The sequence below is a fragment of the Podarcis tiliguerta genome (assembly GCF_965153285.1).
Source record: "Podarcis tiliguerta genome assembly, chromosome: 4".
NCBI classification, from domain to species: domain Eukaryota; kingdom Metazoa; phylum Chordata; class Lepidosauria; order Squamata; family Lacertidae; genus Podarcis; species Podarcis tiliguerta.
This window is the reverse complement of record NC_139537.1, coordinates 26,353,330-26,760,145: the sequence shown is the minus strand read 5'-3', so window position 1 is coordinate 26,760,145 and position 406,816 is coordinate 26,353,330. Positions and strand designations below refer to the sequence as shown.

At 41.4% G+C, this 406,816-nt stretch overlaps 6 protein-coding genes and 6 long non-coding RNA genes across 26 annotated transcripts; 7 read left to right on the top strand and 5 right to left on the bottom strand.

Annotated features, from left to right (window-relative positions):
- Positions 1-26,301: 26,301 nt before the first annotated feature.
- On the top strand, positions 26,302-34,698 carry LOC310676023. Its single transcript, XR_014510363.1, has 3 exons — positions 26,302-26,387; positions 27,322-27,431; positions 34,528-34,698. It is a non-coding gene; the product is annotated as an uncharacterized lncRNA (long non-coding RNA).
- Positions 34,699-35,001: 303 nt separating this feature from the next.
- On the bottom strand, positions 35,002-101,625 carry PDS5B (PDS5 cohesin associated factor B). Its single transcript, XM_083437005.1, has 35 exons — positions 101,374-101,625; positions 86,308-86,431; positions 82,402-82,605; positions 76,715-76,801; positions 76,428-76,525; positions 74,474-74,600; positions 71,714-71,794; positions 70,416-70,556; positions 68,707-68,822; positions 67,479-67,573; positions 66,580-66,725; positions 65,290-65,441; positions 64,212-64,325; positions 62,694-62,775; positions 58,996-59,044; positions 57,852-57,991; positions 57,650-57,765; positions 56,386-56,491; positions 55,532-55,692; positions 54,386-54,509; positions 53,812-53,970; positions 52,915-52,983; positions 50,719-50,855; positions 48,327-48,450; positions 47,951-48,155; positions 47,188-47,302; positions 46,714-46,846; positions 45,182-45,301; positions 44,459-44,521; positions 43,250-43,395; positions 40,898-40,997; positions 39,375-39,817; positions 39,181-39,282; positions 38,788-38,926; positions 35,002-37,597 (listed from the first exon to the last, which is right to left on the bottom strand). Exons 2-35 carry the CDS (start codon positions 86,413-86,415, stop codon positions 37,562-37,564), a joined length of 4,338 nt encoding a protein of 1,445 aa, XP_083293131.1. The 5' UTR covers positions 86,416-86,431; positions 101,374-101,625; the 3' UTR covers positions 35,002-37,561.
- Positions 101,626-111,887: 10,262 nt separating this feature from the next.
- LOC310675936 (uncharacterized protein) lies at positions 111,888-134,380 on the top strand. Of its 2 annotated transcripts, none has more exons than XM_083437020.1 (11): positions 111,888-112,041; positions 113,599-114,908; positions 116,648-116,775; positions 117,484-117,572; positions 117,948-118,024; positions 119,059-119,202; positions 126,288-127,993; positions 129,995-130,080; positions 130,356-130,401; positions 131,839-132,018; positions 134,193-134,380. In XM_083437020.1, exons 2-10 carry the CDS (start codon positions 113,599-113,601, stop codon positions 131,910-131,912), a joined length of 3,660 nt encoding a protein of 1,219 aa, XP_083293146.1. In that variant the 5' UTR covers positions 111,888-112,041; the 3' UTR covers positions 131,913-132,018; positions 134,193-134,380. The 2 variants fall into 2 exon arrangements, with proteins under 2 accessions (XP_083293146.1, XP_083293147.1); XM_083437021.1 differs by having other exon boundaries at positions 131,839-132,150; positions 132,477-134,380.
- On the bottom strand, positions 127,691-131,832 carry LOC310676008. Its single transcript, XR_014510345.1, has 3 exons — positions 131,504-131,832; positions 130,136-130,244; positions 127,691-127,828 (listed from the first exon to the last, which is right to left on the bottom strand). It is a non-coding gene; the product is annotated as an uncharacterized lncRNA (long non-coding RNA).
- Positions 134,381-136,461: 2,081 nt separating the features above from the next.
- Positions 136,462-147,188, top strand: N4BP2L1 (NEDD4 binding protein 2 like 1). Its single transcript, XM_083437229.1, has 5 exons — positions 136,462-136,773; positions 140,374-140,501; positions 141,778-141,866; positions 143,545-143,621; positions 144,806-147,188. Exons 1-5 carry the CDS (start codon positions 136,622-136,624, stop codon positions 145,056-145,058), a joined length of 699 nt encoding a protein of 232 aa, XP_083293355.1. The 5' UTR covers positions 136,462-136,621; the 3' UTR covers positions 145,059-147,188.
- A 102-nt stretch (positions 147,189-147,290) lies between these two features.
- On the bottom strand, positions 147,291-177,751 carry BRCA2 (BRCA2 DNA repair associated). Its single transcript, XM_083436982.1, has 25 exons — positions 177,544-177,751; positions 173,609-173,713; positions 172,754-173,002; positions 172,497-172,537; positions 172,289-172,400; positions 172,074-172,129; positions 171,847-171,961; positions 170,194-171,249; positions 164,891-169,258; positions 163,080-163,175; positions 162,199-162,268; positions 160,938-161,218; positions 159,972-160,162; positions 158,356-158,543; positions 157,333-157,503; positions 156,001-156,358; positions 155,431-155,586; positions 155,160-155,301; positions 153,920-154,038; positions 152,938-153,136; positions 151,401-151,567; positions 151,168-151,306; positions 149,485-149,741; positions 148,221-148,361; positions 147,291-148,025 (listed from the first exon to the last, which is right to left on the bottom strand). The coding sequence occupies exons 1-25, from the start codon at positions 177,551-177,553 to the stop codon at positions 147,606-147,608; spliced, it is 9,207 nt and encodes a 3,068-aa protein (XP_083293108.1). The 5' UTR covers positions 177,554-177,751; the 3' UTR covers positions 147,291-147,605.
- Positions 177,752-180,059: 2,308 nt separating this feature from the next.
- On the top strand, positions 180,060-185,541 carry ZAR1L (zygote arrest 1 like). 2 transcript variants are annotated; one of them, XR_014510336.1, is made up of 4 exons: positions 180,060-181,384; positions 183,111-183,203; positions 184,135-184,758; positions 184,844-185,541. XR_014510336.1 is itself a non-coding variant. In XM_083437222.1 (4 exons), the coding sequence occupies exons 1-4, from the start codon at positions 180,671-180,673 to the stop codon at positions 185,131-185,133; spliced, it is 1,026 nt and encodes a 341-aa protein (XP_083293348.1). In that variant the 5' UTR covers positions 180,122-180,670; the 3' UTR covers positions 185,134-185,541. The 2 variants fall into 2 exon arrangements, 1 of the variants encoding a protein (XP_083293348.1); XM_083437222.1 differs by having other exon boundaries at positions 180,122-181,384; positions 184,135-184,209; positions 184,990-185,541.
- Positions 185,542-187,082: 1,541 nt separating this feature from the next.
- Positions 187,083-378,499, bottom strand: FRY (FRY microtubule binding protein). Of its 13 annotated transcripts, XM_083436985.1 has the most exons (64): positions 378,033-378,337; positions 372,244-372,349; positions 360,615-360,803; positions 303,589-303,788; positions 291,385-291,438; positions 286,794-286,933; positions 285,068-285,158; positions 283,082-283,161; positions 282,278-282,358; positions 280,851-281,019; positions 280,347-280,439; positions 280,157-280,255; positions 278,026-278,127; positions 276,733-276,836; positions 274,603-274,711; positions 273,939-274,025; positions 272,403-272,574; positions 271,589-271,721; positions 270,853-270,960; positions 269,129-269,384; positions 268,309-268,491; positions 265,322-265,408; positions 263,791-264,050; positions 262,536-262,725; positions 260,154-260,278; positions 258,940-258,997; positions 257,344-257,435; positions 256,915-257,087; positions 254,712-254,872; positions 253,325-253,435; positions 251,593-251,747; positions 249,065-249,164; positions 247,885-248,056; positions 246,014-246,270; positions 244,845-244,991; positions 243,520-243,688; positions 242,679-242,769; positions 241,525-241,607; positions 240,574-240,724; positions 239,009-239,112; positions 235,545-235,730; positions 231,904-232,102; positions 229,896-230,017; positions 228,282-228,469; positions 226,282-226,376; positions 222,562-223,169; positions 222,160-222,257; positions 221,891-222,061; positions 220,061-220,201; positions 218,436-218,618; positions 217,177-217,338; positions 216,541-216,615; positions 214,918-215,088; positions 207,559-207,759; positions 206,633-206,794; positions 204,122-204,288; positions 203,498-203,687; positions 201,956-202,105; positions 201,091-201,189; positions 199,366-199,449; positions 192,343-192,360; positions 190,390-190,500; positions 189,352-189,554; positions 187,083-188,499 (listed from the first exon to the last, which is right to left on the bottom strand). In XM_083436985.1, the coding sequence occupies exons 4-64, from the start codon at positions 303,706-303,708 to the stop codon at positions 188,241-188,243; spliced, it is 8,910 nt and encodes a 2,969-aa protein (XP_083293111.1). In that variant the 5' UTR covers positions 303,709-303,788; positions 360,615-360,803; positions 372,244-372,349; positions 378,033-378,337; the 3' UTR covers positions 187,083-188,240. The 13 variants fall into 13 exon arrangements, with proteins under 13 accessions (XP_083293111.1, XP_083293110.1, XP_083293113.1 ...); XM_083436984.1 differs by lacking the exon at positions 372,244-372,349; XM_083436987.1 differs by lacking the exons at positions 360,615-360,803; positions 372,244-372,349 and having other exon boundaries at positions 378,033-378,499.
- Positions 192,368-194,241, top strand: LOC310676010. The gene is made up of 2 exons (XR_014510348.1): positions 192,368-192,587; positions 192,846-194,241. It is a non-coding gene; the product is annotated as an uncharacterized lncRNA (long non-coding RNA).
- Positions 315,878-322,441, top strand: LOC310676021. The gene is made up of 3 exons (XR_014510360.1): positions 315,878-315,947; positions 317,552-317,618; positions 321,940-322,441. It is a non-coding gene; the product is annotated as an uncharacterized lncRNA (long non-coding RNA).
- On the top strand, positions 343,012-364,870 carry LOC310676020. The gene is made up of 3 exons (XR_014510359.1): positions 343,012-343,432; positions 364,364-364,530; positions 364,632-364,870. It is a non-coding gene; the product is annotated as an uncharacterized lncRNA (long non-coding RNA).
- Positions 378,500-399,145: 20,646 nt separating the features above from the next.
- On the bottom strand, positions 399,146-404,528 carry LOC310676574. The gene is made up of 2 exons (XR_014510626.1): positions 404,357-404,528; positions 399,146-399,442 (listed from the first exon to the last, which is right to left on the bottom strand). It is a non-coding gene; the product is annotated as an uncharacterized lncRNA (long non-coding RNA).
- Between the last annotated feature and the right edge of the window lie 2,288 nt (positions 404,529-406,816).

Sequence of the window (406,816 nt, the reverse complement as noted above, 5' to 3'; positions counted from 1 at the left end):
AATCAGATCAAGCATTGTTGAACTGAAGGTTGTTGCAAGAAGCACAATAAATTTGGGGACAACCTGCCCAAATTGCCTACTTTTAAATCCCATTGATTCCCATGGTTTGCAACTGATCCCAAGTAGAAAAGGGCTGAAAGTTAAAATTGCTTGACTTTGGCTGGCTCATGTCTCATGTCTGGAGGCAGCATCAACACACTTTTATTGGCTAACTAAATTCTATTTCAGCCAATTTAAACAATAACTCTGGTTTGTAATTGACAAAGTGTGGGGAACAAGAGGCTGCAATTTTTTGTTGGAGAATAAGCATTAACAGGACTGAACTCCTTGAAATAGTTCAATAACTGAAGACTGTTTAGCTCCTAAGTATTAAACAATTTATATTTTGGGAGTGTACATCACTGAACCAAAATGGCATATTAACCTAGAGCTTTCTCCCAACACATCAAAAGGCCTTAAAACCTTCTGCAATTACCAAGTACCAACTAGCGATGATCCAGAGCACTAACAGTGCAGGAAAAAAGGAATAGTTATTGACTACACAAACTTAAAAAATAATAATGGTGAAATTAATTAATTCCTGATCTCACATTAACAAAAGAAGATCTTAAACAATGTCATGGAGCACTTTACCTGAAACCCAAACCAGGCAAAAGACCAAGGGACACAATTCTTAAATTCCTAAGAATGCAACAAGTAGGAAGAAAAGAATGTGGAATAGCAGCAACAGAAAGTCTATGCCCCCCCCCCCCTCTTACTGGCAAAATAAAAAAAAAGACCTCAGTCCAGAGAGACTCAAGAGAAGATGTAGCTTTATAAAATATACCCAGAGCAACTTCGGTCAGCAGCAATAAACCTATAATGGGGTTGCCCTTTCAAATCAGTAAGTCTTCTGTGACAGGATACAACATATAGTTACTAACACTAAAGCTGCTTAAAATCTGATTACCGGTATTTTAACTGGACTGGATCCAGGAGCAATAAACGGACATGGGCACTGACACTGAAGACTCAGAGCAAGACTGAGAAAAAGATAAACAGAAGAACAAGAAATGAAGATTTTCTCTGAAACTACAACTTCTATGCTGTAGAGTCTAGAGCTGGGGTAGGCAACCTAAGGCCTGGGCGCCGGATGCGGCCCAATGGCTTTCTCATTCCGGCCCACTGACGGTCCCGGAATCAGCATGTTTTTACATGAATAGAATGTGTCCTTTTATTTAAAATGCATCTCTGGGTTATTTGTGGGGCATAGGAATTCGTTCATATTTTTTTTTCAAAATATAGTCCGGCCCACCACATGGTCTGAGAGATGGTGGACCGGCCCACAGCTGAAAAAGGTTGCTGACCCTTGGTCTAGAGCCAAAGTCGGAGAACTTGACTTGAACTCTAATCACAACTGTCTTCAAATTCCAGCTTTTGTCCTTCTAGCTTATGTCCCCTAGATCTGGTGACTGAACTCCTCCTTCAGGCACCTCTAGGGCTGCAGTCTCTCTACTCTTTCCATTCCCTGCCTCGCTTATGGGTCTGTCTACAAACCAGCAATGCCCATATAGGTCATTTCCAGGTGTCATAGTTCTCACTGTGAAGCGGGTAGGTTTGATAGCAATGTCAAGTCAGGGGGGAAGCTAGTGGTCCTGAAACTCCATATGAATGCAAGAGCGCTTTAAACATCCTTTTAACCATCATGGCACCTTGAGCTTGCTGAGAGAGATAAATTTGGCATCAGCACGGCCAAGAGACTCCTGGGACTGAAGGGCAAGGAAGTATGGCTTCAAACAAGGGGGGCTGTCCTTCCTGTGTTGTAGCGCATAATTGGTAATGAGCACATCAGAGATCTCCCAAGGAAATGCTGTAAAATTGCTGGGGAAGTTTTGCTCCAGCAACAATCCTAGAACTACTTACCCAGACAAAATCTCCATTGATCTCAATGGGATTTCTTAGTAGACGTGTTTAGAGGAATCGATATCTTTTTTTCTATCTGAGTAGAAGTCATTGAAGCAAAGACATTTTTATCTAGACGGGCCTCTGGCCCAACAACATGACGTTGGATTTAACTGGTTGTTTTATTGCTTTTACTGCTTGCTTTATCTGCCTTGGTTTTTATTTATTTATTTGTTTTGTATTTGACTGCCACACGACTTTATTGTATTTTATTTTATTGTATTTGCATTATTTCTGTTAGTGCCTGGAGCTAAATAAATGCTAGTCTGTGGAGTCAGGGTTCTGTCAAATCAGGCAGGTGCAGAAAGGGGCATAACACTTGATTTAATGCAGAACGATGTCTTCCCCCAGATGCTGTTATAATTTTATTGTGTACTAAATACATCCACAATTACTCTGTAGTAAATCCCACTGAATTCAATGGGGCCTGCTTCCAGATAAGGGGATAGGATTGCAGCCTTGTTGAGATCATTCTATTATTGTATGGAAGGGCTGCGTATTACCCTTGTGGCAACGTCGGCATGCTCAATACAAATAACAACAAATAATAATGTTGAAAATACAATGTATAGCTAGCCAATATGTATATGAATCCCCGCCAAGGAAAACATTTTGCAGAGCTGCTTGCGTCAGCTTTTCTACAAATCAGTTTCTCCGGGCAAATTGATGAGGTTACATAGCAGGAGCGAGAGCTGAAAGAAAAATCCATACTGAAGAATGAACAGCTACAAACAATAACGTTGTTCAAACATGTGTTTCTTGCTGAGTGTGGCTGACAATGATAATGGTGCTTTCTACAGACAAAGGAAGATTCTGTTCCAAAAGAAGAATCACCATTTAAATTACAGCACTCGCTTGACTTGATTTATTAACAGTTTAGGTTCCAGATCATTTTCACGGTGGCGGGGGGACAAAATGATTCCGGATTTTAAGGAGCTACGCCACTTAAGCTGAGAGGCAAATAGGAACATGTACCCAACTTGGGCAAGCAAAAGTTTACATTTACTCTAAACAAGTATGTGGATTTGTAACATGACTGTTTGCTGAAGCACTACATTTCCTAGGGTACCTATCACACCCTGGATATTGTTTCAGGGACCCTGTGCCAAGTGTCCCCATCAAATGCAATGAGGTGGGTAGCCAGTGAGGACCTTTTCAATAGTGAAACCTTGGGTGTAGAATGGCCTTCTCAGAGAGGTTCACCTGACTCCAACTTTCAGGCAATTTTGGTGCCTGGTAAAGACCTTTCTAGTCACCCAGGCCCTTTAAATACAGACAACAACCAATTTACAAGTCTCCAATTGACACACGAGTGTGCATGGCACTGAACCGTGAACTAACCCTAAACCGTCTCTAAAAGGGCAGAATAGAGGGAGGGTGGATCACTTTATGCAGACCCCACCAATGCATTCAGAGATCTGGGATGTAACCCCGAAGCAAAACGAGGATTGTCTGTACAGTGGTACCTCGGGTTAAGTACTTAATTCATTCCAGAGGTCTGTACTTAACTTGAAACTGTTCTTAACCTGAAGCACCACTTTAGCTAATGGGGGCCTCCTGCTGCTGCCACGCAGCCGGAGCACGATTTCTGTTCTCATCCTGAATCAAAGTTCTTAACCCGAGGTACTATTTCTGGGTTAGTGGTGTCTGTAACCTGAAGCGTATGTAACCTGAAGTGTATGTAACCCAATATTTAACCTGTATATATAAACATCATTTTTCCAGAAAAACTGAACAAATTATACAAAGGAAATGGGGATTAAAGTTGATGGTCACCGCATAAAGCTTATTATTGCGTGTTACATTTGTCAGTCACTTAATACTAAAAAGGATCAAAACAACCAGCTAAAATACAGATAAAATAAATGAAAAACCAGAAAATTTAACACAATGTTCAGTACAAAATTCCTAAAATGTTTATCCAACAACACACTGAGAAAGTGTCCCCCCCCCAAAAAAAATATGAGCTTATATTTTGTGGGGGCGAGGGTTCATCTCAAGTGTTGTCCTTTCCTGTCTTAATTCATCAACCTAAAATTTCCTTCCACAATTAGCCATATGTATCCTGTGTTTGCCTATGCCAGGGGTCGGCAACGTTTACCTTGCCTGGGCTGGTTCACTCCAGCGGAGATCCCTAAGTGGGCCTGCAATTTCGTGCTTTTTAGCATCTGCGCATGCGCAGACACAATCTCTGGCACCGCGAAAGCGAGTCCCCACACAGTGCTGCGCTGGTGTAGCGCAGCACTTGGGGACTTGCCAGCAGGCTGCCCAGTTCGGGGGCAGCTAATGGGCTGGTTAAACAACCCCCGTGGGCCGCTTGTGGCCCATGGGCCTTAGGTTGCTGACCCCTGGCCTATGCATTTACCATAAAATAGTATTAAACATCTCAAAAATCATCTGCCCCAAGCTTTTTAGATATCTTACGTTTTACAGTCAAGGCACCCTAGTTTTACACTGGGATTTTTAATTGTATTTTAGTGTTTCTTGATTAATTTGCTATATAGAAATACATGTTTTTCCAAACAGATAATTCAATGATTTAGTATCATATTTAAAATGAGGGGTTGAATGTTTACATAGGTGCATTTACCAAGTTCTCTCTTAGAAAGTAAAGAAGAGATCCGAAGTAGATTGGTGTATTGTGTTTAAAAAAGAACTGTATGATGCTGCAGTAAGAACTAACAAAAAGACTACAATAATAGAGGTTTTCAGAAAAGATTGTTGATAGCTGAGTTGAACATTATGGAACATGCTGTAAAGGTGGACGTTTGAATATCCATGGCTACAAAGGACTATAGCGATTACGGCACTTTATGCAGCCACTGTCGATGTAATCTGTAACTGCCTAGTAACAGATACCAAGATAAGATGTATCACGTGTTTGGCACTTCAACTACCTGGGTCAGATCCTCAGAGCAGTTTCTTACAAAACCACAATACGGTCTGAAGACACCAGAATGTCCCGCCAACTCACTTGTGCATGCAGAAAATGAAATGTGGGAACAATTTATACACGTTTACCCTTAGGTGCTGCTGAGACATGCCTAAATGTCTTCAAAGCAAATAACAGCGCAATCCTAACTATGCCTCCTCAGAAGTAAGTGCTACTGAATTCAGTGGGGCAGATTCCCAGGTAAGTGGGGTGAGGAGTGTGAAATCAACTGAAAACTGATTTTGGCCTGGCGATCCTGATCTTTATCACCCTGCACCTCATGGGCCAACTTTGACAGGTGGGCAGAACCACCCACATGTCAATCAGCTGGTGGCAGGTGGGCAGTCCTAAAAGTTGCCCCATAGGGTGGAAGGAGATAGTCACCAAGCTGGACTGAACCCTGGACTGAACACCCTTTCTGTGCATCAATAAATTAAGGCTGCAACCTGATTAAAGGAGCACAAATAGATTAATCATCAGATTTCAGTCAAATAAGCTCTCGGTTAAATGTGCTTATCGTAAAACATTTTCTCCTATTCTTAACATTTGAATAAATATGATACTGAGTGAAAACACTTCATGTTACATCCCTCTCCACACTGTGAAATCGGGTGTGCTTTGAAGTTGCCATAATCCCTTCTTTTTGTTCTCAGAAGCTAGCTATCAGAGGTGTGTTGCCTTTGTAAATGGAGATTCTGTTTCTAACTATCAAGGCTAATAAAGATCACACAAAGATCCAGTTGGTATTGCATCCTCTTATCAAAAGTAGTCCACCAAATAAAATCTTCTTCCCCTTGTCCCCCTACATGTACTCCAATAGCTGGTAATCACCAGCTGTTGTAATACAACAGGAGCATTTTAGCGACCAGACCGATGTTTCTAAGAAGCCCTCATGGTTGACCTCCCGCCACTCCATTGTAGATACGAGTAAACATTCATCTGCAGGATAGAACAGAGCATCTCTTGTCGGGGTGAGCTGAGGGCAGCTGTCAGCAGGGGAACCAGGAGCTGAGCAAGAGCTGAAGGAGGCAAGCCAGGGAGACAAAGAACAACTGAAACACACCAGAGTGTGATGCTATCAGGGCAGAACTTGGGGGCAGATCCTTAGGGTCCTCCTGAACAAGAGGAATCCCAAAGGCAACAGGGCTGGCTTACTGCATTTTGAAGGAAGTGAAGTAATGCAGATTGCCATCTAAAGAGGGGGTCTGGCTTTCAACTACACAGTATGCTACTGAAGAAGACTATACAGTGGTACCTCGGGTTACATACGCTTCAGGTTACATACGCTTCATGCTTCAGGTTACATACGCTTCACGCTTCAGGTTACATGCACTTCAGGTTACAGACTCTGCTAACCCAGAAATAGTGCTTCAGGTTAAGAACTTTGCTTCAGGATGAGAAGAGAAATCGTGCTCTGGCGGCGCGGCAGCAGCAGGAGGCCCCATTAGCTAAAGTGGTGCTTCAGGTTAAGAACAGTTTCAGGTTAAGTATGGACCTCCGGAACGAATTAAGTACTTAACGCGAGGTACCACTGTAAACTGAAATGTGTCTAGTACATTTTCTGAAATATATCTGTTGCAAACTGTCTGCATCTTCCAGATTTCAACGTTTTGGACAACCATACCTTTGTATTTCATTGCTGTGGTGCAGTTAGCATTTGAAATATATATTCAGTCAGCACAGCTAGATATTTTATAATATATTTATGTGATATATCACACACTGTCTGCATTTCAGTGTTGTGAAGGCATGTAAGATTGCTTGGTTGTTGGTTATTTTATTGGCCGTTCGCCATAGACTTTTTTTTGGTAAATATTAAAAATCCTTTCATATATATGTGATAGAAATAGGTTTATCTAGATTTTGACTTTATTCTTTCGTTTGTATACTCATCCAGATATCTTTCCCCAAGAGGAAGAAATCACTTAAATGTACCTGCTCCTTTGGTGCTTTCGGGGCTTAAAAGAATACAAAACATGTAATCGTTATTATAATTTATATCCTGCCTTTTTGCCTAACGGCTAAATCGACTTCAAGTGTAATTCCCTTCTACAAACCATTAATCCAGAAATTCTCCATGAATGATAAATTGGCTGAGTCCCCAATAAAAAATGTGGTTTGCACCTACCAGGTAAGGGCAACCAGTGTTCATAGGTTAAGAGCAAATTTTCTCACTCTAGATAAATTTTGTAAAAGGGCTTGTTGATGAAGTTGTGGGAGCAGGTGTCAAGCACAGTGCTTAGCTGTGAATTGGGCCTCAGGAATTTATGATGTGGGCAAGTGTCATTTCTTCAAATTTCAAAGAAGATAAATGAGAATATTAAGCACTAACATTTATGAAATGCAAATCGTGGCAAAATACACTAAAGCACTGCATGCGCTCAGCTATTTGCACAAGGCCAGTGTTTGAACAAGTTATTCAAACAACTCTGGGAGAAATGAAGCAGAGATAGGCCTATCAGATAAACATACGGAGCAAATAAATTGCCCTTCTATATTTTGTACCAGATGTTAATATTGATAGCTTCTAAGACACACACACTCTCTTACTGACAAGCATCTCACAAATAATGTTGGAGTTTGTCACAGCATTGTTGTTATTACTTTAATGACAGTCGCCACTGATCAAAGCAGTAGGGACAATTCACCTACACTTTTCCTGCTAATCCTTTTCTTATTTATATTATTTATTTAAAAGCATTTCTAAACTGCCCTGTGACATTCTGTAGGGTGTGGTGCCATGCGTAAAATACATCCAGATGATGGGGGGCAGGCCATCTTTCAGATAACTTGATCCCAAGCTGTTAAGAACTTTTATACGTAAGCAGCAAGACCTGGAATGTAGCCCAGTAGCTGATCAGTTCCCTTGAGGCATCCATATGTGTAATATGTGTCTGGCAGCATTCTGCACCAGCTGCAACTTCAGGTCTCAAGGGAAGCCCTGCAGTCCTAAGCTATTGCCCTGAACAATACAGCAGCTTATTATTAGAATTCCTTCAGAGATCCAAGTCTACTCATTTTGTAGCAGTGACTTGGTGAGCCTCTTTATCCCTTTGAGGACTCAGCTCAATTGGCAAAGAAAAATGTGTTTTATATGCATTGTATATGCAATATAACACTGTGACACCAGACGGCACCGTGGAGTCCCGTCTTTCCCTACCAGATTTCCCTGTATGAGTTTACAACTTCTTTGATATGTCTGGATCCAGCCCAAGAATCTTCATCAAAAGGTTCCTATGAGGCTTATTTATGCAATTTTAAACATCACCCAAAGTTTTGCAGACATTTTACCCTCCCCACAGCATATCTCCACTGCCCTGATTTTTTATACAGTACTCAGTTATTTATTTTGGCCCTCCGTGTCTTAAGTTTGACTTTTCTCAGCTCTTTTTTTTTTTTTTTGCTGCCTTTAATACCCCCCCCCTTAACGCTCTTTTAAGGGACACGGGTGGCATTGTGAGTTAAACCACAGAGCCTAGGACTTGCCAATCAGAAGGTCGGCGGTTTGAATCCCTGCGACGGGGTGAGCTCCCATTGCTCGAGCCCTGCTCCTGCCAACCTAGCAGTTCAAAAGCACATCAAAAATGCAAGTAGATAAATTGGTACCACTCCGGTTTCCATGCGCTGCTCTGGTTCGCCAGAAGCGGCTTAGTCATGCTAGCCACATGACCCGGAAGCTGTACGCTGGCTCCCTCGGCCAATAAAGCGAGATGAGCACTGCAATAAAGCTCTCGCAATAAAGCGAGAGTCGGCCACGACTGGACCTAATCGTCAGGGGTCTCTTTACCTTTACCTTTAAGGTGACATTGCTGAAAGAAAGAAAAACTAAATGGCCAGCCAATTCTTACTCACGGGATTCCCATTCCCTCCACATCCAATGCAAACTTTGCTTAAAGTTCCCCACAGCCTCTCTCTCATTCTGTCTCCTGGTACTATTATTTATTATCATCATTAACCACATTTTAAATAAACATGTCAAGGCAATTTGTAACCATGCTAGGACCTTCAGTCCACAGGTTCTTTTACTCTTCTCAACCTGAAGTTCTCATTCTCTTATATCAGTCTATGAATTTCCTCCCAAACATGTTGACCAGGGCGGATAGGAGTTATCATCTAAATACCTGGAGGGCACAAGTTGTTGAAGGCTGCATTGGAGCCTTTTCTTTAAGCAGAAGAACTTCATGCAGAGCAGCACAGCTGAATCTAACCAACTTTGTTCCATTGTTGAGACCTCCCGCTACTTCATCACAAAACTTATGGGTCTTTTCCTTGACAGTCAAAGAAGGTTTGAAGACTTGTGTTTGTTTTCTCATACCTAGATGCCCTAAAACCGTTTTAAAAAATAAAGAATAAAATCAGAGAATCCTTCTTCACAGCACTTTGGCTTTGGGATGCTCAGGAAGCCAAATGTGTGCATGAAAAATGGTTCAGCAAAGATGTAAAAGCTCAACAGAGTTAGGGTTGTCATATTTCAAAGAGTGAAAATCCAGACAGAAAAGTTGAGCTTTTTGGGGCAAAGTGGTTGAGACTTTTGGGCTAAATCGCAGAAAATGCAGTTTTTGTGCATTTTGGGAAAACGGCACTGCCGACATGCACTGCCATACGTCCAGGTTTTCCTGGACATTTTCCCTATTTCTGCCCGGACACTGCAGTATTCTGGGATATATCCAGGAAAATCCAGGCTTATGGCAACCCAGTTTACAACTGGACTGGAGAACCTCTGAGCTGGGGAACCTCTGGCTACAAATCCTTAAGACATTCCGATTGCATCTCTAGCCAAGGTGGGAACACCATTACATAGGTTTGAGACACCCCTGACCTGTCAGCAGTCCATGGTGTGTACACAAACAGAAGAGAATCTAACAGTAATGAAATAATGCTGAACAGCTGCCGTGGGGGAGGTGGAGCTGTGAAGCACATCTGGGGGGAAAAGACAATTTAACTATATTCTAATGAGTTTGACCAAACTGCGGGAGGCAGTGGAAGACAGGAGTGCCTGGCGTGCTCTGGTCCATGGGGTCATGAAGAATCGGACACGACTAAACGACTAAACAACAAAAAAGGCAGAAACATTAACGTGCCCTGAGTTTGAGTTTGCAGCTGACCTTACCAGTTCTTTTGCCGGATATGTTCGAAAGAATACATGATGTTGTCATTCACGTACTGATCTCTGCCCCCCTGTGTTTAATCACTTTGTTGTTTTACACGATACTCCGTTGTCCTTTAGTTCTCTGGACAGATTAAAATATTTGTGTGTGTTTTTAAATCCTTTGGGGTGGAGGTTCCTCCTTCCTTCTACGAGTCCTTCCTGCAATTTACCTTGCAGGAGCTGTGACAAATAACCAAGTAAGCAGGAAAGTGCTTGCTAGATTATGGTATCAGAAGCATTTAACTGTTGCCATAACTCTGGCAACCCCTATCTAGTTCCAGGCGTTAATTTCTAGATCATGTTCAAACACTGTAATCATGTAGAATCATCTTGCTGCAGCAGGAAATGGCAAACGGGAAGGAAAATTGCATCAACAAGCCAGACTAATCTATATACTAAAGAAATCCATTATTTAGCAGCAAGTGCAATTATTATCTTCCAAAAAATGCTGCCATATAAAAAAAAATCTATAGCAAATTAGCAACATCAAATACTTAATAGGGTTGCTAGGCAACAGTTTTGCATCATTCTCAGACTGGACTGCTAAAATTCATTCCAGTATGACTTTGATTATTGCAACCTACATCTCTTTCTTGCTCCCTCCCTCTCCCTTTGATGCCGGCTAACATTAAAGGCTCTAATTTAGGGTTGCCACCTGTCTGTTTCTGTCTAAAAACAGTTCAGTATTTCCCTCTCTACCTGCAGCCTTGTTACTGGAGTGTGGTGAAAGTAGACAGTTTTAGAGTCACCGCCAGTATGAATGGCTCCTATTTTAAGATTTCCACTTAAATGCAAGATAAAGGTGGCAGGTGCAAATATCTCCCATCGGATAGAAATTGGAGTGTTCAGTATTTTAAAAAATAAAGTTAAAGCGCATATATGTGCGTGTCAAATTTACCTATATTCTTTGTTGAAGTCTAGTAGCCAATATATTCAGGTTGTTCTGGGCTAAAGAGAAAGTCATGTGACATTCGTAATTCTGTTGGTTTATCCCAGCAAAGAGCAACCTCTTCTTTCCCAGGGTCTTCACAGAGCAATTGAAAAAGCTTAGGAAGGTTTGTTCGTCCTGGGCGCCCTAGAAGTTCCTATATTTAGGGTGGCTCCCCAAACGTGGTACCTGGGCCAATCAACGAGATGTTCAGCAATACTGGAAAAGGTATTAGTAACTAATAATCCCTCTTGATGTTTGGCCTTTGATTAGGAGTAAGAGTGGGGATGGGGAATGGATGAATCTGTCCATTTTAGCTTCTCCCCTTTCTTATTTTTTGAATCTTAAGTTCATTTTATCACATTTCTGCATCAGTTTGTAAATTTTAAAAAAAACACACACTAAAAAGTCATCGAACAAATCTGTCAGCATTTTAGTGTGCATTTCTTCTAATATATACATTTTGTATGCGGTTTTTGAACTACTAGTGAATAGAAGCACCTTTGACCAGTGGCGTAGCGTGGGTTGTCAGCACCCGGGGTAAGGCAAGTAATTTGCACCCCCTAACCCGTGGATTTGCGCCCCCTAAACCGTGGATTTGCGCCCCCTAACCCTAACCCCCAGATGTTGCGCCCGGTGCGGCCGGCCCCCCCTGCACCCCCCACGCTAGCCACTGCCTTTGACCATGTGCTGTGTAACCATAGGCTATCTCGAGTCACAACTGAGGGGCAGGGATTCCAAAACAGAAAGTAGATTGTGACTTTCTAGTAACTTTATTATTAAAGATGAAAGTACTGTTGAAAATAGTAGGATTTAGGAATATTTCCCTACACCCAGCAACTTGGTGCCAAGAGCAGCTATCTCATCCAGTTTAGGCTGCAAAGCAGGGAAGCAATGAATTTCTGCCTCTTATACTTTCCTGTTCTGAGAAAGCATAGCCTCTGTGACACCCTTCAGGTCAGGGGTCAGCAAACTTTTTCAGCAGGGGGGCAGTCCACTGTCCCTCAGACCTTGTGGGGGATGAACAAATTCCTATGCCCCACAAATAACTCAGAGGTGCATTTTAAATAAAAGGACGATGTCAGGGGTTCAGGAGCAGAGGCACAGGATAGGGAGGAAATGGAGAGCGAGGGGGAGGAGTCCGAAGGAAATGTCAGCGATGACAGCGGTCCGAGGTCTCTGAGTCTTTCCAGTGAATCGGAGGATTCACAAAAAGGGGCTCCCATGGTCAGGGCAAGGGGAGTGCCCAGGGGGGCACTTCAGGAAGAAGGGGCCAGAGGGGACTCAGAGAGCAGCAGTTGGAAATCCGGACCAGCGTCCACACCAGAGTGCAGTAGGGGGGAGGAGTCCCAGGCATCGGGATCAGGCGGCGCGCTACCAGCGGGAGAACATGAGGCAGGATTGACCACGCCTCCGTCGGGGAGCGAGGAAACGGTCAAGAGGAAGGTTAAAAGCTGCGCGCGCGCGCCAAGTTCAAATGTACAGGAGAGCAGCACAGTTGGCAGCCCGGATAGGGAGCCGGGTCCTAAAGCCCATCGAAGAGAGAGGGAGGAGTCAGGGGGGTCAACGTCTGCGTCGGAAGAGTCCAGGAAAGAAGGGACCCAGGGGGGTAGCAGGACCCAGAGGAGAAAGGAGAGAAGGAAGAGGTGGAGTAAGGTTAGAGTCTTAAACTGGTGTACAGGGGGCGGAGATTCAGATGGAGCTTCGCCGGTCTAAACCCTAGACGTAGAGCTGGGGCGCTGCGGCTTGGAAATGGAGACTGTACTTCAATAAAGACTTTTGTACATTACTACCGGCTAGCGTTGGTCCTCTGTGAGCTGGGACCAGGAGCCAGCTCTGACAGACACATTCTACTCATGTAAAAACACACTGATTCCAGGACCATCCACAGGCCGGATTTAGAAAGCTATTGGGCCAGATCTGGCACCCAGGCCTTAGTTTGCCTACCCATGCTTTACGTCATCCTTCTCCAAGCTGATGCCCTCCAGATGTTTTGGGTGACAACTTCCATTAGCCCCTATTAGCATCTCTTGGCTGGTTGTGGCTCGTGGCTGTTGCAGTCCCAAACATCTGGAGGGCACTGGCTTGGGAAAGGCTGTATCAAGTGGGATTGATCCTGCTGCTTCTCAGCTTTTGCTAGAACCTCCGTTATAAAAGCCAAGACTGAATTGGCTGCAGTTTTACTATCAGTTCAGAGCAAAAGATCCAGCCCCAAAGGCATTATCCCGGATATGAAACAAGGTCGATTTTATTATCGCTCTGAGCTGCTGTGCTTGAAGAAGAAACGAGCTTCAGAGCTTGGCATTGTTTTAAATAACCAACTGGCTCAATAAAAATATTTCATCTGTCCTATTTTTCTATATTAACTTTAGACATGCATCATACTGCCTAGCTGATGTTCCCTGGGAGTAGCTGCCTGTTTCCTGATTTATGTTACAGATGAGCAATGCATTGAGATGTACTGGAGCAGAGAGTATGTTGTAGAAGTGGATAGAAATACACTTTGCATTTCAAATCTTGTTGATTAAAAGAAAAAATCAAAACGAGGGAAAAGATCTCTCCCCGCCCCACTTAAAATTACAGCAGGATCTGCTTTCAGTCTCCTATTATTCCTTCCAGCAGTGAACCCAGGTGATGAGTGCTGATATCTATGTAGGCAAAATGGACCCACTGAGAAAGAAAAGAGATGTATTGGCACCTATAGAGAAACCCCAAACTTTGCAAAAAAAAAGACCTTCACAGGGCAAAAAATAAAAAAATAAAATATCCAATAAGCATTCTCAGTAGCTACAGATGGCCTCAAAAGAAACATGACAAACTGGAGGGGGCATGCGGAAAGACTGTAGCCAGCTGCCAAGAACCCTAAATGTAAGCACTCTGTGCAGCAGCATTTTATTGCAGGTCCTACTTGTGTCCTTCTTCTAATACTTGCCTTCGAAAGACTGGCTGTGAAACTCTACTGGGGTTTTATTTTGAAGGCTGCTGTGTGCAGCGCGGAAGGTGAAGTTAAAGGTTAATATGGGGGGAGGGATGCAGAATTCCAGTCGTCACTGAAGTGCAACGATCCCAGCGTGTAGCACCTGCGGCTTGTTTTCCTCCGTCTCGTTTTGGTTCACTGCCCACCACAAATGTGGAACTTTACAAGTATGCTGTCTTCGGGTCAGTCTGTAGAGAGTTCCTTCCATGACATTTCCCTTGAAAATCCCTTCGGAGTTTGTTTGTTTTTTTACTTTCCATTTTCATTCATCCAACCTCTATTCAAAGGACTGAAGATTGGTCAGGGAATAGATGCTATAGCACATGGGGGCTGCCAGATGTTTCGTTTTGCACCCCACCCCCACCCCCAACTGCACTTAGAATTTACAGTGGTACCTCAGGTTACATACGCTTCAGGTTACATACGCTTCAGGTTACAGACTCCGCTAACCCAGAAATAGTGCTTCAGGTTAAGAACTTTGCTTCAGGATAAGAACAGAAATCATGCTCCGGCGGCACAGCAGCAGCAGGAGGCCCCATTAGCTAAAGTGGTGCTTCAGGTTAAGAACATGTTTCAGGTTAAGTATGGACCTCCGGAACGAATTAAGTACTTAACCCAAAGTACCACTGTATATATATAGCAGAGCACAGACATTAGGCTGCAAGGCTGGCCAGTGTTTTAATCCCTATATTGCAGATGAGAAGACTGAGGCTAAGAGCACATGGGCGTAGTCAGAATTTTTGTGGAGGGGCAGGCTTTGGGGGGGGACAGAATCTCAGTTAGTTAAATATTTTAATTGATTTAGGGGGGCAGCTGCCTCCTTACGCCCATGTAAGAACAAGAAAGGCTTCCCAATGTGACTGGTCCTAAGCTACTTGAACCACAAGCTTTGCTATCCTCACAAACAGCAGCCACTGAAGTTATGCAGAGGCACAAAACACGGGGAAGTATGTTGCCAGCCATAACAGTAGGAGGGAGAGGAAATATGGGGCTTTTGTTTTAGCAACAACTGAGCCTTCCTGCAATGTCTCATTTCTCCCTCAGATTGTGCTTTGTTGTTGTTGTTTAGTCATTTAGTAGTGTCCGACTCTTCGTGACCCCATGGACCAGAGCACGCCAGGCACTCCTGTCTTCCACTGCCTCCCGCAGTTTGGTCAGACTCATGCTGGTAGCTTCGAGAACACTGTCCAACCATCTCGTCCTCTGTCGTCCCCTTCTCCTTGTGCCCTCCATCTTTCCCAACATCAGGGTCTTTTCCAGGGAGTCTTCTCTTCTTATGAGGTGGCCAAGCTGAAAGCTACTTAATTACATTGGAAATACTAGGTTGAATCCAACAAAGTTGTTCCTGAATGGAACTTCTCACTCAATGTAAGTCTATTCTTTTCCCTGTCCACCCACCCCAGCCCCCGCCCCACAAATACATCCCTGTGCTCCCTTCAATCTTCTCAGGAGGGCTAGAGTATTTTGAACAAGCAGAAGTCGTTTCACTCACAGGACGACTTTCATGGATACAACTCACTGGTTCTGAGCAGGGCTTCAACTAAAATAAAAGATATGTGAATTGATTGATCGTATAAGTATTAGCCGATGATCAACCAATTAAATCTGTGTAAATTTCGGCGGGGTCAAAAACAAGGGTGCAATATAATGAGATATACATATGCAAAAGGAAGAAAAAATAAGAAGAATTATCAAGTGCCCCAGTAAAGCTAATGAGATGTGAATTAAGCAGGCAAGTTTCTACGGTTAAGGAACCAGGGGTAAAAACCTGACATCCAAACATGCATACAAAGGTGAAAAATTAATAGGCTTTTCAAAAAAGAAATACAGTAAGTTCCAGAAAGGGAATTGGGTTGAATACAGAAACAGGTAGAAAAATTATGAGGATTAAAAGTGAAAGCAAATATTAGCATGGAATTAATAAACTACGCATTAATCCTTTCTCTAGTTCATTTATATGTTCTATCCCTTGTTTTCTTCTTTCAAACATTTCTCCTGAGGTGCTCATTTTGTTAACTTCATGAAAAGCTTTGAGGAACTGTGCCAACAGTTGCAAAGGAGAATTTTTAATTATACTTGATTTTAATACTTCTGATGTTTTGGTAATAAATTGTCTGAAAACCACAGGGGAGGTTATTTCTTTTTTTAAAAAAAAAATCCTTATTAATATGTTGCTTTCATAAACTGCTTCTCAAACATTTAGCTAGCAAATAGAAGAACATTAAGAACAAGGGTGTACTCCTTCTGGATGTCAAGGAAGCAGCAATGGTCTGGAGTGCTTTTCTTGTAGCTTAGATTGGTTTGCCAGCTGCCCTAGTTCCAGAAGGGCAAGGAAATGCAGTAGAAGCACAATCCTATTTATACCTAGTCAGAAGAAAGTTCTTTGGTGTTCACTGCCAGTGAAGTAGGTATAGGATTGCCTCCAGAGCCAGTTATCTATGCCAGGGGTCAGAAACCTTTTTCAGCCGTGGGCCGGTCCACCGTCCCTCAGACCATGTGGGGGCCGGACTATATTTTGAAAACAAACCACAGACAAATTCCCATGCCCCACAAATAACCCAGAGATGCATTTTAAATAAAAGGACACATTCAACTCTTGTAAAAACACACTGATTTCTGGACCGTCTGCAGGCTGGATTGAGAAGGCAATTGGGCCGCATCTGCCCCACAGGCCTTAGGTTGCCTACCCCTGATCTATGCCCTAGTAACATTGAGGCGAGACTACTGTAACCGTAATGCGGCCTCGGCTCAGTATACCTGAAGGAGCATCTCCACCCCCATCGTTCTGCCCGAACACTGAGGTCCAGCTCCGAGGGAGTTCTGGCAGTTCCTTCACTGTGAGAAGCAAAGTTACAGGGAACCAGGCAGATGGCCTTCTTGGTGGTGGTGCCTGCTCTGTGGAATGCCCTCCCATCAGATGTCCAGGAAATAAACAACTATCTGACTTGAGAAGACATCTGAAGGCAGCCCTGTTTGGGTAGTTTTTAATGTTTGATGCTTTATTGTGCTTTTAATATCCTATTGGAAGCCGCCCAGAGTGGTTGGGGAAACCCAGCCAGATGGGCGAAGTATAAATAATAAATTTATTATTAGTATTAGTATTATGTTCTTCTGATTAAAAAAAGATCTGGCTGGCATTACTTTTATATGATGCTTATTTTAAATCTGAGTAGGAAGGAGCATTGAAGAAATGGTCCTTGGGCTGGATGTTGCTACTGCAGGAGCCTGAGTGTAGATAGGCCTTTCAAGGAGAGTCAAGCTTATTTGACAAGGACAGAAAACGAGAAATAAAAATTTCTGTATTAAAGAAGGAATTGGAAAACATAGAGACATTTTTGGTTTTTTTAAGGCAATTAAAATCCAGAAATGCATGAGAGAGGAGCAGGATTATCAAGCATATCCTTGCTTAATAGACAAGGGCAAACAGAGGAAGACTGTGACATTTAGGGATCCAGTTGGTGTTTCCATTGATACAGATCTCAGAGGCCAATGAGGATTTGAAGGATAGCTTTGTTCTTTTAAAGCTACAGATACTGAAGGCTATCCAGGAAGATGAAATAGGGAGGGGGGAAAGAGGAACCAAAATTATTAGGTAATTTGTCTTTGACTTATTTGGAGATAAGGGACTTATCCTAAGGGACATCTATTTACAATGCTGCTGCTGCTTTTTTAAAAAGTAAGATCAGAGGGTTGGTTTTACTTTTTAAGGCTAGAGGGGGTCTTTTAAGGTAGAAAGATGTGATTTCAAGCTATGATCCGTGTTTATGCCTCCTGCTAGGAACTCTAACAAAACAGTCCTTGAGAGATTAGTGCTAAGGGATGTGAGTAATTAAAACAAGGCAATTGCCTTTTCTGGCATAAGATATCTAGAAAGGCGCAGCAGGTTTTCTAGCCTTTGAAGGAGGATATTTCTTTTGTTATCACACCTGTGCACTGAAAGTGAGCACGACTGTCATAATCAAAATCAGGAATAGGCAACCTGTGACCCATGCACCCCAGGTGGCCCTTGACCTTATTTTATGTGGCCCCCAAGCACATCCACCCAGAGAGCACTTAGTGGCCAGTTCTCATTATTCACACTGCAACCTTCTTCCACGGTAGAAAAAGTAAGCTCTGTAAAGAACAGTGAAAACTCTCTGCAAGGTGGACTACGAAGAGAAACTTTAGTAAGATTCTTTGTTGGAATCAACCAGATGTACCCCATCTTGGCTCTTCCTCCTTGTGCAAAGTTTCCATTATTATGCAACTTTTAACCTGGCTTCTTAAGTACGCAGTATGAAAACGTCCTCTGGCACTTCAGATTCCAAGTGTGTGGTCTGTGGCCTGGGGAGAATTCTTTGGCACAGTGTGTGGGTGAAACAGGCCAAAATCCAGGTGTGAAAGTAAGTATAAACAGGTGGAACCTGCAAGGTAAACAGCCCCTAAAATAGAAGCTTTTTTAGCAGAACCTTAAACATGTCTACTCAGAAGTACTATGAAGTTCAATGGGTATTACTTCAAGGTAAGTGGGCACAGGATTCCAGCCTCGGGCACACATTCTACCAGGTTTACTAATCTGAAGTGCAACATTGCTCTCTTAATTCAGACACGACCAATGCAACCCTACTGCAAAGAAGTCCCAATGAGTTCAATAGGGCTTACTCCATTAAAGTGTGCATAGGATTGCAGCCACCATGTTTAGGTTAAACTGAATTAGATCAGGTTCCATGCCAAAGTTACCAAAGGAAGGCATAGCTTCTATCATCCCTCCCCTTTATGAAAAATAGAGAAGGATTGGGGCAGAAGCGGGAGGGAGACTGTGAAAAACTCACAATCTTTTCTTGTCTGGTTACTTTTCAGAATAAAGCTGCTCTAAAATTTCCAATTTGTTGCTAGATCCTAAACCTGGAAATGATAATTAAGATGAGGAGTCTGGATGTGCCTATTTGTTGTTTTCGAAGTTCTCTTTGGAATGGCAGACATTGGCAGATGGCACAGTTTGCAGACATTTGATGGCATCACCGTTGCACAGAGGCAGCCGCGCTGTAAATTCCCCGCAACTTCATTCAAGTGCCATGTCCCTGACAGGCCTCAGGCCCAACACGGATCTTGACTGCGGCCACAAGGACTTTCCCTCCTCCCCCCAAACCACACCCACCTGCTACCAAACTCATAACAGAAGGTCTTGGTAAAGGAACCTTGGCTGTGCAGCCGGGCTTTTCTAAACTAATTCCGCTCCCCCTCAACACCAAAAACCATTAGAAATGTTTAAGCAATTACTGCTCCTTATACAAGAGGTTTTACTTTTAAACACACGTAGACCATCTGAAAACCACAGAATAGCTATTGTTCTGCAGAATCTTTAGAAAAATCTGGCTCCTATTCAATAGTTAATTAAGTACTGAGAGACTCATAATTCATCTTGTCACACCACTTTCCTCTGAGACCCAGGTGCTGGTGTGCTGTCAAATAGTCCCTGAAGGACCAAAAGTGACAAAGGGAACATCAGTTTCAGAAGGCATTAATTCATTCACACCTCTGCAAACTGACAACTTTGCCAACTGCAAAAGTGAGGCAGGACAGCAATGATTAGTACATCTAAATAGACAGAGAACAGAAATATGACAACAGGAAAACAGGAAAGTTTCAGTTTGCCATCACTTGTGGGCAGCTGAACCACCCGATGCCCCAAGATTCCTGGGATTGAACTGCTGGATTATTTTAAGATGGTGCTTGCCATCTGCGGTTTTTAAATATACATGCATTAAACATAAAAAATATTCCTTGCTCAGTTAATTGGGGATATGTTTTTAATCACTTAAAAGCTTGTCGGTGGAATCAAAGCTACCAAAAGTTTCAGAATAACTACGAAATATTATTATGCTATCCCTGCTCAGTTTTTGTTTCTCTAATTATTTATTTCACGTGTTCTACTTCAGGGTCCAGGCATTGCAAACAGATTCCTTAGTGAGCCTTGCCTGAAAGTAAGACTTTGGGTTTTGGCTTTGGTTTCTGTTAGGGTTGCCATATGTCCAGGAAAAACCCAGACATGTCCTTTTTGGGAAGCCAACATGCCCATCCAGGTGGATTTTTACATTTTAAAGGAAATGTCTGGGGTTGGGGGGCTCAGGCAGCTCAGGGTTGGGCTGTTCTGCACGCTGTGGCTGCTGCCAGCCCAAGCCAGAAAAAGAGGTACATGGGTACCGTGGCAGCCTGTTTCAGGCTGGCAGCAGCTCGGGCTGTCCTCTTTTATGACAAACTCTAGTTTCTGTTAGAACATTCAGGACCCCCAGGTATCTCAAAATGAACCTAGCACAAAAGGTAATATGGAAGAATAGACAAGCTTGTTCTCTCTTGAAGCACAGCACCAAGGATACTATCTGGAGCTGAAACTGCTGATGATGATCACCTGGGTTGCTGCCGCTGAATGTTTTCTTCTTGATAAGCATCTTGAGAGCCTTTCCCTTGAAAACAACTTTCTTTTTATCTCAAAGGTTATTGTTCCTCAAAAAAAAGAAACACTCAACACTTGTGTATTTCTCCCTCTCTCTCCCAGTTTATCGTCACAGTTGTGGCAGAGGAAAGCAATATTGCTCTGCTTTCTGTCCTTTATAAACAGGCCCTGTTGTACGCTTTGCTGCTTTCAGAGATACTTGTTTGGCTTGCTAAACAGAAGCCCCAGAGCAGAAACAAGACATGCCAGCTGCTGCTGGTGGAACTGTGGAGGTGGCAGTGATAACCACCTTTCAGGTTTCTTAATTCAATCTATGTTTCCAGACCCCTTGTGAGGATTCCAAGGAGCAAAAGATAGAAGAATATTACCATGCACTCGGCACTGAAAGCCACGGAGGCAAAAGGATCCAAATGTGTGATCCAATTTGATTGCCCAGAAATCTCTTTTAGGATTGAGTCAAGACAAGCAAAGCGGGGAGAAATGTGATTCCGTGTGCATTTACAGACGAATCAGCCAAATCTGTGTTTTCTGAAACAACATGTAAACCAAAACGCAGTCATCTTTCAAAATTTGCACTTATTCAGGTTATGCATTTCAGTTCTCCAGTGAAGTACCTTAGGGTAAAGTGTGCAAAGAAAAGCACATGTAGGTGAAAAGCAAATATGCAAATAGGGAAAACTGCTTTTCAAAAAAATCTGTATATTAGGTAAATTTGCACAGAAAAATGTTAATATCAGCAGAAATTTGCACTAAAACATTGTTGAATGTTGAACAAGGCCTTTAAAAAATCTTCAAGATGATATGGAAATGTGGAAACTTAAAATCTGAAAAATTAGAAACTGGGAGAAAGCGAAAGTAACAGATTTGCCCATCGCCTGTCAGGAATATCAGGTGAAGACAGTCTGGATCCTGTGTGTAATTCATTTCAATGTGTTGACGTAAAGGGGAAAAGAAATGACACATTGCGTCCCTTTTGCAAAAGGTGTAAACATTCCCAGCCTATTAGGCCTCCCTTCACCGGATTTCATTTTGCGGTATATGGAACATACTGACAATGATAATAAAAGAAGCAGACACAAGGAATACCTGGTAGGTGATAAATCCAAAAGGATTTATCACACTCAGTGCCCTTTATCCAAGCCTACACATTGTAAGCCTGTGGGGAGAGACGATAAACATGGGAGGAAATAATCTGAAGATTGTTTTTTAATATGCTTTTTCTTATATAAAAATTCTGAATGCACTAACTAGCACCATAGCTCAAAGCCGAAGGAAACTGGTACATAATTACCAGATCTTTGACCCACAGAATTTATCACCTACATTAAAAATTTTCTCACTGACTTTCAATGTTACGTATGCTACTAATGTGTTACTACAGCTCACAGAACCCATGATGCAGTACAACAGTGATCAAAGTGTGGAGGTAGGAGAGGATCTAAGGTCTGTATAATTTAAAAGCTGGGGAAAGACATCACTATAAATGAGAGCATTGTTTCCCTCTGCCAAAACCTCACTTATGGCAGAATTCTGGGTCAACTCTATTCAAGCTTCTATGCTCATACAAACAATGAAATAGGAGTGATTCACTTATGATAATGCATTTCAGTCTATTTCTATTTCTGTCAACAGCAAGGAGGGTGGGACTGGGATCGCCACCTTGTGCAAGCTTACATAAAAGTAAGCCCAGTTGTACATCATGGGATAAGAAGTAAAACATTAAAGGGTTTTGAAGGTAATTGGAAATGGTATTTCCTGAGACTGATGTGCTATAATACCAAATAAAACCGAGACTGAAACTATAGAGCTTCGCATGATCATGTGCCTCTTTCTCCCATCATTTTGGTGTTGAAAAAAATCAAAAGCAGCCTAGGAGGTTCCAGTCTTAAACAAATTACCAGACTGGGAGCAATTTCATCTCTCAAAATCAACCCCGAAGTTGCTTTTCTTCCAGGTTCCCATTAGCACTTTCTGATGGAGGCTTAATATTGCAGGTGGGTCATTGCCAAATGTGACCTGTTGTGCTTGTTTTCTGCAGAAAGGGGAAACCTAGGTTAAATGGGGGTTGGGTGGGGGAAATGCAGGCTGGTATTTTGACTATGTCTTCATTGTGTGGACCCCTGCAGGCAAGCAACAGCAGCACCAATCCCACAGCAAACACTCTGTGTCTTTACCCTGCATGACAAACAGCAGCTCAGGAGAGGTGTGGGTTAAAACAGTTGGGTTATGCATCCACCTCCTGCCAGTTCTCTACACAAGTCTGCATGCAGCTCACTTCAAGACTCATTGTCACATGTTGTTTCAGCCCAAGCCTTCATACTTCACACACAAGGCTTTGCCTCCCACCCCACCTCGAGTTAAAACCAACAAAGCTTTGCTGTCGTACGTATCATCTCTGAATAAATCAATAACGTATCAGGCGTCCTTCACTGCAATACTGTATCTCAAAGCAGAGCACAACGCTGAACACAAACATAATTAAATAATCACTAGCGGGGAAGATCTATTGTCAGAGGCATGTTGATGGGCAAGGCTTAGTCACACTCATTGCCTTGGAGAGACTATAGGGAGCTACGTGGCCTGTTACAATCTGTGCACATTATTGTGAACTGAGGTGGGAGAACAATTCCATCAAACTATTATGGCAGGGGAGGTGTCATGAACTGGTAGGAAAACAGAGGGGAGGAAGAGGATGCTGGGAAGGGATGTAGGGACACGGGCAAGCAGGGGGTGGGGAAGGAAGTACTCACAGGGTGACGGAGGATGAAGAAACGAGAACAGCAGGACCCATAACCGGAGCCAGAAGGGGCCCTGACCCCACAAACACGGCAGGCTCTGAGGTGTAGGCTGAGGAAGGCAAGGGCCCACAGCCCAGCTCACTAGCTGGCCAGGTGGGGCTCGCAAGCTCTGTGAGGAGGTGTGTGGTTCTTCAACTAGAGTAGGCTCAGAACAGGTGAGGGCCACCTACCTCATTAAGCCCAGATGCTGCAATCAGCATGCAAAATACAAAAGGGGAGCAGAGCTGAGGTGCTGTGTCTGCTCAACTGCCCATGTTGAAGGACCTTGAATTGGATGCTTCTGGACCTCCATGAGACTGTGCTTTGGGTTTGAGTCTGGCTTTGGATGTGGCTACTTGGATGGATCTTGAACCTCTTTTCTTGACTTTGGTCTTTGCTTGTGTGGATCGACTCTCAGACTTCAAACTTTGGGCTTGGCACTCTGACTTGCTGCCAGGTAGGCCAAGGGTTCAGGACGGGACGGGAGGGGAGGGGATCAAAATGGCTGCCGTAAGGTTATTTAAATGCAGCAAAACAAGTTTCTGTAAACTGGGACAAACTTAGGCACTAATGTACATGTGAAATCCCAAGGGTTAAAAACAAGGTCCTGGTCGTTAGAAATCACTGAGTAAATTTCCCAGTTCGTCCACTAATTCTAGACTTTACCCCAAACTGATGCCATCCACTTTTTTATGCACGGTTGTGTAAATTAAAGCTAGCATGAAGGGTGAGAGATGTTTTCACTAAAAACTACCGAGGCAGGTACTTTAATCAGTAAATACATGTTTTTACTGAAGAAACATAACATCCAGAGAAAGTAACCATTTCTCAAGCGGGGATGACGAACCTGTAGCCTTCCAGGTATTACTGGACTATAATTTCCATCAGCCTGAGGCTCATGAGATTTTGAATCCAACATCTGGAGACCCACAGCTTGAAAGCACTCAGTTCTGATTCTGATGTGGGACACTTTTTTGAGCAACATTTTTTTAAAAATGTGGGACCAACTTATGAAAATTACTCAGACTTTCAGGATCCACTTGTAAACTAATTCTGTCTTTCAAGCTGTTTTCTCCTCCTACAACAGAAAGCCCAAGCATATCGCATCAGTTGTTAACAAGGAACACATTTCTATTATATTCTTTATTCTTAAAGTTAACATGGTTGTACATATAGGCAACATTATTTGAACAGAATTCAAGCATGGCATATATGGAGAGAGGGAACCTGTCTCTTTAAACGGACAGCACAACAGAAAAAGGCCCTTATTATGCAACCTTACTAAGGGACGCAGGTGGTGCTGTGGGTTAAACCACTGAGCCTAGGACTTGCCGATCAGAAGGTCGGTGGTTCGAATCCCCGCGACGGGGTGAGCTCTCGTTGCTCAGTCCCTGCTCCTGCCAACCTAGCAGTTCAGAAGCACATCAAAGTGCAAGTAGATAAATAGGTACCGCTCCGGCGGGAAGGCAAACGGAGTTTCCATGTGCTGCTCTGGTTCAACAGAAGCGGCTTAGTCATGCTGGCCACATGACCTGGAAGCTGTATGCCAGCACCCTCAGCCAGTAAAGCGAGATGAGTGCCGCAACCCCAGAGTCAACCACGACTGGACCTAATGGTCAGGGGTCCCTTTACCTTACTATGGAAGAATCTTTTGGAGACCACCTACAGTTCAAGACTCGCCATTTCAGAAGTGCTGACTGAACAGTTTTCCTGTACTAGTCAGAATAGAGTGGAGAATGGAGAATAGCCTTTGACAACCTGGTGCCCTCCAGGTCTTACTGGACTACAATTCCCATCATCCCCCAGCTATCACAGCTGTGAGGGTTGTAGTCCAACAATATCTGGAGGGCACCAGGTTGGTGAAGGCAGCACTAACATTTCAAAGCATCTTATGCACCTCTGAGGCTGCCAAGTTGAACAGGTTTTTATTTTCATTTTCAAAAGCTTTGTTTTATTTCTATGAGACTGTGGCCTTGGCACAAAGCCCAGGACCAAGAGGTGAGGGTGGAGGGGAATCTTTCCACTGATGTCAGTGAATTTCATATCAAGGCCCTACATGAAGGTCATGACACAAGCGGGGTGGAGCTCATGTGAGGTAAAATTAATTTATAATTGTGTGAAAGTGTTTACATTTTGGGAGGAGAACATTATGGCAGTGTTTTTAAAAGGTTTTTCAATCCACATTGTGTGAAAATGGAAAAGAAAAATATAGCTGCTCTCATTTCTTGTTGAATGTATGTAATTACTGTCTTGGTTTTAAATCTAACTTTTGCAGCTCAGTTTGATCTGTGTTGTTTCCTGTATGAAAACCGTTGTCACTGCACATGTAATTTATGCGACTGATGGGGTCGGGGGAGACAGAAGAAAAACAGGATGTGCATGTTTTAATACAAGGTAGATGAATGAATGAATGAATGAATGAAACAGTTAAAACATAGGGTCATGTTTTGGGCTTAGAATTCCACACAAAGTCCCAGATTCCATTCAGAAAGCATGCATTATGGTTAACCATGGTCTGAACAATTTCTAAATATTCTTTTTCAGGGACATGGAAAATGAGTGGGCAAAGACCTCTGCTTTCAAAAAGTACAGCCGCAAGCTGTTTTAATGACTTTTCATCATAGCTGTCAACATTTCCCTTTTTTTAAGGGAAATTCCCTTATTTCGAATAGGATTCCTTGCAAGAAAAGAGAAAAGTTGACAGCTATGCTTTTCATGCATAATTGGCTTTGTCAGTCCCTTCACCCTATTCACACCAACACCTTTCACAGAGATGTGCTCATCTAACGGTGCAATCCTATGTACATTTACTTGGGGAGTAATTGCTAGCATGTGAAAATAAACTAAATGCAGAATCCCTGCTGAAGGAACACACTTTACCCTAGATATAATCACATGGGATCTCTGGGTTGAAGGAAATTAAAAAGCTAATATTTATTATTGGAAATAAATGCTTGCTAGGAAAGATCCTAGTTCTATGTAGCTGATGTGGAGATACGATGAGGTATACTTCTCAAAGAAGAGCCCAGACTATGTCTGCTCTAATAAAGGAAGTACAGAAGAGTGGGAGAAGTGAATAGGAAGTGAGGTCAGCAACCCCAAAATTATCAGTCTAACACTGAGGGAAGATCAACAGGTCAGCAGGAGGACGACAGTCTAGGAAGCTTGGAGGTTCTCTCTATCTACCCTTTCTCAAGCAAACACATTGGCCTACAATGCAGTGTTGTGTTGCATCCTGAGATTTCCAACAGTGAGCTCCATTTCCATTGAAACCAGTGGGACTTGCTTCTGAGAAAACATACATAGGATTGTACTGTCTCACATGAGAATACGCTATTCTCCTCCTCCCATTTTTCAGCCTCTGGCATAAGCTGAAGCAAGCTGCTGTACTTATGAGCAGTAATGAAAAAAATTCATGAAATATATTTATATATCTACATGCATGAATAAAGCATGTATCACGAAATGAGCAGAGAAGTTTGACACAGAAGCTGTTTCAGCTTCTCCTCAAATCTCATTTGGTCGTTTCATAGATTAGGGAAGTGTTGTGGAACAGGATAGGTCAATTTTAAAATTTATCCAAAGAGAAGTCTTAATATGCAGCTTGGTCCTTCCCAGCTGGTAGGAAGTGCCTAGGGCAGCTGCTTCAGGGCCTGCCATCTTGTGAGGAGGGCGTTCTGGAAACATGCAGAATTTTTGTGATGTCTACTTACAAAATATCCACATTGAGCATGGGGAACAGCAATCTCCTGGATAGGTAGTATGAATATGAAAAACAGCTTCCTCAAAAAAAGCAAACGGCAGTCGTTTGACTCTTCACCAGAATCCGTGTTTCAGCCAGCTGTAAAGAACACAAACTTGTTTATCTTTTGCTGGCTACATCGCAGCTCCCAACTGTTTCTCCATCGCAGTTCAGTAGCCATGAACAACCAGTAAAGAAACACAAGATATTCAGGTCACTTGGGAAACAACCACCCGGGTACATAAGCAAACAACTGAAGATACTCATTATCTTCACTTGAGAGAAAAGTATGTCCATTATAGTACAGCAGCCTCCAGCTAAACTAATTCTGCCATGAGTTAAGTCAGAAGGCTCCCACTTGCCCTTCTGTCGGTCCATTCGGTTGTATGTCTGCTCATTATATCATGAGGAAATGATCTTCACCCCGACTTATCCATTTCAGGATTCACAGCTGCTCCATGGCAGTGAGCTAGAATACTACTAGGCTAGGGGTTGGAACCCCCTTTCATCACAGCCAGTTTGGCGTGCTCCACACCTGACATCATCTACCAGGTAAGCAGGAGGAAGTGGCTGGCCATAAAGGTCTCACCGGTCCAATGGAGAGGACTGGGAGGCCTAACTAGAAGTTCACCTCCCCTAGGTCAAGGCAGAAGTTGACTGGACCATTAGCCCTCTAAAATGCATAGGTCTTTTTCTTTCCAGTTTGAGGACGTCAATGAATCAAGCCACAGAATCACTTAGAGCAGGGGTTGTCAACCTGGTCCCTACTGCCCACTAGTGGGTGTTTCAGGATTCTAGGTGGGCGGTAGGGGGTTCTATGGCACTAGCTGAATCCTCCTTCCGTCGAGCACTGGTGGGCTGTAAGGAAATTTTACCATCAAGAAAGATGCGTTAGTGGGCGGTAGGTATAAAAAGGTTGACTACCCGACTTAGAGCAACCTTGATTTTAATTGCTTTATGTGTTCTTAATGTTCACATGATAATTAATGAATAGGTGTTCAGGGAAATTAGCAGTAACAGATGCTGTCCACTCAACAGGCTGTGGGTGCACGTGTACCATATCTCGGCACAACAGGGGTTGTGGATGAGTCATGCAAACCATTTATTTGCAGGCCACCCCTCCAAGACTTCCCACACACCACCATGTTATTGATTGCTGCCGTTACCGTTAGTAATTGTTATAGCAGCACTAGTAGAAAGCTGCTCTTTAGAAAATGCTCAGCACACCCAAATCTTCTAAACAGCAGCAGCAGATTTTGTCCCTGTCCCAGTTAATGTTGTGCTGAAGTCTGCCCTCCAGTTTCTTGAAAGTTTTCTTCCACGACAAAAGAGGCTTCCATTTTACTCTCTCTGCCTCATTCTCAGGTCCTTTGGTAGATGAGGATCTTTAGGAGCAAGAGCTGTCATGAGCTATGCAAACCATAAAACCACAGAATTCAGATCTACCACCCGCTCATCTTACAAGATTTTTTAAAATGGCCTGATATTTCTTTTAATGTAATGTCACTTGCAGTATGTTACCTAATTCTAGGAAAACTAATTAGAATATTATTCCTGTTTTCTGTAGTGGCTCTAGCTAATTTCCATTACAAATAGTTTCTCCAAAGCTTGAAGAGAAGCACATTGCATTAATGAGGAGTGACTCTCCCATGAATACCAATATCTATTCTTTGCAGATAACAACAAATAAATATAAATGTCACTTTCCAATGGGGAAGGGGTGTATTAAAATCCTAGACAAGCATTAGGACACAGTGAAAAATACTTGTTTGCAGTTGTGACACAACCCACAAGCAACCGAAAACCTGAGCCAATACTACAAAAAAAGGCTTTAGCTTCAAGGATATATTCATCTGTTGCAGCTAAAATGTCTTTTCTGAAGTAAAATATATATATGGTGTGAAAAGTGCATTTCATTCTGGAGGTAGAAATTACACGAAAAGTGAATTAAACAACCTACAGCTTTTTATGTTTGTACCTCTGGAAAGCAGATGTGAGGAATGGAAAACAAGAGATGATTGTTTTAATTAGATTTAACTAGCTAATAAGGTGCATTGACGCAAAGTATTTATCATCTGCCTATTAAGACGAGCAACTTAAGCATCTTATTGCTGTAGTCCTAATTGAAATCACTCATGAATCCAATTTGTTTCAATGAAGAGGGGGAAAGCTGTACTTCAGTGTGTGTATTTATGCTCACTAGCCTTAGCCATTCATATTACTCATGTTTAAAACGTTAAGGTCATACAACACATTCACTGATCGATTTATGATGCTGTGTCTCTGAGTGCTGGGACTGACTGTGGAATTGCCAGGTTGAAATACTTTCTTAGTCATGAGCCTCATAGAGGCTTTGGGCAAATCACTTTCTCTCAGCTGTAAGCCGCCTCAGAGTTGCTAACGGTAAGTACACAATGGGGAAATTCTATATACTTCGCCCTGAGCTTATTATTTATTAAAACATTTCTATACTACCTAGCACATCATTCTCAAGACACAACAAATATGTAAGAACCTAAGCAGAGCCTTTTGCCTCAGTGGTGTAATGTGGGGTGAGGCGGTTGCCCCAGGCACAATATTGTTAAGCATCCAAAATTTCAACACCCAGTACTGCCTCAATACATCTTCATGCTTCCATCACTGGGCTCTGTTGAAAACTGCTTCTCCATGCGAACCAGGAAGTGACCTCTCCAGACAACAGAACAAGTCTTTCTTTATCTCTGCAGCTGCAATCTCCTGGGTGGTGGATGGCGTTATACTCCATCCTTTTCCCTCCCTCCCATTGTGTGTGGTCCCGGGCACTGGCAATTCATGCTATGCCACTGTGCTGAATCAGGCCAATGGTCCGTCTATTCCAGCATCCTTTTCTCACAGCAGCTAACCAAATGCCTGTGGGTAGCCCACAAGGGAACTTCCCCCTCATGCCGTTTCCAGCAACTGCTGCAGAGAAGCATATTGCCTCCAACAGTGGAAGTAGAACAGAACCACCAAGGTTCGTAGCCATTGATAGCTCTCTCCTCCATTACTTGGTCTGTTTTAAAGCTATCCAAGTTGGTGGCCATTGCTGGCTCTTGTAGGAGCAAATGCCATAGGTTAACTACGTGTTGTGTGAAGAGGTATTTCTTTTTGCCTCTCCATATGGAATAGACAGGGTTAATATATTTCATTTAAGGGCTAAATATTAAACTCGATGTTAAATACTAAACAAATTGTTAGGGCAGCCACACACCTACCTTCCCTGGGGCTACTCCAAGAGAAGTCCAGATTAGGGAGCTTGTGCCATCATCAGACCCGGAAGTTGGCTTGAGAGAACTCAGTTCTGTATTTTGTACCATTTGCTTGCTGTAGTATTTTAAATTGTTAGCCACCCTGTACGCCTTTGGCAGACAGACCACACACATAAATAAAATAAATAGGCAAACCTTCAGCTAGAGGGTGCATTTCACCTTTATCTGTAACGGTTTTGCATCCCCACAACCCTGCAATTTCCCATCAGCTGTAACAGCTACTGACCAGAACTATGTTTCACAGTATTTTACTTCTGACAAGTTGTGCTTCAAAAGAATATGGCTATTTAGCTCAAGGCCTAGAATAACCACTGGACCTGTCTAGACTGAACACCAAAATATTATTACATCAAGACATATGACTGCCCTTACCTTTGCACAGAAACCTAGATAAATGCACAGCTTAGGGAGAGAAGCCATTCCTCTTTCCAAGGCTGAAAGTAAATTGCCTGTAGAGGAGAGGAGGGGAAACCTATTTCAGTCTAAGAATCCTTGTCGCCAACCTTCCAGAGGCCACACATCAGTTTTGGGTAGGGACAGAGTCAAAGGTGGGCAGGGCAAGGAAAGTGACTCATAGCTTTGGCCAGTAGCCTACATTCCAGCCATATGAAAGTCAAGGTTTCTTTACGTACACAAATATCCTGGCAAGCAAGAAGCAAAATCACAGCTGAATGACACACTCCAACCAGGCAAAAGCACTGAGGCAGATGGAACAGGACCGGTAATGGTGTGGTCTGGAGAGCAGACATGGCTTGGGCACTGGCCAGAGGACTAGATAGAGACCTGAAGGGCCCTGGGGATCCCCACCATGGCTCTAGAGAAGTAAAAGCACTTATACTTAACAGCGATCCCCACCCCCACACCTTTGGAGAGGCAATCTTGCATTCATCCTCCCACTTAAGTGTCTTGTCAAATAACTTGGCTGTGATCCCAAATAATTTCCAAGGCTCACACAAGGTTCTTGAGTTGTTGGACTACAACCTGCATTATCTCTGATGTCCTAGATAACAGTAATAGAAACAATTTACAAGTTCTGGGACGCGGGTGGTGCTGTGGGTTAAACCACAGAGCCTAGGACTTGCCGATCAGGTCGGCGGTTCGAATCCCCACGACGGGGTGAGCTCCCGTTGCTCAGTCCCAGCTCCTGCCCACCTAGCAGTTCGAAAGCACGTCAAAGTGCAAGTAAATAGGTACCGCTCTGGCAGGAAGGTAAATGGCGTTTCCGTGCGCTGCTCTGGTTCACCAGAAGTGGTTTAGTCATGCTGGTCACATGACCCGGAAGCTGTACGCCGGCTCCCTTGGCCAATAAAGCGAGATGAGCGCCGCAACCCCAGAGTCGGTCATGACGGGACCTAATGGTCAGGGGTCCCTTTACCTTTACCTTACAAGTTCTGTTAAATCTTCATACATGGCTGAAAGGTGTATGAAGGTCTATATACACATTTAAAAAATACTGTATAAGTCAGCCTTTGCCAACCTGGTGCCCTCTAGATGTTTTGGACTCCCACAGCCCATCAGTTCCAAACAGTTGTCCAGGGCTGATATGCAGCTGGGAAGCATTAGGTTTATAAAGGCTAGTATGATCATGAAATATATAAGCAACTGTTTTGAACAAATGAGCATATCTTGTTTGACTGAAAGCTGTTTGGCAGCACCTTAATGAAGTGCGTTCAAGCTCTTACTATGCTTTGACATGTAGTGCAAGCTCATTATAATGAAGTATCCCACAGTACACAAAGAAGACATCACTCAATTACCAGATTGCTTCTCTATTTGTTGTCATCTCCCCCATTATATATTGTGTGGGCAAAAAAAACCCCGCTTTTCTTTTCCAAGAGCTTACTGAAGGACAGCGTTGAACGTAGAATTAAAGAACACAAAAGGCTATAAAATGGTCTGAGCAGCTGGAAAGCAACCAGCTTACCATTTAAAATGAGTATTATGCATTAGATTTTAAAATGACTAAAATAAATGCCAACCACGACTCCACCCTTTTAAAAGTCATAGTCCACTTCAGTCGCTGGAAAGTACAAAAAACACACCCACCTTCTTTAGCAACTAACCCAAATTGTCAGGATGCTAGGCCGCCACACAGGGATGTGAAACCTGGGGTCTTTCTGAGGTTGTTGGCCTTCCTCCATCACCCCTGCAGGAAAAGGAACTTTGTTCCAGCAACATCCGGAGGGCCACAGGTTCCCCCTCCTTGCTGCTGAAAAGCAGTGGGCATGAGTCCCCAGGACCAGCCAGCTGTGGAAAACCTCAGACCCAGCTCTCAAAGGTATCCCTCCAAGTCTCCCTTGTTCACCCTGAGGGATCTTCCCCAGGACGTACTCCTCTCTAGCTCTGCTTCAAACTCAAATGTTTTTCCCTGGTTGGAATGTGTCCTTGGGACCCCAACAGTGCCCCTGCTTGTTTGGGTGGAGGATACAGAGGGCAGCTCCTGATAAATAGCTGCGTCAATGGAGCTACTTTTCTCACCAATTTCTCTTTAAGCCATTGCCAGGATACAGTGATAGTTATTTCCGTTAACATCCAACGTCAGTGATCAGGCTTGTGTGACTGTTCTTCAAACCGTACATGTAGTATTCGCAAGGACATTAATTCCAACATCAAAAAGCATTTCAGGATTGATAATTTAAGCAGTGTGTAACCTTACAATGCTGAACCCGACACATACAAGCAATACACATGTAATTACAGTAGCATACTCCTCCTGCAGAATGAAATATTATTTCCCATCATATTCAAAACAGTATTTATTAATAAATGTAAATTTCTCAACAATGAGTTCTTAATGCTTTATTGAAACTACTTTGCTTCTGCGAAGGTTGACTCTTTATTCATGATTTTTCCAGGATAGAGGGAGCGAAAATCAACAGGGAAGAAATGAGGCAGTAGTCAGAAGATGATGGAATACTCTTGAATCCCACTGATCTGAGTGGGACTAGCAAAGCAGAGCTTTGAGAATATTGCTATATTACAACCAGCAAACATTCAGACAAATCACTGCCATTGATAGGAAAATGCCAAGGCAGTATATAGCCAACTAGCTTATGGTTCAAGCAATTCCAGCAATTATTTATTATAAATTTTGAGCATAATTAAGGTGGTTGGGGGAAGGTATTTATCTAATAGAGCCAGACTTGATGCCAAGAACCGGTTTAAAACTTTAAATGTAGTATTTAATTAGACAGGGTGGCAGAGCCACAATTTCCCAACTGGCAACATGCAGGCATACCTTTGAATTTTCTAAGGCTAATTAAATTATTTTCTAATAATTTCTGCTGGAAGGCTGCACTGGTAAGCATTCCCACAATGCATGGCGTTCTGCCACAGACACAAAGATAAATGAAGCCAACATGTTTTCTTGTAGCAGTGAAGGAAATATCCAGTCATCTCAGAGTTGTCAAGCAAGGCACAAATTGTGATGGTTTGATCTAGTATCTTCTAGGGGAACCAAGGACACTCAAAATGGGAACAAGTAAGAGCCGCTCAGCCAAGAGTTATTAACTGCACAGGGTAAATTTAAACAAACTGCCGACCAGGTAGCACACATATCTCAATAAATCAGAATTAAGTCTCCTATACCTGCTGGTTCAGAAATTCTAATTCCTGTATGCCCAAGAACAATAACGTCTTCTTCAGAATATATTGCTCAGTGAGAGCCTACATCTTAAGAAATTCAATGGTACCTCGGGTTACAAACACTTCGGGTTACAGACTCCGCTAACCTGGAAGTAGTACCTTGGTTTAAGAACTTTACCTCAGGATGAGAACAGAAATCGCGCAGCAGTGGGAGGCTCCATTAGCTAAAGTGGTACCTCAGGTTAAGAACGGTTTCAGGTTAAGAACGGACCTCCGGAACGAATTAAGTTCATAACAAGAGGTACCACTGTAAAGCCACATTAGGGAAAAGACAACCTTAACTCAGTGTGGCCGCCTCCAAAAAATCACTAAAACCACAAAGAATGGTTGTATCCTTTCTCCAGCTGTGACTATGCATACAGTCTAATGGGTCCTTACCACTGCACCTTCCTGGTTTAATATGCACTGACCTCTGTACTGACAGCAGGCAGTTCTGGTGACTAAAATGGTAGTAATCTCTCAGACTTCGGATGGCCGTGACAAAGAGATCTAATAGAGAGGGGTTGTGTTTGCCTTGAGATCATAGCTGTCGACCTTTCCCTTTTCTTGTGAGGAATCCTATTTGGAATAAAGGAATTTAAAAAAGAGAAACGTTGACAGCTATGCTTGAGATGAGTTCACCTCTTTTCTGGTACCCCTTGCCATGTTACTATTATTGGGTCCTCTGGCCGCTGTTATCCTCTGTTGCACTTTCAAATGTCTCTCTCTCCCCTCAGGTCAAGAACAATACTCTAAATTTGCAAGATCAGGAGCAATAGTCAGCTGGGATTTGCAAGGCATTGTGATGTCAAACCAGACTAGTCCCTGAACAGCCCTCTGGAAACCGCAAGGCAAAATGGGTGAGAAATTCACTATTTAATAACAAGCCTAGAACTGATGGGAAAATGTGTGTGTTCATCCCCCTGCCCCCCGCCCGCCCCCCGTAACAGAGATTGCAATTGTAATCTAAACATATCTAGCATTTTTGGAAACTGATGCAGAGAAAAGTATTAGGTAAAACCTTTGGAAGTTGTTTGAAGAGTTTTGCCTTTTTTAAAATAAAAAAAAGTACAGAGAGAGCGAGAAATCACTGTTTCAGTTGCACTGCAGCAAGAAAATGGTATCTTTAAAATGGATTAGTATGATTGGCTGCAGACTGTTGCAATATAACTTACTGTAATCATAATAATTTCATACTTGAACTTGTAACAGGGAGTTCAATTTGACTGTTTAATGTTATACAGTACATACTATAAACTGAACATAATTGAAGAGCACGCTAACTGAATCTTAGCGTATAGTCTCTTTATACATTATTTTACTGCAGCTACTGTATGCAGATCTCAAAGTGTTAGTACATAAGATATTCATTATACGTGTATGAGGAGGATAAAACCTAAAAGGTTTATAAACATTGTCATCTGCACCTGTTTTCCCAATTACACATTAAAATGCAAGAAATGAACATTTAAACTGCAAAACTATAGATTAAATTTAAACATTGGCATTTTATGATTAACTGATGTGCAGCAATATTAATGGAAATATGACCAAACTATGTTCATGCAAATAAATCTTCAACAGTCTGCAAGTAGTTTCAATATCTGTTCCATACTTTGTATAAAATGGTCTTAAGATATATACTCCGTAAATGTTGTCAGTGCAATATTGTCAGTGAAGAAAATGTGGTGCTAACTTCCTTTTCCCACCCCCCTAGGATATAAAAACTCTTGTTTGCACTGCTAAACTTTGTGAACCACTGAGGTTACTTTGTGCTAGGGAAGTTTCTAAGTGAAGTCATCTGAGCTACCTTCAGCTAATGTTTTCAGACAGCTGTTTACCCAGAACTACGGGCATAAAAATATAGGACAGCTGAAGAACAGTAATTACTAGCTAAAAGAGCCACTACAAAAAGCACTTAATCAGAACAGCTTGATCAACACAAACTGTCTGGCTTTGTCTATTGCTGCTGCTGAATAATAATACAAATCAATACAAATTATATAATAAAAAAAGCTTAGAAAAAAGTTGAATCACCTCTGAAAAATATACTTGCAAACATGTTCGCTAACTACCATGATGTCTCACATCCCTTCCCCAGCATAAACTTCCTTGGAATTATAACTTAAAAGGATGCCTTTTGTTAATTTTATGACAATGTCCCATTATTCCATGAGATAAAATATTAATAAGTTAAAATTAGATTCTTTTACATTTACTGCTAGTAAGCAGGAGGAAAACAGCATGTTAAAACTATAAAGTGTGCTTGGCTAAGCATAAATAGTAACCTATACATTTTGGTTCAAAGACAGTTTGTAAAACTGAATACAGGACAATGCCTTAAGGAGTTTTCCCCTAGTTGTTCTTTTCTTTTCTTTTACTTTTTTGTAATTTTACTCCAGAAACAAAGTTCAATCACTTTAAGGGTAGGACATAAAGTGAAGCTTCATACAGATTTTGAATACCCTGACTGGAATATTCTGCAGCTGATCATTCAAATGAAAACACGGCCCTCCTAAGTCCCACCCCCTAACTGCCCATAACCTCACTCACAAAAATAAAAATTTTGGTTAACAAAGAAGAAAGTACAATAAACTCTTGGTAGAACGTTCTTCTCATGAGGCAAGGTAGCATATCCTACAGCCAGATAAGACTTAAAAAATTACATTGCAATTTCATTACATTTTTCTCATAAACATGCAACTCACTGTGAAATACAAAACACTTGGCTCTGAAGAAAGAACAGCTTTATAAAGACAGACTGCATCAATAAAATTTTCTTTCCGATTTTTACATGGTTATAAAACCTGCTTTTTCACTAAAGTTCAGGTACCAGGTTTCATATTATAATGTAATAATTTGCTCTTTGTGAACATAATGTTCAAGAGGAAATATACACATTGACATACTAGACTATTAAAAATTCAGTTACAGAATTTTATTGATACAGCAGATTAAACCAATAAGGAAAAATAAGGGGATAGGATTTCATTACATTATTTATTAACACATAAAAAATTAACATATTAAATCTTTTTTTTTTTTTTTTTAATGCTCAATGCCACGAGAGGTCCAGGAGTCTGGAATCAATACTGAGGTGCATAAAATGAATCGACTTTCACAAATCTGCATCTGGCTGTATTACTTTATCCCACATCATTCAAAATCAATTTGGCACCTTCGAAGACAGATGGGTGCCAAAGGTAAACACTGGATTAGATACATAAAGATAAAGAGATCATGTATTTCCTTTTTCAAGCAAATAGTGTCAGAAGTGTCACTATTTGTCAAGCTGATAATTTGTTCACAGTTAAATGCCAATAAAAATAAAAATACAGACACGGACAGATATTGCTTGATATCCATTCTAACTCCCCCCCAACCCTCCCTTTTTCGAAATAAACATATCTAACAAACAGTCTGGTACTGTCAGGTTTAAAGCCGCTGTAAAAGCTATACAAGCACTTTAGAAGTCAGAAACATTTCTTTTTTAAAAAAAGGATTATTTACAGGTGGTTTCTTTACTCCATGTGTTTATATAGCCAGTGCACATTACACTTCACAAGAACCCACAGTTAATGATATTAACATGTGTGTGGCTTATGCTTGCGACCTAGGAACTCCAAATGCAAGGGCGGGAAACAAAAGATTGGTCTAACTTCCTTCAGCAACCCCACTCTGAGCACCAACAGCTTCCTTCAGCCTGAAACTATGCATAATAAGAGCATTCTTCAAAAAGACTTCACTTCAAAGGATGGGAACGTGGATTGTTCATCGCCTTTCCCTTTTGGATGTCCTCCGGCTCACCTGAGGGAAAAACACCAGATGAAGAGTTATAGGCTCTAATCCAGAAAAGAGATCTGTCTATCTAAACAGGCTTCCACACGAATCACCACCTGCTCCATTCAAGAACCAAAAGCAGAAATGGAACTCACAACCCAAATTCATCTTAAATTGTGCAGCTGGGTGGTCAATGGCTCCTTATCAACCCTGGTTTCTACTTCCAGGTACCTTTTAAAACAGGCATAGGCGAACTCAGCCCTCCAGATGTTTTTTTGGAATACAATTCCCATCATCCCTGACCACTGGTCCTGTTTGGCATGATTGGAGTTGTAGTCCCAAAATATATGGAGGGCTGAGTTTGCCTATGCCCGTTTTAAAATAACCTTTTAAAAGTGTGATTTAGATATAGGAGAAAATAACCATTACTACATGAAAATGTTCTTCTCCCTGAAAAGATGATGGCAGGGGGTTGGACTCGATGGCCCTTGTGGTCTCTTCCATCTCTATGATGCTATGATTCTATGATTCTAATGCCAAAAAACTAGGGCTGCCATTCACCCGTCAAATGGTGCCTGGACGGAATTTTCGAAAACCCGGACCTATGGCAGGCCATATCAGAAGAGTTGTTTTAATTTCATGAATTTCCTAAAACAGAACTTCCGGTGGGGGGGGATTTAGGAGAGATTTTGGGGAAAAAAAAGCTTAACAACATTTGTGTCCGTATTTTCACTTTTTGAAATATGGCAACCCTAAAAAAACTTGTTCCATTCATTTATTTCAGAGGGGTATCATGAAAGAGTTGATTTCAATGGGACTAGGCAGAATCAGGAAGATGGTGAGGCTTACTAGTAATATATCATGTAATGAGTGCTTATTTGGATCAAGACATTGGATCACATTAAGCACAGGTAACTTAGATTCCCACTGTGCTCACTTCTCTTATAGTGTGGCATGTAAATGATTGGCCTACCCCACAATAAAATCCATTCATTTCACTTCCCACGGTAAATGTAGGTACAGAAGGTGTCTCTTTGCTGAAGATCAAACTTTAAGACATGTGATTATCAAATGATGTTCAAACAGGCAGGCAAGCCATTGTTTGTTTCTGTACCTCTTGAAACATTTGTAGTTATATGTAATAAAATAATTCAAACTGGGGGGAAATGAAATGAACAGATTTAACAGGTAGCTGCAATACACAAACATTTGCTTACTCTGACTGTAGAAACTTCCTCTTCCTCCATTGTTACTTCTTGGGGAATGTCCTGAACAGGGGAACTACTTTGAAATACATCCATCTCTTCAGTTGATTCATTTTCTTTACTTGCTGTTTGCTTTGACCGTCCAGCTCTTCTAAAATGGCAAACCACAAATCAAGTGTATTAATCGAGGAGTGTTAAGTACAGGTCATCACAGCATTTAAGCAAAACTGAACTTATTTCCTGTAAGCCCTTACAGTGCATACATGTTCAAAGGTTGCTGCAAAACTCTGGAGGGACGTTAAGAGCACTGCCCAGCAAGTTAACTATTTTGGCAGAATTATCTGAGGTATCAAAATTTTAAAACTAAATTTAATGTACCCCATATTAAAGTCGCCTCACACTCACCCTTTTTTCTGCTGCGACGGTGGTGTTTTTGGTGGTCTCCCTCGCCTTTTCTGTGGTGTGGATTGGTTCGATTCAGCTGTACTTATTTCAGATGATTCAGACCTGTTTGGGAAGCACATCTCAAAGTTACCCAGCAGATTTAGAATTAAAAGAGGCTGAAAGTTAGAAAGCGGATATCAAAACAGGGGGAATACCTCTGTTGTGCTTTCCTTGGTGTCTTGTACTGCCGACCTTTTGGCTTCTGCTCGATATTTTGCCTTTCTTCTTCCTCCTCCTCCTCTTCCTCCTCCTCTTCTTCCTCTACAGGTTTTACTGGTGTGGCTTTTTTCCTACCTCTTTTAGGAGCCTTTACGATTGGCTCTTCCTTTTGCGTAGCAGCCTTGGGAGGTCGCCCTCTTCTCCCCTTCTTTGGTGGGCTATTTTGCTCATCCTCACTTTCTAGCACATCTTCCTTTAGTCTCTTTTCCTCTGACCACTGAGGTTCCTCAGACTCTGAAATGGCCGCTGCTCTCTTTCTCCCACGCTGACCACTCCTCAGTTTTGGTTCTTGCCCCAGTTTATTCAGGTCGTCTATACCCAACTTTTCCTCTGAGTCTGTAATGATTTTCTTCCTTCCTCTGGGCTTTTCCAGATCTGACTAAGGAACAAAGATAAAATTACTTCTCCCATCAAATATCTCCAAGATTCTACTTCGGAAAACAGATTTAAGATCAAGTGACGCTCTCCTAAAATGGGCTGCAGTATCTTGTCCTTTTAACTTAAAATCTTATCTCTTAACCTTTTTGGCTTTATAGTCATTCCTTGGTTTGAAGTAGCTTCATGTTAAGTATTTTCGGGTCGCGCTCCGCAGTGACCCAGAAGTAACGGAGCGCGTTACTTCCGGGTTTTGCCGCTCACGCATGCGCAGACGATAAAAATGACGTCACGCGCATGTGCAGAAACGGCGAATCGCAACCCACGCACGCACAGACGTGGGTTGCGTTTGTTTCAGGATGCGAACAGGGCTCCGGAATGGATCCTGTTCGCATCCAGAGGTACCACTGTATTGTGAGAGCACATAATCTGAGGGGGAGGGGGTTAAAAGCAAGGTTAAAGTGAGTTGGGGGAGGAGTTAGTAGCCTGCAGCAGTTGTTCTTAGCTGCTTGCAATCTCTGGGAGTTCATGAACAGGGGGCATTTTCAATGTATTGGTGGAAGAGACTGAAGAGAGTGAGATTGTGACTTTTGGATTAAGGCTGGTTGCTGAGGCTTGATTATGGGTTGTTTGTGGGTGTGGCAAAGCACATGATCTGAGGGGGAGGGGTGTTTGAGGGAAAGGCCTGGAGTGCTGTCTCATGGTGTATGTAGGACCAAGAGACATGGGCAGCAAGGGAGCTGCTGCAGTGACTTGCAACACCTGTGCATGTTTGTCCTCCTGCCTGAGAATGTGCAAAACCAAACCTGCAGCAAGTGTAACCATGGAACCTAAACAGCTTTGCATCTTCTTAGTTCATGTTGTCCCCAGACTGGTTCCCTCCAGATGTGGTTGATCCCTACTTCCACCCTTGCTAACCACTGGCCATGTGGACAGGCATTGACCGGAGTTGGTGCTCCAAAAGCAAATGTGCTAATTTTCAAAAGCTGGTGCCATTTTAAATTTTCAAGTGTATTCTTTTTTTCTCTCTTTATTTAGATACCTACTGGGGGGGGGGACCACAATACACTTAATTCATCCTTACAATTTCAGAATCATCTCTCTTGTCATTCTTCTTTCCAGGCAAAGGCGAAGCCATTGTATAGTCTTCATTTTCGCTGTGGTCCATTTCAGTACTATCAAGTCTATAACACACATATTCAAAGACTTTTTAGAAATATCATTAATTCTGCCACTTCTGATTTAGTATCAAATTAACAATGGCTTCAGGAAAAGGCCCGAAGCAACAAACTTTAGATAACTTAAAACTGTTAAAACATATTTCTATTAGCCTCCAAGATATACCTGCATATTTCAAGAATACCGGGGGTGGGAGGACAGGTGCTATACCATAAATATACTATGCCTCTTGAAGACCTAGCAGGCAAAGTCTACCTTCAGTGCACTGTTGTCCTAAAATACACTTTTTCCCAAAAGAAGGAATGACATCCATTCACTTAAAAGGAAGACAATAAAGGGGTACATTCACTGGGGACTAAAACCTGATCCAAGTGACCCCAATGCTTGAGGAGTAGCTGGGGGACAGCTGCCCCTCCCAAATCAATAAAAATCAATACTAATCTGAGGTTTTGCACCCTAACAAAAGTCTGCCCCCCCCCCGAAAATCCTGGCTATGCCCATGAGAGGAACAGGAATACCCCTCTCAAGTAGGGAAAAATAGCTTCCCTTTTGTTCCATTTCAACTCAAAGGAAGTCACTGAAAAACAAGTCCTATCCATACATCAGCTTGTTTCATAGGATGCATTTCTTACTATACAATAGAATTGTAATGATGCTGGCACACTGCAGCACGATGGCAGAGAAGCCGGTGGGCAGCCCAGGCAACTAGCGTGGGTGGTGGGTAATCCAGGGGAGATGCAGAGGAACAGCCAGGACAGCTCATGGCAAATCTCCAGGAATCGCCCTGCTCTGTCGCTGCTGTGCACCTCCTGCCAATGCCACCACTGCAGCCTCAGTGGCAGCAGAGCAGAATGGTTGATGGGGAGCTGACACACCCAACCCTTCTGTTCCTTTGTGCCTTTCCTGAACTATGGCTCACTTGAGCCGGGGGGGGGGGGGGGGACAGTTCGACCGAGCAGGTGGACAAGCAAGGCCAGGAAGGAGGGGGAAACCTGTGGCAGACAATGATGGCAGGCGAGGGGGAAATAAAGGAGCTTATTTTTCTCCTTCCCTGCAACTCCTTCCACCACTGTTGTTGTGGAAATCTCAAGGAACAAGCCTGCAGGCTTCTCCCACCAGTGGCAGCAGCCCCCATTGCACCTGTGTTTTGTCTATCAGCACTGGCTAACTCCAGCAACAAAAGATTTCACTTCTGCACTTTCTGTGTTGCATTTCAGTAAAGAGCTCTGCAGTTCTGTTCCACCCCACCCAACTGGGAAGAAAAATAATGGCGATCTCATATAGCAAGCAAGGGAGCATGTAGGATTCTGCCTTTATGAAGGACCCCATGCCCAACAATATCTCTCTGGTATGGAAGTAGCAGAGGGAATGGCAGGGTCTCAGTAGGAGAGAACATTCTTTGCCCCGGGAAGGCTCTGGGTTCAAAACCCTGAGAGGCACTGCCAGTCATAAGGCAATGTTACATCTGCGTAAGACCAGAGATACAAGAGTTCTGTGAAATTATTTTTATGGAGCACTTTCTCTTGGTACATGGTAACTGAAATTCTCATGTTGTTTAGCACATCACTATCCTAAGGAACGTTAGGCTGAAATACAGCAACCTCAGCTTAATTGAAGCCACACAGTACAGCTAACGGCAAAATTTAGACCAGGCTTCCTCAACCTTGGCCCTCCAGATGTTTTTGGCCTACAACTCCCATGATCCCTAGCTAGCAGGATCAGTGGTCAGGGATGAAGGTCGACTGTAGTCTCAAAACACCTGGAGGGCCGAGGCTGAGGAAGCCTGATTTAGACCTAAACAAAAACCTGCTTCAAATTAAAAAAAAGAAAGTAGCTTAATATACAATTCTGTAACTTGGCATGCTTTTGAGTATTATTGTTACATTATCCTGGTAGGCCAAGTTGTATCAAGAATGTCAGTGTTGATTGATTGATTCATTTCATTCATTTAACAGATGTGGCAGGCAATGATGACAGCATATGGCTGTCGCAGAAATGACATAGCAGGCTCAAAGAAATAGATTAGAGCCAATATTGCAATAAGATTACCGTTAGTGGCACCCACCTGCCCAACTGTGGCTATTTAAAGATCCAATTGCCAATTTGGCTGCACATTTTGTTGCATCAAATACAAAAAATGACACTCCTCTGGAAGTTAACACTAGTATACCACTAAATAATACCAGTATTAGGAAAAGTTTTACATAGGGTTTATATATTAACTACTGACAATCTAATCGTTTTGCTGTGTACCCACCTCCCTTTGATTCTTCCAGGTGAGGATGGATTTGAATTACTGCTGGCGTTGCTTACGGTTTCCATTCGTGAAGATTTGGATTGGGACTGCTTGCCAGCTGACGAAAGAGGCTTATTAACTGCTCCAAGAACGTTGGCAGCTTTGGGCTGGTGGAGGGGGGAAAGCAAATTCTCAGTTTCAGCTTATTATTTTTAGTATTAGGAATATCCGTCTCTCGGGTAACAAACCAATCTTCAAACCTGCAGTTTACAGTAGGCAATCCCAGAGCCTAACATATACAGCTTGAAAAATTAAGTTTCAATACAAGACAAAAGGCTAGACAAAGTTGCCCCTAAGGTGTTGTAGTCTTGCGCCCATAACATGTTCCACGAGCAAAGTCAGACATATCCATGCCCTGCTCTCAAGACTTATTCACTGCAGTGCATTATAGCATTTTGTACACTTGAAATGTCTATTAATTTAGAATAGGTTGCTAATTGGAAATAGGGACTAGGGAAAACAGTTTTGAGACCAGGTGGTTGCCAATCAGAAGAAGAAGAAGAAGAAGAAGAAGAAGAGTTTGGATTTGATATCCTGCTTTATCACTACCCGAAGGAGTCTCAAAGCGGCTAACATTCTCCTTTCCCTTCCTCCCCCACAACAAACACTCTGTGAGGTGAGTGGGGCTGAGAAACTTCAGAGAAGTGTGACTAGCCCAAGGTCACCCAGCAGCTGCATGAGGAGGAGCAGGGAATCGAACCCAGTTCACCAGATTACGAGTCCACTGCTCTTAACCACTACACCATGCTGGGTCTAAATCACCTTCCAAGGACAATTCAAATTGTACCTGAAGGCTACCTGAAGGACAATTTTGGTCACATGTACATGCCTGTGCATTGAAATCACTACTGTAGGGCCTTCTGCTGCTGCTCCCCCCCAAAAAATTAGGTGGTATGTGGCACTGCATTCTGAAACGCTTCCCCAAAGGTAACTTGTCTGGCTTGTTCTCTTTATGTTTTCCAGCACTAGACAAATAACTTTATTATATTTTCTAGGAAATTTTAAAAGCCATCTCCCTGGTACTCATGTGTGTTTCATCTAAAAACCACCATTCTAATCTGCAGAGTTTCTTCTTCTTTTTTAAAAAAACCCTCATTTAATAAAAAGGGGGGAGTGAGACAAATAAGTTTAATTTGGTGCAATACTAAGTATGTATATACAAAAGCCCACCTTTCCTGGCGTGAAAAATGATTTCATTTCTGGAGGCAGATAGTTTTTGGTATTACTGAAATTCTGCAAAGAGAAACAAAACTAATTAGAAGAAATATTTCAATAGCAGTTTAGTCAGTATCCTTGGTTGGCTCTTGGGAGCCACACTAGTAAAAAAGCTTTATTTTTATAGGTATCAGAACAGATTTTTGATTCAATATTATGATCACGGTAGCAGATAAATTTAATGAAAAACAGCCAGTTTCCCAGCAGCACTTTATAAAGACCGAATACCCTGTGTTGTACACAATATTATGGAGTAGAATTTATTAATCTTTCAAGTCTATAAAATTGAGAGCCCTCCAGATACTATGTTGTTTTGTTACCATAGAATAGTGGTTCTCAACCTGTGGGTCCCCAGATGGGACTACAACTCCCATCATTCCTAGCCAGCATGACCAGTGGTCAGGGATGATGGGAGTTGTAGTCCAACAACATCTGGGGACCCACAGGTTGAGAACCACTGCCATAGAACAAAACAGCTACCCTTTGTAATAAGTTGCACTTACCATGAAATGTTATTCTGGTCAGCCAAGAGTGGAGCACGCAGGTAAGGCTTCACTCCTCTTCTGGAAAGCAGGGTCAAAACTTTTGTTCTTGCCTTCCAGAAGAGCTAACCCATACCTGTAGGCTTCACTTCTCAATTCAGCAAGGAAAGGTCCCAATCCACAAGCCAAATTTTACCTTGTCAGGTTGAGTGAAATACCGAGCTGGAAGTACAGGGTCTTTGGGCGATTCCAAACTATATGTTGTGCTCTTTGATATTATGATGTTCATTGCTATATCACACACTGTGTAAAGTTTCTGGGGGAGGGAAAGAAAGTGATTTTGAACACTATCAGAAAACATCCTAAATTATAACACAGAAGGTATTGAAAGGGTCAAACTTAGAGAATTATTGTTTGAGACAGTCAAAATATCTAGAGTACTATAATTAAAGCAAGTTTTGTATGTAAAAGCTCAGATATATTTTGTAACACCATCAATCTACATGAGGGAGATGGGTATTGCAGCGTATGACATAATGTCAACTCTGCTCAGCATATGAATGCCTGCAACTATGGAATCCAGATTATCTGAGGGATAAAATGGTCCAGCCCCCCCCCCCATTTCAGTTCTACGAAAAATGGAATCAACCTTCAGTATAAGAGAAAAGTAGAATACAAAATTCATTTTATCCTGAAAGAACACACTGCCCAGTAAATTCCACCTTTTACAGCACTTTAACTGGTGGGTCGGGATTCACTAGTGAGTCACAGCCTGATCCAAGTGGATCACAGCACGAGCAGGGCAACCACGTAAATATAAGGTAAAGGATTAAGAAATGGGTCCCCAATTGCTTGTTATGAGAAATATGAAATACATTTTTTTTTAAAAAAAACTAACAAAATTTATAAAGCAGCAGCTTAAGAACATCTTATACAATTGCCAAGCACAATTCAAGCAAATCAGCTGGGATGTTCATGAACACCCTATGATATGATAAAGGGCTGTTTCTTTGGATTTTTGGAGCCAAGGCTGATTTTTGAACAACATTATCTCACAGAGAAGCACAGCTGATAAGAAGCAGCAGCAGCAGCCCTGTGTTGGGCAAAAAGATTCCTGCAGTGGAGGGGTTTGGACTAGATGACCGTCTATGATTCTCTCTATGATTATAATAAATTCCTACAATTATAGAAAGAATGACAGAGCAAGAATAAAGGATTGCATTTATCTTACAACAATCTTGGGAGAGCCAGTGCCTATTGTTGAGTCAAGCTGGAATCTGTTAAAGAAACTTCCCCAAGGAATCAGAAGCTATCAATGAGTTGCATGAATCTGACTTGTGACCCAGTGGTTCATATACTTCACTTTATTTGCATAGGTTTGCTTGCATGTGTTCATGTTGTTGATAAGTTTTATTCGTATAACATAGATACTAATTGAGTCTATTTATTGTGCATGAACATCCTAGATAATCACAGCTGCTCAGCCAACCTTCACAAAAAGCTTAATACCTAATAATATAGTACTCTTGAAACAGGGCAGGCACTGTGGTGTCCAAAAATCATAATAGAGTAACTGATCGATCTCTCTCTCTCTCTCTCTCTCTCTCTCTCTCTCTCTCTCTCTCACACACACACACACACACACACTTCAATTATCCTAATTCCTGGGATGGAGACATGTTAGGTCCAAAACTATTTGCAGCATCCAAATATTTTAATTCAACTTACTTCATTCATTTTTGGGTCATCGGGTCCTTGAGCATCCTTTGTCTGTTTGATGTTTTCTACCATTTTTCTGATAAATGCATGGCTATTATTTTCATTTTTAGACATCAATATTTCTAATATGAACCAAAGACACCTAAAAGAAAAATTCCTTATTAAATATACAACTGTCAGAAAATACAACCATATACTCTGCAAAAGTGCATGGTCATCTGTCCCGGGTGCTTTAGCTTAGTTTCCTGCATTGCAGTCGGTTGGACTAAATAACCCTTGAAGTCCCGTCTAACTTTACAATTCAATGATTCTCTATTCACAATGGTTAAAAATAATTAACGGATTTCTCTAGTCTGGAAAAAGAGAGAATTGAAAAAGCAATTTCCTTAGCGAAACTAATACAAACTACAAATCAGCATATGAAAACAGACTGACACATACTATCAATTGTATAATGTATCTGATCTTTTTGGAAAGTCTTACTCTTTAATATCTTTCAGTTGTTCGATGTCTTGAACTTTGACATAATCGGGATCATGAGCCAGAAGATGGATAGTATACGGAACAACATACTCTGGTAAAAGCGACAAGAGTTTTTCTGAAAGTGTAAAATTGAGGGGGGAAATAGTAAGGTTTGGATTGCTTCATAATAGTGATTGAAGAATATTCAATTTATATAGATTCCAATATAAATCATTTTCAATCTCATGCAAATACGTCCACAAAGACAAGTGCATATATGCGGGTGGCTAGAAGATTCCAACTTCTGGTTGAAGGCTTTAAAAAGTTGCAGCCCTAAACCTAGAAATAACTGAGAGGCAACGACATCAATATTGGGCAAAAGTCAACTTCGGTCAGAAACCTTGCTCCTGCACATACACAGCTGGAGCTTCCAGGAAATTGAAGAAGAAGAAGAAGAAGAAGAAGAGTAGTAGTTTGGATTTGATATCCCGCTTTATCACTACCCTAAGGAGTCTCAAAGCGGCTAACATTCTCCTTTCCCTTCCTACCCCACAACAAACACTCTGTGAGGTGAGTGAGGCTGAGAGACTTCAAAGAAGTGTGACTAGCCCAAGGTCACCCAGTAGCTGCATGTGGAGGAGCGGGGAAGTGAACCCGGTTCCCCAGATTACAAGACTACCGCTCTTAACCACTACACCACACTGGCTCTCACTGGCTTTAAGGGCAGCCCCACATACAGCACAGCACAGTAACCTAATCTAGAAATTATTAGGCCGGTACTTACCGCTAACTGCTGCATGCTGCTTCAGATATTCCCTTCTCACATTGATGTTTTTCACAAGGCACTGTCTCGCATGCGCTCTTCTCTCTTTTACGGGGTCTTTTGCACACAGTGCACATATGGCCATATACTCTAGTGGCAACCGTAGCCTTGCTAGACCTTTATGAAGTTTCTGAGCAAATGCTTGTCTAACCTGGTAACATTCATCCTGGGGGGAAAAAAATATGTTATACAACAATGACTTGTTCCCTATATGTTCACCTTTTCTTAGAAGTCCAACGTACTTTTCTGCACACGTTAACACTGTAAAATTTTGACTGTGTCAAGCTATGTATAATTAGCATGCAAATGCCCAGCAATGCCCTTCTGTTTAACTTACATTAATAGCTAATGCACACAGCTGGTACTGTTCTAACGTAATGATTTCGTGATAACAAGGCTCCTGGGCTAGCTTCACAATAGCACTCGCAGCAGCTAGCCTCAGACGAGACATATCAGGTTTGCTGAAAAATAAGAAACGGAATATGAGCTAATTAGGATAATAACCATTACATTATTGTGCAAAGGCTCTTCATGCTTGGCTCACATTCGTTTTCTCACAACCCCCATTACGTGTACCCGAAAGGCAGGAAGGGTCACGTGTCAAGATCACATGATCTGCCTTCTCAGTGTGTTTATTCAAACAACCATAGCTCAGCTTATAAAGCAGAGACGAGCGCTAGCCTTCACATATCACCATCAGTAGTTTATTTGGATGCCACTTTGCATGCCAAATTTGTGTCCAAAGCGGCTCACAGTGTATCAAATGAACAATAAGTACAGGTAACTCATATCTCACTTTTATTTCACTAACGCGGTTGCAGCTTTCTGCATTTGGCCAGGAAGTAATTAATTCAATAGGAAGTGGGTGGAGTGGGCCAAAAGATGGGGCAGCGGGGGGTCTGGGCACAGAAACACCCCCACCTTCTCTTCCTTTCAAGGTGAGAGCAATGGCAAGAGCAGCACCAGCAGCCTCTGAAAGGAGCCAATCAGCAGCATGGAAAACCCAGCACAAGGAGGTAAAGGTAAAGGTACCCCTGCCCGTACGGGCCAGTCTTGCCAGACTCTAGGGTTGTGCGCCCATCTCACTCAAGAGGCCGGGGGCCAGCGCTGTCCGGAGACACTTCCGGGTCACGTGGCCAGCGTGACAAGCTGCATCTGGCGAGCCAGCGCAGCACATGGAACGCCGTTTACCTTCCCGCTAGTAAGCAGTCCCTATTTATCTACTTGCACCCGGGAGTGCTTTCGAACTGCTAGGTTGGCAGGCGCTGGGACCGAACAACGGGAGCGCACCCCGCCGCGGGGATTTGAACCGCCGACCTTTCGATCAGCAAGCCCTAGGCGCTGAGGCTTTTACCCACAGCGCCACCCGCGTCCCAGCACAAGGAGACCCAGATGTATAAGCGAGTTTGAGGGCTTAACAAAAAAGTTTGTGGGTTTGCAGGGAGAGAACAGAAAGAGCAGCAGGAGTCTAAGAAGGAGAAGCAGCAGCAGCTAGAAGAGGATTGAGAAAGGCTAAGGGGAGGAGGGCAAGTGAAGCTGCAGGGAGGGTGTGATAGGTCACTTGCCAAGACCTCAGTAAGTAAGATTAACGACCAGATCTCAGGAGGTAGAGTGAGTTATGGGGGATTGTGCGAGCTTTACACAATTTTGCTCATGTGCGCGATGGCCAGGAACGTAACCCCCACGTAAGACGCGAGCTACCTGTTTTAACAATTTTTAAATTATATATTAAAACAATTAATTGCATAAATAAATAAATACAACTTTTTAAAAAAGAAATACAAATAAGCTAACCTAATTTAAAAGCTGAAACTAATAAAAATAATAGCAGCAGAAAAATAAAACAAAAGATTTCCATTTGAATGATCCAGATGATTCAACTGTATCCAATAGCTTGGATCCGAGACTCAAACTTTAAAGATCCAAAGGCCTCTGCGTGCAGCTGTTTCACTCCTCCCTTTCCCGTGAGCCACAATTAATCCAGGAAGTCTTCAGTAAATCATAGTTTTCCATTTTTGTTTGAACCGGAAACTATGGTTGCCAAGCTCTGGGACATGCCAGGCTACTAAACCATGGTTTGACATTGGTTTAATCATGGCCCGGGTTGTTTCAAAGCTCAGACAAAACATAAAATAATGATTGGTTAGAGACTTTGGATTAACTTGCGATTTGCAGAGAAGTGAGGGGCAAAGGGGCTGTGTGCATGGTAAAAAGACCTTCTGCATATCTTGGCTTAACAAGCTGAGATATAACTGGGCCAATTTCAAACTATAAATATTGTGACATAAACTTGTTTGCTTTCCTCTTTCCTTCCATTTTTCTTTGGTGCACAGTGTATTAGACGGCAAGTGTGTGCGCAGAGACGGTCTTATCTTCTGATTTCTCCACAATGTTTAGCAAACTTTACGTGCTTTGAAAGTGATAAATGACCACAAAAATTCCTTAAGAAGAAAGAAAAACTGGTGCAGTATCTACTACAGCTTCGAGGACTTGGAATCCACAGCCACATGTGCCAAGTAAACAGAGGGCCCAGTTGGCAGTTTAAGAACATCAATTACCTGTTTAAGCACTACCACCCTCCATGTTGACCACATATGTGCAGCAGCAGCACACAGCAGCATTCTGTTTTGCATGCGTATCACTGGATCAGAGATATAATATGCTTCCACTTTCTATGCCAGCTGAAATAAATTACCCCAAAACTAGCTTTCCATCCATTATTTATATACCTAATTTTCCCCTGTTCTGTCAGGTCTCCATCACTGTGCAATATCGTTGATAACAACCTCAGGGTAGAAGTTCCTGATTTACTGAGGTTGTTCTTCATTCCTATCAACCATCGAACCATCATCTTGATGGCCTGGATCTGAAACAAATATGACAAACAGCAGAGGCAAATTATAACAAGTACAGTAGATCAATATAATGTCTCTGTAATTACATAGCAGGACACTTTTCTAAAAATGCTGTTCATAAAAAAAAAAAAAGCTTTATAGGAAACCGCATAATCTGGTGAATGGGAACACACACACACACACACACACACACACACACACACAAACACACAGACACACACATCTATCTATCTATCTATCTATCTATCTATCTATCTATCATCTCCATCCCACCAAAAGCAGCTTAGAAGCTAATTCACATCAAGTTGTGGCTCTTCCCCTTTTTGAGTAAGTTGCTCCTTCCTCTCACCTTGCTGTTCCACTGACTACTGAAGATAAAGGCAAAGGTAAGGGAACCCCTGACCATTAGGTCCAGTCATGACCAACTCTGGGGTTGCGGCGCTCATCTCGCTTTACTGGTTGAGGGAGCCGGTGTACAGCATGACCAAGCCGCTTCTGGCGAACCAGAGCAGCGCACGGAAACACCGTTTACTTTACCGCCAGAGTAGTACCTATTTATCTACTTGCACTTTGACGTGCTTTCGAACTGCTAAGTTGGCAGGAGCAGGGACCAAGCAACGGGAGCTCACCCCGTCGCGGGGATTCGAACCGGCAAGTCCTAGGCTCAGTGGTTTAACCCACAGCGCCACCCACATCCCTGACTACTAAAGATAGTAGACTATAAAGCAGTCTCCAAGTTCTAATCGGATCCAGCCAGCATGGTCAATGGTTGGTGATCACTGCAGAATTTGCCTTTGTGCCTTTGCTAAGTTTGCAGGCCTTCCTGACCAAGTTGCCCTACTTCGAAGCACACACCATATTTGAAAGGTCAACCAAGAATGGCTTCTGTGGCAGTTATCTGTTCTTTACCACCCTAGTGAGTGTCTTGCTGTTGTTCTTCCAGCCATAAGAAAAAAACCTGCCCTACCAGAGAGACAGAAGTCATTAAACACAACATGTATTTAGTGACTGTGTGGTAGGCCTCAAGGAGAAGTAAAATGGTACATAGAGAATGACTGACAGGACTAAGGAAGACTTGCAAAGCCTGATAAAGTAGGAAAGACAGGGGACAAAATGCAAGGGCAAGAAAAAATGTAATGCTATATTTAATTAGGAACTGGACTTCAAGCTACTGGAGTTTCATGGATTCTTCATGGACCATAACAATTCCATGATATAAAAACCACTGTAAATCCATATTTAGGCTCTTCAGAATCAAATGAACACAAAATGGGGGAAAGAGTGGGTCTCCCACACTAAGTAGTCAATTATATCACTATTTCCCAAAGATCTGAAGAATCTGAAGAAGTTTGCATGCACACGAAAGCTCATACCAATAACAGTTGGTCTCTAAGGTGCTACTGGAAGGATTTTTTTTTTTTGACTACGGCAGACCAACACGGCTACCTACCTGTATCCCAAAGATCTGTTACTGAGCACAGATAATGGTATACAGCACTAGGTCATGCTCCTGTTAAAGCAGCAAATTTCTGAATACACTCAAGACAGGCTAGGAATGCATAGCTATTCACATAAAGATAAACCTTCAAAAGCTGCCATTTAGGTGGGTTTGTAGTGTCAATTGCTCTCACATAGTAACCTTTTTTTTCTAAACAGAGGACAACTAACATCCTTTGTATAAGGTGAAGCCAAAGATTAAGACCACCACTACTGAGAAAGTAGTTATACTTGTATCTGATTAGAAGCTTTAAAGCCTTGGCTATCTAACTGTAAAATGTATGGTGTCCACAATTTAATAAATAACGACATCCATTTTAACAAATAATACTGAATGGAAGCTGCATAAGCGCAATATGACCATGTTATCTACTGATAGTTCATAAATAAATTAAAAGATGTGTCTACCATGTAAGATATCTTAAAGAGTCTCACAAAAAGCTACTTTAAGAAGGGTGGGAGATCAGACAGAGAAAGGAACAAATTAGCTGAAAGTAAAAGTAGCACTGTAGACAAATAAAAAAAATGTGATAGGAAGATAATTATGTAAATACAAGTATTTAAGTGACTCACCTTTGCAAGTGTCTCAGGAGAAACCTCTTCATCTGGCACCCAGAGCTTAGTTGTCTTTTTACCTGGCATCTAAATAAAATTATATAATTTGTTTCATATACAATATTCAGAGAAGACCACTGTTTTTTCTCTACTTCATCTTAATATACAGCTTCTGTATAGATAGATATTATATTATTCTTGTGAACCAAACCAGGAATACAGGACTGGGTGCCTATGCATACACCAATTTAACCATGTAAGCTAAATGGATTTTTCTTTTACCAACAAAAATCACATACTCGGAAGGCATGGATTATAGTGGTAGCAACGCTAAACGCTTGTTTTAGCCATGGTATGTTGAGTAAGTTAGGATCCGGCACACCTAATGCTGGCTTGTTTTCTCTTGTGGAAAAAATGCTGTATATATGTTCATGTTTGCAAGGAAAAACATGTTCTGTGACCCCTGAGAGCTAAACAAAACTTGACTTAGCATTGTGTCAAATGCAGTGTTTGCGACACTTTATAGAAGTTGAAATCCAGGATTATAATTCAGAGATATGCATGCTTTGAATTTATGAACACTGTAATACTCCAGCGAATCCATGTACCTGTTTGTGATAGCAGAGAACCTGGTTGTGTGTATTTTAATAAAAAGGGGGAAGGGAGCGATGAAAAAGAGATGATGGGGAATTTTTTTCAAGGATTTACTGCTTTGAATTAATATTAGGTTAAAGTAATTTGGTTACTAACCCAGGGAGGCTTATTTGACACAGTCTGAAAAATGTATTTATGCTTTTCGCTCCTGTGTGAAGAAAAGGTTTATGCAGACATTATTTTAAGCAGTACTTTATTTTTCCTGTTTCTGAGTTTCTTGCTATAAAAAATAAAGTTATGAGTAAAAAAAAAAGTTCTTACCCTGTCATTCATTAACAAGTCTTTAACAATAAAGGTGGCCACCAAGGACTTTAATGGGGCAGCAAACTGATCAGGTGCCAACAAGGCTATGTGGCCAATGGAAACCAGAGGTGTAATCAGATGTTCAAGGTTGGTTGGATCTAGACTCTTATGCAGTGGCTAAAAAATAAATACAGCCATTAAGTATTAATAAATATTAATGAAAGTAAACTTAATTGACATGCCCTTAATTAGCAGTCTGTTGAACTAAGTTAAAGATAATCACTTTTGTTCAGAACACAGAAACATAGGAAACTGCCTTATATTGAGTCAGATCTTTGGTCCATCTAGTTCAGTTCATCCGAACCCAGAATGGTCTCCATGCAAGGAAGATGTTCTACCAGGGAGTTATAGCTCTTCCCCGAACAAACAGAACAAGGAATGGAACCAAATGTTCTTCAAGAAGCACATTTTAACTCCACTCATAACTGCAATATTTTTGGGTATCAAGCATTTAGTTATGGCAGTTTCCCAGAAAAATACAAATGCGCTATAAAATTCCTCTCCCCCCCCCACCAAGAAACCCCCCAATTACCTCAAATATCTGTGCAAATTGCGTTTCTTTACTGGAAAATATTGCATGGATGCAGTGAATAGCATACTTGGCCTGGCGTGGCGGTCCTTTCTTAGCTTTATGATGCAAAACTGGAAGCAAAGCACTAAAAGTAAAAAAAAAAATATTAATGTATATCTGCCACATTTCTTTTGTTTGCTTTAAATATATATATATGTAGCAGTAAAAATGTTTCTTTCTTTTTTTGTAAAGTGGAGGGGGAGAAACACAAAAGCTATATTCAAGTACTTAATTTTTCTTTCACAGTAGTCTGGGGAAAAAAACAACAGGTCTTCCCTGAATGCAGAGAGCAAACCCACCAAGCCAAAATCCATAGGGTTTGAAAGTCTGTGGTTATCATTTTGAAGATCCGTGGATGTATTTCCAGTCTCTCACGATAATTGGTGCACCAAAATATCTGTTTCGTTTGTGTTAAAATCTATGACATTCCTTTCTAAACTATTTTTTGTTTTTTTACTTTAAGCAATATGAGGAGCATTTCTCTCAGCACTATGCTAAGGAAAACCGAACAATGCAGGCCTCAAGTTGACTGTGAAAAATAAAAGTCTACCAATTTCGACAGAAATACATCATCTCCAGCTGTGTCCTGGCAACTATCATCAGTAGAGCTTGCTTTGTTTTAACATAATGGCCTGGTTCTCAGATAAAATTAAACCACAGTTAACATAAACTATGTTTTAACATGAATGAGAAGCATGCTGTTGTGCCCTGCTCAAAAAGTCCACACTTGGCTTCTTTCCTGATCCACTCCTGCCACGTCAGGCAGGAAACAAGCCCGTCTGATTTGTCGTTTATATGCGAACCCAGGCTCATACTCAGACAAACTACAATTACAAGCCAAGGTTTGCTCCTTGCTTACTGCTTATGAATTTTTTGGGAGAGAAATAAACCACGATCCCAGATTCATATATAACACAAGCCAGACTTTGGCTTGTTTCTGTTCCAGGGTGGTGACAGCGCCTTGTTATTAGTGGAAGCAACAGGTGCAACCCGACGTCATCAAAATTAAGTGTTTCATTACTGACTTCACTAAGAGCTAAATTCTGCCCAAGAATTCTAAAACTGTAATTTAATATGGACGGCCTAAAGGTACTGTATTTAACTCACGATCTGATGTGTGGGAAATCCTCTTCAATTTTGCCTCCCGTGTTCTTGAAAATTTGCAGTGCCGCTTCAGCCACCTTTTCATCATCCATTTTCAGGCAAGCCAGGAGGGATTCAAAAGTTTCAGCTGAATGGAATGAGATAGGGTGTGTAAACGAAAGCACCTGCAAAGTAAGCAATATGGTTCTTTTAAAGTTTATTCTCACAACACCCCATACAAACCGAACCATTATATGACTATATTTACTCAACTCAATTATTAAGTAATCTTTTATATGCCAGGAGAAATCAACAGCAAAAAATACATCCACTAAATGCCAAGTTGTAGCCAGTGGCAACGCTCCAAATAATATAACAGCAGCTCTCAACTATAAAATTAAAATGCACAGGGAACATATGGCAAGACAGACTAACACAGCACTCATTCTCTCCATTTATCATCAATAATATGATCTGGCTATGCAACAGCTGCACCCTAAATACGACACACACCCCAGCCTACATAATACTCACATGTTTGTCTCATGCTTTAGACCAGGCATGTCCAACAGGTAGATCGTGATCTACTGGTAGATAACTGGACGTCTGCGGTAGATAACTAGCAGAGCATTGGCTCCTCCCAAAGAAGCTGAACAACTGTGGCTCCCCTTAAAAAAACTCAACATTTTACCTCTTCCCTGAAAAAAATCAACAACTTTGACCCGAACCCCCCAAAAGGGGGTAGATCACTGCCAGTTTTTAACTCTCTGAGTAGATCGCAGTCTCTTGGGAGTTGGCCACCCTCCTTTAGACCATCCCAACCACAGCTTCCATTTTTCCAATAATGCTTCTCACTAACTACAAGAGGAGCTCTTTACCTTAAGCAATTCAAGACCTGCCCTGATTGCCTGATCAGTCGGTACACCTTCATCCTCGTCATCTGCTGTTCCATCTATAGATTTGTTCACTTGTTTAATTAGGGCACTAACAAAGGACAAGATCAAAGTTAATCACCAGTAGATAATTTTATACTTGCTGAGCTATAGCTAGTGCTATTTGCATTACTAGTACCAAAACATCCTTTTTGATTCCTTGCTAAAGTTGCATGGCATATTAAGACAGACATTTTCCTTCCTTAGCAAGTAAATAACTATACATTCTTAAAAAGCTTTGATTAAATCTCAACTGACAGTACTGATTGTGATGTACTACTATGAATAACCCATAGTCGCCTTTGTAAAAGCAAAGGACCATGCTTTACCTTACCTGAATAATACTTTATATTACCTTTATTTTTTTATAGCTAAGCAAACATCCTATATGGAAAGCCAGAACACTGAAATAATGGTAATTTAAAGTGATTTTTAAAAATTATTTCAGGTGATGTCCATTATCTTGATCATAAACATTGTTATAAATGCACAGTTCTGTTATACAGCTATTGCTGTTTTTACCAGTTACAACTAGTGATGAACCCAACACCTTACCCCTTTTGGAAGTGACAAATTTGGGAGAACCATTTTGTTGATTTCATGGGTGGAGCAGCTGTACCTATTCATTGTTTTTTTTGTAAGGGAAAATGCTTACTTTAAAAAACAAATCTTACCTGCAATGTTGTGAGAATTCACTGACACCAAAAGAGGACTTTTCTGGGTACTTGTGATTCCCCACCCGCCCTGCATACTTCTTGAATAATGCTACACACAAAGTACATAGCCTAATTTCAGCAGCCTTCAGGGTGGGAAAACTACGGCTGCCCAGAAGAGCTCCTCTCTTGCTGCTACTGCTAATAGCAATGACTGCAAAACCCTTTCTTACCTAGTGCAAAAAATTAAAATTCTAAAACAATGAATCTATTGCCACCATAAGCAACTCCCTAACCCAAGACTTTGCTAATATGTTTGGCCTCCACCCCTGAAATTTTTCCCTATTCAGAGGACTTACTTCGTTTTTCCTTATGAAAAGTGGTAAAAATTTAATTTCTGCAATTTTCTTTCTCTCAGCTTTATAGTTATTACTATTTATAATATAATCATCAAGAGAGGAATAAAGTAAATTTTCCCATCAATAATAAACCTGTCTGTGCAATACCTCCTGCCAGTTTTATTGAATTTTACCACTAAATTAAGTGAAAAGAGGTACCTGATAGATTCTGTATCAATGTGCACAGGGGCTATCCTCTCCAGCAGGAACTTTATCATTTCCAGAAATGGGTTTGTAGGTTGCTTGGGATTTCCTAGCTTCTTTGTAATTTCTCGCTGCAATATTCAATGTTAGCCAACAGTTAATTGACAGACAAGACAATTCAATAACCAAAAAGTTATGGTTTAATACCTATTCTTACCACGCATCCTTCAGCTTGTTTGCATGAACATGTTGGGCTAACAAGTGTTTCCAACTGGTGCTTAATTTTGTCGTCATCTTCGAGAACTTGCGTAAATTTCTTCATGAAATCTTGTGCTTTGCCAGGGTCTGGCAAGTTTCCTTTAAGGAAGTGAAATTTGTTTAGGTTCAATGGGACTTTTATATCACTTAATAGAAAAAAAAATTTAAGAAGCCTAATACTTACAGACAAACAAAAACCCCACCCCCAAACCAGTTGTAGTTAGCTTCTACTGTGGCTGGCAAGCTTCAGCGATGGGCCACTTGGAAGCATCTTAAGTCTGTGGCAAACATAGTAAAGGTAAAGGGACCCCTGACCATTAGGTCCAGTCGTGGCCGACTCTGGGGTTGCGGCACTCATCTCACTTTATTAGCCAAGGGAGCCGGCGTACAGCTTCCGGGTCATGTGGCCAGCATGACTAAGCCACTTCTGGCGAACCAGAGCAGCGCACGGAAACACCGTTTACCTTCCCCCCGGAGCGGTACCTATTTATCTACTTCGAACTGCTAGGTTGGCAGGAGCTGGGACCAAGCAACGGGAGCTCACCCTGTCATGGGGATTCGAACCGCCAACCTTCTGATCAGCAAGTCCTAGGCTCTGTGGTTTAACCCACAGCGCCACCCGCATCTGACAGAACATATTACAGTGGTACCTCTGTTTACAAACTTAATCCGTTCCGAAGGTCCGTTCATAACCGGAAACCCTTCTTAAACTGAGGTGCCCTTTCGCTAATGGGGCCTTCCACTGCGCGCATGCCTCTGGCAAAGTTCGATACCAGGAGCAGCTACTTCCAGGTTAGCTGAGCTTGTAACCCGCAGTGTTCGCAAGGACGACAGTTCGCAACCAGAGGTAGTTAGATACCGCCCAGTGAAAAAATATTCCCCCACTACGCCTCAGTTCTAAATTTCAAACCACCAACTGTACTGATTATATATGTGCTTATGCTAACAATATTCTTCACACAACTTGTTCTGGAGCATTTCAGACCGCACTGTCTTAATACTCCCTCCAAATTAGAAAGTACCTGAATCAACAGTTGAACAAAACAATTAGCAAGGAAACAGTGTTAAAGTGTTAAAGCTTAAAAACATTTTTAAAAACTTACTTGTTATTACCATCACTTTTGAAAATATAGCTTTACTACTGGCATCTGTCTGGAAATTAAATGAGAAAGCACTTTTGAATGTCAAGACTTTGCATTGTGAACTCACACAGCATCAGATATAATGGTGCACCATCATTTCAGAAATAGATAACATCATTTCTATACATCATACTTATATAGAAGTTGAATACAATATAAAGCTGGATTTTAACACAGAGCATAAGGTAATTGTCCAGAGTCTACCACTGCTCTTAAAACCATGATGGGTATATAGAGATATATATATGCTACATTCCTAAGCATATTTATTCACAATTAGTTTACATTTTGACAAGCAGGTTTGTGCTGTTGGAAATCATCAGAAAAAAAATTAAAGACCAAGGAAAAGACCAAGCAAGCCTAATAATAACCCCAAAATGTGGGTTTCATCAGCAGCCACCTAACAAAGACCATAATCTGCTCTATTTTTACCAGTGTATTTCTTTTTATAACAGCAGGCAAAACCATCTGTAGTGTTTCTTTAAACCATATTCAGGTTGCTGCCTTTAAAAGTATATTTATCACCTTACCATAATATAAATAGTAGCAACAGTTACAGTGTTGCCAATTTGAAAAATTACACGAAAAAGTTAATGCAAAGAAAAATACTAAGAACCAGCCCTCTTTGAATAACTAAATTCCATTTAGCATTCTCCAACCTGGTACTCTGTGGACTACAGTTCCCATCATCTGACCATTGGCCATGCTGGCTTGGTGGGAATTATAGTTCAAAATATAGAGGGCACCAGGTTTGAGAAGGCCGTAATATGAACGTTCCATTTTATTTTATTTTATTTTATATTTAAAAGATATTTTACATCATCAATGAAACTTGTGACTGTGTTATTTCATTTCATTAATTCAGTGTGCAATAAACTGTTGCTGTTTTTCTAATACAATACCATCATAATCCAAGAAGGTTCTCATTTTTACATTGTCAACACATGAACTCCCTGCTAATTTTATAAACAACTGCCTATAAACAGGGAACCATGAACACCTGTCAGAAAGGGGCAATCTAGTTATAATGGGAAAAGGAGGACTCCTTGATTTTTTAAAAAAATTACTGAAAAATACTGATTTTTAAAAAGGAATAAAATGCCAGCATGTAGCAATAAATAAAATTTTAGCTTATTTGATTGAAACCAGATAGCTGTCAGAAATGATTTCATTCGCCATAACCCTATCTCACTTCATGCAAAATTTCTCAAATTGTTTTTTTTTTTTAAGCCATCAAGAAATTCTACAACTCAGTTTTGACTTTTGAGTCAACTGGAAAAGAATGGAGAGGCAATGTTTCTAATGGCAACCGCTAAAAGTTCTGAAGTACAGTCTAGCCTACAGAACAACTCAAACAATTCAGACCCATCATTAAGTGGGAATGAAATCCAATACTGGTGCTGAAGTCTGTCAGGTTCTTGCTGCAAAGTTTTCCAGAGGATTAAGCACAAACGAAGCAATTTATTTGAATCAAGCTTTTCTACTCCTTATCAGAAAAGCCAGGCAGCATAAGTCACTGATTACCTGTCAGAATTCTGCGTAATCTGCTTTAAAGACCCTTTCACAGATCACAGATTTAGATATACAATCCCATGGAAAACATGCTCCTTCTGAGTTGCCATTACTACCACAATTTTGCTGCTTAATAGAACACCATTTCTTTAAAAAAGCTTTGATAGTTACTCTAGTATGGGGAGCTATAGAGGGACAACAGAAATTTGAAATTATTCCACATATTACTTTCTTAATCTTAAGGAAGAATGTTTCAGGATGAGGGGGAAAACAATAATGGCTCCATAGCAACGCATACAATTCTGAGGCGAGGGATGCATTCCAACACGTCCGTCAAATTTTAATGTGCAAATGTCTTGTCCATATCCATGCATCACTCCGTGCCCTAAATAGCAGAGCTACATTCTGCTATCACTTTTGCTATTTTGAACACAACAGCTCCACTTCGGAAGAAGAAAAGCTTGTGACAGCAAGTCTAGGGCCAATGGTTCTTCTTCAATTCAGGCTACCACCTCACACAAGGATGAACTATACTAACCAACGGTTATGTTCATCCTAGCCTAAGAGCAGTTTAATTTCCAACTGAGCCTTGAAGGAAAGCAAAGACTTAACTGCCAAAACAGTTCTCTTTTTAATTCACTACAAGCTCTCTAAGAGCAATTTAAGTGTCTTTTCAAGCAAACAAAAATTCTCATGAAGAGCCATACTGAACCAGACAAGAGGTCCACCAGCATCCTGTTTCTCAAAGGAACAAGCCCAACACTTCTGGTTGTCAACCATCTAAGACAAAGTCATCATCAAAATCTTGCAGCAGCAGCAGCAGCAGCAGCAGCAGCAGCAGCAGCAGCAAACCCCATTAATTATACGCTGTGTAAAATACAACCCCTCGTTTTAATGTTGAGAGGGGTGAAGAAATCTCTCTATTTTTTATAAGTTTCTATCACGTCCTCCTTACTTGTCTTTCATATAAAAAGCCCTAAGAAGCCATTTTTAAAAATCCTTTTCCTAACAACCACATCTCCTCCTCCCATTATTCCCTAAGCCTCTTTGGATGTCTTGGGCTGTTAAGCCTCATCTCGAGGACTGTAAACTCTCGTTTGCCAAAGTAAGCATGTTTCAACCTTAGAGGTACAGAAACATTCTTTCCAAAGCTTCCAGATTAATATACAGACAAGTAAATCCAGATGTACACTGAATGCTTGTTAAGAAAAGGAAATCAGTAGTTTAAGGACCAGCTCTGATCTTAAAGGTGGAGGGAGATTCAAAAGATCTTCTGCAAACCTCTCCTCCTCCCACTTAAGATCAGAATGAAAGGGAATTGTTACAGGTGGGTGGACCCACTCATTTGCGAAATCTGGCCCACTAGGCAGATCCTGATCATAATCTGTCCTGTAGAGAAAAATGATTACCTTCCCCTGAAATAAGTCATACTGAAAGTAGAATTAGTGAAATCCATGGACTGAAGGTCTACTCCAAATATGATTTAGTTTGACACCTTATGGCTGTCCTGGATTGTAAGAAAGATGTCTTTACCAGAGACTCAATATTAATAGGGATATTTACTGCACATTCATTCACTCACTTCATTGTTATCCTGCCCTTCCTGCAAGGAGCGCATACATCGTTCTCGTCCACTCAGCCCATTTTATCTTCACAACAACTTTGTGAGGTAGGGTAGACTGAGAAGCAATGAGTTGGCCCAAGGTCATCCAGGGAACTTCATTGCTGAGCAGTGATCTAAGCATGGATTTCCCTGGTCCTAGTTCAATAGTCAGCTGACAGTCCTTTTATTTTTATTATTGTTATGAAATAATAAAATTTAGTAAACACAATTAAATAAATGTTTTTAATGCTTTTATTTTCTAAAACACCCTAATCTCTCACATATTTATGAACATGTTAAAAGGACAATATACGATATCTTTATTGTCATTGCCCCATTTAGAATAATGAAATAGACAATAGCTAAATGGGATAATTGCTGCCTTAAGAGTCTTCATAATTTCTACTTTCCTTTTGCTTATTTGATGCTTCTTAAAAGGGACAGCAGTTTCACAACCGCGGTTGAATATTGAGCTTTCTACAAGAATTAGCATGAACTAAGTATTTTGTAGTATGCACAAAAGTTAAAAAGGAAATAAACTTACTTTGGGTTGCTTGATTAAGTCAACCATATCCTTTACTTGGTGCCGCAGGAGATTTTGGCATTTCCACATTTCATTCAGTGCCCTGATAGTTAAAATATAAAGAAACAAATAACTGATATAGTACTCATAACTGCAACTTCCTAAACTGTTAGCACTATGAATAGGGAGAAACTTACAGTTAACAATTCACCTGGCTATGAGCCTTTTAAGGCCTACTCTTCTTGTTCTTGCCTTTAATGCCTTTAGCAAAATTTATATTATTCGGATTCATTTATTTGGGGCTTTTTTGCATCCCTTATTGTCTGCATGCATTTCCTTTGGCAATGTTTGTGTTCCCTTTTTCCCTCTCATTTGGATGACACTTCCATTTTTTTATCTGTAATAACTTCCTTAACTCTGTTCATTACCCATGATTGTATCCTCTCATAGCTTTCCTTATACATTCTTGTTGAGCTTCTATTACTGCAGTTTTGAATACCATCCAAGCATTCTGGAAAGATTGGTCCCTATTGACTTCCTCTTTCAACTTCCTTTCTATCAATCCATTCCCTTCAATTATTTAAATACTTTGGGTGATATTCAGCGAAGCTGTACTCAGAGCAAACCATTACGATTTAGTCATATTCATTCATATTCATGAGCCTACTCTGGGGAAAAGTTAGTTGAATACCACCCACTAAAAGCAAGATACCAGCTAGGGAGGCAGTTTGAAGTTTGGACATGTGATTCTCTTCCTTCCTATTTTACCCTAACAACAACCCTGTGAGGTAGGTTAGGCTGTGAGAGACTGGGATAAGCCGAGTGAGTTTCTTGCTAAGAAGGGTTTTGAAACCTGGTCTCCCAGGTCCTAATCCAACACTTTAACCACTATACCACACTAGGTCTCATGTTAGAGATCATTGGAAAGGGACTAAAAATAAAACTGTCAATATCAGAATGCCATTATACAAATGTTTCTTAATTTATGCAGTGTTTATACACAAATTCTGATACAGAGAAGCAGCTAAAACTTTGCACATAGTGCTAGTTCGGATTATCCTATAATTTCTATCAGTATTGTTTTCTAAGTGAATTGTACCCAAAGATGCTAATACCTATTAGACAATAATTAATGACACCCATCATGAAATAGTGGGTATGTGGAGCAAACTAGAACCAAATTCATTTTAGCCTTGCCAATTTGTTTCCAATTATAGAGCGAAATAAACCAGTTTCAACTCTGTTCCACCCATAATATATTTGCAATATAGTTTGAGGAAGCACTAAACAGCCTGAGAAAACTGTAATTCACAATCAACGTAAACAGTCAAAAAATATGAAAGACGTAGCAAGGTCTCTTTCCCATTTTCTCTTGTTTCATGTTCAAGGATGGATTTTGATAGAAATCTTAACCTACTAAATACTGAGCACAGTCTGTATCCAGACTGTCCAAGCAAAAATTCTGTCGCACTAAGATTATTAGCTCTATTAGCATTGCAAACATCATTATTAGTTCCAAATTTGTCATGTAAAACGTACTTAACAGCATTTGAATCCAGGGTGGCGTAAAGGTAGTATAAACATTTCATTCTTTCATTTGTTTCCAAATTGTGAGGGACCATATACTGAGCAAAGATGCGTTCCACCAGCAGTCTAAGGAGAGATAGTCAATAATAAGCCTCTGTTATATGAAACAAGATTGAAGTTACTAAAGCAAATTTCTCAATATCCACTATGATTAAGTGCATATAAAAACTAAATCAATACCAAACTGATCGAAGTAAGTCAAATTTAACAAATAAAATTAGCAATGAAATGTTACAAACAGAATACTACTTATTTAAAATATTTATAAGATCTATAGAAATACACAATGGTTCAGATGTAAATAGAAACTATTGTTTTTGCCAGGTGAACAAACTTCTAGAAAATTTGAGGCTTACTGGTAATTGTTTATAAGATTGCAGTCGTAGTCTGTCATGCTCTGCAATCCCTTCTCCTTTTTGATGTACCATATGCGTTTATCAAAAGCTATCTTTTTTAAACCAATCACAGTTCCCCATGATGCCTGAACTGGAAAAACTGTGCCTTACTTTAACTGTGTTGAGAACAAACCAGGTTAAAACCATGATTTCAGATCCTATCTTGCTCTCACTAACCACATTATGAAACATAAGACCTCAACTTCAGAAAAAAAGGGCAGACCAAGATTTGTTTAAAAATAGTGTCTTTCAATATCCTCCTCCGAGGAGCCTGCAAGAAGTCTCTAGGCTTAAGCAAGTTAATTCACATAGCTGGAAATCATGGTTTTCCACATAAGAACCCTATGGCTTAGTTTAGATATAAGCTTCATTTGATCAAACAAACTGTGTAGGCCGAGTATGAATATCACACCTATTTCTATGAATGCAAAAGAGTTATGGCCAGAGAATTCAGTACACTTAACATTCCAAGTTCCAAAAGCAGTGCAGACTTTGGAATTGCTGTTTGAATGCCCTCCTAGACTCAATGAGCTGTTTGTGTTCTTTTCCGACTTTATTGCTATTGGTCAGGAGGCATACTCACACAAGGCAAAAGAATGAATACTTCCTAATTGTATATATTCAGGTTAACCTACCGATCATCAATACTGTTTTGATAATATATATGCAGCAGCTTGTCCTTTATCCAGGCAATTTGTTTTGAAGCTTCTTTTCCAGCTTCTGACTGCAAGGAGTACTTCTTGTATATCTGTGCAAGTCCCATCATTGCTTCTTTTCTCACTCTCCACTAAAACAACAACATGTCTCAAACATCAAAATATACCTTTGTTTCTAAATATATTTTCATACACATTTCAAAATTTTGGATTGTTGCAATGTGCTTTACGTGTTGCTGCCCTTGAAAATAATCTGGAAACTATAATTGCTAGGTCCTTCTCCGTGGTGGCACCCTGACTTTGGAATGTCTTCCTCCAAAAAGTGCATCTGGTGCCAACTCTATTGTTATTTTGGTGCCAGCTACGACCCATGTGTTTGCCCCCAGGCCTTTGAGTGGTTAGGTGCTGCTTCAATGACTTTGTAATGATTATGCTGATTTATTCATTCTTGCTGTTAACTGTTTTATTGGCTTTATTGGATATTCACTTCTACTATTGAGTGTTTTAATATTGTTGCTACCTGCCCTGGGTTTGAAATGAAGGGTGCTATGCATCTTTACACAATGCGGGCAGTATACTTATCAAAAGAGGGGAGTTTGCTACAATAAGGCAACAAATTAACACAAGGAAAGAAACAGTATTCAACCAGATTTTTCCCCCAGCTCTCTCTCTCTCTCTCTCTGTGTGTGTGTATTAAAACCAACAGCCAAAAATAATAATACACAGTTCAATAAAGGTTGTTCCCTATACTTTTGCTCTTCATGCACTAAGATTAAGTAGCTACATTGCTTTTTTGTAAGATGTGCTACAGACCTAATCTGACATTTGAACAAATTATAAATTCAACTAATCCAGTAAACCGAATAATAATAATCATCATCATCATCATCATCATCATCATACATTGGGTTGTTTTAAAGTACTATGGCTAAGGCAGAACAAACTAATTACAAAGACTTCTTTACACATTACAAAATCCTGAAGGCACTTCTGCGTGGATCATATAATGGAATCAGTTGCACACAAAACTTCCACAGTATTCACAACAAGTTCACTGTTTATTTTACTCTCATGTTTATACAATCTCATAATTTAGGAAATGCAAGAATATGTGCGGGTAAAGTAGATAATCACAGTATGCAAATATGCAATTAGTCAATTCTTGCGAGAAGTCTTAACGGAAAGGAATTTTTAACATGCTTGAATTAGTTGCCTACTCTTGGACTAACAATGACTCCAAGTAATTGACCTACATATACAATGACTTACCCGTTTGTCAAGCGTCCGCTCTCTCACAAAGTTAAGAAGATGATCATTGACGAGCAAAAGATCTTTCTTAGCAGCAGTAACTATTGATACAATAACATCATGCCTGATAGCTTCTTCAGGGTCATGAGACCTCACTTTAAGGTACTCTGTACAAAAAAAGACACCCTAATTAAAACTTTATACTATTATATCGAGTATCCTAAACTGACGTATACTGATGCTGACACACTAGTCCCAGAGAATGAAGGGCAAAAGCTTGTATAATGGGAGACACTACAACTACAATTTAATATTCTCCTCTTAATAAACTCGCTGTCTGCTATTATCTGATAAGTTGTGAACAGAAGACTTTAATTCATGAAAATAGCTAATTTAATCACTATGGTGTTATATTTGCTTGTCCACTAATAGTTGAAGAATAAGATGCTGGCTACAGGACGTATCAGAAGCATTTAATTGTTTTTAAAGGCTTTTATTTTTAATGGTATTATTTTATCACAGCTGTGTTTGCTGCCCTGGGCAGCCTTGGAAGGGGGGGGGGATGTTAATTTAATAAATAAGTTCTTCATGGGAAGGCTGCTTTAGACTAGGTATCTTCAACTTTTTCAAACCCAGAACATACTTTTGACCCAAACATAAATTTGGGGACCCATTTCTTAATCTTTTACTATATATTTGTATAGTGGTAGTTTCCCTGCTGTGACCAACTAGTGCCTGACTGTATTAGTCAGATTAGGCCACAGGTGAGTGTGAAGGCTTGCTTCCCTACCCAGGAGTAAATATCAAAAACCAGGCGCTTTGTAAATGCACTATAAAAACAGTGCTGTTATTTTGCTACTACTAAAAACAGAATAAATGCTAAGAGTTCCTCTTCTTTTGCAGACTCAATTTACTGATACCTGTTAAATCTTTTGCTAGGTCTGGATGGTTCATAAGGCAGTGACTAGCAAATTTCACACATTCAAGACGGATTGGTACATGGATATCATTAAACCTGTTTAAAAAGCAAAAAAACCACAGTATGTTATCCCTCATTTCAATTTTCATCAAAATGCTATACCTATTGCTTCAAAGAATCAAAAGATAAACAGTCTGGTAAACATGATGGATTAGATCCAGATATTTTCAAGCAGAAGAAATTCTACAGGTATTATGTAAACTGTTATAACAAAGACTTAGAAGAATACTCTGTAAAGATATCTCAAGGTGCTGTGCAAGTGCCTGGAAACACAACAGCTGATTCCAGCTTTGGCAAGTCTGGATCCAACCCAATATTAATAACATTATAATGGCAACGAAGCTCCTCTGTTCAACTTTCTAATGTCATACAATCTGACATCCAAAGCTTCACTTGCTTATGACATTACTAAGGTATTCACTGTTCAAGACAATGCACTATGTTCCATCTAGCTTAGTACTGTCTACACTAACTGGCAGCAGCTTGCCAGGGTTTTCAGCAACAGTCTTTTCCAGCCCTATCTAGAGATGCCAAGATTGAACTTGCAACCTTCTGCCTGCAATGTGAGTGGCTCTGCTACTGGGCTACAATTCTCCCCCCTTAACCTGCTACCCAACTTGTGTCTGATAAATCAGGCTTGGCCATTTACATCCAAACAGATACTTTAAAAATGTAATACTTCAGCCTATTTCTCATTTTAACCAAAGGACAAATCAGCTGGAAGATATACTCTTTAAGCATGCATCTCTTTCATGCAAATGTTTATTAATATATGCATTTGTCACCTAAGTAAAAGTCTAAAGCCTTGTTTTTGTTACTGTTCCTTGGAAAGCTCCACAACTGTTGAATATTAATCAAATCCAAGATAAACACAGAATTTATTATTACAGTGTTGTGGTGTTGACAAGAGTCAGATTAATCTACGTTAGCAGAAAGAAGTGAATGGCAGTAAACTAAGTAAGACGGTTTGTAATTGTAAGGTTTGTGGAACGACAGATGAAGATCTAGCTTCATTTATGTCAGTTTCAGAGGATACAGAACAAAGAATTCATATGTATCTATAGCTCATATTAGACATAAAAGAATGTCTAAAATGCTGCAAAATAACAAAATGTTACATTAAATTTCAGTATTTAATCCCCAAGGTAAAGGAACTAAACAGTTTATACCTCCCCAGATAGCACTGCCAAAGTGGTTTGTTTTGAGATGCCAACTCTGAATCCTTTGCCCCAAACATTTTTGCTAGTAATTTTACAACCTGCAGGCGTTCTTCGTTGTCATTGCTCTGGAAAATAAAATAAGTTTCAATACAAATATATAATGCATACACAGAGAAAGAGACAGAGACAAGACAGACACTGTAAAAACAGGTTCTCAAACAAACCTATTTCTTTAAAAAAGAAACATACACATATATCAATCTAAAATTTAAAAAGATAGCAAATAATAGCTGTGGAAATGAACCAACAATCAACAAAGTCAGTTTATAAAGGAAGTAATTAAACTTGTCCAGCCATATGACTCTGACAAACAATTTACAAATACCATTTGAGGAGCAAGGTATCACTCACTTAATATACTTCTCATATGCCCTTAACTTAAACCCAGTCCTATGCAGGTTTACTCAGAAGCAGGTCCAGTATGTTCATTGGAGCTTGCTCCTTGTTAAGTATACCTAGCATGCGTTAGAAGGCTACAGTTCAAAGTCCTACTTTTGCTTAGGTATAGTTAATAAAATTAGTTGTGCATACACTGCGTGCTAGTGCATCTGCTTCACTCCTCCCTACCTCCAGCAGGGAAACAGTCCACAGGGTGGTTGGTTTAGCCTTATGTTCAAACATGTGCCCCTGGTTCATTTCTCCCAAGCAAACTACAACTGGGAAGTTTAGAATATGGTCTGGAGAAAAACAAACCCTGAGCGCTGGCTCAGATATATCATAAGACAATTGCTCTGCGGTTTGTCTCCCTGCTGGAGGCAGGGAGTGTCAAAGTGGAAGAGCTCCAAGTTACATGGCACAGTCTGCGCTACTTTCCCATAGTTTATGGCTCAGCATTGCGTCCAAACGCTGTCATAGACACTAACATAGAGATGGATGCTATTGCATGCTCTTTCCCCGTTCCTTTTCAGCCTGCAGGGCTAATGCTAAGAGGTATGGCAAATGGCATTAGCTGAAGTTAAGACTGCATATACACCAAAATTCTGTTTCATTTCCTTTTTCCCCTCTTCATTCCAGCTGCTCATGTATATCTCAGTATACTCCAGTGCTGCTCCTCTGCTTTCATCCCACAGATGCAGAGGGCAATTAAGAAATTATTTACGATCATGTGCTCCTGTGTTCTTTGCAAGCAGATATACGGAGCGTTGAGGGGGATATTAATTCACCAGCTTGCCAACTGAAACAGCATCTGGACACAGTTACAGCATTGAGTATAGGTAGTGGACCCGGAATGCTGCAGGGCAGAGGTGGGGAGCCTTTTCCAGCCTGGCCCCTTCAAGTTATGTGGTGCGATGGGTCAGTGCAACTGGCTGTTAACCAGAAGGTTGGTGGTTCTAGCCCACCCAGGGACAGCTGTGGGCAGGATTATTGCACTGCAGTGGACTAGTTGTGGGTTCCTTCCAATTCTATAATTCTGTGTTTTCAGGGGACACAGACCAGTGAGGAACGTGGCTTGGAAGGGGATGTGGCCTGAGGAGAACCCCAAGGGCTAGATAAAGAGAATTGCTACAGGGAAACTAAAAGGCGCTCATAAGGAAAAGGAGTTGACGCACCAATGTTCACTGAGCTGCAATTAACATGCTGTATGAAAAGCTGTGTGCCCCACACCACCAACAACCTCCCAAAGGATCCAGATTTGATACAACTGATATAACACTTACCTTTAGCTTAAATTCAAGCTGTGGCAAAACTGACAGTAAAAGATGACTATCAATATTGTATAGCTCCAGAATTAAGTCAAAAACATGCTCCGAGAGATCGCTGATAGACGTTTTTCCTAACATAAGCACTTGATTAAAGAACTGTAAGACAAAGCAAGATGTATCAACAGCAGAAGAAGGTTCTCAGCCTCTCTCAACAATCTATCCCAAGCTGTTCTGGGAAAACACCACAAAGGGCTATCAGAATACCCAGAAGACAAACATGTGACCCCCCAAACTCCCGAGTAACTACCTTCTCACAGTTGAAGTATTTGGAAGCCCATCTTAAGAACAAACTGCTATTTTTTAACTTCAACTTAGCTCTTCATATTTCTAAAAGTACATCATTTGAAAGCTAACAAGTACTTTAAGAAGGCCCACTAACCTAGCATTCTACCCAAATGCCTGCTATCTTAAATTTCTGGTAACTCAGCTAGTTAACTGCAGGAAACAATAACATACTAACCCTACGTAGGAGACTTACTCTAGTTTCAAGTGGATTTACTTGCTTAAGCTCATGGTCTAAATTTCCAAGTGCCCTTTCAATGAGCTTTCAAACGTAGGAGAAATCGTATTTATTTATCATTACATTTATATCCCGCCTTTCGTCCCAAAGGATTCAATTTTTGTTCAATTTGTTTTAAAATGTATGTGCGATAAATTCCACATTTATGCAGAATAAAGGATAAGAATTATTGGGTACAGCTGAAAATAAAATATTTCACAATCTACATTAATAATTCTCCAGCAGAACACTGCTGTGCCTAGAGCACTGCTATGACAGTCTTCTTTGTTTCTGTCTTTTTCTTGTACTGAAACAACACCACAAGCTATCGGGAAGTTTCAGAACTCAAATGAAAGCACTGCTCTTAACCTTTAAAGCCCTAAACAGCTTCGGACCCAAATTATTTGTTGGATTGCCGTATCAATCCACCCATCGACCAAGAATGCCATCTAAGGTCTTTCTCAAGATCCCTGCACCATCTGAAGTGTGATAGGTAGCAGCTGGAGATAAAGAGAGTGCACTTTTCCTGTGGTGTTCCATGTGGAATACCTTCCCTGAGAAGGCCTGCCTCTATAGAGACCATGTTACTATTATTTTGGTGTCATACAGAAACAGTTCTGCTTTCCAAGGGTTCTAAGCAGTTTTAGCTTAGGACAATTTTAACTGACTCTATGGATATGCACGTACTTAGTCATCATCAAATTATACGTTTTACTCAGTTTCATCTGCACAGTCACTTTCAATCCTCACTTACATTAGTAATGTATGGTTCAATAGCTTGGGCCGTCCTCTTCAGTAAAGCCTTTGCCAAGTCATATGCTTGTTTGTTTAAGTTCTGAAAGGTATATTTCAGACAGGAAATGCTGTGTAAAAGTGTGCTTGAAATGTATGCTCAGATACAAATAAGTGAATTCACGTAACTGGCTTTTTGCAAATCTTCACAAACAAGATGGACAAGTGCAGATTTTAAAAAAGGATACTACAAGTATTGCACACACACAAACCCACTATGATTACAATATATAGAAACAACTATAGAGTTGGTCAATGCAGTGTCAAACTTTCAAAGCTTAGAAAAAGGCTACTATGCAGGCTGCAATCCTCTATGTGCTTTGTTGTTGATGTTTAGTCGTGTCCGACTCTTCGTGACCCCATGGACCAGAGCACGCCAGGCACTCCTGTCTTCCACTGCCTCCCGCAGCTGGTCAAACTCATGTTGGTAGCTTCAAGAACACTGTGCTTATCTGGGTTAAGTCCCATTGAACTCTGGGACTTACTTCTGTGTAAGAGTGTGCTGTCGGCCATAAATCCTGGTTTCTGCTATCTTCCATCTCTCAATCTAACAGTTTTCCTTGGTTTAGTTCTTTTTCAGACCAATAATCTACATTTTAACATTACAACTGACAAACTAAGTTATGTATTACTATTTATTGTTTTATGCTTCTTAGCAAATCACCAGAACTGCTAGGACTCCGGAGGTTATACAGTATAAATCACTAGGATCACTTATAAAGCCCAGACGAGTGATCCTGTACTCATATTCTATGCTGTCCAGCTACCTGTTCTTCTGAAATGTGTTCAGTTCTCCAATTTATGTCTAATTATTTAACAGCACCAACATTACTTATCTGTCCCACTGAGAAATACTATTTTGCTCACTACCAACTCTTGCTTTGCTGTACTGTTTTTAATACGGGTTACATATGCTTCAGGTTACAGACTCTGCTAACCCAGAAATAGTGCTTCAGGTTAAGAACTTTGCTTCAGGATGAGAACAGAAATTGTGCTCCGGCGGCGCAACAGCAGAGGGAGGCCCCATTAGCTAAAGCGGTGCTTCAGGTTAAGAACAGTTTCAGGTTAAGTACGGACCTCCGGAACGAATTAAGTACTTAACCTGAGGTACCACTGTATTCGGTTGGGAGCCACCCAGGGTTGATGGGGAAACCCAGCCAGATGGGCAGGGTATAATTTTATTATTATTTTGATGATGATGATGAAAAAGTTCAGGACACTTACAGCAAAGTCTAATGCAACTTTACTCAGAAGTAAATTCAACTTTGTTCAGCTGAATTTGTGTATAAATAAAAGCACCTACAACTGTAGCCTTAGCCTCTGAAGTAATTGTTTTTGTACAGTATCCTTGCATGGATACAGAAAGAGCCTAACAAAAATCTGTCTCGCCTCTAAGCAAGTGTAATTCTGCAGTGTATGTGGGCTGCACGTCCAAAGGTTTGGGATTATGTTTCAAGGTTGTATAAAAGCTTTATTTAGTTGCAAATGAATATTTAGTTGTTATAGTAACCAGTTAACACACATCCTTGTTCACAAAACATGCAAAAATGAAAATCAGAAACTCAATTTAAATTGCTTTTTTTCCTTGATGGTATTAAATTATTTAACTCAATTAACCCTGTGAAAAACGGAGTCAGGTTAAATTCAGTTATAAAATACTGTTGAACAATAGCTAGATCAATTTCATTTCAAGATCAATTAATAATGACTAACTGAAAAGTGTGCCATGTGACTCCTAAGATGTAATGCTTTCAAATAAAAATTAAAAGCCAGTTGACACTCTTGTGTTCTCCAGATATTAATAGTTCTTTGCATCCAGAAATCTGAAACAGCTAATTACACTTCCAAAAACTGGGAAAACCAACATGAAATAATATACATGTAGCCAAGGCAACTTTTCAACAGTCCTCCAAATATGGTGCCTCAAGAAATAACAAAATGGCAAATACACAAAGTCTTTATACTCTTGACCAAGTAATGAAGTATTGATAGGATTAACTACAAAAAGGTAGAAACATGAGCTTTCCCTGTGCTATCTAGCGTTGGGAAAATAGCTTTCCTTCCCAAACGTAATTGTTCTATCCCAAATCAGCTTCAGGAAAAGAACAAATATTTGGCTGAGACACAGCTAGTCAGAACAACGGAGACATAGAGAAATACTGTGATTTGCACCCTTATGTTCCAAGACTGCAAGACACCTCAAGTACTTGAAATATGAACATTTATATTAACATGATTTAGTCAATGTTAGCCTTACAAATTATTATTCAGAAGGGTCATCCATCTGCCTACTTAGCCTAGTTGCACACAGCTTTTCTGCCTGCACTCCCCTATCCCAATAAGTGCCACGACAGGGAGCACAGTTCTGCTTGCCCTTCTTCTAGAATGGAAGAGTTACTAACAATGCCATTTGAGGACAGAAGAGGAAAACACACACATGAATGGTGTTTGCCCAGTGCTATCTGCCATTAAACTCAAGCAACGCTGAGCTGAAACAAATGCAGTTCTCCAACTTCTCACAAAAAAAGAGTTGATCTCTGTCTAAGAAGTGGGAACAAGGGATGGAGATCTTGGCCAACTTTATCGCTTCAGTTTGGCAGTTTAACCCTGGTTACAGAGCCACGAATAAAAGGTAGCTGCACTATAACTTTACCACATACAAAGTTGATGCTAGATAAAAGTAACGGAAATGCCAGGAAATTAGGAAAATGTTACTGCTTACCTTATGTGCAGGCACCAGGTTAACTAAAACTGTATCCAAAAGCTCCTGAGACACCGTATCACCTTCACAAATTATAGAGCTCATCAAATCCACCATATGCATATGAACCTTTTGATTATGACCATTGCTGAAATCAAGAGGAACAGATTTTCAGCTCATTAGCACAATATAATTCACTATGGTTCAGCCATAAGATAAATAAGTAAAATAAACGATTATTACATTTATCCAATATTTCCTTCAAGGAGTTCAGAGCACATGATTTCCCCTTGTTCTATCCTCACAACAAGCAGAGAGATAGGTGACTGGCCCAAGGTCACCCAGTGAAATTCACGGCTGAGGGGGGTATTTGAACCCTGGTATCCCAAGTCCTATTCTGCTTACTAGACAAAATCATTGAATTAAAAGTCACACATATTTTCACACTTTTTTTTTTTTAATTTGGAGGAATGTGGCCCAGTCCATTTATCACTGTCAATCTCTGATGTAAAATTAGTGTCAATGTTGTATTTTTTGCTTTTCACAACTCTAGTATCAAATAGAAGGCTCAGCGGAGGTGAAGTTAATACATTACACTACTAAACTATGACTAGAAACGTCCAGATCTGGGCATCTATCTTGGCTGGTATTTAGTATGGTGCTTCTGCAACTGTTCATGACCATAAAGATATAATCTATGAGTTGTCATTAAGAGTTCTGCGCATGGGCCCCCTGTGTGTACACAGAGACTATAAACTCATTTAAAATTGAATTTTTAAGTGCAATCATATATGCCTACTCAGAAGTAAGCGCCACGGAGTAGAAGGGGACTTACACCAAAGCATGGATGGGGAACCAACTGGTAGCCAGTGCAATTGTCTCAGCACCAATGTTATATGTTCAGTTCATCCTGCCTCAGTCACCAATCTAGCTGCTATAGTCTACACCAGCTACAGTTTCCAAACTGTCTTCAAAGGCAGCCCAACATATAATGCACTGCAGTAGTCTAAATTACAGTGGTACCTCGCAAGACGAATGCCTCGCAAGACGAAAAACTCACAAGACGAAAGAGTTTTTTGTTTTTTGAGTTGCTTTGCAAGACGAATTTCCCTATGGGCTTGCTTCGCAAGACGAAAACGTCTTGCGCCTTTTTCTTAAAACCGTCAATGCATTCCTATGGGAAACCGTCAATGCATTTCCTATGGGAAACCGTGCTTCGCAAGACAAAAAATTCACAAGACGAAAAAACTCGCAGAACGAATTAATTTCGTCTTGCGAGGCAGCACTGTATCAAGTTACGGGAGCATAGGCAACAGAAGTTAGGCTGCCCTGTTCAGAGAAGGACACACTCCTTCCCTCTCTCCCAGCAAATGTCATCATACAGAGCAACTAAGGTAGTTTCTGTACAAATATCGGGTCAAAACCCAGATTGAAATGGATCTAGAAAATCAGTTTCAGCCAAAAAGAACCTGGATCTGGCCCATGACCACCTGCCCATGAAGGGGAGATTAGAATGTACTTCGTGCCTTCCTTTTTCAATTCAGCCTTGTGGATTTGTCAGCCCCTAACATCATATGATGTCAGGTGGATGTGGTTTGAGTCAAACCATACTGCTGGCCAAATGGGGACATCTGGCAAGTCAGAGGTTCCCTACCACTAGTGTACAGGATTGCAACCTTAATCAATTAGTTTAATGAACAATGCATCTGTGGCTTGGAAAAGTCAGGGTGTTTTAAATGGCCTAGGCACCTGCAAGTCTGGTGCTAATCCCTAACAATGTGAAATACAGGCAACCCCCGATTTGCGCATGGGTTGCCTTCTGGGTCATTGTGTGCTCCATCCCATTTTCCAGCCACTTCCAAGTTGCTGCGATGTGCGTGTGCATGGTCACGCACATATTGAAAGCATGTACCTGTACTATTTTAATCCCAACCTTTCCATCAATAAATTTGTTGTTAAAGATATATATACTTACTTGATTACAGAAAACAATGTTCTGTACAATTGTGTGAAAATTTCATTGCTATCTTCGAGTTCAAAGCATATGTTGTAAGATTTAACCCACGCAATGTTCTATATAGGAAAAGAAGACAGTTAATGTATCTGGAACAGCAACCTAACAAAAAGATAAAAGGTTAAGTCCTGTGGTGTCTACTAGCATGGTTTTGAATCTCCACCCATTGATATTTTTACAAAGTGAACATTTTGCCTGTTTTAAAGCAACTGTGGATAGCTTATAAATAGAAAATAATTTACACTTGCCTCAAGCAAATAAAAATATCTATTGAACTGTGGACTTTTTGTATCTTCTAATCCTTTCAATTGCCTTGTTATGAACATAAATATATCCTGCAAAGGAAAGAACAGGTATTTATTTCACATACATAACAAATATATACTAGTTGCATAAGCATTCACTTCGACTGAAAAATCATTTCTCTATGAACTAGAATTCGTAACATATTTTAACTAACCTCTTATTCTCACAATCAAAGTCTGAAGCACATAAAAAGACAGAAAATATTAGGAACATCAATCAGGATTTTGCAGCACTTGTTTTCACTTTAATTTTATTCTGAATCAGGTTTTGAGCTTTCAGTCTATTACAGTGAATAATGACAGAATGAAATCCTGGTAATAATTATTATCATTATTAATTATTAAATTTGTGGGAGAGAGTCCTATAGTTTAACTACGCACTGCATGGCATGAAGAAGTATTTCAGCAATTTCAGCAGCAACAAGAGATGCAGTGGGAAATCATGGGAACAGCTCCTCAATCTTTCCATGACTGTTCAATTCACACACATTGTCTGACCACCCTAAGCCTTTTCCGAGGCAAGCCAGAACGGATTATGAGTATAAAAACTCATTTGTGTTTACCAACCTGCAGAAAGCAAAATAAATGAATTTTCACAACTCTCCATGCGGAGTGCACACAAGTCTTGAAATGAAAAGGGCTGCTGGAAGCAAGATTTCCTAGATACAGCCACCAGGGGGCTTTCCTTCTGACACTAAACTTGTGTGCATAACAGCCCCCATACAGTGTGTGAGCCATTCAAGAGGACAAACCAAGTCTGAGGGAGCTGTCACCTAAGAAGATTTTTTAAAAAAGGGCATGCTGAGCAGTAACCTAGAGAAGAGTAACAACTGATAACGAGAATATACAGATGAAGACACGAGGAATCAAAAGAGCTGTCAAATCTGCAGACACATGAGTCAGAAGCGTAAGGCACAGTGGAGGAGCAGGTTTCAGAGCTTGGCATTTCAGCATCACCTCAAATAAATCCAAACAATGAGGTGGAATATATGCTCAAAATAATTTTGTCTTCTCTACTAGAAGGTCTGGGTGTCCAAAAGGATGGCACGACACCATGTCTTCCAAAACGCTTCCCGGTTTTAGCTCTATGTCTCACATGCTAGAGTCAATGTGGCAACTGGGTCATCGAGAGCACTGCCGTTTGAGAGGTTTTGCTGAAGAAAAACTCTGCTCCTTGAAAAGTTCACATGTATTCTATTGGGAAAGTGAAAGTTAACTGGACAGAGTTCTTGTCCTCCCTTCTTTTGCCTGTTTGAAATGCCTTTTCCCAAGTAATTTGTCTGGAAATGATCAGGCTAAAATCAACGTACTGTAACATCAGCACTGACAGACAAGCTAGGTTTATGAGATATAGTGCTGTTGGGAAGAAACATTTCAAAATAATTTGTCTGGGAATCAAGACTGTTGACACTGACAATGTTAAAAAAGCACTTTCGAAAAGCTGTGCTTGTGAAATATATTGTTGCGATGAAGAGAGTAAATGTGAACAATCTAGTAAAAGAGGACTGCAAAGCTAGACGTCATTTCTTTTAACTTTTGACTTATAAAAAGTAATACTGAACACTTTCAAAACACACTACATAAAGGTTAACCAAGTAGTCATTTCAAGTGGAAATGAATGTACTTGGCAATTTAACATAACAATACTATTGCCTAAAAGAAATGTACCAATCTAAATTTCAACAGAGGGGGTAAAAAAATGGAAAGATGATGAGGGAAGCAACAAGGGAAGACTATGAATAAGTGTAGTTAGGCTTCAGTTCACAATCAATTAGCCAACCTGAGTTAATATGGTACCAATCCACTTACTTCAAACTGGTCTTCTATAGTCAAAGTGAGTTCTCTGAACTACCTGAGACATAGACTGTGGCTTCAGAAATTTCAGTGTTGACAACAAGGCAAAGAGAACTACACCTAGCAGTTTTCTATCCAAACCATGTAGCTTCATTCCAATATAACTGTAAACATTTTAAATATAGTTTACTGGGGTTTGTACATCTGAATCAGATATAGCTCACTAACTGTGGGCCAACAAACTACAACCTTAAACTATGGCTTGTCAATCTCACACTGTGCTAACTGTATGTTATCATTATCTTTACATTTACCTTTTATTAACTTGCTATCCTAGTTTGTTGCTGCCCACTTGCTGACCTGAGATGAAAACAAAGAGCAGCTGAAAAATGAAACTCCTCACACAGCTAAGGGACACTCATTGGTGCTTTCTTAGTCCTTGCACTGTGTCCTCTCGCTGCAAGCTAGGAGACTAGTCCTTTTTTATACAATTTAGTACACCATCCAACCTAGAGCTGTGTACACAAGGCCTCTCTAAACTTTTCTCCTGTATGTGGGTGGAGAAATGGGGAGGGGGAGGCATTTCACTGACTTTCCCCAAAGAGAGTAGAAATTATCCAGTAACATCTTAGGGCTGAGGCTCACTGTTAGAAGCAGCACTGTGCCGACCCTTTACCAGTACCACAAAGCAGAAACCACATCTGGAACTGTAAAGTGGATTAGTTGCCCCCCCCCAACAGATCAGCATTACATCCAGAGCCATGTAGTCCTTTTTTCCATTCTCCCCAAAACACCTGTATATGAAAATACAACAGCTAGCTTTTCACCTACGGTAAGGTAAAGGTAAAGGGACCCCTGACCATTAGGTCCAGTCATGACCGACTCTGGGGTTGCGGCGCTCATCTTGCTTTACTGGCCGAGGGAGCCGGCGTACAGCTTCCAGGTCATGTGGCCAGCATGACTAAGCCGCTTCTGGTGAACCAGAGCAGCGCACGGAAACACCGTTTACCTTCCCACCGGAGAGGTACCTATTTATCAACTTGCACTTTGATGTGTTTTCGAACTGCTAGGTTGGCAGGAGCAGGGACCGAGCAACGGGAGCTCACCCCATCACGGGGATTTGAACCGCTGACCTTCGGATTGGCAAGTCCTAGGCTCTGTGGTTTAACCCACAGGGCCACCCGCATCCCTTCACATGCAGTAAGATGTGGGAATTGTTGGGTTATTCAAGCAAACTGATTGATCAACCTACCCCACAGCAATTAAATTGCCAGATTATTGTTCTAGAGAACAAGAAATCTACAGTCAGACTTGGAGGAAAGAAAATGGGGTTGCTGTTTTTAAGAAACTTTTCTGGAAACAGTGTTTCCCACAATTGGGACTCAAGTTGTTTTTGGATTGCAGCTCCTATCATCCCTATATAACAGGACCAAGTTTGGGAAACAGTGATACAGAACAAGGCAACTTCAAAAAACCAATTTGTCCATAGTAAGGAGCATAAGGAACTCTAGACTGAGTTCAGACTCAAACTATGTATTAATAGAAAATAAATTCACAAAATTCTCTTTACTGTATTTCTGCCCAATACAGGAAACCACTAATTCTATGAGAACCATTTTCTTTAAAACCAGTGTTCTTAGAATTGTACAAACACAGAAAGATAATCAGCATGATTTATTCTGCATCTTTAAAATGGATTACAATTAGGTTTGCATGCCAATTAAAATTTAAATCCATTACTCATGTGTGTTTTAGTTGATTAATCTGTTAGCTAAATCTGCATACATTTGCATATGGGTAAAAGCAATATTTCAGAAGAGGCGTATTCACTTGTTTTTACATGATGCACACAGTCATTATGCCAGGTATCATCATTCCCATGTGTTAGAGGAAAGGGGTGGGGGGGTGTCTTTCAAGATAGAACTTGCCTTTTGCAGTTCAAGTACTAGTATTAAAATATTTTTCTAAAAAAAACTTCTGTCCAATTAATCATGAGCACATTTTCATCTGATTGAAAGGATTTAAAAAACAACAACACACTTACAGCCCTAATTAAAATGAATGTCACATATAATGGTTTTAGAATCAATAAAAGCAGCAATAAGCCACTCAGAAGCGCTGAAACGGAGGATAGAATAGCTGAAAAAGGCAAGGACTTTATTATGGACAATAGCAGGCAGACACTTGTAAGGAACTGAGCTGAAAAACTAGAGTCCATGACACACAACACACCATTTTCGATGCCCATTCCATTACAAAGATGGAGCACTCTGCAACTCCTTAGAATTATTGTTTTAGGAGGAAAAATAAGTTATGTAACTGGAATGATCTACTATGGTTTATCATAATGTGCAATCCCCTCTTCTGGCATGGCCACAAGGAAATGAGAAGTGTTTGCTTCAGTTTCAATTAATCAGAGTTAGTCTTACATGGTAAACTGTGGCTAATCTTAACTATGATTCGCTTGTTAACTTCAGCTTAAAGTTGCACTTGTTTCAAACAAGTTCATAACAATTAAATTATTGTTATAAATGAATCGCAGTTGAGTTTAACCAATTTTGCCAAGCTCAGATAAAACAACAAGCTGTAGTTAATCCAAAACAAAAATGAAAGCTTCTGAACCCCTCTTCACAACCACACTGGAAGAGGAAAGGTAAGAGGAAGACCCCCAAGGAAAACCTGAACCATACTCTAGGCCCTGATAACATTATGATGAAACTACATTTTGCCTGGTGAGTTTATAAAACAGTGTCCATGTCCCTAGCAAATGGTCACAAAATGACACTCATTTTCATTCACTACACAACCATGATTTTCAAGCAGCTTCTTGACAGCGCTATCATAAAAGAGGCAAATGGGAGTCAACAACTAAGTTCCATAACATACAACTTTTGTCATTTCTTGTACAGATACATGAGTCTCAGAAAACAAATACAACAAACTGCAGACAATATAGCTGTGCAAGATGGAACTGCTGAAAGCCATAAACATAAATACTACTTGCTAACATCAGAACACTTCCTAATACAGAAACATATCTCCACCTAAAATTCAAACTACTTTAGAATTCACATAGTCAAAGGAAAAAATGCCAAAGACTTGCCATAATTCAACCCCAAATGCTATAATTTAACAAATCAGTATCTTTTGATAGCAGGCAACTGACAATATTTATTATTCATATGAACACACACACACACAAATAACTTTAAGGTCATAAGAAGGCATACAGAATGCCAGTGGTTATTAATTGTTTAGTTTTAGTTTTTAGTTTTTGCCTGTTGGAATAGCTTTAAACCTACACAGCTACCTTGCCAACAGCTACTCAATTAAAGTTTTGCATGCTGCCCTAAATCATATAATCAAGTTCTCATTTAAGGGTCATAGGAACGCACAACTGAATTTAGCACTTGCAAAATTTTATTTCAAGATTCTTTTAACAGACAAAATGTCCCTGCTTATCGACTTTTCAATTTTCCTAGGCTTTGTTTTGCAACATAGATCAATCTGTGATAAATAACAGGCAACTGTCACTCCAAGCCTAAATACACTGTAGCAAATATTATCAGTACTGGGCCTATAAGACCAGACTACACCTTAACAATTCCCACACAGATCCTACAACAAATCACTTTAAAATACCTAGCTAACTTCTGGAAATGGAGCCAGTGCTTTTAAAAATATTTAATTCATATCAGTTAGAATATGCAGTGTGAAAGCTCTGCTGAAGAGTTCTAACCTCTCGGTTGTTTGTTTTTGAATGTTTAGAAATAAACATAAAACAGCACTACTGCTCATCCAAAGTCACAGAAAATAAGGATGACATGCAATCTTACCTTAAGTTTATCTGGTGAAGTGTATGGTGCTTCAGGTGCATATATTCTAAAAATATCAGCAAGACAACAAGCTACAAGCAAGCGTACATCTTTATCAGGGTGCTTAAGGAAAAAATCGGAGGCAAGATGTAAAGCGAGATTTAGATAGAGCTCCTTTTCTTCTTCAGAGTCCTGGTCCATATCCATGAATGTTTTGACAACCATCTGCCAAAAGAAAGTTCCAAGATAAGCAACATTCTCTAGGGAAAAAAACAGCCCATATTAAAAAAACCACATACATTAAAGGGGCTATTTTTCGTTATGCGCTTCTTCATTTTCCTGACTATTTCGACTTTCCCGTAATGAGGGTAGAATATTGTAAGCTTCAAAATGGTTGAATGTCACAGTATTTAATCTACAGTCATGTGACAAATAATATTTGCATTACATCTTTGCTAATAGCACATACAGTGGTACCTCGGGTTAAGTACTTGATTTGTTCCGGAGGTCTGTTCTTAACCTGAAACTGTTCTTAACCTGAAGCATCACTTTAGCTAATGGGGCCTCCTGCTGCTGCCTGCTGCTAATAGCACAAACAGTGGTACCTCGGGTTAAGTACTTGATTCGTTCCGGAGATCTGTTCTTAACCTGAAACTGTTCTTAACCTGGAGCACCACTAATGGGGCCTCCTGCTGCTGCCGCGCCGCTGGAGCACGATTTCTGTTCTTATCCTGAAGCAAAGTTCTTAACCCGAGGTACTATTTCTGGGTTAGCGGAGGCTGTAACCTGAAGCGTATGTAACCTGAAGTGTATATAACCTGAGGTACCACTGTATCAACATGCAATGGCACTAGGAATAAATACACAGCAAAGATGGTTGCTGCCGACAGGAATGTACAGTCAAAATAAATCTGTATCTGACAAAGTAGATTCTAGCCTATAAAGGTTGCACTTGTTTAAGGTGGCACAAGTTTGCTTTTGCTGCAGCAAATCAATACAATCGCTCTTCTCACTTCCCTTGGGGAAGGACCATAGCTCAGTGGTAGAGACTGCCCTGCATGTAGAAGGCCCCAAATTTTATCTCCCGGTAGAGCTGGGAGAGACTCTTGCCTGAAACCCTGGAGAGCTGCTTTCAGACAGTGGAGACAATACTGAGCTAGATAGACCAAGGGTCTGATTCAGTGTTTGGTGGCTTCCTATCTTCCTATATATAAAAATGTAAGTCTGCCATCGCATAGCCCCTGTTGGGAGGACTATATCACAACCCGGGATTTGCACAAAGTCAGAGTGAAGGAGGGGAGCAAAAGAGAAGACAGGTTGCACAAAAGCAGTGAATATGGCATGGAAGTAAGAAGGGAGAGACATTGAAATGGGGGGGGGGAGTAGTGGTTTAAAACAATGGCTGAACTTCAAGTAAAGCATGGAAAGAGAGGAAAGCAACAGTTTAAAATGGTTTTAAACAACGGCAGAGGTTTGAGGGAAATGGGGATAGAGGGGCACCGAGGGAAATTGTGATTTAAAACATGTTTGAATAAAGCGGGGGTATAAAAAACTGTATGCTTTTTCAGACTGTCATTTAAATATTCATTTCACTGGGAATCCTTTGATATATATATATATATATAAAATCTATGTTAGTCATTCTCAGAGTCGACTCATTGATATCAGTGACTTGGATGCACTGATTTCAATGGATTTATTCATTATTTTAAAAGAATGTAACAAATTATTCAAGCTTCTCTGGAGTTCAGATTTGTCGTTCAAAGTACTTTACGAAAACTTTTGAAGTTCACTTACACGGCAACAAAACTTCTGGAAAATCTAACACGAAAAAGACTGCATTCTCTAACAAAACGTACAGTGGTGCCTCGCAAGACGAAAAGAATCCGTTCCGTGAGTCTTTTCGTCTTGCGGTTTTTTCGTCTTGCGAAGCAAGCCCATTGGCGGATTAGCTTTTAGCAGCTTAGTGATTCAGAAAAAAGGGGTTTTGGAGCGGGAAAAAACCTCAAAATTTTTCGTCAATTTTCGTCTTGCGAAGCAAGCCCATAGGGAAATTCGTCTTGCGAAGCGCCTCTGCAAACGGAAAACCCTTTCGTCTTGCGGGTTTTCCGTCTTGCGAGGCATTCGTCTTGCGGGGCACCACTGTATTTATTACCATAGCATATTGCAATATGTTTTGCTACACACAAAAACCAGCAACCAACCTCAAACACTAAAATTATTAAGAGCAATTTTAGTCAGGCCTAATTACAAAGATAAGAGTACAATCAAGGTTAATCTAGGTGTACCTAGAAACTTCTTTACAAACCCAGAAGGCATCAGGTGTTTACTCTATTGAATCTATTTTAAAATTTCAAGATTTTGTAATGCACTCGGTTGCATGAAGCACAAACAGTTGTCTATCCATATCACCCTTTATACAGGTGGGGGGGGGGAGCTAATTACATCTGAGAAAACATAAGTGTATCACGAATCCTTTGGCCCTGTAATCGTATTCTGTCTTTGAACTGTAATATAAATGGTGTGTGATCAATTTTTAGGAGTATCTCTTTTCAAATATTTAAAAAGTAATCAATTATGTACTACTTAACACTCTAAAGATCTATACAATTCTTTCCATGAGAGACTTATTAAGCCATCTATAAGATGATGACATAGAAGATTCCATAAAACTAAGTCGGAAACTCCACTTCTCCTTCTCTGGCCTCTGGTAATGCTGATCTCAACCAATGATCCAGCTAACTGCAAGTAGGAATCCAATTAAGATACCAGCTGGGTACTGGATTCTTTCCTGTGTGCAGAGAAAATAGGAGAAGCACACTGTGGAAGCAAGAAAGGATGTAATATTTAGGCTGCACAATGTTGGGAAAGCGCCGGTTTTCATACTCAGCAAGCAGCCTATACATGATGGAGCACAACCATGTCATTTTAATATGCATGGATTTCATGCATGGTGGGGCAACAGAATTGTACACATACATCCACCCTAGGTCATGTCTCAACTGCACCTTCCCTTATATTTGTGTCCATAGACCCAGCTCCCAACATGTACGGTGCTGTCAACATGTATGATTCTCTCAAAATTCAAAATGTGCCTGCTGGTCTGAAAAAGGTTGGCAGCTTCACCTTAGACCAATAAATAATAACCATACCAAATAGGATCTATGTAAGAACATTCAACTGGGTATTTAACTAAACATTATATTCAAATTTCGACTTCCATGTCATTATTTCATTCTCAGTTTCCCAGCATCTGTGAATTTCAGAACATACTGTCCTTACTGTCACTGAGCTAGCTAGATAGCTATGACATCTTTTTCCTTCTCTCTCTCCCCCCCCCATATTTACCAAAAAACTGTGACAAACTCTTACCTCTACATATCTGAGCAGAAGGAGGGAAGGGGACTGTTGTTTGGTATATGTACATGATGAGAATGCTCTGCCAATTTCAGAAGCAAATTACCATGTTTTTCTGTGTATAAGATGCCCCCATGTATAAGACCCCCCTATTTTGGGGGGCTCCAAATTAAAAAAACAACCCTCAGCACTACCCGTGTATAAGACAAGCCCCAATTTTAAACCTATATTTTTTTGGTTAAAAAACCTAGTCATACAAGGAAAAAATTGGTAACTACAGTTCACTATGACACATTTCCATCTTGTAATAGAAAAATAGGTTCTGTGGGGAAGTTTACATTCATTGCTGTAGCTCTGCCAGCCCTATGTGACACTGCTGAAGCCATCAACTGCCGCCCCCCCCAAGTCACAGTAGTGTTATTACTGTTTTATTTGAAAGTAACAATATATTTTTTCTAGTAATGTTATCAGCAGTAAAAAAAATTTTTTTAAAAAAGCACAGGAGAGAAAAATTATGATAGGTGCATGAATTAGAACTGCCCAAAATGTGTAATAAAACTGGTCACTCACTTTTAACCGCCGTACCATCTCTTCTTTAGAAATTTTATCAGATATTTCCTTAACGCCGGGTGGATAAGTAATTTTTCCATCATTGGCTCGAGTCTTTGAATGAGCCATGATGCCGGTTTAAAACCTGGAACAGAGAAAAATTGAATTAGATAATATTTAATACCCATCACACCATTATCTAATTTCTTTTTGTTTTGTTGAAGTCCAAGTGGCCAATTTTATAAAGCAAGGAACAAATTTAAGTGACGTGCAAACAATTCTACCTGAACTGTGCTACACTTTTACACATCCAGTACATATGCAATTGTACCACATCTGCTAGTAATCAGACACCAAACAAGCCAACTAGCTCAATATGAAAGTTAGCATGGATATAGCCAAGACAAGAGTTTACAATCTCATTTAAACTAAAACTAGATGATTTCCCCCCCTACTGCAAATGTAGAGAAACTGACATTTTGACACTTTTAAGAAGCAGGTCAGGGATTCAGAATAAGAGAAAGCAAAAGAGACAGCCATAATGCATAATTTCAAAAACGGAATTAGTTAATTTATAATTTAATGTCTGAGTATAGCACATGCTTCAAAGGAGACTCTTAATCTCACCTCAACAGAATCCTTCTCAAGTTTTAACTTTTCTACATGTAGACAGAAATATATATATCTAGAAACATGGTGGGTGCGGGTGTGTGTATTTTGTTTGTTTGTTTTGTGTGTGTGTGTGTGTGTGTGTGTGTATACACACGCACACACACACATACATATATATTTATATATACATACAGTGGTACCTCGGGATGCGAACGGGATCCGTTCCGGAGCCCCATTCGCATTCAGAAGCAAACGTAACTAGCGACGGCACGTCTGCGCACGCGCATGTCACTTTTCGCCACTTCTGCGCATGATGTCATTTTGAGCGTCTGCGCATGTGCGAGTGGCGAAACCCGGAAGTAACATGCTCTGTTACTTCTGGGTTGATGCGGAGCGCAACTCGAACGCGCTCAACATGAAGCATATTTAACCTGAGGTACGACTGTACATAAATACACACACACACACACATATGGAAATTCTGCTATATGAATAACTTTTATCCAAAATAATCTGTGACACAAAACATCCCTAAGAACAAATGTGCCTCAGTGGATCGATTGGCCCTCTTTCTTCCTACCCAGGCTGACCCTTCCCACAATTACTTCTAAAGAAGTAATTTGCAGGCCAGAAATCAAGACAGAGAGGTGGTTGTAACGTATAGCATACAGTTAGCAAGCACCAACTTCCCATTACAAGAGTGGTTGGCACACACTGGTGTACATGTTGTTGAGGAGGAATCAGGGCATGGAGAGCCTCCACTAAATACTCTCACACTTCCCTCCCACAGCAGCTACTGTACCTCATGGGGGATAAGCCAGTTCCCTGATAAGAAACATTACAAGCTGGAAAAACATACACTCATATTAGAATTGACGTCAACTGTGTCTTTTAAACTACTATAAAAAGGTAAAAGGACCCCTGACCATTAGGTCCAATCATGGCCGACTTTGGGGTTGCGGCGCTCATCTCGCTTTATTGGTCGAGGGAGCCAGCGTACAGCTTCCGGGTCATGTGGCCAGCATGACTAAGCTGCTTCTGGCTAACCAGAGTAGCACACGGAAACACCGTTTACCTTCCCGTCGGAGCGGTACCTATTTATCTACTTGCACTTTGACGTGCTTTCGAACTGCTAGGTTGGCAGGAGCAGGGACCGAGCAACAGGAGTTCACCCCATTGCGGGGATTCAAACCGCTGACCTTCTGATCGGCAAGTCCTAGGCTCTGTGGTTTAACCCACAGTGCCACCCGCCCATTATTTCATATAAAACTATTTACAAGGTGAATAAAGGGATAGAAGATAAGCTAGGCATCTATCATCTATCATCTATCTATCTATCTATCTATCTATCTATCTATCTATCTAAATGAGAAAAGAGGAAAGCAAATTCCCAAGAGATGCTGCAGCATTTGATAATGGAAGACACAGCAAAGTATATAGGAAAAGGTCATACCTCTTATCATATGAAAAGATGTTCATACTAAATTTAAGGTAAACAGAATCAGAAAAGTTTCTTGGTTATTCTAGCTAGGACGCTTTTTTTAAAAAAAGCATGTCATATAAAACTATTTACTAGGTGAATAAAGGGATAGAAGATAAGCTAGGCATCTATCATCTATCTATCTATCTATCTATCTATCTATCTATCTATCTAAAAAAAATGAGAAAAGAGGAAAGCAAATTCCCAAGAGATGCTGCAGCATTTGATAATAGAAGACACAGCAAAGTATATAGGAAAAAGTCATACCTCTTATCATATGAAAAGATGTTCATACTAAATTTAAGGTAAACAGAATCAGAAAAGTTTCTTGGTTATTCTAGCTAGGACGCTTTTTTAAAAAAAAGCATGTCAAATACTACAAAAAATACACTGCGCTGCTTTGGAATACTATAAACTAAAAATGAACAAAACAAAAATTAAGATTATACGCTAGATGCATTTCCACGCACAAGAAAACAAATGCAACCAAAGTTAAAAAAGCAGAATAAAAATGTACTAAAATCCTATTAAAATAAACAAACAAGGAAGTCATTTCTTAAGGAGCCCTGAGCTCAACAGGATTATTCTGTATGCGTCTTGCTCAACCACAGTGTCACTAACTGCCTCCTTCCACTAGCAAGCCTAATAACCCCCAATCTCCATTCCACACATATTTACTTCATGTAGTGCTACTCAACCCACAGTGGATAGAAAAGGGGTATTGGTTGGGAAATACATTAGTTGCCATCCAACCCTAAAGATCCATGACCCATGTCACATTTTATATAACATAGTAAGAGTCAATACAGGGTACACACAAGACCACTGTAAAGTACACAGGATTTTTTCCCATCTTAATTGTTTGCCTAAATGCACTTGCCTGTTTAGAAGCATGCAAACGCCACTTTTGCAGCATTCCGCACAGGTTTCTCATAAAAAGCATTTCCAAATGACTTAAGCCAGGCAAGATTCAATATATTACATTCCAGCAACAAGCTTTAAAGTAATCAAGATTCAATAGCTGCCTTTTCATCTAAGGTACTTAAAAGTTTCATTCATTTTATATCAGGGAATCCCAACTGTTATCACAGAAGCCATGAGACAAATCAAAGAATTAGTTGTTCTCAGGCATTTTACACTACTGACAGAACATACACATGCAGTCTCTATGTTCCAAAGCATAGGTTTTTCCCTCTTTCAGATATATCGCTTCTCTTATGAGTTATAATATACTTTTTAAGGCACAGGTGACGCCTGTCTGTGACTGATGAGGTCCATCATATGTGAGATATAATATACATATTAATACATAGGCCTCATAATTCACAGGCAGGAGCATTAGAATGGTTAGGGTACTTTAAAATATAGAGAACTGTAATTTGGTGCACACACAGCTGAATCGCTCCAATTCTGAGAAAGTTAGAAACACAATTTTAATGTCCAGCAACTGAAATGCAGAATATCTTCTTTATAACAGTAGATAGCTCTCCAGGAGAATAGAAAGAAGCAAATGACAAGAATTAAAAGATTCTAATTTCACACACTTTTAACCATTAGATTGGGAGGGGGAGAATTCCTGTGACAGTAAAGAATGTGAATACACAGTATATTGTTAGTGTTGTGTGCATAACATATATTCAGTTTAAAAGTCACACCAAATCATGAGTTGTAAAGCTTAAATGTGGCTTGACATGATACTGACATTGAGAAACCATGGTTCAAGAGTGACCAGCTAATTAAAAAGTGATGCCAAATTTTGGAAGCGGATTTAGAAGCATAGCTTCCGCAAGCTTTGTTACAGTGTGATGTTGAAATTGACAAACCATGGTTATGGCCATTGTTCTACCTCCTGCCATAGTAGGTGCAAGAAAAAGTAATGAATGGCCATCCTGGGGAAAACAGTGACCCTAATTTTCAGTTTGAAGTAGCTTGAGCACTGAAATGCTTGCCAAAACTCAAGGTTTTGGGATATTTCTGCTTAAGAGAAAGAATAGGAGAACAGATGTGGTGTGAGAACCATGTGAAGCGTTTAGTACCATCTTTGATGCAACTTCCTTCTCCCCATGCTCAGTTCTATGGTTTGGCATACTGCTCAAATAAGCCTCACTCACTATTAGAGATTCTGCTACTTAGATAAAACGTTGAAGCAGTACAAGCATAAGTCTGGTTTGGGATGTAAGTGGAATTCATGGTTTCTCCTACAGGTTCATGTGCTTTCCACTTCTGCTTCCCCTCACAGAATCAGGAAGTGTTCAAAATTATCCAGGCACCAGGTGTGTTTTGCAACTGGTACGGGTCCAATTGTGACTACATGGAGATCTCTGGATGCCAGGATGACAACTGACATCTCCATCTGGCTGGCCCCTCCAGATTTCTTAATCACATAAGCAGAAGACCTTATTTATTGCATTTATATCCCATCAATCATCATCACCACCACCACCACCCCGCAAAGGCACCTAGACACCACCTAGCCACATGTGATGACTGTAACCTGGGTTTAATTTACAATTTGGCGATTAACTAATATATCTAAGTTTCTCACACTGCAGGAGAAGCTTCCGCTAACTAACCACTGATTCTTGTTATGTCTGAACTTGGGGGAACTGAGGGCTGTAGTTTAACATACCCTCTTAACCTCTTCCCCTCAGAACTGAAGACATGGATCCAGTCTCCAAAAAGCATGCTCCCAGCATGCCACAGGGCATACTGCTCAGCAGCAAGGCCACAAAAAGAATTTAAATAATCTAGATCAAAAAACTTACAAACACGGGAATAAACTACTCTGAACTCTTAATACTGAACCCTTCTAGCACATGTGGACAATCTTCTTTCTGTCCATGGACATATTCCCTCAGGGATAATTTATAAGTGGCTGCATCATGGCAGTGTGAGAGGCTGTAGCCAGTGGTAGGGCAAGAGTCAAAAGTGTGTGGGGCCAACACTTTTTTTCTCCTCCTATCCATGACCTTCTTTCCCCTCTTTCTGTCGCCCTCTTTTCTTGCTGGGTCTTTTTCTAACACTTTTGGGAGGGGTCTTTCTTCCCACTTTTCTTATCCAGTGGTTTGCTGAGGCAGTAACAGATTGCTGAGGTCTGAACTAATTGCTGATATGTGCTTTTTTAAAGTTCAGAAGTCACATAATCTTTGGCCAAGGATCACAGGCTGCCCACACCAGCTCTTCAGGGAACACTTCTATAGGGCATGCCTATAGAATAGATAGGGATGCAGGTGGTGCTGTGGGTTAAACCACAGAGCCTAGGACTTGCCGATCAGAAGGTCGGCTGTTCGAATCCCCGCGATGGGATGAGCTTCCGTTGCTCGGTCCCTGCTCCTGCCAACCTAGCAGTTCGAAAGCATGTCAAAGTCCAAGTAGATAAATAGGTACCGCTCCAGCGGGAAGGTAAATGGCATTTCCGTGCACTGCTCTGGTCATGCTGGCCACATGACCCGGAAGCTGTATGCCGGCTCCCTCGGCCAATAAAGCGAGATGAGGGCCACAACCCCAAAGTCAGTCATGGCTGGACCTAATGGTCAGGCGTCCCTTTACCTTTTTATAGAATAGATGTGGGGGGAAACTCATCAGTACACAGATAAAGGAAAACTGCCTGCATCAAAAGCTGTACAAAGAATTTTCACAAACCATGACTTTTCAAGAAGTCACTTAAACCAATGAAGGCGTAACACCTATTAAGTGGAGTTTTTCCAGTATCAAAATTTTTGGTTCCCAAGCAATAAGGGTGGCATGGGAAAAGCCAACCCATTGAAGTGTGTGATATACAACTGACATTTCAGTTGCATGTTGTTGTGTTCCACAGATTTGTAGTATTCAAGAATCCCAGTTTTCATTCCAAGCACCATCTTGGATCTACACAGAAGAAATAACAACCAATAATAACATAAACTCAACAAGAATTCAGCCCTCCCCCCCGCAAATTAATTTATAGAGTCAAGCATGTTTATCTCAAAATTTTCACACTCAAGGCAACCAATTCCAGAATAAATGAATTCAAAAGCAGATTAAAAAGCTGTTTGTTACCTAAAAATATATGCCATAGGGTATCTAAATTCCAACTATCTTCCACACACAATGGAAGCTAAACTGGGAATGTGCCAAATTTTTCAGTAACTGGAAATCACTTGCTTTTAAAACCGAAAACAAGATATACTACAAACAATTGGTTTTGTATTTTTAATGCCACTGAACAAGTGTCCAAGACATACCATATTTAAGTTTTAAAGAATGTTTTATTAAGATTTATAAACTGCTTCCCAACAAACATTCATAACAATCTACAGATTTTTAAAGCATCAAATTTCAAAACACTGCATAATATGCAATATAAAATGGCTGATTCACTCTTCAAAGAAAGCCTTCTTAAAAAGGTAAGCAATACTGATTGCCCGCCCCCCAACAATGAATGCTTGAAAAACCTCTTTCCAAAGGAGAGTAGCAAAAAACAACAACAATAAATTACCTGTCTGTGACTTGGAATCAACCATATTCCTGAAGATACAGTAGCTAACCACAATCCTCAGATTCATATAACTTTCAGGGCTTAATCAGTTGATTATCATAGTATTCTAAAGCAACAAATTACTAGCCAACTGAAGCTCACCACAATGCTCCCCAAGAAATCAAACGTTATTAGTAATAAGTAACCTTCATAAAGGAACCTTGAAAAGGAACCTCTCTCACACAGCTCTATTAACTTGCCACACAGTTTCAAATATTTAACAACAGAAAGGAAGCAAATATGAGCAAAAGACAACAAAGATTGCTATTAACTGTATATAGTTCCATTTTACATCTGACTGGCACCAATTTATATAGTCTATGCTGAGAACCCTGTTTTGTAGAGAAACAAAATTTCATCCTAGTCTATCACGTTTGGCAAAAATACTACCTACAATGTGAGTTCAAATGTCTCGCTGAAGACTATCATAATGCAATCACTAGGACTTATATAGAATTTACGGTAGATATTTGTGAAACCAGCTATGTAGGCTAGAAGCAAAACTCATCAGCTGCGATGACAATCCTTAATCAAAAAAATATTGCAACTCTTCCCCTAACCTTTTGTGTGGATACAAAAGAGTCTTCTGTATACGAAATCATAGGTCTTCATAACAAATCACTGAAAATATTGATAGGTCAGAGATGAGGGCCTCTTTTTTCAGTCCAAGACAAAAGGTAGTGGAATTCAGTAAGTGCTGAAGAAAGTGATTTGACTATTTAAAAAATGTTCTGATCTGGTGACTTTACTTCAGTTTCAATGGTGGCACACCCTAAGTTCAAGGCTGCTTAGCATTTGCTGCCTCCCTTCCCATTGCACCCCATAAAAAGCCCCTCCAAGTGGTCAGGGGACACTCAGGTATATAGTCTGGGACATAGTGTGAGGAAATGGCAAAGAATCAAATGATGGGAGAAATCACCAAAACTTAAGCAAAAGCAACCTGCCCACAGAGACTTCCTAAACCTACTCAATTTTTGCTGATTCACCACATCTCAGACTCTTCCTGATTGTCTCCAGACCACTAGCAGAGACTTTTTAGGGTGACATCAAGACCTAGAGCCATTATGTAGTGTCTCTTGGTTGGTTGCAAGTGGTTTCAAGCCTATAATAGCCTTGTACAGTGGTACCTCGGGTTAAGTACTTAATTCGTTCTGAAGGTCCGTTCTTAACCTGAAACTGTTCTTAACCTGAAGCACCACTTTAGCTAATGGGGCCTCCTGCTGCTGCCGCACCGCCAGAGCACAATTTCTGTTCTCATCCTGAAGCAAAGTTCTTAACCTGAAGCACTATTTCTGGGTTAGCGGAGTCTGCAACCTGAAGCGTATGTAACCTGAAGCGTATGTAACCTGAGGTACCACTGTAATGCTATAGTCAATGTTCTTATTGCCATGTTGCAGATGCATGGCTGAAGCCAAGGCTGAAAGTGACTTATCTAAGACAATAGTATTTAGTGTCCACATCCCATCAGTTGAGGACAGACAATTGGTTGTGGACATACTCAGATTATGGAACTTCCTGCCTTGGGGAGTTAACATCAAGCCTCCTCTCTTTCAGTCTTTTGCAAAACAGTTTAGACAGTTTTTATTCTAGCAGGCACGATCTGATAGGACCATTTTTAATGGTCTGATCACTTGCCTTAAGGTGTTTTTAACAATTGTGCCTGTACCTTGCATTATTGCATTGGTATGTTTTATAAACTGATTTTGTGAGTTGTTTTTAGCCTGAATACTGTGTTATACTAGAATAATGCTGTATATATTTCTATAAATTCATAATAGTGAGTTCATGGCAGAAATGAGATTTTTACCAGGCATTTTCATAACTCAGTCTCAGTTCAACCCCACTGTTTGTATAGGCCAGGGCAGAAGGAAGGAACAAGTGGGAAAGTGTTTCTAACCCTGGCCCTTGGTGGACACCTCCATTGCCAGTCGGGTTCTGCTGCCAATGGAGGTGCCCGAGGTGGACATCTAAATCCCCTCCAGCGCAGTAGATTAGGGGGTTGCATTGCCCTTCCCACTGCCCTTTCCTGTATGTTTTCCAGCTTAACAATATCATTTATGAAATTAGTTGTTTGGGGATGTGCATGGTGTTTTTGTTAATGCTGTACCAAAAATGCATATAATTAAGCTTCTTCACAGCCACGGTCAGTTCAGACCCACCAGCAGATTTGGTTAGTGTGCATCACTTGACACATCCTTACATTCAGTCTCCCTACCATTTTGTTGCCCAACAACCACACACAGGGAATATCCTCTGCTTTTCAGCGTCTGCTTGAGATTGCACCATTCTGAAAGCATCTCTGCAATCTACAAATATACTTCGTTACTTTGATCTTTGGAGTTCTTTTAAGAACTGAAATGTGGATACCAACAGACCCCGAAGACTGGTTTCTTTTTAATTTTTCAGTCAGTTCTACAACTTTATCCTCTTTCATCCCCATTTTACACAGTTCTTCACAATTCACTTCCCCAAAACACTGCTTCACATATGGGCTTCTCTCTCCCAAACATCCTTGCAATTTAACATATGTTCAAGAATTTGTTTAGCTTCCCTGCAGTTTCCTTCCCTTCCTTCAGTGTTTTCTTTTATACTGACATCTTTCTCCAGAGAGTTTCCTACTTCTAGTGTGTTCACTTTTTAATAGTATCAGTTTGTTCCACGAGTACTTTCTTGGCTAGCCTTACTGTCAACTTACATTTACTATGCCATAATTTCTGCTTTTTATTTTTCTCATTTTAGCGATGCTTCATTTGTACAGCTTTTAATGCAAGTCACATTTCTTTCTACAGCCTCCTTGACTGCAATTTAACAGCAATTTCAAGAAATAGTACATTATAAATATAACTGTGACTTTCTTGACAATTTCCCACTCAGCAGAAAGTTTGGTGGTGTTACACTCACTGTTTTGAAGCAGTTGAACAAGATATTTTGCATCAAATTCAAGGCATCACTTGGGATTTAATCATAACTCTTGTAAACCCAAATCTGCAATTATTTATTGTGTCTAAGCTTCTGGGTTTATCACAATGACATTTCCCAGTCAATTTTATTATATCAACAAGGTGGCTCCTTGATTTACTTTATATATACCATCCAACTGTCAGTCAATGAGCTGACAATACAGTGCATTTAGTACTTATTTAGCTGGAATTTCTACATACAGTGGTACTTAATTCGTTCCAGAGGTCCGTTCTTAACCTGAAACTGTTCTTAACCTGAAGCACCAATTTAGCTAATGGGGCCTCCTGCTGCTGCCGTGCTGCTGCCATGCAATTTCTGTTCTCATCCTGAAGCAAAGTTCTTAACCCGAGGTACTATTTCTGGGTTAGCGGAGTCTGTAACCTGAAGCGTATGTAACCCGAGGTACCACTGTATAACAATTCTGTGGATAAGTTTGTTTCCTTTATTATGGTGGGACAGAACTTCCAACCCATGGGCCAGATTATAGTCAATAGGGGTAGGATTAACTACAGCTCCCATCATTCCCAGCCAGGATGGCCAATGGTCAGGGATGATGGGAATTGTTGTCCAACATCTAAAAGCTACCCCAGTTCCCACCCTAGTGCAACCAAATACTGCTTTGAGCAAAGAAGATCTTCCTTGGCAGCTCATCTGGAGTTGAAGCTAGGCTGCAAAGTAAGGTAGGAAAAAAGCAGCACATTTTAACCATTCAATTTTGTGGGGGTGAAAGCACCCCCTGGGTCACTTTTCACTGTGCAATTCACAGTAAGCAGATCTAAAAAGTAGTCCTTCTAGGACACAAACTGTCACCCACACAGCATCTCCAAACTTCAGCACTTACCACTTACCATTTTTCTACTGGAAACAAAAGAAAATCTGTAGCATTCAATGCTCCCAAAATGAATCACATTTTGCCATTAGGGTGTATTTACTATCCTAGTCACTGTTATAATTTTTTCATAGAAAAATGGTCAGGGACACATCACCAAAGAACACTGAGATCAAACACGTTTGCAGTTACATGACAACGGATTAACCAAATTTGCAATCACTACTCCAAGGACCCACTGTTGCAGCGCAGATTTATCTAGAATGACACAACTTTGGCCGAAGGCATTTTCATTCGTTTTACAGAGAGCAAAACAACTCATGATTATTGAGCAAGTGTCAATAGGTTGGCACAAACCGTATAATGTTTTGGGGACGTTTCTCTAACCTAGGACAACTTTCTTGCAATTTTCTAAATGGGTTTAGGAAAACACCCAGAAATAAGTGTTTTCTGGCTCTTAGTGTTTGAGTATTGTCACGCACACGTCTTCTTACACCACAGACAAAAAATATTTAAGCAGACAATACACCTCCAAAAACTTACTGTGATTGTTTTCCCCTGACACTGGGACAGTGCTTTTTTTAACTAGAAAAGAGGTGCTGGATCGCCATCCCTACCTTATAATTCCTGATTTATTTAACATGCAGAGCAACAATACTGTCAATGTAAGTTTACTTGGTTCTCTCAATAATTTTTATGTAAGTATACTTTCAGTTTCAGGTGCCACAGGTCACCTGTTTTGGCTCTCTCATCATCAGGAAACAGACATATATGTTTCTTTACTCTTTGTTTCTACATATTTTTGTAGACATTGCATTTAATCTTCACACTGAGATCTCAGTTTGAATGCACTGGTTTTAGCTTCTATCCATCCACCAATGCTTTGAGAAAATATATTGTCCCCGTTTCCTTAACCTGATCAGTTTCGCATTAGAAGGAGCACCAGCAAATGAGTTATATTGCAGTTCTACATATGTGCTCCCTCCCCCAAAACATCCCTTTTTTCAAATAGATTTAAATTCTTTATTCTAACACCAGCATTACATTCATGCATTGAGACTTCACATCTTTGCCTGTCGTCTCCCTATGAGAATCTGGTCTTAACCCATGTAGCAATCTAAATTTGGCTTCCTGGACTTCCCATCTAAATTATCTGCCTTCTCTAATAGCCTAACTAGTCATTTCATGATATCAGAAACAGTCACACCACACAGGAAGGTAATGTCATGCAATGAAGCTACCCATCACAAATCTATCTATGTCTCTAAGGTTACTACATGGATCCTACACTCTATACTATGGGGAATGTGGAGCTCTAAGCCATTTCAAGAACTCTATCACCATTAGAGAAATGGTGAGGTTATAGCAAACACAGCATGAAACACTTTCTGATCCACTTTCCTCCTTTGTCTGGATTCTGCAAAAAAAATTTCAATAGAATAAATGGGCAAGAACTCTTGAAAGGGCTACATTCCAATGTGTTTGCCATCAGTTGAAAATTCAGTCATATATTTTCTCTATTTCTAATATTAGACTACCGCCAAACTATATTTTAACCTCATTATAAACTCTTTTATAATGGTAAAGCAATGAAGCACAAGGTTGTGCTCTAATAATATAAGAAGTGCCAGATAATAGAAGAAGAAACCAAATTCCTCAAGCAACACTATTCCTAAACATTTACGAACAGTAAGAGATATTATGAACATTATTCTTAAGAGCTTTAGCGGGAAAGGAGGTCTTACTTTAGCTTGAATCTGTTCAACAGGACACACTACTCAATTCATGGCAAGACTCTCCATAGGTGAATTTTCTACATTTACACAGTATTGAGGACCTTACAGACCAATCCTAGACATGTCTACTCAGAAACCCCATTTACTTCACTTATGCTTACTTCCAATAAGTAAGTGTGAAATTACAGCCTTAGCTAGTGCTACAACTCTTACAAATGTAAACAACGTTTTAGAAACTATCATTGACTTAAGGATGCAAGCTGATTACATTCTTACCTGGCACTAACAAGAAAAGTATCCATTGAAACGATCTCCAGCATTTTGATTCTGAGTAGTAGACTGCATCTGACTTTGCAAACAGTGAAGTGAAGTCAGATACAGTCACTCCCTCTAACCACCTTCCTCCCTTGCCCCTAGCAGTAAAAGCAGTACATAAAAGCAGTTGAAAGGTATGGGTGAATTAAAAGAGAGTTGCCTTTCCTAAGGGGACATTTGAAGTAGGCGACAAGTTAACTTCCTAGGGAGAACATACCACAACTAAGAACCACAACCAAGGTTTTTCCCCTTTCTCTTTGAGAGGGAAAGGACAGCTTCATTCACAAACTTCCTAGTGACAGTATGGACACTCAGCACAGCACACAAAGAACAAGTTCCACCTATGAGTCCCCCTCACTTTTCCTGCTAGGTAAACACAACCATTGCTTTAATAATATTTGCCATATACACACACCCCAACTAGGTAGTGGAGGGGAAGAAAGGTAGTGAAGGAGCGTCTCCACCCCCATTGTTCTGCCTGGACACTGAGGTCCAGCGCTGAGGGCCTTCTGGCGGTTCCCTCACTGTGAGAAGCAAAACTACAGGGAACCAGGCAGAGGGCCTTCTCCGTAGTGGCACCTGCCCTGTGGAACGCCCTCCCATCAGATGTCAAAGAGAGAAACAACTACAGTACCTGACATTTAGAAGACACCTGAAGGCAGCCCTGTTTAGGGAAGTTTTTAATGTGTGATATTTTCATGTATTTTTAATATTTGTTGGAAGCCGCCCATAATGGCTGGGGAGATAATAAATTATTATTATCATCAAAGCGTGATTTCAGAAAGTGGTTACTAGACAAAGATCACCAGGCAGTTCACTATTTGCAAGTCTGCTATATATAGATTTATGACCAATTTAAAATAATAAAATAAGAAACATTTTGGAATTGTTTCTTAATTAAAAGATACCAATACTGCCTACGAATTTGTATAGTCAGCCTCAAATACTTAACCATGGCATTTATGTTTTTCCTGAAGTAACAGATTTCACAGCTAGCTGCCAATGAATACTATTTAAAGACATTACACCCGTTCAGAATAGTATACTGAACACATGCAAAGTGGGATTGCTGCAATAAGCTCCACCCCTGATTTCCACGTGTAGACTGTACCTTATGCACAATGCCGGTGTGTGTACAAAATACAAGTCCTAGATTGCGTGTACAGAGCCCACTCTGTGTGTATAAGGCACAATCAACTCATGAAGGATAAGAGGAAAACCAAACTGCCAGAACCTTGTCAGCAGACATCTGCACAGGGCTAACACAATCCCTCACAATGCAGGAGTAAACAGAACTACCCATGTAGGGTTTGACAAAATATTATTAACACACCTATAACTGTAACAGAAAAGCAGTGTCATCCAAAAATGCATTAAATCCAAGTTAATGAACAGCATGACCGTGCAAGACACACTTCACACTGCAGTTATAGGTCTCCACAAGAAATCATTGCAAAGTGAATATATCGTGCACCTGTGAATTCCTTTACTTTTAACAGTAAAAAAAATATATCGCTGCAAGAGCAGTCAGCTTGTGGATCTGAGGCTATGCCCACCCCTGATCTGTTTTTTCTCCATCAACCATTAAAGGAGCAGAGCTGCAGAGAGAGAAGCATCTTTATTTACTACACTGCAAGGCTGAAATTTCAGGTCCGGGATCCGTGGATCAGACAAACTCTCTTTCAAAAAGTAAAGGCTATCCGAGAGCGACCTATCACAATGATGGCAACTCACTGGCCGAAGGAAAAAGTGCGAGTGGCCTCTATTCAATATATGAAGCAACGGGTGCAAGGCAAACTAGCACGATTTGGATAGGTTATATTCGAGGCAAGCAGCGCCCACCCCACTTCCTCCGTAAAGGAGGGAGAGAGAAAGAGAGAGAGAGAAAGCGACACGCCTCCAATGCACGGCAAGTTAAGAGAGCATAAAAGGAGGTGGGGGAACGAGCCTGGAGTCCCTTTTCCCCCTTCCCTCCACCGCCATCCTTACCAGGCCCCAGCCAATGGCAGCAGGAAGGGGCTGAGCTGGGGCAGGGTGCCTCTGCGAGGAGGAGGAGGAGGAGGTGGGGGGACTAGGCCAACTAGGGAAGCCAAAGCACAAGGCTGCTCCGGGGCTCTCGGAGCCGCTCAAGTCTTGCAAGGAAAAAGCGGTTCTATTGGGGCGGCCGGGGAAAGGGCAGCCGCGCCACATTTGAGGTGCAAAAGCCTCCTGCCGCCTGCAGCTGCTGTCTCTCTCCCAGAGATAAGGATTGTGCAAAGGGGGACCCGGGCAGGGGAAGAATGGGGCGGGGGAAGGGCAGGCGGAAAAAAATAAAAAATAAAATGTGTGCATTAAAGCGAGATGGGGAAGGCAGACAAGGTCACCCGCCACCACGCTGCTCATCCTCCCGCCACCCCCCAAAACACAGACCCACAATCGCCCCACGGAGGAAAAGGCGGCAAGTTCAATATGCAGAGAACGGCCGAGGCGAAGGGGGGGATGGCGGCCCCGGGGGGGAGATGGAGGAAGAGCCATGGGGGGCAAGTAGTCCTTCTCCCAGCCCCCTGCTCGGTTTGCCGCCTGCCTCGATCGCCGAAGGGCTGGCGGTGGCGCGAAACGGGCTTCCTCCCCGCCTAGAGAAAGAGGGCGCTGCGCTTACCTTCCCAGGGGCTGCCGCCGCCGCCGCCGCTGCTTCTGGTGAAGACGAGGCAGAGCGAGCTCGTCCGCTCCGCTCTCTGGCCCCGCCGCGCTAGGCTCGGGGAGCCGCCGCCGCCGCCGCTCGGCCCCGCAGCCAATCGCCGCGCACCCGCCTCCCTCCCTTCCGCAGCTCGCCGCGGTGCGTCTCCCCCCCACCCCTCCCCACTCGTCGGCTTCAAAATGGCGCCAACTCGTCTCCGGCGGCTGCTTCTCTCGGACGGACCCCGCCACCGAGCGGCAGGGAGAGGCCGGCGCCAAAGTGAGGCAGGAGCGACCCCTGCAGACACCGGGAAGGAAGTGGCGCTAGCAGACGGAGAAAGGGGGGACAGCGACGCTGAACAGCCGTCCCAGAGACTGCGGGGTGCGTGGGAGCAACTCTTTCCCCCTCCCGAGGCGGGTGGCTGCCTGCTCGACACCAGGCTTCAAGGCACAGCGCGTCGGCGGATTCCACGGTCGCCTAAATAAATTGGGTATAAGAAGGAAGGAGCCACAGAGGCATGAAACTTCGGATGCACTCCGCAAAGCACCTCCGAGCCTGACGCTGCTGCTTGCAAGCGTGCATGCCTGAAGGCTCGCAGCCCCTCATTCTTTTTTTGTGCACGGTGGCCAGAGCATGAGAAATCAGTTACGCGGTGCAGTTTGAGCCCCGTTGAGTTCCATGGGACTTATTCGCAGGTAAGTGCGGGACTGCAGCTTAAGGAAGTTGTTGTTGTTTAGTCGTGTCCGACTCTTCGTGACCCCATGGACCAGAGCACGCCAGGCACTCCTGTCTTCCACTGCCTCCCGCAGTTTGGTCAAACTCATACTGGTAGCTTCGCAAACACTATCCAGCCATCTCGTCCTCTGTCGTCCCTTTCTCCTTGTGCCCTCCATCTTTCCCAACATCAGGGTCTTTTCCAGGGAGTCTTCTCTTCTCATGAGGTGGCCATAGTACTGGAGCCTCAGCTTCAGGATCTGTCCTTCCAGTGAGCACTCAGGGCTGATTTCCTTAAGAATCGAAAGGTTTGATCTTCTTGTAGTCCATGGGACTCTCAAGAGTCTCCTCCAGCACCATAATTCAAAAGCATCAATTCTTCACCAATCAGCCTTCTTTATGGTTCAGCTCTCACTTCCATACATCACTACAGTACAGGGAAAACCATAGCTTTAACTATACAGACCTTTGTTGGCAAGGTGATGTCTCTGCTTTTTAAGTTGCTGTCTAGGTTTGTCATTGCTAAGGAAGTTAGCAGTATGTATTTAGTATCTGAAGGCACAGGTACTTAGCTCTGGGATACTTCTGGATCCCTTGTTGTCCCTTGAGGCTCATGTGGCCTTGGTGGTGCGGAGTGTCTTCCATCAGTGTCTTCTGCTGGTGGCCCAGCTGTGCGCCTGTTTGTACAGGAATAGCCTAACTGCCGGTGTCTATGTTCTGGTAACCTCTAGGTTAGATTACTACAATGTAGGGCTGCTGCCCCTGAAGACAGTTTGGAAACTTCAGCTGGTGCAGAATTCAGCAGCCAGGTTGCTCACCGGAGCATGATGGTTTGAACATACTACATGGATCCTTGCCCGACTCCACTGGCTGCCAACTAGTTTTTGGCCCCAATTCAAAGTGCTGGTTTTGACCTATAAAACCTATAAAACGGCTCAGGATCACAATACCTCAATAACTGATTCTCTCCATAGAAACCTACTCAGACACTGAGATCAGCATCTGAAGCCCTCCTTTATGTTCCTCCTCCACAAGAGGTCTGGAGGGTGGCAACACAAGAATGGTCCTTTTCTGCAGTGGCTCCCCGCTTGTGGCTCTTCCCAGGGAAACTCAACCAGCGCCTAGATTATATATTTTTAAGCACCAGGTGAAATGTTTCTCAATAACCAGGCCTCTGGCTGATTAACATTCTACATCCTTTTAAATGTGTTTGTGGGAGGAGGGTCAATGGTTTGTTTTGTTTTGATGTATTTTGTGTTCTCATTTTGTATTTTTATGTTGTGAACTGCCCAGTGATCTTTGAATGAAAGGCGGTGTACAAATTTAGCAAATAGTAATAATAATAATATGGGGTGTTAGGGGAGGGGTAGTACCTCAGGTGGGGGACATGTCATGCTCCTTCTGGGGTAGTTTGTCCATCTCTGGTCCCCACCCTGCATTCAGCTCTATTTAAACAAAAAACAAAAAAACCTTTTAATGGTGTTTATATTTCCTTGGATACATATTTTAAATCTATTTAATTAGTATATCGATTGTTAAATTCCATTTTGACCGTTTTAATGTTTATGTATAAATGATGCTGAAATTCTGGTTTTTACTATGCTGGCTGTAATAATAAACATTCACACTACACTCAGCTCTTAGCTGTGGCTCCTAAAAGCATGAGACTGTAGGCACACCCTGGGAATGGCTTCAACTGGCCAGCTATACCAGGTAATGACAGCCGAGGGGGTCTCAAACCCTCGGTGACTTCCCCTGCATACGAAGGCGGGCTCTGCCAAATTGAGCAGACGAGACCAATAGTGGGTCCAACGGTCAAGAAGGCGGTTTTGGCGCATGCTGAGTGTAGAGGCATCTAGATCAAGGGAAGTAATAGTGCCACTGTATTCTGCTCTGGTCAGACCTCACCTGGAGTACTGTGTCCAGTTCTGGGCACCACAGTTCAAGAAGGACACTGACAAACTGGAACGTGTCCAGAGGAGGGCAACCAAAATGGTCAAAGGCCTGGAAACGATGCCTTATGAGGAACGGCTAAGGGAGCTGGGCATATTTAACCTGGAGAAGAGGAGGTTAAGGGGTGATATGATAACCATATTCAAATATATAAAAGGATGTCACATAGAGGAGGAAGAAAGGTTGTTTTCTGCTGCTCCAGAGAAGCAGACACGGAGCAATGGATCCAAACTACAAGAAAGAAGATTCCACCTAAACATTAGGAAGAACTTCCTGACAGTAAGAGCTGTTCGACAGTGGAATTTGCTGCCAAGGAGTGTGGTGGAGTCTCCTTCTTTGGAGGTCTTTAAGCAGAGGCTTGACAACCATATGTCAGGAGTGCTCTGGTGGTGTTTCCTGCTTGGCAGGGGGTTGGACTCAATGGCCCTTGTGGTCTCTTCCAACTCTATGATTCTATGAGGCAAGTGAGGGGCAGATGGGTCTCATCAACCTAGGAAGGTAGCCCATCTAGGAGAAGGAAAACTCTGATCCTAAACCTCCACTGACTTGTGAGACATCTTCGGGAGAAGAAACGGCTAAGGAGTAAACCCTACACAAAGCCTGAGTGGAGTCCCTAAGACGGTTGGATGGCAGCTTTTGTGCTTCTTCCGGCAACTCCTGCAGCCAAGCTAGTGCCAAACATACTCCTCTTCTTTCCTTTGGACTACATCAGTGAGGCCCAGAGGTGGGGCTTGTCATCTGGGCAGCCCAGGACATGCACACTGCTCAGGACTGTTCCGCAGGGGAGGTCACTTCAGTTCTGCTTCACCCCCAGAGATACTCTCTGTTGTCTCTCAAGACGGACGGATGCCAACAAGTTAATGATGATAATAATGGTATGATCAATAATTGAAGGGAGTACTTTGCTGATCAAATATTATAAAACTTCAGGTTGCTTGACACAAATAAACCACCCTACTAACCCAGCTTTTAAAAAGCAGCTGCTTATGCTCCATTGCAACAAGTAGTAAGTACAGTGTAATAGTTAAATTGAAACTCAGCACAGATATTGAAACAAAGTGACCATAATCCAGGGGTCAGCAACTTTTTTCAGCTGGGGGCCAGTCCACCGTCCCTCAGACCATGTGGGGGGCCGGACTATATTTTGAAAAAAAATATGAACGAATTCCTATGCCCCACAAATAACCCAGAGATGCATTTTAAATAAAAGGACACATTCTACTCATGTAAAAACACGCTGATTCCCGGACTGTCTGCGGGCCAGATTGAGAAGACAGTTGGGCCGCATCTGGCCCCCAGCCTTGGGTTGCCTACCCCTGCCATAATCAGCAAGTCGAAGTTGGTCTTATCACAAAACCAACCTTGGTTACCCTGGTTGAGAAGGATGGGGAGTGTGACCCTACTGCTTCTTCTTGATCTCTCAGTGGCTTTCAATATCATTGACTGCTGTGTCCTTCTGTTAGTTGACCCCATGGCTTTTGGTCTGCAGGGTCTTGTAAACGTCCATTCTATCTCCTATGCTACATAAAATGGTTGGGAGCTGTCTTCCAGGGATTTGAAGCATGTTGTCATCAGTATGCTTGTGGCATACTGATTTCTGTCTGAATTAGGAGTGAAGGTACAGAGGTGAAACAGGAACACACTGGAGTTGCTATGCCACCCTACAAACTCCATTACCTGTGTTGTGTGGTGACTTTAGCTTCTAACGCACCCCCCCCCCCAATATTTTCACAAGCTCTCACTGGAAACCAGTGCCGCTTCTCCGCTGGCAAAAATACACCTGATCAGTTATTCTTATTTTGCAATGAACTTACAGCTTTACACACGTTCCAAGTATTACAATGTAATTCCTTCTCGTAACTTACAAAGGTTTTAGCACTTGTAATTTATTATACCCTCATCCTAAACACACTGGCTTGGAAATAAAAGCCACTGATTTGGGGGATACTTAGAAACAGCTTAGAATGGCTGCCATAAAACAGCACAGCTGAATTTGGAACATGGAGGGCTGATCACATAAGCTACATGACTATATCTGATTTGAGACAGGGCAGTTTTGCCAACGCATCTGACCTATTGTTTCATTAAGTGAGATCACTTCATATGTCACACACACCCAATAAATGTGCAGGCTGGTCATAAGCATATTAACTTAGAAATAAGTTTTGTTGAGTTTAGTGGGCATTCCCAAATAATTGTGTATGGGAATACATCCTTAAGATCAATGAGCAAAAGGATACTTTCTCTTCAAAAGGTACACTGAAGCAACTGGGATTAAAGACAGAGATCTGCAAGAAGCCAGCAAATATAGAACATGTTAGTCTTAAATTAATGTTTCTGCTACAGCAGTTGTGACACTGTATTTACAAGATACAGCTAGCTTCAATGCTTTCAGTTAGCAAACAGGCGCCCATGCTACTTTATGAAACATTAACCTCTAGAGATAGAAGATAAATCAGCTTTTGCTGAGCCATTAGCATTGTTTGCTCTACCTTCCAGCTGCTCACTAACTAAAGTTCTGGACATCTGATAGGATAGGAATGTACTTCTTCAGAGGATAACCAATCAGGCTGACTTAGTAACCAGCAACCATTCACTTTTAGATTTGGTGTTTTTAAAACTAAAGTAACTGTTCCAAAAGGGATATATCATTTGTTCTTTCATTTGCATTTCCACAAATCTCCTTTCCCGTTTGTTTTATTAGCTAAGCTTCTAATATGCCACCTTTTCTCCAAGGAACTCAAAGTGGCACACATGATTTTCCCTCCCTTCCATTTTATTTTCACAACAACCCTGTGGGGTGGGTGAGGTTAAGAGATAGTGGCAGGCCCAAGGTCCCCCAGTAGCTTTGCAGTTGAGTTGGACGGTTGGAGAGTTACAGCGCCTGCTGTGGCTGTAGAGACCAATGTGGGAGAGACATGTTTTGTTGCAGCTGGGGCAGATGAAGATGCACCGTGGCCTTTCTTCTCTCTGTGCTCCTCCCAGCTTGTTGCTTCATGGGTAGAACAAGAAAAGTGGGGGGAAAGCACCTCAAATGAACAAAATGAAAAAAGAAGAACAGGTAATGATGAGCTCTAATGAAAAACGCTAATGGTTCGGAGTAAAACATTTATCCATCAGGAGCTATGAACAAAAGCAACGTACAACATGAATACAATGGTTTTTAAAAATACGACATAAATAACAAAAAAGAATTGTGTCATATAATGTTAACATATACATACACTTGTCAAAAAAATAAATAAATCCTTAAAACACACACCCATAACATATCATAAAACTGCATCAAACTCATAATATTTTTAAAAAGGAAAGAGAAACAAAACTTTTTCCTTTTCTACCATTGTTCTAGGCTCAGAAGAGCAGATGTGCAGGTCCCTCTATTTCTAAGTACTTTCCTCTACAGTGGTACAGTGGTACCTTGCAAGACGAAAGAGTTTTTTGTTTTCTCAGTTGCTTCGCAAGACGGATTTCCCTATGGGCTTGCTTCGCAAGACGAAAACGTCTTGCGCCTTTTTTTAAAAACCGCCAATGTATTCCTATGGGAAACCGTCAATACACAGTGGTGCTTCGCAAGACGAAAAAGTTAACAAGACGAAAAAACTCGCAGAACGAATTAATTTCGTCTTGCAAGGCACCACTGTACTTCGGGTTACATACGCTTCAGGTTACAGACTCCGCTAACCCAGAAATATTACCTCGAGTTAAGAACTTTGCTTCAGGATGAGAACAGAAATCGTGCTCTGGCGGCAGCAGGAGGCCCCATTAGCTAAAGTGGTGCTTCAGGTTAAGAACGAACCTCTGGAATGAATTAAGTACTTAACCCGAGGTACGACTATATCTGCTATTTCATTTGAGGGGCCTGACTTCTTCATTTAATTAATAGCAAAGCCACATACATTCAGTGTGTACATTGGAACATTTATAGAGCTCTGGATTGGGATAATTTCCTGTTGATATCTGGAGGGAAGACATTTGCCTGAATAAAATTAATTGGAATAAGAAAGTAATCTTATTTCATTTCTAAGCAAGTTTCTAAGCAAGATCTGCATAGATATCAATAGCCACTGTAGTCACCCCCAGAACAACTGCTGTTAGCGCAACATTCCAAGATGTTCTGTACACAGTTATAGAACAATATAATATTAATAATAACAATAGTAATAACTAAAAAGTTGTTCAGTCCGATATGTGCCCACTGTGTTCATTGCACAAGTCACATCTCTGAATTCCATACTGTCCCTGCTCATTGCTAGAGTTCACTGAAGCTACAGCAATCTGAGATGGATTCAGGAAGAGAAGGCAAGCACTGTACTTCTCTATTTCAATCAAATATCAACAAATATTCCAAATGTCTCCTAGAATTTCCTTTGTAATACTTTTAACCAGCTTTAATGATGGCAAATGAAACATAGTTGCATGTCACTTCCAGCAGATGGGGCAGCTGAAAAATCCCAGTCTCAAGATTTGAAAACCTTTATATAAATGTTTTGAAGATTGCTGCCTTGCCATTGCAACTGGAATTGACCGAGGGAGAAAACTGGACAATGGAGATTTGAATAATTGTAAATACATATCAAGTTAAGAGGAAACCATGCACAGAAAATTCCTTTAATTAAATCTGAACTTCTACTGCTGCCGTGTAAAAATTTAAATGTATTATAAAATTTGAAATGTGCATTAAATCATTCATTAAAACTGCATACGCATAGAGCTAATTTTGCATGTGTCGAGATGAATATAGAACTAAAGAAAGTGGTTGAACTATTTGAAGCTAATTATGCTACAGGCAGCTTTTGGGGTGTACCCACCCTGAAGATGGCACTTTTTGTCTGGTTTCATGGGGCTGTGTGGAATAAGGATGCATGATTATGTTTTCTGGCAGAGGACTGAATTTGATCAGAAGTTTTTGATCCATTCTGCCTCTATTTTTATTTGGAATATATGTACGGAACTCTGGTCTCCATTTCATTTGTTCTTGGAAGCTGGATACTCCAAATGACAGTCCTAGGCATGCTCAGTGGTCTAATAACTATCTGTCCTCTTCTGTGTAGTAGTAGTAATAAATTTTATTTTTTATATACCCCACTCATCATCTCACTGGGTTTCATCACTATGCAGAGCAGGTGTGTTGTATTACCATTGTGTTAATTATATGGAAGTGGCAATATTTGCTGGTGCTGGTGCCTTTAGGCATCCATTTGTACCAAGCCATCTAGGGGGGAAATTGTATGCAGTCTGGTGTGAAGTAGTGATCTGCTATTAGATATTACAATCAGATTTCTTTTGCTACATCAATTGGCCATTTCCCAAAGCTACCTACAAAACTTCTGTACTACTATTTTGCTCCTTAGATATTTCTAAAGAAGTTTCTTTAACTTCAAAGTTTTTAATACACAATTTAATACACAATAATACACTTCAAAAATTGTAATACACAATTTATTTCCTATATCCTAGAGAACTATTCAGTTACAACATACAGCAAGGTACTATTCTTACAGCAGCTGTAGCCATATCATTTGGGAAATGTATTTTACTATTCTTGCTAAGGAAAATGTCATGAGTGTATTACCAAGGCTCCCAAAATCAGGGAAGTGGGTATTAGGAAACTCCCAAAATGAAAGGCATCTGAGGCAGAAAATGATTGTTTTAATAATAGAAGGCTCTTGAGAGATTCCATGTCTAATTACTGGATTGAAAGATGCAAAAAAGGAAACAAAAATTGCAGTCCAGGAAGAAAATCCTATTGCACTAAGTGTGACTTCTGGGTATAGATATTAGGCCCCTTTTGAAAGCACTCTATAGCCACATCTTCCTTTCTCTAACTTAAATATTATTTAGATGAGGATCTTTCACTTGTGGAAGAAATAATCAAGTTACAGCAGTCAGATCTTCTACCCTAAAACATCAGCACCACTTTCTTGTTTATTTTGAAAAATCAGAATAATTAGTTGTCCTTTCGGATAATTAGAATGTCCTTTCGGTAGATAATGAAAAGCTGCCCTCACATCCTTAAGATCAAAGTGCACAATTTCCGGGTGGGTTTGTGCCATTTCCCCACCCACACCTCAAACAGCAATGGCACTTTTTCAAGGTATGGAAATGGAAGAGTAAGAAAAGGTCCAGCAGCTGATGTAACTGTTCCTTGAAGGTATAGGGGTCCTGCCAGTAAATAAGTATAAATAAATCATAACCTTGGCAACCTAGAGCTTAAACACTGACAGTTTTAGACAGGGCAGGCCCATGGGCATAGCCAGGATTTATTTTAGGGGGGCAGACTCGGGGGGGGGGCACAACCGAATTATCTTAAATGCAATTGGTCAGCAAGTTAAGTATTTTTGTTATTTACTTGATTGGGGGGGCAGTTGCCCATCTGCGCCCCCCGACTGCACCCATGAGCAGGCCTGCCCATGGGGCAAGATGAGTGAAGAGATTTGAGCAGAAGGATCCATGGGGTCTGCAGAACTTCATGCCCACCCCACTTGTCCCTGATGTAGATCTTCACTCGCCCCTTCTTCCCTGGCAAGGTGTGGGTGTCATTTTGTGCTTCGCTTCAGGTGCCCCAAATGCTTCCAGGTGGAGCATAACACTTATTTAAAAACAAACAAATGAAGATGCAAGCACAGTCTTGTGCATGCATACTGAGTCCTCCTGGTATGTAAATTCAATTAATAATAATAATAAAAATAAATTAATAATAATAATAATAATAATAATAATAATAATAATAATACTTTGGCGGAAGCTCCATTTGACTCAATCCTATTTGGTGTGCCTACGACTGCTTCTTCAATTGCACATGGCTAGATGTGCCTGGCAAATAGAAGGAGATGAAATGGAGGCAGTGAGAGATTTTACTTTCTTGGGCTCCATGATCACTGCAGATGGTGACAGCAGTCACAAAATTAAAAGACGCCTGCTTCTTGGGAGAAAAGCAATGACAAACCTAGACAGCATCTTAAAAAGCAGAGACATCACCTTGCCGACAAAGGTCCGTATAGTAAAAGCCATGGTTTTCCCAGTAGTGATGTATGTAAGTGAGAGCTGGACCATAAAGAAGGCTGATCGCCGAAGAATTGATGCTTTTCAATTCTGGTGCTGGAGGAGACTCTTGAGAGTCCCATGGACTGCAAGAAGATCAAACCTCTCCATTCTTAAGGAAATCAGCCCTGAGTGCTCACTGGTAGGACAGATCCTGAAGCTGAGGCTCCAGTACTCCAATACTTTGGCCACCTCATGAGAAGAGAAGACTCCCTGGAAAAGACCCTGATGTTGGGAAAGATGGAGGGCACAAGGAGAAGGGAACGACAGAGGATGAGATGGTTGGGCAGTGTTCTTGAAGCTACCAGAATGAGTTTGACCAAACTGCGGGTGGCAGTGGAAGACAGGAGTGCCTAGCGTGCTCTGGTCCAGGGGGTCACGAAGAGTCGGACACGACTAAACAACAACAACAAAGATGTACCGCGGGTAACACTATCCATAGTTGACAGCCACCACCATATCAGCACCAAAGCTCAATACAGTAAAGGACTTCAGGATAGAGAAAGAAACTCTCTTTGCTTCCCATATTCCCAGACACCGCTCTCCCCCATTGAAATTGGCCCCGTGTGAGCCATTGCCGCGTCTTTCCTTCCCGCAAAAAGCCTGTCCCTCTGAGCTCTCTCTGTGGATTTAAATTCTTCTCCTCCCTCTCCAGAGTTCCACGTTCCTCATCTCCGCAGCGTCACGTGAGCCCGCTAAGGATTCGGGGCGCTGTAGTTTTCGCCGCCGGCCTCGAGAACTACAACCGCCTCCCTCCGCCCCCACACGCGAGAGCAGTCGCCACTCGCGTATGCGCGGAGCGGCGCTCGGCCGCCATTTTGGAAAGCGGGGGTTGGAGCCTTTTCCGGGGGTATGTTTTACCTCAGCCCCGCGAGCATGGCGGTGCCCGTCTGACTTCAGGGAGCCCGCTGGAAAAGCGAGCCGCGTCGTCCGTTTGAGGTTGGTGTTGCTACCTAAAAACGCGGCTTTGGAGAGGATAAGAGTCAAAAGGGCGGGTCGGGTGTCGGGTCCGCGTGAGCGGGGATGCGCCTGGGGTCCCTCGAAAGGATCCCTTGGGTCTCTTGTCCTGCGCTTCCCGCTCGCTCTCTGGCGCCGGGGTGGCGGGGTCGGGGCACGTTGTTTCCAGCCGGGCGGGTGGGGGGTGGGGATGCGTGACACGGGAAGAAGACGGAAGGCCAGACCCCGGGCTCGGTGAGGGTTGGCTAGTAAACACGCGGACATTCTGCGTGAAACGAGTGACATCCCATAACCTGCGCCTGGTGGGCGTCCCTTAGAAAAGGGCACGATTAAAATAGCACGGTGACACAGTGTCTCATTATTAACCCACAGGAAGACTAAAAAATAATAAAAGTTATAGGATGCCTGTTGGGAATTATGTTCTCAGATAAGCAAGGGACTTGCTTCAGATTATCATCATAATTTACTGGCCTATTCGTTTGGTGATTATAAATATGAAGTTTAACATACTCCGATTGTATGTTACTAACGCACAAGGACAACTTCATTTTATTTAGTAACCTGCAGCTAAACTGATGTGCTTACTACGGTCGCAGGCAGGGCTGGATTTAGGTTTGATGAGGCCCTAAGCTACTGGAGGTAATGGGGCCCTTTATATGTCCAGCTGTCCTTTGTCAACAACAAATTGTCGCAGTTTTTTGTGTTGAATATATGCCATATGGTAATTTATGGATCTCATAAGTATTTAAAGCCATTTGCCTCCACAACACAAAACACTGTTGCTGTATGTAGGTTTTATTTTATTTGTTTTTTATCTTATATTTTGGAAATGTACATCTTTTTTTCTTTAATTTTTCTTTAATTTAATTTTTTTGGGGATCCCCAAGCCCTCAGCTATAGCTTGTTTAGTTTATATGTAAATCTGGCACTGGTTGCAGGCCCTTCCTCATGATTTCTGACTGATTTTAAAATGCAGCCCTTCACTTATGTCCCACTCTCTTTCTCAGGGAAGAAATGCACAAAAATGGAGCTTTACAGAACAATCCTATATAAATAAGTTCCTTTCTGTTTCATAGGATGGCCACAGTTCGGTAATAGAACATCTGCTAGGTGTGCCGAAAGCCCCATTCTCTGACATCCTCATGTAGGGCTGCGAATGTCCCATGCTTAAAAACTTGGATTACTGCTGCAAATAAATGTTAACAGGGGATAGGCAACATGATGTTCTCCCTCTGTTTTTTTGGAGATAACTCCCATTATCCCTGACCTTTGATTGTGCTGATTGGGGCCCATGGGTGTTGGAGTACAACAACATCTAGAGGACACCATATTGGTTACTGCTGGTGTAGCCCCTACTGTGCTAGGTGGGTCAATGGTCTGGCTGAGGGCAAGGCAGCTTCCTATGTTCCTAATGGGGATTAGCACCATCTAAGCGTGCGTAGGATTGCAGCCTTAATTAAGAAATGAGTCAGGTGTAGGTGGATACTGGAGAAGAGTAACTGATATCATGCTGTAAACATATTGTTTTATTATTTTAAGATGCTTCATGATGAGTGTAAGCCAAGATACCTTGAAAGTCAAGATGCATCAGCAAAAGAGCCCTGTTCTAAAAGGATGAAATCAACAGAAGAGCCTTATGGTAAATCCTATGATGGCTTGCAAAGACTTCATGAAGAAATACATGTTAAAAAAAACCATAGTGGGTTTATTCCTTTGTCCATTTCTGATGAAGAGGCACAAAACAAAAAAGAAACTGCAGAAGTAAAGGCATTCACGGGTAAAATACCAGTGTCACCAGAGCCTTCAAAGTCAGTAAACAATACTGAGATTACAAGAAACAAAAGTTTCTCTCCTTCCAATACCAATATACGTAAAAACAGAGAAGACAATGTCTCCATCAAAGAACATAAGAATGAAGAGAAAGAATTATATAGCACAAGCAAAGCCTTTATTGGACCCATTTATAAAAGTAAAGCTGATTGCCTACGTGATCAAAGGAAAAAGAGAGAAATTGTGCCTAAACAGGCTCTCCCTGGTGATGTGCCAAAAATGGAAGATGAATTGTGCCAATTCTATAATGAAATTGATCAGCTTGAAAGTGATGAAAATCGTTTTGATAGTCACTTACAGGGGACAGAAACAAATTCACTTGGGGAATATAATAAATGGAATCGAATGGCTTGTGTAAATTCTCAAGAATGGTCCTGTAGAAGATCACCTGGTGGTGATCAGTGTTTTTATAGTAATGCACCAAGTGATCGTAGAATAGGCAGTGAACAGTATCCATACAATGACCCATCGGGTCACAGGAGTGACAACAGACGGTGTTGTAACAATGAAAGAGATGTATGGGAAATGAGACAATTATGTAACAAACAGGATAGTTCTAGATTCTGGAATGATTCTGTGTCTCAGTTAAGGCCTAGTTGGCAAAACACACATCCTTTTATAATACCTTATGGCCCACCACCACCTCAATTCACTCCTCGTTTTAATTTTCAGGAACCTAATTCCTCATCACTTCGTTCAGATACTTTCCATCCCCCAAATGTGGGACCATTCAAAAATAGCCATATTAACATGAGTAGTGCAACATCTGATGAAAATAATGCCTATCATTTTAGTAATCATAATATACAGCCCTCCAGAAATGGATATAACATGCCTGATGGACACATGGATAATGGTTTCTGTGAAACTCGACCATGTTGGAAAGAAATTAAAACTTACCCAGATGAAGGATCAAGCAATGTTTCTCAGCAGTTTCCAGAGGGCAAGTTATACGAGTCACAAAAGCAACTTCTGATTTTAAGAGGTCTTCCAGGCTCAGGGAAGACAACATTATCTCGGTAAGAGAATGACAACTTAATTTTAAGAAAGAAATCTGTTTCGTTTGATTTATCGTTTGTTGTTTCAAACAGCATGGTCATTTCAACCCCCCCCCCCAATCATGTATATAAATACATTAAAACAATATCAATCTATCTATCTATCTATATAGAAAGAAAGAAAGCTGAATATTTTATGTTGTAGACTCTTGTTCCATTAAAACATTTTTATTTTTTGAGAGCAATTCAAATCACCCAAGACATTTCACTGGTGAGACAGTAATCGTTAAATGGCATATGTGTTAGTAATAAAGTTTGCTTTTTCAGTAAAAAAGTTGTTGACCATTGCTTAAATGTTTAAAGCATAATATTGTTTCTATTTTGTAACAACTTTTGAGTTGAATAATTCCATGATTGTATATTGTTCCTTTTAGTTTGTATTTTATTGTATTCATTGTATACTGTACTGCCCTGAGAACGTCAGTTGAAGGGTGATTGTTGTTGTTATTTATTAAATTTGTAAACTGCCCTTCATCTGTACATCTGAGGGTAGTTCACAGCATAAAAATACAAGATAAAAACACAAAATACATAATAAAAGCAAGAACAAAACAAGCAAGAACATAACAGTTATGATAATTATAAATATTGGGCTGTATCTAAAGTTGTGCTATATGAATGTTCTGTCAGTGCAATGATTTCTGCTTGAACAATTCTCCCTTGCTCCTCCCCATGCAGATGCCCTAAATTTGTTGTAGCGGTCCCCCAAACCCCCTGGCACCAATTTGGGGAAGACATGGATATAGGGGAGTGGGAAAATTCCATTGCACAAGCATAAATCCTTGCAGAACGAGTGCACCAAATACCGTCCATTATTATTTTTATTTAATCCTGAAAACTCCCAGTGATTGAAGCTGATTTTGAATGGTGCTGATATTTGAAAAAACAAACAAAAATATTTCAATGTCTCTTACTTTCTATTGAGGGTCACAAGATAGGGGTTAGGATCTTAGGAGGCCTGACTTTGAATTTCAGCTCAGCTATGGTTGATTTGGTTTGAAAGTTCTTATCCAGAGTTTTCCCCATGTATGAGATAGCAATAATGATAGTGTGGTGTAAGGATGAATGCATGTAGGGCTATAAAGAGTACTTGTTTGTTTCCACGCATTTTAAGTTTAAAAACAAAACATTAAAAGTAGAAACTTGGTACAACAAAATAATTTTGTGGCACCTTAATGCCAGGCATTTACTATGGCTTTTGTGGACTATGGTTGGTAGATGATTTATTGAGTGTTTCTTGTGGCTCAATTTAAAACTGCTCCTAGTCATGGGTTATGAGGTTCTAACTTGTGCAGATTGGCTGACCCTTCAGAGTTTTATGTTCTACAAAGCAAGTCTGGATGACCCCACTGTTGGTCCATCAGGAGTAGACATTCACATCTTGTATCCTCTGGGATATCTTTTCTACAGTCTTTGTGGACTGAAAGGAAAATGAAAGAAGCCAGGAATATTTTGTGCCAATATTGTATGGCCAGTTTTAGCAAGTGAGCTGATGTAGAAGTTTTCACCAGAGAAGTTTTGTGCTCTGGGCTTCAGGGAAGGTGTGAAATGTAGTGAGATAAATAAGAGGTTTATAAATAGTTGGCTTTGCAATGGAAACCAAAAGTACCTCCAAAATAAATGAATAAAGTGTAATATGTTTTGCTTTCCAAAAAGAAGATTTGGCTATCTTGTAATAGTGTTGCCTTTTCCTTTAACAGTATTCTGCTTGGTCAGAGTCGCGATGGCATAATATTCAGCACTGATGAATACTTTCGGCAGAATAATGGATGTTGGTCATATAATGTTGATCAACTAGGTGCTGCTCATGACTGGAACCAGAAGAGAGGTGAGAATATATTAATCATGTATAATTTTGTTAATGATATACTCAAAAGTATGGATATACTGATACAAGAGTTTGTGGTAGAAGATCCACCAACATGTGCAGTTGGTAGCCTAGTCCAGTATACAGAATGGACACATCTCTTTTCCCAAGACTGGACAAATGAGCCTGTGGTTGTCAGATGCAATAAAGGAAAGAACTCCGCCCTTGGTAGTTCTGGGGCATGTAAAAGTTTAAACAGGTTTTCTCATGTTCCTACAGTAGTAGGAAAGTTACATTTTCTGAAATTCTTTCTACGCACTTATGAAATGCACATGAGCTCTATTCAGCCCCAAACAACAGTATCACTGTCACACTATTCTTGTGTACAGGAGCTGGCTTGTCTTCTCTTTGTAGATGCAACCATTTTGACTTGCAAAGGCCACTATGTCAATTTCTTACAGAAGTCTCTATTTGGAATTACTTGACTAATGAACTAATCAGTTTTGGTCAATTGTGAACCTTGGTGGGAAAGAACAGATAAGACAGCTACTGGTATTATATAGGAAAACTTTGCCTCTGACCTGAAGTTGATTCTAATGAGATCCATTGAAGAGGAGTTTGTTGTATCGTTGGCAATTTTATAGAAGACTTTCTTTTTCTAACCTTGTTAATTGAAGCAAGTGATATTTATAATTGCTGTTTGTATAATTTATTATGATTTTATTGCAGCAAGACAAGCAATGGATCAAGGAAGATCCCCAATTATAATAGACAACACTAATACACAAGCCTGGGAAATGAAACCTTATGTAGAAGCGGTAAATAAAGCAGCATATTTCTTATGGAAACTCACTTCCTTCTCAGTGAGAAAACTAAATGAATTAATCAGTCTGATTTTATTTTTGACATAATCTACATTTTGTATTATCTTCAGCTTATTATAATTTATGTATGTTTCTGTAAATCCTAAGCCTTTTTTCTGGCAAAATACTGTTTTTCAGTCTGCTGAACTTGCAGCACAATCCTATGCATCTTAGTCAGAAGTAAATTCCACATATTTAACTGGACTTACGCCCAGATATGTGTATAAAATAGCAGCCTTTATCAGAAAAGCTAGTTTCTTATACTTTATTTTGGAAGTTACTACTCTGTCACTATTCTTTTTATAACCATAATTCTTTATCTTTGTTTAGGCTCTAGAAAAGGGCTACCGAATAGAATTCCATGAACCAGACACATGGTGGAAGTTTGACCCAGAAGAATTAGAAAAGTGAGGTCTATGTTTTGGTTTTATTTTAAAATACACGAAAGCTTTAAAGGTTATTATTTTGGTTATGTAACCAGTGAGTCAGCTTTCAAACAATGGCATATATCAACTTGTAAGGCTTCTCCCTTCTTCTTCAGTATTAACTCTGCCACTAACTGTCCTTTTGACAACCATTGTATCCGCTTGTCTCACTGAGGATTGTGTTCTGCACACCATTCAGTTTCACCCTCCCCTTTTCTATTCATAAAGCTTAGTAGAAATGAATGATAATAACAGTCTGATGAAACTTACAAAGCTTTCAATTTTATTTTATTTTTAATAAGGCTGCTGCTGAAAGCATAATGGAAGTGCATTTTATTTGCATCTGACAAACTGTTCTGCTCGCAGAACAAAGCATTCCTGCCTCCCACTTTTTCACAGCACCTGAAAAGTCACTCCTGAAGGGTGTGGGATATGACATGGGTGAATGCTGTGAATGGCGGGCTGCAATTGATTTAAATTGAGGACTTGCCCTTTTGTGAACAGAAGTGCCTTCTGCATATTCCGTCACTCCACTGAATCTAAGCCAGTATTTGTAATTATTTCAAGAAAGCAGTAAATGGAGTTATTGGGTGCACCGCCTAAAAATATAACCTAGATTAAAATATTGTCAGACTTTTTTTAGTGTTTTCTCATTCAAACTTAATTTCAGATCTTCAAGAAACTAGTTTGTTGAACATGCATATAATTTCCTTAGGATCATGATGATGCTCATTTAAGTGACAGGGCTAGTGGTGGTAGGTTTTGGTTTTGCTCTTTAGTGAAAAATGACCACTGGGAAACTACAACTTTGCAAAAAGGAATAGCAAAGGAGAGCAGCAGCAGCCTAATCCTTTCTGCCAAAAATTGCTGTTTTCCAGCTGTCTTTCTGCCCATGCGCAAAAACGTATAGGAACCTGCTTGACCCTGGACAAGCTTCTTGAAGAAAGACAATTTGAAAGCATTCTGAGAGATTCTATAAATTGATCAGACTTGAACTTCATTTCTTGTTTCTGTAGGAGGAATGAACATGGGGTCAACCGTGAGAAGATTGTTCAAATGTTGGAAAGATACGAATATCAAATATCAATACCCATTGTCATGAATTCGGTCCTGCCTTTTCACAAAACTTCACAGTGGCCACCTCCACAAAGAAGACAGAGGTGGGGAGCCTCTTCAGACTCTTGGAATACTTTCAGTGTATCAAATAGCCGATAACTCAGGGTATACTTGCTAAGGCTAATTCTCTTTTCAGAAAGCAAGCTATGATAAAACACAGCGTTAATAAATTGAAATTTTAAAGCCAGCTTAACTCCTAGTGTCAGATTGTTTCCAAACTATTCTGCTACTTTCTTTTGAGGGTTAAATAATCTTAATGCAGATAATTATCCCTTGGGAAATGTTTATAAATAATGTAAATGTTTAATATTAAAATTGAATGTTAAATATTTTTAAAATATATATTTGTACTAATCTTGGTTTTGATTAAGCCCTGTGACAATGTGGATACACCAGGTGGTTTATCATTGGATTTTGACACAAGAGTTTTTGCATTGTAAACTGCTGAGCAGTTTCTTTAAGAATTCTGAATAGAATATAATGAATTTTTAATAAATGCAGGTAACAAGAAGAATAGTATATATATAGGTGTTGCATTTGAACCTTTTTTTTACTGCTTTCAATCGCAGTCCAGTTCTAACAACTTTATACCAGTTATTTCAGTTAAGTTTATTAATCACATGTTGACATCAAGCTGAATCTCACTTTTCCATTGCCATTTATTCTTTGAGCTTGTTTGTTGTTCAGTCAGTCAGTTATGACAGTAGTAGTCTAGACCCTGCCCTGCAATTAAAACCTGTGACTTCAAAACATCAGCATACATTTTAAATGGAATCCTGATAAGTTCAGTTCTTGAGATTTTAATTTGAAGATTACATTGTCTTTTTCTAAGTTCACACTATTGTGGTATGTGAAAGTTTGCTTTTTTTGTTTGGTTATGCGGCTTTGTCATGAAAGAAGCAATAAATGAAATACATTGAAAAAGCTGGAACTGTATACATATATGTGGACATTGGAACCAGTTACTTAAAACCACATTACATGAACTATGATATAGGCAGTAGCCAATTCATCAGAAGTTTGAGGCTGAGCTGGCATGAGGCTTAATTATTGTTCTAATTTTGGTTTTTTACCATGTAGTGAAAATTTGCTGAATGTTTGCCTCTTTTCTTGTCACCCAATTGCTGTGCTCTCTTGTACTATAGTTTCAGCAATCCATTGTCAGTGTAATACAATTAGTGTCTTGAGTCTAGCTTTATGGTTTAAGTTGAATGAAAATATTAAAATACCAGTGTGGTCCATTAGGGCTCTCCTGTTGTGGGTTGAAAGGTAACTCTTGGGAATATCAGGTAGTGACTTTGTCTTAAAGCAACCTTATTTGTCCTGTTCTACATGGAAAATAAATCTAACATAAAAGACGCACTTTCCATCTCTTGATAAAGAAATATGTTTGCATGACACACAGTTGGAAAATCTTGACTTTACATTCAGAACATTTTTGTGTTTGCTCTGGAAACATGCTTTTGTCAAACTTGTTGGTATCTATAAATCTCTAAACAAAATAAAAACGGCTTATATCTGCTTTATAACTAAGTATTCTTAGGAGGCCATTGCCATCTTATTTCAGTATTGCTTCTCAAAAGTGCCTGCTTTGGCCCTTTGGCAACTATTTCAGCTCTGCATTGTTTTCCATCTGAGAAAGCACAGTGTAGTTATCTGTTAGTTGTACATATGCTTTTCATGGCTTTAAAGGGTAGTAGTTGTTGGGGAGGCAGAGATAGTTTGCTACTCACCTGCTTATTTGGAGATAAATATTGCTCACCCCAGGTGAGCAGAGAGACTGCAAATTACTGTTACTATATGCAGATCACTTAATTGTCAAAGACAATTATGAAACCTGGTTTTGAGTTTAACTAATAAGGGGCTGTTAATATGAGACCTTTGTGGAGCAAGACAAACTTTAGGCTTCTGTGAAGGAAAATGCTAATTGCTCATATGTATGTAAGTGAAAATCTGATGGCTGCACCAGTCACTGTAGAAATCTCAACTTCTTGGCATTAGCTAGGAAAGGATTTTAAAATATGTCAATCACATTTGCAACTTTTGCATTAAGCTAGCTTACACAATTAAATAATATAATGCTTTTTACCACATTTCTGTAGAAGCCGCTGAATCACTAATACAAAAATAGCCTCATTTAAATAGCTAGGATTATAAGCTGTGGGCTGAGTGTGTAAATAATTGGTACCCAGGATGTTCAAGTTAAAAATGTTCCTACAGTTTGCCTCAAGTACATTTCTCTCCCTCTTTTATTGCTCTTTAACATGGAGATTCAACATTCGTGCTACTGCATTGTGGTCATACAGTCCTTAAAAAGGCAGGATATATTTAAGGATACACTGATAATTGGCACTTTGGTAAATACTGTGATTTAGTAACCATATATATGGAAGACCAGCAACTTAGTATATCGTGAACTACTATGGAAGCTCCATTGGAAATGCATGGCTGCTGCAGAAGAGCACAAGAATGACCAACATAACCAATAAAGTACATGCATATTACACGTGCCTCATTTGAAGAACGCAACAAGAGTTGCAAAACAAGTCAACTTTGGGGAAAGAGGCTGAAGACGCCATAGAATAGATTGGTTGTATGTTTTCTATCATTTTGCTCTTGTGTTCAGAGCCCTGCTCATTTGCATGGGGCTTACTCATGTAGTTTCTGCTACATTGCACCAAGTTTGCAAAAATATCATAGTAAGTGTGTGTGTCAGCCCTGGAATGGCGATCAGATATAACCAACATACTTTTGCTACTGCGGGGGGAAACTTACATAGTTCCTATAGGTTAGTTAAAGGTTAGTTAACAAAGAGATGATTTCTGTGGATGAAAACCAGACTTGCTCCACCTGTCTACCAGTTTTTAAGATCCTGCCTTGAAGCAAACCCTCTAAAAAACTGCCACCAGAGATTTTCAGGGAGCCTATGGAGCGTTTCATCCTTAATGGGATTTTCTTTTTCTTGTGCTAAAGCGGAGGTTCTGTGTCACATACACAAGGGTTTTAGATACTGGTTTATGCTTTGCAGAAATATCTTAAAACAGTACTTTTTAAAAGTTGAAATTATTCAAATGCTAACTTATACTGTTTAACAAAGTACTCATTTACTAAATCTGGAAAAGTAGAAGCAAGATGGTAGCCATGATCTAGGGATGTTGGCACAGAATGTGTTCTTTGTCGCTCCTACCACACTGAAAATTTCTACAGGCATCAGATGTGGATATTCACAGCCATGGCAAGAGACTGATTGAAAGGCTCATTCTCACATAGCCTGACCAGAGTTGATGTGTGTGGTAAATGAACCTGTTACGTCATCCGGTAGATCGTTTTATTTGTATTTTAATTTTTGGCTTTGTGTAGCAAGCAATTACCTGTAAGTGAAGAGGGTATATCTCTGGATCTACCCTTATTTGCCCCACACACTTAAAACCTGAGTAGGGTTGCAAATGAGGTTACATGGATATGCATATGTTGGAACTCTATGAGGTAGGCAGGATGTTCAGTTAAAGGTAATTTCTTGAACCTTAGTTGTAAGAGTCAAGTGTGCTAAGCCTTTTATCTTTTCTAGTTATTTCTTAATAGCCTTCGTATCTGATAAGATTTGCTGTATAGGTGTGTAAACAGCAACAAATTACCTTTGTTCGGTTTGATTATTCAAGGTTTTTGCTAGCACAGCTTTCTGTTTCATTTTTTTAAGCTTGCTGTATAAGTCAGACTCGTCAGGAATAAAGTCTTTAAAATATTTAATGTTGTTTTTGTTCAGTGACTTGCGTGTGTTCCGCTTTTTAATGTGTATTTGTGATATGTGCATGTAAATACTTTTTAATAGAAATTTTATTAAATCTAAAAATTTGAATGATATTTTGCTGCTTAATTTGTTTGCAGATGTTGCATTTTGAATGTTTTCCAGTAGTAGAGGTTGCTATGAATATCCAGTCTGGTAACTTTAATACGTTAAATATATATATATATTTAACAATGTTCATTTTGTCACTTGATTGCTGTGTCAGTATTTTGAGTACAGTCATACCTCATGTTACGTCCGCTTCATGTTACGTTCTTTCAGGTTACGTCCCGCGGAGACCCAGAAGTACCGGAAAGGGTTACTTCTGGGTTTTGCCACTTGCGCATGCGCAGAAGAGCAAAGGGTGTCACGTGCATGCGCAGAAGTGACGAATCGCAACTTGCGTGTGTGCAGATGCGGCACTGCAGGTTGTGCTCTTTTCATGTTGCGAATGGGCCTCCGGAACGGATCCCGTTCGCAACCAGAGGAACCACTGTATCTACAACAGGGATTGTAAAAATATCTCACTTTTAGTAACTGGCAAGGTGTCTTCCCCCATTGGTGAGTGGGATGTCTAGATGTAGCTCCACCAATTCACCAGCGTGATGCAGTTACATCATGTAAGTGTGAGTGGATTGTCCTGCCAAAAGTTGGCATGATTTATCAACAATCAGCCTGCATTTCCTCCTTATAGCAGGAAAGGAGCTACATTGTTCCTAGTCATAAACATAGAGAAACCTTGTGTTCATAGTTCCTGCATATTGCTGCCATAAATTGGGGGGGAGGGGAGCAAGAAATAACTTGTGTTAACAAAGAATTAGTGTTTTGGGAGGAGAACTAACATTTCCAAGATGGGCTTCTTGAAAGTGTAATGGTAATGAGAGAGAATCAAGTACCTGATCTAGTGAATGAAAATGAATCTGCTCGGCACAATATCTTCCAATACTCACAATGTGTGAAGAGGGTGGGCTGTGGGTATAAAAGTGGTTGGTGGTGAACTAATTGCTTGGTAAGGAAGTAGTAGGGTTTTAAAAAATTCTACCATGAGAAAGAATACATATTTTCCATTTGATTTTGATCCATTTAGGATGCAGCCCTATGGTCTGTGTCTCTGGGGCAGCAGGACATTGTTGACCTCCCTCTCCGTTGACAAGGATGTCTGCTCCCAGAGGCCTCTTTGTTGCAGCTGTGGAAGGGGCTGTTGGTACTCTGGCAGCCATAGGAGGCAGATTGAGAGTCGCTTTAGATGAGGACGCAAAGCTCCCCTGTTCCCATGACAAAGCAGGGGGTGGGGGTGGGTGGGAGGAGCTTGTATGCTTATTTTCCTTACAGTCACTACCCCCTCCCCTCCCCCATCTTACTTCCGGGCCAGTATGTGAATAGGAGGGCTTTGTATTTGTAGCCCTTCCACCAAAGATTCTCCCCCAGCTCTCAAAGAATTGCTTTGCCCAGTAACATCAAAAACGTGGCTAATGCAGCTAACAATAGAAATCAGTCAAAGCAAGACATTAAAATGTCAAAACAAAACCAAGTAGGCAAAACCAAGTAGCCACCCAGAGTGGCTGGGGAAACTCAGCCAGATGGGCAGGGTATAAATAATTATTATTATTATTATTATTATTAAAGAGATTAAATACCAAAAAATGCTAATCAGATAAATTAAAGTCCTGCCAGCATAAATATAATTTAAGGAGGTCATGTTAAATTAACCAAGTAGATTGCACCCTTCGTGTTTCTGCGAATCATACTTGGGGAAAGGTGGGACATGTAAAATGCCTACTTGGTTGATCTTAGATAGCAATAAGGTTTACATGGCAGTCCTCTTGAAATCCTAGTCCCAAACAATTTAGGGCTTCAAAGATGATAACCAGTATCTTGAACTCAGCCTGGAAGTGGATCAGTGGTGAGTACAGCTGGGGGAGGCGGTGGCGAAGCAGTTGTATGCTCTAGAAAACTAGCCCCAGCTAGAACTTTTGTAGTAGTATTTGTACCAGCTGTACTTTCCAAATGCTTCTCAAGAGCAATCACTATGAAGAGTGTGCTGTCAGTAGTCCAAATAATTAACTAAGGCATGTGCAACCAAAACCTGAGCTCCTCTAAGAACGGGTGTGGTTTGTGCAGCAGCTTAAGATTTTGAAAGGCTTAAGATTCTGTTTAAGATTAGATCAAGGATTATTCCTAAACCATGAGCCTAATTTGTGGGGAGGAATGTAGTTCCATCCAATATAGGCAACAATCTTGTTCCCTGTTCTTAGCGATCAGGAGAATCTCTGGGATGAGTCTCATTTTATTGGCCCATATTAAGTCCTTCAGTGATATGGCCCTGGTTCAAAACTCTATCGCCTCCTTGGACTCAACTGGAAAGAAGAGAATATTGGTGTCATTAGTGTACTGATGGCACCAGATCCAAGAGATTTAATATTTCCTTTACACACTTTCAAGCTTTGTCTTTCAGACATTTTGTCAAATGCACTCTAGGAATAGATAGCACGTCAACAGCTTGCCACTCTTCCCCCAACTGCATCTCTGCTTTTATGCAGCCATACTAAGTTAACAATGCTACCCATGAATGCTGAATTCAATACATAGTCAGAATAGGCTTACTACAATTTTGATGGTTTACCAACACAATCTTACATTTGCCAAGCACTACTTTCAAATACCGTATTTCCTCTTATTTTCACATCTGTGAAACAGTGGCTTAAGCACCAGAATATGTTTTGAAAACCTACAGTCCAGGTCTAAGTCATTCTAATTGAATTAGTGGGGCTTAAGAGTACTTAACTTTGACTGGATCATGCCCTTGTTGATCAGCCTGCTTTTAAAAAAGAGTTTATTACTATTTTGTTTGGAAAGATACACTTGCATCTAGCTGCTCAATAAGAATGTTTGGGCACTTGCAATCATACAAAAATGACATGCCTAGGTCAACTCATGCAACATAACTGGTGGCAGAGAACTGGAAAAGTACAACCAGAGAAAAAGGGTTGTTTTAGAACTGATGTTCCTAATGGTATTTTTCTACATTCAAAAATTATATCCACCTGTAATCTGGTGGTACAGTCTTTTCTAGCACCTCATTATGCTGCATATGCAGACTCAGCCTTAATTTCCCTCATTTCACTGAACCAAAAGCAAAAATTAGGCTGCAGTATTAACCTCTACTAAGGAAATGCTATATCCTAAACGTACCCTAAATACACTTATTCTGGACAACCTCGTTTTTTCTTCAACTCAAAAGCATCATGTTTTGGGGTTTTCATTTTAACTAGGAACTTTGTAACTTATGCTTTTATTAAGATTATTCTTAATAAATTGTTCATATTTAGTTCTTATTCTGTTTAGGGAGTCGGTTGTAAAGAAGAAGCACAGGTTGCACAAGATGAAACAGAGAAGGAAGCAAAAGAGGAACAGAAGAATGAAGGGTGCTACCATGAAAGCTATGGGGAAAACGTCAGGTGGACATTTCACTCCAAGTGATGAAGAGTCATCACAGAGTGGCCTGGAAGATTCAGAAGACAATGGAAAATCAGAATATGTGATTGGGCACCAGAATGAGCTAAAAGAATGTGTTGAGAGTGATTCTGCCAATGATAACAGTCTAACACATAGTGAGTTGCAAGAAGGAAGTGTCCTTGTTTCTGATATGGTGGATCCAGTGTTCGACAATTCATTAAAAAGGAAAGCTTTTGCAGGAGATGGTAGTCTACCTTTAATGCATTTGCCAGCTGCTCCTAATGAAAACAGAACTGAGCAATCATTCAGTGATCATTTACCTAATGAAATTAAAAATGTAAACTTTGTAGAAGGCAAGAGCAACGACTTGGAGTATGAAAAGCACGGTTCTCTGAAGTTGGACCACGTTACTGAAAATAGTACAAAAATACTGACAAATATAGAAGACAAAGACAAAGCTGCATCTACTGAAGTCATACTTGAATCTGGCCCAGAAAGGAAACTGCTCAGCGATGAGGAAAAATTAGGCGCTCCTCATCTTCCTGGGCTATCAAAAAAGAATGAGGGAAATACCTGGGCTTTCTTTTCTATCGACTTGGCTGACAAACAGCCCCAAACCATCTTGGACAAAAGTGATTCCTGTTTGACTTGGCCTGATGGTACATCTAAAATCATGTATGAGCAAAGGCCAAAGAGGGAGAGGAGGCCCAAGCAAGTATTTTCAGGAATGACAGGAGAATTGATTGAATATCAACCTAATAAAGAATTAGTGAAAGGAGAAGCGTTACATGGAAATAGCAGTATAACAGATTGCGCTCAAACACCCCAGCTACCAGAGAACATCCATAGAATGCCATGCACTGGGACAGGTGAATTCATGACAGAACCTAGAACTAAAACCAGTGATCCAAACAATGTAAGCCTTTTAGCTACACCAAGGAAAAAAGGAAGATGCAAAAGGATCTTCAAGTTGGCCCCTAGCTTTGGTGTACCCAGACAGATTCCGGTTAGAAAGGACGAGCAAGTACTAAAGGATATTGTTGTACTGGTGGAACAAGAGGAGACTTCAAATGAAGAGGCGAGAGAAAAGAACAAGCAAAGCCTTGGCTGCTATAATTGTCCAGTACCTTCTAGTTATGATTTAGTAATAGAATCATCTCCTCATCTTGATGTAGAACCTCTCTTATGTAAATATTCCAGCCAATTTGCACAGAAATCTATGGACTTTTCAACAAAAGTAGTTGCTCCTCCAATTCAGATATGTACTTATGTGTCTTGTAGAGCTTCCTTACCTAGTGAACAGCAAGTTGTTGCTTTTGATCAAGCTGTGGATGCTAACACAAAGAGGGAGAACATATCTTCAGATGTTTCAACTACTCAGCCAGATATTTTGTGTTCAGTTCAAGAAACAGACTCTTCTGCTGAAAACTCTGAAAAGATACAAGAAGTTAATGAAACTGAGCAGCCAGAGTATTCCCCAATCAAATATGAACAATACCCTTTGAAAACGAAAGCCAGTGTTCTGGGGCTTCCTTTATCCCTAGGATTTGCACTTCAACTAGTAGAACATTTTGGTGCTCCAGGAATTCCACTGGGTAACTACAATTTTTTTGGAAAAAGAAAAAAAAAAACAAGTAATACAATTTGGCAAGTTAGGTACTTCTTGCTTAGCAAAGTTGCTTAGTGAGCCAGCCACTGCTCTGTGTGTGTGTGTGTATAGTTAAGTCCAAAGCATTACAGTGGTACCTTGGGTTAAGTACTTAATTCGTTCCGGAGGTCCGTTCTTAACCTGAAGCACCACTTTAGCTAAGGGGGCCTCCCGCTGCCACCGGAGTACGACTTCTGTTCCCATCCTGAAGAAAGTTATTAACCTGAGGTACTATTTCTGGGTTAGCGGGGTCTGTAACCTGAAGCATATGTAACCTGAAGCGTATGTAACCCGAGGTACCACTATATTGCTTTGGACTTAACTTTTCCTAATAGAGACTAAATGCTCTTGGGTAATGGTTAGTGTTTAACATCCAATAAATTTAAAATTCCTCTGGCTATTTTAGAATGAAAATTAAAAATCACTATACATTCACAAAATACTGATTTTAACCCTCCAGTAAGTGTTCTTAATCTTTGGATTTAACCATTGCCAGCTTGGCATTCATATTATTTATACTTCAGCCTTATGTGTGGTCTCCTATCCATGGGCATTTCAGTCTACACTTGCTTACCTTCAGCAATGACATAGCCTTCAGCGGTTTCTGGAACATTAACTGAGCCCACAAGCTTTTCAAGCGTTACGTTATTCCTTTACAAGTCTTATATACACATTTAGTGACTTTCCCCAATTTCCTTAATTAGGCTTGCGTTACAATAGCAACATTTGTAATTGTAGAGGGAAATACTGCAGTGGGGAAAATTACACTGCTGTTCCATATTGTGTTCTTCTATAGCCTCAATCATGCCTAAAATCAAGATAAGTGCTGATTTCTTTTAGCAGACCTGCTCTGCCTACTTGTTTTCATAGCTGAATGTGGTTACAGATTACCTGGGCCCTTCACTTTCTTCATACTCTTGGTCCCCTTAATTCTGCTTACAAAATCCAGCTTTCAGTCTCAACACAGTATGGAGGTTCAATTATTCCCAGTCTCTCTGTAGATTCTAAAGCATTCACTACTGCTTGACACAACAAATTTGATGCCCAGCTACTATTTTCAGCATTTTCTTCCCAGCTTGCTTCGGAACATTTAACAAGTCTACATGCACATATCCACAGAAGAAAATTAAGCGCTACCTGTCGTTGACAAATCTACCCTCCATAAATTTGTCTTAAGATTTTTTTAAGTCATCTAAACCACCAGCCATGGCCACATCTTGTGGTTGTGCGATATGTGTTATTATAAAGAAGGAATGAACCATAGCTCTGAGGCATTGTCTGCAGGATGCCCTAGATGTAATGCCCTGGCACCCCCTACCCGAACTCTGTCTCTAGCAGTAGATGCTGGGAAGGATCTCTGCCTCATGGAAAACTGATGCTAACCGGGAAAAAATTGGGCAGGATGGACCAGGAGTCTGCATCAGTATGAAGCTGTTCCATATGGGCATATGAAAAAAGTGGATTTTTTGCCCACATAAATTCTGTTTTATACACTACTTCATTCTCTGTTCTGCCACACCAACCTTTTTTTATTGGCTGGTACAGTGTGTTTATGTCTATATAGACACTTGCAAAACTTTTTGTTATCTATGTGGCCTTGTAGGTTTACAAATTATTTACTGCAACATCAAGTGATAACTGCACGGGTGCATGAGCAGTAGTTGATCTAGCCCCACATACTGATTTCTTGGATCTCCCAATACAATAATTATTTTTATCGGAATTTGTGCATACTCTTTGTTGCTAGTTCCCAAATATTTTAACAGCACGAGAAGTCAAGATATCAGTGCATGTGTGAGTCAACTATGGGGTATCTGTATTTTGCATGCTCAGGTTGTGACACTAGTAACAACTAAAATTACTAGCATGCTTCTCAGGTTATAGTTACTCTTCGTTATTTGCAGTCTGTAGGTCAAATAACCACTTTGTGCAAAATCTTGTTTCGTAGACACTTTATTACCAGATGATTATGTAGTTCCCCTTGATTGGGCAACATCAAAGGAGATCTATTTACTGTGGAAGACATCTGTGGAGGTATGAATGTTAGTTCTCCAGCTACCTTGCCATGCGGATTATGTTAATAACTTACATCATGATAATTGCTCCACAGCCATTGGACAAAACAACATAAGCAGTGAAGGAACATGCACTACTTGTTCATTCTGTCAGGAACAGCTATATCTTGATGGGCTGTCACCCTGTAGAAAAAAGAAATTTTTATGTTTTCTTGTGGCAGAAAGAAATAGAAGACTCGCTTTTTTAAAGACTCACTTTTTTTAATATAATAAAACCCTTTAATTCTATTTTAGAAGAAGCAGAAAACTATCATATCAAAAGAAGACAGCTCCATACCCGGTGAGTATAATCTTTTGCTTAATAGAAGGAGAGGAGGAGGAAGAGTTCACACAATTCCCAAATTATTACCAGTTGCAAAATATTTTCTGCGTACTTTTGGAAAGTTGTGCTCAGATGTTTGTCTACATTTCTGCATCTACAGATCTGATTGAAGCTCAATGAGTTGTTGTTCCTTTTAGCTACTATCTGATATAGAGTATAAAGTGGAAAGGTCTTTTGTTCTTCTGATCTTGGAAAATGTCATCGATTCTCACCTCCTTGATGCCAATTTATTTTCAGGCAGCCAATAAATGATCTGTTGAAAGGTGTTAGTAGCAATATCTGCACTGATCCCAGAGACTCCAATGTCAAAACAGTGCTGTTCTTCCAGTGCATAATCAAGCTATAGAATTAATTGCCACAAAATGTGGTGATAGCCACCAACCTGGATGACTCTTAAAAGTACAGATGGATTCATAGGGACAAATCATGCCTCTGAATGTCATTTGCTGGGGAACAGTAGCAGTAAATAATATTATCCTGTGCCCTGCTTGTGGGCTTCTCAGAGGTGTCTGGCTGACAGGGCCCTGCTGTAGGTGTCTCCTCATTCTGAATGGCAGAAGATTGGCACAAGGTAGAAGGCCTTCATGGCAGTGCCCCCACCCCACCCCAGTTGCAGAATTCCCCTAAATACCTGCCTGGTGCCCACATTAATGTATTTTTAGTGCCGGGTAAGACCTCTGTATTCTCCCAGGTTTTAAATATTTTTAGTGCCGTTATAATATCACTAACAGTTGTTATCAATATTAATTAGCCGACTCTGCTGCTGCTGTTGTAGACCCCTGAAAAAAGCAGGATTGAAGTCTCTGCTTGTATCCCCCCCCCCCTTGTGGGTCAACTTTAACCCACAATCCATCAGATGATTGACAGGTGGGTCAGCACACCCACCTGTCAAAGTTGGGCTATGGGGGAGATTTGGTCCAGTGGAGCAGAAAGTTCCTTACCCCTGTGTTATGATGATTGGTGTGTTTCACTCAGATGATTGACAGGTGGGTCAGAACACCCACCTGTCAAAGTTGGGCTATGGGGGAGATTTGGTCCAGTGGAGCAGAAAGTTCCTTACCCCTGTGTTATGATGATTGGTGTGTTTCACTCTGTGAAGTACTTGACTCTCTAACTAATCCCAACCTCAGAGGCTTTGAAGTCATTTATCTTTGGGTTAAAATAAAGGGACCTAGAGTTGGCCTGGAAAGTTGGATGAGGATATCTGTTGTATAGATAGAAAGGGAAATAATACAGCAGTATGTAGCCAGACAGGATTGCATACAGCAACAGGTTGATGGTGGGAGCTGGGAACCAGCCACACTTCCTGGTTCCTCTTGGAAGACACTGATCAACAGGTATAGATAAATCCATGTAAGATTCAATTTCAGGCTGCTTATGTCGCTTTCTTTGTAGCTGGTGAAACTGCCCAAGAAGGTTCAAATAAAGATGATCAAGGCAGAAAAGCATCTCCCGAAGCTAATCCATAAATGCACTTGGAAGAAGACCCTTACTTTGTCAAATAATCCGAGCAACGATGGTGGCGTGTTCTGAACTTTTGTCTAAAAATTAAATATCAGCATAATGTGCAGAAAGGTACAACATGGAATTTATTTATACACATACATATGCATGAGAAGATCTATTTCCAACCTGTGTTTCGATTTTCTGGTTAACTATAGGCATCTATGTTTTCTGTAAACGAATATCCATAGACTGGGCTCCATAGTAATAATAATAATTTATTATTTGTACCCCGCCCATCTGGCTGGGCCTCCCCAGCCACTCTGGGCGGCTTCCATAGAAACAAAAAATACAGTAAAATATCACAGATTAAAAACTTCCCTGAACAGGGCTGCCTTAAGATGTCTTCTAAATGTCAGGTAGTTATTTATCGCTTTGACATCTGATGGGAGGGCGTTCCACAGGGCAGGCGCCACTACCGAGAAGGCCCTCTGCCTGGTTCCCTGTAGCTTTGCTTCTCGCAATGAGGGAACCGCCAGAAGGCCCTCGGCGCTGGACCTCAGCGTCCGGGCAGAACGTTGGTGATACAGGATGGTGATATAGCTCCTGCTATATTATTATCTCAGCTGCTGAGAGCAAATGTTTAGATTGGGATACGATATCATATCAGAGTGGCAAATAGTAAAAGGAACTATTTGCTTTACTTAAATAAGGCAGATTTGAGAAGCTTTAAATATTGATGCTATTAATTTTTTTCTCAGATGTTGGATTCCATCTGATAGCATCCCTACACATTACAACAAATTATGAAAGGGAAAAGTGCAAGGCTCGAGATCATATGACCTTGAGAGCAAGATCCCATGTCCCTTTCTCCTTTGGATATTGAGTGTACAAGTGCGTGTGCATACTGCACATAAACAAATCAATCTTAATATTTTAATATGGAGGTATTATTGGCAGTAATAGAACATTTTTGCAAAGTCATGCTTAAGATGTTTACCTCCTCTTCAGATAATATTCCACAGTCTGGGTGAAAATTTTTTGGCATCTGACCACCCAGTTGGGAAGGCATGTAGCCTTAGGTTTATTTTTGACTCATTTTTTAAATCCTATGTTCCTCATATTTTAATCCATAGCATAATTGTGTCATTTCTGCCTGTATCAATTGCAAAACTATAGCCCTTTCTATCTGTTACCTCTATCTGTTAAACTCTGGTCCATGTCCCGGTCATTTCTTACACTTTCCAAATCTCTTCCTCACTGGTTTTCCATTGTCTTAACTTGGTCCCTTTGCATCTATTCAGCTTTCTGAGTGCCAAAATAATTCACCATTCTCACTGCCCTAATCATAAGATGTCTCTCCTTAGATCAGTGGTCAGCAACCTTTTTCAGCCATGGGCTGGTCCACCATCTCTCAGACCATGTGGTGGGCCAGACTATATTTTGGAAAAAAAAAAAAATGAACGAATTCCTATGCTCCACAAATTACCCAGAGATGCATTTTAAATAAAAGGACACATTCTACTCATGTAAAAACACAATGATTCCCGGACTGTCTGTGGGCTGGATTGAGAAGGCAATTGGGCTGCATCCGGCCCCCAGGCCTTGGGTTGCCTACCCCTGCCTTAGATCAACACTGGTTTCCTGTCTATTAATGAGTACAGCACAAGTTCCTTGTTAACTTGAAAGCACTCCAAAGCCAATTCCTCTTAGCTCTCCATCCTTATATCTTGACACATCCCTGGTCATGACCTTTACTCCTCCACTTTCACTACTCTCACCTATCAGAAGATTTCCTGCTCCCTAAAAAGACATCGCTCCTTCCTTTTCCTTTTGCACTTTTCTATAAAGCCTTTGCACAATCCCACTATATCTCAGCTTGTTACAGAGCCTAAAAATTGCATCCATTTTCTCCACTTTCTCCATTTCCTTTGTTGAATTTTTTGGGCAGCAACCATTTAATATCTTTAAAGCACTATGTACACAGATGGCACTACATTAATAATAAAATAGTAATAATCAGTGTGAAAAATAAATATTTTCTGTGTTGAGAAGTGGTGTTTGCCAGTTGGCGAACTTAATATATTTATATATTCTTCTTCCAGCCAGAAGAATACTTCAAAAAGCCCTGCTCCCCACAAAAACACAGAGTGCCCAATCTGAGTTAATTACAAACATTATCGTGTGTGTGTGCATATTTCATATTCTGACTGAAGGTGGCAATTGTCAAACTTTAAATCAGCACCAGTAGGCTTGGGATTTTGGTTTGATACTTCACTAGATTTTTTAAAAATTTTGTATTACAGAGTTTGCTCAGTTTTGGCTTTGTCACGGATGGACTCAAGTTAAGTCACCTATAATTAATGGCAACAACGGCAGTGAGGAGAAATTCAAATTCTAAAGGTTGTTGAAAACATGGCCTACAGTCACACTGCTGCTTTCTTTCCATGTAGCGTTTGAATTTTGTTTTGAAATAAAACGAAGCTTTGAAGAATGTTTTGTCATTGTCACTATGAGAAAGCAACTTGAAACCTGTGTTGTTTCATCTGTTTGCCTCCTGTACATGTGGCATGAAGAAACTAAGAAAAAAGTGGTCAGTTGTGAGTAGGGAGACTGCTAAATCAAGACTATAACAAGGACTGGGACAGTGCAAGAAATTGTACTGTCTGTATCACCCCTGTCTACAATCCTCCTTTCCACCACTTACTTCCTTTTCCATGGTGCTGGGCCTCCCCCACTCTAGAAAGGCCAATTGGGTACTTCCTGAGCACAAAGCATTCAGGTTAGGTGGCTGGGACAGCACCCGCACAGCTACTGTGGTTTGCCGCGACACTTAAGACGCACTCTTTAATATATACAGCACTCTACCCCCTTGTGATTCCTAGCACCTGGCATTCAGAGGCATACTGCCTTAAATATTGGAGGTGATAATTCACTGAAGATTTGGATAATTAAAGTAAATTCAAGCATGAGAGCCATTCCCAACAGTAGTCAAGATAATACAATCATTCTAGCATTACTTGAGAGTTGCTAATAGTTGTCAGATGCTTCAGCACTACCCATTTATTTAGCTGAAACAAAACACGTCTCTCCCATATTCGTCTCCACAACCACATAAGTTTGACAACAGTTTGACTTCACACTTCTCCATTGTCTCCCGAGACGGACAGATGCCAACAACCAACAGCTTCTTTAAACCAGGTGTGTGGAACCTGTGGCCCTTTAGATGTTGTTGAACTACCAAGTCTCCTCAGCCCTAGTAAGTATGGCCAATCATTGGGGTTGATTGCAATCCAGCAACAACACAAGAGCCACATGTTAGCCTCTCCTGCTTTAAACAAAAGGGAGTGAAATATATGTGAATATCTTGTATAGGTTAGCCACCAGGAGTCAGGAGTATCTTTTTGGCTCTTTTCTTGTTTAAAAGAGTAAAGTTTTTGTCCAGTTTTCTCTTTGGTGTGCTCGTAAACCTCCCCTGAAAATAAATAGGAGTATAAATGGGAGCACTTTTGTTCTATTTTCTTATTAAGACTTGACTTCATGCCTTTCATGCTTTTCTCTTTTAGCACTATCTAGTTTTCGTGTGGGCACTGAGCATATGGGATGTGGCTTCTGAGCACTCCTGACTAGGCCCACTCCCTAGATGCAGGTGTGTATGAAATGCATTTGAAAGAGCCCATATGCACGCTCTCCCTTATCCATTAGGCCAGGTGTGGAGAACTTTGGCCCACTAGATGTGGCTTAACTACAACTCCCATCAGCCCCTGTCAGCACAGCCCACGGCTAGGGATAAAGGGGGCTGTAGTTCATCAACTTCTGGAGGGCCAAAGGTTCCCCACGCCTGGATTTCGGCCTGGCTCCAAAGCGAGCCTTTTTGGTCCTCTGTGCAGAAGCAACTGCTGTTTCATCTTTTCATGACTTGGGCTGCAGTCCTCCACCTGCGTGCTTGAAAGCGAGCACTATTGCACGAAATGGTTGCTTGCGAGTAGAGCTGCAAATGATGCGGCTCTTCTGGCCTCAAGTGCTCATGGTTTTGAGTTTCGAAACATGGGTATTTTAGTCGCAATCGCAGCTTCCTTCCTCATCACGCGAGGGCACTTGTTATTGGGACAAAACACTCCTCCGGGTAAATGCGAGGCGCCTGCAAACAGCGCAGCAAAGAGAGCCGCTGCATCTCGCACGTGCGGGCAACGAACGCTTCTCGCTGCAGGAAAACATTTCCTATCGCTGCAGAGGAGGGCAAGCGCTGCCAGGGGACCTCAAACCCATGCTCCAAAAAAAACAAAGCGCGGTGCATTTTTGTCCTCCCCTCCTCGCCAAAGCCATAACACAAAGAAGCACGCCTTGAGGTGAAGAAAGAAGAAAGGGGGGAGGGGCAGGAAAGCAGAGGCGATGGCCTTGAGGAGGCCTTTATAGCCTTGCAGGAGAAACCGGAGTCACGCCGTTTGCCACAGGCCCGCGCGCGAGGGCCCTGCTTCCCGCTTTGGGGAATTGAACCTTGACTCGGCAGCTGCTCCCTCGTGGAGGGGAGGCCTGTGAGCGGGACTCGGCTGCTTCAGGCGCCAAGGAAGGGAGCGAGCCCGCGCGCCGCTCTGCCCCTTTGCCCCTGGAAGCGCCCGCCTTAGCGGGGCGGAGAGAGCGGACTCCGCCCGCGCCCGTCACGAGGAGCCATGTAAACAGTGTCGGTTCGCAGGCTTCCCGAGGAGGAGGCGGCGGCTGTTGCCTTTCCTCCGCTATGGAGGATAGCCTGGCCCGCGCCTTCGGAGGCCTGAGCCTCCGCCAGCCCCCCGCGCAAGGCAAGGGCCCCCCTCGCAGGAGGCGCCGCTTCAGCAAAAGCCTCTACTTGCTGCGAGGCCTGCCCGGCTCCGGGAAAAGTACTCTGGCCAGGTAAAAAAAAAACACCTTTCTCTTTTCGAAGGAGAGAGGACTCCTTAAGCTCTCGAAGTCTTGAGCGGGAAAACCGCGCTTTCTCACCTCGAAGCTTTGTGAGGGAGGGTAGACAGGTTGCTCAGCAGGCGCTCTGGACATGCTCAACGGCTCTTGATTGGCGCGGGAACCTGCGACCCTCCAGATGTGTTGAGGATTCTGTGGAAAGCGGGCAAAGCTGGTGGAAGTTGGCATGCAGAAGCGACTGGAGGGCCTGGGGTCCCTGACCCCACCACCTCTGGTTTTCTTGGCATTCAAGAAGGGTTCTGGGATAAAGAAGCCCTGGGTTCAGCAAAGCGCTGCGTGCTCCATGTTGATGGAAAGAGGGGTGGGGTCAACTTTATTTTTTTCTAGTAGGATGGCTCCCGTGGTCGACATTAGATAGGCGTATTTCCTTGTCACTGTACCACCATGCATAGCTGTCAACTTTCAGATTTGAAAATAAGGGGTCAGCAGCCTCGAAAATAAGGGATCAGCAGCCTCACCTGTCCTGGGGACAGTCTACGGGATATCTAACAATCTGGGGAACGGCGTTGAAATAAGGGAATTTCCCGCAAAAAAAAAAAAAAAAAAGAAAGGGGAAGGTTGACAGCTATGCCACCATGCTGGAAAAAAGCTTTGTTTCTGGGGGTTCTGATTGCTGCTGCACGATTGTTCAAGGTACAGGAGCACGTCTGAAACAAGTTGGGGCTGTTCATGGTAGGTCAAGACAGAGCTCCAAGATAGCTCAAGGAAACAAGAGAATTGGTGGGGTGGTGGCTGCTACTGCTCCTTCACAGCTGTCGCTGCCTCTCTTTTTCTGAGCTGCAGCAGTTTTGTTTTCTTAATTGGTTATCAGTTCCTACCACCAGTGTAACCTTGAGTGATAAGAGCAATTGCCAGTAATTAAACATATTTTCTTTTTGTAAACATATATTTGGTGTATTTCCCTGTTTCGACATGAATATTTACCGACGGGAATTTCCCAATCCTCATAGGGCCTTGGTTCAGCTTGATTCTGAGAAAATCAAACAAGATACTTTGGAAGGCAGTCAACATTGCACTGAAAAATACACACACAAAAATATCACATTGATTTTAATGACTCTGGATTTTGCCCTCGGTTACCATTTTCTTATGATTAACGGAAGTGGAAAGAACTGTTTTGATCACTTTAAGGAAAACAGCTAACGCCTTTGTTTTCTTGTGATGTCCCACATTTTTAATACAGAATTTGAGTGGGGTCAACATCAGAAACCTATAATCAGTATGCAGTACTGTAATATATTTCCTGATGACTTAAACTAATATAAACATTTTCCAGCACAGGTAGCTTTCACCAGGGTTCCCTGATTTGTGGCACACCAGCTGCCTCCCCCAACCAAGTATTGTGACCTCCCAAGCCAGCAGCAAAAGCAGGAAGCAAATTTATTTAACTCTTAGGAGGGCCTGTTCTACATCACTTTTGGGCTATATGTGGCTTGGTGGGTCACAAACCTCATACTGGATGAAATGAAACAAGACACCAAAGACCAACAGCAGGTTTTGCAACTTGTGTAACTTGCACGTCACTAAAGGTAAAGTGAGTTGAACTGGAGTATAATGGTGAGATTCACATTACTCTTCGTTTCCAAGCACAGGTGTTATGTTGTCTTCGAAGAGCATATAGTTACTATCAAAGGCACAGCTCTTGATTTTCTGCATGAAACTGCTTGGAAATGGCTTGTTTTTAATTTCATTGGCTTTCAAAATGTGCTTCTGGCAAGCCAGTCATGGAAACATTGGCTCTGGTTTCACATCTCACTGATTTTAGGAAGTGCAAAAAAATCTCACTCTATTAGTCTGACATGGTTCTGGTTCAACAGACCTGAAGAGTTCATACTGAAGGCATGCTGACTGAAAAGTGAAGGGTGAAGGAAGAGTTAAGCCCTTTCCTCTTGCCTCCCTCACCCCTTGGATATTTAGTCGTCTTGTCACATCTCCAGGATAAAGGAAGCACAATTTATAGCAAGTGTGAAGAGAAGCATCTGGTCAATGAGGGCAGTATTTTTAAAAATGCACCCGAGAGTTGCACAAAGTCCACAGTAGTATGCATTTTATAAGCAAAGCATATATATTAAACAGTTGGGAGCATAGAGATAAATGTGACCTGACAGTTCATTTCAGCTTGCTGGCCTCTCTCTTTACTCTTGATAAATTGAGGCCTGCCTCTGCCATTGCTCAACAAGATAAGGAATTGAGAAATGAAAGCTTGCAGTTCGACTCTTTCTTTTCTAGATCACTTTTGGCAAGGATTCTTTTATTGTGCTGAGAGATTGCAGATGATACCTTGACATTCCACCTCCAGACATCAAGGCTCCATTGCTGCAGCTTCACCTTTTCCAACAAATCTTTCCCATGAGTAGTCTGACATATTCTGTTGTCCTTTACTGTCAAGAGGAAACTTTATGTTAAGGATGGATGGATGGCATTTGTTGGTAGTATCTCACAAGAGTAGACAAGTTGAGTCTGGATTGAACAGATGCTGCTTCATCCATATCTAAGTGAGGCTAAGTCCAACTGATTAAGTGCTATAAACTGGTTAAGTGGCTGGGTCCTTATCATTCACTGTCCTTTAAAAATATTGTTGTGAATGTAATACATAGATCTGGGCTGGGGAAACTATGTCCCTCTACTGTTGAACTACAACTCCCACCGTTCCTGACCAGTGGCTGTGGCTAATGGGCGTTGGAGTTCAACAACAGCTGGAGGGCTACAGTTTCCTTATTGATGATATAGAGCTTCCCTGCCAGTCATACCCACCTGCACTGGATTTTGCACAGTTTGCTGTAAAAGGCAGAGTTGAGGACTGCTATCCTGCCCTGAAAGGCTGTGGTCTGCATCCACTGTGCCTGGATGATTGCTCCTTTGCTGTTATAATAGCTCCTCCTCCCCAGGGCAGTATTGGATTAGGAGCAGACGGAGATTCAAATCCCCACTGAGCCACAAAGCCTTGGGTCAGCCACTATCTCTTAGCGTAACTTACCTCTCACAGGATGGTTGTGATGATAAATTGGGTTTGATGGTGGGGAGGAGAGAAACACGTATGTTACTTTACAGTCTGAAAAAACTTGGGACCAGGATACATTACAGATCAACCCCCTTGATGTAGACCACACCAACCTTTAAGATCTTTCAAGGGGGCCATGCCTCTAAGCATATTGCCACTTGGTGACAACATGGAAGCTGGCAATTTCCGGGTAGCCGCAGCTCCCTGGAACGCCCTGGAAATTTCATTGAACGTTGTGTTTTTATTTTTATGCAAACTGCTTAAAAGTTGTTATTTTATTGTATTAAGTGGAATTAATAAATATTTTCTCCTGCAGTAAAGGGGGGGGGCAGTTTAATTTCCTGGTAATTCAACCCTTTCTCAAATGGTGCTTTATTTTCATTTGACGATTCCTCTAAGAGTGCACGGGAACATTTGGGCCCCAATTAAATTGAAGGGTGGTATTGGTTAGAAAATGAAAAACTTCACTTCTAATGGTTTTACTGATCCGTATGAAATTTTGACCTTTCCTTACAATTGTTTGGTCTCAACAGGCAACTGAAACATGAATTTCCAAGTGCAGTTGTTCTGAGCACTGATGACTACTTCACTGCAGAAGACGGCACATATGTGTTTGATCCTGATGCTCTAGAAGATGCACATAGATGGAACCAAAAGAGAGGCAAGTACAGCCCTTCCTAGTTTTGTGCATTAGGTTTTGCTTCCTATCTACACCTTGTACTCTTCAGCAGTTTGCTTCTACAAAAAGTTACAGCAGAAGAGAGCCTTGCTGTAAGAAAATGTCTTATTTGTCGCACCTGCGCTATTCATTGTGCTCAAAATGGCTTTCAGAGTTGATCAAAACATCAATTACTAGTAGTAAGAAGTGAATGATTCTATGGAGAAAACAATGAGATGCTATTTAGGGGCTAATGTTTGAGTCTCTAGTTTGGACATGTAGAAAAAATGCATTATAAAAGTTCCTAGCAAAGGAATGAAGTGTACAATATATGCTCTATAATCAGTTGGCATTGCTTCCGCTGTCAGATATCTAAAGACAGATTTATATGCCCTGATAATAAACTTTTAATACTAAAAATATAAGCATGACCACTGCCATTAAATAACAAGAATAACAATAACAACAATAATAACTTGTTTTCACATTTTATTTCTAACTTTGTTGTATCTTCCTCTTGGGTTTGAACAGATTGGTTAAGATTGTGTCAGTCATAGTTTCAGCGGTTCTGATGTTAAATGAAAACATGGATAACTGAAGATTTTCTGGATTAATTGCAGCACTCCAAGAAGGCAAGAGGGAAGCAAGCATGGCGCATGCCCTCACAAGGCTTCTGTATATCTTGTCCCAATAAGCTGAAATAGGTACATTGAAACTGGGCCGTTGTGTGGATTTGCTCACAGCTCCCATGTAAAGATAACTCCGTGAAGGAGAATTTTGTTTTCAAAAGTTTTGTGTGAGAGTCCACATTTCCATTGTACCTCTGATTTTGAATTTTGTATATGACTGAGCCCATGTTTTCCATAACGGCTAGTGCAGTGTCGTCTCTGGAGGGCACCAGATTTATTATGGAGCCTAGGTATTTGACCACCTCTCAGAGGCCAGGTCTGCCGAAGGCACAAATCTTTCCCAGCTTTTACAGCAGCCTGAATTCTTTTATCCAAGATCAGTGTCTCCTTCCCTTTCCATCCCTTGCTTGCAGTGTCTAGTTTATTCCTGCCTGACATTAATATGGGTGGAAATCAACAGACTGAAACTAAAGCATATTATGGACTAAATCCTGTGTCTTCAAAAACACTTGCTCATTATATTCAGCACATCAGTACTTGTTTGTGACACAGCGAATCCCCAAAGGCTTGATTCAGAACATCTGTGTAGGTAACAGGATGATTTCACTGATTGTCTGGTCTTTTAAAACATTTACATTGTTATGTTACAGCACGTAAAGCCATGAAGAATGGGAAATCCCCAGTTATTATTGATAATACCAACGTCCACGCTTGGGAAATGAAGCCATATGTGATAATGGTAGGGGAAACTGACCTGTTGTCATTCTTAATATTTAGCCATGGGTTCCAGAAATGAGCAGATAATCCTGCTATTTGCTATCAAGAGAGGCGGAAAAATGGCAAGAACTTCTAATATGCTTAACATTTTTTTCAAACATTACTTTATTTCACAGATTTTGCCCGAGCCCTGGAACATTTTTTGTGCCACAACTGGATTTATTTCTACCCCCTCTTGCTCCCTTCTTCTTTGAGTTCCATCTAGTCCAGGCATGTCCAAAATCTGCTTCCGGGGAGGGCGGGTCTAATCTGGTCCACTGGTCGGTTTAATCCGGCCCCTGTGGTAGTCTATCTCCTGGGTTAAAATCCTAAAAAAACTTGACAACTTCAATCCTAAAAAAAGGTCAGCTACTTCGGTCAGCCCTCACACATGTTCACTTCATCAAACCTGGCCCTCTTTGAAAAAAGTTTGGGCACCCCTGGTAGTCATTGTGTTTTCCTTTCAAGGTTAGGTCACTTAACATTATCTGACTCTTAGAAACCACTAATGGTCCTAATCTTTTGCACAATACGTGGCTGGATGTGCCAGTAAAATGCTGATCTTCCATATGGTCTGGTTTTTAAGCCTCAATGAGCATAGACCATTGAGTCTGTGTGATCAGCTTTCTGATCTTGCATATGAAACTACCTTTTGCAGAACCAAACCACTGGCTAATCATATTATTGGTTCTGACTGGTGAAAGCTTTCCAAGATACAGCCAGTCGCCCAAGAACCATTTAACTGGACATGCCAGGGATCTTCTGCAGGCAAAGCATGTTCTGTGCCGAGGGGCTATGGGACAGCATCCTTCAAGTCAGAAAGAGTGTCACTTTCTTTATATCATATGATGCTTCTTTTCTGAATTGAGCATGCTCTGTAACTCTTAGGTTGCAGGGGGGGACATGAGTACCTTTCCTCCAGATTGCATTGTCGCTGCTGGGATCCTAGTTCTCAAACTGCAGTTAGTGTACGCTTGCCTCCAGCTAACATCTGGAGATGGTTTGGTGACTGTGCTGGGAACCTGGTAGGATAGTGTCTATCACTCATAATGAGATGTGCTTTCTGACCCTGCTTCTGTATAACTTTTGGTATATTTTTGCTGTAGTTCAAAATCACTTGAAAAAAATCACCTTGGAATCTGACTCTAGAATTAGGTCAGTCTGCTAATTTCCCTTTCTTTGTGTGTGGTTAATATAACTTGGACAGCTTCTAAATTATTAATGAAGCAACTATTTCAACATCCGTAGCTCATCACCTGTGTTAAGAGCACATAATTTGCTGTACTATTGCATGGCTTTGCTGTTTTTCTTGAGAAGGAATGTTTGTCAGAAGTGGGCAATATGTGATAGTGTTGTAAATTGTTGCAATCTTCTTTTCTAACTTACCTTGGCAACCTTTGTTTAGAGATCTTGTGGAATTAAAAGAGATAAACTATTTTGAACTGCGGGGCAGCGCAAAATTTTGAGATTTACTGACATGACAGATAAATGGTATTAATAGTGTGGCCATGTTGCACTGAACCACAGTCTCACTAGAGTTTAAGGCTAATTATATATGCTTTATTATACTTTTTTATTTTTATACTTTGTTATGTTGTGCATATGTCAGTCATGAAAGGTAGCTTTATATTGTGACCAAATTCAGTACTCTTTCACATCAGGCACTTGAACACAGCTATGAAGTTCTTTTTCGAGAGCCAGATACACACTGGAAATTCAATGTTCGGGAACTAACCAGGTACAGTTTTTTGGCTTATGTTTTTAGCTGTTGTGAGAATACAAGTGATACCTGCAACAAAACATTGCACTATAGCATAACCTCTAACAGGAGCTCATCTGTTCAGAATGCCAGCTAGCCATGCCCTCTTGCAGAATCTTCCATTCTATCCCCAGATCTGTTCTGCTTTTTCATCTGATGCACAACCTTTCATTGCTGTGCACCATTGGTCAGTCCTTACTGGTCTGTTTTTTTGCCTCTTTGGATTTTTTAAAAAGTACTTCTGCAAAACTTTGGGGTCTGTGGACCATTCAGATACCTCTGAAGGTGAAGTGGTTTCTCCCTTTTGAGGGTCTGTGGCTGGAAAGTCATTTGCCATGGAGAGAGAGAGAGTTAAGTCAAGACCGCAAAAGGTGGGAGTACTGCTGTAACCATATTTATAGTCTTCTCAAAGATAGGAAGAATTCAAAACAGCCAACCACAACATTGCATAGGGTATATAACCTTTTATGGCATATTACATACACTAACCACCTTTTGGACATGCGTACTGTAGTGCAGACAGGCAGTCTTCAGCATGTTCCCTGCATGATCAACGAGTGGATAGTTGCTCATATATCATTTCTTATCTAGCATTTCCCCAGCAATAACTCAATCCCCCCTTTATTTATTCTTTCCCTTGTAAAGCTAGATATTTTTACACAGCCAGCTCATCCTGTAACATGAACCACTTCCTTTTCTTGTCATTCTCTTCCTTTATTGACAATCTGCAATTCAAGCAAACAGGGCAATTCTCAATGAGGGATTTTATTTTTTCCTTTATTAATAAAAGTTTCCCTTTAGCTCCCTCTTGTATGTCTGTGGCCCCATTTTGGCTTTCCTTTTGTCAGGACTAATCACCTGTGATAGCTAGTAGATGGATGAGTGGGACCTGCAACAGTGTGTTACAGTGTGGAGTACCGCTATAATTGGTACTGCGCTCCTCATTTTCTCTTTGCTATTAGAGGGAATAGTTCCCCTTAACCTCTTAGGTCTCATATCCACAGGGCTGTTCCAAACCACGAACACACATTAATGGATTAATTTGTGAACTAGGTTGTCATGAAAATGGAAGGAGCAGTAAACATGATTGCTGGTATTCACATGCTGTTTGGATATGTAGCTAACTAAATATACTTACCTATATGTTTACATTTATTCCATAGGCGGAATGGCCATGGTGTTCCACGAGAAACAATACAGAGGATGAAGGAGCAATATGAGCATGATGTTACCTTTCATGATGTGCTTCATTCAGAAGAACCAGCCAGACATTTCAGTAGATCCTATGGCGTTTACGATACTGGTTATTCCCATGTGAACTCAACATTCCACAACAGAAGAGCTAATAGCAACTCCAGAAATGAAAGATCATTTAGTAGGAGAAATGATTTTAGAGTTTTTAATCAAGTTGCATAAAATTTTGTTTTATACCTTCAGGAATTCTGTACTTAAAATATTTGTATTTTTCTATTGACCTAGATTTAGTTCTTAATTCTCCGTATATTCTTTTGGAGGTTAAAAACCCTGTTTTACTATTCTTCTGATGCAGATTATATTTCTTCACTCATGTTTACACCTGGCTATATATATTTGTGTGTGTATGTGTGCGCGCACACACATACAGAGTTTTGACAGGATGACTCACACTTAGGAGTGTAAACATAATGAAGGACCCACAGTAATTTTTAGCAGCAACATAGAAAAGGATCTCCATGTCATTGTGCTCATATACTATGGGGGACAAGGAACTGGCATCCCTGTGCAGATCGAGCTAATAGTGGTGCTATACAATGTTTGGTCCTGGTAAGGATGTACACAAATGATATTTCATATCATTAGTGTGCCATAGCTAATCATAGTATAGTGCAACAGTTATAACTCTAATTCCCCTGACTTCTATCAATTGTTCAGTATACAAGGTTGTGGGAATGTAAACAGATTTCCTTCCATAAATATTGACACAATAATTAATTTTACAGTATAAAAAATTAAAATGTTAATTTTAAAACCTAGGTACAGAAGAAACTAAGTTATAGATCTGTATTTCATAGGACCACCTTCTTTTCTACGTTCCATATTAATTTAGCTTCATTTTTATGACATTTACCTTCTTTGACACAGCTGCTTCTCTACTTTGCAGTTTTCCTCCTTTTTTACATCATGTAGATTTCCTTTCTTGCTGAAACCAATGAGGAGCTTTATTTAGACCCCCATTTGTTGTCATTGCTCACCCTATTTTTTATTATTATGATTCCTGAAACACACACCAAATAGTTTGCAACCGTAGGAACAATTCAGGGAAGAGGCATAATCTTGACAACAGTTTAGTTTTTCTCTGTTCCACGGTAAGAGTTGGGTAGTCCTCAATTTCCTGTTTGGTAGTAGCATATGCCAAAGGTGGGTAGAGCAAGGAAACCTGCCTAAATTCAGTGGAACATTAGAAATAGAGATTAATTGGCACTCTTGTGACTGTTGTTAACACTCAGTCCCAAGTGTTATTTGTGCCTTTTTGCAGCCTGCTAGTTTAATTTCTGTAGTCTCTGCGCTTTTTCTCTTCATCTAATTGTTTCCACAGATCGGATACTACTCGGTATATTTGCTTAATCATTCCGTCTAAAAGCTCTTCAAGGGGTAGGTACTTACTGAAACTACAGTGGTACCTTGGGTTAAGTGCTTAATTCGTTCCAGAGGTCCGTTCTTAACCTGAAACTGTTCTTAACCTGAAGCACCACTTTAGCTAATGGGGCCTCCCGCTGCTGCTGCGCCGCTGGAGCACGATTTCTGTTCTCATCCTGAAGCAAAGTTCTTAACCTGAAGCACTATTTCTGGGTTAGCGGAGTCTGTAAGCTGAAGCGTATGTAACCTGAAGCGTATTTAACCCGAGGTACCACAGTAGTAAAGAGTGATGTAAAAGTAAGATAGTAGAGTTACAAGCCAGATAACTATCCAATAACTATGTTAACATCAAATGCTTTAAAATTGATTGCTGCCTTTAAAAAACAAAACAAAACTAATCTACTTGCATTCCTACAGGGTGTTTCACCATTAGCCTGATTCAGGTGTTTGTCCTCTCCAATCTAAACAAACATGGGTATGTATGTGCCTCCAAGCCCTGCATCCTCTGGACCATATCTTGAGTCCTCCACAAGTTTGAGGGTGAAGGTATGAAGTGGGGGCCATTCTCCTCCCTTTGCACAATTGGTTCTAAAATTGCACAAGTAATGGAAACTCCGTTCTTCAGACCTTTTGCCTTCAAACTCACTGAGGCCTGTTAACACAATAAAGGTGACATAGTGGAAGGATTTTTTTTGTCAGAGTAGCCTTACTGCCCACCATAGGCTTCTTTACACAAGAGGAGACAAAACACCGAAATAGGGCTATAACAAACATAAGGTTTGTATGTTTTGGATATGTTTGGCCTTGAACCATTGTGATTGCTATGCAAAAATAAACAAGGGAATCAAATTATATTGACTGCATGTTTTGAACTGTACATTGGAGTTCTAAAAATATACAGTGCCTTCATTAAAGTTAGTTATTGCTGAACTAGTTCCATAACTTTGAATGTGCTTCTGCGCAACATGACAGGATTTTTAAAATTTACAGCCATTCTTACTGGATTCTTCATAATCTATTCGGTAGAGCATACATAATCACACTAAGCTTTATTCTGAATTGAAATGAGTAATACACAGACAAGCCTGTACAAAACACTTATAACATTTACAAAGATTGCTTAAATATTTAAATGTACAGGGGCATTTATAAGTACTTTCCTTTGTCTTTGGAACTTCTTCTGCACAGCTAATGGAAGTATTTGTTCCATTTCTCTCCTTTGTAGCAGCCTCAGTACTCTCCTTACAGTCCTGCAATATATGTTTTACCAGAATATTGGAATTATTCCTTACTAAAAGGCTGACAGGAAGAGCCGTGGGTATGGAATACACAATTGTACCCACCAAATTAACCTGTATCTTCTGGAAAACTACTTACGAGGGCTTGTGTATTTATCATTGCAAGCTCCTCGTCAGCAACAAAGTTATTTTCAAGAGGAGAACCAGTCTCACTAGACCCTCTCAGGGCAGATTTTTTATTATAACATGCTGTTCTTTTCAGTGACTTTTCAAGTTGAGTGCCGGAACTTCGGGGGGGCTGAAATGCCCTTTTCAGAGATGGAGAAATAAATATACAGTTGGTCTTCACTGGTGGTGGGGAAGGTACTCGACTAAGCAGGTCCATTGCTCTTCTTTTCTTACAGTTCCGAGGGGTTTCTTGTAGTTCCGCTGTTGTTTTTGCTGACCCTAGAGATACCGGTGGCTTTGAATCTAGCTTCCCAAGTGACAAAGGACTCTGATGCCATAGTCCACTGCTAGGAGTTGCAATCTAATTAAAAGGGGGGGGGGGGAGAATTAAATTCTGTCAGTGACTACTGCCATTCAAAGACATCTGAACTAATCATTACTCCACCACCATCCTTGAGGTATTTGTACTCACTTGAGATGGTTAAATATGCTGGCTGATATTTAAGTTGATTATACTGGTAAATATAATCATCATAATAGATTAATAAAAACTTACGGAATGTTTATTTCCTTTATCAGATTTCTGAGAAATGGGATCCAAGCCACATTCTTGGGGCAAGTTAAATGTTTGTGGGTCATCTGTTTGTAGCAAATTCATCAGTTTGCATTGTGCATCTTTGCCAAAGCAGCTGCTATTCTGCAGGAAAAAAATATATAGTTTTTACTTTAAAAACAACAACTTTGCTATTGATTTTTAACATAATGAATATGGTATGCTGTAGATACTCAGGACTGCAATACCTCAAGAACCACCTCTCCCCATATAAACTGACACAGACCCTGAGATCATCATGCAAGGACTTCTTCATGTGCCTCTTCTTCCAGGAGAGGTCCAGAAGCTGGCAACATGAGAACGGGCCTTTTCTGCAGTGGCTTCACATCTGTGGAATGCTCTCCCTAGGCCCGATTTGTGTGGCACCTTCATTAAACATCTTTGGGTCTCGGGCAAAAACGCTTCTCTTCAACTAGACCTTTGGCTGATCAACATACGATGTGCTTTCACATGTGTTTTGGGGGGTGTTTCTGGTTTTGTTCTCATGTTTATTCTATGAACTGCCCTTGAGATCTTCAGATGAAGGGCAATACACAAAATGAATGAACGAAAGACATTTGATCACTTGGGAAAACTGACCCTATACATAGATCATATGTATAGTTACAGGCAATGCCTATGTCCAGTGCCAAAAATACTGGCATTCACATTTTGTTGTTTATATAAGCAGCAGATTGGACTGGAGACCAAATCATGCAGACCTCTTCTCCATGTACAGAATGAACACATGACTAGTGCATGAACAGGTCTTGCATCTTTGACCTGCAGCTTTTCACTACATGGGTGCTTTGGGGAAGCTGGACATCTTGTATGGACAAAAACCCTTATCAAAAAATATGTATGTTTTGGCAACTACTGCCCTAGAAATAGTGTAATGCCTTTCATGAAGTTGATAGCTTATTTGGAGGGTGCAACTGGCATCCTACTTCTGGACAGAGGCTTGTGGTCAGGAACACATTAAAACATTAAAACAACAACAATAACAAAAACACAGTGTTCCAAGCTATTACCTGTGTTTCTATAGCAAATGTCCTTTAATTAGGGCAACTAGAGAAACAGCTTTCACAAAATATTGAATTGTCTTCCACTGAAGACTAGACAAGTCAAAACATTAAATGCTACTTTAGTATGTCTTACCATGTGTATAAGGTAACATAATTCCCCCGCCCCATACCTTCAGTGCATTGGATAGGTGAGATCAACATACCTCTACAGTATTTCTCAGTTCATTAAAAAATCCTTGGAGATGACTTTCTTTTGGATATGAGGAGAATGCAGAAAGGTCTCCAGCAAATAATGTCGGGATGTCTGATCTAAATTCAGGTCGCCACTGAAGGTTGATTGCAGAGATCAACATAGAAGGAATAATTATGTCATCAATAGCCAGCTGCTTAAGATCTGTATAGATCTGGACTGCTATGAAATGATGATTCTCATCTGACAGATACACCAGTGTAGAGAAACCTATGTTAGAAATGAAACAAAAAAAATTAACTTCACTTTTAAAATTAAAAATACTAACCTTTAAAAAGGTTTACATTTTAACCCTAACAAAACCCAAAAGGTAATTCTGGGGAACTTGAATATAATAGCTTATATACTTTGAGCATTGTATTGGGAAAAGCCTGTAGCCTACTAGAATGAATGCATTAAGCAAGGTGTATCTGACCAGCAGCGTTTCAAGACACAGTACAAGAATCAGGTGAGCTAATTAAAATGCATTAAATAATTGGAAATTTAAAAACCGATTTAAAGCAATTTCTCCTAATGTAGTTCACAGAGGATTGCACAAAGTCTTCCCATTTGTGCAAGAACCTCTACTTGTGCAATGGAACTTCTTCTCCATCATCTCTCCTTGTGTGTCCCTGTGCTCCCCAAATCTGCTCCAGAGGGTTGGGGAGAAGTGGAAATCCTTGTGCAAACAGAACAGCCCTAATTCCTGAACATACTAACTGGTTCTTTTAACTTTTAAAACATTGTTTCCAACTAAACAGAACTTTTCATACCGCTTAGGAACATAATCAAAAGCCATTTGTTGTTCAATTTACAAGTCTTTTATGCTACAGAATTAGATCCACATTGACCCAAGCAACTCAGTACAGAAATAACTGATTTCTGTTTGCCTTTCTCTGCTCATAAAGGTAAAGGGACCCCTGACAATTAGGTCCAGTCGTGACCGACTCTGGGGTTGCGGCGCTCATCTCGCTTTATTGGCCGAGGGAGCCAGCGTACAGCTTCCAGGTCGTGGCCAGCATGACCAAGCCGCTTCTGGCGAACCAGAGCAGCGCATGGAAACGCCATTTGCAATGAGGTTAATTGAGATAAGTAGCTAGAGTTTCCAGAAATTTGTCATAGTTGCTGGGCAGAACAATGTTTACAGATTATAATTTAAAAATAAAAGCAGAGTCATACATTTTCAGAATTTGAGAACCGAAAGAATAGCAGATTTCAAATAGTAACAGGCATAAAAATGAAAGTACAAGATCATCCAAGTGGGGTCACTAAATTATCCTGATGAAATACAGGTTGCTGCTTTCTGGATCTTTGTATGTGTGTTGACTTGCCAATGCTTGGGTCTGATAGGAACTCCAGAATACAGAACCTATGGTATTGTATGTAATGCCTGACCTGAAAAGCCAGATATTTTTCTCTGGTTTCGGTTCATGATTTCATTTTGAGATTAGATGTTTTGGCTTTAACAAGTCATTTAGGTATGCTTATAAACAGGATTCTAAAACCATACTATAATTGAAATGTAAAACAGTAAATCTGATTTCAGTAAAATTCCAATTTTAAAAATTCTTTACAAACCTTAATAAGGATTCAGACTGGTAACTTAAATAGGATTCTTTTTAACTCATTATAAATCAGTGCACTAGTCTTAATATACCTGTTCCTTTTCTTAGAGAAACTACATATCCCACCAAATCCACTTCCGAACAGGTAGGATGGAAAGATGGTTCCAACAGCTTGCTGAATCTCAGGCACTCTCTTGGCCTGTAAACTTGTGACAGGGTTTCTTGAGACACCTAAAGAATTTTGAACAATGACATTATTATTCATTTATTATAAATGTTGCTTAAATTTTTAGGTTAATTCACAATGACAGGCCATAATACTTACTGGCAACTGCAGATACTGAGTTTTCTTGGTAGCTGTTAACTGTATATTGGCAGTCTCCAACTTCCCTTTGGATTGGGATGCAGATAATTGGAAGACTCTATACCGACCTCCTTCCCTTAGGAGGGTAAAAATGTCTGATGATGGGCGCCAGATATTCAATACTACTTCTAAAGATGTAAAATTAAACAATATGTTACCCTTCATCAGCAAGATGGACCACCCAAAGAAGACATGCAGGACCCATGCTGGGTCTTAGTAATCACAATATCCTTTTCTAAATGCTCACAGACCGACTGTTGAATTATCTGTTCTAGGACCTTCGCTGGTATTGATGTCAAGCTCACTGGTCAGTAGTTACCTGGATCTTCCTTTCCACCCTTTTTGAAGATGGGGACATTTGCCCGCCTCCAGTCTGTAGGGACCTCACCTGTTCTCCAAGAATTCTCAAAGAAGATAGACAAAGGCTCTGAAGTTACATCCACAAACTCCCTTAGTACCCTTGAATGCAGCTAATCAGGCCCTGGAGACTTGAATTCATTTAAAGTAGCTAGGTGTTCCCTTTCTACCTCTTTTCCTATCTTGGGCTGCAGCTCCCTCCTTACATCATTTAATATGTTATCAACAGGTTGGGCATCACTTTCCTTTTGGGTGAAGCAGAGGCAAAGTAGGTGTGGGGTAGTTCCGCCTTTTTCTCTGTCACCCAATAGCATTTCTCCGTGTTCCCCATGCAGAGGACCTACCACTTGCTTGTTCTTCCTCTTACTTTGGACACAGCTGAAGAAATTTCTAACCTCTCTTGCAAGCCTGAGCTCATTCTGACTTTCCCACTGCAACTGTTGGCTACTTGGGTATACTCCTCCTCTGTGATTTCCCCTTTCTTCCATTTCTTATACATGCCCTTCTTAAATCTCAACTAATCTGGAAGCTGCTTATGTAGCCACACTGGTTTCCTTAGATGCCTTCCATTTTTCTTTCTTGTTGGTATTGTCTGCATTTGGGCCTTCAAAATTTCTCCTTTTAGAAACTCCCATCCTTCTTGGAGACCCTTCTCATTGAGTATTTCTGACCATGGGATCACTCCCAGGAGCTCCTTCAGCTTTTTGAAACTGGCCTTCTTAAAGTCTGAGTGCCTGTCCAACTACACTCAGTTTTCCCTTGCCCCTGTATCCTGAAACCCAGGAGAACATGATCACTTCCTCCCAAGTTTCTGAGCACTTCATCAATCATTTTCCTCCCTATTGGTGAGGACTAGGTCCAAAATAGATGACCCCCTTGTTGGTTCTTCCACCTTCTGGGAAATGAAATTGTCAGCGATGCAATGGAGGAATTTGTCAGACCTTACACTCGTGGCAGAGTTTGAGTCCCAACAGATATCGGGGAAGCTGAAGTCCCCCATGATTACTATTTCTCTCCTTTTTGAAAGTTTGGTAATTGGCTCTAGTAAGGCATCATCCAAGTCTTCATACAGTGAAGTCAGATAATCATGCAGTGTGAATAATCTAATGTTTGAATCACGAGGATCTCTGACCTTACTAACCTTTTCCTCTTTCTTCTTTTCTATAATCCACAATTCGTAGCTTGAGTACGGCGGTTACATCCCTTCTGCAGGAACTGGTTTCCTCCTCAGCAGAATCCACCGCCTTCCTGAATTCGGCTTCTATCAGTGATTGTTTTTTATCATTTATCATCTGCCTGTGACTGTTCAAGGCCTTTAACTGCTCCTCACTGAAATAACTCTAAAATCACAACAATAATATGGCTTTGTCCATTAGCAAATACAGGCAGGGGAGCAAGGGGGATATTTTGTAAGCCTCGGTTCTATAAATACATGTTGAGTTTGTAAAACCAAAATATTTTCTTTGTTAGTCTTACCAGAACATCAAAACTCTCAAACAATTATTTTTATTATAGCACTGCAATATATTATATTTTATTGTTATTGTTATACTGAAACGTATGTACAAATATGAAAAGGAAGTTTCCATCACAGCCACTGAATTTCGACAAACTGCCCCTCACATTTAAAAGAAGCAGCACAAGTGATACTTGATCTTTTCTCTTTCTGGTGCAATATCACAAGAGCGGGTCAGTGCTTCCCCAACAACTAGAATTACACACACTACAAATCCACAGTTCTGTAAACTGGCTCTTATTTTCTTACTTTATAGTTCAGTCAAAATAATACCTTCATTTTATCTTACAAAGTGTTCTGTAAACATCTCAAGTTTCATTTCAGATTCTGCTCAGCTCCCTGCTCACACTCCTGTCCTCCCATCATGCAATCAAACTCCAGAACAGCATATGGGCAGAGATGTAATCTAAGCACTAACATTCATATCTATGTTATCTATAACGTATTTTCAAATACCCATTTCCACATGCACCCCAAATTATTCTACATTCAAGTTTACATTTACATAAACTGATCAGCTCTAGAACTCAGTCATAATTTAATGTGAAGAACTTTGTAAGTTGATATAAGAGTAGAAATAATGTTAAGTTATTTGAAACATTCTTACTTCCAGGTAAGCTGGATCAGCAGCGTTAAGAACTGCCTCGTAAAGTTCTGCCCCATCTTGCAGAGAGCGAATCTGTTGTCTGGTTAACGTGCGGGATCGCAGTACTCTTTTGCCGCCATCTAGTTTTTTAAAAGTTTGCATGAGTTTATAACCACCAGAAAACAATGATAAAGAATAATACTAAAGACTCCATTAAAGGTACTAAGAATGACTGGCATTTTATTTTGAAATGATCAATTACCACCCTGAATATTTAGCCCAGGTAAGCCTACAAATTCCGGAATGTGTTTAGTCTGAGTGACAAGCCCCCAAACATGAAGACATCCCTGGCAAAAGGATGAAACCATTAAAAGCAGTCTGGTGAACCATGATGGGACACAGAAGCGGTGACAAGAGTCTGTAAGGTTGAGTTGTTTCCAGAGAATAGCAAGTAGCACTAATTTTATTTTATTGATGTCTTGCCTACCGTACTTGTAAGAGAAACCCACATTTGTTAAGAACCAGATCATGAGAGCTCTATGATCTGATCTGCTGTCTTTCAAAAATTTTGACTGGAGCAGCAGTGCAAGGGGCAGTGGGTGCTTATGACCATTTCCCCTGCTCTTTGCTGGATATAAAAAAAACGCCACAAAGCTGCTATTAGCACAACTGCAGCAATAAAATAAAATAATGCTGTAGACAGATGTCCGTGTTTTTTTTCTGCTTCAGGGCTAGCAGGTGGGGAGGAAACAATTTCAGTCCAGAAAATGCACAGTGAGAGGAACTTCTGAGCCTGGCCCATTCCTGCTGTTATTCTCAATTTGCCCCTCCTCTAATCTACAGTGCCCCTTGCCCTTGGCTGTGCTCATTTACCTATTCCCTCCACTTTCTGCCCCCAACTGCCTTGTGGCATGTAATTTTTGAAACTCATCTCTACCAGGATGCTGAAAATCACATTTTGCACAGTTTCTCATCTTCAATGGCAGCAATCATGTGGGACACAGACAGACCACCACTGAACTTTAGCAGTAAAACTTTTGTGGCCATAGATTAGAGCATTTCTGAATCTAATCAGTTTTCTGTATGGAACTGTTGGTACACCATCAAGCCCTTTATGTGGAAACTCTGCTTCTATGTGCACTTTTGGACTGGGTTCAAGAAGCAGAATATTATTGTATGAATTAAAGTCTGTTTAGAAACTCAAGCTGAGGCAACATTTAGCATTCGAATAACAATTAAACAGCTAACGTTTTTATTTCACCTTCATTCTTTTCAAATTCAGCTTGTATTTTTGCAAGCAATGCTTCCAGGGCTTTTTGTCGATTCTCAGCATGCTTTGCAGCTTCTCTTTCTTCAGCTCGACAGTTACGAAACACATAGGAACCTGCTGTTTTTTCCATCCACTGCAATAAATATTCATTGAAAATGAATATTAGTTACTTAGTTTTAGATTTTATCTGCTTAAGTCTTAGATCTGGTTTAAAGTAATAGTTGAAAGTGCTTGAAAGTTATTGCAAGCTACAGTACTTTACCTGTATGGGATAAAGTCTTTGAACGATGACATCAATGCAACCAACTGTCCCACCATCAATAAGGAGGGATGACAAAGACAAAGAGAATGGCCGGGGATCCCGATGGTATCCTAATTTGGCATACCATCGCGCGCGTCGAGTGCTGTTAGCTGAAATCTAAAACAAAATATCACATATCTACAAATATGATTGCTATAATGCAGCATATATAAGGTACTACCATTTGCCACACACTTGTGGACCTGAAGTTAGTTTTGGCTGAACCACCAGTCAATAAAAATACAGATCAAATGATTCATAGCCTGCAACGCTGGTTCTCAAATGCTGTTTACGACAGTTTAGCAGGTGATCCATGATAATAAGTTCAGTAATGGCAAACTTTATAAAACAACTTTGAGAGAGGCAATTATATTTCAAGCTGCTACTTGCTTCAGAAACAAATAGTGGCTTACAGGTCATAAATACATTCTCTGTTGGTTCTCTAACTTTCTGGACTTGTTTTTCATATTTTAGGTGTTGCAGATGGCCCTGTCTTTTTTCAAAAAAGAGTACCACAAATATCCATTTTACCTTCAGCATAAGAGATTCTGGCGCTTCCAGTGGAGTGCTTGCCTCCTGAGAACCCACAAGTTCTGCTCCATGTACAACAATCTTTTGGCCCACAGTCAGCCTCTTTCTACACAATAGTGATTGGAGGGGAGGGTCTAGGACAGCCTTGATTCCATACCAGCCATCTGTAACTTCAACCACTGCTATGTCTTTTTTGCTGTCCTCAGCACTGCTTTTATCACCACGGATCTGAGACATATTTGTGTTCAATGATATTATTTTAGCGATGCACAGTATGAGAGTTTTAGCAGCAACATCATCTCTTTCCATTATCCTTTTGATGGCTGAGCGATGACTTTGGTCAACTTCCACGTCATACCTTTCGAAATAAAAAGAAAATACAATTGGTCTGTCTGTGAGCAGTTAGGGAAGTATCGTGATAACTAAGACCCAGCATCAGTTTCTCAAAAACAAGTCATGCCAGACAAATCTCCTTTCTTTTTTTGATAAGAGTTACAAACTTGGTGGATCAGGGGAATACTGTGGACATAGTGTATCTTGATTTGACAAAGCCCTCCACTATATTCTTGTGGAGAAGCTGGTAAAATGTGGACTAGACAAGATTACTGTTAGGTGGATTAGGAGCTAGTAGACTGACCAAATCCAAAGAGTACTCTCTAACTGTTTCTCATCAACCTGGGATAAATTTACAAGTGGGGTGCCACAAGGTTCTGTCCTGGACCCGTTGTTGTTCTTTATAAACTAGGTAAGGTAAAGGTACGGGCCAGTCTTGACAGACTCTAGGGTTGTGCGCCCATCTCACTTAAGAGGCCGGGGGCCAGCACTGTCCGGAGACACTTCCGGGTCACGTGGCCAGCGTGACAAAGCCGCATCTGGCGAGCCAGCACGGCACACGGAAACGCCATTTACCTTCCCACCAGTAAGCGGTCCCTATTTATCTACTTGCACCCGGGGGTGCTTTCAAACTGCTAGGTTGGCAGGCGCAGGACTGAGCAACGGGAGCTCACCCCGCCGCGGGGATTCAAACCGCCGACCTTTCGATCGGCAAGCCCTAAGCACTGAGGCTTTTACCCACAGCGCCACCCGCGCCCCCTTATTAAGGGGATGCTCCTCAAATTTGCAGTGACTCCAAACTGGGAGGGGGAGTCTCTGAAGACAGAATCAGGATTCAACATGACCTTAACAGACTGGAGAACTGAGCCCAAACTAACAAAACGAATTTCAATAGGGACAAATGTAAAGCTCTACATTTTGGCAGGAAGAACCAGCTGCACAAATATAAAATGGGGGACACATGGCTTACCACATTCCAAATCTTAATCTATACTATACCTGTACTTTAGCTGAAGTAGTAGTCTTTCCGGAGTCAAACATTTATTGGCAAATTCCTGTGGAAATGCAACTTCCATAGCTGCTAGTTTCCACACAATCCACTTATAATGATTGTAGACCCAAGCCTTTGAAATTAGCTTAGGATCCACGCCAGGTGTATCACACAAAGCCCTGTGGGAAATTATCAGAAAATTCATCATGTTAAGAGATATCAAGTCGTAAGAATAGTACCTCAAAGTAGCAACTACCATAACAACTCAAGCTTTTAAATGACTGTTTTGAGGTGACCCATTACAAATAATAGCAAAATAGCTAAGTAACCCTCTAATATAATCGGCTACAAACAAGCCACAGTTAAACACATTTATATCCCTTCATTTCAATAGGAAAGTGTATGCTTGACTAGACTCAAAAGTGCACAACTGTAATCGGATCAGCTTTCCTATTTAAGATTTGGACTGGAAAAACCTATGAAGACAGCAACAAAAAATTATAATATTCCTGGTGGATATGCTTTGTGATTAACACACATTGGTAATTACCATTTTAAAGAAACGGTAGCTTGCAGAAATAACATTGCTTTTATTATTTATTAAACAGAACTGCTTTTTCAAGTGAGGCTGAGAATAAGGAGATTAAATAAACATTTTCAAAAGGCAGATTGTTAAAATGTACTCAAAACTAGTTTGCATAAGTTTTGACATCTATTATTTAAATTCCTTATTATCAGCACTGTCAAAATTCTATCAATTATAGTTTTCTACAGAGGACAGCAGAGTACCCAGGTGTTTAATTTACTAATGAATTACGCAAAAACAGCTTCTTTAAATTTTCTTTTTCATCTCAATATATAAAAAGTTAAGTACTTCAACACTAAGACATTATTTGAGGTTCATAATAATTCACTTAATATTTAAACATGCAAAACCTCAACAGGATGAGGTTTTAGCTGAGATTCCTGTATTGCAGGAGGTTGGACTAGATGACCCTAGGGTCCCTTCAAACTATAATATTCTATGATACCTGTAGAATTCTTCTTTTCCTGCCTTTCCCTCATCATTTGGAATAAGATATCCACCATCCGCCAGTTGTATTCCACGTTCTTCTAGAAAATAATCTCTACTGAAAAAATCCTGGATGATAAATTGAAAATCTTCTGCATTTCTGCTACTTATTTTTAGGCACTGCTTGGAAATGCCAAATGCATACAACTGCAATGGTAAGAGACAAGTTGAATATTTTAGTGTTATTAAATATGCCCATTATTTACACATCAATATACATTTCTTAGAAATTTCTGTATTTCTTAAAGTGGAAATTCAAGATGAAGTCTAGAATAAATAAGACATGGGTTCTTCATGGAAAGGGCTCAGTTACTCTGTCTTAGCAGGTCAATTTAAAGTCCTGTGAAAGTCCAGGAAGAAAGGCAATATACAATATAATCAGGTCTCAAACTACAATACAGGTAGTTAGCCATGTTGGTCTGCAGTAGTCGAAACAAAATAAAATAAATAAAATAAAGAAATAAAATAAAATAATTCCTTCCAGTAGCACCTAAGAGACCAACTAAGTTAGGTATTGGTATGAGCTTTCGTGAGTGCATCTGAAGAAGTGTGCATGCACACGAAAGCTCATACCAATAACTAACTTAATTGGTCTCTAAGGTGCTACTGGAAGGAATTTTTTTATTATTTTATTTTATTTTATATTTTATTTTGTTCAAACTACAATGGGCATTTATATTAAATTCAACACCATTTGCACACACACACACAAAACTTAAGAAATAGAGCATAGATATAATTGCACATTGAGTAAATTAAATTTCTTGCAGGATCAGGATCTCTTGTAAGGATTTAAGTTATTGCTGTCAGGCAGCAGAGACTAAATATACGTGGCCAAGCTCTATTTGGCATTCTAGACCAAATCATCATGTTGACGGAACAGGTTCATGACTGGAAAACAGCCTTGTTCAGACCTAATGATAACTATGGTTGCATTATGGAAGCTATAACTTTGTGTCCTCCAGATGTTGGACTACAATTACCCACATCCTTGACCACTGAGCATGCTGGCTGGGGTTGATGGGTGTTGGGACTCCAACAACCTCTGGAGGGCACCAAGTTGGTTACCACTGCCTTATGGGAATGAGTCACAGTGGACCTTGGGCTCAGACACTTCGTCTTCCAGCATGGCAAGGAAGAGAAGGTTTTGTTTTTGTTTTACGCTAATTTCAATTATATGTTATGTCTGAGCAGTGATGTAGCGTGGGTTGTCAGCACCCGGGGCAGGCAAGTAATTTGCACCCCCTAACCCGTAGATTTGCGCCCCCTAACTCGTGGATTTGCGCCCCCTAACCCTAACCCCCAGATGTTGCACCCGGTGCGGCCGGCCCCCCCTGCACCCCCCACGCTACGCCACTGTGTCTGAGTGCTTACAAACTATGGTCAGTCTTAACTGTGGTCAGCTGAAACAAGTAAATTCATGAAGCTGGCTTGTTTCAACTAGCCAGTTAAAATGAACTGCAGTTTAGGGTTTGGATAAGAAGCAAAACCATTGTTTATCATTAGGTCCAAACCAGGCCAGCACGTCATCATACTGAGATAGGATAATCCAACCAGGCAATAAAGTGCAGGTACCTGATCGCTGGTGAAAGAACCAGGCGATTTCTCTCCCACCGCTGCTTTCAGAGGAACTCTGCAAGGAGCAGATGTTTTCACAAGGTACAGGCTGCCCGGTTGTGGATGAATTCTCTGGCTTTGTTTCTTTATAATTCTGATTTCTTGTAGATTTCTTGCATATTGAAGATTTGCTATTATTTTTGTTAAATCTGTTAAAGAAACATATCGATCAAGTCCTAAAGAACGTATTTCAATTTAAAGTAGAAATTCCAAACATACACAGGAGGATAGTATTGTATTTTTAGACATTTCCATGTAGAAATGTTAATCCAAAGAGTATCTTTAAAAGTTTTAAAGAAAACATTATTAAACAATATCTAATAATTATTTACTGATAGACCATCACACATGTCTTTATTTTTGCATTAAAGCAGGGATGTGGAATTTGGCCCCTCCAGATATTATCATACAACTTCCATATTCCTGGCCATTAGCCAAGCTGGCTAGCGCTGAAGGGAGTTGGAGTCCATCTACATCTTAAATGCCACAGGTTCCCCATTCCTGCACTGGGGCCACCAAATTTAATGTTGCTGTTATTAAAGACAAATTTTTAAGACCGAAGTTTAATGACAAAATCTTCAACTGTATTCCATAACAGCATATTATTAAAAATCACATTGCAAGCTGACAAGTGGATACAAATATCAACTTCCCCCTTGGCCTCCATTTCCATGGAGAGGATCAGGTTTTAGTAATAGCTCTTTACCTTACAGCAGCAAAAGAGGAACTGGATACCGTCCCTCTCTAAAAATATTAGTTGAGGGGACAGAAAGGAGTACTTCACACTCATCTCCAAAGATCTCTGCAATTTAGCCTCTGTGAAACGTCACAGAGAAGGTAACCTTATCAGAAACAATTTGTGAATAAATTATCATAGTAATTAAACAAATGTTCACAAATACATGTGTACACACCTAAACATACCTGAATTTGTATCTCTGGATTCTGAATTCAGAGCCGATATTTGCATGGAATTATTATCTTCAAAGATATTGCCTTCTGTTTCAGTAGTGCTCTGGTTAACTTTTGTAAGATGAAGCTCTTCCATTCGATTAAAACTTTTGTTGTCCATTAAGACGGATTCTTTGCTGTTACCTCGTTTATCCTCGGAAGCATTTGCTTTTGTTTTAAAAGGTGGTGCAAAGATTTTGGCAGGTTTCTTTGCTGTATTTTCTGCTTTCTTCCTTTCCTCAGTTAAGGTCTTACTAGAATAAGTAAAAAAATAATATTGGTATATTTGAAGACTGCTTGGAAATAAGTTGCTGAGACCTTTCAGATTTTAATACTTTAACATTTTGGTCTTGAATAGATCCAGAAGTTCTTGCCATTCTCTGTAGAACTGAAGAAATTTTGGTAAGAAATTTTGTACTAACAAACACTAGCAAAAGCAAATCATTCCTGCCCCCCCCCCCAAAAAAAATTGCTGTTTGACCTGACAGCTACAAGATAAGCATAGTTGGCTACTACCAGTACTGCACACCAATTTCATTTTGGTAGATGATTTAATTACATTAATAACCTGGAAAGGTGGACTTACTGTGATCTGTTCTCTGGTCAGCCAAGCCTATATATAAAGCAGCCAGCCAGAATAGACAGGGAACACACTGAATTCCAGACTTGTTGAATGCAATAAACACAAGATCAACACAAAGAGCCATGGAATAATTAACTTCAAAATATCAATTCTTTTAAAAATTACAAGGATAGAATAAAGGGGAAAAGTAACTTCAGAGTGGGAAAGGTAGGTCAGTGTCATTAGACTGCTTGGGTGACTCCACAAACACAATCCACAGAAGTCCCACACTCCAGCAGCCAGGTTTGACTTAAGGACAAGGCTGTATGTTCCATCATTCTCATTCAGTGGAGGAGTGGAACGTACAAGCAAATGTTATGACATAGCAGTGTGCCCCTCCAAGGAAGGAAGGAAAACCAGAATTACAGAGCCTGCTAGGCAACCCTCCTCATGAATGCCATGTCCAGAAATCAGACCAAAGTTCAAGTAAGGATTCTGAAGTTTCTCCTCATACCTGCCTGGTGTACTATTGGATAGTTGGTTTTTAAACTTAGATGATATTCAGAAATAGTTACAGATAAAGCATAAGGAACCTATGTCTGGAGAAAAGAAGTCCTGCTATGTACACAGTTAAAGAGGTTATCTGATTTTTAAAAAATATATTTTCCTTACCTTAAAGGGCCACAGACCACTGGCTTTAAAGGAATATTGTAGGTGAACTTTTTTCTGTCGTTCACTATACCTGAAGAAAAATGAAGCCGTATATCAAAGCTACATTACATAATTTGTAAAAGAATAATGTAGAATTCTACATTCATTATCATGATAACACACCTACAAAATCATGTTCATGTATTTGCTATAATGAATTTTTCGTGAAATCTCCCCCAAGGTATTTTAGATTTCAATATTTGTATGAACTGGTGAAAAATAAAATTTATTGAAATAGAAACTAACAGATATCGTTTTTGCATCCATATTAAAAATACTGGGGGAAATAGCGTTGTTACTGGAACTCTATTCACTTCTCAAAAGTACTGTAAGAGTTAAATGCAAAGGCAGGAAGAGTCCCTGCACTTTTAATCATTGTGTAAAATAAGAAATTTCATCCATATGAAAACTGCACTTGCCAGGTCTACACAGTTCTCTCTGCAGAAAAAAGTGTCAATCAATATTTATTTTACTGCATCAAGGGCACACAAATGGTATTGTTTTAAATTCACCTGCCTGTAATAAGCTGCAGGGGCAAATATGCAGCAGTGATCTGGTAAACTTCAATGATAAACTGCTTTATAATAGCTGAATTTATCAGTATGAAGCATCCGGAATAATTGAAATGTGGATTATAAATCTTAAGCAGCGTTTGTATACCATATACACACAATAAGGCATGTAATTTCATGAGGATGAGGTCAATATGCAAAATAGGATTCTTACATTGACCCTGAGAAAATTTAATTATATGTTGAAATGTTTGAATTATAGAAGGCAAAGGAAAACTACAAATACAATACTTCTGATTAACTGAAGAAATCATGAAATATAAAGATTACCCTCCGGATAACTTTTTGAAGGTTTCAAAGATGCTTTGTTGCGTTCTTCTGACCGCTCAAATTCAGGCAGCAATTTTCTTTTAATAGGAGGTTCCCCTGAAAAGCAAATGTCATAGAGCATTTTAAAATATTTTAAAGGGCCTAGCCCTTACTGATTCTGACTACATCACTGCAGTACATTCCTCAGAAAATTTCTCAAGTGTAATTCAAACTCTCAAGCAATGCCTCTTGAATATTTTAGCAAATGAAAAGCTTTTGTAAGTCCCTTGGTTACTCTGATCTGAAAAATGATCCTAGTGGTATTGGCAGTCATTGCCAAAAATATCATTCAATTGGTACATTTTCATGATTTTAGTGAATATGCTATATACTGGGATCCAAACTCCATGCTGGTGTTTTGATGCATATGTAAAACCTACGGTAATCTTCAAAATATTTTTGAAGAGGTATGCAATGACTACTAATAACTTTTTCAAAATCATGGACATAAAAGTTTTATTTTACACAATTTGTATAGGGCTTGTATAAGGGGACGTGGGTGGCGCTGTGGGTTAAATCACAGAGCCTAGGACTTGCCAATCAGAAGGTCGCGGTTCAAATCCCCGCAACGGGGTGAGCTCGGTCCCTGCTCCTGCCAACCTAGCAGTTCGAAAGCACATCAAAGCGCAAGTAGATCAACAGGTACTGCTCCAGTGGGAAGGTAAACAGCGTTTCCGTGTGCTGCTCTGGTTCGCTAGAAGCGGCTTAGTCATGCTGGCCACATGACCCGGAAGCTGTACGCCGGCTCCCTCGGCCAATAAAGCGAGATGAGCGCCGCAAGCCCAGATTCGGCCACGACTGCACCTAATGGTCAGGGGTCCCTTTACCTTTACTAGTATAACCTTGTACGTTTGCATAAGAAATGTAAGACTGTTTCACATTAAACCTCAAAGGAACAAAAAATTTACAAAGACTGCAGTCCTGATAGGCATGCAAATCGCTTTCCCAATCCCCCATTTCCCTTGCAAATCTTGTGTAGGGTTTGGGAAGCATTTGTAGATGAGAATCAGCGAGTAGCATGTTCAGCACTTCTCTTTGCAACTTCTCTGCAAATGCCCTTCCTCAAAGCTTTTTCTCTTAACAGCTAGAATCTAAAACTGGTAGTGATTCTACCTAACAAGCAAATGAGGGTGGGAGAATTTGGAGCAAAGAATCACAAAGTATGTGATTGGTTATGCACCCCTTTCTCCCACTAATCCTGGCTGACAAGTACCTTGACCCTTTATTCTAACTGGGTGCACTTGCATGTCACTTTAACCCATTGTTAATGGTTTACTATGACCATGCATATTACTCCCACTTCACTTCTGTCCACCAGCGAGCAGGAGCAACTCTCAATGATCTTTGATTTAGCACTACTTACATCAAAACCAGGAATCATGGTTCGTTTCACTCTGAGCAAGCCACACTCTAAAGACAAGATATGGTGTTGGCTTAATGCTCGGGCCTGGAATCAAATCAAACACAATCCCAGTTTAGATTTAATGCTAAATCGAGGATCACAGTAGGTTGCTCCCGCTCACTATCAGGAAGCAGCAAAGCAGGAGCAAACCGCATTCACGGCAGCCCATTAACTGTGGCTTGCAGTGACACGCTAATGCTGCCAATATCTTGGCAAATCTGAGAACGAGACCATGGATTTTCTAAGATGTCTCGCTCCCTGCTAATTATTTTACTGTTCCCCTCTAATTCATTCAAAGTAAACTAAACTGAGATCAATCGCAGTGCAACTCAGTTTTTTTAAAAAACAAAAACAAAAAACAGCCACCTACCAAAAGTGTTTTCTTCTTTCATGTGCCTTTTTCCAGTTCTTGTATATGACAGAAAATTATTAGGTTTCTCAAAACTCAATATGGAATTTTTATTTTTCTGTACTTCTGCATCAGGAAGTTCATCATCTTCCATGAAAGCTTTGGCACTTTCTGTAGCTTCTATTTCCAAGTAATTTTCCGGAGTTTGTGCATAATGACGACACTGAGGATCCAGATTTCCCTCTGTCGCAGTACCACAATTTGCTGCACATTTAGTTTTGCTTCTACTCTGGCATGGTTGGGTTATCTTCAAAGCCTCAATTTCTTTTGAACATGTAAAGTTTTCTTCTAACTCAGATATTTCTTTTTGCTTCTTAGTATGAGACTTGCACACAGGTATTTTAATGCTCAATGGGTTTTTTATAATCTTATTTTCATTAGGTGTACTTGTGGCTGAATGAAGTGCTTTATATTTCTTTTGTGGTTTAGACTCTGAAATAACTTCATCCTGCTCTATGGCCTCTGTAGCAAGAACTTTTATAGGACCTTGCCCCACACGCCGTTGAGCATCAGAAAAACTATTACTACTAACATCATCAAATTCTTTTAAGAGACCCATAACTTTCTGGAGAGCCTTTTGAGAAATTTGTACTTGTTTTCCACTTGCTGTGGCAAAGCCACAGGGAATATTTGCATTCGCTTCAGTATTTGAAAATCTTTCCCCTTCAGATACAAGAATTGTGTCTTTCTTTGGAGCTTCTTTGCTCCTAGGAGAAGAAACTTCACCATAACTATAATCACAGTGAGAGACATGACTCAGGTGATCTGATGGATTATTTTCCATTTCAGAAAAAAGCAGTCTTGCTTTCTTTAATGACTCTTCAGATAACAGGACAGGTTTTCCACTAGCTGTGCTAAAAAACCCAGAGTTATCAGTAATAAAATCTGACTTCTGTTTGTTGGGAGTCCATGATGTATCAGAATGCTTATTATGCATTTGAAAGCATAACTCAGGGTGAGTATTCAAGGTCATAGATTCAGTATTCTTTAATGTGTGCTCACCTGCACAGCACTCTTTGGCTCGAGAAAACTGAGGTGCAATTATATTTTCCACTGGATTGTTCTCTGCAGATGAGTAGTTATTAGAATTGATACACACTCCAGTGCCACAGGTGTCAGAACAGCTTTCTAAAAGGTCATGTTTATTTGTTTTAGGTTGAGATTCCATGTTCTCTTTTACAGATTTATAGCAGTCTTCATGAAACACTTGTCTGACTTTTTTTAATGCTTCCTGAGAAACTTCAACAGCTTTACCACTTGCTGTATTGAATGCAACTGGCTTAGCCTTCAGATGTTTTGAAGTCGAAGTTGATGCTTCACTGGCTGAATATTTCTGCAAGACGTTGGTACTGAACAAACTTAAGTCACATTTCTGTATCATGCTACTCTCATTTTTACAAGTTTCATCATAAGTGTGAACATTATTTTCAGCAAACACATTTTTTGATGGTGATGCTTCTTGAGAAACACAAGTTAAATTCTCTGACACATAATTTTTCTTATGACATTCATCTGGTAAATGTTTCAGCAAAGAATGCTCACTCTTCAAAACAGAGGTACTAGCCTTTGAAGTGATACTGCAAATTAAGTTTGAGGAATCAAGGCTTTTATTATTGCCAGCATTTCTAGATGACAAGTCCTGAAAACCTTGCATTGCACTAGTATCTGACTCTTCAGCAGGCAAATGCTGATCAATAGCAGAGTCAATAAATTCCATTTTTGAAATGTTTTTGCTTTTTGTACATGCCAGATTATTCTTTGTCAACAAGCCTTCGTTCACTTTCTCCCCTCTAGTGTGAGATACTAAATCTGATTCAGATGCATTCATCTCCGAAGAAAGTTCTTTAATAGTGTCAAGATCCTCAGTCTTCTTAATAGTGTTTGAGGACAAATCTGGAAGATCTTCAAAGTTACCTTCAGGATACATATGTTCATGTTTTTCATTTCCTTCTTCAAATTCCTTGCTAACTTTGGTAATTTTCTCATTTCTTTTCTCCTGAATTATAGGCTTGGTAAAATTACTAACCTCTTCCTCCGTTTCTGGAAAAACAGTTTCATCTTCTGAAAGAAGATGCTTTGCTTTAGCTAAGGATTCATTAGCAATTGTAATTTGCTTACCACTAGCTGTATGAAAACCCATTGCAATAATCTGCTTCTCTTTTCTGATTTCAGAGATTTCTTGATGGTTGGGCCTTCCATTTTCACTTAAGTTAATATTCTCTTTTACAGAACTGACACCTCCCTTTTTGCTTTTAGGGCTTGTCTTCTCACTGGAAGTTGACATAGTATCTAGTTCTTCTTTTGCACAGGAGGCAGCCAACAAATGAAGCTTTTTACTTTCCCCTGCAAATATGTTCCCATCAGCAACAGTGTGAAATCTCTGTAGAAAACCACTTTCTAGATTGCTCACCCTTTCCTCCTCTTGATTTAAATTACAGTTTTCTTTTCCATATGCATTATTCAAGGTGGATCTTTTTTCAGTCTTAGCAACTTCAGCTAAACATGTTAGATCCGACAAAGCTTCTTGCAAATTATAATTACACTGAGTTTCTTCACAGTTTACAAAGTGATGTGAGACTAATACACTCTGATTATTTTCAAAGGAAGACAGTTCATTTCCTGTCATACAGACAGAGTATTTTTTAATAATTTTTAGGTTAACTTCTGTAGTACTAGAAATCTGAACACTGCCTTCATTATAATTTACAATTTTTGACTTACTTTCTGTATTTTCTTTAACAAATGTAATTGTATCTTTTGTATTCTTTTTCATCAAATATTCAGCATTTACTTCTTTGACCCTCTGATGCCAATCAATCTCTCTCTCTTTCATGCAGTTGGGATTACTCCAACTATTGTTGCACCTATCTGAACAATCGTGTAGCAATATTATTTGGTGAGGGCTATGCATTTCATTCACCCCATCCAGATTGCCGACTAATTTTGTAGCTCTCTTTATAGCATCAACAGAAAAGCTCATCTCTTTGCCCCCAGCTGCACTACAGCTCCCCAGATCAGACAAATTGAATTGTGATGGTGCTGAAACAATTGGGACAAAAATATTGTTCTGTTTTGTGCTTGAATTAATGGATGTAGCTTCTTCACTACTTTGTATCTGTATCTTAGATTTCTCAGCTGAGACTATATGTTTATTGGGAGACAGATCATGGCCTCTTTGAACTTTTTCATCAGAGCTTTTCTCAAAATCATTTTCTTTCCAAACTTCAGCACATATATCATTTTTATCAAAGCTTCCAGACATCTCATCAGCATTACTGAATGCCACCATCTTATGCTTTTTGAACTGTGTAAATTCAAACTGACTACCTGTTTCTTCTAGTATATTAGAAATTTCAGTAACTTCAGCTTCTTGGCTTGCTGTTAAATTTAGTTTTCCTTCAGGATGTTGATTACTAAGCACATTCTGGAAAGCAGAACTGGCACACTTGGGAAAAATAATTTGGGCATCATTCGTCTGAATACTGAGCAGATCAGAAACGTGTGGAAAATTAGATGAATTTTCAGTCAGTTTGTTCATTCCAAGTGAAGATATCTCAGCACTTCTCTGTGCATTTTCATTTGAAATATTTTGCATTCCTTCGCTAGGAAAATCTTCAATAAATTTATCTTCTATGTCTTTGAACAATAACTTGCCTTTTCTAATGTTGCAGTCAGACAGTGCTATCTGTTTATTGGATGCTGTTCTGAAGCCACCAAACTTTTCAGTTCTGCTATGACTTATACCTCCTAACCAGCTTTGCTCATTATCTTCAGCATTTCCTGCTAAGTCTACTTGTAGATGCTGGCTTGGCTCTAACCTTTTCTCCAATGCTATAAGCTTAAAAGATTCATCTACAGTAGGTTTTGGTGTTTCCTTTGATTGAGACCCAAGTTCAGCCACCTGAGTGCCACTTGCCAAAAACTTTTGTGTAGCTGATTCCAAGATTGCTTGTTGGTTTCCAGTTTTTGATGCATGTATTCCCAATGTGGATTCCTCCATCACCGCTTCTTGCAATGATCTGAAACATCTAAGACTGACACATCTTTCACCATTCTCTCTTTGTAAATTTATCTTGTGACCAACTGAATGGGACATGCTTTCACTTGACTCTGTTTCTTGATTAGCAGATATATTTCTAGAAGGCATAATTGTTCCTTTTCTGTTGTCTGTCTGTTGAAGTATTGACAACTGATCTGTACAATTACGTTCTGTGTAATTGAGTGGAGCTTCATGGGAAATGTTACTAAGAATGCAGTTTTTATCAGACTCTACTTGCTGTTTCTCTTCAAGTATGTGCTTGTTAGCGTGCATAATGTCTTCCTTTAGTTCTGTAAGAAATTGAACCATGATAGTAATGTTAGTTGGAATGGTATCATTATTTTTTAACAAAATTCTCTCTCTCGCCAGCTTTTGTGTTTAGTCTAGTGTACTAAATCCATTTTCAGAATGTCTCGTAACCACGACGAAGTATGCTGCAGCTAATACTTTGTGCTTTTGCATTCAATATTGCTGTTATCGGAGGAATTACTAAATACTTTTTCTATGCATTTGAGACATTTAATTTCCCCCCCTTTTTTAAACAACTTTTGACATAATAAATTACCAACAAAATGGCTCTGCTTAAGCAGTTTATTTAACCTGTTTTTTTATCAGCTGTGATCGCTGAACAAAATGCACACTTTTACTTTCTGACTACAAGGCCACTTCAAGAAATCAAGCCAAAAGACCTGATGATATAACAAAAACATTTTTTTCAATAAATGATAATAAAGGAGTCACTACTAATTATGGAAGTTAACTTTAAACTTGCAGCCACGTGGCCTTGCAATGGAATGTCCAGAGAAAAAAGGGGGCTGCTTTAGGCTACAGCTGCAAATCATCATGAGCTCCAACCTGCTTCTTTTTTCCCACTGAAGCCTCTCAAATCATAAGACTGTCTTCCCTCACATTATTACCCACCATCTTTTTCTGTGTTGCCTTCCTTCTTTTCCTTCCCTCAGCATGTGTCTCTTCCCCACTCATGTTCTTTTCATGCAGCATTTGCCACCACTTATGTGAGAATCCCATATACTTGCCATGGTAAACAATTAATTTCAGCAATATATAATCCACATATGCAAATATATTAATTTAGTGGGCCTTTTCAATGCAGTGAACATGACTGTCTAGTTCATAGCAAAAACATAGTTATAGTAAGTACAGGAATGGAGGTTTAATATTTTGATTTTTTAAAAAACCACAGGGTGAAAAAATACAAATCTACCTTCATTTCTTATGGCTGTTGCAGAAATTTCAGAGTCGTAAGATTTTAAATCTGCACAAGTTGGCACAAGGCAAGCAGAGGAGCCATCTCTCTTTGTGGTTCCTTCTTCTTCCTGGTGAACTGGGGTATTATTTATTGTATACATAAATTTTTTAGGTCTTTTTTTCAAACGAGAAAGTGAGGTCATACTTTTCAACCCCGCCCTTGTAAGTCCACTAACATCACCAGCAGCTTGGGTAGAAACACTACCTAGAGGATCATAGTTCTTTTTTCCATTTTCTCTTGAGTAATTACAGCAACTATTATCAGCTTCTGTAAAAGTTGTGTTTTCCATTATGAAGGAACTACTGTCTGAAACATTTATGACAGATGCCAGCTCAGCCTCACAATCTTTCACCGGCGTTGGGCTCTTATTGCTCATAATCGCAACAGACAATGGAGTGTTTTCAGGCAGTGGTATTATTTCCAGAGAACTGGTGTTTAGCAGCTTGTTACCTTTTATTAGGCATGATGTGTTTTGAATACACGATTCTAGCATTTCAGTACTAGCATACTCTTTGCCAACAGATAGTTGCCTATCTTCAGAACACTTCTTCATATGTGACATAGGAGATGAATCAGAACAGTGTGAGGACGTTTTTTCAAGCTGTGTTATGTCAAGTCCAGATAAGTCCAGCTGAGACCATGAGCAAAGCAAAGATGATGGTAATTCCTCTTCTTTCGGAATGCTATTCTGATTCACAGAGTGCTTTTGCATTCCATTATTTGGAATAGTCTGCAGGTGACATTTGGTGGAATTTCCATATTTTGTTATAATTTTGTCTTCATCAGTTTCTTGATATTCACGTTTTGCTTTATCAGAACATGTCTTGCTTTCCTTGACTCTTTTTGGTTTTCTTAGAAAGGCTTTGCTGCTTGCAAGGCATTCAGACAGATCATTCTCTGTTCCATCATTTGTATCTTCATCCATTGGTACATTTGGTAGCATATAATCTTCTCCTAATTTACTGGGAAATATGTTCTTACCAAAGGATCCAGCTAATAACCTTTCAAAATCTGTAAATAAAAAACCATGAACATGAGAAAACAATATTTTATGAAGGGCTCTAATCCCACATTTCATTTATAACATGTATTCCAATATATGTATTAAATTATTTATTTTGAAGCAGTGTTAGAACTGGATTAGTGCAGATGTGCATGTGTGTATATTAAACACACATATGCACACACCCTACGACTTATTTTTCTCAAACAGTAGTCCCCTATTGCAGTTTACAGACTGCTTTTGAAACTTGGGACAATTTGAAAATGCAGTAAACAGTAACATTTCATTGGGATAACATTTCATACAAACCCTTCATATGAGTGGAGAGGCACCTACACACCATTCTTATCTTACCTCATCTATCAGCACTGGATGGAAAGAACTGAACCTTTAATTTTGTTCTTTATTGAATAATATATGTGATATGCATGCAAAGGTATTTGTATTAAGTTTCAGTGGACTTTTATTTCAGTGAGTTGTCATAGTTGTTGTTGTCTGCACTAGGTACGATATAGTTAAATGGGTAGACATATTCTAGAACTGCCCAAATAATAAAATACAAATACTTATTAAACAGTAAAAAATAGTAATCAACCAATGCTCACTGTGGATTTTGCTGTCAGTTTCTGCGCATACATCTTCTGTTCCTGATGTGGACTGCACATGCATACTATCTGTCTTGGGACTTCTACCATATTTGGAGATGAGACTATGCATGACCTGAACACAAAAAGGGGATATTAACATATATAAATTACAAATTAGCTGTGGACATGAAGGTTATTCCAAAAGCTGCCTATTTTGACATATTCTAACCGTTAAAGCCACTCACCAACTCAATTCTTTCATTATGCTGCTTTGTTCCAGAAACCGAATGATTTCCTCTAGCTGAAATATCAAATATAAATAATTTGTAATCAATTATGCAACTCATTAGAGTTCACTGATATGATCTTAACCTAAAAACTCAGTTCCCTAGCACAGCATTTAATATGAGGGAAATTAAACAGCAAAATATTTTTGACATAGTCACATTGCTATCATTACCTATTATGACTGTTGGAGAAAGTGTAGGAGGCGTTGCTAAAGAACTTGACCAAGTCATCTCAGGATCAGCTTCTGCTCCTAAGCTTTCAAAAACAGATTTTGGTGTCTGAACCTAAAATATATAAAAATTGTTCTTTTTTGTAAAAAAACAAAAAACCTGAAGTAACTTCATTTCAACAGCTAGAAAATCAGAGAAAAAGGGAAGTACCTCAAAAATTTTGGGTGTATGAAGGAAACTTCCATTTAGCACTGAAAAACATTAAGTGTGATAATGTTAGCCATCATCTCATGAAAACAACCAAGTGAATATTTATAAGCCACTATTTTCAAAATTCAAAGCAGTGAACAAAATATTTTTTAAACAGCTCACTTATTTGGTGGAGGGGACAAAAGAGTGGACATTACCATACTATAGCAATAAATCCAATCTTCACATTTCTATATCTTTCATTTAAAAATTCTCACCTGCTTCTGCTTTGCTCTGACCCAATTCTTGTATAGGAGAAGCAAATGGCACAGATTTATTTGGTTCGTTAAATATCATTGGAGTTGATGCAAATTGGTTTTTTGCTGGCAGCTTCCTTTGTGGCGTTTTAAAATTACTTTGGTCCAGGTCACTAGTTTTATGTTCAGGTTCTTCTGGTCTTTTCGAGTTATACAGTGGAGCTTCTGAACTGAGTTCTTCAAACCAGTTGATACTTATTGGTCCTAAATCTAAGAAAATGAATATATTATGCAGGATACCGTGCCCTAGGTTATAACCCCACTTGTAAGAAAAAGTAACTATGGAATGACCATATACCATTATTTTGAACTTGTCAAAAAAGTGGAGGCACAGCCTGAGACAGTATTATGCAACCAATTCTCAACCCCCACTTTGCAGGAAAACAGCCTCTCCCCACAATCTCAGGCCTGCCAACACAATCCTGTTAAATTCTGGCTTCTCATATGTTTTACCCAAGATTCTGTCAGCATAAGGTAGGCAGGACAGGACAAAGGCAGGCAGGAGAAGTTGAAGAAGCAAACCCCCTACTTATTCCAGCTGCTGATCAGATGGAAAGACGGGGGTCTACTAGCTCAAAATTTAACACGCAACCTAGATTGAAAGAGAATTCCTTCATACTCAAATCCTTACTCCCCTGTAGCCCCACATGACACAATTACAGTATTCAGTAAGTCCTTTTGGGGTAAGGGGTTAAGAGAGTAGGGGAAAGATTGGTTGCACGGGCAGCCTTCCACTTGTTGTGGGAAAAGCTCTAATCAAGCCCATAACTTATTGAAAAGAGTTGCTCACAGCACCATAATAAATGCCCGAGGTACCTGATTCACTACATTGCGCTTTGAATATTTCAAAGAAAGATGGCTTCTTTGGAGATGTAGTAACATTTTTCTTATCCATAACATCACTGGTGTTGCTAAATAAACCTGCAAAATAATATTACAATTTTATCAAAATCTGTATCATATTTGCAATGAATTCTAGTTCTTTGTGTTTGGCTTCGAGTATTATCTGATAGCACACAACCAATGCAGCATTTGCAATAAAAATATTTATGTATTGCTCACCTTGATTGGCATCAGTTCCACTATATATATCACCCAGAAAGACTAGGCTGAATTAAAACAAGAAAATTGGCATTCAGGTTCTTAACCCAAGGTACTACTTCAGGGTTAGCGGAGTCTTTTAACCCGAAGTGTTTGTAACCCGAGGTACAACTGTAATGCTAAATATTTTGTAGCTACTTCAATTTGCAGTCACAGATCTGACTTTATGGGAAGAAGAAATGTTGTCCAGATAAGGGAACAATTCCATCAAGTGATGCCTCAGTACATTTAACCTTCAGCCAAACACATTTTAAGTGCAGACTATGTGGGTACTTAGCAGCAGAAATTGTGCTCAGTTAACTCCTTCCACAGTCCTGCTGCTCAGCTACCCAGACCTAAGATATGGTCTGGCTGAGCGTATATCCCAACCCAAGGTTGTAGTTTGCCTTCCCTAGAGAAACAGTGATGAGTAGGAAGCCAAGAACAAACCTTGGCTACAGCTCATGATTTGTCTGGAGCAAGACAAGCAGTGAGCCCAGGGTCAGACTTAATGCCAAATTAAACCATGGCTTAGGTCTTCATAGTGAAGCAGGAAGTGGACCAAGAGAAGAGCACAGTAGCTACAATTTGGGTTTGACTTACTTGCAATCTTGAGCCATTGTGGCTTGAGGAAGAATTTCACACAAAACTTATATGAATGGACTCACAGCTGTCCATGGAGGTGCAGGTCAGTTCTGTGTCCAGGACAGCTGTCTACCAGATCCATCTGGTATGCAGGCTGAGACTCTACCTGCCCAAAGACAGGTGCATGCTCTTAGTTACCTCCCGCTTGGACTACTGCAATGCGCTCTACATGGGGCTACCTTTGAAGGTGACCCGGAAACTACAACTAATCCAGAATGTGGCAGCTAGACTGGTGACCGGGAGTGGCCGCCAGGACCATATAACAGTGGTCCTAAAGGATCTTCATTGGCCCAATGCATTTCTGAGCACAATTCAAAGTGTTGGTGCTGACCTTTAAAGCCCTAAATGACCTCGGCCCAGCATACCTGAAGGATTATCGTCACCCTCATCACTCAGCCCAGACACTGAGGTCCTCCTCTGAGGGTCTTCTGCTGGTTCTCTCACTGCGAGAAGCAAAGTTACAGGGAACCAGGCAGAGGGCCTTCTCGGTAGTGGCACCTGCTCTGTGGAACGCCCTCCCATCAGATGTCTAAAGGCAGCCCTGTTTAGGGAAGTTTTTAATGTTTGATATTTTATAGTGTTTTTACTATTCTTCTGGGAGCCACCCAGAATGGCTGGGGAAACCCAGCCAGATGGGTGGTGTATAAAAGTTGTTGTTGCTGTTGTTGTTGTTGTATCATCATCAGTTACCATGATTCTTTCACATTAGAAAAAAGTGCATAGGAACAAATCTGATCATGCTACAGTAAAACACATTTGATTTCAATCAAAATGTTATACAGTATTAGACGTCTGATTTACAGTACTACAGGAACAAATATTATTCCTGCATTTTAATTTTTTTAATCAGGATTCTTTGTGGGACTGTCTCAAGTTTCTAAAGCTCAACTGCACAACGTCTGGTTAATACTGTAATGTCAAGCAATGGCACATTAAAAACAACAGGGAAACAAAATTTCTCTTTGCAGAAGCCATGTTTATCCTTGCTAAGCAAGAATATATTTGAAACAAATTGTCTGGAAGTTATGTTACATTATTTCAAATACAAAAAACTGTTGTTGAAAACATTTGTGGAAAATGAGTAACCTTAGCATGTCCACACGTGAACCACTGATTACATAAAAGGCTTCTAAAACAAAGTTAATGTACATAGAAACAACAAAGAATTGTGTTAATTGTCACATCTAAAATTCAATACTTGATTAGGACTCGATGGAATTCCTCAGTTTTCCAACAACAGATAGGGAGTGGGAAGCCAAAAATTACACTAAAGCACATCAGCCTGATAACTAGCATGCAGCAATACAGTGGTACCTCGGGTTACAGACGCTTCAGTTACAGACTCTGCTAACCCAGAAATAGTACCTCAGGTTAAGAACTTTGCTTCAGGATGAGAACAGAAATAGTGTGGCGGCGGCAGCGGGAGGCCCCATTAGCCAAGGTGGTACCTCAGGTTAAGAACAGTTTCAGGTTAAGAACGGACCTCCAGAACAAATTAAGTTCTTAACCCGAGGTACCACTGTATTAAAACTATTGTTAACATACAGCAGACCCTTGTGGAAGAAGGGTCTCTCTGAAGATCCTCTGATAAAAGACATACAAGAAGTAGAGGATAGGTATTTTCACAATGGAAGGCAGTAAGCAGTGATCTCACAAGAATGTATTGCGACTATTTAATTCATTCATAAATTTTCAGGAGTTACGGATAAGAAGTGAAGCAGCTGAACTTGAGGATGACAGCAAACTATTAAGAGTTCTTTAAAAGCACATCTTAAAACTGGGCAAACTGGCAACAGAATTCCTGAGGAAGAGTCAATGCAAGTGTAAATTTATGCACACTGGGACAAATCACAAACATATAAATTAATAAGATCCCAAATGGCTGTTGAAACTGAAAAGGATACAGTATATGGAACTGATATAGAATCGGGCAACTAAAATGGTCAACTGGGGCTTCCTCCTCTTAAAACGTTAAAGGCTGGACTGATTTCCAAAAATACGTTTCATCACGCTGTCCAACGGTCTAACAGCACACATACATTTACCTGGTAGTACCCTACCCTCATCCAAAAAAACCACACACCTTTGTAGGGCTCACAAGTAAGTATACATACCTCTAATCAGCCTGTGCCTCAATTAGTTCAATAGAACTTCTGAGTAAGCATGTTTAGGATTGCACTTAACCAAATTGCATGGGTGGGTGCAGCCAAAAACGAACTGCCCAAGAGCGACTCTCCTTGACCCTCTCTCCCAGTGGCAGAACAACTGTTTCATATGCAGAGGGCTATGTCCCTGGCAATTGCAGGTAGGACTGGAAATGTCCCCCTGGAGAGCAGCTGCCAGTCAGTGTGAACAACACTGAGCTAGATGGATCAATAGTCAGTATAATGCCTGTTCCTACTTTCTTAAGTAAATCCCCCTGGAACATGGGCTTTTTAAAGGAGATAGCCACCTAAAGTTGTTGAGCATTTTTTGGGAGGCAGGTCACGGGTAAAAACACCCTCCTAAAGGAGGACATTATGAGGAGCGAGCTTTCGTTAGGGGGGCAGGCATCTGCGGGGGGGGGGAGCAGACCCTCAACTGAATACTTCAATAATTTTGGTGGATCTAAGGGGGGGTGCAATTGCCCTTCCTGCCCCCCCCCTTAGCTACGCCAATGTCTTCGACCCAGGTCCAGCCCCAGACATTTTGCTGCCTACCCATGTCTGGCCAAAGTACATGGCACCCGATGCACAAAACCCCACGAGCGTCCAAATCCCTTGGGAGCGAATATACAGCAACCATATATGAAAAGGTCATGCTTCGCTGGCCCTGCACTGGACCTCAAATGTCGCCCTTCCTCTGACTTCGTCCCCGCTTGCCTAAGGGCTTTTTCAGGGGTTGGAAGGAGGAGAAAAAGAAGGACGACAACCGCCTCAGGGACAGGCAGCCGGCGGAAAGACGAGCACGGAAAGCGCATATGAGCCCCGGAAAGGAGATAAACTGCCGCGAGCCACGTCACCCCAGAAGGGAGTCGAAAGACTGACCGGTCTCCATAGCTGCGCCTCAGCAGCAGCAGCGCCACTTCCTCGAAATACGAAATCTGCCGCCAAGTCTCAGCGACGCAAGCGCAGATGCGGAAATGGCGCGCGTTTGCTCCTCCTCCTCCCAGTTGGTTCAGTCCTGACGCCCGGGAGGGCGTTCCTTCCTGAACTGCAGCGCCACAGGCGAGAGGAGGTGGCTCCCTGCGAGGGAAGCGGCCGTACCACTTCCTGTTGGGGGGGGAGATTAAACGGTCTGGAAAGTGGGTGGATTGGAGTGGTTCGTCTCTGCCGCCCTCAAGAATCATGGGGAATGTAGTTCTGCGAGGGTTGAGGGCTGCCTTGCTCTAAATAATGGGTTTTTATTTTAATACACGGGGCTAAAACTACCAATTCATGTTTGCAGCATGAAGCCCTTTCACAGCTTGTATTGTACAGCTAATTACAATGTCTTTTACGACGTTCAGTAAGCAACTAAAAAAAATTGCACCCAACCACTAAGAACTTCTTTCAATTCCCTCTTATAATTTCTGGAGACACCGTTGATGGAATCTTTCAAGGAGTTGGACGGGGCGTTTATAAGTGGTCCATGTTTCACAAAGGTTGATAGCTGTAAATAAATCTCCCTTCGAATGTCCAGGTCGTCAAACACTCTGTGCTTCAAACGGGAGAAAGCTGCACTGGCGGAGCTCAGGCGATGCTGGATACGATTGATCACCGAATAATTATTTCTGGGTTTTTTTACCTGTGAGCAGGTGGCAATGCACACCCACAGCCACAAGGTCCACCAGCGTTTAAGTTCTAATCATTCAGGCAATGCATTCTTCATCTTCAGAGACAAGGAGATAGGCCCACTTAATTTTTCTCTAGAGTTATTAACACACTCCCTCCCCCTTCCGCCCTAAATAAAGCTTGAAGTCTGACCACAGCTTTCCCATGTATTGTTCTCTCACATGGGGAGAAGAGGCGTTCATAAGAACAGGTTACCACGTGTTGCACTTTAAAAGACAGGAAGCTATAATAAGTGGTCATTCGTGCAATGTATCCATTTTTTAAAACAATGGGATCCAAGTCTTATTGTTGAAGTTTGGGGGGGGGGGGAGACTCTGTTTATTGTAAATATCAAACTCTCAGCAAGTATCAACATTTACCAGTAATTTTTAACATGTTAGGATGGCCATGGTAAATGGAAGTAAAACATCCTCCAGGAATTTCATCTGCGATACACAACTTGAATTTTAATCCATAATCCATTTATTTGGAAATAACTCCCTTTGATTTCAGTGTAGCTGCAGTAATCTCATGAACTCATGGAAGCTTCACATCTCCCTATTTGTGCAGCCCAGTCCTTTCTGTGTTTACTTGAAAGTAACTTCCACTAAGTGCAATATGCTTTACTCCTAAATTAGCTTAGGAGTTAACTAAACCTGAACCCCAAAAACAGTTTAGAAAGTACAGGTAAACCAGAACTGTTCTCTTTGTTGCCTCAATGTTACCTTTAAACACAAAAACATGAAATTTTGAAGGAAAAGCAACAGAATAATCAATTTTTAAAAATTGTATGAGTGAGCTACAGGACAGACAGGTTTAAGGTTTGACGAAAGATGTGCTCAATGCTCCTCTGAGGCAGTAATTGTAGGTATGAGTTTGTGGGTGCTAGACATCCCTAATTCCTGAGTCCAGTAGCGGTTAGAAGTTAAGGAAGACAAATATACAAGCCAAGTCAGTTCCCTGACTAGGAAATCGCCTGGTGTGAGGGACCATTGGAAGACAAAAGGAAGGTAATGAGCCATTAGGAAAACCTAGAGAGAAAGGCTTTGTGCAAGAAGTACAAACCATATATCATAAAAACACCAGTCTCTGTGTGCCTCCTTTCGAAAAGGATCTGGATTCTCACACAACTTGGATATTGGGGTGACCAGCTGCTACATTCAGCTGTGAGACATCAGGAGCTGAGAAATGTGAGAGCTGACCCAGATTGGCTCAGCCTCAATGTTGGTATGCATTGTATGAACTGCTTCAAAATCTGCAAAGATGACTGTCAGAGCACACTTACTTTAACGTAAGTTCCATTGTAAATTGGACTTACTTAAAAGTAACCCTGTTGTGGAGCAGGCTTTTATTTTCTTCCAGTGGTTGGGAAAGTTATATATCTACATGCAAACTAATGGTGGGTTAAAAACATCCTCTTCAGCAGCTCAGCCCTGACTGGTACATCCCTACAAGGATAGAAACATTGTTTCTCCTAAGTCTGCTAAGTGAATATGTTTGCTTTCATTTTGCCAGTTGTCCCCAAACGTCTACTCTCTATACAGAAGTGGGGTTTTGTCTCCCTGCCCACAGGCTCCTGTTCTGTTGGGCATCTATTTGTGACAGTGTCTGAACAGAGCAAATGTGCATTATATCTCAGATGACATTGTCATACCTATTTACATGGGAATAAGCCCCATTGATCTCAATGAGACTTACTCTTGAGTTGCACTATAACTTACGTAGATCTGAACAGACAATTGGGATTTTGTATGCACTGGATTTTATACGAACTGTATTCGGATCTTAACCTATTATCTGTGTGAGGCAGATGGGCCCAACTGGGGGGGGGGGAGGAGTTGTGGCCTTGCCCTCCATATGCTAGAGCCTATTTTAAACTAGCTAACTGCTTCCTGCTCAAGGTAGCACAGTTTTGCAGAGGAGGCGTAAGCTTGTATCAAGCAGCTGAAGCCAAATGGATTGCTTTAGCGTAAAACCAATATTTAGGCAAGTGCCTTTAATTCTCTGGAAGGGAGCACCCATTGGTTTCAATGGATATACCACAGTCTGAGACCTAGTTAATCAGTCTGGCCGACTTTCTAATGGGCTCGATCCAGCAGGAATGGGGTTTAGTTTGCAAAGGGACGCTGGTGTGTTTAACCTTTGCAAGCTTAGGAGTTTGCTTTGGATATTCACTACTTTGGCTTAAGTCCTGCCAACATCCTCCCCTAGCCATGGTCAAGAGTTTGCAGTTGGTAATAATCAATGGAAGGGCGATTATTACCGCCGGGCAGCAGTAACGAGCACCAATTAAGACGCCCTTCCCCTCGAGGGATAAAAGCCACGGGGAGAAGGCGAGCCAAGTTACCCGTCCCTCTAGGCTATGGAGCGCTTTGTCTACCCGTCCTATAGCATCTACCAAAGTTATGGGAACGCCTTCAGCCACAGCCACAACGTGGCCCCCAGGCCGCCATCTAAGCAAAAGCAGCCTGGCTGGAAGCAGAGCAAGAGCAGCAGGAGCAGCATCCCGAGCCCTTACCGGGGCCCCCTGTCTGCCCCTTCCTCGGCCCCGCTGCCGCCTCTCCCTCCGCCGCCGGCCTCGCCGGATTATTTAGACAGCTACAAGCGGGCCCAGCTGAAGGCGCTGCTCTCTCAAGTCAGCCCCGGCCTCGCCCCGAGGCTCCGCAAAGCCAGCACCAAGGAGGTGGGCACCCAGGTCAACCCGCGGGTGGACGCCGCCGTGCAGTGCTCGCTCGGGTCCCGCCAGCTCCAGAGCCTCCTCGGGCGGGAGCCTCCGCCGCAGCAACTCTCCCCTTGCGCCGAGGAGGAGGCGGCGGCGGCGAAGGAGGAGGAGAAGAAGCCGCCCACAGGGCGAGAAGGAGGGCCGCCATCCCAGCAGCAAGAGCCCGAGGGGAAGGAACCCCTGGAGCCGGAGAAGGCCGCTCAGGCTGAGGCGAAGGGGAAGCTTCCAGGCAGCGGGGAAGGAGAAGAATCCGCCCAGCAACTGCGGGACGGGGAGGGCGACGTGGGCCAGAAAGGCGCCGCTGACGCCGCCGCGGCCTCCACCGCCACTGAGGGCAAGAGAGCTGCTTTCCAGGTGAGTGGGCCTCTCGGTGTCCTCAGTTCATTCGCTAGGGGCGCTGTGGAGGCGCGAAAAAAGGCGCGAAGGCCGTCTCATCCGATTCCTGAAACTCTCACTGAGGGAGTGAGGCGCCTCCTTCTACTCGAGACGTTTTATGAAAAGTCAGGCCCCTCTCCAGCTTCTGTTGCTCCCCGTCCACTTTGGGATCCACCTCGGGGTTATGTTTCGTGTTTAGCAGATGGACTACGGGCAGTTCTAACGCGTTTCAGTAAACAAGTGGGTTTAATAACTAAAATAGGGAGCTCCCCCATTTCCTTTTTAGCTTCCTTAGCTGAAAGCAGGACCAAGACTCACTGAATGTTGAGTTCTGGGAAACCTTTCCTGGCTTGTGAAGTTGCTAAATATACACTAGTGTTTCCAAACCTTGGCTCTCCAGCTGTTTTAAAACTACAACTCCCATCTTCCCTAGCTAGCAAAACCAGTGGTCAGGGATGATGGGAATTGTAGTCCGAAAACAGTTGGAGACCCAAGGCTGGGAAACACTGTGCCTATTCAGGACTGTTATCTCCTCAACTGCAGATATTGGGGGCAGAGTCTGCACCCTTTGGATTGCTAATCTGCCATGCACTTAATTTTTTAGAAGCTTAAGCATTTTTGGTGAGGGGTGCCAACACTTCAATACAAGCCTGGGCAAGTTTAAATCGAGTTGAGAAAGCCAGACTTGTTTATAGTAGTTCCTCCCAACTTCTAAGCATGCCTATAGGGAAGCAAGCTCCACTTAACTTGGAGAAACTAAGTACATTTAGGTATGGTCTGTGAAAAGTCACTGTCTTGTTAAGTGAGTGTGACTCCTGTGTGTGTGAGGGACCTGTGGCCCTTGGGATGCTGGTCTTGAAGCTCCCATCATGGCAAAGATTAATGGGAGTTGCAGTCAACATCTGGAGGGCCACATAATGGTTTTATAACTGTTGTAGTAAGCAAAAGAGGAATGAGGGTGGTTGAGAACCTAGTGACAACTCTTATTTACTGTAACCTTTGAGGTTAATTTGGCATGTAACCCAATATGGAAAAGGAATGATTTTGCATTCATGTGAGGAACATTTAAGGCTGTGAGAAATGAGGTTTTTCACAGCAACATCCTGCATATTTTTTTTATTTTTGCAGTGGAAGACCACTACACTCAAAAAGACCTGGCTTCTGAGTAAATGTACATAAGATTGCAACCTGTGTGCAGTGGACTTAAGACTATAATTTTTGGGCTATGCCATAAGATTTCTGCTAGACTAATCTGTCAGCATTGCGGGGGTGGTATAAGGTGACAAAGTGAAGTGGGTATCTTTAGTGTTTGAATAAAAATTACTGTGCAGAAATCTTTGTAATACCCTTCTTGCATATGTCCATGAAGTATGAGCTAAATGACACAAAAAGGTATGTTTACAGTATCACTTCATATCTCATGCGCTCCCACTGCTAGTTTTCAAAGCCACATTCATGTTGGCCACAATCCATATAATTCCTGTAGTTTATTGACAAAGACTGCTGTTGGGTACATTTTGTCTTAAAACTGCTTCAATTTGACTAGATGTAGAGTAAGCATTAACAATAACATATCTTGCATTTTCCATTGCCTGCCTTAAACAATAAACCTGCAAATAGTAAGAGTTGGCTTAATACTATAAAGATTTCTAAATGGGGTACACATTAATTTATTATGCTGCTAATCAGCTATTTTCTATTACAGTTCCTAGAACAGAAGTATGGCTATTTCCATTGCAACGATTGCAAGACCAGATGGGAAAGTGCTTACGTATGGTGCATTTCTGGAACCAATAAGGTATTTAGATGAAAAGACAAAATTTGCTTCTAGAGGGTTTGCTTTTGGGTACAAACAAAAGGGTTGCTGTACCTTACCAGAAAGTGGAGAATCATTTATGAATTGAAGTGCTTCACAAACCTGCAAAGGGTTTTTGAACATTTCCCAGAAATAGTTGTGTTTGTCTTTAAGGTGCCAAAAGCTTGTTCCTGCTGCAGCTGACTGATTTATTGTAGCATAAGCTTTTGTAGACTAGCAGAATGCTCATGCTAGATTTTATTTATGATACCACAAAACTTTCATCTTCTTAACCAGAAGATAGCAAGGAAATACTGATGCTATTGTCATACTACCCACAACTCTCTTGAACTATTACCAGTCCCTGTTAATCAGGTTTCTTGTTCATTAATGCCCAACAAAATGCTAGTACTGGAACCTTTTCAGTGGAATATTTGGAGACACTGAATGGAAGCTATTCCTGTTAGCTAAAAGGCAGCTCACTTATGATGCCTGAGTTGGAGATGCTTTTGTTAACATAGCACCTGTGGGTTAACATGCAGCTGCAAAGGTCTTCCTAATGACCTCAGACTTCTGTCCGTCCTGTTGAAATTAGGCCTGAAAGAAGCCTTCCATTGGAGCCCATACTTTTTTCAAGCCTAATTGCAATGGCCGGAGGAGCATTTGGGGGGCTGCAATCAGGGAAGGGGTTAACCCTGTCCTCCCTACCTGTGAATCTCCCTGAAGCAACTACGTTTGGAAGAAAACTTTATATTGGCTTAAATAGACAAAGCCCATCAAGGATAAATTTTAATACAGTGTTGTGAATCAATGAAACCTAACTGCCTGTAAACCTGTTTTTGCTCTGGATGTGTAACTTTTAAAAGAATTGACAAATCTAGATGTTTGATCTGAGAAGACTTTCTTCTAATGGCAATCACCTTCCTTTGCATAGGTTTACTTTAAACAGCTTTGTCGCAAATGTCAGAAGAGCTTTAATCCTTATAAAGTGGAAGCAATTCAGTGCCGTGTAAGTAACACGTTTCCTAAGATGTGTTAAACAGTGAGAAATACTTGCCTACCTTAAACGGCAGTGTTCAGGGAATAGAAAAAATACATATGGAGAAGTCACGTTTAGCTTTCTTTACTGTTAGTACCAAGACTAGCTGTGGGGGTAATTTCTAGGAGGCTTGGTATCAGTCATACGAGTTGGAAAGGACCACATGGATCATCTAGCCCAACCCCCTGCAATGCAGGAATATTTTGCCCAGCATAAAACCTATGGCCCTTTATTAAGCAAATAGAAAACTGTATAGCAGGAGAAGGCAAACTTTTCTGTCAACAGGCAAAGTTCTCTTGGGAAGTAATCTTCTGGGAGCTACATGTTTGCATTGGTCACAGCTACCCTCTACACTAAAGACAATGGCTTTCCACACATTTTTTAATGTGGGGTGGTGATCTTATCTCGCCCCACCCCACCCTCCTTGAAATTAGGCCCTGGAGCTGCAGGTTTTTCATTCATAGGAACAGGCCACTTTTGAGCTGCTTTCAAAACAAGTAGAACAGCCTTTCTCAACCTGTGGGTCCTCATATGTTGTTGAACTACAACTCCCATCACCCCTAGCTAGCAAGGCCAGAGCTCTCAGGGATGATGGGAGTTGTAGTCCAACAACATCTGGGGACCCACAGGTTATGGGGACCATAACAATAGAATTATGGTACTAGTATACTTAAAATATATCAGTAGCAGGAAGCCAACTTTGGGAGGAGAAGTTTGATCTGTTCACTAATTTAAATATGTTATCCAAAGATTTGTGCCAAGACTCGTTGCTCCTGCCCCCAGAAGAAAAGACACATTGACCTCAAGAGGCCTCACCGTCAAGAGCTGTGTGGCCGCTGCAAAGGCAAAAGACTCTCTTGTGACAATACTTACAGCTTCAAATACATTATCTAATTTGTGCTGTTCTTGCACATGGCACCATGCACTTTGTTACTTGTTTCATAACATGGCTTTGACCTTAGGTTTCTGACCCGGCATTGGATACTGGAGTAAAGATTTTTGTAAGGCTAGAAAATATTTGTAGTTTATTGGGGTAACTTGTAATGAATTTGAATTCCACTTCAATTGTAATAGTCGCTGATATGGAAGACTAGCTATAGTACATGAGAGCTATATTGAAGGATGGGGAATTGAGGAATTTCTATGTAGCAAACCTAAAATTTCTACAAGGGGCCAGGTTATCCCATTTGATGCTGTTTCATTAACACTTATTAATACTGTACTGTAATGACAAATTACTAATAACAAGGTGAGCTGTCTCTTTGCATACCTTTCTAAAACTAATAAAAATATTCTTAACCACTGAAGACTATAAACTATTCCATATATTGTCCTCTGGTACAATCTCTGCAGTGGAAAATATTTATTAAATGGAATAAACAGAGTAATTCTGATCTGGGCAAATGGCCTGCTTTTTATTTTCTAACTGAACAGATACCTCAGCATAAGTGTTAGATTTAAAAGTCATATATTGATCATGACTTGGAGAGTCTCCGTCCTTGTATGTTATATGAAAACAGTTGAGTTTCTTTCCTGAAGTACCGGTAACTTATGAAGATGAATTTCCTCTGCCTTGTTTGGTTTTACAAAGAAACCAACTTTGTAAACTAATATAATAAATGCAGTTGTCTTTCATCCAGTGTGCTCAGAGTGCCAAGAATAAGTAAATAGCACTGGTAGCAATTGTTAAAAAGGAAATATAGGTTGGTCTGTAGTGGCACTATTAGAAGCAGCATAGTTTGACATTAGTATTGATAGCTGTACAATGGGGTGATCGGAGATATATATATACACACACACATTCTCTGTATAAATTTGGTATAGGACAGTGAGCAAGGTGTAACACAGGATACCTATCAGTAGGGGAAATTAGGCCAGTCTGAGAAGGTAATCAACTTTAGTTCTAGTGTCTCAAATAGCTTGGTTTTCTGACATTCACAAGCATTTTCTTATTTACAGAGCATTCTTCCAAACAGAATGGTGGCAAGGGTGTTTTTGTAGAGACAGCATTCAAGTCATGCCATGTAAGAGAGCACGTCTTCCTTGCTATTTAACAGGACTGCAACAGGCAGGCACAAAGTTGAGAACAGGCTTGCCGCAGATGGCAGGACAGGATACCACTAAGAACCAGTGAAATCCAGCAAAAGGCAGAAATATTCTCCATACTTAAGCATTATGGAGGTATGCTATCGGTTGCTAAGCATAAAACTACCCTTTGTTTCAACAGTATTGGAGCAGCAACATAGTGCATTATAAAATCTAAGTTGCAAGCACCTAATGGGGAAATGTGTAAAACCCTGCTTTACTTTCTCATGCACTCAGAACTATAGCTGGATCACTTTCCAGGTAGAATTAAAACTAGAATAGTGTGGGCACTTATTTTCCAGAGCTGCTTGAGGAGCAAGAATTACATTTTCACCTCAAAGGGTACACTTCCAGCATATTTGCTTAGTCATAATGATTAAGTGTACTACTTCTGTAAGTTTGCATAAAATAGTGTATGAACTCATTCTTGCAATCTCCACTTTCCCTTTACAATTTAAATGTGAGTACCTTACTCCAATTTTGTTTGAAGGGCTAACCCCCTTAAGAGCGGAGAAACATACACCATTTTTCATCCAGCTAGGGCTATGCATTTGAAGCAAACTTCAGAAAAAACAACCTATTTCTCAAAGCTGCTTCTGGTCAAATGAGAGATTACATTTGTCTCCCTTATGGGTATTTAGAAAGCAGCTATTTGAGTGTTGTGAAGGCTGCATGTTAGTTCAAAACCAATTGAAAGCAATAGCCTTTGTACCGTATCATACTCTCATTCCATATTAATCAGTACACACAGAGGCATGTTTGTATATATGCATATGTATATATATTATAATGACCTTGATATTTTAGTTAGGTGATCCTATTCTGATCAAAATATCAACCAAAAGGTACTTCACAAAAACCTTTAAGTGTATTTACAGAGTGAATAATTGAGACTATGCTGCAATAAAAGTGTCTTAAATGTGCAAAAAGATTTGCATGCACCCATTTAACACATTACAGCAGTTAAGTGCAAGAAAAACTTACATATTACCAAAAAAAAAAAAAATATTCTTAAGTACAACTCAAAATTCACTTTCCATTTCTTAACTGTTAAAACAATGTATGTTAAATTAAAATATCCATGCGGGGCAGGTCAAAAGAATTAAAATCAGCAGTGTGATGTTTTCCTACAAAATAGCAAGGTATACCAGACCAACCATCCTTATGTAATATAAATATATTCATAAAAGCAACCCTCTAGTAAAAAGCAGCCAAAATCTTTTTTTAAAAAAATCTTCCTTGTCCATTCATGGGTACTTTGGCCTTAATAACAGACCTTTTACAACAGGATCTAGTACCTTCCAAGACAGTAGCCTAGCAACATCAGGAAATGTACTTCATAGCAGCTTGGTTTTCCCCCAAAAGATACAGTAATCATATTTAAGTTACAGTGTACATTTAAAACTGTAGTCCTTTACAACCTCTTTCATACACACAGGCTCTCAGCTTTCAAAAAGACAGTCTCGCAGTCTCCTGTCGCTAGCTTCATTCTGCCCATTTTTTAAACTTGGTCAAAAGGAAAAAAAATGTACAAGATTAAAAAACAAAACCGTCCTCAAGTGAAGGAAAGATTGCACTTTTGCCAACCTAAAAATAAATTTCTAGAAAGGAAGTCTTGTTCAGTGTAGTAGTCTTTGGTATGTATGGAAGTCACTTCTTCAGTAGTGAACTGCGGTTGTCCAGTGAAATGCATTTTGTTTGTGCAGCTCAAAACAAAGGATTCTATGCTACCTTTGTCCTTGCAGTATTGCTACACGTTGAAAACACTGCCCAGCTCCTCTTGGAAAATGTTGTAAAGGTAACAAGACTGACTACAACTTGACCAAGTCTTTCTAAGGCTGAGAAGGCATTGAACCACCTCACCCCAGCATGGAAGCAATCCCAGCTTGAATGAAAAGGGGGGCACAAGACTTTTGTCAGAGACTTGTGCCGGAAACACTGGAGTCTGGAAGAAAAGTATTGATGACTCGGTAGCTTTGAGCCCTGCGGATCATGTCCCGGATCTCTATGTTCAGCTCCATCAGTTTAGTACAGATTTCTGTCAGGCTTTGATTGGAGCCCACTAGAGCGTAAGTGCCAGACTGCCCCAGTGTTTGGTGCCGGAAGTAAATATTCAGTAGGGTCTGGACCTCATCATCAGAACTGCTTCCAAAAATGTCATTGGGCCATATACTCCTGCAGGGAAATGAGTATAAAAAAAAGCCAGAGTTAATTTAAGGATCTCTCTGCTATTCAAGAAATAGATTCCCTCTTTCGTACAAGTTAAATCCCTTCCCAATTCCTCTGCAGCTACATATGCATATTTTGGGCAACTCGTATACACATTCCATGCCACTGAAAAATAAGCCATGCAGGGAACTGCATGAGATAATAAACGATATAGGCACATGGGATTCGCTATTAGTAGAAAAAAAAATTTTTTTGGTATAAGTATTTCCTTCAGGAATGAAGGTGGATGCCCATGCTTCTATACCATGCCAAACTACAGAGAGGCACCTCTAGATGGGAAACAGAGGAGGTAGCAAGGTGTTTCTGTAACACATTACTATGGGGATTTGATGAACTAAAACATCATTTTACAATAATAAATAAAAAGTTCTGGCCTGGGTAAAGGTTCGACTAAATGATCAACTATAAGGAGTTGGTACATCTCTGGCCCAGACTATGCATGTGGAAGAAACCATTACTGGGAGCTGCATGCACTTCCCATCACAGCTCGACAATCACTGCTTTGTGCAATGGTTTAAAAACAAAAAAAGGGAACAAAGTATAAGGAACTTCTCCCATAAAGGACACATAGAAATTAATATATGATGCACTGCTTCACGTCGTTTTCATTTAAATGAGGCTTGCACAATAAAAGTGCTTAGTAAATTGTGCCTTAAAATGATTACAAATACCTTCTGACTGAATCTGAATATACTTGTTAGCGTAAATGAAGATGTGCGTGTAAAGTTACACAGCTGTAGTCTTCTGAGAGGAAGAAAGGAAACTATGACATCATGATCAGCCACTTGATTAAGTTACCTGCATTCCCTTATTTGGTGTAGAGCTTTTCCAAGCTCATTGTTTTTCAGACACTCCAGCATGGACTGAATGGCTACTTCTGTAGAGGTGAACATGGGTTCAGAGGTACCACATTCTACAATCAGCGGTTCCATTGCAATGGCAGCACTAGCTTCCTTAAGGTTCTTCTTTAACTCACTCAGCTCTCGTGACATATTCAGTAGCTGTTAAGGAAAAGAGAATTACATTCATCAGTGTACAAGTTTTCTCTATTGGGCATCAAAAATATAAAATCTGCACCATTCAAGGACAAAGTGATAGCTTCATTTCTTGCAACTGGGTGTTTGAATAAAATTTAAATACACATGTGCAAGATGCATATGGAACTCCATTTGTGAATGTATACTGAAATACTGCTAGAAGAGTGAATGTAGAAGAAGAAGAAGAAGAGTTTGGATTTGATATCCCGCCTTTCACTCCCTTTAAGGAGTCTCAAAGCGGCTAACATTCTCCTTTCCCTTCCTCCCCCACAACAAACACTCTGTGAGGTGAGTGGGGCTGAGAGACTTCAAGGAAGTGTGACTGGCCCAAGGTCACCCAGCAGTTGCATGTGGAGGAGTGGAGACGCGAACCCGGTTACCCAGATTACGTGACTACCGCTCTTAACCACTACACCACACTGGCTCTCTGCAGTATAAAAACATTACTGCACTTTATATCTGAGTTGTGAAGCTCAGTGGTGATCTTCGGATATCCACTATCTCTCATGCCAACCTACCCACCCAGAATTTTGAGGATAAAAGGGAGTTGGAGAGAACCATGTATTTGAACTCCACACAGGAAGAGCAGCTTATAAATGTAAGAAAATAAGTACCCAGTTTGAAATCCATCCACATTTTCTCTAAATTAATAGAATGTGCTACACCTCTCTATAGTTATCATTCATGATCTTGAACAAGCAGCCCTCATTTAAGATACGTTAGATTGCTGTACGAAATAAACACCACACAGGAACGCACAGCAATTATTTCAGCAAAAGGCTTGATTGTAGCAACATACCTCTGGCATTGTACTAACTTCGTGCACTTGTCCGATGAGTTTACAGTACGACTGAAAAAGCAACAACAACTGGAAGTGCAGCTTATATAATCTCTGGCACAGTTCCAATTGCTAAAGAAATAAAATTGTAAAAGGGGTAAGTTATTAAGAAGCAACAGGTTGGACATTATTTTTCCATAAGCAATAAACTGTGAATCGGGGATTACAAAACAATGCTGAAATAAGACCAAATACTGCTGTAAATAGGGAATATATGGAGAATATGGGAAGCATGTGCCATCTCTACATCACCAAAGTGAACTTCAGTGGCATTTTTTACCTCATTATAATGTACATCACCGTTTTAATCTGATGGTGACACAAGTGCTTGTTCCAAATGATCACAATAACTGTATTCAATTGTACAATAAACCATGGTTTCTTGTTATGGGAGCAAACAGTGAAGTTTCAGTTTATGTCCTTGGTCTCCCTCTGGCATTGCTTTTAGTTCTGGGTTGTTTTTTAAATTAACTATAACTTGCTGTTACACTTGAAGATGATAAACTGCAGTTATCTTAAGTATGATTCATTTGAAATAAGCCAATTTTAAGCCAACTTTAAGCCATGCATTATAAAGCTGGCTTCTATGGTTATAAAGTTTACAATGCAGATGTAATGCTAAACAGGTTAATCAAAACTGAAAGTAAGAGGTTTTTATCTCCTCATGGCCATGCTGGAGGGGAGTGTAGAAGCCTGAAGCTCACTGTGGCCTGCTGCCATCGCAATCAATAATCGTCTACTGTAACATCCAAACACAACTTTTGTTTAAATACCATTATATAAACACTGCACTTTTGCGGTCTTAGCTGGTAGTTGCTTAACTAGAATGCTTGCCTGCATTTATACAATCTACATTTTTTCCTAAAAGAAATGTTATGGACTTGGCTCATTAAAGTTTGTTGTATCAGTCAAGGAAATAAAAATAAATGTGCTTTATTGGGTTGATGCAGGAGTTTCCCACTTCTTCAAAAGTGAAATTGCAATTTCTTTCAAACTGCATTTGTAACTTAGTTTAGACACAGAATGGCTGGCTACATTGAAAACCTTAAAAATATACGACTTCCGTGAATGGGTGCTTATGACCATAGTGTTGAACCACAATAGTTCTGTGCTATGACAATGCCTTGTTATGCAGAGAGAAAGGGGAGGTGGACACAATCCATTCTGTGCGGTCACTTGAAAGCAGTGGAAATCCTCATATTTGGATGTCATATCCATGTACTGAATTTGTAACTGGTGCATGTGCATCTGGCCTTAGGAAGGAAAAGGCGAGTTGGAGCTTCATATAGGAGTCATGTATAGTCCTTTAACACCAGGTAATTGCTGGTTCACTGCAGTGTATGAGCTCGCAGCTAAGGGCTTGATGAGGGACAAGGAAGGAGGAGAGAAAATGGCTCCGCTAACCTGAGGAATCCCTGAGATGAGAAAAGGGATTCTCTCAATTATACATGTGGGAGAATGGATTTATCATATTCTAGGGGTATCATACTCTAAAATGGATTAGATTCCTTTATTCTGTCTTACATAATGAAATTCTCAATTTAGCCTAGAATGAAAAACTCTCATTTTGGAGAAAGGCAGTACAGAAATTTCTTGTTTTAGTAGAGCCATTACTTCTGTTCTCTTCCTTCACACATTAAGCAAGTGAGGGCTTTGATTATTGTCCAAATAAAATTTATATAACAATTTCAAGTTGCATGTGACAAAGCGAGAATTTATAAATACGGTAAACTATATTTGAACTGCCCAGGAAACTGAGATAAAACATAGTACAAACATTTCTTGTAATAATAAACGGAATTAATAAGAATAAAAAGAAAAAGGGGGAAACGTGCTAAGAGTTAAAATAGGGAAATAGGAGAGTGCATTAGTCCATATTTTAATGGACAAAGAATATGAAAACTTTTAACTTACTGCAAGAGATTCCATTTGCTACACAGCAAGCATGGCACAGGGAAAAGGAAAGGAAAGAAAGTATAGTGTCAGTGTAATGCATGCAACTGGAAAAGCACAGGCTTCTTTCCTAGTCTGCCAGCAGTATTAGCACTTTACTTGCTAAGTGATTCAGAATGTATCAACTGCACAACATGCACGGCAACAGCTGTTTAAACAAAATTTTGAATAATCACAGTTCTAATGCAGTCACTGTAATTACAGTGGTGCCTCGCAAGACAAAATTAATTCGTTCTGCGAGTTTTTTCGTCTTGTGAATTTTGTCGTCTTGCAAAGCACCGCTGTGTATTGACGGTTTCCCATAGGAATGCATTGGCGGTTTTTTTAAAAAGGTGCAAGACGTTGCGAAGCAAGCCCATAGGGAAATCCGTCTTGCGAAGCAACTCAGAAAACGAAAAACTCTTTCGTCTTGTGAGTTTTTTGTCTTCCGAGGCATTTGTCTTGCGAGGTACCACTGTATCTAGGTTTGAGCATAACTTTTTCTGAAAGCCAGTCTGGATTACTCTAAAAATAGGTTATTGCACCTTAGAAATGAAACAGTTCAGTGCTCTTAAAATTCACCTATAGAATTCTTTGCACCCAAGGCATCCATTATAGTTCAGCGATAGACTGGCTCTGTAGCCAATCTCGTTGCTGACCAGGATTTAGAGTTACAAGCTGCCTCCACGGAGTAAGAATGCACACCTTTAATATGCAGAGTTCCATTGAAACGGGCATGAACACAAAATAACTGCAGTTTTAATTATTTTGTGGCGGCTGATTATAAAAGCGTGTGAGGTTATTTGCATAGGAAGTTGGTTGAGCTAGCAGTTGCACATGGAGGTTCATAGTATCAAATGCCATGCAGCTGATACAGTCCAGCACCATGCTAGTAAATATGAAGTCAAACAAAGAGATGAGACAAGCTATTAACAACTGTAGAATTGCACTGGCAGCTTTCTTTGCATGTTTGCATTTTGGGCACACATCTCAACATTTTTCATACCCTGGGATACTATCTGAATATAGTATATTATCTGAATAATACAATTATTAACTACTGAATTTATTTTCCCTACAGATTACCATAAGAATGTAAACCTATTGCCATTTGGCATAGGAAAGAGTAGGGAAATGTTCAGTTTTAAGCCAGGAATATGGGGTGGGTTGAATGTCTCCACAGGAATACTGATTTGTTTCAACCAGCCATGTTCAATGGCAAAGAATGTAAAAGGCTTAAGCCATTCCAGGACAAAGTAATAGATCACTAACAGTGCAATTCTATACATGCCTACTCAGGAGTATGTTCCATTGAGCTCAATGGGGCTTACTCTCACAAAACTGGTTACAAGATTGTAGTTTATATAATTTTATTTTAAAGAACATATACTGGAAAAATCTGGCACGAAAATAATGTAGCACCTTCTTTATTCATTGAACTGCAATGAGCTGCTGTTATTGTGCTGGTATTTATGTATTGTAAGCCACCCTGGAATTTTTAATGAAGGATGGTATGAAATGAAATGTTTTTAGACAGATAGGTTTGTATAAATGCTGATAGGAAGCCATGTACACTCTCGTCTAGCAAGAGTGACCTGTGTAAGGAAGCTTCCACACACGAATTTCCTTCTTGAATTTGTTTCCATTACTGCCAAAGATTGCTCCCTGTGGGTGAAAATGTGTTGGTGCGCTATCAAACAAATGCTTGCAAGATCACCTTAAACAGAACCAATATCTTGTATGGAGGTGTATAAATCCAGGTCCCACAAACAAAGTATCTGATGATTGAGGCAGCTAAACCAACCATCTGTTTGACAGATAAGTACCCACAGGTTCATGAAATGGGAGGAACTTTGGATTGGAGCTGCTGATATTTATAAATAGGTAAAGGTAAAGGGACCCCTGACCATTAGGTCCAGTCATGACCGACTCTGGGGTTGCGGCGCTCATCTCGCTTTATTGGCCAAGGGAGCTCGCTTACAGCTTCCGGGTCATGTGGCCAGCATGACTAAGCCACTTTTGGCGAACTAGAGCAGCGCACGGAAACGCCGTTTACCTTCCCACCGGAGCAGTACCTATTTATCTACTTGCACTATGACGTGCTTTCGAACAGCTGGGTTGGCAGGAGCAGGGACCGAGCAACGGGAGCTCACCCTGTCGCGGGGATTCGAACCGCCGACCTTCTGATCAGCAAGTCCTAGGCTCTGTGGTTTAACCCACAGCGCCACCCGTGTTTTATAAATAAAAGTCCTCAAAGCATTTAAAGAAGACTTAGCATTTAGCTAAATCAAGTTCATGCTGTAATCAGCTGATTTCCCCCTAAGCATTGTTGTAATACAGAAATATCAGTTTTAAATCATTATTATCCTCCTTTGTAGAATCAACCTAGTCACCTCAATAATTTTCACTTATTCAAAAGTGAACCTAGCTATCAATATTGCCGAATAAGAGTCTGGAAGCACAGTACAGAATCAAAGTCCTAAGGTTTGGGACAATGACCTCAAAACTGCTCGTACTAACTTTCCCTCGTCCCGGCATATCACCAAACCCAAAGGGGAGCAGAACCAGTGTACAAAGAAAGATCAACAGGTGACACAAGAAAGCAAGATAAATGAGTAAAATGAAAAAGATTTTTTAGAAGTGCAAAAAACACAAGAACAGTAAAATTAAGAAGTTATGAGGTACAACATTGCCAAAACCAACAACCAACTCAAATCATTATGGAGTGGGAAGCGGGGAGACAATGGTCATATTTCAGATAGACATTTCCTCATGCACTTTTTAATAAAATAATTTTTTTTATTATTTACAGCTGCCCTTCCCGGCCAGGGCCGGGTTCAGGGCAGCTAACACCAAATTACAATAAAACGTAATAGAAAAACACAACAACAACAAACAAACAGTTAATTAAAATACGGCCTCATTTTAGTAGTAGCAGCCCATAAATCAAGACTATAAAGGGAGGAAACATCAGATAATTCACCTGAGCCAGCTATCCATGCTGGCCCTACATGGGCCAGCAAAAAAGCCAGGGGGAAATTTATATACCAAATCCCATATAAGGGGTCATAGTGAGTCTAAGCCGAAGGCCAGCGGAACAGTTCTGTCTTACAGGCCCTGCGGAAAGATGTCAAATCCCGCAGGGCCCTAGTCTCTTGTGACAGAGCATTCCACCACATTGGGGCCAGTGCTGAAAAGGCCCTGGCCCTAGTTGAAACCAATCTAACCTCCTTGAGGCTTGGGACCTCCAAACTGTTGTTATTTATGGACCTTAAGGTCCTCCGCGGTGCATACCAGGAGGTATCCAGACCCTGTCACTTTTCTTAGTTATTGTTGGCCACTCATGGTGCTATAGTTGTTTATATTTCTGCCTGCTTCTATCCTTTCAAAGGCACTACTGTGGGATGCAGCCCCAGGCTATTTCCGGGGGGGACGGACTGTTTGGCTTTGCCCCCCCCCCCACAGTAAATGCCATTTAAAAAAGAAAGAAAGGCAACATTGTGTCTTCAGGTGCTACAGTTTCCTTCCTGTCTTAAAATAAGCCATGGTGATCTGGAAAATGTTTGACCAAGCACGGATGGCAAATCACTGTACAAAGATGTACAGAAATGAATTGCTTTCCTTGGGCTGAATAGAAAAATTTGAATGATACAAAGTGTTCTCTAGTAGCCTAAAATAATAGCTTGACTTTACAAAGGTCAATTAAAAATAAATCACTTGACTGGAAACATCTTGCCAGCCACTACACTAGTCTGTACTAGATTCACACAAGCTGTCCAGAACTGCTACATGAACACCAGGGTTTACTTTGTGCCAGGGTTGTTTTCAGTATCATCGAATATGTGATACAGTAAAAAAAAACTTTAGCTGGGCAGGTGAAAAGTGTTTCTCCACATACTGAGAGCTTAAGGAGAAGAGGCTCCCAGACTGACACGACCCCATCACCTGCCTTGCCCCCAGAAATGAAAATCCGGCCTGGCTTGCATGGCACAGTACACTAGACTAAGGATTACTGGTACCACGTGAATGTGTTGGTTCCCACAGAGCAGTTTACATCCTTTTTAGCTCAGCATAAGGCATGGCAGCCAAGCTAAGGTTTAAGCTAAGCATGTCATCTGAACATGGAGTTGTGCTTTGTTCTTGGCTGCGGGTCATAGTTAAGGATACTTCACCATGATACTGGGTTCAGATGACATGCGGAGAAGTTTGCTGTGGAAGAGAGCTGATGTTAAGGACCCTAGAAGCATTAGGATTAGAAACTCTGCTTGGGTGTGTGTGTGTGTGTGTGATGGGTCCCAGATGTAAGGCCTAACTCCTGCCACCGCCCCTTCATATTTGGATATTTCCTTAAAGTTGCAGGCTAGCACAACAGCTATTAAGATGGAAGGAGTATTAGGGGGAAAGCGCATGGCTAGCTGGTTAGTACATATGTGCCAACTTGCTTCCGTATTAATTCCTGGCCACCCGGAATTAGTAAAAGAAAATTTTAGAGAGTTGTTAGGCAATCCTCCACATGCTCTCTTTTTTTTGTGCTTCCCTGGAAACTTGGTGGTGAAACTGGAAATGAACTAGGGGTGATGGTGTTGATTTCCCCCATGAAAGATAAGAACCTTTGGATTGGAGCCCGAACAGCCCCGTGGTTTTCTTCGGAGCTGAGGGCGATGAAACAATCGTTGAGACGGTTAGAGCGTCGGTGACAGAAAACTCACTCCGAATCTGACCGGACACAGGTTAGAGCTCAACGTCGAGCCTACCAAGTGGCGATAGCGACGGCGAAGAAGACTTTCTTCACCGCCTCTATTGCATCTGCAGAAAATAGTAGCAGGAGACTCTTTCAGGTGGTTCGCAATTTAACGGAACCACCTTTACCACCGGGGCCTTGTAAAGACCCCAAGATCTCCTGCAACGATTTTGCAAAGTTTTTTGCAGATAAAATCACTCATATTCGGAAGGAGCTAGACACCACCGTGGGAGCAGGGCCGGGGCGGGAGAGTGCTAGAGCTCTGTCTGGTCAAGTTGCATGGAATCAATTTCAATCCGTTACCCCCGAGGATGTGGACAGGCTGCTTGGACGCGTGAAACCAACCACCTGTCTCCTTGATCCTTGCCCATCCTGGCTAATAAAAGCAAGCCGGGAAGGGCTGGGCGATGGGCTCTGCGGGGTGGTGAATGCTTCCCTCTGTGAGGGAACATTCCCAGATCCGCTGAAAGAGGCGGTCATTAAACCGCTTCTTAAAAAACCATCTTTAGACCCGGCCAGTATGGCCAACTATCGCCCAGTCTCAAATCTTCCATTCTTGGGCAAGGTGATTGAGCGCGTGGTTGCTGAACAACTCCAGGCACGCCTGGAGGATGCGGACCATTTGGATCCCTTCCAATCGGGATTCAGGCCTCACCATGGGACTGAAACTGCCTTGGTCGCGCTGGTTGATGATCTCCGGCGAGCTAGGGACAAAGGTGAGAGTTGTTTCCTGGTTCTGCTGGATCTCTCAGCGGCCTTTGATACAATCGACCATAACATCCTTCTGGACTGTCTAGAGGGGCTGGGAGCTGGGGGCACTGTTATACAGTGGTTTCGCTCCTTCCTCCTGGGCCGTGTTCAGAAAGTGGTGGTGGGGGGTCAGTGTTCAGACCCCTGGGCCCTCACTTGTGGGGTGCCTCAGGGTTCCGTCCTCTCCCCCATGCTTTTTAACATCTATATGAAGCCGCTGGGAGAGATCATCAGGGGGTTTGGACTGGGTGTCCATCAATATGCAGATGATACCCAGCTCTACCTCTCTTTCAAATCAGAACCAGTGAAGGCGGTGAAGGTCCTGTGTGAGTGCCTGGAGGCGGTTGGAGGATGGATGGCGGCTAATGGATTGAAGTTGAATCCTGACAAGACAGAAGTACTGTTTTTGGGGGACAGGAGGCGGGCTGGTGTGGAGGACTCCCTGGTCCTGAATAGGGTAACTGTGCCCCTGAAGGACCAGGTGCGCAGCCTGGGAGTCATTTTGGACTCACAGCTGTCCATGGAGGCACAGGTCAATTCTGTATCCAGGGCAGCTGTCTACCAACTCCACCTGGTACGCAGGCTGAGACCCTACCTGCCCGCGGACTGTCTCGCCAGAGTGGTGCATGCTCTGGTTATCTCCCGCTTGGACTACTGCAATGCGCTCTACGTGGGGCTACCTTTGAAGGTGACTCGGAAACTACAACTAATCCAGAATGCGGCAGCTAGACTGGTGACTGGGGGCGGCCGCCGAGACCACATAACACCGGTCTTGAAAGACCTACACTGGCTCCCAGTACGTTTCCGAGCACAATTCAAAGTGTTGGTGTTGACCTTTAAAGCCCTAAACGGCCTCGGCCCAGTATACCTGAAGGAGCATCTCCACCCCCATCGTTCTGCCCGGACACTGAGGTCCAGCTCCGAGGGCCTCCTGGCGGTTCCCTCATTGCGAGAAGCAAAGCTACAGGGAACCAGGCAGAGGGCCTTCTCGGTAGTGGCGCCCGCCCTGTGGAACGCCCTCCCAGCGGATGTCAAAGCGATAAATAACTACCTGACATTCAGAAGACATCTTAATTGGGAAGTTTTTAATCTGTGATATTTTACTGTATTTTTTGTTTCTATGGAAGCCGCCCAGAGTGGCTGGGGAAACCCAGCCAGATGGGCGGGGTACAAATAATAAATTATTATTATTATTATTATTATTATTATTATTATTATTATTATTATGGTTGGGGGGTATGAGCATGAAGGAGCAAGGGAGTAGTACCTTTATCCAGAGCCTCACAAGACCTATGCAGCACAAACATCTCAAGAATGCTCTTTTGGATATGCTGGAGTAGGATAGGAATATATATAGTACCTACTTATATTATGTTCTATGGCTGCAATATATTAGATTGCGCCTATGGTCTGAAACAAACATAGAAGGTACAAAAGCTTTTACCGTGGTCAAGATGTAATATGGAATTGTAACTTACTGCAGAAACAACATAACAGATCAAATCCTTGATTACCTTCTCCTCAGAGTCTCCTGGCTGACAGGTGATAACACCATCTCTTGAGCCCCCAGCGAATGTTGCCTTGCAGTTTGCCAGCCACTGTAATTTGGAAAGAAAAACAGATGTATAAAGTTATTTGAAGCCAGTGTGGTGTAATGGTTTGAGTGCTGGACTAGGACCTGCGAGATCAGGGTTCAAATCCCCACTCAGCCACGAAGCTCACTTGGGTGACCTTGGGCCAGTTACCATCTTTTAGCTGAACCTACCTCACAGGGTTGTTGTGAGGATGAAACAGGAAGGAGGAGAACCTTGAGGTCCTTGGAAGATAAAGGTGGGATAAGGTAAAGGGACCCCTGACCGTTAAGTCCAGTCACGGATGACTCTGGGGTTGCGGCGCTCATCTCGCTTTACAGGCCGAGGGAGCCGGCGTTTGTCCGCAGACAGATTCCAGGTCACGTGGCCAGCATGACTAAGCCGCTTCTGGCGAACCAGAGCAGCGCACGGAAACGCCTTTTACCTTCCCGTCGGAGCGGTACCTATTTATTTACTTGCACTTTGACGTACTTTCAAACTGCTAGGTCGGCAGGAGCAGGGACCGAGCAATGGGAGCTCACCCCATTGCAGGGATTCGAACTGCCAACCTTCTGATCGGCAAGCCCTAGGCTCTGTGGTTTAGACCATAGCGCCACCCGCATCCCTTAAAGGTGGGATATAAATGTAATAAATAATAACCCGATGGCCAGTGAATATGAAAATAGTTTTGGTTGTATTTTAGGGTACGTTTAGATACAGTCCTACACCTTTTATAATGAATACAAGAAACATTTCCTGGAATACTTGTCCCATATCAAGAAATATCTTGGGTGCATGTAATCTGCCATCATTGTGGATTGGCGCTCCACCTGGTGGCTGAAGGGGGAAATCGCTGCTGAGACAACAAGCTTAGGCTTGGGTTCTCCCATGAGCTCTCAGTTTTGATGTGTTGATTCTCAGAAGCTTTCTCCTTCTTACAGACTTGTTTTTCCCCTTGTCTGCATCTGACTTTTTGTGTGCTTGTTAGCCCTATTCACAATCCTCTGTCTTCTTTCTTTATTAAAGTTTAAAAGAGTTCCTCCTTTCTCTGTCGTCTGTCTGTGTTAAGATGACGTCATGGCGCTCGCTGGATGTGGGTAGGGTGTTAAAACAGTATGTTCCTAGAACTAAGTCACTCTGACTCTCTATGTGTTTCCTTCCATCCCCTTCCCTTGGGAAGAAAATGCCTATGCCTATATTAGCTTGTTGGCTTGAAGCCTACATTTTTTTTGGTGTCCATCGTCCAGCCCTACCACCAGGTGCTGTTCCAGTCCCACAATGGTGGAAGATTTACATGCACACAGATACTGTATCCCCTTCACAGGTAAGACCAATACTGAAGTCTTGAATGAAAACAGATTAAAATGTATATAATGACCTATTCAGATTCAAGCACATTTACTCAGATGAAAGTTCAACGGCACCTGTTCCCTAGTAAATGTGTTTAGGATATCAGGCCAGATTTATTTTGAGTTTTGTCCAATCAGATATATAGTCTAAAAACAGAAAAAGAAGATACAGAGATGTAGTACTGTAAATAATCCAGTCTTTTCCTCTAAAGGTAAAGTCACTGAATGAGCCTCTTGCAGATTTGAAATGAAGTAGTAACTTTTTGCATTAAGGAATACAGAAATAGAAAAAGCCATTACACCAAAAAATGATGCTTACCGAAAGTGTTGCCTCTTTCCTGTTGTTATATGTGTCCAAATATTCTTGTAGTTCCAGGACACTGAACTTTAATTTCTCAAGAAGTCCACAAGAGAGAAGCTAGAAACATTAAAATGAAGATCCTATAGTCAACATTACTTCATTCAGTGAGATCAGTATAACTGTTTTGCTATATACCAAAATCAATGGGGGAAATCCCACATGACAGTCCCTGGATAGTTGTTAGACATTTGCAAGGCCTGGGTTGTACTACTTTATGACTGAACTTGTGGGAGATGATTGTTGAAGCTTCTGTATTATTATACATTAGAGATCTTATTATGCTATCTTAAAAAGGCATATTTCCTTGGATAAACCAACAAGGAAAAGCATAATTTAGTGTACAAATTATTCAAATTAAAATATATTTTAATGTATTTGCTTATTTTGAAGAATTGTGCTTCTGCTGATCATGGAGAGGCATAAATAGGTATTTACAGCAATGGCAACCCTTTCATAAACAGCTACCAAACACCAGCTTTTGACATTTTACCAAATGTTGCCCAAATGCTTTCACGCCTGTCTTCAAAATTATGAGGTATAGAAACCTGCTTTGGTTTAATTTTGGTTAATGAAAGAATTCTGCACTCATAACTCAGTTATGAGCAGTGTCTATTTACAGACTCTCCTAATCTATAACCACCCAGCGTGATGAAGAAGAGCTGCAGCAGTTCTTTAGAATGTAACAAGTACCTAATGTCTCGCCTCAATACTTATTTCCAGACATGTCTATCAAGAAAAGATACAATCAGCTTCCGAGTCTTCACTACTCTGATAGTTTTATGAATGGCACTTCAATGTGGTTAGTCATGCAAAAAATACTCACTGTTTCAGCATCTACAAAAAGGGTAGGGCATTCTGAACATGATGTCAGCATCTGTGATGAGCTCACAAACTTCGAGCCTATTCCTCGCAAATTGTCACCAAGGTAGCTGGCAGCATCGCAAGTCAGAAAGCAGAATCTTTTCTGAATATTCTATAAAGCAAAAGTATTCATAACACATTTGCTACTGAACTTGATGATAGAACTTAATGCACATTTTAATTTGGTATACACAACTACTGTATTCATTCTTTATGCATACTGCAGAGGGGGAAACACGGAAACACACACACACACACACACACACACACAATCTGTAGCTCTCTGTCCTGCTTTCTTGTTTTGTAATCCCCCTTCAACTCCCTTCTTGTTAGACCGAACCTGTGTACAGCATTGGCTCATTCTGTTTTGTCACTAGTAACAACCAACATGAGACTTCTCTGCCCGTTCTGGGCATTGTTTTGTTAATACTCAATGTCAAGTGGTCTATCAAACAATGTAATGAGTGTTCTGATGCCAAGTTTACAGGAGGGGAAATCATGAGAGAGACTTCTTTGTGTTTGTTTTCCCCTCTGGCCAGAACTGCTTGGCAAGGGTGCCTGGGCCGCTTGAGAGCGTTCCAACATACTGAACTGCATCTGGAAACTATTGCACACCAAGACACTCTTCCTGCTTCCCTAGCTGATAGAGAGATTTCTGTAAATAGCTTTCTAAATGGTTTCTAAACAGTTTTCTGCTGTAAACTACAGAGTTACTTTTAAGGACTGCTCAAGCTATCTAGGAACCAAAACATACTATGGTTTTATTTAGAGCGTCTGAGAAACTGGAAACATTTGATAACATCCTCACTCTTATCTTGAAAACTGTTGTGGGAACATGGGTATGAAAGCAGTAGCATCATGGCGTGCCAGTACCACCCAGAAAGCAGCTTACATCACACAGCAGAATAGCTAAAAGGAAAAAGTGATTGCCTTATCACTAAACCTTTCCAATGCCTCTCCTACTTAACAAAGCAATTAAAAAAAACCCTACACTGGAATCTGTGGGCTGCAATGGCAAAGTTGCACTTATATCTACAAGCCTACACCAGAAACATCCAGGCATAGATTCCTTGGGACAAGTACCTTGGTAGCTCAGGAAAGAAAGAAGGGCACATATTGAGGGTTAAGAGGGGAAGAGATAACTCAGGGAGGGCGATTTTAATCCTCCTTAATCCAAAACAAAGTGCCTACAACCCAGTGTAATGGGCCAACTTCCCTCTTTGACCTTACCAACCCTCTTTGACCTTACCAAGTGTGCCTCTTTGGACCAATGTATACCTACCATCAAACCCACTGCAATAATAAGTAACTCTCATTCTATTTTTGCTTGATGGCACACAGCAAGATCTGGAAAATTAAAACCTCCCCCCCCCCCCATAAATGTTGATGGGCTGTGGAAAATAGTCAGGGTCTAGATTTATTGACACCTGCAAAGTCTAAGAAACATATTGTGGGTTTCAGCAAAATGTCAGTCATGTGGGATTCTAGAACACTCTTTGTTTACCTTAAACAGGGAGGAGAACACATGAAATGTATATACTGCACAGGAGCCATCCGAGTCACACATGAGCTGGTTCATATGGCTACGCCAAGCTTCTTCTGCATCATCACATGCAGCTGGTTGAAATGCAGCCAGGATAGCAGAAAAGAAGGGAGACGGAGGAGGCGAGACATTCCTGTCGCCTTCTCCAAAACTGAAACAAAGCCACAAATTCTAGGTTAAGAGCCGATAGCGAGGCTACACTACTGTTGTTATATTTCCAAATAAGAAACTTAAAAATAAGTAAGTAAAAAGAACAGTTAAGTGAGGCTACAGAGTGTAAATGATCTGATGACCTGATTTGACCCTATCCTCAAATTCTGGACTGCCATGTAACTGCATGTATTCTGTGCTCAGAATTTCCTGTTCAATGTCACATAGTAGGCATACCCTTAGAGGTTAAAGCACTGACTCTGTATATTTAACAATAATTGCTGCTCTCGGTTTTATTGTTAAGAAATTTATTTTAGTCATTTGAACTGCCTCACTGTGTTTTATGGAATTTACTATTATTTTTACTTAACCACTTCATTTTATTTTTTAAAAAAGCAGGATATAAAAAGTTAAAATAAAAAAATACATACATACCTGGTAAGTGCATATTGATCCATCAACCGGTCACCTTTTTCTTCAGTCTCTGTCATATCTAGGCTAAAGCTGTCGCTGTATTCAAAAGCTGCAGGGAGTTCATTTGTAGAGCCAGAGAGATCATCTTCCTGTACAGAAGTATCTTCCTCTTCTTGGGCACCTTCAGTCTGGGGGGATTGAATTGGTTACCATTTATTGTTATCCTGCCCTTCATCACTTTCAGGATCCAAGAACGGGTAACAATAATTTTAAAACTATAATAAAATTTTAAACAAGCTATCTGCAGTAAAACACACCATAAACGACAAAGAACTACCATTATCAGAACCTACCAAAACAAACAGTACAGGAAATACCAAATGTATTACAACAGGTACACCCAATAAAATATCTCTCATCACTTTCCACTGAAAGCTTAAGAGAAGTTCCATTTGCTTGTTTTATACACCTTGTGGACAAGATGAGGGTCTTGTTACTTAGTTCTTTGCTACTCCAGAGACCCTGTTCAGATTATATTTCCTCCTCATATGGTATTCAGGAAAAGTTTGAGAACATATCCCAGGTAAAAATATCCTACCCACCCCAGGGAAGTGAATAAATGGATCAGAAGATTAAGCTAAGAATACGCAAATTAGAGGCCAATGTATGTTTAATATGGACGGTTCTTTCTGTGGTCTCTAAGACTACAGAATTCTTGATCCCTGTTGGTGTGGTTTAGGGTCAATCTGCATAGCAGTTGGCTGGACCTTCAGGAGGAGACACATTCTGTTTGCATTCCCAAGAACAGTAGCCTATATTTGCATCTGGTGGCATGGTAACCCCCTAGGAATAAAGTGAAAATCTAAGATAGATATCTGAATTTTAGATGTTCATTGAATCTACAGGAAGTTTTGGGTCAGCAGGACCATTTAACAATTTATGGCCACTTCCTGATTGTTATCGGCATCATCACTGGACTCAGGAATTGGCTCTCTAAGGAGAACCCTAAGCCTGGCCCTAGCAAGGGTTGTATAGTGGCAGTTGTATAGTTATCAATTGGATCCCAAACCAGGGCACGTTTCCCCAAGTCTTGAGTAAAACTACAGGAAGGGAGACTAAGGTAAGTCAGGTGCTTTGCCACCAGATCTGGACTTCTAGCCTGGTCCATTGCTGCCTTTGCTCATGGGGATGTGTGTCCGTGTGAGAGAGGGAGAGATAGGGCCAGGGTGGAGGTCATGTGGTTTCCTGGTTCCTTGGGTGAGTATGTTGCTGGAGTGTGAGGACTGTGCGTTCCCTGCACTCCCCCTTTGTACTAGAGACCACTACAGAGTCCAGCACTTCCTAGATACAGGTCCCATTTAAAGCGCATGGCTTCCCCCAAAGAATCATGGGAACTGTAGTTTGTTAACAGTGCTCGGAACTGCAGCTCTGTGTAGGGGGGGTATAGTGCCCAGGATTCTCAGGGACGACGACCATGTGCTTTCATTGTATGGCATGCAGGTGACCAGTTTCCACAAAGGTTCATTGGGTTCTGCTCTCCCAACCACAGCCCGCTGAGATGTACTGCAGGACACCCCGAGTTTCCTTTGAGTTTCAGATTCCAGAAACTCCACTATACATATGGAACTCACCACATGGCCGTTGGATCCTGCCTGAACAACCCCAATGCAACACAAAACGTAAGAGTGAAATGCTTTTTGCATACAGTGAAAATCAAACTTAGCGGAATGTGGCAAAACCTAACTACCTACTTCTCTGAGATGATTTCTACCACCATTACTGATAGGTTACACTTCATGTGCAGCGACGAGTGCTTTCTCCCATAGCGCCACCCATTTTTTGTTTCTGCTTTCCCCCCCTAACTCTGCGGCATCATAACATGCCTGCAGCATAAAGCAATAGTGTTGACACTTCACTGCCGCAGTGGTCAAAATGTCCCATACAAAGCACTTATTTAACGCGGTAGGGTTCTGCCTGCCTCATGACTTACCAGCTCTGTCAATATTTCTCAAATAGAAGCATTTCCTAAGAAAGTAAGCTACAGAAACAAATACATGGTATTTCTATTAAACTTTTACCAACCTTTGATAACTGTGTCCCCGGCATGCTTCGTTTCAGGCAGCTACACAGAGCAGCATTTACATTCTTTTATTTACCAAACTCAGTGCATTACTGTAATCAGCATTCTGAAAGTAGACCAAACAGGCAAGAATGGAGCCCAAGGCAGGCAGCTGCACAATACAGCGCCCACATTTTTTGCAGGGGGGGGGGGGAGAGAATGGAATTCATGCTTCCACCCACAAGACTATTTATTTATTTATTTTTGGTACTGCTGTATTAAAGTTGGTGGAAGGGTGATGCTGGCAATTCTGAAGGCTGAGAAACTCGTACATTTTAATCGACACTAATTATAGCTGGACATGCCGAATCAAAGTGTACAATCTGATGTAAAGCAATAAAATTGGGTATTTTAACAGACAAAAACCACCACTCCCTCTATTTAATAAAATTGCTTAGATAAAATTCATTCACCTTTGAGCCTTCAGACACCTGGAGATTATTCATTTCAGGCAAAGAAGCATTAAAACTGGAAGTTCTTGAACTGAAAGGAGGCGGAGCTGTTGAAGATGCTTCACATGGTGTGGAAAGAGAGTCAATGTGGTTTGTGTCCTCAGAAGGGGAAAGTGTCATGATCTGTTAAAAGAAGGAACCAGGCTAAGGCTAAAGGCAGGATTGAATTCCTCCTGAGCAAGCGACACTGAAATGAAACGGGAACTTCACAAACTCTTGAATTGCTCATTTTCAGTGGAGTGTGCGCAAAGCAAATTGGTGTGGATTGTGCCCAGCAGATGACACCATTTTTCTACGAAGAGCCTCTAAATAATAATATTGAAAATAATGTAATATTCTCAAATAGTGATCACTAAACAGTTTAAGCTTGTGATTTTATTAATTCCATTAAACTTTCTGTGTATACTAAAATCTGTTTTAAAAAGCCTATTCTAGGTTATTGCTTTCCTTCCTTTTTGAAGTTTTGCGGAAAACAGAAATTACATTATCAAATGGGGGGGAGGAAGAGTTCAAGGGGGGCATTTAATTGAATGTGACGTATAGTAACAAATGGAATAAAGACCCACTTATCCTATTTGATATTTTCTGTATGCAGAACTTGCCTCTAACAGTGCAATCCTATAAATGTCTACTGAGAAGTAGGCTCAACTGGATCCAACGGGGCTTACTCCTGAATTGCTGCCTGAATGTTTTTATGTTTGCCAACTATGAAAAGAAAATTAAGAAGAATGTACTTACCTATGTAAGGTCTAACCCTTTCTGAGTTGCTAGCAATCAGTTTAAGTGTAAGAATCATGGATTTCTTTATATATATATATATATATATATATATATATATATATATATATATATTGTATCTTCCAGCAACCTATAATTTAACTACTTACTAGTTGCGACTGTTCTAGAATTTGACTTGTTGTTAGGTCTTCCTCCTCCGATGACTCATCCGAATCTTCATGGTTTATTTTGTTTAGGCTGGGTGTGCTTCCTGAAAGCTGGCTTTCTTCCAAAAGCTGCATATCACACTTGTCCAGACTATCAAGAGAACGCCTGCGTACTCCCCAGTTGAAATTGTCCATGCTTTCACCCTGCAATCACAGCATTGGTTTGTTTTCTCTGCCACAACAAATCTCCACCCCACCCCCCAAAGCTTTATTCAGCAACATTTCTTAAGGTCAGTAAGGATTTAAAGAAAGTTAGACTTTTAGCTGCAAAATTATTTTTCATATAAATTAGCAATATATGAATAATAATAATAATCCATAAATATGAATGATCCAGAAAGATGAAGCTACAGCAATTCCTAAAGGAAGCTGACAACATTGCGGTCAACAAATCTCTTCTTCACCACCCAAAAAGTTCGCCTGCATGTCAGCTTTTGATCTTCAATGGGGAGGTGCACTTTGAGGACCATGGGGCAGCTACACCCCCATTTAAAAGTAAACGGCACCATCCGCTGGACAGCATTTCTGCCCACTGAAATTATCGCAAACTGTTGGAACAGCAGCAAAATTGTTTTCATCGATTGCTATTTTATGCATTCTGTGTTTATGAAAAGAGCACAATAGCAAACCTCAGGCAAAATATTCCAGGTTTTCTGTACGACACACATGAACACAATACTCAAGTGCAGAGTGAAGGCAGAGCTAACACTTTCAGTTTAGCATGCACAATGCAAGGTGTCAAATTAGCAGAGCCTTCGGTTTTAATCCTGCTTTTGCTTTACAGATTAGACATTAATTTCATAGGTACAATTTTTTTAAAAAAAATTATAACCATTTTATTTTTGACATTTTTAAAAAAGAAAAGAAAAACAAAGACATGCTCTATTTATTCCTAGTTTAGGTTTTACAGCACAATCCTACACTTGTTTACTCTGAAGTCAGTTCCCCTATGTTCAGTGGAACTTACTCTCTAATAAGCATGTTTAGGATTGCAGCCTCAGCCACTGAGACATGTCTGATTCTGGAAATGAAGCCTGAGTATTTGTGGGACATTTTTGCCAGTCATATACTTACTATTAAAGCAACATTTAAGATATTGGCAGGTAGCACTGAAACAAATGTACAAACCCAAATTTTAATGTTTCAGTAAAGATAGGGGCTGGTAAGCAGATCGAACTATGACTTCTGCCACAAACTCCAATTCCTCAGGCATATTTAGACAGAAGAAATCTGGATTTTACCATAAAAAACTGACAGTTGTCATTATTGCATTTGCTCAAATGTAAACCTTTTACTTATTTGAGCATTTTAACATTGGAGTAAGTAAGCCCACAACTTATCTGGGGGGTTGCGTTCCAGAGATTGCACCTAACGCCAAAACCACATATGGTCGAAACCCGTTAGGTGGGATTGCCAAAGTTATTTTCCCTGGACACTCACCCCCTTTCTATTTATTATTATTTTTTACGTTTGCCGTGTGTGTAAAGCTGAACGTGCACGTGTTAAACGTGTGTAAGTGATAGGGGACGCTCTCAGCACTACCTGAAAATATTGGGGACTGGATCTGGGAACCTTCTGTGTGCAAAGCGGAATTGCAGCCTTTCCCTATTCCTGTTAAATGTCTGGAATTGGCACAGAGATTTAAGCTGGCAGGATCTCTTAAGCATTACTATTAAAGACCTCAGTTTTATTCAGCAAGAATCAAGCTATGCAATTCTAAGATTCTATATATAATTTGAACTCCCCCCCCCCCCCACAAATAGCTGGAATAAACACCTTATATACAGTATGGTTTTTTTTAAATTAAAAAACCTAGCCACAATGATATGTCACTTAGAACCTAGTCAAGGTTCAAAGATTGCAAAGAATGGGAAAAGCAGATGAACAGGCGACTCCCATTCACCCTAGGCTTCTATGGGAGGCAAGGCAGAATATAAATTGAATAAGTAAAATAATAAATTTTCTTATAATGCAACATTATGGGCTTTCACCAATGATTTTTTGACTTCATGGCTCTCACTGGGCGAGATCTGTGAACCCCACCTTGAGATTTTATAGTAGACTTAACACTTGAATCAGTTCCTCGTTGTTTAGAACTATAAAACATTTCTAAAGCATAGCAAGAAGTGGAACCTTCATTAAACACATAACACACACACACACACACACACACACACACACGCTGAAAAAGCAGAATATATCACAAGATACAAACAAGGCATTACATCTACGAGCACATGTGAGTTCAAATAGCATTATCTTACCTGAAGTTCCTGAATAGCAGATATAACAAATAGGAAACAAATAAAGAAAAGTATTTGTAAACATACTTAATTTAAACACACTCTTTAAAGACATTTGCCCTACAATCTAAACGAATGCTACTAAACTGATAAACTTATCCCTTCTTGTAACGTTACAGAAGCTTAAAAATACCATGATACTGATTTTACAACCTAATTAAAATATACTGAATCGTGGCATCTGGCGACTCTATGAACAATCTAATCAGCATTTATCTGTGCACGATATGAGCAACTGGAAAACAAGGTACGGAAAAAAGGTATTAGCAGTTCCAAACACTGTTTAATTCCCATATATGTACAGGAAGTTCAGATCTACTACATCTAAATTATTGGCCTATGAAGTCGCTGAAGCAGCAATCCTATACCAATTTACCTGGAAGGAAGAGCCATTCAACTCAATGGGACTTATTTCCATGGAGGATTGCACGGTGAAACAAATAGTCACCACTTCTGTCAAGCCGAAAGTTGCTTCTATGTTTTTAATTGTTTTAAAAGCTATTTGTTAAGGCATTTCAGGGCAAAGACGTTAAGATTCAATAACAGGAAGCACGTTACAGCACTGCCTAATAATACTGCTATTGTTAAGAATGAATGTGTTTTTCCATTATATACTCCACTTTTGAAGGCTTTGTATCTTCAAAGCAATCATTCCGGCCTGGAGCTAGCCTGTTCCCTACATGTAAACTCTGAATACGGGTCACGAGATTCAAACCTCCCATGTGAAACCTGGAGCGGTTCAGAGGACCCGCGCTATTTCAGACACTGTACAGTTCACTAAGTCCCCAGTTTGAACTATCTAAGTAAAGGGGAAAGCCCCTCTGCTATTTCTGTTCAGATTCCTGACAGACTAATTGCTATTCCTCCTAAAACTAGTGGGTAAACAGCATTATATTTTTGAGAGAAAATTGGTGTATTTTTTTAAAAAACCACCTTTATCTGTTTGCATAGCCTTATGGCAAAATAAAATAAAATAATAATAATAATAAATAATGCATGAAATGCATTCACAGAAATGGGATGGCCTGTTTATAACCCAGAGAACTGCATCAAAATGTGCAGACAAGGTAGGTATAAATGGCTCCTTTTGTCCACGTCACTCCTTTGTCTACAGCAGCAAACAAGGCTGTGTGTCTGAATACTGGAGATAATAGCCAAAGTGCATGTGCAAACACTGGCTGAAAAGCAACTGCAGCTCACTCAATTTCTTAACTATGGTTAAGAAATCAGCAGTATTCCAAACCCATATTAGGAGGCACAGTGGCTATGCCTGCAAGTAACAATGTTTATTATTTATTTATTAAATTTCTACACCATCCTTCATCTGAGGATCACAGGACCGTTTACAATATATATTTAAAAAAACACACACAAAAATGTACAACATAGTAACAAACAGAAGCAATACCCCCCCCCTTTAAAAGGCCATAGATTATCTAATTAGTCAAAAGCCTCAGAGGAGAGGAATGTTATCAACTGGCAAGCCTTCCTGGACAAAGCATTGCATAAAGGGCATGTAAAACAATAAACCATGGTTTGGTGCTACATGGATGAGTCTCAGCAAACCCAAGCAAATTGCCAGACTCACACATTCCCTCCCCCCTTTCCTTTGGCCTAGTAGCTGGGCTGGGGTGGGGGAGGAGATTTCTGCCAAATTTAGTTTCACTTTTAAGGATACTCAGATTAGCATTACTTGCAAATCTGCCAAAGCAACCTCTCCTGCGTTTTGTAATATACCCAAACGAGGGGTTACAAAGCTGGCGTACTAAACTACCGAAAAGGTAAAGGTAAAGGACCCCTGACAGTTAAGTCCAGTCGCTAACGACTCTGGGGTTGCGGCACTCATCTCGCTTTACAGGCCAAGGGAGCCAGTGTTTGTCCAAAGTTTTTCCGGGTCATGTAGCCAGCATGACTAAGCCGCTTCTGGCAAAACAGAGTAGCACACAGAAACGCCCTTTACCTTCCTGCCGGAGCGGTACCTATTTAGCTACTTGCACTTTTTGGTGTGCTTTCGAACTGCTAGGTTGGCAGGAGCTGGGACAGAGCAATGGGAGCTCACCCCGTCACGGGGATTCGAACCGCCGACCTTCTGATTGGCAAGCCCAAGAGGCTCAGTGGTTTAGACCACAGTGCCACCCGCGTCCCAAACTACCAAAGGTTTGCTTTAAACCAAGATGCCTGGTTCAAATGCAACACTAAGTGCAAATTCTTTAAAAGCAGAGAACAAACTCAGGTGCTCTCTTACCATATGCGCAGAGAAGGAAGAGAAAAGAGGGGCAAATGCGTGGAGATGTTTCACGGCTGAATGATGTAACATACATGGAAAACTCTAGCACTGTGCAATGTGGTACAATGGATTATATCAATACATTACCGTAGTAAGTTAATGCATTGCATTGAGTACCACTTAGCAGCTTGTTTTTGACTCCTTAGAAATTTATCTTGGCAGTAGGTGGCATAGAAATTAATAAATAATTTAGGATTCCTATAGCATGAGGTTCTACTTGCGCAATGGGCTCCCCAGAACCCTGGAGCAGATTTTGGGGGTGTGTGGGAAGCTGAAGGGAAGAGGAGAGGAAAGCCTTGTTGCATGAGCCAAACAGCAGCACCATCATTTCTCCATTTGTACAACTCATTTGTGGCAACCAGTGTTTGCCTGTAGTACGACAAACCAATCCATAATTCCTCTTTAAAAGCTATTTCATAAAGTTTATTAAAAACTGGCTTCTGAAAAAAAGACAAAGCAGGACTCTGGATTCTCTTCAGGTGAAAGCAAGGGAAGTCTTACTCATAGCAAACCCCTTTGTCCAAAGTGGAACATACTGAGTCAACATGCACAGGATTTCACTACAAATGGATTGAATACCAGTCTGAGCACAGATTTTAAATCATGCAAACCAAAGAGCTATTCTCACACACTAAACTGAGTTAGTCACACAGGTTTTAAAGAGAATATATTAAAGAAAGCTAGGATAGCATTAGCTAGGTGGCAATTCTTTCTGATCCCCCCCGGAAAGAAACAATACTTACTTTATTTCTCAATTATATTTATATATTTTATTGCTGTCCTACTTACAACCTCTTCAAGCAAGTACCATGAAAAACCAGTGCTCCTTGACTGGAGCTATTAAAGGGCTAATATAGAACAGCCTTATGGAGTTCTCTCGACACCTTCCCCAGCAGCTTGCTATTCTTCAGTCCCCAAAGGAATTTGCTTCTGGAGTGACTGGCTACTTACTTGAATTCTTTCCCCCACACTAGTTTAATTGCTGCTTATCCAGCTGTTGCCCCATTGTATCAATTTTGTATCGCAGCTGAGGCACCTAATTGACTTTACTCATTAAGGTGCACTAAGGAGTTTCATCCTTCAGTCAGCCCCAGCCCCACACCTCCAACTCATCTGAATGCAGCCCACAAGGCAGGCTGGCCCTCCAGCTGTTGCCCAACTACAGCACCTATCATCCCTGGCCGTTGGCTATTATTTCCTGGAGCTGATGGGTGTTCTTGTTCAGTAGTATCTGGAAGGTCAAAGGGGATCTATACACGCTTGCTGTTCTACTCCAAGCTGCAGGTGAGGATTGCATTTTGAAAAGTTAAAATAAACACAATGCCTGTGTATAGAAAGCTAGCCGTGTGAATTATTGTTGACCTGCCCCTGACACCACAGTGACCTCCATGTCAAGAAGCCAGATAAGCAACTCTGCCAGCTGCAACTGCCCAGCAGATCACAGATTGGCCCGGGACACACTCTAGGGCAGGGGTCAGCAAGGTTGATCTTGCCTGGGCCAGATTGCGCCCGTGATTTCCGGCATCTGCACAGATGTGATTTCCGCCTCTGCAGACGCAATTTCTGGTGCCGCAGAAGCGAGTCCCTACGCTGTGCTGGTTCAGGGGTGGCTTGTGGGCTGGTCAAACAACCTCCGCAGGCTGCTTCTGGCCCATGGGCCTTAGGTTGGTGACCCCTGCTCTAGGGGAATTTATCTTTCGGGTGTAAGGAAAAGAGGGAGGGTGGCATGCGAATGCCCTCGTGGATGAGAACGCCTGTCCAAAATTGCCCCTCTTTGCTTTCTGGCCCTGTTTCCCCTCCTCCTCACTTAACCGCCCTTTTCCCCACAGCGCAACGGATGTGGCAGCGCCTTGCCTCCTCCAGCCCCTAACACTGACGTTTTCTCCAGTCAAACAGATATAATTATTCCCAGAGGGAGCAGATCTGCATTACAAGTAAAACGCCTTACCAAAAAAAGAAACAAAATGAAACAAAAGCAAGGCGTTCCAATACCCTTCAAGTATATGATGTAAGCTGGATAATATGCCCTCGCAGCAACTCCGGTCAAAGACAAACTGACAGGCTTTTACCTGCCAAGACCTGATTGCAGGCCCTCGGGCTTCTGTTTTTCTCCTACGAGAGCTGATGAGAATCGCTAACACCACAGAGTGGAGCAGAAAACGGCACCGGGGCTTTTAAGTGCTAGGGATTTCATCGCGTTTGTGCTGCATAAACATCACATATGCACATACACACATGCACGGGCCTATGCTTAGGTTTTGGGGAGAGCACTGATGAAAGCATCTGATTATAAGGCTTGTGCAGTGTGTTCATTAAATTCCAAGCATGCATCCTGTTAATGATTGGGCATGTCAGACATTTGGCTGTACTGAATCTTTAAAATTTTAATGCACGGAAACCTTAGTATCAGTACAAATCACTAAAACGTTCAGCCCTAGTCTTCTGTAGCATGCATTAAAGTGTGAATTGAGGGTTTGTTTTTGGTTTTTTAAAAATGAAGCATATAAAGAGAAAAAAAGATGTATGTTTAAGGAAGGGCATAGCAACCTGCCAAAAGTTAGGCTATTGCCCTAACACTGTGTAAACATTTATCGTTGCTCAGCTAAGTCTTTGCTAGAATATAAAGAGGACATTATTTACTGTTGGGGAAGTGCTAAAATGTGGCTTAATCTGCAGTAAGAGCAAAGTTTGTTGAGAGAGAATGTACCATACCTCCCCGTCCTCCAGCTCCACATCGAGGAAATCGAAATCCCTAAAGACTCTGAACTGCTGCTCGCTGTTTGAATCGTCCATGTTCTCTTGCTCGCGGGCTCCGTCCTCGGAAGCCACCAGGCTCGTTTGGTGCTCAATCAGATCCAAATCTCCACATGAAGAAAAAATCACCTAAAAGTCAAGAGGGATTTTTCTATTAAAAACAAAACAAACTCTTCCTCTACGACGCTCTTTTGTGAGTCTAATGGGCTTTTCAGAAAGCTGTACACACCTAATTCCTTCAGTGGGTATTTTTAGAAGGCTCCTTTTTATTATTTATGTTGGACAGGTGCCTTCAGATTAAACTCATACTAAGACGCAACTATGAGCTGCAGGAACACGTCCAAGCTACCTCCTAATGGGTGCAGATTGATGCTTCCTTAGTATTTATATGCATTTATGGGAACAGAATGCAACTGCGGGAAGGGCACAGAAAAGGAGTAAGCCAGCCCTTTTGCTTCTCAATTGTTACAAGGGAAAGCATGCAAATAAATTAGAATGTGTTATATTTCAGTTGTTATTATTTACAAATATGTTTGAACTTCATCATTCCACAACCATGGCGCTAACCGTGCTTTTCTGTCAATGGGGGCAGTTTATTTGTAGAGTGTGTCCATACACTCTTAGATGCAAGAGGGGGTGGGGGGGGGCGGGGAGAAAGTGGGAGAGAGAGAAGTCTGTCTGCAGCAGCTGTTTTTCCAACTGCCTCTTACAGCTGATTTTCTACAGTTACTGATTGGCATCAGTTCTAGCAGAGGAAATGGCAAAAACAAAAACTGGAGGCTAAGGGCATCCCCCCCCCCAAACGAACAAATAAATGCAGCATGTACATTTTTGAACTTGGGGTGGGGAAGTGGGCAGACTGAGAAATGTTAGGCAGGTGATACAGATGTACTACTAGCCATTTCTTCTGTCACCTATGGAAAACCTGACTCATACTCTGAGACCCATATGTTTAGCCGAAAAGGAATTCCAACAACCAGGGTTTCCTTTCTACCCTACCCTTTTATCTCCTATTTTGTTCCCATATGTCTCAGCCAGAATGGACTTTGAATTCTTAAATTTCTGAAATGTTCAGGAAGTATAACGGTCAGAGACAGATAGTCACAATGCCTAAATGAACAGTTAAGGAATTCTGAAATGAGTTAGCCAGCGAGCCATATCTTAACAAAGCCGTTGAGAGATAATTTCTTGATAAGGGGAGTGGGTTGGTGGGTAGACACATTATTTTATTTTAGTTACTTAACAAAATTTATATACCACTTGATTCTGGAAAATCCTCTACTGGCTAGCATGAAGTATTACAGTGGTCAGTAAAGAGAGGTTAAAAGCAATTAAAACAAGTAAACATAATTAAAGTTTAACAGTAAAAGAGATTAAAACACACCAACATCTACATGTATGGATAGGCTTGCCTAAACCAACAACAATGTTTTAACAGGCACATCTATTGCTTGCGTTTGGCTGAGAAACAGCATTCATTATGGAAGGGTCACATCACGCCAGCAAACTGAAGGTAAAATTTAGAGCTGTACCTTTGAACTGTTTATGAATAAGCCCTAGAAGGAGAAATATGAGACTTACCGAAGGGTTTTTGCTCAGGCCGACTTCTTGACCACAAAGTGTAAGAACGTGCACTAACTTTTCTTTTGTCCTTTTCTTTTTTTAAAAAGGGGGAAGACAGAGAGAAAGACAGAAAGGAGTTTAAGCAATGCCACACATTTCAGAGCTCAAATCATAGAAGAAAAAATAGGGAGCATTTAACAAACACCGAAAGCTCCACTCCTGATAGCTCCTAATTTTAATCAAACTGTTGTCTCTTATAATTTCATATGGATAAAGTTTTTGTAGGTGTTTTAGCAATTTCCCCCCCAAAAGCTCAATTCCTGAAACTGGATAGGCATTTTGTTTACTTATAAAAGTATTTATATATCACCCTCCCATAAAATATCAGGGCAGTGGTTCAGCAAGATTTTAAAAAATTTAAAGCAATACGAAACCATTTTTTAAATGATGGGCTACTCAAGAAAATGTTAAACCACTACATAGCACAAAAAAGGTCTTCAAGAGACGCCTGAAAGTCAAAAGTGAGGATTGTCTGCCGGATGTCTGCTGAAAGTGTTCCACAGCATAGGGCTGAGTTCTGCTTGAAATCAAGACAGGTCTCTGTAACACGGGGGACAAGTGACAGCACTTCTCCAGATGATCCCTAGATTTTACCTGAGAATACTGAGGCCTCTTCCAGCTAACAGGAACAAGGACATTGGAGTTAGACCCAGAAGATGTTGAAGAAGTGCTACGGGTGACAGGCATTATTCTAGGTTTTCCATCCCTGCCTGAGGAACTCTGTAGCTCATCATATCGTCTCCCAATAATTGGAGTCTTAAAAGAAAACAATGAACAGTATTTAGCATTTTGAAGGGCTTTACAGTAAGAGTTTTTTGACGCTGGACCCATGAGAGGCGGTGGACTTTCCTTCCTTGGAGGTTTTTAAGCAGATGTCGGGTGTCCATCTGTCATATATGGTTTAGTTGAGATCCCTGCATTTCAGAGGGTTAGACAAGATGATGCTTGGAGTTCTTTCCAACTGTACAATTCTATGATTCTACAATTCTATAAGGCAGGGCTGAAGAGCACTCCCTAAGCATCGCCCTCTGGGAACCACCATCCAAGTAGGACCAGAACCACCACAAAACGGTGCCACCTACCCCTAACTCAGTCATTTCAGAAGGATACCATGGTCGATGGTATTGAAAGCCACCGAGAGGTTGAGGACAATTAACAGGACACATTTCCCCCCCTTTTAACAGAGGTCATCGTACAGGGATCAGTTTCTGTGTCAAAGCTGGGCCTAAACCCCGACTGAAGTTGATCTAGAAATTAAGTCTCCTCCAAGAGAACCTGGATCTGATCTGTGGCAACCTGTGGCAACCCTGGATCTGGTTTGTCCAAGAAAGGGAGATTGGCAACTGGCTGGAAGTTACTTAGATTCTCCAAATCCAGGGAGGGTTTCTTGAGGAATGGTTTTTACCATTGTTTCCTTTAATCAGGCAGGGACAGCCCCTCTCTCACAAGGAGGCATTAATCCCCACCCTGGCCCAGCCAGCTGTCCCCACCCTGGCCCAGCCAGCCAGTACCTTGTCCACATGCCTCATTGAAACCCATGTTTAAGATTATGTGTTTTAAAATGATACAGTACAGTGGTACCTTGGGTTACATACGCTTCAGGTTACAGACTCCGCTAACCCAGAAATAATACCTTGGGTTTAGAACTTTGCTTCAGGATGAGAACAGAAATTGCGCGATGGAGGCCCCATTAGCTAAAGTGGTACCTCAGGTTAAGCACAGTTTCGGGTTAAGAACGGACCTCCAGAATGAATTAAGTACGTAGCCAGAGGTACCACTGTATTTCTATTTGCTTCAGCTTTCAAAGGGACATGCACTGGATATGCAGATTTATCGTGACAAGAATATAGTACCTCAGAAATATCAAAATGGAAGTCTAACGTTTTCCCAGGTAGTTCTTTGGAAGCGTTGTTCCATACACGATGTATTTCCATTTTTGAAAGGTCGCTGTGCTGCTGGTAGGAGGGCAAAACCAGGCTTGCTGAGCGTGAAACTACCAACTTCAATATATTTAGGGCTTCTCGCCAGTGAATGCTCTGGAAACAATTTTCCACAAATATATAACATATTATACATTAAGTGGGAACAAAATCTACTAGAAGAGGAGGAACATCACACACAATAAAATTACTTACTATTAATTAATTACAACAATTTGGGTGCTCAGTAATGATACTAGTTTCAAATGCAATACAGGTTTGACAATATATACACAGAATGTATATATACCGCACAGAGTTAAATGAGAATATTATTATAGTATATTATCATCCTTTTCAGACCATGAATTAATTCTCCAACTGAGAATAAAGAGGACTGAATCAGCTTTGAATATTTTTTCCTGTCACGCTGGAATTAGGCACAGAATTTTACATTCTTGCCTTTTTTTGAAATCATTTCTAACTTTTGTGTTTCCAGCAAAAAGCAAAGAAAACTTGGGTAGTGTTTGGACAGGAGTCGGATTTTATTTCAAGTATAATTTAATTGCACAAACATTTTCCTGAACCAGGACCCTTCCTCTGAGTGACAGGTTAAGGATGATGGGGAAAAAGGGGATCTGGAGTGCAGTGATAACTACAGTACTTTTGCCTTTTCTTTGTGCTTTCCATTACTCCTTGCAGAAAAATGCCAAATTGTCTGGAAATATGTATCTCAGAAGCAGAATGAATCAGAGTAAATGCATGCTATTCTGGGTGTGAATTCTGCAACTGATTCTGAATGCAGAATTTGGATTTCATGTCTACAGAAGTTGGGGCTGACTGAAGCAGCAGTGGTGGACTTTGGAGTTTCAAATTTCAGCAGCACCCTGTGCAACGTTAGGATTCGGTGCCCCCCGCCTCTCACGCTGCTTTCTACAGCATTGTTGTGGCGCCCCCTGCACCACGGCACCCAGTGAGGTCAAACTGGTCATGCTACCCCAAAACCACCTCTGGCCGCAGCATACATGCAGCAAATCAGACACAATGCCAAAGCATCGCTTGGCACTATGTAAACAAGACTGGTCTGTGTTTTCTCCTCCACTTCCCCAAAATTTCCCCTTGTCATTTCTCATCTCAGTCTGCCACATTTCAGAGGAAAGGTTTGGCTTGCCACTAACTCAGGAGTGAAAGGGAAAACTAGGTTACATGAAGAAGAAGAGTTTGGATTTGATATCCCGCTTTATCACTACCCGAAGGAGTCTCAAAGCGGCTAACATTCTCCTTTCCCTTCCTCCCCCACAACAAACACTCTGTGAGGTGAGTGGGGCTGAGAGATTTCAAAGAAGTGTGACTAGCCCAAGGTCACCCAGCAGCTGTATGTGGAGGAGCGGGGACACGAACCCAGTTCCCCAGATTACAAATCTACCGCTCTTAACCACTACACCACACTGGCTCTTGAGGCCTTTATATTTTATGTGAGTCCATATAAATCCTTTTCTAAATGAGCGAATAAGCACTGGTTTTTTATACAAGCTCTATGAGGTAAATGCAATACTTACCTGCACATATTTTTCAATGGTCTTTAACACCTCCATGTTAAACTGTTTTACGGGAATGCCTGATAGGTCCATATAACTAAGAAGACTATAGATTATCTGCAAAAGGGACTGTTGCATGCTGGGAAGCCCCTTTTCCAGCAGCTGTGAGAAAACATAAACAAAATCATAATCCTTACATTAAAAACACACCAATTTTGCTGCTAAAGATGTAAAATGGTGAGAGATGTGGGAGGAACGCAACGTTTCACTTTTCTAATCATTCCATCAGTGCTAGCATGTCAGTTTATCTGGTGGAATAACCTCCCCTCCCGCCTTGCACTGTTATGGGGGTTCTCCCACCCCCAGAGAAGATTTGGGGAGTGTAGCAGGCACATGGTGTATGTGTGGAAGAGTCCCATTGCACTAGTGGGACTTCTTGAACTGGCTCCCGCTAGTACACCTATTTAGTTGAAGCCAGCTCCTGGATAATAACTCTGAAGATCATAGGTTAGAATCTTGCACATTAGTGCACTCGGCTACATACCGATAATCTATTTTGTTATGGAGCTCAGATGCAATGTTCTGAAGGAACTCACTTTGCGCCGACTTTTACAATAAAAAATTAACCTATGGAACCTAAACATCCTCATAGTTCATTATCTAAGCCAGCCTACCCACAACTTTCTTGTTTAGCCTTCTTCCACCATTGCTAACCTGTGGCCATGTCGGTGCTTCAAAAGCAAATGTGCTAACTTTCAAAAGCTGGTGCCATTACTGCTTTTTAAATTTCCAAGGAGGTTTTCAGGTGTCTTCTTGCATCTATTTTGTATGTCCTTCAAACAAACTTGAGCATCCAGACCCAAGTTGTGGAAAGGAATACCAAGAGCTCAATATTTATATAAATCAAAATAATATAACACTTGGTAATGCTCTTCTGGTTCTCAGTGAACAGTCACAGGAATATCATAACAATTCTAATACATGGAAAAAGAACTCACTTGTGTATACATTCCTTGTACAGTCCAGGATGATAAATCAGCATAATCAAAACAATGCTGTAGGAGAGGCAAGATGACAGTTTTTCTTGCACTCCAATGATAGAAGCAAGGAAACTCTGGTTTGTTCAAAAGAGGCTGACATTTTATCAAAAACTGCACATCACAAGGCTATGCCAGGCATAGGCAAACTCAGCCCTCCAGATGTTTTGAGACTACAATTTCCATCATCCCTGACCACTGGTCCTGTTAGTTAGGGATGGTGGGAGTTGTAGTCCCAAAACATTTGGAGGGTCAAGTTTGCCTATGCCTGAGCTAGGCTTACACTGAAGTACATTCCAAAAAGAATGCAATAACAGCAAAATAGAGTGTTTCCTATCCTCCCTGTCACAGCGCTGTAATGAGGGAGCTGTCTCTCTCAAACAGTTCAGAGAAAGAGAGCGTTTCTGCTGTTTATGTGTGTGTACGAGAGAAAGTGCCTCTGGAAAACAGGTTTATTGAGCATTCATCCTGATTTGCTTGCACAGAGGTTATACAATGTCTGCTGTTTATTATGCATTCGTTCTAATTTATTTATTTTTAATGGTTAATATCTGTTCTCAGAGTCTCCTGGGGGAGGCATTCCCAGCCTTTGGGCCAATTATATTATTATTGTATACACACCTACACACAAGTACACACACAAATACACAGGAATTCCTTCGCTGAATATTTGGGAACATAATGTGCAACCCCTAACCAGAACTAAACCCAATTCACTTCAATGGGGCTTACTCCCAGATAAATGGGTTAAGATTACAGCCTTAGGAAAGCTGCCAGTAGAAGACAGAAACAAGACTGAGTGGTAGAAACATACCTCAGCTAAATACGTAACCATGTTCAGAGTAGTATCAGCAAACGTTTCATGAAGGTAACGGCAAACAACGTTCACCCAGGTTGCACAGTCTCTCGTGTAGCTGTGAGTTTTATAAAGAGTCATGACATGGGCTAGGTTTGACAGCTTGGGGTTCTTTTCTTCTAGACAGACCTGGTGACATATAGGGAACATGAAAGTTATGTTAACAGCGATCCAAAAACAATCCTGGGATTTAATTAGACCTAAGACGGATCGAAGACGGATGGTACCTGAGCTATCCTTTCTGCGATATCCTTGCAGAACTGATTTGGGCCATCAAAGTGCTGAATTAAATGAGGCAGGAGGCACAGAACATTCAATGGAAACCCTGGCGCACACAAAAAAGTAGAAATTTGAGAAGGCATGAATAATACAGATTTCAAACTGTACTTTATGCTGTCATAATAAAATCATATGTGCCTCCACTTTAAAACATCCTGTATTTACTTTAAAACGTGTCAAGCGCATGAAGTGATATTATATTTGGAGGATTAGTTTCTTATATGCAAAACATAATGATTATTATCAATTGCTATGAAGGACATATTCCTTATAATAGATGCTTGACCTTTTAGCTAAAAATGCAGAAGAAACGCAGTCAATCAATGAAACAAAACATCTATCGACACTACCTATGGCTTGGGACGAATCCACCATGGACACGCGTGAAACCGGGGTCAACAAACTGAAGAGCTGCAGCGTAAGGTCCGTGGTGGTAAGGGAAGTGAAACCTTTCAGCAGCAGCTGCTGGAGCCCTGAGAAATCTGTCCATTTCAACTGCCCTTGCAGCTTTTCTAGCTTTTCTCTGTTTTCCACTTTATCCAGCGGCAAATGAACAAGCAGCTTATTCAGCAGCCTCAGCGCCATTAGATATTCAAACTCAAAATCGGATTCCATCAAAGCCACAGCAACCCAGAAGATGGTGGCCAAGAGGTTCGTAGGGTTGTTAATATTGTTAGGGTCTGTGAGGCTGTCTTTTAAAGAGGACGAGCTCCTGGTTTTGGGGGAGAGGCCCTGCTGAGTGCAGGCCTGTATCCTGTCGAGGGTGGCACTGCGAGGAGGGTCGGAGGATCGGTCCACATCCCCGAACTTTTTTGGCACTGAAAAGCTCCTCTGGTGCCGGCTGCGCTCAGCGGTTGCCGTATTGCCACCTGCAGCTCCCGCGTTGACATTCAGCTGCCCTGTACTCTTCCGATTTGCGGTCAGCTTTGAACTTGACGTTAAATCCGGTGATGATGAACTAAGCAAAACAAAACAAAACAAAAGTTACTGGGCCCAGTACCTGAAGATCCATGTGAACAGGAGCTGCCCAATTCACCTCAACAGTAAAGAAGGCCTCACTCATGCAATCCCACTCCAAATACAAAACACTTCTCAGCAGTTAAGTCAATTCCTCTTCCTTTTTTGCTCTGCATGCAAATAGGAGCACTCATATGCCCACTTCGGAGTCACTGGATCCAGACGACGGCATTAAGAGCAATTTCGGAAGGCCCAGTTCTAGACTTAGGGTCTCAGGGTACTTTGTATTATGGAGAATAAAGCTTTGCTGCCTTTACACGATTTGCAGAAACACATTACACTGAGGGAAAGGAGCAAGAATGTGCAAGTATGTTAACTAATGTAATTTTTATAGATTTTGAATAGAGGAGATGGTTCACCTGGGTGGAGAATTTGGTATGTATTTATTTTTTAGGGCAGAATATACACAGCCTATACCTCAAGAAGATATAAACCAAAAGGAAAATATGGGTAAATTAGATGCAAATAGAAATTGATGCAATCATTGGCAAATCCAGCCACAGGGTGAAGACTAGCGTCTAGTGGGCAGCTTTTGGGTTGTGGTCTGCACTGTAGCTACATGAGGCATATACGTAGGATTTCTTTTGCTGAGAAAGCTGGTTTGGCCCAGGAATGAGCTCCATTCCTAGCTGTTGGGTAAGTCTTCAATTAGACTAGGAAGGAGATGCCTGTATATTAACTGGACCCTCATTCTGAGAACTTTTGCTGCCTGCACAGCTGCCAGATAAGGTTAGGCTTTTAGGTAAGATAATATACTGGGCAAGTTTCACATAGAAGGGGCAGGTTAGTAGAAGAGCTTGGATTTGATATCCTGCTTTATCACTACCCAAAGGAGTCTCAAAGCGGCTAACATTCTCCTTTCCCTTACTCCCCCACACCAAACACTCTGTGAAGTGAGTGGGGCTGAGAGACTTCAGAGAAGTGTGACTAGCCCAAGGTCACCCAGAAGCTGCATGTGGAGGAGCGGAGACGCGAACCCGGTTCCCTAGATTACGAGACTACCGCTCTTAACCACTACACCACACTGGCTCTCTCTCCATGACTACATATATGGAATGAATGCATGCAATCTAACTTTTCAGTTCTCCACTTTTCTTTAACAGGTGATAGGAAATGACATCCCTCCAAGGCAAAGTCTGCCTTGATTAGATTGGGAGGACTTGGCCAATGCCTCTGAAAAAGCAAATCAAACAAGGACAACACAGACAAACTGGGCTCTGTATCCCCCATCATCGTCCACATTCTAAGAACCTCATCACAAATTTATTAAAGGGGGGCAGAGGAATGCTCATGAAAAAGTTGTGTCAGAGATCTGTCAACGCAGACACACATGAAACCCAGCCTTGACAATATGACACCGAGTCAAAGCCAAACACGGCCATTCATGTGGCACCCAGCAGAATAGTTTCCTCTGTGGGCCATTTAAATAAAATGCCCATCATTTTGCTGTTTGAAAGAATTAGTAAAACTGCTGTGATTGGTGACACAATGGGAACAGAGGTCACCATTGCTGGAAAGGAAGAAAGGAGGGTGTTCCCCCCCTTCCCACTAGTCGCAGTTCTGTTCTGCATCCTCAAAGTCAGTGCTTCCAATCTCCTGAAGTTAAGTGGCACAACTGAGATGGGAGAGGGAAGAAATATGGGAAGAAATATGCTCAAAGATATAAAGGGAAAAAAAATTATTTGCCCCCCAGGGGCGGGGCTGGGGCGGGGGAAGCCCAAGCTTCCCCCGACCCCAGCCCCCAGAATAGGCAACTCTCCACAAGCCGTGGGAGCCCGGCGCTGGGCTCCCGGCGCCTTGCGGAGAGCTGCGCGAAGCCTGGAGAGCGAGAGGGGTCGGTGCACACTGACCCCTCTCGCTCTCCAGGCTTCAGCGAAAGCCTGCATTCGCCCCATAGGACACACACACATTTCCCCTTCATTTTTGGAGGGGAAAAAGTGCGTCCTATAGGGCGAAAAATAAGGTAGATTGATCCACTGGCGGTGGGGTGAGTTGGGATTTTGCTTTTGTATATTTTTCCTCTTTTTTTGTAATTGATTTGTTTAAAAAAGATGAGGTAAATAACACTCATACATCATTGACTTCTGGTCCCACTTACCCTTAAAGATTGTCTATAACCCTGAAATGGAAATGGACAATAATTCAAACTTTATTGTGCCGACTTCTTTTGGTGAACCTGCAACTTACACTGGGGATTACATTACAGGGATGGCGCCTAAAGCCAAAATCGTGTATAGTCAAAACACAATGGGTTCAATGGTGGACGGGATTGCCAAAGTCTTTTTCCTCAGGCACCCTCCCCCTTCCTAATTTTTAAAAAAACCTTTTGTAATGTGCGTAAAGCTGAATGTCCACAAGTTACCGTACTTTTCCGTGTATAAGACGAGGCTTTATTCTTAGAAAATTATGTTCAGAATCAGGGGGCGTCTTATAATCGGGGGTAGTGTACTGGGGGGACATGGGACTGGTTGATGCCGCGAGCCGGAGATTGTCAGCGGCTATTGGGTGTGTTATTGGTGGCTGCCTCAAGGGCTGTTGTTGATTGGCTGTCGCTGCGGCAATTGGGCGGGCAATAGGCGGTTTTGTCGGCGAGGGGACAGACGATAGCTGGCTTTTGCAACGCATGTGAGTGGCAGTGTAGGTGATGTTGGTGAACGATTTTTGGCAACCCCCCCCCCAAAAAAGCTCAACAACTCTGGGCAAGCCTCCCATTTTCTTAATTTTGAGTCCCCCCAAATAGGGGGCATCTTATAAAAGTGCAGTAAATGTGCGTAAGTTGTGGGCTTACTGTGCAAAGCTAGACTTCTCGGCTTAAGAGACCTCTCTTTCCCCCTTACAGTATGCGCTATTATATAGCCGTTCATGACAGTGTTCCAGATGTAACAAGGACTATGCTGCTAATTTAGATTGCTTGCACGCAGCCTGTTTTAACAAATGGGGGTTGAGTTTAGTTACTTGTGCATCTCTCCCTGTGCAGTTCAGAGAGTGTTCTGCCTTAATAACCTGGGAGTTTTACTGAAAGGACCCTTATAACTAAGAGGCAAAACTCCTACCGAGACAAAACTGTCAAAAGATCACTGTTCTTCAGGCAGTCGTACAGATTATCCACAGTAGCCTCTAACGTCAGCAGTGCTTCCATAACATAGCCCTGCCAAAAAATGCAGAAAGATGGTTATTTAAGTATATGCCTGCCGCCTAACGTTTAGCATTTCTCATATAATGCTGTTAATCACAGCTATTCGACCTCTGGAACTAAACTCTGAAAAAGATGGACCATTTATGATGAATGGCTAGTTCTGGATAGTTTGATGAACATCAATATTAGCTAATTATTTAATTCATTAACTAAGCATGACTTCAGGTTCATTAATTCATTTTCATTAATGTGTGAACAAAAGAAACTAAAAGTCGGTGCACGTGATTATATCCCTGCTATCACTCCTTTGGTAAAAAACTCCATAGTGAGCATCATCTCAGACCTTGAGCAATACTGGATGGATTCCACAGTGCATGAGATGTCAGGAAAGATATAAGACCTGCAGTCTGTCCTACTTTGTTGTATAAGAGTGTTTTTCATTCTCTGTACTTTCCAAAAATAACCGAAGACATTTTTGTTTCAACAAATATTTCCACCTGGATAAAAAGCTCTCATGTTCATTTTTAAGCAGTGATTTTTAAAAAATAATAATTAAAAAACTATTTTTAGCTGTTTTTTGATAGATGTGTAAATTACCTTGGCACCCATGTAAAAGGTGATTCATATTTTAGTAAATAATAATAATTCTCTCTCAATTTCTCTTTGAAGATTCTCATTTGTTGCTCATCTCTGTGTTGCTGAACAGAACCAAGAATGCAATGTTGCCTGGAAAATTTTAGCCTTGTATGCATCTGCAGCTCTCAAGAGTTATAGATGTTAGCAACTGCTGTCAGATCATATGAGGGAAGCCATTATTTATCTCTTTTGTTTTAAGTAGAGGGCATTCCAAGGCAAGTCTTTTCCAACTGCTCCTGCCCATGAATCCCATGTCTAGTCTTGCTCCAGTTCTGAGAAACTGAACTCTGTGCACTGTGATGAAATGGGTTTGCTACACGCCGCAATTGTGAAATCATGAATAAACTCGGTAAATCATGAATAAACAAGGCCAATTTCTTTTTTAAACTCTCCATGCAATGCCACCATCTAAACAAATCAGAGCCAAACATTTTCTTCTCCACAAATCGCAACAATGTTTAATCAGGACTCGTACAAAATTTATTGAAGAAACAAATATGCGAGCACTTTTAATGTCTCTAGTAGCTTTGCAACGTGCTAGCAAATTAAGTTCCAGTCATTTCAAGCAAGCACAGCATCATTTCAAGGCCCTGAGAGTAACGAAGAAGGGTGATAGCTCTAGAGCACATGATACCATAAAAAAGGCTCTCTCCCCAGCGGCCATCACCTCACTGTATTTTTCATCCAATTCAGGACAGGCAGTGGATGTGCTGGATTAGTGCCTGGGAATGGTAATGGATTGGATGAGAATTAATAAACTGAAACTCAACTCAGAAAAAAATTGAGGTAGCGGTGAGGGGTGGTTTGTTTGTTCTGGTGAATGGTATTCAACCCATTCTGAAGGCAGTTGCGCTTTCTCTAAAGAACTAGTTTTTAAATAGGAGGTGTGTGTTTGATGATGCACCATTGTCCTTAGAGGCCAAAATGGCTGCCGCGGCTATACTTGGACGGAGACAGCCTGTGCACAATTACCCACACTATGTTAACCTCAGGCCGAGATTCCTGCAGGATGTTGTGCATGAGGCCTTTGAAATTGGCCTGGAAACTGCAATTGGTCCAAAATAGGACTGCCAGACTGTTAACTGGGACTCTGCGATTTGATCATGTTTCTCCAGTGCTTTGTCAGCTGTACAAACCCCTGGCATCGCTAGGAAGGAACAGGAAATACTCCTATTCAAAATTCTGGAGAACCACCTGCAGGTCAGTTCAGACTAGACTGATTGTTTCACTCAGTATGGGGTAACTTCCTCCGTTCTTATGAATGCTGAAGCATACTTGTACCTGAATCTCCTCTCCGTGTTCTCCTATAACTTCCACCAATCTTGAAAGAAGATCTGACAGAGCATGTGCAGATAGAGGTTGCTTTAGAGCTCGAAATATCTGGAAAGAACGGCCAGCATAATGTCTCGAAGAACTGGAAAGGGCTGTTTGCAACGCAATTTCGCTAAGATGCTGCTCCAAATGAAAACCTAAAGTGGGGGACGAAAAAAAATTCGTACTGTCAAATGGCAATCGATAAATAATGTGGGAGCTCACAAATTTTAATTTACAATCATTAAAAATTATGGTCAGGCTAATATTGGCTGGCTGCAGATGTAAGCAGCAATAGCTTTAGGAAAAGAACTTGTGGTGATGGTAATTAGGGCAAAGGGCTGAGGTCAGAAGCCCAGGCCAGGAGTTAGTCCCTCCTGCAAATCCAGGTAAAATTCTTCCACCCAAACAGTATATAGTGGTACCTCGAGTTAAGTACTTAATTTGTTCCGGAGGTCTGTTCTTAACCCAAAACTGTTCTTAACCTGAAGCACCACTTCAGCTAATGGGGCCTCCTGCTGCTGCCACACCGCCGGAGCGTAATTTCTGTTCTCATCCTGAAGCAAAGTTCTTAACCCGAGGTACAATTTCTGGGTTAGCGGAGTCTGTAAGCTGAAGCGTATGTAACCTGAAGCATATGTAACCCGAGGTAGCACTGTAATTAAAGGTATGAGCATAGGCACTCTTCAATTACTGCTCATGGGGAGCAAAGATAGGGTTCTTGACACCCAGAGTGAAATGGCTAATATGAAAATATTTGCACCATCTAAAATAATAATAATAATAATAATAATAATAATAATAATAATAATAATATCTTTATTGTCATTGCCCCCTTCGGGGACAACGAAATTACTTGGCTGCTCCATAAAAACACTAATTAAAAAATATAGTAAAATACAGCAAGGGAGATTAGATGACTTTCAAAGTCCGGGCTTCCCATTCAGGGCCGAGATCGCTCTGGAGAAGAAGCTGTTCTTAAGACGGCTCGTTCTTGTCTTCATCGTCCTGTATCTCCGTCCCGACGGCAAGAGCTCGAAGAGACAGTGACCAGGATGCGATGGATCTTTTACTATGTCCAGTGCCTTCCTATGGCACCTTGTGGCATAAATCTGCTCTAAGGTGGAGAGTTCTAAAGATAATGCAGACTGCATACAGAAGTTCCTAAGGCATCTCTAGGTTGGGCTGGGAAAAATTCCCTTTCTGAAATCCCAGGATTTCAGTCACTGCCAGTCCTCTAGTGGTCCTCCAAGTGTTGTTGGCCTCGGAGGATGGAAATCATAATCCAGCAATACCTGGAGAGCACAGGTTCCCCATCCTTGGTATAGGCAATACTGAACTACACAACAGACTTGACTTGGTATTAGGCAGCCTATGCCCCTATTTTATGTGAATAATCCCTTAAAATCAGACCATAAAAATTAATATAGGTACAGAAATTCTCCCCTGCCCCCCTTTTTATTAACACTACAAAATGACAATTGCTCGCAGGGAAGAGCTGAGAGAAAACAGTAGGAATTATTCAGCAAAACAGCACCAGTTGAGGGTCACCATAAAATCAAAAACAACCAGTTGATTCAATACCTGATTTGGAATCTTTAAAGACAGAGACAACATGACGCAAGAAGTTGGTAAGCTGCTCGGCACTCTTTGTATTCTGATTCTTGGGAGTGATGTCTTCGTGGCACCAAAGAGGACCAAACGCCCTGGAAAGAAGAAAACACACATGCATTTTTCTTTAGTATACAGTTTTTTTTTTAAAAAAAGGTATAATGAAGCTGCAGTGTTGCCTCCTCTTTCTCCTAAAGTGAGAAAAAAGTGGATTCCATCCCATTCATTCCAATCCACATTTCAGAAATACAATTTATCCCATCCTTACAAAGTAACTCATCTTTTTCTTTTTACTATGATCTATTGGAGATAATAGCAGAGCTTCAGTTTTCCATGGCAAGCGAAGTGCAAAGCAAAAGGAAATTTATGAAACGCGAATGTCAAGTAGGGCTGAGATGAACCTTCTCCCATTTCAACTTTTGATACAAAAGCAATACTTTGGAGCGGTGGGGGCAATGCTCTGTGACTTCTTCTCCCACTCACTTTGTCTGTGCGAGCCCAGCAAGCAGCTAGTTCTGCACATTTTGTTTCTCTTAAAGTGGGCCATCTTCTTCCAAGGAATACAGATCCCAGTCAATCAGGGATCAGATGCCTACTATGATGACATCACTAGGGACAAATGAGCCAAATGGAAGTAAGGGCCATGTTTTCCTGCATTACTGCAGGGTCAGAGGTGGGCATGCACACCTGCTACCTGTGTCACTGCAGAAGTCATCATACAAGAGGGGAAGGTGAAGTGCATCTCTGCAGCTGATACGGTCTTACTATACTGTAGCCATTTCATTGCCTGTTCTGGCTAGTGTTAGTTCAACCAGGCAAGTGCTTTCCCAACCTGCTGAGCTGCAGCTGCTCCTCATCTAGCACCCTGTTGAGCTGTAGTTTTCTGGGTGAATCCCACTACCACCCCCTCCATTTCTGGCAGGGTAGCTGCTGACCCAGCACAGTGTGTGAATACTTCCACCCGTGGCACTAAGAGCACCCAGAAAAATCACCAGAAGTGAGATCACCGCTGGCAAAACAGCACAAACAAGCACTTCCCATTTTGTCTCAAGTCAATAGCACAAGGCAACTATAGATTAGTTCCTCTACCATTGGAGGTTCTCGCTCCTCCCACCAAACCCTCAAGTTATTAAAGGATGTGGGTACATCTGGATGTGAAAGAGAAGACCAAACTTGGAACTGAATACAATTATCGGTAGAAGCAAGTGGCCGAGAATTGCAGAAGTATTTCATTTTACTTTGCTTCTCCGCAGGATTTAAAATAGTCCTCAGGCCTCAAGTCACTGACGTTTCTTCCTTCCCACCATATTAGACCCCAGTCCTTCTCCACTTGACTTCATTCTATCAGCTTCTGGTGTTCCAACATCACCCCAAACCCCAACCTTTTGTAATGAATCGTAGCATATATAATACATAAATAATGCCACCCATTTGCCTAAGATTCACAAGTGGCTATAAGCACCAAGCAGGAGGTGTTCAGAGAATTTGCTGTAACTTTTATGCAATAGTGACAACCGCTTACATTTGCACCTATGTTAATTTTACACGTGGTCTAGTTACATCGAGTTAGAAATCCCATTCATGCTATTTTCATTGTTTTCTGTGATTTTGACTGTTGGTTTCTCATGTTAAGACTGAAACGGCGGTTGGTTTTAGCTGCAAAAGCAGAACAAAGCACCACAGACTTGGCAGCTTTGGTAATTAATTGGAATGTGACTCATCAGCCAAACAGGCTACATATTTTATTATTATGGGAGCTGGGTCTTTCAGAGGTTCTGTCTGTGTGAAATTTGCAACCATTTTAAATATTATTTACAGAATTATCTACAAAGGTCAGGAAGCGACTGGGAATGTGTTATGACTGCGTGTTTGCCAGAGACTTGAGCTGGAACATACTCTTTCATCTGATTAGGATACAGACACATTCTTCGAAAGGTATGCTGCAACGGAACGCACAGTATCTTTGCTCTGATATGATTACCTGGTAGTCAGGAACTCAATTAGCTTGTTTGCCTTTTCATCTGTCTCTACTGCTGGGTCCATGTCTTCTATGTCCTGGGTGATCTGAGGGAGGTTCCCACTGCTGCCTCCAAGGCTGATGCTGGAAGAGGTGGAGCTGGAGCTGAGTCCAGAGTCTGGCACGGGAGAAGACTGATACTCCCTCAGAAAGTCAAAGCCACCTAGCAGCAATGGAGAAAAAAAGATAAGCATGGAATGTGCAGCTGAGGTTAGAACTCCCCTCAAGAGTCATCACAGGGCAATAACGTCTTTGGTAATAGTTTTAGCGGCCCTGAACCCTCACAGAACCAGGAGTAAATAACAGAAGAGACAGCTCGATCAAATCTGTGATCAGGAGCTACAAAACAGCTACACGTTATGTATCTTATGTTCCTTTCTAGAAGCTTGTCTAAATATACCATTTTCATATTTAATAACAATCACAACAACAACAACAACAATAATAATATATTTATACCCCACCCATCCAACTGGGTTTCTCCAACCACTCGGGGCGGCTCCCAACAGAATATTAAAAACACGATAAAACATCAAACATTAAAAACTTCCCTAAACAGGGCTGTCTTCAGATATCTTCTAAATGTCATATAGTTGTTTATTTCCTTGACATCTGATGGGAGGGCATTCCTCAGGGTGGGCGCCACTACCAATAAGGCCCTCACCTCACGCAGGGAGGGAACCGCCAGAAGGCCCTTGGAGCTGGACCTCAGTGTCCAGGCTGAACAATGGGGGTGGAGACGCTCCTTCAGGTATACTGGGCTGAGGCCGTTTAGACCTTTAAAGGTCAGCACCAACACTTTGAATTGTGCTCGGAAATGTACTGGGAGCCAATGTAGGTCTTTCAGGACCAGTGTTATATGGTCTTGGCGACCACTCCCAGTCACCAGCCTAGCTGCCGCATTCTGGATTAGTTGTCGTTTCCGGGTCACCTTCAAAGGTAGCCCCACATAAAGCATGGACCACTCTGGCAAGACAGTCCACGGGCAGGTAGGGTCTCGGCCTGCGCACCAGATGGATCTGGTAGACACAAAATTGACCTGCACCTCCACGGACAGCTGTGAGTCCATTTATATATAAGTTTTGTGTGAAATTCTTCCTCAAGCCACAATGGCTCAAGTTTCCAAGTAAGTCAAACCCAAACTGTAGCCACTGTGCTCTTCTCTTGGTCCCCTTGCTGCTGCACTATGAAGACCTAAGCCATGGTTCAGTTTGGCATTAAGTCTGACCCTGGGCTCATGGCTTGTCTTGCTCCAGACAAATCATGTGCTGTAGCCAAGGTTTGTTCTTGGCTTCCTACTCATCACTGTTTGTCTAGGGAAGGCAAACTACAACCCTGGGTTGGGATGTATGCCTAGCCAGGCTGTATATTAGGTCTGGGTAGCCGAGCAGCAGGACTGTGGAAGGAGTTAAATGAGCACAATTTCTGCTGCTAAGTACCCCCATAGTCCGCACTTAAAACGTGCCTGGCTGAAGGTTAAATGCACCGAGGCATCACTTGATGGAATTGTCCCCTTATCTGGACAACATTTCTTCCTCCCATTACACAAGTGTCAAAGCCCCACGCCCTGGTTCCAAAAAGGTTGAGCAAAAAATGCAAGCTTCGGTCTCATAATCCAAGCATGTCTATGAATTTGATCCTGTTTACAATGAGAAAAGAGTCATAGGAAGAGGCCTTCCTTAGCCATGTGCTACAGGCCACGCTGGAGAAAGGAGCACAGGCAACAGTTTATACGGATGGATATTCAGAAGAGGAGGAATTCATGGGTGGAAACATCACACGTCATGAGGAGAAGCTGGAAGGACGCAGCCTGCTCCTCCGGTGTCAATGCTAGATTTGGACCTTTCCTTCAAAAGGATTTCTAGCTGCTGACTACTGCTGACATATGCCACCCTTGGTCTGTATTTCTTCAAAATTATACCTGAGCTATAGGTACAGTCTCTGTCATATCAGGACGCAAGGATTGATGTGGAATACATAAACAGCAGGAGGGACGAAGGAATATGTCCCTGCCTGTCCTTGGCAGGGTGTTAACCCATAGTTGCCCAGGGTCCTCCTGCATGCCAGCCAGGGAACCCTGGAAGTGGCATAGCAGAGAGAAGGGGGGCGGACACACCTGCCCCTTCCCTATGTACAGATTCACTGAGCCAATCAGAGCAAGTATGGGGAACCTTCGGCCCTCTAGACGTTGCCAGAATACAGCTACTATCAGCCCCAGCAAGCATAAGGAACTGCCCCCCCCCCAAGGAAAAGGAATGGTAAAATATAAAAATGCATTATTTGTGCACAACAGTGCTTGACAAACTGCCTTGAATGCTCCAAGTCGGAATCTTAGGTAGTGTTTGCCTACATTCTGTCTGAGAGGTATTTGATAAAAAACCCACGAAGGCTACCAGTCTTCATTTGCTCTAGCTATGCACCGAAGCAACTGATTAGCAAAGGTGAGGAGATAAACATGTCAAATTACAATTCCTCCTCTTTTCACAGTTCACAAAGTTCAGTTCCCCTTGCATTCAACGAGCAGAGTTCACATGCCATTGATTTTCCCCCCAGAAGCATTTTTAAAATAACCGTTTGCAGACTAAAAACAATCCTGTGTGCTCCTTTCTCAATCCAAGCTCTCTTTCCCTTCCACTGCCCCAAGGTAGCTGTACTGATTTTGTTTGTATCCTTTGACTGCATCTGTTTCCTTTTTGAAAGTCCAATAAAAAACTATTAATTAAAAAAAAGGAGATACATTTTTATTCATGCTCCCAGAGACAGTGAAGCATTGCACTTGTTTGTTATTCCACACTGCATGTTGAGATACTTATCTGCCTGTTCTCTTCAGAGTGACTTTATCTATTTTAGTTAAAAGAGCCTCCGCTACGACTAGAGACAGGACAGTAATAAGGTCACAGATAAGCACCCAGCGAATGTATGTGTAGTCATTTTACCTTGTTATTCCTTCTAAATGTAAGGGGCACATTAGGACACAGAAGCAATGCTTGGGCTCCTGTGCTTTCTCTCTCCTCCCCAGGTGAATTGTCCACCATAAAAAGAGACAGACTGAGTCATGCAATTAGGTCCTACTTGTGAGATGTTGCTTAGAGGTTGCATGCCTTACGGAGTTTGGCACCTGAACTTGAGGCTCACTCTTGAGCTCCACTTCTTGTTCAGAGGTTACATACATAGCAGAAGAAAGCATGAAGGCTCAAGCCTTTCTTTCTTTCTTTCTTTCTTTCTTTCTTTCTTTCTTTCTTTCTTTCTTGCTTTTTATGCACATGTGTGGAATTGCCCTTAGATGTGCAGAATCAAACAATCTAAAAGTCCCCTTGAGTGCAGTCTGGAGGAAACAACAGTCTCTCATAAGCTCTATTTATTTTAAGGCATTTAGACAGGACACTTACTCAGCAGATTACAACCGGAAAAGAATATTCCATTATTTGTTCCAACACCCAATTTGGGATACACTGGTACAACAATGCCCTATATAGGGCATTGTACCAGTGTAACCAATCTGAGTTGAACAAATGTATTGCTAGCACAGAAAGAGCACCAGAGGAGTAAACTAGGGACAAGTCAAAACAAAGCAGATATATACTCTATCAATCGCTTGTTGTTACCTGTATAGAAATATTCAGGCAGGTATGCTGATTGCACTGTGAGAGTCTTCGTTTCGTTCATCTCTCTGGTCTGAAGAAGCACTGAGGCAATGGCTTGAAAATTGCTGTTGCATGACAGAGCAATCAAAAGATGGAGAAGCAGCTTTTTACTATGCTCAAAGACTTCAGGGCGGTAATGGTCAAGGCCTAAGGGAAAGCAGTTAATGGCAATCACTGAATATAAAGTATAAACAAGTTAACAAGTTCCAGATACAGCAAACGATCCACATGCCTTTAGTACAAAAACAGTCAAAATACAGGGTGTGCTTCCTCTTCAAATATCTTGTTTGAATTTAGTACCAGTGAAAGCTAGGCTTGCACCATTTAATCTGTTAGATAATCAATTAAAAAAACTTTTTGACTGCCCTTGATTTCTCAAACAGAAGGTTTTAAATATGCACATACATTGTTTTTAGCAGAAGTACTAATACAGCATGAGCTATTGGGAGCATTGGTTATTGAAGCCGGGTTATAGCAAGGCACTCCAAAGTCCTGGATGAGCCCACTCAAGAGGTTTCATGTAGATCAGGGCTGGAGAATCTCAGGCTCAAGGACCAAATGCAACCCTCCAGATCTCTCTGTCTGGCCCACATCCTCCTCCCTAACCTCGCCCCTAAGCAGACCTGCTTTGTAGTCTCCTTATGTGTTTTTGGCTGGCTGGAATGTGCCCTTGAACTTAGATAATGCTTCTGGTTTGCCTGGATGGAAGACAGAGGTTGCATGCCAGTGTGTATAAAGCGAACATTCACATTTGTTGGTCTGTTTGCTGTTGCCCCACCCACCACTGGCATGCGGCCCCCTGAAGATTGCTCAGAAGAGAATGTGGCCCTTAGGCTGAAAAAGGTTTCCCACACCTGTTGTTGAAGAGCATGGGGTATATAAGGTTGAACTCTCTAGAACACAAGGAAGCCAAGTGCTACCTTCTAGAGCCATTCAAGTAGGACTAGAACCGTGGCAAAGCATCACCGCCCGCTCATGAGCCAAATAGTTGTTCTAGAACAGGTGTGGGGAACCTTTGGCCCTCCGGATGTTGCTGAATTGCGACTTCCACTCTACCTGACTATTGGTCATGGTTGCTGGGGCTGATGGGAGTTGTGGTTCAGCAGCACCTGAATGGCCACAGTTTCCTCCCACACCTGTTCTAGAGTGATATGTTGTACTTTTGCAAGTACCTTTTTTCAATTCTTTTCCTAAATTATTTCTGAGATGATTTGCATCATTCCTGACTGTTTGGAGCCATGGGAGAACAAAGATTCCAGCATAAAGTAGCAGTCTGCTACTGTTTGATGCTGCTACTTCCCTGGCACTCTGATTGCTTCTTCTTCATATAGTATATTTTTCAGTTTGCCTTGCTCTACAGTTGCAATTGCTCTTGGGACTGGTCTCTAAATATTACTTAGAATCATAGAATCATAGAGTTGGAAGAGACCACAAGGGCCATCAAGTCCAACCCCCTGCCAAGCAGGAAACACCATCAGAGCACTCCTGACATATGGTTGTCAAGCCTCTGCTTAAAGACCTCCAAAGAAGGAGACTCCACCACACTCCTTGGCAGCAAATTCCACTGTCGGACAGCTCTTACTGTCAGGAAGTTCTTCCTAATGTTTAGGTGGAATCTTCTTTCTTGTTTCAACAGTACTCCGACCATTCTTCTGAGTGACATGATATCATTAAGCATGTATCATTAAGCCAAATGCAGACACCCCACCCCCCAATTGGGTACTCTTTCTAGTTTCCCCTTACCTTTATAAGTCTCATATAAGCCTTATTAATTTCTAGATTCTGTCCCTGCCCATCTCCATGGTTTCTGCCAACCAGATGTAAGGGTTGTACAACCAGGCTCAAAGAGGTTTTTGAGGGGAACAAAGGAAAGGTATGGAACAGGCTTGGCAACAAAAAGGGAGAAGACAGAATTTCCAGGTTCTATGGCTCAGCTGAGAACTTGGGAGAGGGCCTTTCCTTTCAATTTATCCTAGAAATGCATCATCTGTGCAAGTTGCTGGGGTGGGTGGGAAGAGAGATTAATTTTTCAGCTTTGTCAGATTGCTTCCTATTGAAGGATGACCTGGGGCAACCCAGTCAGATGGGCAGGATATAAAGAATAAAATGTTGATGATGATGTCCTGGCATGTGTATATTGGGGCATGTGACCTAAAGAAAGTGTGTTTTTTTAGAGACAGGTTGTACTTGTGAATTAGTAACACACACACAAACACACACTGTTGGGTGGTCCAGTTGGTGATTTAATCCTGTCAATATGTTTCAAAAATATCCAGTACGTACTTAGAACCAGGAGTTCCTTTACCACAGAGACCATTAAAGTATTCAGAGTAGGTTAATTCCCTAGCAGGTTTTTTTTAAAAAAAACATCCTCAGACAAAGATAAAACGAAAAAAATCTGGTGCTGGTCAGAAAATGTCAGGCTGTCTGCTCCTGGCAATAAATTCAATTTCACTTTGAAGAACTATGAGTTGAGAAGTTCTGTTTCCTAACCTCCTCTGAGCATAGGCCAAATGGTTTATGAAATATAATATTTACTGACACAAGAAGAAAAGGTCTGGCTAACGAATTTGCATTTAGTGCTTGCAATTCCTTCTTTCAAACATTTATCTGTATGGTGTGTTTTTTTTTTTGAGGCACATATCAGTGACAAGAATTGTCTGGGATCAGGGTGGGGCTAATCTGTTGATAACCATCACTCCATTTCTCTCACTCCTTTCATGCAATACTGGAAAGGGGGGGGGCGAACGAGGTGTTTGCAGGCTTTTTCAAAGGTGTTTCAAATATACGCGATTTCACTTAAGCGTGTGTCTTGGAACGTAACCCCCGCGTAAATGGGGAGTTGCCTGTATTAATAACTAAACAAAGGGAAGGATTCAATGTCACATTCCTCTTATCATTCTGTCAGAGCAAACATTTCAGCTTGCTGCATCGTCTTCCCTCTCCTCCCTCTGTGTGCTGTTTCTGGAAGCTTCTTCTCCTATAGCCCCTGGGGGGGGGGCGAGCAGGGAGAAGAGGGGGCCAAGTGGAATAAGATCTCAGGACAGTTCACAGTCCACCACTAGGGCTCATCAGTTTAACTTCCTTCAGTCAGTTCAGAAATTTACATTCATACATTTTGTACTTCTATGATGAATAAACTATCAAATCAGCTTCAGGGGCGGGGAAGAAACAATACTTCTCTTGAGTTTACCATGTAAACTGCTGCTTTTCACAAAGTTATAGAGCAAAAAGTCGGAGGGAATAGAGTAGCTTGGGTAGAGAGCTTACAAAATCCCAAACAAGCATTTCCAGGATTAGTCTCCGATAAAAATCAGAATACTGAAACAAAAGCCTGCAAATGAATGAAGGTGAAGAGAGACCACATAATATGGAGCATCATCTGCATTAGGAACTCAAATTCAACTTCAGTTCTTGCTTCTTACCTAAGAAGAGAGCGTGCAATAATAACGGGAGGTGGAGGGCCCAATCTTCTCTTACACTGTGATCTACGACCATCTCGGTCATGAAGATGACAGCAATATTGCACCTGAGAGGAAAAATAAGATGAACCTGTTCAAAACCTGCAAAGGCAAATGAGGGGGAAATGGCAACAATCACACAATAGCTGATCAGAGAGTACCAGGAGTTATCTGAGGCGCAATACGGTTACCTAAGCAATGGTGGCTAAAATAAACACAATGCGCTTGATTGCATGGAGGCACTGAACATTAACACACACTGTACTAATGAGGTGAAATAGTAGAGGCATATAGAAGAATGTTCTATAGAACCAGTATATAGAAGCGTTCAAGGTCATGTTAATTATGCGGTTTGCTGCATTGATCTGGTTTGATTAGTGGCATTCTTTCAAATGTGATTGTTATGTAGTTTAATAATATTTTTATTACTTTAACCAGGTATTGTAAAGCATCATGGCCTCTTCAGCGAGGGGTGGTTTTAAAGATGAAGCAAATGGATATATTTCTTCTGAAACTTAACGCACTGACAACAATCCAAAACTTGGCTAGGGAGCAGTGGCTCCATCACGTCTGAAGCCCTGTCACTCAAGCCAACCAGGACAGAAAGGTTTCATTCATTCTTTTGCTACCTTTGAGTCTGTAGGGCCTTGTCAGGGGCCTGCAGCGCTTTGGATCCAGCAGGGCCAAAGCTGTTTAGGGCTTTAAAGATCAGCACCAACAATTTGAATTATGCTTGGAAATGTCCTGGGAACCAGTGTGGATCTTTCAGGACCAGTGTTATATGGTCCCAGCGGCCACTCCCAGTCACCAGTCTGGCAGCAGCATTCTGGACTAGTTTAATCTTCCAACATTCAGCTTCACTGTATGTTCACGAGTTCTAGTGTTATGTTATTCATGTTACCTTGGCATGTGAACTTTTGGGAGCATGTATTTCTTATAGGTTCACCCCGATAACTAGCACGTGAAACCCTGCTGAGAAATGCCAGGGCTTCAGTCCTCTGCCCTGCCATGACCTCGACCCACATCAGCTCTGGCGTGGGGGAGGCAAACAAGTTTCTGTCACAATGTCAGAAGCTTTCTGCTTTAAAAAATGTAATTAATGTGATAACAAGTCACGATGTCTACATTTAGCCTCGAAATCAAAATGAAATTATGCCTGTCAGTGTAGATTATATAAGTAGGTAATTTCGATATAAGAAAAGCACACAGAATGTGACAGGAATGCATTAGGCTGGAGGGTGGGGGCGCAGGGAGTACAGATCCTGCTTTTTAAATGGGGTTCTTCATCATCTGTCTGAATCTTAAAGCAGAATCACAAATTAATTCTCCCAACACAGTATTAATGCGCCTATTTCACTTTTGTTGGGAAAAGTGACACGCTACATGTCTCTTACAGCGAGATAAAGATGGTTTCTAATGCAGAACATGTCAGAAATGTTTTTAGGACTGTTCAGGTGTAATAATGTACAGTTAGGAGACAGAGGAGGCAAACTGTTTTGTAAGACAGGTAATGTTAACATCCACCTTACCTGTGAAGTGGCCCTCGTGGTGTAATGGTTTCTGGGAGGTAGTCGACAAGAGGTGCCCAGCACCCTCCATTAAATGGCATAGGCAAGGGCTGTGGCTGTTTGGTCTCCACGATATTCAGTAGCCAACTTGTGTACGGAGACACAGGATCGTCTGCAGAGTAACGTATTATGATAATTTATTATGTAGGGAACCTGGTGTTGTTCCAACTTTGGATATTTCAGTGCAGACAATGCAAACCAAACACGTCTTTGGCCTTTTATATTGAGATGCAGCTGTGCCTTGGTTTTCGAACAGAATACGTTCCAGAAGTCAATCCGACTTCCGAAACATTTGGAAACCAAGGCACATCCTCTGATTGGCTGCAGGAGCGTCCTGCAGCCAATCGGAAGCCACGCCAGACGTTCGGCTTCCAAGGCAAAGTTTACAAACCGGAACACCTACTTCCGGGTTTGCGATGTTTGAGTTCTGAGTTGTTCGTGAACTAAGTTGTTCAAAAACCAAGGTATGGACAGCTCTGTATTGCTGGAGTATTTTAATTTTTGTTTGTTGATTTGTCTTGCTTCCTTGTGGCCATAATGTTTTCTGAAAACTAGAACACAGAAAGTGTTTATGGCTATGCCAAATCAATGGTGACGTTTAACAAACCTTAACGCAGGTATGGCACAAGTACTAAGAATGCAAATTACATTATACCACTTGAAGTACAATTCTTTTTGGCTTTTTTTTTAAGCAATGAAGGATCCTGATCACAGAGCTCCAACTACCCAAAGAACTACAAACTTTGCACAATCCTGCCAAATTTCAAAAAATTTAGTCCCCTTTATTTCAATGGGAGATATTTAAGCACATGCTTAATTATTCTGTTGAAACCAGGGGGACTTGAAGACAGCCTTGACTGGATCATGCCACATCACTCACAAAATGCAATGTAAACAAATGTCAAGTCATACTTTTGTCATCATCGTAAGATCCTCCAGAGCTATTGCTGTATCTTGACTCCAGTCGATTATGTGCTCTGATCACATTGCTGAACCTTGGAAAGAATGAAAGAAAATGTCAAAATCGTAATCTGGGCTCAAGAGGGATTATTCTGAAGGTTCTCAAAAGATCAAACCGACAATCAACCTTCTCTGAATAACTGGCTTACTTTGAGGAAACTTGGGTGGTAGCATTCTAGCAAAACCAGACTGTAAAACTGACAAAGTAATGCAACAGAAAATTCTAAACCCCCAGGTGTGCTAAAAGATCTTTGAAGAACTGTACCACTAAGACATTTTCCTGACACAGGACACATTACCAAAGAATTATGACAAATGTTTCTCTAATCTTCTGATTGGACTTCAGTAGTGGGATCAAAAAGAGAAACAGTCTAACATGTAACCCTGCTTTGGCACTCTCAAATAATTTCTAGCAAGTTTTTGTGCAGAGCGCTTGGTAGGTCTGTAATTCACAATTTATTTATTCACACTTGAAGAAACGGGCAGGCAAATGCTGGATCAGAGAGAAATAAATGTTGTTCTGAATGTTTATGCCATGTTTTTGAAATTTCCAATTTAAACAATACTGCTACACATGTTTTTGTATGGAAAAGGAAGTGTGTGTTTTCCAGAAGCAAAATGATTTTTTCGGCAGTTCTTTATGCTGTCTCTTCTGTTGATAACTCAATCTAGGTCAATCTATACATACTGTCTAAATTACACTGTTCTAATCACTGTGGTGTCTATTTGTTACCAGGTGTACGTAATGGAAAAAAATATTTTAGTCAATGAGCTGAAATCTTGTATTCAGAAGTAACACTGAGCTTAAGTTACCAAAAGCCAATTTTTAATTTTTTTCTACTTAACTTACGAGCAAATAAGATTTCTGTCTTATGTGTGGCCAATTTCATTGCCAAACAGATAGGCATCAGACCACCCAAATTTGGTATTAGAAGGAGTTATATTTTAAATTTATGAATATGCAGTTTGCATCAGTTGCCTGATGGACCTCAGCAGATGTACTGTGAAATACTCCAGCTGGATAATCCAGCCTTTCTAGTTCAGGGAATTCATGTTTAAGAAAGAGACAGACAGACAAACAGGTTTTGATTCAGCAGACTACAAACCTTTCATCTGTTTCTTTCACCATTCTGTTATCTTCAATGTCAGGAAAACTATCTTGGCCAGCTACTACCGTATTACTGCTTGAAGTGGTTCCTGTACATGTAAAACAAACATATATTTACATATATATAAAAACCCACATAAAGTACTTATTCAAGTTTGAAACATACAAACAACCAAGCATTGGACAGCCTGGTGTAGTACAGAAATAATAGACTATGAATGCACAGCATTAAGTCACCGCCACACCACAATCATCAGCCTCTCAGAATATCCACACATATTACTTTGGTATTTGTGTTACAAGAAAACAGGTATAATGAAGTGTTTCCCCTTTGCCCTCCCCACTTCCATTCATTCCCTGTAATGAATGGGTTATTAGAATGGGAGGTTAGGCTTAGCGTGCTCCCTGAGCCATTGGAATGGCAAGGTCATATGGGGGGGTGATTAGTTCCTTGAGCCCTTGGGTAAGCAATTATTGAACGTCCTGGCTCTGTTTCTACTGGCCCTGGTGTTGTGACATCAGCTTCAATGGGCTCCAATCTCCTAGCCTCAGGGTTTGTGGCCCCCCCATCACCAGCATCAAGCTCAAGAGTCAGGGACGTAGTATGGCTCTTTAGCCGGTGATACTTTAGCTCCAACTCAATGTTCTGATCACTGGTGGATTCTGGAATTATGGCAAATTGACTTGCAGGTATTATACATTTCTTTGTTGATGACATAAGGGAGTCTGAGAAGCAACAAGGGAGGAGTTGGGCTGAAATTTATTGTAATACTCTGTTCCCGCTTCCTCTATTCACAATATCGCGTTGCAATTTATTAGACGGGGTGCTCAATTCTTACCAGAAGCGGCTGCTGAGGCCTTGTTGCTGGCAGTGAAGCGATAGAACGGCGGATTGTCACAATGCTGAACTATGGGGTTCACTGGATCTGTTTGCTGAAGCTCAAACAGAAGTTCTTCCATTGTTTGAATAGTGTTGTTCCGACATAAATAGATGGCAACTTTTTTGATCTGAAGAAACAGTAGTATTTAGCAGCCTCTACAAACTGCAACTTAAAAATGCACATTTTAAGTATAATAGGCACACATGCATCATTTTAGCTCTGAAAGGATCTAAGATACACCCATCAGAACTATGCTGATCTACATATCTAATGGGCCATAAAATCTGTCTACAATTAGGGGGTGACCCAAATAAAGGGAGGTACGCAGAAGATCATGGATGCAGAAATTTTTACCTATGGAAGATACATACTTGGAAATGCATTATGGCTGAAAAGACAGCAGTTGTTTCATACTTTAGCTGATGACGTCCCTACAGTATTAGGGCTTGGAGTTCCACAATTATATTTGGCATTATGCTCCTACTTTCCTGCAGTATAGCATCTGAATTACTGTACAAACTGAGATAATTTAATTTATTAAATGCATAAGACTGATGCTAGCAGAAGCATATCTTTCTACAGACAGCTGTTTTGCTTAACAGGAACAATGGCTTCAATCCTAAAATAAGTTAAGGGTGTTTAAGAAAGCAGTCGCTGATCAGGTGACCCTGTCTGTCCTTGGGACACTTACAGGGATACAACCCATCTTTGGATGTCTCCGTCTCACTCAGAGAAGTAACGTTTCTCATCCCCTCCATTATTTCGGCTGCCAGTGTCCTGCAAATACCCACTCTGGAGGGTCAGAGGTCACTCCTGAAGAATGCAGGATGGAGCATGGAGGGGAAGGAATGAGACTAGGGGATGGGAGATTCAAACAACATCAGACAGAAGTCCACCAAATTTAGTGTGATTTTTTCCCTACCCTCCAGCAGTTCTCTGCACCTCATCTCATATTGTTCCCACCTCCACAGAGGTTTTCAGAAGGACACAAGGGACAAAAATTAGGAAATTTCCCTTCCCTGAACAACTTTGGGTTAACTCTTCTTAGAATCCAAGCCAATACAAGCTTTTAAACTACCGTATTTTTCCGTCTATAAGACGCCCCCATGTATAAGACGGGACTCCAAATTAAGAATTTGGGGGACTCCAAATTAAGAAAACACCCCTCAGCACTACCCGTGTATAAGACGAGCCCCAATTTTAAACCTAATTTTTGGGTAAAAAAACCCTAGTCTTATACACGAAAAAATATGATATATATATATATATATTTAATCACTTACGTAAGGTAAAAGGATGGTATCGCTGCTGACCCCACATAAGCTTATGAGAAACTGCAATGTTATTCTCAGGTTGTTGCTCCATTTTTCATTGTTGGCTAAAGCATTCCAGACATTCTCCATTTCAGGTCCAGGGACTTCATCTCCATACTGCATTGCAGGGGCAGGGGGTGGGGGGACAAAAGGGCAAACTTGATAAAAGTGCAACAAAATGGCCAAAATACAAGAAGACTAAGAGATGCAGCATAATAAAAAATAACTGTTGGGTTGTATTCAGTGCAAGCCAAGTTCCACTAGTGTAGCGGCACTTCTGTTTCTTCTCCACCCCCCTCTGCCACCCCAAATCTTCTCCAGAAGCTCCCCCAACACTCTGAAGCTGATTTTGAGGGTGCATGGGGGCACTGGCGGGGAGAGGAGAAATTCGGAAAGTTTCATCTGGCTACTGCAATTACTTTGCTCTTGTCTCATGGAATGGGAGCACTGGATGCCCAGCAACTGTATCAAGCTGAACCATCACAGGTCGAACAACAAAGCAATATACAGTGGTGCCCCGCAAGACGAATGCCTCACAAGACGGAAACCCGCTAGACGAAAGGGTTTTCCGTTTTGGAGGTGCTTCGCAGAACAAATTTCCTATGGGCTTGCTTCGCAAGACGAAAATGTCTTGCGAGTTCCTGCGATTTTTTTCCGCTCCCCACCCCCTTTTTCTAAGGCAGTAAGCTGCTAATAGCCTTTTAGCAGCTAATCCGCTAATCCCTTAAGCCTTTAATAGCCGCTAAACCGCTAATAGCGCTAATCCGCTAATGGGGTTGCTTCACAAGACGAAAAAACCGCTAGACGAAGAGACTCGCGGAACGGATTCTTTTTGTCTTGCGAGGCACCACTGTATCTTAAACCAATATCTATAGCACCGGAGGTAGAAAATCTAACCAATCAGGTCAAACACTGGCTTGTCTAAAACTACAGAAAAATACTAAGAAAGCCAGTGTGTTGAAGCAGATTGGACTTAAGGCTGGAGAGACCCAGGTTCAAATTCCTGGGTGGCCCTCACAAGGCTGTTGTGCATGCAACTTTCAACTTGAAATATGGGGGAAGCATGCAAAAATGAACTGTCGCTCAAAAGCAGTACTGGATTTCATATTTAAAAGCATGTTATTTATTTATTTGCTTACCTTAGCAGTCATGTACATCAGATTATTAAGCACCAGCGATGTAGCCTCTGGAGAGCCCCAGCCATTTCCCTTCAGTCCGCAGGTGACAGCTATTTCCCCATCTTTCTCCTTTATTTCATCCTCTGGGGTGCTTGGGCTTGACCCTGGGAGAAGCAGCCTGCTGTCTACAAGTTCGATGTTGTGAAGCCACGGCAGCAGGTAGGTGAGCATGATTTGGCGCCCATTTGGATGTGTTGTTGGGAACCTCTGACTCACTTCTATAAACAATGGGAAACAAGAGCTCACGGAATTTTAGTTTCACCAACTAGAATGCAGCATTATTCAAATGCAACTTGTGTGTAGGGGACTTCCTGGCTGAAGCATGGAAGTGGGGCTGGGCTCTTAACCCCACCCCCAATGCTGCGTCACCTTCCTCCAAGATCTATGTATGGAGAGCTTTTCGTCTGCAAATAAACCTTAATGTAAGAAGCAGCTGCTAGATCAGGCCAATGCCCCACTTAGTTCAGCGTCCTGTTCTCACAGTGGCTGACCAGAAGAATGCAGGAAACCCACAAGAAGGACCCAAGTACAAGAAACCCTTGTGGTTTTCAGCAACTGGTATTCAGAAGCATGAGGGCCACTAATTGTGGCGGTAGAGTATGGCCATCGTGGGTTAGTAGCCATTGATAGCTGGATCCTCCATGAATTTGTCTATTCCTTTTAAAGCCACCAAAGTTGGTGACCATCACTGCATCCTGTGGCAGCGAGGGCCATGGTTTAACTATGCACTGTGTGAACAAGAAATTTCTTTTGGCTGTCCTGAATCTTCACATGTAGGGCTGCCTTTGCTCATGATATAATTCCACACCTGGATGTCAGAGGAAGGAGACACAATGCTGGGGCTAAAGGCATGGACCTCATCCTGTCTCAATGCCCTACACATAACATGCATAAACAGGTTTTGTGGCATTCAGTCAAACCACCTGCCCTTAAAAGGATCAAAAAAATGATGATTTCAGGAGCTTTTCGTTCTGTATCTAAGTCATATGTGTAGGAATATATTGCTATGTGCTGCATTTTCAGCAACTGAAAACTATTCAACTTCTGCTTCTCTATGTATCTGATGACCTTAATCCTGTGAAGGAAAAGAACATTTATGAAGCACAAATGCATAGATGAACTGATTTCATGTTAACATCACCACCTGAAAAGCAATGAGACTAACGACCAAGTAAAACAAAGGAATTAATATTGAGTTTAGAGACCAAATTTTAAAACTCTGTTCAACAATCAGAAAGGGTCCCTGACTGCGTCACTTTGTGTTTTAATTGTTTGTGTGATATGAACTGTTTATTTGTGGGAGGTTTTCTGTTGCCCACATCTTTTGCTCTTATGCTTGCTATAACCAAATACACAGCTATATATGCTCCAACTTTTTAGTGTTTCTATGCTTGTTTTGCTTTCGTATGGAAAGTCTACATAAACTGTTTTTAAAGAAAAAAGAAAAAAAGAAAGGTTCTTCCTAACGTATCGCACAGTGAAATGACACTTACAGATAACAGATAAGTAAAAGCAATAAAAAAATTAATGCTAAAAGTATCAAAGCGGGGGGAGGACGAGAAGCTTATTAAAATTTACCCTCAAAGTATCAAATCTGTTGAATATGTCAAGTTAAGTAAAACAAGAATGTCAAAAATGCTTCACAAAGAGTTATTACGCAACAATGTGGGATACAGGGATAACCTCCAAGTGATCACAGAAGTGGGAGTTTCTTCCTACTCAGGAGCACTAAGAGGGGCACAGGGAAAAGAAGGCAAACTTAATCTGCTTCCCCAAGAACAGGGAGTTTACTAATTCGCATTTATTTTTTAAAAACCACTAGAAACGCTTACCTGAAAAGAGTGGAAGCGTGAGCTCAGGGTACATTCTTGCCAGTTCATAGGACAGATGCGCTAGTGAGACGCTGTACAGCGGCGGCAATGGTCCGTGAGTCCCATAAAGTATACTGCCAGGTCTTTGCTCAGCTACTTTCTTTGAATAAACAAAAAGCTTGGTCTCCAAAATCTGCGGGCGAAGATAAATGACAAAAGTGGCATTACAGGTTTTCAAGAGCATCTTAAAAGAATCCAGTCGCCAGGGTATTTAATCTGTACACACAGCCTTGCATTTAGGCACTAGCCTGGTAGCCGTTTGCAACCAGGAATTAGCCACAGGCAAGTTTCTTGGCTCCACCTGTCCTGCCAGTTCATTTGGCTTCCCTTTTAGTGTTAAAAAGGGAAGCTTCTTCTTCCACAACCAGAAAACACAGTGGGCTGGTGGAGAGGAGATAGATTGCGCCATTCCTCTCCTAGTCTGCCAATCCACTTGGTAGAAGGCTACCCCTCTTCCCAGCCAACATGGAAACACTGGCTATCGACCACTTGGAAGGCTAGTAAAAAACCAATCTGTGGGCTAGAAACCTTTGTGGGCTTATTCACAAGGATGATCGACTGTACTTTTCTTTTTTTCAGCTGGTAGGAGTTAACTGGCCCACTTCCCAAGACCTAATTTATTGGGGTTGCTTCTCTCACCTGTTTCCCTTCCCAGTCCTATTATGACACTGAAAGCCATCAGCCAGATCAGTCAAGGCTTTGTCCTCAGCCAATGACCGATCCTGGCTTCTCTTCCCTCTTTGATCTCTTGCCCCACCTTTTCCTGTCACTCTGCCTTATCCATCCCAGACTGCTTTGTACAAACCATCACTCCCATGCACACCACACCAGGCTCCATGCCCAGGAACCCTGTACTCTTAAGAGACTGCCCAGCAATGTCCAACACCTGGTGTTGCTGTCCAGAGAATATTGTTGAAAATGAAGGGTCAGGCCCCTTGTACAGTACCCTCCCTCTCCAAGGCTGTTTTGTGTCACTGAATTATACCTTGATATAAAGGATTATTGTCATATTTCCATTGTAGACTGTTAAAGAATAAAACAAGCATGTAATACATTGATAAGCATACGGGAGGCTAAACAGGAGTTTGCTTTTCCATATATGGTTTTAGAAGATTTTTTTAAAAAAATATTTCATACATGCCTGCATGAGTTGCATGGAAATTTCATAAATCTCTCTGTTTGTGTCAGATGCTTTAAACAGGACTAGATTTAAAAGGGTCACAATATCAAAATGGTAGTTCCTAGGGGAAAAAATAAACAAATGTTTGTGATCATTTTTATTCCAAAGAAAAGTTTTGTAATCATTATTTTTTTTTGCAAAAATATGCTCAAGGAAACATATACAGTACTAAGAATAGAACAATGAACTATATCAAACACCATTAGAACAAATGAAACACAAAATATGTAAAACTACTTTTTTTAAAGGCAGATCTGAAGAACAGCGAATTCCTAATAATATACAATAGTAGTTTATTTACAAATGCAAATAATTTGCATTCTCAGCTGGGCACAGCAATCCTAATGAAGGGTTAGGGGGAGATAGAGAACAGCAAATCTCCCAGCACAAACAGGACGGAAGGTGGGGTGGGTTTATTGGGGTTGATTATTGTATTTTAATATTTTGTTGGAAGCTGCCCAGAGTGGCTGGGGAAGCCCAGCCAGATGGGTGGGGTATAAATAATAAAATTATTATTATTATTATTATTATTATTATTATTATTATTATTTGTTATGCTAGCTCCAAGCTGGCCTATCTTAGGGGTCTTGGTCTTGGGTTCCTTAGGTGATCCAGTGGATTACAATTCTCCAATACCCAGCCCAACAGGAGACCTGTTGGTAGCAGCTAACTGCAGTAGAGCTGAGGCACATGCCATAGCCACTGAGCTAGCAGCACCCTTCTCCACTGCTGGAGGATGGCAAATAGGGAAATACACAGCATTCTAACCTCCTACCCAAGCCATCACCTAAAGGGTGGGTAGGACTGCAGCCCATATTTCTATACACCTGATACCCAATTCTGCTTTTTTCTTTTCCACCCTTTACCTCACACTGCATTTCACAATACACAGAGCCACCTGCCTGCTACCGCCATTAACTCAAAGCACTCATAAAGTAAATGATGAATCAGGTGCCCAGCATCAGGTACTCAGCTTTCAGCTTTGCTCCATCTAAGCAAGCTGATTCAAAACAGGCAGAAATGCAAGGAATGTCAATACATGGAGGAGGACAGCCCTGAGGATATTGCTGGGGGAAGAAATGTACAGAGGTGAGCTCCTATTTCATTTGCTGCAATGCTACAGTATGTCGATTTAGCCATTTCTTGTGATTACTGAAATTCCAGAGTACTTTTTTTTATATAAAGCATTTAATATCACAACAGAAATGTTGCGCCTCAAGCCTAGGAGCCAGGAAGCTTATATTAAGGTTTAGGGGAACAAAAGAAATCATGATTAAATGACAGCTACTGCTATAGCTTAGATCCAGGGGGGAATCTAACTTGCTTAAAGAGATCTTTCATGTGAAGGGTTCACATGCTGCAACGAAAACTCTGAAGAAGATGGGAGAAAAATGATCTTGTTAGTCAACCCTCAAGTTATTATTTGATTGATCACAGATCACTGGCTCTTTTCACCTCAGGCAACTATCCCAAAATAGATCGTGAACGGCAACTGAAGTTTTGGTGGTGTAATCAATGTGAAATTCCACTCGTGCTGCCTCTTTGATCATCTGCTTTGTTGTATTTTATTTATTATGTATTTATCCCACCATTCCCCCAATAAGCTGAGTATAATGTACATGGCTCGCCACCCCCTTTCTTTTCCAACCACCTTGTGAGGTGGTTCCTTCAGTTATCTTTTTCATCTTCCGGACCATTCTTCACTGTCCTCTCCATCCATCCTCCTGTTAGAAACTATTCCTAAGCGCAACACCTATAGTTGCCTGACTTCCTTCTGCTATGCAGCCTCCCTATCCTTTTCTCAGTCCTGCTACTTTAGCCTCCCAATCTATTCCACAAGCCCTGTGCTCAATTTTCACTAAAGTTCTTTGTCTCCTTGCCTGCGTCTATCTCGCACCCAACCAAACCTCCCCTCACGGAAAATTCAGCATTTGCCAATATCTGAGTCCTCATCCTTAGTCGAAACAGTTTTGACCATTCTTTGACACTCCCGGGTACAAATGAACAATTTTTATCCAGTAAAAATATATGAGACAGGCCTCAACAATCTCTGAATTTGCTCACAGCTTTACACTCCTGTTTTGATCTACACTGATTTTCATTATATAGATGAACAGTGTAGCTGGTACTCTGTATATAGGTTTGTTTTGTACTTGACACACCTGGTCCTAGTTCTCTTCTTCAGCATTGCACCAAATTACAAAGGTATGCATTTTCCAGGGGAAGCAGAAAAAGCATATTGCTTAGCTGTAGGCTTTCTGCCTAAGAAAATGTTTGTTCATTTCCACTAGCTCACTGGCATTTTTGTCCTACCTTCTGCACAGTATGAATATCCAGTTGCTACACTAAGAAATAGCAAATAGGCCTGAGATTGTAACCGTTTCTTTCAATGACAGAATTCAAGCATATTCCGATTCAATAGTTGCAGGGTTTAAATATAAATCACACTGCAAACTTCTGGCACTTCCTATGTGAAGGATTACTGATACCTGCTGCCACACACAGTTGCAATGGCTTTGAAGCATCCGGAAGCAAGCTGGTATGACCCAGTATAGCACCGGTCTATAGCCCAGTTGAAGAGGTTTATTTGGTCAGGATTTAATTCCAGCAGTAAGACAACAACTTCACAGCCAAGCTGATGAACCTGAGTACACAGAAAACGGCATAGTGTTTTGCAATTATCCACAATATTTGCATCAATAATTAAGCACACAAAGGAAGCAAGACCTCCTGCTGAATCAGAACGAAGTCTATCAAGAAATACCAACCTTCAGTTTCAAATGGCACAGCCTGCCAGTTGCCTCCTCAGATTTGATCTCAACATCTGACCCCTCAAATACAGGTAATAGTAACAATTGTGGGGCACAATCAATGGTCTTTTTCAGAATGACTGAAATCTCCTCTTGAATTTGTTCCCCCAATTCTGCCACCCTCAGACAGTCCCACCACAGAGTACAATAGGTACTCTTCTGCCAGCCATTGAGTGAGATCCCTGATGTTATGTGTGTCTAATCCCTTTTTGAAACTATCCAAGTTACTGGCTATCACGATCATTGTGGTTAACATATTCCATAAGGAAAAACCACTCTATTCCAATTCCACTATCTACCGTATTTTTTGCTCTTTAAGACTCACTTTTCCCCTCCTAAAAAGTAAGGGGTCTTATGGAGTGAATGCAGGCTGCACAGCTATCCCAGAAGCCAGAACAGCAAGAGGGATTACTGCTTTCACTGTGCAGCAATCCCTCTTGCTGTTCTGGCTTCTGAGATTCAGAATATTTTTTTTCTTGTTTTCCTCCTCCAAAAACGAGGTGCGTCTTGTGGTCTGGTGTGTCTTATAGAGTGAAAAATACGGTATCTTCACTTTCATGCCTTCCTTCTCCCTATTCATTCTTGCCTTCTGACAGCACAATCCTAACCATGCTTACTTGGAGTACGTCCTACTGAATTCAGTGAGGTTTACTCCCAGGTAAATGAGACCAGGACTGCAGCCTTATTGTTCATCAGACTATTCCACGGATTACTCTGAGCCTAAACCTTTGGGGCAGAATAGGTTGTGAAAATGGGAGTAAATTTGCGGAAGTGCACCTAATTCACACATTTAATTCAGAGCACATAAAAACAGCTGCATCTATACGCAGGAAACACTGTTAAATAGTTACTGTGTGGGCATTTTAAAGCAGGTTCAGGCACATTTAATGTGGCAGAGATCCAGCATGCAAGGAAAACATTGATCTTCCATAGCAGTGGCCTTATTTTCTCCTAAAGCTAATACTCATTTTGGCCTTCATCAGAAGATCTGCCCACTCACATTGATCTGATTCACCAGCAGCTATTTCAAGTAAGCAGGAGGTCATTTCACATTTGCATTTCATACAGCCTAGAATCAGGTGGGTGGTCTATTGGGTGGGAAGACTTCAAAGCGAAAGGTAAACGCACACATTGAGATCATTCTGTCCTATACCTTCTGTAATTTGCAGAGCGTTGAAAGGCCTTGAGTATTTTTCAGCAAAAATTTAGATTAATAAACTATGCTAAGGTATGTGCCTTGAAACAAAAGTAACAAATATACTTTCATTTACTTTAACAGTGTGGTGATAACAACTCTTTATTACATATTCACTAGATACCAGCGTCCGCAGAAGCCACCCCTCCTGCAACCACATTCTTTTGTAACACATTTAAAATCATTTCAGAAGTGCATCATTGCTGAGTTACTCACCCGTAAATCTTGACAAGCTAAAATATTATCAAGCCATTTGTAGAGATAGCCGTCCGGGGAAAGGCCCACATTGTCAAATACAGGGCCACAGCATAGCACAGCTGACATTGCCTAAGAACAGAAGGAGGTTGGTTGGTTGGTTGGTTGGTTGTGCAAACCCAAATATAATCAACACACTTCTGCTTATTTGTTCTTTTCAGTATATTGGCTACCACACCTTGTAAGATCACTGTAGATTCTAAACATGGTGCAGCGCATCAAGCAATGTAGTAACGGGAGAGTTTAAAGGGGCTTCAGTGAGGACACTGAAGTGTGGAGGTTGTTGCTCTTAGGCATTGTAAAGAATATTATGCAAAGATATCCCAGCAATAACCCCAGTCAATACCTCTTGGCTAGATGGGCTCATGTCCAGTCTACGCCTACCTTCCCTGAACTCCATTCTCTTCCTCCATATCTGATTGACTGGATAGCTCAGCCAGTGAAACATGAGACGCTTAATCTCAGGGTCATAGGTTTGAGCCCCACACTGGGTGAAAGGTTCCTGCATTGCAGGGGGTTGGACTAGATGATCCTCGTGGTCCCTTCCAACTCTACAATTATATATATATATTATATTATATATCCTCACTACATATTAATCCAACCTTCCCCAACCTAGTGCCTTCTTTAAGAATGCAAGAGCAGCCCTGCTGGAACGGACCCAAACCCAATCTAGCCCAGCATTTAGAAGTATTCCAAAGGTTTTGCACTACAACTCTTATCAGCCCCAGGCTGAACGGCATGGCCATTCATCCAGATGTCAACATGTTCAGAAAGGCTGGATTAATCAAACTGACTCCTACTTTCATCTGTCTTTTGTCTCATTTTGATGAAGAACTGGCATCTAGTATACAGTGTGAGAATGAAACATTCAGTAGGCACTGCAACAGAAGTCATCTCCTATTTGGAAGATAGGCTTACTGCCTCGTATCGGTTTTCAATTAAAAAGAAGGGGGCAGGTTGTAGTTGACTGATTTTTACTCATGAGTAGACCCCTTGAAATCAATGGCAATGAATAACCTGGGTCCATTAGTTTAATGAGTCTCCTCCAAGTAAACGTTAGTTGAAAACAACCCTCAGTAACCAGTTTCCAAAATAAGCACCTAGAATTTAGCAATATATTTTTGCTGCATTAAAGCCAAATATTGTGTTTATAAAGTTGCTGTTAATAACAATCTCCTGCTCCCTCAGATGAATCAAATGAATCAATCTTACACAAAAATTGACAGCGCCAAAAAAAAAAATAATGTACAGAGTTGTTGGTTTTTTGTAGAAGAAAGACATTTTATTTATTTAACAAGCATCATTGGATGCGGAATTTTATTCAGTAAAAGGAATGATCACACACCTTCAAAGCACAATACTGGTATCTTGTAATCTGGTGATTTCTATCACTGTAGCGATCAAGTGGTGTAAACATGATACTGAACGGTCCAGCCCATTGACTAAACAAAATGAAAAGGTGGTGCCTCAGGCTTTGCTGAGGGAAAAGAAATCTCCTATGGTGCACTGAGCAAAGAAACATAAAATTACATTTGTTAATTTGTTTTTAAAAAGGAAAACATGAACATTATTCTTATGCTACATTTTGTAGCCCAGCAACAAGTCCTGGAATAATTTTCCTGGTTGCATGCACTGAAAACATTTGGGGAGAATGTACCATCTATGCAATGAACTCTTGGGTGCTCAAAAGAAATATGCAACGTCCAGAACCATCAACAAGGAAGTTGAAGTAGCCATTTGCACCAATGGCTATAGATTATAGATACATACATACACACACAATCAGAATGTTCTCTCATGGCTGCAAATTGATTCCCAAGGTAAAGCAACAATCCTATTGCATTATGTTTTATGCACATAATCCAAATCTACGCATGGTAGGAGATTCTGATTGTCCCCTCTTGACATTCATGAATTGAATTTTATATTTACATAGGTGTGTGTGTGCGTTTATAGAACCACTGCAACAAGAGTTGGTTTAGTGTGGAGGCTAATCAGAGCTGTGAATCAGGAAACCCTCTGCTCAAATTTAGCCTCTTGCCAGGAACTCACTAGGTAGTTAAGAGGCAAACCACACACTCTCTCAACCTCAGTCCCACCCCCATCTGCAATATAAGGGATAATACTAGTGCTTAATAGTGATGTACAAATTTTAAGCATGACGATGAAGATGTATGTCCTATCTATCTATACACTCTGTATATTTTTATTTTGAGATGCAGAGATTGTGTTGATGCATACATGCATTGCAGTTGACACAAGAACACCGCTATCACAATGTGGAATGCAAATGTGCAAACATCAGGTGGGAGCAGACAGCTGCATTATGGGGGATTGGCCTAAACTGATCCCAATCTCCCATCATGTACAGGTCTGCGAGCATTATGTTCTGAGCATCTGAATAACTGGAAACGCTTCTTTAAAAATTTATACTGAATCTAAAAATAATCACCTTACAAAAATAGCAAAAGCTGTGTTGGCAACTATAAAAACCTTTATTTACCTGGAGCAAGAGTATATATGTAATGAGTGAAAAGGCAATTTTAAAAAATGTTACGGTTGAGAGAATTCCCTGTAAAAAAAAGAGGACTGCCTCCTTGTTGCAGATGTTCTAGATGCAGCAGAGCCCAAACTGTACTAAACATGGCTGGGCTTAATGCACTGAATGTAGTGAGATGGATCTAATGATGAACACAGAAGGAGCCTTCAGATTGCCAGCGCTTAGGCTAGAGGCCTTTTATGCTGTCTCAATAAATGGAACACGATCAATTTGCCAAGCAATCCTTTAGCACAAAGAGCACGTAGCAATAGCTAAATTAAGCCCCTTGCTGCAAGAAAAATCAATGATCACTTTACTTGACGGAAGCTAGTTTTCTCCAGATGAAAGCCAACTGTTCCTTTGCAGTTTCTACAATTACCAATTGGCAGCCAGAAACCAGTAAACACTGAGCTAGTAGGATATAAGTCAATTTCGGGTCATTTCACACCACAAAATTCCTGCACAGGCTAAGAATGAATAGGAATTTTGTGTGCAGACCAGCCAAAATGCATGTGTATATGTTAGCCACATGTGTACATGACTATTTACATCCAAGTTTCATTTTAATTTCTACATGAAAATGTCTCCTTTGTGGCCATTTTAGAGTTCATATGCTGAAACAAGATGGATCAATTCAAATGTCAAGTATTCTGATTTATATGGACTATAGATTATCAAAGTTACATGGGCCTCTAAAGTCCCTAGTCCACAGTACATGTAACAAGGACAGTGTAAAGAGCAATGTGACAGATAAAATGAAATATGTACAACTGCAGGCTTTCCATCTATTCTTCACTGATTACTTGTCCCCCATTCTCCCAATTTCCTCCCTTACTCTTACTGTTCCATGCAGATTAACTTGTAAGAACTTGTCCCTGCCCTTATATTTCACTAACTACATTAAAGCTTCCTTCTCTATATCCATCAAGCTCTACAATGCTTTTGACACACTGTCTTGTACTTTCGTCTTCACCGTCCTGCAATTTACACGATTATTGAATCGCCATACCTGGCACACACTGAATCAAATTGGCAATCATTGCACTGAAATGGGCTCTCATGTCCTTAAGAATCTCCACCTCTTTATCGTTTTCAGCTTCCAGTAACATACGAGTCAGGTCAACGTATTCTAAGAACAAGGCTCCGAGTGCTAATGTATCCCGCTCCAAGGCTCCGTTTGTGCTACGGCAAAGAAAAGTGGGACGTTTCAAGGAACCGTTCAGATATAAAACAAGAACTTGTGCTTGGCAGATTGCAGACTGCAGCCTTTAAAATATCAATTTCAAGCATGTAAGAAGGAAGAATCTAGTGGATCGATATGGAAAAGCCCCAACTTTATTTTACAAATGCTCTAAGTAATAATAATAAAATAATTATAATAATAATAACAATAAGCACCATCACAAGACCCTGTTCCACTCGAAAAGCAATATCCTACCTATCACTTATCACACCAGCATCAGCAAGTAATTCAAAAATGCGTAGTAGCTGTAACCGCAGCAGATCTCGGCGTTCACGACGCTTCTTATTCTGTGTTGCAGGAAAAGAGGCCAGTATTAATCGCATCTATTACACAAACGCAGATCTTAAAAAAACAAGATCTAATCGAGCCTGGGCTCAGAACCAATATTTAAAGAGATGCTGATGACTGTTGAATAATATTAACTTTCTGATTAGTGCATACACATGACCATGTAGAAACTTTTTCCTGCAAGAAGTAGTTCTAGGAAAGATACTATACAGTGATACCTCGGTTTAAGAACAGTCCGGTTTAAGAACGATTTGGTTTTCCAAACTCCGCAAAACCAGAAATAGTGTCCCGGTTTGAGAACTGTACTTCGGTCTAAGAATGGAATCCGAATGGTGGGTGGAAGGGCACAGGCAGCGGGAGGCCTCATTAGGGAAAGCGTGCCTCGGTTTTAGAACAGTTTCGGTTTAAGAACAGACTTCCAGAACGGATTAAGTTCGTAAACTGAGGTACCACTGTACTGACCCTTGAAAGAAGGGGGGGGGGGAATGGGTAAATTACTTTACATATGTGTTTCAAGCTCTGTATTCCAAAACCCTTTACTACAAGAGATACCAGTGTCATTACTAACAATGGATTTATTACACAGGGTCTTTTAAACCACATTTTTAATCTTTCGCTCAATCGGTGCATCTGAAAAAATGTTGTTATTGTGACATCCCACCAGGAACCATTCACTGCCTTGTACTTAAGTGTCTAGAACTCGGTGAACAAACATCTTTGGAATTCACTCTGGCTTATCGCTTTTAGTAAATTTATTCAGGGGGAGCAGTAGCAGTGCTCCATTTGGAGAAAAAAATGCAGTAGGAATGAAATCCCTCCTTCACTTCTTCATCCTCTTTGCCTCTTCCTAGTGAGTCACACCTCCTTGCATATAAGGGGGAGGGTTTCTGGTAGCAGGACTTTGGAGTATTTCACTTTACAGTGAAGCAGAGGCAATACTACCTATCAGGAGTACATTACATGCAACAATCCAGAATATTTTAAATCAGGGGCAGGGAACTTGTGGCCCTCCATCAGCCCCAGGTCAAGGATTTATTTATACATATTTAAAGACCACTTAAATAGACATTCTCAAAGCAGTATATATAATAAAACTTTCAACACAGATATCAGCAGATCTGTTTAAAATAGTATACATACAATAATTACCAATGAAACAGCTAGCAAAACTTTTAAACAAGTGTACATGTCTGCATAGATGTGCTGAAATTTTTTTTAAGTGTTAAGCAGTCACCTAAAACAACAGAGAGCATCATGGGAGTTGTAGTCCCACATTTGGAGGGTCACAAGTTCTGCACCCTTGCCTTAAAGCATAATGAATGGTTGTTTCCTCTTGAAATAATATAGTTTTATGTACATTTATACAAAAGTATTAGGATGAACGCTTGCCAAATCTGAAATTAGTAACACTTTTAATTGGCAGCATTTCTTCTTCCCTTTTAATGTCTGCTGTTATATTTGTGCTGCCTCTTAAATGTGTTCATCTTAATTAAATCAACCAACCTCCGGTCTTCTCTCCAATGCTTCTTTCATTAGTGGGTGAAGTTCTTCCACTAATTCCCTAGATTAAAAAAAAAAGTATGTTATGAAACAAAGTTCTTCATAAATGGAATAGCGGAATGACTAAGCTTTGACTCTTAACAACAGAAATTTTATATATTGGTCTATCACCCCCCCCCCCCACTGCATTACCTGGGTTATGAAGGCGCTCTAAAGATGTTACAGCAAAGATTATGGGATAATGCACACAGAGACTTGCGATCTCAATCACACGCCGTCTGTAGTCCGCTGGCAGCAGGAGTACAATACGGCCATGTCTTTAAGTTAACATCTTACATTAAAAACCTGACAGGACCAAATTATCGAAGGTTTTTCACCAAAGCCAGACTAAACATCTTTCCTTCTGCAGTGTTGGATGGCAGGTTGAGAGGAGTTCCCTACCAGGACAGACTTTGCTTGTGTGCTCAAGACATCGATTCCATAAAACATATTTTGCTGCACTGTGCAAAATATGAGCAAGCCAGGGTGAAACTGATATTACCCTTGCTGGTACCTTTCCCAGGAAAATCAGAGGCTCACTATGTCAGGTTCCTATTGGAAGACCGGACAAATGCTAGAACATTAATTTAAGATCAGCTACATTTTAAATCTTTGCCCATGCCACTTGGGAGTGTATTCCACTTCATCTTGTGTCTCCCAAGATAAAAACACTTGTCTTTGTTTGCAGGTCATTTTAAACCATATTAAAAATAAACTATGGTTTAACATGAAACACCCTTGCCGCTGTGAAACAAATCAAGAGTCTGACTTGTTGTGATGTGTAAATTTAGCCTCGTGGTTTGTTTAGCTTGTTACCTGACATGCAGCTGGGCAGGGGACGAGTGAAGGAAGAACCTTTCTGTAGTATACACCAGCATGCTGCATGTTCACATTTCTAACTATGGTTTAATGTAACATGGGAGCTTGGCCACTGCTAACCATTTATTATACTAAGGGTGCTTCCAGACAGGTGTTTATTGTGTTATTGGTGCTGCTCACGCCTTCAGGTTTTACTCAGCATCCGCATAACGACTTCAGAATCAAAATGCGAATCTGAACTCCGCCCCCAATTTAATGCCCTTCCTATTGAAAATTTTATACTTTTGGTGATATTAAGCCTCAGTTTGCAAGCATCCCAAAGCGATTTGAACCACAAGAAATTCATGGCACATCAATACCTGAAAACGAGAGAATTTGTTCTTCCAAAGCCCAGCACAAGTGACTCAGTAATTTCTATGCTCTCAAGTCTCATCAAAGGCACTAGTTGTTTTAACAACACACCAACAGATGGAGTTCCTATAGCCTAAAAATACAATAAATTTAAATGGATATAATCATTAAAGCAATTAGAAAAGAATAACAAAAAATGTACCCCTTTAATAGGTATTGCTGGCGAATTTGAAAAGTGTGTATTACAAAACAGAATTAAGGGGTTCAACAGTCATGAATAAGAGAGCAAAGATTACCCCCCCCCTTGACTCTGTGGGGTCTGAGGAAAAAAGGCTGGTGTGGTGTCTATCTGGTCACAGGTCAAATGGCTGAGAAGAGACTCTTCTTCGTTCCTTTCTCTCTCCTGCTCCTGGGATGACCCAGAGGTGCAATAGTAGGAAAACTTCATATAATGTCAGATGGGTGGCCACCCGAGAGCCTTTTCTATAGTGGCTCCTGACCTTTCAAATGCTCTCTCTAAGGAGGCCTATCTGGAGACCTTGTTATTATCATTTAAGTGCCATGCGAAAACATTTGCTTTCCCAGGCTTTTAAGAACTGCTAACACAAGCATTCTTGGAATGCTTTAGTTCGCTGCTTCAATTTGCTATATTAGTTCGCATGCTTCATATTATTATAGTTGTTCTTGTTCTTTTTGTGTCTTACCATCCCGGGAACAGAAATAATTCTGAAGGTGTGGAAGAAATGTTATGTAAATAAAGAAGTAAAATGTGGCTGCAGTGTGCCTCAGAAGCAAATTTAGATGCCGGTTTTTGCTTGCTTGTTTTGTGGGGTGGTGTGCGGTTCTACTCTGGCCTATAAAGATGACAGCGAAGGGTTAGGTCAAACCAAGTGAAGGGACCAGCTAGTTATTCTTCAGAGTGCCCAAAAGGACAAGAACTCAACAAAGCGGTTTAGAAGCATGTTGGATCAAAAAAACTGCCCGATGCAGGAATTGTCTGCCATTTTTGGCCAAGGCAGAAAATGACTGAGTTTACAGAAGAGAGTATCGTTTTCCCTTTGCTTTGTTACACATCTGCCTTCTATCCCGAGTTGCAGAGCGCTGCCCAAATGTTTCAGAGGTGCACCAGAAATAATCGGGCCAGGGGATCTGCATCTGTCACACAAATGGTATGCGTGCATAAAAAGGTTAACATACTTCCCATATCTGCTCTACGCCATGAAAGGCATTTTGGCAGAAAGTCTGTGTGACCTTAATACTGGAACAAAAGAGCAACTGACACAAGTAAGTTGGCAACACCACTGAATAATTCCCACAAGGTAAACGTGGCATATAATAAAAATTAGAACAGCCTTTCGTCAGACTCAAGCAAAACAGACGAAATATAGGTACCACTGCCAGTGTGGGATTAAAAATCACCTTATCGTGACTCCAGCCATTGAATGGTTCATCTAGGTATGGTAATGGTTCTTCAGTTAAGTCCTATGGGGCCTGCCAAGTCTGTTTCCAGTTCCAAAGAATCCCAACTTAGAATCATAGAATCATAGAGTTGGAAGAGACCACAAGGGCCATCGAGTCCAACCCCCTGCCAAACTTATTTATGGGTTAGTACTTCGGGAGCAAAGGGCAGTCCAGGCCAGCCATATGTAGTTTTTTTTAGTCTTAGGCAACATACTAAAATATCTAAAATAATGTAGTACAAGCACTGATAACTGGGAAACCCTGGCCTGCGAGTGCTCCAATAGGAGAACAACCTTTATCAAAGGTGTCATGGACTTTGAAGAAGCATGAACTTGGGGTGAAAGGGAGAAATGAGCTAAGAGGAAGGCATGTTTGACAAACCCTCACAGTGATCAACTCCCACCTGGAAACCTATGTCTCCACTGTAGAAGGATGTGTGGATCCAGAATTGGACTCCACAGTCACTTACGGACACACCATGAAGACCGTGTTCATGGAAGACAATCTTACTCAGCTATGAGTGATCGCCAAAGAAGAAGACCCTTGATTCAATGCTGACAATTATGAGTGGTGAAGGATCTCAAATCCAGCTCTGCAATGGTTCTAGCAAGGTCTTTCCTAAGGATGCCACAGCTCGGTAGTGATGTATACACTTTGCCTTATAAGCAGATATGGAGAACCTGTGGCTCCTCCAATGACGCTGGACTTCAATTCCCATCATCCCCAACCCCTGGACCATGCTGGTGGGGAGGTGTGATGGAAGCTGCAGTCCCACAACATCTGGAAAGCCACAGGTTCCTCACTCCTGGCTTACAGATGGCAATGCATCATATGTATAGAAGGACTAGGCTTGAGTCTTGTGTGAAAAATACACATCATATATCAGCATATTTCTCATTTGATGGCCAAGTCATTTTAATGAAACTTACCTTGTTATCGTAACTAACAGTACCATCAGGTGTGGTAGCCATGATCTCAGGAGTCGAAACACGCAGATGGCCGGGGCTCATAATACTGGGTTTTGCTGCTCCAAAGCAGAGAATAAGGTAATTTCTCCATAAAGTGACATAATGGTCTCCACTGCTCGCTGTGCTGGTTTTCTTTGCATTCACAGGGCTGCTGGATACGTTGTTTTAAAATAAAATTAAAAAATCAGTTTGGGATATTACTTTGTTTTATTATTTTTCAAAGAGGAGACATTATAGCAATATAAAGGGGCTGATTCAGTTCAGAATAAAATGAAATTCAACTAGAAGGGAAGGATCATAACGCAGTGGTAGAGCATATCCTTTGCATGAATACAGTACTGGGTTCAATTCCTGGCAACACCAAGTAGATTTGGGACAAACTCTGTTTAATACCCTGAAAAGCCACTGGGAGTCAGATGTTGACAATACTGATGGACCAAAGGTAGCTCCTGACGTTCTAAACTATAACTACAGCAACAACATAAAAAAATCACTCAGTGCTATTTTTTTTGTAGAAAAACATGCAGAACTGCTTTACATCTTTTATACTTCTCACTGCAAGCATGTGAAGGCGTTCACAGCAATTATTTTTTGGGAGGTGAAGAGCTAAAGTTTAGGGGCAAATGCTTTCTCAATACCACCTATAAGAAACCACAGTTATACAAAGATTTTAAAACCAGATACCCCAATTCTAAGCGCAACTCTGCACACTGGACTACGCAGGCTCACAAAAACGTAACCCTCCTATCAAATACAGTGGTGCCTCGCAAGACGAAAAGAATCCGTTCCGTGAGTCTCTTCGTCTAGCGGTTTTTTCGTCTTGTGAAGCAAGCCCATTAGCGGATTAGCGCTATTAGCGGTTTAGCGGCTATTAGCGGCTATTAAAGGCTTAAGGGATTAGCTGCTAAAAGGCTATTAGCAGCTTAGTGCCTTAGAAAAAGGGGGTGGGGAGCGGAAAAAAAAACCCAGGAATCGCAAGACATTTTCGTCTTGCAAAGCAAGCCCATAGCAAATTCGTCCTGCGAAGCACCTCCAAAACGGAAAACCCTTTCGTCTAGCGGGTTTTCCGTCTTGCGAGGCATTCGTCTTGCAGGGCACCACTGTATATGCCATTCTGTGGAATTCATTATTTAAAAACAGTGAATACAGACCAGATCTATCAGTGTAATATGAAATATTGACAACCAAATAGTAATAAAATAACAGCAGAACTTACTTTGGATCAACCAAAGGCATGACCAGCTGCAGCCTTGTAAATGCGTAAGGCCAAGCATAGCTGAGAGCAGTGGGGCAATGCTTTGGTAAATTCTCTTGTCTAAGAAAACTGAAAAGGCAGAGAACCCAGGGATCTTTGACAGACTGTGCAAATATCCAGACGTGGGAAGGACTTTTTACATCATAATGGCTATTAACAAGGACCGCGTTCCATTCTACCAGCCACTGCAAATCCACATTATGGGTTAATGGTAACGTTGTCTGTGGGGGGGAAAGATATTTTTTTTAAAAAAGAAAGAAAATCACTGTCAGCATATTATTTCAGAGGTTGGCCTGCATTTTTTTTATTTTCCTGATAAGCTGCCCTTTCAGTAGGCTGCCCATGTGCCCTACATAATAAAGGAGTTTTCTTCTTGAAAGGCTGTCAGAGGACAGCTCTATGTCAAGTGCTGTCTCGTTCAAATCTGTTTTAAATATTTTTTAAAAAACTATTAAGAAGGAAAAGCAGGGGCCTTGAAGTTATCCAACAGCAGTTAGCACCTGCACTGCAGACTGAGCAGGCACAGAAGTCCCTTGGTCATTCTTCCCACTATAAAATGCACCGTGTGGTATTCAGACTAGATCTGTTGACATTAATGGTCTTAACTTAGTCATGTTCCTTCATTGCAACTTAGCTGAGTACAACTTAGCTAAATACCAGCCATTCTGTTTAAATGATAGCATTTATTTCCAAATTTGCATCAATCCAAAAAGCTCGCCATGTGCATATATGTGCCCTCTCTTCTTTTGGGGGCACGTAAATGGTAAATCTGCATTTGGACCTGGATACCAAGCCCTTGTTTGAAGAGATGGAAACACTACCATCCCTCCAACTGCAGCCACACAACCTGCAGTGTATTTCACTGATCCATCATTCATTCCGCTCAGGGCTCATCTACATGCTTTTGGCAGAAGTGAACAGTGCCTCTGTGTTCCTGCCCCTTCTGCACCTGTATGCAGTCAGAATCAGTCCATGGCTTATTCTCTGTTCCTCAGTCAATTTGCGACATTGCCCTGCCGACTATACTAAAGATACCTTGCTGCATTCTAGTGATGCACACTGATCCAATAACAGTATAGGCAGGAGATCTGTTTGAGTAGAAGATTCAATCCGTGCAAGGATTGAGGCTATTCATTAAATTAATGGGGTAGTCTGACTGTACAACAGATCTGAATCTGGATACATGCAAATCTCTGGATACGGCTGGTAATGAAATTATGAAACCAGTTATTACCTAATATTCTGCTAAGACGTTGAAAATATCAATACAGCTACAATTACAGGCTGAAGTGATGGAACTGCAACAGCGGATCAAGGAGATTACCTGTGCTCTACGGAGTAATAAAATCTAATGCCTGAGGCAACTCTAAGAGTTTCTTAACATACCTATAATCTTTGTATCTGCATTCCAGTCTTTTTGGAACGTTGCAGTTTCTGTTTATTTAGCACATATGAATTGTGAGCAGTTAGAGGATAACAAGAAGGTACTTACTGAATCTGAAACGGCCACATGAATGAAACTTTCCAGAATAGAAGAACTTAGTTGGTCCATGACATCAATCATAGGCCTATCATCATCCTGTACATGTGAAGGTGACAGAAATTAAATCATTTTTTAAAAGAGTGTTTGAAGAGTAAGATATTTACTGTGGCATAAGCTGTTGTGGGCTAGAGTCTACCTCATCAGATGTATGAAATAGACAGTGTGACAGGAAAAGCATTAAAAGAGGAACAATCTCATATTGAAAGCAATGATACCATGTATGAATCAACCAACTGAAGTCAACAAGCTCATGTATGAGTCCAGGCACATCCAACCATTGCAGGTAAACACTCAGTTTACGTGACATCCAGGTAAGTGAGCAATTTACTGTTTGTGGCAACTTAGCCACCTTATGTCCTGGTTCAAGTCAAAATAAATTTGGTCAAATTGGTCAGTGTACTCCAGTTCAGCAGCCACCCCAATTTCTGAATGAGAACTGGTTCTAACTCATTTATATCCTTTGCACGAAACAGAATTATTCTGAGTGAGTCAAAGTGAGCCATTACTGCAGCAGCATTACTTGAAATGTTGTGAGACTGCAGTTATTCACTCCCTCTAGTGCAGTTGTTTTAAACAACCAAAGCAGACCCATCCACTTACAAGAAGGAACTTTCAGGAGGCTTGAGGAAACCACAAGGTTTGCTGAAGTACAAAAATAATTGGGGGTGGGGGAACTAAAGAGAGAGGACCCTTTAAAAAAAACCCAGTGAGGAGTGAGCATGCTCAGTGGCCACCGCAAAACAACAGGAGGAGATGGAATGGCTGACTGGAACACTGAAGAGCTGTAACATTATGCTGCAGGTCCCAATAGCACGTCCACTTCTAGCTCCCTCACAATTCCCAGAGGCACTCCTGACAACTGTAGCCATTCGGATTCATTTTGTGGACCAACCTTCTCCAAGGATGATGTCCTCTAGATGTTCCTGACCACTGGACTATGTGGGCCGAGACTGGTGGGAATTGTAGTCTAAGGCATCTGGAAGACACCAGACTTGGGAAGGCTGCTGAAGAAACTCCACTCCCACACACTTCCCACCTTTGAACATTCCTCTTGCAAGAATTGACTGTTCTACTTTGAGTGAGGAGGAATGCTAAATGGTGCACAAGCATACTCTTCCCATGGAAACACAGCCCAATACTTATGCCATGACAACATCCTGATTCAGCTACAGCACTGCTCTATAATACACTTAGCACAACCAGTAATTTCTATTTTTTTTTAATGTTTCAAATTCTTTGCAAACAAGAATCCAATTCCATTGGATTGTAGGACTCTTTCAAATATTAGAGCTGTGATAAATTAACAACTGGCAAAGTGGGTCGGAATAAGTATCTAGTTTAGTGTGGTGTGTGTGTTGTACCAGAACTTCTGCTTCATTTTTTGTGCTTACAAAGTTAATGCACTGACAGAAGCTCAACATGAGGTTAATTGTTGGATTTAGTTCAGTGTTTGAAGAACAGAAGTGCCCATCATAAAATGCCATACAACTTAAGACAGCATGTATTGAAGGGATGAAAAACTAGCCTGCTGTTTACTGAAGCATTCCAATGGCATGAACACAAAATATTTTGTTCTCCACTTAGCAACTTACTAACTGGGAACAAGGCGCTCCATGCTTTTGTATTTGACAAACAAGAATTAGTATTCTCTATGGTGCAAAGAAAAATGCAGTGCATGAAATCGTTTTATTACACGTAGCTGCCAGCTGGATGGACACGATGTATCGGCCAATTCCATATTAATAAACATAACACTTTCTAGTAACAATGCTTTTTTTATTATTAAAGGAAGAAATAACCTCCATCCAAGAACCACTTGTGTATCTGAAGGAATGCTAGAACAGGGGTCTGAAAGACTGAGAAACAAGAAATACGGGGTTGTGTCCAGCTGAGTTCTGCTCAGAGTAGACTCCCTGAAATTAATGGACCTAAGCTAGTAAAGTGCATTAATGTCAATGGATCTACTCTGAGTAGGACTAACACTGAATACAACCTCTAATTTCTATAAGTGAGCACCCAAGATTTCTAGGTAAGGCAGGAACCATTTTGCACAGGGGTTCCATTTCCGGCCCCCGTGCGTGTTGGCAGAGAACATATGAGTGTCCCCCACCCTGTTCCACCCTGCCTCAGCCCCACCCTGTTACTCCCCCACATTCTGACCTCTTACGGGTCTAAAAGGACCCACATGTCGGCGATTGCACAGCAACAGGATGCGCCTAAAATGGCCGCCGCCTGTACATACTTTGCCTGTCAAGAATCCTGCCACATTTCATGTTGCTATCAAATCTAGTAAGAGGCCTCACTCTTGTCTACCTTGAATGCAACTCAGCAAATAACCATTAGAATGAATGGAAACCATGCAGCATGGTGGATTGCACTATTATCATTTACTGGATAAAGGCAAGTGAAGAAATCAGATGACAAATCAAAGGAGTCCCATATCCAACTACACAATATTCAGTTAGTGTGTTAGATTTAGGGAACAACCATGGGGCAAATAGCAGCTTTTGGAGTGAAGGAAATTAGTATCATGAAAAGGACACCTACAGGAAATGGTTAACTCTTCCTCAGTGTTGTGGTCCCTGCTCTCCACAGCTTTTATTCAAGTTTAAAATAAACAAACTACAGGAGATCTGATCACAGATATGCCTGCTGCCATGCCTAGCTTGGCCCTTTGCCTATTTATTCCCACAGTTCCATGGTTATGCAAATAAAAACTAAAGGAACATAAAAACTTAAATCTATGATCGTTTACTCAGAAGCAAGTCCCACCATTTCCAGTGAGGTCTTGTTGGTGCATAAGAGCACGCACAGGACTGTAAGCAAAAGTCCATTTTAAAAGCAAAAGGTAATACGGCAAAACAAATTTTCATTTAAAAACCCCCCCAAATTACTTGGGGAAATTGTATTTGTGATGCAGGAATGAGAAGTCGTACCTCTGCTTGTCCCAGTGCAAGAAATAGAGCGCGGATCTCTCTGAGAATCAATACTGCCAGTTTACGTGTAGCGACCTGGAAACTGCAGAGTAACACTAGTGCAAAACCTTCAACAGCATGTAGAACGTTGGAATATGAACTTCTCTCCGTCTGTGTCCTGTGAGCGGATCCGTTCGGTATCAGCTGCAAAATGATGTGTTTGTATATTCCAACATAGGTCATTAAGCTTCAAGAGTTCATAATGTTAAAATAACAAGACAATAGTATGCAATGTGAAATTTAAGAAAAACGAAATGAAAATAAGATCCATGGCCATTGTGATACAATCCATTTCTTATAAGTTAAAAGATGGTTACCGTTAGATATGCTTTATGATAACAGTGCTAAATACTTATGCCATAATCTATATATGCAATATTTCGTTGCCCCTGTAACTGCAACATTTCTGTACTTACAGAACAGGGAGGTAGACACATGCCTTGCTGGATCAGGCTGTTTTGTTGGTTTTTACAAATAGGACTCTCCTCTTAGAAAATACATTTGCGTTTTGTTGCACAATTTGCTCTGCTAAATTTGACCTCTATATGGTTGTTTACACAATTATCCCGGAATAACACCCCACCCCCCTGAAGTCCCACCCGTTTAAGCATTCAGGAGTGGATTAATAGTGGTCCAACTGTGAGGGCTGAACTGATATAAAAATATTGCCATGCCCAATGTGCAAATTAAACAAATGTGGCTCTAATTTAAGACACATCAGTGTATACAAAAATTTAGCCAAATTGTTCTGAAATGTGATGCAATACTTTTGAAGTCTTACCTCTGTAGACCTGCCTTTTGCCTGATCGCTGGCTTTTCCGGGAGTGTGCATTACCAGTTTCCATTGTGTAAGCAACTGTAACAGTAATTTTAAGGATGTGTCCAGGAGGCTATGATGCATATCGTTAACTTCACGCAACAGGAAGTTTGTGAAGCCGAAAAGCACATCCTCTCTCCAATCAACAAAATCAACTAGCAGGCCTTGAAGTGAATTTTGAGCGATGTGCCGAAGTTCATCATCCATGTGGATAGAAAGCCTATGTAAAAATAAAGCAACTTTGGTGTCAGAAATTACCCAAGTACTAATTTGTGATCAACACACACCCAGGCTAGCCAAGCATTAATCTGAGGTAAAAAAATTAATAAACCTATTCTCAGTCTTTGTCTACAGCACCACTTGTAAGAATAGAGTGCAACTTTAGAATTTATTTTATGAATTATGGTACTAAGGCTGCAATTCTATACCCATTTCCCTCCAGTCAATTCATTGGGATGCACCTCAGCGAGGAGGGAGTTCCCCATGAGAGGAACTATCACTGAAAAGCAGTGGCAGAGTTCTTCACAATCAAGGCAAATGTGGCCCACCAGATAACTACTGTGGCCCAGGGCTGGCCTACCTATGAAATGGGGTGAAACAGCCTATGAAGTGGGGTGAAAAAATCCCCAAAGATGCCCCACCACCGGCGGACAAGTGGTGCTGGCATTGGTGCTGATTTCTGGTGAGATCTTGTGAGATTTCCAAAGACATCTTGTGAGATCCCACCAGCAATCGGCAGTACTTCCAGCAGAGGCGGGTGGTGCTGGCAGAGGCGAGTGGCTCAGTGGCCAGAGCAGCAGAGCGGAGTGCACTTCCTGTTTCACCTCAAGAGGTGAAATGGGATGCACCACCCCTGCTGTGGCCTGACAGGTGCTTGACTCCTCTTTGACTGTTCTGTGTGTTCAGCCAGGCAGCCAATACAAGGGGTTTATCCAAGCCCTAGTGGGTAGGCACATATGACTAGCAAGCTACACTTGGCTTGGTGAGCAACAAGTCTTGAGTTTCAGGATTGAAGGAGAAACAAGCAATAAAAATGGTAGTTCTCTTAACATCAGGACTGCATTTCTTCACACAATGACAGAGTTGAAAGGCTCCACCCAACTAAGTTCAGAAGTTTCATTTCTTGCTATCCGCACCACTCTCTCCTTCTTCGCCCTCTATTATTTCCCTCCTTCACATTTTAATTTCCATTTTAAGCACTATATAAATCAATATGGCCAAGGGCCCAAATAACTGTGAAACTAGTTATGTAAGCTCAAGGGGGCTTTAGACTTGTTTTTTCATCTACGTCAATGCTCCCATGACAAATGGCAAACCGGTTCTGAAATGGAGGAGAGTGTGATGATACGGCTTTAAAGGAAAACAAGTCAATAATTGTGCCGGGCTGCTTGCAAGACCCCTGTCAGGCTAAGTAGCTCTTTGAATCCCAGCCTAAACAAGCAATCTATATGTAGCATTATGCAGGCATGTATCAGCACAGATGAACAAGCACTGATTGGACAACACAGCAATCAATTCCATTCTCTCCACGCAAACAATAACCTGAAAAGACTGATTCATGTTGCATTATGGAAAGGTGATAATTCACCTCACCTATAATAGTTCCATCCAAATACCTCCGTCACAAACCGGACAGCCTTTACATCTTAGCTCCAATTATCAGTCTTTTAACATTTCATGTCATTTACCTTGAAAGCAAATCAATCAGCTCCAGTTTAGACATTCCGTCAGGAAGGAGTCGTGGAATAGCAGCAACACATGTCCTGAAAAGGTCGATTTTTGGTTTTCTTTCACCTCTGAATATAAGAAAAAGAATTTATGCATTACTAGTCAATGCCTAAACATGAGGAGAAAACAACAACAACAGGTGGTATTCAATACCTGCACTAGAGAAACAGGATTTCCCCCTTCTGCTGCCTGCTTGTACACTGTTCCCCAATTTGCTCTGAAGGATTGTAGGAAAACCCAGAACAGATCTGGGGGGGGGGGGGAGGTGCAGGGGGAGAACAGTCTGCTAACCAAACATTCATTTTAGATCTTGTCATCTCCCCATTGAAAATCCCCTCCCATAAACCCCATGCTTTTCCATCTACAAAAGAAATATAACTGAGTCCCCCCTTTTTTTGAGGATGGTGATGTTGAGCAGAAAAAAGACATGACATGAAAATGCCTGCCCTGCCCATGTCTCCCTCAATTCCTCCAGAAAAATTTGCAGCCAGCCAGTTGAGAGACTGTTACATGGCCCTGTGTTGTATCATCTAGTTCTTGCCCAGAAATGGACAGGCATTCATTCTATTCATTAGCAAACTCTTTTTTCTAAGATCTGGTTTTTTCAGGGTGGGATGGGGAGAAAACCCACAGAACAGCTATGCGCTAATCAAGTTGTACAAATTCACTTAAAGTAATCCATAACCAAACACGCACGTGATCATATCTTCAGGTTCTTTGTTCAACATCTGTATGTTAGTGAGCATCATACACCGCCCAACTTCTTTATCAAGATGTCTCAGTATGTTGTCTACAGCTTTTCTTACTTGAGAATAATATATTGACATGCCTGGAAAAGTATACAGTGAGTTGATATCAGTTCACTGAATAAAAACTTAATATAAAATCTAGCATTTTATATTTTTACATATATTAACATAAAATCCAGTACTGTAGAAATATTCATCTTAATAATGTGTAGTACACTTGTAAGGTTCAATGGCATATATGCAGCACAAAGTGTTTCTTTGATACCCTGAATATGAGTGATCTCTAGCCCTCACAACTTCACATAATATGGAATGTTTGGAATGTATTCATTTTTTAATGCTTAAGTATCTCATAATTTCCAACCGTAACACGAAACAGGTAGCATGACCAATCACAATAGATGACCGGCGTTGTAGTCTGTAAACGACCCAAGATTCTTTTTGAAGATGGGCAATTTAACAACCAAGTAAATAAATAAATAGTCCATTGGAGGCCACCATGCTGACAACCCCTGCTCAAAGCCACAGCAAATACATTATAAATTCAGTTAAAAGCACTTCCTGGTTGCCACTGACAACTAGAAATTATTTGCAGGTGACCAGATGGTGACTCAGGTCTCCCTGACTTGCAGTACAATCTCCAGTATGAATCCAGGCCTCAGACATACCCAGTTCAGTTCATTATGCTAGCAACGTCTGAGAACTTTGCAAGACTGCCGTGCAAGTTCATAAACTGTTAAGAAACATGGCCTGATACTTGCCTATCATCTTTGCTTCCTCCTCTGTGAGGGTTTTGCTCAAGTATGTTTTCTTCACTCGTAACGTGTTCCCAGAAGGAAGCACAGCGCCAGTAACAGGCATCGGAGGCTCTCCATCTTTTTGTTGCAAGCTATCCGCAATAACCAAGAAGGCTCTCAGACCAATATTCATTCTCTGCAAATTCGGTGGGAAGCAAAGAAAGGACCAGTATTAACATAACCTTCTAAAGAGAACAACATCAAACTGCAATATTGCAAATAATTTTGTGCATCCAACAAATAGGGGTAGGGAGAGCCTCCAGCCCATGGGTCGGACTTGACCTGCCAGGGGTTCAGATTTGCCTTGTGAGGCTGTTTCCCTGCCTGTCTGGCGCCTGATGTCCTATATGTGAAACGTGCAGCAGGGAGCCTTAAAGTGCATTGGCAAGAGAAAGCAGGCTTCAGATCTACTGCTCATCAGCTGATGGGCAGCAGAAATGAAGCCAGTTGCACCAGCTGTGATAGCAAGTTCATCAGAGGCAGAAATCAGGCTTTGGGCTCTACCACACACCAGCTGACTGGCTTTTAAAGCTGAAGCCTCAGATATTTTAAAGCCCTGCACATGGCTCTTTGTACACCGGGTGACTGACAGGTGAGCTGCCCAATTAACGTGTCAAATTTGGGCCGCAAGGCTAAGAGCTGCCCTGCAGTGAGGAAACGGTTTCTCAATCTGACCCAATATGTGCTAGATGGAGAGAGCTGTCTGAGGGACTTTAATTTCAGGAGCACTGATCAATGCACTGATTTAACTAGCACCTGACTTGCAGAGTCTATACTGAAAATACCTGGAGATCAGTGTGGAGCGATCAGAAGTTTACATGGGGGTTTCATGTTGCATAAGCAGACTGCGGTTCCAATAAGAATTTAAAGACTGACAGAAGCACATTCATGCGGAAAACGGTCCTGTGAACAAGTGGGGTGATGAAGGACTGTATCTCAGCCTTTTTCAAGCCAGAACATGGCTTCACTCAGGCAGCTTAGGAGAGCAAAGAACTCTGGGAGGCAGGGAACTGTGCCTGCCTCCCAGAGTTCTTTGCTTTCCTGTCTCCTTCACATGACAAGGGTTATAACTCAACCCATTTGGGTCCTCAGTAGCCATATCAAATTTATGTTTTCCACTATACTCAAACCAAAAGCAGTATCTGTTACAGAATGTAGGGTACACTTGTACAGCTTTCCAATAATGGTGCAGCTAGCCATTAAGTCTAGTTCTTGCTCTCTCCCTCTTTTTGTCTTTGTATTCTGTGTTGCTGTCATCTTGTATGTGATTCCCCCCCGCCCCCGTGTGTGGAACAGCTGGAGGACAGATGTATTAAGGGAAACTGTGAAAACGGAAATCAAGAACTGAAGAGATAAGCTGAGGGATGACAAGTTGGGAATGAGTAAAATATAAAGGCAACAGATGACTGACACTTCTCTCTCTCTCTCTCTCTCACACACACACACACACACACACACACAAACTGCATTATAAACTATAAAAGCATAACGATATCATACCTCTGGGTTGAGACTAAATGCTTTTGCTGGTTTTCCAACACAAAGAAAATCATAAATTATTTCTTTCATTGCAAAATCCAAACGCTCCTACAGTGAAAAGTTAGAAAAAAGAAAGAAAATTATTGCATGCCAACCATGAGCCTGGTAAAATTATAGGAACGGAACATCAACCATGTACAACCACAGCTCATTTTTGCAAATCTTCCTCTATTGTGGTAGATTGTTCCCTTAATGAATAACCACTACTTATCAGTGTTGCAGACGTCATTTGTTTTCTTTCACAGAACCCACTTCCAAGTGTGGTTTCCATTGCCACTGAAGCCTTTTTACTTATCCTTAGAAATAAGTGGCTCCTATTGAGTGCCTGGAAAATTAACAACTTATGATGGAGAAGCAGAGTAGGTTTTGTACCCTTTGCACCAGCCTTATTCCCATTTTGCTAAACAGTTTAGCACAAGAATGGGGAACCTGTGGCCCTCCAGATGTGGACTACAACTCACATCAGCCCTAGCCGATGGTCATGGATGATGGAAGTCGCAGTCCAACAATTTCTAGGGGCCACAGGTTCTCTGCCCTTGGGATTAGTGTGACGTCTGAATGATGCAAATGTAAAACGTCAAGATAAAAATGACCCACTGCTTAAAACTTGCAAGTGTTTTCATACCTGTGCAATAAACTGTATAATTTTCACAAATATATTTAGAGGCATGTCTCGAGGTACAACGCCACGGGAACCTTTCGGGAAAAGAGTTGTGATGATTGTTATAAGCCGGCTGTAAAACAAAAGGAGAATGTTAGCACAAGTTCATTCCTAGCAAGGCATCCCTGTGTCATCTTGTTTAAATATTTGGAAGCAGAGTGAAGAAATCTTGACGAAGGACAGAGACTTTTTCTCCTTTTTTCTAGATTAAAAGCCACAGAGGCATTCTGCCTATAGCACATACTAAAGGTTGCAGAAATGACCCCTCTCTAGGTCAAGAAAACAATATGGATGTTTCCCTGATTGTAAGTATGTAAGGCAGGTTTGGGAAACCTCAGACCTGGGGGCCAAATCTAACTTTCCAGGCCTCTACATCCCCAGGCCTCCCCAGGCTGCATCTTCTTTCTGCAGTCCACACCACTCACCAGCCCTGCTCTGAATACTCACCAAGTGATTTTGCTTTCCTTGAACTGTGATAATGCCTCTTGCTTGCATAGGTGTAGGATGGGTTTATGGGTGTGGCTGGAATGTGGACCAGTGTACAAAGATGAGTGTCACATCCATTGCTCCACCCACTTTTACTGTTGGCTCTGCCCACTTTTGCCTATGGCCACACCTTGGCATGCGACTCTGAAAGGCTCCCCATGAGAGAATAAGAACTTAAGAAGCGCTTGCTGGAGCAGACTATTGGCCAGGGGTGTGCGGTCAATGGACTAGGGGGACTAGGCTAGTCCCCTAAATGTTCCTGGTAAATTAGGAGTATTAAATTCTGGCACCTCCTTCTCAAAACCTGGGAAGCTTCTGACTGTTTTAGGGAGGTGCGATGCTCCAAGGGGGTCCAAGAGCCCTTCTCCCACCTTCCCATCTAGTCCAGGATCCTAGTCTCATGGCTGCCAGCGAGATGCCTGTGAGAAACCTACAAGCTGAACCCAAGCACAAGAGCACTCTCTCCTCCTGTGGTTTCCAACAACTGGTACCCAAAAACCTTAACTGCCTGCAATCATGGCTATTAACCATTGATAGTTTGCCTACCCATGGCTTATACGGAAGATAAAAGCTAAGGCCCGGGGGCCAGATCCGGCCTCATCGCCTTCTAAATCCGGCCTACAGACGGTCCGGGAATCAGCGTGTTTTTACATGAATAGAATGTGTCCTTTTATTTAAAATGCATCTCTGGGTTTTTTGTGGGGCATAGGAATTCGTTCATCCCCCCCCCCCCCCAAAAAAAAATACAGTCCAGCTCCCCACAAGGTCTGAGGGATAGTGAAAAAGTTTGCTGACCCCTGATATAAGCTATAGAAGCTTCTCCACACCCATAAAGGGCAATTTTTTTTAGGGGTCAGAAGTGCATCATGTGCTTATCAAATCACTCTATACACATGTGCTCAAGCCTGGATTGCAGAATACAACATAGGAATTCATATTTATCAATTCCGCCCCATTCACATTTTGTTGCTAATAAATTGTGCTCAACTTTTGAGCAGGTTGGTGTTTCAGAACTTGCAATCATCTCAGACACTTTTTGTATGTGGAGCCAGCGTTTGTCCAGAGACAGTTTTTCTGGGTCATGTGGCCAGCATGACTAAACCGCTTCTGGCGAAACTAGAGCAGCTCACGGAAACACCGTTTACCTTCCCGCAGGAGCGGTGCCTATTTATCTACTTGCACTTTAACGTGCTTTCGAACTGCTAGGTTGGCAGGAGCAGGGCCCGAACAACGGGAGCTCACCCCATCATGGGGATTCGAACCGCCGACCTTCCGATTGGCAAGCCCAAGGCTCAGTGGTTTAGACCACAGCGCCACCCGCGTCCCTTTTGTATGTGGATACAAAGCACAAATTCAACTTTAAATGAAAGACAAAGGTCTGAGAAAGGATAGAAGAAATCTGAAAAAGATATTCAGATGAGGCTGTCCTCTTCCTTTCTATGTGCTAGAGTGTGATCCATGTTTACAGACAGGAAATGATGTGAACATGGATATAACTTGAGAATTATAAATACAAGACTCCTTCAATGCAAGGGAGGGGGCCAGGAAGGTCTTTTAGTTAAAGCTGTTTGACCATTAAGTATGAAACATTCAGAAACACATTTTTACCTTTGAGTAGTTGTATTGCTTTCACATTTAATTCTAATCATGTAAACCCACAGTAGTCTGTAGAGAGATTCCAGTGCAACACGAGCCATTTTGGGATCTTTGTTCTAAAAGCAACAAAAACATATAGCACTTTTCACACACATAATTTCCCATCTCTTCAAGTCTTCACTTTATATAAACAATGAAGCCAGCAAATGAGCTGGCAAGAGTATTTCACCACTGGATTCTTATAGGAATTTAAAAATACGATTAGAAGAACTGAATTTTAAGCGTTTCTCTACTAGACATTAGGCATTGTGGCTAGAAGCCACGGACAGGTTCATCTTCCATGAATTCCACTGTGACGCAACTATAAGGTATAGACATAACAGACTGCAACTGCCACCCAAACTCTATTGGTTTAGTTTTAATAATAATATTAATAATAATAATTTATTTATACCCTGCCCATCTGGCTGAGTTTCCCCAGCCACTCTGGGCGGCTCCCAACAGGATATTGAAAACTTGATAAAACATCAAATATTAAAAACTTCCCTAAACAGGGTTGCCTTCAGATATCATCTAAAGGTCAGACAGTTGTTTATTTCCTTGACATCTGATGGGAGGGCATTCTACAGAACAGGAACCACCACCAAGAAGGCCCTCTGCCTGGTTCCCTGGAACCGCCACAAGGTCCTCAGAGTTGGACCTCAGTGTCTGGGCTGAACAACAGGGGTGGAGTTGCTCCTTCAGGTATATAAGTTGCAGTGGTGTAAGGAAGAGCGGTTTGTCACGATGTGCAGAATTGCAGCAATAGCCTCCAGGCATCAGGGTCACTGCTGCTTACCAGGAGGAGGACAGGTGAGGCAGCAGCAAGGTCGGGCCTGCAGGCCTGCACTGATGGAGCCATTTTAACACTCTTACACAACCCTGACTTTGCCACCTCTCTCCCCCTCACCCACCTGCCATATGAAGGCAACGCCACTGCTGGGAGGCTATTGCTCTGGCTCTGCCCCATCAGGTGAACCACTCCTGGGGGCAAGTGCATCTTATGCCCCTGCAGATGATATTGAATCCTAGTCAATAGGGACAGAACCACCTGACTCTGCCCTGCTTCCCAGAGATCCTTACCCTTTCCATCATACTTCACTTACAGCCAACACTAGCAGGAAAAAAATTGGTCAGATTAAGATATGGCATGTATGACCCTCCAAAGCTGTCAAAAGGGTATGTGGCAGATTCATTATACTATACACTGTGAACTAATAAATTACAAAAGAGGAAAGATATATATATATATATATATACACTAACTTTGAGATTGGACAGGCAGTTGTTGAGGAAAATATGCCATCTGTTTAAAAAGAACTGCTTCTGACTGACACAAAGCAGGCAGGTTACCAGAGGATACAAAGCCTAAATAGGAGACAAAGAGGATACAGAATTATTTGAATGACAAAAAAGGAGGAAACTACTTTAGCACCCGATCTGCAGTAAATACCAGAGGCCAATCTCTCTTCAGTGCTACATTAGATGCACCAGCCAACATAAACACTTTGCTCAATATCATAGTTAAAAAGAACGCTGTTATGAATTTTGATGACGACTCTGTATAAATGTAGAATTACTTTCTCATTAGAACAATAAAACATATCTGTCTTGCACTACCCAGAGAACCCAGAATGCTGGCCAATGTTATGTAGCAGCATAGCACTGGTTTGTGTAATATTCCTGTGAAAAATTATAATGTGAAGAATAATTGTATATATTTGACGTGTTCAAGAATACCTTGTCATGGAGGACTCAGTATTCCCCTACAAAGGAGCAACAGTACAGACAAACACAGTCTTTAATGGACAAATTAACAAACAAATTCAGCTACCATGGGCACACCTCAATTATCCAAAGTGCACATTTGGACAGCTTTCCTTTTTCCAGATTTTGTGCTAATTCAGAAGGTCCTGCCCACATCCTGTTAACCAGATTAGTCTTTTAGTTAGTCTTGCAGTGGAAGAAATGGCATGATGCATTTTAGTGCTGCTCGGTTATCTCTCAAGTACTCAGAATAAGATCACCAAAGCTGTAAAAGTGATTTGTCAATTGCTCAGGAGGAATCAAGTTTCTGCTAGAAGTACAATCCTATGCAAAAATAAGTTCTGTTCAGTTCTGTAGGTCTTACTCCCAGGTAAATGCAACTTCAATGTATAAAAATGTACCTAAATCCTCATGGCTACTATTTTGTGTTATTCTGAACACCTACTGTGAATATTCCTACTTTGCTTGCATCTTTTACTTCAGTCCTCACAAAAATCCCCCAAAAAGATTGAAGGCTCCAAATGTTTTCAAAACATTTTGCATTTTATTTATCTTTCTATGCCCATTCTACTTCCTTCAACCTGAAATTTTACTAATCGGAGTTGCAATCTGGGAAAAGTTATGCTGTATTTTTCTTATTCAAATTCATTATCTTTGGCTGACCTTGCAACCAACAAAGGTGAACTAGGCCAAGATACCCACTTTTTAGAGAGGTGATTACACTTCTGTCCCTGGAATCAATGGGACTAAAAATTAATTACTTCTTGTTGGATCAAACCCAATATTATTAATTGTTTCTGGAAGGATTATGCATTGTGTTACAAAACTAGACCTTTAACTTTCTCACAGTTAAAAGCTTCATTGCATTATGTTAGCCACTACTTGGCTGAATGAAGAGATAATGATCACATTAACTAAAGCAAAGCTGTCATGGAGATATGTGTAAGAACTACTGCCCAACTCTCTCCTACTCCTCTTTTACTTACGATAGGTAATGTTTTATAAAGGTCCAAGGCTTCAGAATGTTTTAGCAGAGTCCGAATTACTCTGATCCACTTGGAGAGGCGAAATGCTTAAGGCACCTTGTGTCAAACTGATTCACATCTTCATTTAATTCATCCCTACTACAGCTTCCCAAAAATAAATGCCTATGCCACTGTTCATCTCAAAAGAAGAAGTAGAATTCTACTTAGCAGAACACAGAGGGGAAAGGGCACTGCTGCTTGCCATAAATTGGTCCGATTGCGGGGTGGGGAGGAAACCGCCTGAGAAATGCCTTATTAATGTGTATTGACAAGTAACACACATTCCTTTCATTTTCCCATTCCTCATGATAATCTTTAGAACAGAGAGTAGCAGATGATGGAAGTGAAATTATGAGCATGTTTAAAAGCTACAAAGCAGCGATATGACTAGATCTGACAGAGACATGCAGAGCCATATCACGCAGAGGCTAAAACAGATGTAGGGTTTCTTGTTTAAATATATAAAGTCTCACAGTAAAGCAGTAAATTGTTGTGTACAGAGTCAGACACAGGGAGATAATTTTGGAATCATTTCCGAGAGTCTTGTGAGAGAAACTTGCCTAAAGAGATTTCTGACAAAGGGTTTTAGCTTCAGCATTACTAACCAGCGAGTGCTTCTTTCGCGAAGAGAGTTCAAGCGTTGTGTCATACAGACTTTCAACGAAGTTCCTCAGACAGGGGACATTGACTTCATTTTTAACAGCCTGGAAAGAGACCAGAGTCAGCATAAAGTTCTATCTCAAGATAGCTTTTTCTAATCCATCTTGAAAAGTCATGTAAACAAGAGTAACTTACAGCAGCTACTGGGACGAGAATTTCAACAAACAGCCCCGCTAATGCGTGTTTGATATCTTTGTCTTTAACTTCAAGGAAATAATGTGCACATTCCTGGAACAGAAGAGGGGAAAGTTGCACAGGGTACTTACATTATACTTGACAAAATATTTGTCTTTGTTTTACTGAACAATATTAATAAACAAAATAGTCCCCACTATTCAATGCGGCATGCACCAAGGTAAAAATGCCTAATTTCAGCCTATTAATAAGAATTATCTGTCAAATACACAAATATGAAAGACTGATGAGCAAACCTGTCTGTGTTAGCAACAATTATACAACGGAAATTTCCCCAGTCATCTTGATGCGGCAAAAATTTCCTGTATTCTACCTTTCATTACAATGGAATCCATTTGAGAGTAAAAGCCACATTCCAATGAAATCAGTTACTAGAATCCCATTGACTGTAAAGTATCCTGATTGCCTCATCTAAAAATGTACAGTGATAAGGAGCCACATTACCTGCATAAACTGAAGAGAGGCTTCAAAATCCTCCACTGGATACATCTTGATGCGAAAAAATTTCATTCCCATTATCAGACTGATAATGCTTTGTACAATATAAGGGCTCTGCTCTTTATGTCGCAGCTCTTTTAATTCTGCCATGAATTTCTTCTTCACAGCTGGAAATCTTTAGGCAACAACAACAACAACAAAAGCTACAATGACGCTTCTTTCAAAGCAGAAGTTTGAGAGCAAAATGAAGTTCCAATGGAAAATGGAAACTTGCCATTACAGAACATTTTTCTCCTAGAAATACTATTGATATTTGTGGGTGATAGGACTGAAAGGGTCTAGTAAGAGATGAAACCCCCACCCCCATCAAATAGGAGACAACCTGAACAAAGGGATGCCAGATTTTTGAGAGACAACCTACAATAAAGGAAATCTCACCAGGGGCCAAATGTGGCTTACTAGGCCTCCCTTATTGTCCCTCAAAATTCTCCACAGGCCATATCCCTCATTTTCTCTGTTTTGAACCCCAAATGGTTTTTTCCTGGCTGTAATGTGTCCTTGAACTCTGATAATAGAGATGGAGGATAGAAAGGGTGTGTGTAGCAACTAGCCTATTGTACAGATTGTAGAATCTGTATTCATTGCTGCATCCATTTGCCTCAGGGCTTGCCTACCACTATCAGAAAATCCTCAGAAGGGTTACCCAGAAGGGAGTGTGTGGCCCTTGGGCTGAAAAAATTCCCAACTCCTCCACTCGCACATAAATATTATTAAGTGAAAAAAGCAAAACAAAAACAGGAGAGTGGCAGAAAGCAACAGTAAGAATGAAGGGCAATGTGCTTCAGGATCTCAAATTATCCGTGAAAGATCAGTGTTATCTCAAAAGATAACATGGCCTTATCCAATCAAAGATAATCAGATGGAAAGAAAATGCTGTCACACAAAAAAAAAGTGCCTTCAAATTCCCTCCCGTAAATATGAATAAGGTTGTTTGCCGGGGGAAAGAAAAACAACACTGTATATAATACACCGAGCTAAATGAAATAATCACATTTTTATTTTATTTTTGGCAGGCGGATCTTCACCTCTGCGAATTACCCTGATTACAAAAAGTCTTTCCATTCCTATAGGCGTTCCATGCTTGGCATTAATGGGCTGAAGAAAATGAGGTTTCTGCAAGCCTGTGCCAAATTGGCTTAGGACTGCTTGACTAGATGTTGAAGCCACCTTCTGTGATTCTACAGGCCTCCATGCCAAGCCACAACTTGATAAACAAAGTGTTCATGAGTAGAATGATTTATTCCTTTAATTTCTCTACCAGGGGGAAACAAATACACCTCTAACCGAATACCCTCATGGTGTTTTTTCTTTAAAAAAGAAAAACCTGCAAAATATTTCAGGCTTTGACTAGATCTCTTATTAAAGGCACTTACTTTGCTTGTGCTAGCACCCCTATTACTTCAGCATACAGATCTGCAACAATGTGCATATTTCCAGTGTTAGGACCAAGGTACCTACCAAAAAACAAGTCAGAAGTTTAAAAATATGCATTTTATTTTTATATAACTAGATCGATAATGATATAGATAAAGATATAGATATATATAATATAGTATGGTAAAGCTAAGGTTTGACTGATCAAAGAGCACAAGGTACTCTTATCACACAATGATGCTTGCAATTTTTTATGTATAGGGTACATTCTTCACCATATTCCCACAAAGAACATCTAATTCTGCTAAGATTTCACAAATCTTGTGAAGGTATCCTACAATTCTCCTCTGTAGTGCTTTCTCAAGAGAAAGCCTTCCTTGCTGCAAAGGTAGGCAGACTGGAAAAGGGGGACAGGGTGGCATGTCTACAATAAAGACTTAAATAGATTTTAACATTAATTCTTTAACTGCACGACTCCTTTAGGAGTAGTAATTCTGCAACTAATATTCAATATTCTCATCTAAGTATGACTCCCAAGATTATCTGGGAGAAACCACCAACAGTTAACCTGGCACAAAACATGTTTAAGTTTGCTGAGTAGATCGTTCTGAAAAGAGGTTTTTGCTCCACTAATTTACTGGCACTCACATTTCAGAAGCACTGCTATGCGTTCTTATCTCATGCTTCTATCTGATCCTAGCTTTGGCTTCTTTCACAGTAAGCAAGCGATACTACAGTGTGCTAAGTGTTAAACTGACAGAACTATTCATGCAAATGTGGCCAAATATTTGAATGAACCTTACCCTTCTTTGTATTTAAAGTGCTTGAAAGCCAAATTGATAACATCGTGTACTAAACCATCTATTACCGGATGAAGCTGAATCTGAAAAAGAAACAACTGACTTGTCAAAAGACTCAGCAGGAGAGATGACAAAGCCAATGGTATCCACTATTAACAAGAAAACACAAAACAAAACGTAAACAAAAGCCCCTGTCTTTTGAATTTATATAATGCCCTTCCTCCATGAAAGGTCCCTAGGTGTGGGAACAACATAAAACCAGATAAAACTATATATAAGAATTATTAATATTTACTGGTGTAATATAATCTGCAAGGTGAGATGTTGTTGCTGGCATCTGTCTCAGGAGACAATGGAAGTGTGCCACAGGCAAGACAGCACAATCCTTGTCACTATATCATTACTATTCATTGCAGATTGCATTTAGGAACCACAGGTGCTAAGGAGATCGCTCCCTCGCTTCTCCATTCTGCCTCATGTGTGGTTTGCACTACTGGAAACTAAACACAACCCCTTATCCAATGTATGACAGCAAGATTCTCGCTTGTTTGCTTAAGTCTGCAATCTTAAACTGTTAGCAATTTTTTCTGAAACTACCGAGGCTTAAGTCCTAGACAATGCATTTCAAACTGAGCTGTCTGTTCCATTTTCAAGCAATTATAGAAAGATGTTTCTTCAAATGATTAGACATTTTGATTTAGAAAGTGTGGAGCGGAAACTGTTACTGAGCTGGTGGGGAAGAGATGGGGAAGTTGGCGTTGCACCACAAAAAGCTACCTTCCGCTTGAGAAGGAAAGTACCAGTAGTTAAGGTGGAACATAGGAAGCTGCCTTACACAGAGCCAGACCACTGTTCCAATGCTAGCTCAATACTGTCTGCACTGACTGGCAGCAGCCCTCCATTTGCAGATGCCAGACACTGAAACTGGGACATTCTGGGACCCACTGAGCTAATGTCCTTCCCCTTAGTTGAGGTCTGACCTACTGAAGACCCTTTTCATTCCACAGCAGGTATTTTAATTGATGTTTGAGCTTATGGTTCTAACGGATCTTAATTTTTTGTGCTGTGGCTTTGTAAACTACTTAAGAGACTGTTCCAATTAAGCAGTATATAAATTGTTCACATAAATAAGTAAACAAGCAAACAAACAAACAATCAGGAATATGGGGCCAAAGCACACCCTGGACACCTAGTCCACTCCTTGGTGCACACATGACAGGTCTTTACATCATATAAAACTTTTAACTGTAGTCATAGAATCACAGAATTGTAGAGTTGGAAAGGACCCTAAGGGTCATCTAGTCTAACCCGCTGCAATGCAGGAATCTTTTGCTGAACATGGAGCTTGAACCCATGCCCATGAGATTAAGTGTATCATGTTCTACCAAATTAGCTATCCAGTTATTGTTTCAGTATTGCCCTGTTTACCACCCTGGGCTCCTTTTGAGAGAGGATGGGATACAAAATTAATAAAAATAATAATAAAAGCTATCTACTTGCTGATAGATCTTTCCATCCATCCATCCATCCATCCATCCACAAACATGTCTAAAAGTGTGATTCCCTTCTCCCTATAGCCCAAGGCTCCTTTTGTACTGTACTATTTATTACATTACATTGTATTTTATTATATTTTGAATTTATATCCTGCCCTTCCTCCTGAAAGGGCCCAGGGTGACAAACTCCCATACAATTTAAAAACAAAAAGCAGTTAAAACATTCTAAAAACAATTTAAATTAAAAAAGTCTAAAAGCAGCGTCAATTCAAAACATCATTTCATCCCGCAGTCTCGGGATGAGCCAGGAACAACATTTTGCAGCCACCAAATGTCTTGCTAAACAGGACCTTTTACTATTTAACTACCAGTTAGTTCTGCTTGCTCAAAATCAATCCTTGTAGAAGTCCTTTTCTACAAATCAATCCTTTTGTTTCCCAAGCCAGGCTTAAACTGGGTGCAACATTTCATTAAATATTTTTAAATGACTTACCTGTTTCAAAACCTCTATTAATACTAAAGAAAAAATAAAATCAATAGCAAGATCTCTTCTTTCCATTAAATAGTCTCGTTGCTGTTCATCACTATAAGAACCAGACAAAAATGATTAAAAGCATTATATAGTCAGCTAGCTAAAATTAAGCAAACACTTTTCACCTCAGACTTTGAAAAAACAAAGCATAAAATAAGGAAAAGGGGGGGAAAGGCCGCAGCATGTTGTAAGCGTGGCGTAACAAGATCAAGTACATGTCTGATGTAACAATCTAGTTCGAATGTTAAACACCCCCCTCTGTCTCTCATTTTCTATTTCTTTCTAAAAATTCCCCCAAAATTGGGTGGTATTCAAATAACTTTTTGTGCTAGCATAAGGAGATTCCCTCCTCTCCTCTCCCCCTACACCCCCTACACCATGCTCAAATCTTTTCCAGAGTGTTGGAGGAACCACCAGAAGAGATTTAAGGAAATGGGGGACAGGAGATAAGACATTCCATTGCACAAGAAAGAAAACACAATTGCACTGACAGAATGTCCACCTCTACTCTACGCTGAATGCATTGCTTTTTTTAACACGTCAGATTTTAAAACAAAACAAAACAGAAAAGCAAACACCTTTGACATACAAGGTACCAGCCCAAGACATTTTGCCGCCTGAGGCAGAGCCCAAAGGGTCCTTGCTCCCAGTAGGGACAACGGTTCTAAAAGCCTTGCTGCACTTATTCAGACACTAGGTTCTTGCCATCATCTATCTCCGCTGCAATAGTGACTTTACCAAACTTCATGCAGGGCCCCGCTGACATGTAAAGTGTGGACCTCTCTTACTTCCGTAGCAACAGCAAAAGCTGTTTTTTGGACTGGTGCCTTAATGGACTGGGTAATGGCCAATAAACTGAATTTGGGGAAATGGAGGCTTTGTTGGTGGGTGGGTGGGTGGTTCCCATGTCTAGAAAATAGGCCAGCTGCCTGTTGTGGACACTCCCTCTAAAGAAGCTGGTACGTAGCTCCTGAATACATCTTTGTCATTAGAGGTCCGTGTCCTCTGTGGCTAGGAGTGCCTTTTACTATCTCTGTCTGGTATGCCAGCTACGGCCATATCTGGATCAGCTTTACTTGGCCACTGCAGTCCATGCATTATGACCTCAAACTGGATTACTGCAATGCGCTCCACGTGAGGCTGCCCATGGAACTAGTCTGGAAACAGTGGCTAGATTGTTGATGAAGGAAGATGGTCACCGGCATGTGATACCTCTCTGTTAAACATCTGCACTGGTTGCCCACATGCTACTGGGCCAAGTGCAAAGCTCACGTGTTGAGCTTTGGTCCCAGGATACTTTAAGGACCATCTGAGCTCTTACATCTCAGCTCAGTCGCTGAAATCATCCGGAAGAGAACTGTTTAGTGCTGCTGGCCCCATGCTGCGCAAAACTGAAAGTCACCTTTGACTTTCAGGCATCTCTTCAACACATTTTTGTGCCTTTGCAGCCATTTAGTTTTCAATCCGTGAGTCATCTGAATAATTATCTGTCTTTTTTGTGTATTTATTTTTACCTTGAATGATGTTTTATGTCTTATAGTACATACCACCTAGATATATTTTATGACACGGCAGTATAAAATTAATTTTATAAGCAAGCAAGCAAGCAAGCAAGCAAGCAAACAAACAAACAAACAGGCACCAAGAAGACTTGGCTGCCAGTGTTAGAAAGTGCTCAGGAGTGTACCTTTTTGATTTAGTGCTTGTTCTTGGTCTGTATTCATGAGATTCATCTTCTATGCCATTTTGTCTTTTATACCAGTCAAACAAAGTGCGCAGAATGGAAGGTAGACAATACTCTGAAAGCGAGCTCATTGAGCTTATTACCTGTACGGCAGAGGAAAAAAAAAAAAGCAAAATGTGTTTAGTACTGCCTCCTAAAACCTTTAGTCAGTAGTTCAATTTGTTTTTAATTCAGGCACACAGACGTTCTTCTCTGCTGTTTTCCTTGAAAGTGGCAAAGGGCTGGGAGAAAGGGCTACCGTGATATCTTCTAGCAACAGCACACACCTATTATTATAACTATCATCGTCATTGCCATCATCAGTGATTAAAACTGGTGGGGTCTGAGTGAACTTGTTTGCTGTTCCTTTAATCTCAGGCTCCACCAGGTTTAACTGAGCTCAATTAAAGCTTGCAGCTTCCTTAAGTCAGCAGATACAATGGAGATCTTGAGGGCTTCACCTGGTTCCTGTGACGGCTCTGAGCCCCCCACTGCCCACATCATGAGGATGTGGCAAGGATGGTTACCTTGGTCCCCTCCCCCCCTCTTTCAGATCTATCTGCTTCTAAAGCAGGCATAGGCAAACTCCGGCCCTCCAGATGTTTGGGACTACAATTCCCATCATCCCTGACCACAGGTGCTGTTAGCTAGGGATGATGGGAATTGTGGCCCCAAACATCTGGAGGGCCAGAGTTTGCCTATGCCTGTTCTGAAGATTCCAACCAGCAGCTGAACTGAAAGCAAAGTGACAGATTGTAGAAGGGGGAAAAGAGAGGAGAAAAACTGAGCAGCCAGGAGGAGAAAGTGGAAAAGTCGGGGAAGGAAGAGAAATGGATTGCCAGAGAAAGATGGGTCACATATGCAAGTGCATGCATAAATTTCCCATGGGTTTTCACCCAGTCATGATCAAATCACAGATCACATTTGTCTCTATTGACTGAACCATGAAAATAGTGGATCAGGTGCTTTCCAGGGCTGCCATGGCACAAAAACATGGAACCAAGTCATGGATCCAAGTATGTATATATGTGCATATATCAAAACCAGTATCAGATCATAGGTCACCTGTGTCTCCACAGAACTGCGGCAGTATTGTGGTCATACTGTTGTAAATATCATAAGCATTCATGAGGATTGGGCTTTTGGTATTTCTGTGGCTAGAACTAGGTTTGGTGTTCTCTGTCTCTCTCGTTTTTAAAGTTGCAATTCAGTTCTGTCACCTATGGCTTAAATCAAGATTATGGTTCATTAGTTTACCAGTGTTAAGATGTATGTTATCACCAACGCTGCTTTGTTCCTTGGTCACTGTGACTATCATGTTTTTAAGCAATTGTTATTCTCTGTTTGTTTCCTCAACTCCTATCATTTACATTCCCCTCTCCTGTCATGTGTATGCAATCACCAATTTATGCAATCACCAATTTAGAATTACACATCATGCACCAGATGAAGTAGACTGCGGTCCATGAAAGCATAGTAATAATAATAGTTATTCATATTTAAGTTGCTGCAAAATTCCTTGTTGTTCTTTCAAAAGCAGACTGTGATGCCACAGCACAAATTCCCTTTCAAAATCTTCTCACACTTTCGAAACAGTTTGCAAAGTAATGTGGTGGGGGTCTTAGAGACAGGCAAGTCTAGAAGTTGTTCCTAGACGTATGGATTTTATGTTTTTATTTTATTAAAAAAACACAAATGCATAGCAGAGTGAATACAAAAACAACCAAACATCTAAAAATAAAACACAAAACAGGCTTTCTTATGTATACATCAAAGGCTAGAAAAAAACATCTTTGGAAACCAGATTTTATCAAGCAGACTATCTTATTCTAATCTCATCATCTCAGTAAATAATTCCAAAGAGGCATTTGGAATTAATTTTGCACTGGATCAATGGCACTGTGACCCCAAATACCTCACCTGGTTTTGCCAGCTTGCAGATACCACTATGCAAATGGGCTGGTGGTCATTTCATGTATATATCTTCTTCTTCCACAGTTCTTTGCTACCTGAGTGTGACGTGGGATGGTAGGTGCATGTTTGTTCTCAAGTCATGGCGGCAATGTAACTAGGAAGTGTGTTCCTAACCTTGCCAACTAATGATGAGGCACTGGAAGGTATTCTACCTGTAATATGGGTTCACCAGTTCTTGACTTTGTGCAGTGCCCTTCATCCAGGCAACTATATACCTTTCCATATGTATAGCTGACTTGTAAGAACCCAGCACATGCGGCTCCAACCTACTGAATCCAAAATTACTGAACAGTGTGCCAAAAGTAATGCAAACTAAACACACAGATGCTGTATGTCCTCTGCTATACAGTATTTGCACAGGGTGTCTTTAGCTGTTTTAAATCCTTCTGTCGTTCGTTGGTCTTATAAGGCAGGAAGGAAGGGTGGAATTTGCAGAGACTGGCTCTCGGAATACAGGAAGGGAGGAAAGTCTAGTCAGCAAGCTGGTTACTCAACTCCTCCATTTATTGGAATCAAAGCCAGTGGTGAGATGAATTCTAGCTCTGTGCTGCTGTTGAAGGGGAGTGTGCAGATGTACAAATGTGTCCTTGTTGGACAAAAATGATCATGTTCTTCCATCCTAAGTGAACTGCATAGTGTACAGCCTGAAGATACCAGGTCTACACAAACACTGAGCTGTTTAAACACTCTGTTCATAGGGCATTAAAAGTAGTCTATATAAATGCATTCTTTATATGAATTTTGGCAGAATATGCAAAAAAATAAATCAATTACAGCATGCCGGTAGCCTCCCTCCCTTAATACATACAATATTAAAAACTGAGTAATTAAATAGTCAAAGTACAAATTAAATTACATGGCAATATAATCAATAAATCCTTCTGCATATGCCTAAAGAGCAAAAATTAGACATGACAACATCAACAAGAATATTCAATGTGAAATTAGACTTTTGCTACTTCAAAAGTTCTTGCCTTGCCTAGAAAACTTGAACTCCGTACAGCACACTTTTTTAATAAAAAAACCTATGGTTTTCTAGATTGTCAAATACATTTTAGGTTCAGTTCTGGATCTGCTTTCCTTTCTGGCTTGACACTATTTTACACTAAAACCTGCATCCATACATTGCTTTAATGATAGCTAGCTGTCTAAATGCCATTGTGCCTTTGAGGTGAATGGAAGTGAACTAAATATAAACCACCCCATAAGATAGGAAATAGAAGAAGGGGACTCAAGGGAATTTAATAAATGTCAGTTCGACTCAGGCACTAAACTGCTATCTGTGCACCTGAAAAAATCCCCCCGAAAATGTAAAGCGGTTTTGCGAATTTCTTTTTTAAGGGAGATACACAGCCATTGTCACTGCTGCCATCCTGTTATACTGGAATGACATTTCTGTTATAAAGATTATAAAGGCTGCTGACATGAAAGTTGAATTTTATTCAGCTCAGGAATAGGCTTCAGAGAGAAAATTAAATCTACACATTTAAACCTAACCATGCCTGTTTGCAGAGCTCGCGTTTTAATGTCCTGCTAAGCTCAATCAAATTCTTAGCACAGGGCTACTACACGTTTTGCAGGGTCACAGCAGGAACCAGATTCCATGACGGGTGGAGTTCCAGAATAACAGGGAGAGACTTTGCCAAAAGTGCACTCTCTCTGAAAGAACCCTGCAGAAGGATAGGCTAATCTGTCAAGCCCAGCTTCTCCGTTTCTCATTTTGCCAACATTAAGTTCTAGTCTCCATATCCATTTTCTTAACAGTCCTAATGAAAACGTACCAGCATTTCAGTGTCAATTTCTCCTAATATAAACATCTCGATATACACATTTTCGCAGAGCGACCCCCCCCCCCGAACATAATGCTTTTGTATGCTGTTTTTATGTTTTGATGCACCCTTTAGCCAGTATGCATACATCTTTATATTCATGACTCGGCTGGAGAACTTCATTGCACAATTCTGAGAAGTTTGCATTTTGCAGGACAGGTATATTTCAGTTAACGTATTGCTTTTGAAAGCATTGACTTAGGTAGGTTTGCCTTTAAATGCAGCAACCACCACCATCGTAATTCCTGCAACACAAGTGTGAAGATGGGAAGAAAAACTCACGAAGGGGCCAAAGACCACCTTAGCTGTGAGTTCCACAGGACCTGAGGCTCAGGATATCTAGAGACTACTGGGCTGGGCCACTGTTTAGGAGTTTCAATTGGATCTTGGAGATGCTTAATTTCTGTATCTTCATTGCTATACCTCACTATGGATTGTGCAGGGATTGTTTAACTTTATTGTGCATATTGAGATGTTATCATTTATGCCTTATGACTACTTACATTTCGTTATATTTTTGTAATTATTAAAACTACTGACGTTGTAAGCGACCCTGAGCATGGCTTAACTATGGAAAGATGGTAAGACTCAAGACACATCTATCTACTTGAAGGGAAGGACAGGAGTGTCAACTTATTGAGAAGAGATCTAGAACAAGCGTGTAAAAGGATGCAGCCTTCCAGATGCTGGTGGACTGCAACTCCTAGGATACTAATTGCAGGGCTACAAAGAGCTGTCTGGAAATAACTTACTTGATCAAACTGGGGGTCTTCTCCACGCTGCAGAGATTTGCTCAGTGGCTTTTCCTACAATAAAGCAAAACGTATCTATTATTCTACGAGCAGCATTATGACATTTTCTTACGCTTTAGTAATTTGATCACATTTTAAATTCAGGCAATTGAAAAGCCCATACTTACTATGCTTGTACAGTAGTGTGAGAGACAATTTTAAACAATTATTACAGTTTTAATTTATTTACAGCACAAGTATTTTAGTTACTGCAATATTTTGGCAGGAAAAAAAAGATTTGCGGTGAGGAAAGCTCAACAGAATTGGTTTCTTCTTTTTTGACAAAAAACATTTCCTTTATTTTCACAAGAGAAAATGTGGAGTGTATCATTTAGATTATATTTTTCCTCATTAAGGGAAAACACCATCAAAAGAAGCCATGTTGTTCATAGGTAAGCATTTACAGTGGTACCTCTGGTTAAGTACTTAATTCGTTCCGGAGGTCTGTACTTAACCTGAAACTGTTCTTAACCTGAAGCACCACTTTAGCTAATGGGGGCCTCCTGCTGCTGCCGCGCCGCCGGAGCACGATTTCTGTTCTCATCCTGAAGCAAAGTTCTTAACCTGAAGCACTATTTCTGGGTTAGCGGAGTCTGTAACCTGAAGCGTATGTAACCCAAGGTACCACTGTATAAGTTCATCATAAAAACTAAAATATATGCCCCATAATATTAGAAAACAAAAGCAAAAGTTTTCAGCTTTTCAGTGTATCTCCAAGGCCAAAAAGGTGTGTTCAGTTCTATCAAAGTGAGAATATAGTTGCAGAGAAATATGATCTGGAAAGGAAAGATAGGATCTCCTGAAAGCTTAGAAAAGACGGAAACCAATATTTATTGAGAAATATCTACAGAAACATATCCTTGCTTTACCCCTATTGCAATTAATGAGAGTTCAACCAAAGCAGTTTTTCTTCTGATATATTTCAAAGGAGCTAACACAGGAAACATCCCACTACTGATTTGTCTTCCTTTGTCTATTAGACGCTATCTCACTGATTTCACCTGAAAGAAGCTAAATATTTCTCCTTAGATTCATTCTGGCATTATTCTAATGTGGAGGCACCATTGCGCTGGTGTGTTTTTTTTTTTTTTATGAATGTACAAAATAAAAACAACCCGGTTTCATAAAAGAAATAATCAGTGCCGCTCCTTTTAAATATAGCTTTGAGCATTACGGTTCTCAAGTGCCAACCAGATCTGTGTGCACATGGAACTCTAATCACAGTTTGGTATTATGTCCATACAAAACTTGAGTATTCTGTGTATAACAGGAAACTCTGGTTAGCTGAAAACAGAAGCAAACACTTCTGACCTCTTTGTCATGGTCAGGACAGAGGAGGAAAAGGGAGAAAACATGGTACCCAATTAGAGATGGGAAGGCCTGGAAAACCCCCCAGAAAAACTAGGGGGGGGGGGACACAGGTTTTTTCCGTTTTTTCCCAGGCCTTCCCATCTCTAGACCCAATACTCATGCACATGATCCTAAACTATCATTCACTGTTACATGTGAACCAGGGTCCTATCTCATCTTGAAAGGTCCACCGCGGGATACAAGGTTGTGGGTGGGATTACTGCGGTGTATGTTCCTCTGACTAATAGAGTCATTTATCCCCAGGTGAGAACTCATGTGAAAGAATCTACTTATTGTCTGGACTCTCCTCTCTTTATTTGCTGGAACCCTGTATCCGTCTCTTCCGTGTCAACACATGGTTGTCATTTCAGTCTATATGTCACACAAGCAAAGATTTAGCTTTATCTCAAAGTATCTAGCAGGTTGGTCAATGCCATTAAAATTACAAGGGTTCTATTTGGCAAGGACAATCAACTGCTTCGTTAACATAATCGTATTGAGCAACTGGTGTTTTTACAATGATGATGATGATTTTAATATATCCTACATAAGAATAGAGGAAATAACCTATGAATTGTTCCAAGGAGTGTCTCAAAATCCTCCCTCCCCTTTCCTATTGGATTTCATCTCAGACCACCCTTCTCTATGTCTTAGTTCCCAGCGCTGTTACAAAAAAAACTTTTTCCTTTGAAGGTTCTATTATCTAGGGCAGGTTTCCTGTTTTAGCTCGCTTCTGTGACTCTATATCTTTCCAAACCTATTCTAATTATACTTTGTTCTTTCTTTCCCATTAGCTTCAGCCCTCTCACCTTGTACCGTTTTAATTATTTAATTTTTGATCACTCCTTGGCTCAGCTCTGCTTGCCTGCTACGAACGATAAAAGCTACATATCTATTTACTTCTGCAAGCCCTTTTGAGAATGTAACGTTGCTCACAACCGTCAAAAGGCAAGGCCAAGATGCCCATGCAATGGTGGGTTAGAAAGGTTTGCTGGAATTCTTTTGCAGGGTTAGGTCCAGGCAAGCCACTGAGAATAGACAAGGAAACGAATCGGTACTTGCATCGAAGACCACCAGAATCTCATCCACGGGAAGAATTAACTAGTAGCACTGAAGTTGGGATAAAATGTTAAAATTTACGAGTTTTACATAAAAGAGAAATAGGGAAGAGCCATTAGCCAAGTCTAGAAGGGTATAAACATCCAAGCAAACACATATGATGAGAGATCTAAAATGACACACACACTCTTGGCCTTTGTTTTCAATGGTTTTCCTACTTATTAATCCTTACTGCAGTTACCACGTATGGAGACATGCTGAGCTATGCAGTGTGGATCAGCTTTCTGCACACCACTGAACCATCCTTTTCAGCACTTGTGGAAACACACAGAAAGTTAAGCAATGCTGAATTTCTACAGATGGTTTAGGCAAGCACAAAGCTGCCCCTAGCATGCGGCTGATGGAAAAACCACAGCTGCCGCATGCTGGGAGAGTCATGAGAAAAGGACCGCAAACAAAAGCAGGTAAACAAGGTTTGTCACCGTGCAGGTGCAGAGCCGAGCCAAAGCTGGTCTAAGGGAAGGGAGGCAGGCAGGCATGTCAGCACAGGTGACTGACTATATGAGCTCTCACCTCCTAATAGTGTCTTGCAGAATACAGAAATTAATCAGAGCAGGGCACAACGGGGAACAATTACTGAACTGAAGCAGAGCCAAGGTGCAGGTGGGCAGAACTAAAGATAGCTTCCAGGTTTTGAAGATGTCTGAAAATGCAGACTGACTACAAATGCAGACATCGACCGAAGACATTATGGCTGCTCAGGCCATTTCGGGTCTCTGATGTGAAGCCTTGAAGTGCTTGCTGACTTTCTCCAAGCGTTGGCAATAGCGTGGTGCTGATAACACCAAGGCTGCAGGTTTGATTCCCCGTAAGGGACAGCTGCATTTTCCTGCACTGAAGGGGGTTAGACTAGATGATCCGCGAGGTCCCTTCCAACTCTGTGATCCCAGCTGAGCACCAGCTTCAGAGAAACAAGTGGTAACACAACAAGCAAATTGTTTCAAAAGAATGGGACGCAAATCCCAGAAACCTGAAAACCACAGTGCAGCTGCCATAACCCACTGCCCCTTGTAGGGTTTCTCCGCTTCCAACACCTACTAAATTATCTCTATTAATTTCTTCTCCAGTCATTGCATTCCAGAGTTAAGCAAAACTGCATTCAATTCACACCAGAGCAACATTCGTACCAGCGTTTAACAGCGCAAAAAGCTATGCCCTTGTTACCATTTCTTGGTGATGATTTTATAAACGTTAACCAAGGAAATAAATCCTATAAAGTCATCTATGATGTAGGCAATTCGCCTTGGCTTTCCAGTAAGTGTATAAGATGTAAAGCAAGAAGAATTCAAATATGAGCCTGACAACAGAGATCAAGGATTCCTTCTATCACAAATTTCACATGTTTAGTCTAGGAAACTGGCACGAGTACAGCACTGTAAATCAAAAGCAGCTATTTCGACAAGAATGTTAACTTTCAAAACTGTCAAAGCTTGGGGAAGTTTATTTAGCACAATCTTGTGAATTCTGTGCAACATTTTGTTGTTGTTTAGTCGTGTCCGACTCTTCGTGACCCATGGACCACACTTAAATGTGTAGTCACTGCTGCAACAAAGGTTTTACAAACAGAATGGTAAAGAAAAACAAATTATGGTGAGCGTTCAAGTTGATGATTGCCTACTTTCAATATAAATAACTGTACCACACAGATGGATTGCTTGTATTCAGATGTCACAGTCTACCACAATTAATTGTCATCACTCGTGATTACCATTGAATAAACTTTTACTAGCCAAGTGGCAGGTTGTTCACAATGTTAAAAAGAAATGGATGTGGTCTAAAATCAATTACCGGAACAGTCATCTGTTAATAGGTGTCAGCTAATATTCACCACTGAAAGGGTCTCCTGGAAATATGAGTTTCCTCCTCCCCTCCCATTCTTCTAGAAATGATGAAACAAATGAGTGATTGCTCACAACTGAGCCAGATAACAGTCTACCTGCTTGCCTGTTCATGTCTTCGTTTGTTGAGGGGATGAAGTATTATTTTATTCATAACTGCACTTAAAGTACCCAGCAACTCCCTGGATCCCCTCCATTTGCTCTCCTACCTAAATTTAGATGTGGATATTCTATTCTTTCATATCAATGAAACAGAAATTTTACAAAGTACGGGGAGGTTCATCTGCCATTGTTGGGGGGGGGGGAGGATACTTAGCCTCAATTACCTTGTTCTACTTCATCTGAATCTCTCTGTTGCTCACTTACAGTCTATTGGGGCTTTTTTTCCAGCTGGAACTCACCTCTCAGGTGGGGGCCATTGCCATTCTAAGAGAACGAGGGAGGCTTTTATGTTGAGTTCCAGCACCTCTTTTTCTAGAAAAATAGCTCTGCACTCTATACAATGTCAGCTTGAACAAAACAGCAGGCTGAATCCAGAGTCAAGAGCTACAGCCGCAGAACTCTGAATAAAGAGGGGGTTTATTCATTTCAAGCAATTCATCAGCCTTTGGGTCAAAGGAACTATTACATAAGAACCCAAGAATATCAAATATTCATGTTCCTAGTTTAATTACCAATGTATTTGCATACTCTGAACTCATTTTCTATATGAAAGTCTCAGTAGCAATAAAATATCTAAAGATGATAAAAAGAAATTAAAACCCATCTATTCCTTTGCCAATGCATATTTCTGTTTAAAAACAACAACAGTACCATCAGAACACAATAGCTTTAGGGCTGAAAAGAAATATATCAGAAATAACTAAGGATAAAAATAATTCATGCTAGATATTTCCCCCTTAAAATTCAAGAGGAGATTAAAGCTGCAATCCCATGAACACTTACCTAGGACTAAGTCACATGGAATAAATTAGAAGTACAGGGTCAATCTTATCTGAAAATCATACTTGGGCCCTCTTCCACTGACGCTCTTTCCCTGTTCACAGATGTGCAGAAAATTATTGATTGATTTATTTTTAGCAAAGTAGAGACAATGGCACTCTGCACTTGTGTAATGACACACTTTCCTATTGTGATAAAAACAGCAAAGTTAAAACTGCAGCCCTAAAAAGTCAAACTCTGATCAGCTGCTCCTGCTGATAGAGCACACTCCTCTTTTGGACAGCTTCTTATGCATAACTGGTATTTACAAAATGCATGTCTAAAAGTATACAAAGCAACATACCAAACTTGCAAAAAATAAAATAAAAATAAAATTCAGGTGCGATGTGGATGCCTAGATTCATACTTTTTGTATTGCAAGTATGGGGATATCGTTGATATGTTTATTGCGTTGTTTTGCTTGTTCGATTTTATGCTTCATTATAGAGGTTTGTTAAAGATAAATAAAAATATATATTAAAATACAAACAAACAAAAAACTGGGGGACACACACACACCGACCGAAAAGAAAAATGAGAATTGCAGCATACAGTAAAACAGCTGTGCAAATGTAAATCGCTTCCGTGAATAAAAAAAGAAAGAAGAAGAAGGGTTTCTTCCATCTGGCAAAAGGAATCTAGTGAGGCAAACAGGAGGGTGGCTGTGGGCAGGCTATTTCATAAGGCCCAGGAAAACGAGCGGATTTTAAAAGGAAGGCTTGCTGATTAGAGCAATATTAACAGAATAACTGGGCGTAATAAACTCAATCGTGATTCGGTCCCCCCTCCCAGTCTAAACACTTTCTTGTCATTTCTCTTCATATAATTTATGGTCTGATTACATAATCACTGGACAGATTTCAACCTATGCTGACTTAAAGGCTGCATAGTAAGGCACGTCCTGGCAGCATGTGCCGCTGAATCTATTTTTTGCCATTTCTGTGTGAATGAAGCAATCCAAACACTGTGCTTTTAAAATGATGAACCAGAACTGCCTGAACATACATGAAAATGTACCAGTACCTTCATATAACCAAACACTTTCTTATACTCAGTCTGGAGTTTGTTTTTGCTTTCCTTTTTTTACATTTCTGAAAAGGACCCCATGAAGCACTAACATATGCTTGAACGCATTAAAAAAAAGGTAAGTGAGAAAAGATGGCAAATGCGAGTTTTAAGGTTGTTTGTCTCTGGCCAGAGCCTTATGAGATTTAATTACTGTTGTGCAAAGCCAACAAAAAAAGAAGACAACAATAATCAAATGGCTATTAACTTGTGGGTTAATATCCCATCATAATCCTGAAAATACGTGCAGTAGCTACGCACTGAATTGTTTGTTGTGGTCACAACCAAAGTAGCTAATTGGCAAGGTAAGCAGAAAATCAAAGATTATGTGAGAATGAAAAGTTATTCTCTTTTCCCCTTCTATGAGTAGCTCAGCAAAACAGTGGTAAAGTAATATTAGTAAACATTTTCTTTCTTTGTCTTCTCCATGAATAATACTTCTTCACGCAGAACATCTGAGCACTTGGCTTTATACAGCACCAGCGTTAGATTTAGAAACTGCGCTTTAAAAGTACAGAATCACTAAATAAAGGGAAACTCATGACTTTTCAGGGTAGCATTGTGCTTGGAATTATATAATTTGGGCATGATCCAAGTTAAGATAAGCACAAGGCGTTTCAGTGGGTTGGATTTAAGGATCTGCTTTTGAAATCCTATTTTTGGGTGGATTGTTCTCCTTATTTGTCTCCAGCTGGAATAGAGATCACAATGAAAAATACCGGAAGAGGTCTGGTTGCTTCTATTTAATAAGGGATATCTTTTTTTTCAGTTGCAAGAAATTATAAGAAACTTGTCTTAAGAAGGCTGTGTGGTATCACTGGATGCCATTTAAAAGCAGTAAAATCAAAAACAACGGCTAGAAGATTTTTGGATTTGTAACGCAGTTGCTGGTGATTCTTCTGGATGATACGTTTTGCGGCTGAATATTTGTGCTGCTGTTTTACTGGATCTATTCCATGGATTTAAAAAAACACAAATGTTATTATAATGTATTTTTGGGTACTTCTTTTCTGATTTTATATTATGCCTCATGTTTTTCAAGTTTTGTAAGTTGGCTAGAGACTCTTTAAGAGTCCAGACAATGGGTGGTATTCAACTAAGTTTTACTCAAAGCAGGCCCACTGAAATTAATGAACATGACTAAGTTAGGCCCCTTAATTTCAGTGTATCTACAATGAGTAAAGCTTAGTGGAATACCATCCAATTGGTGTTTCCCTTTAGCCTTCTCTTTGTCTGATTGGCTAGATCTTCTTTTCTAAATGTCAGTCATGACTACGACTTCATTCATGGGCTAAACACACTGAAAGGCGGGAATAGGCTAGCTTTTCACAAAACAAATGAGGATAATTGTGCCTCATGGCTTGGATTCTTCAAATGCTATAAACTTACTTATAAAAAAATATGAGACAGGGTTATGGCTGCACCAACACTAAGGCTATGTCTGCACCAGCTGCATGTACGAGTATTTTACAAGACACTTTCTGGAATTAACCTTGTTGAACATAACTGTAATGGTAATTCGTTACAATTATGCAAATAAGATGCCAAGAACAAACAATCTTCAACCCCATAAGAAAGTAAAAGCTGTAACTCAAAAGCCAGCAGTGTAAAATAAATTGTTCCAGCTAGGCCTTTACCAATTGTAAGGAGGAGATACTAGGTAACTACTGCAAAGAAATAAGACACAAAAAAAAAAAAAATAAGGAAAGTAGCAATTACATGAGAATGAGTCGTCCATCACAATTCCTTTCAGCAAAAATATTCCATTGCATGGCCAGTTATTCAATTTCATTTAAATTAGCCAGGGTGAATAGGAATGACTCTGAAGAATAAGTATTTTATTCAAGAGAATTCCACCCCACCCCACCCTCCGAAGCTTCAAGAATATTCAGAACAGCTTGCTATCCTCAATTTCAATAAGCGATGCCTACCCACAGTTGAACGTGTGATGTATTGTATTATGGTCTATGTAGCAATATAGGCCCAAAGCAGCTCTAAACATCCTGCTCTTCAAATTATGGCCCAGATCTAAAGAACTATACTACTACTTGTGTGTTCAATGAAGATTTGAATTTCTGTTTATTACGCCGAATCAAACCAATGACCTCAAAACTGTCTACACATGGATTGGCAGTGCCTTTTCAGAATTTCCAGTAGGAGACATTCTCAGTCCTACCTCGAGACACCATAGCTGGGAGACGAAAAAGAGAAGAAGAAAAACAATCAGCCTATGGAAGAACATTTTTTTTGTTGGGGAGATGAGCAGCAACAAGAGGCACACGGATCAAATTTTGATGAGACATACCAGCTTTAAGCTGAGTTATCTCCATCTATTCCTTGGTCACCGGCATTTATGATAGCTGGACCACAGGAATTAAAGTGCTGTCAAGGAACTACACTGGTAAGTAGATGGCAACTCCTGTTCTGTGAATAAATAAAGAAACCTGGTTAGTCAGGCATCCTGGTCTGGGAATATTTGCAGTACAGCAATATTCAGAAGCATTTTTGGCAGCTTCTCCCAAACCACAGGAATTTGCCAGCACTGATTAAAAAAAACAAAGATATTGAAACAACCAGATATCCTTATCCCCTAGGAGTCATAACGGCCAGGCATTCTCACATGGGACAGGTCCAATGAGAAATTCTCTAGAGATTAACAGAAGCAGAAACATCCTTATCACAATCCCAGCTAGCCAGTGTAACCACAGCTTACTGAAAGTCCAGTTGGCATCTACAGGAAATAAACTGGGCAACAATTCATACAAACACCAGGTACAAGGTGAGACAAAGCAATTTCTATGTTTCTAGAAGAGGTCTATAATCTGTGTTCTTAGTGTTTAATTTCTGGTGGGGCCAGAATAATTGTTGAGTCAACTCAGAAATATACAAATGAGAGAAATAATTGGCATGAAGACTCAACTTCAATATATATGATGATGAATTCAGACAGTGGGAAGAGCCAGAAGGACCCCAACAAACTCATGGAAAGAAACTCACCAACACCAACAAAACTATTTATCAACGTATTATTTTTCAATTGCCCTTGTTCTCAGTGCATAGCTTGCACTCGCCCACCCTATAGTAATAATAGCATTAATAGCTACACAGGAGAGGGACAGCAAAATGCAAGGGTCTTGAGAACACGGACTGGACTCTTGCTTCAAGTCACCTGTACTCACACACCCCAACACCCCAATAAATCTCTTAAGGATCTGACTGAAAATCTTAGTCTCACCTGACTGACACAAAAAGGAATAGACAAAGCACTGATTCCCCATTCTGCTACACGCACATTGTTTTTAAGGTCTTTGGACCGCAAATTCTGGTCAAGACACTCAGCACGAAAGCTATGCTTTCTTTTCAACTGTAATTACACTCACGTGAAGAACTAAATATTTTATTTAATTTAATTTTGAAATGACCATCAGAGCAAAAAAAAAAGGAAAGGAAAGGAAAGGAAAGCTGCCAATTAAGAATTTCACAAATCCAAAATTGACACTGTTTGAAAATAATAATAAGAAGAAGAATTTCATCATTTATACCCCGCCCATCTGGCTGGGTATTCTAAAAACAGAATAAAACTTAAACAGAATAAAACCCTAAACAGGGAAGTTCTCTTTGGATTTATGTAATCAAGGATATCTTTTTCCCTCAAAGTTGATTGTTCTTAATTGTTAGGTCAACAGATCTCATGCACATGGATATGTATTCCAAAGGGTGAAGTCAATGGGACTTACTTCTGAGTAAGCATCTATAAGGTGGCCACTGGCATTGAGGAGGGGTAATATAATTTATTTATTTACCTATCTTATGAAATAGTTTGTATCCCACTTAACCCCGAAAACGGAGCACAGGCCGATCTAAAACAATAGTATATAACCACAATAAAACAATCTTAAAACAAATGAAAAGATAAATCACAGTATGCAGCATTGACAACAATTCTCTCTAGTGTTAATGCCCCTTTCTGCTCATCAAATGCACCTGACCCAGGGCACTGGGTTTAAAACTCTCTTCCCACTCCAGCACTGTTCTTTATTATTATGATTATGATTATTTGCTCCTGCTGCCAGAATCAGTGGAGTCTTGGCAGTGGTGGGGAGAAAACATTTGCGGGGCAAAGGAAATGAACTAATGGTATATACCAATAGTCATTTAGTGCGAAATAACCCCAATCCCAGTCTCATGTTTTTCTTCTCTTATGATCAAGTGCCTGGAAAGTAATGAAGTTGTTCAAGAGGACTTTGTAATACTCTCAACTTTCACATACTTCCAATGGTTCTGAATCAACACTGCTGGAATATAAATGAATACAGACCAATAGCAAAATACACACACTGCATGCCTATGCAGACGCACTTCCAGTTACCACATCATATACAATGCACTATTTCATTCTAAATCTACACAAGGCAGCCATGCTGCATTATCCAAAATTCACCTCTATAAACATATTACTAAGGGCAACAAATAGCAAAGAAATGACCACAATAGTTTTGATGCAAGGGCTAATGAAGGTGACATATAGTTAGCCACATCAATGGGCTATTTGACTCTCTTATCTCTCTTGAGTCTCACTTCACACTTCTACCAAAGTTTCAGGGGCAAAATACATATGAATAAAAGCTCTTTAGGAGCTCAAGGACTCTTTCTGGAAGATGTCACAAGGCAAATGCTCTTCCACTATACAGAGGCACCTCGGGTTACATACGCTTCAGGTTACATACGCTTCAGGTTACAGACTCCGCTAACCCAGAAATAGTACCTCGGGTTAAGAACTTTGCTTCAGGATGAGAACAGAAATCGTGCTCCAGCGGCATGGCAGCAGGAGGCCCCATTAGCTAAAGTGGTGTTTCAGGTTAAGAACAGACCTCCGGAACGAATTAAGTACTTAACCCGAGGTATCAAGGTACCACTGTACTGGATGCATCCTGTCCCTGTTGCTGTGGCACAAACCCATCAAGAGAATTGAAGGAATTCAGCATTTGAAAGTGCAGAAAAATACAATGTACAAAAGAGCAGGAGATGAAGAAACCTATCTAAGGACAATCTTACTATCTGAATTCAGTGCACCAAATGGGTCTTATCCCTACCCCCCAAAAAAGCAAGACAGAGAGCTTTTAAGCTCCCCGGCTTGCTTTCAGGGCTCTTATGAGATCTTGAGGTCTCATGAGAGCCCCCCAGAGTCCCATAAGCAAGTCTGAGAGCTCAAAAGCTCTTTCTGCACTGGGAAAACCCCGAGCAAAAAGAGCTTTTAAGCTATCCGCCTTCCATTTTGCTAGGTTTTACTACTTATTGTTTTAAAAATTGTTTTTAACAATTGCCTTAACCACCATGAGGACCACGGTCGAAAGGCAGGGTTAAAGAAATGTATGTAGACACACACATTTTTACGGTGTCAAGAAGCAATACCAATGTACTTCAATTCCCAAACAGCTAAGCAACAAATCAATTCCTGGTAAATTCAGCTTGACTCATAGTAAATAATTAAACACAGAGCCAATAAGCTCTTAATAAGCAACATAGATAGACAAATATATTAGCTTTATATTCTGCCTGTCTTTTGCAGACCTCAAGGCAACACATGCAAGTTTGTGATGCAGTTCCTTATCTAGGTAGTGACTGGATTCTGCTAAACTCCAGCAAGGCAACTGCATCACATGCCTTCTGACCATAACCTGGAACACAGAGTTTCAGTATGGTGAGATGACACTATTCCCTTGGGTCAAGTGAAATAAAACCTGCAAAAAACATTATAAAGCAATTGCACTACCACAGGCGGAAGTGTTCAGCTAATTTCTCCTTGACTCACCAGGGGCTCTGCCATGATGATGCGGATCTTGCGCTCAGCCTGGGTGGTAAAGTTAACAAATAAGCTTTTCAGGACATATTCCCCAGGTTTACTGTCTGGATCGACATTGATAGGCAGCATGGTTGGAGGTCCCTTTTCCCTTTGTGTGCCAGAAACAGATGGGACGGGTGGCTTGATGTATCCGTTACCCACCGGAGAAGCTGAAAAGTAAAGAAATATATGTTTAATTAGATTTAATTATAAAATGTTGTCCTTTCCCTCCCCATATATTTAAATAAATAAATAAATAAATAAATATTTTATTTATACCCCGCCCTCCCCAGTATCAGGGCGGCTAACACCAATAAAATCACAGTAAAAACATAATAGGGGGGAAAGAGGGGGGACGGACCCAATTTAAAATACAGGTTAAAATGCAATTTAAAAGGCAGCCTCATTTTAAAATAGCCGATAAATCAAGACCATAAGAAGAAGAACAAGAAGAGTTTGGATTTGATATCCCGCCTTTCACTCCCTTTAAGGAGTCTCAAAGTGGCTAACATTCTCCTTTCCCTTCCTCCCCCACAACAAACACTCTGTGAGGTGAGTGGGGCTGAGAGACTTCAGAGAAGTGGGACTGGCCCAAGGTCACCCAGCAGCTGCATGTGGAGGAGCGGAGACGCGAACCCGGTTCCCCAGATTACGAGACTACCGCTCTTAACCACTACACCATACTGGCTCTCATTTATAAGGGGAGGGAAACATAAGGGTCAGACTGAGTCCACACCAAAGGCCAGGCAGAACACCCAAGGAGCCTGGGCTGTTTAGTGTTGAACTTTTTGGAAAAATGCCAGCGCTGTTTATGGGAAACTTCACTAGTGAACAGGGAAACAACATCAGACATACCGACCTGGGCCCCACAGAACTCAGTAGGGCTTACCAAGCATAAATGTGCACACCATTGGGGTGGAAATACCTAACTAGAGTTGACATAACGAGTTGTTCAGCTGTCCTGGAAGGACAGTATAAGAACCTTTTAAATAAGTGATTTCCTTGTCAAGCGGACTTACATAATGCTTTTTTTTATTTGCACAAATCTACAAGGCTGCACTAGCAAGGCTGCCCATAGTACACCAGCCCCATCAGAAGATGATGTGCCTGATATGCATAGAAGGGATACTTCCATAGATAATACCAGGAAGCACAGAGAAGCAAACTAGGGGAATTTTTCCAGAGGGTATAGTGGGGGGCCAAAGCTCACGCCAGGAGTGTGCATTGTTAGAACACACACACACAAGTCCTAAAAAGAAGGTACAGATAGTGCTGCTTGCACTGGGCCTAGATACACCCTTGCATTTGGGGGTAGGGTGATTCTCTTCCTCTCTCTGATTCCCCAGTTTGCAATCTAAGCAAAAAATACATTGGTATATTGGATGCAGAAGTCTCATAACAGTGCCCCTGTTTTCTCTTTCACAGGGCTGATACTGAAATATGTTTACTGGATTTTGAAAGCAGCTGACGTTAATCAGGAGTTGATTGGGTTAGGTTCCTAAATTCTTTCCCTGAACCAAATGCAAACTGCACAGAAGAACTTTTTTCTCTTGCTCTCATACATTAGCTCTTCAGAAATTGTTCCTATTGTTTACATTCTAGACAAAAGGTAATTTAATCTCTCATGCCAGACAGAAAGCCCATGACCCTTTATCTGATGTCATATTTAATTCCCTAATATCAAGCAAGGTTCTGATTTACCTTTTTTAACTTTCATATTCCTAAACCAGCTGATATAATTTGACCTACTTTGTTCATCTTGCCATTTGAGACCGGTGCAATATCTAACATCAATTAAAGATGGAACATTTATGGCTGACACTTCTCCAAATATAGTTAGAAGGGTGAACACAAACTATCTCACACTAGTGGCAAAAACAATTGCTCTTCAAAACTGAAAGGCAAAGCATGACATGCACACACCCTGCAAATGTGAGAATGGGTAGGTGTCTCAAAAATACCAAGTCTATGTTAAGGGTTGCTTATACTAAGAGAGAATCCCATATGTTTTTCAACATCAAACAGAACATTAGTTCTCTTACTATAAGAAAGAAAGAAAGAAAGAAAGAAAGAAAGAAAGAAAGAAAGAAAGAAAGAAAGAAACCATTGACTTAAAGGATGTACATCAGTATTAAATGTTCACATCTGGGGGAAAAGAAAGAAGTTCTCTTATTGCACAGAGTTTTTATTTATATGGATGAGTATAGCAGAAGGATAAACAGGCCAGTTGGAACTCAATGACCCTAGAATCAAACCCTGTTTCCAGGAAATATTTGCACACACAGAGAGCACCTCAGACTAAGCAGGCTGAGGAAACTATGGAAACATAAAGCCACCATGTCCACCTATCTCAAAAAGTTAAAGACAAATCAAGCAGATCTCTCTCATGTAGACATATTCCTATGTTTCCAACACTATATGAGCAACCTACGATATCATGTGGATGTGACAGGTGTGACAGAACTACTATATTATCAACAACCACAACTGCTGGACGTGGCAAAGCTATTAAATGGCAGAAAGACAGTGACAGGGCAAGGTGGAGGTGAGATATAATTAGCAAGAAGAAAAATCTGAAAATTTTATAATTACTTCTAAGAATTTTTTCAGTCTCTTGAATTCACATGCTTGAATCTTACATATATATATTTAAAAAGCCTATATATATGCACAATAAAGTTATGGAAACTTGATGAAAATTCCACTGGTGTCCCACAAAAAAGCATTTTGTTCTCCTATAATTTCCTTCCAAAAGGGTAGACTAAAAAAATACAAGATTTCTAGCATTACTAAATTGCAGAATATTCTCACCATTTAAATTTATTTATATCCTAGACACACATTCCTCAGATACGTTGTTTTCTATATTAATTTTTTCACCCAAACACTTGACTTAAACTATGTCACACTGTTGTAATCTAAAAATGTTAAAAGCAGCATAAATGCCCTATTCATGGACATTATGATTACTGGGGGGGAGAAACAAATAACTATAGGTTTCATTAAACTCTATGTCATTTAATGAAACCATTCTAATATAATATACTCTTGAGCCAGTGCTGCGTTGTCTAGGATAATGTAAAAAAAGTACTGTTGCTTATGTGCCACACATACATTACAAAGAGAGAAAGGAGAAATTATGTCACTTCCGCAGTATTCCAGATACGTAGTAAACTAAAATTGAAGCCAAAAGCCAAACCAACAGAAAGACAAATCACACACACACCAAACCCTTGTACCCAGTTAGTAAAGCTTTGAAAAATACGACTAGTATTTGATATATTTATATGTAGCTCGTAAAAGTTTTGAAATGCATTCAACACCAATATGACAATTCAGATTGTTGACTCATGGTGAATCTTCTTTTTACCTACCAAGTCCTTTTATTAAGCTGATCACACTGGATCTTCTCCAGCAGGCTAGTGAAATCTCCATGAGACTGGAAATACCTGAAAAGTCCCAATCCTTAGAATTCTTTTGTTTCTAAAACTGAGGGAAAAATGGCTTGCTTCATGATCCCAGTTTGGTCCTTTCACTATAAGCATGTAGGTTTTCCCTCACCCCCCCAAATTCAAGGGAGGGCGAGTGTTGACTTTTAAGTGCTGAAGATCTGCAGCAATCAAACTGGAGAAGGTTTCCTGATCAGAACACGCTTTCCATAACCAAAGGGGCAATTTTTAGCTTCAGCGTACGATGATGACCTACAAGTTGCAGAGTGTAGGCTGCCAGTCTATATTTATCCGCAAGCACATAGTATACCGACAGATTAGCAAAATACTTCAAGCACTCCAAGAACATGAGACTTGCTTGTATAGTTCAGCATAAACAACCCTTCCATACCGGCAACATGCGTTATCACACAGGCCGAGCTGAAGGCAGAGTTTCTCTCCTGAATTCGAAGTCAGAGATAACACGGGGGCGAGCGATAAAGCCTTTGTTTTGTAACTACGGACTCTTGGCCGCAAGTAGAAAACAGTGCGAATTCCTGAGGACAAGAACTGAGACGGTGTCCTTTTCCCATGTCAAGAGAAGTGTGGACCACTCACCCTCAAGGCAAATGACACAGGGTACATTTACACGGCGTACAGCCAGGGTGGTTCAGTGGTTAGCGCTGAGTCTAGGAACTGGGTTCAAAGCTTCGCTCAGCCGTGAAGCTTATTAGGGTGACCTTGTGATCACTGTGTCTCAACCTAGCCTATTGCACAGGGTTGTTGTGATGAAAAAAAATGTACGGTGTCTTTAGTTCCTTGGAGAAAAAGCTGGGATGCGAATCAAATAAATTAATAAATAATAAATGATAAATAGCGGGTGGCGCTATGGGACACGGGTGGCGCTGTGGGTAAAAGCCTCAGCGCCTAGGGCTTGCCGATCGAAAGGTTGGCGGTTCGAATCCCCGCGGCGGGGTGCGCTCCCGTTGCTCGGTCCCAGCACCTGCCAACCTAGCAGTTCGAAAGCACCCCAGGGGGCAAGTAGATAAATAGGGACCGCTTACTGGCGGGAAGGTAAACGGCGTTTCCATGTGCTGTGCTGGCTCACCAGAGCAGCGATGTCACGCTGGCCACGTGACCCGGAAGTGTCTCCGGACAGCGCTGGCCCTCGGCCTCTTGAGTGAGATGGGCGCACAATCCTAGAGTTTGTCAAGACTGGCCCGTACGGGCAGGGGTACCTTTACCTTTACCTTTTAAATAAATTAACCTCAAAGATGCCAGCTTGCTGGAGAGTAAGCATCACTGAACTCTGTTGAACTTCTGTGTTAACCATGTGTGCAATCAGACTGCACAAACATATTTAACATTAAAATCATCAGTATTTCAAAAAGCATGATGATGTTATGCCACCTTCATCGAAACTTTTTAAAACTCCTGTCAGTGGAATTTTCAGCATACAGTGGTACCTCAGGTTACAGACGCTTCAGGTTACAGACTCCGCTAACCCAGAAATAGTGCTTCAGGTTAAGAACTTTGCTTCAGGATGAGAACGGAAATTGTGCTCTGGTGGTGCAGCAGCAGCAGTAGGAGGCCCCATTAGCTAAAGTGGTGCTTCGGGTTAAGAACAGTTTCAGGTTAAGTACGGACCTCCAGAACGAATTAAGTACTTAACCTGAGGTACCACTGTACAAACCAATCTAAGCCTGAATGATCAAGCTTCTATAAAAAAAAAAAAGAACAGGGAAGGGAAAGTGGGAAGGGAATCTTCAAAATGGTTAAGAGATCTCTTGCTCACATTGATTTTGCAAATGAAAAAATGAAGAATTGGCTTACACTGACAAACCCAATGCTTTCAGTGAATGGGCAAAATGTTAAAGCAGATGCAAAGGAATGAGCAAGCCTCTCTGTGGAGTTTATAGTGTAGCCATACTTCTTCCACTAGGCTGATGGGAGTTGCTGTCCAAAACACCTGGAGGGCACCAGATTGGCAAAGACTGGTCCAGAAAGATGTCCTACAGAGCATTTCCCTGAAACCAGTCTCCTGCTTGAACTAGCAGGCTCAAACTTTTTCCCCCTGCTGTTTTTATGGTACACCATCTTGAAATGACTGTGTGGAAGGTGATTAATAAGATGATGATGATAATAAATGAGAGACCACCACTCGTCATTTACAGGTTCCCATTAAAACTGCTCACACATATCAATGATCTACAGCAAACAATGACACAGTCCTCTGACAGGTTTTGGGTGGCAGGCCTGCATTTGCTTACAAACTGAAACAGCCAGTAACCAGCAAAAAGAGGCCACATAAGAGAGACACAGACCAGACTCTGCTGCAGATACAGATCTGGCCCCATTTCTAATCTGGCAACACTATCACAAGACCTAATAATCTCACCCACATTAGGGGGTTCATTCACCTGCTCATCTTTCAACGTGATACTTGACAGCATTTGCTGACAGTACTCTTCCACATAGGACAAACAGGTCAATCTCAATTAAAAAAGGAATATAAACCTGACATCAGAAATCGCAATATAAAACAAGAACAACAGGGTGACATTTCAACCTCCCAATGTCGTTTTGTGTGCATGTATGGTGACATAAGGATCACTGTCTTCTGCATTTTATTTCCTTCTGTATTCATTGTTTACAATTCTACCCCCCCCCCCAACCATTAACTCAGAATAGCACATCACATTAAGTGGACTACAGTCCATGCAAGCTTATTCCTTAATAAATTTCTCAAGTCTTTCTTAGATTCTATTGTTTTTGCTGCAACAGACTAACACAGCTATTCCTCTGGATATTGCGATTAAATGCCCGACTGGAGAATATAGAAATTGACTACAGTGGTACCTCGGGTTACAGACGCTTCAGGTTACAGACTCCACTAACCTGGAAGTAGTACCTCGGGTTAAGAACTTTGCTTCAGGATGAGAACAGAAATCGCGCAGTGGCGGTGGGGTGATAGCGGGAGGCCCCATTAGCTAAAGTGGTACCTCAGGTTCAGAGCAGTTTCAGGTTAAGAACGGACCTCCAGAACGAATTAAGTTCTTAACCAGAGGTACCACTGTATTGAAAATGCATGCCAGTCATCAGAGTACAGTATACTCTAGGTTCCCCAACATAGTGCCTTCTGGGTGTTTTGGTCTACAACTCCTACCAGGCAGCAAGGCCAATGATGACAAGATGATGGGAGCTGTAGTCCAACTGCATATGGAGGGCATCATGTTAGGTAAGGATATGCAAGTTTGTTTGTTTTTTTAAAAAATGGTCAGGTTCTGAGCCCAGATGCTGTTGGCTGAATCCACAGAAGGATTGTTTTAGCTCTTGTGCTAGATTGTTAACTAAATCCAGGGATATTCTTGCACTAGTGTAAAAGGCTGTGCAAGAGGCTGAAAAGAACAAGAACCTACCTATGACAGGAGAGTGAAATCTTGTGCAATTCTTGTGCAAGCATTTGCAGAACTGTATTTGCTGCTGTTTTCCTTCCACTCATGGTCCAAACCACATCAGCTATGCAGAGCAACACTTTTTCCTGGCTTTCTTCCTCCTGGTATTCTTTATAGATGTGTAACTTTGAGAAGCATATTTATCTACTTAGATATTTGTAGACCACTAGCTACCATCCTGGAACAACTAGCACAGAAGCTTAATAACCCAAAACAGCAAAGATTTTGGCAACAATCCAGTGCATAGTTGAATGCACCAAACTCCCAAATCAATGAAATTTAAGCATGCCCAGCTTTCCACCTAAAGGAGTGAAATCCTGTAATCAGCTCTGACATTCCCTATAAACAAGCACCATCAGTGTATAAACATGTAGAATTCCTGACATTGCAATATAAACACTTGATATACCTTGCATAACACCTGATCGACAGGGAATTCTGAACAAAGTTTGGAAGACAATTCAATAACTCCCTCTAGCATGCAGTATCCCAAAGACCACCAACTGATAATCAGTGGCGTAGCGTGGGGGGTGCAGGGGGGCCGGCCGCACCGGCCGCAACATCTGGGGGGCGCGCTGGGAGGGGGGCGTGCTAAAATCCACGGGTTAGGGGGCGCAAATTACTTGCCTTGCCCCGGGTGCTGACAACCCACGCTACGCCACTGCTGATAATTCACCTAACTGGGAAGGCACTTCTGGAATTGTTACGGAATTTTTTAGGTTTATTCAATAATAATTTAATATAGCTAAAAAATAACCCAAAAAGCTCCAAACTGAAGCTTATGAGACATCTGAAGTCCATGGAATATTGCCAACAATATTTAAGAACCTGGCTCTATTTTCAGTGGGAGATGATGCCACCATATATGAAGAATGATTAAATTGATAATGCAAATGTGCTTCATATCCCAGAAAGAAAGTAATAGTCTTCTCAGTAATAAGATACATGTAAAGTCAATCTCTATAGCTATATTCTGACAGTTTAATTTAGAGGAATATTAACTTTTCGGTTACTACATTGCTTTTGTTCTGTGGAGTGGCAATGTTGTATTCTTGTTATAGCAAACAGTGTTGATAATTCCATACACAACATGATGAAACAAAGGGATAGGAAGGGCACACCAGGGCAGGTTAACGACCAATAGATACAACTTAGGGCATCACCCAGGCACTGGCCAGATCCTGACCAGCTTAGCACCAGCAAAGGTTGCTGCATTATGTACATGGGAAAGGCAATGTCTGATAGTACATAGCTGTGTACTTAGCATAAAGTAAGATTACATATAATTTGATTGATGTCTAAAAATATGTCAGGTTCAAAAATGGTGTACTGCTTCACTCATATGATTGATCTACTTGCAGAGCTGGCATCAGTGCTAAGCATTCCACCTTTTTCCCAGTCTGGGAAAGAAAGACACACGTTGCATACTGCTCAACAGTCCCAATTTAAGTGGGACAGGCCAGAATTACAGAAACCAATCCCAGTTTCTGATTGGATCCTGAAATGTCCCAGTTTTTGGATCTTACATTCTTGCTAGCGTGCACTTAGTTTTTAAGGTTTAGAAAGTTTAGAATCTGGTAGAAGCTGTAGTATTTTAATTCTGAGAGGCTTAGTGCCGCTAAAAATGTGTAAATAACGTCTAACACAAAAAATGGGATTTGTATACAGTGGTACCTTGGGTTAAGAACTTAATTCGTTCTGGAGGTCCGTTCTTAACCTGAAACTGTTCTTAACCTGAAGTACCACTTTAGCTAACGGGGCTTCCCGCTGCGCCGTCAGAGCACAATTTCTGTTCTCATCCTGAAGCAAAGTTCTTAACTTGAGGTACTATTTCTGGGTTAGCAGAGTCTGTAACCTGAAGCATCTGTAACCCGAGGTACCACTGTAATTTGATTTCCAAAAGTTATCTTGGCCGTAAGTCCCAAAACCCGCCCATAAGTGGATGACCTTTACTGCTCTACTGTACTGTGCCCACATTCAGAAAAAGTACCCCTTGTTTCCCCTTCATCAAATTTTGGAAGCTATGCAAGTATGAAAACACTTCACCATCTAATTGCAATCACACAAAGATTGCCACAGTTCTCCTGTTTTCCTAATCCTATACCTCAAAATCTATCACAGCTACCAACATTTAAAAATTCAACAGAATTTTACCACTGCTTTTCTTTCATGTGGAAAGAGAAACATGCAGGGATTTTAAAGGACTCTACAGTTGAGTAGTATGAGGCCATTCTTCACACAGAGACACTTTCAGATAACGACACTAAGGCAGAGGCCTTAAGCTAGCTAGGAGGAGGAACCCACTCTTTAGTCAGCAATTTATTCAGCCCTGTTGAGGTGGGATTATAGAATACAAGCCTGCTTCACAGATTCATTGCTCTACTGGTGTTAACTAGCAAACCAAGTCTCATCTGCTATTTGTAAAAACATGCTATTTTTAACACTTAAGAGATTATTGGAAAACCTTTTATGCAATAGTAGGTTTATTTTTGCTGCGAAGTTTACATGCTAAATTCTCGCACAAGTACTGCTTTAAGACAGCAGATCCGTCTGCTATTTATAGCTGATAGTAGGAGCTCGTCACATTTAGAGTATGACATCACTATGGGAATATTTCCTTTCACTTATGGAAACGCCCTTATGACGGGAACTAAACATAGGCATTTTCCACTTCTGGTTTTTAAAATAATAAAGTCATGTTTTCGCTTTCAATACTGACTGTTAGTAATGCAATTATTTCTAGCAAATTCTCTCTACCTAGCCAACAACTCCTGATTTGTCTCAAATCCCAAACATCTTACAAAACGCATTAAGATCATATGTAAAAAAATTAACGTTTCATATCAAGAGATGGTAAAATGCCCACCTTTTCTAATTCGAGAAAATCACAACATCTTGTACCTGAATAAAGTTTTTTTATGCCATGTTATACTTAATGTAAGAACTGTCTCATAAGACCTATTCCATTTTTTTTTTGTTTCCAACTGCTGCCATCCCTGATGACTCTGAGACATTCACAAGAACACAAAGACAACATGCCTCCATGCTAGAACAAGAAGTCCTTATAGCTCAATGGGACTCTTATGCCTTTCCTCTCCAAATCTGTTCAGGAGGGTCAGGAGATGAAAGAAAAGATCATTCTGTCTGGCACTGATGAAACCATCTTCTTAGCATGACATTGTATTCCACCCTATATATCTGACCATGTTAATAAAGGTAAAGGTACCCCTGCCCGTACGGGCCAGTCTTGCCAGACTCTAGGGTTGTGCGCTCATCTCACTCTATAGGCCGGGAGCCAGCGCTGTCCGCAGACACTTCCGGGTCTTGCCAGCGTGACAAGCTGCATCTGGCGAGCCAGCGCAGCACACGGAACGCCGTTTACCTTCCCGCTAGTAAGCGGTCCCTATTTATCTACTTGCACCCGGGAGTGCTTTCGAACTGCTAGGTTGGCAGGTGCTGGGACCGAACGACGGGAGCGCACCCCGCCGCGGGGATTCGAACCGCCGACCTTTCGATCGGCAAGCCCTAGGTGCTGAGGCTTTATCCACAGCGCCACCCAGGTCCCATGTTAATACCTCCCTCCAAAAAGATCTGTGAGATTCTTGTGGATGCATGTCCCCCTCCATTTACAAAGGAGAGGAACTGAATACTGTACCAGATCTCTTTAAACCCATCCACTTTGCCCATGCCATTGGCCCGCCTACATGATGAGTCATGTACCCTGCCAGCTTCATACATCATGCAGCTGCCAATAAATGCATGACCACTTCCTTATAAAGCAACCAAGGTCCATCATACATAGAAAGCAATGGATTTGGGGCTAACATTTGCTGAACAATAGCACATCTAATTCTGAACATCTTCAGTTTTGAGTTCTGGTATACCGAGAGCAGAGAAAATTTATCTCCCTGCAACATTTCTAATGTTGTAAATCCATTTTATGTCCCCCTTCACCTTTCCCCAAACAAATCTAAAAATCCCCATTGTTTTATCCTTTTCATATATAAGAAATACACCAACCCCTTGACCATTCTAGTTGCGTTTCTCTGGATGTCAGTCTGTTCTAAAACCAGGAAATCCCAAGACACAAAGAGATAATATTTCTAGTTTCCTGGTGATTCAGGGCACTGTTTAAATACTTTTAAAACAGAATACCTAAAACCTCTGACCAAAGCTACCAGATTTATTTATTTATTGAGCAACTGTAATTTTCATAACTTGTACCCATTTGTTCTTGCCTCACTCACCTCTGCCTTTCCATGCTGTTGTTGTTTATTTCATTTCTAGACTACCCATTGGCCAAGGTCTTCTGGGTGGTTTACAAAACCTAACAAATGCAATGCAGTATTAACTTCATTCCAGCAGCGGGAAGGCGTTCAAAGGCGTGTCACTCAACAATCAGTAATATCACTAAAGAGCCGTATATTTTAAATAACGTGTAGCCAAACACGCACATGAAAATAAAATGGGAGAAAACAATGCTAAGCACTGTGTGGGTAAAACAACAAACTGATATAATTCATTAGCAATAAACATCACGTGTCACTTGAGAACACTTGTAGTGGGACAACACTTTCCAGCAGGCACAATGACAAGCTATATTGGCATAATGGATTATTATGCCTGGTGTCATGAGATCAGCTCTATGGCACATCCAAAACATAATAATCAATTCTGCAGATACTTCAGAGTGGGGGAAACCCAAAGAAACAAAACTATGTGAGGCAGGAATGTGAAGTAACTGAATGCTTATTTTTATGTCAAGCATATACTGGCTTTGTATCCCACCCTTCAAGAGGCTCAAAGCAACATACATTGTGCTTTTGGGCGGCTGGTGCAATTTTTGGTCTCTCTCAACTACAGTACTGTAGCTATTCAAAAATATATTCTAACGCTGTAACCTAACCTAATGGAGGTTAAAGGTAAAGGGACCTCTGACCATTAGGTCCAGTCGTGACCGACTCTGGGGTTGCGGCGCTCATCTCGCCTTATTGACCGAGGGAGCCGGCGTACAGCCGGCATGACTAAGCCGCTTCTGGCGAACCAGAGCAACGCACGGAAACACTGTTTACCTTCCCACCGGAGCAGTACCTCTTTATCTACTTGCACTTTGACAAGCTTTCGAACAGCTAGGTTGGCAGGAGCAGGGACCGAGCAACAGGAGCTCACCCCGTCGTGGGGATTCGAAACGCCGACCTTCCGATCAGCGAGTCCTAGGCTCTGTGGTTTAACCCACAGCGCCACCCGCGTCCACGTAATTCATTTAAAGCACATTTAAGGCAAGTGGCTTCTGCCAAAGAATCCTCAGAATGGTAGCTAAGGGTGCTGGGATTTTTAACTCTGTGAGGAATAAACTACAGTTCCCAGAATTCTTTCTAAAGTCAAGTGCTTTAAATGCCTGCCAAACCTGCTTTAAATGTGGTGTGGATGCAACAGGAGTCAGTTTGTAAGTCTAGTAGATACGTGGCTTTGAAACACCCAACCCCATATTTGGCTTTAGTTCTCTAGTACTAATAGAATATCCTGTCCATGGGTACGCAAATTAAGGCCCAGGGGCCTGTTCCGGCCCAGTCGCCTTCTCAATCAGCGTGTAGAATGAGTAGAATGTGTGCTTTTATTTAAAATGCATCTCTGGGTTATTTGTGGGGCATAGGAATTCGCTCATCCCCCCCAAAAAAAAAATAGACCGGCCCCCCACAAGGTCTGAGGGACAGTGCTGAAAAAGTTTGCTAACCCCTGCAGCCTGTCCTTCAAAAACCTGCTTTCAACCAATCATTTACCTAAGTACTGAAATCCTACACGCAATTTCCTTCTGGTAATGATAAATTAAGCAAAAAGTAAATCACCATTGTTTCCAGGGCCTTCTGAATGAAAGGTAGCAAAAGGGTGTCGTGGGATTATTTGTTCTAACTATATCGTTCAAAGATCATGCATTACAGTTAAGTAATTTTCTCAACTTCAAAAGGTATTAGTTACAACAGGATTCCTACTTTGTGGAAATTATGATGCTCCGGGATTCTCAGGGGGTGGGGTATGTTATCTGATGCCAGTTAAAAATCTCATTACAAATAATAGCCAGTTGAAGAAAGATTAACCAAGTGTTGGATGGTGACAGTGGGAAAAATAAGTTCTATTTCTTGAAAGCTGTTTCCTGTGGATGTTCTCTTGAAAGAAAGAAAAAAGGCAGAAGAACTGTTATAAGATGGAATTCTACCCAGCAGAAACACTTTTCGCATTGACTCTTGACTTTATTTATTTATCTAATAGAATGTATATAACCATTTGATTGTAAAAACAAACAAAATCCTCCCAGTGGTTTCCCAAAATATAAAATAAAACATAAAAATTATCAATATTCAAAAATATTCAAAAGGTGATTCAAATCAAGAATTGTACCAATGAATCAGCACAAAAATGTTATACGTGTTAATGATGTTCACTGAACCATATAATTAAGAGAAACTTACAACTACTGATTCAATTGGCCCTAAATCAGGTTTCCTCAACCTCAACCCTCCAGATGTTTTGAGACTACAGTTCGCATCATCCCTGACCACTGTCCTGCTAGCTAGGGATCATGGGAGTTGTAGGCCAAAAACATCTGGAGGGCCAAGGTTGAGGAAGCCTGCCCTAAATGGAATGCCTTGATTGGAAACCACTCAGTTCTACAGACCATGTGTAAATCCAGCAGTGCCAATTGTGATGCAGCAATGCCCTACATAACAACACATACTGCCTGGAAACAGAGAGTTGCAAAGTGTAGGTGCTGCCACACTAATAGTATTTTCTCACAAGGATGGAACTAGTATTAAGTGGCACTTGCGGCAGTGACTGTTCCACAGATTGAAGTGGTCAAATGGGCATATATGGGGTAAAGAAAGGAAACCAGTCCCAAAATTTTAAGGGCTTTATATACTAGTAGTAACACTTTGAACTTGCCCTGGTAGCAAATGGGCAACCAGTTTAGATCTTTAAGCGGAGGTGTTATATGCTGACAGGGAGGGGAGGAAAACAGAGACAATGATAAACAAAGAATTTTTTTTATTACAGGTGCTTAGACTTAGTTTCAACAGAGGAGGAGGACTTTGTCGACTGTGGCAAAAGTTTCACAGAAAAGGTAGGCATTGAGGCTGGCTTTGGAGGAAAGGAGACAGCTAGGTTCACATAGGGATTCTGCAAGGGTAAGGGGAAAGACCTTCAGAGAGTTGAGGATGGCAGCCTGGTTTTTAAAACTTATTTTATTCCTATAATTTAATAGGAAGTGTACGAAGAAAGAAACTACCCATCTTTTAAGAAAGGCACTATTACATCAAATTCTAAGTCAGGATCTGTAGTCAACTGATCCAGAGAAATCAGAACAGTTTTTCCCCCGCACTCAAAGGAGGGGATACAGCTGCATCAGTCCTGCAACATCAGGTTAGATATGCCCTAGCCATTGCATGAGAGAGTAAACAAGGAAGTAAAGCAACTGTGGTTCAGACCTACGCAATGTTTATATACCACTCAACTGTAAAAAAAGAAGGAGCAAGCAAACCTCGAAGCAGTTTTATGCAGGTCTAATAGTGTTCAATGGAACTTAGTCCATTCCAGGTTATGTGTCCATAGAATTGCAGCCCCAGATGTTAATTTTTCAAAAAAAAACAAAACCCCAAAACAGCAAACTTCAGACCAAATCATCATGTAGGGAAGATACCCACAAAACTATGAACTTCAATGAGAAACTTTCAAACATGGTGTTCAAAGAAAGAGATTTTGTTAAGAAATGCGTCATATCTATCGAGTGGAAGATTTCACAGCTGAAAATGTGTCCAAATACCAACCTGATTCACATTACAGAACAGCAGAGGTAACTTGCATTATCAGCGCACTAGATAAATATACCTTTTTTAAAGGCACAGAGGTCTATTTAGAATCATGTAACAAGTACTGCCACTTCAGTCAAAGAATTTCCAAACAATCCATTAAAATTATAAACGTAAATCAAGAGCACATCATTTCATAAAATACACACACTACTTAAACACAAACACAATGAATAAGCTGTGTTTGAAGTAGGTTGTTTTTTTTTTTAAAAAAATAACAATTATAACTGACACAGATCACTCATCTATGAACAAGTTAACATAAAAAAGTCCTACTCTCTCAGACCACAGGTTCATCTGGTCCAGCATCTTGTAAGCAGCCCAGAGGCTTCCAGGAAACCCACAAAAGCAAGGCAAGGAGGCAGCAAATCTCTGTGATATTCAGAGGCATAATGTGACCTCTGAACCTGGTGGTCCCATTTTGCCACCATGGGATAGTCAAGATAGGTTCTCCTGTGCAAGTCCCACTGGGATGACTGGAAGGTGCACAACACCACTTCCCTATAAACTGTGGCCACATCCACATACATTTAAATTACCTTTAAACTAAGCATACAACTTCCACCTCAAAGAAGCCTGAAAATGGTTGTTTACCCCTCACAGAGCTACAATTCCTAGCACCCTTAGCAAACTGCAGCTCCCCAAATCCTTTTGGGAAAGCCCACATCCTTTAAATGTGCTTTAAGTATATGTGACCTGTGACCCCGTGTTTAAAGAGCAGCACTTACAATCCATTCAAATCCATCAAGGCTTTCAAAGTATTTATAGCCTTGTATCATCTTTGGGAATATTTTTACTCTAGCACCAGCACAACTTCTTAACATCCCCCCTCCCCCTCTTTCACCTTGTGATATGCTTTGCTGGACTGAAATCCAACAGCGCAGCCCTTAGCAAGTTGAATCTGAAGTAATCCCAAGGTGTCCCAATGGAGCCTGCTCACAAGGAAGTGTGCCTCGCTAGGATTGTAGCCTGTATAAAAACACACTTCTGCTAGCATCTGTTGAACAGTCTTGCATTGAGTCTGAGTGTGTTTGAAAGTTCCAAATGGGCACACAAAATGCTATGCACTCATATGCACTTCAATAATTTTGATGAACTATCGTGAAAAAAAGAGAGAGGAGGATATTCCTGTGGCGTGGCGAAATAGATAGGGAAGAGTTCTGCTTAAGTGTTGTGCACGGTCGGTTAAAAAAGCAGCACAAACCAGCAGGTGTGAGAATGTGGGCATCCTCTTAATCTCTGTTTATAAACATGAAGGGGGAAACAGACAGAAGCAGAGGAGCAGAGGAAAAATGATGGACCGGTACCTGTGAGGGAAGCATTGGTCCACATGATCGTTCATAGGGATATGGAACATAATGGGAAAGCCAACATCTGCTTCACCAGGTCCTATTTACAGAGTGAAATATACTGGAAATACTACACTAAACATATAGAGGGTATAGTCACATAGGGGTTTAGGATTTAATGCAGACTTGTGGCATTTATAGATCATCATCAACAACAACAACAAAAAGTTAGTGAGAACATGATACAGTGGTACCTCGGGTTAAGTACTTAATTTGTTCCGGAGGTCTGTTCTTAACCTGAAACTGTTCTTAACCTGAGGTACCACTTTAGCTTATGGCCTCCTGCTGCCGCCGCGCCGCTGGAGCACGATTTCTGTTCTCATCCTGAAGCAAAGTTCTTAACCCGAGGTACTATTTCTGGGTTAGCAGAGTCTGTAGCCTGAAGCGTATGTAACCTGAAGTGTAGGTAACCCGAGGTACCACAGTACAAGCACTTAAAATGCTGAGTAAAGTTTAAAGGCAATACCACTTGTCTTTCCTCAAAATAACTCTAACAAGTTCTCCTCAGTCCATGTTGTACTTTGCATTCTGCCTATCATAAACTCTTATGTTCAACAAGCATATTGCCTCATGAAGGTGAAATGTCAAAAGAAAGGAAGAATCGGCATTACCCAGCAGGACCAATGGCTGCGACTCTGTATAAGGCAGCTTCTCGTGTTCCTATTAGCCCCTTGGGGACTAATGCAAATAACAAGTCTGCTGTGAAAGGACTCTCTTCACAGACAACCTAGAAAAGCCAGGTCCCTGGGACCAGCATACCCACCCCAGTATGGGAGCACTGCACTGCTTCCATTAGCTAAGTTAGTGACAAGAGGATCTGGATAGCCATTTTGGCATATGAAACGTTAATAAGGCGTGCCTGTGGTTTTCAATGCCATTATTCATTTACAGGGCTGAGAGCAGCAACTGTGAAAGGCATCAGGAAAGTCAGGGAGGTGCCGCCAAAATTACCCACCTGGCTCTTATGCCAACCAATGAACAGTCGTTGTGCAATGTTTACTTCGGAACTGATGAGTAAGATATATGCAGATGTACAAAAGGTGTGGCAGTTAGAGCTGTAGAGAAACATGAATTGCCACTTGCATATGCTGCAGTTTTTGAATTCTGGAAATGTTTGGAGCAAAAGGCTTTTGGGGGAACAACCCGTCTTAAAGCAGGGTGGGCCCAGAGCTCTTTCTTCGTTGGTGCCAAGATGGTGGAACACCCTGCCCATTCCTGTTGGTCTTCTGAAAGACAGCCAAGGCCTACTTTTTTCCCCAGCAAGCAAATTTTTGGCACTGCTATTAAAAATGGCCAGAGCCTGATGCTTTTATACTAAATCTGTTTTTTTTAAAAAACAAACCTGAAATGTTAGTTTACTTTTTCGAATCAATACATTTTATGTATTTTAATATATGCACTTGTTTGCAGCCTTAAAAATTCATTTAAAAAGATGGGATAGAACTCCCAAGATGAAAGAAAATAAAGTCACCATGGGTCTTTTGTACACATGTAAAATTTGTTTGATTTGCTGCTTCCAAACCATGTTCTGGATGTCTAATATGGAATGGCTGCCCCCCCCCCCAATATGGTCCTCTGTTTGGGTCCATGATGCTATTATGACAATGTTTCTCATTTCTAATGATTAATGTGTCAACAATAGCTTATCAGTGAATCCTGCAAGCTCTGTGCCTTCCTCAATGTCCCTCAAATCTCATATAAATATATGTATATAAGAATACTTACGTTCAGTGATTTCAGTAGTCTACTCTGAGTATGACTAATGCCTGAAATTGCCCCATAGTAATAAAAGTATAATTTAAAATCAGAGCACTCAATGCACCCAGCAAGGTGGTCTCGGGCAGTATCCAATGAACACATTCTATTAGCACAACATTTTCCATCTGTGCACCCCCCCCCCACCCAAATAACAGATTTTGGGGGCTGCAGTGGAAGGAGAGAAGGGAGTGCCATTGTTCAAGAAAGGAACCTTGCACTGACAGGAGGCTTACTTACTACATTAGATGCTCCCAGGTAAATGCATATGACTCAAGACTCAGATTGCAATCCTAAACAAATTCATTACTGAGTAAGCCCCACTGAACTCATTGAGGACAACTTCTGAGTAAACCTGCACAGGAGTATGCTGTTATATCATTTAAAAAAGTCGCCATGTTGTCTTTGTCTACATTTTTACGTAGTGAATTGAATTTTTATGGATATATGTATTTATATTCTTCTTTTCAAGGCCCACATCTTCACTTGAGGACTCACATGACAAAACAAAAAAATTCAAATACTAAACAAGCACACACAGTATGAATGGATGCCGTTGTGACTGAACAGATGGGGGATTGGTGCATTAAGATTTCCTTTGGGTTCGAGGCTTCAGATATGCATGAGGTTAAATGAAGGGAACGCTGATATCCTGGTAAAGTATTGATATAAATTAAATAGAAATTGTAATGTTTATATTAAGCATGGATTTATCGGGTTCTTTTTGAATTACTGCGTTGGTATTGACCCGCATTTATTGCTTGCTAATTTATTACTATTAATTTGGAAAATGTTCACTCACCTTTCCTCCAAAGACTTCAGGGCAGGTTACAACAATAAAATGCACACAAAAGCAAGTTACAGTATTGTTTTTACTTTCATTTCACTGATGAATTATTGTGTTTTATTATTATGTTGACGTAGATATAGCAAATTGACTGAAATGTTATGGATATGTTTTGGTTCTTTTTGAAGGTTTGTTATTGTCATGACTCACTTTGAGCTGAATTTTGTTCCCTTTAAAACAAGCCAGTGGTTCTAAAACACATGGCTCCTATAAATTAGGTAAAGGTAAAGGGACCCCTGACCATTAGGTCCAGTCGTGACCGACTCTGGGGTTGCAGCGCTCATCTCGCTTTATTGGCCGAGGGAGCCGGTGTACAGCTTCCAGGTCATGTGGCCAGCATGACTAAGCCACTTCTGTTGAACCAGAGCAGCGCACGGAAACGGCGTTTACCTTCCCACCAGAGCGGTACCTATTTATCTACTTGAACTTTGACGTGCTTTCGAACTGCTAGGTTGGCAGGAGCAGGGACCGAGCAACGGGACCTCACACCGTCACGGGGATTTGAACCGCTGACCTTCTGACCGGCAAGTCCTAGGCTCTGTGGTTTAACCCACAGCGCCACCCGCGTCCCTTCTATAAAATAGGGTTGCCATATTTCAAATAGTCAAAATCTGGAAACTGAGCTTTTGGGGGGCAAAGTTGCTGAGCTTTTTTCAGTTCTGCCCAAGGTTGTTGAGCTTTTTTACTCCCCTGCAAAATCTCAAATGAAAATTGAAGTTTATGAGCTATTTTAAAGGAAATTCACCAAAATCTACATTTGCCATACATCCGGATGGCAACCCTACTATCAAAACAAACTAAAAAAGTAAGAAAGGTATTATAAGCCATAAAACTGGTTATAAAGCCATATTTTAGGAATGGAAGTCAACACAGACTGAATGTTGAGAGTATACGTTGGATATATATTAGGGGTGCACTTCAGGTCTGTCTGTGGACTGAATACCAACATGAATTAACAAAATTTGCGGGTCCTGAAAAGGGGCCATCTTGAATACTCTGGTTTCACCTCAGATCGTATAAATCTTTCGCCTTTTTAATGAAAAGGGGCCATCTTGCACCACATTTTGCCTGCAAAACACTCAATACTTGACCTGACTCGACTCAGTTGGTCTGTCCTATCCACATAATTTCCGGGTATTTTTTGTTTTGTTTTTAAAGGTAATTCAGAATGCCATGAATGTGATTTCCTGTAACCAGTCCCCAACCCGCCCAGTCCTCTACAGGCTTCTACCATCCCTCCAAAAGGGACCAGTTGTTTATCTTCACAAAACATCTGGTCCAACCTGTGTGCATTAGGCTAAATTAGTTGCCACGTGTATATTATTAGCTGAAGCCAAAATGGACTCTTGCTTTGAGGAGTGATTCCTTTACATGATTATGAGTCTGAAATACTTTTCCATTTCATACTGGTGCTTTGAAGTTTCTACTGCAATTATTTGTATGTTTTAATAGATTTAATATAGATAAAAAAGTTTACATTCTATTACTGTTTATTTTTTTAACCACTCCCTTATGCTTTTAGCTCTTTCTGTTCAACAACAACAGCAACAACACAAATAATAATTTTATTATTTATACCCCACCCATCTGGCTGGGTTTCCCTAGCCATTCTGGGCGGCTTACAGTACATATAAAACATATTAAAACATCAAACGTTAAAACCTGCCTTGAGTCCCTGCTGTCAGGGGAAAAGATGGGATATAAAAAAATACAATAATAATCATACTGGGATGGAGAGCCTGTAGCCCTGTGGCTATATTGTTGTACTACAACTCCCATTGTTCCTGAGCACTGGCCATGATGGGAGTTGTGAGTCCAACAGCACCTGCATGGCAGCTGGCTTCACATTCTGAGAAGAGGCAGAGTATAGTGGTACCTCAGGTTAAGAACTTAATTCGTTCTGGAGGTCCGTTCTTAACCTGAAACTGTTCTTAACCTGAAGCACCACTTTAACTAATGGGGCCTCCCGCTGCTGCCGCGCGATTTCTGTTCTCATCCTGAAGCAAAGTTCTTAACCCGGGGTACTACTGTATTTCTGGGTTAGCGGAGTCTGTAACCTGAAGCATCTGTAACCTGAGGTACCACTGTATGTTGAAAGTTAATTCACGTAGACTGCAATCATATAAGTACACTTACTGACTTCAGTGGGGCTTACTCACTAGTAAGACTTGCTTCTGAGTAAACCTGCTTAGGCATGTCCTCCCAGTCACTTAGAAACGCTGTGTGCTTTGAAATATTTAAGCAACGGTTTCAAAAAGCTAACTATTTTTAAATGTCGTTAAAATCTTATAATTGTTACTTACTGTAAATAATTAATTACCGATACAGTACTAGAATGATTTTTGTTTATTAATATTACATTATATTATATTACATCAGGAATCCATTTGGGATGGATGAATGTAAGCTTTGATGCTGATACGTACCAATGCGTCAGCACAAAAATGTTGTACTTGTTAATAAGGGCACTGAACCATATTATTAAGAGAAACGTACGACTACTGATTCAATGGTATGCCTTGACTGATGCTACAGACCGTGTTTAAATCCAGCAATGCCAATTCTTATGCAGCAATGACCTGCATAACAACACTTACCTACTCATTCAGTACAGCTGTACTAAGTTCAGTTTCACATTGTTTTGTCAGGATTCGTCCTGCAGAAGACTTTCAGGGTTTTCCATAATCTCCCCCATGGTCTCTTAGAGCTCTTAGATCATCATATGCAAATATAACAGAACGGGCTAGTTCAGACAATGGTGACCACAGGGCAAAACTGGAAACTTCCACTTCAGTTTTTGTTTAGCTGCAGCTTGCCGTTTCATAGAAACCCAACCAACTTATTAATCTTAACTATTGTTTGATTGAACCAAGCCAATTTCAAAATATGGTTTGTTTCAGACATTAGTTAAGATGGCCCACAGTGTAGGCTGAGATGCAACACTAAACCACAGTTAATCCAAAATGGACACGAAAGCTTCTAACCTCCTCCTTGCAGCCATGCTGGAGGTGAGGGGAGAGTTTACTGTGATGTCTGAACTGACCCACTGTGTCTCAGGTGAGTGATTAGTTGGCTCCTAGCCATGCTGAGACACTGAGAATGACAGCCGAGTAGCAGTATCACATTTTGAGAGGCTCTTGGGTCACAACTTGGAAACCAAAGTTTCCTTTACACCTTTTTCCAAGAACCTATGCTATGACTGCAGCTGTGGAGGCTACAGACCAGGCATACAGAGCCACTGTTCTTCTGTACTCTGCCCTTCCCATGCCCTTGAGTCTCTACAGTATTTAATGGAGAGCACTTTGTAGCAGGGCAGAAACAAGAAAACACAGCAAGCATGGAAAGGAAGTGCAAGGAAGGTGAAAAGAAAGCAAGAAACCTGCTCCAAGTCGGAGTTTCAACTTCCCACCTTGACCTGGTTCCTCTCACCTTGCAATCAACATAATAATGGCTGTTCTCCAAACTCAGGTAGACGTTACTTTTAAAAATAGGCTGCTGCTCAAGCATGAGCAAGCTCACTTGCAATTTCAAACAAGTGGCATTTAAGCCTCACCCCAACAGTCACCACAGGAAACTCTTAAACAAATGTATGGCCCTATCTATGCAAATATGCAGCAACTTCTTATCCATTTCTTTTTTAAACTACTTGATAGATTGGAGTTTTGCCTTTTAGACTTATGACAAAACAAGCTTAAATAAATAAAACAGACTGTATTGTCTATTTCTGATAAGCCTAAATGCACCGAAGAAATGTTTGTCTTGAGAGAATGGCAAAAAAAAGACAGACAGACCATGAATCAATTTCATCGCTATAGAAAATAATTATGTTGAGAAATAAGCGCTCCTCATAATCTCACCTTGTGACATTTGTGTACAGTATGGAAAAGCTGTTCAACTTCTAAGCATCTTTCCAATGAAAGGCTACAGAACTTGATGAAGTGAATGCTGATACATGGCAATAAAATATTCAGCTAATTTTCATTAAGCCTATACCACTTACAGAACAAGTTGAAGAACTACCTTGACTTCACATTACGTGTTTTTCAAAGGAACACAATGTTCCATGACAAAATCCTACCACATTTTATTTTCCCTCTTCTGTAATTCTGGATCTAATATCCATTTAAAATCAATTAATGGTAGCTGAAAAACCCAAAGTGCATTAATGCTGTAATATATTCTAGAAGTATGGAACATGAGAATGATTTTGGAACAGGGCAATTTTTAAAAATGTTGTTGAGGTAACAATATTATCCATGGTGATTTCACAGTTCTCTTATGAAGAAAATTAAGACTAATCTTATAGACTATACTGAGCTATAAAATAGTGCTTATAGATATCATTCACAGATGGTGCCCTTGATATATCAATTACAAACTGTAATATCCTGATGTATCTAAAATAGGTTTTTTAGATTTATAATCAGGTACTGTAATTAGTACCACACTAAAAGTACAAATCTTAAATCCATCATATGTCAGAGTTGCTTAATAGCAAATATAGCCTAGCTGTATTTTTCTAGAGAGAATGTGCATTTCAGAAGTCGGTGGAATCTGATGCTGTTCGTGTTTGCTGACGTAATAGAGGCATGAGCTGGACACATTTTTAAAATGAAATTTCACATTACTTAAAATCACGAGTTGACAGCCTAGAGGCCTGATTGACTTTGCACTTTTTGTCAGCATTCTTGACATTTGCTGATCTTTATTATGTAACGTTCCCACCATATTCAAAAACTAGAATAAGATGCCATAGAGGACAATGGTGCATCAGCAATACCAAGCCCTGCAATAGTGGATAGCTCCAAACTCATTTGTTTACATTCTGCAGCTCTCTCATTTGGTTCAAGAAGAAAAGCAGGCTCCTTCAATGCAAATATAAAACAAACAATAAAACCACAAAAAAGGGAACTGACAATCTTTTACTGCCTGGATTTATTAAAGAAAACACACGTAAGAAAACCTGGAACATTATTTGTCCTATTTTCCCTACATATGCAGCACCGGATCAGACAAACACAAAACATGTCAATCTGCATGTAGGAAAACAGTCCTCGGCAAACATTATAAATGAAGTGAGGCTGAACAAAACCAGTCAAAAGCATTTAAGGAGGAGAGGCGGGAATTACCCTGCCCTGTCCTCATCCAGACAGAGAGAGGCAGATCCAGGAAGGAGCCTAATTTGAGAATTAAATCAAGTAAAATCAAGCATAATCCCATTACCCTCCTTCCACTTAAAGGAAGGCTATTTAACCTTCTTGATACGTCCATGGACTGAAACAGCAGTGCTTCCCCCTCACACAAACGCCCCTAAAAAGAGTGTTGTTGGGGTGGGGGGGAGCGCCTTGGTTCAAACTGGCCCTCACAAAGCTACCAGCATTTGCTCTTCTTCCCTTGCCCACAATATTGCCTTGGAGACAAGATATTGGGAAGAGGAAGGGAGCTCGGGGTGGAGGCAAAAGCTAGCTGTACTCACTATTGCTCCAGGATTTCAGCAGATATTTGATGCTGATTTCAAAGAAGCCGGAATCCTGCTGGCTGGCCATGTCTGCGGCATACAAAGAGCCTCCCCTCCCGGAGCAGCTCGAGTGGCAGGTACTTTTTGCCGGCGAGATGGGACTGTCACCAGCTAGTGATGTAAACGGAGGGGGTCAGGGGAGGAAATGAAGTCTCTGCAGAGCCTCTCTCCTTCCGCTCCTGAGAGCTGCTGCTGGTGGTGGTGCTGGTGGTGGTAGCTGCTTGCTGCTGCTGCTGTTGCTGCTGCCTCTGCTCTCCCAATCGGCGCCAGCAAGCGACACCCCCCCCCCCGCGCCCCGGAGGAGATGCCTGCCCCCCTGGTCATCCTTTAGGGGGGGTTGCTTCTGCCCGTCGCCATCGCGCCCTGCTCGCGCGCCCAGGCTCTCCTCTCCCCTCGGAGCTGCGGCAGAAGCGCAGGGTGTCGCGGGGAGGGAGAGAAACGCACGCAGACGCAGCACCCGAGCAGCGATCGGAAGGAAAAACACCTCTTCCTGCCAAACGCCCAGCGAGCAGATCCGCCACTGCGGGCAGGTTCGGGCTCCTGCTGCGCACAGCCTCGCTCTCTCTCTCTCCTCCGATCCCAGCCTTGGGTGAGCCGGGGTGGCGCGCTTTTGCTTTCCTCTCCTCGCCGGCTGGTCAGCTGCTTCCCTCTCTCCAAGAGCGGCGGCGGCGGCGGCGGTGACAACAACAACAACAACGCCTTCCTCGGTCCAACTGCATCACGCTGCGGTAAAGGCAACGCTGCACCCATCCGCTGGATGTGCAGCGGAGGAACCTCTCCCTCTCTCTCTCCCCACCCCTCCCTCCACTTTTATTATTATTTTCCCCCCTGCTAGGGTCGCAGCTGCCTCACTTGTTTGGGTGCCTCTCTCCCCGCACCAGACAAGTCGCGGCGGCGGTTGTTGTTACCATTTTGTCTCGAATCGAGGTTTTAAAGAGACATCAGCCAGGCAGGAGGAAGAGGAGGCAGTTTCTGCTAAAAGCAGCTTCCTCGCGCGTTGCCCGCTAAGCCGGAACATCCCGGATCGAAACCTGATCCCGGATTCAGCCCCAAATGACTCGCAACCCTGCTGGGGACCAAAGCCCCCTGGACCCTGCCTTTGGACAAAGTAATCATTTGTTGACACAAGGCTCTGAGCATGGAAGGGGCGAAGGGAAAGGCTTGCTTGGGTCCTTCATTGCTCCTGCAAGTCATCTTGGGCACCATGTACAGGCAGTGTACGTTTTTGGCACGCTGCTGCTAAGCAAATTTTTTATTTTTATTTTTAGGTAGGTCGCAGTGGTGTGCGAAAATGGCTGGTATTGCACAGGCGGGCCTGCATGCAACCAGCTCACCACACAGAGAGGGAAGAAATCCTACAGTATGTTTCCGCAGTTTCTGAAAGGTTTCCAGCTGCCCCTGCAAGCTTGTCAGCTAGGCACTGAAGACATCACGCCTGATTTCAATAGAGCATCCATCCCAGGGCCCGGGATTAGGATATAGCACCGTCAACATATATATGGTGCTTTGCAGGAGTAAGCAAATAAAATCAGGCCTTTTTGTCTCAAAAGGATTACAACCTACATTACAGCAGTAAGCAGACATCAGAGGGAGAGAAGGGGGGGGGGAACGGGAGGGATAGGAGAGGACAACTTATTTTACCAGAATAATCCACCTCTCTCTTAACTCATAGTCTCTAGATGTTGCTGGCCTGCAACCCCCATCATCTGCAGCCAGCACAGCCAGTAGGAGTTGTAGAGTCTCAGAATTACTGTACAGAGTTGGAAAGAACCACAAGGGTCTAGTCCAACATGGGGCTCAAACACATGACCCCAAGATTAAGAGTCTCATGTTCTGCTATCTTTGTACAATAGGCTCATTTCTACACACATTCATACACGCCTTTCTATCCACCACCCAGGCAAATAATCATCATCAGAGCTCGAGGACAAATTCCAGCCAGGCAAAAACACCCAAACCAGGGCAAGTGAAAGGTCTGGCTGGGGAGGGAGTGTAGCCTGGGGAAAGTCCCAAGGGCCAGATAGAGAGGCCTTAATATTAAAATGATAACACCCTGCTTTGGATAGGACTCACCTCTCTCTCATACACCCCCCCTAATTTTAAGCATGCTTACTTGGAAGTAAATCCCGTTTACATCAATGCAGTTTAAAGTGCAATCCTGTTGTAACATTGGCTGTCCCATTATTGTAAATGGGTTTATCATTGTGGTTTAGTAAAAGGGATGTTGGATAAGGTTCAAGAACCTGGCAACACAACCTTATTTCTCTTAATGCTGGAGTGGATGCTTCCTAGTAGCCAATTCACCTGCGTGGGTGGAGACTCGGACCAATGCTTTGGAAGAAGTTGTGTACCATTGGAAGAAAAAGGTGATTTGTTGTTAGAAGTTGCCGAGAGTTTGTAGCTTGTAGGTGAAACGGTAAGTGCAGCCTTCCCAGGCAGGGGGAGGAATGGGCTACACAAGGTGCTCTCTGTGGATTTGTTGCTTGCCTGAATGAGTACCTACTTGTATATCATAAATAAAGCAAAATACTACCAAGAGACGGCACATCTCCAGTGTTCTCTCAGTCGAAGGAAACTAAACCTGCTATGTCTCACTCCTTGAAGAAGGGGATTAACAAGTAACACTGTTCTCAGCGTGAGAAGGTCAGGGTGCAGAGGACCCCATTGTGTTGTGCCTACAGCAACCCACTAGGCCACATGACGCATGCTACAGCTGCCAGGAGTTGGCACCGCTTGGTGGAGCTGCCCTGCTTGCTGACCAAGAGGAAATGCAGGGGATGGGAATCTGATGAGCTGGATGGAGGAGAGGAAATGGGAGTATGATGGCCTGGCCTAACTCCACCCTCTGCAAGTCGCAGGCAAGCAGAGGAGAGAATTCACTCACACATATTTGGACACTTCAATTTAGGGGTAATAGTGGTCCTCCCAATTTTTGCTGAGCTCCATCTCCCATGAGCTCCAGCCAGCATGGTTAATGGTAAAAAATAAGGAGTAGGGTAGTCCAACAAGATCTGGAGGACCACAGATTAGTCCCCAAGCAGGACTGCACTCTCGAGCAAATCTACTTAGGAAGAGGGCCTTCATGTAATAGTAAGTGCCTTCAAACCAGTTGTTAACACCAGAACCACTGATCATTTATAAAATAGCCCCAAAGTATACCAAACCATTAAAATATGGTTTGTAAACATAATGCCATGTAGTGTGCAAGTGCTACGAAACCAGGAAGACAGAGAGCCAAACTGCATATCACATGAAAATACATGTGCACAAACCCCAGCTGCTGCTTATACACCAAAGCATCCCTGGAAGAAATGGAGAATGGTCCACTAGGGTAAGTGGGGCACTGCACCATCAGCCTGTCTGTCCTCATCTGGCCACACCAGCCTGCCTACTTATAGCTGATCATTTCACTCGCTCAGGCTCCACCCACTGCTGGTCTCCCCTGCCTTATGGGGTACCAGCAGCCCCCACTGCTTGGGAGGGAGCAAAACTCAGAAGTCAATCAGCAGGACATATGCTTAACCCTTTTCTCTTCCAGCTGTATTTCCCCCCTGGAGGAGGAGGAGTTGAAGCAGTCCTAGGGCTTTCATTTCCCTGGTTCCATCCTGGCCTCGGCACTGAATATTAAAAGCAGAGACATTTCCAGTTTTAGGCTAGTCAAGAGTCAGAATTTACAGCAGCAATTCTAGTAGGGATCTTTATGCACAGAGGGGTTGATAGTTAACGAAAAGCAGCTGTTAATTGCGACAAAACTTCCAGACTTCTAAAGCATTTTATCATGCTTCATAGAGGAACGATAGCGATCAACAATGCAAACTATGTTTACATGTTTAATAATTACAATATTTATTATGCTGTTCTCATACCTCAAGGAATTGTTTCAGGGAAATGTTACTGAACAGCACAGGTTTCACAGAGCTGCAAGTCCAGTTCATATCCAAGAACAATCTTGCAAATGACTAAGAGATTTTGATCACCAAGTTGACCATGAAGTAATAAATATCTTAGAGAGAAAACCTCGGAATTTAATTAGAGATTAGAAATAAAACAAATTACCAGCAGAATTCAATGGGGCTTACTTCAGTTACTCGGAACAAGTACTTACTTGAGGTAGGAAGCACTGATTATAGAGCAAGTCATGTCCAAAGCAAGTTCCAAACAACAGAATCTTATGTGTTTGCTTTAGCTGATATGGCAGAAACAATATACTGCACCACAGCAACTACAGTGGTACTTCGGGTTACATACGCTTCAGGTTACAGACTCCGCTAACCCAGAAATAGTGCTTCAGGTTAAGAACTTTGCTTCAGGATGAGAACAGAAATCGTGCTCTGACGGCGCGGCAGCAGGAGGAGGCCCCATTAGCTAAAGTGGTGCTTCAGGTTAAGAACAGTTTCAGGTTAAGTACGGACCTCCGGAATGAATTAAGTTCTTAACCTGAGGGACCACAGTAATAGCACATCAAACACGACTAAGCCAGGCATCATAGAGGCACACAAACTGAAGCCATTGCCCATTCTTAGGGTGTCAGGCTGTGTGACTAGGCCCGTTCCCTAAAGTCACACAAAATACTTATATATTGTTGCTATCTGTGCAGCAGCAACTATGGCAACCTTTGTATCATCACTTCAGTCTTGAAACCTGATGCTATGAGCTACAGCAATGGTAGGGCCGGCCGAAGATACTTTGCTGCCTATGGCAAACAGCAAAATGACACCTGCCAGCATGATCTGAAAAACTTACAATGAGTATTCACAATAGCTGACCTAAAGTGTCCAGTTGTTACTGGCTATTTTCTGCTTGTTTTGTATTGATTATAACCTGATATGCTCATACCCTGTCTTATGTTCATGTGTGTACGCACACACTCCAATAAGCATATATACAAAGAAAATGGCACCCATATACAGGAACTGACTAGAGCAGCTGTTGAAATGTACTTCAACACTGGTGATGGGACAGCATTTTCCACCACACTGGAAGACAGCAAAGTAACAGAGGATGCAGGGTGTAATGCACACAGCTATATTATCCAATACCTCACCACTGCTCAGCACTTTAGCTGTGGACTGGAGTTTTAAGAGTGACCATATATAATAGGTAAACATAGGTTAAATACAAAGGACATTCTTTGAGGTCATGTGTCAAGGGGTGCACAGAGCCTAAACAAGTGCAAACCATCCATTTGAATGTTACGTATACAGTGGTACCTCGGGTTACATATGCTTCAGGTTACAGACTCCGCTAACCCAGAAATAGTACCTCGGGTTAAGAACTTTGATTCAGGATGAGAACAGAAATTGTGCTCCGACAGCGCAGCGGGAAGCCCCATTAGCTAAAGTGGTGCTTCAGGTTAAGAACAGTTTCAGGTTAAGAATGGACCTCCAGAACAAATTAAGTACTTAACCCGAGATACCACTGTATGCTTGAAATGTGTGAGAATACACAACTCCCTCTTGTGGTCAGAACTGGCAGCTGAACAGTCCTGTCCTTTTTAATTGCTCAAATGCATGCCTGGTTCGCTCTCTGTTCTCTGTCTTGGTGTTTTTTCATTTTCTGTTTGTACACTGGTGTAACATCCTGCTGTTACCCAAGTTACAGCCTTGCTACCTTGTCAAGTATCTTGCAAGATGTTTTTCACTAGCTAAGTGAACAGTGCTGGGTTACCTGACAGGCAGGCTAAGCCCATGTTTGGGGCACTAGCAAAGCAAGGGCACATACACAAAATTAGGAATTTTTGGTTTAAAAAAGAATTTGAAGAATAAGCTTTTAGAATGCTTTTAGAATGGAAGAAGCTTTTAGAACAGAACATATTCATGCCATGTGCTGCACACACTCCAAATCTGGTTGGCCACAGTGCTGTTGACTGTTGTCCAGTTTTTCTCAACAGTGATTTTATACTGGAAAGTATAGCTGAAGACCAATTACAAAGAAGAGAAACTAAAGGGGAGGCAGAAAACATTGCAAACAAGATGCAAGAACTAGAGTTTGTGTTCATGTTGACTATGTGAAATTAAATTTTACAACAGAGCAGTGCATTTCAACCCTGAAATGTAATCCATTGGGTTATTTGCTTTTCGGAAAGGGAGATGCAGTGAGCAATGGAATTAACTAAGGCTGGAGGGAGTGAGAGGAGCTGGCGAAAGAATTTAGGGTTTCAGCAGAGAATGTGAAAAACATTGTCCAAATGCAGATAGACAGCAGGTCTATCTACTGAGAAACAACAGAAGGGCAAACAGGAGAAGAAGTTTATTGGAGCTGGGTTTACTCAAGCCCACCATCACACAGTCACTAGGTCAACCAGTAAAGGTAGGCCTGTTCTCTGATGCTAGTTATATATGCATATTCATTAATTCATTCATTCATTTCAAGCCTTCACTTTGCCCCTCTTGGAAAAATTCCCGTGGACAGTAGTGCATAACACCCCAAACACTAACAAGGCAAGCTGAGCTATGCTAAGCATGAACCACGTGGCCTGAATTTTCAGTATTCAAGCATTGCCACTTGAAATGCAAATGTGCAGTGTTACCTGAATTAAGTAGTTACTTACCCAGGCGCAGATAACTTTCCACCCATAAGCACAGTGAAAAGAAACTCAACCACTTTTACAACCCTGAATCAAATTATGGATACTTGCTATGGCCACAGGAGAAACAGAAACACTGTGTAAAAATCTATGTACAGTGGTGCCTCGCAAGACGAAAAGAATCCGTTCCGTGAGTCTCTTCGTCTAGCGGTTTTTTCGTCTTGCGAAGCAAGCCCATTAGCGGATTAGCGCTATTAGCGGTTTAGCGGCTATTAGCAGTTATTAAAGGCTTAAGGGATTAGCGGATTAGCTGCTAAAAGGCTATTAGCAGCTTAGTGCCTTAGAAAAAGGGGGTGGGGAGCAGAAAAAAACCCCAGGAATCGCAAGACATTTTCGTCTTGCGAAGCGAGCCCATAGAGAAATTCGTCCTGCGAAGCACCTCCAAAACGGAAAACCCTTTCGTCTAGCGGGTTTTCCGTTTTCCGTCTTGCGAGGCATTTGTCTTGCAGGGCACCACTGTACTTGCAATAACTGTTGTTTTTAATGTTTAAATGCAGACCCTATAGAGTTCTGTATATTATTATTATTATTATTATTATTCTTATTCTTATTCTTATTCTTATTCTTATTCTTACTATTGCACCATTTGTTTGTAAGAAATATGCCACTTGGAGGCAGCACAGTGGCATTAAAAGCTAATCCAATCAACAGCAGGAAAATAGGGGTGAATGATTTACAGTAGTCTAGGCTGCGAATTGTGTCAACATCAAGGCACAGAACTGAAGTGGCTGCTTTCATTTTGCTTTCTCTTTATACATACATAATTTTATTTGTATGCTACCTTTCCATAGTTAAAACCATGCTCAAGGCAGCATACAACATGAAAAAAATACATAATTACAAACATAGCAAAAGTAGTCATAAACAATAAATAAGCATAAAAAAGTCCAAAACCAAATTATTACTGTATTTATTAAATTCTGAATACCAACCTCATTATAATTCCACATAAATAAGAAGATCCAAAATAAGGATACAAAAAAATACTATCAATAACAGCAACAACTCTCCCCCAACATAAACTTCTCTAAACAATACCCAGGCCAACAGTCTGTTCAGCAGCCTCAGCTTTTGCAGGGGGAGTCAGGCAAACCAGTGATGTTCAGTGTGAAAAGCAATAGGTAGCAGCTTGGAAGGCACTTCCTTCCGTTCATTGCCCAAAACATGAACGTTTATGAAAAGAGAAACACGTACCAGAGTTTGGCTCAGACACCTTGAATTTTGCATCTTCAAAATACAGGAAGGGAGGGCAAAACAGCTGCCTGCATAGTGGGTCCTACACTAGTTTCAGGATCCCATGCCCCTTTACTCCATATCTGCCCCCTTGACCACTTCAGTCTGTGGAAATGACATTTTTGCATGTGCCTCATAATGTCTGTTTCACATTTGCAAGGAATCAAGACTTTCAGTATAGCAGAAGCTCCACTCTGCAACTCCCTGCCCATTAATATTAGGCCAGGATTTTTGCTGAACTGTTTTCCAAATCTGCTAAACACTTGTTTGTATAGGCAATCATCCCCAGACATGCAGCTGGAACATGGAATTTTTATTACATATGTTGTTTTAAAACTGCTGTTATTATTTATTTATATTATTTGTTTGTTTGTTTGTTTATGATAAATGTCATATAGATTTTTAACATTTGATCTTTTTAGTAGTATCTTTAATGAACCCAGCCAGATACACAGGGTATAAATAATAAAATTTATTATTACCATTATTATTATTATGCTTTTATGTGAATGGCTTAGAAGTTTCTGTTGATTGAGTAGTATATAAATATTATTGCCAAATATGAACTAACTAACTAACTAACTAAATAAATAAATAAATAATGTCCACTGTTCAGCTTAAGCTGAAACAGTCACATGCTCAGTACAATGTATTATCTCAAACATTTATATCTGATTTCCTCACTTTGAAAACAAGGAAGCAGGAGGTTCTGTTTCTATTTTCTAGATTTCTAAATTTGTCATACAGGGCAGGCCCTGAACCTCTTTTTCCTTTTACTGAAGGGGTACAGTTAGGGTTACCCCAAAAAGCCCTAAAAACTGTTTGTGAATCCCCCCCCCCCAGCCAGGCCTCGGCGTACGCATTTTAAAAACTGCAATTTCCTCTGAGACAAAAAGCACAAGCTAAGCAGTCCTCTTTGTAACAAAAACGCTGTAACAAACCTAGAGCTGAGAACAGAAAACCTTTCGGGTTCCCAGATCTAAGCAACCTTGTCCTGGTACATTGATTTGCAACATACTTCCGGGAACAGAACCAGGGAACGAAAAAAGCAACATTCTATGTAAAAAATCTGTGAAGGGGGACAGGGAAAAAGGGGTTTGAAAAAAAGGATAAAACCTGCTTGTAAAATGTTTTCGGTGCGGCCTGTCTTTTGTGAACTGAATCACACAGGTGCCTCTGCCCCTCCGGATGGCAGAATAAAACGCTCTTTCTCTGGATTAACCCCTTGGTGTCGTTTGGCTCCTTTTGTCTCTGCTCGGGTGCAACAATTATTCCTACCCGTGGATTAAAAAGGCTACATATTTCTGGTGCGTTGGCCGGGAAAAGCACGTTCCCCGAGATCGAGGGACAAAGAGGTCCAGGGCGTCACTGCAAGGCGAGCAGCTCAGGATCCTGGGTCAACAGTTCCAGCGCGCATCCTGCCATCTTTGTGGGAGGGACTGGCCACCCGTTCCTGAGTGGACACGCGACAAGTGACGGAGAGAAAGAGCAACGGCCGTGCAGAAAGAAGGTACCTCGAGGAACAAGGTAAGCTCCACAGGGATAGGTGGGAGCAATAAGAGAGTCTGATCAACTCCGCCAGCAGGGTAGAAGAAGTGCCACTGGTTTTGGTATTGCCCAGAAAAGCAGCAAAAAGGGTGCTGCAGGGCGCCGGTCGAAGTCTAAGCGCTGCCGGTTATGGTTGGTTTTGTGTCCAGAAGAAGCAGTAGAGTGCTCTTGGGCCCCGGTCGAAGTCTAAGCGCTGCCGGTTATGGTTCTTTTTGTGCCCAGAAGAAGCAGTAGAGTGCTCTTGGGCCCCGGTCGAAGTCTAAACGCTGCCGGTTGTGGTTATTTTTTGGGGGAGGAAAGGGGATTGGGGGAGGTGCATGAGTTTTTGTTTTGGTTTTTTTCTGAATGTGCGTGTGGGGACACTCCAGTGAATGTTTTGAGTGTGTGAGACGTTGAAAGCAACGTCCGGCCTGTGACTGAGTGAGAGAAAATAACGTTAGGAGGGCTGAGTGTCCCAGTGTCCCAGTGTCCCCAGGATCCCAGAGTCATGGGAAATAAAAGCAGTAAAACAATTCTTGAGACACCACTACAGAGCTTTCTGGAAAACTGGAAAAGTGCCATGAAAGCAGAAGAGTGGGGATGTAAACTCAAAAAAAGCAGACTCCAACATTTATGTGAAGTTGACTGGCCTTCATATTTACCAGAATGGCCTCCTGGAGGATCCTTTGATCCAAACTTGGTCAACATTTTATGGAGTAACATTTTCAAGGCCCACACAGATCAGATTCCCTATATTTCTATCTGGAAAGCCAATGTGGATCAAAATCCCTCATGGCTTCGGAAAAATAGAATTGTGACTGCCCAAGTCAAACTGTGTTCAATACAATTATAAGTTTGAAAAAACAGCAGTCTGGCCAGTCCCAGAAGAACAGTCCCAGAAGAAGAGGAGGAAGGAATAATAATTTGCACCCTCCACCCTATGCAGCAACTGCACCAGGGCTAAACGAGGTTCCCCTTACCCAACCCCCTTTTGATGCAAGCAAGGAAGGTGAAGAGGAAGGTGATGATGTTTGTGATGAAGATGACTTCAGAAAAACTCTAGATAAAGAGATAAGATGGACTAGTAAGCAGTCTGACAGAGTGATCCAGTATGTAGAACCGTTTAAAACAGAACTGGATGTGGCTTCTTGGTTCTAGAAGCAGCACAATGCAAGGATGTGAATTGGCAGACAGAAAGAAACAGAGCAGAAGGCTTTGAGAGCCACATAGGACAGAACTGTTAAAAAAGAGACAATTAAACCCAAGGGATTGAAAACCCTGGGATTACAATACTGACCATTGAGAAAATCCGCAAGATACATGCCCTCTGGGCAGCGGACAATACTGATGTTGCAATTGGGGTAGCTAAAACTCCACTTTGATGGCCCACCCACTGACTGTACGACCCCCTGTGGACCCCCTGGTACAGGACCACAGACCTCCAAGCACCCTTAATCAGAATCCTTCTTTCGAAGAGGACCCAGCCAAAATAATTAGGGGTTTGTCTTCAAGCAGCCAGAAAGCCAAAAATGCAAGAGGGTGTCCACGGGAGGGAAAGAAGATGCCTAGGGAAGAAACCAGTGCACCATCTGCAGGCAAGAGGGTCACTGGGAAATGGAATGCCCACAGGCCCCACGCCGACACACCCCACCCCCACAGGCTGGGAACAATAAGATTTCTCAAAAATGATTTCTTCTCATCTCTGTTCTTGCTAAAAGACTGTTGCAGCTAGAAGCAAGTAACAGGACATCAGCTTTTTTTTTTTTTCCCCTTGTGCCAGGCGCTTGGAGGTAGCTTCAGAGCGTTATCTCTTGGCTGCTATCCCAAGAGGAAAATGCTGCATTCTCACCAACCAGCTACCCTGAACCCCACACTCTCTGGATTTACGGTTCAGCCAAAAAAAACCCAGAAGGCCAAGGGTTACCCACCCCCCTTGCCCCAAGCACTAACCTGAGGAAAGTGACTTTCTTAAAAGCAAGTGAATGCTTTCTGTGAACTTTGTCAAGTTTTTCTTACTCTGAAAAAGGAGCTGCAGCATAACATAGGAATTGATACTTTGAGGAATTTGAAATTTTGCCAGAAGCAAGGGAACACATTGGACACTAGCAAACTAGGCAGATGAAAACTGAAATTTGCAACATGGCTTACAGGCCACAAGAGCTCTGAAACTTAGAGCACACGAATGAGACCTTTAAAAAAAAATTTCAGCTGGCAAAACTAAACCCAAGGAACAGAACTGTTAACCCCTTGCGAAGTTTCCTGCCAAGCATACCCTTTTGAATTAATGTTTGCTACGCCTATACCTTTAGGTGCAAATGCTATCTGTCAATGTACAGTTGTTCTGCCGTGTGTTTCTTTTTCTCTTCTCTTGACAGGTAAACCGGCCAGAGGCTGTCCTGTTTCTCTACAGCTGTTAAAGTCACCAACACCTGTGACACCTGATGTGCACTGGCCCCTTCGACTCACCCCAGACGCCCAGACATCGCTCCAGCCTTGTTGGAAGAGACCCAAGACGTCCAACGCCTACCAGACGCCCCGACGCCCCCAGACTACAGCCCTGCTCACGTCACTCCGGAAGCTGACGTTTTGCACGGATTGAAAGGGGACATTTTCTTTTCTTTCCTTTTGCATAACTGAACTTTATTGAAGGTATCTGCACCTGATTTGCTTTACGCCACCCCTGCAGAGGAGAGTGTCTAGTGGGTCTTTTCTTTCAGCGTGATTACACCCCAGCCCACTCTCTAGCACTTACCTAAGCCCCTCCACATGCATACAATGGCTCAAATACGACTGTGGGTCCCCGTGCTGGTATTTCTGCTGCCTTTGACCTTTGATATGCCAATACCACTCACAGTGACCAGACAACTGCTGCAATCATGGGGGGCCCCACCACACATATAATAAGTGGATTCAGGTTGCTGAGATGGTTGCGTTCTCTGCAAATCGGACCAATTGTGCCGTTTGCACTCTGGCCCCTGTAGATGCTCTGGGAGGAATGCCACTCCTCCCTGTGCCTTGGAATGAATCCTTGGTTACAACTCCACTTGTTGCCTTCCAGCCTCTGGGCAACCATTCTTCTTTATGGAATCATTCCGTCCCTTTCCAGGTTCTCAGGATCACTGGCTGCCTTTGTGTCAACAAATCAAATGACGCCAATGACGCTCAGACCTATGTGGGCACTTCCCACTGTGATCGTACCTTCCCAGCCCCAACTGACATGCCTGAGTCCAAGACAGGAACTTTTTCTGGTTCCAAATTGACTGCATGCCTGGCCCGCTTGCTGACAGGCACCATATCTGCCCATGGTCAGGACGTTTACTGGGTGTGTGGCAGAAAGGCCTATCATGCCCTCCCAAGAGGATGGTATGGGGTCTGTTTTCCAGCCTACTTAATACCCCCCATGTGGATTCCTGACCAAATACCCTCTGCACCCCCTAGAAGGAGGCGTTCGGCTGACCTGGCAACACTTGCAGGTGGCAGCTCCCAGAATTGGGGCCAAAATCAGTGGCCTCCGGAAAGGATACTGGCCCATTATGCTCCAGCCTCTTGGAATCGGGGAGAGAAAATCTCTGGGGCAAGGGGGCCAATCTATAACTTGAACCGCATAATCAGACTCCAGGCAGTGGTAGAGATTGTTGCTAACACGACAGCCACGGCCCTTAGGCTAATTGCCACGCAATTGGATGAGACACGCAATGCGTTTCTCTCAGTCCGATTGGCGTTGGACTTTCTCCTGGCGCAACATGGCGGCTTTTGTGCAGCATTAAATCTCACCGGTGGGGCCTGTTGCTTTAACATCTCTGATCATGGTGAGGCCATTCGCAAGCAGGACTTGAAACAGTGGCCCATATTCCTATCCAAACCTGGGAGGGATGGGACATGTCATGGCTTGACTGGTTGCCAAAACTAGGATGGATAAAAGGCCTGTTTTTGCTGCTGCTTGGCCCACTTTTCATTTTGCTAATTTTTTGCTTTTCTGTACCTTGCTTGCTGCAATGCTTGCATACAATGACACGCAATATGATTTCTCGCATGCTTCGCCCCCAGATTATAGCTCTGACCCGAGAATATCAGCCTGTGCCTTCCTGGGACGAGCCTTTTTGAGAAAAAGGCTGTCCAAAATTGAGAGGTATGGAATGAAGGGGTACAGTTAGGGTTACCCCAAAAAGCCCTAAAAACTGTTTGTGAATCCCCCCCCCCCAGCCAGGCCTCGGCGTACGCATTTTAAAAACTGCAATTTCCTCTGAGACAAAAAGCACAAGCTAAGCAGTCCTCTTTGTAACAAAAACGCTGTAACAAACCTAGAGCTGAGAACAGAAAACCTTTCGGGTTCCCAGATCTAAGCAACCTTGTCCTGGTACATTGATTTGCAACATACTTCCGGGAACAGAACCAGGGAACGAAAAAAGCAACATTCTATGTAAAAAATCTGTGAAGGGGGACAGGGAAAAAGGGGTTTGAAAAAAAGGATAAAACCTGCTTGTAAAATGTTTTCGGTGCGGCCTGTCTTTTGTGAACTGAATCACACAGGTGCCTCTGCCCCTCCGGATGGCAGAATAAAACGCTCTTTCTCTGGATTAACCCCTTGGTGTCGTTTGGCTCCTTTTGTCTCTGCTCGGGTGCAACAATTATTCCTACCCGTGGATTAAAAAGGCTACATTACAATTAGCAAACATGACCAGGCACGATGTACAAATTCAGAGACTGTGAGGAGGCAGATTTCTAGATCTGATTCAAAGCAACCCTATGTGCACTGAGGGCTCCTTGCAAATTAATTTAAAATGCCACCTCCACATATTTAAATCCTTCTCTAATGTTTTACAAACCTTTTGGCTGGCTACAAAAGCCAACAGCAGGCCAATAAATTATTAGGGCTGCATTGTTTAAAATCAACTGGCTTAACTAACATCTTTTTATTTTAAAGAAGAAGAAAAACCAGAAGTACAAAAAGTGTAATGAAAAACTAAAGTGCAGTTCTGAGAGGTGAGCTGTCAGCTTGTTCTGGGCAAGGTTTCTACTCCCCTGGAAGGAACAGGTCCACAGATTGTGGGAACTCATGGATCCATCACTGTCATTAGAGGCTCAGATGGCATGAGTAGCTAGGAGTGCCTTTTTCCAGCTACCGCTGGTTCACTATCTATAGCTTTTTTTTGACAGAGAGAACCTTGGCATTGCACTCTATGCTCTGATGAGTTCCAGAATGGATGGCTGCAATGCACTATATATATATATATGGTGCTGCCCCTGAAGACAACTCCTAACTTTAGCTAGTCCAAAATGCACCAGCCAGTTTACTAACTGGTTCCATTTAGAATTGACGTGACCCCTGTTTTAAAACAGTTGCAGTAGTTGGCAGGTCATTTGCAGACCAAATTAATGGTGTTTAAAGCCCTAAACAACTTAGGCTCAAAATTTCTGAAAAGCTGTCTCCTTCCCTACAATCCCTCATTGATGTTAATTTCAGCAGACAAGGTGGTAGTTCCACTGCCTTCAAAAGTTTGGCAGGTGGCAGCCTAGGAGAGGGCCTTTTTCTGTGGCACCCAAAGCTGCAAAATTGCCTCCCCAAATCTGGCACCTAATTACCTAAAGACACATCTCTTTTACCCTGGCCTTTGACACGAGACCTACCGTATTTTTTGCTCTATAAGACTCACTTTTTCCCTCCTAAAAAGTAAGGGGAAATGTGTGTGTGTCTTATGGAGCGAATGCAGGCTGCGGAGCTATCCCAGAAGCCAGAACAGCAAGAGGGATCGCTGCTTTCGCTGAGCAGCGATCCCTCTTGCTGTTGTGGTTTCTGGGATTCAGAATATTTTTTTTTCTTGTTTTCCTCCTCCAAAAACTAGGTGCATCTTGTGGTCTGGTGCGTCTTATAGAGCGAAAAATACGGTATATAGTTTAGGGTCTAATAATGAAGAGCAGGTAAGAAATCTAAAATTAAAAAAACAAGTCTGAACATATAATCCTTCTATTAACGATATATTTTGTTTCTTCCTTCCTTTTTGCCAAAGGCTAACTTGACAATGCAGATTGGTCACTATTACATAATATGGCTGTTACTTAACATTACATAAGAACATCACTGAGCACTTGTTAAACCGGAAGTGAGATTGTTAACAAGAGAGCCTGCTGACATTACACATCATCACCTGTCCTGTTCTGCAATTCTATTTGTAATCTTTAAAATTACACTGAACGAAAAAGAAGAAAGGAATATTTTAAACAAACATGTTTCCTTCTCCTCCCTTATAATTTGGGTGAGTAGCAGCATATATAGCAGTGTGTGAACAATTATTTTGCCAAAGTCCTTCTCAACCACTTTGGCTAGAAGACTGTATGTACCTCAGTTAAACTGACAGATTTGTGTGGTTTTAATTCAGTTCAGCTGAAGTCTGGGGATAAAAAAATTCAATTGAACTGAATGAATGACTTTTCTCTTTGATGTTTGCAGGTTTCCATGTTACTTTTTCCAAAGAACAAAACTTCAAACTCCTAGAGCATTGTGGGTTTAAAGGGGAAGCATGGAGAGACTTGGAAAGCCAAACTGGGTTGTTTTTTTACACAGGGTGGAGGAAACCCACCAATCCATCTTGTGATTGACAGGAGGGCAACCACACCCACCTGTGAAATTTGGCTCTAAAGGGCTATCCTGCCACATGGAGCCATGAAAGTTCGCACCCCTATCTTATGTGGGAAGACTTGAGTCTCAAGGTTAGGGAAGTTAGATGCATGGATAAATTAGCCAACCAGCTTCCCTTGTTCAGAACTCGCATTAATCTGTACTGGGTAGGGCTGGAAATAGGGCAAGTTTTTAATGTTTAATGTTTTATTATATTTTTGTATATGCTGGAAGCTGCCCAGGGTGGCTGGGACACCCCAGTCAGTTGGGCGGGGTACTAATAATAAAATTATTATTAATTATTTTTATTAGGGAAGGGCTGATGCCCTCATTGAGCTTCTCTGGATTATTTGAATAGCTGTTTCCAGAAACAGGATGCTGGACTACATACCCTAAATTTAATGCAGGAGGATTCTTCTGATGTTAAATTGCCTGGCAAGTAAAATGACCTTCAAGTCACCCAGAGGGTACCTGTTTTCCTTTCTAGTCTCGAGGGGTTCTTACTCTCCCTAAATTTAGGACAGTAGAAATATCATGTGGTACTGTACTATTTCAGGATGTGTGTGGAAAGAAACCACATAATTCAATGCTCTCCTGTGTCAATAACGTTCTGCCCACAGAAAGATGCCATGTCAATAGTAAGAATTCTAATCTAGCCATCTAAGTCCAAGACTTCCATGTGCCAAGAGTTATTAAATCAGAGGGAACATTCAAATATTTAATCCTTCACCTGTTTACTGAAGTAGGGTAATACCATGAGGATTATAATCAAGATTTTCCTAGGCATATAGATTGTATCTTAGGGCCATCATAACTTCTGTGGCTTGGAATCACACCACAGCATCATTGGTTGCTGCCTATCCAAGCTCCCTTGGTATACAGTGGTACCTCGGGTTACATACGCTTCAGGTTACATACGCTTCAGGTTACAGACTCCGCAAACCCAGAAATAGTGCTTCAGGTTAAGAACTTTGCTTCAAGATGAGAACAGAAATCATGCTCCGGCGGCGCGGCAGCAGGCCCTATTAGCTAAAGTGGTGCTTCAGGTTAAGAACAGTTTCAGGTTAAGAACGGACCTCTGAAACGAATTAAGTACTTAACCTGAGGTACCACTGTATTTTAGGAGTGTAGGACGGGAGAGATGTTAGGATTGGTGTAGATGCCCAGGCAAATGGGTGACCATATCCTGGGCTTTTATTAGTAAAGATGGCATACATTGTATTTGGAAAAGCTGAAAACCTTCAGATCTTTTTAATCTCTATAGTTTTAGATATGCATTTCTGATAATAGCTTCCTTCTGATATTTAGCATGCGTTAACAATGCAGCTTTCCAAATTCTCAGTCCGATGCTTACATGCTAAAGTGGGGATGCTTTCAAAATGCAGGCTCTCTCTTCTTCTTCTTTTTTTGAGGGCTCTATTTACTGCAGCAACTGGCCACAGTTGAGGCTACCTACAGATAAGATAGGCAGGGCCAGGTGGGGGACCAGAGTGAGATACTCACCAGCATATGGTGATTAGAGAGGAATGCATGTGTGTAGGATGAGCATCCGTCCCCTTAAAAACAGCTGCCTGGACAAGCCTGTGGAATAGCTAGAGGTGTTTCATGTTCTGTAAATGATGCAGAATGGCAGTGGGTATTGAAAATAAATAAATAAAGCCCTTAATCATTCCTATCAAAGCCTGTACATTTTAAAGGCCTCTACGGTGGTACCTCGGTTTATGAACTTAATCCCTTCCGGAAGTCTGTTCTTAAACTGAAACCGTTCTTAAACCAAGGCGCGCTTTCCCTAATGAGGCCTCCCACCGCCGGTGCCCTTCCACCATTCAGATTCCATTGCTAGACCAAGGTAAAGTTCTCAAACCGGGACACTAGTTCTGGTTTTGCGGAGTTCATAAACCGAATAGTTCATAAACAGGGCTGTTCTTAAACCAAGGTACCACTGTAGAGGCCTTTAAAATGTACAGGCTTTGTCAAAGGTTCAGCAAAGAGGTCAGAAGTTTGATTTTAGCAGGAACTGCTCCATTGTAGGGCAAGGAGCAGAGAGCTACATTAACATCCTATCCAGTAAAGGATCGTGAAAACTATAAGCAGCCATGACAAACAGTACAGGGCCCTAGAAGCAAATTCACATTACATGCAGCAGTGTGACTCATGTTTGAAGAATTGTTCTGTTTTCATTAGCGGTCAGGCATAATGACATCTCCTGGGCAGTCCTGTGAATACTGTAAACTGCCCTGTGATTCTCAGATGAATGTTGGTATATACATTGTAATAATAATAATAACAACAATAATAATAATAATAATATATCATACGCCTCAACTGCCCTGATAAATCTGAGCCATTCCATATTTCCCACAGGAGCACAGTGGCCATTTTGCACCACGATCTTGAACCCCCAAAGTACTTTCCCCAGGGCTACAATTTTGCGCAGGTTGTGAGACTCATGCGGGCCTGGAAGGTGGCACCCCTGGTTTTCATCGTGACGAAGTTATGTGATATGCAAAATCTAAAATGTAAATTGAATTTCGGAAACTTAAATACTAAAACCACAATAATTTAAAATCTAAATAAATAAATAATTCTGAAACACCTGGGAATCATTCAGGGTGCAAAGGCCACTTGAAATAAAACAGTTTTGACCAGGCATCTGTGTGAAAGAACTCCCTAGAGCTGGGCCCTTGTTGACATGAGTTATGCTTCTGGATCATAGAAAACCACTAATAGTGCTTCCCCCTCTTACTATTAACTCCCTGACTGATTTGGGTTCTATATAGTAAAACTGATATGCTAAACTCAGAAAAAACCAAAATGTTGTTTTAAAACATGGACGAGCAGTTGGATTTATTTATTTTTTAGAAAGGATGTCTGGTTTAAAAATAGGCAAAAAAGTTAAGTATTTGGGAATTTGGCTGACAGTAAGGATTCTCAACCTATTTGAAAATAATTATATTAAATTGTGGAAAGAGGTTAAGAAAGAGTTGGAGATATGGGGGAGAATGAAACTCTCCCTGTTAGGGGGAATTTCAGCCATTAAAATTAACTTACTCCCTAGGATGCTGTTTTTATGCCAATCAATTCCGACTGCAAATAATTCAAGATGCTTCAAAGAATGGAAAAAAGATATCTCTTAAGTTTATTAGGCCAGGAGAAAAGCCAATAATTAAATACAAAATTATGATAGGTGTAAAAGAAAAAGGAGGCTTTGCCCTGCCATATCTGCAATTGTTTTATGAGGCAGCTTGTTTGTTTTGGTTAAAAGAATGGATCATCCCCACTAATCCCCTTGGCTCACGACCCACTATTCCACCACGCAGCACAAAATCTCCAGATAAAAACCTGGCAAGCCAAAGGCCTACATCGCCTAGCAGAATTCTACAAAAACAACAAACCCATATCAACACAAGAAATACAAAACAAACTAGGGGACACCCAAATACCCTGGCGACAACACCATCAGCAGATACATGCCTTCTTAAATAATCCAGTAGTAAAATCAACAGCCACTAGGCCCTTGTCCACCTCTGAAAACCTTCTCTTAACAACAACGGGACATGGCAAAGGGATGGTATCCACAATATACAAAACATTGCTCCAAAGCCCCACAAATCCACTTGACACAATCAAAAAACAATGGGAGGACGACATAGGCTATGAAATCAACCCCACCCAATGGAACAGAATGAGGTCTAAACCTCCCTTTAAATCCATATCAGCAAAAAGGAAATAACTCACTCTGAAACTCACCTACAGATGGTATCTAAGACCATAGAAACTGGTGCTGATATGTCCAGGAACCTCACCAAAATGCTGGAGAGGCTGCACCTCCACAGGCACATACCTCCAGATATGGTGGGAATGCCCCAAAACCCAGCTCTTCTGAACAACAGTCAAACAAGAAATAAGCAAAATAACTAATCAGGTACTAGAAGTCACCCCAGAACTGGCCCTACTGAACATCTTCCAAGATAACAATGCCCCCCCCCATTATAAAGAGCTCATAATCCAAGGCCTGATTTAAAATTTGGCTGGCATGCATGTCTTTGATATGGGAAGATTCTTAGGAAGAATCTGTATTGAATCTGGCAGAAATATAAAAATCTGCTGGAAAGAAAAACACTTTTATGGCTATCTTCTATTGAAGCAATTACAATTAAGAGAGCTAATACAGATAGACAATGGGCAGCTTACAGAGAACTGCTGGATTTTACAGGAGGAGACCAAAACTGAAACCAATGGAAAAATTAAGGAGCCGAGTTACGGATTGGCTACAATATCAGCAGATACATAATATGTTTAAATTAGATAAAAAGAATGGGGTTTTTTGGACCAAAGCTCACAAATCGACAAAGAACTTTTACAAAATAAGAATAAACTTCTGTCTAAAATGTGTAATTTTCAATTAGAAAGGGAAACAAAATATGAGCTTGTTAAAGTTTCAATGACACACTAGGCAATAGATATAGTACACAATATAGATTTCAACCTCTGGAAGAAACTTTGGAAAAGTTATTTTACTTCCATTGTGAGCAATTCCCACTTCTCTAAGAGCCCCCTCCACCCCACCTCACATTGTTCAGGACAGCCCCTATCCCTCCAGTGAGGCTTTTCAGGAGGCTGCATAAGGGAGGAATGGAACAGGGAAAATTCCTTCTGGAAACTTTCCTAAGTTAACGTCCCTTAGGAACTAAGTCCTTATATCTGACAGAGGGCAAAGTGTCTTCCTGCCATTTCCAAAAACATATTCAAGAGTGGGCATAATATTATGGTGGAATTTTATTGGGAACCATGAAGAGATAATAATAAAAAATGATATAAAAGGTAAAGGGTAAAGGGTAAAGGGACCCCTGACCATTAGGTCCAGTTGCGACAACTCATCTCACTTTATTGGTTGAGGGAGCCGGCATACAGCTTGTATGTGGCCAGCATGACTAAGCCGTTTCTGGCGAACTAGAGCAGTGCACGGGTACATTCCCACCAGAGTGGTACCTATTTATCTACTTGCACTTTGACGTGCTTTCAAACTGCTAGGTTGGCAGGAGCTGGAACCGAGCAATGGGAGCTCACCCTGTCACAGGGATTCGAACCGCCAACCTTCTGATCGGCAAGCCCTAGGTTCTGTGGTTTAACCCACAGCACTACCCTTTTAAATTCAGGTATCAAATGAAACACAACTTATAGCACAATCCTGTGAATGTCTACTGGGAAGTATGGCCTACCCTGTTCAATGGGGCTTACTGCCAAGGATTGTGGCCTTAACTGGGTTTTGGCAGAAGATGAACTGCAGAGGCACAGAAACAGTGTTGTGTGTGATGAACGCAGGGAAGAATGGGAAACGATGCCTTCTTACATTCCTAGATTCAACAAGAGGAAGTGAGGATAGGCCCTGAGTCAGGAGGCATAACCCTAGTTCCACCACCCTTCCATGTATGTTCATTTCTACCCAGAATGGAAGCCTGGGCAGGACAATAGGGTTGAAGTAATAAGCACAGAGGAGAAGGTGAAGCTGGGGCGGGAGAGGGGAAGAAAGCAAACAGACATATTTTACAAGAAAGGAAGAAAGATGCATTTAGAAACAGAACTGCACTTAGAATGTGGCAGATTGTCAGCACTGCCCTTAAGATGAGCTGATTCAGGGGTTAGGAAGTTTTGGAGAAATGGGGCACACCCAAGTCAGCTCACCTGAAGTACTGTGAGGGTAAGGGTGAGGACTGTTTGTCATACTTAAGTTTAGCCCAGTATTTAAAGGAGTTCCTGTGTTAGGAAACATTGGAAATGAGATCTCCGCATATCTCAGTAATTTAAGCCAGAAGTGTCAAATTGCTAGAAATGTTAGAGTTTCTTATCAGTCCTTTTTGAGGTTTTCAAAATATTATTTGTCCCTTATTCAGTGTCTTCTAAAGATCACACTGGCATCAACTTAAAACACCAGGGGGTGGCTTTATTTTAATAAGCCTGACAGAGATGTCATAGCTTGCCACTTAAACACATGATTTTGTGAAATAAATTAATTTTGTTTCAGTTTTAATAGAGGAAATGTATTTCATTAATTGACGGGGGGGTGGGGAGATCCACAAATAAAAAGAAAAATTTTAACAGTGTTTTGGAGCCTCCTGATTAAAAATCCCAGCTTTCTTTCTACACAATGCATTGCATACTTCAACTAGTCCAAAATCACTTATATCTTAAGTCCCTTATTATTTTAAACTAATATTATTACTCACGTTGCCTTTGTTAATTTAAACCCACTGTTGGCATGCTTAGATACTTCATCCACTTGAAGGTTAAACTAAATCATTTACTGCAAACATTTTTTAGCTTCACTGCAGAGCAGGAATTTAAAGCATGCATTTGTGCTAATTTGTGAATATGTAAGAAGTCCAGACTTGATAGAAGAAGAACTTACACGTCCTCCCTGTGTGCAAGACTTCAAAAAAGACACTGTAACAATTAAAAAACTAGACTCTGGATATTCTTGCTCAGCCACAAACAATAGAGCACCCTGAAATCTTTTTTAGGCTTTACATGCAAAAGACATAGTATATGAAGCCAAAATTCTATTTTTCATTTTCAAAATAATGAGGGGAACCTACTTATGCTATTATAGTGTGTTATCATATTTGCTAATGTTACACATTTTTGGACCTGCAGCAGACTAGTATTTTGTTTAAAGGTTCTTTAACTTCATCATTTCCTCAAACACAAAGAAATACATTAAGAATGAGCAGCAGTAATTTGCTGACATGTCCTACCTGGAAAGATAGAAGGTCTTTTCTTAGGGCGTCTTGGATGGATCGGTTCTAAGTTCCTAATATTTCTTTGATGCCTTCCTTTATTGTTATTTCCTAGGAGGAGTTCTGTTGGTAGACTACTCCGTCTTGCCTTGTAATCATTTCGGTATGAATTCAGTTTACACTCAGTCCTAGAGTGCAGGTTATTGTCATCAATTGCCATTATAGTACAGATGTTTCTGAAGTTGCCCCAAGTGTAAAAGCAAAATAGTGCAAACAGGTAAGACAGCTGAGCTTCAAATGGGTCAGATCTGTTTTACTAATAGAAAACAGTCACCAACCATTTTTGATGTTCTCATGCTTAGCCCAGCACTTGTTTGGTAAGTTTAGCAAGTGGATAGGCGTGGGCAAAAACAGGTGTAGAATTACTACAAAGTCCCTCCTTTCAAAAGTCAAACAGCCCAGGGGAGGAGGTATAGCAAAATCATTAAAGCTAACAAAGGCTTATAGACAACTGGAAAGTTTTACTAAAGGTGAACTCATCAAGTCCTCTGCACAGAGTGAAAACACGGTTTAAACGGACTACTACTGTAATTCCTGTTTCAGACAGTGTTTTTCACTTCACTCCACTAACAGTCCACAAACAGACAGAGCAAAGAATATGTTACATTCTGAAATTAAATAACATTTCAATGATCTGTAGAAGAAAACTATGTGAGTAAATACACAGACACTATAAGTTTTGTTTATAATGTGCTGTTGTTTATTTCAAGATGAGGCCTGTGCAAAAAATATCGACACTTTTAACTGTTACAACATAACTGAGCAAGTGCATTTGTAGATGCAGAAATAAGAGAACTGTAACAGAAAGCAGCTATGTGACACTGAGACAGGAGTGCATTTTAACAATCTTGTTAAACACAAAATTTAGGCTGCCATCCTATATAGTATATACTTACTTGGGAAAAAGCCCCCAGAACTCATTGAGATTACACTGTTAGTTGCTTTAAAATATCTAGGGGTTGCAAAGATACAAGGTTATGCTATTTAAATCCTAACTATGAACAGTATTACATCCCCTTTATGTACCAGACTTTCGTGCCCACCTTCTGGTGTAACGTGGGTTTTATTTTCACATCCACATTAACACACTTTATTCAGATGTAAAACTTAAGGTTGGAATGATCTTACAATTTATCTCTTAAGCAAAATTAAACCACTTAAGCCTTATTAATATGAAGAATAGTTAGATGTGGTAGACTGTAGTTTAAATTAAATACATGCATAGAAAAATATACTACATTTTAAAAAGCAAGGTATTGATTAAAAGCATAAGCTTCTCATTTCTGTTATTGGATCAGTCTCCAACATCAGGTTCTTCATCTGCAAAGGCATTGTGGTGAACGGAATCAAGATCTTATATTTGCATATAAAAGCTTGCCTGCAATGCTACAGTGCTTTAAGCCCAATTTCAAGTAAATTTAATATTCATTTTATATGCATGTATTGCAGTAGGCAGGGAATTCATGTAGCCCCTACATTACAGAACTTAAAATAACACAGTTAACAGGCTGCATTGTTCAAAAGCTCAACAAAATGTACGGGTTCTGTTTCCCCATTTTGTTAGTCATTTCTTCATCTGCCTTCCTGCATAGTCAACAAACTCTCAAGATGCCCTTAGGCAAGCTCTTGTGTCAGTTAACCGAAGCACAGATGGTAAGTTTCAACAAGCTTTATCGGCACAGCTAAAACTTGTATGACAACTACTGCAGAGCTCTGTAACCCTGCCTATGCCTGGGCAATTTTCCTTTCTTCCTACTTCCTGTCCTTCCTGCCCAGCTTCTGCCTATCAAACTACACCTTCCAGCAGGCACTGCTTCAAAGCCAGGGGTCGCCTACCTTTTTTGGACTAGTCCAGTGGTACCTCGGATTACATACGCTTCAGGTTACATACGCTTCAGGTTACAGACTCCGCTAACCCAGAAATAGTGCTTCAGGTTAAGGACTTTGCTTCAGGATGAGAACAGAAATCGTGCTCCGGCGGCGCGGCAGCAGCGGGAGGCCCCATTAGCTAAAGTGGTGCTTCAGGTTAAGAACAGTTTCAGGTTAAGAACGGACCTCCGGAACGAATTAAGTACTTAACCCGAGGTACCACTGTATATAGAATTCAGTCAGTTGTCAGCCAGTATAGACTCCACTCAACCAAAAAACTACTAATTACACTTATACACACACACAATGAAATTCCACTTGTCTTTAGGGCACAAAGGTATTCAAGACTTTGGGTTTGCTTTTAAATCTGGCATTTCTCATTTGGGCTTCATTAGAGCTGTTTGTAAGTGAAAACTGGTATTTCAACCTATGCTTTGAGATATGTTTCCACATGACTGCAGATTATTTTTCATCACAAGCACTGCTACAGTATTCCCATAGAACAGAAAGTAGATTTCCAAAATAATAATTGTTTTTTATTTTATTTATTAAATTTATATCCCAGCCTTCCTCCCAAAGGAGCCCATAAAAATAACTGCACCATTCAATCTCTCTAGAAAATCTGTTCTCAAAATAAAAAACTACCACTAATATTGATAATTTACACTACATCCCTTTACTCTCCCCATATATTTGAACTAGGGCTGGTGGCTTTTAGAACCCCTCTAGACATCCTTTATATGGTGCATTAATGATGGCTGATGCTTACAGTGCTTTTGGGTCAATCTTACAATCCCGATGATTTATGCTAATGACATTTAATTTCACCCTGTATGTCTAAATCTCTGCCCAACACATACTTATAAATAATTCAGAATATCTTGAAGAGGGTCCTCTGGGATCTTATGTCCTATATACAATAGAAATACATAACAAGAGTGTGAATATGTGCAAAGACTGGTTTCTCTGTTATTATATAATTTATTTATTTATTTATTGCATTGATATTCCAACCTTGCATTCTTCATACTGGAATTATATCAAGCAAAATCCAAAACAAAACATTATTATAAGTATGAACAGTCATACTTATAATAATGTTTTGTTTTGGATTTTGCTTGATATAATTCTCTATACAGTACTCTGAGATCTAATATCACACAGCTTCTCTCTATCTTTTGTTTCTTTATTATTTTTCAAAAAATTAAATGAAGAGTGCAGCAGAATTTCCTGATTTTATCACATATGCAAATAGTCAACATGTAGTTTCCCTTGATTCTAACAAATGTACTGTGCTAGATTATATAAATCTTATATTGTATGGCCTGAACTAACACTGGTGAAGCATCTTTTTAAAAAATAAAATCATTTCGCTTCATTGCCATCAGTTTATTATCAACATTATTACTGATTCATTGCCATACTTCACTTGGCATTTCCATATTGGGGCTTCTTTCCTCATTTTTTTTCCTATGAAGAGATTAGACCATCTGTCTTACTGCTAAGAAAAAAAATACCAATTAATCATTTACAGGTTGGGAAATGGAAAATCCAGTTGTTTCCTTAATGGATTCTTAGATACTAATTAGTGTGCCAATAGAATACCTAATGCAGTAATAATAATAATTAAGGAGCATGTTGTCTCATCTCAGATCACAATATAATAAAGTATTACCATCCATAAAATCTTTAATAACATTCAGACTTGGTTTTCATTCTATTACTTTGTTCATTATACCTGTAGTCAGTGAAGAGATATACCGTAAGCTTGGATTTAGTTTTCACTTACATATTTGAACCACACCTGATACTGACCGGCTAACATAATTCTACTGATTCTCTTACAACTCTGTCAAAAGAAAAAGGAAAAAGAAGTAAGCCACCAGTTCAAGTTTTGCAGATTTTTATCTCTCTCCCCCCCCCCCCCCGGCAATACTATCTCAAAGGTTTTACAGCAATCCTGATGAGTTGGATCCACACTCAGTATTGCTAGAGTAGATCCAGTGGCTGAAATCCAATGTCACAGCCATGGACACAACAGGACTTCCCCTTTCTCTCCTGTCCCCCACAGCCCATCTGGCTGTCTGCTCTTAAAGATCCCTACAGAGCAGATTTTAGGATCTGTAGGATTTTGCAGGGAAAATCAAAGTATAGTAACTCCTGTTTTGTTGGGATACTGCAAGGGAGACAAAGTCCATCATGACTCCACGTCGTCTCCGGACGTCCATCGATCTCTCGTAGACACGCAGTATCAGCAATTAGCGATACGAGCTCCAGAAATAGCTTGCCACATTCCAGAGCTGATGCACGCTCTATCAGCAGATAATGCACAGCGAAAGATGCACTCAGGAGAGCATTATTTACAAGTTTATTCAGCGTTGATCAGAACAAAGAAAACATGATTGCCTGCTTCAGTGTCTCAGACACAGAGAGAGAAAACGAAAGCATAGACACAACAGAAACATCCTGTGAACAGGAAATACGCAGACTCTGTGACTCACAAAGCCTGCTCACTTTTAAGGTGGAACGGAAATATCCTAACATGTTTGTCTAAGCAGAAGTCCACTGTGTAGATAGGACACTGTAACTGAATGGCACCTATTAAAATCAATGACACTTAATTCAGTCATGATTAACTTAAGTTCCAATGACTCAAATAGGCCTGCTCTAAACACAATGAAGTATTGACCCAATGCTATGTTTAAATTTCACTTTATCTTCACAATAGGTCTGTGAGTTTTGAGTTAATTATTTCCATCTAGTCTAGCATACTATTCTCACAGTCACCAACTCAATGCTTGTGGGAATGTAGCTTCCCTCCTGCCCCTTCCAGCAACTGGTATTCAGAAGCATAGTGCTTCTGCCAGTGGAGGCTGAACATGGGCTTCAGGGTTAGTAGTCATGGAATGTCTTTTCCTTCATGAATTTGCCCTGTCATCCTTCAAAGCCATCCAAGCTGGTGGCCATCTCTACTTCTTGTGGAAGTGAACTCCATGAGTGCTTTCTTTTGCCTGTCCTGAATCTTTCAAAATTCAGTTTCATTGGATTCAAACAAGTTCCAGTATTATGAAACAGAGAAAAATCCTTTTCTCTCTTCCAGTCTTTCCAACACCATGCATGACACTTCTGTCATGTCACCTTTTACTTGCCCTTTCTTTAAGCTAAAAACCCTAAAGACTGTAACCTTTCCTAATTAGGGGAGGTTCTCCATCCCCTCGATCATTTTCGTTGCCCGTTCCTGAACCTTTCCCAAATCTACAATATATTTTTTTAGGTGAGGTGACTAAAACTGCACACAATATTCCAGATGTGGCCCCACCATACATTCTATAATGGTGGCTTTCTTTTCAATCCCTTTCTTAATGGTCCCTAAGACGGAATAATAATAATAATAATAATAATAATAATAATAATAATAATTTATTTATTTATTATTTATACCTCGCCCATCTGGCTGAGTTTCCCCAGCCACTCTGGGCAGCTCCCAATCAAGTGTTAAAAACAATACAGCATTAAATATTAAAAACTTCCCTAAACAGGGCTGCCTTCAGATGACTTTTAAAAATAAGATAGCTGCTTATTTCCTTGACATCTGATGGGAGGGTGTTCCACAGGGCGGGTGCCACTACCAAGAAGGCCCTCTATCTGGTTCCCTGTAACCTCACTTCTCACAATGAGGGAACCGCCAGAAGGCCCTCGGCGCTGGATCTCAGTGTCCGGGCTGAACAATGGAATTCATCTCTTTAACAGCTGCTGTACACTGGATCAACTTCTTCACCAAATTAGCCAAGGTCTCATTGCTGGTCAGTTAGCACCAGTTCAGATCTGATAATAAATAATACTAATAGTAATAATAATAATAATAATAATATGTTATTTATACCCCGCCCATCTGACTGGGTTTCCCCAGCTGCTCTGGGTGGCTCCCAACAGAATGTTAAAAACACAATAAAACACCAAACATTAAAAACTTCCCTATACAGGGCTGGCTTCAGATGTTTTCTAAAAGTCAGATAGTTGTTTATTTCCTTGACATCTGATGGGAGGGCATTCCACAGGGTGGGCACCACTACTGAGAAGGCCCTCTGCCTGGTTCCCTGTAACTTCACTTCTCGCAGATATGAAATAAGTTTTTTAAAAAATATATTTCCCCCCAGCTTACATAACTTTACTGGCCACTCACTCATTGCAAAAGGTCTTTTTGGAGCTCTTCACAGTCCCTTTTGCTTTTAACCACCCCAAACAATTTAGCATCATCAGTAAACTTGCCTACCTCCAAGCTCACCCCCCCCCTTACTCTAGATCAGGATTTCCCAAACTTGGGTCTCTAGCTGTTTTTGGACTACAGTTCCCATCATCCCTGACCACTGGTCCTGCTAGCTTGGGATGATGGGAGTTGTAGACCAAAAACAGCTGGTGAACCAAGTTTGGAGACCCTGCTCTAGATTGTTTATGAGAAAGTTTACAACAGCACAGCTCCCAATACTGATCCTTGAGAGACTCCACTTCCTAAATCCCTTCATTGGAAGAACTGTCCAATGTATCATTGCATAATATAGTACTGTACATATGTGCTGATCTGATCAGTTGGCTGTGACAGCAACAGAAACGCAATGGAAACTCTGGAGTCAGGGGTTCTTGTATATACAACAGAATAAGCGTAAACAAATTAAACACTAAACTTGCTGGAACTGCTCCTTGCTTAGTTCCTTGGAGCTGTCAGCACATGTAGCGTCCTCATTTAGCAAGCATTCCATGATTTGACAGGCAGTTTCCAAATGGGCTACATTCCAACTGGCAGAGGAGTGCAGTTCACTTCCAGATCTACTCCCTCACAGAACAAAAGATATACCATTCTTTTTAAAGTTGTATTTTGCATTGTTTCACAAGCTGTTGTTCGTAATCATATTCATTTAGGGAAATCATGGATTTAATTAAGGGGAGGGGGAGACCTTTATAACTTGCAATGTTGTTTGTCAGGCTTCACTGGTTGCTGACAGGTCTACCCAGAAACATAGCATGCAACTGTAAAAGCTAATGTAGTGTGAAGCATTTAGTGAAATGCCATATTTTAAACAATACAAATGAATTATATATAATACAAGGTACAAATATTATCTATCATATATATATACCGTAATACAGGGTACAGATATAATCTATAATTGCAATGAGTAGTTTAGTCCTCTATAAATCCCAGAATAGGCTTTATGTAGATTGCTCTACATAATCGAGTGACTGGCCACATTTGCATGTAACGATAAACCATGGCTAGTTTAAACAAACCATGGTCTGACGTTGTCTTGAAATCGCCCCACGGGAAGGGAGATTGTTACATGAGATTACAACTTTTGACTTGCTAATGAGTGTACCCCGTTCAAAGAAAGTGAACTATGCTGCTTCAAAACCCTCACAGCTGAAAAAAACTTCACAAGTGAAGTTGTTCTGTAAATGAAACAAATGTTTATAAGTGCACTGATACCTGCCTTAAAAAACTCCTCAGTCATGAGTTACTTAAACATCACAGTGTTGAGGTGCCAAAAGCATGGCCATTAATACAAAGTTCCTAGTTCAAGTATGTCCAAAATGTCATTTAACTTACATGGTCTACACATTAAGGAATGCTAAGTATTCACTTAATATTCATACAGCGACAAGACCAAAGCAACAAGATGTGATCCAATAATGAACATAGCAGGAAAGTCAAACCTAGCTCTTGTTCACTTCAAATCTTGATGAACGTGTTTTTCCCCCTTCTCATCTTGAACAAATGAAGCTTGGTGTGACGTTACATGGTCTGACCAGGTTTATTTTCCTATTTTATTTACATTGCAGAGCCTTTTATTACGTTGCCAATCCAGTTTGGAGAATTATACTACAGGTTTAGGAATTTATAACCCATTACTAATCAGTAAAAAATCTATTCCTATTTTTCACATTATCTTTCCATATCACAGGACCTTGCACCTAAATTACTCTGAAAATATAACGTAAAAGCAGTTAATATTTGCTTAAGAATATGTAGCTATTCAGAGGCTCTGTGTGTGGCTTCCTGGAATCTGCCCCTTCCCCCACATAATGTGTTTTAAGAACAAGTTAGGCAAAGGAGTGAAAAATAGGAAATAGGCATCTCTGGCACAAAGCAAAACAGAAAGCCATAGAATGGAACCATGAAACCCAATAATTCTGGAAGAGATCAAAATGAGCAAAAAGTCATGGAATTCATTTCTAGGGGGGTTGTTCAGTTCTACTGGTACCATTCAATAAACCTGTGGCACTACCCATTCGCTTGCCAAATATTTTAAGCTCAGAAGCAGTAAATTGATTCCAGTGGAATGCTTGATGAACAAAAAGCGACTTGTACTTCATAGCTGTCAAGTCCCTTATTTGAAGGGACAGTCCCTTATTCCAGCGCCATGTCCAGCTGCTGTCCCTTATTGATGGATGTCCCTTAAATGTCCCTTAAATGATGTCCCTTAAATTTCAAAGGAAGCAGCTCCTCTCCCTCCCTCCTTGCTGGCCAGGGAGGAGGGAGGCTCCAACTGTGTTGCTTGGCTGTGTTGCTCACCCAATAAGAAATCTAAGAACGACTGGGGGGTGGAGCTTGCATGCCTTGTGCTGATAAAATTGGCTGCGTTCCCTGGGGACTCGCCTTTGCTCAGCGCTTCCCAGCGGAGAGGTGATGGTGGTTTTCCTTGAGGCTTCGTTTGGCTGCTGGCTGGGCTTTCTGCCTTTGGCTCAGAGGGGCTCAGAAGTTGAACATACCTGTGCTGAGTGCTCAGATCGGAATCAGATAGATACGTTATCGACGGCTCACTCACCCTTGCCGGCGAAAAGGTCTGTCTGGAGCGGGAGCACATGGTGGGGGGAAAGGAAAGGAGATCTCGTGGGAGGGGGGGAGGCTGTGTGTGTGTGGCTAGTTAATGCAAGCTGAGGGGTTTTTTGAATGCTGGGTGCCATTTTGTTGCACGTGCTGCTGCAAACTTTGCAGTGCAAAGCCAGGCCGGGGAGCCATCTTAAGTTGAGGCTGCATAGGCCTTGTGGTACATGTGATTCAGATTCTATTCAGTTGAACCTCTGGTTACAAAGTTGGTTGGACAGTGTTCTCGAAGCTACCAGCATGAGTTTGACCAGACTGCAGGAGGACAGGAAGACTGGAGTGCTTGGAACAGGTGAGGCTGCAGGTCCCTTATTTTGGCTGCTGGTCCCTTATTCTCAAGGCTGCTGGTCCCTTATTTTCAAATCTGTAAATTGACAGCTATGGTACTTATCTCAGTGCATTTACATACATACAGAGGGAATTAGCAGCGTCTGCAAAGCCTGGTGTTTCTGGAAGCACCATGCATCATGGCAGCTCTTGCAAAGCCTTTGCAAGCACAGCGATCAGCTGGTTATCAGCATCTGCAAAGCCGTGTGGGCTTTGCAGCTTGATTTCAAACCATGTGAGAAAGGGGAAATGTCACACGCGACATCAGGCAGTTGTTAAGTCTACAGTCCTGCCCACCCATTAATGTTGTTTGGCCTACCTAAATAAATAAATGCCTACCTAAATAAATCAATAAAATCTGTTTTGGATATTAGCTAGTTCAGGCTTCACCAACCTGATGCCCTCCAAATGTTATAGACTACAACTCCCATGAGCCCCAGTCAGGAAGGCCCAATGGTCAGGATTGATGTGAGTTGTGGTCCAAAACATCTGGAGGGCACCAGGCTAGTGAAAGCTGTCAAAAGAACACATAATGGAAATCAGGGGGTACACCCCCAGCCCACAGACAAGATACTGGTAAATCCAAACATAATTTGCTTTAGAACAAATGTTTTTTTCTATAGACTGTAACACTAGAATGACAACTACTTAGGCGCAGTACCACACACACTCCTCTCTCCATAAACACCTGATGGTTATATCATGCCCTATAATGTCCTCATACAGCATTTCAGGCTCCTGTGTAAATTTTCAGATCACCAAAAAATGCACTTGGATAGAAATCTTAGGACAGTACCAAGTAAGAATGCATGTCTGTTTAAACCAGAAAGCTTATTATGTGTCAGATGTGAAAAAATATGGCAATGCAAATTATACAATAAGCCAGTTGTATGTTTAAATTGCAAAAACAAACTTCATAAATCCACAACAAGGAGTTTAAGTCTTACCTCGCCTTGATCAGCACATTCAGTGTCTCTTTAATCAGATTAATGGTGGGATATGCTTGTCATAAACACGGGTGAGATAGTTTTGTAGAAGAGGCAGAGCCAAGTTAATTGCCTGTGATATGGATGCTGCCTTGCTTGCTTCCTAGAGACGAAAGGTATTGTTTTGCATTTGTGAACCATCTGTATCACCTAGGGAAAATAACAGTATGCATGAACTTAGGTCATCCACACTACTGTATAATATATTACTGCCACTTCTCAAAGCTAGTCATCATTTAGCTTTAACCAACACACATGCTTTACCAATAAATCCCTATAATTGTCTGTGAGTATTTTAAACACAGATTATGGTTTACAACAAAACCACTGCATACAAAGTAACCAATGTTATATTAGTTGCTTAGTTCTATAGCACTTCATAGTTTGTAAACAATGGTTACCTTTTCTTGTGGAGCAAAAGCATTGTCCATAAATTTCATCACCATCTTTCTAAATGGCACTGCAGCACTATTTTTTTTTATTAGACCGCACGGAGGCATTTCTCAGGGTCCATTGCCATTAGCAATAGCAAACGTCACTCTCTTCCATTTGATGTAAATAATAGATAAGGTACTTGACTGCCTGTGTTCAGTTTGATCAGATATCAAAATTATATCCCAAGGGTCAAAAAGTATCCGTTCCTCCCAGAACACAAATAGATGGCATGAGAACGAGTAGCCAGATGTCCAACAATTCCTTTTAGCTCCTTCCTTTCTACCTCCTTTCCTAGACCCCATCACACTTTAAGGGCGGGGAGAAAATTTTAACACCTAGTGCAAAGCCTACATGCCACAATTAATGTAAGAATGCTAGAAAAAGAAAAGGGTGTTGTGGCAACTCCTCCCCACTTACACACATATAACACTTTATAAAGATGGCTTCCCACTTGTCTTTATTATGCTACAAGAAACTAGTGCTCCCCCCCCCCAGCTGAAGCACACAGGACTCCAGCATTCCTCCACCCACTTCCAAGAAACCCAAAACAAACATGAAATATACTCAGAGTCGCAAAGTGATTTCATGCTCTTTATTCAGCTCATAGTGGTGAGGAGGAATGAATGAATGTCCCCTCAAAGTATCTGCTTTATATACATTATTTACACAATGGGCTGCACATGATTGGCTAATTCTGGAATTCTACTGTAAGCCAATCAGGTTGTGGATTCACTTATATCTGGAGCATGATTGGGTGGTTCCTGCCAACCAATCATACTGCTGCATTGTTCTAGGACCAATCAGACTGCTGCATTCTGAATCCTATTGTTCTAGGACCAATCAGACTGCTGCAATTTGGATCCTATTCAACTCAGTACATAACAAAACATTTTCAAGTCAATATGGAAGCTGACCAGCATATGTGATTCTACACTTTTTTCAGATCTATGACTCCACCTAGCTGCTCTTGGTCAAGCTACGGGGCAGGAACAATTCATATTTCCTCTTCTTCAATCCGCCTCCCGTGTAGCAGCAGCAGCGGAGGGCTTTAAGCTCTACCGTTGCAAGCACATGAGTTTGCGCAAAGGCCCTTCCAAAATGCCCTAGCCATCCTCTTGAATCTAAGAGAATGAGGGCAGCAGAGGCGCATTTATTTGCACCAGAATCAGGGGCAACCTCCAAACCAGCTAGGGAGACAGCTTGCTGCTGTTTTTAGCACCTCCATGGATGGTGAATGCGACTGTTGTCAAACCGGCATCTGTTCATTCAGGGCTGTCCCGAGTCACCCGGCAACTTACTGTAACAACTTCATGTTGAGTTCCAGCACCTACTTTTCTTGGGGTAAAAGTACTGCAATAAAATAATGGACAACAAAAGACAAGAGCCTGGGGAGGCCTCAGGGAGCCAAGTGGTACCAGCAGAGTCTTATGGCAGAGCATCTGCTTCCCATGCAAAAGGTCTCAGATTCAATCCCCCGCAGCTCCAGGTGGGACTGGGGAAAACTTTTGAAAACCTGGAGAGCCTCTGGCAGTGTGAACAACACTAAGCTAGATGGACCAAGGGTCTGATTTGGTATAAGGCAGCTTCCTGTGTTTCTGAGTGCTTAACTTACACGTTATCATTTTATACACCTATCTTAAAAACGTACTACCTGACCATTTTATTCAAAATGCTCATGGTGGCCTAGGAGCGTTTGATTAAAGATAAACCAAACAGGCTAAAACCAGCAGTACAAAAATTATGGATAATTCTGGAGAAACAAAAAGGAAAACAAAAAAGGCCCTAGCCAGATCCTGGGGCTAAAGACTGCACAGAATTTGTATTTAATGTCCTTATTTATTTCCAACTAATCTCAATGTGTGTGTCGATTATGCTGTTTATTCTCAGAGGCATCTCCTATAATGACATGATGGAAGCTTAAAAAAATATGCATAGTGTAAAGTGAATTTTTATTATAAGAGTGGCTGGGGAAACCCAGCCAGATGGGTGGGGTATAACTAAAAAAAATATTAATAAAACTAGCACTTAAATTGATTCAGGACAGATAAAAGAAACCTTCCTGCCACAAGGCAAATTATGTATGGAATTTACTGCACAGAAAAGTGGTAACTAATGACCAGAAACTGCCCATTTACTTCATCACAAAGTAAAAGCTATGGTAGATATAAAAAAAATAAATTGATGTATCAGAAGGAAATGTGTTTGAGTTGAAGGTCAGGTTAAAAAGTATTATGGATATATTCTCTTTTGCGTTTAATTTAATGCATCTGAGATTCTAATGTTGTAGTTATTCCCTTTATCTAGCAAGTCTCTGTCTGTCTGCCTGTCTCTCTCACACACACCAAAAATTAACTTAAGTGAAATAAGTCCCTTCCCTTTAAAACATTTGTAAAGGAAAGGGTAGATTTTATCAAGAAAGAAAATGGTATGGGTGTTCAGGGTTACTCCCAATGCAGTTTTCACAATTAAAACAATTAAATAAAGATGTAATTTTCAACAGCTTGGCTGTGTTGAGTTTGATAGCATTACTCTGGCACCATCTTCTGGCCCTTTGCAGTAGAGTTTTGACTGTTTTGCATAAAGCTAAAATTTTAGGCAGAGTTTAGTGCCTATTGAAATAAATGATCTTAGGTGGCTCTAATGCTGCTTGGTGCCTATGATGGCTGGTGCCACTAAAAGATCACAGGGGTGTGGCCAATGAGAGGTCACGGGGACGTGGCCACATTCTGGTTTTCTCCTCTCTTGGAAAGATACTGTGGGCACTCAAGCATTGCTATTTTACAGATACTTAACTAAACTCCAAAAGTCTTACTGCCGTTCAGAAGAGGATCCCGCTGCCACAACTGCTTCTCTGCTGGGACAAAAGTTTTCCACCTGTTCTGGCTCTCACCCTTATCCTCCTCCTTTGCAAAGAAACAGTGAATACTTAACCACAGTTTTATTAATACTTAGCACCCAAGTGTCTATTTTGGTTCTGAAGGCATTTTTGCTGTCGCAACGTCTACTGTAGATTCATGCCACTATAACTATACATTACTCGTAGTTAAACCTCACTGTTGCCAGTTGTCTAGTATTTTCTTTCAAACTTTCAGGAGATATGAATGTTGACCTTATAGCAGAAATGAGACAGTTTCGCCATACACAATGATTGAATGTCTAAGAGTTGAAAGACACCAGTGTATCCAAAACCTTGCCCTTCGGTGTCTTTCATCTGCAATGAGATATTTTTCACATTTATCAAGTGCTCTCGACATTAGCCTGGGCTCTTTTTGCAGTTTAATTCAGAAACAGCAGAAACTGGTATGTGAATGGAACAATGGACTAGAAGCTACATGTTTGCCAAACAGCTCTTGAAATGCACTATCTAAAAGAAATACACAATCCAGTTTACAATGCCTATGCAGAATGAAGCCCCTGCAAGATCAATGGGGCCTACTCCCAGGTAAGTGTGCACACTTAACATCGTATTTTGCGTCCTCCATCAGTTAGAACTCAGCATTTTCACTCACTTCCACTTCACTGTCTCCCTTTATTCTCTCTCAGCATCAAGACAATGCACCAGATGGCTGTTTTCACAAGACTCCTGCTACCTTCTCCCATTGCCCATTGCTAAATACAGCTCGTACCACGTTCCAAAACCCAGACTACATTCATCAGATTCAGCCTCAAACTACCATCTGGCGCAATCACACAGAGACTGCTGGAGCCTATTCAGTTTTAATATGTCAGAACATTCTCTTGAAGAATGCGCAATAATAAATCATGAACCCCTCAGATCATCACCAGGGGCCTCCATTTTTTATCCATGTTAATCATTCCATGTTGAAGTAATTTCTGTTCCCAGAGGACATTGAGCAGCATTGACAAGCTAACACACAGCCCGCAATACCATCTCACCCTTCTTCCAGAGACCTCAGGACAGTGTACATGCTGCAGTACCATTTTATCCTAACAATGAACTTTCCTAGACCTGGGATAGCTCAGTCGGTAAAGCATGAGACTCTTAATCTCTGGGTCATGGGTGAAAGATTCCTGTACTAAGGTGTTTGGATGAGATGACTCTTGTGATCCCTTGCGGACCACTTTTCTGAAATTTCTCTTCATGACAACCCAACCAAGTAGAGTTGAGAACTAGTGACTTGCCAAGGCCATTCAATGAACTTCAATAGCTGAGTGGGAATTTGAACTTGGGTTTTCCTGGTTCAAGACCAGTGGAGGCAGGTCTGTTAGGGTAAATGAGGTACCACCCCACCAACATCAGTCTGCCTACAGTCAGCCCTCATCTGCTGGCCTTCTTATAGGCAGTTCAGGAGCATCACTAGCTGTCACATCACCCCCCCACCCTTGTAGTGCTGCCCTTGTAGAATTCTGCAGGGAGAAGGATGGAGGCGGAACTAGAATTGATTCCACCTGTCATTGGCTCGGGCTACACCTGCTGTTGGTCACCCTGTATTCAGCCCTACTGGTCCTAATAGGCACTAGCTTAGGGTTGCCATACATCCGGAATTTCCCGGACATAGCTGGCAATCAGCCATCGGAAACAGTGAAAGGGCGGGAATCGCTGAAACGTCCAGGAAAATACAGACGTATGGCAATGCATCTTGGTAGTGTCATTTTTTGTGATTTCCCTTAAAAATAGCTCAAAAACTTCATTCCCCTCCCCCTAGATTTTGCCAAGAAAAAGCTCAACAACTTTGCCAAAAAAAGCTAAACAACCTTTCCGTCCGGATTTTCGCTTTTTGAAATAGGGCAACCTTACACTATGATCCAAGTCCATCCAGTCAAGATTTTTTTTTTTAAAAAAAAACCCATAATATGTACAAGCAAATTTTTAAAACCCAGTGAATTAGCAGGGCACATTCTCTTATGAGGAAAACCCTCACATCTAAACAGAAGAGTAAATGCATATTCTGCAATAGATACATGGAAAGATCTACATACTAGACAGCAGCCTCAGGGACAAAACTAAACACGAAGTGTGGCCAAGGTTCCTGGCATTCTTTTTCTTTAGTTAGAACTGTCTGTGGGAGGTTGCTAACTTGATTAGGGAAGTGGCACTGGTGGGATGAGGTTAAACCTTCTCACCCTATGGCATTTCCCAACTGGCTCAATGGAGGCGGAGGAAGGTAAGGTCCTCCGTGGAGCGCAAGGCAGCTTCAGAGAGAAAGAGGTATTAACCTGGAAAATGGAAAGGGGTGAAAAACTCATACACTTGCCTCTGTATCATTGCTTTTTCAGTGACGTTAGAATCCCCACACAACTGCTTTGAAGTAAACAACAAAGGAGATCCTGATCATGCATCTCCTGTATCCACATAAATACTCTCCTCATCAGTTGTGCTAGAAATAATTTCCTGCACTATTTAGCTGGTTAATGTATTGGTCGCAGCTGTGGCAGCCTGTGAACCTAACAACTCAAGCAGCACCACTCAACTGCTTAGTAACAGAAAGGATGGAGAATAAACCAGAGAAGCCGCAATGTTTTTCCACCACAAAATGAATATAAGAAGCAGAAGCTGAGGTGGGGGGGGGGGGCATAGATATTGTGTTTGTGTGCGTGTGCGTGTGTTTCTCACAGTCTCCCAGCCAGATGGGTTATTTTTAAAACACAAATGTTCATGCTTTATGTACATAAACTAATGTATACAAATTAATTCTAGAGCTCTGTTTAAGGGCTTGTCCACCCCAGAGAACTGTGTAAGTTGTTTGCATTCCCATTTAATTTGTATCATCCACATGACATTATGCTCAAACGGCACCAATATTGATGCTTTCTCCATGTAGATTCAGGTTTTCCTGACATGGTTAGAATCAAATTAATTGGAGAATTTTTTTGTTCTAAACTGCTTCACTCGGACTTGCAGGCAATTTGTTTCAGTGTTTTTTTGAGTGGGTGGATCAATAGTCACCTTTTTGCTATTCCCCTGTCCACTCCCACTCTTTCCTTAATGCTTTCATTTCTTTTCCGGCTGTGCTTGTAACTATTTCCAGCATACACACATTCTTTTGATCCCTCAGATTTGCACAAATCTAGAAAGCCACACAAGTAAAACATATTAGAAATTTCTACACCACATACGGCTCAGCAATCTGAAAAGTGTGTGTGCTGAGAATTTACTATTGCTTTCCATTCTTTTCTGTCCATGCTTATAGCTATTTCTGGTGAGCTCTTGAACAGAGGAACATGCCCTTATACATATACAGTGGTACCTTGGTTTTAAAACGTAGGTAATCCGTTCCGGAAGACCGTCCGATTTCCGAAAGGTTTGAAAACTGAGGTACCACTGTATTTGCTCTGTACATTTAGAGCAATATCATACCGGTTTAAACAGTCACAGCTTCCTCCAAAGAATCCTGGGAACTGTGGTTTGGTTAAGAGCACTGAGAGTTGTTAGGAGACCCTTATTCCCCATCAGAGAGCTACAATTCCAGAGTTCCCAGGAAGAGGGATAGAATTGTAGCTCTGTGAGGGGAATAGGGAGTCTACTAACATTTCTCAGCACCTTTCACATACTACAGTTCCCAGGATTCTTTGCAGGAAGCCATGTCTCTTTAAACTAGTATAATATGATTTAAATGTACAGTGCAGATGGGGCCTATATCGTTTGATCCCTCAGATTTGCACAAAACCAGATAATTGCAAATGTTTATGCTCAGAACTTGTTGCCTGGCTGTGTGCTCTTGCACACTTCTTGGGTGGTTAAAAAACAAGGTATCTGTCCGCACACTCGGTTGGTACTTAATCGGCAGTGACAAACACAAATGGGAATATGTGCTGGTGTGAACAGTAAAGACCAAAGTTGCTCCTCATATTCAGATTCAAACTTGCACAGGTGTGAACTACTCTTGTCCAATGTGAATGGTGCGTAAAGTGGATTAACAGCTAATTAATGCTTGACTGTGGACAAGGCCTATGGAAATACAAACTAACATTAACCATAGTGAGATGTGGGCTGACTTGCTTCACATTGCAGTTCAGCCTGCAACGAATGGATTGCTTCACCATGTTCCTAGTTCCGAGTGAATGGCACTCGGCAGTCTCCAGGTTATGAAATCATTTATGTATTTTCTTTTGTTTATATCATTTCACTGGTGCCTTCTGAATATAGGAAAGTTTTTTAAAAAAAACCTGGGATACTAATTCACCAAAATATTATGCTTGGCATTCCCAGTAGCTTTACAGCACTTTCTTCCATAGATATCAAGGTGGTCCAAGCCTGGTAAATATCATCACACCCTTTTTGCAGTTGCAGTGCCTACAAATGGCTTTTGTGTGAGCTTATAAAGTACATTATTTCTTTTGGGTACATTTTGTTTCAAGCCTTTTTTTAGCAAGGTATGTTCTAAAATAACAGAGAGCAACATAAAACAAGTCAGGCTTTCAAAAATAAAGATCATTATTTTTTCCACAGAAAATCTGCTAAAAATAGTGATCTCTTGAGAATATGAAAAGCAGAGAGAGTACTATATTGGTCCTGTGACATTATTCATATTCAAATACAAAACCCATTAGACAATCACCCCTGCCCACATTGTTTCAATAGTAGCTATTCAAACTGAATGCGTATTTAAACAGATTTTAATGAAACCTAACATGTCTTTTCAAAGAAATCTAGTTGTCACTTTTTCTTTCTTTTATTGTTGTTTTATTTTAAAAGACAATAAAATCATAGAATTCAGAAAGATGGCAAACATACATTCAAGAGAGTGACCAAAAACAACAACCTCATAACAAATTCCTTCCAATACATCTAATAATACTGACAGAATCCACTGAACTAACAGACAAGGATCAAAGGGACAATGAGCAGACGGTTACAAATTCTACCAAATAAACTCATACTTAGATGGAATGAAAGTCCAAAACAGTCAGGGCCGGCCCATGAGATGTGGTCAAGCAGTTGTCTCAGGGCAGCAAGGCCACTTCACACCCCCTAAGCACCACCACTGAGCACCTCCTGGGTGCTCACCTCCATTGAGTCCTCTGTCAGAGGGCTGTCAGTCAAAGACTGTCCAGAGTGAGGAATTAACTCTTTATTGTCAAAGGTACCCTTTGACAACAGGAAAAGGCACGTCTCTCTATGGGCATAGCCAGGGAGGGCAGCTGTCCCCTGCCCAGATCAAGTAAAACAATGGAAATACTTAACTGACCAAACACGTTGGTTCTGAGCCCCCCAACAAAAATCCTGCCCCCCCCAACAAAAATCCTGGCTGTCCATCAGTCCTACACCTTTCAGGTTCCCCTCGGCATGCACCCAATGAGGCAGTTGCAGCAACAAAGAGGACCCGCCCCCGACCTCAGCATATATATCTTCCCTACCTTGTTGCTGCAGCTTCTGCTCACCCTTCTTCATTCTTCTCCTGGTCCTGGGAGACAGTGGTGCAGGAGAGGGCAGGAAGAGGAGGTGTAGAAGCCCCTGACTCTACATCAGCCTGACGGATCTCTCTCTCCTCCTGCACCTGTTTCTTCACTCTCCAATCCTGCAGCTTCTCTTGCCTCTGAGTCTCAACTCCTGGTTCTTACAGGTTGCCCTAGTTCACTGATCCCTTCTTCCAAGTCAGTCTCCAACCCACCTTATTCTGGTGCCTACTCATCAGTATCCAGCCACCCCTCTCCAGTGTTTAGCAATTCCCTGACACGCTGGGTGCTTGCCAGTGCCAGGTGCCTCCACCTGCTCCTCTGCCACTGAAGTCATGCCCACCGTTGCGCCCAGTGTTCAAAACTCCCATTGTTCTAGGCGCGTTTTGCGACAAGGGATTTCATTAGCACAAGCCGTTTCTGAGCTCTGGGCACAGTACTGGGCCTACGATTTCAGATTAAAACTGCAGATTGGAAGGAAAGGAGGACCTTTTTCTGCCTCCCCTCTTCCAGCATGGCTTTGTGGTTTTTTTTGCAGATTAGGACTAGACCATGTGAAAAATGAATATAAGATTTCAGCTGAAGTTAATTCATTTTCAGCTTTGTATTCTTGTTATAAAAAAAGTGTGCCTAGGCATTCCATTGTTGTGCCCATAACCTAGGTTTAAGGTGCCATTTAGATCCCAGCTTTCCTATCTCAGTTTCTAACAATGTTTGCTCCTCCTACTCCACCATCGCAAGAAGAAGCTCTGATACACTGGTGCCAGCAGGTGGGCGGTGGCACATCCACCGCAGTGGTTGAGAATAAGGAGACTGTAAGCACCTGGAGGGACGTGGGTGGCGCTGTGGGTAAAACCTCAGTGCCTAGGACTTGCCGTTCACATGGTCAGCGGTTCGAATCCCCGCGGCGGGGTGAGCTCCCGTCGTTCGGTCCCAGCTCCTGCCCACCTAGCAGTTCAAAAGCACCCTTAAGTGCAAGTAGATGAATAGGTACCGCTTTATAGCGGGAAGGTAAACGGTGTTTCCGTGTGCTGCTCTGGTGCCGGTTCGCCAGAGCAGCTTCGTCACGCTGGCCACGTGACCCGGAAGTGTCTGCGGACAGCGCTGGCTCCCGGCCTCTAGAGTGAGATGAGCGCACAACCCTAGAGTCTGTCAAGACTGGCCCGTACGGGCAGGGGTACCTTTACCTTTACCTTTAAGCACCTGGAAACACGTGGTGAGCTGCAGGCATTAGGTACCTGGTGGCAGCAAGTGGCAAGCACCTTGTGGTGAGGAGCAGGAGGTGGCAGTGGACGCAGCAAGGCTATGCTGGGGGTTTTGCCTCAAGCGGCAAAATGTCCTGAGCAGGCCCTAAAAACCGTTGTTTCTTCATGTGTGAAATAAACTTCCACCAAATTGCAGCAAAATCCTCTGGGTCTGCCTGGCCTCTGAAAGTCTTTAAATGATGGGTTAGCTTCTCCAAAATGGCAATAAGCACTGCCTTTGAATACTACCTATCCAAAGGAGCACACAATAAATCTTTCCAGCCCTATGAAACAACCCATCAAGCTGCAACCGTTAAATAAATTACTAGCTCCAGGTCCTGAGTGACCCATCTGATACCAGACCAGTAAGGAAGCCATTTAGAAGGAAGACAATTTTGAACCCTTTTAGAAATACATTTACGCCAGAAACAAGAAGTACAACTATATATTGCAGTGAAGTTGCGTATAAAATAAGTATGTGCAAATCTGTGGCTTTTAACATGATCACTCTAATCGATGTAAGGGTAATGGGCAGCCATAGCTGCATGGGCAATAGAGCCCATAAACTGCTGCTATCTGTGCAAAATTACCTGATTCACCAAAAAAATGTGCATCCCTGCTTGATTAGACACTCCGATCAGCTGCTCAGGACATGGCAAGAACAGAAGGCTGCTGAGAAGATAGCGTAATGGCGTAGTTCAGTCACTATGTAGTCCTGTACTTAGCTGTATCCGGGTGGAGTTTCTTGTTAAGAAAGATGAAAAAGTTCTTGCCTAGCTTCCTCCAAGCTTTCCGTGGTAGAGGCATTTAGGCTGCCCCTTTCCTCGCTACCCATAAACTTAATCAGATCCCCTGGCTGCTACATACACAGAGTTGGGTTGGGGCAACTGTGTTGCTTTGTAATCTATATCTACGTTTAAGAATGCAGTATACTGTCCACTGATCAGCCATGGTAGCTTTGGTGAGCTAGTCGCAAGAATTGCTTGCTTGCCTGCTTGCTTACTTGCCTGATTATGTCTGAAGTATGCATGAACATCAAAAGAGAACAGCATGTAAATCATTCCTAATCTTACGAACCTATCAATTATTCAGAAGCTTAGTTCTTCTTGTGCTCCCTTATAGGCAGGTCACCATGACAACATCACATTTCACTTCCTTATCTTAAGTAAGTGAACTCTGCAAACTAACATTAGCTTCAACTGTTGCATTACTTAATGTGGCACCATATCACCACATAATCACTAGGCAAATGCCAGTATCTGAATGCAGCTTAATTTGGTTAGGTCCTCTAAGAATACAGGCATACTGTTGTTTAAATGTGCATGGGGATAAGCCCTTTAACCAACTAGATTTCAGTTAGCTAGAGTGATGTATTTCTTTCTTCACGCTTAGGCAAGCAGGAGTTGTTGGCAATACCAAAAAATGAGAGAAAGCAATATTTTGAAAAACAACTTCAGGCACATCAAAATAAACATACCTTGGCATGCTAGGAATATATTTCTCCAATACCCAAGACAATAAACAAGAATTAAAGGTTACAGAATCATAACTACCTAAATTATATTGGGCGGGGGGAGGGGATCAGAAACAGACTTGTCTTCCAGTATGACAGAAACTGCCGCAAACATGGTGCATTTATCAGCAAAAGACTCCCAAAACCTGAAAGACAGAGTAGGTTCTATTTTTAATAAATAAGAAAGATGAGAACATGGGGCAAAGCTATCTCCAGACCACAAAGCATCTACTGCAGATGTATTGTCCGGGATATTTTAAGGCGTTCAAATATTGGCTCAAACTATTTCTTTTATCATGATCAGTGCTCACAGGGCCTAATCTGAAACCAGTTCAGCTCTAAAACATTAAGTCTATTTTACTCGTTTTAACTATGCTTTAGTGTTATGTGCAAACACAGACTCTTCCTTAACTATGTTTTAAGTGTGGTGGCCTGAAAAAGGCCATTTCCTCCAAAAAATTGTCCAGACCTCTTCTAAAACAACCCAGGTTGGTGGCCAACACTGCCTACTGTGGAAGTGAGTGCCATAGTTTAACTATGTGCCGCGTGAAGAAGCACTTTACTTTATCTGTCCTGATTCTTCCAACACTCAGCTTCACTGGCTGTCCATGGATACTGGTGTTATGCCATGCAGAATTTTATAAACTTCTATCATGTCACCACTTCTTCCTTGTCTTTTCCCTAAAGTCCCAAACTGCAACATTTCTTCACAGGGGAGTCACTTCAACCCCCTGAACATTTTGGTTGCCATTTTTTTGTTTTTAACCTTTCCAAACCCTACAATTAGGGCTGGGAGATATCTCAACAGCTAAACATTGTGATATATCAGTATATCACGATGTCTGAAATAAGACTGGAACTATGTAGGGATAAACACTACAATGGCCGTTTTGAGGTGAGCTGACCAGAACTGGATGCAGTATTCTGAATGCAGTCACATCATAGATTTGCATGAGGTAGCCTACCTCATAGGACACATGGCGAAGGAAAATGCACATATGTGCAGTTCATGCTGAGATGCACTGCACACACCACTTTATGGCTTCACCTACATGTTGCACAAAGTCATGGCTTTGCAGAAGCGCGCAAGTGCACAAGCTCTAGGTAAAATTGCATGTCATCTGGACCTGTGCATATGGTTTAGCTCTCCCAAAGAAACCATGAGTCGGAAGAAGATGAAAAAGAAGAAGTTGCCGCCACAGGACAAACCTTGGCTACAGATTGTGTTTAGGAGAGGGTGACATGACATACAGATTTTCAAGCTGACAGAAATGCCAAAAATGATGTCATTCTAGTGTCAGTTTTGTGTCATCTCGCTCAGTAACCATGCGCTAGTCCAGAGTTGTTGTTCATGTCTGTCTAACATAATTACAGTGGCCAACAATCTAGAGAGGGGCAGCTAGATCGACACACACCCAGAATTGCTACAAGATTATTTTACATGTGAAATGGAAACTGATCCCATGGATGCCAATTCTTGACGGGGTGGGGGAAGTAGCATGTCAAAATGCCCCAAAAATATACAGTGGTACCTCGGGTTAAGTACTTAATTCATTCTGGAGTTCTGTTCTTAACCTGAAGCACCACTTTAGCTAATGGGGCCTCCTGCTGCCGCCACGCCGCTGGAGCACGATTTCTGTTCTCATCCTGAAGCAAAGTTCTTAACCCGAGGTAATATTTCTTGGTTAGCGGAGTGTGTAACCTGAAGCATATGTAACCTGAAGCATATGTAACCCGAGGTACCACTGTATATTTAAGAAGAGGAGTCTGAATGTCACCAGCTCTCAATATTTATTTTCTAATTTGTATTACTTTTCTAAGGGATTTAGGACTATTGTCAAGTTCTATTATTTATCTTTCCATGTATCAATTTCATTTCCTGTTTAATCTATATAAATATGAACCCTTCAACTGGAGAAAAATAGTTTCCTTATACGTGATTTGAAGATTAATCTGTAGGTGGCATTGGATAGCAAGTGAAAAAGATTGTGTGTCTGATATAATGTTTTTAATGTCCCTACTACTGTTCACTGTATCAGTTCATCACAATCCCAGTATGGATTGTTTATGAATTATTTCGTACAGAGACACCATCTGCGCGCAAAAGACTGCCTGGCTTGCAAGCCATTAATATATTTTAAAGACACACAGTATATTTTCACAAAGCAGTACACTATGTGACCGAAAAGATGGTTTTGACTGACTCCAATTTTACATATTTTTCTTAATGCTGAATATTATCTACAACAACAGTATAGAGAAAGATGTGACCAATGGTCTGACTCAGTACATGGAAGCATCCTATGTTCCAAACACTCTGTGAATTAGCTCATTTTCATTTATGAGTGGAAACAGTAGGTAAAAAAGAAGAAGTTTATCTTTGCCACTTGCTCAGTCTGTGTCTTACCTCTAAAAGATGTTACTCTCAGGAATATTGAAACCGGAGGATATACAGTTTATTTACATGTCACACGAAACCAAGCCAACTTCAAACCGTATTGTTAGGAGTTTGTTTGTGGGTGCTAGACACCCGTAATCCCTAGACCCAGTGTTAAGTTGTGGGCGAATATATCAGACGACACAGCGATTCTTCCAAAGCAGCTCTTTATTTGTAAACTGGAACAGAACTAACTGTTGCCACTTTTTCTAAAACTAGCCAATCACTGAACGTCACTTTCGATCCTTCATTTGCATACAAACTATCCAATCACTGAACGTCACTTTTGATCCTTCATTTGCATAACTATCTACAGTATCCCCCTGCTGGCCCAGGGTGAGAACTTCAGGACATAACACCCAGCATGTGTCAAAATGTAAGACAGACTAACTTCCTGTGTTGAGGAGATTGCCTGAGTCATTAAGAGAAGAAAGGGTCAAGGGCTTGGTGCAAGATGATAAATTGGTGGGGGCCCCTCCCTCAACAGGCAAAGCCAGAGTTTGAAGTAGAGTTTTGGAGCAGTAATGTGACCTAGAAATAAAGCACCAAGGCTGCGGCTACGGAAGAAATGAGACCCTTTTGGGGTGTTGACACTGATTCCCTCCATCACAGACTCAGGTTGTAATACTGTATATGTGCAAATAAACCATATGTCCTAAAGACATCCCAGTCTCCACTGCGCCTCATTTCCAAAAGGAAGCACGAACCCTGAGTAAGTGCCTGGAACTCCTGGAAGCTGGCTTTTTAAAACTAACTGGAATTTCTTTAAATAAAAAAACCCTGGTGATAAAAAAGCACCAGGTAGAAACAGTGCAACAAACAGAGATGCAGTGAAAGCTGCCAAAATAAACCTCCCAGCTATGCAAGGTGTGTGTAGCACTATATGAGAATGCAGTCAGGGACATTTCTTGTGACTTTCACTTCATCCAGCCAACTTGCATGTGACTTCTACTTTACAGTATTATCATATTTCATAATACAACACTAGTAAAGTTTGGCCAAATCAGCTGTGACTTTGTACATCGCATTGTTAGACATAAGTGCCTTCTACCTATGATGATGGAGAAACACCATGCAAAGACTGTTTGTGCAGAGTCTTGGCAGGCTGTTTCTCCATCATTGTAGGTAGAAGCTTGTACAGTAGTCAAAACATTGAGCTACAAAACAAGGAAGTCTTCCATTTGAACCTCACCTGTGCTCTGAATTTATATGGTCATCTTAGAAAAGCCCCTTTTCTCCCTTGCATCAGGTCATTCATCCCCATCAACTCTGTTCACGGTATGACCCACATTACAAAGTTGCTATAAAGACACTAACCACATGCAGTGGGCTGACTGGGGAGGTAATGCCAGAACTATGCCGGGATGGGAACTCTTAATCTGCAAATGGAAGCTCCCACAGGTTGTGGCTCTCAAATCACATCCTGTTTCCTAAATAAATGTACTGTAGGTATACCCACAATGCAATGAAAATCCTTCTGTGCTAACAGTGTGGTTGGCATCAATAGTCAGAGAGATCCTTTTTTCCCCTTTTGAAATGTAATATTGCTAACTTCATAGATACCCATGTTATGTGTTAAAAAAAAATCTAAAGGCAAATGAAATACTGATTTGTGGCATGGGTATTGAAAGCCAGGTGTAATAACAAACATTGAAATTTAGCAAAAGCAAAGAAGGCACTTGTTTTCATGATGCAAAATGTAATTTAATAGTATTGCTCTTTACACTGTTCAAAAATATTGCAATATAGTGTTATACTGATAAAATCCCTCCAGTCCTAATTGCACTGGAACTGTAAATATATTTTTAGCCTAGGAGTATGTATATCTGCATCCCGAATATACAATATTAAGATAGGTTGATCCTGTTATGCAAATGTTACACACTTCAAATGTCCCTCCTTAGTCTTCAAGAGGGCTTTCAGTGTACTTACTGATCCATAGATCAAGGTCTTACTTGGATCAAATATTCTGAAATGGTGACATCCATTGATGTTAAGTAGCATCCCCTTTTCCAAATTATTGGTTTTAATTAAGACCACTATCGGATCTTTAACTCCTTTAAAAACAACACATTTGATGTGCTACAAATATATTGCCAAAAACTCAAATAACATAATAATTTGGGGGGAAATTGTACATGTCATAAAGGTACCACCCTGATCCAAAATATTCCAGTGTCAAAGTAATTGTCCCTGTGCAATTTTTGTGCTATAAATACATTTCAAAACTTACAGTGACTTCAGTGTAACTTCCAAGCAAATATACTTTAGGACCACAGCCTACATCAGTCTAGACAGAAAGCATCAAAATGACCCTATTTAGTAATGGGCATTAAAATATCATTAGAAATAGCTGATGAAGTCACTTCCCTTTCTGTACTTAAATATGGATTAAACTATTTATAAAGGCACACAACTATAAAATGTGTCCAAAAATAAGTTATCTGGCACACGGAGCATATGGCAGGCAGGATATTTCTCAGGCCAGAGAGAGCAGCAACCCACAAATCTATTACCATCCAAGTGGTCATCATTTAGATACTGAGACGGACAAATAAACGGATTCCTGAAGAGAGGAGCAGCTCTTAAGGCACCCCCAGTTTCCTTCAAAGGGGAGAAAAAAGGAAGAGGAAGGGGCGCTACGTCTCCCACTGGATGAGGAGAAACAGCTTTTGCTGTTCTTGTGGCAAATCCTGCTCTCACAGAAGGATGGGTACAATCCAAGGGGCAGAGAAAGGAGAGAGGAGACAGTGAGGATAGGACAAGAGGGAAGCAAGTCCTTCGGTCGGTGAAGAGGTCTTAGTGGAGTGGGAGATTTAGCAGCTCTCTGGAAAGGGGAAGTCAGGAGTGCCAACTTGAATAAAATATTGGGGTGGGGGACCAGGTAAGCCCCGCCCTGCATAATCGATCACATGACACAGTGCACACACACCATTTGAATGGCAGTGTCCATCAACTTTGGGGGGGGGCTCAAATATTTTACTTGGGGGGGGCGAAGACCCCCTCCGCCATTAGGAGTTGACTCCTATGGGGGAAGTCATCGTGGCGAAGCGGGAAGGGAGCAGAGAGTGGGTGATCCTTGGAAGGACCTCGAGGGGGGATGCTGAGGGAAGAAGGGGATGTTAAAAAACCCAAAAAAAAACTCCACACCTGGAAACCCCGCCTGAATTTAGAGGAGGGAAGATGATGGGGTGCAATGAGGATAACTCCTAACTCCCTTCCCTACTCGGGAAACTTTCTCCAGGGCTCCAAATGCAAACGGAGACCAACCTCTGGGGAGGGGCTGGGGAACCCTCACCCCTTCCGAGGCGCGGCTCCCCATTAAAAAAAGAGAGAGGGAAGCAGTGGGCTCGAGCCTCCTCGTGTGGAGCCCATTCCTCCCCTGGACTCACCGTATCCTCGCCTCCGCCGGGGCTGCCGGAGGTGGCGGTGGAGGAGGAGGAGGCGGCGGCAGCAGCCGGTGGCTCTTCTTTTTCTTCTTCTTCTTCTTCTGCTTCCCTCCCTTCTGTCAAGAGGAGCCCGCCCCTCACTCTCCCGACGCTGCGCCGGCAGGGCCCGCCCCCCACACCGCCTGGCGCCGCCTCGCCTCTCACCTGCTGCCCTTTCATGAAGAGGGGCTCCGAGAGGCAGCGGCGGGGAAAGGAGGGCAGGAGCCGCGCGGCGCGGCCTGCTGCTTTCGCTCGCTCTTTGCGCGCAGATTCGATGGGGAGCCTGCGAGCCACGCGCGCCCGTCCGCGCGCGCGCTCCGAAGTTGAAAGGGAAAGAACAAAGGAGGAGGCTGGCTCCACCATTCCCGGTCGTTACTCTTGCGTCATCAATTTTTATAAGGGTAATCAGAAGGCGCCTCCTGCCCCGAGCAGCTTACAATCGGCATTTGCATTGGGTGCGGGGGAGACTTCATTGCAATTTATTATTTGCAATTCCACCCTTCTCTATAATCTCGCTCACACAAGCACACATCATAACCCCATTTTATATTTGCAACAACCCAGCGAGGTATCTGAAAATTAGTGATTGATCTGAATCTGACAAAGAGGGCAGCTGCTGCGCATTCTGCCTAGTGTCACACTAACCACCTGTATTTCTGGGGTGAATTTTAGTACGCTCCTGTTTTTGCGTTGGTTTGAGAGCATTTTTTGTTGACCCCAGGACTGTAAACTTTAGCATGAGGCAAACAAGTACAGTATGTCCAAACTGTTCTGCAAGCCCCACACTGAGGTAGTTCAGTTTTGCTTATTTTTATCCGTTTTATTGATAATTTTATTATGCACACGGCTTACAGATTTATCTATAATCTTTTCTAAGTAAACAAAGAGTGTTTTCAGTCACTTGAAACATAACTTTGAAAACAGCCCCTTATAAACTATGTATATTCTAATAGCACTGCAAAGATTCCAAGTGCTTGTAATCAGAAATGGTTCAAGAAATGTCAGAAAACCCACTTGGCTTTCACTGCCAGTAAAGTATAGTAAGGTAACTTATAATTACTGAGCCTCAAACTGGCTGCCTGAGGTGAGCTGCCTCACCCTTCCTAGCGGTACAACCAGACTTGCATGTACTCTCTCTCTCTCTATATATATATCCATATATGAGAGGAAAATATACAACACTATATGATACACACACACACTTAGGATCATTCCACCTTTTCATTCTGCCTTTCCACTGCATTGTGTGAAACTACAAAATCTGTAGACCAACCTAGGATAGTCCAATAAGATGCTATTTTGCATACATTATAGCCCTTCTGGTTCCTCCAAGTTTTAAATCTGTATTAATCTAACATATGAAAGATAAAAGATGAGAAACCAGAGGGAAACTAAAGTAAATGTATCTTTTGAACAAGCCACTGTTGGTCACGCCCCAGTGCTCAACATAATGAATGACTGCAGTTGTATGTATAGTGTCGATATTTTAGAGAAAGAGAAGAAGGTAAAAAGTTAAGAGAGGTTTTGTACTTCAAAGACCAACACATTTCTAGGTAAGCACACAGTTTAATGAAGGCAGCTGCATACTAAAGATATGAGTCAAGGAAAAACAACAACAGGACTGTATTTCCAGAACGTTATGAGATTTTGGAGAGTTTGCTACTGCAGGTCTTCAGAAACTGGTGTTTTGGTTGGCCCATATGTACAAGATTATCTCTGCTACTGAGTACAGATGGTTTTGTTTTCACACTCAAGTACATGTCACGAAGAACTAGCCTGCTACTCATTTACCAATCCAAACAAGAAAAAGAAACAGTCCTTTCCTTTATTGTGTAAATATAGACCTCACTGTACACTGCATCCTCCCAACACAGAAAATGTACCCACCTGTGCTGCAATTAGGCTTGAAAGTTCTATTTCAAGAGAAATAGTTTTTCTGTTGTTGTTGTTGTTTCTATTATTATTGCAGAGGGAGGGACGATCTTCCTGGTGCATTTACCTGGGGAGGGGAAGGTTAAATCCCTCTGGAAACTTGGGTTGAAAAAAGCTAGCATTCCTTTTGGAAGTCTAATTGCTATGGGTAGAGGGAAAGTGAGTATGCATGTGTGTATACACACACATATGAGCATGCATTGTGTGTTTGTAGTGTGCGCTTTATGTAGGCGTACATATTGTGACTCGTTCCATCCTCCCGCTGTGTCCACATCTGACCATAGCTGTCAACTTTTCCCTTTTCTTGCAAGGAATCCTATTCGGAATAAGGGAATTTCCCTTTAAAAAAGGGGAAAGTTGACAGCTATGCATCTGACCTGTGGCTCCCAGGGGGTTAGCTAAGGTTAATGCAGCACTCAGACCCAAAAGAGGTTGCCTATTCCTGCTTTAATCTGTCATCCTAATATGCTCATATAAGCCTTATGGTAATATTCACTGTGCAAAAATGTGTGTCGTGAGTGCAGAACTGTTAACGTGTTCTTAACAGCAGAAGATACATTTCTCCCCCACTTCCTATATCTATAACTTGAATGTGAAACTTCCATTGGCTTCCATTGCATTTTCAGTTTAAAATTGGCCACTTTACACTTCCCATCTCAGGCAGACAATGATCTGAATTGAAATGTTCTATATTACAAGGGCATTTTAAAAGGTGGGTTGTGAAAACACCCCTGCCCCTCATGTCATCCAAGCCCATTAATTGGCTTCAGCACAAAGAGCAGCTCACATCCCAGCAGGTGTAGCAGAATCTGATGTCTGGCAAATGTCCTGTATTTCTGTTGCGCTCTTGTGAGTAATAAAATAACCATTGCCACTGAGAAATGCTCCTTCCTAAAGCACATTTCTTTACATTTTGTATCATTATGGAAGTAGCTTTTAGTCGTGGGGCCAGAAGCCCTGACATGAACCCACTTGTTAATTTCTCTGTGATCTATTGCTTAGTGAACCCGCACAAACGACATTTTTTATTCTCCAGTTCCTTCATTGTTTCCCCATCATTCCATTCTGCGTCTGTTAGTAGTAGCACAATGGAAGCAGCTAATACATGGCTCAAGGATCAATGTTTCATTCAGTTCCACTGTGCCATGCTTAGCACATTCAAAGCAATGGTATAAAACATGGGAATTGAAGGAAAATGGACAGAAACAACAAGCATAAGGAAGAAAAAGGAAACAACTAACTTCAGTAGAAAGAATGGATTTGTTCCTTTGAATTCAGACAGATTCCTCACCATTCAGAACAACAATAGAAAAAAATACCAGTGATTCCCCTATAACAGGTGCAGGAATGAGTAAAAGTAAAAAGGGATATTGAACACATTACTAAGATGCTCTGCCTTGCTGTCATCCTTTACACTTTGTGTCCCAAAGCTTTGCCCCATATGTGGTTGTGCCAGGCAACAGCTTGGACCCACACAACAGAGGAAGCAAACCCTGGCATACTCCAGCTATCCAGCAGGACTTAGACCTGCCCTACTAAGTGGGACGTGGGTGGCGCTGTGGGTAAAACCTCAGCGCCTAGGACTTGCCGATCGCATGGTCGGCGGTTCAAATCCCTGCGGCGGGGTGCGCTCCCGTCGTTCGGTCCCAGCGCCTGCCAACCTAGCAGTTCGAAAGCACCCCTAAGTGCAAGTAGATAAATAGGGACCGCTTACCAGCGGGAAGGTAAACGGCGTTCCGTGTGCTGCACTGGCTCGCCAGATGCAGCTTGTCACGCTGGCCACGTGACCCGGAAGTGTCTGCAGACAGCGCTGGCTCCCGGCCTATAGAGTGAGATGAGCGCACAACCCTAGAGTCTGGCAAGACTGGCCCCTTACGGGCAGGGGTACCTTTACCTTTTACTAAGTGGTATAGAAATTAAATAACCAATCAATAATCAAATGTGCATTGGGGTTTCACATGATACTCACTATTTTGAAAAACTCTTTCAGGCTGTGACCTTTAGCCTAACGAAGACTAGATGACATGCCCCAATTGATAAAGTGCTTTTCCTCTGGTGTGTGTGTGTGTGTGTGTGTGTGTGCACTTGGAATGGTGCAGGAGTGTTTTTATTTCAGTGGTGAAGAGTGCCTGTTGAATGGTTGTTAATGGAATCGGAAACAGAATCCAAAGGTTTTGTTTTTTTAAAAAGCCAATAATATTCTGTTCAGTGCAAAATCCATATGGGGGAAAGATTTAGGGAAGCAAATAGGCATGCAACAATGGAAAATTATATTAATTTCAAAATCATTATGCTATATAGTAGGGAAACATATTAGAACTATGAGTCATTTATAATTTTATCCATGTGCTGCTTTTCCACAAAAAAGAATCAAGCTCAGAGTGGCTTACAACAAAGAAAACAGGAATGCCCCTCAAAATCAACCATTGCAAGAACCATTTCATAACATAACTGCAACTATGACATCATACCCCAAAAAAACACATTTTGGTACTATAAATAGAACAAGATTACATTAGCACCACACCTCCTGGTAATAGCAAAAATAACAAGGGAGTTTGACAGTTTCACCTTGATCCTATAAACACCTCTCCAATGATGTTCACAGTCCCTCTCCTGCAGCAGCTTCTTATAAGGCTTCCAAAGGCAGAGAACAGGATTGCTGGAAACACCTTTCCCATCCAAGTTGGTTGCCATGACATAAGTGGTCCCATAAGGTAAAGGTAAAGGTACCCCTCACCATTAGGTCTAGTCGTGGCCGACTCTGGGGTTGCGGTGCTCATCTTGCTTTATTGGCCAAGGGAGCCGGCGTACGGCTTCCGGGTCATGTGGCCAGCATGACTAAGCTGCTTCTGGCAGACCAGAGTAGCGTACGGAAACGCCGTTTACCTTCCCGCAGGAGTGGTACCTATTTATCTACTTTCACTTTGACGTGCTTTTGTTTCATCTGGTGATTGAGGCCTCTCCCAACTTCTGGAGAGGTTGCATCAATATGGGGTTGCGTATACATCTTTGATGAGCATGCCGAATTCTTTCTCACTTCTGAAAATCAGTTACAATGATCATAACTAAAGGAAAAATGTAACCCCACATCACAGCTTCTGTTGTTGACTTTTAAAGGACTGAAAAATAGACATTTATCAGGGGTCCTATTATGCATCATAACAATGTCTGCATGGATAGTCACAGGCCAGCATTGGGAAACTCTAAGGGAATTTCATGTTGACCCATGCTGCTGAAAGGTTCACACATCAAATTAGACTTTTAAAGGGATTCGAGATTCCAGATTGCTGTGGGGCGGGAGGAACAGTTTTATTCATTTCACAAGCAGTTGAGGATGTGGGTGTCAACCACTGGCTTTCTTTTTGGAGATTGGATTAGGTGGTTTGTTTTTTGTTTTTTAAAGGCCTCTTGTTAAATAAGTGGTAAATAGATGTTCTACCCTTTCTCCCATCAAGCAACTTGTTTAAAGGATATTTTTTTAAAATGCCTGACATCTAAGGAGCAGGAAAGGAGGCCAATGCCAAACAAATGCCAACAAAAGGAGCTGTCCAGCACTAGAGCAACAGTCTCAATCTAGTTTTGATCATAGCCTAGTGCATATATATGTTATTCTTCAAATGAGTAGTTACTTAAGGTTCTTCATTATCTGTAACAACAAATAATGATAAACATTAGAAAGGCAAGGGGGGGGGGATCCACCTAAAGTTAGAAGTACAGTGGTAAGATCTATCTGCCTCCCTTTATCAGAAGTAGGGAACCATCTAGGAAAGTGTTTATACAGTTGGATGACGAGTAAAAGACTTGCTAAAGGAGGATAAGGACAGCTGAATTAATTCTTCGCATCTGTCTTCACTGTGTTTGCAGAACGGATAGCTAGATGACCTGAACTGAATTTTTCAGGAAGAACTGAGGCAAGAGGTGATATTCTAGATCTTACTGGCAAGTTTAAAATTAATAGCGGGCTCACTCAAGAAATCCTAAATAATTCTAATGAAAAATTTCTAACACAAACTATGTTTCTTATGCCCAAGATTGGTATCCATATCAGGGGACTGGAAAAACAGTTTATGTAATACCAGTTTTTAGAAGAAGGTCCAGGGAGATCAATGAAGTTCAGTCTAATGTCTATTTAGGGTGAATTGATAGAGAAAATCATCAAGCATAGAGAACTACAAGCCTTGCTGAAAAGAATCAACATAGATTCTGTAAATATGCATCCTCTTTCAGTAAGCAGCTTCCCATGAAATATCAAAGACAGTACAATTTGGCATAACCAGTTATATGTCTTTCCTCTGTGAACCTCATGGTTATTCTGCTAAAACAGGATTGGGGTACCTTGTGCTCCTCCAGATGTTTGTGGACTCAACCTCCAACATAGCCAGTGGTCAGGGATGATGGGAATTATAATCCATCAACACCCAGGAGGCCACAGGTTTCCTACCAATGCACTAAAATTTTAGCCACATGAGCAAGGACAGAGATATTTTTCAGGGTAAAAGTGTTGCCCTCCCCGTTTTCCAGCCCAGCCTGCTCTCCGAAGCACCTCCCACTTGAGACATTTATACGCAAAAGGCACTTGTAAGTCTCTTTGTTAGAACCTTTGAACTTTGGAGCAGTGGAATGAATAATGGAAACATTCCATTGTCTTCAGCATGAGCATGGCATTGTAACTGTAACTTGAAACTGAAATGGTAATAGCAGCAGCTGTTGGCTTATCATTACAGGGAAAAGGAATAAGGATATGTCAATACTGATGGCAATTTTAGATTAGTCACAATTTCAAAAGAGATCATCATAATCATAAATGTGTTAGATCTAAATGAGTGAGATCAAATTCACAATCCACGCCCCCCCCCCATGATTTCACAATTAAAAACAAACAAACTGATTTAGCCCAGCAGATCCTGGTTAGCCACTTTGAGACCCCTTAGGATAGTGATAAAGCAGGATATCAAATCCAAACTCTTGTTCTTCTTCTTCTAGTTGGTTTATAACTCCACATTTTAAAGCCTTTTCTGTCTTTTTAAAAACCAACCTCCAGCAATGTCTGTGTGGTAATCATTTTAGCTTTTTCTTTAAAAGATCAATTGTGAATGCCTGGAGATAGGATTCAAGGCGCTGTTGATTGGCAGTATAAATATCAGTACACAGAACACCTAGGGTGAAAAACTGAAAGAGCATTTGAAACATAACCCTGTGTTTTTCATTTGCAAGATATACAAAGTGGCATAGATGTGTGTTATATTTTAAAAGCAGAGCCTCAAGGTAAACTGATTCCTCATTCCCAGATCTACAGAACTTTAATAAGAAAGCAAAAATACAACAATGTTTTTCAAATCATGAAAGGAAGAAACAAAGACGTTTGCATCCGGGGGGGGGGGGGAGGATTCCAGTATATCCTATTGCTGAAACAATGAAGTTGGTTGTGAACATAAGAGTCCTTTCTGATCAGACTAAAGGAACATCTGGTTCAGCATTCTGTTCTCACAGTAGCCAATCAGATGCCTGTGGGAAGCCCTAAAGCAGGACACGCCCACAACTCTTCCCACTCATGTTCGCAAGAAACTGGTATTCACAGGCATACTGTATTTAGTACTGGAGGCTGCTGACATCCATCTGTCTCAAAAGGCAATGGAGGCAAAGACAAACTGCTGGAGAATCACAGCGCCTGCTGTGGCTGCAGAGACCAGTAACTTGTAAGTGCTGCCTCCCAAGTTTCTTACTGCATTAGCAGCGCCTAAGTGACCTCTCTGAGATGCAAGCCTGGGCAGTGTGTATGGAGGTCCTGGGATGCCCAGATGACAACACACACACACACACACACACACACACACACACACCTGGACTTGCTGATGTGGTCCAAAGGAAAGCAGAGCAAGACATTTGGTACCACCTTGGCTGCAGGAGATGCCTGAATTTGTGTAGGGTTTGTTGTTGTTTAGTCATTTAGTCGTGTCTGACTCTTCGTGACCCCATGGACCAGAGCATGCCAGGCTCTCCTGTCTTCCACTGCCTCCCGCAGTTTGGTCAGACTCATGTTTGTAGCTTCAAGAACACTGTCCAACCATCTCGTCCTCTGTCGTCCCCTTCTCCTTGTGCCCTCCATCTTTCCCAACATCAGGGTCTTTTCCAGGGAGTCTTCTCTTCTCATGAGGTGGCCAAAGTATAGGAGCCTCAGCTTCAGGATCTGTCCTTCCAGTGAGCACTCAGGGCTGATTTCCTTAAAATGGATACGTTTGATCTTCTTGCAGTCCATGGGACTCTCAAGAGTCTCCTCCAGCACCATAATTCAAAAGCATCAATTCTTCGGCGCTCAGCTATCTTTATGGTCCAGCTCTCTACTGGGAAAATACATCACTACTGGGAAAACCATGGCTTTAACTATACGGACCTTTGTTGGCAAGGTGATGTCTCTGCTTTTTTTTTTTTTTTTTTTTGCTTTTGTGTAGGGTTTACTCCTTAGCATTTACTTCTTCCAAAGATGTCTCTCAAGGCAAAGGCTACAGGGTTTTTTTTTGGGGGGGGGGCTATGCCCAAAGCCTTTGCACCCACTCTGTGATTCAGAACAGGCCCCTCCACAGACCTTGATTCCCAATTCAGCCATTGGTAAGGTTGATTTGATTCCCCAATGTAGCTCTTCATTCACGCCTTCTTCCTTGGCAGGGAGGACGCCATTTGTAGCTTGCCTCAGGTGCCAAAATGTCTTGGGCCGGCCCTGTCATCATGGCTAGTAGTCATTGGTAGCATTATGTTCCATTCATTTGTCTGTAAGATACAGAATTCTCTATGCTGCATTGCAGAAAAACCCTAAGCAGATAGGTAGGGGTTGAATCACCTGGTTGTATGCAATGTAAAGATTCATGGTAATATGAGCTGCAGGATCTTGTGTGGGCATAATGTTGGACTGCATTTTAGCATTTAGCAACTTGGCAGGAGAAAACAGTTGTAAAAATCCCAACAACTAATATATTACACTAGAATAAACACTATCATTTCTTGGATAGGTATTCATATTTTAGCAATATCTTTATCTTCATCCCCCACGATTACAATTTTTAAGAGTATTCTAGGTCCTAACCTGCCATGGGGGAAAATATAAAATGGGAGCGTTCTGAATAATTTTTAGCTAACAGAGCCAGTGATTCATCCCTGTCTTTCTGAAGCTTGGTGCTGACTTTCCCAGTTCACACAGAATTTAGAAATCATTCTTACAGCCAAGTCCTACACTTGTTTACTTGGAAACAAGAGCCACTATCCTGTATCTATTCCAAGTAAGCATGCAGAGGACTGTAGCCCCAGACACATTTATGAAAATACTTGTTATTCAGCGAAGCCCTTGGGACCCATGGATGAGTGAGGACTGTTAGAGAGCCAGTGGGAGCCAGTGTGGTGTAGTGGTTAAGAGCGGTAGTCTCGTAATCTGGTGAACCGGGTTCGTGTCTCCGCTCCTCCACATGCAGCTGCTGGGTGACCTTGGGCCAGTCACACTTCTCTGAAGTCTCTCAGCCCCACTCACCTCACAGAGTGTTTGTTGTGGGGGAGGAAGGGAAAGGAGAATGTTAGCCGCTTTGACACTCCTGAAGGGGAGTGAAAGGCGGGATATCAAATCCAAACTCCTCCTCTTCTTCTTCTTCTTCTTCTTCGACAAGACTGCTAGGGAGTAGTGAGAGAGCTCAGCCGCAGAGGCCAAGGTCAAACGGGCCCCAAGTGTACAGGAGCAACAGCATCTTAAATAGCAGGCAAAAGCTCACCCCATACAGAAAAGTGCAAAACTTATGGGAAAGATTCACCAAGAGTCAAGGTCTCCTTGAGATTGAAGTCCTCCTCATAAGGAAGCCTCTCTTTGACAAGAGCTGATGGAATTCTCCTGGACCCCTGGACGTGGTTTCCCTAACACCAACCCACTATGAACCACCATCGGCAAGCAACAGATATCTCCCATGTTTAAGAAAATATTTCATTTCTATGCTATTCATGCTGTTTTAAATGTGTATTCTATATTTGACCTTTAATAATGTCATTTTGAAATCTTTAAGGTACCGTATTTTTTGCTCTATAAGACTCATCTTTTCCCTCCTAAAAAGTAAGGGGAAATGTGTGTGCGTCTTATGGAGTGAATGCAGGCTGCACAGCTATCCCAGAAGCCAGAACAGCAAGAGGGATTGCTGCTTTCACTGCGCAACGATCCCCTCTTGCTGTTCTGGCTTCTGAGATTCAGAATATTTTTTTTCTTGTTTTCCTACTCCTCCAAAAACTAGGTGCGTCTTGTGGTCTGGTGCATCTTATAGAGCGGAAAATACAGTAATTTCTTTTGTTCACTTTGCTGCGTCAAATGTGCATTCTCAATGTGTATTTGTAATGCATTGTTTTGACATCTTTAAGATAGTATTTTAGTTTGCTTTGAATGTATATGTTTTTCCTTGAAATGTTTCATTCAACATTTCGATGTAGGTTAACAGCTTCGAGATTTCTTTTCCTTAAAAAAATATAAAGTGGTATAGAAATGAAAATAATAATAATAATAATACAGAAAACAGAGGGGGGGAATTGGGCAGCAGTTTCATTTTACTTAGGTTTTCCTTTTGGAACAGATATAATTTTTTTTTTACAACAAAGGCAGGAATCCAGCAGATGGCACCAGTGAATGCTATAAAGAGAGACTTATTTGCAAATGCAAAATCTTTGCAAATGTGGCTCCTTGCATTTTATGTCTGGAAGGTAGTCTTTTGACACAAAATGTACACACGTTGGTTTCACTCCTGCTGACAAAGAGAGATCTGAGTCAGATTCTGTACCTCCCGAAAGGGCTGTTTGCCTTTTTCTTCACATACCCATTTTTAATATCACCTCATTGTTTCTAATATTATCCCTAGAAAGCACATTATCAGAAATAGCATGGAACAAATTCCCATAGGGACTGACTGGTAGGTCACATACCTGATCTTTAACAATTTAACTCTATGAATGTCTGCTCAGAAGTAAGCTTTAATGAAGCTTACACCTTGATAAATGGAAATAGGGTAAGGGGGAAAAAAAAAACCCAAACACAACTTCCTCCTTCTTCCTCATATGTCTGTCTATTAGATTGTAAGGTTGTGGGCTAAGTTTTGTATAGCGTTTTTGTGTTATTTTAGGTGCTTAAGAAATAACTATAGATATAAATGGCTAGTTAAATAAAATAGGTGATGGTTCATCTTTGTTGAGAGTATACCACTCAAGAGAGCAGATTCCCTGAATGTGCTTTGTATGTGGATAATCTCTCTCTCTCTCTCTCTCTCTCAGAACAGTCTGGTTTCTGCTAGACCCCTCAGTTTGGTTGTGACTTTGCAGTGAACTGTAAAATTTGACTTTGTATTGTAAGGAGTGCTTAAACCAATTTTCCAGTTCAAGCATAATCAGAAACTATGATTTAACTAAGCACAATATCTTTCTTGACTCTAAGGGAGGAGAGAGGGATAAGGAGGAAATGTTCAGGCACAAGACTTGTTCTAAGCCTGATAAGCCATGGTTTATTGGATAACAATTATTATAGCTGAACCTAAAGGCCTAAAAGCAAAGATGATCTGGTATGAAAATCAAACACTGCTGCCATGGGCTTAGCCAGGATTTTTGTTGTGGGGTGGGGCAGGGCTTTGTTGGCTGGGCCGGACTTTTGTTAGGGGGGACAGAGCTAATGTGATTGGTCAATTAAGTACTTCTATTGTTTTACTTGATGGGGGGGACTGCCTGCCCTGCCCCCCCCCCCCGGCTACACCCATGACTGCTGCATTCTATCTGTAATAGTATTTTCTTTCTTAATATTTTCTTCTTGTGATGTTGGCTAACCAAAGAAGAGGAATGAAACCATCTGGCTGTCAACTGCAAATTTAAACGACTTTGAAGATTTGATGGATGCCGGGAGGATGAAAATGCAACGGAGACTGAACAATCAAAACCGTTGTCAAAATCAAGAAGTCGAGGTGTCAAGAGACGAAGATGAGCTGATCATGTCTCTTTGTGTGTGTGTTTTTAGGACTTCTGAAGCGAGTATGATTAAATATATAGGCTACAGAAGGGGAACATTTGGACTCCAACCTGTAACAGCACGGTTAATAGTTAGGAGTGAAGAGAGTCATAGTAAGCACAACAACATTTGGAGGACCACAGGTTCTTCATCCTTGATATAGATCTTGAAGCTGTGATGACAAGACAGTGGTCATATTATGTGTTTAGGTTCTGCCATGCTGTTAAATAGGGCTGCCATATATCTGGACATTACTGGGATCCCAAAGGCAGATGCCCAGGGGAAATTTCTGAAATGTGGCACTTTGTCTCCTGGATCTTAGGCAAGTCAATTGAAAAATCAAACTTTTTCAGGCTTTTTTGTAAAAAAAAAAGTTCAACAACTTCCTTTTGGGTTTTCCTCAACAACTTTCAAGGTGTCCTGGTTTTTACTTTATGCTAAAACACAGCATCCGAAGAAAAGAACTGCTTAGGAAACATTCTGGAAAGTGAAAGAGTTTTCATTAAGGTAATTGACCTGCTATTCACAGATGAAATGAATGTCACCGATAACATTAAGATGGAATGATAGGTGCAGTACTCTGAGGTTGTGAGACCAGCATGAAGACATCATGGAAAATCAGCACTGTGGCCTTGAGGGGGAAATGGCTTCAAACCAGTTTTATCTGAGGAATAAAACAGAGAGCACTTTTCTCTGCCCATCATTATAGATTTATGGATTTTAAGGCCAGAGGGGATTACTATGATTGTCTAGTCTAATCTTCTACCCATAACACAAAGAGCTGAATGCATCTGCCCTGCCTTTATTTATAGCTCAAGCGAGTCTCACTGAAGATAGAAATGCAAATAGAATTATGTTGCGTGGGGAGGGGGGAGCCTCTAAAAGTATGATCGATCTCTGTGTTTTTCTACTTAAAATTTCTATATAGCTTCTGTTCCTTTTTAATCTTAATGTACGCTAATTCACTTTCGGTAGTTATCTTGTATGAATCTTTTTTAAAGAGTCCCCCCCCCCCAATTGCATTTAACCTGACTGCTCTCTTATAATGGCTTTCTTCAGTGTGGGTTGTTAAGCAGTTCAAGCAGAACACTTTGACATCTATTAACACAGCATTAGTGCGTACCTTGAAGGGGCAAACACTTTCCTGCAGATGACCACACACAACACACTCCACTCCAGGAAAACCAACAGCAACACAGTCCTCATTGTCCTAGAGGAGACCAGCGGCTTAATGGAACGCTGGGGAATATAGTTCTCCAAAGATGCTTCGTTAGGTCAGTGGGCTATAAAATTTTTAGATAATATTTAGTATTAGTTAAGCCTTGGAAAATATAAACCACGTTTAGGGGAAAGTCACATACCAGCAGCCACAGCAATACAATATATTTTACAAAACTCTCACTGCTGTTATTAATTTATAAAGTGTGTAAAATTTTATGAACACTGTACAGAGATTTAAAATAAAGACAATCCCTGCCTATAGGATTACAATCAAATATACATGATGCAAAAGGAACAGGAAGTGGGGAGGGAAGAGGGAAAACAAAAACATTAAAGTGCCTGTTCTTAAATTATATGCAATTACACACCTTAAAAAGAATTGATTCTACAAGAAATAAAAATACAGGTCTCAGGTGTGTTAACTCACAAACAATGCAGAAACAGGTAGACAAAGGGTTGAGGAACTGGAGTCCAAGCAGTTACTGTTAAGTTCCTTTTAACAAAGAAAACCTCTCCAGAAATAGCCAGGGGTTTTTTGAACCCTCTATAGATTCATTTATATAGGTTGGAAAGGGAAATCCATCTCCCCCCTGCAACCTTTTTTTAAAAAAATACCTATAAAAGTAGGCCATTTTAGGCCAATCTCCATCTACTGTGGGAAAGGAGGCAGTCTGTCCAGGGTGAGAGACGCATGCAAATAAATTTCCAAATTGCTTCCTACCCATTCCTTCCCATCCTCTGTGTATACTATTCCATTCTAGTGAAATTAGAGTGGTCTGAGACCAGACTGAGAGGGGAAAGAGGTGGTTATAATTAACATAATTGATCTTACAATGACCAACTGGAATGACACCAGAGAAGACAGTTCTGGAAGAAGAGGAGCCAAAATTGTAGTTTTGTTCTAGCAAACCCTATTAAGTTTTTTTTATTGTGTTTTATGACATTTTTATTTTATATTGTTGCAAGTCACCCTGAGTAGTGCTCATAGGCTCTAGAATAGGGGTCACCAACCTAAGGCCCGGGGCCCAGATGCGGCCCAATCGCCTTCTCAATCTGGCCCGCAGACGGTCCGGGAATCAGCATGTTTTTACATGGGTATAATGTGTCCTTTCATTTAAAATGTATCTCTGGGTTATTTGTGGGGCCTGCCTGGTGTTTTTACATGAGTAGAATGTGTGCTTTTATTTAAAATGCATCTCTGGGTTATTTGTGGGGCATAGGAATTTGTCCCCCCTGCCAAAAAAAATAATAGTCCGGCCCACCACATGTTCTGAGGGACAGTGGACCAGCCTACAGCTGAAAAAGGTTGCTGACCCCCGCTCTAGAAGGGTGAAAGGGACTGATGTGATCCAGATGTATATCCACCTTCTCTCTGAACAGGGTTCTTAATCAAGTGTGGAAATCCATGAATGGGAGCTGCTTCAATTCACAAATGTTTCCTGGTTGGTTTGTTCATTTAAACTTATCTAAAATAACTCTTCATTGCCAGGCTGAAAACTTATACATGCTTAATTGGGACAGTCCCATTGAACACAGTGGGATTAACTTCTGAGTAAATTTGCACAGGATTTGGCTGCAATATAATATTGATTATATACTTGGGTTCCCATCTTTGAATGAATGTTTTTGTTCTCTATTCATGTATGTTACTCATTTGAATGCTAATCTAAAATGGCATATTGGTTAACAACATTAACAGTGAGCTGCTGAAATGCCATAGAAACCTTATCAATTGCAATAAGCATTCAGAATTGTTGTCGTTTTGGAGAAAAGGTGTATTTTTCTGCAATAATTGTAGCTGAGCTCCAAGTATTACACATATAGTGGAGAGATCTATTTAGAAAGTCTCATCATAACAGCCTAACACAGAACATTCATATAATAGTGAATGGATTTCATTACTTGAACAGGTTGAACAACCTCTTTTAATTTCCCTTCTCTCCCCATGCCAAAGCATCTGATGTGACTAGTTTTTGTTCCTTTCCTGAAAATTTCAGTGCACTGTCAATTGTGTGGATTTCAAGGATATTTTGGGTTATAGCCAACATGAGCCATAGAATAGATCCACTGAAATCAAGTTGACTATCTACCCTTTATCTTTAATAACTGCATGTTCACCTTGTTGTAATTTTTCTCTCCCCTTTCCTCCAATTCATCATTTTGCTCATCTTCTCTGAGGGTAGGTCTGCCTTCCTAGACTGCTACTACATCCGTCTTTCTCCAGAACTATTTGTCACTGACTTCAACAACTTTGCCTCTATTTTGCCGAACCAGAGCAATGGGTTTACTGCCCAGAAACTCCATCACAAATATGTTTTCAAAGCTGTCACTAACACATTTGCCATAGCAGACCTGCTGACCTTCTGATCGGCAAGCCCTAGGCTCTGTGATTTACCCCACAGCGCCACCCGCGTCCCCATAAGCAACTTAGGATGCCGTCAATGTCCCTGAAGATGTGGGGAGCAGTGCACTTTGGCTGGCTGGTTTATTTGTTTATCTTCCAGCTTTCCTCCAGGAAGCTCATGCATGGTTCTTCCCCTCCTCATTTTATCCTCACACAACAACCCTGCGAGGTAGGTTAGGCTGAGAGACAGTACCTGGCCCAAGTCACTCAGTGAGCTTGGCAGAGTGGAGATCTGAACCGTGATTTCTAATTTAGCTGCCTCTCTGGCAATAATACATCCAGTTATCCAGGAGTAAGCCCCACCGAATTCTTCTGAATTTTGTGCTGTTAAGCCTGGGTAGCAAAAGGCAGCCTATAATTGTGTTTTAACATATTGTTAGCCTATTCATACTTGAGGAAGATGCAAACATCCTCCACAGGATGGCAGTGTTCCACATGGTTAAGGTACAATATTTTCCCTGTGTAAATGTATTAATTCCTATTATTCTCTCTGTGTATGTTTCATTCAAGAGGTCCAGACAAAAAACAGAGGATTATATGTATCTCTTATCTATGCACACATATTTAACCAAGTGAGGATTTATTTGCAAATGACATGCTCCTGAAAGGGTAGCAACTATATCTGAAGAACATTTCCCCTTTTGTGCTTGAGAATACAGTGTGTTTAGCAGGATCACTGTCTGTTTTTGCATGCAAACTGGTCAACAATTTGTTCTTAGATATACTGAGTTCTCTACTAACACTGATGAATTCTTGCTTAAAGGATGCTGGATTCTCCTATGTTGTCCTCATTTATTTTTAAAGTGTGTTTTTCTATTGCCATCCCCTGCCATGTACTATATTACTGTATAATAAAACACTAACTGTGACAAAATTTGTGCCTTGGCAACCTTCCAAGCAATGAAATAACAAGTAAATTTCGGAAAAACAAGCTGATACCTGAAAATCCATATTGCTATGTGAGTAGCCCCGTCCTATTTATTGCACTTAAGGATTTCAAATACGAGAGACAACCTGTAGCCTATGGTATCCAATCACACTACACTATTTGGCCACAATTCAGTACAGAGTTTTAGTTTTGATGTGTTTGTCCAATGATTTTAATAAGGAAGTGTGCCTATATGGCAGATTGAAATTTCCATGTACATATTGTTGTTTAGTCGTGTCCAACTCTTTGTGACCCATGGACCAGAACACGCCAGGCACTCCTGTCTTCCACTGCCTCCCGCAGTTTGGTCAGACTCATGTTTGTAGCTTCAAGAACACTGTCCAGCCATCTCGTCCTCTGTCGTCCCCTTCTCCTTGTGCCCTCAATCTTTCCCAACATCAGGGTCTTTTCCAGGGAGTCTTCTCTTCTCATGAAGTGGCCAAAGTATTGGAGCCTCAGCTTCACGATCTGTCCTTCCAGTGAGCACTCAGGGCTGATTTCCTTCAGAATGGATAGGTTTGATCTTCTTGCAGTCCATGGGACTCTCAAGAGTCTCCTCCAGCACCATAATTCAAAAGCATCAATTCTTTGGCGGTCTGCCTTCTTTATGGTCCAGCTCTCACTTCCATACATCACTAGTGATGTACATATTACAGGGTGCAAATTACTTAGGCCCGATTACTGCAATTCCTTCCTATGGTACTTCCCTGGGACTCTGCAACTTTAATAAACCTGAAAGGGATTTCAGGTGTGCATTTCACTGATTGAGGTTATTCTCTTGGCATCTCTCAGTCTCTTTCATGTCCCATTTCCTACGTTTCAGAAAATCTGCACTCAAGGTCAGGTCACAGAATCTCACTGGCTCAAATAGTAGAATTTCCAGGGATCAACATGGCTGGGCAAGTAAATAACACTTGAAATGATCCCTGGAGCTTGGCATATCTCCAGCAATGATCTGTGCTAGACAACATACACATGCTGAGCCTAAAATGAAGGTTTGTTTGTGAGTGTTCATAATATGAGCAGGAAAATTAAACAACCACGAATGCACCAGCTTGCATAATTCTTCTTCTGTCTCCCAACCCAAGTGCTGTTACATTTTTGAACACATCACTGCTATAAAATGCTTATTTTACATGCTGTTTTTTCCCCAGTCTTTACTGTGTCACCATTAATCACATACTTAAATTGCTCCCATTTATAGAAATGGGTTGAAAAAGTGCTTAACCTTGGCTAGATTTTGTCCACAATATTCAGATAAAACTGTGTGATTCAGAGCTTTTACACACTATTTTAAAAATAAGGTACTTACTGATTCTTTTAATGCTGCGTATCTGCTAAAAGCTCCATCGGTAATAAGGTAAATCTTGTTATATTAAGAGACCAAAACTAATTTGTAGTTCATTACGAAGCTCTCCCCACAACCCCAACAAGGAGCAAGGGCGGGGGGGGGGGGCTATAAATTGGGATCTGCTTCCCCTATGGATCCTGCCACCTTAGGTGGTCACCTCATCTAGCCTCATGGGTGGGGCAGCCCTATGTGTCTATCACAATTACACACACCAAGCGGTCAATCACACCTTTACAAGAGGAAGTGGTTGTGTTGTGTAGCTTCTGCCTGCCATCCCCCCCCTTAAACATCTGCATTGTGATTAGAAAGAGATTCACTTCCAAAGTTTGGTTTGCATCAACTCAGAAACCAGTGAAATGAAAACTTTCTAGGTCTAAGCCCTTCTGGCTGGGACACAGGTGAATTTCATGACGCTCAAACAATAGGATGGTACTAGAAACATAGGAGGGACCTCAGTGCCTAGGACTTGCTGATCGTAAGGTCGGCTGTTCGAATCCCCGCGGCGGGGTGAGCTCCCGTCGTTTGGTCCCAGCTCCTGCCCACCTAGCAGTTCAAAAGCACCCCTAAGTGCAAGTAGATAAATAGGTACCGCTTTATAGCGGGAAGGTAAACGGCGTTTCCGTGTGCAGCGCTGGTGCTGGCTCGCCAGCTGCAGCTTCGTCACGCTGGCCACGTGACCCGGAAGTGTCTTCGGACGGTGCCGGCTCCCGGCCTCTAGAGCGAGATGAGCGCACAACCCTAGAGTCCCCCACCTCCTGGGCAAGCCGGAAGTGGCTGAGTCGGTTACGACTGGCCCGTAAGGGCAGGGGTACTTTTACCTTTTTGAAACATAGGATTGAAATGCTGGGGATCCAGAGAACTGCAGAGAAGTGGGAAGCCCTGGAAAACCAACAGGGTAAAGAACTTGAAAAAAGTCAACAGGGAAAGAACAAGGAGGAGGATCCACAGTTGGAGGCATGCAAGACTGAGGGGTGAGGAGGAGGAGGAGGAGGAGGAGTTTGGATTTGATATCCCGCATTATCACTACCCGAAGGAGTCTCAAAGCAGCTATCATTCTCCTTTCCCTTCTTCCCCCACAACAAACACTCTGTGAGGTGAGTGAGGCTGAGAGACTTCAGAGAAGTGTGACTAGCCCAAGGTCATCCAGCAACTGCATGTGGAGGAGTGGGGAAGCGAACCCAGTTCACCAGATTCCGAGTCTACCGCTCCTAACCACTACACCACACTTCGGAAGAATAACCCTTCCTAAGAGGACTAAGCAGTGTGGTCATGTGAAAATGTAAAGGAAAGCCAAACAGGTGCCAGGTGCTGGGAAATGCCTTCTGAGCTTCACTTAAGAAAGAAGCCATTTTTCTTGGATTATTCTGCTGCTCACAGCGAATTATTTCCCCCCCAAGGAAAAGAAAATAAAGCAGCCCGTACAAACCCTTTTAGCAATGATTTTAGCCATGATTGCCCTTGCCAACTTTTCTTCTGCATGTGGTCATTCACAGCTTTGGAAGAAGGGGAAGAGAGGGTGAGGGAGAGGGATAGGATTCAATCTGTTGCTGTGTGAAATGGTCTCTCCCTCTCCCCCATAGGACATATGCCTTGCTGATGATCTTTGTCATTCACGAACAGACAACGGTTTGAAATCTTTCATTTTGTTTCCCACCCCAATTAAAGAAGGCTCATAGTAAAAACTGCCTGAGGGCAATAGCTACCTCATGGTGGGGAATCGCTAACAAGAGCAAAGAATATAGGAATGCAATGATATCCTTTATGCCAGAGTTGATCCCGCCACTGTCAGGAGAATTGGAAAAGGCAACATTATTTTCACACATCGCCTTACAAACTTAACAAAATAGCAACTGCTTCAGATGGAGTATGGGTAATGCTAACAACAGAAGACTAACAGATACAGAACCACGAACCCCCATCCCAAGTCTAGAGGTCAAAGAACCTCAATTCAGTGTCTAGTCGAGAGGGGGAAAGGCAGCTCTGAGCTTGCATAGGTGATGAAGGAAAGCACTGTGAAAGTTTGCCTATTTATTACATCTATATCCCACCTTGGAAACCCCCAAGGAACTTGAGGTGGTGCACATGGTTCTTCTCGTTTAATTTCCACAATATGAGGCAGGTTAGGCTGAAAGGCAGTGACTGGTTCAAGGCAACCAGTGAGCTCCATGGCCAGTTAGGGATTTGAACCCTGATTTCCCACCACTCTGACACTACACCACTCTAGTGCTCAAGTTCAGACGCTTATGAGCCTATCTCAGCAGTAGCGCCTGCCCAACTGCGCATGTCTAACAAAGCGCTAGGTTGCAGCCAAAAATGTTGCTTTCCTTCCCTTCCAGCTGCAAGGCAGACTCAACTGAGCTGGGGTGAGTCTGTAGGTTTGATTTAGGGTTATAGCTACACGTACCAAGGCTGGCAATGACAACTCCTGATGGCTTCTGAAGGGTTTCCCAACACCAGTTGGACGCATAGAAATATCCCCATTAATGTGAATGGACAATTTGCTGAAAGGATTGCTGGGGACATAGAACGTACCCATCCATGTGTGTGTTTTAACTGGAAGGAGAATACAGAGCAGAATTTCACAGATGGCTCACTTCTTTAACAAGCCATATCCAAGCCCCAGGCTCCAAAACATCTGACCTTTGAAAAGTCTGATTTAAATTTGTGTGTTTACATTCGAGTCAATCTCAAGCGAAAGCAATGAATTAGGCAGATACCAGATGACATCTGCCTGGGATTAACTCATGTTTTTTCTACAGCTGTGAAACTCAGCGTTGGTTTGACAACATGTTGTATTCTATCTGCTGCTACTGTATATATTTTGCAAAGTGGATTGTCTGTCAGTCTGTCTGTTCTCTATGCATTTGGATACTTCTTGAGATGTTGCTGCCACATCTGGCATGGCAGTTCCCAAGATGGAGGAGCCATTTTTGGTCTACATAGGAAGAAAATAAAAACCTATTGGTGCCACGCCTCCAGCCAGAATAGATCAGTAAGAACTAAGTGTTCTCAGTGACCAAAGAACGTTGAGTGTCAGGGTTAAAAACAAAAACAAATATTGGAGAGAGGAAAGAAATGGAGTATTCTGGAAGGATATATTACTGGCAGGCAGGCACATTGAAAAGGAGCTCTCTGCCTCTACAACTTGCCCTGCCATGTATAACAGTAAGAAAACTGATGCCCCAGTATGACTTTTGCTTAAGTTTGCATATTCCAGAAAGTATACCGAGATCGATTTGGTCAAATGGCTTTAGTATCATTCAACAATGTGAATTGTTTTTGACAAGACCTAGCTAATGTACAAAAATTAATGTGAATATTTAACATCAACTGTTCCTTTTAGGTCACAGTGACAATAACATCATTACACTTTGCACTTCAAGGATTTCTTATTCCTTGCCAGCATCTCTGCAGGAAGTCTGAGTAGGTTGCCTTCTTACGGAACTTGTCGAAGATATTTGCATGTCTATTGTTATCACCCAGGAAAAACCATGTTTGACATTTCAGCTTTTAGAATAGCACGTCAGATTATCTAAGAAAGTGAAAAAGCATAAGAAATTCATGTAAACATCTTGGTGTCTCTTACATTTTATATTACTTTGACATTATGTACAAGTAGCAAGCAATTAACTGTGAACTGGTAGCTTCGGTTGTTATATATATCAGTGCATATTCCTGCCAAATTATTCATAGTTAGAAGTCTCTAGGCTCTTTCATAGGAGATGCTTAGATCACAATTGAAATCTACAGCATCTGCAACAATCTCACATTATGCATGCTCAGACATTAACATTTTTTTCCACTTGCATTTTCTGTGTAGCTTCCGCAATTTTCTAGTGAGGGAAGTGATGCTTGCAGCATTTTTGATGAAGTTATGAAACTAGCATCTGCCAAGTCAGATCTTTGATCCATCTTGCCCAGCAATGTCTACTCGGACTAACAGCAGCTCTCCAGAGTCTCAGACAGGGAGCTTCATATCGCCTGCTACCTGGTGCAATTTACTGGAGGACCAAACCAGGGACCTTCTGCTTTCAAAGTATGCCTTCTGCTGCTGAGCTCTGCCCACCTAAGACCCGAAACAGAGAGATGCAAGCTCAAATTCATACTTAGCCATGAAGCATCCAGCTGTCCTTGGGGCAGTCGCTGCTCTGTCTAACATATCTGACATGGTTGCTGTGAGCAGCGGTGGATGCTGGGACTGGTTCATAAGAGGGCAGGGAGGCTGACAGCAGGTGAAGTCAGAGACAATGGCAGGTGGAGCTGGCTGAGCCTACTTTTGTCCCCATCCTCCTCCCTGCTGAGTTCTACAAGGGCAAAACTGAGACTCAGGAGGAAACAGCCAGGGGCACCCTCTGGACTAGCTGTAAAGCAAGAAGGTACGTGAACTTGGGAGGAATCAAGATTGAGTTTGGCGGGGCAGTGACCTGTTTACTTTAACGGACCAGTGCCCATTGGATGTAAGGATGAAGTGTGTGAGTTTGTGATCTGAAGCTCTTGGAGGAAGGTGCTGTAGACACATGAAGGATTGTCATACTCCTTCAGAACCTGCTCAGCCTTTGAAAGCTATTTTAGAGCCACTCCTTTGGGGGATCTGGTGTCACAGGTTAAGAAGCTGGTAACCGGGGAGCAGACCTTTGCAGTGGTGTTGCCACGACTGCAGAAAGGTCTTCCCAGACAGGCTTGTGAAGCATCAATACCGGTGTGCCCTTATGCACCTTCTAAATTCTCCAGATCCTTTAACAGAGTGCTGCATTTTTCTCCCTCTTTTATCTGCTGCTTTTATTTGACTTAACCTTTTCGGTTGCTTGCTTCAGCTGGACTGTCGTATGGGAGCATCTGCACCCCCATCATTCAGCCCGGACACTGAGGTCCAGCTCTGAGGGCCTTCTGGCAGTTCTCTTATTGCAACAAGTGAGGTTAACAGAGAACCAGCCAGTGGCATCCGCCCTGTGGAACACGCTCCTGCCAGATGTCATTGAGGTAAATAATTATACGACCTTCCACGGACATCTGAAGGCAGCTCTGGATTGAGACGCTTTTAATGTGTGATGTTTTGTTGTGTTGTTGTTGTTGTGTTTCTGTATATGTTGGAAGCTGTCCCAAGTTGCTGGAACAATCCAGTCAGATGGGTGGGGTACATTATTATTATTTAATTATTATATACTGTACTTTTCTGTGTATAAGGCTAGGTTTTTTTTAACTAAAAAATAATGTTAAAAAGGGGGGTTAGTCTTATACATGGGGGCCATCTCCCCCCATTTTCGTAATTTTGAGTTCCCAAAAATAGGGGGTGTCTTATACATGGGGGCATGTTATACACGGAAAAATACGGTAAATGTTTTAAATAAAATGGTTGCCTGCCATCTGATGGAATTTGCAACAATCTAACACAGCAGAATTGCCCTTGTGGATTTATTTTTCACTCAGTACTGCTTTGAACACTTCCTTTCAGTTTCCCAGCATGCTCAGCTTCCTATATAATTACTTGTCACCATTTTCTGAATCCAGGGGCTAATTGCGTGAACATCTGTCTTTTTCCTTTGTGCCCTTGGTGCAATGACCATTTATAGACCTTTAAAGAAAAGACACTTAGAGCCACGGCCACTAGGGGGCAGTGACATCTCATATCTTTTGGTGCGGTCTCATCGCCACTCTAATATAATCTTCAGAAAGTTAACCAGTCATGCAGGTATCGACAGCTGTTTTATCCAAGTGCTATTAGTAACATTGTTCAGTACAGTTATTATTTGCCTAGTGCTTCCACGCCACATTAGCACAGCATGCTCACTGAAGGGGTGCTCGTAAATTCCATAAATATTTTCTAACTGTGCCCTAACCTAATGACACCAAACGAGAGGAAAAAAGGAAAAAGGAAAAAAACACATAATGAGATCCTTACTAACGAGGTATTTCGGTGCGTGAAGAATGACAAGAAAAGCACATTCCAAAAAGAGTCCAGACATGCTCTCTATTAAGATTTGCCCATTTATCTTCATTAAGAGCTAGTGCAGCAGAGCAGCTAACAGTGTGAAACAGACAGGAAATCCTCAATTCAGATCTCACCTCAAACGCCACAAATTCACCAGGCTGCCATGCACAAGTCACTATTCCCTCAGCCTCAGTCCCTCTCTGCAACATGAGGGCAACAACCCCAGCCTCCCTCACAGGGTCTATTGTAAAGTTTACTCAGATAAAATATACGAAACACTTAGATCACTTTGAAATGCGCTGTATAAATAGTAGGAATGAGAGCTCTGTGGATCACTTGAGCCGTTGTTGCCTGCAATACCCAGATTATTTTTGTTCTGCTGTGATCTCTGGCCATCAAAGGGGTTTTAAGGTTTTTGAAGTGCATCAAAAACCTGCAAAACTTGTTTAATCAGAGGCAATAAAGGAAGATGAACATATGCACTGCACAACAATGAACATATGCACTGCACAACAATGGCTCTTTCAGTAATTTGCCAAAACCAAGCATCCTTGGGTGGGAAAACCTCTGGCTCAAAGGCCAGTCCTGGCCCACGAGGGGATCCAGTTTCGCCCACAAAACCCATTTCATACAAACCATGCCCACTTGTCAATCACCCAGTGCCCCTGGGCAGCGGTCAGTCCTGCTGGGTGCTGCTTTGGCAGCATAGTCTCCAAAGGGAACACAATGGCAAAGCAGGCTCCTGATGTGTAAAATATAAAGTGGTAGAAGAAGAAGAGTTTGGATTTGCTATCCCGCTTTATCACTACCCTAAAGAGTCTCAAAGCGGCTAACAATCTCCTTTCCCTTCCTCCCCCACAACAAACACTCTGTGAGGTGAGTGGGGCTGAGAGACTTCGGAGAAGTGTGACTAGCCCAAGGTCACCCAGCAGCTGCATATGGAGGAGCGGAGACATGAACCCAGTTCACCAGATTACAAGTCCACCGCTCTTAACCACTACACCACACTGGCTCTCGGGTTAAGAACTTAATTCATTCTGGAGGTCTGTTCTTAACCTGAAACTGTTCTTAACCTGAGGTACCACTTTAGCTAATGGGGCCTCCCGCTGCCACCGCCGCGTGATTTCTGTTCTCATCCTGAAGCAAAGTTCTTAACCTGAGGTGCTATTTCTGGGTTAGCGGAGTCTAACCTGAAGCGTCTGTAACCCGAGGTACCACTGTACTGTAAAGAAGTGGGGTTTACCCCCTACTCCCACCTCTGGTTGATGGAGCCCAGTCTATGATCCCACATTGCCAAAGAATGTAAGGAAGCAGATGGTAGCACGATTTCCCTTAATTCAATTTCACCTCTCCCAGGCTGTAAGCAAGGAGGTGCCCCCCTGCTCAGCCCAGGGCCATTTCCCCAATGCTGCATCCCTACCAAAAGGGAGGGCCACATGATGCCCAAGGGAAACCATGCTGCCAGGGAGTTCTGCCACCCCCCCTTCCCGTTAAAAGTCCCCCAAATCTGAATCTGAGACACTCAGATTTGTTTCTGGACATCCTTGGGATTTGCCATGAGCCAAAGGCCTTACCCTACAAGTGTCCCGTTTAGAGAGGGACATCCTGGACCACAAAAGCCAATCCCAGCTTCTGTTTGGATCCCAGAATGTCCTGTTTTTTGGTCTGGTGATCTGGGGTGAGTCCTTGCACCAGAGCACCGGACCAAAAGGCACTCACTCTGGTGCGAGTCAGCAGGGTCGCGCTAGTGTTCTGGCACACCCTGCTGACCAGCACCAGAAGGCATAAAGGTAAAGGGACCCCTGACCATTAGGGTCCAGTCGTGACCGACTCTGGGGTTGCGGCGCTCATCTCGCTTTATTGGCCGAGGGAGCAGGCGTACAGCTTCCAGGTCATGTGGCCAGCATGACTAAGCCGCTTCTGGCGAACCAGAGCAGCGCACGGAAACGCCGTTTACCTTCCCACCGGAGCGGTACCTCTTTATCTACTTGCACTTTGACATACTTTCGAACTGCTAGGTTGGCAGGAGCTGGGACCGAGCCATGGAAGCTCACCCCATGTCCCGCATAGGCATAGCCCTCCTGAAATCCCAATTTTGGGTACGAAAATGTTGGAAGTTATGAAAGGTTCACTCCTTGACCTTTGAGTCCACAAGTTACTCAGTACCAATAACCAAGTGCCCGGTTACTAGATTCAGAGCCGGATTCAAGGAACAATTGCAAATACTTTATTTAGAGCAAGGGTTGGCAAATTTTTTTAGCCGCAGGCTGCTTCACTGTCCCTCAGACCTTGTGGCAGGCCAGAGAAGCAGCACTGGGGGGGGGGGCTGGAAGAGGTGAGGGGGGGCAAGTAGTCCTCCTCCGCAGCCCCAGCTGCTGCGCTTACCTTCTGTGCTGCCAAATACAGCAGTTCTTTCCAAGGAGATCAGGGCAAAAGGAAAGAGGAGGTGGAAGGGGAACCAAAACAGTTTTGTTAACAAATAAACAGCAGGCATACAAAGCAGAACATAAAACATACCCAACAGGGGCTACCCAATCTCCCCTTCAGCTGCCCGGAGCCCCGGGTAGAGCAGCAGGAGAAAGATCCTGACCATCAGTCTCCCAGCATCAGGTCCTTTGATCTGGGTAAAAGCTCACTGGGACCCTCCCACCTATGGCTTTTATAGCCTGCCTTGATGTAATCAAGTGCACCTGGCATTACTCATGATTAATGCAGAGCGGCTGAGAGTCTCCCACTACTTGCAACACAGAAGAACCCAATAAACTCCCAACAGGTGTGTGAAACACAAGAATCCATCAGACCTCAAACTGGGGATGTTAAAGGGAAAGGGACATGCCACCTAACTCCTCGAAGTACAATTGTCTCCCGCATTTCCACTACACCTTCCCAGGGGCTGCCGCCACCACCACCACTGCTGCTGCTGCTTCTCGTGGGCAGGCAGAGTGAGCTCATCCGCTCCGCTCTCTGGCCCACAGGAGCACCAGGGCAGCGGTGGCGGGGGGAAGATGAGCGATGTGAAAGGGCTGGCTCCGGAGAGGGGCTGCTTAAAATGGTGCTCAGTCAGCTCAGCCCAGCCCTCTTCCTCCTCTAGGCAGGGCAGGGAGAAGCCAGGAGGAGGCGCCACCGCTGTGTGTGTGAGGGAGGGGGATGGAATGGCGCCGGGAAAAAATGGCGCAGCCCGAATGAACAGAATCCCCACGCCAATCCACAGACAGTCTGTGGGCCGGATCCTGAAGGCAATTGGGCCTGATCCAGCCTGCAGACCTTAGTTTGCCGACCCCTGATTTAGAGATTACAAACCAAACAAAACCCTTTGCCTTGGAATTGCCATTTGGAATTCAGGTACAGACCAAAAACAACAAAGTCAACTTGCCTCACCTTCACATGAGCCATTGGATTCATGGACCTCACCACAAGGTGCATATAGGCACATGTGATTACAACACAATCCTTCATCCAAATGGGAGTCATTAGACCCAGGCCAAAGACCAGTTTTTCTACAGGAAGACCTGTATCCAGGAGGACAGATTTCTCCTTTAGCCAATCAAGGCCCAGCACCTATTTTCCCCAGCGCCAGAGGGTGTATGTGCTGGAAGACCTTGCAGCAGCTAAATGGATTTCTGCAGTGTCACTGTGGCCTCGATGCAATCTTGCATCAGATTCTCCATGCAGAGCGTACAATTGACAAATTAAATGGAACTATTTTGCTCAGGAAGCCTGCACGCACAACCCTACGCAAAAAAGGAATTAAAACCAACCAAAAAAACTGGAATTACTTTAACTATTTGGGGTGGGGCAGAACTGTGATTTCCCTGAAATGGTCAAGCAGGGGTTGACAGAAGGCAAGCACAAGAAACCAAAGGCACAAACTTCTGGACTGGGATACAAAGGAAACTGTATGAGGGCTGTGCTGATGATGCCCAAGCCGGTCTCTGCTGGGCTCTGGGAGACTGAGGGCTTCTTGAGAATGAGAACAAGAGACACTCACTGCTCCCTTTGCAAACATTCCCATTTCCACTGAGTTAAATGTGTTGCCTAGTTTGCCGTTCAGAATGTAATGGTAGTACCTTCTCAGTCTGTAATCTACTTTTCCAGAAATGGGGAACCTGTGGCCCTCCAATGTTGTGCTCCAGCTGACTACCATATCATAGAATCATAGAGTTGGAAGAGACCACAAGGGCCATTGAGTCCAAGTGAGCACGGCCAATGGTCAGGGAAGATGGGAGTTGTAATCCAGCAAAATCCATCAGAACGCAAGTTCCCACCCACCCCTATATTACGGTGCGTGGCAGTCATTGTTCCCTGTGTCTGGACAGAATGTGTGTGTTTGTGTGTCGTTTTCATTGACTCCAATATTTGAATACTTGGGGGAGTTTATTTTTAACCTAGTTGCCAGATGGAGATGAAGGATTTACAACATATTTTAGACAGCAGTTTGAAAACATCAGTGCTTACCAGAGAGAGAGAGAGAGAGAGAGAGAGAGAGAGAGAGAGAGAGAGTTATGTGCGCACTATTTTGCCAGATATACAGTAAATAAAATAATAGTGAAAACTCTTTCCAGGTCCTGGAAAGAGACACCATTGTCTGCTTCCTGTTTCATCAGGTATATCATCTTAGATTATTCTAAATGATGGGGTTTAGGATTTCATGGAATCCAGCCCAGAGCTTGAACCCCTCTGTCACTCCATCTAATAGCAAAATCAGCCAAGTGCTTCCCTGACATGATTCCAGCCACTGGAAATAGAGAGGGAGATATTAGCATTCCTTCCTTGCTTTTAAGTGCCCAAAGGCTTGCTCCACAGGTAGACTCTACTATACTCTACTATGATAACAGCTGAAATTCCTGTTGATGTTGAACCTTGGAGACTTGTAGAGAGCCATCAGTCAGGGTTGCATGGCAAATGCTTCACCTGTGAAGATAAGGGGACACATTGACTAGCACTGCCAGACCAGAGAAGGAGAGCTTAAATAAAAGA

Bases quoted from the DNA above. Each gene is read 5' to 3' on its own strand.
- N4BP2L1 (XM_083437229.1), top strand. From the start codon at position 136,622: ATGGAGGATAGCCTGGCCCGCGCCTTCGGAGGCCTGAGCCTCCGCCAG. The intron at 136,774-140,373 runs GTAAAAAAAAAA...TGGTCTCAACAG, and splicing joins GGGAAAAGTACTCTGGCCAG to GCAACTGAAACATGAATTTC. The intron at 143,622-144,805 runs GTACAGTTTTTT...TTTATTCCATAG, and splicing joins AATGTTCGGGAACTAACCAG to GCGGAATGGCCATGGTGTTC.
- LOC310675936 (XM_083437020.1), top strand. From the start codon at position 113,599: ATGCTTCATGATGAGTGTAAGCCAAGATACCTTGAAAGTCAAGATGCA. The intron at 116,776-117,483 runs GTGAGAATATAT...ATTTTATTGCAG, and splicing joins TGACTGGAACCAGAAGAGAG to CAAGACAAGCAATGGATCAA. The intron at 127,994-129,994 runs GTAACTACAATT...CTTGTTTCGTAG, and splicing joins TGCTCCAGGAATTCCACTGG to ACACTTTATTACCAGATGAT.
- ZAR1L (XM_083437222.1), top strand. From the start codon at position 180,671: ATGGAGCGCTTTGTCTACCCGTCCTATAGCATCTACCAAAGTTATGGG. The intron at 181,385-183,110 runs GTGAGTGGGCCT...TTTCTATTACAG, and splicing joins GCAAGAGAGCTGCTTTCCAG to TTCCTAGAACAGAAGTATGG. The intron at 184,210-184,989 runs GTAAGTAACACG...TGTTATCCAAAG, and splicing joins TGGAAGCAATTCAGTGCCGT to ATTTGTGCCAAGACTCGTTG.
- BRCA2 (XM_083436982.1), bottom strand. The intron at 173,003-173,608 runs GTACCTCGGGCA...TCATTTTCTTAG, and splicing joins AGCGCAATGTAGTGAATCAG to ATTTAGGACCAATAAGTATC. The intron at 155,302-155,430 runs GTAAAGTACTGT...TATTTATTGCAG, and splicing joins AAAGACTTTATCCCATACAG to TGGATGGAAAAAACAGCAGG.
- FRY (XM_083436983.1), bottom strand. From the start codon at position 350,751: ATGGCAATTGATGACAATAACCTGCACTCTAGGACTGAGTGTAAACTG. The intron at 248,057-249,064 runs GCATGTATGAAA...CTTCGCCCGCAG, and splicing joins TTTCCATGCAACTCATGCAG to ATTTTGGAGACCAAGCTTTT. The intron at 201,190-201,955 runs GTGAGTATTTTT...TAATGTTTCTAG, and splicing joins TTTTTGTAGATGCTGAAACA to CTTCTCTCTTGTGGACTTCT.
- PDS5B (XM_083437005.1), bottom strand. From the start codon at position 86,415: ATGGCTCATTCAAAGACTCGAGCCAATGATGGAAAAATTACTTATCCA. The intron at 47,303-47,950 runs GTAAGTACCGGC...TTACACTTTCAG, and splicing joins GCAGCATGCAGCAGTTAGCG to AAAAACTCTTGTCGCTTTTA. The intron at 43,396-44,458 runs GTGGGCTTTTGT...CCCCTCCACCAG, and splicing joins CATTTTTCACGCCAGGAAAG to CCCAAAGCTGCCAACGTTCT.